Source organism: Ischnura elegans, chromosome 2 (assembly GCF_921293095.1).
Source record: "Ischnura elegans chromosome 2, ioIscEleg1.1, whole genome shotgun sequence".
NCBI lineage: Eukaryota > Metazoa > Arthropoda > Insecta > Odonata > Coenagrionidae > Ischnura > Ischnura elegans.
Window position 1 is genome coordinate 49,791,922 of NC_060247.1, and position 576,716 is coordinate 50,368,637.

The 576,716-nt window shown below is 37.5% G+C and overlaps 10 protein-coding genes and 2 long non-coding RNA genes across 29 annotated transcripts; 4 read left to right on the forward strand and 8 right to left on the reverse strand.

Annotated features, from left to right (window-relative positions):
- Positions 1-46,735: 46,735 nt before the first annotated feature.
- Positions 46,736-64,086, reverse strand: LOC124153712. Its single transcript, XM_046527037.1, has 11 exons — positions 63,717-64,086; positions 60,603-60,934; positions 58,785-58,973; positions 57,787-58,062; positions 55,778-56,281; positions 53,959-54,351; positions 53,071-53,183; positions 52,229-52,459; positions 50,799-51,144; positions 49,115-49,489; positions 46,736-47,189 (listed from the first exon to the last, which is right to left on the reverse strand). The coding sequence occupies exons 1-11, from the start codon at positions 63,913-63,915 to the stop codon at positions 46,857-46,859; spliced, it is 3,291 nt and encodes a 1,096-aa protein (XP_046382993.1). The 5' UTR covers positions 63,916-64,086; the 3' UTR covers positions 46,736-46,856.
- Positions 64,087-68,476: 4,390 nt separating this feature from the next.
- LOC124153714 (phosphatidate phosphatase LPIN3) lies at positions 68,477-187,196 on the reverse strand. Of its 7 annotated transcripts, XR_006863737.1 has the most exons (17): positions 140,769-141,005; positions 101,956-102,385; positions 100,350-101,191; positions 99,246-99,589; positions 88,910-89,113; positions 83,262-83,424; positions 82,719-82,947; positions 81,984-82,097; positions 81,566-81,786; positions 80,290-80,458; positions 79,366-79,514; positions 78,159-78,286; positions 77,908-78,019; positions 77,148-77,262; positions 76,285-76,388; positions 72,288-72,453; positions 70,205-70,365 (listed from the first exon to the last, which is right to left on the reverse strand). XR_006863737.1 is itself a non-coding variant. In XM_046527041.1 (16 exons), the coding sequence occupies exons 2-16, from the start codon at positions 102,142-102,144 to the stop codon at positions 70,161-70,163; spliced, it is 3,288 nt and encodes a 1,095-aa protein (XP_046382997.1). In that variant the 5' UTR covers positions 102,145-102,385; positions 187,099-187,196; the 3' UTR covers positions 68,477-70,160. The 7 variants fall into 7 exon arrangements, 6 of the variants coding, with proteins under 6 accessions (XP_046382997.1, XP_046382996.1, XP_046382999.1 ...); XM_046527041.1 differs by lacking the exons at positions 72,288-72,453; positions 140,769-141,005 and adding an exon at positions 187,099-187,196 and having other exon boundaries at positions 68,477-70,365; XM_046527040.1 differs by lacking the exons at positions 72,288-72,453; positions 140,769-141,005 and adding an exon at positions 159,519-159,990 and having other exon boundaries at positions 68,477-70,365.
- A 2,136-nt stretch (positions 187,197-189,332) lies between these two features.
- On the reverse strand, positions 189,333-203,345 carry LOC124153715 (ras-related GTP-binding protein D). Of its 3 annotated transcripts, none has more exons than XM_046527046.1 (9): positions 203,147-203,345; positions 195,522-195,682; positions 195,212-195,440; positions 194,949-195,126; positions 194,480-194,616; positions 192,725-192,867; positions 192,303-192,451; positions 191,487-191,642; positions 189,333-191,399 (listed from the first exon to the last, which is right to left on the reverse strand). In XM_046527046.1, exons 1-8 carry the CDS (start codon positions 203,147-203,149, stop codon positions 191,494-191,496), a joined length of 1,149 nt encoding a protein of 382 aa, XP_046383002.1. In that variant the 5' UTR covers positions 203,150-203,345; the 3' UTR covers positions 189,333-191,399; positions 191,487-191,493. The 3 variants fall into 3 exon arrangements, with proteins under 3 accessions (XP_046383002.1, XP_046383003.1, XP_046383001.1); XM_046527047.1 differs by having other exon boundaries at positions 189,333-190,967; positions 191,463-191,642; positions 203,147-203,344; XM_046527045.1 differs by having other exon boundaries at positions 189,333-191,642; positions 203,147-203,266.
- Positions 203,346-203,475: 130 nt separating this feature from the next.
- Positions 203,476-209,536, forward strand: LOC124153716. 2 transcript variants are annotated; one of them, XR_006863739.1, is made up of 4 exons: positions 203,476-203,559; positions 204,076-204,231; positions 206,817-206,981; positions 207,476-209,536. It is a non-coding gene; the product is annotated as an uncharacterized LOC124153716 (long non-coding RNA). The 2 variants fall into 2 exon arrangements; XR_006863738.1 differs by having other exon boundaries at positions 203,545-203,559; positions 204,007-204,231.
- Positions 209,537-216,128: 6,592 nt separating this feature from the next.
- On the reverse strand, positions 216,129-228,758 carry LOC124153720 (protein disulfide-isomerase A6 homolog). The gene is made up of 8 exons (XM_046527051.1): positions 228,634-228,758; positions 228,182-228,378; positions 227,780-228,013; positions 223,903-224,067; positions 221,770-221,979; positions 220,120-220,277; positions 217,792-217,950; positions 216,129-216,872 (listed from the first exon to the last, which is right to left on the reverse strand). The coding sequence occupies exons 1-8, from the start codon at positions 228,659-228,661 to the stop codon at positions 216,704-216,706; spliced, it is 1,320 nt and encodes a 439-aa protein (XP_046383007.1). The 5' UTR covers positions 228,662-228,758; the 3' UTR covers positions 216,129-216,703.
- Positions 228,759-231,102: 2,344 nt separating this feature from the next.
- Positions 231,103-259,089, reverse strand: LOC124153717 (WD repeat-containing protein 35). Its single transcript, XM_046527048.1, has 21 exons — positions 258,920-259,089; positions 258,548-258,826; positions 258,366-258,468; positions 258,096-258,256; positions 257,588-257,756; positions 256,620-256,768; positions 253,006-253,269; positions 252,082-252,247; positions 251,817-251,948; positions 249,156-249,250; positions 247,062-247,231; positions 246,443-246,674; positions 245,320-245,516; positions 243,857-244,060; positions 242,379-242,727; positions 240,483-240,698; positions 239,960-240,074; positions 239,477-239,605; positions 237,920-238,080; positions 236,154-236,278; positions 231,103-231,955 (listed from the first exon to the last, which is right to left on the reverse strand). Exons 1-21 carry the CDS (start codon positions 258,941-258,943, stop codon positions 231,775-231,777), a joined length of 3,621 nt encoding a protein of 1,206 aa, XP_046383004.1. The 5' UTR covers positions 258,944-259,089; the 3' UTR covers positions 231,103-231,774.
- Positions 259,090-259,179: 90 nt separating this feature from the next.
- LOC124153718 (cholinesterase) lies at positions 259,180-306,566 on the forward strand. Of its 2 annotated transcripts, XM_046527050.1 has the most exons (14): positions 259,180-259,733; positions 276,027-276,318; positions 290,630-290,776; positions 291,821-291,974; positions 294,671-294,882; positions 295,438-295,608; positions 297,257-297,458; positions 298,227-298,414; positions 298,630-298,816; positions 298,971-299,076; positions 299,897-300,092; positions 301,573-301,688; positions 301,822-301,908; positions 303,318-303,400. In XM_046527050.1, the coding sequence occupies exons 1-13, from the start codon at positions 259,456-259,458 to the stop codon at positions 301,865-301,867; spliced, it is 2,295 nt and encodes a 764-aa protein (XP_046383006.1). In that variant the 5' UTR covers positions 259,180-259,455; the 3' UTR covers positions 301,868-301,908; positions 303,318-303,400. The 2 variants fall into 2 exon arrangements, with proteins under 2 accessions (XP_046383006.1, XP_046383005.1); XM_046527049.1 differs by lacking the exon at positions 301,822-301,908 and having other exon boundaries at positions 259,181-259,733; positions 303,318-306,566.
- A 3,010-nt stretch (positions 306,567-309,576) lies between these two features.
- LOC124153723 lies at positions 309,577-316,404 on the reverse strand. Its single transcript, XM_046527058.1, has 6 exons — positions 316,300-316,404; positions 315,812-316,015; positions 314,655-314,784; positions 314,400-314,494; positions 310,776-311,012; positions 309,577-310,470 (listed from the first exon to the last, which is right to left on the reverse strand). The coding sequence occupies exons 2-6, from the start codon at positions 316,004-316,006 to the stop codon at positions 310,369-310,371; spliced, it is 759 nt and encodes a 252-aa protein (XP_046383014.1). The 5' UTR covers positions 316,007-316,015; positions 316,300-316,404; the 3' UTR covers positions 309,577-310,368.
- A 92-nt stretch (positions 316,405-316,496) lies between these two features.
- On the forward strand, positions 316,497-439,608 carry LOC124153721 (serine/threonine-protein kinase BRSK2). Of its 6 annotated transcripts, XM_046527056.1 has the most exons (14): positions 316,497-316,624; positions 322,939-323,078; positions 398,589-398,683; positions 398,764-398,849; positions 414,681-414,821; positions 417,332-417,482; positions 417,639-417,854; positions 418,010-418,209; positions 418,315-418,605; positions 419,447-419,949; positions 422,578-422,777; positions 425,625-425,889; positions 428,205-428,395; positions 434,422-435,756. In XM_046527056.1, the coding sequence occupies exons 3-14, from the start codon at positions 398,678-398,680 to the stop codon at positions 434,665-434,667; spliced, it is 2,496 nt and encodes an 831-aa protein (XP_046383012.1). In that variant the 5' UTR covers positions 316,497-316,624; positions 322,939-323,078; positions 398,589-398,677; the 3' UTR covers positions 434,668-435,756. The 6 variants fall into 6 exon arrangements, with proteins under 6 accessions (XP_046383012.1, XP_046383011.1, XP_046383008.1 ...); XM_046527055.1 differs by lacking the exons at positions 316,497-316,624; positions 322,939-323,078; positions 434,422-435,756 and adding exons at positions 396,335-397,066; positions 437,082-438,943; XM_046527052.1 differs by lacking the exons at positions 316,497-316,624; positions 322,939-323,078 and adding an exon at positions 396,335-397,066.
- Positions 439,609-440,460: 852 nt separating this feature from the next.
- On the reverse strand, positions 440,461-448,461 carry LOC124153724 (phosphatidylserine decarboxylase proenzyme, mitochondrial). Its single transcript, XM_046527059.1, has 6 exons — positions 448,043-448,461; positions 447,013-447,203; positions 446,185-446,421; positions 445,147-445,450; positions 442,602-442,762; positions 440,461-441,332 (listed from the first exon to the last, which is right to left on the reverse strand). The coding sequence occupies exons 1-6, from the start codon at positions 448,071-448,073 to the stop codon at positions 441,090-441,092; spliced, it is 1,167 nt and encodes a 388-aa protein (XP_046383015.1). The 5' UTR covers positions 448,074-448,461; the 3' UTR covers positions 440,461-441,089.
- Positions 447,116-464,894, forward strand: LOC124153726. The gene is made up of 3 exons (XR_006863743.1): positions 447,116-447,206; positions 448,458-449,165; positions 464,856-464,894. It is a non-coding gene; the product is annotated as an uncharacterized LOC124153726 (long non-coding RNA).
- LOC124153725 lies at positions 458,720-474,567 on the reverse strand. 3 transcript variants are annotated; one of them, XR_006863741.1, is made up of 10 exons: positions 474,258-474,567; positions 472,571-473,077; positions 472,191-472,490; positions 469,868-470,058; positions 467,264-467,440; positions 466,936-467,089; positions 466,351-466,492; positions 465,288-465,367; positions 464,847-464,916; positions 458,720-459,782 (listed from the first exon to the last, which is right to left on the reverse strand). XR_006863741.1 is itself a non-coding variant. In XM_046527060.1 (8 exons), exons 2-8 carry the CDS (start codon positions 472,737-472,739, stop codon positions 459,752-459,754), a joined length of 1,164 nt encoding a protein of 387 aa, XP_046383016.1. In that variant the 5' UTR covers positions 472,740-473,077; positions 474,258-474,567; the 3' UTR covers positions 458,724-459,751. The 3 variants fall into 3 exon arrangements, 1 of the variants encoding a protein (XP_046383016.1); XR_006863742.1 differs by lacking the exon at positions 474,258-474,567 and adding an exon at positions 474,162-474,243; XM_046527060.1 differs by lacking the exons at positions 464,847-464,916; positions 465,288-465,367 and having other exon boundaries at positions 458,724-459,782.
- Positions 474,568-576,716: the final 102,149 nt, after the last annotated feature.

A 576,716-nucleotide genomic window follows, 5' to 3' on the forward strand; every position in this document is an offset into this window, starting at 1 on the left:
TATGGATATCGAAGGGAGAGGAAATGCATACATGAAACTTTTTTACGAATTGAAAGGATAGAGGTAATAAATCTACATTCTATTGCTAATTTCTTTTTAGGTACCAATATATGAGGTCTTAAATGCGAAAATGTTTTTATAAGGCTCATCGACGAATAATCATTTAATTTACATAAAATATATGTAAGTATAGCATAAGACACTACGATCAAAATCCAAGCACTCTATGCACATTAGGGCTACTAAAATTCATGGATTGCACTCTCGTGGGAATAGACAATTTGGTTATAGATTTTTCCTTTACGACAGAAAAGCGGTGAAAAATTAGATAAGCTGCTTATTAATGAAAATAAGAGAAACTTTGGTATCGGTTAAGTAAGAACTAAAAAGTAAATATATCATTTAGTAACGCCAACACGTCAAAGGGACGAAATAATCCATTTTCCTACCTTAAATTATCAACAATATCCTTACTGTGGCGCATTCACCTAGTTTATAGCTTTAATGCTATGAAGAAATAATTTGTTTCCATTTTGGAGTGGCTAGTATTATCCTGCGAGCGATAATTGAATTCAATATCTCAACTTATCCAGATTTGAATTGAGGGTTAAATTGCAAACTTAATCATCTACATTCTTCTGCCATTATGAGAGGAGAAGAGAACAACCAGTAATAAAAGGAACTATTAAAATACCATTCTATTTCTAAATGCCCATATTCTACAGTTAAAGTAGACTTTATCGCTTTCCTGAAGAGGAGCTTCATAAGTTAAGGATAATTCCTCTAAATTATACACACCACAATGACTCTTATGTTGAAAGTTCAAAATATGTACAAAATTATGGACTCTAGATTTAACTTATAAAGAACAGTCTTGAAATGCAGCCATTTTTGACAGGCGACACGCAAAAATATTTTATAAAAACCGTACGGATTTTGTAAAACAAATTCTTTCAGCCTATCAAAGAATCAATTTCAGAATTAGCGAATAAAAATTAAAGAAATAGGGTTTTCAATCCACTGAATTCATGTTTTCGACGAAGAACCGTTCCAAGCATTTTGGTGACAAATTTTTGAGAGTCATTACCCAACTGTGTTTGTCCTTGAACTGAACGAATAGAAACTTTCTCAGATTACGAAATAGGCCTCGCATCATCTCCTCAAAAACTGACCTTCATTCTGGAAAAAATAGCATTCCAATGTGCTAACGAACGCGATTAACTCTTGGAAAATGTCGTCCTAAGCTTTCTAGAATGTTCAGTGAGCAGCAAGCCCATTTAGTATGACGAATCAGACGTACGCTCTAAGACCTTTCATTGAAATCTCATGTAGATCACGCATTTTGACGCCAAGAATTGCTTTGAAAGTCCGCACAATGATGAAGCCTTGATTTCGAAGAAAGTAAAGCTCGAAGCGGTAAAGTTCATGAGAGGTACGCTGATCTTCAACGAAGAGATTGCTAATGATGAGTCAAACTTGCTACAGAAAATTAATTGGAGCCGATGACATAAGCACGACAGAATCCATATCCATCACTCATTGAGCAACTCTTGACACAATAGTTGATGTCGGGCACTTGGGCAGACTTCATTCAGGCAAAGTGGAGACTTAATTCATTGTTCTGTACTAAGATTAAGGGCAGCTGCATACTCATTTGCTGAAAATAATCCATAATACTGAATGGAAACGACGTGCATTAACACAGATTTTTTTAACCAAATGAAACATTCTTTTGAATTTAATCAGGCTTAAAATTGCACTAATGAGTAACTAATTCTCGTGTAAAAACTCATAAGTTCCAGGGATTACACATAAAATGCTCCATATAAATTCCTCCTTTTTAATGATTAATTATTAGCTGTTCAACAATTTCATTTGTCGACCAACTTTTCATTATTTTTGCTGTGTATTACGCATAGTTTAATGAACAAAAAAATCTTCAATCCCTCTGGTATGTATAATATCCTTAACCAATCCATGCGTATGCATCAACAATAATATTCAAAATGCTTTGAGGCCAACATGACGGCTAACATAAACAATTTGATGGGGGTTAATTGGGCATTGGGATTGTGAGAGTGATTTGATTTTCTTTCTCATAAAATTATACCTGAATATAGAGCTCGATCAATTCGACGATTGCAGTCTTTCGATAACCTATAGAAACTGAGCACATTCTAAATCTCAATACCATCACCATTATGGTTTTGCACCTGGGGTGCAAATTTTTTCATCATTTTCTGATCGAAGACATACATGTCATCGACAAGATTTTTCATGCACGAAGCAATCTTTAAATGTAAACAGTACATGAATTCTTATTTTTCCCGCATATGCATAATTGTCTCTGATAATAGATCGCGAATTAAAAGAATTTCGTCGCCAAAATAGGTAATGAAGGCTGTTTTGCAAAAATTTTATATATGTTATTAACGCGAGTGATGATCTCTCGTTTCGTGGATAGAATGATCTCTTACTCGAAGATTTATTAGATGCGCGCCTCAAGGGATGAGATCATTGGTAACTTACTATTCAGCTTTATTTCACAGAATCTTAGGTAAGCCCAAGCTTAATCTGAATAGGAAGGAGCCCAATGGGTACAAACAAGCTCTCCCCATATCCAGTGAATTCTAAGTCCTCCGAGGAGAGTTATGTATTTTTTTCACTTCGCTGACGAATCTCCTTGTGCCTTAGCTAATTTAGAAATCTAGGATATTTCATGAACTGGTGACAAGTGGCGTTACCAGTATTTGTATCGTGTGAGAAACAAAATGATACGAATCGAGACTTCCCTTCTCAAGATATGTCGACAAATAAAATGCCAATGACTAGCAAACCTTTCTACCCGAAGTTTTAGGTTAAGGCCAATCACGCTGCGGAATGAGTCAGAATTCATGCAGCCAGTGCCCATGGTATTTTCCCCGAGCAAATAACCTTTATCTCTTCGCTCATAAGCTTTAAATTTAATATTAAACAATACTAATTAATTAGGAATTTCACAATGGAAACAGTAACGGACACGAATAAAATCTGCATTAATTTTTTTTAACGAATCTTCCATCATGAAAACAGTAGATGCATTGCGAGAGCAAAATATTGGTCAGCTCATGAAAAAGTTTTCATGAAGAGTCATGAGGAGCTTGCTCTAGATCTTTGGCGTCAAAAGTGTCATGAATCGCGCTGCTCATGCGCAACTCAAATAAACTAGCTAAAAACGATATCGTGAATAGTATCCTCAGCTACTAATACACACACAATGTGACCCATTGGTCTGGGTTGATATTAGGACCAGCTGCGTCGATGGAAATAACAAGAGGACTGCATATGGGAGGCCTAATTCCATCCCATAGAAAACTAATTTTCTGTTGCCACTTCGGTCACATTTTAATCGGTTTTCAAAAATGTCCGCGGCGCGGTGATGAGTGCAATGCGATCCACTTTTAATTTTTATCCAATATTTTGCAGTATTATGTTTGTCATTTCGGGGAATAGCGTTGAAGAGTTACGAATTTAATAAATCATATCATCGTGTGTATAAATTTCGGTTAATAACCCTAATTATACCTTATTTCTCCGTGAAACTCGGATCAATTCGTCCGTCAGTGCTATGAGTGGCGACTATTGTAAACTCATTGAAACGCGCGGTGGGTGACAACACTTTTAGAGGCCAACTTGAGGATCCTCGACTGTAATATTCGTGGGAAATAAGTACAAAATGGCATACCTGTTTCCTTTTATGATTGAAAAAACGAATGCCTCGGCCTCTTTGTGGTATACCATTGACGGAAGAGCGAATTTGAAATGGTGACAAATCGGTTTTGATTTGAATTACTGATGACTAAAGCTCCATGAAAACACAATTCTATCACGTAGATCGATGTCAAAGTTCTCGTCGTATGAAGAATAAAATCTTCCTGGCAAATATTTTTGTAAGAGAATGTATCAGAGTAGATATTCTGAATAAAAGCATTCTCTATAGAAAAACTGGGGTCAAAGACAGCGGTAAGTAAATATTAGCTGTATAAATGTTCATAAGTGAACATAAAATGTGAATTGACTGATGGATATTGAAGGGAGAGGAAATGCGTATATGAAACTTTTTTACAAATTGAAAGGATAGAGGTGATAAATCTACATTCTATTGCTAATTTCTTTTTACGTACCATTATATGAGGTCTTAAATGCGAAAATGTTTTTATAAGGCTCATCGCGTAACAATTTCCCACGTAACAATTCCACAAGTCCTAAGTGTGGCTGATGGCCCCTACCTAATCTGTTGATAGATCACCAAGCAAAACAAAGCTGAACGACGAGCTTTTGTGATGACTCCCACCCAATCCATGATGCAAATCAATCATAGCCAATAAATATCCGGTAAAGACCTTGAGCAGAGGAGAATCGAAAGCGGTGTGCAGGAATCTCAATGCGCACGACGAGGAACGTCGACGAATTGGAAGAGACACTTCGTGTTGTCCAAGTGCGCATTGGATGACGAAGAATATGACTTCTTATTACCACGGATAATTGGATTGAAAAGTGATGATAGATCTTAGACCTTTGGTAGGAAAGTGAATTAATTTTTCTACCCCCTGACGGATGCACTGATGAATTATATTTTCTGGAATGACTCAAATTGTAAACAACTTTAAGCGTGACCTTGTAGTAAATACAGGCCTTTAATGCCTAAAAACGCAATCACATTCTAAGATGATGAAATAATTTTCAAAAATTAAGTCAATCCTCAAATAACAAAAGTTTACCATCCAGTGATGTTTCGAGCAGTAGGGGCTAAAGTCATGCAAATAAATAAAGAACTATGAATAACCATGGCGAAAATGTCAATAAGAGAGTCGCTACTGGCTCTGAAATGGCTACAATGCTTTTCCACTATCGTTTTACCCATCTGACAGATGCAGTGATGAATCATCTTCTCTGGAATAACTTAAATTGTAAATAACTTGGCAACCTCGTAATTAAATACAAGCCCTCAATGCCTACAAGAGCAATCACGTTCCAAGATAGTGTAATAATTGTCAAATAAATTAAGTCAATGCTTAAAAAAATTAAGTTGACCATGCATATCGCTCTAACATTCAGTAGAGGGATTAAGTTATGCTAATAGAGCAAGAACCATGAAAAACTATGGCGAAAATGCCGATAGGAGAGTTGATATTGGCTGGTAAATGGCTACAAGGTTTATTCACTTTCGTCCATGATTGGAAAATTTAAGGCCACATCGGCAATGGATCACCTTTTCTACTCGACGTTACGCTTCGTCCCATCCAAAACGGTTTACGATACAGGAATAAATTCGACCTAGTCATTAAAAAGAACCTGGCTTATTATTAACGGAACTAAATGGAATATTACGGTATCCCGTAAAACATTAGAGGCATGAACTAATTTAAAACGAGAGGCTATCTTAGATTTGATGTATAAAGAAGGTTTTTTTGTTTCGCTGGCGTTATATCTAAGCATTGGGTAGAATAAGCAGAGGTACTGCCAATATATCTCTGTCGATTGAGCGATTTAAATGATTTTCTCACGATATTGAGGCGAGAAGCGAGGCACCGAAACTAGAAGATAGTTTCAGACGCACGTCACGTAATCTCAGATTTGACGCAAAAAAACGATCATTTTATTACTCCGCTCGTAAATTCGAGTAGCAATATCACGATGTGACGTGAAATTTTTCCGATCGAGCTCACGTAATTTTTTTCCACCATCTTGAGGTAAGAATTGAGAATTCAGACACACGTGGGGGGGGGTCTAATAAAAATGAGAGGAGCATCGAAATTTTCGAGGAGTCGACGGAAAAAATCCTCGACTTCGGTCTTCTCCAGCAAAAACCGTCGACTTGTCGCTTTCTCGCCTTTCGTTCCTCTCCATCCGTTCCCAAAAGCGTACCCTCGCCACATGCTCGCATTCCCACATCTCATCACCCCACGACAAACACACGCGCCATAAAACCTTGGTAACCTTCCCCATTCTCATTTTCGGGAAGACAGAAAAGCTCGACCAGCATAATTTAAGTATTTGGCATTCTAAAATACAGTGCAACAAAGTATGAAAAGTCTTCCCTCATCTCATCTTGCAAGCTATGGAACTCGTGGCTGGATAGCATCAGATTGCCTTGGAACTAATCACGAGGAGTGCTTTTTAGGCGCACTTTTTGTCTCCCTAATGCAATCTTTTTTTCACACGAGTAAGTCAAATTGCATTCATGATATTGTTATTTGTTCACTTTATAGTAATTTGCTGTTTTTCTGTCTTATGAAATATCGGTCTGTTCCCTGGTTCTATTTTTAATTTTTATTATTATTATTATTATTACAGACCAATTTTTTAGATTGTTTAGATTATTAATGTTGAGACTTTTGTAAACTTACGTTTCTCTATTTTTCTTAATGTTTTTTGAAAGTTTAATTTCCAAACCGTCAGAGATTACAATATTTTTGTTTTGTGTTTTATTCTTCATGAGAAAACGTGAAATAATGTGATACTTTAAGGAACCTTTTTCCGGGAATTTCTATGACATTCTACTCTTACATATTTCACATAGAATTTTCGATGTCCGATTCAAGGTGAAGCCATAACCTCCGCGTATTGTGACGCGAGGTAATGACGAGTTACAGCATGGCTATTGCAACGGCGCCAACTAGCCCATAATGTACTAAAAGTGTAATTTGTTGGCAAGCGACCTTGGAAAACCTTGGTTAACTTTAGGTTTTACAAATCTATGCATTCAAAATACTTTAGTTAGAGGTTTTTTTTCCTCATGCCTTCTAAAAAAATCTTCAATATAAAATGAAAAAAACTGAGACGTTTGATACCGTTGAACTCAATTCCTTCCTCTTTTGTTTAAACAAAGCTTGTTATAACGAATGGCGTAATAGCGCACGTATACTGGGTGGTCGTGGGAAACCTGTATAGCAAGTGAAAGGCTGGGCATCAGACTCTCTTCTGACTACGATCCAGGATTTACATTCACGTACTGACGCCTCCTGACTCCTGAGGTGTCAAATAAAATGAGTAAAGAATGGATTTCAAATTAAAGCCGTTTTCACACGATCCATTTACCCAAGCTGGCTGGTCAAATGCTTGAATGGATGAACGAATTTAGAATAGGGGATATTTCTTGGACATACATTCGTGCATTAGTACAATTTTGGGTGTTTACACTGTGCAACTTTGATGGTGAACGTGTTTGCGTATGTACTCGCGCCGGAAAATGCATTGTGTAAACACGCCTCTAGTGAAATCAACGAATAATATTCCTCACTTTAATCGTCTTCCGCAAAATCGTGGACTTGTGCATCATTTTCGACTGTCGCTCTTTGCCGTCCGTCCCCAAAAACCAAACCCTCGCCACACGCCCGCTTTCCCCCAACTCATCATCCCTCGACAAACACGCCATAAAACCCGAGAAACCATCCCCATTCTCATTCCTCTTCAAGTCCCCTCTTACCCCGCACGAAAAATCTTCCGAAACTCCTCGATCTCCACCCTTCTCGCGAACACGTCCCCAGCGAACGGTTATTAATTTTCGAACGCCCAGCCAACATGGGAAGACGTACGCACTGCCGAGGGGGGTGGGTTTCAAGCTAGGATGGGGATGATTACGAATGCGGTCGCGAACGAGAGGGGGTAGGTAGTCGAGTAGGTAGTAGTATTTTTTCGGCTGTCTCGCGGCGGCCTGCGTTGGCGCAGTACAGTGTATTTTCCGACGAAGTTAACCATATCTTACAAAAGACAACATACCACGGTATTTCGCATCATACAAATAAAATAAAATGGATAGACTGTAGAACCGATAGATTCAGAACGTCGTTTTTCCACGATCAATAAGAGGCTATAACGGCAGCTTCATAACTTACAAATAGGTCAGTTGACTTGCAGTGAAGCCGAATAACTTATGTAAATGGTAGATCAGATCATACAAATAAAATAAGAGACATAGACTGTAGAACCGATAGATTCAGAATGTCGCTTTTTCCACAATCAATAGGAGACTATAACGGCAGCTTTAGAACTTAAAAATAGGTTAGTTGACCTTAATTGTACCCTAATAACTTATGTATTCCTTGATGCATGTTTCTGAATTTGTTAGTATTTCTAACAGCATTTTATGTGTTCTTGCTTTATTGGCAGATTGCATTCATGAGTAGTCGGCGAGTTTTGCCTTTGCATAAATGTTTGCCTTTGCATGTGTAAGTATAATTTGTTAGTTCGCGTAACATTTTTATGTCCGCGTGGTGTGCCTGTGGGAATCCTCTCGCATGCTGTGATTGATCATCCCCCTGCCATACACCCTAGAGTTGGCTCGCTGGGTATTATGTAGATGTACAACACAACGCGATTTTAGATGTGTGCATCCTCATTTTGGGGGGCAGTGTATTAAAAAAAAGATTCGAAGGAGGGTTGTCACGAAGGACGGAAGGGAGCGAAAGAATGGAGAAGGATTGCTTTCGGTCGAGGATGCAAAGGGATGACGTCGCATCGCGAGTGGAAGAGGAGAGCATATAAAAGTGTCGGTTTTGGTGGGATTATGCGAAGCGGCGGGAAAAAGAGAACATGAAGACAGCGTGCAGACTTATCGATTGAAGACGAAAAGCGAAATAGGAAGAAGAGGGGTGGAGTCGAGCGGACTATATGAGCGTTTAATCATCGTTAGACATTGAGTAAGAAATTTTTATTGAAGTAATAAACGAAGATTCAAGTGTGATGGAGTGGCATTTTTCATGTTGAAATGAATACTTGAAATTCTTCACGATGGCAAAATTTGTTGCGACCTAGGTTTCATTGTTACTAGCACAAGTGACGTCGAACGTTCCGGATGCCCGAAAAAGGACGTTATGGAAGAAATCATCGATAAAATCCATGGAATGATACTGGACGATCAAAGAATGAAAGCGCGTTAGGTAATTGATGCTGCAGACATCTCAAATGAGCGGGTACGTCAAATTTTACCTGAATATTTGGATATGAATAAAATATCCGCGCGATGGGTGCCGCGATGGCTCACGTTCGAGCATAAGCACAACCGTAAGTTCACTGAAAAGGAGCGTTTGGCGATGTTCAGTCCCAATCCAAACGAGTGTTTGCGCCGTTTCGTAACCGTGGACAAGGCATGGATCCATCTCAACACACCAGAGCCCAAATAACAATCAAGACCATCGGTTTCTGCGGATGAACGTGCACCAAAGAAAGCTAAGGTGGTTCTGTGGGCCAACAAAGTTATGGGCACAGTTTTTCGGGATGAACGTGGTGTCATTTGCATCGATTACCTTATAAAGGGTAAAACGATCACCAACTGATATTATTCATAGCTTTCGGACATTTTCGATGTAGATTTGTAGGAATAACAGCCGATTTTGAAGAAGAAAAAAAGTTCTGCTCCATCAAGACAATTCACGGGTGCTCACGTGTGTAGTCACTATGGCAAAAATCCATAAATTAGGCTACGAAATGCAAACTAATCCACCATGCTCTCTAAATTTAACCACCTGCGGCTACTTCCTGTCTCCAAAAGTGAAGAAATGGCTGGGTGGTGAGAGATCTGGTTCGAACCAAGAGGTTATCACTGAAACGAACGCCTATTTTGAGGGTCTTGACAAAATTCATTATTTAGAAGGAATAAAAAATTGGAAAAATGTGGGACTAAATATTTCGAGCTAAAAGGAGACTGTGAAGAGAAATAAAACACCTTTTGTGCCGAAAAAATATATTTTCTGCAAAAAGTCACGGATTTATGAAACCACTCTCGTATACTCTGGCTTCAATCGTCATTCCCACAGGCTGAATAAATTACAATTTAAATATGATCATTTAATTGATCATCTTGTCGGTAGAAATGTCCTTTATTTCAGGAATCCCGTTATAAGTTAACTGTGAAAATATTCTCCTTTTATTTCCAATAATATGCACTTTAAAAGTTTTCATTCTCGTTATTTAGGATGTATCCCCTATTTTTGCGTTCATTCGCATCCAGATGAATCATCACATAATCTTATTTTCACTTATATCCAATGCGGTCATCGCTTCCGCCCCAGGAAATACGACATCCCGAGAATGAACCAAATGAGGGAAAAAGAGAAGACGAAGAGAACGTGCAGACTTATCGATTGAGGGAAGAACAGAGGGATAGGGAGAACGGAAGAGGAGACAGACGGACTCCATGAACGCAGACATGGAATGTCGCGTGTACAAATACACATATATATCCCGGAGACCGCGAAGTGCGTCGCTTGAACGTCGCCCAGCGGCGCCAGCGTTTAGCGTGGAGAGAGAGAGAGAAGAGAGAATGATACGAGATCGTGGTGGCGTGGGAAGTGGGAAAGGGGGGGAACTATTACGATAATGGAGGCTGTATGGGAGGGGAGGGGGTAGTACATTCTTACAATAGGGGGTTGAGCGGTTGTGAAAGCGGGGAGGAATAGCGTACAAGCGATCTCCGGGGGGTGTGGGATTGGAGCGTGGTAAAAGAGATGGGGGAATAAGGAAGGGGTGGTGGTGTGTAGACCTTTCGGCGGAGGGATGATTTTTTAGAGTATGATGACTGCCGGAAAGCGGGCGGGGAATAATAAAACCATGGCGCACAGGAAGAGACAGGCGGAGACAAGCTGACTCTGCTTTGAGGGCGAAGATGACAAAGTGAGAGGATCAAAGAACGGGAGGGTAGTCGGCTTGAGTTTATCGGCGTTTGTGTGTTTGGCACATGTCAACATAGAGCGGTCTCCGAGGCAGTTTGCTCATGAGTGCTCGAGTCGATTTTGGGGCTTTTTTTTTAACCGAGGTAGAAAAAAGTGCAATCTGTGGCAATGCGTGCTCGAATTATTTTGCATCAAAAATATCGGAAGACAATAATCCTCAGATTGGTTTGCCTCTTGTTCGGTCGTTCTCTTAACAGGCAAGAACTTATCTCTTTTTAATGATATCTCCTTTGAACATCGATCATAAGGAGCTCAAAGCAATACACTCTTGGTCTTCCATTCTAAAGATTTCCCTCCTTATTCTCTTCCAATTTGAAGATTGTTCAATGGAAATTCTACTGAGCTGTTCAAATATTACGAGGAGACTTTTGTGTACATTAAATGACCCAGCAATCGCTGACCATAATACTAGGGATAGCATTAATAAGGATAAAAAATTTAGAACATTTATTGAATATTTTACCCAATATTTAAGGACATCACTAAACAGATTTAATGTTGTGATAAATTATCCCACATATTATTCTTAGAACCAATATAAATATATATTGTATCCTGTTTCCTGAATCGTGTTTCTACACCTTCAAAATATTTGTGGCAAAATTATTTGTATTATAAGGAAAAAATGAAATAATTCTATTGGCAAAAATAATTTACGTTTTCATCATCACAAAGGAACGAAGTTACATATTCCTTGACTCTGGAGAAGATATATATTCAAATGGGGGAAGGATAGAGTAATCATCATGAAAAATATTTATTTCAACCATAATTGAACGCCCAGTTACAAAAAAAAACAATAGTAACATTCACGTGATTTCATACATTCATTTCGGTTATAACTAGCATGAAACGATCGAACTTTCTCATTTAGAGGGAGGGCTGAGATAGAAAGAATCCACGCGAGAGAAAGCTGTACATAAAAGTAATGTTGTGCATTATTCTCTATTCAAACACCATGGAATTCATTAGTTGAATTATATCAAAACGTATACATTAAATTATCAGCATTTGCTGGAACTTGTAAAACAAAAATTGCTTAAAGCAGTCTTTCTTCGTAGCAATCGTACGGGAATATTTTTTTTAAAAACAATACTTCTTTATTCTTTGCTTTGCCCCGAAGATCGTAAGCTACCAAGCCAAATCTATACATTGTAGTATGCTAAAAATGAACAGCATATTGATGGCTAAGTTCTAACAACACGTATCTCAAATTCTGCCGGTTTGAGACAGGTTTCTTAAACAAAGCCTAATAACATTTAAAAAATAAAATACAAGCAAAAACACTCTTTGTTTGCAAAGAAATTCTTCTTTTTCAATTTTATGAACTTTTGGTTTTTAATTTCAGTGTGCAAGTAACAAATATTAATCGTTTTTTTGCTCTCCTGAAAATCTACTATTTTTGAGATACGTGCTGTTAGAACTAAGCCATCGATATGCTTATTTCCATAATCAAATAAAAATGTAACAAAAATTGACAGCGACGATGGAGCCTGTTTATGCTTGCACCTCCTCCAGCAAATATTATGTGCGTCGGCCGGGAATCGAATCCGGACCAACTACTTAGTAAATAACTGCGCTGACAATTACACCACAGACATCGATAAATATGAGCTTATTGGAGAATAACAAAGTCAAATACAGTGCTAAAGAAACGGGGAATTTTTTCTTTTTCTGTAGTAGCTACACACTACCAGCATGTATAAAAAATACCCCTTGTCGAATGCATTTCTTTTCTCATCACTAGTCGTGAAGCAGCTTACATGGGAAGTGACAGGAGAATGTCTGAGTTTGTAGACCTTCAAATACCTGGATGAGGGAATCCATCAAACTTGAACGCCGGAAGAAAGAATACCTAGTCGACATTGGCATCTATGTGGTCTTTTTCGCAGCATCCAGCACCGCGCAGGCTCAGCGTCCACTCCGCCGAAGTAGTCGCGCCGCCTCGGCGGGAAGAGCGTCTTTTCATATTATTAGCAACAGATCATCGATTGACTGATATAATTTTACATAAAACATAGAACTATACTAAGGTTTTAATCATTTAACGAACAACGGAATAAATAATGAATGCGCTCGATGTACAGGTAAAAAAATATTTTTTTGCAAAAACCATCATTGATGGATTAGTGGTCTTACCATGACTGATGCCGTCGATCAACGTATCGAATCAATAAGACAGGTTCTCATCCAACAGGCGCTTTAATTTTACATTGGAATACTCGATTTCCGACCAAGGTCAGATTCATTGAACCTTTACCATAGTTTTCGAAAAAAAACGAAAATGTTAATTTTTCTTTAAACGAGAAATAATGAGGAAAACTTATTTCCTAAAAAATCCGATTATTCGCCAATTTTATGATGACGGCGGAGCACAGTGGTCCCAAATCGAAAAAAGCCAGCCAAAAGTCATTTTTTTACACTTTTTGCGAGGAAGTTTTGAGCGGTGTATTCCGATTCTACAGGATATGGCCTACAGTATTTCGTACCTGATAGGTCTGTGCGATTGTTGAGTTGACATGTGGAAAACATCAAACATGGACATGTTAACCCGTCAGCGCCCAAAGTTTTTTTTTATCGCATATCTTTCACTTTTATAAAATATGATACATCTGAGCTCAACACAATGAACACAATTCAAACTGACTGAATAATAGAGGAAACCTTCTACTTAGTATGTGCACCGAAATGTACGCTAAAATTCACATATTAAATGATTTTCCAGGAGTATTGGCTCGGTATTGCACTGGGTGCGATATGTCACCCGTGGGCGAGGACGTTAGCGTTTAATGTTTTCCACAAATCAACTCAATGTCAAAATTAGATTCAAGCGATCGACACAAATAAGACAGCCATTTTTGTTGATAATTTGGGTGAAATTACAACTTTATTAATTTTGGTCGGCTTTTTTCGATTTGGGACCACTGTGCGGCGCGGCGACAGTCACGCCGGCGTAAAGACTCGGCGTCGGCGGTGTGAAGCGGCGGCGCACAGGTCTAGACTCTATGGGGAAGTGTTTGGAGCGTGTGGGAGGAGATGTGTTAGTGAGGAGGAAGGAACCTCCGGAGAACGAGCGGCTCCGACAAAAGCTGCAGAAGGAATGAGATGCGAGCGACGGTGACGCCTTTTGGAAGAGAGCCAACCCACCGGGAAGGCGGCGGAAGATGGAAAGATATGGGGACGCCGAACGAGTTTGGATTTCCCGGTCCAGGCGATGATGCGCACGAGTTGGCGCGTTTGCGTGCGGGAGCCATGGGTATCTGAACACACAGATCGAATCTCAAGAGTAAATGAGTCAACTCAAAACAATTGAATGGTGGTAGCTACGCACCGCGCACGAGAGGAGTTGAGGCCAGGATGAACAGCGTCCGGGCCCTCCAAACATGAGCGGCTACAGCAAATGGAATAATGCGTGTAACTCGACAGAAAGGATAGTGCATTTTGAGGGGGGAAAACTGTCCTTTTTGGGATGCAAGTAATTTCTCTCCCGAGTATCAATCTCAACCGAATTATTAAGGCAGGAAAATATATTTTCAAAGTTGCACGAACTTCAACGTACGTATTTGCATAGAGCCCAATTGAGCATCATTCACCCTGTAAAACGGAATATCGGGCGAATTTTCCGTTATTCGCATCATCATTCGAATAAAATTAAGGCCGTTTCACACGATGATGATCATTCGAGTTAATCTAAAAAATCTCAACAATTAATCTCGGAAAATTGAGAACATTTTCCGTAATTTTCTGAAACAAATAACAATCGCACATTTTCGGCCAACCTTAATTACTTTATATCCTTAAAATCCCGAGTGTTAAATTTATTGCCGAAAAGGGTGGATAACTAAGAAAATCAGTTTTCATGGTAACTATAAAGTGCATCCAAAAAATGTTTGCGTTGTCTTAGCTCAGTAATTAAGGAGTTGCGATCCAATGCTTATGGACAAAAAATGCTTATTAAAGTTGTCTCCCCCACTACTTCCTGAAGTATTACAGATTCCTCCTGAAACACAACCTGTAGATTTGGGATTCGAAATTAAAGAGCAGTTAGCAAAATAGGATTAGTTCAGACTGAGAAATCAGTGAAAGGTAGCTGAAAAAATATTGAAATAGGACTTCATGATGCCATATAATAAGTTTTACGGAGAAAAAAACTTGTTAAGAAAAAGCCGTGGATCACGGATGAAGTCCTAGACCTCACCGATGAACGGATAAAGTAAAAGAATGCGAAAACTGAGGAAAGGCAGGCTTTCTACTGGAGAATGAAGAACGACATTTATTGCCAAGCGAGGAAAGCTATTGACAAGAATCATATACAGGAGAGTAGAACAAAGAGCAGAAGAATTCCTGGATGAGGACTATTTAGGAAAAGCAAGGGCACAAGAGAAGAAATTTTCGCTCTTCAGCTGCTCATAGGAAAGAGAATGGAGAATAATAAACCGCCTTTCATTGCATCTGTTGACTTGGAGAATGCATTTGACAACGAGGAATGGAACTGAATGGTTGGAATTCTGAAAAAAAATTGAGTGATCTGCAATGAAAGTAGAATTGTGCACAGTTTATATAACAACCAAGTGGCAGTGATCTGATTTGGACTCAACTAAGGCTACCTGGGGAATGATTTGTGGATGAACTCATGAAACAGATGTGTTGCAGATTTCAAGAATTTATCATACCAGTTGCCTCACGCATTGACGCATGTACAGGGTGAGCAGAAAGTCTTGCCCTGATTATAAAATTTTATTACAGAATAACAGTTTGACACAATAATTTAAATTTGATGCTGTTACATAGGTCAGTGTTACTATTTTTTTATTACCACCTACGTCGGTAACTTCAACGTGTGATCCCTTGATAGCTCGGAGAATGTCGAAGCGGTTTTCCAGTTCTCGCCAAAAACACATGTCACAAAACAAATGGCGGAAACTGGAATAGCGCTTCGAAATTCTCCGAGCTACAAAGGGGGCACACGTAGAAGTTTGCAGACCTAAGTGGTCCTTTAAAAAAACTAGTAACACTGACCAATGTAACAGCATCAAATTAAAATTAATATGTCAAACGGCTGTTCTGTAATTTTTTTTTGTAATCAGGGCAAGACCCTTCACTGTTCACCCGTATATTTCAATTCACATGATCGAACAAAAATTTTCGAACTTAAAAATATCCTAACAAATTGATTCACTTCCGCAACCAACGTGATGATGGGTTCGATTAAGTCACCTTCGGTACAATCCCGGCTTGTTCCTGTGACCTTCCGGCCCACCATCCCTGAATAGTCAGTTGGAACTCCGCTCGCCTTTACAATAGACGTCCTCCTCCCCATCTCCCTCCCTTCGTCTCATCCTTCCCCAGATGCTGAATCATTCCTCATCTCGTATGTATCCTCGTCCCACCCCTTCCTCCCGAAATCTCAAGGCTCCATCGCTCCCACCATCTTCAGAATACTGTTCCTTCTCCCCCAACTAGCCATTCAATTCCAAATATGGGAGGAAAGTGTTCTAATACTAAGACTATAATTTTAATCTCAGCTTAGCCAGACTTGTGGGAATTTAAATATGGTTGAAAGCCAGCGCCTAAAAAACCAAAATGAAAGACTATTGTGGTCGCATATTGAATGAGTCGCACCAGAAACTTAACGAGCATTTTATACCCACAAAAATAATTCTTCTTGGATACTTCTCTCTAAATGGAAATGATGTAAATGAAGTCTTATACATCTTATGTATAACCGAAAAAACGCATTTATCATTATATCCAGGCAATTAAAGATCAGGACATTCTAAGTAATAAAGTGCCAGTCACATCCAGGCATATTCGTAATAAACATATAGAGAAGGACAGTTTTTCATCGTTTAAAGGTGTTAATTACTCTTTTAAAATGCGCATTACGCTGTGAGCCACCCGTTATGGCAATCAAAAAATTTCAGTTACCCCACATTATTTTATTCGGAGTATTTGGATAAGAAATTTCATTATAAACTATTTCAATTCATACCCGGAACCAATTAAATGGCTGGGTAATTGGTGATCGGAAAAGAAAAGCATAGGTAGTTTTTTTTATAACAAAGTTATCCGCTTTAATTTTTAAAGTTTTCCGCTTCTTCGTTACCTTTCATTATTTAAATTTTTAAATACATCATAGTCGACATTGCCAGCCACTTCATGATGTCCGAACACGTGGAATATTTGCTGTGCACCATTAAATATTGTGAATATCTAAACTTTAAAAAAATAATATTTATTAAAATAAATCATTTTCTTTCATATCTCACTGATAGGTACTACTTTTAAACGCTATGATATTAAATAATAAAAAAGCAAACTTCAATAAACTGGAATTTTAATTAAATTATCATAAATGAATTACCATGGTAACATCCAAGTCACCATTTGTCATTGTTTACAAGGAAAATGCACATGGCCGTAAAAATTAATCAATAACCCGGAATATCGACCTTGATCCCCTAGTGCGGTACCTAATTTATGAATATAAAGGGAAAACATAATATAAATTAGCGTCGCCGAAGGAGGTACACCCAGTTCTCAGAGACCCTTAGTCACTATCGAATCATGAAATACCTCGATGCCTACCTGAAATGGCATGAAGGTTAAAAAATGGATTTAAATATAACTGAAAAAAAAGGTGCGCAAAGTGCATTTGTCCATTCTTCGAGCAAAAAAATTGCAAAAAATGGGTATAGGAATTAACTTGGAACAAATCGCACGCTTTCGATGAGACCTTATCACAGCCTATAATTTCTCTTCCTGATGTAATTCTATGTTCTCAAAACTTGAATCTGTCGGCGGCATGAATTATTTCCGTGCATTTTCCCCGACAGTTAAAGTGGATTCGCCTTGCCTTGCAATTTAATGCAACGGGATTTGAAGAAATCGATCTGCTGCCGAGTAATTTCGGTCTCTCTGCAACAACACGACGTGGAAAGAAACTGCACGAGTCGGCGTCTCAGCTCGTTGACTTTGCTGCAACCTTGATTCTTAACTTTTTTTCGAACAACCGTTTTGGGAAGGGTCATATTTGGACAATAACATAACTCATCTCTCGCAGATGGAAGCGTGACGCGAAGATATTAACATGTATGAAGACGTTTAGAGTTAAATTGCACAGAGGTAGATGGCTGTGATGACCTTTACTGTGCCCTTTCTCGTCTGGCTGAATAGTTGGAAGAAAGGGTTAGCGGGGTATTTTTTCAGCTTTTGCCCATGTCTAAATCTGAGAGAGAATCCCTTTGTGTTTGGGAGTTATGCTTCAGAGTCTTGAGTTTACCTAGTGGCTGCAGCTCTCTTTCGCGCTCCGGCAACAGAACGCGAGATGATAGGGAAAGATAAACGGGATTGCAGTTCGCGGCCACGGAAAACTCGGATCGCGAGTGAGCGTAATCGAGAATTGCTTTTTCCGCCGCTAGGGGTCGGTCGAAGTCTTGGACGAGAAATCAAAATAACGGAAAATATCACGGTATTCAAATATATCGAGGTATTGAGTTTCGATCATTGGCAATATACGATTCTCCGATGAAAATCTTGATACATCGCCCGATGAGACAGATTGATATATCGCACCAGAATAAAGATCGTTATTTATAAGGCAGTAAATAACTTATATCACGATCTGTTATTCAATTCATCGTTATATTTCGTCACGAAGCGATTTCAATCGGATGATATTTAACAATATTTTATCGTGATAATTCTACCGGGCACGATCATATGATGGCTATCACCTCGATATTTACTATTGCCATCGCCAATTATCCATTTTCCAAAATACCGTATCCCGATATCACAAGTACATTATCGCTCAGGTCTAGTCGGTCGTTTCCAGTTAGCCGGGATGACGCGCTACAGAACAGAGGGTTGAGGAAAAAGAAAACGAGGGGAAATCCCAAGTTTGATGGACTGTGCACTCCACAGTTACCGTTATATAAAAACACAGTACATTGCTCCATACAATCCTCCCCCTACTCTATTCTTATGCCACAATAACTTAGATATTCTAAGTTATTGCGGCACGCTTACTACAAAGTGATTGCGCGCGTTTCGTCCGCAATGCCAAAAATACCATCTTTAAAATGGCTTAATCTTCACATATTTATTTTAATAATGTTTTTTCCTGATCAGGTTGACCTCCAAGATAAATAAGGCGTCAGTTAAAAACGCTGTACTATTTTGCAAGCGGTTGAGTGACATATTGGCCACCAGCCGTGAACACATAGGCCGAGCCCAGTGAGAAATGGGTGGTGGAATCCACGTGGAACCCACGTGGAGATGTAACGTGGATACCACGTGTTTTTGGTCGTGGAATCAACGTGGAACCCACGTGGAAATTTGGTGGAAAAAATAAAACAGCAGTAGGTGCTGTCCTAAAACCATTAAAACCTCAACCACTCTATATCTAAACCTTCTATATATGTGTCTACGAATTTTCATGTGCTCTCATGGCTGCCTTTCCACGAATTATATAAAAATAGAATGTGCGATACATTTTCACATAACTAGCGTGGTTTCAGGATGATAAATGACGCAATGTCACCAGAGAGTTAAGTTCCACAAATTAGAAATTCTGTTTAACATTTAATGCTAATCACCACAAATCCACTTGAAATCAACGTGGGTCCAACCACTCAATATCCACCACCACCAAATATCCACCACTCAACGTGGATTCCACGTGGGTTCCACGTGGATTCCACCACCCATTTCTCACTGGGAGCCGATCGTCTAGAAGTCGGCAACATTCCCGTGTCTAACCCGGTGGCAATCTCCATAGTTTTTTCACGAAGTCTATTCGCCGGGAAAGTATCCAATCTACAATTTAGCAAATGTGTCATTAAAATATTAACGAAACATTCTCACATTCTCAATAAATCAATGAAAACTTATCCTCGTTGACCCAATCACCTGATGTTAACAAAATCCGTCGTATTACTTTCGTAAGGGGTCCACCTCAAGGTACCTCAACCCACATCATCCAACCAGCATCTTAGGTCTTCACTGATTTGCTGAATTTTTGAAGTCCGAATGATGCATTTCATTAGCTTGACTCTAGTCAAATACCGGTTTATATGGAAGTATTTCATTTCTAGTATTCATGCTCACCTCTCTTTATCAAACCTGCATCTAAGATTTTCACCGATTTGCTGACTCTTTAACGGCCAAATTATCTAACTGCTTGATGCGACCACAGAATAGGGACCAACAGAAATCTGTGCTGCGACTATAGAACAGGATATATCCAGCATGAAAAGATAATATTTTCTTTGCACGAACAATGTGTTAAATAAAAAAATAATATAAAACTCACTAGCTTTTATGCAAGCTGAGCCATCGCAGGTTTCCACACATGCTATTTACAAAATTTTAAAATTATTTTAAAAAGCTTTTCTGAGCTTTTTAAAGCTTAACCATCTCCTAAAATATAAATAATTGGACAATTTCCTTCTTTCTTCTCACATCAGCCGATGTTTAAAGACGTAATACTGGCGCAAATTCCATTCATCCTGTCCGAATCTAATACCATAATCACTAATTACATACATTTCCTCCTTCCACAGAACGTGAATTTCATAAGTGAGTATACGATTCCACATTATGGAATTTTTCAGTGGCGTAACTATGGGGGGATGAGGTGATAGATCCCCCCCCCCCCCCCCCAAAGCATCAGAGGAAAAAAAATATTTAAAAACATTGCCTAGTTTTGAAATATAATAACTGCATCTGCTTACATTTAAATTTTTAGTGCCAAAATGATGTAAAATGTATTTTCAGGCATTTCATTTTTCAAAAATTTTCCCGCCCCGGGCCATCTCATCCCCCCCAAAGCATATTCCTAGTTACGCCACTGGATGACTTTGTGCAAGTTTATCTGACCTAAAATAATGGCGAATAAACCCAGAAAACATGTGTTCACGTTGGGAGGTGATAGTTACCGTGACAGCAATAAATTTCTGAGTACATTTCCAACAAAAAGGTCGTGGTAATTATGACAGTACGATATTTTTAGTGAATTGTGTTTTAATTTAAATATTTCTCTGAAGTCAGAAAATTTTATCGTTTGTAAATCATCTGAGAGTAATTCCAAAGTAGAATACTGAAACATAGATGCATTTTGCTTACTCAAGCCACCAGTAGAATGGCAGCTAATTTTAGCATGCCCACTCTTTCGAAAGGCATACCTCCAACGCATATATGCCATTTGTCATCATCACGAATGCAACTCACCAAAGGAGAAAACTACCGTCTTGAAAACCGTTGCGACACGATAAGTTATTCAGAAGTATCAGGTTTACTATTCGATTCTTAGCCTATCGCTGGTTAGCTAAAGCGCAATGTATGGAATACTAAAGTCTTCATTTCCGGCTAGAATGTTACAACCCACCCCATTCACAGTATTCATGAAGAAAAAATCATGTTGTTGACTTCAATAACTAGTACTCAACACCATTTAAACTCGCCAGAATCCACTATTGTAAATAATTCAACGGCCTCTGTATTTACTTAAATAATGGTAAAGGCTCAATATAGCCAAAACACATACGTCCAATAAAATACTTTTTACAGATCAATCTCCATAGCTGTATTCCCAGTGTATGTATTTCCTTCACATTGACTCATAAACATAATAAAATTAAGGTACAGATTTGGATTTGATATTTTAATGACTTTTTCCCAAAAAATAATAGTAATAATAATAAAAATCTTTGATAAGAATGAAGAAGTTTTATTTTTAAAGACTTTCTGGCGTACAATTAGAATAAAGAAGGGATTTCTTATAATATATGGGCAAGTGGAGACAATGCGTGATCACATGTAATTATCTAAGTCTCTGTCGTCATTTCTGGAGTAAATTTTAACGAAAAGGGCTCTGGAATTTACTTTACCAAATCATTTGATCTTTACCTGCCAACACGACCAATGTAAACCGTGAAAACATCCGCACCTTTCATGTGACAACTTACGACTACGAAGAGCTTGGGTAATAATTAATATAAGTTACACCGTTTTTTGTTGATTAAAAATAAGCAAAAAGTCCCAATTGACCATAATCATTCGAGGGTAAATTAGCTCTGCTAAATACAATAGAGCGCAATAATTTTTTCAGCCACACGTTAAATAATCGTGACTCGCTCATTAGCACCATGAATTGGGTAACTAAATCGCGTATAGCTCATGAAGAAGTTCCATTGTATTTCACTGGCTAATAAAATTAAAATATTACCAATAAATCTTTTCTTAAAGCGTAGTTTTTCTTCCAAAGAAAAAATGCTTCGTAATGAAGCGATATACATTTACTCAACTGGAATATCCGATAGGAAACTATTAGCAAACAAGCGCATTTACTCCCGGCAATTTTCTCTTAAATGGATAGAGTTGGCTATCATCTCCATTCCTTGCTATTCATCGAGCTAATAAAAGCCATCCATATGAGGTCACATAATCACTGTCGTGTTCCTTCAAGGCTGGATGTGTCGTTGATGCGTGCGATTCAAAATGCCACATGATGTTCCTCGTGAATGAATCAGTTGCCGATCGACCTTCGTGGCAGAACTCGCTCGCAGGAATTTTCATTGAAAGAACGGATCTGGCTCGCACTCATAGACTGTTTCCTCAAGAAAGCTTGGTTACTTCCTCAACTGCTATATTCAAGATACTCTCAACCACAAAGGTACCGATAGCACTTTTGAACAACAAGTCGTTATTGCCTTCAGCTAATCTTCATTACGCATGAATTTTGTGCTTTCTATTTACAATTTCTTAGCATAATTGAGACAGGAAGCCACATTAAATATTTTAGCTCCTCTTGTAAGCATAAAATAGTGAAAAAATTGCCGGTTGTATCAAATTTTAAAAAATGTTTAACTAACTGAATATCATCAAGATATCGCATTTCATAGAAATTCTCTTACTTATTGAATAAATTAAGTCAGTTGCAAAGTGAAAAATGCCCGCATATGAAATTGTTAATGATGGGGTCCCGCGAAATTAAAATCTGTAATTCCATTTTTATTAGATTCATGCAAAGCATAGAGTCGTGTTTGAAGTTACACATTCAAAAAGTGCAATTAAGGTTGCTGTCGTGATAATAAATGAAACGAATCGATGAAAAAAAGTTATCTATTGTTTGATTCTCTTATGATCGATAATAGGCGAAAAAATTCATAGCCTTAAAAATAACCCTAAAAATGATGATCTATTTTATTTAGCTCGCATGCGATTCATTATTATCATTAATTTGATATTTGCGACACTAATTTATGTCCGAAAGGGTGAAGCTAATTTTCACACTGACACTAAGAGGAAGAAGGCTTAAATACGCCACAAAAAATATCGAGAGCCTATGAAATTTCAGAAAGACAAAAATCGCATACAAATGTTGATAGATAAGAATGGTTTGGAACCAATGCGAAACTCCAGCAAAACTGAGTAAAGCAAAGTAAAGTAATATAGCAAGGCAGGAAAAATTATGCATCATAGAGGAAAATAACCATACAAGACCGCGTCATGAAAATATCAAACAAAGAAATATGAGTTTGCGAGGTCACCGTATAAAAGTAATAGTATATGGAAAAGATCAAACACAAAGCTCGCAGGGAATGATGATTGTTTTCACCATGGTCATTTCGAACGAGGAAGGACCAGCATTTGATAAGAAGAATACTTACAGGTAACAAAATGAGTGACGCCGCGGCAATTTGAAAATCGAAAAGTGTTAATTTAATTATAAACGAGATACATAAAAATCGTTAATGACTCATCGCAATATAATATCCAAGCATCGCACCAAACGCGTAAGCAAAGGAAATTTAAAAAAAAAGTACAGGGCTTCTACACCACACACCAATATGTACGATTTCTATGAATTGCATTCTAAAAATATAGATGCAGTCAGGAAGATAATGATAGCAATTATCTGTTCCATTTTCAAGGTTGGATTAACAAAGCAACACATCTCCGAGTCACTTTTCATGGCATTGATGGCAAACCAGGATATTGGTTCCCATCGGCAAAGCTAATGTCTTCGACGCCATCCACGACAAAAACACTTTCTTTCACTCAGCGAGAGTTAACGACTGACGATCAACAGCAAACTATGATAATTCTACATCATTTTATGGAATATTATCCACAAAAGGGTGACGATTCAGAATTATCTATGAATATCCAATCATATTTGTGGGCAGGAATTGAGCGCTCTGTTGTCGTATGGTTCATTTTACCTTTTACGACCATTTCTGTGGGGCTCGACTTAGCTGCTTAGGGAGCCAACTTTGCTATGGGGTTCCCACAGAAATGAAGGTTCCTTGAGTGATTTTTCCCAGATTATTTCGCTTTCTTTCAATCAATGCGTAGTGTAAGTGTCATTAGTTACCTATCTCATTAATCAGGTCTCATATGTAAGGTTTAACATTTTTATCAGTTCTAGGAGTGGTTTATAGAAGACTTCCCTTATGTTTCATTTGCTTCTTTTCAGTTTCGCCAACTTGGAGGTCAAATGGCGTGCAATGTTAGAAAAAAATCAACCCGGTATCATTTTTCAGCTGATAACCACGACATCGTTTCGATGATTTTATTTTTTAAATAAAATAGAGCATTTTTAAAAAATAATTCTGAGTTTCTCGCTAAAATTTAACTTGCCTTTTCTGAAACAAAAAAAACTTTACGATGAGTCTTATACTAACGCTGGCAACAATTAGGTATTTTAAAATTACATCCGTACCTACTCAAACCAAACCGTGACTCAGACTGCGTCTTAAACCATTTGAACATCGACGGTCACCTTGAGCTGATTGAAAAGAATGGAAGACTGCGACATGCTTCAAGATGAACCCTACCTATTAAATGGATAGATAAACTTTTCTAAGGTGGGAAACATTCACGAACAGAACGAGGGAAAACTCCGTGGCTGAGCGTATCAGATAAAACCGTCGAACGCGGGTCATAAATCATTTCCTCATGGTCCACACAAGACAATCACGACCAACACGCGCGCAAGAAGGCAAACCAACTTCCTCGGAAACGATCTTTCTCGGGAACTTCACGGATCGCAGAAGAGAGTTTGTGAGTGCGAGAGAAGCGATTGGCCGCGAAAAATTCACGAATCGGGCGAGTCTCGGAACATCGCGAGGATCTGATCAAGACGAGAGCACGAGGCACGACGCGAAAAACAAAAGAGTAACAAGTTTCGCGCAAAAACCCCCGGAGGCGGCCCGCTGACATTGCCCTTGAAAGAGGAAGCCTCACCTCAAGTGCGGTTGGATGGTCAAAGGAGGCCGCGTCCTCTCCACCCCCTCCCCTCCTCATCACTGATCTGCGGCAATTTAAAATCCTCTTGCTCGAACATCCGTGACTCGGTAGGGAGAACGCCTCACCGTTTCATTTCACCCTTCTCACGAGCGCTATGCGTCTAAAGAGTCTCCTGTCATCCACGCAAGAGGTGCGGGGATGGAGGTAACTTTGAAGGAGAGGTTTTCTCGAGGCGAAAGAGATCGTTAGGGAGAAAAAGGTGAGTCACCTGAGGAGAGTTGATTCCTTCCGCTATCCTACCCCATGCGTGAGAGAAAATTCGCAAGATGAACCCCAGTAAAAAAGGCATTAAAAACTTAGAAAAAACGCCCTATTACTCAAATTACAAAAACTTTGGCGGTCATTGTTTGTTAATATTAATGGATTTTGAGAATAACCCCCGTCAAGACTTGGTGGATGGTGAGTGATGGAAGAGAATTTTCTGAACGTTTCTTTCGTTGCGTTTACTTTCTTTAAACAAATGACCGGAAGCCAAGTTTCCATAATCTTCTGTCCGTGTCACAATGAAGATATTTCTGTAGTTTTTAATTACCAGGGCCTCCAGGAAGATTCACGTTTTGGAATGCTTTTCTCTGGCGAGAATGTTCTACCACCTACAAATTGATACTCAATAAAGGCGATATCGTAACGTTGGCCATTTCAAAGTCTTTGCGCCGGTTACCCCTTAAATCCATTAATATTGCCCTAAACTCATTGTTTTGTTCCAACCGCATTGTTTTTCTTCATCCTATGAAAAAAAATCAGCATGGCTCCTTGACCTAGCCAAGCCAAAAATCATCTCCACACTTAGCTTTACACGCAACACCTTCCGGTCACCCTTCGGTGAAAATTATAATTACTGAAAAAATATACCAATATATTTCAGGGAAAGCCATATGATACCCATTTCTTTTTTTTTAGATCATATTTCCGATACGATTATAGAAGCTTATGTATCGAAAGATGGATTTCTTGTTTCTTTTGGCGAGAACACTAAAAAATCGCGATTAACTCAGGTAAACACTTCGTTTCAAGGCTATTAGAAGAAGAGGTAAATTTTTGACAATTTGATGAATTAAAATGGTACTCCTTAAAAAATGTAACACCTATGTTCATAAAATATTATAATATTTTATGTTTATTTTATAAGTCCAACTTCCTCCCATAAACTTTATTTAATTTCCCCATTAAATATTTATTAACGAACTAGCTGACCCGGCGAACTTCGTACCGCCTAACAATCAATGAACTTACAGTTTACTTACACCATTTATAAATCAAGAGCGGCTGCATCGTTTTTAATCATGTTTAATTTATTATAATAAAATAAGGATACAAATTCAATAAAACTACGTAAATGAGAACCAAAATTGCTTGTCAGAAAGACATTTTCTTTATCGAATCTACATAGGGTGAATCGGAGCACGTTTACGCGGATTTTTTTCAACAAATTTTCTTACGTTTTAGCTTAAGAAATTTTGGGCATTGTGGTTTAATAAAGCAGTTCATGAAATAAAAATTATACGCATTCAGTTGTTGGCTATTTGCGTTATTAGCTGTAAAAAAATGTTTTTAGGTCCAAGTCTGTTGCATACACTTGGCCCATTCAGGGGGCAGGTTGACACGACCCCAGACCGACGCTTGACTGATACTCAAAATCGTGCAAGAAAAGCCCCTATGAAGCAGCATTCGCATTAAATGACTTAAGGCGCGCCAGTTTTAGTATCTCTGTTTGGAAAAAATGCACTGCGTAAACGTAATGCATGCGTAAACGTACTGCATGCGTAAACGCACCACGGTGAGCCCTACACATTCGGGTTTAATGTCTTGCGTCAAGCATCTTCTGAGAAACAACAGTTTTTGTTTTGTTATCAGGCGCAAGATGAAGCGGATGAAGCTAAATAAATATAGCGAAGCAAAGCAGTGACGCAGCGAGGGGAGGTTTTGGGGGATAAACCCCCCCCCAAGAGCTTAGAGAATTTTTTTATGAAAGATTATGTTATTAATATTAGGGGGACGGATGACTAACAAACAAAACATATTTAACTATTCACACAGCCACAAAACCCACTATTTTGAACGATTTATCTTAAAAAATGTCTGGGGGAAGTGCCCCCACACTTCCCGCTGACCTTAGCGAGTTTTCTATACGTTACAGACCCGTGGTATTAGCTGCACCAAAAACCCCCTATCCTAGCTACGCACTTGAAGCGAAGGAAGAAATACAGAGGATGGTTTATCGACTCGTGAACATAGCACGCTAAATTGACCATGAGAAAATCATGGGTTTTCATTAGCACATGAGCACAAACAACCCAAAAACTGAAAAAATGACCATGCGATTTTTTAATCGATATCACGAATGCAACACGAATTGTAAATTGAATACGTTTAAGCTCAAAAGGGCATATGAGTTGAGATCATGGAATCTACGGAATGAGGACTTCCTAACCTTTGAATTTTCCTTTGAGTAAAGTTGCGTGAATCACATTCATCACCAATTTTTTAATGACCAAACACGTTCCGTTGGATAGTTATGGTTGGTTTAGGCTTCGAAAGATCATGAGCACAGAAATTACATTTCTCTGTAAATCGTGCCTTGGTAAGCCAGGTACGTCCAAGGACTTAAAATATTCAGATAGATAGTTGGTGATTTCGTCTTCGTTTGTTACACATTTAAAAGATTCGATTCCATGCAGAGTACGAACTATTTGAATTTACCTCGTTTTAGTCATCCACATCTTCGGTCTTGCTCGCTAAATCAACCATCTTTGATTCTTTTGGTGATCAATCATATTCTGGAACTCTTTTGTTGATGAGCTCACTGAAACTAATTTGCAATCATTCCAAGGAAATGAGTTAAAACTACTCGATTCCTCGACAGGAACACGGACATTACCGTTTGTCAACAATTGCTTGGAGATTTGTTTACAAACACGGTAGTGAAGTGTCAACTCGATCTGGGCCACGGCTGGGCTTACAATCAGCTCGAATTAAATTTTTAAAATGTAATTTCAATTTAATTAATATTTTGAATATATTTAGTAATTAAAATGTTATATTACACACCTACATTTCTTAGATAACAGTGAGTGCTTGTAATTTAATATGAACTTTATATAATAGCAATAAAGCTCAAATTGATTCTACGTTTTAGTTAGAAAACGTTTGTATGTGAAAAAGAAAAGGGCTGTTTTTAGGGTTTTCCCGGCAATTATTCGATTTTTTTCTCGCCGTAAGAACCATCCTTGGACTTCAACGAACATTTTAAAAAAAGAATTGGCCAAATTGGTCCAGGCGTTGTTGAGTTATGCGCTTACCAACACATTTTGCGATTCATTTTTATATATAAGAAGATAAATTTCTCGGAAATTTCAAAAACTTTATACTCGTGGTGGCTTGACACTAAATAGCATACCAATGCTCATGGGTCATTTGAACTTGCTTCGTACAATCAAATACCATAGACAAAGCTAACATAAATTTCATTTGACCATCGGTCATAGTATCCATAATGCAGGCTCACTACATTTTGGGGAGATGCTGTTACGAAAGTGCTTAAAGCTTAATGGTGAAGTAGAGAAAGCGATGACTAGCGAATAAAAAACAGAGAACATCCTTAAGGGCTCTCGACAAATTAGGTTAGGGCTTCCAGGCAGCCTAGTAAGAAAATAATGCATAAATATTCTTCGCAGGTTTTCTCATACCGTAGATTAACTCTTTCCCAGAAAAAAGTGCGAGAGAAACTAATAAAATAACCGGTGTTACACAAAATCCAAATAACGAATTACTTTATGAAGTATCGTCAAAATTAGCCAAAAACGTAGGTAGTATAAAATCAAATGAAGATTTCATAACTACCGATTTGGTGTGCATAATGTTTGTACCACAAGATGATAAAATAAACACTGGATACGTTCGCACATCATCGATATCATGAAAAAATTCGTAATATGTGCGTAGAATAACCTTAAAATTCAATCCAATATAATAAGAAATTGGGTCGCTGGTGTCAAAAATCAATAAGAATCATTTTTCACATATGTACTATCCTCAAGAGAGGCTTTGACGGTGTGTTTTTGTAATTCGTAAATTTGGGTTGCTTAAATGTATATTTGGCGTCGTGAGGCACGACAATCAGCAAAGAAATACTCCAAATTGAGCTTTTCATCTGCAGCTGGAAATTTATGAAATCCACCCTCTATCTATATTCCTAGAACATGCCTAGAGTGGTACTCTTCGGCACCCTACCATCTTTTACAGTATCCGTCGCTCAATCCACTCAAAACATTCAAAGAGCATGTGTAATGGTCTGGGTGACGCATCCTTTCACATCCCACGAGTGGCAATACCAAAGTAGAAAGGATAAAACTGCGGTGAAATTTACTGCAAAAGGAGCTAGCTCACGAAGGTAACAAAATATCATGAATACCCAACCCTTCGTATTAAGTGTGGGCTTCCTGCACACAAGAATAAAAAAGAATTTCACACCATAGTAACAAAAAATAACATACAATATAACAAGTCTTAAGAGTAACATTGTAATATTATCAGGCAAGCAAAATTGTTTATTCATCAGTAAATGAAGCTATTTTTAAGAGGTAATAACCGAGAATACGCCCGAGTTTAAACCGGTTCTCCAGTGATATTATAAGGGTCCTTAAGGATTGATGATTCGGATAGTGAAGATTATAGGACTTATGAAGTAAGTAAGCTATCTTTCAGCAACTCAGGATCTATAACCTTCGTCCCTTAATCAATGACGTCAAATATATCTCTTTTTACGCCTCATAGAAATGAAGGAAAACGACAAGTTTAATGATGCTCAGTGCGATCCCCGCTATGAGGTGAACTAGCCGAATCGTCGGTAATTAAACCTCCTGCAAACATGTCCGCAATGAATTATTTGTTAGAAACAAGCTTTCAAACGTAGACGTATCATTATGAATTGATCTCATTACAAGCAAAAATTAATTGGGTTGATTCCTCATGGGCCATTAAATAAAATAATAAAAAAATAACATGTTCTCAAGATCTAACGGAAATTTGGAACGGGATACAAAATTCTTCATTGAGCTGGAAATTGGCTTCGTCTTCAGGGAGATGACGCAGCCCGCAAGCAAAAGAGACCGGTTTGCTTAAATAACCGCTTAAATGAACTGACAGCACTCGTTTATTGACCCCTCTCGATTACGGAAAAGATTAAGCATTTTAACCGCGCGCAAATTGAAACTTCTTAGATCCATCAGAGGAAGCAGCTCGATTATTTTTAATGCACAGCCAAGTAGTGCCGAAGGGCGTAGAATCTTATAATATTGGTGGGTCATTCGCCCCACCACTTGAAAAATTTCCCTCTGTATATTCTCCTCAATATTTTTATTCAGTACTGTAAATGATGTAATTCTTCTACTCCACTAATTCCCTAGAAATGGCACTCGTTACCAATTATGCCAATCGCAGAAATTAAGGTTCAAGGCTCACAGTACAACAATTCCTCTCTAAAATAAAATCATACCTTCCAACCAAAATATTTATCATCAAAAAGGTGTCTAATTTTTTTTCTTTAAATAGAAACACACGAAAATTTACTCAAATAATAGTAATTTAAGTTTTTTTCTTTCTTTCTTTTATTTGTAAGAAGACTCATAATAAAATCATTAAACCTCAAAGAACGACTCACAAAATGTGTATTAAAGTGAAAAATCGATAATTACCCTGTTATCTGGATGTTACCGGGCAATATGTACAATTGATAAGCCTTAGTAGTCTCACATGCTCTCGGTAAATAGAAATTCCAAGTTGAACGGCAACATAAATCGGGATCCCGATCAAGGCGAATGATTTTTTCTCTGTTGATTTTTCTGCATTGCAGATGACTCCCGTAAGGTTATCACCGTGGCTAGTCCCGGTATACTTAAATCAATCATAGGGTTTTTGACCTGTCATGATGATGTATTATAATAGCATAGTTGGATATGCCTGGTATACTTAAAACCAAAACATAACATTAATTTATCAATTCCTAACTTATGACTAAATGACAATTTAGTGTAGTAAGCTGTGAATCTGACCACGAATTGAAATATTTCCCATCGTATTTGAACAGGAGAACATGCGTGGAAAGGGTTATAAAAACTGGATGTAAAACTAAACAGAGAGGTTGTAGTTGTCGCGGCATCATACGCTTCAGTACAGCTTGGGCCTCTGTTCCCAAATATAGTTGCAATTTTTAACCATTCTTCACCAAAGACAACTCAAAATTACATATTATCAGTATTTCTGGAAAAATGTTTGAATATATCCAGTTTCAAAGAGTAAATTTGAGTAGATATGGAAAAGAAAATATTGAGATAGTTTTTCATCCTCTCACAGCTTGAAGTTGAAGTTCTTAGTGGAAGCTAAATCCCTAACGTGCTGTGAAAATAGGAGAAGCAAGCATCAACTGTAGAGAAATGACAACACTACTAGATAAAGAATGTGGCTACACGGAAATCCTCGACTCGATGCTCTTCGGAGACGCACATTCTCTATAGACAAGCAAATTTATATCCATCCATCTTTCAGTCTGATGCACAGGAACAATTCCCCTTATTAGAACCTATAATTCTTCTCCTGCTCGTAGGAAAACAGTAAAGTTTCCCGCGGCATTGTTCTATTTCATCTTCTTGTACGTTTGAGTGCTTAATAATAAATGCCTTCATACCAGCTTCCCTCTCAAAACTTTCATTTTTATGGAGCATCGAACCATCTTGTCTAGTCGGGACAATGCAAATGCCGCCAAAAACTGACACCGTAGATTTTTTATCATACAGTTTAACAATTATTTGTTACCGTAAATATAAATTAGCACTTTATTAAGAATTGATCATTATGAGATGATAGAAGCAGGGAAATCAAGGGTAAAAGCATATGAAATAACATGCCATCCAAGGAGGATGAAAATTAATTGGATCGATGTAGTGAGTAACGAGGAAGTCCAAAGAAGGGTGGATGAGAAGTCTCATGAAAACCTTAAAAAGAAAACGGAGCAACTTAATATTGAGTTATGATGGGCTGATTAAGAAAATTGACGAGGGAAATGTGGATGGCAAGAACGGAAGAGGAAAACCTCAGATATAATACATGAAACAGTTAATGAAAGATGTAAATTAGAAGAAATGTGCAAATTTCAAAAGAATAGCTCATATGATGGGTGAGTTGAGGACTCCGTCAAGCCAATCTTAACACTACTAACCAGTGATGATATTGATGAATCAAAATTACTAGCTTTTTTTATTTAACCTAATTCAAGTAACTGATGTATCAATATTTCCATCGTCCACCAGGTCAATTACCATCCGTGGAAACGCATAAAAATTTCTCTCTTGCCAAATTTGAGAAGAGTGCATTCCATTCACATCCGCATTATTTTTTACGATGTCCATTGTTCCTTAAAATAACTCATATCGTAATATCATCATCATCACTGGTCAAGAATCCTAGGATTGGTTTGACGCAGCTCTCCACTCAGTTCTCCTATCAGCTAATCTTTTCACAACTACGTATTTCTTCTCTTTCACATCCTTCTTTACTAGTTTCATATATTTTGCTCGAGGTCTTCCTTTTCCGTTCTTGCCTTCCACTTGTCCCTCGACGATTGTCTTCATCAGGCCATCATGTCTCAAGATGTGGCCTATAAGGTTCTTGCGTCTTCTTATTAAAGTTTTCATATCGTAATATATTACTGTAAAAAACATGTCGTTTTAAGAGCTTTTTTCTGAGCATTCTTAATCACGAGAATTTCAGTCGAAAGGTGAAGTGAAGGCTAGCAAAGATAATTGTGCAAGGGAATGCGGATCAAGTCCACTGAACTCTAACAAGCAGGAGTCACATTTTTTTTTTTGAAACTTCCTGTTTATTTTACTCTTTGGTCTCATCATTATTATTTTTAGAGCAAACCTGCTTGGGTCAGCTAACTCTCAAACAAGGCGCAAATAGGTTTTTCTTGTCGGATTGACGGACCGATATTTCCGTTGACGCCATATGCGAGTGGTTTGGCAGCTGAAATGACGGACGAAGAGAAAACATTTCACCCATTACCTGTTTAAAAAATATTATGCGAATATAAGGATGAAGGGACTTTAATTAGGGAACGAATTTATTAGCTCCAAGCCTAGCTACAAGATGATTTAACACGTAAATGTCAATGTATAAATATTATTATGACATGTTGCACATACTTTTAAAATCTGAAACTCCTTTCAACATTTTCATAGATAATTTACTGAAAAAACAAGGAATGCCAGAAATAAGAGTACATTAATGGTACCCTGTCACAGAACTACTGTGTATCACAGTTACATTTTCATATATCCACGCTATGAATGGAATTCGATTCCCTAAGAGAAGAATATTAAATGAGTTAAAATAGAAAAATAAGTGTTTTCATTTTCTTTTTATGAAACTTGATAATTGTATTAGCATGAAAAAATTTTTATCTACACATTTACAAGTTTATCAAATTTATCGCGATTGTTGCATGATTTTTTTGTATGATGTTGAAAATTACACTTGCATTTTTTTAAATTTGAAAGTAGTGATTGTTCTATGAGGTTGGACATCAAAAAAAAACTTTTTTATTATTTTGCTTTCGATGAAATTTGTTGTTTGAATTGGCGTAAGAATTATTTACCTTAGTTTTCCTGTTTATCAAATTTATACCTTGTGTTTCATGATTTTTATGCAGTACCTTTACAGTCTGAGTGACTAGGTATTTATACAAGCTCCTTAGGAGTTTCCTGGAGCCTGTAAAATTTTTATATTTATTATTATTTATTAATTAGATAATGATCCGAAAATTTCACCTTTTCACCACCCAACTCATACGAATCCATTAACCAACATAAACTCTTAACATTTTTTTGTTTATTCCTATGCATTCCGTTCTGGTCCACCAAAATTGTCCATGCAATTACAAATCAACTCGTAAGAGCTAAATATTCCGGGTACCATGGCCTTTAAAAAGGTGCGAAACTCTTTTTTCCAGAAGAGGAAAGGCGAAAGCAATGGAAAAAAAGCATGACTAACCAAATGAAGGTCACATTTTTCGGATAAGCGGTTGATTACCCAATACTACTTCTTGTGAGACCCAAATTTCCTCATCGACTGAGACAGTCCAGCAGGGGGTGTTTGGAAACCGTAACGAGTCATAATTCCGGAGGAAGGAAACGTAAAAATTTTCGCTGACCTTAGGCTTCCCTATTAACGAAACACCTCGAATTGAGTGCATGCGTCCATTTACTTGCCTGAAATAGCACCCACGGCGCGACATTGCAGCAAACACATCGTAATTGAGAGGCGACGGCGGATACAGTTCGTGGAACTCTGATCCACCATGCCCATTCGGGGAAATTTCAAAGAGAAAGGAAAAGAGTGACGTCATGTCATCGGAGGTGTATCCCTCCTCCCACTCTGTCTGAAAGGTCACAGGAATGCATTGTGTACGCCGAGGGTGAATATGCAATCAAGGGCGGTCCTCGAATCACCACGACCACGGATATAAATACTGAGATGTTCTTCGGAAGACGACTCTGCCTGTAAGCGGATCCCCTAGAGGAACGGTATACAAGAGCGTTTGGATGTGCAATGACCAAAAGCTGAGGCTAACATTAAAAGTCAAAATTCAGTATAATTACGGGAAATGGAAAACGTCAAATAATTAAATATTTGTATATTGACACTCAAAATCCATACCTTCCTCCTATCTCACTGTTATTTAATGGGCAAAAAAATCAATTCAAATAAATCACATGAAAACATACATTACGGTGCTATTTTCAATATGGTGGAATTATTTTATCACCAGTGACTGAATTAAATATGATTGTTCACTCATATATTGAGTCTCATTAAATAGTTTCATAAAATGGAATATTGCATTTTGGTCATCACTACAACATCAAAACAAACGCTATCGTCGTAATTAGCCAATCAGACCCATAGCTTCATCTCGGATATATCGCTAATTCAATCAGGTTCTCATGCAAAGCTGGAACTACATTGCATATAAATTTATTCTGCGGCTGACCTATCTCTCGCAGAATCCTCCCAGGTTCTCTTACAATGGCGTTCCAAATGATTAAATAAATACACCCCAAGAGAATCCAAGAAAAAAACGTTTCATCCGAAATACATGAGAACTAGTTCAACACTTTGGAACCGAGCGTCATTTATACGTGAGCTTACTGCAAGGTAGTGGCCGAATACTGAGAAACATTAAAAAATGATCTTAAAGAATACAAAATTTGTCTCCCAGAGGACCAAAATATCACCAATCAACGTATAACTGTGATCTGTATGTTGCCTCCGCTCCGGCTAAGTTCCTACCCAACTGAAGAAAAATTTCTCGGGATTCCCACCGGGTGTGGTACTGGGTTAATTCTCCCAACGTTTCAATGGCTAAGTCTGCCATCGTCTTCAGGGGTTCACTTGTAATAGTACTTCTTACGGTACATATTTATTTATTAATTGATATCCCTGGTTGCCTGGTTGAGAAATTTTTCTTCCATCTATACGCCGGGAAAACCTAAAATTTTACTTCCTACCCAATGTTATGCATGCATCCGCTTTTGCTGTCCCTATTACTGCCGACATTTGGGCGCCGCAAGTCCTTTATGAAAAAACAAGATTTGTTTATCCAAATTGGTATCGCTGGTATTGTTGGTACAAAGGGAAATGCAAAAGTCATCAAACAAAAGAAAATAATAAGTAACTTAAGTAGTAATGAAGACAATTACCGCTTTCTTAAGAAGAATAAATTCCATGTTTTTAATACCACATGTGCGGATCAGCGAACACCATGTTGCGATTGGTTCACGTGTGCTCAGAAAATAACGGGAATTACAGTTTCGCGTGAAAATATTTATTTATTCGTTTAAATTAATATTGTCGCCTCCAAAATAGTCCGCATTATATATCATGCACTTGTGCCAGCGCTTCTTCCAATCCTCGAAACACTTCTCAAACTCGATCTTTGGGATACCCTTGAGCTCTGTCAGCGATTCCTTTTATCATCACCTATGCTTGTAAAACGATGGCCCTTTAAGGTTTTATATATTTTTGGAAATAGGAAAAAGTAACACGGAGCTGTCTGGCGAATGTGGAGGTTGTAACGGGGGATCGGGTAGGTTTGGTGGCTAGAGTGTTGGCTTCCCAACCCGTGGGCTGGGGTTCAGATTCCAGCGGTGTCAGAGGATTTTCAGATACTGCCCTTTCCCTGCTCGAATGTTATGTGGAGGGCATTTCAAGCGCGGCACTCCGTCCGTCGGATGGGACGTTAAGCCGTGGTCCCCTTGGCGCCTTTCGTTAAGAGCAGGCTAATGCCGACGCCGGGTTTCTCTCCACCCTTCCTTCCATACCCTTCCCTGATGACGCAAATGACATCCGCCTCCTCATAATACTACATAATCATACCAGCATTTTAAGGTATTGTTTTTGACCAAAAATTCACGAACAAACTAGTAAGTGCGAGCCGAAAATCGCCGAACTTATAAATACACGATTGACCTTGGCCACTGCAACAGACAAAGTAAGCTACGAATGCAGCTGAAAATGTTATCATACTTCATTCCCATACATACAATATATTTTTAAAAGTGACAATCGCACTCCCCAAACTTGCGAAATTTAAAAATTCCCGTCCGGGAATTTTAAGGATCGCCAAAGTTTCCGAGTCGAAAATCCAGCTTCTATATTCGTGATAGCGATCCAGCGTCGCAATAAGATAGGGAGTAAGACGTGGAGGACGGTGGAAACTCATTGATCTGTAATATATTGAATGGCGCCTTCCAATAATCAAGAGTAGGCGGCCAGAAGTCTACATAATGGCTCGCATTATTTAGCAAAAGAAGTAGCGAGGCCCTTGAAAAAAACTTGAATGCTCCGAACTTGCATCATGATGGCTGGCGGAGATCGCTGACCTACCTACAGGGAGCTTGCTCTAGATTAGGAGAAATAGAGGGCAGAATTACACTACCACTGTGATTGCAATACTTTTAGTGAATGAATATATACCCACATTCTTATCCAAGTTCTATTCAAAGCCTGGAATAACTTTGGGTCGTTTGAATGGGAAGTTTCGAGACCAACTACCTGCGCATAGTAAATAGCTGTGAATTCATTCGATACTTGGGAAATATACGGTATTGGGAGTTGAACCACATGAAAGTACAATATTAATACTATAAATGAATAGAAACTCCATCTAGTTATTCAGGGTCTGAAAAACTTGTGCGTAGTCTGAATGGAAATTTTTTTGATCGAGCGTGTATAAATCGGCGTCGAAAATATAAAGTCTAGTATTGCGATCGCGACACAGCGTCGCGACGCGATTGAGAGTTAGAGCAAAACCAAATGAAAATATTTTCAAAGGGTAGATAGTCGTCGGTGGAATTTCCGAAAAAAGTCAGCGGAACCCACATCCAAGGGGACGCCATAGAGGAGACCCAATTTCATCCCGTAATAGAAGGCTGATTTCTGTTGCCTCTTCGGTCGCATTTTAATCGGATTTCAAAAATGTCCGTGGCGCGGTGATGAATATAATCGATCCTTTTCTTCCAATACTTTGTATTATAATGTTTGTCACTGCGCGGAATAGCATTGAAAAGTTATGAATTTCATTAATAACAACATCATAAATGAAAATTTCAGTAGACACCCCAAATGATATCTTATTTCCCCGTGAAACTAGGATCAATTTGTCCATCAGCGACGCGAGTATAGACTTCTGTAAACCCATTTAAATGCGCGGTGGGTGACAACACGTTTAGAGGACGACTTGATGATCCTCTTTTGTAACATTCGTGGAAATATTTTCAAAGGCTAGACTGCCGTCTGTGGAATTTCCGAAAAAATTCGGCGAAACCCACATCCTCCCTTATCGTCGCCATGAGGGCGTCGCGATGCTCCGCTCGCGAATCGACGACGCCGCCTCTTCTCCATAGAGTCGTCCGACCGCTTCTTGCCAAGGCCGGCCCAAGTGCGCGCCCCTCCGACCGCCTCTATAGCGTGGGATATCCCAGCCCACTTCTCCCCCTTCCCTTTGGCCATTAGCACACAACACATCCGCCTCTCCTCCCGGGAAAACGTCACGCGCGAGCTGGTCAATGACTAATCTCGGAGCTTTTAAGACCGTGGGGAATCTTTCCGTCTTTTTTTATTTATTCAATCCAATCCCCAGCGCGCCGAAGCAGAAAGATATGTGTGTGTATATATTCCCTCCAGCTTTGCCGGCGTTCACACGACAGCGGTTCCGACCTTTTACGCGTCATTCATCTGGGAGCTCTTTTCACGAACGCAAAGTGCACTAAAGATCCGAAGCGCTTTTTTCACGTAACGTCTATATCATGGCATGCGTTGGGACGGATAAAAACGATGAGAGTTTTATACTCCATCATCCATGCGTAATATAGCTGTAGAAAATAAAGGCTTAATAAGTGTACCTATCACTCAAGTGAAAAAGACGTGACTAAAAGTCTCTCCCATCTATAATATCAAAGTTATCCTCCATCACTTTATCTTTGAAAAACCAGAATCCGACTTTGAGATTATGCTTTTAAGGTGTACGTGTTAGTTGAGAACAGTGGCGGACCCATATAGGGGGAAGGGGCGCTATAGCCCCCTTTGGAGTATCTAATTTACATTAGATAAAATGTTAATTTTTTTCAGACCCCACTACTGCTGGGAGGCTATCCCCCAGGCATCTGGCCCCCCATGTCCCTATCCTGGATCCGTTACTGGTTTAGAATATTTATTTTCTACAGTATTTATTGTGACAAATCACTCCAAGAATATAATGTATATTTGTGCTTTGTAGACAAAAGTAATGGCATATATTCGTAAACTAAATACATTAGCTATAATAAACTCTGAGGAAACATAAAAATAATAAGACTTTGAAAGAAAGCTGACGGTTATAACCTCCTCCATGGTAAGCATCGATTGCATAAGTATTCAGCTAAGGAAGATAACTGGGTTGCCGATTCCGCGGAAATACAAAAGTATCTAGAGTGGCAGGAAAGGAAAATAAGATTGATTTTCTAACCACAGATATGATTAATAACGTTCTATTACTATTGGAAGAGCAATATATCTAAAAGATCTACGGTATTTGGAGAGATAAATAACATTGTAGTTTTCGCTATGTAAGGATTTCTGTAAGTAAATAGTAACGGAGGGCTCTCTCAAAATACTCATACAATATTCCATAATCATAAATACACATGTTTTTCGATTATAGTAAAGATCGAGAGGAAAATTGAATTTGGCCCAGGAGAAAACTGATCTCCCTAACTATGGGCAAATTTGACTCACTGATTGGCTTGATAATAGGAAATTCCTGCTTCCGTCAACTAAACCAACCAAAATAAGACATTTTTTGTAAGTGATACTACATTCACATAAGTGATCTCAACAAAGAATACGACATGCTGGCCGAAGCATAAATCCTTAAGGCAGGAGATATGATTCATAATCGTCCGACGACGGAACGACCTGTTTTTATTTGTGATTAAAGAAATAGCGGCCACGCAGAATCATCAGAAATACTCTTTAACTCTTAAAAAGTATGTCCTCTCTATCCTGAATATTTCCTCTTTTTTCAACAAGTGATATCGCAGGTGTAGCCTCCACTCGAAGACTGGGCCTATTAAAAGGTAACCCCTCCATATTGGACAAAAACGTCAATTTATATTCGGTAACTGAGCGGCTTCAGGTATTTCCAGAGCGACAATCCTTGAACTGTCTTCATTCCAACCCACCATTTCCGATTCATACATTTATTTAACCAGAATTTAACATGCACACCAACCTCAAATAGTATTCTCTAATGTGAATGGTTAAGAAATCACAGCGGCTAAACAAATTCTGCATTTTTTATTTCTTTTTATAGACAAAATCAATGTTGAAAATCTACAGTAAAAGTAAAAATCAGCCAATGAATCTATTAGTATGGAAATATGACCTTGTTTTAAGAGAAAAATTGCGTCTTTTTACTACTAAAAACGAAATTTTAAGACACATAAAGGAGTTTTCCTTACGCGTGAGTGACATAGGATGATTACACAAGAAGCACTAAGGTATTTCGACCATCCTTCATAAGCAATGCATTCTAAAAGTTAAAACTCACATAGGTAGGATTAAATAAACGGTGATCCTCCGCGAGAAGTCATGTATGATTTGTGGATCGATGTGGTGGAAACATCGTGGAAGCATGACGTATGTATGAGAATTTCTGCGATCTACTTAACGCTCGCAACTTCGTAGAGGAAGAGTTTGGTTTCCTTGCAGGAATGCCCTTGACTATGAATATTAGGAAGAGTCCCTACGCTCACTCGGACTACTTCGGCAAAGAGTAAGAGTATGGTTTAAACATAAGGCCCTTAGTACTGAATCAATAAGACAATGCACAATATTTCCACAAGATTCAGGAAATATTGAGCAATGCCAAATTTTACCGGTCAGTTCAACGAAAAGGATAAGATAACTAATTATTACAGTTTTTGTTTATAATTGGTAATAAATTTTAAACTCTGCACACTTGTAATTGATCTCCAATGTATACTTCTATTTTTATGACAATTTCGTTGCGAAAATTCTTGTAAAATAGGGCCTCATCACATTTTCAAGCACTATTTTACTGTAGATTACGGTATATTAATTGAAAAACAATACTTATTTCCATAAAATATGTCGTACAAATATGAGAGATAACCCAGCGCGCGGTGTATAGAGTATTGGAGTGTGTGACAACTTCTCAAAAAATTATGAAAGATTTCCTTCTCCAGGTTTCAAAACTAGATTTCGGCGCCTAAGGGTGCCAGCACAAATAATGAGCTCGGAAAGAAGTTGAAAAAGAAAAATCCTCTCAAGTTCCGATTCAACTCATGCTCTTTGTCAAGAATGAAAAGATAACGGTTGGCAGGAATGACATTAATTCACCCCCTCATGACGCGAGTAATAAGAATTTTCGACGAATCATACCCGAGAATAATAGAATCCGTATATATTATTTCGCTAGCACCTCATGTACTACTGACGCTTAGGATTGCGAACATCATGGGCGCACTGAATTCGCCGTCTAAGCTTCACAAGTAATTGATATCACTCTCGTCGGCTGAAGGGAACTTCTTTTGATTCCCCCTTCCCGTGCCTCCGACGCCGACGTTCCGTATCATTTGAAAGGAATACATCATTCATCCCGAACAGAGTACAGCCCGAATGAATAGCCTCCATTCATCCGAAAGATGATGATGGAGGGAACGAATTTAAGCCGACTGGCAAAGGAAAGAAAAAGGCCGTTTGCTGAAGAGGGAGAGAATGGGTGGAAGAAAGAGAGACAGACATGGCGAATAAGAACAGCCGACCAAGTTCCAATTCATTCTATCCAGTTAGGAAAGAATCAAAGACCCACGCCAACGATGAATTTTCCAAATTTACGAGAGAAATTCTTCTTATATCTTTCATTTATTCCACTAAAAAGTGGGTTTTTAATTGTACTAGCGGGTCACTCTGCTTTACTAGGGAAGGATAATGCCCAGTGAAGTGGTAAACTTGAAACTTGATATTCGTGATAACATGGCAGGATTTTTAGGTAAAGGAACAAAGCAGGTATGGTGATGGTATAGATTTATGCTACAGCAAACAGCGGGAAAAACGATTTACGCATACCGCGCAAGGGGTAAGCTTATACCCCGCTTCACAGAACTGGTCATAATTTGTGTCCGTGCATGCGCGGGCCGAAAACCTCGTGTCAACGCATATCCCAGCAAAAATCTTTGCACCTAGTTAAGTGTAGAATACTTTTCGATGTGCATTCTCTTTGATCGTGTAAAGAAGTGTGCCTGCCCGCCAGGATGTCCACCCACAGAAGTTGTACTACGGACGCAACAAACGGTAATGAGAAAACGACGCTAATTGTAAGTACGCGTCGGACATAACCGGAAGTAGTATTACGGACTTTGGGAGCATGAGATGATGCACCTACGTACTAACTTTGGTTGCAAGTCGTACAAGCCGTATGGATCTGCATAGTGGACGGGCAAACATACATCCTCTTTTTAATATGTAAGATAATACATATATAAGACGAGCGTCCCGCGCCCGCTCCCATGATGACTCATACTTACGTATCAACAGGAGACTTGAATGTGGAATCAGCAGCATTTTGATAAAAGTTATTAAAAGAATGCGAGATATTGTTGCAAATGAACAAATGTATCAGTTTGTGCGCCGTTAACGTCAGGAATATTTACCGGTTTTTTTTTGTTTTTTTTTAATTATTTAAAAGCCTATTTTAGGAAACAATAGCAATATTCAGGAAGTATGATATGCCGTCGCATGTTCTCTGATAAATTCTGTGCATTTTGGTACCTCATTTGTAGAGTTTGGTTGCGTATATAAGTTGAGAAAAAGGTATCTATACAGTAGAAATAATATAGAAGATAGATAACGTTTATGACGTAAGTGTATGCTAGATGGATCATTGTTGCAGTTCTCACGGCGCGACGTGAGAACTGTACGCCGCGGCGTTGCGCAGTTTAATTTTGATACTGGAAAATTCTATGGTCTATAGTGAGTGGAATAATATCACTGGTGCGGCTGGCTGTTGGTTTATCATTTTTCGTTGCGAATTTCGATATTTGTCGTATTCTTTCAATAACTTTGAATGCTTCTCAGTATTCGCCTCAGAGTTTTGCTCCTTCCGTGATGGATGAAAGCAGCAGGAAACTTTCGGCTACATATTTCATGCTCCTCTTCGAGTTATATTGTCCATTAAGACTGTGGAACCCACCGCTACTTGCTACTTGTGGTCATTCTGCATGCAATTGGCTCTCTTCCCCTCTTTTCTCTTCCTTTATCTCACCCAATTATCAATATGCCCCTATTTGGCGCATCAAAAGGACACAAGCTATCGTGAGGATTGTACTTTCCAATAATATTTTCTTAAAATTATTTCTCTCAGCATGTACTTCTCGCCAAACGCAGAGAGTCATGTGTTCTTATTTTCTACCCATTCTTTCTCTTTCCAACTAATTTGAATTGAAACACACATGAAAACATTCAGTCTAAAAATACACCCACAACTTCTCAATTTTTCGCGACACTTAATTTCTAGAATAAATGTATAGGAAAGTGGTGGATAATTCATTCCCAGACTGCCTCTTATTTCAAATAATCTCACATATACATATTTATCCACATTTGGAGCATGCAACATCTCGAGCCATTATATAATTAAAATCTCTTTACCTCCAGAGCATGACAAAAGCTTGGAATGGAATAGGCACCGTTAGTAATAATGCCCTTTTGAAACAACGAGAGCAACAACACTAAGGACCGACTTTAATTAGTAAGGCTGTGAATATCAAACATTCAAGGAAATGTTTCCCGGAAGGACATATTCCTCAAAGAGTTCTGATTCGTAGGAATCCTCAAATCGATTCAGTCATCATCTGGTTATTATATTCAGACTTAACAACAGAAATTTCGAGGCCACTCTCTTCTTTCCAACCACGCAAAAAATTGGCTTCAAAATGCCTTGCGTGTTTTTTTTGTATTATTATTAAAAAAACAACGCCAATTACACGATTTAATATTACATTTTGGAATATTGCGTTTCTTTACCTATGTAAATTAATTACAGTCAAACCTCGATAAGTGATGACTGGATAAGTGATAAACCTCTATGAGTGAGAGTTATTGCCATATGCCGTCATTTTTACCCTTGAAAGCCTACAGTCGTTTCAAAAAGGTAACAATCTATTTTTGATAAGAGAAATAATATCAAAAGACATACAATACTACCAAAAGAGAATCTCAAAATACAAGGGAGTACCCAGGATCATAACTAGGGAGGGGGGCAAACCAAGTTATGTCATTTTAGAATGGAGAAGGTGAATGAAACCAACTTTTTAAGAAAATTATAACAGCACTTTATTAGTTTATGAGATTATTTCCTGGAAAAAAATAGTTTTATTTTAGTAACATATCTTATACAGATACATATAATTTTTTGTGGGTTTAAAGAAAATTTGTTGAATACTTTTGTTCCAATTCAGTAGTGGTTTTGCTTAAAGACTTCTGCGATTTTTGCTTCTGAAGGGGGGGGGGGGGAGCTGCCCTTGCCCCTCGCTGGGTACGCCCATGCCAAAATACATAATTGATTAGTACAGAATTGATTGATACATAATTGACTGATTTATTTAAATAAAAATTGTAAATAATTTAAGGTTTATAGATAATTACATACATAATAAGTATATAACTGTGGCTCCCCTGCACTCTCCACTCCCTACTTTATTATTTGTACCTCCATAAGTGAGAAAGGTCATTCCGGAACCTTTCTAAATGAGAAATTTGGGAAGAAACCTCTATGAGGGAAAAAATATGGTCCCTTGAACTCTCACTTAGGGTGTACAAAATCATTTTCCAGCCAGTACTGATGTATGGAACGGAGAGCTTAGATAAGCACAGGAGTAGATTCCAAAGCTGCGAAATGCGATACCTCAGACGTGCAGCAGGACGCACTAGAAGCGATCGAGTAATAAACACAACAATCAGAGCCCAATTCCAGCAAGACTCAATCATTGAAGCAATGGAAAGAAAAGCACTAGGATGGTATGGACATGTGCAGTGGCGCCGACTCCATGGGGCCTGAGGGGGGCCGAGCCCCCTCAAAAATTCGTTATGGGTGTGAGGAAAAAATGTGCCAGGCTTGTCGATTTTCCCGGGAGTGTCCAGATATCGAGATTCGAGTTATCAGGGTTCTAATGTTGATCATATGACTAAAATGCTTAAAAAAAACTTATTCTACTAATAATACTAAAAAGTCATTACTTATAAAATTTCCTGGGGCAAGGTCCCCGGTTTGGGCCCCCCAATATTTTTTGTAAGTCGGCATCCCTGGACATGTGGTTAGGATGAAGGAGGACAGGAAACCAAGAGAGGTGATGGGGGCAAGACCGGAGGTAAGGCGAGGAGGAGGACGTCCAAGGCTGGAGTGGGAAGGTTATGTGGAGAGACTGGCAGCCCGGCGCGGGCAGAGTATGAATGATTTAACTCCCTCCTATTCTGAGCGGTTTTCTCAGAATAGGAGGGAGTGTAGAAAGTGGAAAGTGTAGCTGGTGGACCCCGACGCCTAATAGTAAAAAAGGGGATTAGAGAAAGAAGAAGAACAACTCTCACTTATCAAGGTTCGACTGTACTTACAGTCACGTCTTACTCTTCAAACGAGCAAATTGTATAAAATATGACTTAATTTCCCACAGGACCCAATCTACTAAATTTTCCGTTTTTATACTTAAAATACGCTTTTCTGCAAAAGAAGAGAGGTAATGGTTCCCGGTAGCCAATGTAGAAAATATCTGAAAAATAGAGTTGAAAATTAAATGAATGAAGAAACGAGCCCTTATGTGTGCCGCAATATGGAGTGCTTAAATGAGTCAAAAGAGTCTACGAATACCATTGTCATTTTTCCATTAAATTGATATCTCGTTGCCGAATTATATCAGTAAAAAAACCATTGGAAAAGTGGTCCCGTTATTGATGCCATAAATATCATTTTCATTTTAAACTGAGGCATTGGGTAGCGGCTCTATTTTCATGGATCAACGACGCACCGCTATATTTCTAATATTATACATTATTTTTCGCTTAGTTTACTCTTTTTATTCTAGGTAAATTGAAGATTTATTCAAAAGTGATACGCTATAATTGAATCTATGATTGGCTTCTAGTGTATTTTTAATCAACTTTATTCCAATATAAGTTTTTATCGCGCAAGTATAAGTAAATAATTATAACACAATGTAAATATAAAATAAACATAAATGTACGCTGAACTATATTATCAGTCTTTTCTACCTCTCCTAAATATTCACTATTGAATTCAAACACTACTCGCTGAAAAAACTATATTTCTTCATTCCAGTGAAATAATTCAACTTAACATATATAATCATAAAATTATGTAATTCTGATAAGTTTATCCAGCTGAGACTTCATTATTTCCGTTTTTAATGCAAGAGACAGTATTTTCATGTCTTATTACTATCTCCAGGAATATACAACAATTGCCATAAGAAAAAATTCCCCTGGAACGGGAATCGAACCACGGACCTTTGGCTTTCCGGGCCACTGCGCAAACCACTACGCTATCCAGGTTCTTTAACTCATATGGCAATTATACAGAGACTGATGGTACTAGGTGTTAGGCCCTCGCGGTCCATCAAGAATTGCAACGCGAGGGAGAAAGGACTTCCAAGAAGCCACAACCGGTTGAAAGCCTCATGCCTGCGCTAAAGCCGCGCAAAGCGGTATGTGTAATATTTCTAAACCTGCCGCGTGAAGGGCGGTGAAATATACAACAATTGCCATGAGAAAAAATTTCTCCCTCGCGTTGCCATCCTTGATGGACCGCGAGGGCCTAACATCTAGTAACATGAATATTTGTATAATTACAATGCGAATTTCAGAACCTGGATAGCGTAGTGGTCTGTGCGGTACCCCAGAAAGCCAAAGGTCCGTGGTTCGATTCCCGGTCCAGGGGAATTTTTTCTCATGGCAATTGTTGTATATTTCACCGCCGTTCACGCGGCAGGTTTAGAAATATTACACATCTCCAGGAATATTTACAAATAATACTGGAAAAATAATTACAGAATGAGAGAGGAAAAATAAGCTTTTTCTAAATCTCATGACTGAAATTTTATTTCATTATGAGTTATTAGCCGATTATCCACAGGAAACGGCAATGTTTGCTCATTCTTTACAGCTTGAGTTCATTATTGTGGACAAAGGAAGATTAATCCGAGATTATAATACACTCTTTGCGCTCTCAATTACCTGCGACGATCTCACATCCTTCTCGACGGGCGAGATGGTCATGCAAAACTCTAACCTTTCCTCTAAATCCATCCAGTCTGCATTCTTTTCCGAGGAATCAGAAGCCACATTCCGATCCGGTATAAACTCACACAGAGGTTCATAAGTGGAGTATCCGCAGTACACATCGGCATCGTAAGATCCGATCGGAAGGAGGCGTGTTTCGGAGCTCAAAAGATCGACCACATGGTTTGGTTTCACTACCCAAGTTGGAACATGCAGCAATTCCTGCGGTATATTCTCGGCTGGTAGAAGTGGAGAGTCCTGTGGAAATAACTTTCATGTTCAAATAATAAACTTCTCTCGCGACTCAAGGGACAAGCAGGGAGTGATGAAGTCTTCATGGGTTCTACACCGGTTGAGTGAGACGGCGGCTGCCTCCGTTTCGACTACTGAGTCTGGCATCGTCCTCAGTGCGTCGCTATACTATTTACCTAAGGAAGATGCTAGGCGTCGAAACGTCGGAACCCGTGGAGTTCAGCATCATGAGCCGGGAAAAATCATCAAACGACCAGATCCGATAAGATACGTCGGATAACATGTGGAGGAATTTTCGCCCAATTCGTACATATTAATGCTGAAGATAACGCAAAATTCAAATATTTTAGAGATAATGCCCCTATCTCCAGTAGAATATATCCCTCTTTTTACAACACATCCTACGTGAATCTGTTTGATACGGTAATTTGAGGCAACAATTTTAAGCAAAACATTTATTTACGTTAATTTAAATAAAAACATCTGTACTTTAAAACCTTTGGGGTCTTTAAATCATACCTGTTAATATAAGGGTGAATTCATCACGAAACTAGATGAGTAGCCATTATTAATTTTCTGAGATTTTCAACGAGTGACATTGTTATTTTATACTACGTTTCTGGGGCTAAGTATTGGCCCTAATATAAAAAATATTCATGGCGAATCGTTTGGAAGGTCACCCGGACCACTAACGTCACATGCCGAATGAGGCGGGGATGCGCAAGGTCTCAAGCAATTTTTTTACAATAGGATTTGAATTTGACAGATTAAAGTGGATGTAAAATTGATTGCTAAAAAAATCTTATTTCGACATTACTAAATTAGCTTTTAAAGTTAATTTAACTTAGACCTAAGGTCAACTAATGGTGGAAGATATCAAGCGGAAAGTAGTAAAGTTAATATTAGTATCGTATAATCAGATATTTTTGTTCAAAGTTAATATATAACATTTTAAAAGTTAATGCAGTGACGTTGAAATAATATATTTTTTTGTCTTAGAAGAAGTTAGCAAATAAATAATTATTGAAAAACACCTTACTAAATCCGATAAGGATCTTGATCCAATTGAATGAACGTTCGTTTCAGTGTCCGTGCACGATCGAAGAGCCAAATTAGTATTCGCTAGGATATCGGGGGCGAGCGAGTTCCAGCGATGCATGGTTGATGTATGATGATGCGATTTTGTTTATTTTTAGCGAAGGAGTTTTATTTGGCAATTTACAGTGGATATCAGTGGCTTAACTATAGGGGGATAGATTCCCCCCCAAATTCTCAAAGAAATAAAGAAAATATTTGAAACTATTGTCTATTTTTGACGTATAATAAATACAAATACTGCTAAGTGCCAAAATGATGTAAAATATATTTCCAGGCATGTCATTTTTCAAAAATTTTCAGACCCAGACCCCCCATTTACTGAGGAGGCCCCCAAGGTCCCCTATTCGCCCCAAGGCATATTGCTAGCCACGACACAGGTAGATATAAAATTTATAATTTAAAAAAATCTTATTCCAACGATATTAAATTGGTATAGATAAAAAACGTCTGCGGTCAATTAATGGCGGAAGAAACCAAGGGGAAAGTAGTATATTATGTGAGGAGGTGAGAAGCCAACGGGTACAAGAGATTTTTTTCTCTACAGAGTTAGGTAAAGTTAATTGTTAGAAGAAATACAACAAAACTTGGTCGCCAAGCGATACGAGTGAGTCTCAGTTCTCTGCTGATATCGAGTGGAAAATCAAATGCTCTACCAAATATCTAATCAATCTCGTTTGTTTTCTTCACCTAATTTCTGTACCTAACTTTGTTTAGAAAAAAGAAATCACTTGTACCCCTTGGCTTCTCACCCATACATATGAAAACTAAATGGTGGCACAGTGTTTTTGGATCCTCTTTACAATTCACCAAAATGAATATAGCTCAACACCTACCTCCTGCGTCTCCAAATCCTTCTTTTCCTGTGTCGCTTTCTTCCTCTCCCTGCTCGCGGACCCCTTCCCCGACATTGGTTCCCTGGCCCTGGAGCTCCTGCGCGTCTTCCTCCTCTCCGGCTCTTCCTGCTTCTCCTCCGGGGTCGACGCCGTGACTTCCGGTTCCTCGGGCAGCACCACTTCGCACGGCTCCACCTCCTTCTCGGCCACCTCGACGAGCGCCACCTCGATCCAGCAGCGGCCGTACGCGCCCCTCACGAGGGCCACCGGCAGACCCAACCGATCCGCCAGCACCTTGAACAGGATGGCCCTCTCCGTGTACCCGCCCATGCGGACCATTCCAAGGGGAATGACGTCACCGTGGCCAAATTCAACCTGCGCGGTCAAATAAATAGTGGGAGAAATCGAGCGATGAGTGATGGTTCAAAACTGGATGGTAACACGGCGGCGTTTACTGATCCTCTTTTCGAGGTTGTCTGGGACCCGTGGGATTAGCAAGGGAAAAATGTTGGTCAAAATCGATTTTTCGAGAAATCGATCTTTAATCGAAATGAAAAGCTCGATTTTCCCTTGAAATCCCTGAAATATTATCGCTGGACCTATCATTCTGAGGGACGAAGAAAATGATGGTGTGATTCAGGCTGAAATAAGGTAGATAAAAATGCATGCCATGACTTATTTGATCTCACTCCCTCCTTTCATTGACCCCTTTTCAATTCCATTGAAATCCTTCATAACCCTTTCCCTATCCTATCTGTCACCGAAGTAGCTTGTTCCTGAAGATTCGTGTTGTCTTTTTTTAAATAATTTCTTGTTTCCGCTTGTTAAATTGTTTACTTGTCCTATGACGTATGTATTGTAACGTGGCCACTATAAAATGGCTACTGTATAATGTATGTGGTTCTCTTTCTTTGAAATAAAATAAAAAATGCACAAAAAAATAAATTCTTGCATTGAGAGAGATAATTAATATGTTTTTCAACAAAAGTTAAACAAATTACCAAAGTTTATCACAAATTCAAGTTTTTAAATGTTCAAAATTTTCAGGTTTTTTAATATGTATCTACCACTTTCTTTTTACTCCTTTATCATGCTATCTCATTCTCCTTGCATACACGTTCTTACGTTCTGAGAGACATCTTTAGATGCATTGCGCCCAACAGCTACCGAAGCGTCCATATCCGTCTTTTACCTTTCCACAGTGTAATTATAAATCACAGAAATTTAGTGGCCATGTAAGGTGAGGAAGAGTGGGATATATCAGCAAAGTGCTGGGCCTGGGCGCTGCTTAAACCAGATCACTGACACCGCCTTTCTCCACCTCCCCTGGAATTAAATCGGATACCCTGGTATTAAATGGGGGTCGGGTTGTTGTGGTGGCTAGAGTATAGGCTTCCCAGCGCATGGGCTCGGGTTAAAATCACGGCGGTGGCAGAGAATCTCCAAAGACTGTCCTATCCCTGCTTGAATGCTGTGTGGAGAATATTTCAAGCGCAACTCTCCGTCCGTCGGATGGGACGTTAAACCGTAGTCCCCTTGGCGCCTTGTGTTTAGAGCAGGCTAATGCCGACGCCGGGTTTCTCTCCACCCTTCCTTCCATATACTTCCCTCATGGCGCAAATGACCTCAGCTGTCGGTCGCCTCCTCCAAATACCATTGAGTGAAAAATGCTTATGTCTCTTACCTTCAGTTCCTCCAAATGTCGTTCCTTTTTGAACGTCCCATCTTTAACTGGCCCCGCCATCTCTTCCCACACGACTTTTGCGATGGCGTCTATCATGGTCCGCATGCTCACTGCGGGATGCTGCAACTCCGCCCTGAGCGTCGCTTCCATCTCCATCAGATGCTCGTCCGGCTCCAGGAACAGCTGCAGCAAGGACGCCTGCTCCGTCGACTGGCTCACTTGACTGAGGTTCCTGGACTCTCGGCTCATGCGACTCTTCCTCCTAGGTGAGGAGCCTGCCGCACTGGACATCGCTACCCTGAGCCTTGGCGTTGCGAATGTTTGGAACGACGCCGTGAACACGTGTCTGTGAGTGGAATTGATGGGTCAGGCCTAACTCTGAGGAATAGCCTTTAATAGCATTTTAATGGAATTCCTTGACGTACAATTAATACACTTTACAGCATGGGCCCACCCAGGATCAAAACTGGGGGTGAGGAAACCGTGGTCGTTCAAGTTGTAACATTTTAGCAGAGAAAAGGTTTAAGAAAATCATCACAGCGCTTTATTAGTTTATAAATTTTTTTCTTAAAAAAATAATGATTTGTATTTTAGTTCCATTCTCGCAATAATGTAACATTTTTCTTCAAAATAAAATTTGAACAAAATTTTCGTTTTGCACTAAATTTATTTTCGCTTCTGGGGGGGTGGCAGATACCCCCTCCCGCCCCCACTGGGTACGGCCACGCTTCACAGCAAGGCTGTAAGCAAGGGGAGGCGGGATGGTCAATGAGAGGATCGCTATGTAAGAGTTCAAAGAAAAGGCTAGTGAAGAGTCCAATCTGAGGTATGGCGCTTTAGGGTGCGGAAACGCGAACAATTGGGCACCAAGGAAGGAGGGGGAGAAGACACGGGAGGCATTCGAGATGAGGGTGTGAAGAAGAATGGAGAAAGTGTAGCGGACGGAAAGGAGAACGAACGACGAAGTGGGAGACATGCTGATCGAGAGGAGGAAACATCTAGATAAGATGGGGAGGAGACAGAAGGTTTGGTTGGAGAGAGTGCTGAACAGGAATGGAATTTTAAATTCCGTGCAAAAAGGAGGTAAATTTTTGGTAAGCAAAAGAGGGGAAGGAACTGAATAGGATTTATCGACAGAATGAAAGGGAGTAGACCTTACTAATAATTGAAGATGGAGGTCCTTTCTGAACAGGTTTGAGCCAACTATCAAAACTCTCCAAGTAAAATTTCCTTAAACGGTAGAATAATTAAATGACAATTTTCTTACTGACTCAAAAATACCCCAAAAACCCCATTCAACTATACTATAGCGCTTTTACGACTTGTGCGGAAAGAGCTATCGACTACTTGAGTCCATTCACCGCGACAGCTCAACACCCATTATCCATGAAATGTAAGAGCAATAAGTAGCATAATTTGCAAGGACGTGCCTGTGAGGTACGGGAGGCGCCTCCATGAGCTCGGTGATGGTGGGCGTGGCCTCGTATTTGCCCGGCGCGGGGCACACCACGTAGAAGAGGTCGCCGGTGGAGTCCTCGGGGTTGAGTCTGCCAGTCACCTGGAACTTAGCCGAGGGGTTGGAGCGCAGCAGGGAGGCGATGCAGTCATGCCACGGCGCCGTGAACGGGATGTGCCGCGACAGAGCCGCCTCCGTCAGCATCCTATAAGGACGGTGTGGTGTCATATAAGAGGGTGAAGAAGGAACTGAACCGCATAGTTATAGACAAATTGTCTCACATGGATATGAACCCAGAAAATAAGTGAACTTTCTCAAGCGAACGGGATACGTAAAACAATGGAATGGTGGTACCCGCTCCTGGAGTTAGGCCAAGAAATTGCGCACCTTGAGGATTGCGCTTGATTTAAATACAAGAAAAATTACGGACATTTGAAAATTTTATTCCTCAGCTAATAGAATTCGAATGGAACTATTATTAGGGTAATAAAATACTGAGGACTGTTATGACGGTTTAATAAATATAAGAAGTACTACCCTTAAATTTGAATTCAGACTACTTACCAATTTAAAATATTTATAGAGAAGTCGGTCATGTTGACAGGAATCAAACTGGCTTCAAATTCAAATTTAAGGGTAGTACTTCTTATATTTATTAAACCGTCATAACAGTCCTCAGTATTTTATTACCCAAATAATAGTTCCATCCGAATTCTATTAGCGGACCACTTACCAATTTAAAATATTTATAGGTAAGTCGGTCATGTTGACAGGAATCAAACTGGCTTCAGCAGATTATTTATCATGATAGCTTACCATGCAAGTGTTCCATTAGCCACAAAATCATTGGCAACGTTTGAAGGGCACTGAATGATAAACGCCAGCGCTGCCTCCAAGAGGGAATTTCTGCCGAACCTTCTGTCCTCATTCTGTAAAAATATTGAAATGATGAGCCATTATGTTTTGCATGAGCAAAAGGGAGTTTTGCCAAAACGAGAGGTTGATTTCGAGTGGTTGGCAATGCGAACGAAATTAGAACATTTGAAATGTTTCATTTAACGACTCATTTCGAGAGTGAATATTGGTATCGGAATTAAAATTTCAAATGCACCATTTCTGATCGCGTTGCCAACCACTTGGGATCAACCACTCGCAGTGAAAACCATCGGAATGATTCCCGTGTATCTGAAGTATAGGTATGAACTGCCAGGGAAAACTCTGCCCCATAATCCTACCTGAAAACAGCTCAGCCCCCTTTAAAATGATTCCGGGGCAGACCGACCGCCTTCCACCCTCCTCACGCCGCTTCGCTACGACACTTGCGCATTTATGGAATTCAACGACAAAGTCACATGCTACCATGGGCGATGTTTAGAGTTTTATATTTGAGAAGGGGAGCAGCAAGTCTTCCGGCGTCTTAGGGGTATGGAACAACCTCCAGTGAAACGGAGGTATTCCATAGCCCCTAAGTATTCCTGGATAATTTGTTTAAATTAGCCTCGGAAAAAATGAAGTTTATTTAAACTTTCGCTAAGACTAAAATTAATTTAAATTTTCGGTAAACTTCTTGTTTTCATTGTACTTCAACGTGCAGGTTTCGTACTATTTTACAAATTACCATTTAATTTGGGGGAGCCAGGCTCCCCATGGACCCTGCCCCCAAAACTTCGCCCATGCATGCTACTCTTGATATTCGTTACTCACCTCAAGGATTTTCCGTATTTTGGTTGGCCCTTGATTCGCAATAAATATTTCCGCTGCCACATTATCCAGCATCAATATTCCGAGAGTCGAGATGGCGGACTCCTTGACCTCGGGAAGTGGGCTGCACAATGCGGGGGCTGGGTTTTCCGGCAGCCACATCCTATCCTTCCTCAACCTCGAGTCTATCATTTCCCCGAGGGCCGCTGTTGTCGCAGGCCACGTACCCGGGAGCTCGACCTCCGAAGGGTTTGGCGGGACGTACGGAGGGGGTTCGAGGCAATTGATGACAGCCTTTACCAGCCCCTTGTTGCGCGACACAGCGGAGCGCAGGTCCTCGGTGAAAGCTACCGTCGAAATAATGGAAAGCACAGCTGTGATGCAGTCGTCAGGGAGCTGTGAGAACGTGGAAGAATAATATTTATATTAGTATTTACAGCCCCAATAGTAAGAAAAAAGTTTAAATTTTCCTTAGGGTAACTAACAATGATAACACTTCTTGACTGAGCGTTGATATTGCTAATATGGAGCCCTTCCACCATGTTCAAACTTCTAGTTTCGATTTGATTCCCTAGAGTAAGTTGTTTCGTAAAAAGTGCACAAATATTCTTGGAAAAATATTAACACAGTTTTGAGGTTGGATACAGATATGAACTTCTTGCAATTACAAACATAGTTTTAGGTAAAAATGTAATTCATGCACTCTTTTATTGCAATAAATTATCGTCAACGGAATAATAAAGCTCAGCTAATTATTGGGCTAAGTGAAAATGTCTGTAGAGAGGACAAGCAGAGTAACAATTAATGTAGGAAAAATATATTTTTTCTCAAGACCAGACTAAAATACTTTCACTCTTAGTCTAGCCCACGGTAGGTTAACATATATTCTCCTCCACGTATATGATTGCCTAGTCGATTAAAAAATCAGTGTCGGTAATATTTAAACATTCGGAAGAAGGGTATATTGAAGTTAGGAAAATCTGTACGTCATTCCGGATTTGCCTCTCTTCGGACAATCACCGCAAATGGAATAAAATAACCCGTTTCATGCAAAAACTATACCATCAGAGATAGTTACCGTGTGGACATCCCTATGATTTCAGGGGTTTCCGTTCGTAACAAGGAATTCATGAATGTACCGCACCACTTAAGACTGCTGTTTTCCAAAGTTCACATTAAAAATGATTACTCCAATGAAATGTAATAAAGACGATTCATACTGCGAAATGGAAAACATATTACGTATGTCACAAAAATTATACCTTTATCCCAATGGCTCCCAGAACATGTGCGTTTCATCCCCATTCTACGCAAAATGGCAAACAAATAATGGATGATTTTCCGAGGGTTGATCTACGTAGATTCCATCAAAAATATGTACGTACATCTTTCCTGGAATGCTACAACATGTCGTTATATTTCACAGGATTTAAAAAAGCATGGTAATTCCTCCATTGGGCACGGTATACATTACAGAGTGTTTCAGTTGCCACATCTGAATCAGCGAAGGGAAATGTGATTGATATCAATACGGTTTTACAAATCATACAATTCAGCATCCCCTATAAATTAAATCCAAAGCGTTAGCGCTGTTCCACAGGGCTGTTCCTTCTCATCAAATAACGCGGCATAGATCGTTGTTATGGAAAAAAGACTTAGGCAAACACCTTATTAAGGCTTCCGCGGGTTGATGTGAATGAAGACGAAGCTCTTTCGGGCTTTACCCCGCGTCAGTCCGTATTTTTTCGGAAAAAATATGGACAGACGCGGTGTAAATCGCGGAAGAGCTACATCTTTACTCAGGCAAACCATTAGAACTCACCTTTCCGACCCTCTCCAGAATTTCTCTTAAACTTTCGATGGCGGAGGGCTTGGTGGGCGTGTTCACCTTCACGCTTCCGGAAGAGGAATCTTTTCCGGTCGAGCTCTCTTTCCGCGACTGCTGCTCCTGGGGCCCCTCTACGAGGGCCTTGCGGGCATCGAGATTCTCGCGGACGAGACCCTTGAGCAGGGCGGCGACCACGGCGCAACCCTCCAAGGTCTGCTGATGCTCCGGTTGCACCTCTTCGTCGAAGGGCAAGCGAGCGGCCAGGGCAGCCATGTCTCTCGGCGCGGAGGACTGCAAGATGCTCTCGACGACGCAGGTCTTGTCCCGGATGCAGTAGAGGGCGTAAGCGGCAGCGTCCGCGATGTTGCTGTCCACGTCCTGGATGAGGGCGGGGATCCCTAAGTGGTGCTCCATCTTCTCGATGAGGATATCAGCCGCAGATGGAGAAGTGTACAAGGCTAGGATAGCCGCCATGGACCAGAAGCGCACGTCGCCCGGCTATCAGAAAATAAATATCACTCGATATTTTTTTAATTTTTCTTTAGGTCAATTATTTAATTATAACTGATTGTGAAATGGAAACTTTTAACAAATAATCCAAGAGGGCACATAGCACATATTAAAACCCTGAAGAAGACATAAGAATTATAGCGAAACGTTGGCAAACAATCATTCTTGTACACATAATCCGAAATGATAATGATTAATAACTTATATATGTAATAATATGTAATTACTTCAAGTACAAACCGATAGAAATAGAGCATGCAAAGGTATTAATTTTTTATAGTTACTTCCTTGGAATTTAAAGCAAAAATAAAGGTAAAAGAATTTTAAAATCCATTTATATCACCCTCCTATTCATAAGCTCCTGCTTATTTCAAGAAAAATAATATCTTATTTTGAAATTTATGTTTTAAATCGTGATTTTCTCATTTTTTACATAATTTATTTTAACATCATTACAGAATTACTTGAATATCAAATATATCCTCTCTAATAATTAAACCCTTCCATTTTTTTGCCAGCGACCCCTCCTCTTTAAAAGAAATGATGTTCAATAAGATTATGATTACGGAAGAGGTTTAGCGATAGAATAAATACTTATTAAATTTTCCATCAGGCCCGCTTATGTATGAAGTAATGGCAAAAATATGTGTGTATACCAAAATGGAATGTAATCTTCCGACATAAAAAAATTCGTTGGCGGAAGGGTTCAAAACTCCCAGAAAACTTTAAATAATGCAATCTTAAGATAACCCAATTCTAAAATAACTCCCTCTCTCCAAGATGCGCTACTCTTTCCAAATTAACCGCATACCGCAGTGGAAATAATTAGTGGCCAGGGTCTTGCAATGAAACACTTGGCTTCGAAAATGTTTGGTATTTTGAGAGGAGTACTTAGCACGACACCGTCTCCTGAATCTTCTCACTGATGACGACCACCATTGTCGATCAAAATGCCTTCGATTATAGCATTTTTTTACAAACCGAATAAACGCATTATTTTCCAGAGGGTTACCCAAAGTAGATTCCATAAAAAATATGTCCATCTTTCCTGGAATGCTACAACAGACCAATTTCGGAATTCGGTCACGTTAATATATTGCACAGAATTTAAAAAGCATCTCTATTTCTCCATTACGCATGGTATTCATTACATAGTATTCCAACGATTGGAGCGATTCTGTAGCCAGAAAATTTTAACGAGGGGTTCACCTGTGGAAGAGGTACATTTTTCGGGGGTTCAGATCAAGGGGAAACTTAAAACTGTACCTCCAAGCATTTTGAGAGGGGAGTTCGAACCCCTATACCCACTCGCTACGGCCTAGCATCAGAGATTTTAGTTCCTTTGAATTGATATTAAATATTGCTTCCTCCTCAGACATCAAACTTATAAATAATTTTGAATTAATTTACGACACATTTTTTCGCCTTCGATGAAAAGGTCTGATTCATCTCAAATCGTAAAATAATTGAAATCTCCGATAAACCATTTTTACCTCCCGTTGGAAGAGCTTTTGGAGCTCAATCAAGCGTCTAGGGCCATCGATTGTCACAAGAGCGAGGCCATGATCGTCCCCCTTTGTATTTTTTTCCTCTGATTCAGCAGCAGGGGGGAGGACCAATCTTCGAATCAAGGCCAGGACAACATTAGCCAAAAGGCTGTTCGACGGAGTCTCCAGAAGCTCGAGAAGGGCCGGAAAGGACGACGACAGCGTGTTGTGGGCGATGGAGGACCGGAGAGCTGCCTCGTAAGCAACGGCCAACGAGAGAGTCTGCAATAGACAGGGAAGTATGCATAAGTATGGCTTGCAGTTCGTCCAATCTGTCCAGCGGAAATGTCATCATAAAATGGAACTTAAAAACTTCTTTACAAATTTTTCTGAGGAAAAGCATTGGCTCGTGAGAGCAAGACACCAGACATTTGCGCAACTTAGGAGATAATGCAACAAGACATATTAAAATATTACAGTACACAATTACATAGCGCGGTGAAAAGTTACTCTAAATTATGTTGTTTTTTTTAGATCACATACGGAAAGTTCGAGGACATAACCGTAATTCTTTTCAAAACAGAATTTTGCAATGAATCTATTACGAAAACTAGGTCGTCACAGAGCAGGAATAGTAAAATTAGAGATAGTATAAGGAATAATTACTTGCAAAGTACCTTAACACTAAACACGAGATTATCACATGCCTTTGTGGCGTAAAATTTTTTAAGACACTAGAGTGAAAATGATAATAAGAATCGTCTATCATGTCTAATGACGTTCATAGTCTTTGTATGAAAATTGACAACTAGTAAGGCAGGTTGAGCTCAAAATAACAAAAATTGAAATAAAATCAACTCTAAAACGGTGAGGTTTCAATTGATAAATGAATGGTGTTTCTAATGAAAATCATAAAGCCGTAATATTATTTTTTTTATTTCAGTGAGTCACCAAAGTATCTACTGAATACATATTCTCTAAAGATGAAAAATTCATTCATTCACCTGAATGGGAGGGTAATTGCTTCTGAAGAGTGGTGGTAGCAATGCCATGGCCTCGATATCATCTAAGACATCAATGAAATGACGGCTATCAGGCGCGGCCGATGCTGCAATCAGAAGTTGCCAAATGTTGCGCAGGCAGTTGTAGACGACGTCTGGGTCTTTCGATGACGAAAGGCGACTGAAGAGGACCTAAAATTATCAAAGAACACATCACAGTCAAATAGCGAATTAGCATAAAGAAACTATTTCATTCCAGGTGGATCTCAAAATTTGAGATGGCCCTCAGTCGTCATAGCCGGTTTATGTTCATCATTATCAATAACTCAAGGCAACAAAGCCTGAAATTGGCAATCAAAAAGTATTTGATCTCAACTCAGAAATGGAGAAATGCCGAGACAAAATTGTGATCACATTCAATGCTGATGCTTTCCGTAGCTCAATTCTCCATTTCGAGAGTATCAATACATAATGTATGAACGAGGCCTTGAATTACTTATGGAATTGGGAACAAAGCCGCCCATAAAAGTTTGTGCCCGCAAGTATACGAAAAAGATTCAATGCCGCATTCAACAACTAGTGAATACGATCAAAGTGCAAAAGAAAACTGCGCATCGTGTAATCCTGCTAGGATATACAAGTAAGGACTATGAATTTGCTCTTTAAAAAACAAGCGACATTGTAAGACAAATCGCAAGCCATAAATCGCAATTTACACATTCCATTTGCTCATTTCCAAAATGTTGGACTTCATGGCTTCGATAATCTAAAAAAATATTGAGCAAATTTTTGTTAGTAAGCGTTAAGTGTAAGGTTTGAAGTCACATTAGTGATTATAGCGATTTATTTTTACTAATTTTATCCTTTTTAATCACAAACGTGATATTTTCTGAGCTTTCGCGATACGCCTAAATTTTCCAAATATCTCGGATAGATACGAAATTTGAAAGTGTAGGTTAAATCCTTTGAATTAGCCACACGGCGCACTCAATTGGTGGAGTTGCCACCCCAAAATTCTCTATACCTTTTTATCTATTGAAAGATTCCCACGCCCTCCTTGGTTTTACTTTTGGCCATGGGGTAAGAGTTTCCTACCTTCCCGATCCCATCCTTCCCCCCCCCCCCCCCCCCTTGAGAGCTCGACGGATGGAGTCCTTGGCTCTATCCGTCGAGCTAGGTATCGTCGCTCAAAGGTTACCTACGTAAGCAAGCATTAAGCATTACTTTGGCGATACTTTTTTGAGCTCTGACTAGCGAATGGCTTATGAATGGCAAATCTGTGCTCTTGACTTGGGCACAAGACTAATGATTTAGGCTCCGTATTACACAAAACAAAACGAACGTAATGATCACCGCAAAAAAAATCTTGTCCATTTTTGAGCGTCTGAGGGGGCGCGTGCTCCTGTGCCCTTCTCCCAAAATCCGCCTATGGTTTCTTATTTTAATCTTTTGAGAGAATGGAGTTCCCATCAAGCAATCGATCTCTTTCAAAGAATAGCGATTTCAAGGCAGAGGGAACGGACACATTGCAACCCAATTGTATCAGTACATTACGAGGACTTTCGGAACCCCAGTTATCCTAGGGACATTTCAGGCTCAGTTTCTCAGACCTTTTTTTAAGTTTAATCCTCAATGTTAAAAACTTTTGGGATATGTCGCCGCGTCCATTTTTGGGGCCACCCAAAAATCGACGCGGCGATACAGCCCAAAAGTTTTTTTATTTATTTTAACATGACGACTACCCGCGAAAGATTGAACGAAGAACTTAATCCTGGAATTCACTGATTAACCATTATCTCCATGAAATCCGGAAGTTCTAACCTTAAGCGGAAACATATTCCTGGTGACGGGAGAATTGAGCAGTGCTGAAGCGTACGACACGGATGTCCCGATGGTGAGGTCAGCGAGGACGTGCGAGGAGTACTCATTTAACACTTCGGACTCGTTCCTCTCGAGGCACTGCAGACACTTCTCCATCCCGTCCTCGCCCAGCGAGTCCCTCACTTTGGGAATCTTCGCGAAGCGAGTCAGCAGCTTCGCCGCGAAGACGCGGGAAGGAGATTCTGGCGGCAGGACGCCTTCCTCGAAAGCCATCGACAACAGCAGTTCCGGCTTCACACCGTACTCCAGGAGACGTCCAACGTTAGTGAAAGCTGAAATGAGGCAGAATTTAAGTCACTACACAAAATGTGCCGGCTGTCTCCCCCTTCCGACGCCTGAGTCCTGCAAAAATTGTAAATCTAGTGGTATTTATAAATTAAGGTGGTGTAATTTTTTGTTTCATCAGCCCAAAAATCTATCAGAAAAAGGCATAAATTAGACACTATTTGTGAATAGAGGTGGTTGTCTTTAATAAGGATAGGTATTTGGAAGGGATGTTGAACCTATTCGGCATTGGGCAAAACACAAACAAAACACATAAGTTAAACAATTCTATCCTTCATTCCTCTCTGGCCCGATTAAAGCACCATTCTGGTTGGAACGTGATTTACGTATGCTGTCTTTGGATATAACTCGTTTCAACATACTTTGTCATCTATTTATTTATATATGAGAAAACCCCTGTCAACATTGACCTGCGTCTCACTCATTTACACCTAAGTGTATAGGCCACTTGTTCAAGAAGACGCATAATCGCTGATAGGCATTGCATACCACTAAGGCGCCAAAGAAAGTTGTGAATCCTTTAAAAAACGACTTTATTCCGCCCCTGAGTGGAGCTATGGTGTTGTTAATGTACGCTTAAAAAATTGGACAGAATATTAAGTAAAGAAAAAACTGTATAAACTGAAGGAAAATACAACAAGGATGAAGAGAATGGCTTGGTGGTGTAACTGGCTAACACGCCTGACCGTCAATTGAGAGGTACAGGTTCGAATCCTCGCCAAGTCAACTATTTTTTTCAAGGCGAGCTTCATCCTTGGTGTATAAAACTTAGCAACCGTGCGCGCAACTGCGCACAAAGTCACTTGTTTCATGAAGTGCTTTGAGAGTGAAGGAATTTATTTCAATCAGAAGTCGTCATAGAAGAATCCAACTTAGGGGGAATTTAAACAGACATGAAGGATACTATTAATAGTTCTAGGAAGACATGCCAATGGAAAAAGACCTAGAGGAAGACAAATACTCCAGTTGTTTGATTAACAATAAGTGATGAAGGATGTCGGATGCAGGAGCAAAGGTAAAAAGAAAGGAAGGCGGAGAGAGGTAAGGAATGGATACTGAAGAGTCCCGAGCAGTTGGTATGGAATGGTATTTGAAGGTTGCGACCGACAGCATAGGTCATTTGCACCACGAGGAAATGATATGGAAGGAAGGGTGGAGAGAAACCCGGCGTCGGCATTAGCCTGCTCTTAACGAAAGGCGCCAAAAGCTGCTTATCGTCCCATCCGACGGACGTAGTGTTGCGCTTGAAATGCCCTCCACATAGCACTCGAGCAGGGAATGGGCAGTATCTGAAAATTCCTTGCCACTGCCGGGATTTGAACCCGAACCATCGGGGTGGGAAGCTAACGCTCAAGCTGCCACAACAACCCGATCCCCATTTAATACCAGGGGATCCGATTTAATACCAGGGGAGGTGGAGAAAGGAGGTGTTTGCGCTCTGGTTTAAGCAGCGCCCAGGCCAAGCACTTTGCTGATACCCCACTCTTCCTAACCTTCCCTGGCCACTAAATTACTGCGATTTATAACTACTGTGGAAAGGTGAAATAATAAAATCGACTTGGCTCAGTAAATATTGCTGTCACTCTACCAATAATTATTGGGATAAGTACTGAATTTTAAGTTTTTCAAGCATTTTAGAATAGCCACATGATCAACATTAGAGCCCTGATAACTCGAATCTCGATATCTGGACACTCCAGAGAAAATCGACAAGCCTGGCACATTTTTTCCTCACACCCATAACGAATTTTTGAGGGGGCTCGGGACCCCATAGAGTCGGCGCCACTGAGTGTCCACAACATCAAAATACAATCTTATCTCCTGATAGGGAGTGAAAGACCAATTAAACCCTAAGCGCAAGCATTAACTCACAATTAGACCTGACCTAAGACTCCTTGTATTCCTATACCAACTGCGATCTCTTCCACAAGGGTACTGGGTATGTCATAAGTCGTTCGTGAAATCTCTAATGCTTCCGACCCTCATCCTAAATATTTCTAAATACTCCATTTCCTTCATCCATCTCTCCGCACAGGCAAAAATACCACTGGGACTTCACGTGGATATTAACGCGCTGTTGTAGGTCTTGGCTGGGAAAAATCTTGGTAGAATAATACGGAATGGATGGAGAGTGCCATAGGTATCCGAGGCTGAAAAATTAAGTACGAAGAAAAATAAAGTAAGAAGAAAAATCTACTCGAGAAGAAGGCACTTTCACATTTGGTCTCTGTTTAAAAAGTGACTAGGAGGATATCTATTTTAATACCAATTGTTTTCATTAAAATCCTTGATTTTTTCAGTTTATTATACTTGCAATTCCACCTGAGTAAATGTGGGTATAGAAAAACAATCTGCATTGAGATACATCTACATAATACCCCGCAAGCCGACTAAAAGGCGTGTGGCAGGAGGTGTTCGGACACCAGCCGTTTACAACTAAAAATATGAAGTGCTCTAACGAAATTGGGACTAGCGTTTATTAAAGTCCTTTATGGTTCGGGGAAAAAAACGAATTCCCATATCTATCCGTTCAGCAAAACATCTCTCTTAATTTATCGCTTCTATCGGACCTGGAAATATAGTGTGGCTCTAATATTATGTTCTCAGTGTCGCTCTTAAAGATGTCTATTCTCAATTGTTCAAGCAATCTAAGCCTAGCGCGCAGCCTCCTAGCAGAGATACGAGATTGATAGACGTAAAATGAAAACTATAGCAGTACAACTAATTTCCAGGTTGATGAAGATAGCGACAAAAATAGTGAATACGTACCTTTGGCAGCAAATTTATCAAGTGAAGTTAGTGCAGCTAACTGGATGGGTTCTTCTTTGCACGATATCAGATCAATAGCGGTTGTTACTTCTTGTATGCAAGCAGGGAAGTGATCAAATTTCAAATTTTCTTGTTTTGTAGCCTCAGCTCCACCTTTTCGTTCCGAGGCACCTTTGCTTTTTTTAGTGCTAGAAGCCATTGTTAGCCTTTAAAAATCAAATAAGATCCATATTGTCGGAGGTAAATTGTCGTCCAACAGTAAATCACGTTCCCGATGATTTTGACGTACTTAGATTAAACACCAATACACGTGAACATTGGCGAACATAGGTGCCTGTGGAAAGTAAATAAACGTCCTCCGAACAGCGCATCGCCCTTTTACGCTTACGCATTGTTGTGAGGCGACTGTTAACAAATTATCTTCGGGCAATCGCTGAATTTCAATATGGCAAATTTATATATGTGGCAGAAAAGGTAACATAGGAACAATTGCGGTAGAAATTTAGTGAAATAAGGCAATCTTTCGTTCCAACAAAATTCTTTCCTCATAATTAGTCCGCTATACCAACCAGAATATTTAAAATATTCAGTGGTCGAAAGATTATTATTTTCATGAATTCTTACTCATTCTTCCATCATCGGAAAATAATATCACATGTTCTAACTAGGATGCAAATCGTCAAGCATCCTGACACTCCTTGATTGAAAGGGTGGGTCATTTGGAGGTTTTACGTAGCACCTCCAAAGTGTACACCTACGACCGTATCACATAAGAGGGCGTCCATTAATTACGTGAGGTGATTTTGAAGATTTTTGGACTTTTTAGCGGTATTTTATGGTTTACCACGAGACCACGAAAATTCGCGAAATAAATAAGCACATGCATTTAAATTACTCTCTTGACCTATTCCGCTTATCGACTCCTATAATTAATACTCCTATAAAAGGGAAAATTTAAAGCACTACGCTGCTGAATTCTCAATTTTTAATGCAACCGTCCATTCAAACCTCCGTAAACTTGAAAAAAAATAAGCGTATCAGAAATTTAATGAAGCGATAAACAGCTTGAAAAGAGATCTGAAGCTCTGTATTATACATATTATTCCGTTTTTTAGAGTTTCCATCATGCAGCAAAAGAGTAATTATAAGTTTTCATTCCTATTGACAGGGGAAAACGCCATTCTGTATGAATAAACTTCGACCTTTCAAGCAAATAAATTACTGACTGCGAGAAACAATAAATCCTTTCCCTTAGATAGATGCCTTTTTCACATTTTCTGAGTCATTACAGCAACGCAGAACAGAAATTATGCACTGGCGTATTTTGGTCGTCATTCACATGGGCGCAGCCAGGAAATTTGGTCATGGACCACCACAGTCTCCCCCCAACAATTTCTGGAAAATTAAAAAGATAGCTATCGTTATGGTGGCCCTCTAATGAAAGTATTTATGTCACCGCATTTAAAAACGTTTGAAAATAATAGACGAATTTCTAAGGGCCACTTGCCTATGCATATCACTGATATTAATAGGATTCGGACACATTATCGCTGAGAGGTTTTGGATACCACGAAGGCGCCGAGGAAAGTGATGAATCCCCCCCAAAAATAACGAATTTAATCCGCCCTTAATGCTTTCTATAATTATGTAGCCAACTGGCCACGGGCGGTGTGTGATGATTTGGGGCCCTCGGATAGGCTGGCGCTCATGATGCGGCCCACATTAATGGGGGACTCGGGGGTCCTCCACAGGAAAATTTTAGGAAATCGTATGCCCGGGAATGTTTTTTGACGCTATTCTGACTCGTAAAAACTAGATAAAAGTTGATTAAATATTGTAATTTCGCCAGAAAAAAATACGACGAAAGCGAGAATTTTGCAGGTTTTGAAATTAAATAATGTATTGTGTTTCTATTACCTATTTAGTGAAATTTATCTCCTTCCGTCACCTTTATTTATTATTTTCATATCAGTTTTTTACACTGTGTATGTTTGCAAATAAACTAAAGCAAGTATAATGAAAATGTAGAATTTTATAATTGCTTAAAAAATTTGGCTCAAGAAATTAGTTTTTTTATTGCACCTTTCATATATGCCTCACAATAGACATGTGTGTTGTGGGGGCCCTATAACCTCAGGACCCTCAGAGATTGCCGACCTGGCCAGGCCACCCCTGAAACGGGCCCACACCACAAAAGAATATATTAAAAACTAATATACACATCACAACATTTAAGGTTTTAAGATACAGGCCCCCACAAAATATGCCAATGAGGATGCAATAGCGTGGATGCTATTGCTTAGCATAATCAAACATTAGCCATATTTTGGTGCAGGGCATCTAAATTTTATCACTATTACATCTTTTTGCTGATTTTATGCTTTTCTTATCTCTTTCAATGCAGTCGAATTCTAGGATAGTTTTATCATCTTAAGGTACTATTCCACTCCTCCGAGGTAAAAGCATGTCATAGCAAGGGCATGCTCATTCTGCTAGATGAATGATGAAATGGTTACAGTACTGGCATATGGAAGGCAAGGGGAAACAATAACATTTTTATATTGAGGAGTTGCAGCAACTCCATTCTTCCCCATAAATCAGATATGATGAGCACCTTTCAGGTAAAATATTATGAAGGTGCAAAAACTGGCCCCCCATTCACATCTCAGAGTTGACTCAAATAACTACAGAGGAATTCCTCTATAGCTAAGCAGGTACTATATTTCTGTATCTCGTTCAAAGAATCTCTGAGTCAACCAATATGCATAAAACTAATGGGTGAAGAAAAATCCTTTACCTTGCATTCAGTGTCAATCACTGATAACTGCTATGTTAGTTCTGCTTTTGCTTTAGAGGGTCTTCTTCCTTGCTTCAGCAAGATTGCAAAACAAATTATCATTATAGCATGATACTTATTGGTTGCTCTCCTGTTCTTGTACCTTCAGAATCAAAATCTACGAAATACTAACACTACATCCTGACATTTATGCCGTTAATTCAAACTTATAAGTGCAAAAAAATCACACTGAAAAAGCATTTCTGCAAATATTGTTGTCAATTGCTTTTGCCAGCAAATTTTTTAGTGAAATCGATAGTTTTGAATTATTGTCAGTAATGAACTATAAAGTGGACTAACTTCAAAGTTTCATCCTGACAATTGAAATGAGAATATTATGTTTGGTTGACTAAAAAAATCATCAGTTGGCAGCATGGCTACCAAGCTGTTGATTCAAATACATCAGATGAGCAGAGGCATTTCTCAGTAATAGGAGAACCATACCCTTGATGCTTGCCATTAGTACAATTACAAACACACCTCCACATTGCGAAGAACTTTTGATCCTTATTGTTATTAACTGGAATTTGTGATAAGCTCAAGCCCCATAGAACTATGAACATTCGTGATATTTAAAATGGCAATAATCCAGCGGTAGAATTTTAATCATCGTTCATGAACTCGTATTGGTGTGCATTCAATTAAAACTAAATACACACTCTCACTTAAGACAGCTTAAATAATATAAAAGGAGATATGTATACAAATTGCAAACACATCAATGATGACACATATGGTTAAAATTCACTGCAATATTAAAAAAATACATAAAATCTTGTAAGCCTATTAAATGATACAGCATGAAGAGGAAAGATATTCTTCCAGATACATATCTAAATTTTTCAACTTTTACTTTCATTATAATTTTAAAATACTCTTTTCAATTCACTAAAAACCAGCAAGAAAAATAAATTCACTCAGCTACAGCCAACACACTCACTCGAGGATTCTAATATGTGTCCTGTGACAAAGATGGTGTAAATTAATGAGGATATACAGTGGAACTTGGTTATAACGTCATCAAAGGGACCAGAAGATTTTTAACGTTATATCCGAGTGACGTTATAAAAAAAGCAGCCTTGAATCTGAGTGACACCACAACTTGACATTGCACAAACAAAAGACAACTAACGACGTATAAAATAACTGTCAACATACGCGATGCTCACACGGAGGTAGGTAGTAATGTGACTGATGATATACCGTAACTAACGAAACAAACAATACAATACAGTGTGCCTGTGTCAGTGACCTTGTAGGGGTGGGAAGGGATAAGACCCAGGTATGCTGGACAGCCCCCACTCCCTCCAGATACCAATTAAACAAAAGAGTTGCATGCCGTCACCTGCTCAACGTCCAGCTTGTGACCAGTTTTTGCTTTTGATGTTTCTACATATGGTTTCTATGAACTTTGGGACATAATACAATCACACTACCACTTTTGCAACCTAAGAACAGCAAAATTTTTGACGCTATAACCGAGCGTCACAATATTTGTTGACGATATAAACGGGTTTTCATACAACATAAAATGTTCAATTTTGGCTGGTCTGTATAAAATGTGACGATAAACCCGAGTTGACGTTACAGCCGATGCCGTTATAACCAAGTTCCACTGTATATCTACGCTGATGATTAATAATTAATTCATTGAGTATGTACGTAATGCCATAATTCCTTGGAAAATGGTGCCCTTTTAGTTCCCAAAAATATCTTGACAATATTAATGGTGTGAGCATTTCATAAGAAGCTTACCATAAATTTTCCTGTAGGCTACACAATATTCATGAACAAGAACAATGAAGAGCAAATAAATACCACTAAATTAATCACAAACAACCCATAAATTAATACTGCCATTGTCATCTGGAAACTCAATGTAAAACCAGGCAAGGGATTATAATAAAAATTACACAAAGAGAAGTATTTGGCATCATAAATTAGTTTTATTATTCTACACTACAAAAATCACAGTTTTATAGGAAATCATATAATACCCAAAAATAATCAGTTCTTCACTGTAATGACTTAAATTTTGTCACAGGATCTTATGCAGCACATTAACTAGTTTGACTCTTGTTCTTCAGAGAGTATCCAAATTCAGGGTTACAAAATCCATTCAATGTACCTCATGAAGGAATGTTTTAGGTATGAATAGCTTAAAAATTGATGCGAGAATGCAGTCTCCTTCAACAAGTTCTTTTGGCCTCCAATATCAAGTTCATGAGCAACTATGTGATACTAATGCCTTTTTAGAGGACCACAGGAAGGATAGCAAAACCATGTGACGATTGTACAATCTACTTCTTTAAAACAAGAAAGAGATCCTAAAAGCATGGCACAAAACCAATTCAATCTTTGATGCTGTCTTTCTTTGAATGGTAAAATAAATCATTTTTTGAGAAAGATCTATTCTTCGACCTCATCAATATAAATATCTTATCAATAAAATAATAATTACACCACTTATGGAAATAAAATTTTCAGTAAACAATTCCTTCAAGATGAATAACCCAATCAAAATCAACTCTTTCACTAATATCATCAACAGAAACATTTTCTTTGATAGAGAATAATCCATTAGCATTCAAGGGAAATGCTTCAAAATTTACAACTAAGTTCATTAAAACCATGTGGCATAAGGAATACTTTAAGCTTACAATGGAGCACCAGTACATTGTTTCAAGGATATATCCTTATGCTTACCAACAGTAAAAATTATAACAATGACATTGTTCATTTACCCTGAAAGGCAACTATCAGCCTCATAAAGCTTATCAAATTTATAAGTATGGTGACAAGAGAAGAAATAAGGATAATAGAGCATAGAATGACTCATTCCACAAAGGCTTAGCACAAAGGCCTGGATTATATTGCAATATAACAAGCAGTGGCAACATACACAAATGTATATATGAGCAATCATAAATTCATTCACACAGGTATATATCCTAAATATCACAGAACTAAGTTTTGAGGCTCATAAATACTAACACTAACATACAGAACACTGAGTGCATCTAAATGCATTAAGTGGAAAAGTAGTTGTATTCTATGCTGTTAAAGAACATTTGTAAAGTGGCTCATTGGTTTGGCCAGGTAAAAAACTGTACTTATAATGATACAGCTTTCAAAAAGAGGCTGAAGTCATCAACATCAAGCTCACCTTTGTTACTGACTGCCATCAAACTAGCAACTTCAATATGAACATTGCCTGCCCAATGTGATGAATGGTAACATTTTCAAGTGAGATCAACAACTTTTAATCACTTCAACTTCTAGAAATGTGTCATTAACAATATAATATGAAAAGTTGGCCTACAAACAAAAAAAGATCACTTTATGTAAGGTGCACACACATGATAAAAGTCAGCATGCATCTCGCAAATTTAACCCCGCATCCTTCCGCAGAGTAAGGTAGCCCAAGCAATCACACAAACGTTCCAGGGATAAATAGCCTGTGTACAGAAAATTAAAATAACACTAGACTTGCAAATGCAGCTGCTCCCCTCAAACATCTCCTACTCGCAGGAGATCTATCAATTGGCAATATACTGGCATGAGTGGCATGAGGATGCTTCAAGTAATCATGGCAATCCACTCAATGATCACTGGACAGTTATCTTCTCCTCTTTAACTGTAGCAGTCTTAGTTGTCACCTCGGATGCAGTTAACTTGAGGTTAGGCAGCGGGGCAACTATCTCTGGAATAGGATCTCGCCAATACATGAAATTGGTGAAATCTTCAGACGATGAGTTGTCCTCCGGCATTGGGGGAAACATCTGGTCCACTAAGTAGCTCATGTTTGAGTACCTGAAGAAAAAAACGACAAAATAATCACAACACTGCTATCATTGAACAGAGATGCATTGGGCCTTGAGTTCCTTGAAAAAATAATAGCCTCTCAAGGTAAAAACTGAATGCTCAAGCTAAAATTACAGTATGTATATGATGCCATACATATGCAATTATTACAACCAGCCATTAAGAGCAAAAGATAGGACAGCAATAAGGCTGGCTACATGATAAATTCAAAAAAATGTTTTTACATCAAATTACATAATAAAATGATAAAGAGCAAATTTGCATTAAATCATAGTTAGATGCGTTACGGCTCATAAATAAGTAATTTGGAAGGGTATATTCACAGTTTGTGATATTGACATAAATTGAAGCAATATTTCTCATCATGAGGAACAAATAAGAGCCAGAGTAGAGTTCCTTGTCAAAGTTAAAAACTAAAACCAAATTAGATGTGGTAATAATCATTCCAAACACAGTGGTCAACAGAATGGTCAACACCCATTGCCAACAAGCAGAAACATTCAACAATACACTAACACCAATCCACATGCATTCCATAACAAAAAACACAAGGCAAATCAATAAAAAACCTACTTCATGTCCATACTCTCATATATAAAATGGATGCATTTTCAAGATGCATATAATGAAGACCCAAACACAGGCACAAAGGAAAGCAATAATTTTTCATCTTGAAGATTATATGGAGCAATTATCCACAAAATAAAATGTATTTCAACCTGGGATTCAATACCGTTACATCATCATCACTTAGAAACACAGGGGAAGGAAGTTACATTTTGTGGGAAATTGCACTTCATTATGGAAGAAGTACAATGCCACTCAATTTTAGTGGGCTTTTATACTTTTCCATGTCATAAGTTTTCCTTCAATCCTAATAATGTACAGAATGCATTGCTCTTTGAAATTTTTCATTAACTGTCTACTTCTAAGATCCATCACAATAAAGACCAGCAGTGTGTTGATATATATAACTCATTTTGTGCTCAATACCAATAATATTCAGCAAATATAGATAAATGTGGCAAGTTTGTGAGTTATGTCAGAGGTTAACATTTTTTCCCAACAGCAGCATTAATTTACTGCTCTCTGCATACCACAACATGTCTTTAAAATGAATGGATGTTAACTAAATGTAACACATAAATTACCTAAGAGTATATTATTGAAGATTTTTTCATAAGTATGAACATACCAAAATACAGAGCCACAATGAGTTGTTTCAAAAATAATAATATGCAATTATGTTCGAATTTGACAAAAAATATCAGGATGACTAAATTTTTCTCATTTTTCTCACCCCAGCTGAAAATATCAGGGATGAAATTAAAGAAGTATTTTCAGCATTCGACCATGCCATTCAAGACAATGTAACCAAATTTACCTGTAGCCTATTTTTTTTTGAACTTGAAAGTATTTATTGAGCATTATACTCAAGTATACTGTAAAGAAGTATGAACACGAGATTGAGTCATGCATACAACAAACTCTCAAACTCCATTGAAATTATTTTACAAATTCATTTGAAAAAAATGCACACAAGGATGATAAAAGCCCATGACATATAACAGAAGCTAGCACTTTATAAACAAAACAAAGAGTTTAAAAAAAGAAGATGAAAATAAAAAGACAAACAGTAATAGTTACACCCACCTAAAATCATGACAGGTAAGCTTTCAAACCACATAAAACTGGAGAACGATATCCCATAGATAAGCCATAAGGAAATAAACAGTATGCTAAGCTAGCATTAGCAGGAAGCCGAGTTATGGGAGTTGCGGACCGGTTTAATTACAACAGACAATGAAGCTCCAGAGTGTGAGAAACAAGTTTGAAACCACGGCGATGGAATGGGAGAGACAAATCTTTAGACGGAGAAGGCCATGCGTGATTCAGCACCCTATTCTTACCCATATGCTGGCCAATAGCGTGCAGGGCTGAGGCAAAACACTCAATTGCCACTTATTCCATCACTCTAGAGAGTGTATTGGGAGCCCATTGAGCTCCAGGGCATGAGGTGCCATCTTATTGAGGGGTGGAAAAAGGTCATCCACAATATAACTTTGGCCTGAGTAGCTGTGAAAATAAAATGAAGCCCACCCTTCCCATTAGCCCTCGGACAACATTATTTTAAGGGATTGAGGGGCCAAGAGGACGATTGCTTATGTGTGTGTTCGCACGCTCACACAGCTGCGCACATTGTTTTGAGCAGCCAAATGAGCCAAGTCTCAGCCTTCCCATGAGCTCAGCCACATGAGCTTTGTGAAAATAGAATATGCTTCACCTGAAAATTTTCACGGAAACTGAAGAGTGGATAAAAGCACATTGAGTTAAGTCCTTACGAGCATTGCATTTGCTAAAAAAGAGTGGAATTTTGCGAGTGGAATCTTTATTGGAAATTTTCCCAATCTTCAGCAACAACCATAAAAAAAATAATAAGAGAGACTTGTGAAAAACATACATAGGCAAAATAAAGAATCGTCAAGAAAAAAAAAAGAGGATAGAAGCATGAACATATGGATTGATAAATATATAAATCAATCAAACCTTACTTAAACATGCAAAAGTAACAGATAAAAAAAGAATTGTTAATGTAAATTTACAGTGGAAGCCCACAATAACAAGCAGGCCACATAGCTAAAACTCAAAATAATGAGCTATAGCTAGAATAACACGAACTGTCTTAAGATAATAGATTAAGAAGATCACACAGTTTCTGGCACCATAACATTTTTGTGTGAGCATTTGTATTTGTCTGCATTTTAAAGTACACTACATACTTCATAATCATGGCCAATGGAAACAGACAAATCCAGTTTGGCCAAAGTATTTGGAATACTTTAACCATAAAAGCTCTTATACATATAAGCATAAAATCTAAAATCAAAAGCACCTCAGTTTATATCAGTAAGGAAGATACAAGAACCATAAAAGTAATTTTTTTCAATTTCAAATCCCTCCTCTCATCTTCCCCTGTAAGAAAACAATTTATCGGCATCCCATAGCTAAAACTGCTCCCAATCATAAGTGTTTTTTAGACTTTCAGGAACCTGGATGAGCAAATCAAACCACTAAGGACAATATATTGGGACATTTATGAACCAAAATTCATATTTAATTTGATGTGTGTACCACACGGAGTGGAAATTAGTTACAATAACAACTGCGAACATTGGAAAGAATGTGCCATTCATAATGGTCATAACTATAAATGGTAATAAGGAAACTGTAGCATGGTGAGATGGACATGAAGGCAGCTTATGGCATTTCCTACTAGGGAGTACACTTTATTTATAATTTTAAATAAAATGATTGCTCAGAGGATAAAAAATTAACTCAATAATCAGATCTTTATAAAAATGACTAAAAATTGGGTTTTGAGAGATCTATCAAGACTGTTAAATGAAACCTTGCCATTTTCATCGCTGGATGCACTGGTGCCTATTCACATGATCTCTATGGTTCGAACTGGTCACTAATGATTAAAAATTGCATCCCAAAAATTGCGAACTAAAAAACTAATATTAAATATCATGTACGTATTGCAATTAATGAGTAAATTAAAGGAGATATACCATCATATTTTCATTAATATGTATCATTTTTTCGTTCATATAATTATTTCATAGTGACATTGCGATGGCAGAGCTGGGGCAGCAGCCAACGGCAGAGGCCAACTCTAGTCCACTATCTCTGCCACTATGCATGATAATACCAATACAGACCAAAAGCCCAGCTAAAAGTTGAGTATGTCTCTCAACTACACGTATATATAATACTAAGTTTCTTTGAGTTATAAAAATTGTACATCAAGACACATATGTTTTTACTTCTCACAACTAGAGTGTTATCTATGTGGAATAAATCACATGTACATTCCTGGACACCCCTGAGTCCATGTCTTAGTAGGTTTCATTTATACAGGTCTCATCTCAAACTACATAAATATTTGCAGTGAAGGATCTTACTGAAGGGTGATAAATCACCTATAATCACCAAGGGTAAAAGTGCAAAATTTTTCTTCGTCAAAAAGTTTTTTAAAGAAGGTATTGGCAACATTTTGAAAATATGAGCATATTTTTATGCAGAAATTGCCTCAAATCACTTGCTACCGCTTTGACACCTTCTCTAAAGGCTTGTTTACACGGAATATTAACACGTACGGGTTAATGTCTAAAAGTATGAACGCGAGAATGAACGCCAAAATGCACCGTGTAACCACCCAACTTGTGTGAATGCATGCACAGAAAATAGAACCTGTTCTAATTTGGTTCATGCATTCGTACATGTTCCGTTCCGGTCCACAAAAATCATTCACGCAAACATACATAAACTCGTATGTGTTAATGTACCGTGTAAACAGGCCTTAAGGCACACTTTTCAAAATAAGTTCTACCTTCCTCCACACGAAGGTGGTTCATTTTTTTGTTTAGGACTGAGCCTAGCATTGCATGACGGTTTGTTTACTAATTCATACATCCCAATATTTCACTCCACTTAGCCATACCGTATCTTATTTATGCAAATTACCCAAAAATAATAGCAAAATACATGATACCACAATAAATAATAGGAATGAGACAGTAAATGATTTTTTTACATAATGTTTGCTAATAATTTTTTCAATGGTCGTTGATTGTTTTCAAGTTTTTTAGGTACTTGTTAAATTGAGCTTCCACTGCATTATCATATCTTACAATGAAAGATATAAAATCAAATGAAATTTCACCAAGTGCAAATGCTTTTTGCGAAAGCGAAAGTGGCCTAATAATTAATAACCAGATAACCCATAAACGTGTAGTAAAGCACATAACTATGGGTCGTGAAAAACCATTAATTGAGATCAGAATATTTTTCTGGGGGTTTCAATATTTTCAGAAAATAAGAACCCAGTAAATTGAGTTATTAGCATCAAAGCCAACAGGGATTCTAATCTTGCTAAATACTAGATTATAATTCAAACTGGTGAAGTTTCACTGAAAAACAGAATAATGATACCTGATAGACTTATCAAGACACAAAAATTTTTAAATTATAAGGCAGAATATTTTCCCAAACAACATGCCATTAAATTTAACTCTTTTGTTTGGCATGCACTGATACTTTTTGCACTACCTCACCAAGTTAGACACCAAGATACTTGAGTACAAGTAAATAATGACACAAAAAGGAATAGTCGTAAAAAAATAATTACTTGATGCTATAAATACTACAATCTACTGTAAATATGTGATGGCTACTGGAATAGTCGTAAAAAAATAAATTACTTGATGCCATAAATACTACAATCTACTGTAAATAGGTGATGGCTACTTAATATTCATACCATGAGAATTAATTTCTAATTAAACAAGCCATACTGTGACATCAGAAATATTTTTTAATTGAAAAAATAAAGACTAAAAATATGACGACAGAAAAAGGAGCCAGAGAGAAAACTTAGGTCATATCATGCATATAAAGATACCATGTAACTGCACTGCTGCAGAAGTATGAAAAACTGATTGGCAAGGAATAGGAAAATTACTGAGGATGAAGAGAATTTTTATACAGTTATGTTAATTAAACAGGGCAACATGAAAAAATTTCAGCCTCAGGCACGACATTGTTCAATGATTGCCATGGCCCATTTACACCAATATTAAATATCAATTTCACAATGAAAACACATCTTTTTCACAAATTTAACATAGAATACTCAGCGGCAGCAAAGCAGTCAAGGAAGAGCTACATAATTACTTCACAAATTCAGTAAAATGACCAAAACAAAGCTTCATGTTGAATTACAATACCATTTCTACTTACTTTTTTGAGCTTTTGTTCGGAGTCAATTATAAAAAAATTCATAATAAAAAAATTAATGATTAAAACAATAAGACTTAAAGAATAAAAAAAACTTCAACTTACGAGGATTGGAAGGTTTGTGTAAGCTCATGTTTAAGCTCTCCCTTGTGATTTATGGTGAAGATACGAACAATAGGAATTCCAACAGCACGATAAGCCCAAACATCCTGAAAGATCAACAATTTCACAAATTAACACTCATTAAGCATATGAAAACCAAATCACAAGGTATCATGGTCTGTAATCTGATGTTAAACTCAAAGCACCAGAGATGTCAGCCCATTTAATGATTTGAAAAATAGTCTAGGATTAGCAAGCAGCAACCAACTCACACTGGTTGCAATTATGAATCCCTAGAATCACTGCCAAATATTTTGGCAATAAAGTCCCCAATAGGTAAATCAACTAGGGGATTAATTTGCGGGATTCATATGCAAGACTGTAAAGGTAAAAATCTTTCATCAACAGAATTTTCACACTTGCAGATTTGATTTGGGTGAATATTTTATGACTAACCACCGGATAGTCCACAGTTGGGACAAGAATCAATTGGGGAAGATTCAAACACGAATAATACTTTAAAGAAATGCAATATACAGTAGAGCCCACAATTAACAAACCCGCTTCTAACAAACTCCCTCTTTCAATGAAGTGACAGCGATTCCCCATCAAAAAGGCCTTTTCACCACGTAAAAAATGTCACTGAATGAGCTATAAAATAATTGCAGCAATATTACTGTAATTAGCTTGGTTCAAAGTTCAATTCAAAGTTTAAAAGAGTAAGCCCTCATTTAAACAAGTTTGGTTATAATGAAGTAAACTTTCCGCCCCAACAACTTTCTTATATGGCTCCACTGCATTAGCACATTTTACTGAACACATGCAATTAAAGAGGAGATTCTATTAAATACCATATTCATACTTACATTAACTTTGTTGCCATAACCAGCATAAAAGGGTTTATAGGTTGAAGGGAACAATGCCTGAATATCTCTCAAACAAGATATCTTAAATTCTTCTGGCTTCTTCTCAATCACTTCTCTAAAAGAAACCAAAGACAAGGAATGGAGTTATTAAAAAGACATGGAAATGAGAGAAAAAATATCAAATTTAATCTAAAACTTTGATAAGCAATTATGGACTACTTTTTTCATACAAAAGAGTATAGCATACACAAAAACCAGGGAGCCAAATGTCACACAAAAAAATTTTACCCAGATAAATTTACTCTCATTCCTTTCTCATTTCCTAGACGCTTAGATGGTGGTTTGGTTATATGTATTATATTTCACACTAACAGCCCACTGACTCCTTTAAGAGTTAAGTGCTAAACTGGAAACTAATATTCACTCATAAAATTTTAAATTCACCATGGAAATTTACCACAATGGATTAATGAATGACCCCCGTAGTATAGATAAGAGAGCAATCATTAAATGAGGTAAAACAGAAAACAAGAAGTTCACTAAAGTTTTTGGCTGATCTAAAATTGATTTTATTGTAGATCTTTTACCTTCAATAGATTCTAAGGGTTGCCTACCGCAAGTAAAGCAATCCATACACAGGAAATATTTTTATACCGGAACATGCTTGGACCAAATCGACCAAGACTATCGACCCTCTATTTCATATCAAAACTCATCAACTAATAAATAGCAATAATATTACATTAAGATTAATACTAACCTGTGAAGTGCACTAATTAGACTAGTGGGGTTAAGCAAAAGAGGTCCCTCAGGTAGGGACAGATCTCCTTGCTTGATAGATTTGAGGTAGTCCCGAGTAACCCTCGCTTGGCCTTTAAAGAGAGGAAGATGGAATAATCAATCTTTGGCAAACAAAACCTACTAAAACTTGAAACACTGAGTGCAAGCTGCCTAAAATCAATCAAGGCATCTACTACTCACAAAAGAAAAAATGAATGCTGGCTAACTTACCAATTGCCCTGGCAGATAAGTACAGGAGACGGTAGCCATTGTTCTTGATTTTGGTGAATAGCTGTGCCACTCCACTCTGAGCCCAGTCTTTTCCAACAATAGGGAGGATATGTCCAAGGACATCAGACCTTAAAAGCAAGAAGGCATTCCACTGAATTCATTTATATAAGTTGTAAACGTAAAGAAGTCTGTTGTGACTGATGAAAATAGCAATACACTTAGCAAATAGTTTGCTACTGTATACTTGTACTATCACAAATTTTGAGGAGTAAACTCTAGGAGTAATTTTATTAATAAAAATCAAAAAGATACAGAACACACTATTTGACCAGAAAGTAGTTATGGTTTCCCATTAGATTACAAACAGGAGTACTAGCAACTTTTTTTCTTTAGGAGGTGCCAACTTTGTGAAGGGCCCGTCTCCTGAGATGCACTGCTAACTACAAAACAGTCCTTCCAAAAGAGCCTACTTCATCTGAAAGGACACAGGTATATTCTAAGATTTAAGCCCCAATTCCTGAAGTAGCTAATTAACACTGCTATACACATTCAATATAACCTATTAAGAATGGGAATGATTCACTAGTATACTTAGACCTGAATGCCTTTTAATTTAGGTACCCAGCCATACACACTATCATTTACTGATTCCTTATAACGTGTTTTTACATGCAATAATAACACATGTGATGACAACCCAACTTTCCAAGAATTTGAAACTCTTAAATACTAGAACAACAGTCCCCAAATTGTGAGCAGTCCATTTCTGGGTGACTGCCTCATTGTTTACAGACCTTAAAGAAGTGCATGAAAGTTGAAAATAAATGTAGTTAAAGCCCCATCATTCTAACCAAAAGGAGGATGCAGTTTTGCACAGCTTTATTTCTAAGCTTGGACTTGTCAGACCAGCTGGCAGTCAGTCAGACATGTTTGTCAGCCTCTGTATTATAATGGACTCAAAAAATTTCATTTTTAAATTAAAATTAAAATTCGTTGACCCACCTAAATTTTAGCCAGTGTACATAGGAATTAAAATGGTATCAGCCAGCGGAAGTCTTTTAACAGTTTGAAACAGGCCTCGACAAAATGTAATTTGTGATAACTGACCCAGTGCATCTAGGTAAACATTTAAGTAAATTAATTTTGATTATTAATGGTCTCATCTACAGTGACTTGTGTCTGCAATACAAAATGTGCAAATACTTACTTGGTAATTGTTCCATCAATGTCACTGACAACAATCTTGTCATCATAGCGCCATCTGTAAATATGACATTTGCACCGTGTTGTGCCTTGGTAGGCAGTGGTGACACTAAACATGACCTCATTTGCACCTTCTTTAAGCTTCAAGCTTTCCTAAAATAAAATTAATGATTGATCAAAACAAAGCAAGGTAAAGGTATTTATTGCAAATCTTAGGATGTCGGTAACCAAGACCAACTCACGTGGTAGAGATCCCACAAAAATATATACCTATCAAGGTATGCCAAAGAAATAAACAATTCATTTTAATGCAAAATTCTTATACTGCACCTTCAAGTAACAGACAAAAACAGCCTATTGTTCTTGTTTAAATATTCTACAAGTCATGTAGTATTTTGTTTAGATATTCATTGAACATAAATATATTTGATACCTAACAGAGAGACTTTAACTTCATCAATAAGAACCTTTCATCAGCATTTGAAAAGACTGACTAAATAAATTCTCGTGCAAAAGTTGACATATCAGTGTTCATTAAACTGCTTAACAAAAATGACCTTCAAAGGGAATTAATTCCTATTATGCAGATTAACCGACATTTTAATTTTAAGAGAAATACGATGTCAAGTTAGAAATGAAATTAAACAATATTACACATTCAAAAAAAGCATACTACATATAACTAAGAAAAGGTTGTCATTTTTAAGCAATTTTACAAACACAGTTTTACCAGAAAGCATGTAACTAATGCCTAACTTCAGCAAGTAGAATCTGTGTGGCAGTTCAACACTGATTTCACTTGCTATATTCTTTGTTTCAGTTAACTTTTCCCTAAAATGATCTCATTTCAATTGCTTTTTGCATTTCACTGAATAAATTGACATTAAACAATACACTGTAGCCTTCACTCTACATTACCAAAACTTACTATTTGGTCGGAGGATAACCTTAAGGTTTTCCTATATTTTTCTATAGTTTCATGGAAACTCCTTCTACTCTCCAAATTGATCCTGATGCTGTGAGTTTCCTTTATGCCCTGCCTTCCACCATCTGAGTCATCTGATGAATTGGAACCACTGTAGCCTTCACTTTTCATCCTGTAAAGAGTGAAAAACCAATTGATAATATTTTCCATTAATTTTCCCACCTAATATTGATCCCAGAACTCATAAATAAAGAAATTACACAAGTGGAATACACTATCAAAACACATCATTCTTTATTATACCATAGAGATGCACACAAGATTGCCACATCTACTTCCCTCAAAATGAGAACAATTGCATAAAAATTGAGGACTAATGGCAACTCCGATATCTAAAATGACGTATAATTACCAAATATCTATACATACTGTTCTTCCTTCAAAAGAGACTTTGAAATTAATTTGAACTGAAATACCATAATGAGGCAAGCCCTAACTGTTTTCTGTCTACCTTAAATATTTCAAAACAGCTAGTGGACATTCACATTCAAACTCAAAAACATAATTAAGAAAATGCAATAGAAATGTAATAGTTACCTTGCTGAAATTTATGAGGTTTATTTTATTCAAAAACATTGAAAAGGTGTGTATAATTTTTCGTGACCTACCCTCCATATTTTTTAAGTTGCAGTAATGATATCCTGAATACTTACCTCTTAATATTCAAACGCATTGCTAAAATATCTGATGACAATTTGAATATTGCAATTGAATAATGAATGCTGCCAATAGGCAATAATTCACCTCTGAACTAAGTCTAATAATTATTTTTGATGACTCTGATTTATGGTTAAGAAATTAACTTTCAGGTATTCTACAATTTTCCTGATGACACAATGTTCCTTTCACATTCATTACTAATAAAACAATAATTAGCAAAAAATTTCAATTAGATGAACTAATTTCTGAACGAACAGAAACGTATTGCTGGAGAAAAGAAAATTTTATGGCATAACATTTAACACTTAAATTAAAAGAAAAGATTTACACAAAAAAATGTATCAAAAATGGCCATCATTTCCCTCAGAGTTGAGGCTGTTTATGACAAAAATCGAAATAGAAAATTTATTGCCACATTTTGTTGAGTATTTGAGGTAAAAGGTATAGAAAATTGAATTTTGCAATGTTGAAACTATTCAAGTTATTCACGCATTCAGCAATTCAAGAGCCTCGTTCAAAACAACTACACTTTCAATAAAGAAGCAGCTACAAAACTTACTCCTTTGTGATATCCAAAAGGGAGCCAGGAAAACTTGTCTGAGTAGCTATTCCAGTTTCCTGTCCAGAGCATTCCAAGGATTCCGGTTTCTCAGGCTGATCACTCTCCGTTTGTGACTCGTTGACTTCTGCAATGCTGCCATTTGCCAAAGCTTTGAGATCACCACTAGAACCTTCTGCTATCATAGTTGCCGTCTCTTGTATCACAACTTTACCATCACCCTGGTTTTAAAAATATCAGTGAAAATTAATGTCATGCAATGACAGCTAAAATTGTAAGATTTGTTAGTTACACTAACTCAGGTTGTAATATGACAAAATCCTGGAATTTACATTCAAATTTAATGAAACACTAAAAATTATTCATATACATGATTGAAATATGTACATAGTAATAAAATAATGGTAAGTTTAGATACCTTTTTGGTTTCACTACGTCCCCAAGAAAACCATGAAGAATAGCCACGCCCCTCGGGAACTTTAGGCTGTTTCTTATTTGGAATGTATTCATGCAGGAGAGCATCTACCATTGTCTGTGTAGGAGAATTTGAGAGTAATTAACCACAGATTAATAAAATATTACAAAGCATTAGATAATACTCGAAGTTGGACAATGTAAACATAGTGGTTTTCTTCCAGAGAAATCAATCTCAAACAGCACTTTCATCAAGGGCAAATCCAGAGATTTTTCAGCCATAAATAATCAAGTACATACTTGAATTGGTCCACCAACAAAATCTTTTTCAATAATTATTACAACATAATACATTGCCTGCAATTCAAACCCTTATCACTTTGGAATTCATTCACGTGGCAGAAACTTTAAATATCTTTCACATATCTTAGTAGGGGAATATTTACCAGTGCAAGAATCAAAAATAAAACTGGAAACTATGAGTGATAAGGTAAAAATGTGTACCTTCCTAGGTAACAATTGGATAAGAGTTTCAAAATTAAATCACTTTCACCGGTGATTCCCAATTAACAATTAATGGCACACTTCACCCATGGTTCAATGTGTTTGCCATTCATCAATGCTTCATTGCATCAATGCATCATTCATCACTTGATAAGTTCTACACATTTAACATGTTATTATTTATATCATAAGTATTCTTGCATTCAGATCATAAATAATCATACCATCTACTTACAGGAGGAAGGGGTTTCTGGAAAATAAGAAGACTGATGATAATAGGGCAAGCAGCACGCCACGGATAAAACTTCCCTCCCATTCGAACTACTAATGCAGGATCCTCCAGCAATTTTGGATTAGAAACAAGATCATCATAGGTTACTTGACCACGGGAAAATGTTTCTTCATTTGGAAAATCAAATTCAGACAGCCCACCACAAAGCGATAGTGATAAGTCCCCACATGGCCTGCAAGCAATAACAAAAATTATTTTTTTTCAAATGTATATAAAAATTGATTACATCAAGCATGTTAAAATAATCCATAGACTTTGATAAATTAACTTTGGTTACCATTAGAACTTTAACTTGTAATCACTACAGTTCGAGGTATAGTGCTATTAAATGGCAACATAATACATATAACATTTGGAAAGTGATTTGAATATCAATTCTCATTAAAACATTACACTTCTCAAATTATTTTCGCAAAGGACAATAACACTGAAATTCTAACAAAAAAGAGAAGCTATTGCATGTAATCAAGTTCATCTGATACTAACTTGCTTTCAAAGGCAGACTGCTTAAGATCCTCAAAGTCACTATCCAAGGATTTTGGACCTCCAATTGCTCCCTCCACACTGTGGGGCGACTGCGGAAGAGATGGACCATTCCCAGATTCTGCATCCTCCTCTTCATCCTCCTCTCTCCCTAATCTGGAGTCATCTATAGAAAGTAAATTTAAAAAGTAGTTTCCATATTATTGACAACTGATATACGAGTGCATTGATTATTGAGGTTATTTTCATTATAGTACAACAGCATCCCTTGAAACATATTACTTATTATCGAACATGTGCATTAACATGCCAATTCAAAATGGACCGCTACTGTAATAAATCACACAACTAAAACTCTATTAACAGCCATCATCCTCAAAGAACATCTGAGATAAAAGTGCAACCTGGATAAGAGGAAACCAGAAAACTTAAGGTACCTAGTAAAATTAGCTATGCAGTGTTACATGCAATTTTTCATTTGTATCTAATCCTAAACCCATATGAAAAAATAAACCTGTATAAAATTTTTATACATTCTTATACATTGTCATGGCAATTGTATAAGAATGTATACAATTTTTTTAAACATATTTATGAAATTTTTTTCATAGGGGAAATCTCAACCGCAGATACTGCTATCTCTTTGAAATAAGAACTAAAAATCAAACAGGTTGAAAAATAAGACTTCAAGGAGAAGGAAGATTTGAAGCAATGAATGTATGTAGAGGGGCTTGATGCAAAAAAGTATGCACAGAGCTTTTCGGTCAAAAATACAGAATCACCTATTTAGCTGAAAAATTCTTACATAGGGATATACTAAAATGACATCTACAAAAAGATGACAAAATTAAAGAGCAAAACTGATGCATGATTCAATTCAATGACGATTCCTCTGTACACATTGAGAAAAGAGTAACCTTCAGCAGCATTTGTGATTAACTTCTTTAAACTGTGTGATCCATTTAAGTAATCCATAGCATGACCGACAGACTAACATGAAGTTGACTGACATGAAGTTGACTCATAGGAAGGCTGACGTGAAATTAAAAAGATTCTCCCTTAAAAAATTAGTAACTCAAGAACCCAATTTAAATTTACCATCAATGAATGTAACCATCAATTTCTCCACAGGGAAGGATAACCTTAAAGTTAAAAACCTTGATTTGAATCAAATTAAAATTTACCCTTAATTACTTTAACCTATATTATTATGATAGCCCACTCAAACAATGAGAAAAAAGTAAATATCTATATGGGAGGTTGAGAAACCAAGGGGTACAAGTGATTTTTGTTCTCAACAGAGTAAGGTAAAGTTAATTGTTAGAAGAAATACACAAAAACTTGGTTGCCAGGGGATATGAGTGAGTCTCTGTTCTGTGCTGACATTGCGTGGGAAATCAAATGCACTACTAAACATCTAATTGATCTCGCTTGTTTTCTATACCTAATTTCTGTACCTAACTCAGGGTAGAAAAAAGATATCACTTGTACCCCTTGGCTTCTCGCCCACTCATATGATCATAGAATATAGTAACCACCCCAGATATTTGCCAGGGACCTGGAGCGCTCCTCCGCTCCGCTATACTCCGGCTCCATTGTCGGAGCGGAGCAGTTCAATTCCTACTGCTCCGCTCCGGAGCGGAGCGACGACAATGGGACCTAGGTGCTCCACTCCGGAGCGGAGCATTTCTTGCGAGAACTCCACTCCAGCAGGAATGGAACTGCTCCGCTCCGACAATGGAGCCGGAGCACAGCGGAGCAGAACATAAACGTCAATGCTTCTCTTCTTGGCGGGAAATCGACGTATGCACGCTTCTACAGCCGTGGAACGCATCGGATATTCCCTGCGGCTATTTTTATGCTGAGTTATTAATCCACATTCTACGTGATTTGCGGTATTATTTAATACCAATACATTTCAATTTACAAATAGTGTTATGTAAAAAAAGTATATGCTTCAGGCGTGACTTAATGGAACCTTCTTGACACGATGAAAAGTAAAGATTAAAAAAAAATTGTGTGCGGGTGTTTATTCTCTGTCTTCTGTGCATTTGTACCAGACGATGACGTGCCACGTCGAAACCTAGGTCGTAAATTAAATATTTATGCGGAATTACTAGGTTTTCTTTACTTTTCATTATGTAAAAAATACTTTTCAAATTGGGCAGTCCAATATGTGTTCTATTTAAATACCTTGCGTTAGATACTTTTGAATAATAAACAATGATAGTGATAATCTTAAGGATTAATACAATACGATGGTCGATAATCGCTATCTATGTTGTTTTATAATTTGACAGGCTTTGTGTCACCATTTTAATAATTTATTAATTTTATTATCGCATTATAAAATTCTTTGTCAGGCGATATTAAAAAATAAAAATGCTGTTGGCTAATATTTTCAAAATTCTGGGATATCGTTTTTTTACGATGCCATAACGTAGTACGTTTAAAATATTAAGTATGTGGCCCTTCGTTGGGTGGAAAGAGCATTTCTAATGAAATTTTACAATACATATGTACTTGGATTTAAAAGTAATATATATTTTAACCAAAGCCCATAATTTTTTCCGAATAACATGCTTCGTAATTAGAGGTTATTCTGAGCAATGACTGTCTGTTAAACTGAATTCCGCGATAACACAATTTTGAAATGTAGTCTTTCTTTCCCAAACAATGCAAGCATTTATTTACAAATGGTATATCTTTTGTACATTTACAAATTGTACCGATTTTTGTGATACAATTGATTACAGTTGTATTTAAACTTCTTGTATAGAGATGATTCTTAATTCAGTTGTGATAAAAAGGCAAAATACAAGGGAAACACAAATTTTCAATACCTTTGTAATAAATCTTTAATTAATTTTAATTATAATCTTTAGATTGTAAAATGATGGAAAATTGATATTTATAACTATAGAAAAATAATAGCATAATTTCATAATTTCAGACGACTTTTATTCATGAAAATATCGTAAAAATTATGGCATTAAACGGCCTTGGTAACCATCAGTTGTTGATTTTTTACTCAACAGAGAGGATCACAATAAAATAAAGTTTGGATTCACGAGCGCATAACTTCGGAATACGCTCTTTTTCTTGCTCATAAGTGTGAAAAACATCAACAAAATACAAGATAAAATATCTATATATGCCCTACAAGGCCAGTTAGTTAAGGCCAGGTATATGGCAGTATTGTCAAATATTCCATCTATCATCTCTAAATTTTATTGATAGCTAAGAATAGTATGTAAAACATGTAATAATCAACTATAAAAATCATGTTCACAAAATTAAATTATTTTATTAGTTTATTATGTTTCTCCAATGCCATTAAAACCCGCATAAATAATAATCATTGTGAATTATTGTTGCGGCCAGGAAAAAATCTACATTATACACGTGAAAGATAAAAATCGCAGTTGGCGTAATTGCTGTGAAGACATTATATAACATGTTGAAAGGTTTTACCTACGTATTCTTAAACGTATGCTTAAAATTTGAAACAAAGCGGAAAGTAGTGCATCACTCAATTTTGATTTCCAATTAAATTTTCGTTATAATGGTTGATTTGGCTATGGACATATTGATGAATATTAGTCAACTTTTACAAGGGTATAATTATGCTAAGAATCCGATATTTCTTTATAAAATGATGTATTCTAAATAAAAATCTCACGAAGGGAATTGCTATTAAATATCGCTGTGCCATCACGTGCGGGTAACCCTTCATTATATTTAAATTAATTAAGTTTTATTGTGGGTATTTCTATTAATAATTAAGTATGGTTAATTCAATTTGGAAAACACGCACTTCCACGTGGCAATAGAATTCATGGAACAAAGTTAACACAAAATTAATACCGGAGCGGAGCAGCATCATAGCAATTCGCTCCGCTCCGAGGAGCTCCGACATGCCCTCCACCCGAGTGCTCCGCTCCGACATTGCTCCGACCTACTCCACTCCGCTCCGGCCGGAGCGGAGTGGAGCACCCCGGAGCAACAATGAAAATTCGCTCCGCTCCACTGCTGCTCCAGGTCCCTGATATTTGCCCAAACATGTTAGCAAATGGAGAGGTAAAAAATTGACCACAATGAAAAGCAAAAAGGAAAATAAAAATAAACAGGACAACAAAGCCTTCCCACAGATACATCCAAGGATGAGCCTAAACAAGAGGAGTCCTAAGGCAACTAATCATAATAAGGACTGTGACCCAAGTTCAAAATGTAATAAGGTGTATACTTAGGAGGAATCAGTGAAAAGGATTAAAAAAAAAGGCTGTCCAACTAATGACTGCTCTGATTGGACTGAGAAAAAGAGTACCCTTCAGCAGCAATGTGATTAACTTATTTAAACTCTCTTTTGACAATGAAATCAGAGCCACATAAAATGCAAATTGTTTCACACAAGAGGAAGTTTTACAATCAATATCAGAAGCATGGTATGCATATCTCAGCATACAGTAACTTGAATATGCTCAGAACAAGAACACCCACATGACAGATAGGTTTGCAAGTTACGTTAATGCTCATTCACTAACATCACCTAAGGAAAGAAGCACTTCCATTTTACAAGGGTGGCATAATAAATATTCCCTTTCCATGGCATTTCTCACGGATCCTAGAGCTAACCTACAGCCTTTCCATTTTTCACAACTATTGACTTGATTCGATGTTAGTTGTGATGTGGATGTATATGTACACTTAAGTCATTACAGCACTACATGCAGTAATGTTGCTGTGGTTACTGATAGGGCACTGCACACAGTAATGAGTGATGATTTACTTTCATCACAATGACTGTAACTCAGCCTGATGGAATGACTTCAGATTGGTCACCAAGACATTCACTGCTCTGAACATGTATGTAAATGAAAATTTCAATAGCCTTTTGCATATCCATTATGGAATTATAAGTTTTTCTAATTTTAAATTAGAATGACTTCTACGTATTTCTCAAATTCATGCAATATTTCATGAAGGGGAGTAAAAATTATTCAAAAATCACAATTTAACTTTTTTTTAAAGAAAACCGCTTCTGAATGATGTCAGAAAGACAAAAGGGGTTCTGGATTCGACACAGTAAATACAGGGCTGCAAATATGTATCATAAGGATACAATAGCTAGTATGGTTAAATTCCAAAAAATGAGCTGAATAGGTGAAGCATTAAGATAAATTTAATAAGGAGAGAACAGCAAGAGATATTTTAGCTCGTTGTGATGTTAATTGCAGGATGAGAGAATATCTAATTTTAGTCACTAAACAAAATAAATATTATTAATTATAAGCTCAGGAAGCATCAACCATATATCTCAAGCACCTTCAGCTCCCATTAGCATAAGCACATCACCTGTAATCACTACATTGCTAAGGAACAAAATTTTGACACAGAAAGAAAAATTTGTGCATTAATTACACTCTTCATTGCATAAAATTTCACACAATCCTAAAGAGGAAGCAACGAAATACTAATTATATCGCCAACTGTGCTAGTTAGTAAGTTAAAAGTAAAATATAAAACAGAAAAAAAATATTTTTCACAGCAGCATGTGGGTTTTGAAGGTACATAAATCGTGATCCATTAAATATAGCTAACTACACAACTCAAGGAAATACAGGTCCTTGCCAACACACAAATCCTTCTACCTGCGGCACCACCCTCACCAGGAGTACGTTGGAATGACGCTGGGAAGTAGAGAGCTGCAACCTCAGGGTCCAATCGATCCACGTCGAGGTCATCAAGGTAAACACCACCAGTGTCCTCTTCTGTCCCATTGCGCCTATGGCGCCTCATGCGTTTGCTTCTCTTCATGAAGCTAAACATTCCCCCAAGCATTGACCTCTGTGCCTCTGTCAAGGTGAGTAGACATGAGGTAGGTAAAGGGTTCAAGGTATGTATGCATATTTATTAGGATACTGGAACCCTTTTGTTCATTGGCTGCCTCAAATAATCCCATCATTCAAGTCATTACAGCACCTTACCAAAATTATGGGAAGGGGATTCTTTTTGAGAGAGCAAAATGATTTCAAGACGGGTTCAGCTTTGAGAGGGCCGGAAACAAAAATAAGTACAATAAACCTAAAAACACTTGATACTTCATTCATCAGATAGTGAAATGCTGAAGTTCAATGAACCATGATCATTACTACAGGTTAATTTGCCAATGTTAACCTTTCATCTCACTTCATATACTATCTTCTATATACTATACTTCATATCTTTCATTACAAACAACCAACTGAGAGATTCATATAATTTTGTTTATGCTAGTTAAGGGAAAACTATGTATCTGACAAAAGAAGTAACAAGTAGCTTAATGGATCATACTCAATAGTACACGGATGCATAGATAACAAAATATTTTCTTCAGCATAAGGCTACAATTTATTTGATAAATAAATTTTAATTAACAATCAATGATTCATGACAGAGGAAGAGTAAAATTTATTTCCCCCAATATGTCTCTTTATTCTTAAAACTTGAGGAATGACCCACAGCAGTGAAAAGAGACAATTACCTACATAAAAAAAACATAGATTATCCTGGAAATTCATATAAAAAACCTCAGATTATATATTATGAGCCACAGAATAGAGAAATTTGAGAATAAAAACATGGTCATAAAATAATCACATATTTTTGCAAAAACTACGCACATATGACACTATCAATTACACTAGCACTACAGGATTGTAAATATGTATTAGAATTACAAAGTGAACACTGAGTAACCCCATTTACAAACCTATCAATGCGTGAAAAATATGGCAGATACGAGTGATGCAAGTGGTTCTAGTTTTAAATTTAGATTTATTACGTCTAATTACAAATCTGTGAGGCCTCATTTAGGATTTGTAATTTAAGAGCTAATGTTGACAGCTAATGAAGCCTGTTGCTTAAGTTTTAAGATCATCATCATCACTGGTCAACAATCCTAGGAATGGTTTGACGCAGCTCTCCACTCAGTTCTCCTATCAGCTAATCTTTTCACACCTACGTATTTGCCTCTTATGCTGTCATTATATTAAAGTGCTAAGTGGAGATTTCATTCCGCAAGGAGATGTAGATAATTTGACGGTGCCTAACTAAAAATGAGAAGATTCAGAAATGGGCTACAATGGTTGCATAAATGCAATCAACGTATATTTAAATCAAATTCAATGGATTTCCAAACGCACTTTCCTAACCTATTGATTTTGCATAATATGAGCTGATCTGCATATTCATAACTTAAACTAATAAAAAAATACCTAATTTTTTCAGAGGAAAATTTACGTACTATGAACTGTATAAAACCTTTCTCTGCCAGAATAGTAAACCTGCATAAATATTATTAACAATTTTTTTCAGACATGTCATACAAAGTTGCTCACTACTTTCATTTAAAAAACTAGATAATTATGTGATGAAGATTTAGGAAGTGTTTCTGAGAATTATGCCATGACACAAGACTCTAAAATGGTTTACTTCATTTGAACAAAAATAAAAAGAATACTCCTTCATAATCTATTGATAATCAAATAATCTATTAGGTACATATGCATACCAATACCACTTCTGCGACCATCAGGCATAAAGAAAGTAATGACCAAGCAAACTAAAGTAAAAATGCACATACACACACTCAAATGCAATGGATAGGTATTCAAATTATTAGGTGCAAATTTGGGTTGAAACGAGGTGAAAATTAAGTTGAAAACTAGCAGTGTTAAGCCATAAAAATACATACCTATCTCCCCAGTGTTTTCTGTAAGAATATTATTCTAGAATTATTATAAATGGATTCCAAAATAACATTCAATACTGAAAACAGTCATAGTTTTCATTTAAAAGGTAAATATACCTTCCAAAATTCAAAACTCCTTTAGCAGGAGTGAACAGATTTTTTTCTTCATGAAGTCCCATCATACATACACTCTTACTCAACTCAACAAAATATTTTATGCTTAGTGTTAATATCCATTACCTTTCAATCAATTTCCAACGATCATCTCAATTCACAACCATTTAAATTATCACTCAATACCTTTCCATCTCGTGTCATACAATGAACAGGTCCAAAATATGAGAATTTGAAGAGATTTAGCATTCAATACTAAATAGTGCAAAACTAAGATATATGATAGTACTTGAAAATGTGCCCAGAGCACATAAGGTATTTGAGATAAATCACATTACCTACACAACTTGAGAGCAGACACAAATATAAAGCATCTTAATTTCATAACTGAAAATGAATCTCATTTTCACCAGAGAGAGCAGTTGCATGACTATTACAGAGTAAAATTATAACTTCTTAGACCCTTAGCAAAGAATTATGTATGCCCATAGGCATGTCAAAGACCCCATAAATAAGATATCTAATGCCATCTTCTTGAGAAGGTATAGCATTTTCATTACACGATAAAAAATATATGCTGAGGGGGAAAGCTCGAAAGTCAGGGTAGGGTGACCAGGGAAGTTGTAGGTCAAAAGAAATAAGCAAAAGAGTTGACCACAAAGGAAAGAGTTCCAGAGCAGTGGCATAACTACAGAGGGGGATGGACCACTTACCCCCTCCTCCCCCAAAGCCTCAGACAAATAAAAAAATTACTTATAAGTATTGTCTAGTTTTGACATATTATAACTGCATCTGCTTAAAGTTAAATTTCAACAGCCAAAATGATGTTCAATGTATTTCCAGAAATGTCATTTTTTTTAAATTTTCCCAGACCCCGTTGCCAAGGGGGGAGGGGTGGGTTGCCCCCTCCCAGGCTCTCCCATACCCCCCAAAGAATATTCCTAGTCACGCCACTGTTCCCGAGTACTCATTATGAGAAGATCTATCGGTATTCACCAAGAGTTGGTAAATGCATAAGATGGGCTTGAATTACAACAACACAATATTCAGCATTCAGTGATCTCAGAGGTAAAACAAATCTGATATTTAAAATGCAAATAGTGGAATAAATTGATTAAAAATATCCTAATCCACCAAATGATTTGTTGGTCTCTCATTTGTTTGTCATTTTCACCATGACCCAACTCTTGATATATGACAGTTATGCTGATATTCCTGGCAGAAATGTCAATCATGTAACTATTCACATTCAATAAATTTCAAAGAGGGTGGAATAATGGAAATGACGAAAAATAAAAACCTCATCCCAAGCCCAGAGAAACTAATCCAGCGGAGAAAATAAAAAAATCAGCAGTTGTGCCTGATGCATTGATTGGGAAACTATATAGGTTTTAGCTTAGACAGGGTTCCCACTCTACTTGAATAATGAAATTCACGGCTTTTTCCAGGTTTTCACGGTTATTTTTAAGATTTTTCACGGTTTTTTTCAGGTTTTCACGGTCCGTTAATAAGCCAACAATAAGAAAATCACTGGCCGTATATGAACAGAAAATTAACGTACGCGACAAACGCTGTGAACGTTAACGCCGCAATGAAAAGTGATATCTGTTATGACGTGATCTATCGTTTGCAAAATTCAGGGCCGACAAAAGGACCAGCCCAACCGCGCTCTTGCCTGGACGCCGAATACCCTTCGGACCTTCTTCCGTCCGGACACCCGAGGACCTTTTTTAATTCCTCGCCGAGAGATAGTTTTTTGCGCACGTTGTTATTACTGCACAGTGGCCGAATTTCCCCCACCCCAATCTTTCTTATTTAACGGAAAATATTTTATTTAAATTGTTTATAGAATATAATAAATTGATTCTTTCTTATTTAACGGAAAATATTTTATGAAAATTGTTTATAGAACATAATAAATCGAAAAACAATTTCATACACCGTATTAGCTCAATTCTAAGACGAACACGATTCTAAGACTACCCTCCTTTTTTGGAGCTCCACTAGGGGAATTTTTTTTTCCTAATAACGAAACGATAATAAAATGAATGCGGAAAAACGATCAATTCTTTATTTTTTTGCTAGGTTGCCTATGTCCCAGGAAACGCAGGGTTTTGGCGAGTAATTAAGATATTCATCAAAGGTTTCAAACAATATTTTAGATAATAACAGGAATAGTAGTACTTTATCAAGACACAAAGGTCATATTGTTGATTCGACCCATATCTCTTTCAAAATTCTGAAGGAAAACGCCACCTCACTAAAAAAAAGTTTGCTCTCCACTCAGCATTTACACTGCTATTATGGATTTCAGTCTGATATAAAAATTCATATCCATCAAACACCATTTCCAGTACATGTATTCACGAAAGCAATGTGCATGTTGTGCCTAAAACAACCGCATTTGCCGGCGCAGTGACTGGTTGTGAGATAGATGACGAAGGCCAAAAATAGTCTATTACTTGAATTGTTCCTGTCTAATGAATATATTTTAAATATAATTCATGTAGTGTTGTGTTACTTTCCCACGGCACTGAGCTTCTCCCAATGGTAGTTCCATCCCTTGGGAAGATTACAACTATGTGCTTGTCGTTATTAGCCATAAATGACACATTGTATTTATTTCGTCTCATTTTCGTCAAACGATGGATGCGGGAAAATTATGCGTCGGAACCGCAATTATCAAACGATCAATGCGAGAAACGATACTTCGGGGAATGATATATGCGGGAAAAAATTACATTGTCTATAAGGAACTTTATTTGGGACCAGAAACGGCGAACGATCAATGCGGGAACGATAGATCGAGGTTCCACCGTATAACTTTTCTTTTGAAAGCGGCAGTGTAATGACTTCTTTCCTCTGCTATCGTAATACTCTGAAACCAAAACTGAATCGATTTCTCTAATCAGAGGCAATTCATGTTCCCTTCATACTTTTGCTCTGGAAAAAATGGAACGACTTTTGTAGCAGTTTATATCGCGACGGCATTGAGGCTTTAACGTTACAATCCTCGGCGGGCACGGGGGCACATTCCCCCCAGACACTTAAAAAATATGCATTATTCTGAATACGGTCATATTATCATTGCGCTCGTTTTGTATCATGAGGTATCCTTGTGCCCCCCCCCCCAGGAACAAAATCCTGGATACGGCTTTGCTTGTGCTCCCCCACTCCCCAGAAAGAAATCCTGGATCCGCCTCTGGTTAAAATTTAGGTAAATTGTAATCAATCACACAAACATTTTGTAAATTGATCAAGCTCTAACTTGAATGGAGCCGAACCCAGGGTAAAGCAGGCGATCTCGCGGACACGGCAGAAGTGCACCCGGCGATTGATTGGCACGCACGCTTTACCTGCTGCATAAAATGGCAATAGTTTTTCACTTAAACACAAAATTAAATAAGCTAAATTACAGTTCAGGTATTTTTGACGTTGATTTTTCATTGTATAGCTATATATATTAGGTGACAAACTCTAGTATTCATAATTTTTCCTGACGAAAATTATGCAACCCGATTGACGTCGAGAATTTTGCATTCGATTGTAAGACGAACCCTCTTTTCTGCAGGAGTTAGGAGGAAAAAATACCTTGTCTTAGATAGGTGCAATTAGGTAAATTATAATTCACTTGGTTTGAAATATATAAAGACATAAAAAATACCTGCTGAAACATGTTATTTTCACTTTCACTTTACTTTATTACTCGTCAAATATTTCCACACAAACTTTCCGGTTGCGACGTAAAACTGGCAAGTCCCAGGTCGACGCATGCAAAAATCGTGTAATGCTCTGTTGCCATAAGCGGAAATCTTCTCTCGTTTTCAGGCCGCAACGCGCGAGAATTAGTTACGTCGCGCCGAAAGCTCGCTGTCGCCCGGTTCAAACTCAGGGAGCGTTATGTCCACTAGTGATGGGTCGATCATGAACGATTCGATCAAAAAGATTGAATCACTAGGTGAATCAAATGACTCATGATTCATTTCGTTAAACAAGTCGATCATCAATCATCAATCACTCCGAATTCCGGTATCATATCAATCATCCCGGTTTCCGGTTTATTTCAAAATTTGGAACGATCGGTGCTTGATCTCTTTTCGACAGGGCAGAAATAGTTGTGAGAAAATTAAATACTATGTTATAAAGAACTGAATACTTGTGTAATCTTTTTCTTATATGTTTTCCAACAGTTATAAGTATTAATAACACCAATACACGTAAAAGGAAAATATTAAGATGACTCTTAAATTGTAGGAGAACGTTAAGAAGTAGAAGTTAAAGCTGTTAACATTTTACTGTGCCGTTAATAAAATTATCCTGCAGATCAGATTCATGGGTGTGGTGTACTTAGTGTTATATTTTGAGATATATAGTTAGAAATTCTTCTATTAGTGTTAAGAAACTGTGGCAGTTTTGCCTTCCCAAATATTTTCATGACACTACTTCCTTCATTTTTGCAATGTAATTTACTGATCTAGTAAATCACAATCAAAATAGTATATGAAATGATAATATGGATAGCAATCAGCGTTACCAATGATCTTCGCAGATGAGGCAGTATTTATTCGATTATTCAAAGTGATTTATTACATCCATTGATTGAGTCTTGTCGATCTTGATTCCTTTTGAGTCTTTTCGATCATGATTCCTTTGAGTCTTTTCAATCATGACTCTTTTGAGTCTTTTCGATCTTGATTCATTTGAGTCTTTTCGATCATAATGATTGAATCAATTGATTGAATCATTTATGTGACTCGAGTCAAAATGATTGAATCACCAAAATGATCGACTTTGCCCATCACTAATGTCCACAGCGAATAGCAGGTTGTCAAGGTTAGCGGTCTTCCAATCAGAGGATTGAGGGTGTTGAATATACGTTCAAATTTTTCGACACAAATGCCATCTAGATTTAGTTTCGAAAGCGGTCGCTGCAGCCAGTGGGAAGCCTAATTGGATGGAAGGGGGACTTAGGAGTGACCGAGGGAGGGGAAACCAAGCCAGTCGAGGAAAGTAAACAAGCTGATGAGAAGTGGTGTCATATTTCAGGAGGGGGGGAGAGAAAAGGCCTGCCCTGGGGAAATATGTTTTTTTTCTTCAGGCAACATTCGTTCCCACGCTTTTCTGACCCATGCGACGATGCTCGCCACAATGAATAGACGTGCGCTGGCTACGAATGAAGTTGAAAATTTCTGGGAAGGTATTATTATCAAGATTGAGAGATTTTTAAGGTTTAAGGACGAAATTCACGGCTTTTTCCATGTTTTTTCACGGTAGACGAAATTCACGGCTAATTCACGGTTTTAAGGTTTTCACGGTTGAGTGGGAACCCTGTTAGAGTAATAATCTGTGGTAAAAGCTGACCCATTTGACCAATATTCCCTTAATTCCACAAAAAAATATAATATTATAGCACACGAAAAGTATAAATTATCCATAATTCACAGATGGAACAATCAATTTATGACACACCACAAAATTTGTTAACACATTAAAAATACATAACATATTCCACAAGGAAACAAAACATTTCATGAGAACTTTCCATAAAAAAATCATAATTAAAAAAATCAATACTGAAAAATAAATATTTCTCACATATTTTCATTAATATAATGATGCCAGCATACACCTTCAAATCAAATAATACTGTACAAAATTCTGCATAAAGCATAGCATTAAACAGGAACAAATAAAACATTCACAACACAATAAAGAGTGAGACGTTTCCTGAATTTCAAGCTCAAATATTAACAATTAGTTTCTGGTGTGTTTCGGGAAATTTTTACAGACCATACAGATAAAAACTAACATGGTAAAAATGCTATCAGTATTTATGAGGAATGGCATACAAAAAACCTGGATAAAATTTCTGTTTTGATATATTAATCACCTAAACAAACACTTTCCCCACCATGCTGCTGTTTGAATTTAATAATTAAGCCACAGTCTACCACTATCACTGACATGAAAGGACACTATGCAAAATGAAATATGGTATGAAACTTCAAAAATCTAAATGAGAAATTAAAATCGTGTAAAAGGGTGAAATGAGAATGGTGGATCTTTTATGAGATAGAATTTTTTAACGCGAGCCACTAAAAAGCAGTATGTACATTTGAGCAGGAAAAATCATGCTTTGAAACACAGTACTCAACCAAAACAAAATTAATGATAGTGAAGCGTAAGGGTTAACTAGGCCTTTGGAATGGGAACTGACAGTTAAAATTTGGTCAGAACTACCCCTCCAATGAATGCCATTTATGCTCACAGAAGGCATCCCTTGATCAGTAAACATTTTAACGCAATGGTCTTTTAAACTAAGAGAGCCAAATTAAACTTACATGACTCTAACAAAGCTAATAATTTTGATGGCATAGTCTATTATTAAACAGCTTAGCCATGAGTCTCCTAGGATCATAAACTGGTATATTCAAGGTGATACTATTTTGGATCAGAATCAAGACTAAAGACAACCATTGTCGTGAACGCTATTTTTTGAGCAGGTGAAAAAAGTGGTTATAAAAATTAAAATATTATACTGCATAAGACAAAATAAAATATATACAAAAAACAATCTATCTGCAATAAAAAAATATCAACCCACAAGATTACATACCAGTCTTGTTATCACATATGCACTATAAAAATAGGTGGTATTTTAGAAAAGAAGATAATAAACAAAACCTTCAAAGGAGTAAGCAAGACTATTGCCTCACAGATGAAATGGCAAGACTAATATAACGAAAGCACAGTAACAAATATATTCATCTCAATATAAAATAACACAGGCAGAGGTAAAGGGAGGACTTCTGGCCTCCAAAAGCCAAAACAAAATCATGCTACATAACAAAAATATGGATAAAAGTTATGCCAACTCCAACTGAGAATATATTTCATCTTCATACAAGTTATTTTACCACCACCAAAAATTAAGTGCATAATTATCCTATCAATACTTCCCATATTTTCTTAAAGCTCATACGCAAGAAAGAAAAAATATGACTTGAGAAAGAGACATAGGATTTAATCCTTAAATTTGTACTACGTGAATGCAAGTTTTGGGCAATACAATGAGAGAAAGAAAAAAATACCATAAAACCCTTCATGCTTAATAAATACCACTGTCTTATCATAAAAAAATAAACAATAAAAGAGTTAAAAATTCAATACTGGAGCATACTCAAATAAATAATGAGAAATTATTACAAATAAAGTAGTCTGAAATAAATACCTTCACATTTCAGAGGCTGCACTCAACAGGATTTAGTTACTGACATAATTTATCTACCAAATTTCAATAAAAGCCATAATTCTAACAAAAAAAAGAAATAAAGATAGTGAGAGGAAAGAATAAACAAAGATAAATCCGGAAAATAATAGCAATGCCTTACCAGTGAAGCGCATCAAACCATTCATCAATCATAGACAGGAAATTTAAATGCTAGTAAGTAAAAATGTGTATGACATTTAGAGAACTGAATTAGATTATGCATGCAAAATGACATTTTAAAATTACAAGCAACAATAGGAATGGAATAACTTGGTGCATTCAGATGCATGAAAATGTTCTACTTTCAACTTATGCTAAGCATATTACTAATTATTAAAAAATATTGCAAATAAAACCACTATAAAAGCAGAGATCTATGTACACCCATTATATCTGCCAAATCTAGCATAGATTATTCCTTCCCAACTATTTCCTAGGGAATTTTAAAGAAGCAATATTGCTATCAATTCAGCAGTTGGAATAGACTTCAGCAGGAATTAATGAGTTAGAAATCATCAGTATCAATGAAACTGAATATCTCTGAGTAAATCTCAGGGACACAGTCATCAAAATGTTCTGTAACTGACCATAATACATCCTTGAATACATATCTAGTCATATCATGTATTTCATACATTTCCACAAAAGCATGGACGTCACTGCTTAAAAATCCAGATCCTTAAAAAGCAGTACATATATTAAGGTTTCTAACTATAATAACCACGTTTTTGGTGAAGGCAGGACAGCATGTAACAGCCAACAAGCACTTCTAGTTTCAAAGTACTATTAAAATCAATATAAATGCAAAATAAAAGATGAAGATTAAGAGAGAGAGTTGCATATGCAAATGGGGCCATAGCCTGGAACTAACCTTCCTGTTCCTTTTTTGACACAGCGGCCATCTCCAACTCATCCTCGTCACTTGAGATGCCCTTTGGTCCCAACTGACCAGCAGTGGTCACTCCCGTTTCACCTCCATCAGCTGCTACAGCTGAACTAGACCCTGAGATCGAGAGGCGGGCTGGCATTGGAGAGGGCAATTCTCCCCATTTCCATGAGGGGCGCTGCTCTTTGGTTGCTCCCATCGCAGCCCTATCAGCCAACACACCAACAAGATCTCCATCACTCTCTGTCTGGGTGCTTATGCTGTGGCGCTGACGCATTTCAAACTCAGAGTCTGATCGGATTGGTGATCCAGACCGAGAGTTGGGGCGGCTATGAATAAAAGAAAAGAGAAATATATAGCAAAAGAATGCAAAACATTCACATGAAGGTAGTAGGTCAATCACCATTCTATAATGAAATATTTCAAGGCTAGAAATCAAAATTAGGTAATCATAATGCCCATCTCTTTGATTTTTCTTTAAGGACTTCATACTAGTTCCTAAAAACATAAAGAGTACATTATCTACTAAACAGAAGAAAACATTACATAGTACTACAAAGTTCATACACAAATTTATAATATACTAATTACCTCACCATGCCACAAACATATGAGCCTCACAAGAATCCATTCCATTAAAAATGACAGACATGAAAATATCTATTGGAACTGACAGAGACCTTTGTGTTGAGCCTCACTGTGATAGTATATCACTAAGTTTCAATAATAAGGCATTAAAATTTTAGGCTGCACAAATCAGCATGAATTTAGTGTGTCCAAAATATCCACAATGCCTTTGCTTAAAGCTTACCATTCATCCAACTTTCTTCCTTAAAAACAGTGCTTCAAAGAGGAACAACCTCTTCAACTAAAAATGTATGCACATTATGTACACTTAATTACTATTAATATAATCAATGGCCCAAATACTATGTAGCTCAGTTTTCTTCCATTACATCTATCCATGCTTTTACATACTATTCATGCTATTCTTGTTAATGTCAAGTTCTGGTATATTCAATACAATAGTTCACCGTTGAATGTTTGGGATTGTTTGAATGATTGGGATTAAGAATGTTCAACACCAACCTGCATCCTGGAGTGGCTTCAGTATCGCTGAAGAAGTGGAAGTCATTAGGAAGCCTTGACACTTCAGCACTGGGCGCTTTCTCAGGAGGTGCCTGAGGGGTGGTGGGCGGTGGCTCCTGAACCTCATCCACGTCATCCATTGTGAACATGCCATCAGGGGATGCTGTACCCTGCTGCCTTTCCCTCACAGCCTCTTCCTGCTCCTTTGTCCACCCATTTCTGGATTCACTCTGCTGCTGCTGTAGCGCTTGTGCTGCCGCCGCCATGGCTGCCTTCTTCTTCATGGTTGACTTGCGCCTACGCTTGCGTTTTCCACCTGAGTTCCCAACAATTGGCACCGCTGCTGGTGCCGCCGACTCCTCCTCCACAACCTTGGCACTGCTTCCCTCGCTTTCCTCGGTTTTTCTTCCACCACTGCTTTCAGACTCTGGTTTCCCATTGATGGGACAAAATTCAGGAGTGGGAACCACCACCCCTTCGACCACTCCCGCGGAGAAGGTTTGGGCTGTAGGTGGATTGGGAGCACTTTCCTTGCCGTCTCCGCTCACTGCCTCGCCTTCCTTGATTTTTCCCTGAGTCCAGAGCGGAACATCATCAGATGGTGTTGTAGCCTCGATGGCCTCCTGCTTCTCCTCCTCCCCTGCATCAGCATCGTAGGAGGCCCGGCCTCCCCCAAGGTGCTGATGCATATGGTAACCTTCAATAGGTATAGGTGAGCAGGCTAAATGGGGTGGGAAATCTGCTTCCTCTCCTTCAGCAACACCTTCCACAAAGAAGGCTTCACCAGAATCTCCCAACTTCATGTGTATATCAACTGCCTCTCCATTGATTTCTATGTCAACCTGGATGGAAAATGACAAATATTATGGGATCAGCGATCATGTAAAAACTGTGCACAAGTTTTGAAATGTAACTGTGACTGAATTTAAGTTGCAAAATATTTTAAATGAGAGTAAAAATAATTGCTCCCATTAATATAAAAAATTTGTACACAATTTCACCAATTTACAATCAGTCATTATTTTAAATCCATGCATGTCCACTATACCAGATTGTTAGAGCATAGAAAATGCTAAGGAATCAAAGGATTGCTACGGAATGCTCTCCTAAGGATTTAATATCAGCATCTTAAATACATATGTAAGAAGTAAGAACCAATTAAGTGCATTCAAATACCTCATTTAAATGGTGGTGAAAATAAGGAATATTACTCAGAGATTAGGTAATTATATTAAAATATTAGGCAATGGTACTCAATGAGTACATATAAATAGATCCGTAGAATCAGTGTGAAAATTCTAACAGACAATGATTACTTCAGTCTTCCACTGTAATCATAAATAAATAAATGATTTGCCACAAAATCACAGGGTCTACCAAAAAATTTAAATCCATACAACTTTATACTTATTTAATTTGCAAGTAATCATGCAAAAATATTATCGGTTTAAATTGAGTCAAGAGAAAAACAAAAACCAATTGTTAAATCCACACATAGCAAAAAATATAAGTCTACCCTTTATTTCAAGTATCGATCAAATTATTTCTTTTAAGTTTTCCACTGGAATAATTAAATGTTTAATGAAAAATGTAAAAAAATACTTACCACCTTCTCTCGAGACCTCAGCACACCCATTTTTCCAAAGCGCACGTGAAATGGTGAACAGGTGAAAGATCCATCAGGTTGCTCAACTACCACCACATCAATGGCTCCAGTGAGCGTAGCAGCATTAATCTCATTGTAAAAGTGTTTGAAGTTGCTGATGAACTTCCCAATGTAATTCATGCTATTCATGGTGATAGTTAATTGAGTGCCACCAGGGCACTTCACTTTAGCAATAATAAATATATAATGCTCTAGAAAACTAAATTAATAAATCGACTACTCCTCCAATTCACTCCCTAATACACCTCACACCAAAAATGGCAGAGGAACTTAGTTGATGTGTGATGCCTTTCCATCCATGGCCACATTGCTAACTCCAGGGAAACATTTGGCACGGACAGACGACATTTCTCACAGCCTTTTGAAGTTTCTGAAAAGAAAAGAGGAACCCTGTTAATTGAAAGAATATGAAGTTGAATTTATATATATCTGCAATAAGCTCACCAGAAATCAAAATATTTTCTGAAACTTCAGTAAATCCACACTTAAATGAACAATAAACGATACCTAACTGTAGTTAAAAAATAAGGAAGGTGTTGAAAATATTATCATCATACGATAATCTGTAGTGATTGCCCACATAAAATTAAAGAACTACCCAGCTATGGAGTTGGCAAAATCATTTGTAAATAAAAACAGAAATCTTGGGTTTCAAATTATTGCTACTCAATTAAAAAGCTATGTCATCAAACCCTGATTTCTGTAGGCTTTATTGCCAATTCCACATCATTCAATAGAATTATTAGCCTATCAACATGAATCAGTTTTTACATCTAATTTCAATTTCATAGAAAACCAGCTATCATACTATGTAATGACATTATAATTATCAACACTGAGTATTTTGCAGCCGCACTGGCTTCCCATACAGTCCAATGCAACCAGCAGAACACCCCAATTGTAAAGGCACTTAAACTCAAATACACGAGCAAATTTTAAAAGAACCCCACCTATTATGGGCCCTAGAAAGTACAAATTTTGTAACAAACACTTCACCACTAAATTTATACGATAGTGACAAGACTTTGCAGAATCACAAATTTTTTCATAGACATGAAGAACACCATTGATCCAGAGATATTCTCTGTTGTATTTCCCAAAGGAGACAACAAAAACTGGCTTCATCAGGCGAAAAGAATGTGCAAAAATACGATCGAAACACCCAAATGTTTTATATTTGACGAGCAATTTATAACTTACGAAAGTTCAACTGTTGAAATTCGTCAACAAAAGAGAAGAGAAATTATCCAAATTAGTCTGCTGATGCTTCCAAAGTTCTTAAGGCGCACATATGCACATACATATGATTGAGCTAACGTTAATACGAGGGCAAACGATCCAAAATGGGACAAGGAACCAAAAAATTTAATTCATATCCAACCATCGCGAATGGTATTATTTTATTTACGCGCTCATTAAAATAATATTATCCCGGGATGATACAGTTTTAATGTCAAAAAGAGCTCGCTTATTATAGGATTGAGCTCGGATAAACCTTCCTCAACTCGTGAGACAACGTTTCACCCACAATCTTGATGTATGTACGCTGGAGCACAAAGGATAAAGTGGGTTAATTGTTAGCTAAAATACCACAACAAACAAAACGACCAATCGTAACCGCTGCCTTCATCAAGAACGGAAGCTGCGTACCCTGCCAGCCGTGGGAGTGGATGTGGTTTCGACCGCAGACCTTAAACTGGTCTTATGTTCCTCGACCAGACCTTCAACAGCGAATCTAAAACCCTCAGACACCACAATACCCATGCAGCAACCCCATAATACTCAATGATCTATTCTAGATTTGGAAAGGGTGCAGAAAATCACTCCCTCTCGCTAGGTAGTTTTTTTTTACAACGAATTACAATTGGAATCACTTGTTGAAAACTTGCGTTATCGTCTCAAATATTTCAGGGTATATGAAGTAGATTTTTGCCAACATTTGCTCGAATCTCACACACGATAAAATGCATCTATGAACATATTGACGAATTTTTTAAAACTTTGATACATACTTAAATGTTGAAAAGTGTTTTCCTTATATACACCCCCAAAATGTTTACATAAATTAGATCCAAACGAATTATTCGTCGCGAAAAAATATCGGACAGGCGAGAGTGATGCGTTCCCTATACTCTTGAGGATGAGGGGGCATTACTTACGTTCGGGGAGATAACATTCATATCACGAGAGTAAAACTGACAAAAAAGTGCACATAAACAAACCAGATTACGCAAAACAATAGCTCAGCAAAAGTGACAAAATACGCTTAATAGCACTGATTGAATTATTTATATATCAAAAGAAGTATATTTATACATTATGACACTATTTCTTACAACCTGCAATGATAGTAAGCAAGTGCGGGAATTGAAAGAAGGCAGTTAAAAAGCATAAATGTATAGCATATAGCGGGGCCTTGAATCAACACTCGTCGATCAAATTGTAAGGTCTCTCGGAGTTGATTGGAAGTTTACATCGTCTTCCCGGAGTTATAACGTAAAGATTCATTATTATTCTTCGCGAAAGGGCTGAATAAGTATATATACTTGCCAGCAAACTAATGAAAGATCTACCATGCTTATCTTTAACCTTCGAATATTACAATGATATCAGCGACATTGACCGATACAATCGCTCAAAAGAAACCTTGTTCAAAGATTATGTGATTTAAAAAAATACCGAATACACCACGGAGAGGATATCGCAATAGTTTACTTCCGGGCATAGAAGATGCGTGCCGACAACGTTTGCTCAAGAGTTGCGATTACTCCTCTCCACATAAAACCGCGATAAACTCAAATTGCCTTAGCCAGCGTTAAACATCTGTTATCGAAAAACCGCGCTTAAGATTCACTCTTTTTTGCCCGGTTGGAAAGGCCGTTGACAATCTGAACATTCACCTCGAATGACGAGGCCGTCACCTTCCATTCTTTTTTCTTCTATTGAAAAAACATTCCTCGACAACGCATCCACTTAGCGATTCTGGCTTCCTCATGTCTTGGCCAGAGCTGCATTCCTTTTCCATGCTGGTCACTTGCATCTCTTGGATTAACTCATTCCACATTCATTTCCTACTCATGCATTCCCAACCCGTCTCTCTCGATTCATTTCCCAGATCGAGTTCTTCTACTTGTTCGAGTCACAGTCGGATGCTCTTTGAAATCCTTTAGTGACTATTGTCCCTTCAATTTGCTAAACAATTTGCGGAACTTCTAATGCGCAAAAAAGATTTTTATGTAGCAGAAATTCCCATGAATCTCGGAAAATATATTTTCTTCTGACATCTGGTTCGGTATGTTTAAAACATATTTTAACTACATGCATATTGTTCCTCTCCCTATGAGCCCCGCACACGGATTAGTGGGTTAATGGGGACATGCGTTTCGGGCTAGTAAATAGGATTTAGCGCAGCAATTGATATGGAGTAGGTTAAAACCTTTGTAGTACTACGCTGAAGAGGCTATATGATATTTTTTACTTTTGTTAAAGAACGAAGAACAAAATCACATTCGTTGATGTCTTTGACAGAACTATGAAAAAGTACAGATTTAGCACGTAGGAAATCTTGGTTAAAAAAGTATTTGCTATAAAGAATAGATCTTTTTACCGTGGATAAGATTCGATGTTTCCAGCCCGATACATAAATTAAGAGCAATTGAGACAAAAATAAGAGTGAAAAAAATTCACAGGTTTAGCAGGACCTAGAATAGATTTCAAATGTAGACGATTCTTCGTGATGTGATGGGGCTAAATTTTGGTTAACAAACAATTAACTAAATACACATTTCCACGAATTTCTACAACGAACTACCGAAAAAATACTTAATTTGCCCTTTATGAACACTTTTTCCACTTCCAAGTAAATAAAAAACACAGAGATACAGTTACTTTCTTTGATAGTTTACAACACATTTCCACTGATATCACAATGTATCGCATGTGCTCGTATTTGTTACGATTACATGATAGTTAATGTAAGAATTACGGCGGCAGCAAAACTTAAATCGCCTACGGACAATTAAAAAAATTAATTAACGGAATTAAAAAGTTTTAACCCCGGGACGAATTGTTGCGAAGTCTGAGGAAGAAATTTGAATGAATGAGTTTGAGCTGCGCTTTAATCACGAACGAAACGACTGAGGTTCCACATATCCTTTTAACGGACGCCCGAAAAAAAACTTAAACAGAAAAAACTGACGCCAATTTAGACAACGACTATCAAGTGGCACATAATTTTCGCGACGCCAAGAAAGAGATGAGCTCTCAAGGCTGAGGGGCGAGACAGGGCTTCTCCTTGCAAGCTTTCGCGACTTTCGCTTCTGAATATCAGCGCGGATGTCATCACTTTGTTGAGTTAGTCGCAGCAATCAAGATCCGCGAGGCGCTAGGCCGTTTCAGGCCATTGTGTAAAATATCGTATTTCCGCCCATTAACCTCAAGAGTGTAAGAATAGAAATAAGAGCGCTCAATGTGACTGCGCGGTAACCGAAAGCATAGTCCTACTATCCCTCATTGAAACCCCCAACTTCAATATTAGTTTGGAAAACGGGTAAAGTTAGCGGGGAATACTAAATCGATCGAAACAAATATCATGTAAAATGACGTTATCATCGGTATTAGCCAATCACTTCCATCACGTGGTCTCGACTTCTGCCATTTCAATATTAGCCGCAGGCGTAGTTGCCTAAAATTGATTTTATCATTTCCTCTAAGATATCAACTCCTATGCGTGGATCTTCACGTATTCTCACTATATGCCAAATCGTTGCGCGCCAATAGGGTAGTTTCCTTCATCAAAGAAAACAAAAGGCATTGATGGCGATTCGTTACCCACCATTAGTGTATTCATAATACACAAATTATTTGGTTTTTGAAATACCGGTTTAGACGAATGGCAAGGGTCAAATTTTAACCTCATTTGAAAAAGGCCAGATTGGCGCCCATGCGATTCCACTCCACGTGACGTCACAGGGACCTAGTTTCTACACGAGAGGATAGGAGTTATGCATCGTCAGAGGCTACCAATGCATGCATGAGTCACAGAGCTCAGGGAAACATGTCTTAATAATCACCTATTAAAACTGGCTAAGGTCGGAAAGTTTTCTTCGCTTGATAAGGTATTAATAAACCTTTTTTAAGCCATGCGCTACCAGACAGGAAGGTACTCAGCTACCTGTTACCATCCTGCGTCCTATCAGCGCTCAGAGCCTCGATCAAGGTCACCTACCAGGCGGGAGGGGGAACCAGAAATACGTCACACGGAGAGATTTCCTTACCCGTCGCGTTTTCGCGCGCTTGAAATTTTTCACTTTTCATTTGATCGCGAAAAATAGATATCGTCATTTAAAAATCTAAAAGCGTGAAATACGTACTCCAGGAGTAATAATCTTTCGATTTAGGCAATAAAAAAATAATAGGAAACCACCCTATTCCATCGCCAACCGAATTAACTTAATTCCCACCAATGCCTTTTGATACCATGCGATCATTTAGAGGCGATCGTGAGAACTTTCACTCGGCCGAAAAGTGTCGGTTCAGGATGATTGAACAGCTTTCCGAACTTCCAAGGAAAACTTCCACGAATTATATACGCATTACACAGGGGCGCATATCTCGCTCAATCTTGATGTCTCACGCCATTAACCTGATGACCCAACCACTCCATCCACACGTAAATTTTGACGCAAAAAGTGTCCGCGAGTGATACATATGATACTCATTCCCTACTCCAAACTTTTTGTGGGAAGCCTTAACAATCACATGGTTATCCTTAGCTTTGTTGAGTTATCTTTTTTGACACGTCCACATTAAAAATACTTATGCTGGTAATTAAATGATACCGCAACACACAAATTAATTATTTATGAATTATGTTGGAGTCCCCTTATAAGTTTTGATTTTCAAAAACTTATCTCCTTCTGTGCCACGAAACAGCACCCAGTTATATTGTCAGTCCTCTACTCCCCAGTATTACTCCCCAGACTGAAAGTATGGCAAGTGTAATGGCAAGTATACGAGAACATCTGAAGAGCGTAAAAATAATTTATTCGGTAAAGGTTGTCGAACTCGGTAAGTCCACAATGAATGAAAATTTTTCATAAGATTTATTGGATCAATACAAAAATATTTTAGTAACAGTTAGCTCCGCCGAGGGCTAACTACGAACGAAAAAAATCTATAGATCGGGTGATCGCCGAGCCGTCTTAGAAATGAAATTCATGAACATTTATACAAAAGAAGTGGCTGAGATCAAGTTTTTAAAAAAAAGTGAAACAACCCTTCTTCAATTCATTCGCATAGAATAGCATGGAATGCCTTCAAAGAACCACGACAAGACAGGAACAGGGGGGAAACCAGATATATCAACTTGCTGGATGTTTAAAGGGATCACACTTCTAATTTGGTCATTCCAGATGTCATCGGCTTCAAGCGTAGTGTTCCGAGATTATTCCAAGCGAGATATTTCAAAACTTAATGGCATGGCTATATAAATCAGAATTATCGACAGCACGGGTCGTTTGACGCCCAAAATTGAATCTCCTTCGAAATAGACGCATCGTTCCGCCACAGTGCAAGAGCGCCCCTTCGAATTTCCGGCAGACGCGCGCACCAGAATAACTTATATATTTATCTAATAGCTTCCGCCCAAATACCAGATAACACAACGGGAGCACTAAAATACATGATTCCGTTCGCTGGCCGATGCATGACTTCTCGAGGATCTGCTTCCTGCCGCCCGGGACTGCATCGGCAATAAAAACAGAGCCACGCGCTCTTGCACAAACAAAATTCCATAAATAAAAATTAAACACGCATAACAAAAAATCAAATAGCTAATGACCAAGCTAAGAATGAGATCGATGAGGAGCAAAAGTAACTCCTGAGAAAAAGCAGGAGCGTCTGAAAAAATGCAATTTCCACCAGAGGTTTTATAGTTAACGGCCATGATTTCGTTACTGACATGAGTAGTAGGTGTATGGCAATGTTACTCCGCTCCTTGATAATATTACCCTCTACAGAAGCCATGGCCAGAGTAAGGATATTTACTTACTGCGTGGTAATAGTAGGTAATAATAAAACCTCAAGTGGAAATAGACAAGCCTTAATTTATTCAGACAATGATAGATTTCCACTAATTCAGGCCCGCAACTACCACATATCCTGAGAGAAGGATTCTTATGAAACATTCAAGCGTTCTTCGACAATATCATCACAGAGACATCGATCGGAAAGAATAATAATACAAAAAAGTATTTAAAAAACTGTTGCTCACCTTCTAGACCTATGTTCCAGGACTTGGGTACTTTTAATCTCGAGTCTAAACTAATCAAATCTCTATTATTAAGAGCGACAGAAAAAATAGCCAATGCAAAAATCGAATATTTACATTTGCATCTTTAAAAAATATGATAATTTAATCCATTCCGAAAATGTTGACAGCTCGTCATCGACTCCAAAGCAACTTGGCTCCCCGCGAGGAACGACTTCGAGTCTTGAAAGGGCAACAAACAACCCGAGTCTATAATAATAGTAATTTTAACTTATCTAGCCCACTTTCATCCAAGAGCGACCATCATTTTGCGACCACTCGAGCCTGCAAATCTGTATTTTCTCGACGAATGGGATGGAAATATGTGAAACAACCGCATAAAAAATTCCCGACCTGAATCTTGCATAATAGCGGAGAAATGTGAAACTTCTCTTAAGGAAGGCGCCCAATTCAGCAAAAAAAAACTTTTACAAATATGGTGACAGGATATTAGACAACTCACGACCGATAGATGCAATGTACACGGATTCACAATTTGAGCTGAACGATGCCACGGGAAGTAAATTTGAATGCAGGCAATTTACTCGGACGAGTAGCAAGGAATCATCAACGGGAATACACCAAATAAGACGTTCCGTACTTATTCGGTCATTTTAGACTGCAATTGGCTTTGGACTTTTGAATAACAAAAATCAAACATCTGGTCCGTTATTTAATATTAAACTTAGCCGATTTATTTACAATATTAGTTAATCGAAATAAATGGCAAAACTATACTCGTAAAGTAATAATTCGACCAGTAATTCATAACGACGAATTAGTGCCAACAAATTCGCAATAAATACAGATATTTCTCAAAATACAATTCATATGAAAAAGCAAATTCATTTGCTATGCACAATAGAGATGCAATACGAGAGTTTTGTGAGTCACAGTTATTTTCCAGCTATTACAAGAAATGCAGTTTCCACTGAGTCAGGTTTCATACTTTCCGAAGTTTAATCCTGATTCTTAACATCATACACCTAGTATGCAATGCATTTATAAATTTTAACACCAAGTTGAGCAAAGGTTGGGAAAGGATTTCATAAAGTTTAAATAGATAAAGTTATGCCACCTTAGGAATCGAAAATTTAATATTTTCACAAGGCTTTGGCAAGGCAATGACTGCTTAGCTAAAGGAACAAGTTCAACCACGTCAGACGAGACTAGCTTGAGTAGAATATTCAATAATGAGAATTAAACTCTTCATATAAAGCCTTCCTCCGTTAATTTTAATTAAAGTCAAAGCTTGCAACTATTTCAAAGCTAACATCATCGTCATCATCAACACAGATGAAGACTCGTTACGGCTGCAAATGTGTATAATTTGTCTTTATAATTTATGGAAGGCGATACTACGTTTCACATTTCATTGCTGAAAATCTATCATCCAAATAAAGTCTTCCGGACAATACATGACATAAATTACAATATCGTAAGTAATTAAGCGACATTTTTCCCTTAAATCAGCGAAGATGTACTACCTACCCACTCCTTGCACTTACGCCTCTCACCGGAGATGGGTCTGAGTACTGATTTACCTAGACCAATGGCTCTTAAATAATCATCAATTATTTTTTTGAATTGTTTGTTAACTGATGAAATAAAAGCTTTCACTGAAGAGGAAATTTTAAGATTGCTATCTCACAATTTTTTCCAGAAATTAAGGGGTTGGATCTCCTTCCCCCACCCGCCCCTATTCTGTAATGCGCAACTGAAGCACTCGTACTGAGCTTCAACGGCCACTTGCAGTGAGAGTTAAAATAAGTGCCCACGACCATACAGAACCCAGATTTCTCCGAACGACCTCGGGAGCGAGAGTTTCTTGAGGAACATGCATAATTCTTATTTTGAACCGCAAATGTAGCCGGAGTCCAACGTGAAAGTGTTTCGAGGAGTGATGTAAGGCAGGCTCAATTAGTGCCACCTGGGAGGGGCGGAAGCTGCCGCAAATCGAATCGCATAATCATCATAACGATCTCTCTCACACGAAAATCACAACACTACCCACCAGTGAGGAAAATAACTTCGTTAAAATTTACTGAATAAATCCCACATCTTAATCGTGTTACCAATCTAAGAATCGTCAACGAATTCCACTACTATACAGTACAGGCGGTACAATTGAACAGTTATACTTGTTATAGTTTGCTTCCTTAGGCCACCACTTCAGACGCTAACATGATAATAGGAGAAACATCGCAATCACCTTCATGACAGTGCGGACGAACCCCGAAAGCTAAAACTACTGGCTCATTACTAGACAAGGAAAAAATTCATCAAAAACCGCAATTATAGAAACGTAATGCAGGCAGTTACGTGATGTAAGACTCTGCGCCGAAAACGTATGAGAAAGACACAATAAAGAAGAAGGCGGGAGCCCTGATTTCAGACACCGAAGACCTTGCGGCACCGTCTTTTAAAAATCTCTCACTAGCAAACGGTGGGAAGCGGGCGCAACACTCTTTTACGGGAAACCTTACGAGAGTGGCCAGAAAACTTGGGCGCGCGCTGGGAGACATGGGGGAGCGAGCATGTGTTGAAGGCCCGGGCACGAGACGCGATAGCGGGAAGCGCGGATCTCAAAGGACGTCCCGGCCACGTGATGGACGGGAAAAAGGAGGAGGGGAGAGGGAGAGCACGCGGAGGTAAGAAAAAATTATTATTTTGAAAACGTGGGCCCACCTCGGGGTAGCGAAAAAGTGAAAGTGTTACGTGAACAGAGGAGGGGAAGGAAGAAGAGGGGGCGGTACGGTCGAGTGAGTGTGCTAGAGAGACGGAGGGGAGGGGGGAAACGTGCATCTCATGTCTCCTAAATCCTCGTTAACACGCCGCAGTTGACTCCTGCAGCAGTAACTAAAAACGATATTATCCACACATTCAGTTTCCCAAGAAATCAAACCCGTTTCGAGAAGGCAGAGGTAGAAATAAGAAAAACAATGACGACAAATAGCAAGTTTAACCGGCATATGGCGATAATGAAGGCATTACGGGTTTGTGTACGAGTACTACAGTTTGTGGGCACCAAGAAAGAGCCTACGGGATACGCGCTTCATGCCTCCATAATATATAAATTACAATTATATACTTTTTAAACTTATTTATTCACCTTAGAAGTATAGCGCCAACGACCTATTTATGGAGTAGTTTGCCGAAGAAACGCTGGTGCCCTCAAACACCTTGACCCGCATTGAAAACCAATAAAATCATCATTATCAAAGAAATTCTGGTTGTTAAAACAGAAATATTTTCAATTCCTCATCTTTGAGAGAAAATCAAATTAAATTTGAGCTAAAATATAATTGTTCCCTCATTATCCATTAGTAATGAATTGAAAACAGCACTTAGTACCCATATTCCTTGCCTGCGAGGTTAAATCCACAATACTCATACTTTATAATCGTCGATTTATAATTCTCTCGAAGTTGAAATACTTCAACTTCGCAAATGGATCGAATTCAGATCGACAAAGGTCCTAAAATCGATTCATACTCGCTCCGCAGTGCTCCGCATTCTCTGACCACAATAGTTGAGTTTAATGGCCAGGTTAAACGAGACATTGACCCTTACGAGTTTAAGTGTGGATGAATGAACAATATTGGTGGAACGGAACATTTATGAATTCATTAGCCAAATTAGAACTGTCTCTATTTTCTTTTCATGCATTCGCACAAGTTGGGTGTTTATACAGATTCTTAAAATCCTAATTGCAAGTTTTCGCAAAGTTCATGCTTCGATTCCCGGCATAAGGTCATTTTTACTCATGGAAGCTAGCGTGAAAATATTTTATGATTGACACGCGTATATTCGATGTTGATCGGTATTTGATGATTACAAAGAAAGGAATTGGAATCTTCACATTCACTCACGCGCTCATACGTATAGACATTAACTCGTATATATTACACGTAACCAGGCACATATATAGTGATCAACTTCTACTCGTAAACGAGGCTTCAGACCTCACTGCTGCCGCTGAGAGGTCGACAGGGAGGGAAAGTTGCGCGATGAGCATCGGAGAAGAAGCGGTCTGGAGAGAAGGAGATAAACATTACGGCTCCCTTTGTGATGCGGGAGAGATGCTTCTACGCCGGGAGGAGGGAATCCGGTTGTGACAGTGGAAGAGAAAGGGGGAGGGGGTTACTCTCCCTCCGCAGTTTACCCTTACAAGGTCAGGACTATGCCGTAACCAACGTCGAATCCAAACGCTCTGCGTCTCGTGCTAGATGGTAGAATCGACGGGTTCGGACTAGTTCGTAGATCAACACATGCTCTGATGTGATATATTTGAAGCTTGCCGCGTGGACGAAGGTAAAATCCACATTAATTGCCGAGGGAAAAACCCTACCCTAGACCGGAGGTCGAACCATGTGACTTGGCTTCCCGAGCCACAGGGCAGACTATTACGCTATTCAGTTTCCTTAATTCTTAAGGCAATTTTACCTAAAGCCAAAGGTCCGTGGTTCGGTTCCCAATCTAGGGAAATTTTTCATTATGGCAATTGATGTGAACAAGGCTTTATGCTTGATATGCATATGTTCGATGTTGATCGACATTTGATGATTATACTCACAGATCGGAGGTTGGTAGTCTTGGCAAGGGAGCATTGGGAGTAATGGCAGTCTTGCTTGAAAATTACGTGGAACACGACGAAACCGGTGGCAAAATATTAAAATTGTCTGGAATGTACAAAGTGATTTTATTTTATCATGTATAACGATTGTTCAAATTTGAATGAATTTTTGATTTCCGATGTCGACGGCGAGCTTTTAGCTTTCAATTAATTGCTGATAAATAAGATTTTGACAGTATCCGATAATTTCTGACCGCAAACTGGGTTGATGAAGAATCCACCAGTTTAGAATAAATGCAATTTTGATTATGTCCGCCCTACAATGATTCTTTCAACCACAGAAAGGGAAACGAATACCAAGAACCGAAAATCAGCAACAAAACGGTATTCAAATTCCACGACAATCGATGAATCAGCCGTCGAATATCGATATTAAATTAGATTACTAACGGTTTAGTGAAATTAAAACGTTCCTACACATATTAAAGACACCAGCAGTTATCAATTTTACCCGTCGAAAGCTGAGATCTGCGCAAATCACAATAAATGGAGCACCCAAAAGGGCGAGTGTGGCGCGGTATGTTATAATGAAGTAATCAAATATGCAGTAAGGATCAGAAGTGGGATAGCAGAACTGAAGGAAAGACGTGTTTTTGCGTACGTCAAATGAAACTGTTTCTGTTGTCTCATTTAAGAAACCAAGGAAAGGAAAATCATTCTATTTGTGGTTTATTTTTCCGTGCCTAGCGTCTGTTCACAAGATGTAGACCAGATATAATGTTGAATCTTTTCTGAAAGTTTTGGAAAAAAACATTTAAAAATAGTAATTAGGAAATGATCGTTGGCGAAATTTTTATTATACACCACAACGGAGTAATCACAAAGTAATAGCCCTGTGATGATATCAACCATCCAATCTTCTAGAGAAGAAACGCCCTCCCTAATTTCAACGGACGACCAATGAATCGGAATCGGTGATATTCTTCGTTTGAACGAGAAATTCGTGACTGACGGAAACCTCCGACTATCTCACCCCTCCAAACCATCTCAGATAACGCAGAAGATGAAAATCCAAAAGACCTCTGCACTGTCTCGCAGCTATTTTTATACACAGAAAACTAGTCTTTCCTGATTTACTGTTCGAAGACTGGTTTGATTATGATGCCTTGGCTAACGAGTACAGAAGTTTGATAAACCAATGTTTTTACACCTTTTTTGCGGTATGCTGACTAAATTATATTCTATTAACAACTGTTTCTGTAGATGTGCACACCACCGTAAGTCAGCAAACATTATTTAGGTACTCAACCATGATTACAAGAGGATACAGATTCAATAAGATACCAGAAATGTCGATTTCTCTATTGTTAATTCATTTATCACCCTAAAGTTGCAATTTACGTACAAAACTCATCAAAACGGGGTCGTTCACTAAGAATCAAAATCCCTGTTCAGTAAAAGAATACCGTAAAAGGAAGAAAAAAGTAAACTATGACGAAAGAAAAAAATCTTCCTCATTCCGCCATTCTCTCATAAGTTTACAATACGAAAACGCTAACGTTTCCACCCACTTCTCATGGGCTTGTGACGTCATCAGAGTTACGGTCCATGACTCGCTCATGAAGTACGCTCATCGAAAGGTAGGAATCGTTCACAACAGAATAAAGAAACAACGCGAGGCCGATGCGAAGAGGAGAGGAGTGACCGAAAAGCGTTGACCCGCTCGGCAGAAGCGCGTGACGTCAAATTTATCTCGGAAGTGCAGTCCATTTTCCTCCGAGAAAACCCTGAGAAGTAGGCGACGTTGAGAACAGTAAAAATCATCTTCAGCTCCTTTTTCAAACCCTCTCCAGAATCTTCAATAAAAAAATTAATTCAAGGAGCCCCTTCCACTTTAAGTACTTCGTATGTTTAAAATTCACTACTTAATTCTTAATTTACTTTGTGGTATTCCATTATAAGTTTTCCTGGATATCAGACTATTACTAATACCACTTATTTAAAATAAGTGGTATAAGTAATTGTCTGATATCCAGGAAAACTTCTTCGTATGTTTACCACAAATACTTAACGGCGGAATAAGATTTAGCGTAGAGAAAGCGACTCTAGGGCGAATTCTTCGACACCCCAAGAGGACCAGTCGGGATGGATCCCAAGTCACAGATGCACACAGGACCACGAAGCGAGAGCGTGATGGAGTGGAGATGGGGGGAGCGGGATGGACCGCGACTCATGCCACAGCGGTGCGGGGGGGATCGCACCAAGTGACGAGGCGCGAGTCAACGACTCTTGAGGAATAAAGATGGACGCCATCAGTGGAGAGCATCGGCCGACATTGACGACCGCTTCCTCGAGGACTCACCGTCATCGGCAGAGACGAATTTTATTCCCCGAAAACGGTGTCGGGGGAAAGAAGGAAACGTGAGCCAGACTTATTGATTAATTTACGGAGTGCCGCTTTGAGGTAGGTCGGCGTGCAGTTTCTCTATGTTCCGCCAGTCAGTGTAAGGAATTGGCGTGCAATGGGAACTCTACGGGCCGAAGACGGAAGGAATACAACCGCAGGTGAGGGAAACCGGTTCCGAGTCCCGGAAAAATATACACTGGAGAGATCGCACAACAACTCTATATAAGGAATGTTAACCCTTGCTAATCGCTAGCGCAACACACTGCGTCACCAATTTCGCCGAGATTACCATAGCGGACGAAAGATACGGGCGTGAAGGGGCCAGACTAAAGCATCTTATCCGAGTTATTTCAAGGGATACATCGAAATCTGGTTTACTATTAAGACGTGAGCGACACAATATTCTGTCTCACATCCAACAGTCCATTAGGAATATACCCTAAATGGAGAGTGAAGACGCTTATCATACCCTGGATCAAACCGAAAGAAAACTGCGGTTAATAACTACAGAATCATCTTTGTGGCATTACTCTGCAGCGGAAAGCAAAATTAATACTGCCTTAAATTCCGGTTTAATGATTTCTTTGTTTCCCGAGGATTTTCCAGTAAGATGAAAGCTGGGTGGTAAAAATTTCGTACTTTAGGCGACCACTAGGCAGTCTCATATTTAGAATAATAATAAGATATCAAGTATAAAACATGGAAACTAAAATTTCCACACCGAAAAACAAGATTTGGGAACGCCAGATTATGGGCACACTATGTTAAGGGGAGGGGGGAAAGGGTGCACCGTTTCCCATGCAGGACTTCGATGAGGGCTATGGGTTACAGGGGGAGGGATCCTGATTTGAATATCTAAAGGCAACAAAGAGCAAGGGGTGAAAGCAGACGAATAGGGACGAGCCTCGGGTCCCAATGGATTCATCTGTGCCATAGCGTACGTGGGGAACAAGTCGATTCCAACCATACAACAAAGTTCGTGACGACGGGATATCTAGATCTTCCTTGCGTTTTTGCGTTAAGTGAATCCTTCGAGTCCTCAACTTTAGGCCCTGACACTGCGATTAATTTCATATCTTAAGCCACACCAGCGAGTGGTATTTCACATCACAAAATGTGTAAAACATGATGCGGACTATTGTTCTTACAGCATATCTTGTTTTGCTAACGATGCGATAAGAGCAATGAAAAACAATTAATTATGAAGAAAAAATGTCGTTTATTCATGAAAATAGTAGCTATGGGGCTATTCACAATTGATATCATCGCACGATATAATTAATGATTGATATCACTTCGGACATGCAATTTTGAAATTCGCGAATACGTGCATACCTACCGCGGCAATACATTCCCTTCGGAATAGCCTACAGTACACCGCAACTACGTCAATGTAGTATACACCTTTTCTAGAATGAACCAAGACTTCGAACGATACATAAAGAGTAAAACATCAACATCCTCACGAATATATATATAATATATAATATATGTATATATACCCACACTTTCTATTTCCAAAAGCAGGAAACTCACCAAATGTGGTCATTTGTGCCGTTGTTTAAAGGTAGGAGGCCTTTCAATGGATGTGATGCATCTTCAATGACGGGAGGAAAAAAAACTGACGGTGTATAACAAACGGGGACAAGAAGTATACAGTAAAAGGTCCACAGAACCCACAACTCAGTGGAAAGGCAAATAACTTTAAGGTTCTTTGTATGCGCCCTGAATTCAATGGCAAGCTATTGATCCCGGAATTGCACAATGTTAAATGCCTGCCAACGTTTATTCGTAACTATACCCATGAACACTTACGCGGAATAAAAGGAGAGGCTATTTCCTCCACTAGTAATCGTGTATTTACGCATAAAGGTGTTAACACGACCACCATTTTCCTTGATTCAGGAATAAACTCTTACGGACAAGCACACACACACTTCCTGTCAACTTAGAGTTTAAGAGAGGATCCCAAAATAAAATATTCCAATCGATAGTCCACATGATTCTGAGAAGGAACACGCTGTCCGCTTTTTCCTCACGGCTCAATTTATTTTTCGCCAGGAGAGATTGATCCCATTTCCAATTTCCACAGTTTGGAGTAAAAAATGAAAATATCACAGTGGTGGGATTATTTAAACAGACATTATTTTTTGTAACAACTCCTTTCGTTTTTCAATGAGCTAAATCCGGAGAATCGATAACAAGAGTCGTGACTGAGGCAGCTCTTCTTCTGGAACATGGAACAATGGGGGCGCGGGGGAGGTGGGTCGCTGTCGTGCTAGGCAGAGTGGAGGAGACTCTAGGGAGAACGCTTCTTCTTCCGCATTTAAATCGCTGAAACACAGGACTCTTAGACAACGCAAGAACCAAACTAAGGTCTCCCTTTAGAACTCCTTCGTTATTTCTTCAATGCAGTCCAGAATTGATTGAAACTCTTAAAGATAAACATACATGGCAGTTTCACAAAACCCTACCGTCAACTCACGTTCTTTTCTCCCCATACACGTAATCTCCAACCCCAACCGACTTCATTCAGCCCTTTCCAACTTCAACTGTAATTATACTCGAAATACGAGAAAATGGCACCCAGATGATTGCTGTACGGTTGACATCGGTTTAGGAACTAAAACCAAGGGTTTAAAATTAAGTTGTCTTTCATTATAAATGTAACTAACTTCCACAAAGAAAAACCTAAAACAATTACTTATAGTCGAACGAAAGATGATTTCATAATGATGAGTCTGAGAAGTTTGTGAGATTAGCCAGCCTTCTATACTGCATGGTACTACGCTGACATTCAAAGCCCGCTAACTAAAGTCTACAAGGGCAAACGAATAAAAACTGTTAAAAATAGAAATAAATAATTATTCAATCACTCGAATTCAATTTAAAGGGAGGATTATGACTACATACTTCGAGTAAACGGGATAAGATACGGCTTATATATAATCGAATGGTATACATTTTCGCAACACTCATGAATGAAGATCCATCAAAGATATGTTCAGCTAAGTTAATTTGATAAGCTGACCTTCAGTGCGGCAGCTGAAATCCGCAAGAGAAATCGAATTTTAAAAATTATTTATGCAAAATAATAATCAACTTTCATCATACCAGCTAAAATTTACGAGAGCTCGTAATTTATGGATACAATACAGCACTTAATGAGTATTTATCAGCTCGTTTCTCATTGATATAAACGACCCTGATGAGAAATTCTTAGTTAGGGTCGGCCAGGACTTCAGGGATGGAACGAAGGGAGAGAACGTATCATTTTTTTCATTTCATACCCTTATTTTAAAGGGAATACACTCGGAGCAGGTCGACGCGCCCCTGACCCCGCCCTCTTTCGCCAGAACGGACAGTCCAGACTAGGGACACCGAAAAAGGGTGCACTGCGGCCCTTGCACAAGGATTAAGATAGGGAGGAGAGATGGTGGTATAAGGGGGGATGAGGAGAAATTGGCAAGGGAGTGGTACGGCTAGAGGAGTTATCCTCTCCATTCACTCTCGGCCGGCGTCGAAGGGTCGGGCTCCTCTTTCCCCGTGGAGGCGATCGATGGCACGAGCAAGCAGCAGTTCCCCGCAGAACCAAAGCCCTCTACCGAGAGACACCACCACCGAGAAACTGCGCGCGCGTGCGTGTCCGACCCTCGATAAGGGTTTTCCCGATTACGCAGGCAGAATCAACCCACTTCGTTCATCAAGGGTTTACCCATACTTCAATTAATAACAAAAAATGTCCCCGGTAGTACAAACAGGTCGATATTTACGTGGTCTCTTTTTTTGCACGTCGTTTGTTGCGTGTGCGAGCGTTATTAGTGTTTTTACGCACGCCAAACCAACCCACTCCGTTCAACTCTGTAACATCATGCTCAATTACTGTAAATTAGTTCCAAAATTTAAGTAGAACAGAGAAGTCGGCATGGATTTAGTTTTTTTAGCATTTGTTCAGTTGTGGGATTATTATGCTGTGGCCACGCGAGAGTCATTTATCTTGTTAAATTAATATGGCGACAACCCCATTGTAGAGATTTTGGATCAAGGGTATCTCTTGTGGAGCAAATAAATGTTAAGCTTTTTGTGCATGAAAGAGGTAGAAAAATCCATATCATTGACTTTACTTAAATGTGTGAGCACCCAACACGGTAACATACAACGGTTAATAAAGGTTTGGTCAAAATATAACCCCCCTGCCAAACACCACAGAATTGGCTCGCACGGTATGATGTACATTTACCCAGCCGCACAAGATAGGAGCACCAAAAAAATAAAACTCTTCGACACGCAGCACGTGCACTTGGCGTGACAAATGCGTTGACTGTGGAGATATTTCCATAGTGATTGATGTACGGCACAAACAAACAACTAAACCGATAACGTCGTGTATAGTCCTGCATTAGTCGATAAAAGGTTTCCGCAAGGACAGGTTGAGGAAGAATGAAGACATAAGAGAGGTCACCGAAAGGTCTCCACGAGGGATCATCTCAAGAGGGAATGGTCACAGAAGACCATTTAGGAGATGCCTCATCACTGAGTAAATTGACAGTGAAACTCTTTAAACTAACACACGCAAGAGGAGTATTCAGATAAGTGAGCAACTCTGACTATACCACGATGAATTTGCTCTTTTCCGTACAAACAGCGTTGCTGGGAGATAAATGCCCACGGCTTCCTAGAAACGACTTTCCATCTTAAATACTCACACGATGCATAGATCAACTACAGCGTTCAGAACTGAGAGAGAGTATAAACAAACCACCTTGGGAAAGGATCCATCAGCAATACGTCCGATACAAACACAAACATTTGTGATGAGAAACACAGCAGGGTTCTCAGCCAAGAGCCGACCAGATCTCGGTAAAGAATCGACCAGCATGATATAATTTCGTCCGAAAGCAAGACCCCACTTAAAATTCACGATCGTGACTCAAGAACCACACCGATATCTTGGCCATAGACGGATTATCAAGATCTCCAGATCGCCAACACGCATACGCAACAGGGATGACGAACCTTTCAAGCAGGAAGAGCTTATAAGAGACGAGGTGAAGGGGCGCAGCGTGTCGAGAGAGAACTAAGGGATGAGGCGTACCTTTTAACAGCAGGAACCAGCCTAAGAGGACACGACGAGGAAGAAGATGATGATCCTGGTAGGCTGCAGAAGGCGGATCACACCAAGGGAAGGGTCTCGCGAAAATCCCTTCCGAAAAAAAGGAACACAGCCGATGATAAAAATGTCACTCCACCGTCTTCGGAGAAACGAGGATGAAGATGAACAGGGTTCCGCGAAGAGTGAGAGTACACACAGAAAAGATCCTGGAAGTATGAGGGGGGAGGGAAGAACACAGAGCCGGTCGTCAGGGGGACGGGCACCTCCTCGTCTGGGTGCCGATTGAACACTGCGGCGGCGGGCAGGCGGAAGGCGACTGCTGCGGCTGGGAGGGGAGGGGCGGGTCACGTGACCGGCAGGAATGAAATGCCGTATCAGAGCGCGGAGTCGAGCCGGCAGGTGGGAGGGGTCCCGGGTGAGGAGTATGGGGGAAAAAAGGTGTGGGTGGGCGCAGGTGGGGAAGGGGTGGGGTGGAGGAGGCACACCCTCCCTCTCTCGTCTCTGGAGATGAATGTGCACGCTGTGCGGAAGGGTTGAAGTTTACGGGAGGTTTCGCGTCGGGTGACCGAGGTGAAAGGGGAAAACTACCTGGCGGGGGGAGGGAAGGTAATATATTTCACCCACGACACAGAGATGCGTAACCTACGACATTAGCGGTAAGATTGATACAGTGGTCCAATGAGAATTTCAGTTGGCTAAGGGGATGGGTGACCGACGGTATAGGTCTTTTCCGCGACGAAGGATAAGATGGAAGGGTTATACGAGTGTAACGAGCGGTGGAAATCCATCATCCTACTCCGTATGGAACTCCGCAGTCCTAGATTCAGAGCCAAATATGATCGAGAGGGTACCAGTGAAGCAGCAAACTGGTTTACGATATAGCTGTACACGAAGGAATAAAAATCCGGCCCCTAGTGGAAGAACTCAAGGGCCAATACATCCAGAGCAACTCTTACCTGAAAATTTCATATATTATGCCGATGCTGGGAACTTTGTGTACATATAAACATGTTCTTGAAAGAACTGAACCCTAGATGCAGGAGTTTTTACGTACAATGATGAATTTAAATTAAAAACCATTTTTCTCGCCGATTGAAGTGAATTCCATTCATAAAAATAGGCATGCATAGACTGGTAAATACGTTGATGAAAAGCTAATGGCGTTTGAAATTTAAAGCTAGAGATATGCGGTTTCAAATTTATAAGTACGATCTTAAGGGTACTTTCGCACATACCACATATTCTCTGATGACTTCCAAGTTTTTCTCCTACACCAAGCTTTTTCTAACTTGTCGGTCTTAAATAATCCGCATTATTCTAGACAAGGCAAATCAAAATACCAGGTAATTCAAAACTAACCATAGCAGAAATAATAATCTATCGCATCGGGAGTAAAAATAAACTTTTTTGAGTCCGGAGAAAACCTTTAAATAATGTTGCTAATGCACCGAGTTCACTTCTTTTGATACATGTTTCTAGTGACTCCCTTATTAAATTCATTTATTCGCCAAAACACAAAAAAGGTTAAAAAAACAACTATTTACTGAGCAATGACGTGTGACGAGGAATAACTTCCGGTTCGGCAATGCAGAAGACGTAATCAAGATTTCCCAAAACACTCATCCGGTTTCCCACCCAGTGTCGCGTGAGATATTATCTATAAGAACAAGTGAAAAGATAACCTTTAAAAAATAGGCTCGGCGTCTTACGGCGGAGGTGAGCTGAAATTAACTTTTAAAAATGTGAAAAACTACATAATATTTATGTTAAAGATTGCGTCTTACCTTGGTTCGCAAAGCTGAAGATCAATAAGCGATAAATGTAAGTATTTTCTACCAGTTTCAAATCAGTGCATGCTATTTACATCTAAGTTTACATCCAAGGCACTTTAATAATCGATAATGGGCGAAAGTTATGCTAACCTACTTTTACACAGAAACTCTCATATTATGTAGCGATAAAATAGTATAGGCCAGTCACACACGAAATACTAATAAACCGACTGCTCAATAACTTTAAAATAACCAACAATTAGCAAGTTAATCAAATTTGACATGTATATATTAAAAAGAATCATCCCCTCGGATAATTGTTTCCAAACGAACAATAAACTAAGGAGTAAACACCCTCTAAAAATACTATAAGAGATTAGAAATTTATGAATTATCGAGGTGATATTTTAAAGTGACCAACAGCCTTCATTTGAACGTACGTCTTCGCGATTCCCAATAGGGCATGAAATCCAATCTATGGGAGTGCTCCAAGCGCGAAACGATACCGTTTCATTGGAGATTTTTTATACACACACTGCTTAAACGAGTCATACGAATTCTCACTCAAGCAATGACTGTCTCCAGCGAGGACGTGTCAACGCACGAAAAAAAGCACAACATTAGCATAGCATACTGACAGGCATTTGCAACTTTGCTGATGATGCATAAAACTCGTCTGAATATTAAAGTGAGCGGCAATATCCTGGAGCCGTTCGTAAACTATTAGTTATAATGTTTGTAAATTAAAACTGTAAATTATTGATAGAAATTATAGGAGTCAATGTGATAAAAAAATTTCATAAGACTTTATTTCTCACAGCTGCCGCCACAAAAGAAAAAAAAAACAAAACGGCCCGCTCCGGCAGTAGGTATAGCTAAAGAGGTTCATACGAAAAAAAAAACAAAAATGCTCTATATGAGAATGTATAATATTGCATCATGTTCCATCACAATACAGCTCATCTTATCGGTTTGGACTATGAACGTCAGCATTGGAGAATAATTCACAATCACAAGGGAGAAGATTCGATGATCTTTTCTCGCAAAAGCAACTCTCATTTCTAGCGAAATCGATATCTTAACATTGACTTAATTCTGCCTTTTACAGCGTATCTTAAATTAAGGTAGCTTAAGATGTAGGTGACCACCAAATGTTTATGAATCGAATAAAATAAGTGCATTATCATAACACGCAAAAATTTCACATACAAACAATTAACAAAATGATAAACATATAAACAAAAAGGAAAATATGGCTTTAACCTAGATACTTGAGATTCTGCTCCCGCCTAAGTGTCTCAAGCATCACTCGTTGAACATCAAGCTATTACTATCAGGCAAAAAAGGGCAAGTTCCAACACTAAATGAAGCTTACTACATAAAGCGGTTCTGGAAACACAAGGCATCCATCGGTGTGACAACTTAACGATACAATAAGGAAACCTCATCAAAATAACAAAGTTCAGCAAAAACAAGAGTTTATTTATTTATTTTTGCCGGCCTCGGTGGCGACTGAGCCTGCCAAACAAGAGGTCGCGGCTTCGAGTCCCGCCTGGTAGATTTCCCTAGATCCCTGTCCCTGTCCAGGGCATGGTTGTTCGTGTACGTTTGTTAAATTTGTAGAATACCCCGATATAAAATGGCCAAAATGAGCTGTATTCGGTGGTTTGAGAATAAAATAAAAAATAAATAAATAAGGCCAGTAAAAATAGATCTATTGATTCTTTGAAGTTCTATCATCCTTTTTGTATGAATTCACAATCAAAATATTCCCCCTTTAGGCAAGAAAAATATAGCTTTTTCGCAGTAAATATAATCAAAATGCTTAAAACCGAGTCCTGATAACAATATGTATATTTTGATATTTTCTTTTAAAACTCTCAGACACCGCAAAAGTCGACCCCTTTTCTCCATTACGAAAAGTTTGATATCACCACAACCTTCACCATTATTATGGGTGGCAGTTATCACTCCAAAAATGCCTATTCCCAAATAATTACCCACCACTGAAGATACCGTAGAGGTGGCAGCTAACATCATGTAATGTGAAGCTTTGTGCACGCTGGGTAAATATACCCTCCACTAAACACTCTTTGCATGGCTTGCAGAGTAGGATTAGTTACGAAATGAGGCCAGGAACCCTTGAATCTCGATGGAAAGTTGCTTACCCTTGAGTGCAAACAAATTTTTTTCGTAGGAAGTTTGTTTGGAATATTTCATCGCAATAACTGGAGTGGCTGAGCATTGATTTATCGCTTACCCAGCGAAAGGAATGAATAAACTTTTCTCGGGTTTCCGCGCGGGTAAAAAAATCCAAGCCAGCCGACGTTTCGAGATCCGTCTCGTTACGCCTTAAAGAATGGGTAACAGGACGGAACACCAAACGTCGGATGCCTTTGACTTACTAACCCGCGCGCTAACCCGAGAAAAGTTTATCCATAATTTTTTTCATCTTTCATTGCATACTTAACTAGAAATAAGTTCCCTGATAGATAGTTCCAAAATCGCTTTTGCTATAAACACAATAGATCGAAGGGCAAAGACCCTTTAGCCGAGGTATACCAATAATTCCCATAGACAAGAATCACCGAAGAGGTGACAATGAGACGAAAATGACACAGGGAGTGATCTCTCGCATGACCAAGAGGGCACCACTCCCTTTTGTATCGTTCCGGGTGACACGTACGTGACCACGCAGATGGGTCGGGGGGTGTCAGTGACTCTCGCGGGGCGGCTAAACGAACGGAAACGGTGGGCCGCCACCACTTCCACCCCGCCTCGCCGTGTCCAGCCCCTCCGGCGGCGGCCGACGTCCCCATACCACGTTACCCACACGACGAGCGCACGCACCAATAGCCAGAAAACCGTGGCGTGGTGACGCGTGAAGAACAGGAGTGGGGGCAGGGCGGTGCACGGTGGTGCGATGATAACCTGCCCCGGCTTATTGGCGGTCATGCGACAAGAGTAATCGCGCCACTCGTCGCCTCAGACTAAAAACATGGGGCAACTTTAAATAGAACTTATGACGTGCGTCATCGTCTTTGTTTTCCAATTCTCTAGATGCTGATCACGTCGGTTTGAGTGGAAATTTCATGAGAATACATAGACAGGCGGAATCGTCCTATATCTCAGGAAACAAAACAGTAAACGTCCTAAGCTCAGCATCGAGCGAGGATCATGATCGGAGAAACACGGAAAAAATGAAACGCTAAGCAGTAATAAGCTTCGGTATTTTTTGAAAAATTCTCCTGATCAGAATGAGACATAAAAAATGAAAAAATTGAAGATCGAATCTAGAGGATAGGCTCGAATTTAGTGCTATTATCATAAAAAAAATTATTTTAATAAAAAAACACTAAAAAATAAAACAAAAGCATTAATTAGCTCCAATTTTTTTACAACAATGCTTCTAATCAAAATTACACAGAGAATAATGAAAAAATGAAGATCGGAACGAGAGAGGATAGACTCGACTTTAGTGCTATTATAAAAAATAAAATTATTTCCATAAAAAACGCTAAAAAAATAAAACACAAAGCATTAATTAGCTCCATTTTTTACAAAAATGCTTCTAATCAAAATTACACAGAGAATAATGAAAAAATGAAGATCGGAACGAGAGAGGATAGGCTCGACTTTGGTGCTATTATAATAAATAAAATTTGTTTTCACAAAAAAACTAAAAAGGAATTCATAAGTACTCAAGATAAGGATCACGAAATAAAAATATAGGTCAAACGGAAATACACGCGAGGAAGAATAGGAAAGGAAATGAAAATTTAATTAAGGGCACAGCAGTTCGAGAATTGAGACACTAATGACAATTAATGGTTATATACGACTTTCTAATTAGATTACAATAGATTATAGACAATCTAGCGTGTCCTATATTATAACTCCATGCCGGTTATGAGTTAGGATCAGGTGCATGGCACTTCACCACGCTAGATAGAATCCATCCAATGGTGGTAATGTACTCTCATCGACAAGCATTTAAATGTGTATCACGGCTGAAGTTGGGAAATTTGTTGAAGGCAACAAAATATTATATATTTATGAAGGCATTTGAATGCGAAATTTATTGATTAAATATATTGTTGGGAACTGGTACCGAGTAAGAGCTGACAAATTTTCATCGACATTCGTAAAATATAAATTCAATGAGTGGGATAAACGTGCTCATTAACGCACTTTTATGAAACAATTCCTGACATTTTCGGCTCTCTGAAAAACAGATTTGTGATGATAATTCATAGTATTGCGAAGTAATAATATGAGGGATGCATTTTTAAATAACGGGTTCATTTGTATAAATTCTGCTCATTACTGGCAGAAAACCATAGTCAACGACCTAGTCTCCGATTGACTGTGCAATACATACTTCGTCACGAATATTAAGTTAAGAGAGCAAAAGTAAAAGCGCGACAATTCCGGCTTTCATAAATGTTCCATCCATAAAGATGGTGTGACGCACACACTAAAACGTCAAAGACAACTGGCGAAACTAGCATCTCTACAAGAAATTGCTAAGTTCTCCACTTAAAATGTGACAGCTTCCCATTCAGAAAATAATAGGGCTTCGACGCACATGCAAGTGCAGCAGAACGAGTCAAGGACTTGAAATAACAAAACCCCTCCCGTCTTTAAGCATTTCATAGAGATAAATATTTCTTCATCGTCACAATTTGCTTCCCACTCAGCTAAGTTTATCTATATTGACCAACGTTGGAGCTGTTGACCGGTTTGAACATTGAAGGCCGCGAAGTTAAACGACGAAGGAAAGAGAACTGGAAGTACCAGCTGACTAATATCGGATATTTCCATACCAGAGCATGTTTTTGCCACGCTAAGCACTCCTGCTTTTCAATGGTTTGAAGAGAAAAATAAAAGAGGATTCTCCACTTCCGCCGATAAGAGCGGCAGGTGCTTGTAACGACGGCCACACAGAGCAGCTGGCTTCGCGGAAATTGGAACGAAAAAAGCTTGCCAAGCGTTTGGTCCATGAGCTTTGTTTCGGCGATTCGGAAAACTGGATGAACTTTTCGGTTAAATAGTGCGCCATTAGAAAATTAAGGTGTCAGACAGACAATTCTCTAATGGAAATAAAAAAATATTTTGTGAATTAACAGTACGTATCGACATTAAAAGTAATATCTAACTATCACAAAATATACAAAGAGGCATTCTCTTGATGTAATGTTAATGAAAAAATATATAGTACATACTCGATAAAAAATTGCAGTTGAAATTAATGGCTTTCATTCCGCAATTTTCACAATAAACTTTAGGGTGATAAGCAAGATATTCATTCACCTTTGATAAGTCTCAAAGACTTCATAAAATCCATAAAGATAATTAAAATCAGTACATCCATGTCGACAGCCCAACTATAGCATACATTATTCGTAATTCTACTTTGCTAATCGTTGAACGAGGCTAGTGATTCATCCGCTAAGAAAAATTTAATGCGTTGCCATACTAACACCAAATGTTATAATTCCAATTTCTGTAACCAAGAGAGCAAGAGAAAGCTTATTTGTCCAGGAACTAGAGATGGACTCCAAAAATAAAAAAGTGAAACAAATATTATTGCCGCGTACGGATGTGGTGGGTTGAAAATGGCAACCCTGTTTCAGAAGAGTCCTAAGACAAAAAAGAATAAATTTTATACTTATTCCAAATATCCTTAATGTTAATGATATACTTTTCTAAATGATATAATTAATATTAGATAAAAGTCCTTTCAAAATGTCTTCCGTTTCTGTTCAATGCACCGAACCAACAAAAAAATTGTCTCATCTCTACTTGTTTCTGATAAATATCAATGTAGATTAATCAAAATCACTCTGAAACGCAAAATTTCAGCTCTACGCAAAACGTCGTTTGCGACTTCTAGTTAATGTGGCAAGTTTATCTACCACTTCATCAAATTGACTTTAATTACACGAAGTCAGGTTCAGAGAACTTTGCGAAAGCGATAATTAATCTTACGATGAGATATCTAGAAGCATCTGTTACACTATCATACAGATAAGATCGTAGCGATAACAACAGGTTTTTTTCTAAATGGTGCACTTCATGCGTATTCCCTCATGTTTTTCCAGCCCACATCCAAACAAGTGTTTGCGACAGTGAAAGATCAAGCGAAAAAACGTCAAGGCTACGGCCTTAACAGGGTATTCATCACAGAACGTCGAAATTCACAAAAATAGCCACAGCGACCTTCATCGGAAAATTTCGGCACGGATAAGAGAGCGCTCTCCAAGGTTAGCTACTGCTTGGTATGGTCATTCGATAAGGCAAAGGTCGAAGACTGCGCGAAATCCTCTTCCCGCAATAAAGACAGCATAATCATTCAATCAACGTAACGGCAAGGATGGTGGATGACCCAGAGAATCTGCCGTAAGAATAAAATAAAGAAAAGGAAAATAGAGGCCTCGAGAACAACCGTCGACAAGTCGTTTCCTCTGCGCTAGAAACTTTCACGTATTTGCAGTCTTTGATGTTCCATTTAACACATTTGACATTCTACCGAGAGAGAGAAAGAAACACTAAGGAGCAGCTTCAAGGACAAACGAGCGTGAAATTACGCAGTCACAGGGCAAAGACGCACGCAGCCTACCGTTACTGGGAACTGCGAAGCTAGCAAGATTGACAGTGGTTCGTAAGTGCAAATGAGACGATGCCCTGCAAAATGTGACGCAAATGCAGGCTGGATCAATTATACAACGAAAATTATAAAGTTTTAACCTCGCCGTACAGAGGACAGGCTGCAATTCTCTTAAAAGGTATGAATGAAAAATGTTTCTCTTTGAAGTAAATTGACGATAAAAATAAGCCACAGGCGAACTCAACTACCAGACAATTTTTTCGCCGAATATTTAAAACAACAAAGTAATCTGAAGCTGCTTTCACACTGAGTAACATGTTATAAATACAAGTTGCATACAACAAGTTTTTCGAAAAAGTTACAAACCCACATAACATTTTCCATGCAAGATTGTGTAATAAAACAAAAATTCGTGTCATACACCATGAGTAAAAAGTTACACGGATTTGTAACTCTTTCGTAAAACTTGTTATATGTAACTTTTTTATATACCATGTTACTCATTGTAGGTGAAAACGCAGCTTGACAAAGCATATGCATTACATCGAAACCGTACTATTTGTACAGAAAACGAGGAGCAATATGTAGACGCGAGTAACATATTATCGAAAACGACAGAGTAACCCGGAAGATGAATGATATTTACAATGAATCTACATGTATAATAATGGAGTGGCAGACGAAGGGATACGGCTTTTCGAGTCCAATGCTTTTTAGTTAATTTACTTTACTTCACTTTAATTACTTCATTTAGATTAGTTTAAACCAGTTATAAGGATGATTTCGTAATGGCCTCGTGATTAAATATCTAAAAACAAATATATTCCATAAAAAGACTACGACAGACGCGTCATCATCGACACGGTCCTTGATGAGGGTTTGACGTAGATGCTAATTCATTGGAACCCATCATCAACTGTCAAGGAAATCTAAGCGAGTTCTTCGTAGTGACGCCACCCAAACATTAACATCCACCTCCTTATTATAATCATTCAGCTAAGGTTAGCTCTCCTAATAGAATCCACCTCCGAAGCGACTGGAATTCAAAACATTAATGGTGCGTACGCCATGAAAGATGCCGTTACACAGAAACAAATAAAACCTACCAAGTACAAATGTCTAAAAGCACCTTCGTATACCATACGTGTGGCCTAGTTAATACCAAATTAAGTAAAAAATCACAATCAAACAAAGTGCACATAATTTTGCAACTAATTCTTTATTACTACCACATTGTAACACTAATGTCTCTCAATTATGTCGCAGCATTCGAAACCAAGTAATCAAGTGGGTCCATTACGAACAAAGGCATCGCTCGAAGTAAAAAATGGGCCAATCGATAAAAAGACGTCAATCATTCATTCAAAAAAGCTTAATCACGCATAACGCTTGCATTCCGGCAGCCAAATTATGCATGACAATCTCAATAGGCATATAAATAGATTAGTTACATTTTTCACAAGATTATTTACTGTATGAACTAATGCACCAATCCTTCAACTAAGAAAAAATAGCGTGGTACTTTCCATTGTATGGGATGGTAATCTTCATAGGATATAAAAATATCTACAAACGCCTCATCAACAAATCGTCAGTTAATAAGAGCAAAAGTAAGTTATCGCAAAACTTCAGAGAGTAATTATTAGCAGAGAAGATGTACACCGGAAACTTTTGTAAATTTCGAGGACCGAGACTACTAGTACACTCGGCCGTTCCAAATTCAACAGATGAAGCCGTATTTTAAAATTGCCTTAAAGAAACCCCACAAAGTTCAACAAAATTATACATATATACTACACTCTCAGTGGAGGGAGACTTACGGGAGAGCTTTTATTATAATTCCTAAGTTATTGAAATAGTTACCAAACTTTAATCGAAACCGACGTTTTTGATGAGAAAAATCTGGGATAGGAAAAATAAACGAAAATGGAAAGAATTCCTTGAAAATATCACTCGTAAAACCCAGAACATGATTCGTAGCAGATTTTCTCCGCCTATTTCGCAGACACCAAACTTAACTAATGATCGCTTATAGGATTAGTGGTCCACACACGTATGCAAACGTCTGTAACTTTATGAACCAAAGTACGCCAGGTTGCACTACGACACTAGCCGAGGGATTTTACTGAGACATGCGTCCGGCACCACATACCATCGGTAGCCGAGCGACCACTAACGACAATACGAGAAGTACACAAAATTTATTCCCTTTTTTGTGAAAGAATAAGCTCGAGCAATCAGGGCATCAACAATTGTAGGGCTTATAACAATTTGTGATTTCAAAAATTCAATTCGTATAGATGTAAAACTTATTTTCATGACATTAAACACTTAGATTACATTTTCTAAGACTTATGAAACAACAGAATGACAGCTGCAACGAAAAACTGGCAACAAAACACGGTGTCATCCACTACGCTCTTTTTTCTTCCCATCGAACTCTGAAAACGCGGACGATGAGGGCAACGTCCATTTCCGGAGCCAGTGTCCGATTACGAAGTATATTGCACTCGATAGCAGGGAATATGGATGCACTGCACGCATCGGCATGACCTTATGAGCAGTAAAGGGGTAATTGACCTCGATCAAATTTAAACACTCGATCGCACGACATAAAAACAAAGCAGATAGCAACGTAAAAAAACAAGGATGACTTGGATTTCCGTGTTTTTCAAGAGATCGATTTTAGCGCTGACCTCAAAAACGCCCCAAGCTTGGTCACCGACCAGCAGGCCTTCGTTTCCTCGCCGACCTTCGGAGAAGATTTTTGGGACGGCCGCTTGTTTACACTCGTAAAGACACTCGAGAGACGTAGAAGCTCAAGGACTTGCAAATTTTTCGCGCGGAATTTTGGCGCGGAAAAAAGATAAGGTCTCAACGAACCCGGCGACCTCTAGATTCAAAGCAAATAAATGACATTTTGAAACGACAGAAATAATGACTAGATACGCTGAATAGAAAAAAAACTAAACAGAGTTTTTTCATATCGCTTGCAGAGCATGAAAGATTGGAAAAATCTCCAGCATGGAAAAAATACGTTGTGAAATAACTGAAATAACATGTAATGGTTTGTTATCCAAGGATAGGAATCACTTTTATCCATCTTATAATCAGAACTTAGCTCACTTAAAGTATTTTTGTCTCATAATAGGGATTCTCAATCACAGGCTTTAGTTATTTTTACCAGATAAGGCAAAATATGGTAAGACTGTTAATAAACTTGAGTGATAAGTCAACCTGAGAGGCAAACTCTAAGAAATTGGGTGCATATGCCCTTAGGTTGCGGATAACATGTAATTAAATACCAAACGATTATACTTCAAGTGGTGGGTAATTGAAAGATAAGTACGCAGTATCAGTCTCCTTCTAAAAAAAGAAACCCTACAGCCAACTATTTAGTCAATAACAAGAATTCAACCTCCAATAGCCGTGACTTCAGACCGGTAGAAGTATAAAAACAAAACAAACAAGTCATAAAAAACAATATATTTCAAGCTTTTAAAGAAGATTAAAACTTCATTCTCTCAACCTAAGAGACAGTATGAGAGGTATATTAAGTTCTTGGAATATTTCAAGAAATAATTACAAAGCATTTGACTGTAAAAATGTTTTAAAAAATATATTGCTGATTTTAAACCCAATCTAATTGTAAGAGATTTTCACGAAATATAACGATTTATACGTCCAATCATGATGAATTTAATATCGAAATCGACGTAGCAATGCCTACAAGTGGAACACAAACATACATACACACATACATAAAAAACGGAAACGAATCATCGACACGTTAACAATATATATGGCATATACAGGTGATAAAAAAGATGAACGTGTGTAACACGCAAGGGACATGATCCCTTTTTCGCAGTTCAAAGAGAAATAATTGAGTAACGTTTATATCATCAACTATGATGATTACGAGGACAAATGTTTAATATTCCGAAAACTGCAAACTACCCACGAATAAATAAATAAAAACAACTATAACACAGTATTTTGAAAGCGGACCGAATTATTCTGCATGCAACCGCGTATTTCGCAATTAACCAAAGATAAACCACACCCATTTTCCCAACAACGGCACGTAAGAGTCAACGAAAATATGAAAATCCCCATCAAGGACAGCAGACAAAAAGGTGGTTGACTCTGGAGGCAAAATTCTCAGATAAAAAGAGACGGTTTTTCTATTTTTCATTTGGCAGGCGACGGAGGGTCTGTGGCCAATTCGTGGGCGACGTTGGCCACAGACAATTTGGATTTTCCAACCAACGGCCACGGGAAATTTCGACGGAAGGAAGCCGACGTATTCAAAGGAAGAGAATGATAGACACAGGACGTAACGCCGCAACGCAAAGACATGAAACACGTTCCCCAGACAATGCCTCAGACAGCGGGAATTTCATACGGCCTTAAGTGACGATTACCTAAACGCCAAAAATTTCCCATACGATATCAAGTATCACGAGGTAACGTCTGAGGATGAAATAAATTTCTAGGTACAGTTACTGGCGATTTGAAGAAATCTAGAGACCTGAAAGCATAAAAAATGATGGTTGGTTTGTTTCATATTCTATTCTAAATATTAATTATTTAAACGCGAATAAAAATTATTGAAGAGTGAAAAAAATATGGTCACCATTTACCGCACACCCTAAGGACGCGGGCTGGCATCTAATCAATGAGGATAGGTGAAACAAAATATAATGGAAACCTTAGGAAGATAGCTAGTATTGCAGAATTGCAGTGGTGATATAGTAGTTTGCATTAATAGTAGCCGCATAGCACAATTGCATATCTACATAAGGGAACTAATCCTTTTTTCGCAGTTCAAAGAAAAATAATTGATACAATGATGAATACTAGAGTTACACCATCAACTATAATGATAATGAGGGCTAATATTTTATATTCCGAATGTAGTAATCCATGTAACTTTTCATTAGAAACGTTGAAATAACCATAAAAAAACTCAGAAAGTATGAAATCAAGAAAAATTGTTCTTAAGCCCCAGATGCAATATATATAAATTTGAAAACGAACGCGCTACTCATTAAATGGATATTTAATAGTTAAGATGGTTGAACCGATGGTCTATCAATAGTCAAAGAAAATATGTGCTTAAAATAAGATGATAAAGGGAAAGAAAATCTTCAACCCATTTTGGCATCAACTTCGATAAATGTAGCGTCAAGCATTATTCTATATTAAGTTTACGATAGTGGTATTGGAATAATCGCTTTTAGTAAAAATTTTGCGAAAAAACGAATAAAATCGCTTCTATAGTTAGTTTGAATGTAAATCTATCATTAAAAATATGAAAAGCATAGGCGATTGGTTAAACAAAAACGTTAATGGAAAAGAAATTACAAGAAATATGAAGGACTTAATACTAAAAGAAATTTAAGAAAGAGAATTAGAAAGGGCTAATTTAAACGAATAAAGGGACAATGCACAAAAAGGAGGACACGATAAAGTATTATTTCTCAACATCTCCGGTGAATTCCAGAAACTTCAAAATAGTGCTCTCAATGAAAGCTTCATAATAATAACGAGATAATGCTAAATAGTGTTTTATACCTTACAAATAGGAACATTAGAGTAAAAGTTATACATTATACATCCAATAGGAAGAAACTGAAGTATTTCCCCATTGAAACAGCCTACCAGCCGTTCTGAAACGATTTCAATGATTTGGGGGCAATTGTCCCATTTCTCCAACCCATTACTGCTTGACAGGATAGTATAAGCTGAAGGATACCATGTAAAGTAATCCACGATGGCATTGCTCCTTACTACTAGACTAATCAACAACCGTGATTCTAACCTGTCGCATAAAAATGAGTCGCGCGTTAGTCGGAATACGATATAAATTTTTTGAGTTTTCAATAAACGAATTAATTCCGTTCTAAATGGAAACAAAACCTGTTCTCACCCATAAATATCGCTTCTGAACAATAACATATCATATATTGTGGTGCGAATTTGGACATTCGCCATGCTTGGATCATCCAACTCCATGACCTAGATACCACGTATTTTTTTTCAAGAATCCACGATGCTCGATAAACACTTTCTTCGGCATTTTAAATATACCCGGCCCATTTCTCACGAATGGCGCGCTCAAAATTTCAGCGAGTCTCAAAAATAGTTTAGTCATTCGAAGAAAACATCTATGATTACATTCAGGGTCAAAGAATGATTCAATTCAATAACTAATTCTTCACTCTTACTTTAGCCAAAAATGCGTATCCCTTCCCACAGCGTGGGTAATTTAAAAAGGAGGAAGCAATGAAATATTTTCCGGATCTAATACAGCTAAAATCCATGAAAGAACTCGCAACTGAGAGAGCGCGGCAGGCGAGGAAATAAATAACCGCGTCAGATCAAGAATGGGCCGGTTGCCTAGACACGGCCGACAACAAGGCGCCTTCTTAGCCAAAATATCTTTCGCTCCGTCGCTAATCGGAGACTCTAACCTAAGCATACTGCGCAAATAATTCAGAGTGAATCGCCAAGGTGCGAAACACGCTTTCTTTCAATCACTCATCCTTCATATGATTCTATACAATCCTTTCAATCGACAATAACATCATCACTCGTCTTTCATGTGATCAGAATAGATAATTCAGCTCCAAGGCAGTTTCTGTTTAGAGAATTTCGGAATCAATGACTAACCACAGACAGTTCCATATTATTTTAAACCACAGACAGTCTATTATTATTGTAAATTTGGTAACACCGCTAGTTGTTTGTATTATTGTCTTAACAATAAATAAAGGAAAAATCCATTTGTGTGTATAAAACAAGCATGGAGTTTTCATTTACGTAGTCTCAATAGTTTAGTGTAATTAAACAATAATAAGACCGCAAACGCCACAAAATCAAACAGTTTCTACCAATGCATGGGGCACGCTTACACGTCAAAATAATGCAACACCGTGGTTATTTATTCGTGTGAGTATCAGAAATACAGGGAAGGGGCCAGCTCCAACTCTGGGCCACCTCGAGCATTGCGGTTTTTTATACATAGAGAGCCCGAGGGCCTCACCTGAGATTCGAACGCGGGATCCTTAGGTGGGTACTCGAGCGTACTACCCGCTCCCCCATAAAGGTAAGTAGGTATTATTAACGCAAACATTAGCAGTGAAACAGGGTTACAAATGGTGGTTAAATTAAACATCTAGTATGCCCATAAATTAACCAGTACAGAATAACGTTTCCTATCACAAGTGAACAAGATATCTTCAGCCAAGTGAATTATCGATCTACGTGAAGACTGCATGTCGCGAATACATTAAGGTATTCGTAACCATATATCCAATCGGAAAGAAGGTAATTTTAAGTTACAATTCGACCAGTTCAAATGCGCATTACATCAAGTCCAACCACTGTGATGCTGAGGCGCCCCTTCAATAGCAAAAGCTACACTTTTATAAGTAGCAGTTCCCTTGAAGCCGGCTTTTTTACGAGATTTGGCAAAGGAGGCTTCTCCGCGTGGGATTTCTAGGAAGCGCTGGCCCAGGACTTGAGGATCTAACCACGCCGTGGCCAATAAGCGAGCGTGGCTAATGCGATTCACTGATGCCAAAATCGTAAGAATCAGTTTCTCAATCGGAAGAGTGTAGGAGGGTCAAGACGACTCATTTTCGGAACAAAAAACAAGACAGTAATGACTGCGAGATATCTAAAACAATACGATGCTAGAGCTGAGGTTTAATGAGTGTAATAGCGATTAAAATGTATCATTCCCTGGCGTCGCGAAGCCAAAGGCAAACATATCGAGAGAGATACATCTCATAGATTGCTAATTTAGCCATATATTGCTTTAATTTGAAAAGTAAAATATTAAGTATCAAGTAACACAGTCGAGTGGACTAATTGATAACAATAATGATCTCTCTGAGCGTAAAATTTTGAACATATTAAGGCCACACGATAAGGCCTCAATTAGACTCCAGAAGCTACCAAAGTCCTCACATTACATAATACGAAAGATGCATCCGAAAATAAACGATGTTTGGCCAAATACTACTGTCTAAGAAATTCACATCACTCACAGAGAAGGAATAATTCCCTCATAAAAATTATAAGCAGCGAGAACTTTTCTTTCCGTAGTTCCTCCCAATGGATCATAATGTGAGAAAATGCTTAATTAATATTTAAAAAAATGGAATGGTAAATATTCCATCTGTAAAAACACAAATAGTGTTTAGACCTGCGGAAATAATTATTTCGTAAAATTCACTAAAATTACGCCGAGACGAAATGTGGACGAAGTTTTTATTCTACAGGCACATTCCTGTACCCAAATTTGTGAATGATGAATGAATGGGTAACGTTTGATTTTGTCATGTAACACAAGGTAGTGGAGAGAACTATAATTACCTAAATTATGTCAAACATATTTGAAGTGAATATACCATAAAATTTATTAACACATGAAATAAATAATCCGTGAGAAAATAACACATCATATACGACATCTACAAAATGAAAACGGCCACTGCCTAAGTTAATGAAGTAAGTGCCGTGAGCGGAAGCATTAGACCCAATCACCAATCAACTGCAACTGGGTCATGTTTGAAGCATGCGAGTCCGTCTACTGAACAGGAAGCGGGCTGAAAGGATGGACAGTGCATCGAAATCCTTTCGTAGGCCGAGGCGGAAAGGAGGCATGTTTCCAACATCTGAAATCATTTCGCTTGGACGTCGTCCAATCACTTCAACTGAGACATGGCGCAAAAGGAGGTAAAGGTGAGCGATAATTATTTCCGTCGCTACGAAGAGCGCGAATACCCAAGAAAACCCCAATCGTAGAAGGAATGCGCAAAGAATTATGATTTCCAAGATAAAGAAAAAAAAACGTACATTTTCTCACGCCGATGCGATACAAAAAAGTGAAGAGCGACCAAAATATATATCCCTTAATACTATCTTGGAAACTTGGCCAATGAGAAAATCGACAAGCGTGAAAAAAGAAAATGGGAATTATCATGGTAGCATTGACTGAATGAAAAGCAAGACTAAAGTAATTAAAACAAGAATCACAAGTCATAAATGATAATTATCTTTTTATTACTTACTTCATGGAGAATTAGTGTCTTCACTGAGAATCATTCGCAGGGCAAATCTCATACTACACAAACAGTCTTATTATAAAAATACATAGACAAAGTCACACCTACAAACGACAGTATTTCAAGCATTAATAATTGTTCATAACATATCACTTCGATTTCTAGCTTGGTTCGGATAGTTGAGGTTTTAGATTCCTAAGAAAGTTCGGATTTGAATTCAACCCGAACTTAGCCATAAGCGAATGACTTTTACACATTCATGGCAGGGAGCAGCTCCTTCCCTCTACTTCACCCAAAGACGATATTTCTCTGAGGACTACGAAAAACTTCAACCCACAAAGAAATCAACGAATACATCAATTGGTAAGGTGTTTTCACGAGGATCACACTTCACTTGCGAATCAAAAGAAAAAATCACAACCTTAAACAATATATATGTTCATTCATTTTTTTTGACCTCATTCAACAATCTAAAAAAATTCAACGCTCACATGGGAAAATGAAATCGTACATTAACGCAGGTAAATATAGGCTTAACTAGATTTATTAACGGTCATAAGAATATATTCCTAAAAAAAAAACATTTGCCATTGTTTTCGGGGCAACCCAAAACTAGTATCATAAGGTAAGATTTTGTAAAAGCGTCGACGTTTCGGGTTCCGACTCGTTACCAATTCTCACGGCCACTGAATGAATATTTGAAGTGTATATATAGGAAATGAATATCATAAATCTTACATAGTATCGTAACATTAAAATAAAATTATGGCTTTCGATGAAACCGCTATAATAATATGGGAGGAAGGATAAAAAAATCACGCCCACACACGTAGATAACATTCCATTCACAACGGGGAGTACATAAATGCCAACGGGAGAAATTACGACGCCATTAAAACGTAAGTACGCGGGAATGAGCGATCATATTTTTCATCTCGCGTTAATTATGGTCGTACTGTGGAACCAAGGTCCGAGATATGCTCCAGCATAAGCTCAACCGCCGCTGGGAATGAAACGGGGACGAACACTACGAAATCCGATAGATCGATTTTTCCCGGTGGGGAAGCCCATTGAACTAACTTTCGTGCGCGACCGCCAATTCACAAAGCTTTATCCGGCTCACCTCAAGGTCTTTCCTCCGCCTTGTTTACTCTCTCACTCCCACACAACGCGCCAAACATGCAGGAATTTATGATGAAAGGGGGATGGTGGCGGACATGGTGGAAACCCACCACGGGGGGACAAAATGCGCATCACATTGCCGCCCTCCATATGGACGGAATGTCTCGAGAGAAAAATGAGCTGAGGGTTACATAATGCGCACAGGGTAAAAATACACGATCGAGGGAAACTAACAACATATAGTCCGGTCACCGTTAGATGAAGTAAATTCTTAAGAAATATCAGTCACCTTTTCATTAAATAACACGCAAAGAAGGCAATCGGCCCCTAATTATACATATACGATAAAATTAAGGACGGAAATACAAAAGATGAAAAAGAAGAAAAAATAAGTTTAGATTAACAAAAATATTCCATGAACGAAAAACTTTCGAAAGCCGAATTTAATGTTACGAACAAAACAGATACATTAAAAAATAGAACATCGGCAACTTTGAACAGCTATTCAGCAAAAACATGCATAGGTTCCAAATCGGCTAGCATTATTACCCTAAAAATACTGCATACCGATGCATCAAGTCACAAATAAAATAATATCCACACTCATCGTAAACATAAACATTACATGCGATGAAACCGAAAATTAATGGAATATATAAAGCATGACACCAAAACATCAAAATCGCGCAACATAGGACGTAAAAGACCACACGTGGTGTTCGATGAGTTGGACGCGGTTGTAGCATCTCACACCAGTTACATACCGGCCGCGTGAACTCCTTAATCTGCAGAAGGCGGAAGCAAGTCGAGTCGCAGCCAGCACCCACGAAAACAAGGCTCGGGACGGATCCACACAACAGAAGAGCCAGGACGATATTGAGCCCGCGGAGAAATATTTCGCGAAGCGATCCCGAGGACTATGGGACCCGCCAAACAAAAGATTTTTTGGCCGCTCTCTGAACTTCCTCACGTGCTCACCTCGACTGGAAGACGGCCCAAAAGACACTACTGCGAGAGTGAGTGAGTAAGCGAGACAACAAGGGGCGCGATCCCCTTCCCCTACACTCCCCGCCGGCATCGCGAACCTCAACACTCCTCCCCTCCGCTACAAAGCACCAACCGTCACATGGAGACGGGATGCTGCGAAGAAACATAACCGACCGCGATGAATAGAGATTTATAGAGGCTTCCACTTGAATAACACGCTCAATTCCACGAACAGTTTCGTGAGCTCTGCATCATTTTGAGGTCCAATGGCAATAAAATGGTATAAAGAGAAGTTAAAAACCGAACCTGGCAGCGAAATTAAGCACAACGGGTGCTCCTGGAATTACGGACATGATACAAATGCTAGGTTGTAAATCGGAAATGGCATGCACAGGTACAATCATCTTTCACAAGAAGAAATCTAGAGTTAAAACCCTCAAATTTCCATTGGGGAGAATGACGCCTCAGTAGCTTAACTGGCTAAAGCACTCGACCGGAAATCGGGAGATACGGGTTCATATCCCGGTCAAGACGAATGCTTTTTTTCTCTGTGGATTTTTCTCACAATGCGTGCATCGCATGAGACACCGTAAAGTTATCACCGTGGGTAGTCCCGGTATACTTACACTAGTCTTAAAAGTTGCAGTGCCGACTAAGATAGATTCGCTCTGCCATGTAAACGTATTTTTTGTGTATTAGTTATCTTAAATGGTATCCGAGTTGAAAGCAGTGGTGTCATGGTGGGGAAAAGCCGTTCCAGCACTGGTTAGCAAAAGACATAATAGTCTAATAACACTTGTATCACTTTTGTGGTCTCAAAATTTCTAATTTATATATTCAAAAGCAAAACAAAAGGTTTAGTAATAAAAAGTAAATAAAGACTTGTAATAAAAAATAGGAACATTTTTACTACAAGTCATTATTTATTTTTCAGAGCAATAATTCACTTCTAAAGAAAGTTAAGGAAAGTGCGTTCCGGCACCGCTAATTTTGCCATGACGTCACTGGTTGAAATTGCACAATCTTTTTTAATTACCCTGGGTAATTACGAGTGATCACTTCCGAAGCAACACCGGATTGTGGTAAATTTAGATCACTACTGCCCTTGACCTTATATTCGATGACTACGCGGAGAAGAGCCGTGAATGCTGCAATTTCATAGATTCTAAATTAAGACGTAACATATTTATCTATATTTCAAAATCATTGCCGGATTAAACGTAATAGAATAAGAAAAAAACACACATTACATACCAATAAATTAGCCATCATAAGAAATATTATATTTTGGCTAATTACTCATCACCTTCTTAACCACGTTCGATTTTTTATTAGTTAGCAAACATATTTCGTACAAATAACAAATGAAATATTCTTTAGAAAAACGAAGTAAAATGTGATATAAAATACCATTGGGGGACTGCGTCCATCATCATCCTGAAGTTTTGACGCAGAGCGAATCTTCCAGAAAAATTACCATCAAAATTGAATGAGGATGAAAACAATGGAAGAGCCAAGGGGTGAAACTTGAAGCAGCCAAGATATAGCTGGAAGTGTTACATAATCCAATGTTTACCAAGTCGGCGGCTCTTGGAAACGAATCATGAACGCCACCCGTAAGAGACATAACTGTCGTAGTCGACTAGAGAATTTTTTTTCGAACACATGACTGTATTGGCACGATGAACAGTGAGGGAGAATCTCAAAGAGCAGGCCAAATAATGAAATGACTCTTTTTGAATAAATATTCATTAAGAAATTACATTTTATGATGCTCAGATACAGCATGCGCAAGAAACTTGGAAGAAGAGAGAAATTCGGGCAAATTGCAAACAACAACTACTTTCAACAAGCCCAAACTAATGAGTGTGTGAATTTTATTTTGTCAAGAGATTTTGAATCCCAACAGTAAAAAAATGTGCAAATAATTTTCAGTATAATTATATTTTGTATGTATTTCATAATAAATATTGTTTCGTAAATATCTAAATCGAAAATGCTTTAAACAATTTCTTAAAATTTCTAATTAATAAATAATCGCGATACTTGGATCTCCGCACCGGTGCGCTGATTGACTGAATTTGATTCACGACGGAGAAATTACCTCTTCAAGTTGTTTACTTTCGACGCACATCGAATCGAAGCGGGAGAATGCCGCTAACGGACACACATGACGGTGTGTTAACGTATGCGATGCACTCCAGCAAAAGTAACGATAAGGTTTCACACATTGCCTCCGAGATATCACATTACCTCATCATTCCGAAGACAAACACCTGAAGTACTAGCCTACGCATTGATGAAAATCCTCTCTGCGTCGTAGTGTGAGAACACTTGCCATGGGAAAGGATCAGCCATCAACATAGGCGATGCATGACTGGCGCCGCAGATCTGATGCAGCAACGCCAAAACCGGCGTGCTAGGACAGCGACGTCATGATTTGTCGTTACGTTCGTACATGCGCCCCTAATAAGGGGTTGAAGGAACTAAATGTGCCCCGCACAACTATTAGACATTAATAGTTTGAATACATTACATTGTGAAGAGCAAGAAAAAAAAGCGACAATGATGATTACTTCAGTAAAATGAAAAAAATGCAAATAAAATAGTAATGACAGCTCATCAATAGTACATTCATTATTTATTTCAACGAATATCTTGGGTTAATGAAGTACCCCATACTCACGTGGCTATGAATATTGAACTAAAGAGTGACTCGCAGGCATGGAAAGGTTGCTGAGCCTCGTAATTAATCAAACCTGCTTAAATGAATTTTTAAATATTATACGCTGTCCACACTTTTTTCTTCCGATTCTCAGCACTCTTTTTTTCACGATCAGTCCGATACTAAGGATACTCCGTTTTCTTACCAATAAATCGCGTCGTAATCGATTCTATACACGCCACGCCGTCATCATCAGTACATTTTGATGCTCGATTTTGCCTCGATGGAAACGTCATGTCGCTAAAACGAGTAAAATTATAAGAAAATACGTGGAAAATATAATTTTTATTCCTTTAATGCAAAGATGCTGATCTACAAATTTTTTCCGATACAGTCATGAACATTCACGACTAAACTTATCAGTACATACCGCTCTCAACTGAATCAAGTTTTGTGGTAGGGTATCATTTATTTTGAGCACACATTTTTCCCTTACACGATGATTTAATTGGAAAGCCTAAAAATATAACGAGTGCGGTCTTCGAGATTAGAAAGGTTAATAACCTTAACTGGCTATTCTAGCATGAGAAAAGAGGATATTTGGCAGTGGGAACCGCAAGCTTGCATCACAGTTTTTATAATCTGATCCACTTTGAACTAATGAATCTAGTGCACTGCTAATCAAAATCACCATGTCAATAATAAGTAACACTATAATTACGTGTGTTCAATACATACTTGCATTTCATTCCCCACAGAGTAAATGGTAGTTGTATATTAGCAGGACGTATTCGAAAAAGAGAGATCAAATCCCGTGAAACTAAGGCGATATGTTCTAACGGCAGTGTTAGATATTCTTACACCCAAAAAACGCACCTAAAACGGTAATAAATAACCTTAGTAAAAGCACTAAGGGCCTCGATTCATATCCATGAGTGAAGCTAGGATTTCAGTCTAAATCCGACACAGCACTGAGATAATTCCAAACATACTAAGATAAAAAGAGACATAACCTGTAGTACAATAGCGCTCTCTTTTTTTCACGATCATTCCGAATCTAAGCATACTCCGTTTTCTTACCAATAAATCGCATCGCAATCGAACTAATGCTACACACTAAAAATCTTTATTAATGGAGGTTAATTAAGTTTTAGATTTCAACGCTTGACAGTGGTTATAAAATTGATTCCCAAAACATTTACGAGGCCATACAAGGGCCAGTTTAAGCGGTAAGCTAAATATGCGGCCCCGTAGGACTCCAAGCAAAAGGAGGCACCTAAGCGCTCAGTCCAATATATTAATCCATTAATTGCTTTTAAGCTGTAGAAATATCACATTCAACATAGGTATAAGAGCAAGCACATTTTAAGTTCATATTTAAGTCTTGACCCTTATTCCTTAAATATTGCGTTGAATTTAACGAATTAACCAATTGCTAATTTAAATTAAAAGAATTATGCAAAAGGGTTGCCAAGGGCCAAGAGTTGTTGATTAGTTACAGGAGAGGATCAATCAGTCAAAAGAGACAACAACAACGTGTATAATTTGAGATTAATAACATCATTATTTACATTAATACTGTGTCCAATAGTTATTTATGGATCAAAAGAAGAACTAATTCCAATATATTGTATTTACTTTAAAATGTATTGAGAGAGAATCCCTACAACCTCTCAGGTTAGTTTTGAGGCGGATTGTTGTTCGCTTACACTAGAAAAATGCCTAGAACCGGCCCTGGCCACACATCTATACACTTCTCACATCTCACCAAATATGGCCAGCATGAACTATCACACCCATGTCCGCAGGACTAAAGAAAGACCTCAGTCAGCGTCCGCGAACCTGTTTCGTCTGCGAGCATTCCACAGACACAAACACAATTCCCAACCCTTCTCCGCGCCAAAACAGACGCCAACAGCGAAAAAAACACGCCCTCGCCAGACTCGTAATATTACGACGCCACGGCTCTGTAAAGGCGTCATTAGTGGAAGGGGGCGGCGCCAAGAAGGAAGGCATAGACTAGTGATTGTAGTACACCACTTATTTGTACACAGCCAGGTCTACACGTAAAGGCCAAGGCGCGCGCACGACCACGTGCCCCCACCCCCACCACACCCCCCTCCCGTTGAACGTATAAAAAGACGCGCTCGTGTTCCCGCGGGCGCCTTTTTACACACTGAACCCACAGCCCCCCTCTTACTCCCTCCTCTTAGAAATCGCAACGACCTTGGTCGCTAGTGTGGCCTCCAAACGAAGCCGAGCGAATGAGAGAACAGGAGGAACGGTCGGATGTTTAGTGCGTCAGAATACCCGGCAGATTAAAAATTTAGAATAAAAAAAATAAACGGGCGATGAGACGGGGACAACTCGCCACTTGATGTCATGTGAGGGGGGAATAAAGGGTTGGGACGGCGATAAGCAAGACTTCCGCCATTTCCCCCACTCCCTCCTCAACCCATCCCCGTCACTGCCTCTTCAGCGGCCCATTTGTTTATTTACAGATCACGACTTATAAAAGCTCTCGGACGACGGCGGCGTACCGGAAGTTTGCGTGATTCGTTTTCGAGACACGACGAATGGTGAGGCTCCTGATAGGGGGCTCGTCGCTGCGTAGGCATCAATGGAAGACGAGGACTCAGTATGTACGCCACGGCCGTCGGCGATGAGAAGTGAAATGTAAATTATCCGACCGCACGAAAGAGGAGAGAGGAGTACTCCGCAGGCACTCCTAGGTGGAAAGAGGCTGGCCACAAAGAAGGAGGGATTTAGTGAGCAACTCTCGTGGGAGAGTTAATAATAAGATGGAAGAGATACGCCCCATTCTCAGCTGCGCAGTTCAGGACCGTATAGTGCCGTGGTAAAGGAGAAAAACAACTTGTGGTTATCTCACAAGCAACACAATGATACGAGAAAAAAAAAGCTTCAAATGGGTAGTTTTCAATGTCACGCGTTTGTTTTCGTTTGCGTTATCAAAGATAAACCACAGTGCGGCAGATTTTGCGGCGGTTTAAGATTTAAAAAGCGATATGATACGTTCCGGAGGAGATGGATATGACTAGATAAACCTTGACAGTAAAGTGTAATATTAAGACGATTACAAGAATAAAAAAGAGAAACGCCTACCTCATCTTTTATAAAAGTCATTTAAAATTCAACGTCCAAACCAAGCAATTGATAAACTGGTCGAAACTTAAAACGGGCAAATAAAATAGTTCAGGAGTTGGCATTTGTCTCATGTGATCGAAAAACTGATTGATGTAAATACCTATTCCATTCTGCTAATCTACGACAGGATTTGTATTGGCAATTATCCTTTTAAATGACAAGTTAGTTACGCTTAGTGATGTAAAAACACTTTCACGAGCAAAACCAAGAATGTAAAATTCATGTTTACATTTAGAGCAACTAATTTGTGATCAATCCATCATCTCCCAAGGACAGCAAAATCTTTTTTGATAAAAGTTCACTTCAATACGCAGCGATGGGCAAGACCACTCCAGCTCCTTGCCACAAAAAGACGGGCCATGTCGCCACGTGGGACTAATATGAGGGTCACCTCACCAAATTCAAGCCAGGCCCCACAAATTAAGGCTTCGTCGTCCGCGTAAAAATCAGTCTTTCCAATGAGGGACACAATCATCCCTTAACTCTTGTGAGTGACTAGAATAATAAAATTAAAGCAACAACTTGCCAACATTCAGAACAATTGACTTTCTTTCTACCAAAAAAAAAAAACAAGCATCGAAGACCCAACAATTACTCACTGACAGCCGCATTTAGCTAAGAAAAACCATCACTAAGCCAAATATCTGACTGTCGCTGAAAATATTTATAAATGTTAACCATGATAAAATACAGGGAAGAAAAGAAGGTGAAAATGACTTCCTGTATGCCGTTTTATTTAGCATAGACACGGTTGATCCAGCAGCCAACAGAAAATTCAAAGCATGTAAGCTGTTGAGCGATTACCGAACGAATAATGCAATCACTAACGGAGAAATAATAAGGTCATAGAAAGGAAGTTAAAATGCTTTTTTAGAACTGAAACTCTGCCGTTGGAATAGTCTTTGGCACTGTTCCAAAAGGCGTCAACAACGATTGCTTTCACCGTTTTTCTTCAAGTTTTACTTTCGCTGTAGCTAAATTACTATACAAATTGTTAGGCCACCTTAAAAGGTTACGCCTACACGCCGATTTTTCTCCGAAACCAACTTCGTAGTTGGCGCTCGAGTAGCCGTGCCTCTCGCGAAGTCCAATAGAGCGGCACTTGTGAACGGCTCCGAGGCGAAGGCCATTCCACGAGATGATTTATTTTTTTAATTCCCGACGCGAATGACGTCGATAATACAGAAGACGAAGGCTCAGAGTCGCAGAAGTCCATAACTCTCCGGGCAAGGGCACCACGGCAGCCGAGACAGATCATCCATTGGGAGCATATCGATCATAAGTCGCAGAGAGAAGAGAGCACCGCATCGGACAGGAGCCAAAGGGTAACGAAGTGCTAAGCTTCAACCGAATCTTAAAGAGGGAATACCCCAAAAAGCTGCCTGTGATGACATAATGGTTACAAACAAATGCAACCGATAGTAGTTAACCCTATCCAGGGTCATACACTCATATTTTAACTCTGATAAAAGAGAACCACCAAACCAAAGCCCGTCAAATTACCGAATACTAAAAAAATATCTCAACTGCAATTAGTTTAGGTAGCAAACGATCAACTACAAATAAATATTTGTTAACAAAATTCTTCGGAAACCAATGTTTTACCAGGCAGGACTTTTTAAATTGAATTTCACTTTGCATTTATTTAAGTAAATCGAGACAAGAAAAGGAAAGAATAACTCGAAATATAATTTTGGCATTAAATATGTAAAGCGTTAAGAAGTCTAATAAGATATTTTATGGTATATCAAGTATACTTACAAATCAGAGGATACATCTTTTATCGACGATATGGTAGAAAACAGCCGATATTAGCTAGAAAGAAGTCGTTCCTTCGTCAGACTAGTAATTTAGCAGATCACTTATCCAACGACTCCCACTTAATACAAGAACTGATAACAAGATGGCACGCATGACATCACGGAATGTTACCCAATGCTTTTCACTTTCATGGTTCGATATCTTCTGGTTGCGTAGATTGTCAAGAACATTGAAGATGCTCGGTGACAATTATTTTCAATCGTATGCATGCACAAAGTAAAAATATTACTTCGCAATTGTACCTTTTCATATATTACATAATATAGCGTAGTGTCTGATATGGAAAACTCATCCTTTGTCGATAATGTAGATGTAGCTTCAAAAATGCATAATTTAAATACGTAGAGAATGAGGTAAGGTGTGAGGGCCATATCACGGTGGTGCGGGGTATCACTCTAAGTAAGGAGTAGATCAGATTGTGGGGGAGAACTCAAGTATGACATACTCAACTGTAACATACTTCGCCACGTCCTTCAAAAATTAGAGAAAGCCTCACTAACCTCGTATAGCAATCACAAGAGCACCCTCAATTGAGGACTGCTTTTGATATGCAAGGAGTAACCACGAAAAATCCTACGCGCGCGCACACACACACGAATTCAAATATTTTCTCAAAGAAATTTGTGGACTATACCGGACAAGGTGGTATGGACTCCTGAGCATATAATGCGACTAGCGGTCCAAATCGCGCGCGCGGCGCCACAGCCGGAGAGCAAAGCCCGAACTTTGAACACATATAGGCATTCGCTCTAGACGAATTTAACTATACCGGGATTGTGCGAAAAATCAAAAGAGAAAATGTCCGGATTAGTCCAAAAATTTCCACGCCTTGGTAGCTTAACTGGCTAAAACACTCGGCCGGAAATCGAGGGATCCGGTTCATATCCCGGTCATGACGAATGCTTTTTTTTCCTCCGTGGATTTTTTTCACAATGTGTGCATCGCGGGTGACTCCGTAAAGTTATCACCGTGGCTAGTCCCGGTATACTTAAAATAGTCTAAAAAATTGCAGTGCCGACTAAGATAGATTCGCTCTGCCATGTAAACGTATTTTTTTCTGAATTAGTAATATTAAATGGTATTCGAGTGGAAAGTGCACAATCTTGTTTAATTATCATGGATAATTGCGAGTGAACACTTCCGAAACAAAACCGTACTGTGGTAAATTTAGGACACTACTGCCCTTGACCTTATTTTCCATGACTACGGCGGATAAGAGCCGTACATGCTGCAATTTCATTGATTCTAAATCAGACGTAACAAATTTATCTATAATTCAAAATCACGACCGAATTTAACGCAATAGAATAAGAAGAAAACACACATTACAAATATTTCCTCAGAGGTTTCCTCACTTGAGTCGAGAATTAATATCCAAGATTTTTTCCACCTGATACAATAGGAAAAGAGCGCATTCAAACATCGTTAATCTGTAGGCTTCCTACGCACCAATTAAAGCATCGATCGATACGCAGCAGAAAGGGGGGATTGAGAAGTGTGTCGAGGATTGAGAAGCCTCACAAGATATCAGAAACTTATGCTGTCCAACTTTCCCATTTCACGCTCAAATCCTTTTATTAAGCGTTCCCTCGTTACTACCTTTCCCCATATCACACTCAGGGAAGAAGGATAAGGAACATAATTCAGACGTTCCCCACTCACCAGGTCTTTGGCGTCAACACCACAGCTCGCGTCCCGACTAAACAGACCGACCTGACGCAATTACAGGCGCCGACGTCGGCAGAGAAACTGTCCAGATACCAGTGCAGCAATTATTTTCATCCGGACTGCGAGCGAAAATTTACAAATCCTTCATGTCCAGCATGCCACCGCAGGATGAAAATAAGTGAGGATACCCTACGGCCACAGTCCATGATGGTGACGTAGGGCTGGAGTCGGTGGCGTTTAAATTAGATCCTCAAATCTGGGGGAGGAGGGTTCAAGGCCCTCGCCCTTATAGTCACCCGATAAAATTCTATCATTAAATAAATATAAAAATAATACAAACGAATGGCAAGAGAGGCCACAAAATTGCAAACACATATAATTATTTACATCTTCGTTTCTTGGGCCTCTCTGGGCATTTATTTATATTTATCACCTGTGTTGTCCTTTCAAAGATACATAAAAATGATATATACGAAGAAATATGATACTTTATGCCGCGGCCACGCCTTCGCGCATGATCCACTAAATTAATTCCGACTACAGTACTTAATATTTACTATATTTTCCTCTTTGTGAGGGAGGGTGGATGGGAGGGCTAACTATCTGGGCCCCTGGAAAGAGTACTGACTCATTATTTATCTTTTATCGTAAACGTATTCACGGTATCTAAAATAAAATTCGAAGGATATAATAGACAAGTGAAACCACATTGGTCATCATTCAACCTAGAAAAATTGCTGAGCATTGGAAATACCGTACGCTCACATAAATGTACTCGTGAAGTTTCCGGAGAATTTTAACACCGTCCAATGAAGCTCCACAGTAAATAATTTGATTAAATAAAAATAATGTTCGCCAAGAAACTAGCTTGGTATTATAATAGTTTGCAAATGGTCGTACTTTTGGCCGTGACTATCTTAACCTAATCGAAATAATTATTTTATGAATGTAGAAGTTAGGCAACTCGGTGAGGAATCCGCACCGCTGAGGCAGCTATCCCAGCTACACCGACTGAGCTACCCTCATGACTTTCCACACTTGCTCTAAAATTGTCGAGTTTTTTCTCCGTTCATAAAGAATTTTCAAAAGGTCACCAAAGGAATGCGAACTCTGGATAATGCGAAGCAGAATCTTTCCGTTTCTTGTTGCTTTTCCTGAGCTCGATTCTCGGTTAAAAGAATCCCCACTTCTTATAGCGCCACGAGCTCCACTCTTAAAAGGATTAAGCACTAAGTAAACGGATTACTAGAGCGAAGAGATTCAACCGTTCAAATCCAATAAGAGATTATACAGGAATACAAGCAACTCCGAGAGGGCTCCCTTTCCCTTGAGAACGTCCTCAGTTCCACGGCAATTTCTCTCTGCCCACAGCGGCCACTTTGATTTCTTGAGAAAACAAATGAGATAAGCCAGAGAGCGTCATTTTTTTACGACGCCCCCGCAGAAGTTTAACCTTTGGAGCGCACAAACTCCGAATTCAAAAGGCAAAACAATCTTTTCCTACGCGTGACTCATGGAAGCTAACAGTTGCACAATTATTGTATGAGCGCTTGCGCACACTGTCTGGGCGTGAAGTGTGAAATGAATAATAGCCAATCAAACTTAGCACAAACAATTAGTCACGGCCATAATGCGAACGGCTGACAAGGTGAATCTCGCGAAAAGAGTTGGGATGGAAAAGAGTTGGCATAGGGCCGCAGCACCAGAAGAGGAGTCCGTCAGGGATATATTTTTCTAAATTAAACCGACGACAACGAAGAAGGCGACTGAAGACGAGGCAGCATTTTCGAGGGCAGAATTCTGGTTAGGATAATAATAGCACTCATCCCAAACGGAGGCGATTAACCATACTACACCTCAGAGATTTCACATACCTCGAACTGAATGCACAATATTAGCACAATCAATGTTCGATTTTTTTAAAATGTTGAAATCTCACTTTCACCCGACAACCAAATCTGTCCCTTTGTATTTCTTCCTGAAAATGGATTGTGCAAAAATGCGTTCCCAAGTTACCACAGGGAACTGATCCAATAAGTTTTCCGTTTATCAAAGCCTCCCTAGAGAGATATACTGACTGCTATCTTGGGAAACGAAGAGCTCAAAGAAAAGTTTCGATGGAGAAATCTTTTTTTTTTATACAGTTTACGCCGGCCGTCGATAAAATTCGATAAATTTTGAACAAGCTTAGGTCCATAAAAAGGAAACATTAGGTATCTACGTATTCGCCAAACTATGTATACCTAAGCTACAAGATTCAGCACCACAAGTTGGAACCATTATTCTGTTAAGAAATTTTCACTGCAGCTACAAAGGGACGAGAGTGAAAATTGTGAATCCACGAGGACTTAACTACTAAAAATTACTATTTCTGTAGGCAACTATCCATTCTCTTTCTCTGAAATTCGACAAAGCTAAGAGGTAAGAACTCATCCCAACTCCATCTCATCCTAAATTAAGCCAATTCATCAGTGATTCTCCTTAATTATTTAGTCCTTCCGCCTGCAATTACAAGTATAAGCCACATGGCTCATCCGTCGCAGAACCGTTAACTGTAGCTTAGTCTATTGCTGGAAAGGTATACTCTATTTATTTCATCAAGCACTTTACCGATGCTTAATATGTATACAGACAGTCCCCATTTTTCAAGAAACACATCTTCCCTCTGCATATACTGACAAAATGCATGGATAACTAAGCATCTACCTACATTCAAGTAAGAGAAAAAGGGAGGGAGAATAGGAATACGAAACAAGGGCCGATGAAATAAGGTAATGGATATGTAGCTGTAGCCGCCGAAATCCGGTTTCACAAATTAGGGCAAGTGAATCATTGGCGACATAAATTAGAATTATTTCTTAACATTAAAAAAAACTTCCTAAACTTCATCAAAATATTCACTATGCTGTTCGGCATCTAGAATACAGAGGTTGTTAAAAAATATTAACCTATGTTATACCTGAGGTTGTCGCACTACGACGAAATCAGATGCAGAGAAATCATTCATTGAAAAGTAAAATATTTCCTATATTGTACCCCAGAAATGTAGTACATCGACCAAGTTAATGAGAAATAGTCGCAAGTTAATTTAACCACGGAGATGGTAAAACGCACTTTTTCCCAATGACGCCACCTGTACAGAAATGCGCATCCTGTATTAGGAGAAGCCAGCAACGTCCGGCCTAAACACAAAACGCTCACCAGAAATGAAACTTCCTGGCGCATTCCGTAAGAAGTTTCGACATGTAGGTTCACCGCCTTTTGTATTCATTCCGATTTCCGGAATAGGCTCGGACGTTGGCACAGACACCCAATTTACGACCGCGCCTAGGGCGTAAAAAAATTTTACGGTCCGATGTGCTTAGCCACTTTGAGTGATAATGTGCAGGAGTACCGTAGAAATGCACAGTGCATTCACAGAGAGACCACCGAAGTCAAGTTACGGAAGGGCAAGTGGCACTTCATGAGCCAAATCTTCGAAATTAGCCTCGCCCCAAAAGAATACAAAAATAAAAACACCTAAATAATTTATTTTAAACGAGGTATATCGGACAGGTGAAGAATAAATTTCTATTGATTCTGCTATTGCATAACTTAAGCACACATGTAAGTTAAAAAATAACCAATGCATAACAGAGATTACCATGAAATATTTTTTCAGCTCTCCACGCAGTTAAAATTTAAAAAACACCGGCGTTTCATTACCCCCACTCACCTCACTTCCGAAATGACACCAAATCAAAATAAATTCCAAAGTTTCAAAAAAATTTAAATGATTAATTTTCGTATTTCACAACCGGAATGGCGTCCGAGTTGAGAAAACCTAAAAAAAAGGACGTCCTGCAGCTTTTTAAAAGTGAGAAAAGAAAATTGCAACACTTCCTTGCCACAGCATTTCCGAAATTTCATTCAAAATCGTCCAAACCACGAGGAAAATCCAAACCCCTGCACTATGAGTGGTGTATAACATTTCCAGGATAAAAAGTAGGTTACTACATGTGGTCACTTTTCAAAAATTATCCAGAACAATCAAGCTAGAATTATGCACAAGAGCTAAGACAGTGTCAGTATTCATACTTTACGAAAAATGTGGATTTGACAACAAGTCGTGAGACATGGCTCGAAATCAAAAACACACATTAGTAAATGCAGCTACCTGATATGACTTCGTGGTTTCTGGCAACCAGCAATCACAATGAAAAAAATGCAACGGCTTAATATCCGAGACGACATAAAAATAAAAAAAGGTAAAAATTCACATCCTCAATGAAATTGCCGCTATTTAAATGTACAATTGTTTAAGGAGTGGCAACTTGCTACAAATTATACCAAAATAATAAAACTAACTTGGACCACTTCAACGGCGCCTTTAAAACATTAAATAAAATACCACAAATCAGTAATTTCCCTTACTATTAATAAAATCGGGCTCTTCGTAATTTATTGCTAATAAATTAAAAAATTACAGGTAGGTAGATGGGATGGTAATAAAATAAGTCGAACCCATATTCTAAATATCAGTAAATTCAGCTTTCTTGCCGCTTCAATTCTGTAAATTTTTACAATGGTTATAACAAAAAGTCAACGGCCACTGCATCCAATTTGGTACCAATTTTAAAACAGACACAGATGACGGACTTGGCTTATATTTTGTACTGCTATGATTTTGGTTTTTCTTTCGGTGATATAATCCGCTACTAGAACACCCGCTACCAGAGCTTAGTGATCCGCTGAACCCACACTTCCAAAACTAGCTAATTTCGAGTCACATGGCTGCATGACTTCTGTGCGGGTTAAATAATATTCGTGGGCTTATATGCATGGCTGATTAGCTAATGCTTGGCTGAATACGTTCAAAATTAATTATGACCTTCACAGGTTTTTTTCTGGTGTGGGTGAGAATTGGTGCTTTTACCGGTAAACTTGAAAAATATTCACAAATTGGCCAATACGAATCGGCAAATATCAAACGAATGAACGAAATCGGATAAAAACCAACCATTCACATACAATTGTTAATGAAAGAAATACACTAACGCTTCCCGGCGGGGAAAAACACAACGAAACAGGAAGACGTCCAATATTGGCAGAGTGACAGAACAGCTCGAGGTAAGATGACGAGATTTCGAAACACTTTGACCTACGTTACGAAAGACATATGGCCAAGGTGAAGAAGAGACAGCGCAAAGAAGGCCGTTGAACCATGGAATACCACAAGGAAAAGTAAAGATGTCAAGCCGTTGATGTAGCATCCCATCTGTACTTAGAAGAAATACGAGCACATTTAAAAGATACAGGCACACATAATAGTGTATGCATTCTAAACGATCTCGGCATATTAAAATCTCTCACGTTTTCACTGCAGTTACTGGCTAGTTTAGAATGATAAATCATGGCCGCGAAGTTTTTTCGGGTCTTACACCGGATCCAAGCCTGATTCATTGGATTCCTGAAGTTCAGATTCGAGTGATGGGCGAGTTGCACATAGATATGTCGGAGGGAGATATGGAGGGCCTTACCCGGTATGAGACCCGATAAATCTAAACTGCAATAATTCTCCGGGTAAAACAGACATTACGTCAATGATAAATATTGTTTTACAAAGTACGAACCACGCAATACGAAGAGAAAGCCGCAATAAATAACTTCCCTCTCCCAGCAGAATAACTTTTTGCATGTTGATTATACGAAACCACTACAAATTTTGGTGAAAATAACTAATTATCCAAAAAAAATTTATACGACTCTGCATTGCAGCGCTAACGCTTTCCCCAGCCCACTAAACCCTTTAGCGCACCGATGGAAATGGAAGGTCATTCCACTTTCTCAATAACTTTCTCTTGCTACTCCTATTAGATTCATGTCCTAACCAGTACTCCTTCGTTTACTGAATTCAAGCCGTTGCATCTATTACTTTTCATAGTCCGCAATTCAGAGAGATATCTTCTAAAAACTTTCGAGCACAAGAGATACAATCATTACGATTAGGGGCCTAAAACCTCTTTTTAAATTTTAATCTCTTCCTCCAAGTTCAGAGTAACATATTATGTGCTACACGCTTTCAACTCCCAATAAAACTTTTTTACTGATTTTTAACAAGTGCAATAGCAGTATTAACATGATGATGATCTCTGTCTATGGCACAGTTGGTTTACACTTTCTCCTAATTCAGGTCTTTTTGAGTAATAATTTCCTATTACCTCATTGTTAAAGCATTGTTATCAATTGACATTCAACGGCTTCATTGCTTCCCCCTCTTTCATTTTAGCACGGCCTTCTTTTTGACATGCACGTTCTCCTTAATCTCCCCTTCGTGATTCTGGGTTAATATGCTCAAGTGTGTCAATATAACTATGCCTTTTTCATCTGTTACTCAAGCCATAAAACCTTTTGTTCTTCTCAAAGTGTTCTCACTTTCCATCGCCTCCTTTCACGATATCCTTTCACGTGAACACCTTTGTATCCCACAAACCGTTCACCATGAACATGAGTAAGGAGCATTTTCATATCCCACGGGCAGACCCACTATAAGAACTTCAAAAATAAACAAATACTTACTACGATAAAGGCATGAGTCAGAGGATCTTCAGCTTAATGCATCGTGAATGAAAGGTTCAAAAGAAATGAGTGAAATCAACTCCCTCATTCAACAAATGAACCCAGCACTCATCATCATCGAAACACTTCAGCTGCCCATGAGTGAGAATACTCGTTATTTTTATTGTGATTTCAAAACACAATTGACCTTTAATTCAACGGGATAAAATATTTTGGCGCACGTCAATTGGCACAGCAGCAGATAAACACGTTTCGAAACGAAATTCAATACGAATACAGTAAATAATTATGCATACCACCAAATAACGCAAGCATACGATCGAAAAGTAGACGAAGGGTAGATTTTTCCCTTCTCTGATAAATGCCAAATACGCAAACTGAATACTCGGGTTCTACTTACACGGTATAGAAAAAAAACTTTCCCAAACATGAAGAGCAATTCCTCAATCTATTCTTGGACAATCGGATTCGAGTCTATTTTAAAAACTTTCTGGTGCTAGAAGCACCTTCGTAGACTCGCATCTCTCCTACGCGAAACACTCACCCACTGGCATCCACCCCGCATCCCACCACACCTCAAATGCATTTTCGGCTATTAAGTGGTACACACACATCTTCAGCTTCCATTTGCATTTCATGAATCACGCACCCACATTCATTGAATTGAACACAAATTCCCTCGGAATGAGCAATATCCTTGAAAACAGTATGCATTTAAAATGAAATGATACTTATAGTGTACATTATTGTCCATTGTAATTGAATAATTTTCCTTCTGAGAAATTGAGTAAAACGATATTTACATTATATTATTAATTATTATTTTTACTTATTTTATCTACAATCAAAAGTGTAAATTGCATATAATTCGTCAATTCCGATGTGATATTTTTATGTCCAAAATTCTGAGCGTTAAAGATTGTATATCCTTATTTATTCCATTGACTTAGCTACTACTATCATTTTCACAGAAATTTAATATACTGGAATGTTGGGAGTAATACATGTCACTTTTGTGGATAATTTTTTTATCTAATCATGATTCTTTGTCAGTTGAAACTTGTTTATACTTCAATAAATTGTTTTTTTCCATCAATCATACTCCAATATTGTAACATCATAATTCCAATATTGTTGTAATCTTTTATTCACTTCATGAACTACCTTTTTGTATTTCGTTCTAATGACAATAAATTCAGTTGAAACTAAAGTTCTAAAAAGCATGCGTTCCACTCCTCCTCGATAGGAAAATGTAGACTAAATAGGCATCGCCTTTTATTTAACCATAAACACAATAGCATTACCTTACACCAAATAGTGGAAACTTTCACTACCGCCAATCGACGACAATAGAAATCGAGCATTTCAAATTTGAATACTAAATATAGAAAACAGTTTTCTGGGTTAGATCACTAAATTCTAAATTATGGGCAGCGAAAACATCGCAGTTAGCGATGCAGTGGACGAAAAATATTGCACTCCAGTTTCACAAGCGACGCGCGAAAACACACAAAGAAATGAAAACGAGAAACAGTTTCCTTCACACGTGACGGAAATTTGGTCAAGGTGATGGGAGTCGTTCACCTCTTGCAAATCGGCAATTGGTCAAGTGGTCGGGCTCCCCGTTTTACGGCCACGAAATCAGCTGATGGCTAAGAATGAGATACGACTGAAAAGGAGAAACGTAAGAGTCGATCTAAACAGCGAGGTCGAAGTCCTAAAAGCATTTCACAAAGATGCGAAGATGACTTCGCGACCTCCTTGGCAACATCTGGCAGTAAAACCACAATAACCTGAATCTCTAACACTACTTTACACCGAGAATGACGTTTGCAGCACTCTGAACCACAATCAACAAAACCACCCGGTTCATTCGTCGGGGAGCCAGTGCTAATGAGAATGATATCAATGATACTTTATCCCATTCAAATTATTATACCTATATTCGCTCAACTTTTACATGTGATTTGTCTTCAATAAAACAAATGCATTTTTCCTGTGGCGGTCGTTTCAATTACTGCATCTTCATGGCGCGGTGAATCGTGCAACCAATGGACAAACTGAACACATTGAACACTGGACACATGAAGCTTGAGCCATAAATGACAATATTTTTATAGAAGAAAATCACCAAAAAGGCATTAGAGGCCAAGAAACCAATTATTAACTTATTACAGTAATAACATTTAAAAAATAAAATCTTGGTAAATCATCTGTTTAAAGGTTAACAGCATCTGATTGTAACTGTAAAAGTAACCTTATTAATTAATTCCCAATAAATGTACGTACAACAAGACTTACTCATCGTCAATAATTATACAATTCCAAATTCCCATCTGCACTATATCGCGCCTTATGACGCAAGGTACCATCCCAATAAAGATAAAATGTTTAGGATGCGAAAATGATGGCTGTAATTAGCGTATGAACATCAAACCCCTGCGAGTATAAGTAGACCAGCAAACCTAACTCCTGTAACATAACTTAATTTCCAAAAAAAAAACGTCCTGAGTTGGTAGAGATTTGCATTTTACGAAAAAGCAAACGTCAGATAGACACCCTGAATCAGGCATAGAAAATCGAATCCAGATTTTTTCCACAATTTTCCCTCGCCGCGCCGGCGCGATCACTGGCCGTTACGCTCAAATACCTTCACTTGTTTGGTCCCGCGAAGCGTGAATGCGCCTTCTCCTCGGCTTTTATTTCTACCCCTCCTCCGCACACCAAAACAGCTGACTCGGACACCGCAGCTTCTTGTCCCGTCTCCGCGCTGCAAGCCGGGAGCAAAAAGGGAGAGTATAATTCCCTCTCCTTCACCTTATTCCTCTCGTTTCCTCCACAAAAATCACTGCTTAACGTTCTCCTTCTCCTCAGCAACCAAACAAGAGTCTAACTAGAGGACAGGATGAGGGGAAAAGTCTTTTCGTATGAGCTGGTGCACACGATATACGACACTTGAAGCAGGAGATGGACCACCGAACTGCTAATGAAATGAAATGAACGAAAAAACGATCGATTCAATCGAAGATGATGCAACTCACGAAGGGAAAAACAAGTGAATGCTGTTGCGCGGCGACCAGTGGAGGAAGACGCGTCCGACCGGTCGCTAGTCGGGGCACTCAATGACGGCAACGAGGTCCAGGAAGCACTCGCGATGATTCAGAGCTAAGTCGCGCGCACTGAGGAAAAAAAAACCTCTTCCCCCTTATCACCCGGCAGAGTGGAGAGCCAGGCCGTCATCCCGTGACGTTTTGCTGCAAGCCGAAGGGAAGAGGAGGAGGAGAGAGAGAGAGGGAGAGGGGGGAGGAGCGTTCGCGGAGGCTGGCAACGAGGTGAAGTCCGAGAGATCGGAAAGGATCAAAAGTGAACGTTACACCGAGAGAACGTTTTCGCAAAGGACGAAGCGAGTTGCGTAAACCAACTCGGCGGGAGTGAAGAAAGCCCCGAGAGAGAGAGGGAGGCAGGCAGCAACCGAGGAATCAAAACAAGCTCAGGGCAGTCATAGCTATCATCTGGGATAGGTACAATTGACTCAGCTTGGTCGGCGACAAAGCCGGAGACGTCGCAGCTTATGAAGAAAATCGATTGGTTCGCGAAACAATCAGAATTTATGTTCGGAGTGAGAAATTTCACAATTCAGCCAAAGTCGCGCCACGAATATTTTCGAGCGGTTGCCGAAGAAAGCACTGGTAGCGTTAAAAATTCTTAGCCCAAAAATAGACGGTTATAAAAAATAAAAATATACAGTTTTTTTCGGAGGATATTGTCCATTCGTGGAAAACTCAGAAACTCATGACAAACTTAACCCCAATTATTTAGGTTGCCTTCCCGCATAATAATGTACCTTCGTCAATGACAATTATAACGGAAAGCAACTAATGGCATCATTAATTCATTTACATCACTCTCAATATACTGGAAAGGCTTGAATTCAGATCATATTTGTTGCGCACTGCTTAAAAGACTAAACGGCGTTGGGTTCGTAATCCTCTAAGGATGTCCATTATGTTCTGAAAGTCTGTTACCGTTTCGGTGCATTAACAGCTGCGATGAACAAGCGAGTAAAATCAAAGGCTTCTTCACATCCAGCAATAGGAAATTCGAAAAATAGCTCGGCATAACGAGGACTAATTTTACACCAGGCTCAATGATCCAGATTCTTATTTACAATTGAACATTATTTCAGTAATTTTTATGAATGGATCGATGAGTTCACTCTTTTTTACACCCATGTATTACCGTTCGACAAACTCGAAGAAAGATACTAAATTCCAATTTCATACAAAATTGCTTTTCTAGCAACTGCCATCAGCGTTTTGCAAGTAAAACCCTGCCAAAAAAATCTTCAACACTTACTAAAGCTTCTACTACCTTATTGTAATTCATTTGGCGCTCTTTAAAGTAACTTAAATTTCAGAATCATCATGTACGAAGTCCTGCACAACTAAGAAGAGATTTTTAAAAAGTCCCTTTAGCTAGAAAGTTTTTCTACAGTACAAGGCAACGAGTGATTTCCACATAAATTTAATGCTTTCCTTACAAAGTCCGTGCGTCTTACAAAAAAATATTTAATAGTATATTTGCATACATAAAAATAAATTAAAAAGTTACAGTCACCTCCTCAGTCCTCGTTGCGTGGTTTCACTATCTAGCTCTTACTCTAAAGCTACAGCATTCCATTCGTAAGTTTTTTTCGTCAAATTTAAGGAAGGTATCACCACACTTTTCCAAATAAATACCTACATGGAGGATAACAAGCTATAAACCAAAAGATGATGAAATCTGAAAAAAAAACTGCAAGTAAAAAAATCGAGCATGAAAGAGGCTCCAAAAGCAGCAACACAGGAGATATCGTCGCGCCGCGACATTGGCCTCATTTTTCCCCCACAAGGGATATTTTCGCAAGGAAAAAATCTGGCAATTTCATGGCTAAAGGCCGTTTTACACGGTACACGGAATTGCGCAGGTTAGAGCTGCATTAATTTCTAAAATGGCGTGGAATTGCGCGAATGCATGAACGAAATTAGAACAGGGGCTATTTTGCCGTCTCGCATCCACGCATTCTCGCATGTGTTCTAGCAATTCACCGCTTTACACGACGCAATTTTGATTACGCCTTCACACGTACGCCAGACTGCGCAATTCCGTGTACCGTGTAAAACGGCCTTAACACCATGTGGTCGTCTTCAGCAACCAGATACTGACAAGTCCAAAGAAAGCTGACAGGCACATTCTTTCCAAATAATAACACTCACCGAAATGATCGAAACAAACAGCTACGACAGCCCTATTTTTTTAATACAAACTCAGCAATAGCAGAAAGGAAACGCTCGGAATAAAAATATGACTCCAAGGAAAAATGGTCGACCTAAGTAGTGACTATTTTTATTATTGTGGCTGTTTCAATCAGAAGGTGAAAATATTTTATGGATAGATTATCACAAAGAGGGCTCTAAACCTTCGAATTTCTGATTATTTGTCCCCCTGAAACTTTGAAATTTGACAGCGACTACTATATTAACCTTCATTTGAAAGGTTAATTATCAAGCATTCAGAAGGGAAGTACCAAGTTACGAAACAAGAGGGAATTTCTTTGCGTGACACTATTTTGAGACTAACCACAATATTTTTGATGTAGGAAAGAAGTTGAAGGCCACCGAGTAATGGAAATTAAAGAAGGCTCAACTAATTTAATTCGTTCATAGTTAAAAAATCGTTTACCACCATAGAACATGAAAAAAATATTTTTTTAAAGATAAAAAATAAGAAGGGATTCGAGTGTAACAAAATCGCAGGCCGCGCGTTAGAACAGGGTCTCCTAACGAAGGCCTGTTAAATTAAAAACATCAATTGAGACCCATTCCCTACTTCCCCATCCACTCCAGTCCTCTTGGGTCGTATTCTAATACCTCTGCCGAATGCCACTGACGCTGCTCGCTCGTTTTTTTCAAGAGTGCAAAAATACACCAGCAAAAGGTTGGTCCGCCTCTGTGTGTTCACACAATAGGGTGGTTTCCTATTATTTTTTTATTACCTAAATAGAAAGATTATTACTCTTAGAGTACGACTTTCACGCTCTTAGATTTTTAAATGACGATATCTAATTTTTGCGATTAAAAGGAAAGTGAAAACTTTCAAGCGCGCGAAAACGCGACGGCTAAGTAGGAATGCTGGGAAAAGTCTGTGTGACATATTTCTGGTTCCCGCGGCCACCGTGTGAGGTGACCTTGGGGCGAGGCTTTGAGCGCTGATACGATGCAGGCTACTACCAGGTAGCGCTTGGCTTAAATAAGGATTATTATTACCCTATCAAACGATGGAAACTTTCCGACCTTAGGCAATTTTAATGGGTGATTTTTAAGTAATGTTTCCCTGAGCTCTGTGCCTCATGCATGCATTGGTAATCTCAGACGATGTAAAACTCCTATCCACTCGTATAGAAACTAGGTCCCTGTGACGTCACGTGGAGTGGAATCGCATGGGCGCCAATCTGGCCTTTTTCAAATGAGGTTAAAATTGACCAATGCCATTCGTCTAAACTGGGATTTCTAAAACCAAATAATTTGTATATTATGAATACACTAATGGTGGGTAAGGAATCGCAATCAATGCCTTTCGTTTTCTTTGACGAAGGAGACTACCCAATTCACCTCTTACGACCATCTAAGGCCATACGCTTTTTTTAGGAATCCTCACGCGGAACATTCACACCAACTTTCCCAAACGTTGAAACTCTAGCATTTTCATAACACAACCAAAAGCACGAACTTTTAATTAGGGTTGCCTAAAGTTCAGATAGTAATTAACAAAATACTAAGACATCTAAAATAACTTCTCTAACTTCCACCTTAGTCTGAAATCATTAACCATATGTTTCAAATAAATTCTAGTAACAATGATTTTTCAATAGTAATTGCAAAAATCCTTGAGGGTGTTCTGAAGATAAACTGAAATTAATATTTATACACTTGACTTCAATAAAAATTTTAAATTATGCTATTGGATTTTAAACATTTTGATTTTCCAAAATACATAATAATCGTTAGTAAATTTTGCAAATTCATTAGTAGGGGTCCACTTACGACTCTGGCGAGTTGGCGATTAACTGCCAACTGGACAATGTGAATTAAATAGGAACATTTCGTTCACTGCTCTAACCTTAGTATGAAGTGAAGTATTTAATCTAATGATTTACATGTGATAACGGAATACATAATACATATAGCTCAGTACGTGGCGAGCTTTGAGCATTAGAAGAAGTCTGAGATGATGAGTCACTGAATAACGTTAAACCAGATGAAAATAAAGGCTTCGCCATTTTAAATGATTAACCGATCAGAGTTCAAGCGAAATAAAATCTGAGATACGATGCTACAAGCTTTCACTGCAGTAAAAATATCGTTCACACTGATTGATACGAAACATCTGCTCGAAGAGCATTTTATCAGAGGTATCCCAGTCATAAACACGAGGTTATGAGCGAAAAAACGTGTGAGTTACCCCACTAGCTATTTGACAACAGATTACACCACTCGTAAGTGGCATTCGAACTCCCACGGTTCCAAAGTCGTATTAAGTAAGATTCCTTTTCTAAAAAAAGAAAACAATTCGATATTATTTGAAGGTAAAAACAGATTGCCTGAGTATCTTATATTCAGTAAAAACAAATGTATTCGACTGAATCAATAAGTTTGAAAATTATTATTCCCACTTCAGGAAGATAGGAATACGAGAATTAATGCAGAAATAACGTAAAAAATCCATAAATAAAATTTAATTTTTGAAATTTATATGTAATTTTACATACTCGACTCCCTTTAAATAGTTATAATAGTATAATAATTACTCTATGCCAGAGTTAACAGCCAATTTTTTCACACTGAAGACATGCCGCCTTTTTGTACTTACTATTACCCAAAAATCATATAATAAAACACACGGGAACTTTGCACGAGAAAATTTTAAAAAACTATGAATTGCTTTATATCGATGGGGCGTTTCCCAAGATAATAACTCTGAAATCAATGCACGTGGAAATATTTTATACATAAAGTGATAAGATAAGCACTACTAGTTTTTCAGGAGTGGATCGTTTAAAGACTACTTGAACTTTCACTTGAGTTAAGAAAAATAACGTACACCCCTAAATTGTGAAAAAGAGATAAACCGAAGATGGAAGTCATCAAGTAAAAAAGAGACCGAGAGGTATTGATAACAAGCCAAGAGCCACATCATTATGAAGACACACATGCATTAGAGCTCCTTCGACAGCCGCACGAGTCGCAATCATAAGAATACCATCAGCTTAAGGAAACCAGTGCATCTTTAATTTTTATTAATCTCAGAATTGATGGCCGTTAAGGGCCCGAGAATAAACATCCATTTAAAAAGCTTTTAATGTCCGTAATGGACAGAATCGGTAAATAAAACTCGATATACGTGAACTTATAATAAACCACACTCCAAGAACCTTTGAGGTTGTGTCGATGAAACAACTAATGTATCTTTCTATTAAAACTATTAAACTTAATGATCGTAAATAGAAGAATTCTACCTCATTTTCACAATAATAAACGCATGCTGTTTACAAAGTGTTAAAACAATTTACTTGCGGAGTGGTAGCTTAAGTAACACATTGCTAGGCAATATAAGTGGAGCCTCCCCATGTCATCGGTTATTTTATCCCAAGGCCATATATAACTATATTCCAGAGATGTTTTCTGTATGTAGCTTCAAAAATATTTAGTTATTCTACCGGATGAATACATAAACAAAAAAATATGCCATTTTCAAAACCAGTTAAGAAAATGGTTGTTTGGATATCATAATAATGAAATTATATTTTAAAATGTACATGAAATCGTTTTACAACATAAGTGGGTAAAGTAAATCTGTAAAATAAATCTGCTGTATGCTTACTACTGTAAAATATCTGCACCATGTGTGTCACTGTAATATTACATTCTTTTTCTAACAAATATTTGCAAGGTAATCGGTTACCCACACAGAGGTTTCGATATTAGGGGTGACCTAGAGCTTCCCTACTTATGTGTTGTTCTAATAATTGAAAATGTTTGGAAGCATCAAAATTATTATGTTATTAACTACATCCGAAACTATAACATTCTCACAACATCATATCATATATCTTAATCATCCGCAGCTTCCCGAATTACTTAAGTACACATTGCAGAGTGATTCAATTACAATACGAAGTTAACTTCGACAAACATCTCCGTAATTCCATCAAATTTTAGAACTTCTTGTTGCACTTAACGATCATTCAAAGGTATCAGGTTTTACTGACGAATGATGATTGTGGACTGTTCACCGGCTGTAGTTATTTCTACCATGGATGTTGAGAGTCAACTTTCATTAAGATACTTTTTACAAGCATTTGCGTTTGTTATCGAGGAACGACTTTTCGATAAAACAGAATTCGCAATATTTCCCAAAATACGAGCAAAATGATTGCTTCGAAATAATGGTAATACATGCTGATTGGAAATATGGAAAAAATATGAAACATGGAATGAAAAATTAATAATGCATAAATACTTCACGCACCTCTAACAAACATGGTACTTCCAACATCCGCACATCTCAATCTCTTTAAATCAACCCCTTAAAACGCATAAAACTTATCTCAATCTTCTAACATCTCAATCCCTTTCCCTAATCTACATCTATATAATAACCCGCGAACCGCCTAAAGGGCGTGTGGCAGGGGGTTTTAGGATACCAGCCGTTTACAGATTTAAAAAAATGAAGTGCTCTAACGAAGTTGGGACTAGAGTGGATTAAATTCCTTTGTGGGGGTTCGGGGGAAAAACGAATTCTCATATCTATCCGTTCGGCAAAACATTTCTCTGAATTTGTCGCTTCTATCGGACCTGGAAATATAGTGTGGCTCTAACATTATGTTAACTGTGTCGCTCTTAAAGACATCCATTCTCAATTGTTCAAGCAATCTAAGCCTAGCGCGCAGCCTCCGAGTCTCAAGCGGCTCCCAGCCAAATCTACTTTCATATTTTGAAATGGGCTCAACATATACCTCGCATTTTACTTTTAATTTTCGCTATTCACATTCATAATTAAATAAAAGCAATAAAAATATAAAAAGCTACCAATGAAGTAGCCGCGGAATTGAATAGAACGAAGGAGACATTTGTAGAAAACTTCAATCCATTGGTGCAGACATGTTAATATTCAAAATAAATAATCACAGGAAAAATGAATAGGTCTTGTTCATTATTTGTTTTATTTCCGAGTCTGATATAGTTTGAAAAATAAAAATACTGGTATTTTTGTATATCCCCTGCCTAATTTTACGTTACACAGGAGAAAACATCGAAATATTTTACCCTGAAAAACGGAACTAGTAAAGTAGCTCGCTTAAATCTATTCCAGTCCATATTGTCCATCTATGAATCTCTTTTCCACGCTGCCCTCTGATCTAATAGAGTACACACCAAGAAATGTGACGATGTCGCAATATGTTCGATTTAGCGATCAATAACGTGAAATTTTCTCAGTAATTTACGTATGCGTCGTGGAAATAACTATTCTTATTTTCTCCTGAAAACCGGTTTCCCCACCATCTTTCGAGTTAATGAAATAAATTGAATTTCAGACGTGAAATGACGACCTCATAATGCTGAATGAGGGTATCGTCAAGAGGAAGTTTGAATATCGTGCAGGAACAATAAGAATACAACAACAAGTCGCAACGAACAAATATCTTTTTAAAAAAACTAACAGCGGCCAACACCGATATTTACTCATCAATAATAGGTGCAGACCCGGAGGGCCAACGACAGTTATATGAATGCAGACATTGACCTAAAAAAAAGAGATGAATGAATGAAGCCGGTGTGACGGGTGGCTGGATTCCGGTAATTCCGCATAAAATAAAAGCATCTACGGACAAAATAAACGGTTTTATTAGGAATTTTAAGTGAAGCATGCTTCTTTATGGTTGTGAGGCTTGGGGTGATTACAGCAGCGGAGATATCTCGGTTGGAAGCATTCGAAATGTGGTAGGTATTATCGTAGAATGATTAAAATCAAATGGATAAATTGTGTGAGGAATGCGGAACAACTTGGACGAGTAGGAGAAAAGACAAGTCCTAGAAGAACCTTAGATAAAAGACGGGACAATAGGATGGTTTCCTATTTTTTTATTGACTAATCGAAACATTATTACTCCTGGAGTACGTATTTCACGCTTTTAGATTTTTAAATGACGATATCTATTTTTCGCAATTGAATGAAAAGTGAAAATTTTCACCGTGTGAGGCCACCTTGGTGCGAGGCTATGAGCGCCGATACGATGCAGGCTGCTGGCAGGTAGCAGAGTACCCTTCTAGCAGATAGCGCTTGGCTTAAATAAGGATTATTAATACCCTATCAAACGAAGGAAACTTTCCGATCATTGGCAATTTTAATAAGTGATTATTAAGAGATGTTTCCCTGAGCTCTGTGCCACATGCATGCATTGGTAATCTCAGACGATGTCAAACTCGTGTAGCATCTAGGTCCCAGTGACGTCACGTTAAGGATGGCTAGAAGGGAAGAACGGCAGCGGTAGACCACGGATGACATAGTTAGCGCAGGTGATGAAAGATATATAGCAGAAGAACTATGAAGGTGGTAGAATAATAGCCGATAAGAAAATTGAGTGGAGAGCTGCGTCAAACCAATCTTAGAATTGATGACTGTAGATGATGAATTTTCGAATGTAATTTCGGCTTCATTTTTCTATGTATTGAGTTGCATTAAGATAAGGAACACAAGTTATCATGAAAAGCTCTCTCCATTATTTCAGTCCCAACCCTCGTTCTAATAAAGGTAAAATTTTGTAATACGAATTAAAGGACAGAAACACGAGGGAACGTACTTAATGAATTGAAAGGGATGAATTCAACTTCAGCTTATTTCCTCCACAGGTTGGAAAATCCATATTTTCTCGCGCTATAGAATGTGACTAGCGTGAAATATAAATATGTATCATGATTGTCCATACCAGGATGTAGCTGAATAAATTGTATTTAGTTTGGATTAATAGTCCAAGAAAATCGAAGGAAAATCTTTTCTACAAATTGTTGAATACCATTAATTAAATTGGTCATTCCTACGAAAAATCAATCCTCCAAAGGGAGGTTTTTAATACGTTAAAGAGCAGTCATTGGCTTTCTATAGCATATAAAATTATTGTCGATTCATAAAACTTTCCGAATAATTATTAAAGATAGATATATATTATATAGCTTGGTAATTAGAGCTCTTAAGCTAATGTCATACGTTGAATGTCCAGCTTTCAATGTATGAGGGTGAATATTAAACGATGATAAATTTTATATTAAGGCATGCCATAAAATCATTTTATGGGAAGAGTCGTGACAGTTCAGAAGCAAACAACTGTTTATACTCCCATACTACTGGTATCTTCTCGCATGAAAACATCATCATGGCGATTTAGTCATGAGCAAGTTTCTTCCCGAGACAATAGGTTAAAAAAAACTGCACCAACTTTAAACGACACCAACCACGATTTCGTGACCCTTTTATGATATACCTAGCACTTAGCCTGTAAAACACATTCTCCTCTTGACCATAATGCAATACAGCCTGGTACAAAAACACGGTTGTATGACACTGAAAACGACGATGGATTAATGATGGGGCCAAATCGATAATAAGTCCCAAACTCATCGATAATTAACAATGAAGCATTTCAATTTCCCCATAATATACCGGACGTAATGAATTTCTCAGCCAAGAGTAACATCAGAATAACCATGGCACTTATTTTTAGGTAAAGGAAGAAACACACGCGGGACACTATTTTTTCAGTTGCCCTAGAGAAACTCAGTATAATAAAATAACAGTCGGCACAATCAATTTTGAAAAATAAGGCATTCTTTGTTTAGTGTGCCTTTGATGAGTGACTATTTTTGAATCGAAAAAAATACGGCACAGAATTACCCCACGTATGCAGTAGGTATAAACGTGAAAAAAGGTGTGAATTAGGTCATTTCCATAAAAATTTCAACCCATGCAAATATAAGAAACAAAAATTTCACATTAAAAGAGGTGGTGTGCTGGAGAGAGAAGGTAAATTCGAAAACTTCGAGGCCCGAATAGAGAAATGTCTTTTTCCCAAAAACAAACTAATACATTGTTCGTTAAACATCGATAAAAATGATAAAATTAAAATTTAGGCAGTTTACTTCACTAATTTCGGAGCTACTAGCTAATTTAATGCTGTAATGAAAGCTACATCAAAGTAGCTACAGTGCGCCAATGACTCAATAAAATGGAGAAAAAATTTTTACAAATGCAAAGATTGAATTATCTACACTCTTAGCACCATAAATTTGCTTTTTACCGTAGTGAATGTTATCTACAATGGCAAAATATTTTTATAAAAAATAAGCGAGAGGAGTTTGTGCTGAACCTCGCAATCGCGAACGGATCTCCTTAAGATAGCAGATAGACGAAATCATAAGTCGCGGCACAGCTTCTTTCTCGTGTTCCTGCACTGCCCAAAGAACAGGTTCCCCGGCAGAGATACACTTCCGTCTTGAGGTTTTCGTAAGCCCCGGCCGACTTCGAGAAAGTTGACCATGGAAATAAAAAAACCGCGTGGCGTGTTCTGGCCGCCTGCTCGAAGCGAGCCTCATGATAGGCTGACGCAGGATCTCGCCACCCCGAAACACATTTGTCCTCGCACGTAAAATAAAAGAAGAACGCGATGTAGACGCCAATGTCACGGTATCGTCCGATGTTCCTTACCGCTCTCGTCACAACCGAGGGAGTGTCAAGGTGACAAAAAGTGCTCCACATAAGACTAGGAAATAATAGCAGCAATTGACTGAGCATTATCTGATAGGCAACAAGTGATAACACGCATACATTACCAATGGTATAATGACGAGAGTAACGGTATTAATTATCGCCTCAGGATACACGGGAGAGGACCATGAGGATATACCCAGGTGCTTAACATGGGTAAACAATATTAACCATAGTAATAAATACTATCTTGCTTACCGACGCTAAAATAAAAATTATGAATTTGCACAACATACTCGCACGATTTTGGCTTTGTTTACACGCCTTCCTGAATAAAGAAAAAAATTCATAAATCTATTGATTTGAAAAAAAAATTACAGGTTTTATTCAATGAAAATCATCATATTAAAAGGAAGTTCTAAAAAATAGATAGCTTTTACACAGACAACATTTATTAATGCGAGAATATAAAATAATTATTTTCACTCACGATTTCGTAAATGAAAACAACGGTAACATTTTATCACATGAAGTAACACAGTGATAAAATCACGGACACTAACTATTGTACCGTGCAGTAACGTTATTATCAATCGCCTTAGGATATTCAGAAGAGGATGAAGACATTGCCGGCGGGCTCATCTTGCATAAAAATCTTAACCTTAATACTTCCTCCGCCAACCAAAGGAAAAACGAAATTTACCAGTTATGCACAAAAAACAAGTTTGGACGACTGATGATAATAAGAATTTCTGCATCGCCCTGATTAGAAAAATAAGCTTTAAAACTACATTCAATGGAAAACTTCATATTAAAGGAAATAAACATTTCGACACATTTTACACATATTACTGTTATTAATATGGAGATCTGACGTAATTGTAATCCACTCCCGGTTTCATTAAAGCAAAATAGCTTCACCAATTATCTCACTTCCTTTTTTTCTGCACTGTTTTTACTGATGAAGCTTGAGAAATAAATAACACAAAGATACGTGTTTCACAAAATGCCCACCCATAGTCATCATGTCCAAAAGAATTAATTACATTAACCTAGACGCCCCACAGCTTTGGTGCTAGGAAAGGGCAAAATGAGGTACACAAGTCACGCAAACAACAGCACGATTTAGGTAATGACAGGGACGGCAGGGTAGGATACTACAAGAAAGAATTATTTGTAATAAGAACAAAAGATGAAGCATGAGATGAGAGAGTATATCTACATCAACGGAAGGTATACTGTAGTCTACCTTTTATAACATTTAAATTAAGTTTTCAAACCGTCACAGATAAGATTACTGAACTAGAGGCACTCGCAAAATCTTATAATAACATTTTAAGGCTAATTAAAAGTACATAAAATATCTCGCCGCAACCGAAAAATTAATACGTGCTCACGGAATATCTCCTCCCCATACCTATCAGAATATAAGTGATTAAGCATAAATAAGTAACTCCACACCCTCCAGACAATAAAAAATAACGCAGAAGTAGACTGAATCCGTTTCAAATTAGGGAGTATTAACAAGGCATATCACCACCTCAGTAGCATCAATATGATTCACAACACTACGGCTTCCATAGAGGCGTTTCCACCAACCTCCATAACGGTCATACGACCACGGATTCACACCAGAACAAAGCGATGTTTCTTAATCGCCAGTGAAAGCATCACAATTTCATAAATGTGCGCACACAATTGCAAAAGTGAGAGATAAAGTAATACGCCAAGTCTTATTTAACTAATTTTCATAACTTCCATCATATGGTGCCACAAATATGAGGAAAAATAAGTAATTGACCCACTTCACGAGTGCGCATCCGATGCACTTATTTACTGTCATTTTCTGATTTCTTAACTTATAAAACGGATTAAAATATTTTATTTCAATACCGAAATGAACAGCGATGGACGACAACCTTCGCTGAACTGGCGAGACCACTAGCCGAAAATAAAATGGGAAGCTGAGGAATCTAAGACCAACATCATAGGCTGAATAAAGAAAACATTTAGTCTGAATCATGGGCCAAATTATTGACGCAAAAAAGCAATCGACATACCCACTATCGGATAAATCTAAAGCTGGATCAAGATACGAGCAGTGATATTATCAGATATTCACTCTAGTCAATTAATATAAGGTATCGAAAAAACTAGACGTAAATATGTGACAGAGAGAACTCGATATTAGCAACCATTAGTAAGATTTTTACAAATATCGTGAGCGCCAACGTTTTTTTCATCTACATTCTTAGTTGTGAATGGATTGAGACAATGACTACAAAGATTCGAAGAAAGCATTAATCGCCTATACTTAGATTTAAATTACAATTCATCCCAATCCATTATTCATTTAAATATAATTTAGCAAAATATTCATTCTCTCCAACGACTAAAAATATATTTCTGATGACACTACACCATAACGGATACATAAATAATTGGTTAAAAGCGGAGACACTGAGGGTGTCGCGACAAATTTTACGGCGTCGCCTTGGCCCCATTCCACTTACGCCTGAGACGAAAAAGGTCAGCAGATAGCAACCACTAACTTTATCCTGATTGTTATTCCTGAGCGAGTTTAAATGAGGTGCGGTTTCGTAACGTATCCTGACAAGGATAACAGGCATTATCTCCACATTCACGACTTCAGAAATGCAGATAACCAAAACCGCGTAACTAAGCGGGCAAAATATGAAACGGGGTCATTTTACGCTCACTGAAGCAAGGCAGCAGTAAAACAAGAACGGCAAATTAGAAGCTAACACAATATTTTCCTCAAAATATTGTGTTAGCTTCTAATTTGCCGTTAATAAATAAAAACTTCTCCGTTGGCCACAGGTGCCGAAATTTTTCCCAATCCAGCGTTTCCGTTTCAGAGGGTTCATCACTCATACAAGACTGGTCTTATTTCAAGAAAAATTAGTCCTCTAAAAATTCTTTACCATCTTGAAGTTTCCGAATAGGAACCATAAGAAGTAAATCATTGCCGACATAGACCCTGGATATCGAATTTGAAAATTTTACCTCCGTATTTCCTCCGGTGTAAAATTTCCATTTTTGCTATAAAGGCAAATGTTGCCTTGAATCTATTTAATTTACCCTGAAATGTAAAGATAATAATCGTAAGATTTAGACGAGCGATTCCTCGCGAAATGTGAGAAAACACTACGGTTCGAGAGGGAGTAATGGTTCCTCGTAAGAAGTTCAGTAGAATTTCAACCTTCCCTATAGTATAACGAATCTCTATCACCTCTTGGTCGAAAGAAAATTAGGTGATAATGGAAGGTTTGTATCATCAATGGTACTTTTATAGACGTTGTGACATGCTCTTTTTTAATTTCTTCAATTCTGCAAACTGTTTCCCCAGTATTAAATTGACCGCGCCAGTAAGGGATAAATAAAATTATTGGAGTTCAATGTCCGCACGAAAAAAGGGGAAAAAATGGAGGAAGCAAAGCAAAATAAGGTCAGAATCACATCTGAGACAAAACGCCCCAGGTTTTCGAACCCAATAGGTCCTCCGAGAAGTCCTCAGATATGAATTAAAATTGAGACCCAAACGACCTGAGAAATAAGAGCGATGATGAATTTTAAGGAGTAAGTTTCCGAAGCGTTCGTTTCTTTGAGTAAAGGTGTCGGTGGCGTTTATTATGACCGCAAGCCTACTAGTATACTTATACAGGGTTCCCACCCTAACTTAGTTATAAAATTCACGGTTTTTTCCAGGTTTTCACGGTCTAAATATCATCAAATTTACGGTCTGTTGATAAGCCATTTTAGGCAGAAATATTGACGACGTAACAATCACCGCCCGCAAGTTAACTAAAAATTTATCAACCGCGACAGGCGCCGTGAATTCAAACGTAGCAATGGAAGTGCTATTTCTCATGATGTCGCCTATCGATATCAAAATTTCGGCGAAGCTTAAGGTTGTGAGTGGCAAAATTGAGGGATCAGTGAGGTAGGGAAGTAAAGAAGAGTCTGATTTTTCGTCATGGTTAAGGAACACTTTGTTTGCCGGTCTTCCAATCACAGGCTCAAGATCAATGTGTCGTCATGGCACAAGGACCAATAATTGCACTTCGAATATACGTGCGGAGATAAATGTGAGGACAGTGTCTGTATGTGGCTCGGCCTTGAAACATGATTGGAATATCATTTTTTCTTTTGATCTGTCAATTGTATTTCTTTTTCCATAAGTATGAGAGATTTTTAAGGTTTTATGATGAAATTCACGGCTATTTCCAGGTTTTTTCACGGTAGACGAAATTCACGCCTTATTCACGGTTTTAAGGTTATCACGGTTGAATGGGAACCCTGTTATATATGTTAGGTTTTCTCAGTGCGTTTCATTATTCCACGTTCGACAAAAAATATTAATAAAAAGCATGGCGAAACTGCCATGAGTTTAACGTAAGACAGCAGAGCAGCAAGAAAACAAAAAATGAAAAGACCCTAGGGAATAAACGAATGAATCCACGAAGAAAATTTGGAGAAATCACCAAAAATTTTATGCAAGACACAAAAAAAATACCAAAATGAAAGTACACACGACTGGTTTTTTCACAGAGAATTCAATCCTTGTTGCGCATGATTTCGCACCTGGGAGCGATACTGGGCATAGAGTCATGCAATGCTCTGAAAATGAGGCTTTACACGATTCTAAGAGCTTTACCACCTGGCAGTTAGTTTAGGTTTAGGAGATACAAAGTTCATACAGGGGCTTAACTAGATAATGCCGCATCTTCAAAATCATTTTTTTCTAAAATTTTTGAAATAACCAAATTAACACGTGAGTGGCAATACACCACTCTTGAAATGTGTCAGGCCAGCTGCTTAGCTTGAACCCTCGCAGCTAAGGTCTAAAAGTGTGTTTAAACGATGTATTTACCAGCGTTGGTACCAGTTGGTAGATGCGAAAACAAATTTATCATTCAAATCGCGCCGTGTAAGCACCCAATATTGCACACATCCCTGAATGCATGTCCTGGAAAGAGCCGCTTTCCTATTTTCATGAAGCTATACTAGCATTACTGTCGCCACTCAGGGCCGACTTTAGATGAAAATAGGACGTAGGCTATTCCGCTTACAAGGCCCTTTTATATCCCTTTTTAAGATTGTAAATTACACGAGAGATAATAAAATACATCATTAATGTGATATATATCGCTATGTTAAATTAAACATATTGAGATCGTTAATAACCTTTACAAAAAGTGTGCCACGAAAAATAGAGAAAAGTCGAGAGCACTTATTAGACATTTATTCACAGCAACATAACCAATGATTATAACCAATGCATTTTAATATTTATTTATTAGACATGTGCGTAGAATTTAGTTTTCGGTTCAGTGTTTTAGTGTTCACTGTTTTTAGAATCGAGTAATTTTCATTTTACTAACAATTTGAATGTAGGCCCCTCTTGATATTGAGGCCCTAAGCTGAAGCCCAGTTAGCCTATACGAAAATCCGGCCCGGCTGCCAAGTACTTGCCGACGCATTCCCCGAGTTTTAAGGCCTGGTTACACGGTGCATTAACCCGTACGGGTTAATGTATGAATGCGTGTCTGTTTGCATGTCTGAATTCATGGACGTTTGCGTGAACGAGGAGCATGAATGAGCGGTTACACGGTACATGCGTTCGCACAAGTTTTCACACATTTTCTCGTAACGCGAGGCGTTTAGTTTTTGTTTATTCCCTTTACAGTGCGCAAAATTTAAATCTGAAAACAGTATCATTAGGTAGGAAGCAGACGATACCTACCAGAAAATAATTCCCTTTTCGTTGTTTCCTGTAGGCATTTTGTACGAATATTTGCGCTGTCGTGTAAACAGTGGTTTTCATTGTAGTTGCCGAAGTTGTTTCATTTCGTGCCAGTAATATTTATTTAATATTTATTGTTACCGCTCGCTTAATGCTATATCTCAATAGTACTCTATTTATTTCAAACCGTTATCAAAGTTAATACTTAGGCCGAAAATTTGTAGACGCATCTTGTTTTTAAGCCGTGTTTACCAAACATTTTTCTGTCATCTGTTTCACTGAGTGTAGATGATGTATGAGAGTAGATATTTTTAATACTTTGTTCTACTTTTGTCCGGGACGTTTATAAAGTTAAGAAGATATTTGCTGTTGATGGAAAAGATGTTGGTTTAGAGGTCTTGTCGATTTATGAACTTGCGTAATGTGAGTCGTATTTTTGTGTTGGGCCAGCGCATTCCTCACCTCGGACGTATAAAAGGTAGAGTTGTCGTTAATTCGTAAGATATTAATTATGTTTAAATGTGTTCTATAAGTCGTATGATAGCCGTTGTATTTCACAAATGTCGTGTTGAAAACTCTGCGATAACCTCATCGATTGTTTTGTTCCGGCATAATACAACCAATAAGATATAATAGGCATAAACTTGGTATGTCCGGCATACATACAGGGATAATCTATACGAATATTAGTGTAGATGCAAATGCTGAGTTTGTGGTAGGATTCAAGCACTTACGATACAGTACAAATGAACAAATACGCCTAAAGAGTTACTGAATAGCCAAGACGGCCGTGGAATAGCCCTGCAGATGACAACTAAATGTGTCGTTTCCCACCAGGTGGCTCTGTTATCAACTTGTGCGAATGCATGAACGAAATTAGAACATGTTCTATTTTCCGTTCACGCGTTCATGCATTTGGACATTTTGGGGTGGTTACACGGTGAATTTTTCCGTTCATTCTCGCGTTCATACATTTAGACATTAACCCGTACGGGTTAATGCACCGTGTAACCAGGGCTTTAGACGCAAAGGTATTTCACATTACCAAGCGGCACGGAACCTGGTTGCCACGAATGCGAGGTCTGGTTTTGGTGGTGCTGGAGAAACTGATAGGTAAAAACTCTTGAGACGAAGCTTGTAAAAAAATACGGAAAGCTGACTTAAAAACGAAAAGCTAGGCAAGCATGAAATAAGTCTCTTCACTTTCTCGGTGACGATTCAGCGTTACTTACACTCTGACATTCCTAAAAAGGAAGTGGGAGTGAAAGAAACGACTTTCTAATCAGTTTAAATATGCATGCATCTATACTTAAAGAGAGGCAAGAAATGTTCATTTAATTAATTTATCTCAAGCTTAGCAACTAAATACAGAGGAAATTAGTCATTGACTACTTCAACTTACTGACTCCCAAACCCATACACCTTCACTTAAAATAGCAGTTCCGTCAAATAAAATGGTAAAAATTATTACTATTATTTATTAAAAATTATTATTAATAAACCAGTTGACAGTACAACAAGTTTGACCATTTTATTCGGCATGCTGTTCCACCATATCTCGCCAAACACAGTGAAACCAACCGTCGTTTCAGTTCGGTAAAATAAACTCTTCAAACGTTCGCGACGATATCTAGGTTAAAAATAACCAATATTGCCGCGACTGTGTCCTTTCTTGACTTATTTTCATTGTATGAGAGTAAATAAATAAATAAGGTAGCGTGGTAGCCTCGTGAGTATGGCGCTTGGCTGCCGATCGAGGGGTCCCGAGTTCAAATCCCGGGTGAAGACTTCGGACACCCCAAAAATCCTTGAAGCAGGAGGATGCCCAGGGAAAGGAAGTAGCCCCACAAACCTGATTGTGTGAAATTTACTAGCCTATGGCTTAACTTGGGGAAGACCTTCTACCCTCTCCTATCCAAATCAACCTTCGGGTTGAATGAGCATGCAAATAAGAAGCCAAGTGCAAGACTTAAAGAGCGGCGTGGCAGGCCAACGGGTAATTCAACATTAAATATGTTGTGAGCCAAGGGTGGGTGAGAAGCCAAGGGGTACCAGTGATTATCTTTCTAAACGGAGTTAGGTACGGAAATTGACAAAAGAAATATTCAAGCACTTCGTGGCCAAGGGATACGAGTTAATCTCTGTTGTGTGCTGACATCAAGGATAAATATCTGGAGGGGGCACTATTGGTTACGAGCGTGGTGCGAAGTGTGGCCGGAATGGGGGTGCATGGGTAGGACAAGCCGCGCCCGCTTTGACCAAAACATTGACAATCCCGTAAGGGTCAATGCGTACTATTTGGTGAAATTTTTGGTCATAATTCGTTAATACGTTAAAGTAACTTATGGAACGCACAATGTAAACATTTTTTTCTTACTTCGCTGGTAGGCTTCGCGAAATTATGACCCAAAAATCTTTTCCCAAGGAAAAATTATTATCATTCACCACGGTTACGATCTACAACCAGCTCAGCTGAAAATAAAATTTTACGAGAGAAAACTAATCATTTACCTGCACTGATATTTGAGACGAAGCTTGTAAAAAAAATACGGAAAGCTGACGTAAAAACGAAAAGCTAGGCAAGCATGAAATAAGTCTCTTTCACTTTCTCGGTGACGATTCAGCGTCACCGAGATACAGTAATAAGTTATATTTTCAAGTGTATCCCCACCAGTAAAGTGGCTAACAGACACAGAGTTTATATATTAATAGAAGTATCTCGAATGATGGGAAAAATCCTATGATAATCACCGGTGAAATACTTATGATTATGGTAGCATTTTTCACTAAATGTATTTCATTTTCAGAACAAAACTTAGCCACCTCAAAATATAAGACTAATCCAAAAATCGTCAAACCAAGATGGCGGAACTTTGATGACGCTAAAAACTCGGAAACAGCGCCTCCAAATATTTACAACCTTCTTGACTGTTCTTGACTGATATCGAGTGGAAAATCAAATGCACAACTAAATATATAGTAGATCTCGTTTTTTTTCTTTGCCAAATTACTATACCTAACCTTCTGTCTAAAAAAAATCACTTATACCCCTAGGCTTCTCACCCCCTCATGTAAAAGCTAAGGAAGGGTTAACTATCTCAAGCCATTTGTTTCTCCCACGCTTGAGCAACAACTTCCTCTTTTCGCAAATTTCATCGTGCAAGCTTTTTCACAAGGTCCGAGTACTTCTTTACTATATTTGCCTGCTTGACCTTGAAAAAATAGGCTGATTTATAACGCTGATCCTTCATTTTAATATTGATTGAAGAATCAATCGTCGATGTCTTCAAATGTTTCACCGATCAGTAACGAAGATCACATTCTTTAAGGGCCATACTCAATTGGATTAATCACCAGTTCAGCCTCCTGAAAATCGAGTTAAAAATGCGTAACAAAGCGGAAGGCCAAAAGCTAGCATCAGAAGTTCAAAAATTAGCGAGGTTTTCCATATATTTCACGCTGAATCGTGGCTATACGTAACTAATGGCACCAAGCATCGAAGCGCAATACACTTAGGTATTTTTGAAGTAAATAATACACATTCAACAAAATACTCTGAGTGCCGTGCAAATCGCTGCCTCAATGATAACAAGAATATATCGGTTTATTTTCATGCTGGCATATATATTCGTCTTTTTAGACTTTAATAATTCCTGTTTTTTGGGGTAGCTAAATTTACGATGAACTCCATATATATTGACAAAGATTTTAAGCACGCTCGGGTCTGTGCAATAAAAACTTTCATACTATCTTAGTACCTTGAATTTACTCCGTGAAACTAAACTCTTTAAAAAAAATCACTATTTTTAATCAGCAAAAAAATTCATGAAGATCAATTAAGTAATGATATTTTCACGATTTTTAAACATTTTCGTTTCCCTGCAAATGGCAAGACCCAACTGGTAAAAGAAGAGGTAAAACGGAACTTTGCCACATGAATGAGACAATTGATGAAAGGTATTTTTTCATAAAATTTCGGAGAGGTACTTTTTTCTGAGGGCAATGATAGGAAAATTGAGATTCCGCGTGGTGTAACGAACTCAGCTCCATGTAAATAACGTTCAACAATAATTATAAAATTGATAAGTTAATAAATGTTAAATCTCTCAACGAAAACGATCTAAAAAAGTAAGGGGTCAAATAGGATGGAAAAAACTAGCCACCGTGTTGTTAAGAGATTTTGATAATCATGATATTAAGTCCCACTTCAATAACGCGGGGCAAAAGCAGTCAGTTAAAATCAATCCTACTCGAATCCCAATGGCATAAGATGAGCCAGTGAAGGTAACGAGCCCTAAGAATACTATTATAATCTATTCACTTCATGTTTGCGGGTGAGCTCCGTGACACTCACAGAAGGCCTCGCTAACGGGGTAGGGGTAGTACCGAGAGATAAGAGGAGGAGGAATGCACGTGTTGACACCATGAAGGAAAAAAACGGATGGAGACAAAATAAGGAAAATTTTGCGCCAATTGGTTAAAAGAATGAGAAGAAAAAATTTAATACAGTTACGATACATACTTAAGTTTTTAATATTTGGGATGACACTGGAAATGCTAATGAGAGGTAAAAATACTTAATGAGAGGAACCGGCGTCTCTCTTCGCCAAACATCTGATGGATGAGAATCACCTCCGTGACTTAGAGCCAAAGATCCTACACATAGAGAAAAAGGGAAAAAGACTTGACGTATTAGAGCAATTAGAAATTTGAGGAATAGTCATAAGTAAGGAAAATATTGTGAACGGAATGTTGCATCCTTCCCACTCCCCCTTCTAGACTTTCCTTCCTTCTACAACTAAAGCTAGGTTTACACCTGCGAGAAAAGTTGCGACATAAGTTGCGCGAGTGGTGTCGCATAGTGTAAACTCACAGATGCAAATTTTCCCGAGAGTTGGACGCGAGTTGTTTTGCGAGCTCTCGCGCGAGCCAGTGTCACTGTTGGTTGCGACAGTTGGTATGAAATCCGTTTACATGTGACAGCATTTGGTGCAATTTCAACTCGCGGAAGTGGTCCCTCCCGTACCGTGGTCAGTAGCTTTTTACAATGCCACGAAGTAGACGTGCGCAAACTGCCGCTACAATAGTGTTACTTTATTGCTGGCATAGAGTACGTAAACAGAAAAAAAGGAAGAGGAGTATCTGGGTTAAGGAATGGATTGACAGAAGGCAACATTTGAGAGCTTTCACGACTTTGAGTAAATGAGTTACAAATAGACGACTCTCTAGGAATTTCATCAGGATGTCTGCTACAGAGCTGGAGAATCTGCTTTACTTTGTTGGGCCATAAGTCCAAAAACAGGACATAGTTTTGAGGGAATCGATATCAGCGAGTCAGCGGCTGATAGTTATAACCCCAAGTTTTCTTGCCTCTGATAAGTATAATCGTTTTTATTCGTTATATTGGCCTGTTTACGTATGTGCAAATATCCACAGTAACCAAACGGATGGCACAGTGGTTCCAATTGCGAATCTAGCGGGACAAAATTATTTTTCTCAAAAAACTTAGATCTTTTGTCGTGAAAACATTCAGAATGCCAAATTATAGACAAAAACACAAAATATCACTATCACAGGTCTTTTAAAGGTGGTTTTTATGAAAAAAATTAATTTAATTTGCAAAATAATTTCATGTTACTTAACAATTGAGAAATATGAAGAAAATCATTTAACAAATTGTATAGTAATGCGCTTTTCTTAATTTAATGAACTAATTAAGTTAAAAATATGCTCTTAAACACAGGATTTAAACGTAAAAGCGTTTTTCACAGAAAGTGAACTGCGAAACGTTAGTCACCTTCATAATTATTACTCTCCCAACTCTCCTCATCTCCGACATTTACCGACTCCACGTCCTCCAACTCTTTAACATTACTCATTTCATTAGGCGCAGGTAATATTGGTTCCCTGAGAAGCTGCCTGGCATCCATCGAGAGGGAATAACAATGCCTTGGGTGCAACGAACTAATACTGAAAACATAAGGTCGAATGTGACTTATTGTAGGTTAAAAACATCTCTCATTGTGTCCTTTCTGGAGTATTTTAGCGCGTGATTTTCTTTGAATTTCCGAATATGCTTATTCCTTGCTTCTTGGGCCTCTTCGGAAAGCAATGCAATGGGGGCAATCAATCACTTTTGTCCCATGAATTATATTTTAAGTATCGTAAAAGGCATGTAATACCATGAGTATGACGCATGTACATTTCTTCTGTTTTTTTAGCATACTTCTCATATTCACTTGTACTTATGGAGAAACCACAGGAAAGTGCGCTAAGAATTTTTCCAAACCAATGAAATAATTCCACCTCTACTCAACTAATGCCTGTTGAAATGTCAGGATTCTTTTAACGTCAAAATTGTGATACTTTGTACAATTTCTTCCCATTTATTTCGATGACCAAGGGCATCAGTGGAGATATCTGTGCCTTTATCTTTTTCACTTCTTTCCCAGTTACCTCATAACTTTCATCTTCCAGAAATAATTTAATGGGTCTACAATACCTGATCGAAGACGGCCTGGTATTCTTCCATAAGATGTTGTTTTTATCATTTGATTTTAGCGGAAGAGGTAACATAGAAATGGAAAACATATAGGAATCATCCACTGAACCTGATTTCTTCCGAAATACAAATCTCAGCTTATACTGCTTGTGGCCACTACTTCCATGTTAACTCCACTTAATTATCATCGTATATTTGGATTCATTACCAGACCGAAGGAAGTTATGAATGTTTAATTATAATTTTCTTCAAATTTTATAAGAATAGCTAATACAAGTAAAGTAGTAAAATTGTCCATCCCAATCTACTTGAGAGAAAATTTGTGCCACTGAAGTGGTACCATGCATAGCTATATGTTTGGCGCTGTACTATCTATGCACTATCTTCGTCATACAATCTCTATTTTTAGGTGACTCTTATCATTCTCTGATGTATTCATTCTTCTTGCTAATGTCACGCAAAGATTCCTGATTTTTCACTCGGTTTCTGTAATCTTTCAGGGTCACATTCCACCATATTTCGCTTTCTTCATATAACGTAATAAGTTTTTTTGTCTCCAAGTCCGACCATTTGTAACTACTTTGCACAAGGGGATTTTCCATCCTTTTCCCTTCATCCATCAACAAAACAACATGACACAAAAAACAAACAAAAAACAACAAATTACAGGAGACTCGAGAGACAACACAACTGCACTTCAGCCCAACTTCCGCAAAAGTGTCGGGAAATATCTCCCGCGGTTTGATCAGGCGACAGTGCGAGCGCGAGAAATTGCTAGAGCTAAGTTTCATGTTTAGACCTGCGAGTCGAAGTGTCAGACACTCCGCCGCTCAGCTCGCGACACTGCTCGCCGACCCGTTTACACTTGCAATTTTGACTGTCAGACAGTAAACTCGCGCAATTTCTCGCAAGTGTAAACCTAGCTTAAGGAAGGCATACCCTTTTCTAAACTCTATGCCCTTTTCCTTCCTTACCTCCCCTACTGCCTCACATTACAATGTTTTCATGGACGCACTGCAATTCTCCCTCTCCCCTTCCACCTGACCCACGCATCACCGCTGCTACCCCTCCCTTCTTGAAGACTATGTAAGTACAAAAATGCCCTCCTTCCTCCTTGACTCTAAACACATACACCCATTCCATCAAAAAATAGCAGACCGCTGAAAACATTGCCCTTAGAAGAATCGTCGGAGCTCCTTGGTTTTCCAGCAATAAGCAAATACGTAGGGATTTTAACCAATCTCCAATCTTATTAGACCTGAAAGCAAATATTAATAAATTTTCCAAATCATTTGGTAAAACTGAACACAGCCTGTTCTTGAGTCTTTGGGACTGACAATGAACCTTATCTGAAACACAAATCCCCCAAACTGCCCTAAACCCATCCTACATCCCCTCCCCCTAATAGAATCAGTGCCATAACAAATGAATGCCCCTTAGCTGAATCCAACAAATGCAGAAATACCTGGCAGACAGCTACCCAGCTGGGAACTAAGAACATAGAACCAAAAAAGAAATCCGTTGCGTGCGATCGTGCCATTCCCCACCTCCCCCTGCCCCTTAATCCCAACATCATACCGTGGAGTTTTATGAAATTTTTTAAATCAATTTGTGTGTGACCACATACTCTCTGTCTTCTATTCAAATGGACCAGATGATGACGTGCCATTTCGAAACTAACAGGTCAAGCAGTAGCAAATATACGTGAAATTACAATTTTTTTCATTACGCCTTCAAAATGTAATTGACTTCTCATCCACAAAGTAAACTGCGATCCTCTTCAATGATGAGCGGAATTGGATGTCGTATTGGTCCACGAGTCAATTACCCAACGTTTTTCAACGATGGAGAAGATTATCGCTGAAGGCATAATTTACGACATCGCAAAGAAATATGTGTTTTGATTAGGTACATCATATCCAAAGCTTTGATGCAAGGTTTACTACTGTGCTTGGCGCATTCAGCATCAAATTCGTGATTCCATTCAATTTATGATTTGGGTCCGCGGAGTATGGAATACTCCCAGGGAGAGAGGGGCGATCTCCCGTGTATTTTTTGCAGGGAGTGCTACGCTCAAATAACACTCAAATTCTCTCACGTTTGGGACTTGTAGTCATGCATTTGCATATACACTCCCTCCTTCACAAGGATACAAATACTCATCTGCGGATCCAGGATTTCTTTCCGGGGGGGTGTAAAAGAAGGCCGTATCCAGGATTTTGTTCTGGGGGGCACAAGAATAGCTCGTAATACAAAACGAACGCAATGATAATGGGACCGTATTAAAAATCTTGCATATTTTTTAAGGGTCTGGGGGTGGCACCAACCCCTGTGCCCCCTCCCCCCCTCAGATCCACATACAAAAACTATAAAACTAGCAAAAATTTGAAAAAACTTGATAAATATTGGGGAGGAGTGATGACCCCTGAGAACCCTCCTGAATCCACCACTGACTGCAACACAATTTTAATTTGTCGTTTCGCAATATTTAAAGTAAGGATTTTACGCGCGTTATTAGGGACGAAAAACGCGAATACCACTTCTATATTTAAGTGATGCAATAAGGGACAGTTCTCCAATACAAGAAACTTAATCCCTGAAATGGTTCGAGAAAAACGATCGTGCAATACAGACATTAGGAAGCCAACCATGGAACTGAAAAACTGTGGTCAAGATTTACATACGAAAATGTTTTAAGTACTCACAGCACAATTAGAATTAAGGTAATATAATTCTTGAAAAAAATTCTTCTGCAAAAGCGTTCTGAAATGTAACGGCTTCATTTCATTCAATCCTTCGGACCGAGTAAGACACGCAATTTAGGTTTTAAAATGATATTCTCTAAGACAAACGGACTTAAATAAGTTTTATCCAATTCCATCTTGTATTCGGCATTGCTGGCCTGGCTCGCGGCCTGTAAGTTTCTGGTAGCTCCTAGCCTTATGTACGTACTCTCAGCTGTCACACACTTAGCTCTGTTAGGTGTAATCGAATCGGCCTCATTTTCTTAGCTTTTTATTTCATGGCCAAGTTAGGTATTAATTGCTATTCAATGACTCCATTCGGTATCCCAAACTCTTACATCTTTCTCTTTATCACTGGAATTCACCTCCTCATCACAGGAGTACAAAGATTCCGATGACAGAATACAGCTGATTCCTTGCCCACCCTTATTACTTTAGAGATGAATTAAGGTCATATAAATACGGCGAATCGCTGATTCAATACAAGGAGGGCAGGTGTACATAAAAATCTACTGCGGATATAAATGATACCGGAAGACAGCTGGGGCCTTACATATGAATAGTAGGGTGTGAGGAAGCGAAAATCTACTTAATGATGGATTAGATATAGCAGGTATTATACATTCCATTCTGGTTTCAGTGGCAATATAAGCTTTTTCAGTCCAAAGGCTGGCAATAACTGAAAGCCTTTCAGAGGGTAAAATAAGAGGAATAATCACCTAGACCTATAGGTGATTGAACTCACTAAACAGGCACATGTGTCGGCAACATATTCAACATCGACGAGGAAGCAGTAACCGACTTAAAATTACTCCAATTACTAGAATCGTACTGGGTGACTAACGTTGAGGTAGACCACTATGGGAGATGTGCAGAAACACCCAAAATCGTACCAGTTTCATGAAACCCTAAGGAACATCCTAGGATACCTCTCAAAAGTTTCAAAGTCCCTAATTTTAAACCAACGGCCATAACAATATAGAAAAAAACATTACCTTCGAAACCTTCAACATAGCTAAAGAATAAAGCTTTCTGCAATGACTCCTAACAAGCAGAAAACATAGGGTGCGGGACCATCAGGACCCCATGGTAACACTTTATAACCAAATGCCCTAATACATTGGAATGCTCTGATGAACAAAACTTATCAAAACACGATTAGAAATTATAGTGGCAAATACAACAAACTAAATATATGACCCCGCCAAAATGAACGAAATCACATACTGTTCACAGATTACGACTCTCAATTCAAAGTTAACTGTGGCAATTTAAATAAAATTAAATCCACACGCACATAAAAAACAAAATATTTCATACCCCTCATTCTGCCCCACATAATACTGGAAAACTAGGTCTTCGACAACACCATGGGAAAAAACAAACTGACAACAAAATTTTAAGTATATAGCTGCTTTACCTTAAGTGAGAAATCCGCTGTATCTCGTTACATGATGATAGATAATCACAATTTTCAGAACATGACACAATTGCTAACTCTGAAGGAATCTCGAATATTTTCACAACAAAATAGTAATTTATATTTCGCCCGTTGGTGGCAGCATAGCTCGGCTCGGACGGTTGATGGACGAAGCGCGAAATTCATGACCACAGTCAGACAATCAGATCGACTTTATTATATATCTTTCATATTGAGTGAAAGATCTATGGACTTTATAGCGAGACGGTTTATTCCGATCAAGACTCAGTGAATTTCAGCCATATGTTGTCATTATTTGGCAATATTAATTACGATGACCACATTAGAAAAACTGCATGTGATTTAGAAGACAATAGGAGTTCATATATAATTAAAATTATGGATCTTATGATCTCAGAAAGACGAAAATTGAAAATTTATTTAAAATCATTCAGAGATAATGCTGTTCTAGTACAATTATACAGTGAGTGCAAAAAGTATTCGGACAGTTCAGGTTTCTCGATAAAATTTCCATTTTCTATGTGCTGCACGAATATTTCTGGCATAAAATGGTTCTCAGTGCGTACTACCCCTATGAAATAATTGTATAACCCTGTTTCAAACTTTTATACATTGCCATGGCATGTATAAAATTTTGAAACAGGTTTATATAATTTTTTCAAAGGGGTGTACACACTTTATTCATGCATACACTGCAGCAATAGCAATAAATAACTTTCAAAACTTTTGGAGTCTCAACCAAAAAAAGATGTTTTACCGCACCACATCCAAGGGGAAGCATTATGTGTACCCACAGCTAGACAGCAATGGCACCCGTGGGATCCGATAAACGTGGGTAAATCGACATGCACCACGTCTATTGGACTCTATAGCAAAGTAGCATCAAATTCTCGTTTTTTCAATTTTTAAACCCTTACCGAAGCAGTAAATGATAATACTATGTTCATGTTGAATCTCACGAACAAGTGCAAAGGAGTGAAAATAGTAACAGTGGCTGGAAACAAGTACTGTCTGAATACTTTTTCCACTCACTGTACATGAAAAATATTTCAAAGATGCTTTATTTGCAAGTTTTAGCTACTATAATTTGGATAAGATTTGGTCATTTCTGACAAAAATAAAGAAATCTCAAAAAGAGAATTTTACCACTTTGCCACCAGCATGCTACTTTCATTGCATATTTGTCATGAATTACACTATTGCCATGTTGTATCGATGTCGATTGATATTTGTCCTCCAATGCAAGGTTCTATTTCACTAGAGTAATACAACTCTAAATTGCTGTTCATATCTTTTAACTGTCCGAGATAGATCCTTCCAAAGTTATTCTGCTATGATCTAAATAACATTGAACGTAGGCCATTTTGAATGCCAGCCACAGGCAGTTATCACTGGTGCAGGTGCTGACCAAGGGCAGGTTGCTTTTATCCCAAATTTCCATACACATTTGCAGTTTTTTAATCCCTAGTCTCATACATAAGTGCTTTTTAACTGTATGATGTCATACAAAAATTGGCTTGTACCAAAACTAGACAAACTTGATATGTAGCAGTCAAAAGAGTATTAATTAGATACAAAATACTGCAGTGCTATCCTTATGGCTCATCAGAGAATGTACTCAGTCAAATTAATAGAAAACATTTCACAATGAAAAATAAAATTGAAATGAAGGAAAGCATATTGCAGATTTAGCTTTCTTGGCATTAAGTCAACTAGTCTCGTAGTTGGCAAGCCAGCATCCAACGCTCGTCTTGAAGTTGGCTACTGACATATTCCCAATAGTGGCTAGTGTCAGCGATAGTGGCATTTTGGACCAATATAGACATCTATAGTATGGCTGACAAACTTAAATTGGCTGCTAGCTTTGTGCTGATATAGGCCAAAGCAATTTCTCTACTTGGGTAAGTATTCCTAATCCCCAGGAAACTTGTAAATTAGAGATCTACTCACCTCAAAGAAAATAAAACGTAATTCACTCCCAAAATTACATAGGCAACTCTGGGAGATAGACACAGCCTAATACCCTTCTCAACATGATGAATATTTAGAACTGTCCTGATATACTTGATCATCTCATTACAGGATGTACACTGGTTGCAAGGGTCAATCGCAGATGCCTGAGTGAAGTTATCTCAAAATAGTTACAAGAAAGCAGGTGATACCTGAAATAGCTATTTCCCTAAGGATTCAAAGATCAATTGCAAATACCAACACTATGTCAAAACAAACATTTAATGGAGCAAATTAAACAGTAGAAGAGCATTGCTATTTGGCATAATAAAAAAATAAATGTCTCCATGAACAATGCTATCAAAACATTCACCACAACAGTTTATCAATAGTTTCATATGTACATAACATTCAAGAACAAGTCATGGGTACAGAGTCACTTTTGAGTTCCAATTTTTTTCCAAGACAACATCACTGTCATCCATTTTCATTCACCAACAAGTAAATCCAATGCCTAAATTAGGAAATGATTCCATTTTTAACACCACACAGTCACATATGCCTCGTGAATAACTGATATGAAAAAAAGACTTCACTGAGGAAAAACATAAATCTAGATGAAAATTATGATTTTGCATTTAACAGTTCATTTCCTCTTGAAAAATCGAAAAACACATCACCTGGTAACCTCAGATTTGAAATTGTACAAATATAGCTATGAGAAATTAAGATGTCTATTTAGAGTCATCACAAACTATTTTAAGTTTGTAAAACATACTTAGGAAAAAATAAACTGAAATTTATTACAAATTTTATTAACAAGAAATCAATGAAGTTGTTTCTTGCCAGTAAGTTTAATGGTCACCATTTTTTCCATAAGCATATTTTATAAAATCAGTATGAAATGTTCATAATTTGGTAAATATGCTTGACCTCACCAAAACTGAGCATTAGTTTAAATAATAGTAAATACTTGCTATAAAAAATAAGATTTGCTTACACCCCAAATTACACAATATGTACTACAATCTGTCCAAATGGAATATGTAAGTTTTTAACTGGCTACCATGAGAAACATAAAGAAAGCTAATGCACCACAGCTAAAAAAAATAATGAATATATTTAAAACACTATCAGATATAATTGATCACAACTATTAGCGGAGAGAATTTTCAAGGTACATTAGCATGAAGAATCCACAAGTATTTCACCGAATGTAGGAATCAAAGTCATAAAGTACTCACTTTTACGTGAGCTGGCACATCATTTTTGCTGCCAACACACATGCACGTATTACGAATCTCAACAACACACAATAGAGGCAATGATACTAGCTCAGTTTTGATGTTGATACAAGCATAAATAAGAAGCAGATCACTGTGGTTCAAAATAAAAAAATTATGCATCACCATGGTATAAGATTTTTAAGTTTTCACCACATTCAAAGATGATGGTAAAAAATAAAAGCAGAACAAATTCTTTTCCACTGTATAATTCCAGAAAAAAATCACTGCACAACACATCAGTCAATGGCAAGAAATGATCAAAATCACGAGGAGATTTCGATTTGAATCTCCTACTTCAATGGTTCATGCAAGGTTCACAAGATCCAATGGCATGGGCGACCACATATGGTGAAATGACTTCCATAGTATTGTTTCCAGCAACAATTTACCCAACCACTACTGTAATTAGGACTCAGTAAAGACAGTCACTTTCACTGTAACTGGCAAAGGGTAATAATCACTCTACAGAAAATAGAAACTATGTAATAGGATATGTCCTACAAAACATACAAAATCACTATACAGTCAACAACACATCTTGCAATTAGAGAAGAATAACAGGCAGTAATTCATTTCACCTATCAGCAGGATAGAGTGCTTGCAAGATGAAAACTACAATGATTAACAGAAAAAAACAATAGCAGATTCAATAGGGATATGCCGAGAATATTAGATCACAGGAGAATCACATGAAAGAAGAATGAAGAAACAAGTAACAAAAAGGCCAATTTTATAATATACACAATTTTACGAGGTGGGAATAAAATTTAATTAAAGGTAAAACTATTTGAAAAATAAAAAATAAAATTTCAGTTGCACAAATATGTAGATCCAGATGACTAGTAGCAAACACCCCAGCCAGATATATCACGTACCAGGATGCTTCGATCTGGATGTTTTGCTCATGCCACCCAATTGATAGACTAAATGGAGTCTAACAAAATTATTCAAATTTGAGCCCAAATTCATGAAATGGCAATTATTTACAGAATGGGTTTCGATCACAAGTTACCTACACAGGTTATAATTAAGTCCATTGTAACACTGCAATGAGAAACATGAATTCTGAGTAAAATAGGTACATTATAGAAACCTTAACGAACTTACAGCTGTACAATTGATATTATTTACACAGTCTTCATGCGGGTACACCATTTGGGTGTTTGGTGCCATCAGGAACCCCTCGCTGGCTACTAGGAAGAGAGGTCTGTAACTGGATCTTACTTCTCACTTCAAAAACCTCTTGAATAGCTTGTCTAAAGCACAGGAAGTTGTAATCAATCAAGCCTAAAAAAGAAATAAAATCATTTTCAGATGATTAAATACTACCTATTTTCCACCTCACTTAGCACAATACAATTATTGTTAAGGCTTGGAACAAATAAACAGCTCAGTAAAAAAATATATCACAATATGTAATTGAAGTTTCAACAAAGGATTGTATCACCAATGTAATTAGCCAATTGATGCTGAGTAAAATATTCATGGTTAAATAAAAACACAGTACTATCAAGACTAACTCAGTTAGTCTTGATAATGACGTTGTAACGTTGAAACTAGTAGACTGCAAAAATATAAGGTTGTGGAATAGTACTGTGTTTTTATTTAACCATGAATATCTCATCGTTCCACCAAGTAACGCCTAAATTTGTTGATTTTATTCTGAGTAAAATACATAAAAATAAGCCTTTAGTTTATTAACTTGACACTTAAAAAATTGTTGAGGAAAGAGTATTTGAATAAACATGCCTTGTTGGGCAAAATGATAAAAAAAACAATGAATTCAGAAAAATTTCTATAAAATAATGTATATTAATTTTAAATGAGATTTAAAATAATTTCCAAAGAACAATATTTCCTGGAGAAAAGAATAAATAATAAGTGGAATCACACCTAATGAAACAAAGCATGGGAAGCTCCATCTGAATAAATTAAAAATATACATACCTTGTCTCTCAAAATTTTCTTCTCTCAAAATACAAACTAAGGCTAAAAATTTATTGACCTCCCTCAAATACAATATGGTGCCATTGTTTAGTTTTATTATACTGGAACTCTGGTTATCAAAAGCTGATGTCTCAGTATCTTCTCTAAGCCTATGGAAGATGCAATTCACAACAAAAATCACAAATTTTAAAATTTAATCAAGCCAAATTAACAAATAGTGATAGGTTAAATTAAGTTCAGTGGGTTTGGCAGAAAAAATTAGGTCAAATTAAAGCACTTTATCAACAGTGTAGGCTGATCAAGGATGTTAACTGTATATATAATAGTTGGGTGTCCAGCCCACCTTTTAAAACTTCTATTAGGCCATTACTGAAGATAAATATTTTTTTAAATAACTCTTAGATTAATATGAATATTCTTACCCATAAATGCACGACACATCAATGACAACATCTATCATATCACAACAAAGCTCATAGCTTTGCATATCAACAGGGGAAGAATCAGTAGCAATGTAAATCTTTGAAACTACATCAAACAAGAAAGCTTTTTCTATGGCAGAATTCTGAAAAATAAAAGACAAAAAATTAATCACAATTAATTACAACATTGGCCACAATATAAAAAAGAAGCCTAATTTGTATGTATTTAAGTCATAATTATTTCTGCAAATAAATAAGGTCTTTTTGGAAAAAGGGGTTGCTGGATTAGAGTATATAATTAAGATAGTAAGGGATTAATACCACTTAATCACTGATAGTGAAAAAATATCAATAATATCAAGTAAAAATGATGCCCATGGAATTGGGAGAATATCAAATCAAAATTTTTCCCCCCTAAGGTAGTGCTATTTACTGGCTTAAAATATTACTTAGCCATATTCTAAACATATTTAAATAAAAATGAACCACCAAAATAATAATGAGGATGTGAACCGAATATTTTAAGGCCACATGAAAATAAGTAATAAAATACAATAGACCCCATGAAGGGTTTGATGTATAATAGATGCAGCTAACGATTCAAACTGATTTTGTGAGCACTCTTTTAAATGATACAATTGGACAATTTTGTTTACGCTAGCATAATATGCCATCAATTATATAATCTTATGCTGCATTTTCTTAATGAAATATAGCATGACATAGCATTATTTACCATATTTCTCCTAATACAGTCCCCCTCTGAATATAGCCCCCCCCCTAATTTTGAGGCTTCAGTTTTGGGAAAAGTTAAAAAAATGCATTTGAATATAGTCCCCCCCTTTACTTTTACCTAGGGCATTTTTGGAAAAAAGAGGGGACTATATCCAGACATATACAGTAGATGTGCTGAAGCTCTATAAAACGATTCATTTGGAAATCATGCGCATTCAACATAACCTGGAATTTGCTTTGTGATTGCTCTGCCAGACCAGATACATATCGTAAAGCCAAAGCCTTCTGTACCAATGGTGCAGCGAGGGGGGGTTTTGGGGGGTTAAAACCCCCCCCAGAGTTCAGAGAAATTTTTAAATTTAATCCATTTTACATAATGGATTAGTATTACTTATATAAAAGTCTTAGGATTAATCAAATATCCCTCAGAAAGCCGTAAAACTCGCCATTTGGAACCATTAATCTTAAAAATTTTCTGGAGGAGGGCCCCCGCAACTCCCACTTACCCTGGCAGGTATGCAATACCCCAACACCCCAAATTATTAGTTGCACCTAAAACCCCCTCTAGCCTTAATTTTTGGCTGCGCCCATGTTCTGTACAATACAATTTCAATCTTTAAACAAAGCTAAAATCTTAAAACAACAAGGTCAATTTTTCATGGTAGAGACCATCACTACAAGCACTTCTACTCTGGAACAAACACAAATACGTACTAGCTTGCTTTCTGATGCATGGTTGAAAAATCCCACAAGAATGATTAAATCAAAATAAATTATTACATTATGCATCACCATTAACCAAGTAGAAAGATGTGGCATTTAACCACTTTTTTAACTTCTTATTTTCAAATGAAATAAGTTTTCTGCAGCCTTAAAATCCAGTTCTAGTTTCTGATTACCTAATTACTTAATACCCAGGTTTCTTTAAATAATTAAGTAAAAAAGTCACCATGGTTTATAGAACACTAATCTCTCCAAACAAAATACTTGGCTGAAGGACTGCAAAAAATGTTTACTCACAGATATGAAAATGTTGAGCAAGTTTTCTAGAGTTGGAAGCTGAGGTATCAATTTCTGCACAACTTTGCTAAAAGCTTCAAATATGCTATGGTCATAAATGGACGTCAGGTGAAAGCTTAAATGTATTTGATCATAACCTGCAAAAAATATCAAAGCATGATTAGGTAGATGGAAAAACATACATAATATCAACCACAACCATATCCTAAAAGATAAAATATTTTACATTATAAGACTTAAAAAAGTAGATGACGAAAAAAGATTAAAAACAAAAATTATAAGTAGTTCATTGCCCTCTTTAAAGTTCCTAAATAATTAACAAAAATATTATGCATACACATTTCACCAAGTTGATGCACAAAATTTGGATTACCAAGACAGAGAGGACAAGCTGGCAAGCTCAGGCAACTTTCACAAAAAAAAGCACGAAACTACAAAATACAGTTCTAAATAAAATATAAAACCCCACCTGAATCTGCCAAGTCATCATTAGCTCTTTGATGTATATCTCTCTGAGTTTCCATTTTATAGTCATCAGTCAATCCATCCACTTTATGAATAAACACTTGAAATTTTATATTTTGATTGACTTTATAAGCCTTTGTTACCGTCAAGTGTAACTTATTTAAAGCTTCCATGTAATCATCCTGTTAGATAGAAGAAAATTGAAGCCACAGACTAAAAAAAGAACACATAAATGAATAGATAATTAAGTCAATTGAGATATATTACCTGGGCATCGATAACAAAAACAAGAGCACCACATCCACCAAAAATCATGTCCGAATCAAAAGTTGGATCAAAGAAGTCAATCTGTCCAGGAAAATCCCATATTTGAAATTGCACAAAGGAAGAATTCGATATGTCATCCTTGATGATTTTATTGGTACTCTCAAGGAATATCGTTTCATTTGGTGACATTTTATGAAAAACAACTTTTTGTATAGATGATTTTCCACTCCTAGAACAATTTCAATAGGATTACACAACATAAAGGAATTGAAATATGTACCTGCTTATAATGGATGAATATAATCTATACCTCCTCAGTCCCATAAGTAATATCCTTGGTTTTTGTTCTCCAGTTAGAGGACCACCAGGATCGTCTCCATCCTGATCGTACGGGCCATATTCAAAATCTTTAGGAAAGGATCCCACATCATACCTTGGAGCATATTGGTCATCTTCATCTTGCTCATAAGACTAAAACAAAAACACATTTGTCATGCCAAACCTTAACACATCACAAAATTGATCTAATGAAAGTAAGTAGAATTACATTTGAATTAGTTCAATAAAATAGGTGAATCCTATGAAATTTACACAAATGATACCGAAATAGCGATGAATTCCAATAATAAAATTTTAACAGATATACAGTAAAACCTCTATGTAGTGAACCTCTCTACATCGAAAACCTCTATACATCATACCAACCCTCTGGTCCCGTCAGTTTTACATGTAAATTTATAGGCAAACCTCTCTATAGTGAACCTCTTTATATCGTAAAACCTCTATATATCATAGCAACGAGACACCCCGAGACGGCCTAACTACCTCCACATTTCGTACCGAGACAACTAGAGACCATCAATGCAGCTGCGATAACGAACATGGAATGACATTATCAGCGATAAATGTTTCACACTTATTTTTTTCTTATACACCTTTAATAATTTTCATGTTAACCATTAGTTTGGGCCATTTTGTTCCGTATGAGAGCATACCTAACAGTAAATAAGAAAAAGGCATCCAACTCTCCTAATCATATTAAGTGGCAGTTAATGATGATGATGACAGAAGACATCGTTTTCTCTCAAATCATGGTCAAAATCTTGCGATAGCAATCGCTTTCATTTACTTATGGCTTTATTTTCTTGTAAGTGCCTACATACAATGTTCAATTAATAAAAGAGGCGACCAGCGCAGCTTATAATCACTTGCTGGCGGAAATATTTCAACCAACTTCACTCCCATCCATGGAGACAGAATTACTCGACCGCATTGCTACTTCTGCTTCTAAAATGAAAATATTTCATGAATATACTGCGACTTGAAATAAATCAAATACAATTTTGCAATTATTTCATTCCCACATTTCCCGGTGTAGCACTTTCTTACTACCGCCTTGGTAATTTTTTCGATGCTTTCGTGAACGATCGTAGTTTATAATTTATTGCGCTTAGCGACATATGTCTTGCCTGCGTATTTATGCCGCAAAATCTGATTCTTCCATCGGGAGTCCGGGATGTCAATTTCTAGCAATACTGACGAACATCAATCCATGCGCGACAATGCTAGGTGAAGGAGACAGCTAATTAGCTGATATGCGGTAGGGCAAGGAAATTTCTTACAGTCGCCGCCGCATTCTAAAGTAGTTCGCCCAGCATTCTCGCCGGGAAATCACGTCCTTTCGCAGACCTAGCATTTTTGTGTGCCCCTGACAGATTTTTTCTTCGGAACACTACTTGCATTATATTTTGGAGAGAGAGAATTCAATGAAATTTTCAAAACTGTGCTCAATTTCTTGTCTATTTTTTGCAGTAGTCACATGTTTATTTATATTTTTATAATTTTTAACAAGTCACATGTTATTATCAGGAGTATTTTCAATTATTGCCCATAAAATATAAAAATTACTTAATTAATCATAGGCTGATGATGGATTCGAGAAATAAAAGAAGGCGACTACTTGACATTACCACATAATTAGCTATTTCTCTAGCCATCAACGAGGGCTGGCAGAAGGATGATGTAGCAGTGACCTTTGGAAAGCCATCATTCACCCTGACATCTATTTTAAACAACCAAGGAAAAACATAAGAAACTGTCTATCTAGGCTGCACAATTAAAACACTCAGGAAGTGAAAGACGAGGATGAAGAAATTATGTTGAGAAATATAAAACTATTGTACTTTCCTCCGAACACTATTAGTAAATTGAATAATTTCTTAGGTCAAAAGGCATTAACGAAAACCGCTAGTGATTTATTTATAGTGAAAATGACATTAAAAAGTGCTCATGTAATTGAAAACATTATTTCAAAAGAGTTTGAAAAAAATTTTAAGCAAAACCAATAACTAATTTATTTTCTAAAAAGGCCTCTTTAACTAGTTACTTTACCTTTGTGTAATCCTTTTCCTAATGTATAACTGTAAATATATGTTCACTTATGCATGCATATATGTTTAAATATAGTTATTTAATGATTAAAAAGACAGTAGCACCTTTCATTTCCCAAGGATATGAAAAAATGGTGCCTTCCACTAAAACCTCTCTATAGTGAACCTCCATACATCAAATTGCCCAAATTTTGGTCCCCTCCATTACGATGTAAAGAGGTTTTACTGTATTATGTATTTTGAAAACATGCAATAGAACATCAGCCTAAACCCTACGACAAGCACATTAAGGTGAATTGATTGGTAATACTAGGCAAGAGTCACTCTATCTATAGAACAAGAGTAAAGTAAGATGTTTAAATGATTTCATTATTCATCCAGCAAGAATTTTCCACTGGAATTAGTACCTTAAAACATTCCATGTGATATACAATTTCAAACTTTTCCCCAAATCTGGTCAAAAATCTTTCATTCTAAATGAGGACCAGATATTGTATAGTATAGGTATGTTTCTAAGCCTCAGCATCATGAACTGTCACGTGAAATTAATGCTCCGGTATCAAAATCCATTTCAAAGTAACAGCAGACAGAGCAAAATCTGGTTTCATTTCTGCTGACCATACCCCATGAAATGCACTTAAATTCAACTGATTACTATTTATAGTCTGAAACAGGATCAAAATTGAGTCCAATACAGATGACGCATGATGAAAGAAGAGACTTATCACTTTAGACCACAGATGGAACCAAAGAAAGAGTTTCTCATATGCACAGAATAGAGACACTGAAATTTTTTAAGAAAGAACCGACCACAAAAGTGACATTTAGCATACTGAGTGTATTGATAGATCTACAGCATACTATGTTTCAACGACGACCATTTGAACTGATTGTCTCACCAGAAGCCAAGATCTTCTTGAAATCAACACCCAAAAATTGTTTACATGCATTTAAAAAATTTCATGATGAAAACTAATGCTAATTATAAATCAATTGATCAAAATAAAGAAAATAAGTTTTAGAACTTATTGAAAACTACACTATGAATCTCATGCCAAACTTCAGCAACAGAGTGATAGGTCAACTCTACTACAATAGAAGTGGTCTTAATACTTTGGCGGATATTCAACATCAGCCAGAGAGTTTTTGGATGATTATTTGGACTGAGCCAAGGAAATAGTGGGAACACACCTATGAGCTGGGAGCTAAGAATAGAAAAAAACTATCAGTAAAGACATTTACAGATAAAAAAATTTTATATATGTAATGAGAAATGTGTAGGCCTAAGTATTTCATTGGCAAAAAAAGAAATTGCAAGAATTTATAATGAATTAATAGGGTGGTTTCCTATTATTTTTTTATTGCCTAAATCGAAAGATTATTACTCCTGTAGAACGTATTTCACGTTTTTAGATTTTTAAATGACGATATCTAGTTTTCGCGATTAAATAAAAAGTGAAAATTTTCAAGCGCAAGAAAACCAGACGGCTAAGTATGAATGCTGGGAAATCTCCGTGTGACGTCGTTATGATTCCCGCTGCTGCAAGTGAGGTGACCTTGGGGCAAGGCTTTGAGCACTGATACGACGCAGGATGCTAGCAGGTAGCAGAGCACCCTGCTAGCTGGTAGCGCTTGGCTTAAATAAGGATTATTAATACCTTATCAAACGAAGAAAACTTTCCGACCATAGGCAGTTTTAATAGGTGATTATTAAGACATGTTTCCCTGAATTCTGTGCCTTATGCATGCATTGGTTATCTCAGACGATGTAAAACTCCTATCTACAGGTCTCCCCCTGTACTTGTATAGAATCTAGGTCCCTGTAACGTCACGTGGAGTGGCATCGCATCGGCACCAATCTGGCCTTTTTCAAATGAGGATAAAATTGACCATTGCCATTCGTCTAAACCGGTATTTCTAAAATCAAATAATTTGTCTATTATGAATGCACTAATGGTGGGTAATGAATCGCAATCAATGTCTTTCGTTTTCTTTGATGAAGGAAACTACCCTAATGACCGAATATGAGAGCAAAAGATGCAATAATTCCTTTTTCCAAACCTCCTTCAAGTTTGAACATAGTGTGACATGCCCAGAGATGTCTAAGTGGAATGATTTCAGGTCATACATTTTATACATAAAAAAATGGCATTACCAAAACATGAGATTGAGGAAATGCAGAAACAAAAAAATTGTTGGAATACGAAAGGGATTTTTAGGATATGACAACACTTCAAAAATGGAATGTTAATACAAATATGCAAATAAAATAGGTAACACTAAACCAAAACCAATTTTTCAGTTAAATTTGGCAAACATCCTTGAAGAGATGAATATGCATTAATACGTCTAAAATCAATTAAAAACATTTTCTCTTTCCCATTTATAGTTTCTGAGACTAGTACGTTGAATGACTAGGGGGGCGTACATTAGGAGTTCAGCATTTCAGGCATTTCTTGATCCATTGTGCCGATCTCATGTTTAATCTGCCAGCCACTACTTGCAGACAGTGGATTAGAGCCCGATGGCTATATTATGAATGTTTCCACAGCTAATACCAACTCAATATTGCTTCAATCTTATGGAGATTGGTGTGTCAATGTATAGCAGAGTTAACTGAAAAATTAGTTTCAGAGATTTTATTTTCTATTCCAATCGGTATTTTTATACCCATTTCTATGATTAACTTTACCTTAATTCATCTTTTTTAAAAATTGAAGTAATTATTTTTTATGCAAATATCGCATTTTAAAAATTATCTTACAATAAAGTTTATGACCAGAACAGAATTAATGAACTATGTATTTTACCCTGACAGGTGGGCTTAAAGTGGGCTAGGTAAAACTGGGATGGATTGAAACAAGCAGGGAAGTGATAAGAGAGACAACAACGCATCAACTTTCATTTCTGAAGATAAAGATGATGTTCTAACAGATATGAAATTAATCAAAGGAGAGATGAGTTTGTAGGCTGAGAGAGAGTTATTTATTGGTATTTTATACGGAATGGTATGGTTGTGGAAATGATAAAATAGAAAAATATAAACCCCTTGACGACGATGCTTACTTAATTTATCAGATCTGAAGAGACTCTTTCGATTGGGTAAGCAGGCTTATTTCAAAGCTATTTACATAGACGAGTAAGGCTGGTAGACATTATTAAAAATAAAAGCCTTGGTGAGGCTTAGAGCATTAGCAAAAAAATGCATTAACATGTTGCGTACGGATGGCGAGAATTCTCGTCATTTTTTTGCCGAACGTTCCAAACGGATGACGAAGATTCTCGTCATTTAGGCACATCAAACTAAACAATTTTAAAGCGTACAATACGTATTCGTTAATACGTTTTCAGTTGTTGTTCGTTATTCACAATGAATTGATGCATCATAAAGTTTGATTGGGTAAAGTTATATTTTAAACATTAGCTTTTTACCATGTTTAAACCAAAGGCATATTTCCAATCTCAACACCTCCACCCAGAATCAGCGTTCCTAGGAATTTAAATACCCAGGTACGTAATGTGTTAAAAGAAAGAAGAAAATGTGGGATTGTGAGAAAGCAACTATCAAGTTATCCCCAGTAATGATGGGTAAGTGCTAAGAATTCCTTAAAATACTCTATTTAAAAAATCTATATATTTTTCTTATCGGGAGCAAAACAACCTGCACATAAAAAATGTTTTAATTTTTGCACTTATTATGTTCTAGATTCATGTCATGATCATTTGCTTAGACATAGAAAACAGTTAACACGAGCATTTCATCACACTTGAGGGACCAACACAGACTACCGTTGTGCAAAGAGATTTTTTTTTACATAATTTTTTTTTAACGACAAAGCAAGCAAAAAGCCATGAATTTTATTTTTACAGGTGCTGGGTCATACCTTAAAGAATATTAGAAAAAATAATTTAGCTTGATTCGCATATTGCCTCATGTCAAAATTTGATGCTATATAGAACCATGTTTTTGATGTAAAATTTTCTAAAATCTTAACAAACATATGTGTTTAGAGAATGTTCAATATCCCTTAGAATATTTTTCAATTAGGATTTGGAAAACTCAGGACTTCTGTCGTAAATATGCAAATTTTCATAAGAACTCGATGAGAAGTATGGCTGAGAAAAATTATTTCCCTCTAATAATAATCATCTGGAGTGTGCATTCATTAAAAAACTGCAGTTTCACCCAAATTCAAATGGTCATGAAAAAAAACTAGTAGAGATAGCCAAGATATATTTTACACCGTTTCATTCCAACATGGAAGGATGAAAATTGCCAAGTGTCATCAAAATCTGAATTGGTGGGTGTCATGCCAGGATGAACTGACATGGAATGACCCTTTACTTATGTATTTTTGTAAAGTTTTTAATGTTTTTTTTCTAAAATGACTATGCTTGATTAAACTTCCAATATATTAAGATAACAATGTATGATGACGTAAATGATTTACTTTGATGGCAATGGCATACTAAAGTTAAACTCACTATGATGATTATAATATTTTGCATTAAACTTACTATGACCACTATGTGATTATGTTATAGAAATTATATTGCAAAGCTTTTCTCCCTTGGTATATGGAAAAACAAAGTCAATTACAAAAATGTATAAACTAGAATGGGCAATACGAAAACACGAACAACTTCCTCCCACATATCACATAGAATATGACACATCACATGAAACAATCATGATCATGAGATGAGCATTAATTTGCTACAGATTAGGAACTCAAAACATGTAATTCTGGTGGCTCAATTGTCCGATATAATTTCCTAACTTCGGCATCAGCGACCACAATGACAGATGGGGTAGCACAGAATATAAAGCTAATCGGAAAGGGGAAGACTCTCTATTACTTAATTGTGCTATGCTGAACAAACCTGAACAGGTAATTATTTTTTAAAGACAATTTAAGAGGATAATAGAATCTGCTCAAAGATATTATACAATGACCTTCAGATCCCTCAATATGAATTAATTCCACATTTTTCCTCTTAATCGCCTTTCCTCTCCACAAAACATGATATAAAGATAAAATATATCACCACTTCCAACAGATTAATGCAAAGAGAGGGCTCCTTTGAGGAGAAGCAATCACGATGCTGATATTCATGAGTCTACACAATACATTCAAAGAGCATAGCTGTGCAAGGCATTTTTACGATGCTTGAAATAACACCTGTTCTTAGCAGTCAAAAAACCTAACCTAAGATAACCTTTATCCAATTCTCTGGAGTTCGGAAAAAACTGTCTTAAATCTCATCCACAATAGAGACCAGTTAGCTACAATAAAAGTGTTCCTTCTAACATGACTTGGTTACAGTTAAAAGTCATTCGTTAACTCGATTTCACCACCCAACGCATTAAAATAGGGTGACTTAGTTTCTAACCCTCCAAAATTGGCTAGACAAGAACGCACTCAACCAAACGGACTAATACGGGAAAACTAGGTATTTTGCGACTGACGGCTGAAAATGGAAATGGGTCCCTTGAAGGCAAATGAATCTGAATTTTTTAAACATTTAAGGGCAATGTACTCACCATTTCAAGTGTTTTCACGCAAGACGTCTATTGCTCCTGGATACAAGAACAATATCAATATAGCTTGAAGACTAGCGAGTTGACAAGAATTCCACTAAAATGCCATCAGTAGGGAATGTGCCTGAAAATAAATAGTTTTTTAAGGCGTTTAGACTGACAAGCAATCCGTCAGGTCACAATACGTAAACTAAACATGTGATCGTCTGTGTGACTACTGATCACTTCCGGTTAATTTCGTTGCTATCAGCGACTGGGAGCCGCGAACCATCGCAAATGTTGTCCATGCGTAATGGTTTGAAGCGTCTTTGTTTTATTTCAATTGTAAATATTGCTGATAAAATGAAAGGAGCACAGCAATTTCGCTAATCCAACCTTCTTCCCTTGAATTACCTACCTTTCTCTAAATGAATCATGTAAGAACCCTTATTATGTGGTAAACGTGGTAAATCTTGTTTCTTTATCGCATTCATAAATAACTTCAGTATCAAAGGTTTAACCATCGATCTATACGTGCTAATTGAAATCATATAATATGAATCTAGATTATAATCTTTAATAGTGGTACAATGCCATCCCTGTACTTAAGTTAACGTTAACATTGGTTTACAGTTTACTCAGCTTCATTTCACAAGTTGCTGTCTGTTATTAACATCCAAAATGAAGTGAAAATACATGACCCATTACTTTATTGCATTAATTTTAATTTAATGCTCGAATGCTTTGATTAATAACGAAGTTATTCCATCAACGCTTGGTGGTAAAAAATTCCAATTCAATATGAATTAAATGTCCATTTGTTTACTATCAAGTGTGTTCACTTCACACAGTCGTGTGAACAAATATTCTTTCATGTCAAGTAGTAAAGATCCATGACCCCTAAAAAATACGTGATTACGTGACCCCCGATGAGACACCTACATGCAACGCAGGTGACGCGATGATTCGGAGAAGCCCTGTGGACGAGCCTTAAATTCCAATCTGTGCGATTTGTATTCACTACCACTCACTACACTCAACGTTGCGGGCGACTCGGAAGCAACCAGCGATGGACAAATTATGTCCTCAATTAATTGTTCTTTTGCTGAGTGAGTACTTATTTCTGTTTATCTTTTTGGAATTAATTATGTTAATGAATCAACAAGTGTACGGCTTGGTGAAAATGTGTGCATCCATTTTTATTGTAATGCACTTTTATTTCCGTTGGAGTCTCATCATTGGTATTTGTAAGGGAAAGTGATATTAGTGCAGTGTTAATTGAAAAATTTCACCTAATATCGAATTTGAAGCGTCATTTCTTTCATCTTCTCATATCTCGGGCTGTGAATTGGGTTTAAATCCCAACGCCTGAACGACCGTAACTTGTGCTGCCCGTAACGATGAGCTAATGATATAGTTGCCGTTTAGGTAATACCTCGCTCTACTAAATTTAATCGCTTCTTCGATACAATCACGCAAGGCCCAGTAATTTCTCTTTGTGAGCTTTGGTCATCGTTCCGTTCTAAGTTATAATAATAATAATAATAGTTTATTGACGGGAAAACCACCCAATTACAAAAATGCACAATGACCTAATCTTGATATATATTCCTGTTTTGAAGGTTTCAATTTTTTCTAGTGCTGAAGTTATTTTAGTTAACTTACCTTGGTGTTCTTGAGGGCATGAGCAATCTCTTAGTGGGTTGGAAACTGATACAGAGGTGATTGCAGCTCCACATCTATAATATTAGTTTGTTAAAATTCATCTTGCAACATGCAAGCAAATAGGTAATTTGAGTAGGAATTCTGTCATAATTTCATAAATTATTACCTGCAGGCAATTTTTACTGGCTCTTTGTCCCTTGAAAATCTTTGTTTCCCTCAAGTAGTGCCATTTACCTAGTTTCTTTAAGGCAATTCATGTGGGTTATGATATATATATAAACTTAAAATTGGTATAAATGTTCTTGGTAACATCTAAAACTTAAAGGGAGCTAACTACTTCAGCAGAATGAAAAACACCCAAAAATTTATCGCTGTTATTGGTCCTAGTATTTTTGCATGAAAAATTCTCAACACTCCACTTTTATTATATAGATATGCAAAGCTGAAAATGCAAACATTTATTTTTGTTACAGTCTATAAAGCCAATCAAGAGTGAATGAGAAATCTTGAAATATCCTTGAAGATAAAAAATAGTGAAGCTTTTGATTCATTATTCAAAGTAATGTATGCATATGTGCATGTATGCTTACCTTGCTATGTAATGGGTTGAAAATGGTTACAGAGGGATTTCACAAAGATAAAGCTTCAACACATTTTTTTCTTTCACTGATCATGTTGCATTTTCTGCCTCTGAAAATGCCATTTGGAAAATTCAGTACCTGAAGATCTCTAAATACACTTTAGTGTTCTCTCACAGGCAGATGTTCAGTAGAATTTGAACAATAAAGGTTGAAGGGATGACAAATATGATGGACCAAAAAATAGTGAAAATAACTGTGATTCAGAGAATCATTCAGCTCTTGTTTTCATGAACTTAAAGCCTCTATGTAGATGTTACTCTACTTCAGAAAGATAAAAAAAATGATCGTGTGATCTAGGTTTGAGATACCTGATAGTGTCCCAGTATTGAATTTTCACTTGCATTCCCAAGTATGCCCATACATTTGTATTGCTTTTTTCACAAAACAAATTTTCATTCTAAAGCCTTGTATGCAGATCTAGAGTAAATTGTTCAAAGACAGACTTAAATATGATAATTATATGGAATTCCTCATACAAAACTGTTGTGGTATTGGCCCTAAGTTGCCATGTGATGATAGCCATGCAGTAGAACAAACTTAGGATAAGGTCAGGGATGCCGACTTACAAAAGATATTGGGGGGGCCCAAAAACGGGGATCTTGCCCTGGGAAATGTGTTTTAAGTTTTTTAAGTATTTTAGAAGAGTCATATGATCAATATTAGAACCCTGATAACTCAAATCTCGATATTTGGCCACTCCGGGGAAAATCAACAAGCCTGACACATTTTTTTCACACACCCATAACGAATTTTTGAGGGGGCTTGGGCCCCCTCTGGCCCCATGGAGTCAGCGCCACTGGATAAGGTTATAGTGGTAGAGATGGTGGGAAATTCAGATTTAGTCTGGTAGATAAAATATGGCAGGAAATATCTGGTATAAAAATGATAGGTAAATTTTGTTCCATACTGGGAAAAGACCGCAGTTTTAATCTGAATTATAATTCATCTGAGGGCATCAAAAAGTTTTTCTAGGAGAGGTATTGTCATATGGATACTGTCACAAATATCTATGGACGTATAGCTTAAGTTGACGTACTAGTAACATTGTCAAGCCTACAGGCCATAGGCATACCCAGTGGGGGCAGTTGCCCCTCCAGAAGCAAAAATCACGAGTGTCTTTAAGGAAAATAATATTTTTTCAGGCAAATAAATTTAAAAACTAATGAAGAGCTGTTACATTTTCCTTAAAATGTTGATTTCATTCACCTTTTCAATGCTTAGTCTTACCTACAGCTTGAACACCATGGCTTGCCCCCCTCCCCCCTAGTTTTGATCCTGAGTACACACTTGCTACAGGCAATATGGTGAAATTGATTGTGAATCATTAGTTTTTAAATTAGCACAATGTTATTTTTCAACCATGATTGTTATTGGTGTGTTGTTTTTAGTTATAGCATGTACAGCAGAGATAGAGAGTGGAGTTGGAGGAAGATCCAGTCAATCTGCTCCACGGGGATATGGAATGTATCCACGATATTATAAAAATGGATACTTGTATGGAATGTCACATGGAGGACATCATCCTTATTCTACACAAAAATCTACAATAAAAAGTGAGCTTCTGTCCACTAATTAGGTTATTCATCTGCATATGTATTAGAGTTGTTTTTGGGATTCTCCAGTGTTCACATATATTTGAAAACTGTCCATAATAATAAGTAAACCTTTTCACGCACTGCTATACGAGTCTGATTTGGATGTGTGAAAACACCCATAAGCTCATTTATCAACCTAACTTTTAATAATAACCCTTAAATTGTTATTCTTTCCTAAGTAGTAACAACATTCAATCCCCATAATTCTTGGCTTTAAGCCTCAAACTTCAGTATTGGGGGAAAATCTAGATTTTTAAATTGAAATTAAATACTATAAGTAATTTTAAATCTGAAATCTAAATAACCTCCTGAAAACTGAATTGACAGTCTTCCAGCATTGCACTCCAAATTTGCTGGCATGAAAGGGACATTGGTGTACTTAACAGTTGTGCTATTTATATTTTTCATGTTGAAACTAGTCCCTTAATGTTTTTTTTCTTCTGTTATTCCAGCTCCTAATGGGCGAAAAGGTGGCCATGGATTGACAGCATGGGGCATAGTGGGCATTATTCTGGCTGTTATATTTTGTGGAACAGGAGTGTACTACTGTGCAAGATTTTACCCTATATTTTGCAAGAAAGAAAGGAATGACAATTTTGAATGTTAGCATCAGTTAATTTTCAAAGGACTCAATGAGATTATATTTTCTTTACCTCAAGAAACATCTTGAATGTAAAACTACATTCATCTATTTTTGAAAGATGTGGAATGATTTTTTAAAACTTCATTTGCTTGGCTTCTCAGTAGTAGTGTTATTTTCTAATGATTTCTTGAAACCAGCCATTTCTATTAATTTTGAAAGATAGTGTTCTAAAATCAATCCTTTGTTATTGCTACTTATGTGAAAATAAGTAGTGCTTGGGCCAATAGGTAATGCATTAATATTTGTGAATTCTTGGTTGTTAGGCAATGTAGAAGAAGAAGGGTATTTCTTTACAGCCTATTAATTATTAATACAGTTACATATGTGAAGAATTATCTTTTAACATATGCAAAGCCAGATAAAGGCAGTGGATTAAATGCTTTCATGCTTCAATGGGCAGGAGACAGGATGGGGTACATAAACCAATGCCGAAACCATTTTACTAGTGAGCCGTCGTATACTTATTTGATATGAAACATTCCTGAGTGTCGTATTTGAATGATATTACATTTTGTATGCAGAGACTGAATCTCATATGCATTGTTTTTATATGACTTGAACTTGAGGTGTAGAATCATTCATGCTGTCGATTTTTTCAGCATGAAATTAATTACATAGTTGTTAAATGTGGAAGTTATCTTAGATTTAGAAAAAGTTATTTTTACTTTTACATAACTGCATTGAAATTATCTGTGCGAGAACATATATTGTTACTTGTCTTGTCATTATTTGGCTGGGTGTTGCAAAAGTGCAAATTCCAAGTGATATTTAACATTTTCCATGAAAATTCAATACATTGTTAACTGTGATCACAAGATGCAACATTATAAGGTTTGAATTTGATTGAGTGGTTTTGTATGAGGTTGTTGTGAACTATGGCTTTCTCAAAACCACTTTTTGCAAATGAAAATGGGAGCAATTCCATGTCAGGTAATGTAAAATGATATTGCTCAAAAGATATCTTCCATTATCACCAATTAGAGTGGTTACATTTATGGTTATATTGCAACAATATGAGTTTTGCAGTACTAGTCCTCTTTTTATCATAAATAAGGTCTCTTCGATTGAGCATATTCAAGTATTTCTTTGCATTAAGAATGAAACAAAGCGAGTTAATTTTAAATAATCTCAGTATTGGTACCCCGTGTGTTTTTAGAGGTGTTGTGATTTTTACCATGCAATGTAAGATTTGTGATTTTTAGTTACTTAAGCTATTGTATTATTCCTTAATTTTATGTTAAAGATTAGTTTTACTATGAAATTTTTATGGCAGTATTTTTGTAGTAACACAGCATTTAATTACTATTCATTAAGTGAGGGGTATATGATGTTGAGCTGACTCAGTGAAAATAGCCTCTTGAAAGTAACTAAGGCAATATCGATCAGAAAATAAGGTTTTCATTTCATAAAACGCAGGTAATGTCAGACCTGAGTAAGCCATAGTATCTTCAAACATTTCTATTCTGATTTTTGTAATACCTACTTGAGGTTTGGATGTAAGGCTTGGTTTTCTATATTCTTGTTATTCTCTTCCAGAATCTATATGTTTTACTTTGTCCCTTAACTTTTATTCTCATGGAGTACCAGGAAGTGTTCACTATGTAAAAGAAACATTCTAATAACTTAAAAAAATAGTATCTAATACAGCCACATATATTTACGAAAAAGTGTCAATTATCTCACCAAAGTGCTCTCTTAAGTGTCAACATCTTATGGATTTGTACTTAATTTTCTACCATTTTAGTATTGTGGGGAACTCTTTTCTCTTTGCTAATAATATATTTCAAAACGAATTTTTGTAAGCACATTTTGTCATGACAGACTGTTGTTAGTGCCTTGAGTTAACCTCAAAATAAATTCTTTAAAGAAATATCTTATTCTTTTTTACTTGAAAATTTCTATAATCATGCATCCATTATATCATGTTCTCTTATTTTAATGCAATCATTCAATCATTATGCCACTATTGTGGCTGTTACATGCACTGTGACCCATTAAAATATAAACTCCTCGTTGAGCTATAATCTTGATGCAGTGGAAATGCTTGCATGTCCCAGTGACCCTTAGAGCTGCACTGGCAGGGGTAATTTAACCCTTTTGCTGCTTCAATAGATTTTTCATCGGTTCCATTATTTTGCCTATTATCCAGAAAAAAATGAATTGAATCATTCATTTGACGTCGCTGAATGTCGCCGCACGAATGGACGTAGTTCCGCTAGAATTTCGAGCAGATGACAGCACCTACGACCGAAGGGAGGGTTTTTCGAAAACGTAGATATTTACCCGCATGTCGTGTTGAAAGGAAAAGTTTTTTGAAAGTCGTGGAATATCCCCGCATGTCGCAGGCAATAACCATAATGTTTTTTGCGGGTATTCCCGCTTGTAGCAGCGAAAGGGTTAAAATATATCGGCACAGGGTCAACCATGCCTGGTAGATCAAGTGGTGGATCCAAATGAAAGTAGTCTATGAGATGGAGTTGCATGTAAACACTTGAAAAATCTTGATGTTTCTTCTCTCAAAATATGGAGTACAGTCAATTTAGTCTCGGAAACTAATTGAATGAGTACGAAAGATTAGGATGGAGGAGGCAGCAATACATGTAGAGACATGGGATATTAGAACAATGAAAGGGCAGGTAAACTCAAAATATCTAAGGAGGAGAGATATGTTGAGATTGTGTGTGGTGGAAGGTTACAGAGTATAGGATATAATTTAGTGTTGGACAGGGAAGTCACTTGAGGTTGCTTTGGCATTACCTTAATGAGAAGCTGGGTAAGGGAAAAGTAGGCATTCAACAAGTGAGTGTCAAGAATCTGGTGGTGGAAATTGAGGCATTCCTCACCAACCTTATTATGTTGGTTTATAGCATTTATTCTATCTATTATTACCAATTACTAATTGTAATTAGCAAAGAAATAAGTGACTCTCTACAATGGGTGTATTATCCTCTTATATATAGCTCATTCTAGATGTCGCCAGCCTTTACAGGAATAAATTCCAATGTGCATATTGACTATCAAAGGAAGTGAAGAGGAAGTAAGTGGGGTACAATAAGAACATTAGGAAATAATTTGGGAAATCTGAAGTAGAAAAAAGTGACTGTGAAAGAGACTGGAATGCTTCTGTTGAGGAAGTGAGGGATGGAAATGAAATAGGGGAATTCATATTAGGAATGAAGTATGACGGGGGGAGAGAAAAGAATTCTCAAACATAATTATGGCCAAAGGCAGTTGGAAATGTCATGGAGTTTCAGGGAGGTACAAGTAGATTACTTCATGACAAGACAGGGGGATGAGAAAAGAGTGAAAAAATTGAGCAGCTTCCCCGGGGTGGATACAGTTTCAGACCACAACCTAATCCTGGTGAGTTGTAACCCAAGAAAAGAAAAATCAGATGGGGCAAGAAAAGGCAGAAGCTCAGAAGAGGAGTAATATAAGGGAATGTCAGGAACTAGTGAAGAACAACATGTGAGGTATAGGAGATAAGTGGAATGTGAACGAAGCATGGAAAGGGCTGAAGGCTGGAATAATTGAAGAGGAAGAGGAGTGCAAGTACAGAAAGTAGGAGGATAGAGGAACAGTATATCATGGGAGGAAATAAGAAAAATGCAGGACAGAGGAAATTGGGAGAACATACATGGTGCATTCCATAAGTAATGCGACCTAATTTGTCCTAACACGATGGTTTGCCGCAGTGAGTTCTAACCTACTAGGCTAGGTGGTGGGAGATGTTAGATTCAAAACCCACCAGGTCTGATTCGGCAGTGAGCTGCTGAAGAGTCAGGACCTGCATTCCTGTGGACCCATTTTTGGGTACATGTAACACAGCATGATGAGTCGTTCTGTGGAGCAACAGTATGCCATCAAATTTTGCATTAAACTTGGGAAATCCGCCACCGAAACTTTTCCATTATTTAAGCAGGTCTTTGGGAGGGAATGCTTTACCAAATTGCAAGTTTTCTGATGGCACAAGTCGTTCATGGAAGGCCGAGAAGAGATCACCAATAAGCCTTGCAGTAGACAACCATCAACCTCAAATCTATGGATCAAACCAGTATCAGAACCATGCTAATTGTCTTCTTTGACATCAGAGGTACTGTCCACCATTAATTCGTAACTTCCAGGACCACAGTTAACTCAACTTTCTACCTGGAAAGAATGGAAAGGAGGGCCGTAAGCTGCCGAAGAGGCATCAATTTTGCAAGAAGTTCATCACGACAATGTGTTGAGTCACACCATCTTCATTGTCAACGACATCCTGGCCAGGGCCCACACCCTATTGGTTCCCCAGTCTATCAACAGTCTTGATCTGACTGCTGCTGACTTTTTTGTTTCCTTGGTTAAAAGAAGCCATGAAAGCAAAACATTGGGACACGATTGGAACCATCCAAGTGTATATTGCCTTGGCTCAAAAGGACATTCCGTTCAAGGCCTTCCAGGCATGGAAGCAACACCTCCAGAAGTGTATTGATAAAAGAGGGTGCTGTTTTGAAGATTTTTGATTATTTGTACAAATGTATTCAATAAATATATACAAATAAATTCATAGGTAAGGAAAGAAAGGGATAGGAACATATAATGGAAAAAGTACGAGGACAACGGTGCTGTGGTAGATGGAAAAAAGCCAGAAATCAGTGGGTAAAAATGTGGCATGCCTGAGACTTGAACCCAGAGCCTCCTGGTAGATGGCCAGGTGCTCTACCAGGACGCTTAGATTTACCATGATTTCGGCGGGGGTTTATGCACAGAAAACTCCCTTTGCTTTGGCCCACAAGAGTAACCAATGGCACTGGGGCAGCTCACCACTCACCAACAGAAGAAATGGATGAGGACAGAAGGACTTCAAGAAGGCAATAAACAAGAGATTAAGGTTGGAATTAGGCTTGATGGAAAAGTCAAGGTGATTAAATGAAAAAGTTTCAGGAGAAGGAAGACTACGCAAAGGTGAAATCAATATCTGGCGGCAAAAGAGGAGAGGCTACGATCAAAATAAAAAATTAAGGCTAAATCTTGAAATATATCGATGTAATTCATGAATTATTTCTCTTTGATACATCAATGTTTTCATACTCACTGTCAATTATTAAGTTCATTATTAATTTCAAAGTCACAAAGAGTAATGAGCTTCAAGTGGCAAACACATAAAGCATGCTTGAGAAAATGCATCGTACCATACAAGTAATGAAAGGATGTAAGCAGAATAAGAAGCAGTTCAGAATCAGTGGAAGAAATATTTATAGGATCTGTATAACAGCAGAAGCAGGCTAGAGATATTAAACATACAGGAGGAAAGTGAGGTTGATAAGAAAAATCTAAGACTGGGAATTTTAGAAATTGAAATACAGCCCTTTGAAGTATGAAGACAAGAAAAAAGGTGGGCGTCGGCAGTGTCTTTGAGAAATTTAGGAAAGGTTGCAAGGAAAAGGCTTTTGGCACTAGTCTGAAGGATTGAGCTGGAGGGATCTTGGTAGGAGGATTTTGTGAAGGCAGTTGTAATTTCACGACAAAAAAAGAACAAAGGTGAGGTGTGTGGAGACAGCAGGATTATTAGCCTAATACATATCACATCAGAGGTGTCATGGCACCGGAATGCCGTACCGGCACTGGTTAACTAAAGACATAACAGTCAAATAACACTTTTATCAATTTTGTTGCGTCAAAATTTCTAATTTATACATTCATAACTGAAACAAAAAAATTAGTAATAAAGTGTAACTAATGACTTGTATAAAAAAAACAGAGCAATATTTCACTTCTAAAGAAAGTTATGGAAAGTGTGTTCTGGCACTGCTAATTTTGCCAATGACATCACTGTATCCCATCCAGCAAAAGGTGGTACTTCAAATTATTAATAGGCAAAAGGGGATGAGGGCAAATAATTATTTGCACAGTTCAAATGCAGGAAGGGGAAGTCAACCTAGAATAAGATATAAAAGTAATGAGCACCCCAGCAGAGAGGAGCCTAGAATTTGTACATGGCTTCGATTGCACAAGTGGGGTTAGCTGGTGGAGAATCAGAGCGAGCAAGCATTGGCTGAGGTATGAAACAACGCTTCTACCATGGCCAGTTCAAATAAGTGACCACTTTCGGCTCACCAGTAATGATCACTTCCATGGGAATGGTTCATTTCTGTTGTGTAATCATTGTTGCCTCGAGCAGTGAATGACTCATTGAACAATTTATTTGAAGATCCAACAGCTCTCTGAGTGTGATCATTTTCATAATAACCCTCATAGAGAATTTAAGGAGAAGAAGGCGGTGGGATAACACTTATTACTAAACAATTAAGCAAATAAAATATGCCGTGATGCAGTTAAAAAATTACCACAAACAGTTCATTTCCTTGAATTGCCTAGTTTAGGGATGATGTTCTGGAAAAGGTGCCACTCTTTCCCCATGCAAGTTCAGTCCATGAATTCCTTATGTAAGCTTTCGTAGTGTGGCGAAGATTCAGTGGAGAGGTTTACAGGATTTACACCCCTCGTGTCCGTCTGTGTAGACGACAGTTTCGCCAGTATTGCAGCTGGCTTCTTAAGGTCACTGAAGAGCAAAGTGGTGGTATTGATTGTCTTTTTGTACGCATCATTGGGGGCAGGCGTCTTCCCATTTGTCCGTCTTCTTCATTGATTTTATTTTCTAATTGTCAAGGAAAATAAATACACTTATCATCGGGGAAGTGATAGAGATTAGGAAGGCAACAAACAACTGTAACTTGGAAGACATACCAGACATTCAAATCATGGAAGAGAGTCCTCAAATCAACCCAGGATGAAAAGAAAATCACCGCAGAAGATGGATCAATGAGAAGCCTCCTACACAGATGGACACACAAGGTGTAAATCCCATAAACCTCTTCGCTGAATCAGTCCATGAATATTACAGTAGATGACTCTCAAATCAAGTAAATACTAGATTTGCTGTCCACCACCACAACTAAATTGGTTTCGCAAAGCCTACATGTGCAGTACCAATGGTAGAGCAATTTTAATATCAAGGGGAAATGAGCTTTAATTGAGGCTAGTGTAAACCATTTTTAGGAGCACCGCTGTGAGGAATGAGCATTTAAAGATAGTTCCACACAAATTATACCCATAAATGGATTATACTAGTGCATCTAATTGGTGCAAAAATCTAAAAACAAAAAATATAATTATTTATATTAGCCAAAATTCATATAATCAAAATGATTTAATCTAGCAAATCCATACCTTTTCAATATTATTCCTCGCAAGTCCAAATACTCCATTGCAAACATTATGAAGAAAAGGATTGCTCCACACTCATCAACAAGCAGTGGACATTTTATAACACTTATTAAAAGCACAAAGTATCAGCATAAATGACGCTGCAACTGGGCTCTCTGCTGCCTCAATGTAGTTGGTAGCTTGGTTCAACTACAGCTGTTCAATTCCAGAAGTAATACAAAGCGTAAAATAAAAGTACATAGTTGAGGCCCAAATTTAGAGGAATCAAGAAATAAATACTTTAGAGAAATAAAATACAAGTTTTCAGATTTTCTTCAGAACTCAATGGATTATGTCCAGATATGATAGGAATACTGAAAAATAATTCAAGTCTCCATAGGAGTCTTCACGAACAAGTGACTCCATTGCCTGTCACTACTGATCATGTCCTTATTCAAGCTAAGATAGCATTTATGGTGTGAAAGCTGCTACATTGCTTGATAAAAATATGACTGGTGACAAGGAATACTTAAGTGAAAACGTTTGTGCTGACAGTGGTTCTTTATGGATCCGAATCATAGACCATAGGAAAAACTGATCAGAAAAGAAGCCACCAAGATCTGGTACTAGAGGATGATATCATAAGATCAAATGCATATACAGGGTAATAAACAAGGACCTATGTAGAAAATAGGAATTTGAAGACCACTTTAAAGCACCACTAAAGTAGAAACAAGTAGTTAGGCCATATCATCAAACAGCAATTACACAGGAAACATATCGGAAGGAAAAATTGAATAAGTCCTTCAACAAAGACCAAGAGTAACTGACGGAAGTCATGAGGGATAAGAGGAAGAAAAACCATCGTCATCATTGGTCAACATTTCTAAAATTGATTTGATGCAGCTCTCCATTCCTCTCTCCTATCTGCTAGCCTTTTCGTAGCGACATATTTCTTCTCTTTTATATCCTTTATAACATTTCCTATAACTCATTCAGGTCCTCCTTTGCCTCCTGATTGTTTTCATCAGGCCATAGTTTATTAGTGTGGCCAACTAATTTGTCCTTTTTCCTCATTAAGGTTTTAAAAAGAGTTCTCCTTTCTCCCACTCTTCTCACCATTTCCTCATTACTTACTCAGTGAATCCACTCCACTAAAAGAACTGACACAGGTTAGGGAGAAATGGAGGACTGCAGCAAATACTTCTTGGGATTGTGAGACCACACATCTGCATAGTACAAGGTAAATGGAAAATTCATAAATAAATACAACAAAATTGTTAGTCCATCAAATTTCACAGCAATTCATTCCCACCAATACACACAGAAATTACATAAAAAATTGATTTCCTACGAAAATACAGAACATATCCACATAATTTTGCATGTGGGATAAAGTAACTGTGCCATCACAAAAACAGGGAACACTCAACGAAATGCCTCTTTGGAATGGAGTTACAGCTGACAATCACTTCAGCATGGTATAACACAGGAACAGATTAGAAAATATCATCACAAGCTCATAAAAAATTAGTACGTAACATCAACTGTTAAATTATGATCTTGGATAAAACAATTCAATATGATGACACAGAGTGATGTAGCATCATAATCAGTCTCGACTACTCATGGCAGAAACTTTTGTTGACATGGTAAGAATCATGCACTGCAGTCACATTCAGACATAAAAGCACTCACATTCACCCTCTCAGGAACAAGGAGATTTGAATCGTTTCACATCTCATTCAATTAATAATTAATATCTTGGCCATCAGTTTTTCCTGCAAACACACCTGAGCGCTTCACTTTCACTTATTCGAATGCATAGGGAAGATACCCTTGTCTCATACAATCAAAGCTCATCCTTAGATATGTCATCATCAAGGTCTACATCAGAGAGGTCAATATCTTCTTCGGGTGGCAGTTCACCATCCTTACCATCCCATGGCTCAATCAGTCTTACTTTTGGAAGAGATGCACCTTTGACAGGGGCCGTTGAACCACGACCAAAAGATAGATCCCTGAAAAGTGCAAGATAAAAACTCTTAAACTTTAATTCCCAACAACACATGATTAGACCATAGATGGAGGTAGCAACGGGTATATGCACACTTTTTGGAAACAATGGCAAAAGAATATTCGAGTCTACCCTAAAATTTTTACTCCTATATGTTTTGTAGGGAGTGTGGTAACTAAGTGGGTGGAGCGCTTGACTGCTGACCAAAGGGTAATGGGTTCAAATCCTTAATGAAACCTTTGGACACCCCTATCCTGAATGTGTGATGTTAACACGCCTGTGGCCAAGTCCAGGATGAGCTTTACCCTCATCCATCCAAACCAAACCAATTCCTTGAATCTCTGACAGAGTGATATACTTTGTATTCATTAAAAAAATAACAGTTGTAAAGTTGTATTTCAGAACTTATACTGAAAAAAATGGATGCCACATTCCTTATTCAGGGATGTAAGACAACATATCCAGCACCATCTGCTATAGCCACTCCAAGCTTTGTTTACATTCACCTTGTGTGTCAGTTATGGTATTTAGTGTCTTGACTTGTAAAAGAAGTTTAAAGAACCTACAATACCAAATAAAGATGAGTGAGAATTCCTACCATACTGAAAGAATAAAAATGCAGTCGGTATGCCTTTGTTATTGCCAATTTGTAAATAGCAAACAAACGATACTGCAAATAAGGCTGGTGACATCAGAGCATGTTTTGATCCTTAATGATTCTGAAAAATGTAACTTTAATGGGTTACATTATTTGGAATGTGCAAAAAATAAGTTTTACTTCACAACTGACTCTCTCAAGGGATAATAATTTGCTGATATATCAATGAATCTGACCCTTGCAAGCACTCCATTTGGGTTAAGGCGAATTAAGGTAAAATATTATTCACAGTAAATAAAATAAGGACTATTGACTGAATCCATACCTCAAAAACTCGTTGATGCCATCATAACTGAAAGAGCCACGGAGGATCGAATACTTCATCTTTTTAGCATTCATAACAGCCAATGCAGGGTAGCCAAATCCACCCATTTCAAGCATTTCTTCTACCTCAGGCTGAGCTGTAGCTTCAGCCCACACCCATCTGCAAGAAAGTCACAAAAATTTGCAATCCATACTTCAGGCTTCTTCCACATTTTCTTAGTACAATTTTTATGATGATAAGCATCTCAATGGAACTTTAAACGGTGTAGAATAATACGCATGTCCCCATAAACATAAATGTTGCAACAGAGGTAAAACATCCATTCTTTGAAAACCAATGAACATTAAGTAATTCATCAATCAAACTGTTAAAACTATTACCGTATAAGCTTGTGTAAGAGGCGCACACGTGTAAGAGGCGCACCCCTATTTTGAGCATCGGAGCTATGAAGAAAAAAATTTTGCGGCATTTTTTTTTAATATATCGCGCGGTGTTGCAGACATACGCCTGGAATTTCGACAGTTATCGAACTTTCCTCTTTCAATTTTAATTGAAAGAGGAAATTTTGATAACTGCGGCGGTAAGAGCGGCATAAGAGGGAGTAGAAAGAGTTCCCATCCTCTCTTCGCATACGCCGTTGCTCTACGATGCTTGTCCTATTCACGAAGAATTTTGTTTAAATGCTATCGCAGGAGTATTGCAATGGAGTTGCAGCCGTGGAAAATTTTAAGGCAAAACACGACAGGCACCTTGAACCTTCCCAAGAGCTTGGACAACAATCGGGGCAATCTCAGTGCCGTAGGATAATAACCACGTCGTAGATTTAACGGAACCACACCCGGCCCTCCATCAGCCAATGCCTCTGCTGTTTTTTTTCCTTTCCGAGACCCCACAGGAAAACATCAAGTTACAGGGGAACAATCGAAACGTGTTTCATCCCTACCCCGTCTCACCAACTGACCTTGATCGATCTCCCAGTTTATGGAGGCCAAATGCTAGGTGAGTCATCTACTGAGCCCGAAGATATCTCGATAGCTTTCAATAATTGTATGACACGCACGAGGTTCAAAAAAAGAAAGAGATCTAACGCGACGCATATCTGACAGAATTTAAATTTTTTAAGCTATAATTGTTTGACACAAAGATTTATAGTTACAACAAGGCTACTAATATTAAAAATAGTCCAAACAGGACGATTTCAGAAAAAACAAGCGTAGCATAAGCGCATTCAAACAAGATGAGATGGACTGGAAACTTCAGGCAACGCAAACTGCGTATATCACATTGCTGCGCCTTCGCCCCTTCGCTTTGAAGGCAACGACGTCACATGCAACATCGGACGTGTTCTTCCCGTGCTTCTTCGCTCATTGCCTCGTAGCGTGAAATACGGAGGGGAGCAAGCGCGCTCCTTCCCCTCCGTATTTCGTTGCTTGCTTCGAAGACGGAGGGATCGCACTCCTTCCCCTGGACCTCTCCTTCCGCGCTCTTCACTTATAAGCATTTCTGATTTCTTCCATCCACAATTTAGTCCAACAATGAACACACTCGTTCGAATTTTTAAAGCGCAGGTTTTGGCACCAATATAATTTTCAGTAGCAATAATCCTCATATTAGCGTCTGAAGATGATTTTCGAAAAATCAGGTCCTCAGCGTAATGGAAATTACTGGGCAAGGCAGATATTGACTATTAACCAGGTATTTCCTTCAAAACTACGTGTTTCTCTACATTTGATAAGCGATTACTATATGCAGTATAAATGCCGCGGGATGCCCACTCGTGGCAGTAAATTTAGCGCGCCCTCCGGAGCGAAAAACCCGCACGCGATCTTTTCCATGTTCACCTCTGGGGTACAGACGTGACGGCGCGATGCTTACAAGAAAAGCAAACAGGAGCATTTGAAAAATACGTCGCTAAGGGAGAAACTCCCCTGCCTGCCGCTTGTTTTTGACCTAGGATTACAGATGACTGACTAACACTGAAAACCAAGGCCACTCAGTTCCCCTTCGACTTGCGACCGGTGAAGGGGAGGGGGAAGATAAGAAGTTTGTGTAAGAGGCGCACCCTCATTTTCGGCTGCAATTTCTGGGAAAAAAGGTGCGCCTCTTACACGCGCTTATACGGTATTATCATTTTTACATGCATTGTCTAAAACAGTTGTGGTGATTACATCTGACATAGAGAAGGACTATGACTTTTATAAATAAAGCTGAATTAATTAAAAGCTGTGGACAGAAATTTAAAAGGAATGTAGTATGAGGAAAATAAATAAGACTTATGGAAATTGATTACCAAAATTGTGCACAAATTAAGAGCAAAAAAAAACTTACCCCCACACTTTCTGCTTATACTTGTCACCTAGCTTTTGAAGAGTTTCCAAATACTTGTTTCGACACTCAGACTGACAATCCAAGATATGAGGAAGTATTACAACCACGCACAGAGGATGTTGCTCGCATGCCTCCTTCAGCACTGCCTCACTGATAATCTGAACAGAAGAATAAAGTATGCTTTGTTATTACAATGAAAATATTGCTACGACAATATAGTGCTGGGATGAGTGAAAGTCACATTAAATAGCCATGCAGCTATGAAGTCCCAAGTGCAAAATCAAGCTAAATTATTGGGAAAAAAACTGGGCAGATGGAAACCACATAGAAAGAATAGGTATATAGGCACCACAATTTTTGTATAAGTGGAGATACCAGAGTTGTAACTGGAATACAAGCGTTCAGAAATATAAAAGATATGTCTCCATAGAGGGTTCAGTGGGCCCATACGTCAGACACTGAGCGATTCCTTCTTTAAGATTAAAAAATTCATTTAAGGGACTTAAACAAAATGCAGCGTTCACAGGTAAAATTCCTGTCACAGATAATGACAAGTTGATTCAAGAGCATAGCCAGAAATTTGTATCAAAAGGAGAGTGGGTTAAGTCTACTGCAAGTTGAAACATCATCCTCCTCCTTTCAGTGCCTAATGGGAACAAATATATGAGAGTGTATTGGCATAGACTTACACCCATGCTGGACCCCTTATTAGGGCAGTGGACGACAATGGCCAGAGGGCATCAGCACTATGAAGGGGGAGGACTACCGGAATGATCCAGATTGAATTATAATAATTTAAATTATTGCTTTGTTTACTCAAGATGGTGCTAACTATGCTGTTGAATCATACATCATTGAAATAAAGTTAACCGCTCATTGTTGGTATTCTGACTGTAAGATTTGCCAGTTTTGGAACAGGAGGGCACCAAAGATTTCCAGGCCGGAGGGCCCACCGGGATACGTCCCGGTGTCCCAGCAGGGGCCTGCAAAGACTTTGTGGAAACAAATGATGTCCATAATAAAAACACAATCTCAGGAACGATTTCCACATTTTTAATTGCCACACATCCAAAAATGGTTTCAATACAGTATGCCATTCTAATGGTTGTTGTAGGTGTAGCAAGTAAAAGTGTAAAACTGTACCACTGATTGTTTTCTTTTACAATGGGCCCACTCAAGGGTAATGAGCGCTCTCAGAGTGGACTGCTTCATAGCATATTCTCAGTCTTCCTGAATGAGAAAAGACATTTGAGCACTACAGAGAGGGTTCTAAATCATCAAGCCAAACACAATTGGCAACATAGAGATAACATCTGAAACCCTGCCAATCAGCGATGAGTGCTCTGGCAAGTATCGTAGTATCTGCATTAAGGAGGAATTTTTGCAGCTGTTGAGGAAGCACTCTCTCTAAAAGCCACCAATAAATAGGAACATAAGCCTCTTTCATGAGCATGAAATGACAAAGATATGATACCAAAATATGTCCATATGATGATAAATGTTTCATTCACTTGGACAAAGTTTGGTAGGATAGTATTTTTAAAAATTAAAATGGAGCAGTTTAAGGGGGGCTGCTGAAACCCTCATCCTGTCTACAAACTTGGGATGATTGATTTTAGTTCTGACACGACAGCAATATGTGCCTCTTACCTCTTTCAATTCTGGTGGGGGTACACTTGCAGCAAACTTGTCCAGAGCCCAAGAAACAATGTCAGAAGATGTCCTTCCCCCATTATATTCTTCAGCTGAACTTCTATCCTTAGCACCGGCTGGGAAGAATTTGATGGTTGGATATCCTTTAACATCGTACTCCATTGCTTTGCTTTGATGAGCCGTAGCATCCAAAGCTCCCAATTTAACCTGCAAGAATTCATTCAATATTTTATTAAATTATTTTACAATTTTTATTACAAAATTGACAATACTTCAGACCTTTTTTATAAAAAAATTGGTAACTCATGCTTCAATTTTACATACACCAAGAAAGAGAGAGAATTTTAATAGCTCAAAGGGATTATGAAATGCATCAATTCAGGGTTCCCACTCTAACTAGATTATAAAATTCACGTTTTTTTCCAGGTTTTCACGGTCTAAATATCGTCAAATTCACGGTCTGTTGATAAGCCATTTCAGGCAGAAATATTAATGATGTAACAATCACCGCCCGCACGTTAACTAAAAATTTATGAACTGCGACAGGTGCCATGAATTCAAACAGCAATGAAAGTGCTATTTCTCATGACGTCACCTATCGATATCAAAATTTAGGTGAAGCTTAAGGATGTGGGCGGCAAAATGGAGGGAGCAGTGAGGTAGGGAAGTAAAGAACTGTCTGACTTTTCACCGGGGTTAATGAAACTTTGTATGCTGGTCTTCCAATCACAGGCTCAAGATCAATATGTCATCATGGCACAAGGACCAATAATTGCACTCCGAATATGAGACTGGAGATGTGTGGACAGTGTCCGTATGTAGCTCGGCCTTGAAACATGATTGAAATATCTTTTTTTCTTTTGATCTGTCAATTGTAGTTCTTTTTTTATAAATTTGAGAGATTTTTAAGGTTTTATGATGAAATTCACGGCTATTTCCAGGTTTTTTCACGGTAGACGAAATTCACGGCTAATTCACCGTTTTAAGGTTTTCATAGTTGAGTGGGAACCCTGCAATTGTATCAGGTACACATAAGAAAATAACAATTAATGCAGAGGGTAGGGGTTACATTATCTGATGTGCAAAGAAAAAATGTCATGATGAACAATTGCAGTGATATCTTCTTTTCATATAAAATTTGCAGCAAGGTCTACCTCAAATAAATACAGTGCAACCTCGATATAACGACACCCCACGGTGCACTAATAAACACTCGCTATAGCGAATTGTCGCTTTACCGAAGGTGGAGCAAATAATAGCCAATATACCTGTTGCGAACAGATATACAGGAACAGGAGTGGTGCGGCGACAGATAAACATCTATCCGATAAACGTAAGCATAAATCCAGACGAAAGGCGATGTTTTTTTGCATCACTAAATTTCCTTACTCAAATAACGACTAACTATTCAAACAATTTATAAGCGCCGCATTGAATAAAAATCATGCAAAGCATTGTTTCGTCAATCATTATATTTATCGAACGACAGTTTACCACATAAATTTGAGACTGACCACTCCATTAACTTCATTTCTAACAGATCGCTAGCAGTTACAGAGGTTAAGGAGTCTTGATGAAAGTCTTCCGGCGGTGAAACCCTCGCTATGGCGAGAGCCAATACCGAAACGGTCTCGTGAAAACGAATTTTTTAACACTCTTATTATAGGGTCAATTGACGGTGCATCGGCTATCTCTCGTTATAGCGGGGGTGTCGCTATAGCCCGTACTCGCTTTAACGAGGTTCCACTGTATTAAATTCCTGCCTTATGAGACACGTATACATTACGTTATGAGTACAGCCTTAGGGAATTTATTCTATTTCAATTGCCAAATTGTTGTTTACTGCCATTCGTTCTACCTAACATACATTTAATTCCATGGACTGACAATGCTGATTGGTCACATGGAGGGAAAATGAGGCGGAGGAAAATGAGGGGAGGGGAATGGTGAGGCGGTGAGGGCATCGCCTCTGATTGGCTAATAGCTCTCTACTGTCCAGCCACCAACAGTTGGGAAAAAAGGGCATAAAAGGAATGTACACACACTTCTTTATAGCATAGAAAAACACAGGAAAGTAGAATAAGAGGAGCAGATATGAATATAGGTGATTCGGTTGAAAAAAGTGCATACTTTGCCCTTAAGTTCTGAAGCAGCCTTGGCCCAGTGTGGAGCAAGGTTCTTGCAGTGACCACACCATGGAGCATAGAACTCCACCAACCACATATCATCAGAAGCAAGAACAACTTTGTCGAAGTTTGAATCGGTGAGTTCAACGACATCCTTGGAATCACCACTCTGAAAATAATAGATAACCATAAATTTCATTTTAACAGGTTGTGAAAAATATCAATAGCAAGTTAAAATATAAATACACACTAATATCACATGAAAATAATTTGTGGCCAAACTGAAACTGAGGGGGCCAAAAATTTACTTTATTATAAGAAGATTTTGTTTTAAATGGGCTACTACTTAACTTTGAAGTGCACCCCTGTCAAGTGTACAGCTTCATTTCATTACCACAAGAAATAACAAGGGATGTTGACAGTTCTAAGGAAATATACTATAATCTGAATTGACAGAGAAAATTATTTTCATCCCCATCACTGCTTCCCCTGCCTTATCCTAAGTGCTCCTGATACAGCAGCCATTTTCACAGTAGAGTACACCCACGAAAAGCTTGAAGCAGGAGCTCTTTCACCCTTGACTTTTATGCCATTGGGAAATTGTGGTTGAAAATTGCCACATCTACATCCAACTATTCAAATGCCTCTGAGGCAAAATGTTATGGTATGCATGGCCAGGGCCATTTTCCGATTCTTTTCCTGGTCCTTCGAAGAGTTCACAATAATTGCTGTGGAAAACAATTACCCTCGACCAGGCATCCAACCATAGACCTTTGGCTTTCCGGGCCATTGAGCAGACCACCATACTATCCAGATTCCTTAATTTCCGCGCTACTTTCATTTAGAATAGACACTGAATCTCAAAAGAAGCTTTGTGTAGTTTGTTGATGAGATGTCTTGGTTGAGGCTGTGCTTGGTGACTGCTGACTTCTTGGGATCAGTGGCGCAGCGAGGGGGGGTTTTGGGGGATAAAACAGAGAAATTTTTAAGTGTAATCCATTTTACTTATTTGGATCAGTATTACTTATAGAACAGTGTTAGGATTTATCAAATATCCCTCAGAAAGCCGTAAAACTCACCATTTTGAACCATTACTCTTAAATTTTTTCTGGAGGGGGGCCCCCTCAACTCCTGCTTACCCTGTTGGGTATGCAATACCCCCACACCCGTAAGTGTTAGTTACCCTAAAACCCCCCTAGCATTAATCCCTAGCTGCACCCCTGCTTGGGATAGGCCATTCTTATGCACCTTTTATATTCTTTAATTTGGGTCCGGATGGTTTGACCATTCTCCACAACCTCCACATTTACTGGGATCTGGTAAGCGCTAAGGATATACAGTCCAAGTTTGTCTTTTACTCAAATAAGCTAGTCCTTCGGTTTCACTGGAGGCTTGAGGATCATCTCAATCTTATATTTCCTAGTATTCTGGATATCTTTCCAGAAAGAGATTAAATAAATGGGAGTACTGCTCTCATTAATGGCTTCTCTTTTTCTTCAAAGGTATGAGGTAGGTCAATTTCTTCTATGTTCTATGACTCTATGAGCTATCAAGTCTCCACCAGAAGTTTTCTTGAGAGCATGATGAATGTTTTTTTCACTCTTCTTACACCCCTGGAGCATTTTTCACAGGTCTTTCAGTCTTTGAGCCAGCTTAAATCAAATGTCTGAACATGATGAACTAAGGTTGCTAAAACAGCTCTTTGTTGAGTGGGATGGTGATGACTCCACCCATTCAAATATAGCCCATGATGGACTAATATCAGTCACCTAATGTTACTGAAAATATCATCTCATTTTACATTTAAATTATTTTACTCAAGGAAGGCATGTCAGTCCAGAGCCAAATTATCTGCTCTAAAACTGCTTGGCTCATTGTTAGCCAAAGTTATTGTTACGTAGAATATAAATATGCATTGTGTTTCCTTGCCCTTGGGGTCAATTACTGACAACAAAGCAAACTGGATGGAAGAAATGAAATGACTCTTAGTAAAACTCATAGAAAATTTTTTGACACTGAGTTAATTTGCATCAACTAAATCTTCCCTGAAGACTAAGGAAGGAAAGAGCTTTAAGATAAGAGCCATAAGATAAGAAGTGAGTCAGTGGATTCCATTGAGAAGATTACACACACAGTTGAATGCAATATTTTCAATGGAATCCGTTGACTCAATTACACATCATTTCTATTATATCCTTACACATTTCGCATGCAAAATTGTTATTATTAAATTTTATATGATTATCAAGCTGGCAAAGTGGTATGTCTCTGACATGAATCGGATCAACATTTCGGGAAATATGTTAAAGCTAAATATGGCACATCATAAACAGACCAATAGAAATAAAATATGTACTTCAATTGATAAATGTAGCTTCCAAGCACCTTTACTTCATGAAGTAGCACTATCAAAATTTCACTGTCGCTATCAGAAATTTTTCTATGCTGAACATGAATGATTATCCCATACATCTTACTAATAAAATAGTTTCTTCTAATGGATACTTATGAGAGATAGTAGGTAATTTTAAGCAATGACAAGGATTGATTGAATCTCTAATCCTGGGATTCATAGATTGCTAGGATCCCTGACCCCACTGATTCTGATTCAAAGTGACCATTGAAGAGAAACTTTATTTTCTAAGGTTAAAGGAGTTGTTGATTTCAACAGGCTATACATAGGGTGCTTTCCAATCACGTATCTGCGCTGATCTGTTTGAAACTGTTTAGCTCAGAGCGTGTTCCAATCGCACCTGTGACGTCATCTGCGCTAAACAGATGGGAACACATCCCGCACCGTTGTTCGTCTGCGCTAGCAGACAAAACTAATGATGGCGGGAAAATATATTGCTGACGGAAAATGAATTCCACCATCTCAAAGATAAGTATGATGATCATTTGAGAATAATAAACTATAATTTGATCTGTATATGTCTTACATAAGTTTAATTAATCTCGTTATTTGGGAAATATAATATTATCTTCGTCAAACGTAATGATTGATATAACATGAGCAAAGGACGATAGCAAGAGGAGGCTAGTCGATTTTCTAGAGAAATTGTCCTTATCAAAAAAAATAGAAATGGAGAATGTAAGCTATTAAACTAAAATGTTATATTGCTTAGATTCTAAGCAGATTTATTTCATTAGCTTACATGGATAGCGGACGTATTATATACCAAATTTCCTTTAACGTTCATGTGGCGTTAATTCTATTCCATTAATTGTAATTCAGTACCGCAAAATAACTATAGAATCGGCAGATTTATAATGCAGTGTTAACATTTTTTACGGCTTTACCTGCGTGATATGGATTATTAATTATTATTGTATGTGTATCTCAATCCAGAAATGCGAAATGAAGTATAACTGGTATAACTGCCGGCACTGTAGCGGTTCGGGAGAGGTAATTATTAAGTAGCGATAGTTCCAATTAATACTTACTAGTGCTTATATAAATACAAAATGATATAGACGAACATTTATCATCCTTCTTGATTGATCATGTAGCGAAGGTCAGTTCAATAGCTACAGGTCATTTGAACATTCAACTTTTGCCGCCGATCGGTCCACCATTTGTAAACACATCAGCGCAGATGCGTTCCAATCGTCTGTTTCTTTGTGCGCTAATGTGTTTCAATCTGTTGCGATGTGAGCTAATCTGCGCAAGGTGATTGGAAAGCACCCATAGTATGATGGCTACCCAAAACAACTGCTAGTGAATTTCTGTGTGTGCAGTATCAATACAGGCGATTATTGTCAGAATTTTAGCGTTTAGGTATAAAATAAGCAATGGCCATAGATCAACTGTTAAGGCAACGACCAACTCTAGTAACGTTAATTAGCATGTTAACATACACACACTAGGAGATATATACTACCTTTGAGCCACCTCCACTGGATCCACCGGATTTTCCAATTCTTGCTTCAACTTTTGCGCGAGCTGCTTGGAGTGCTGCTTCCACAATTCCATTCACACTCCTGGCACCATTGAAATCTTCAGGTTTTTTCTTGTCAGCACCGAAGATTTTGATGGTAGGAAATCCTTTAATTCCATATTTTCCTGCTAAGGAATTGTGCTCGTCAGCATTCACTGCTCCAACCTTCACTACTCCCTAAAGAAATTATATTATTATTAACACATAAGTCCAACTTAATATCTCGAAGCGGATTGTACTTCAGGATAAGTGCACCGGTAAAAACGTTTCATAATTTCACCCAATTAATATCACTGTGAATTTAATAATAGTGTCATTTAGTAATAAATGCTAAAACCAATTTACCTTCAATGCATTCGCTGCCTTTGTGTAGTCCGGCACTAGCTTTTGACAGTGACCACACCATGGTGCGAAAAATTCTACAACCCAAACTTCATCACTGTCAATTACAAGCCTATCGAAATTCGACGGCGTTAAATCTACAACACTAGATGAAGATGGGTAAAGTGCGGCTGCACCGGTGACTAATCCGATGAACACAGCTGAAAACAATCATATTTAAAATTTACGTAAACAAATTCTTGACACCTAAAGGAGAAAACCTGTTGAATACTTAACGACCTTAAACAGAAAATTATAAATATAAAACCTCACGAAACGAGAGTAATATATACTTTTAGGGGTAACATTATGATGCTTACTGACACAAGAATTCATAAGTTCACAAAAAATCACAGATAAAACACAACTCCTCTGCCACCAAGGCTAACAGAAAGTAACTCAAAGAGATATCTTACCCAACACAATACGGCTTCCTACCCTCATTTCGAACAATATCTAACTTTGGTACTGCGTTTCGATACGACTCAATATTACATTGAAAATATAAGCCACCCTTCCCCATACACCTACGCGCTTCGCGTTGTGAATCTGTTGAAATGCGTGGTGAAATTTGATTGGGCCACCGCACTTCCTACGTCTGGCGCACACATGCGTACACGTCGATGCCGGTAGGCGATAAAATTTGCAAGAGATATTAGTGATTAAATTGATAAATATTCATGTGTGCTCAGAAAAAATTAGATGGATATATGCTGAAATTATTACAGATATAACATCTACTGAAAGAAGTGTAACCTTCCATTACATGAAGACGTTAAATAAAAGTTGGTTAATTTTAAATCTACATCGGATAGAGAAATTTTTATTTTGCTTTAGCATTTCAGTCAACTTATGTGATTACGTATATTCTAGAAAAATATCTGAAGTTTTTATAAATAAAAATTAAGCACGTTACTTAGAGCCTTTAGAACTGATAGAACCAGATAGAGCATTCAATAAGCGACAACGTAAAAGGCGGGAGTTCAAATGTACATTCAATTGCATCGCGTCTTTGGTCGCCCCATAATTGTGTTTAATTAAACTGATTTGTAAATAATAAATTTCTTATACGATCAGATGTTCGAAAATTAGATTTTTAGGAGGAATATGGAATTTTCGACGCTGTAGCATCTCATAAAATATCCAACGAAAAAAATACAATAAAACATTTTACTGGGCAAGATAAAATAATTTTACTCAAACTGAGATCGACTATCATCGCAGATTCTTTGCAATATTGCAAAATATAAATTAATAAAAGAATTTTGATAAGAGATAACCTCACTCAACAATGTTGACTGATTAAACATCAAAAACAAAAATATTGTTCTCAATTTTTTTTTTAATTTCACCTGGCATGAAAGATTGAATTTATGAAAAATTTTAGGGGATTCATTGACTTCACTTGTAACGGCTATGGTGAAAAAATGGTTTTATGAAACCATAGCCCTCTGAAATAAATTTCCACAAATTATTACTATAATTTGATAAAATATATCTTATTTCCTCACAAAGATTGAGACTTCTATTGGTATTAATTTTTTAGAGCATAATTGAATATACTGTTAATGATTACTATATTTTTCTTTAACATTGCAAAGTAATTACTACTGAGTTAATGCATGCAATAATGGCATAACTCGAGCACCCTGCCTAGTAATTAAGCTGTGCTCAAGTCATTGGCAGAATGTATCTTCAAGAAAAATTATGATATTAGAAATATGTTTTATTATACTTGTAATATGACTTTTCCCCCCTCTGAAGGGAGTTATTGTAGGCATTAGGGGGAGTGTCCGTTCACCGTACTACTGTGACAGCTACAGCATAAGCTCAGCTGGAATGTGACCGCCATGTACTAGCTCAGTGTGAGCACTCAGCCATTTGTCTCAGCAGTCTTTTCAGCCACAATACTTACTCATTGCTGATTGGCGGGAGTTCAAATATTAAGTTTTCCTGGATGTACACAATTACTCATACCACTTATTTTTCTATATCATTATTATAATTTGCACCTGAAATGCTGATAATTCATTGAAACCCGGGTCGTGCTCTGATATAAAAAATAAGTCGTATAAGTAATTGAGTATATCCAGGAAAACTTATAATGGAATACAATATAGTAAAGCGAGAGTTAATGAATTTAGTTCAAATATTATTTCTGAGTGACAATTGGTATGTTGGAAGATGATTTAAAGGATCCCCATTGCACTCACTCAACTTTTCCATTCTGAAAGGCTGACGGTATGCTACAAAGCGGTCTGCTCCTGGGCTGATTCAAAGCTTTCAGAGCTCACTCGCCCTGAATGGATACTATGTAATTATCACAACCTTCTCTTTCAGCATCCTCCATTTGGAGCAAATCAGCTCTCTCTCCATGATCTATCCACTCCATAGACTCAAGGCGTTATAATATAAGATTATAAATACCCATATGTATTGCTCAATACCATCTTCTAGTCATTCCTGAAGATGTGCCTCACAATGACCTCCAAAGCTTGAGCCATAATGTGCTTCTATTGACGACGTACCTGCTGTGAAAACCTCAGATACAAAATGCTGTACGTACAGCTACTTTAACTATTAAGTCCCATTTCCTTTCTTCCAATATTATTCCATAATTTTAAAACTTCACCAATTCATGACAGATATGCTCATCTTTTAGTTGTTTCTTAATTATTCATTATTGCATTTTGGATTGGGATTTTACTCCTTACCCAGCACTGCCATCGAATCAAGAAGGATGGAACTGAGTAAGTTCATCATAGAAGGTTTTATTAGTTCTGCATTGTGGAGGTCTTCCGGAAGGTAAGGCAGTCTATTATTACGATTATTCTTCTCTCGTCTTCATCTCTTCATTATGGCAAAACCACACAGTACAAAGGTAATGGTTATAAGAATTTTTATTTGAAGTTTTGTATTGGAAATGGTAAATTCATGGATACACTAAGTCTCTACTCTTTTACATAGGTGGATCAGGGGTGTTGAGGGGTAAAGGGAGGGGGGGAAGGGTCAGCCACTCCCTACCTTCCTAGTTTTCCAGAAAAATCAAAAAGAAGGTAATTTTTTCGGTGAATCTCCAACTTCAGTTTTTATCGCACCATATTAACAATTGATGCTTCCAAATAATTAATGAATATTTAAAAGCCAATTACCTTGTCTATCAGACCTCAGATGAATTATTGCTGCAAGGAATTGCATACCACCATGCTGCCGCAGTAAATTATGAACTATACCCTCCAAAGCAAGGACCTTAATGGGCCCCCGATTTTTAAAGCAAGTGGAAAAGATAAAAATCTTCCTTAAATTGGGAAATTGTGATTAAGGATGATCAAGTTTATCAAATTCCATTATGATGTTTTATCAACAAAAGTATACCTACAACAAAGCCAATACATCCATGTATAACCATTTAGCCACAATCTGGACGGAATAGTCAATATAAAGTATAAAAAAATAAATATATATGTATAAATATTCACAAAAATTTCTAAAAACATAAATAAAACAATTAAAATAAGTGCAAAATGCAATAGGGTAAAACATTTTTGAAAGTATGCTTATGCTTCGGCAAGTACAGATGAATAGCATAATGGGCACGATGCACGAGAAGTCATTTCCTGCTGAAAAGCACGATGATGACAAACAGAGCATGTCCAATGAGATGCTGAAAGGAAAAGCGGTCTTCCAGATGCAATGCATGCTCCAAAACGCTCCTTGCAGCTCGGGCAAAAGCTGAACCTAGAAAGACATTTACTTTTTTATAACTTGAAGCAAGTAATTTCGACTCCCTCCTCCACATGAATATCATAAAAATATACAAATGTTTGATAACCTTAATAGCAGGACAAACATGACATATTCAGCTTTAGAGAAGTGAACCACAAAAATAGAATATTTTCTTTGATCAAGGAAACTGTCCTACTCCATTGTAGTACCCTATTTAGAGGACGTGGAAATTGAGTAAAACACCAGTTTTCCATTGCTAGTTTTTCATTTTCCACCATTCACCATTGACACCACTTTTTCTGGTCCAATCAAACACTCCTATTTCCTCTCCCTGACTTTAAACTTCTCCCAGTTTACACTTTATCGGAGACCCAACAAAAATGTATTAAGGAAGAATTGATGGTAAATTGCAAAAAATTATTGTCACTGGTCAGATATGGTTTTCACATGGTAAATCTTTTCATTGAAATGATAATGTGCATACCTTTGTAGTCTTCAATATCAAGGATAGCTCTTAGATTACAAAAAAAGGATTTGTCTTCAAGCATACACATAAATGCAAGCATTCAACTGTGGAGGAATTTTGGGAGGATATGTCTCAAATCAAACACCTATCACTGACAAGGGCTTCCAAGAAATACTAAAAATTAACAGCACCTATTCCCAAAGATAAAAATCCTTTCTGTTACAGTATAATTTTTTCATGATTTAAAAAAGAAAATACATGCCAAAAACTAGCTAAATGAAAACTCTATACAACATAAAGACAAGTAAATTGCATTCAATATTCAGGTGGTTTAGGGAAGTAGGTTTTTGACACTTTCTGCGACCATATAATACTTGATATGATCCCATCAGAAAAAAGGAAGGGTTGCGATTAGAACCATGGATGGTCTGACCATGAATTGTTAATTTCAAGAGAGAGGAGAGGGTTAGGGATCTCAGAAATTATAAGCAGCGTGTAATGAATGTGTGTCATATTGCGTATTTATTTTTAGTAATGTGTATGATGAAGGGTCAGATATTTCCAATGTGCATTGCATGTCTTTGTCCCGAGGTTGCGACACGATCCTTTGAGCACAGTACTGTCGTCTCGTCACCAAATTTGTCGAAGGCAAGGGTTCCCGCTCATAAATTTGGGTCATTGGTCGTCGAGGCCTTTGGGGCCAGCGTCTCCTCGACCAGTCATAAACGTCTAAATGTTCTCGACATATGGTCATTGTCTCGCTGACAAAGATGAGTTGCTCATTTCCTAGGGTGGGTCGAGTGAAGCCACCCTTCCCCTAGTCTTGGAGGTGTTGACCTGTGCCCTGACGACACGAGCGCGGGAATTCGGGGCAGCCTGTGGGTAGACACGAGAGCGACGGAGTGTGCTGCCCATCGCAGAAATTTTGTAAACTCATCACCAACCTCAGTAATTAAACTTCTCTGTGATCTGATTCACGTGGATTTCAATTCTTTGGTGCCCTTTACCCGATTCCGGGAGACGCAGCCACTCGAGTCTCCCTCCTTGATCGTGTCGATCACGACAAGCGATCCCATGAGGTCACTCATAAGGGCAGAGCAAGCAAAACACAATATTTTGCCATTCATGAATAATCTTAGTTGCAGCCACACTTTGATTGTTGACAGGTAGAAAATAAATGGCAGTTACAATCCTACATAACAGGAAGGCCAGGAAAAGATATAATGGGACTGAACATGCCGTCAAAACAGGGGTGGTCTGGCCTGGTCAGTTGCTTGGTGATCACCCCAAGCTCAGGGGGCCTGCACAGGTCTATCGTGAAGCACATATGAAAGGTGAAATTTATAAAGAATCAGATTACTTGAAGCAAAGATTTTTTGCAAATATAAAATTCCAAGTTTTCATTAATTTGATTTACAGTACACTCCCGATTATCCAAATGGGCTAATGACGGGGAGAGACGGCACGAATAATCGCAAAACACGGATAACCCAAACTTTCACTTAATTGTCTTGTAATGCTCATAATTGACGTAAAACAAACAATATATTATTATTTATGCAGAGTGGACTCATTGAGAGTTTTCTTTGCCAGTTCGCGATCTTTTTAGGAGAGATAACATGGTGGTACTCGTATTATTAACCCTTTCGTGCCGGACCTTCGTTGAGGGAAATTCTTCCTCAATACGAGTATCTTGAAAGTTTTATTTACTCCCTTGTACGAAGCTTTTTCACGCCGACTGAAGGCAGTGGGTCCCTCCCTAACCATTTTCGGACCCAACTCAGTGGGGCGCCGATCCCTTTCCTCGGCCTCTGTCCCAGACCCTAGAGGGATTAAAAGCCCCTTCCTAGGATGGGTTCGCGGTCAACTGGCTAAAATATTAGTGCAAAATATATGCAAATATTTGTTGCTTGCATCGATTTTTTACATTAAAAATGAATATTGTGTTTTTTTTCTCAGCGTGCAGAAATTTTAAACGAAGTTCTAACATTGATATAGACAGATTTAGTATATGTATTTACTAGTTGGTCTTTAACTCCGTTGATATTAACGTTAGAATTTTCTTTGAAATTTCCATGTGGTCAGCAAAAAAAGATGAATTCATTTATAGCAATAAATATCAAAAGTAAGCAACAAATATAGTTTTGGAAAGCACACTGCAAATAACAATAGTTGACCGCATGGAGAGAATAAGAAAGGATCGACCTGAGCGGCTGAAGATGGGACTGGGCTCGCGCTAAGGCGGATCACGAGGGGTGACCGCGTCCGTGGGTCTATTGTGTCCGCCATGGTCACTTTTTTCGACCTGTGCCGCACAGGCGTGGCATTCGTTGCTTAGGTTAGGAAAATTAACGCCGCACAGGTGTGGCATTCGTTGTTTATGGAAGAAAATCCTCGCCGCACAGGTGTGGCATTCGGCACGAAAGGGTTAATGCTCCATGTACGGCCTGGTTTCGGAAACCACACATCCGTGGCTATGTGATCACAAATACAGAAAAGTAGTTCGCATGAATGCTTCAAAACCACTGCTCGACGCCGGAAACAACACTGTCACGCACCATGCCACGTAATCGCGTCTTGTCAAGTTGGCCGGTTTGCAACTGCAGCGGGACGTGTATCCATGATCACAGAGCGCAGTCGCGCACTGCGAGTCTAGGAAAACAGGAACACGGTGCTCCCGTAAACACAGCTACATAGCGTGCGATTGCTTCTATTTTACGAAGGGGATTCTAACAGAAATAATAAGCCTGGTGTATCCTAGTATTAATGCTGTAATTCCGATTATTTTGCGTCTGATTTAATTTTTTTACAAAGATCACTAATGATTTTGAACAGAAGTGAAAATCACGCTTGGATAATCCGCAACACGGATATACCGCAGCCGGATAATCGGGAGTCTGCTGCATTTACAACATACTCAAAGTAAAAGGGTGATTTAAAAATAATTAAAATTAGGGAATCTGATGATTAAAGAGAACCTGATTCTTTTTTGAAAGGGTTATTTGAAAAACTTATTTTAGAGGTTTTTTTTTTAGATTTGTATTATTAAATTTTAGAAGCTGTGAAATTCTCACTTTTTAGAGTATTTTTTTCTGACGAAATTGATGTTTTTATTAACTGTAATCTAGTTTTTCATAGAGAGATTAGTGTCAAAATCCATAACAAATGAATGGAAAACTATGTAATTTATCCACCAATTTATTCGTGCGGTACAACTAGTTTCGAAGCAGCGACGACATCATCAGGTACACAGGTTACAAGCATAAAATATGTACCATTTTTATAATATATAAGGACGTATTATAAGCATAAAATACGTCCTATTTTTATGATGTATAAGGATGTATTTTATGCTTGTTACCCTTGCACCTGATAATGATGCTGCTGCATCCAGACTGGTTGTACCGAAAGAATAAATTGGTGGATAAATTACATAGTTTTCCTGTTATTTGTTGGAATGAACTTCCATAATGTCAAGCCGGAGACTATAGAGATTGTCAAAATCCATTTCCGGGCATACAATTCCATGAAATTTTCCACGAAGGGCCCCCATTCATGAGCCCCAGCCAAGGGCCCCCATTCACCCAAGATCGCCCCTGTGTCAAAACTATGATACATATACCTAAGTGATAAATAGAATAAAATTGTAATATACGTACATTTTAAATTAACAACAAATCAAGTAAAAGGATGATAAATTTGAATAAGAAGGAGGCAAAATCAGATGTAAAACATTGAACTTACCGCTCTGACATCCGGGAGCCACAATTATGACAGTCAACATATTTACTTTTGTTGTCCTTAGGTGAATGTTTCATGAAGATTTCTAAGGCTAACTCTTCATATTTTTCCTGTTGCTCATCTGATATCTGCAGAAAAGAATTAAGTGAAAATACATACTTAATTGAATTAGAAAATGAATATGGATTTTTAAAGATAATCTATTTTAAACTATTGACATTTGGGGGTTATTACGTATACTTTCTGTAAATTTGCAACAAATTAACAAGGACTTATTTTTTTTAAGCGAAGGCAATTTTTTAAAGAAAATTTAAGTAATAATTCAACAACCTCTACAGGATTGTAATACTTGATCTTTTGTCTTAACATGTAGAATCTACCCATCTCCCAGTGGCAGTGGACTAAATCAATGTATCTTCTCAAGCGATGCCTTTTGCAATGACAGTGATTCAGGCAGGCACAGAGATACTGATTGATATACATTATCTTTATCAGACAAATGTAATTACTAATTACTAATAAAATTTACAATGCTAATTATGTATGTACAATCCCAAATACTAATTTTCTGTTTTTGCTAAACAATTGAGGAATGGTAACTGGTAGTCTATCATGAAAGCATGGCCATGTGCCGCAAGTTCAAATGAAGAAGGAATTTTGAAATGGTTCTCCTTTAACCCTTAGAGTGTGGGAACGGTTTTACATGTTTTGCTCGCTGACTGCAGTATTTACCCAAAATGTTTATTGCTATCTAGATATCTTGCACTTGGACACATTCCCTCACCATAAGGATCGCCAAATGGCTTAACTCTACCAGACCAGCCCTCGTGGCAGGGGGTCTCTTCTGCTCTGGCTGGCAGCTAAAATCATGAGCTCCCACAGTCTAAGGGTTAAGTAACAGGCAGTACAGAAAGCTAAAAGAGTTCTCCAGAGTTATTATCTCTACAAATTAACAATAGTGGTTTAAGTTCCAGAGGTGCCTCAATGATTTGATCCCCAAAATATTCCTTGCTACTGACAAAATTTTTCCTGTGACATGGGGTGAGTCCACAGTAATAATAATAATAATATGTACAAGTATGTACAAGTCTCAGAATTCCTTCAAACTTTGTAGACTTGCAGTCCATCAGATGCTGACCAGAAATCATGCCACATCTGGGGATGTATATATTTGCAGTAGTTTAAACAAAAATGGCTTTTAAACAATTCTAACTTTACTGAATAATCTCCCAAAAATTCTCTTCTTGTGGTCATTCCTAGTCAGTAGCTTTAGCGCCCATCCCTTGAGCAGTGGATCCATGCTTGAGTCTAGCTAGCCATAAGAATTTTTTTTCTTCATCTCCATGCCATTTTTCTATCAGAGAAGTCTTTAGTGCATCCCTCTTTTAATGGCTTTTCCCCAAAATTTTATTTTCATGAGGAAAACTTTTTTCTTTGCCTTTACGAAGTTTGATGCTTTCCCAATTTTTCATATGGAGGCACACTTTAAATTTACGATTGGAAGTTTTGACTGGGAGTAAACTTACAAGATAAGAAAGCAGCACGATGAGAAATACATAGCTATTATTAAAACTTCCATGAACTATAACATTTACTGAAGCTGACTTTAACACTTGGTCCTCTGTATATTAACCCTAAACAACAATGGACCAACAGAATACTTATCGTAAATGAAGCATAGGACTCAATGATTAACATAAGTAACTAACACCTTTGAAATCTGAGATAGTCAACCAAATATGGATTGATGTTTCAAATGAAATACTTACATTTGAGAGTGCTTCAAGCTTAATAAATGCCTGGGAGCAGATTTCGTAAGCTTCACAGCCACATGAAGTCAGCGCAATAAGGGAATACACTGTCTCTACATTCAATAAGTCCTCATATTCTTTTAACAGCAATGATGTCTTCAGTGCTGATTCCATGTCACCTAAATTGTAAGGATGAAAGAAAAATAATCATTAAAAATGTAAATAATAATATAACAATAATGAAAAGTGAACATCACTCAAAGATGTAAAAAAGGAAACTTCTTTTGCTTAAAGGCCTTAAGAGTCATTGAATTTGCCACACTGAACGAAATAACAGTAAAGAAGATTTATAAATCTCTCCCATGTGAAATGACATCAATTTATGAATTACGCATGAACAACATAAACTAAATAAGAGACTAAAGTAATAACTACAGAATTAGATTATAAATTGTAACTGAATACATAATGATAAATAATCTACATATATTGATATAGTTGTTGGAAAGACATACGAGAAAATTGGTTTTATTATTTATTGGTTTTTGGAAAATTTATCCTTGAGGAAGAATAGTGAAAGTTCAAAAGATGATCAAATTGGCACTTGTGAACACTTTCCACCTTATGAAAGCATACCCACAGCCCCAAAGGTGGATGGGAATAGTTCCAGCAGAGAACTGATGCCGATGCCAAGGACAAAAGGAAACATTAATTGAAAAGAAGAGCAAGAAGAGTAATTGGAAACAAAGAAATGCTATCAGTATGCATAAAATCTTCAACTATTTGCCAAAAAATATAAAATGTCAATATAAGACACGGTTTCAGGCGTTATTTTGTGGAATTCCTTCATTTTCAAATGAAATAAAATAACCATGTTTTATTCCACACTTTATTTTAAATAGCACGACCCGGGTTTCAACATCTAGTGTTATCATCAGGTACAATTGGATGAGTGGCATGCTCTTAAATAGGTAAACGTGGGTGTAAGGGGGGGGGATCCCCCCCTTTTTTGATGCCCCCCTTCCACCCACGTTTACCTATTTAAGAGCATGCCACCCATCCATAATTGTACCTGATGATATCACTAGATGTTGAAACCTGGGTCGTGCTATTTAAAATTAAGTGTGGAATAAAACATAGTTATTTTATTTCATTTGAAAAAGAAAATGTCAAGATACAATGACATAGTAATGGAGAGTGCCGACTGAGTCCACCATTGGATTCCGCACGAACTAACCAGAAAATACAACATCATGCCACCTTTTGAAAAGGGTGCCGGGGCAGACCATCCCCCATGCCTCTGCCTGCATACATTTCTACCAAGCCAATATTTGGTAAACAGTGGCAAGTCCTTCTCAGGAGTAAACTAAAAATGAAAGCATTTGCTGCAGCTAAATACTTATCCAGTTTCTCAAGCAGTAGCATTAAGTTGTCTACTGAGAACCACAATTGCAATTCACTTAAAAAATTTGGCTTTCCACAAGTCCTTCACACAAGCTCAACTCAAAACAAGCAACTGCTAATTGTATAATAAAAAATCTTTCAAAGATGATTTATATGCTCAAGAATGCATACCTTCATATAGTTGTCTTTGAGCCAGCATCAAATAGTGATATGCTTCTGCACCCTTCCATGGATAGTCCATAATGAGATCTGAGCCAGTCAGCAGCATTTTCTCTGATTGGTTTTCACCATTTTCCTTTTCTGGAAATGATCATATCAAAATGAGATAAAGTCAGAACTAATTTACTTACTGGTGGAGCAGACACAGAAAATGGAGTAAAACAGCTAAAATAAACCTAGAACTCATTTTGCAGCTTCACTATTGTACAATGAGCTGGCATTGCATTAAATGTTTGGATCAGTCAAAATTAGAAAGACATTGGCTTCATGTAGGCATGGCTCAGGATATTAAGTGTAATACTATCATTTGAAAGATGATGACTAGTGACGGTAAGGATTTTGACCTTAACTAAAATGCAATTTAAAGCAACTTCAAGGTTTAAATTGAAATACAGAAGCAGGATGGGTTGATAGCATTTTGAAATATACACAAACCTTTAAGAAGAGATTTTTCATTCAGAGCATTGAGATGACGTTCCACCAGATGAGCAGCCAACACATAAAATTTTTTCTTCTTTTTCACTAAACTTTTGTCCTCATCTTTAGCTATCTGCAAAAAGATGAATTAAAGCCATAATTAAACCTTTCGCTGTGGCTCACTCTCCGGAAAGCTACTCGTCACATGTGGTGGAAAAGAGAAGAGCTTAATAACTGGGACAATGAACTTTATTACTTCGTAGAAAAAGAGACACTTATTTAAAACAGGATGACACACTAATGGTCTGGAGATTAGACAATTCTTCCCGGAAGAAGTGAGGGTATGGAAAAGGGAAAGTTTGTCCATGGCACACTACAGGGAGAACAAAAAGGTACGTTTACAGCAGCGTACCGTGTGATCGTACCAGGTACCTTCACCACAGCGGAAGAGTTAAATCATAATTGGTAACATTTCCAAAATTCCAATAGAGTTTCAGTAGAGATCAAAATAAAATTAATAGCATTTTGACTCACAGCTCACCTGAAACATAATTTTTGCAGCTTCCAGGAAACATTCTGCTTTGCAATACAGTTCTATCGCTTGGAAGGTCTTCTTCTCCTCCAGCAGGTGTTCTATATATTTAGATAAGAGACCAGGAACATCTTCACTGATATTATGCTCCCGAGCTAGATTCACAGCCATTGACCATTCATTCAAAGAGACACACACATTCATAGCTGCTTTCTTCTGCCCACACTGAAAAGGTTAATAAAATATATTACCTTCAAAAATACACATCAAGTACCTACATATATTTCTGGATAGATTGACAAATTCTAAAGCCATTAAATTCCCACCAAATCAAATTCTAAAATCACCACAGTAAGTTCTAGGACTACACCCTATTTCCCTAATGGTAGTAGACTTTATTTGAGTAGCTGTAATTTACTCTTTTTATGCTAGTAACAGAAGAGTGGTGCCAAATTCAATGAGGGGGAACTTGTCTTCCTCTGAAAACAGAATAACAACAATGTGGTGTTCCTAAGCCAACAATGTTGCTAGATTTACTCAGTGACTGACAGCTAAATCATTTGTGAGGAAGGAAGAGTGGAGATGAACCCAGCATTAGTATGCTCTTAAAAAATACACCAAGTCTCATCTGATAAACAAAATGCTGTACTCAAAATGCCCTCGACAAACCCCTCAAGCAGGGATCGGGAACCCTTAAAACACATACACCACCACCAGGGCTAAAACCCAGGTCTGTTGGATGGCACAGTAACCATCCTACTGACTCAATCCTTCATTTTAGCATTATCTTGGCTATTGCTGACTCTCACGACCAAAATTTCATCTATTTCTTGTTTTAAAACTCTGTCCTCCAGACAAGTCTTTCTCAAAAGGGTAAGCAATGTGGATGAAAAAAATGCACCTACCTGGCTTCTACATCTAAAACGTCCAGCAATAATTGTGCCATAATTTGTCACTAAAAGTCTCTCAAAGATTTTGTCACGGTGTAAATGTATTGTCACCTTCTAAGTCCCTTATATTGAGAGTCTTCAAAGTCGACTCCCGTAAAGTTATCACAGTGGCTAGTCCCGGTATATGTACTCAAATTCGTTTAGAGCAAACACCTGTTTGTGTTCAAAGTTCGGGCTTTGCTCTCTGGCTTTGGTGCTGTGTGTACAATTTGGACTGCTAGTCCCATAATATGCTAAGCAGTTCATACCACCTTGTCTGGTATAGTCCACAAATTTCCACAGGGGAGAATGACGCCTTAGTAGATTAACTGGATAAAGCACTCGGCCTGAAATTGAGGGATCCGGGTTTGAATCCCAGTCAAGGCAAATGATTTTTTCTCTGTGGATTTTTTGCACAATTTGTACATTGTAGGTGACTCCCGTAAAGTTATCACTGTGGCTAGTTCCAATATACTTAAATTATAATAATTCTTAGCGCTCAGTGGTGGTAACCGCAATTTATAGTGATTTCAGAATTGGTGGTCCCTGTTCAGCTCCGACTGTTATTCCTCATTGCCACCACTCATCCAATCAGCTGACGCTAAGCAATGGTTTCTTATTTCCCTCCCCTTCTCTCGAGGGATTTCCCTTCAACGACTGCCAACAGAGAGACTTTGCAGGGCTTTCTCACATTCCGTCACCAACTCTGAGAACTTCTGCTTTGCCAGGCCCATCTGATTCTTGTTATGACACAAAGACTAGTGCGTACAGCCAACGCTCCATCCCATTAAATTTAAGCCACCAGGCTTTACTTGAAATTGGATTAATTTCTTGCCTTGAAAATTAATCCAACTTATATTTTGTAATTTAATTTCCAATTTCCTCCTGTCGATTGTATTCACGGCAGTATGTGTCACACAATGAGATGAGAAATAGGATATATCTAGTACTTTCTCTAAAAAATTCACTCCTTTACCTTGAGATAAGCATCAACTGCTTCAGCACACATTCCAACTGATGCAAACATCTGGCCCAGCTCCATTAGCATAGGGTGTCCCGGAGAGAAACTCTTAGCCAGAGCAGAAAGTTCTTCCCATTCTTCGAGGGCATGAAGGCTTCTTGCCAAACGCTCCACATCTCCTCCTTTGATGTACATTTCCTTGGCACGAGACCATTCTCCAGACACTGCCAACAGATCACCGGCCTCATTACAAGCCTGCTCACGCCTCCAGTCTTCAATATGCCCACCAGAGCCACCAGCTTGCATCAGCTGCAATGCTGCCTGCCAGTCACCAAGCTTCTCTCGTAAAGACAATGCCAAGTCTCTGAGATAAAGAAGGAGTGATTAAGATATGCAGTAAAAAAATTTGGATATTAAAAAATGGCAAAAATATTTTACACAAAAATTTTGTGAATTGCGGCTCCTTACCAAAGCAGAGACTGAAATGGACTAAATATAATGAAACTAACATTCTGAACCATTGATTTAGAAGTGTAAGTTGTTATTTTGGTACCCAGATAATACAGGTATAGGAGTACTGTAATGGTTCAAACACCATTACGCTAAGCCACCTTGCTCGGCGCATTCGTTTCCCTAACCGCTTTCATCCATTCATACTTCATTAGTTTATAAGAGAATTATTTTTTAGTATGCAATATTATTGTTCAAATTACACCTTGGTTAGATGAAAGTTTGTTTAAGTGTTTTTCAATTTCTTTGCGGGTCGCCTCAAATATCCCTCGCCGTTCCTTTTGTCCCAGTCATTGCCCTTCTTGAATACGTTGTTTTGGATGGTATTAGTGTCAGAACGTTACCCTAAAGGTCAGATCGGGGACCCCCCCACCTGCAATTATCTCCTACGGAGGAAAGTATTTTCATTTATCTTAAATTTTACAACGTGAGTAACACTGGTTTGTCCTGCAGGTCTCGTGCGGGAGGGATCGACATGGGTTTAGGTATTTTTTTTGTTTTGTGAGACATCTCCCCCGGTTCCATATAAATACCCAGGCGAGCCGGGGTGGGATGCCGCAGTACCTTAAAAGGTACCGAATCACCAACTAAGTAAGTCATTAAAAAAATGGTTTAGACAGTAGAAGGTAAGCCACACTTCAGATTCATAAGTAAAGAAATTGACATTTTCAGGTGACAGGATACTAAATCTTTTCTCTGCCAGCCATTCATGATAAAATTTCTAATATCAGAAAATTACTGATGAAGCATTTTTTGTTGGAGATGATTAAACACTTTGAACGAGGAACACTTCGAATAGAAACCAGTGCCTTACTTACAAGGCCATCATACTAAATTAATGTGAAAACACCAATTATTTGTACAAAATTAAAATTAAAAAGATTGTACAATCATTAACCAAAGCTAAAATAGAAAAAACCATCATCAATATAAATATCTAATAATCCATCAAAACCTACAATAACGATAAACTGTTGAAGTACCTGCGATCCGCCTCAATGTAAAGTTGCTCAGCCATATCAAAGTCCTTAAGATAAGCAGCCACCTCAGCTCGTTTTAAAGTTTCCCCTTGAACAGATGCAAGGCGTTTTGCAAATTTAATGGAACCATAATCTCTACAGCGGACAAATGCTTCTTCAGCCCGCTCCAGATCAAGAGTTTTAAGAGCAGCTTCACCCAGCAAACGCCTGAAATTAAAATGCACCATGGGAGCCTTAAGTAATTTTGGAACCCGAGGAATTCGTCATCAGGAAAAACACTTACTGAATTTTCCTGAACATACAACACAAAACAGACAAGCAAAAATTCAATTCAGGGTGGCTATAACTTTTTTAATTTTGTATCCCTTAGCAAATTTGCAGAACATTTCACAAAAAAATGTCTACTCAAAATATTTCCGGCAAATGATTCCAACAAAAGTTTTCTGGTTTAACAATGTAGCAAAATAATTCACTTCTGCATGGAAAACCAGGCGCCAAGCTTCTCAATAGAAAAAAGATCTAATATAAAGCATATTTATAATATAGGTTCTTCATGTTGACTTTATTTACACTAAGAGTAACACTAAGAGATGACTATATTTACACTTGAAAAAATACATACACAATTTTTTCAACCACACAAATCGTAACTAATAATGCAACAATGACTCCACCTGCTAACCTTTGATTGTCAGCTAACCTAGCATTTGCTTTGTTTAGGTTGTGATAAACACATTAATGTTCATTAGCCTCTTCTTCAATCATTGTATGATTATTCTACCATTTAAGGGTAGTTTCTAAGCGGAAGCAAAGGACAACTTTCACATTTGTTGGCCTCTAATCTCCAACTCTGTTCCTTTCATAAGTCTGACACAGCCTACACCTATCATCTCACCCATCCTCCATTATACCCACCATTGATCGCACTCACTAATGTGCCATACTGTACTCCATAAGGATACGTCACATATATTAAAGGATGAAATTTAACCATGAAAATATTATTTATGAAATACAAACAATACCAGAAGAAATAATTTATCAGCAATAAGAATCAAACTATGCCATAATTAAAAGCCTTTGATTTTTTTTGGGACAATGCACACACCTCTACTGTGTATGCATATGATTCTTGGTTGAATGGCATAAACCAGAGTTACCAGTTTTCCTAGCCAAAAATAAAAATGTAGTTCATACGTAGTACAAGACAAATTCACCTCATGACAATGTGAGATTTAAAAAAAAACTTAAAAAAATACACTATACTTGAGGAAATAAATTTAAACCTTTTAAGTGGTATTGCACTTCATATCTTCTACATGGAAAAAATCTTTAGAAAATAAGAAAGTACATAAAATTTTATAGGTGCTTGACCATATTTCATATAAAAGCATGCCATAGTTAAGAAAAAGTCACTCTAAAGATGTTTTTTGTAAATTTTATGGGAATCATGAAGAGCAATTTACCAGAGCCTTGGGTGTGGATTTTCCTCAATGAATGTAGATGCTTCACCAATTCCCACTTTACTCAAAAGATCACGGGTATCCCTGAGAGATTTCACCTCCAGATCAAGAATGTGCTCAGACACAGATGGGTGCTCATCACTAGACATTAAGGATGATGTAATGATTTCATCCAAGAGAGCCGCACGTATTTCCAAATCCTGCAATTAAAAAGTCTTTTGAAACAGACTCAAGCCCCATGATGAATTATCAAGATGAAGGGCAAAGAAAAATCTATAATGCTTTCTCATTGGAATATAATAGAGTGAAGCAATGAGATGACAAAATTAGACATTAAAAATTAAAGCAAAAATTTTTTATCTTCTTTTATTCATATCTACCTTCTGAAGTATCAAATAATTTCTGTATTAATAATAATAACTTCGGTAATGCTAACATACTCCCCAAATTACTAACATTTTAATAAAGATGAACACATGAAAAACCATACATGCCCTGGATACAAAGGTGGGACTCGAACCCAAGACCTACAGTTTGGCAGGCCCTGACTTATGTAAGTCACCACCAATGCCAGCCAGCGGTACACTTTGAAAGTAGCCTGATGTAAAATTTTCTGAATCAATACACCAGCCACCACTCATGATATTTCTATACAAAGAATTGAGAAGAAATAATGTATTATGTAAAACATATACACACACAGAGAGCCATTTAAAAATCTCATCAAGGAAGCACAAACCAGAGAAAAATTTCCTCCTTAAAACCTTTTCATAATTATTGGGTCTGCAATTAACCATTAAAATTCTCAAACAAAATATGATACGACTTAGATATTTTAACACGTTTAGGACATTAATTATTGCATCAATTGATAACTATGTACAAGGATCAGTAAGTAGGTGGGGGAGGGTCTGGGGTCCAACTCCCTTCACCCAAAAAAAGTTTGAGAGACATTGTAGAGACTAGTATACTATTAATACTCCCTCCCCCAGAGTGAAAATGATAAATAATAAACAACAAGGATTTTTTCCAGCTACAACCTTGTATAACTTATAGGTACATATCTAGTTGACAAAAATGGACATCACAGTAGCCCTAAAGGATTAGTCAGATGATTGAAGCTTACACGAAAGCTGCAGATATAACCAGAACTGAGAATAGGTTCCTCTGGGTCCAAGTCCCTGAATATGTACATTCTTGTCTTTTCCATTGCAGCAAGTTGTAAAGGGTTATCTGAAGCCCAACGTGCATCCCAAACATCACGCCTTTCAAAGGAAGATACAAGTGACTGCTCTTCTCCTGAAGAGGTGAGATCCACCAACGTCAGCATGCCATTCATATCGATCACAGATAACCTCCTAAAAATAAAAAACTTTAAGTCCAAGAAGTTTAACAATGACTCTTTACTTTCAAATCATGACAAGCACACTTCGTTCTACATGTAAAAATTAAATTTGAAACGACTACTTAGAAATAAAATTTTTACATGATTATTAAAGGAAGCCTTTGATGTGCAGGCAAAAGTATTTCCTCTCAACCCATTTTTATACTTTAAATACTGCATGAAAAATGTTGAAGTGGCTACATTGAAGAATTCAGAAAACAATCATGCAGACATTACTCATATCCATTTACGTATGTGAAAGTGGATATAGGTCGCCTAAATTAAGTAGCAGATTCTCTGGGCATATTCTTCCTTTAATTAACCACGTATGTAGCTACAAAGAAAGACAAGAAAAACTTACGTTGAATCTGAATTGATTGCCATCTGGTTAGGTTTGGCTACAGCCATATGCGTACCCAAAAGGGCAAGGCTAGGGTGCAGAGAATAGCGTTGAAGTTGACCTGATTCCCTGCCAATGACAAGTAATTGATCTGAGGAAGCCAAGCAGCAAATTGGGTCACTTGTACCTTGCTGTAACATAAACATGACACACTGAGAATGTAACAGAAAATTATAATAATAATGATAATAATACTAATAATATTTTAATTAGTCCAGAAGATCATATGTTAGAGTGTGACTTAAAAAAATAGATATAGGGCAGGTCATAGATGTTAGGCAAGCAAAAATATATAATTCCAAACAATGTATGTACATAACATAATGAACAATGAACATAATACCAAAAAATGAATATACGAGGGCTATTCACAAAGTAAGGTACGTTTTTGCTTGCCGTTACTAGGCGCTGTCAGTCGCGTATATCTTGGTGTCCGTGAGCTTGGCAGTTATGTCTGCATCCAGCCGTGACAATGGGAACGTCTCTGCACTGCCAATTTTTTCGATATACAAATTGAAAATGTGCACTACAGTTGAAAATCCCACCAGTTGTGACGTGCTGTCAGTGATACGGTTTTTATTGACCAAAAACTTCAAACCAATAGAAAATTATTGTTAAGTGTGTGAAGTATATAGAGAAAATGTAATAAATGAAAGTTTTGTCCGGAAACAGTGTTTCTGTTAAAAAACAGCTGAACTATTGCTCAAAACTAAGATAAGAGCGGACATTGTGCATTGCGAGCATTGTGACCGATGAACTGGTCACTAAAGTTGTTGAAAAGGTTTGTGAAAACAGTCAATTCACAATATTGGAGTTTTTGCTTTGTTTCCAACAAGTATAATGGATTTTGTTGATTGAAATTGTCACGCAAAGGCTTGGCTATCACAAATTTTGTGCAAGATGGGTGCCAAAAATTCTTACGGAACACCATAAAGGTCAGCGAATGGGGCAGCTTTGCACCGCACCCAATAATTCCTTAATGCCTTCAAATGGGAAGTTTTCCCTCCTCCGACCTCAATTGACGATCACTTGTTTCCAAGAATGAGGACCTGGCTAGCAGCACAGCCCTTTGATGATGACGACGAGCTCTGGATGCGTGTCACTGAGTGGCTGATATCGCAGGCGGCAAAATTCTATGATGAAGGAATTTCGAAGCTTGTCCACCAATATAAGTGTCTCAATTTGTTTGGCGATTATGTAGAAAAGCAGTATTTTTGTTGCTCTTTCAGATGCATATAATAATATGTTTTTACTAAACTTAGTTTATATTTATTCCAAAACTTTCCTTACTTTGTGAATAGCCCTCGTAATACCAGATAAGAAAAGTGACGTATACACATATTTATACAAAGGATTGTTGTAGTACTATTGTACACTGTCAAATTCGAATGAATGAGTGAAGTTGTACCTGTGAAATCATCAAACGGCCCTTCCTAATGCCAATACTTTGAAAAGAAATTCATAGTTAAAATACAGACTTTTCACATAGTTTTTCCTAGCTATAACTCTGTTGTCTTACTTGTTCCATTTTGATAATTTCTGCTATAATTTAACCTCAAAGGAAAGTAAGGAAAAGATAAGTTGTGAATGAAACCATAATTACACACACCTCGTCATCAAGTACATGGACTGATTTTAGCCCACCAACATTATATGACTAGGATATTTAACCTCTGAAGAAGAGAATAAAAGGAACAATGCTCTGGTATTAACAGTTCCATTAATTTAGTTTGGCCACTGTTTGAAAAGATGATAAAGAGAGAAGAAAAATCACTAATTCATTAAACTTATCAAATATATCAAACCAGTTTCACAGTGACTCATAGCGGAGGAAAGTTTTTTTAGGTTTCCTAAGCATTGAGCTTATTAACACAGGAAAAAAATGTAATGCATTGTGTAGTGAAGAGGATTACAGTGAGCAGTGGATTTCTCCGCAGAGGCTGATAACATTTATCATCCATTAAATATTAATTTAGGTCAACTATCATAGAGAAGCCCGTTGTATCTTACATGCCCTCGTAAATATACAATGATGTGATTGCAGTCTCCACTGACCTTTACTGATTGGTCGAAATGCCACACTGGATTAGGAACACCAATTGGAGTATCATCAACATGATATATTTTATCCTTCTTCTCATTCAGCATAGCTAAATGCAATAATATAAAAGAAAATAGGACATAGATGATAATATAGTTTAAAATAAATGCATGTACTAAAAGGGAATATAGATATAAGATGAATAACAGCAGTTGAAAATTTACCTCTCATTGAAGGCTACACTAAATACATGACATTTGAAATTGACCGAATTGTTTTGAAACTGATGCTATAATTTTTTGACATTTGGTACTAATGTATGTACACCATTTTCCGCAGCTGGAAAAATGACAATATAACCTGTGGTGGCCAACCCCCTAAAATTAACAGCTCATCTATATCCAAAAACTTAAGAAATTAGGGTGATCCTTGCACCCGGGTTGATCATTTGTTGATCATTCTCACCCATTGTAAAACCATAAAATTATTTAGGTAAAATTTAAACATAATCAATATAACCTTGAATGTTATATTTATCACTATTTATTGCCAAAACAGCAAAATTTCAAATAGTAACAGTGATTTATTTTCCATAGATGCTTTTATCTAAATTCAGCTTGAATGTTCACAAAATCTATAACTTTGAGGGCTGGTGGTGGTGATTAATACCGTATGTATCTGAATATAGTCCCCCTTTTTTCTAGAAATGCCTGTGGTAAATAAAAGGGGGGACTATATTCAAGCATATTTTTTTAACTTTTACCCAAAACTCAAACCTCAAAATTAGGAAGGGGGGACTACATTCGGAGAAATACGGTAATATATGATTTTGAGAAATTTTGGATTCGAGCCCCTGAAATAAGTAGGCAAATTTTCCGCATGGGGCATATCATAATTGCACCAAAATTTCAAAACTTTAAGAGCGATGTGGCATGTTTCCCCAGTATGCGATTGCAAAAATAATTTTCACGATTCATTTTATAACCAAATGGAACAAATCTGGGAGGCATCCCAAAAGAAATTCAAAAACTCTAAAAATAAGGACCACCCGATCAAAACATACATACATCTCCCAATATTTCAATGCATGTAAGTAATACATACATGGTAGACTCATACAATAGTTCTGGCACATCTCTCTTTAAATGTAATTCTATGGATTACTATATACATATTAGCTTTGATAGTGGTAGGCATAACTTTGTGAAATTTTATGCCACTGAAATTAAGTTAATCAACTCTTACATTTCTTCAGCAACATACACCCAAAATTTAATTCTTGCACATTACAGATCGTAAAGACCTTGATAACAATGGGAGGCATCAAAACTACTGCTGTTATCATTAAAAATGTGGGAAGTTTTGCTCAATTATTTTTATTTTATTAAGGTACTACCAACAGAAGGTGATGCTCTATGTCTGATTTCACTGATATTGAGGGTTTTTTTCGGTCTTAATATTGTGGTATTCTAACATAGTACGGAACTACCTAATTTCCAGTAACTTTTTATTGATAATCACCGATATTGTAACGGATAGCCACTACCTGCCTAGTGCACATTTATATTATGTTTTTTTATCAAATTCGCGGGAACTGTCGAATCCCGATGAGTCAGAATTCGCATCGAATTTTGAGTTCAGCATGCCGCCGAACCCTGCAGAGGGTATAAAAGGGAAAGACGTTTGAGTGAAGGGGGAGACGGAATAGAAAAGGAGGTGATAAGTGTACAAAAGGGACAACGCAGTGAAAAAAAAGTGGAAGCAGATGAGAGGGAAGGAGATCAGAGGGGGAGGAATCGGCACCACGGAGCTGTGGTCACCCGGCTGTGTTAAGTACTGTCCCCTACTGATCCCCAAAAGTGAAATACCACTGTCCCCCCTGAAGTGTAATTCCCCATCCCGGTGAATGTGCCATAGGCGCACGTGTACTATAGGGTGTGGTTTTTATACTTGTCTCCGCCCTAGATGGAAGAGGGCAGTTTATTCATTTAATTTTTTTTATTCAAGTCAAGTTGTTTTTTTGTCTTGTCCACCCCAATTGGCTGATCTTATTCATTCAATAAATTATTTTGTTATAATGTAAGGTGGCTATCCGTATATCCCTCGCAGGCAAACCCCAACACCTACTGGAGATTTGTCATTTGATTAATATTTCCCCTTTTTAAAATAATAACCACCTCCTTGTGGCGAAGTTGGTGTGGGAAGAGAGGACTCTTCGGACAGCAGGTTACAATATATTTGTTATATAATGTAGTTAATAAGACTTTTATTCATGCACCCTCCCGAAAAATAGATTTCCTTAAGTACTCCACCACTCCCACCAAATTTTCACCCCCCAAATTTTAAGTTGGCACCGAAACACGTCTGTTTGTCATGATGTAACCATCACATCATTACCCCTAATAATCACTCAGTTGAAAAATGATATAAATGATGAAAAATAAAAAAAAACCTTCACAAGACTTTAAACTGAATATTCAATCTAACCATATTGATTAGATCATTTCCGACAATTGACAACAAAAATAAATGTTACCCATAGAAATGTCCAATAATACTTTTCTGACTACATCTAAATGCAACATCTATACTGCTGGTAGCAAGAATACAGGTATTTTGGATTTTTCACAAATAACTTAGACTATGGCCAAGGGGAAATCATAGCCATTGCTTACCAGCAGATACCTCGACAGTTGATCTTGATTTAGGTGTTCTGTAACGCCACAACAGAAACCGATCTTTTGACGCAGCAAACACATAACTATTATTCATGGAAATCCAGAATGGCTCGACATTGATGTATTTGGCTGAAATGCAAAGATAAAAAAATATTAAAATGAAGAGAAAATGAAAAAAAATATAATCTACATGAGAAAAAAATGAAATAACTCCAAAACTAGCGACCAAAAGCAATTATGTATTTTTAATTTTGTGCCTTACTATCAACAGGAGTTCCTATGGCATTGCATAATATAAGCCCATATTTTCCTTTGCTATCTTCTTCTCGGGCATTAACACCGAGTGAATCCTCTTCCTGAGTAGCCAATACACAGTGTTCTCCAGAAGATGCCATTGCGTACAAAAAATTTACAGTTTTTGTGTACAACTGAAACAGAGGATGTAACATCTTAGAGCAAGACTACATTAAGGTAAAAATCAGTGTTACCAATAATAAAACCAAATAAATAGACTAGTAGTTAAATTTTATTCTGATCAGATTGGGTCAGCCATATTATTCTTTCAACTACAATTCCAGTTTGGTTCTAGGTCCAGGTATTTTGGTTCTGGTTTTGCATTAAGTTTTTCATTTTTATTGCTTCACTTTCAAATGATTCCAATGATTTTATTAGGATATGGTGAGAACTGCCTAAAATAACACATCAACACATCGAGTTATCTCACTAGTGATTGGATCAATAAAATTACTCTATTTAAGGTGTGAAGTGTAAATTATGTTCAAATTGAGTTTTTTGGAAATTATTTTAGAACAAATTCTTTTCGGCTATGAGTCCCTTTATAAACTCAAGAGCCGGTGGAACAGAGAACCAAAGAGCCTACCAAAACAATCCCTATTTTTTCTGTACACAAATACTAAAGCAAAAACTGAAGTTAATCATAGCACCCCTCATCACATTCTCTTTCACTGACCACTGTACTATCCATCTGTAAGAATCAAAATAACTCACCCTGCTCTTCCTACTCTACCTTACTTTTCTCCCCTCCCTTTTAACCCACAAACAACCTGTTCACTCAATCAGACAGTGGCTGTTTAACACTACTCTAAACACCTATGATTAGCACCTCATCTCCGGTAGTGCTTTGATTAAATAATTCTGTGAATCATGCACAGGGAAACATTCTTACCTCGTTACTGGTGGTCTCCCAGAATGTTACAGTGTTACCGGTAACTGGCTCTTGATTGCAATTTGTCCCTTCTGCAGTCGTATTTCTCGGGGGACAGTGATGGGCATAAACCAAAGTTGTGGCTAAGTAACACCACTTGTATCGTGGACGTACATTGGCAAAGTAAATGTGGGAGTCAATAGCAAATGCTAATCTCAGAGAGCCAAAACCATCCCATGCTAGAGCTGATATTTGACGACCAGGCATTTTCAAAGTACGGAGGCACTGCAATATGAGAAAAAAAACAATCCAAAAAATTATTGCTATTGGTAGCAGAACTGAAAGTTTGATGATTAATTAGAAGAGGATAAACATGAAAAAATGAATTAGCTTCCTCATTGATAGTATCCTGATTGGGGAGTGTCTCAAAATTCAGTCAAACTCTGTAGACTAGAAGTCCATTGGATGCTGTCCATGAGTCATCCAATACATGGGGCTGTAAAGCCAATAGTTTAAATAATATTGTGTCCATACAGTAAAACATCCTCTTATGCATTATCCCTGCACTTGATTTCCTTTTTTGTTGCAATATACTGTCATAATGCTATAATATTATTGTTCTGTTTCCCTTTAGTTTCCAATGGCAAGGTTTAATAGGCACTCAAATGTCTTTTCAGAGGGCAGCAAAGCTATGCCATAAATAATAGGAGGCTCTTGAGATGTGCCCTTCCTGTAAATTTTGCATTTCCCTTTTCTGGAGATGGAATTATAGCTTCTAACGGATAAAATTTTAAGAGCTCCAATAATGCCTTTCTTTTCCTCCTCAGTGAGCTTCTGAATTTTGACTGGAAAAGCAAATTAGAACTTGCGACAATTCAGTTTTTTAACTATGAAGGTATAAATTATAAGAATAATCAGTCAATAATATCTTCACTGAAACCTTGGCAACTGTGACAAGTGGGCCTTCGGAAGGAAATTCATTAGAGCATCAATAGTTTAAAAGACTTTTTTGTTTAAATTATTTGCTATCCATACCCATACATGGAATGATTTGTAGACAGCATTCAATTCTAAAACATACTACAATTCTAAAATGCTTGATTGAATACTGGGACCAGATTTCAGACACTCCCATTGTTAGATTAAGTTAGAACATACGATTTTGATTATATCCGAGGATCTAAATTACATTAAAATGTACTTGTGGTCCATATCAGCATATTTTATTTACTATTAATGAATGTGTTTGCCCCCCTTAAATATTCACTGATGACATAAATGAAATTAATGGATATTCTGTTAAAAGAACCACATATATGAGCTAATAAAGCAAGGGAAACTAAAAACATAGACCTGATGTAAAATATAATTACTAATGCTACAACTGTTTTCAAACCCTTAATATTAGCACAGTTTTTCATTTAACCGTTTCGAGACGGTGAAGTTCTCGTCTTAGCGTGACTGTGGCACTGAGCCCCGAGAGATTCTTCCGTCCCCTCCATACGGAGCATTTTTGCAGGACATCCGTGAAGAAGGGTGTTGCGGATAATCACAGACTCTCAGCACCAACCTTCTTCGACCCTTCCTAGCGGGGACTCCGCATTATCTCAGACTCCGAGGGTAATTAGGCTCCCTCCTTAAGGGGTTTGCAACCCTACCTGCGGCATTGGTTCATGGTCAATCATGCTCTGTTTATATGAATTAGCTATATGGATAATTGTTGCTTGCACATAAATTGCACTTTGAATTGAATTCATTGTTATTTAATGCTCAATATTAACGCATTTCATGCAGCAACAATTTCCATGTTGATGCTTATGCTGAAATCAAGATATAAGTTCATATTTATTGTAGAATTTTGTTTAAAAATTGTAAACGCTGCTCAAAAGTCAAATACTTCAATGCTTAGTTTAGATTTTTTGAGAAAGGAACAAATATTTATTTTGCAAAATGACTGGATAAACAATTGTATGACCTTACAGTTAAGAGGGGTAATACAAGATGAGGGGTCCGGGTACCTGCCCCCGGATTTCGAGGGAATGGCCTAAGCCCCGCAGTGCTGGGTTTCGAAACAAAGACATGGCACATCCACGACCGTCATAAAAGGGGGAGAGCTAGGAAACATATATACATATTCCGCATTCGTTCACCAGCGTAGGAAAGTCTCCAACAAAAATATGCGGCTTTCATATCCCGGGTCAAGAAACCTCTGGATGCATATTTACGTCTTTAGTAGGGAAAAGGTTAATTTCAACATTAAGGCATTGGGAAAACCAGATCCAGATTTTTTTTCTGGGGGAGGGTGGTGACAAGGTCCAGACAGGCAAACGGTCTTCTTATATCTGTGATCAAAAACAACATACAACAATTACTATGCAAAATATTCTCTTAATTTTAATAAAAAAGCTATTAATATGGAATTAAATGTTTAAGGCTCCATAATATAAAACCCAAAAGGAACGTAATCATAACCATATTAAAAATCTTGTCCATTTTCTTAAAGTGTCTGAGAGGGGGAGGCCCATGTTCCCATGTCTCTCCCCAAATCTGCCGATGGGCACTGGCTTATACAGTATTCACACTAGAGTAGCAGGAGGGGGAAAGGGACCTAACATTCTGCTATGTCTAGCCATTTGAGGGATAACATATAGCAACAACATAAATTTTAGGGGAGGTGGCTGCCCACCCTAAGTTAAGCGCATGCATTCACATCATAACCATGGATATGCAAAATCATGGAAATGCAAACAAAAATATATTTGTTTTGCATTGCATACAGTCTGAATGCAATGGAGATGCTACATAGGCATGTTTTGCTTGAGAATAGGGTGGTTTCCAATTATTTTTTTATTGCCTAAACCGAAAGATTATTACTCCTGGAGTACGTATTTCATGCTTTTAGATTTTAAAATGATGACATCTATTTTTCGTGATTAAATGAAAAGTGAAAAATTTCAAATGTGCGAAAACGCAACGGGTAAGTATGAATGCTGGGTAACCTCCATGTGACATCGTTCTGGTTCCCGCTGCCGCAAGTGAGGTGACCTTGGGGCGAGGCTCTGAGCGCTGATATGACGCAGGATGCTAGCAGGTAGCTGAGTACCATGCTAGCTGGTAGCGCTTGGCTTGAATAAGGATTATTAATACCTTATCAAACGAAGAAAACTTTCCGACCTTAGCCAGTTTTAATAGGTGATTATTAAGACATGTTTCCTTGGGCTCTGTGCCTCATGCATGCATTGGTAACCTCAGACGACGTTTAACTCCTATCTACTCGTACAGAAACTAGGTCCCTGTGACGTCACGTGGAGTGCAATCGCATGGGTGCCAATCTGGCCTTTTTCAAATGAGGATGAAATTGACCCTTGCCATTCGTCTAATCCGGTATTTCTAAAACCAAATAATTTGTATATTATGGATACACTAATGGTGGGTAATGAATCGCAATCAATGCCTTTCGTTTTCTCTGATGAAGGAAACTACCCTATTGCCTAATGTTTTTATTTCATTAATAAGCTCAGCATTCAAAGATAAAAGGAGGAATGATATTTTTGGATACATACAGAACTTTATTAACTATGAAAGCAATGATAAAATAGATAAAATCCATTTTTAAGACAAAAATCATTACTAACCTCTCCTAATGGAGAATAGAAGAGGACAACATTTGTTTCCTTAGTGTCCGGTTGGTTTGAAGGCATGGAACCTGCAACTGCAATCACACTCCCATCCTGATTCCACTGGCAGCAAACAGCCTTGATTCCACAGTCAATAAACACAGGAGCTAGGTGGTATAAAATATAAGACATGTGAAATGTCACATAATGGTGATGAAATTATCAGTTGATTTCAAATACTTGAATGACCTCTACTTTCTTCCTGTACTGTCTACTTTTTCCTGCCAATAAAAAGTATCACATAGAGTCATGGCAACAGGACAGTAGACCTAAGTGCTGACTGAAGAATTCAATGGCACTAGCGTTTATTGGCAATTTTTGCATTGCACACCAGTGTGAAATGATATGGCAGCTTATACACCAATGGTCTCTATAGACTGAATGGCCACTGACAACAAAAAATTCAGTTGCCATCACAATGAAGCCCAAAATTAAGTTATTATAAAGAGTACCTATCTTTTCACTTGACTGCGGAAATTTTGCAAGATTCACTATCTTATTTCGAGAAAACTCGGCATGGCATGGGCTAGTGGCTGGTGTCACAGGTGATTGGGACATCAGCAAAAAAAATAACTTCACCTATTGGAATTATGAAACAATTCATCTTGAATATATTTAGCACAAAATGTATTGCACAGGATTCAATGAAACATCATTAATACTTAATGGTAAATATGTACTCCCAAATAACTGAAAATGACTTTTCAAAAAATTTGTCCAATCAGTAAGTTGAATTGAACCTGTTGAATGGACTCTGAAACGGGTTTGAAATATGAATTGATATAGTGAAAATCACAAAAACAAGCGACAGCTCTTTAACTGCTCTTTGCAAACATTCATTGATAACTTAATTGGTACATGGCATACAATGAATATGATATAAGGTAAATATTTAAATCCAATGTATAGAAACATATAGAACATACCATCATCATTTTCATTTCTCATGATTTGCAGGTGCCCACTATCGAAAAGAATTGCAAGACATGGAGAGTTGGCTTCTATGTACCCATATCTGCCGTTATACCACTGAAGGCCAACCACAGAGGAGGAAGGTCTGTAGGTTCCTGAATTTGACCCCAGATTTAACTTCATCTGAGAAAAATGGAACATAAAATTAGTTTATAATCACTTCAAGTTTTCCATTGAGGAAAAAGAACACCATACGAAAAATCTCTGAAAACATTTTATCCATGGAAAATATATGAAGGAACGGTTAGTCTAGGTTAGCAAATAGAAATGCCCCCCAGCTCAAGGAGAATTGACAGGGTCCTGCTAAACTGCTTCAGCACTTCATCATTAACAAAAGACCCATAATTCACTTCCGTAGCAGAGGCCTTCAATCGATACCATATCATCATCTAAGGCACCCCTGCCATTAATTAGAGTATATACAAAAATGGGGAAAACTGTTTTAGTAATGCACCATCTTACTAAAAAATTTCCTTGACTGTCATATGCATGAACTTCTCCTCCAACCACACTGAATAGCAGAATTTTCCCATCAGGTGACCACTCAACGCCAGAAAGAGGCTTTCCTTTAACATCTTTTCCCCAAATGCGATTCCCATCGACGGACCCGACAATCACTGCACCTGAGAAAGACATTTTATTTACTTGAGCCCAAAGTCCAAGAAAAAATAATGGATTAATTATGTCTTAAGGACTTTAGTCCAATCCATACATTAATGCAACACCCTTTACCATCTTCGTAGACAATGCATATTTTTTGTCCATCGAAATTCCACGCCATTCCCTTCACTACCGATTTGTTTCTGTTGTTTATCATTTCTTCGTACCACGCTCCCTAAAATATGATTGAAATCGTAATATTAAAATTTATTCACCATGCATTAATATATCAGTCCAGTGTTCGTAGTTCTTACTTTATACAGCATCCAAACTATTATCAGCCCATTTTGATCACTGCTCGTGAGCTTCTGGTGATGCTCATTCCATGCAACAACTTGAATTTGGCCACTGTGTCCTTCTAAAGTTTGATTCATACTTAAATTTGAAGGTGCAGCCAAACCCTTCACTTTGCTATCCTTCCCTGAGTCCAATTTCAACACCTTGAGCATTCCGTCTTCCCCTCCGCATGCGATGAATCCACATTCTTTGTTCCATGCTATACAATTTATCTGTGTACTGTTGGGGATGGCAATCTATGAAGTAAACACACAGAAATGATGATACAGGTGAATCTCCAACACACCTGTTAAATGAATGTTTACATAAAACAATCGAGCATTCCCCACCTTTTTACTTAAATATATGAACATTTTTAAAGGCTGTTAATAGTAATTCAAACTTAATGACTTTCCATCAGCCTTGCTGAGTCCCTTTAATTTAAATTTGATGGAGACATTCTTCACCCTCCGCTGTGTATACTTCAAAAATGTCACTCGGCTTCTTGGTCTTCATTGGTCTTCCATGTCTGGTCGGTGCTGCCATCTCTCGAGCCCAGTAATTACTCGATAGAGCGTGGTAAACAGTGGTCCCTCCGAGAACTGTCAGCGAAGTTACTCACCCCGCCTATCCTCCCACTCACCTCGACTCACCCGGTGAGGACTGCGACGAGGTGTTCGTTGTATCTTATTGGCCAACAGGTGATCTGCTAGTGTTTATAGTGACTACTGCTATAATACGCGTTGTGGTGGTTATTTACAAGATTTGTGGAATAATGGCCCTCCTTGGCAGTGTTCGGTGAATTCCCCTGGTGATTTCGTCGAAGGACCACCTGTGCTTCTCAATGGGTGCTTGGTGCAGGTGAGAAAAGAGATAAAGCAGAAACATGGCGTCACCTGTGTGGCGAAAGAAGCGCTGGCGGGATTTACGCCTGATTTCCCTGTTTTTGGTGTGGAACCTGTGGACTGTAGTTGGTCAGAATAATTACCGTGATGGTACAGGTTCAAGGGATTATTCAAGAGAAGGATTGTACAATCCAGACGGTAGTTATGGAAAGGGCGGTTATCCTGCTTATGGACCTCAGTGGCCTGGACAGCAATGGCAACAAGATTGGCAGTCTTCGCGAAGGCATCAGGGTTCGCACTACGGGGCTGACGATGATAGGTAAGTCACCTTTGTTTCAATTTCCCGGGCATTTATTTGTGCTTGCACTGGTATATTTCCTCGAAATACTTTGGGATAATGCATATGAATAGGTGTTTTGGTGTTATCCACTCATCTTATGAATTTAAAGTATTTTATATTCCGATTTATTTAAATGTTTAATGAAACGGTTATACTTAATTTTCCGCTTTGATATCTCAAGAACACCCTAAGCTATTCTCACAGTTCTTCAGATGATATAGGTCAAATTCATCAGTGACGGTTGTACGATTTGAACCGCGCCCACTTCATTTACCAGTTTCGCTCATCTTTCAGAGCATGCGCATCCGAGCAAGCGAGGCGCGAATGAAGAGAAGCCTAAATTCGAGAATCGCTTCGTTACAGCGTTGTTGCGCGCAGTTGGCAGTTACATTGGCGGATCCAGGGGGGGGGGGGCACGGGGGCACGTGCCCCCCCCAGACACTCAAAAATATGCATGATATTTAATACTGTCCCATTATCATTGCATTCGTTTTGTATTACGAGGTATCCTTGTGCCCCACCCAGAACAAAATCCTGGATACGGCCTTGCTTGTGCCCCTCCCAGAAAAAAATCCTGGATCCGCCCCTGGGCAGTTACATTAATTTTCAGCCATAATTTCGCAAAGCTGTCGGGAGCAGTGAGGCCTCCGGGAAGGGATGGGGTTAGAGGGTTGGACCACCGCCCCCAAAATGTTTAGGAGACATGAGATATGATCTTGGAAGGAGATTGATATATGATCTTGGAAGTGCATCACTTGCGAATGAATCCTCCCTGAAATCTACCCCACGAATGATCCATCTTCTTCCCCCCCCCCCCCCCCCCCCCGATATTTTTTGTGGCTGTGTCCTTGCATTTTTGTGCACATTTTTTCGAGGAGCAGTGTCCCTTATAAGAATGCCGTAGTTAGCCGGAGGGTGGGGGTCATAAGGGGCTTCAACCTCACCCGATATGTTTTCGAGATACAGTTTTCGGGGTTCCCCTTTCCAATGAACAATCTCCGTACTGCACCTTTTCAAATTACCCTCTCCTCCCCGAAATATTTTCCTGGCCACGCCCATGCCTTAAAAATCCGAAAATTGAATGAACGTATTTATTTTTATTTTTTGGTTAATATTGGTGTTTATTTAGTAAGCGATTTACCTAATGACTGAACGCCTACTGTTACCTACCATGTGCCGATTCCGGTACCTAGTAAAATATTTTTGATTCATTCGTTTAGGGCCTCCGAATGATTGGCCGGTGCTAAATTGATAAATCATTTGGTTTTCCGGCCCTGCCTACATAACCACCAACCACCTTCCCCCTCGGGGTATTGAAACTTTGCCGAAATTTTTGGGAGATACAAGCCTACTATCGTACCCTCTTCAAGAAAACCTCACGGAATGTATATCCTCTCATGCAAACATATCTCCTTACCATTTGCGCAGCGTGGGGGATTTTGGGGGATAAATCCCCACAGAACTCAGAGAACTTTAAAAATGTAATAGAATAGTTTAAAGATTAATAAAATATCCCTCAGAAAGCCGTAACACTCACCATTTTGAACCATTTATCTTAAAAATTTTCAGCGGGAGGGCACCTGCACCTCCCGTATTCCACACCCCCCAGGATTATTTGCTCCCAACGCCCCCACCCTAGCCTTAATTCCTAGCTGCGCGCCTGCATCTTACACCCTCTCCTCCTTTTCCTCAACGGCACCCTACTGCCCATAACAGTAGACGGAAATGCGATCCGTTTGTGCTATTCATTGCCCTTGGTAAAAAAAGTATTAGTGCAATGTTGAAAATATGCATCAAACCCACCAATCTAAAGGTAATTTTAATACTAATTAGTAGACCCTAAATTTATTTTGGTTAGTTTTGGTCATTGCTGATTTCGAGCAAGTAACATGTCCTTAATTATTCCATTACATGGAGTACCAGTTTATGTTGTGTAAACATACCCTGCCAGAAACCCATGAGGTAGCTTGCAGGTATCCTGGAGCAGTAGATATTCCGGCTATTACTAGAAATCGCACTGAGGGACTCGGGAGTGGAAAACCTGTCCATGTATCAAGAAATTAAGGTTTTTCCATATTTTCCATGCCGTGTTGTGGTCTTGCCTATTTTGGGTAGCTTAAATTCCGCCCTTTATGTGAGATTTACCATGAATTGGTGCCCATAAAGTTTTGAATTATATAAGAAACCCTTTATTCGTTTTTTCCCGCAATGGAAAAATAAGTGGGGCCAATCCCTGCTGGGGCGACCCTTTCTCCCCCAAACCTTAAGGTAATAATTATGAATGAACCCCCACTACATAAAATAGATATTCACCCCCTCTCTCTGAACTTTTTATGCGTATTTCTCTGGGATGAATTTCCTAGCGAGTACCTCTTTTTGTTGAATTTTACTAATATACTATCTAAATTTTGTGTGACAAGTTGCACGATGTGGTGTTGGTCATAAATATTAATGAAATAAGACATTGTAATATTCCAATGACTTTATTGTATCACGGCGCGGTTCTCTTTCGTTTCACATTATCAAGTTGTTGTAACAACGAAACGCGTCATGCTAAAATAAATTCAGTGGAAATGTTGCGATTTCTTGTTTAACCAAATTCTAAATTTTGTTTTTGTTATCTCCACAATTAAGTTTTGGTTGCCTAACAAAATTTAAATAGCGTGCTCTTCCCCATCAACCTCCCTAAATCTAGACAACTCTGAATTATTTTCTTTAAATTTTTTCACCTACCTGGAATCCCTACAAACCCCGAGATAGCCTACCCCGGCTGACAAGCTATGATTAGGACGTTTCCGGGGCCTTCCGATAGTATATTGCTTTTTGTTAGTCCAATTATTTCCCTGGGTGGTCCTTGAAACCTCTAAGGGCATACGTTTACCTCTATGACCTTGAACCTCCGTATTAACCTTGGAGGTCAATGAGTGAATAATACGGTTATTTGGACAATACCAATGATTTGGGCACCCAATAAAACCCATGGATCGACACCTTTGTTGGTATGCTATTCTTTTTGCCACCCTTATGACCTTGAAGGTGCCTTACTGGGTCAACGGTTGATTTTTCGTAAATAAAAGTGTTATTTTCGGGTTTCTCGTGTCCGAAAACCTAAGAATTGACATCTTGGTCAATGAAATTCAGACTTTTTTCTATCTCGATTTTTTTAAACATTGAAACCCCGTAAGGCAAATTCAAATTTTTGTTTTGGACCCACATTGTTTGGTCAAAAGGTCAAAATTGTAAAATTTTCCTACAAAACGTAGGACCTTTCCCCATAAGTATGCCAATTTTCAAGAATATTGCTCGATGCAATGTTACTAAAATTTCAGGTCAAAAATGACACACGACACTTGGGTATATATACTACGGTGGAATCAAGGGACTATCCTGGAAGATTCATGGGGCGTGTTAACCTTTTTTTATGGCGCCCTTTGCTGAGGATAGTGACTCCTATGCAGTCGCGTCCCTTAAACTTTAGTCAATGAAAGATCGTCTATGTCGCTCTTGGTAACCGTCTATCATTGACCATATGATAAGCCAACAGTGCTTTGGCCCATGCTTGACATCCTTGTGGGATATACTCGTATTACTCTCGTAACTCTACATGTATTCCATTCTCTCAGAGCACTTCAAGAAACAGCCGTGAGCTCATGGAACGTTCATTGGGGCGAAAAGAAATACTTTATTTATCAGAGGAAAGGAGAGGAGCTATCTCACTTTCTCTAATTAGCCGCGATTTCTTTTACGTACAACTTAAATTGTATGTGACAAAAATGTGCGTATCTACGGTCAAAATGTATTAAGTATTTTCATGCATGTAATATGCAATTTTTAATTTGACTATATGATATTGGGTAAAATGTAATGAATGACAAAAATTCTAAAAAAATAGGGGAATAAAGATGATTTCTCGTTTTCTACAGTATGTCACAATATTTAAAGAGTAGAATTAGAGTAAAATTATATGTTATGAAAATGTACGTGTTTTCAACGTGTATAAGTAATGAGGTAAATGTTATGCATGTTCTACCCATGTGTCAATTTAATCCTATTGGGGAATTTGCGTTCATTTCGTCGGCAGTAATGCCATAGGCCCAAGATAGTAAGGGGTATTTGAACTCACTAATTTTAGTTCAGCGAGGCAGGACTTTACTGCGCCGCCTCTGATGTCGGATATGTGTGTTTTTTATTAATCTTATGTCTTCGCGATGCTGTAGCGCTCAAATTCATGTTTACATATTTCATATTATTTGTAGTTAAATGATTCCGGAACAATGGGTGAACTTCATTAGTGGGCAGTATGAGTTTTCTCTGAAATAAATAGTGCTATTTTGGGCACTTCTTCAGGGGTTGCCTGTGAAACCATGATCCAAGACAGTATTGTCTGTGGTAATAGTATGGCGAAAGCTCCTCGAAAAGATTTCCTGAACGAGTAATCGAAATCTATCTTCAAATGCTTTTATAATAAATGAGATTTGTAAATAAGAGCGAATTAACGAGAGAGAATTCGGTATTCAAGGTTGATATCGGAGGTAAAACATTCACATGTGAAAGGAAAATTGATCTTGTAAGGAAGAAGGTAATGGATATTACTTGCTGAACCACGCCAGTTATGCCTTACCTGTTTCAACGACAGTGGAATTTGGATTGGAATGACTTTTAAAAACAGGAATATCAATGCCCATTTTTTCTCCGCCTACAAAGGAGATCTCCTCTACTATTGATCTACTACCGATTGATTGTTGTAGGGCAAGGATTGATGAGAATAAAATCGTCCGCGCTGCAACTTAGAAGGGTTTTAGGTAGAGTTCTGCGCTTTTCGGGATGCAGGGGAGTGGTTCGTTAAATCTTTCGTTCCCAATGACGGATCTCAATGACCATCTTTCCGACTAAACTATTTATCTAGCAGATCAAATTTGTGTCTCTTATTCTCTAGGTGCATAGCTTTCGGGAGTCATGGTCAACTTATGCGTAATTTATGGATATTTTTACTGAGGAAAGCTATGCTAATACATGTGTCAGGTGGGATTGGAGCAAAAATGGGTTTTCGATTGAACATTACGTATTGAGATTCGATTGATCTAGATATCGAGATTCTTGTAATTTCACAATCATTATTTTTGTATTCTAGTTTTTGCGATTCGATTCCCCTCTTTGCCACCCGTCGAGATTCTATGTTGCTTGGGCGGTATGTTCACCTTCAAGTTCTTGCATAATATCAATATATTTGGTTCTTAAAATGCTGCATCTACACCGTTCCAATATTGAATAACTGGTGGTGATATTTAATGTCATCTTGAAATGTTCTCTTTAATTACTGAACAGCGTTGGCAAATGAACAACAATAGACGTGCTAGCATGCAGTTGCACTTAAATACTTAAGTAATGTTCATTGAATGTATACACGTCCCATCTTACTGTGGTCCTGCAAAGGTGCGAGATATAATATTGTAGTCTTGAATTCAAGGAATTGCTATTTGGCCTTCCTGTGAAAAAATTATTCATTAGGAAACACCTCATTTTCGACTGAAAAAAATGTACAAGCGGTTAAGCATGCAATTAATCCGAGCCAATTATTTTAGAGAAGGAGAAAAATTACAGCCTGTGTGGACTCGAACCCCGGATCTCACCGTTAGAGAATCAATACACTGCCCTTGACCAATGACCGTTTTTTACTGTCTTAATATTTTGCGAAAATTTTAAGGGGGATGATTACTAAAATATATGCTTTTTCCCAGGGATGCAACTTACAAAAAATATTGGGGGGCCCAAACCAGGGATCTTGCCCCGGGAAATGTTATAAGTTGTGGGTTTTGAGTTTTCTATGCATTTTAGAAGAGTCATATGATCAACATTAGAACCTAGATAACTCGAATCTCGATATCTGGACACTCCGGGGAAAATCGACAATCCTGACACATTTTTTCCTCACACCCATAACGAATTTTTGAGGGGGTTCGGGCCCCCTCAGGCCCCATGGAGTCGGCGCCACTGCATTTTTCCTCTTTTGGATCGTTGCTCTTAAGAAGGCATGAGATGAATGTGTCAAGGAGGATATTATCACATGCATCGGTTAATTTAGTCATTAATTACACTTACATGAAAACAACAACCAATAGATAACATAATTGTAGTTAGTGGAGTCACAGCTCAAATCGTATGAAATTGACCGAGGTTACGAAGTTGATCGCAAGGTACCCTCGGGTGAAACTAGTCTCTTTCTCGCTTATGTCTTGCGACATCATGTAAGCCATTGTACCAAAATTACTTGTGCCATTGAAAATTCTTTTATTGTTGTTGATGTGCTGATTGTGAGAAAAAAACTCAAACTTATACGTTGAATCTATCTCAAGAGTGCTGAAGAAGACTAAACCGGCGTTGATCCTCGTGCAGGCGAGGTAGAAACCCTCCCACCAAACCTCGGCCAGCTGTTGTACTTCACGTAAGCCGGTAGAGGGACAAAGATGATCGGAGTCCCATCTGTCGTGAAGGCAAGACAAGACGGGGTAAAGAATAGGACTCAGATTACCGTAATAGGAACCTAATGTTTTAGTAACTTTTGCAGAGAAAAATCTCACGGTGTGAAAACTGGCATCAACTGAATTTTATACACTTCATTTTCCCTGAGGTCTTAGCATGGGACTAAAGTAAACTCCATTCTCTTTATTCAATATATCGGAAACAGTTGAGCCACCTTCTCCAGCGAGAAATGCCGTGCTGAACGAACTGACGGCAACGGCATTAGACTTGCTGGGTTTTGATTATCTTGTATGTAGCATTAATTTGGATATTCCGGGATTTTTTTCATTACTAGTATTGACGTAAAGCTAACCGTAATTACAATTTTTGTCTATTGTTTTCAAAATAATTATTATTGTGCGATTGCCAATTCATTTGGTATTCATGCTTCAAATGTCGCCTCTTGTGTGGCAGCGTGTGGTTTAATTAAGCTTAAAAGGGAGATAATTTGTAATTTCCATCATCAAACCTCTGTAATGTACATATGTTGATTTCAAGCCCTCACGTGCAGGTCCTACTTAAAGAAACTTCTTTGAAGTGAAAAGAAATTTGGTGGTTTTTATGGTAGGCATGATAATGATAGCCTAGCCTTAAATAAATAAGTAATTAATTGTGATAATTTGTCTATTGTATATTTTCTTCTTCGCCGACAACTGTCAGTTATATTTTCTACTATTTATTTAGACTTCCTTTTCATGTATTTGTTTTTTTAGCCATTTCTTAAAAATTCCCTTTGAATATGAAAAAAGAAGCGATTTTATAATAATTTACTCCAATAAGCTCTTCAAAGCTCTTACAGAAACTTCTCTTTTCCTTGGACTTTCTCTGTGAAACTCGGTAAAAAAATGAAATATTTCTTCGAAAGGTCGGTGAAAATTTTGAGGGTTCTGTATTTGTATGCATATAGCACCTTGCATTAATATTTTAGCAGGAAAAATAAAGAATAAACGAAAAGGGTTTATGTGGGCATTATGTGGAGCTAAGAAAAATCTATCCACGGGGTGTTTCATTTAGTGTTCGCGTTGTGGATATTTTTTTTTATAATTCACATCCTCATCGTCTAAAGAAAGCGGTGGGCTGTGGTACCCTTTTTTCTCAAAGAAATATCCCCTTTTGGTTTTTTCCTTTCTTATCTCTCTTTGTTGCTTTCGCACGTGCTTAATCGCTCGGTGGCTGACTTGTCCTCGAAAGGAAAGTGCTGTTTTCCTTTTGATATCTTTTGATGCATACTGTTTCGCATCTTTATCGTTTCCCTCGGAGGAGCCGCCGGAACTCGCGATATCATCCTTTGGGTGGTCTTTCAGACAATAGGAGGGAGAAACGATCTCACGGGGAGCTTACTGCTTTTAGGACACCGCATTCATGCGTTTTTTTGCAGTGTCGCGCGCCCCAAGTAAATGACGGTTTGTTTTTTTACGAATTTTATTATATTCTTATTTAATAAAGTAATATCATTATTTTATTATATCGAATATTATTAATTTTTGTACGAGTTTCATCCCAAACAATGGAATTGATCTTCGGGTATAATAAATATTTATAGTAAAGCACTAATAATAAAATAAAAGCACATAGTAAAATAAATAATGTAATATAGCATAGGAAAACACTCAAAAATATAATTAAAGAATATTGAAAACTATTTCGAGTGCACATAAGTAACTGCCGAGGAACTTCCCGGTAGTAAAGTTCTTTCAGGTGTCTTAGTGTCAGGTGTCATAGTTTCTTCGTATTATTTTTAATGAAGTATCTTTTTTTTCAAATAAATGCGGCGTCAATGGTGAAGTGTGCACTATTCCTTGATTTTGGTGCTTCTCCCAATGCTACTAGCTTTGTCATTGATGACTCATGTTTTATCACCTCTATCACTTGAAATGAAATTTATTATTATTCTATCCAGATGGAGTCTTATCTTACATTTGAAAGGAATGCCTTGAGTGTACCTGTGTATTCACTAGCATCGTTGAAACAGAAACCTGTTTTATGTCTTCCGGAAAATAAATAGGAAAACGTTTTGAAGCCTTGCATGTTGTTGATAACTACACTCCATCCGCAAAAATGGAGGTTTATGTGTTGCTGAGCAGTATGTTAATAATTGTGACCATGCATTCTCTAGAACTTGAAAAATTTCGTGGAAATGACTGTTTCTGGAGCTTTTGGTTTTTATTTATAATAACCGTGGTGTTTCGTTCAGTCTAGGGGTGGCTAAGTGCAAAAGCAAATAAAGCCTGTAGTTTTAGTATTTTTTATGTTACTCCGTTTATTAATTTATTTTCATTCTATTTTCTCTAGTATCTGGTGGCTATGTTTTACTAAATATCCTAACCATTCGGAGAAAATAACAGTTGTTGTAATTTTAATCTACCCATAAATTTAAGTAAAATTTTGTTATATTGTGGTTTTGGAATAATGAGACCGACCAAGAGCTTAAAAATGTTTTCCCATGGAAAGCTTTCTCTTCTGTGTTCCGCCTTTATTCTATTATCAAAGAACGAAGGTCCCGCGGCACCATATCTTTTCATAAATCTTTTAGGGTTAACGGGCTGCTCTCATTCATCTATATAGCGGCCTTCGCCACTCTTTCATGGATTCTCAGGGTATAAATTGTCTAAATAAGGCCCCCGTTACACCCTCTTCCTTCAATTATGAGTTGTAGGGTGAAATATGGATTAAGTGTTTTGAGTACATGTCAATCATGCGGGTGTAATTTTATATTTCATTGTTTGTAAGTTTAAGTGAGAAATTGTCTTATAAATTCTTGAATACACGGCGATTATTTTGTGTTGACAATAATCACCATTTGCTGTGTATACAGTCGTATAAACTGCGTCGCTGGCCTAACATTTCGGTTTGGCATTCATTGACGCTTGAGAAACACCATTTTAGTTCGGTTTTCCGTTGTGCTTTCCGAGGTTAGGGGTTTAACGTTTGGTGGCGGTCATTATGGTTGCGTCTTTTTCATTACCGAGTTATGGCAGACGAGTGCAGCGCGTGGGAAATTCGCTCTATTAATATTTTACATTATACTATTTTGTTGTGGTGAAAATATGTGGTAAAAGTAGAGTATTCCATTTCTAGGTATACTACCTTACTCGAGGTACTACACGAAACTCTTAATTACATTTCTTTTTTATTGCTGTCACTTTCTGTTTCGATTTATCAGCATTTACTTTACAAATGCGAATGATCTAAGCAGTGCTGTAGTTGGGAAAAAACTTAGTCGGTACTCACCAAAAATTCCAACAGCTGAACATGTATTATACACCCGGCCGCGAAGGTATTTTAACCGGTGCGCTTATAACGAGTTCGGATTTTAGGTGTACGCCGTACCGGCCCAAATACAGCGCTGGATCTAAGGGAAGAGGATATGAACTAAGCGATTTTAACAGTGTCTTTGTGTAGCAGTTTGTTTGAACCTGGTGATGTAAGAAGTTCAAATTAGCTGACTATGAGCCTCATACTAAGTAGCCATAGTGCGTATCACTGTGAGAAATGGGTACATGGTAAATTTCTATCCGTAATCATATTCGGTCAAAAGTGTTATGGAAATTTTCTAGTTATTCTTTTCATAGCGCAATGCATCTATAGGTCGCGAACACCTTCATGAGAGCGTGTTTTCAAACAGATTTTAAAATTTTATTTCTTCCCATGCTTCTATAGAGATATATATTTTTCGTTTAAAGTTACTACTTTTAAATAATAAAATATATTAATGGTTTTTCTGTACATAGTCTCCGTACCTTAATAGAGTCGTCGCGAATTTCATTAAATCTATATCTCGCGAGATGTTATGCCCTCTTTTTCATTCACAGTATTGCAATCCTAAGATTGGTATATCGGACCCTACGTGCCTCCGTGACGTTCATCTTTCTGGTATACTTCTTTATCTGTCCAACATCCATTCATTACGCATTTTCCTCTCTTCCGTACGCGTTTCCATATCGTTGTAATCTGCCTGCCCATGTCAAAGGAGTCTACAATAGTTCGCATTGTCGAAAATTAATTTCATTAGCTCTCACTACCTGATGCTGCTTAGGTATTTTTTCATCAATTTTTAATTTATTTCATTAAATTTCTTCTCTCAAAGCGCGCGTATTGTGTGGAATGGTGGATGGAATGAAAACTCAGCCTCCGTGGTCTGCCACCAGTGTTGCTTCATTATTGGCCTAAAATTATTCCGCCTTTACGTGTAAAATTTTAAAGCATAGCCAGCATTAGGAAGAAAATTTACGAAGATCTCATTTTTTTCATCAGCCATTCCTGGGAACCGACCTTACATTTTTCATCTTTATTGAGCGGTCAAGCAGCCTCCAATACGTTTGGTTGCCGCTTGCGGCAGGTTTAGTTACTTTATTATTTTACTTATTACTTTATTTATTTACTGAGCGGTAATAGCAGCATTAAGACCTTAACTTGGGTGCACAACAATATTAAAGAAAGCCATAAATAACAAAGAGCAATTATGGAAAAGATTAATGAGTCATAGGGGAGCCATTCGGTTGAGAGGCGCTGGAACTGAGAGTTTGTATGCTGGCATAAGAAACACGCTCCATGAAAACAATATGTTAACACTGAAACAGTTACTGCATGATGCTGTTAGAGGCTTCATGAGTCGCGGTGCGGAATTAATTTGATTCGGAAATATGGTAATGAAGGCCTAGTATAGCGACTGCAGGCCAGCGTGCGAGTAGATTTTCCTTCCTATCTTGCTTGACCAGCGTCATGCCGTGTTATATTTCTGGTTTTCAGTCGGACCCAGGTTTAATTCTTCATATTCCCCGATAATCATCTATATTGTTTGGCTGGAGATTTCAAGGCCTGTTCATCAAGAGGATTGTTGTTTGATTTTGCTTCTAGCAATGCATATTTCACAAAGGGCCAAGGGAAATGTAGCGTGGGACTCTCCTGGTGAGTTTTTTTTTCATTTCTTGAGCGTCGCGTATGCTTTTCCAAGCGGATATTACGTTAAATAACTGGTAAACGGTTGTCAATCGACCTTGGATTTATATATGACCCTATTTTATTTTTATTATAGTTTTATTCGCGATTTTTACTGATACTGGACTAGAGTATCAAAGTTAATGGTCGAAAAGAAAATTTTATGCTTAATTTTTGAAACATAAACTTGACAATTTGTGATTAGTATCTAGCTTAATCATCGCGGAGCAACTATTTTTTCGTATGTATAACTGATTCAAAACATTTTGAACGTCTTTCGATTAGTTTAGGGCGCTGTCTTTTTCTACGTACTAATATTGTTCGTTACACAGGAAGTGCACATTCGTCGTTTAATCTATTCTTGCGGTTGAACGAGGATAAGATGTCTAATAATGGATTTTTGTTTTGGCCCTCCACTATCTACGTGTGCAGCCTCGAGGTTTTTCATTTACTCTATCGGGCAGACAAAGCGTATTCACTGTTTAAACCGAAGCAATTAGCTCTTAATTTTTAGGATTGTAATGGGAAAAATGATGTTTTCTCGTTTCATATTCCACATTAAAGAGCGGCCGGCAGCAATTCAAGCCAAGCGTTGCACCATCTGCGTAGTACATATTTTAGGCATTCTCTGTGGTTCCTCTTAAACATGATTTTGTACCTTAGTTGAGTTCGATGTCGATAGTCTTGGCTTTCAATCGAAAATATTACCTTGGCTTATAAGTAGTTGTAAAACGGATATATGGAGAAGGTAATCGGTCGCTGAAAGTTGGGGAATTTGACATCAAGTTAGGAAAGTAATTATGTTGGAGAATTTAACAGTTTTACATCTGCTCCTGTCGTTTATTTTTTTGTCGCCTTCGTTAATACAGTTGAACTGAAAGTTGTTTTATGTTACCATTTAAGCTTTGAGAATATGGCAAAGATTGTATTTTAAGAATTCTCCCCAAGCATCGCGTGCTTAAGCTTGGATCAATGGTTGACGGAAGTCGGTGAATATCGATCTAGGGAGTTAATGCTCTGAAAGTGAATAATGAGAGTTCTTTTTTTTTGAAGCTATCAACCTATAATCCGTGGCCTGAAAAGTTTTCTTTATTTACATCTCCAATTAAATGATTAATTTTGCTGTCGAAGATTTTTTATGAGAATGTGCTTGAGGCTCGTATTGTTTTTCTTTACTGACATTATAGCGAGCGGGAAGAAAAGGAAATCTCTTAGAAAACTAAGACTTAATCGTGTCGATAAGAAATTTACATGTTTCGGGTGAAGGAATGATTTTTCATGCCTTTCAACGCATGCAATAAAACATTTTTATTTACCGCAGCAGCAGCATGTAGCGAAAATGTTATTCAGTGAAACTTTAAATTTATTCAACGCTGATATTTCGTTCTTAGTGCTGTTCTGTTTTGGAAATGTGTGGTGAAAATTTTGCTCATTTATATAGTTCGCTACTTCAAAGGAGATTCTATGTTCTTATTGATATTATTTCATTTAACAAGAACTCCAGTTATTCTATGAGTGATTCCATTTCGTATTCACTCTGCGTACTACATATGCCTCGTCCTGGACGAGTCTTTCAAGACATTTGTCTGACCTTCAACTCATGTCCCTACAGGATTCCGGCTCTCCCCTTGGGAAAACTCCCTGGCGGAACAATGTGTGGGATTCTTCGACGGTCGGAAACGGTGCAGGCCTATCTCAGCCTTATTGGCCAGATCTAGTTTAATTCCGAAAGCGGCTGGCCCCTGCCATCTCTGACGGAGGAAAAAATAAATACACCTCGTGAGCTCCCTTTGAATTCTCGGCGAGGAGCTGAAAGGACGGGTCTGTGTTCTCTCGCAGTTTTGCGCAACATTGCAGTCTCCCTTCGCCAGATCTCCAGTGTAGATAATAATTGAAACTGTTAGGGGCTAGTCAACCTATGTAATCCGAGTTCCTGTGCACTCTAATCCAATTACGCGCACCCTATTGTCCGCAACGAGAGTTAAAAGAGGCGAAATGCAGATGAGCGTTTAATGGTAGGCTGATTTATTAATGATGCCGTTCCACTTCTGGAAGCTGCGTTGTCCCCGTTCGTACCGGAGAAGAGGACCCTTCGGGTTTCATCCTGCGTCGGAAAGATAAAATAGCACCCAGCAGCGTGCTATCCTTATGTTCTTAGTCCTTATGCACATTAGTTACGCTTGTCGTGTACAGCAGTTGTTTTTCTTCGGCGAGTAAAAAAAGGTTTGCGTTTGTTTTCTGCCTTATTTCTAAGTAATTTGATATTCAATAATATCGACTAAATATTCCTTGTTACTATCCCAAATGCTAGTAATGGAATTGCCTTTAGTTTCATTTTGCTTTGCTGTGAATTCCTACGTGAATGAGGCGACGCTCTTCTTCACTTTAGTATTTAAACCCTAGCATTTAGTACATCATATTAATCCTAATTTCAGATTGAATTTCGATCTGATTCGTAATTATTTCCGCCTATAGTTCGGAGACTTGGGTTTTAGTAATGTATTAAAATACAAGACTCTGCTTTTAGTTGTAGCGCATCATTAACGGCCAAAAATGTACTAGGGCATCTAACTCTGCCCATAAATTAATTATTACCCATCTACGAAAATTTATTTTCGCTCTCTATTACGAGGGAATAGATGTATAACTTCGTTAATCCTTTCGGATTGTAATTCCTAATGTTTGAAGGTACTATTTGTCGGTTATCGTTGAATCTCTTTATTTTTAGCTGCTTCCGTGGTTAGTCAGTTGCATTTGCTCCCCATGTAAATCTTTTTCTTTAGTAATTATATTAAAAATCCTTCATTGTCGTCACTTCCTTGAATTTCCTAATATCCACCCTGACCGTTCCAATTTTTCTTCATTGGTATTCGCTTATTTGGAAGTCCTCGAAGTTCTAGTATATTCATTTAAAAAGTATTTTCATGTCGTATTTTTGTTCCTATTGGAGTGAACCGTACCAAGTCTAAGTTTTTTCGTGGAAAGGATTATTTGAAGCACTGAGTGCGTGATGATGACAAGTGGACGTTTTAGTGTTTGGCTTTCTTTTGCCGAGTGTCTGGTAATGCCAAATCCAGACCCCTTTCTCTCCCTCTACTTTCACAGTCTGCAGACATATCTTGTGGCACACTCCTAGCGGTGGGCCGCAGCGCATGAAGCCGTGGAAGTATGTTTGGTTACGCTTCAGAACCCTGGAAAGGTGAAGGAAACGCAGTCGGAAGTATCATATGATCTTATCTGGTGCTTGAAGACCGTGAATTGGTTTTTAACTTGAACCATGAGTAAAAGAATTTTTTATCTCTAATAAAACTTTGGTTGTTGGTCTTGAGGCAATAGAGTGCATTGAAATATCGACGTAGATTATAGGGGGAACGAAAGAATTATAAATTCCTGTTCAAACGAATGAAATATTTAAATCTAAAGTATTTGCACTTTTCGACAATTATATAATTGTAACTGTAGAAAAGTGCAACTGCCGTTTACTTCAGTACGTATGCCATTACTATGTCACGTCTGAATTGGTCGAATTTACAAAAAATAAAACTTCTCTTTTCAAAATTTTATTCCCCAGGGAAAGGAGGTTTTAACGATAGTAGGTTGATGTTGAGAATATTTATCTTTCATTACTGTCATTTTGCCATAATCTGGAGCGACATTTAGAGGCCTAATATGCAACGAAAATTTAAGGATATATTTCTTGTGTCATTCATTAAAAGGAGAGGATTTTTACGGAATATAATGGGTGGGATAATTTTAACCCCATTAATGTTAACTTTTGAGTTCTTTCACTTTTACTGTTGAGTTCCACTAGAAAACCATCGAATTCTCTGGAGGGATTTTTACTTATGCAAATATAAATCACTTCCGCTGGAAATATTAAGTAAATATTTATATCGTTGGTGGAAACAGGAGTGTTGTCTTTTTTCCATTTTTTTAAAGCAACGTCGTTTAAGATTTGGCCGTAAGCTGTTTTTACATTTTATACTTGTTAATTTATATGAAAATTGGATTTAATCGTGTGGGAGCTCCTTAATTTCTAATCGGTTTGATGATTGTTTCAAAGTGACTGAGTAGTTCCACGCATACAAAATGAGAGTCATTTCCACGTGTGGGAGTGGTCAAGGTTCTGGAATTCATCCTGCTATGATAGTTCACATGTCCTACCAATTATGTAGTTGTCGCATTCTAACTTTAATATAATTGAAACAAGCCCTCGTAATTAAATCTTTTGGGGATTCCTGAGATACTCCAGGTGGGTATGGTTTTCCATGATCACCGATGTTTCGAAAAATGACTCAGTCTAGCCCTGTGTTCTGATCCGATTGGATTAGTGTCGACAAAGTTTGTGTTTTCCGTTGGATGACCATGCTGTCCAATCCTGTCGTTGTTATTACTCAAACCTGCCGAGTTAACGGCGATAAAAATCCCAATAATTTTCTTGTAATTAATTTCTCTAGGCGAGGAATCAAAGCGCGGAACTTCGGCTTCCCGGGTCACAGCATGGACCACTACGCTGTCCTGGTTCATTTATTCCTAATAGTTTCCTGTCCAAAAAGTCAGAGATTCGTGTTTCGATTCCCGGTCTAGGGGATTTTTCCTTGGGCAAATACTGAGCATACCTAATTATAATTGCTTTGATATCGCCGTGGCACTACTTCTAATGTTTACATCCGAGCGTCGCTCTGCGCGTCAAGGCCAGCGAGTCAACGCTCGTGTTCCCGAAATACAATGCCGGAGAAAGGGGGCTGTGGCGATCTCCGGGGTCAACGTACTTGCAAGCCCCGCTCTCTGACTACCTCGCTCTTCCCTTCGCAGGTTCAACTACCAGTCGCTGACCACGGAGTTGCCGCTGCCAGGGGTCCTGGCGGGATGGCGGCCGGAGCTCCAGGGGAAAATGAGGCCGGACGCTATCAATCAGGATATCAAAGTGATCGTGTCCACTAGCTACGGGCAGGTGCAGGGGTTCAAAGTGAATCTCTACGAGCACCCGGACCCGAGCGTGGGTTTCCGCACGGCTCACTCGCCCGTGGACCGGGTGCAGAGCGTGGCTGCAGCCTTCCTGGGAATCCCTTATGCAATGCCCCCTGTCAACGAGGGAAGGTTCAAGGTGGGTTGATGATGAGGGGTGTGGCCTCCAGGGAACGGGCGGTGGAATGCTGTAATTTACTTGCTGATATTTGTCATAATAATTAGTGTATTTATGTCATGTTTAGCTATAATTGTAGGAGTACCTTTATAGACTTACCAGGAAGCTTAATTTTTGTTTGATAATTAATTGAAGGCCCATTTGTGGCTGACTATGGGTGATACGTCAATTGAAAAAGCCAACTTGACATTAAAGCAAATTTTTCTATAGGAACGTAGCCAGCGTCGTTGGAGGGCTAGGGCGCCAATGAATGTGTGACCTACCCCTTATTCGCAATTTATCCCGTTGCAATTACTAACTACCATACGAACTATGTAAAGTCATTTGTAATTTTATGAAACTGGTCTAAGTTTTGGAAAATCAGTGACATTATGAAGGCCGATTTGCTGCAACGCAACCTAGGTCGGCTGCTTAAAATGGCTCTGGAGAGTTACTAAGTTCTTTTCGTGATTATGCCAGTCTCGAATTTCCTCAAACTACCACCGGAAATTTCAAAATATTTTACCAGTAAAACCATCTGGTGAAATTTTGCCTCCTTTTCACTCATCTTGTAATGACGCTCCATGTGTCATTTTATGTTCTAAATGGCATTCATGCAATAGTTGCGATGAGAAATATTAATACAAATCAATAAGGATCATCTCAAGCACCTATGTACATTTCTATGGAAAGATCATTTTTGAAAGGCTGTATGAGAAATATAATCTGATGAACGTATTTTGAAATTTTAATTAGGATGACGCATAATTTCTTAATCGCGGGAACCTCTTTAAGATATATGCCTACGTCATTAATCTCATAGTCATACGTATCAATCCTACCCAATTGCCTTCTTCGTTTGCCATCTTTCTAATCAGCTTTCCATCGCGAAGCTCAGCATCACCTCAACCCATTAGTATATATTATAGTCGCTAGATGATCTTCTTATCTTCAGTATCGTAGTGGTCAGTAATCTGATCTTAATCTATTTTTCACTTTGCCATGTATCATTAAATAGTCTTCTCTAGGCCTAGACCTAGTTTACATACTGTAGGCCTAGACCCAGTTTGGAGCTAATTATCATCCTTCCTCCGCGAAATATTGGTGTCTGAACTATAAAAAGCGACACACTTTACCGAGATTTTCGCGAGGGTTTGCTGATCACTTTTACTCCAGTCCTCTGCCATACACTCTCTCCTGTTTTAGATCACCAGCCTTTGCTAATCACATATCTTGTCATTATGTTCGTGTAACAGAGCTCGTTCTTTTTCATCGTTTTACTTGTCCAGTTACTTAATTTAAACAACCTTTTTCTGTAATTAAGTTATTTTTGGTCATTCTTTATCTCAAAAGAATTTTACGAAATTTCTTTTTTTTCCAATATTTATAATAAATATAACTTGTCGAAAACGATTCTTGTAAACTTCTTCAAATGTTCACTATTATTCATCATAAAAACGTCACTTTAATGTGTTCTCATTTTTGATTTTTCCTGCATTGTTTTTCCTGAGGTTTTCGTCCTCACGAAAGTATTAGAAAAAGTACATATCTCGGGAATCTTAAGTTAATATTGCTGCGTTACCGCATTTCATCATATGGTTCTACTATTTTTATTGTCTTTTGGAGCATTATCCGCCTATGTTAGGAATCAATTGAATGTTGCCTGAAGAGAAAAAAAAACCCTTTGGAGTGGAAGCTATATGGTTACACACGAAGGATTTCTAAACGGCAATGCTGGAATTAGGATAATATAAAGAAAGAGCGCTGGGATGCAGGGGCGGATCCAGTAATTTTTTACTGGGGGGCACAAGGGTCTGACAGGCAAACGATCTTCTCATACATGAGATTGTAAACAAGATACAACAATTACTGTATGAAATGTTCTCTTTATTTTAATATGAATGTTATTAATATGAAATTAAGTGATTGAGGCTCCGTAATACACAAAGTAAAACGAACGCAATGATAACCGCATAAAAAAATGTCTATTTCTGGGAGGGGACACTTGACCCCGATTTAGCCAATCATATCGTTAGATTTATAGGTTATCAGTTATCTCAGTATTGTAAAAACATTTATGTAGCATGGTTAACCCAGTTGGAAAAAAATATTTGCTTACTCATTGGTAAAGTAATAAAAAGGTCTGTTTCTGAAGTTGCGGAACTAGGTTTTATTCAAGTTTATACTGAAAATATTTCTGCTACGTGGAAATGTTCGTCAATGAGTTTTGAGTTTCCCCGAATGACGTCTCATTGGTGCACAAGTGGTTCTCAATGAATGACTCGCGCTCGAGGAAAAAAATGAAAGCGAAAGCTGGACAGCGCCCGAGGTTATTGGTCAGAGTTGCGGGAATGATTGGGTGACTCATGTGAGTGACGTCCGACATCCCCTTCCCTCGAGGTGGCTGTAAAGAGTTAGGTTTTGTTAGGCTCTTTAACAAGGGAAAAGAGAAACAGTGCTGCACCATTTTTTAGGAAATCACCTCGGACTAACCTGCGGCATACCTCTATGGAGTTAGCCGCAGTTGCATACATGGTGCGAAAATTCCGACGAAGAAAAGTAACTTGCCTTGGCCGGAATTTGGGCTCGAATCCCAATAAGTGCATACGAGCGTGATGCGCCCGCTCCCAGCAGGCTTCCCCCGCTCTTTTCAATGCAGGTCCACAGAGGGATAGGCGCGTTTCTAATTTTAAAATGTAGAAAAAAAGGCAGGGTCTAATGTACAAATTTAATTGGAATGTTCATGTACAAAATGAGGCCAGAGGACCTCTTTAAACACAACATTGGAAGTAATTACACTCCTCTGTTAAACGGACATGATGACTCATACTTACGTATCAACAGGAGACTTGAATGTGGAATCAGCCGCATTTTGATAAAAGTTATTTAAAGAACGCGAGATATTGTTGCAAATGAGCAAATGTATCAGTTTGTGCGCCGTTAACGTCAGGAATATTTACCGGCTTTTGTTTTTTTAATTATTATTTAAAAACCAATTTCAGGAGACAATAGCAATATTTAGGAAGTAAGATATGCCGTCACATGTTCTCTGATAAATTCTGTGCATTTTGGTACCTCATTTGTAGAGTTTTGTTGCGTATAAGTTGAGAAAAAGGTATATATACAGTAGAAATAAAAAAAGATAGTAATTTGACCTCAGTTTGAAGATTTTTTTTCTCTGGAATTGCCACATTCAATGGGACTGCTTCTTAGAAAAAAAGCTAAGGCATCGGAGTTTTAAAAAAATTTAACCCGTCTGTTTGATTTTTTTTTCAAGGCTATGCGTGAAGATTTAGCGCTTATTAAATTGTACATATATTCTAGGATAACGTTTTGTACTGTATGATAATAGCGGTGAACTAATACTAAATTCAATGAAACCATTGTTAGGCAAGTAGAGGAATGGTTGTGGAACAATTTGAGGTCGAAGAAAGACGTGGAAGCCGATTTTGACCACTCCTACCCATAAATGGTGTTGGTTTATTGTGTATTATCCTCGAAGTTTTCTTATTTTAATTGGAAGTGATGTTTTGGGCTAGGGGGAGGTGATATTAGTTTTGATTCCTACCCTTTATAGAAGGCCTATCTATGTAAACTAATATATGGTGAGAGTAAAAAGTGAAGTCATTACATTAAATCATAAGTAATTACTGTTTTTAGGTAGAAACCTCCATTTCACCTTGATCCAACCCCAATGTAATAAGTTCTCGCTCGCAAATCCATTTAAGTTTTCGGGAAGAGGAGTTTTGACCCTCAAGATCCCAGTAAAAACTGTAACTACATACCAGCAAAATAAGAGCTTCGATTACATACCGGTGATCTCCCTTTTCGATACGGATTTTTTTAGTCCATTCGAGTTCGAATTTCAATTGTAGGTCCTGAAAAGTGAGGACATGGTACTCTTTCAATGAATATGAGTAATTCTAAAGTGATCTTCAGGCGCTTGCTCTCATTCGTTTTGTGTTTGAGCCGTGAATATATCTTTCTTTATTGAAAAGTGGAGATATTTTTTACATATTTTTACCGTGGGAATACCGATTGATATTTTTAGGTTCTTGGACGACGTTTCGCTTTGAGTAAGTGGATTTTCCTGCGTGTTTGCTTAAATTTGCGCGTGAAGGAAAAGTCCCACTTTCCTCGTTCGTTCTCGTTACGAGGAGGGAAAGTTGTCATTTCGTCGCGGGAAAACGCTCTTGAATTCCGTGGGGATAGTCTCCCGCGACGCCTTTTGAGCGACTGGCCTTGTGAATGAAAGCTTGTGGCCTCGATGACTTACGATTAACTGTAAGTTCTGATGAAATGGTTGGTTTATGATTGAGCTCAAGGGGGAACATCAGGAGGGGCAAAATCCCATGGGTCTCGGACCGTGATGCTGAATCTGAAAATTCTGTGCAAGGGGACTGCGTAGAGGAGGCCCAATTCCATCCCGCAGAATGTTGATTTCTGTTGCCACTTCGGACACATTTTAATCAGTTTTCAAAAATGTCCGCGGCGCACAGTGGTCCCAAATGGAAAAAAGCTGGCCAAAAGTCATTTTTTCGACTTTTTACGAGGAAGTTTTGAATTATGTATTCGGATTCTACAGGGTATGGCCTATAATATTTCGTACCTGATAGGTCTGTGTGATTATTATGTTGACCTGTGTAACCCGTCAAACATGGGCATGTTCAGCCTAAAACGCCCGAGGCGTAGAAATAGTCGATTTAAGGGTAATTCAACTTAATAAATGACTATTTTAATTTCAAGGGATTCATTTGTCAATTTTAATACGGTAAGTTTGCATATTTTTTTTACAATATTATAGTATTTTTTGTTCGTTTTAGAATTTATTATAACAATATTTAATTATTTATAATGTTAGCTACTTTTGAGCCTATTTTTAGTCAAATGTGTCGATATAGTTTTGTGCCCCTCCGTGCCCCTCGAAGATTCCTATGCTGAATCCTTAGGAAGAGTATATACAACAAGACGGAGAAAAAAAATCTTGCCTAAACTTGCCTATCCGACATCTAGAGGGTTTTAAGTTAAGCGGTGCACCGCTCCGCTGAGGGCGGCTGGCCGGCGGCCGGCGGGAAACAGTGGCATTATCGCTCAAATACTCCTGTATCGGTGGTCAAACTTGCATGGTGTATACATAGCATAATTCTACATCCTGTACGATTACATACATCAAGTGCTTCACGCCTATCGTATGCACACTTCTTGTTTGTGCACTCACCTTCAAATATTCATGAAACCAATGAGGGCCGGTTTTCATGCTCTTAATGAGAAACATTATGAGTGATCAAAAGTGACAACTCAAGTCCTCATGCGAGAACCTTACAGTAACCACAAGATGCTTTTCTCTGCAAAACTTTCCTCATATTTTTATAGAGAAGAGATCCCTTGCATGCTGTACAGCGTTGTCAGCACGTTATTCCGAAATAAGGTATTGGCGCTAAGAGAAATAAATGCTCCCTAATGCCAAGAATTATTCACAGAATCATTTCAACAGCCCATAGACGTAGATAGGATTGAATTCGGACGGAAAAATTCGTCTAAACCCACCAATGGAGCGTGAATCTTGCTCGTGCATTTTTTAATAATAATGGAATGAGGATGACGGCCTCCCTCGCCATAGCCATTGCATGGATGTGGTGAACATTTCCCACTCAGTTTTACTTAATGATTTTCTATGTGAACAAGTGCTGTGCTCCGAACTGTGTTAACACGGCTAACTCGAGAAACTTCTCCTGTCCAGATAATTAAAGCACTTGGTTTGCCAATATTTGGCATTCAAATTTCAGGATACGCCGGAAACTCAGAGGCAAGTCTATATAAGCTTTATATCTTTTATTCAATTCCAAATCATAATTTCCGGTTTATTATTGGTTAAATATAGACAACTTTTAGAAATCACATTCATCGTTTCAGCCGTAAATACACCTGTTAAATTTGAATTATGGGTGCCGAAAATTTATTCGTACCTTGCGGTGTACAATAAAAATACAGAGAGAAAAGAATATTCATAAGCGACGAAGAAGGAATATGTCGTGGAATATTTGAAAACTAGATTTCGACTGAATGAAATCAAGCATGCAAAAAATATTCTGACTCGTTTTGCGCGAAGAATGTTTTCTCGAAATACCTAAGAAAGTGGAATCAAAGGTCGAGGACAGATGAGCAATTCGAAGAGACGTTCAAAAGCTGGTTGCAGATGGAAATGAAATTCCCTCCAGAAGTATATCAATCTCCCTCTCGCATCTAGTGAGTGCAAATGATTACCGTGTATGCACAGTCGGCGAATATATGCAGTGTATAAAAATAATCACTCATTAATCTCAATCATCATATTTTTAAAAGTGGAGTTTTAATTCAGGATTTCATTTCAGACAAGATGAAATTACGTGTAAATATAAAATTATAATCAATAAGTAATAAATATTGGACCCGTTTCCATAATTTTGAAAAATCTACGAACAAATGCTTTATGTGCATGAAATGTAATTATTAATGTGATTTGCAATTTTCACGACAGGTATCTATAAAAGACTTGTCCATAGACTTACAGTGATATTAAAATCTCTATCCTGCTGCTATGAGATAAATAATGAAGCCTTCAGCCAGTATTGCATTGAAATAGCTGAGCTGTACATCGATTATGGTTGGTTTTATATGCTGCTCATGGTACATAAAGTGCTGATACATGGAACAGCAATTTCCAAAGAATCCTATCCTACAATTGAATTTTTAACTGAGGAAGCATTGGAGGCCAGGAACATAGACATGAGGAAATTCCGAGTTCAACGTACAAGAAAATCCTCAATAATGTTAAATTATGAAGACATCTTTCGAAGGCTCCTTTAAATAACTGAATCATACATTTTAATTACATCAGGAGTTACAAAAAACGAAGTCAGCCTATCAGGTGAGGTGAAAATTGGCTAGTTTTAAGTGATATGCAAAGCGACAATGAGTCCGATGGGGTGGCATCGGACGACTATTCTTTTAAAATTCGTTTTTTGTGATACATGAAAGCGATTTTATTGCAATTAGAACATTATTTTCCTCAATTTTCTTAATAACAGTCATTTTATTTCATCTAATGTGACTTATCAAATACATGGAAGCCAAAAATGAGTGAGTGTGAGTATTTTTTCCGATTTTGTTATCTCACCGACTATGCTGATGGTCGCGGGTTCGAATCTCACCAATTTTATGTCGTAAATTCTATAATGGGTTTTAACTACAATTTGTACATCTTTTGCCTTAAAATTATACTATTTTAAGCTCTCCATCAACACCAAGTTATCGCCAATCGCAATGACATCTATATCGAGATTTTCTAAAAATTGTTTAAATAATAACAGCTCAAAAAATGCTAAAAATGAAGAGATATCGTAAAAATAATGCCAAAATCAGATTTAGACGATCGAAATCAGTCAAGGACATCCACTTTTGTCGCTATTTTAGGTAAAATTACGACGTTATTAATTTTGGCCAGCTTTTTTCGATTTGGGACCACTGTGCGGCGCGGCCATGAGTGCAATGGGGTCCACTTTTTTCCCAATATTTTGCAATATAATGTTTGTAATTGCGAGGAATGGCATTGAAGTGTTATGAATTTGATAAATTAAATCATTCTGAATGTAGATTTTCGTTGGCACCGCTAATTTTACCTTATTTCCCCGGGAAACTCGAATCAGTTTGTCCGTCAGCGATGCGAGTGGCGACTTCTGAAAACCCATTTAAATGCGCGGTGGGTGACAACACAGTCAGAGGCCGATTTGAAGATCCTCTTTCGAAATATTCGTGATTCTGTGAGTTCGCCCTCGAGGAGTGGCGATACAAAGGGAGGAGTGACCGCCCTCCCTCCCCAATCCACACGTGCTGAGACAGTATAAAAAGTTTATGATTTAGTGTTACTCCCACGCAATGGTTGATTCATCTGTAGAAGTATAAATCCCTCTTGCGCTACGTTAATACGATGTTTAACTTCCGAGGGGAATCCTTCATAAACTTCAAGTCTTCGAGAGACGTTGCTCCGAAAATGAGGGAGTCGCCCGAAATAATGAACTTAATCCTACCCAGCCACTTGGTTGGGTCGACTATCGGTGGCGTTTTGTTTTTTTTTTTCTTTACTTGCGTTGGGTTTGCTTAGTCCTACAATTTAGATTACCAAATGCTGATGGTGTTGCTGAATAAGTTAGGTACTTAGCGCCTAATTATTACTTTCTCAATTAGTTTCGTTACTCCATATAATTGCCATGGGACGAATTCCTCTGTACCGGAAATCGAAACACATACCTTTGGCGTTCCGGGCCACTGCTCAGACCACTACGCAATACCGGTTCTTTAATTCCCATGTCAAATTACTGTAAATTCCTGTGCCAATTTCTCATGGCAAGTTGCGTTATGTAGATTAACGAATCCGCCACCATTCATGTCAATCGACGAGGATACTCAAGTAGAGTAGGTATTTAAATCGCCAAATGCATTTTAGTGTCCTGCCATCACGCATTGTAGCAAGAACTTATCATAGGTGGGAGGGTGGTGTAAGAGTAGGTCAAGGGCGGACATAAGTAGGGTCCAGGAATGGAATCATTCAGATTAAAGTGGTTAACTACTATATTTTTTAAATAATAATAGAAAATGGCCAAAATCGCTAACCAAATGTTGACCCCTTGGTGGACATGAGACCATTTTATCTAGAGTAATACTCCTCTTCCCCGTAATTACCTTTCTGTCTGAGATATTTTGGGCCTCAAATTTTCTGGCTGTCTTTTCGGCAACTTCAGTCCGACTATAGGTTCGTTCCTTTTTTGTTTGCCACTGATTGTGACCTTAGAATCCGAATTCGCTGTGATTGTTTAGTGTTTCCAATGCGTGAAAACTCTTTATTTAGGTATTCGAAAGAAAAATAGCAAGATGATTAGATGTGAGTCTTAATTATGAGCTGCTCTACTTTGCTTGTTGGTTTGCTTCATGCTTTTCGGACAAATTCCTTCGATGAGCACGTTTTATCTTCGAGTTTTCCGACAGTTTTATCTTTTTAATGACTTCCTTGGGTGTCGTTCATCTGCCAACGTCAATCTATACCTTCCAATGAGTCACACATCTACGTCACGAACGATGAAGCGGCCGCGGAAGAAATCACGCTTTGAATCCAGTGATATGGCCTCATTTAATAGGATAAGCTTATCTTCTCCACCTTCTATCTTCCGTAGACTGAAGTGTGATACGAAGATAACGCCTCTTTTTTTTCTTCCTCTCGCTGGTAGATTTTTTCGGATTCGCTTTTTCACACTGTCTTCCTAGGACGGATTTATTTATAGGTCATGGTAACGATACCCTAAAATAATGTTTAGAATACATGATGTTGGTGCAGAAAATTTATCGCTGGGTTGGTCAATATTCAGTTACAGGGAGGTAAATCCCAATGTCTAGTATGTGACCACGATGTCCGTTTGGATCCATCGTCATCAACCTTCAATGGGTATTTTCTGTATTTAAACATCGTTTATTGATAGAATAAACTTTTCTCGGGTTTCCGCGCGGGTAAGAAAAATCTAAGAGCGCCAATTACTTACCCGTGCGGAAACCCCTAGAAAAGTTTATCCATTCTATTCGCCGGGAAAGTTGTATTTATTTATTTCCATACCACCGAAAAAAGCTCCTACGGCCTTTTAAATCGGGGATATTAATATGTTAACAGTTTAAGTTACATGATAAGGGTTACTTACCCAGGCGGAACTCGAACCCGTGATATCCTGTTTGGCAGGCGAGGACTTTACCCCGCCGCCACCGAGGCCGGCAAAATCGTTTACTTTAGTTTAAATCGTTTATTGATAGTTTTCTTGTTTTTACTGCAATTCCTTGATTTTTGTCCAATCGTATTTTTACAGTTGGAGTGGCAATGCCGGAAAGTTATCTTTTCCTCATGATTTTTTTTGGTTTAGGGAAGCCTTCGCCTTTTTTTGGTGCTATAATCCCTGTCTATGTTGAATCCGGTCGTCATAGAATTGTGCAAACATTCTGCTGACCGAGACATATCATTTTTGATCGACTTGGTTAAAGATGAGCCCTTATATTACCCGCTTCCCGTTACTAATGTTTCCGTTTAGGTGTAATCGCCTGGAATTTTTTAGGTAAATCGTCCATAGGTAAAGGTTTCGGTAAATAGTCATCATCCATTCGACCCTATAAAATCTGAATGTCGCATCCCTAAGTTCCATCCTCGTAACCTCGGTATGTTGGACAATGGACAGGTGTTTTGGTTTCATATGCTTTTACCTCATGTGTAGTTTTACTGCTGTACTCTTATTCCTGTACGGCTAAATTATGGGGACACTATAGAAATTGTAGGGTAACTCTTCTTTACTTTCTATCTTACAAAATCGTAATACCGCGTCATATTTTCTGAACTAAATGTAGCCGTAAAAGCTGTGAGTCACGAAGGTCTGGATAGTGTATGTCTAATTTTTCTTATCCGGTTTATTTCAAGCCAGTCTGTTTGGGGTACTTTTTACAGTCATTCAATCGTTCAGGATCATATTTACTTGAGCTTTCAATTCGTTGTTTGCTATCTGAAAGATCGTTCAACAATTTCGCATAGACTATTTTTGGCGGAAACCTTAGAAAGAATTCTATGGCTTGCATCCCTTCTGCGATTGTAGATGGTAGACTTACCTACGATATTCTCTTGAAATAACTTCTCGCAATTGATAGCGACAAAGTCACAGTGGTTATAAGTTACGTAATTTGCTAAGCGAGGATCAGTCAAGTACTCTCGATTTTCTCCACTAGCATTGAAGACCAGGAACTGTTTACTTCATTCTGTTAAGCGCTGTAATAATACTTCTTGGTGCCGAAGAAATGCTATGTGATTATAGTGTCAGTGGCGCAGCAAGGGGGATAAAATCCCCCCCAGAGCTCAGAGAAATTTTTAAATTAAATCTATTTTACTTAATTGGATTAATATTGCTTTTAGAATAGTGTGAGGATTAACAAAATATCCCTCAGAAGGCCGTAAAACTCAACATTTTGAACCATTTATCTTAAATTTTTCTGGCGTAGGGCCCCGGCACCTACCGCTTCCCCTGCAGGGTATACTACCCCAGGCACCCCAGTGATAGTTGCACTTGAAACCCCCCCCCCCCCCCCCTAGCTTTAATTCCTAGCTGCGTCCCTGTTTAGTGTATCTTAATTTTTCTAATATTTTTCAATCAGAAGTACAGTCAGGGAATCATTAATTCGTATTTTGTTGTATATGGTTCCTGTTCGTTGGTACCTTCAAGAGGAGAGGGAGGCCCTCCTCTCAAAACCTTTGTTGGGCAATTCAATTTGTTCACCAGGCAATATTTTCTCCGAAATTATTATTTAAGAAAATTAATGTTCGAATTCCATGCATTTAAAATATTTATAATAACAATGATGATGGTGATGATTACTGTGTAACACATATTATTTAATGAGCAATATTCACTGCGGGAGAGGGGATAATGAGAACAGGACTCGATTGACGGCCCCACCACCAGGCCCCAAACCTATACTTTTTGTATCCGATCCTGCCCGCACACCAAACTATTGTTCAAATGCGCTGGTGAATGAGCTTTTTTCGTGAAATTTATGCTGGATTCTAAACTCGGAAAAAATAATCATTTACCGGCGAATCACTCAAGTTTGGACCTTATCAATTCGGTGCATTAGGCTCTACCTCTTGATGGTATTTGTTGATTTCTGACGGAAAAATTATAATTGAAAAGCTAATGACGCTGAATAATCACCATTTGTGAAGAATTATCGGAGGGTCTGCTGTATTTTACCATTCAATTTTTTCCCGTCTCAGGTGACGCTAAATTATGTTTTGAAGTGATAAAATTTTGGATAATGACGCTGTACATCAAAGGAGGTAGCTAATGAACCCTGTGGCGTAGCCGCGGGGGTTTTATCCGGGTTACAACCCCCTTGAGCCATAAGGCGCCAAAAACGAGTAAGATGGCCTTATTAAGTAACTTTTAATAAATAGTGGTACAAAATTACTGTTTTTGAGCCCTATAAATCACGTTTTCAACATCAAAACTCCCAAAATTTTCCGGGGTAGGACCCCATTTTGCCTAGGGTGTTTTCCATACATCCCGGAAGGGCCCCGAAATCTCCGGTAAACCCTCCCCCCCTCGTTTCAAAATCCTAGCCACGCCACTGAATGAACAATGTGTGTAATGTAGAAATAAAAATTTTCTCTTTAAGTTTTGATTGAGGCCGATAGTTCCTGGTGACATATAATCTTACGGATTGAGTTAATCTCTGCACACCCATCGTTTATTGAGCGTGTATGTGAACGTCACTGGTAATCGTCGATAAGTATGCATATCGCTTCTAATATTAATTAAAAATTGAATCCTTGCGTATGTATTGTTTTCCTTGCGTTGCGAATTATTAGGAGAAAGCGCGAGGAATTCATTTACTGTAAGCCGGACATTAACGCTATTGAGCCTTCCATCAATTTTACATTAACGGAAGCCGCGAAAACCGTGCAACGGTCATGATTTAATTTTTTCTCTAGTGTTTCGAGGTTTAGCGTGAGAATCACTGGGCCGTTGAGTCCGTCGTGTCCATGTCGACGTGTTTCTTAGCGGGCGGAAGTGACTAGGGAGTAAAACGCTAAAAACACGGGTCCGCACTCGTTTCGGGCGGAAGGGGAACTTGAATCGAATTTCTCTGGCAGGTGTTGCGGTATACTCGAACGCTACGGAAGGGTCGATCTTTCAACGATCGTTTCCCGCCTTTTTATAGGACCCTCAATATTTCTCGCCCCAGGGCATAACAAATTTATTATTACCTTCCAAAAATTAGTGTTTGGGAAATTAAATTGATTTATCCGGATCTGCAGATATATTTATTTCAGTGCAAGGGAAAGCTTGCTGTCAATGGATTCGACACTTAAAACAATAATAGTTTTAAGAATGGGTTACACAAAGTTTAGCTTGGGTTTGAACCTTTTGACCCCCTCACTAAAGGCTCTGGATATAGCTGGAAAAATACTGTCCTTTACAGTGGCGCCGACTCCATGGGGCTTGAGGGCAAAAATTCGTTATGGGTGTGAGGAAAAAATGTGTCAGGCTTGCTGATTTTGCCCGGAGTGTCCAGATATCGAGATTCTAGTTATCAGGGCTCTAATTTTGATCACATGACTCTTCTAAAATGCTTAAAAAACTTAAAACTCACTACTTATAATATTTTCCGGGGCAAGAACCCCGGTGTGGGCCCCCCCAATATTTTTTGTAAGTCGGCACCCCTGGTCCTTTAACCCCAAGATTCTGGCCTAGTCGTAGGGTTCCATTCTGATTTTCAGTATTTTTTAAAAAGACAACCATTCCCTATTTTCATAATTTAGCATCAAAAGCTCTTTTTTGTATCTATGTTCTTTGAAGTGTTACAAGACCATTTTTCCCTGTAGCTGTGAGCTCTTACATAGTCAGAAATATAGTCTCTTTGTGGAATCTCCATTCCAAGAGGGACAGAATAATATAAAGTGCACTCCTTCTTACTGATTTAATTGCTTCTCCCTCCTTGATTGATAACCATACATAATGTGCAAGGCTTTTATATGAGTTTGATTAGGCAGATTTGGGTGAGTTTGGAGAACAGATTTATGTTTTCTTGTCACCTGTTGGCCGTTTTTTACAACCCTCACTTTTAACAAAAATTTTACCATTCTACATCAAATTAGGGATGAGCAACCTTGACAAAGAAACATTTTTCACGTTATCTTTTTAAAAAAAATTATGTGATGTTTTCCAACCTGTTGCCAATGCTCATTGGCTCATCTGAACAACGTGCATTACAGCTTGTATTCTTATCTATTCTTTGATGAAATGCTTGGACAGAAATATGGAATTAATTTTTCCTACTGTATACATTCTCCTTTTTAACTGGTATTTTTTCAAAATTTGATTCTTTTTTTATGAACTCATCCTTTCAGTCAAACCACTGCCTTTGTTGTAGTTATTTTTTGTAATCCCTCTAAAGTATGCGAAGAAAAACTCAATGCCGGGAAACATACTTCTTAGCCTCACCGAGGTTTAAGATGGTTTTGTAATCAGTGCTTAAATGAATGTGGCAATTTTGAACTGTATGTTTGAGAGATTGATTTCTTAGTTTTCGCTTTGCCATAAAAGTTGATTCTTGAATTTTTGCATGCAAGGAGCAATATGTGGTTTTTGTGGCGTTTGAAGTATGTATATTCGGTGTCACTCATATTAATGTGTTATTCTGTCAACACTACTAAATTTAAAATCTTTCTTTTTTATAGCCTCCTCGTGCCCATAGAGGTTGGCGGTTTTTACAGGCTGTTGATTTTGGACCAGCTTGCCCTCAACCAGTACGGTATACCGGTGCAACAAAGGGTATTCCCAGAGTTGATGAAGACTGCTTGTATCTTAATATCTTCACTCCACATGTAAGTATTCTTTCATTTATTTCTTTTAGCAATTAGTCTCGTTGCAATCTTTAATTTCTGTGGTTGGTGGGGGAGGTGTAATACCAGCTTTTTAATTGGGATGGGGGCATCATTTTAATGATATCTTAGTCTCTCTCTGAAAAATGTGTTCTCTCAATTTTGCTTTTAATCGAAGCCTATTGTGTATCTTCCGATTCTCAAATAAGTACATATATAGTTTCTCAACCTAATCCATGTACCACTTTCTCTGAGCCAGTATCAGTAATAAACAACTGTCTTAACTGCCTTATTTTCCTCTGTCTTATCATTTATATATTTATTTCAAAAATCAAATCATTTTTCCCAGAATCCCAAATGTTTGCCACGTCTTCAAGGTGTGATCCAATTAATGCAAAGTTGCAAATGTTGGTCTCTTTTTTATTATTTTATTTCCCTCCTGTATGCATGATAAATCTAAGTTTCTTTAGGTCTCCAGTTTAAATGTTTCATGTATGTTTTATATTAGTCATCAATGGGTCCGTCAGAGATATTTTGGGAATGGACTGATAGGCTTCATATGAAGGGGTACATTTGGAGGCGTAGACTCAATTCTTGAAGCCAGTGATAAAAAACTGTTCTTTGTAACTGGCATAAAGGTCAGAGGCCATTCAAAACATTGTATTGGAAGAGGTACGCTCTAAAATGTTCCTATGCATGGGTGATATCTAAAATTGAATATTGCTGTGCGGTAGTTTTAACACATCACCATAGTGATTATTTACCATGTACATGATAACACACAATAATTTCATGATAAGGTAAAAGAAATTGCAGTTTACTGTTACTGCCTAATTATGACTGTACCTCCGAAGAGTTTAGTGAGATTTGAACCACTTTGCTGCTCAACTAGGTACGGATGAACTTAAATACATATTGGATTTTGATTAAGTGCCATAGAGAGCTATTCATGTGTTTCATCCCCCTGATGTAGATTCAAACTTTTTCAAATCTAAATGTTACTGGAGATTTGTGAGACTATTAAATTTCTTATCTTTATAATTTTAGAAGTCTGTTGGTGTTGCTATTCAGTATCCAGTGATGGTGTATATTCATGGAGGAGAATTCCTGTATGGTGCTTCTAACCTTTTTCCTGGACACATGCTTGCAGCTTTTTATGACGTTGTAGTTGTTACTATAAACTACAGGCTGGGTGCTCTTGGTATGTAATTGTTTTTCTTGATATTTCCCATCATATTTGTTGTACTTAATATAAAGTCTCATGGAAGTTCTACATGCTTTATCATATACGTAATAGTCAAAGAAAAATTATAGATCATAGTTAAGAAATTGTACTAAACCTAGATTTTCAAAGGATGAAGGACAAGATTATTGGTCACTTGGTAAGCATGAAGAAGGTGTCTGGCCTTTTTCTGCTATTTTGTTTGTTATCATTTTGAAACTAAATATAACCCAGACGGCACAGAACCCCCGTATCTAATTCGTATGAAGGTAGTATCCATTGACTACGGGGATACTAGGCCGCTCCGTCACTTTTCGGTAATGGATATTATTCATTCCCGGCCTGTCGACGAAGCGCGTACGTAGCATGTGAATGTCCGCTACGAAGCGCGTTCGAAAGGATACGAAGCTCGCAGGAACACAGCACTTAGGCTAATCTCAATCGATTAGGTCGAAAATTACATATATCGTACCTGGCACAATCGAAAAATATGTCGAACGCAGCACAATCGATAACTACCTACCATGGCCCTTTTATGAGGCAGGAAAGGAAAAAACCATGCGTAGCAAGGTTTCCGGGTTGACCTCCGCGTCGATTCATCTTCAAGACGACAGTTTCGCCGGCGTTGCAGCTAGCGTCTTCAGGTACGAAGTATCGGATGCAGGTTTTTGCCCGTCTTATATAGGCCTTGGTTTGGGCTAGGTGCATTCTGATTGGTCCGTGGGTAAGAGTCTCTTCCATGTGTTTGAGAGCGAATAGCTGTCGTCCCTGTTGAAAGTGGATGCTTTCGCGATTTCTATTGCCTCTCGAAAACAAGTATTGGGAAGTACAGTTTACATGCTGCATAAATAGTTAGTTTAGCAGCAGGATCAATAGTGAAACTCCCCCAACTTCTGGTCACATCATCCGTTAATTTGTTGTAACTTGTGTGTCGGTTCAAAATACATTCTGCATTCTGTGATGCAGCTTAAAGCGTTGCTTTAATTGACAGCTTATCCTGATGCTTCACTGTCAAAGTTTTTCTAACATTAACAATAAACTGCTTAACACGCCGGTACAGCGACACCATGGATAAACTGGGCGGCCGTGAGTTAACGCAAACATTGTAATGCAGTGTTGCATTCTGCAGGATAACCAATTTTTGATGTCTTGCATAGGTTTATCAACTTACGAACTAGCTCTCGGAACGCATCTTGCTCGTTTTTCAAAGAATTACTGTATGTGTACGTAATTCAATCGTAAGACCACCAAGATGAAACGATTTTCCGCCGGCCACTGTTCACGGCACAGCACGCGGCTTTGCAGAGCGCCGTCTCGTCTGAAAGCCGCCTAAATTTCACATGAAAAGTGGCAGGGATAAAGTCGTATCGTCTGAAATAGGCCTCAATGTAGCATTGAATATATTTCACGCCTAAGACGTTGCATTGTGGGGCTGGATTGAAATGGGTGCCGTGCCGTCAGCGGTGCAAATCGACTCGTTTGACATAGTAAATTGGTAAGTTGAAAGAGTGCGGTACCGGTGGATGGCGGCAGGCTAAAAGTCAGCTTATTTGAAAGCATCTGCGGCTACCGAAATGTTATGATGTTGGCGAGAATGACAAACTGACAAATCCTTAAATGTGCGTGTTAGCGAGCAACTCTCAAAAGAAAAAAAATGAAATCGGAAAGTAATATATGCGTTTTTTAATCTTTTTTTCACATTTTGGCTTTGAATACAATGCAAACCATTTTGGCTTTGGATGCCAAATTCAAATCCTCGCCACCGCACCAAGCCGGTTCCAAAGAACCGACTTTATTCGATCCGTTCTCGATACCGGCTCCATAGCCAATACAACTGGCAGTACCGAGAACTGGGAACTGGAACCGACCCATCTCTACTATGCAGTGAATAAAATGACATAAGAAGTAGGCCACACCAATGTCATCTATAGTGTCTAAATTTTGTCGCCCAGTGACAGTACTGGCTGCTTGCAGAAAAAACAAGAATACAAAAATTCTGATAATGTTAAACTAAAGTCAGGAAACGTTAAACCCTACACCATAGGTACCCTAAACCCTGAGTACCCTAAACCTTGGGTACTCAAGTGACAGCTAACCCCAAGGCCAATAGAGAGAGAAAAAAATTGTTGTTATTTATAGGGTTTTGGGGTGGTGGAGGGGTTCAAACAGTTTCAGTGTTGTTCAGTTAAAATTCCTCAATACATATATTTTCTGATGCTATGGTACACAATTTAATGCTATGTAATGCTATAGTAACAGCAAGCCCTTTATAGATGCGTGACTCCTTCATTATCATTAGTGGAAGGTGATCCTTGTGGTTACTTGAGTGAAGAAGTTATCCCTAATCATTTGTGGCGTGTCGATCTAATCCCTAAGCTTAACCCAACTCTGCACTTTATGAATTGTAAGATAAGAATAATTCCCCCTACACATACGCTGGGAATTTCTTGGCTAATGCAATTCATTTATGCTAGTTCTATACACTATGAAGTATTAGGGAATGGTAGTGCCCTTTGCTTACTCACCATGAAGGGTACACAAACCTTGTTATGCTCTAAATACTGTGTGACCTACCATCATGGAGTATCTTATTTTTTTCATTGTTATTACATACTTGTATTTAAGAAAATTAGTTCATATTTTACATCATGGGCTTCATATATGCTCTCTTTCAGGTTTCCTAAGCACGGCTGATGAAAACTCTCCTGGCAATTATGGTATATTAGATCAGTCAATGGCTCTTAATTGGGTGTATGATAACATCGAGTTCTTCAATGGGGACAAAAACCTTATCACTCTTTTTGGTCCTGGAGCTGGAGCAGCATCGGCTGGTCTGCTTATGGTTGCTCCAAAATCTCATCATCTAATTGCCAGAGTGATTGCTCAGGTACTGAATGTGTTTTAATTAATTTAAAAATTATTTTAAGTATTTATTTATTCATAATTCTTCGTTAAAACTTTCGCGGGTGCTCGTCATGTTGAATTAAAACTTTTGGGCTATGTCGCCGCGTCAGATTTTGGGTGGCCCCAACGTTTCCCGACCGATGCTGGTCGCTTTCTCAAGGGAATCTGAATCTGAGATTCCCTTGAGAAAGCGACCAGCATCGGTCGGGAAACGTTGGAGCCACCCAAAATCTGATGCGGCGACATAGCCCAAAAGTTTTAATTCAACATTATTTATTCATGTTGGCAACAAATTAAAAATAGTTAATTGTGTTAAAACATGTGCTTAGATTTAAGGAGAGCATATTTGAATATGTATAAGTCTCTGCCCCCAAAACCTTGTCTACCATATCCATTTTTCTGATAGAATTTATCAGGCATGTACCAAGAATTCTTGCAATGATTAAAATTATCTGAATGAATAGCTTTTTATAGATACATATTAGTGTGATTGTATTCAGTGCGTCATGATCCTCAGTTCCTAATGTTCTAATTTCAGAGTGGGTCACCCCTTGCTGATTGGGCATTGATCGTTGATAAGTATCGAGCTCAAAATACGAGTATAGTTTTTGCTCAACTACTTGGATGTCCCACAGAATCATCCTGGAAGCTAGTAAATTGCTTGAGGCAAGGAAGAAATTTTTATGAAATAGGAAATACTGAATTTGCGGTAAGTCTACTATCTTAGTGCTTTTAACTCCCTTCCTCATAGTTAAAATTCATATTTGAATGTAGTTTTGAAAATGTTAGTTTTAGCCTGCTGAGAAAATTATGTATGTAGTTGATATAGTTATTGAAGTAATTAAATTAAAATTTCACTGGAATCAAGTATTAATTAATTAACATTTCATTGGTATTTTCATTATTTATAGGCCATACCTGGGAAGTTTTTTGAATTTAGAAATGCATAGCAAGATTGCTTGGAATAAGCCTCTTGTTTTCTTGCTTTTTTAAGTTTATAACCCCAACCTTATAATTTTGCTGTAATTTGTCAGTTTAGTCTTTGTACAAACAGAATCAATGTGTTAGTATCAGCAAAAACAAGAAATTTTTAGTAAAAATCATTTGACTTGCGAGAAATTTGCACCCAGATGTTTCAATTATGCCACAAATTATATAACTAAACCATCATTAACTGAAGCAAATTTGAATGGGATGGGAATTTTTTCTTGTTCTTGAGTTGAGGAAGTTGTAGGTCTTCTGTTTGTTGCATTGGTGTAGTGAAAAAATGAGTAACTGGGATAGATATACTCTTGTTATTATATGCTATCTTTATCCTTTACGAGGGTTGTACCAAAAGTAAGGTTCCCATATTTTTTACAAATACAAAACTTTTTTTTATTGATATTAATTTTTACATCGTTGAAAAGCTTACACTTTTGCCTATTTTTCAGCGTAATCTCCATTTTTTTCGACACACTTTTAAAAACAGTGCTCCAGCTTTTTTATCCCTAAGTTGAAGAAGTCTCCCGCCAACCCGTTGAGAAAGTGTGTGACATCTGCTCGGACTTCATCGTCGCTCTTGAAGCGTTTGCCATCTAAGAGTTTTGTTTCGTGGATAAAATGAAATACCCACGCTTCATCTCCGGTGACGATAGCGACCAACAACTTCTCCTTGTTGCCCCCCACCTTAAAATTGTGGAAGAAATTTGCGAGCAGTGTCAAGGCGTTGCTCCACGAGTCCGTCAGTCAGCATCCGAGGAACCCAGAAAGCACACATCTTGCGATAACCCAACGTTTGTGTTAAAGTTCTTTCAATTGTGCCGTGATAAGCTTCAGAAATGCGTTCAACAAATTCACGGACAGTGACCCTCCGATCTTTGAGCAGCTCACTGTTGATCTTCTGGACAATCCAAAACCGGCAGTCTTCATCTTCGTTCTTCATCGTGAACTTCCGTGCGGCCCTCAGCAAAAGCTCTGCAACATTTGCGGACGTGCTGAACGGGCATGCACTCGTCACCATAAAGTTCAGTTTGCTGCTGATGAATCTCCAATGGCGGTAACTTCATTGCAAGGAGAAATCGGATTACGGTTCGATCCTCTTACTTGGTGGTAATGGGGATCATCACTTTCATTGTTGACGATTGTTAAGCCAATAATGAGCGACACAGTGAATCGCGGACTGGCGGACTCGATAGTAGGGGAACCACTGTGCACGGCAATGTTAAGGGATTTAGCCTAGCACCTTCGCTCAACATTGTAGCTCATTGGGAACCTTACTTTTGGTACAACCCTCGTATTTTAGTATTATTGGGAGTATTTTGAATGCATTGATGTTGCTAATTAAATGTTGAATATGTCTTATTCAAAATTTTCAGCCACAAGTTGGAACATTTCCATGGGCTCCTGTTCTTGATGTGAACTTCACTTTCCCCCTTGACGGATGGTATGAAGGGTGGTATGAGAATGACTGGAAATTCATTACGGATACCCCAGAAAATCTGATTAGGAGAGGAGCATTTAGGCCCAACTTGGCGTACATGAGTGGAGTTACACATGATGAGGCTTCTTATATGGTTTGTGAGTATCATATGCCAACATAAAATTGAATATATAAATATCTTAGAAATGAAAACATAACAAAATTTATTAATGGAGGCCCGTGTGTATGAAGCTCTGGGATGCAGAGAATCTTTGGAAATTAAAAAAAGTAGAAGTTTCCGTGTTTGTCGGTAATTTGAAGTTCCAGTAAATATTTATCAGGTATTCATGTCCAGAGTGTGTTCCGCAGGGGGATATATGGTAAAGCCTCTCTGTAGCAAATCATATAGCAAAATTTTAGGGAATCTCCATATTTTGAAGTCATGGGCCCAGTCCCAGGTCCTGCAATGGACAATGCATGTACTGGAAAACCTCCCATAATGAACCTCACTAATCATTAAATTTCCATTCAACAAAGATGCGCCACCTCTGTGAGGAAAGCATTCATTTCAATTAGAAGTATGTAGAGTGAATATAATGTGATGATAGCCGAAATATTTGATGATAAACAATAGCAATTTTTTATCATCATCATTGTATGAAAGATTTAATGGTGAATAAAATAGGATTGAGAAATTTACTTGACTGGAATTATAGAGTACGTGAATCCCCTTGCAAAGACTCTACCGGCATATCACCTCCATAAAGTGGAACCCCCTACAGTGAAGTATTGATTTTTCTGATCCCAAACAATTTCATTGCATAGAGGTTTTTCTATACCCTGAAACCCCTCGGAAAATTTTGACTAGGAAATGTGCAATTTTTTTGCCAATTTTTCAACCATGTTCTTAAATTTTATATTTTCAGATAACAATGAGACGTTGGCACCTAGATTTGAAATAAATGAAGCATTTTTCGACAATAAAATTAAAGAATTTGTATTGCGGTATAATTACACTTTGAACCCTGATGGGATATATAATGCAATCAAATATATGTACACTCACTGGCCTGATCCGCAAAACATTACTCTTATCAGAGAGCAGTACATAAATGTAAGTACATATAACCTTGATATTTAGATGAAGTATATATTCAAGTACCTTCTATGAGCATTTTGAATTTAGCAATGTAATGAGTACTCACTTCAATGATTTAAATGCTATATTTTTGTACTCCAATTACTTCCATAAGTCGTCATGTGTCTGTTGTTTTGTATTTGCCCAATTTAGCGGAATTCAGTTTACTGAGGTGATAAATTATTTTGCAGATGCTTTCAGATTTCTTCTTCCGTGCTCCTAGTGACAAAGTTGCAAAGCTCTTGGTGGAAAAGAATGTGCCAGTTTATTTGTATGTGCTAAATACCACCATAGAGGCTCTGAGGCTTCCTCATTGGAGGAGAGTACCTCATAATATTGAACACCATTTACTAACTGGTGCTCCATTCATGGATGTTGGTAAGTGGCTTGCTTGGAATACGGCAATAAACTTGGTTAGATTGGGTGATTCTTGGAATTTATATTCTCAGTAATGGTTTCCTTTATTTTCAATTTTTTTGCAAGTATGTATGTATGGAATTGGTATTAAAATATGTATTTTCTTTTCTTTCAGAGTTCTTTCCTAAGAGATCAAGAATTGATAAGCATTTATGGACTGATAATGATCGCAACATGAGTCATTTTTTCATGAAAGCATTCAGTAATTTTGCTCGTGAAGGGTAAGGATTGTTATTGTAATCCACTAAAATCTCAAGCAATGTTATTTTAAACCTTCACTCCCTTTTTTGTTACAATTCTCTCCTCTTTCCTTCTTTATCTTTTTCTATGAATCATGCACACCTAACTTATCTTCATCTAAGGTACCTATAGGTATACCCATTCATACCGTTTGGAGCACTTCCTCATTCCTTTTCCTCTATCCATTTTACACTCTCAATTCTTCATCAAGGTATATTTTTCTGCTCTACATAACACAAGATAAATATTAGACAACTTTCTTGTCTTTTACTTACTATGTATTTCATAAAATTTCATGAAGAAACTAAAGATGAGTATGCCTAATTTGATACAAAGTTCCTTCTTTTGTACTTTCATTCTGTTGATAAACTCTTTGTCTGATGTGGGTTGCAAAGAGCAAAAAGTATGACTTCCGTCTTCCGAATCTGTGATTGATAATGCATACCAGGGTAACATCCTTATCTCCTGAGCTTCATTTTGAACATTGGGATCAATAAGATGAGGGAGATAATTTTGATTCTATTTTAGGTATCTTGCATGCCAATTTCTAAATGATACCATGATTATTTCTTTGATTCTTGCATTTTGATGAGCTAATCCAAAATATTTCTTATCTGTTTTACTGCTGCGTAGGCATATGTGATATAGAATTTTGTTTTAAAATTCAAATTCCTGTAAAATTGTCTTTATTTGTTTAAAAATTTAAGAGCATGCACCTAGAATTACATACTTGTATTAGCAATTTTGTATTATGTATATTTTTTCCCAATTTAATTGTTGAAATGTTATTTTCCTTTGCAGTAACCCAACATCTACCCAAATATTGGGCATTCATTTTGATGTTGCTCGTCCTGGCTCTCTGAAGTATCTCAACTTGAACACTACTTTTAATTCGAGTATAATGCTGAATTATCGGCAGACTGAATGTGCCTTTTGGACTGAATACCTTCCAACTGTAATAGGAATTTTAGTACCAACTTATCCTCCTGTTACAGAGGTAATTAGAGTAATGTTATATTAATTGAAATGGTATTTATATTTCCATTGTCTATGGCTCGTTATCCAGTTTGGTAGGGCAGATTATTTGTAAAATCACTTTTTAACTGCAAATTTTAATTAATTTTACATATTTAGAAATTGTGAATCTCATCTTATGATGCTATCGTAAGAAATTTAAAGATTGCTTGATTTTCAATTTTAAAGATTTAAATGTTTGGTTCCTCTACTCAGTAAATTTACAGCACACTAAGGAAACAATAAATGATGGCTCATAAAAAATATATCTTATAATGATTTTAAACATTGATTGGGTACACATTGTTTTCAGTCTCAAGCTGAAATAAAAGTTGAGAGGTATGAATAAATAATTACACAAATGTGCAGAATGATGAACGCATCTACAATTTGTGAATGTGGATGATTTCAAGATAAGATTTGTGGTGATCCATAACGGACTTCTGGCGTTAAAATCTTAGTATGTAGCTAGTGTTTACTAACTTCGTTATTATCAATACGTCAAAGGTTTTTTCAGTGAAACATTTTATTGCATACTCCTATTTTATATATTTTCAAATGAATTGTTTGGTTTATTATGTGAATAAGCAATTTTGAAATAAAATGCTATTAACGGACTTGTGTAATAACGGACGGAATAATCCATTTAAAATTCTACAATGCTTAAAAATAATAGTTATTCTTATGTAAGTGTAAAATTTTGTACATCAAAAGCAATATTTGTTTTAAAAACACATGGCTAACGCAATATGGTGCCCTTGGTCTCATGCTAAGAAAGGGTTAGAGGGACGAGTCTAGTGGCCTTGCTAAGAGCTGGGCGCCCCAGTGATTTGGGTCCCAAATATCATGGTAACTCATCTCCAAAAAAAGCTCTATGGAGGGCGGTTTAAAATATTCTCAGTTAATTGTAGCATAGAAAACAAATTCCTTACTTGGGCACTGCCAGGAATGGGTTAAGTCACTAGATTCAAATGCTCTGTGGTCTCACTTAACTTCTGGATTTATTTCCAACCCTATACATAGTATTTGTGTGTCAGGCATGTCAGGCTCTGAGGTGAGCCTTTTCTCATGCCTGTATGGGCACACTATAGTATGTACCTATAGGTATGCAAAGGTTAAGCCAGCTATTTTTCCTTGTGTTCTATTTATGGGTGTGACCATTTTTCTAGCTAGAATTTTAATCTGGTTGCCTATTGGGGGTATTATCTCCTATATGTAACAGGAAAATCTAATCGGATGATTGGATGTACGTGGAAGAATGGAAAATAATGCTCTAGAATGCAACTTAAACATATCTTTTATGGTATGGCTCTGTCATTATTTTCAGTTCCTGTGAATCATGGCATGATGCATCTAAAATGAGAAATTAAACTTTTGTCTATTGTAGGCCATTCATACTCATGTATTCATTTATGATAAATAATTTATATTGATGTGAATTCTTTCTCTTTTCCCTATTTCAGTATTGGTGGGAGCCAAACGAACCTCTTCAAATAGCATTTTGGAGTGTATCAGGTGCCTGCCTCATCCTAATTGTAGTTGTTGTGGCCTGTTGCATTTTGTGGCGGAATGCGAAAAGGTGAATTTTAATTGTAATTTATGATATAGTGAGTAAATGAAACTAAGTATGCAATGGCTCTTCAAATATCCTAATGACAGACCATCTTTTTTTCCCTATTATTTGCCAATGTATTATTTATTCATTCATCCAGGGTCGTGGCACCCAACTGGGGTGATTCAACCGCTCAGTTGTCATAAAGGATTTATAGGGGGGTTGTTGCACTTCCTGGTAAAGACAGGTGGGAACCTCATAATTTGGTGCTGGGTATCATAACTTTAGACTTGTTGAAGTAGCAGTTAACTTGATTGAAATATTGTTTGAGTTTCTTGAATTTTATTGCTAAATACATGCTTACTAGGTTTTATGTGGCTAAAAATTAAAGTGTGCCGAATATATCCTAATATTGAGAATTATTGAAGATCATTATAAAGTTTTATAAATGTAGGATGGCATATGAATGTGTATGTCACGGAAAGCATAAACTGATGGGTTTGGAAGTGATTAGATTCTTAAATTATCCTTAAAAATCCATTTTGTTAGCAAGTGTTTTGCAGGTTTGTTTTCATGTTTTGACAATTTTATAAGCATATTGCAGGGGTTGTCCAACTGAAGAGTGAAAATTTCAGTAGTTGGTATGAAATGGCTTATTTCTGAGTTTTGAGTTGTGAAAGTCAGTATTTCGTCTTGTGGAATGTTACTCAGTATTTCCACCGGGTCAGGTTCTCCATCTCCGCCAACGCTTCGATGAATGAGTCGTCAATCATCATGAGGGCCTGACCTGGTGGAAATCCTGAGTAACCTTCCACGATACAATATGCCGGGAAAGCTTAATTCGATCATTCTTCAGTGTTTTGCTTGAATTGCCTTAAAAGTGTGTATTTTTGTTGCAGCTATGGTATTAATTAATTATAATACCTATTGCCCCTTTCTATGCGGAGCTACTTTGGGGAGAAATCAAAGTTCTAGGTTTTTCTCTTTGATAGCTTGAAAATTTTGCACTCAGTCATGATTAGCGTGGCAGTTAAATATTTCGTCATTAAGCTTTAATCCATAAAATAATGCATAGTTTAGATATTTCTGAAATAGCTCAGAAAATTTATGCATTTTTGGTGTTGCTGATAAGCAACATTGGGTTATAATGGGTTAAATCCTCTTTAAAAATGAAATACATATAGGCAAAACCATGCCGAATCACATAGCTCCTCGACTTCCATGATGGATATCTAATGATTGGAGATTCAATGATTTTTAATTTTGTGACAGCATTGTTAAGGAAAACAGCGAGTTGTTCATGAGTATGTAGTTTGCATGTGTTGACTTTGTTTTGTATGCTGTTGTACTTCATACACTAGATATGCTTCAGAATTATTTTTTTTTCTTTGACCAATATTGACCCAAAATGAAAATTGACGTAATAAAAATATTGATTAATATTCTCTCTAACATTTACTTCAGGAATATAAAATGTATGGTTTCCTGTGAATGTTTTCTGCTAAGTAGCATTCTTTCTGATATGCCTTGAAGCTTAAATCTGCTGTTTTTTTCTGCTGCTTTTTATGGCATGCATGTGGTTGCTGCTTAAAATGTATTTCATTTACAAATGAATTGAAGGTTCTTGTGAAAACTGATAATGAAAATTCTTTTCAGGCAATCCGATCGCTATTACAGTGGTGATTTAGGCATTGACCAAGATGATGGTGATATGGGTACGTTGGACAATCATAATGCCTATGAATATAGGGATGCAACATCCACACCATTGCAACTTAGTAACCCACCGAAGGGGCGATCTGTGACTCCCCCACCTCCGGTGTCTGCCCATCCTGGGGGTGGTAAGGAGCCACTAAGTCGCCGCACTGCCAGTAATCCGTCCTTGAAAACAGGGAGTGCCCTATCCCTGAAAGAATCCACCTACAACGGCAGCCGAGGTGGTGATGTGAAAGTTAGTGGAAGGCCTCAACCCGTCCCTCGATCAACCGTGCCTCAAACAGAAGTTTGAAAGGTTGTTTGCTGTGCTTTCTAAATCATTTTTAACTGAGAGAAACTTTACAATTTGTTTTATTGTTTGTAAGTACAAAATGAAGGCGTAATTGGTTTTTTATAGGACACATTATACCTATTTTATATAATTTTGATGTGAAAAGATGAGAAGAGCATATGAAGATGATCAAATTAAGTGTTTTTAGTAAAGATCAAGTGCCATGACTGGAAAATTGATGTGTTATTGTAAATATTTGTGAATGAATGGATCCTATTTGATAAAAAATGGAAAAAAATGATGAATATGGTCTCTCGTGTGTTACTGATCAAATTTTGTGGTGTTTAGTGAATTAGTGTGTGTATTATCAAGTAGGGAACAGAGGGCTTGTAGACATTTGACTTTTTCAGGTGAGAATTGTACAAGTTTGATTATCTTTATGGTTAGACTAATTTTTGACCCGCGGAAAGTGTTCGTGTTTATTTTGTTTTGTCAACTCCTTTTTACCCATTTTGATGACCATGAATGAATTGTCCACGAGCACATGGTGTTTATATAATTTGATTCATGTATAGGAGCTCAAGGAAAGTGGTTTTTGTTGATTTGCATGAATTGAATTGTGATTCCCATTCAGAAAATTGTCTGCCCAATTTATAGCCTAGAGAAATTTAAGTTGAGTATGTATGTTGAGCATGGCAATGAAACTGCAGCTCGAAGATTTGCATCATTATAGATATGCAGTTCATTGTCACTTCTATAAAAATTCATCCCCCATTCTAGGTTCGTCAGCAGTATGAAAGTGTTTACTTCAGCTCGTTGTCCATATTTAAATTTTATGATATTTCAAACTGTAAAAAGAACAAATTTCTGCACAAGAAGATAGGCAGCAATTGCTCCTTATATGTGCAGAAATTTTCTTTGATACAACCTTTCTATGCACCATACCTAAAAATTATTAATAATTTTCTTTAAGTGCCAATTGTGGAAGGGATAATGGCACATTTTTCTTTGTGATGTCAGGTGACCTTAAATGCAAAATAATTGCATTGCATATATAATACGTCCATTAAACCAAATTGTCATGATTTCTAAGAGCATATCTTAAAGAGTGTGCCTTCTAGCTAAAAGTGTTCTTAAGCTTCTGTGATCGATGTCATGATGCATTTATTGTAATGACTTTTAATATTATTGTGACTTTGAGTGGTTGTAGATTTATTCTCTCAAATTTTATACAAGTAAACACAGTGGTTTTGCAAGAGTTGTTGTCACCTTGCAGATCTCTATTATGCATCCTCCATGAACATTCTTTCAAGGTTATTATCAGAATGCAATTCTTGAATATATTAAAATTACTGTTGTTTTGATACCTAAATTATTTGATAAATTATTCTGTTTATCTCCAATAGTGTCTAGCAAATTGACATAGCATATTTTTTCAGATATAAATGTGTCCTGTGGGATTTGCTCTCCTTGTGATGCCACTGTATCATTATATTTTGTTTAACTGCCTTGTTCAGCTATAATGAACATGTTTTGGCGTGCAATGATTAAAAAAAATCATTTTCCTCTAAGGATTTTGCTCAAGTTCTAATAGAAATTCATGTTGTATATTTTAGTATCAAGCTTCTCAAGTGCCTCTAATTTTTTACTGAAGATGGTATCCATGAATGATATAGAACATACCTCTCACATGAATAATTAAATTAATCTTGAAGTACTATATTGTTTTATACAATTAGGGCTGATAGTGAAATATTCATGCCTATTCTCAAATATAGTTGAGTGAATCAGTTTTCTTAAGGTCCATTTCAGTTCCAGTATATTCTAACCAAATAGTAAAGAATTCAATGTAATGCTGTGAGACGGTACCCAGAAAACATGATGAGATTAATGGAAATATCTGAAAACTTATTGGCCATAGCTAATGAGGGAGGTTGTAAGGGGCTCAACCCCTCTGAAACGCTTGGAAGATATGGTCTAATGTGTTCCCCCAAAAATGTACTGTCCACTTGAAAACCGGTCAAACTTTTTTTCTACTATCTCCTGCTATGCTAGCTTCCCTTGCTAGGTAATTGAATAAGTTACCAATGTAATTTCTTTTCCACTCGAATACATCAAATGCAATTGTGATGCAGGCAGGCAGGAAACTGTAAATTACCGTAGGTTACTAAGTTTCCTGAAAATGAAACTGCATTAGTGATTTGCCACTTTGTTCAGACCTGGTGTGCACATGCATAGTAAGGAATTTGTTTTCAGGAAGGACTTCTTGTACTGCAAGTGGTAACAATCACTGATCCCCAAAGTGAACATACCCCAATCCTATTTTCACATAGACCTTTTTGTGAGTTTTTATCGCAAACAAAATATGAATTTATATAAAAATGTAGGTTAATCGTAAATGATTGACTTCATACATGGGTAATTGGAAAATGAACTTCATGCTACCACTCTTATTTTGGAAACCACAATAAATTTTATGGGGTGATTAAGCCCCATTAACCCATCTGGCTATGTACATGGTTAACAGTGACTTCAAAGTTGTAAAAACAACCCTCATTTCTTGTTAAAATAATATTTGCTAGGCTTAATCCACTTCCTTTCAGAAGTATGTTATGTATATCATTTGTGGATACTTTCTAGGAGAATGTCATTCTTAGTGTTTTACTCCTTTATTATTAGAAAATGATGATTTTCTCTTTGTTTTTGATGGCAGCTATGAATTTGTTCTCAATTATGTTTTGTAATATGTTATTGCACATCCCATCTTTGATTTTTAATGAATTGTCCACTTGTTTCCACAAGAGATATTTCTGGGAAGAATTATCTCAAGGATAGCATTTAAAACATTGTGCTTAAGTGATTTTTGAAAATATCGTTGTTTTTAAAATTTAAATACATTTTAAAAATAAATTTTTATACAAAAGATATCAATTTTATTTAAACCATAGAAATGCTATATGAAGCACACCCATTTTCTAGGTTTTACAATGGGTTCTTAGGCATACATTCAGAAATGGATTACTTATTGAGTGTTTTGCGTGGAATGTTTATTAGCAATTGCCACTCACTTGGTTGGGTGGTCATTCCTACTAAAAAAAATGCAATTAATTTGCTGTAGATCTCGTCCATAGTCTAGTTGTTCCATGGAAATTTTGGTAAGTCTGTAGATAATAGGAAGAAAGTGGTGTAAAATGTCCTTTCTTGGTAAAATATCATGCATGGTGGCTACAAAATAAATGAAAGGCAAGCACTGTATTGTATTCTCAGTTCCTCTCAAACTAGGCAAAAATTTCAACAACTAATTGTATGTATATGATCCCTAATCTAACAATTAGTGGCATGAAATTATTAAAATGTGATGAATGCCTTTGCACAACATATCCATAGGTCTGGACGTTATGTAGCTATGAGTTAGAGAGCTATGGAAGTGCTTTGAATTGGCAAAAAGACCTCTCATTATTTGCTACACACCTTAAAAGTGGGAAATGCAGTGATTCCTCCTTGAAAATTCTATATTTTGAGGAAAAAGAACATACATAATATATGGTTGGATGACCTCTGCACTCATGAAATCATCCAGCACATCTGGAAAAAGGCCTCCCTCATTAATGAGGAGATACTCCCTGTGAAACATAAAATTGTCTCCAATGGCCGAAACGGATAACGTAAGGGATCATGTCATGGGCATAAAACAAATACACAAACAAACATGTGTTGGTTTGCTGGAATTGGAGGATTTGCTGCAGTGACCAACCCCAGCCTCTCAACCAGAAAACCTTGATAGCCCTCACTCAACTCTGAGGAAAAATTTGCAAGGGTTTAAGGGACATAGCTAAGGTTCCTTCAGTTGATATATCACTTATAAACATGGACACTTTTACTTGCTGCACTCACTCCTTGGGCTAAACTCCGGGAGAAAACGCTCAGACATTAGCAATGGCAAGATAACCTGGACGAGAAATGTGGACCGGTTTTGAAATCGAAGATTTCCTTCTCAACAAGGTTGAGGGTCTGAACTTCACGTCAACAAATGTTGACTCTGTTTTAGGAGTTAAAGTGCAACATGAGATACTCCCCATTCACTCATCACTCCCATTGATTCCCTGGGATATACGAATTACAAGTGTTCCACTCATCCCGACTCCCTGTCCTTGTGACACCCTGGGATAACCCACTATGCATTGTGACCGACAGGGAAAGCAGTCCACCCATTCCCTACTGCAGGGTATCCCTGTAGCCCACTGAGATCGTCAGGTAGTGGTGATGGAAACGAGCTTAATTTCAAGCAGATGGAGGCTGAAACTCATCCACACCGATCCCTTCAACCCACTTGAAAGACGCAGGGAAGGCCAAACAGATGACAGTCAGCAACAGTAAAAGCCTGCAATGCAAAATCCAAGCTCTGCCCATTCAGGGTCAATGAGTTTGTGTTCATACCTAACCAAATTAAAGAGGTGCCCATCCATTGGTGGATTTAGGAGGGGGAAGGGGGCACGTGCCCCTCCTCTCCTCTGAAGCGCTTAAAAAATAGATAAGATTTTTAATACAGTTATCATTCCATTCCTTTTATTTAATTTATTATGGAGCTTCAATCATTTAGTTTAATATTGATAACTTTCATATCAAAATAAAGAGAATATTTTCTACAGTAATTGTTATATTTTGTTATTAATCTCAAATATGAGAAAACCTGTCATACCCTTGTGCCCCCTCAGAAAAAAAATCCTGGATCCACCAGTGTTCATCCATAGCCGTTTGCCTTCCTAGCTTAGTGATTGGCTCTCTGCTTCAAATAACCCCTACAGAGAGAAAGGGAAGCATGGGGGTGAAGACTTGATAAGGAGTTTCTCTGTTTTTGCTTAATCCGGTTAGGAATGAACATGAACTCATGGGTCCCGAATGGGCAGAATTTGTGTTTTTTTTGCAAGCATCTAGTTCAAATTATAGATCACAGTGGATTTCCCCACCTAGCAATACGATCCCTACCCATGCCCTTCTATACCCAGCCAACATTTAAAATTTTGGCAAGGCATTGAAAAAGTGATACGTGGAAAGGTTAGGGCCACCCAAACAATGATGCGGAGACATACCCCATGTTTTTACTAAAGTATTTGTACTCCATAAAACCCAGACAAGCCTGTTGGAAAAACATTCTTGTGTTTGCTGAGTTTAAGTCTTCAGATGCATACATGATATCACCTATTATAATGCCAGAAAAGGTACCATACATTGTCACCGCCCCAGTCCTTGCTGTTTTCTAAAATCTTTCTCTCTTTACTTCAAAAATCAATGTCTTTTACCTCTTACACTAATATTACCAGAACTATTTTAATTATTCCCTTTTATTGAAGTAATGAATGTCCGATGCAACTTCTTTTCCCTTTTGATTATCATCAGACATAACAAAATAGATAGCTGATTTGGAATGCTGGTAATTCCAGCAAAATGTGAAGTTGTTTTGGATTGTCTAGACAGATAAAATTCCACCTACCTTGCCCAATTTGTTTGCAACTGAAATATTGGTTGTTCATCTTGCACTGTCATATTCGGATATCTGGTTAAGTTAGCTGGACAGAGGTTTAAGAAAGACACAAGCTGAGGGCAGTTTCATGGGGTCCCAAGAGTAACTCTATGAGCTAGAAGAGGTCAATTCACCTCTGAAATAATGGTCCCAAAATTCTTGTTGAAATGACACATTGCAATATTTCCACTTATAGATTTATTTTACACTACGCGTTTCGTCGTAAAATAAAAAAATAAATCTATAAGTGGAAATATTGCAATGTGTCATTTCAACAATATTAAGAACTTCCACCACATCGTGCCTAACATCATACAAGATAGTCCCAAAATTCATTTCTAGTCTCTGGTTCCTATCCTGTTGAAATCTGATGACAATATAGAATTATTCATCAAATAAAAAATAAATTAAAGATATCAATCAAAAACTTTAATAACTCATTTGATATCAACATTCTTTTACAAAATAATATTCTAAATAAAAAACAGTGGGCACAGCTGTCATCTATTGTAAGCACTAAAATCATAAATCCTCAAAATAGCAATTCAAATTATGAATTTAAGTTTTAATGGCAATCAAGTGCCATATTTAAATGTTTATATAAAAATACATCATGAAATATTCAGTGTGCAATACATAAATTTCTCTGAACAAGATCATTATCAATATGAATAGACAAATATATATGCCTATATGGACGGATAACTACATTAATCATAATATGTGTATGTACAAAAATGCAGAGCAAAAATCACTGAGAATAAAGTGCATTTGAGATTTATAAAATAAATCACATCAAATAAAAAATTCTTAAAAAACAATCCTTCAGTATAAAGGCACAGTTTAAACATTTTTGGACGGATATCATACATCACTCAGCTCTTATACAGTCATCATATAATTGATAAAATGGAATGTATTTCACAAAACCAAATTAAAATGATAAAATTAAAAACATTACTACAAAATTAAAGAATACCATAAGGAGGTTTATAGCACACACTCTTTAGGTTAAAATGTAAATGATTAACATAAAAAATTAAAGTGCACACAACAAAGCTAATAATGATTCCTAAGAAACAATACCACTAATGATATACATAATCATGAAAGATGTGGAACATAGTAATTAAAAATGTGGATTAGTCTTAATACAGAACCATCTTCATTAAATGCTATGTTTCCTTCAAGTAATTTCTTCACATTACAGGGGCTGTTGAAACAGTACTGTGTGGTGTCGTTGGTCGCGAACCCGCAAGGGAATTTGCAACGGAGGCATTTAGAGATGTCATTGTTCCCATCTGAAAAAAATGGGTACGTCAAGGAAAAAAAGTAGAATTTTAATAAAGCAGTTAATCTAATAATATGTAAAAGAAATGTAGGCCTTAAAGTGACTTCATTAAAAAATTAACATCCCATGACGTGTTATTAGGTATGTAAAATTAAAAAATGTATGACATTAACAATATTAAGCATATAATAATCAAAATTCACATGAATGCCAGAAAGAAATCTTTTTCATAGCTATGACTTCTCAGAGAAAAATTGACTTGGAAGCCAGCTTTCTTTTCTTTGAACAAATGTAAAAGGAAAATATTTAACTTACCCTTAAGTGAGCCATATCTTCAAGTCTGGTGAGATCTGAGAGTTCCAAGTACAATGAATAAACAAGAACCCACCCATATGCACTAGCAAGTGTGAAGAGAATCCACAGGAGACACATGAGTACATTGTAGCCAAAGATTAAATCATTGACAATTGCAGCAAAGATGAAAGCTAAGAGTCTCCAAATAGTAAAAACTCCCATGCAATATATCCAAGGCAGCATTTTGTTTTCATACTCCTGAAAAACAGAGGTCATTTTCATGTTTTGATTGCATTTTTAACGAGGCACTAGAGAGCTCTATATATGTAGCAATGAAGTAATCAATTTGGTAATTTCTTTATGAGTACTATTTATACAGCAGAAGTTTTTATCAACATATTACATGGCGATAGAGACCAAGAGTATAACAACAAGTATGGATAAAAGAGTTATAGTAACCATACCCATCAATAGGTGAATTTAATACTGCCCAGTGGTGCCAGAATGCCATTCCGGTACTAGTTAACAAAATACATAATAGTCAAATAAAAATTTTGCCAATTTTGGTGCCTAAAATTTTGAATACATACATTCATAACAAAAACAAAGAAATTGTAATAAAATGTTATAAACAAAGAACTTGTAATAAAAAAAGAGACTAATACTTCACTTCTAAAAAAAGTTACGAAAAGTGCGTTCCGGCACTGCTAATTTTGCCATGACGTCACTGATACTGCCATAATGATTCACCATAGCAGTGAAGCCACCAAACTCATTCACTATTCAAATAAGGATTTTAAAGCTTCAACAAGGAATGTATATGAAATTATACAAGACACATCTATGATTTAGTTACTTTAACAATGTGATAAAAGTATAGTCAGTGGGTTAACAATTACAACCTAGAATTTCCATCTAACTTCATGAAATTTACATTGAACACTGAAGAGAAAAGTAAAATTCCACGACAAGCACCAATGGAGAAAGTTTTCAGGCGTTCTTAGCAAATTTTCATGCAGGTGGTGCATTTTCTTCTAGGCAATTAACATTGCATACTACTAAAGATGCAATGAAAAAATAAGGTAACTAACCATACTTCCAAAAGTATTTTCTGTTAGGAATAAACAATTTATCAGTATACAATATTTCATTTCAAATCACATGAAATCAGATTTTAACTGTTTCTCCACTAAAAAATGATTATACCGATTAGCATTATTTAGCATACTAAAACTGGTGGGAAAGAATGCATACACTGGGCAGAGGCAAGGAACGGGAAATGGGACTTCTGCCTCCAATAACACAATAGGCCTCAATCTATTTTGTGTTTTATTACAGAGCAATATCATGCCTTAGATATTATTGATGATTATTTTTATTTAATCAAAATATGTTTTGGCTCAATGATTTCCGAACCAAATCCACGCCTTGTTGTCTTCTTTCGACCAACATCTTGTTGTGGAAGTCGGTGATATCGCTGATTTGTGAAGTAAGGATGGACTAATACGGAATGAATGTAAAATGTTTTGTGTTCCATTGCACCCAAAATGCTTTTATGTATTTCAAAAATATTCATTGTTTGTTATGATTCAATCTGTAGTAATAAAAATGGCAATTAAAAACTGGAAAATAAGTTATCTTCTGAAAAATTATTCGCTTTGACTTATTTCTTTCAAATCGTAACGCATCTCTATTTTATTTGTATTGGATTTAGGTTAAATAATACAATATCTCATTGGAAACATAATATGCACGAATTTTAACCATCAAATGTGATGATAATTATTATATAAGTGGCATAAATTGGCGTAGGATTATATCTGACAGTAAAAATAGCATATTCCTACGAGACGGCAATATATTGTAATGCGGGTTGCATAACTGTATATAGGTACCTAATTTGGTCAAAGCGCCTAAAACGCAACATTATGTTCCCGATCCGATTTTCGCTTAATGTTTACTTCCTGATAAAATATAAGATGTGCCATATATTTAATGAAATTTTAACATTTTTATGGAAGAATAAAATCTTAATAAAGGGAATAGTTACTCAGTGGAAAACATATTTACCTTGCATAACAGGTAACTTGATAATTAACACATTTTGAGTATTTTTTAAAACATCGAAATAATTATGAAATGTCATTTTTATCTCACTAACAATCAGTTTAAACTTACTTTTAACAAAAAAAAGGTGAATTCTATAGAAATATAATTAAATTGAAACAATTTTTTTGCATTTCTTAATAATGCTGTGTTTTTCGCACCTTTGGCCATGAATGGGTTAATCTCAACTGCACACAGCAAATTTGTTCATAGCTATTAAAAAGGTATTAGACTCATTTACCCATAATATTGTTTAAAAAAATATTTGAGGCTGTAATTTGGAGCACAACCCTGGATTGGATTAAGAGTTATTTGAATTCATGTAGACTGATGTGTCTACGTAAATAATTGTTGTAACGAGTTTAAAATTATATAACTAGGAGTCCCACCAGGGTCTGCTGCGTTTGGTCCCACACTATTTTTAGACTATATTAATGCCTTTTGTAATTATAGCTTTAATGGTTATCTAATGGCATTGACTTGAGCTATAAAGAATTTTCATGGAATAATATGAAAACAATTACTTTTAAAAATCAATTCCATCACTCTTTTCCTCTTTTTCGTGATCAGAAAAGTTTGCCTTTAAGCAATTAATTTGTACATAAAGTATTGAAAAATTGTACTTGTGGAGTGGTAATTTGCTTGGCATAGTGATGATACAATACAAATGAAAATTTTGTAATAATCCAACATTTTGCCCCAAGGCCATTTTCACCAAATTCCACAGAAGTTTTGTTTATTTATCACCAAAAATCTTTAACCTAGTAACTCAGCATGTAAGAACAGAAGATAAGGTTATAATATTCTTAATAAAAGTCTAAATATTGCTCTTACAACTTGAATGATATTGAAATAATTTTTAATATTTATCACAATTTTTTTTCTTTAACCAGAAACAGCTTTGTTAAAAGTGACATTAAGTAGTGTAGTCCTGGTGTAAACCTGCTTCATACATTATTCTGTTAATTTTGTAATTGCAAGGTAACTTTTGATAACCCCCACACTGGTTTATACCTATGGGGTAACCTAAATGTCCCATATATTGTTTAAGATATATTGACAATTACTGTACCAAAGGGAGCCAATAAATTATTATTATTATTACCCAAAATTTACTTCACATACACTCATATCTTATTAACTGCCCTGATCTCTTGTAGCAGTGGATTCGGGGGTCCCAGGGCGGGCCCAGCAAAGGTTACACTCTCGAGGACTGGGAACCAAGTCAGTGACATATACGCCCGTGCCTCTCGAGAGGGGGAGGACAGAGGAAGGAAAAAGGAATGGAGGCATCGCCGCGATGAGAGCCCGACGATACCTCCAGGGAAAGGATAGGAAAGGAAGGGAGGGACGAGGAGTCCCGCACCGTCACAAGGCGGGCGGGCCCTTCTATTAGCGAAACCAAGCATACGCAATTAATATTCTACCAATTCTAGTAGATTTTCCTATGAGGAAGAAAAATCTATCGATCAAATCGGTAGATGATCTCTTGTAGCAACACACCAAGTTAGAATTCATAGATTACCCTGAATTACATACCTGTCTGAGAGCCACAATGAGGATAATACTGGTAACAAGTAGGGCCATTGCACCAATTAGAGAAAAAAGGGCAAAAACAACCAATGCATTCCGAACTGAAAGAGAGAATAACATGATTAAAAACGTAAAATTTTTTAAAACCAATTCAATTAGCAATTGAAGTTACACCAGTTACATGAGAAACAGAAGGAGTTATTGGGTACATTTTTAAACATTCAATCAGGATTACTCATAGCATCATCCAATTCCACTTACCATGAAAACTTCCAACAAAAACAAACTCAAAGCTAATAATGTAATATCCATAATGAGTTGATCCAGGAGCAGCCATAGAAAGGCAATATATATCAAATATGGCAGTAGCAATTGTGAAGAGACTGAGAAACTGAAAAAATAAAATATGCACATGTTTATGAGTGTATTTAGATATAAAAATACCACAACTATACTACTGTGAAACATTCTAGCACAAGACAGTAAAGCAAACAAAAGTAAAAATTGGTCAACGCACAACACTAAAAAATATGCCTCACAGATTGCCATAGTCATCATTCACAGATGGTAACAGAGGAATGCTCTAGAGGCCATCAGCAAAATGACAATTGGGTAAGAATACATTTAATAATATTTTTCACTTCTAATGAAAAAAGCACTGTAGCCATTATGAGGGTACAATATCCAAGTGAATACTGGAAAATGGATGCGATCTAAAGTTGCACTAATTCTTATGGCATTGAAAACGAAAATTTTAATGGCATTGAAACTTCATTTGGAAGGAAGTATTCAATATGTTTTTTCTGAAAACATCAAGGACAATGTCATCTTACTTGACATAAAAAACTATTAAAATTTTTTAAAATCTTCATCACAGATTAAAGTACTTATCCTATGTTTTATAGTTACAATGTGCAATAAACTGTCTAAAATTCTTAAAATTTTTGAGTCTCGATTTTCAAAGCCAAAATCTGTATGCATAAAATATATAGTTGATGTCACTGGAATAGCTAAAGCTAAAGTAACTCAATTAAATCATCTGCACGCATCCCGCTCTTGGTTTTCTATTAAATTTAAGATGTGGCCCGAGTACTCAAATCTGTAGTATGCTATCAACGATTTGAGTAGGAATAGTTTATATTTAATAACTTGTTCATCATTTTTTACTTGTATTTTGACTTGACTTACGTCTAAATGAAATAAAAGGGCCATTAATGAATTTTATTCAAATGCTAGTACAACGCTTATTCCATACGGGCCTTATTCTCCACTTCAGGGCAAGAAGTCAACATTTGGCAGCTCAATGCAATCCATTTCTTACTAATATTGCTAATAAGTAGTGGAATGTCCAGTAAAAATGATCATATAGAATACAAAAGAGATATAATATAATAATTCGACAGTTCCATTAAACTCACCAGTGAATAAATACCAACAACTAGGGACCCTCGTTGTATGTCCAAAATGACAGCATCTTGAAGAATCGGTTTTCTATACCATGGTATTTTTATTGATCTCATAGACCTTGAAGATTTCAGGTTTGCTGATGATCTCGTTACATGTGAATATACTGAGGAGGCCCCGATACTGGGGGACTTCTTTCCATAGTTCATTTTGGAGCACTATAAACAGAAATAAATTCAATATACTTGCACTATAACAACATTGATAACGTTGAAAGCGTATTGAAAGAATGAGAATTTAGTCCGTAATATGAATTAATCATTATTGATATAATCATAGGCTCAATCTGGTGTCAATTTTCAAATTGACTGGGTTAAGTACTCCTTTAGTAAACATAATAGGGTCAAAGAAATTCCAAGGCATCACGCAAGAAATAAGGGGCGACGATATCGTTCACAGCTAAGTATGAGTTTCAATTCGGTGAATAACAATACCAACTCACCAATATATAAAACTGGCACAGAAAAATATAATGATTAACGGGAAAATTTCCTCAAGCTCACAGGGCGATTCCGTTGTTGATGAAAACCAACGGGCGTGGTTATTTATCGTTCTTCAGTTGTTTAAGATTCAATGGATTCAATGCTACCAACCAAATAGTGTTTTGATACGGAGGCACGATAGAAAAACGTGGGTTTACGGCGAGTTTGATCGAGTGGGAAAGGGTGAGGACTGAAGTAACTTTTTAAGCACCAAGAATAATTCCAAGTCCTCCGTTGTCGAGTAAATTTATGCTAGAGCATGTGTTCTCGTCACTGAAAAACATGGTGAGGTGTACTTTTTGAATGTTTGAATAGCTATTCAGAGTAGACTAGTCTTGAATGTAATTCGGATTAACCGATTTTGTGCCTTGTGTGTCTTTCTCTTGATATATTGTAAGTATATATTTGTTGCCATTCGATTTTAATTTGAATATCAAATGAGCGCCTGATCTTCGTATCCACTAATGAATAGCTTCAAATCATCACCATCATGGTACTAATGATCACCACCCATACAAAAAAATCTGTGCTGTGACTGCACTAAATCTGCACTGTAACTGGACTAAACTCTGTGTTTAGCACAGTCACAGTACACTTTTCTGTACTAGACTGTACTATGGCAGCTAGAATTTGAGAACAACTGTACTGTAACAGTGCTGGATCACTGTTACAGGATCACTGGATCATTGGTAGTACAGTCAAGGTTCTTAAGAACCTTGCTGTACTACATACTATTTGCATTATTATAGCGGAATAACACATAGGTACTTCTCTGGAAAAAAATGTAACTCCCCTCTATTCTTTCATCTTCTGGCAAGGGCGAATACAGGATAATTTTTCTGGGAGGCAAAAGGGTCTGACAGGCAAACGGCGATGATTGAGGCTTAACACACGAAACAAAACGGACGTAATGATAGCCATATTCAAAATCTTGTCTATTTTTTAAGCGTATGGGGGCGGAGGGCAAGTGCCCCCTCCTATGAATACTGCACAACACTGCTGCTCGATGTATGTCTGGTATATTATAACACAGTTTATTTAGGTGGAGTTGGTCAACCTCAGAGATGCCGACTTACAAAAAATATTGGGGGGGCCCAAATCGAGGAACCTGCCGCGGGAAATGTTATAAGTAGTGAGTTTTAAGTTTTTAAGCATTTTAGAAGTCATATGATCAACATTAGAACCCCGAAAACTCGAATCTCGATATCTGGACACTCCGGGGCAAATCGACAATCCTGACACATTTTTTCCTCACACCCATAGTGATATTTTGAGGGGGCCCCCTCAGGCCCCATGGAGTCGGCGCCACTGGTCAACCCTCAAATATCCCTTTAAAATGTTATGCTCTCTTTATAGTAATTTTCCGCTTTATTCATATCTGCTCTCTCGTTTCTCATATACCTGTCTCATTAAACCATTCTTAGCTGTGTGCATGGTGTAAGTGATCTACTTAATCTCTCTTTTCGATAATTTCTTCGTTCTAATCTTTCACCCTCAAAGGTTCCTCTTTCTTCATTCCCAACTCATTATCTACAAACTGCATAAGCTCATCTAAGAAGGCTTCTAGAGAGCTTCTGAAGAGCCGCAGAAGCATCTCAGAATAGTCTCTCCTCATTTTCTTTGCGTCTATTTCTACTCGTGTTGCATGGCCGTACGCAGAAAATATTTTCAGCTGTAGATTTACGTGGAGAGGGAGTGAAATTTGGTGGGGATTGGATGAAGGCGGAATTCATTTGGAGGGGGTAGGTGCACCGTAAACTCTCTCAAGCATTACGGCGTGGGTTGCAATCCCCACCCCCGATAGCTACGCTCTTGTTAGGTACCTACCCACCCAACTTATCGTCAGCTCTCGAAGGTCATAACCCAACTTATCGAAAGAAAGCTCACGACTCCTTCTTTGTATAAATAATACAAGCAGTGTAACCTCTAGCTGATTCATACCTATTTTTTTTAATAAATGAATTTTTTTTTAATGACGATATCTATTTTTCGCGATTAAATTAAAAGTGAAAAATTTCAAGCGCGCGAAAACGCGACGGGTAAGTATGTATGCCGGGAAATCTCTCCGTGTGACGTATTTCTCGTTCCTGCTGCCGCCCTGTGAGGTGACCTTGAGGGAGGCTTGAGCGCTGATACGACGCAGGCTGCTAGCGGGTAGCTGAGTACCCTGCTAGCTGGTAGCGCTTGGCTTAAATAAGGATTATTAACACCTTATCAAACGAAGAAAACTTTCCGACCTTAGCCAGTTTTAATAAGTGATTATTAAGACATGTTTCCCTGAGCTCTGCGCCTCATGCGCATGCATTGGTCATCTCAGACGATGTATAACTCCTATCTACTCGTATAGAAACTAGGTCCCTGTGACGTCACGTGGAGTGGCATCGCGTGGGCGCCAATCTGGCCTTTTTCAAATGAGGATAAAAATGGACCATTGCCATTCGTCTAAACCGGTATTTCTAAAACGAAATAATTTGTATATTATGAATACACTAATGGTGGGTAACGAATCGCAATCAATGCCTTTCGTTTTCTTTGATGAAGGAAACTACCCTATTGTCTTCAATTCTTCCGTTTTTCACTCCTGCCGATTTCCTTTATTTTTTCATCTTGAGCCTCTGATGAAGAGTTATCGTAATGTATGGTCTTTATTCCTCAACGTTCAAGTTTTTTATTGATATATTTCAGCAGATATTCTACGTATTCTTTCTCTTTGGTGCCCCATGCTGAATCTCCTACGATGCTTCTACATTCAGAATATTGGAATATTCTTTGCCATTGTTTGGCCATTGGGCTCTCTCCATTTCCTCCTGCTAAGAATGTAGCCAGGGGCGGAATTCTGTACACGGATACCGACGATCGTCGGTGTCGGTAGCTACCGACGATCGTCGGTAGCACCGATAGAAATGTGATTCACAAAACGCCGCTACCGACAGATTGTCGGTGCAACCGACAAATTCGTGACGTAATGCTTTTGTCGGTACGAAAGTGGCACCCGCACGCGAGGCTAGGCGCCTCGACCAATCATATTTCTCCTTTGTTTGCATTAAACAGCATTAAACAAATGAGGCTCCGAAAACGCCATCTGTTATTCGTCAGCCCGCGAAGAAGTTAAAAAGAGTTGATCACTGCTTTGTGAAATATTTACGATGTTTAATCACTCTGCGAACACAATTTCTTACTCCCGTTGGAGCGATGTGGCTTTTATTCCGAGATTTTGCTGAATTTACCATCGGATTTGTTCTAGCCCAAGTAAAAAAGGCTTTATATTCAAGGATTCAACGGTCGTTGATAGAAGAACACCGGCAACATTTGGTGCTCAATGTATTGGAATTTTCAAGTATAATTGTCTTGAGGAGGACTTTGTCTGCTACTTAATTGTTCACCTACGCTTATTATAATTGTATCTTGGGATTAGCAGAGACGAAATTATTTTTATTAGTATTGTAACAATGTACCTTCATCTTGAGCCACGGCTTGTTTACATCGTTTGCCTCATTGTTCGCCGTAAGTCCGATACTTCCACAAGGGTAATTATTTAATTAGAAAACATTTTTGTCGCTTGAATTCACATTTCGGGCTATTTAAATTAAATTCGTTGAGAAAAATACCGAGATTCCGTGAATGTCACGGAAGGTATCATCAGTATCATCGCGTCAAGTGTTGTGATTGTGAACTTGAGTGACATACTTTACGCTATCTATTTGGAAGTGTTAACTTTTGCATTTTGATACCATTTGTGTGTTATTTCAAACTTTGCGTTGATATGACTTTCACTAAATATGCTTGATCAGTGTTAATTTGTGATATACCGTTGAAAGTATGAAGGTTTTCTCGTGTTGAAATGAAATTTTTGTAGTTTTATGATGAATAATTCATTAAATGTTTCCTTGTTTCGTGCAATCATTCTTTTTATTTGCCCCTTTCTACCGATGGAATACACGGTACGTACCTACTCAGTGCTCTTATAGTAATAATGAAAATCTATCTTGAAGTCCCGTACGGTGTTTGGTTAGTATGGTGAAGTAAATTCAGCATTAATTTTACGGGAAGTTTTGTGCACCGGTAACGACGTCAAAGAGTGAGAGGAGTTAAGTGATGCCATTTATATTCTTCTAAAATATAGTAGCAATAGGCTTTTTCTATTTCGTCGTTGCTGTCTGATGCTCTCAAGAGTACTTACGAAGGTAGGAGAGTTATTTTCATTATAAACCCCATTCTCAGATGCTCACTTAGGGTATTGAAGTTAATATGAAAGTGAGCGAAATGTCTACGTATATATTTCATTGAAAGTGCATCAATAGGCATTCGTTTTTATTGAAAATATAAATTAATTTCGGATCCAAACTTTACGAATCAACAATAGATACCTATCGTGTCTTGTTGTGAGTAATTTAAAAGCAAAGCAATACGTTACATACTTAAAATTACGGAATATTTATAATGTAAAATACCTTACGCTATTGGAACGCATAATGTAATATACGTGTAACATTGGTAAAGTTAAATACTGCTCCCACTATGTAAATTTTACGTTTCAAGTGTTTAATCAATCATTTTTATTATAAATAACATACAATTAGAGCGCTTCCACGGATCTAGCGTCGTAGATTATGATTTAAAATCGTCAGCTTAGGCCGAAAAGTGTAAACAAAAGTCCGCCATGTTGCTAAAAATTTGTCGGTAGGTCCTACCGAGCGTTTTGAAATCGTCGGTATGTACCGACGGGTTTACCGACAACTGTCGGTGGGATAACGACAATCGTCGGTAAAACGTGTCTCCTGAATCGCTCGTAACGAGACTTATCGGTAGGACCGGCTTACCGACACCGACAATCGTCGGTACGGTGTACAGAATTCCGCCCCAGCTTGGGTGGGTTAAGGGGTTCAACTCACCCTGAAAATTTCAGGAGAACCCTTCCCCCTAAACTGCCTCTCCGCCAATTAACTCCCGCCATAAGTATTTTTCTTCCTAATGTTCCCCCCAGAATTTCTGGCAACATCCTTGTCTCATACTATGTCTTTCACAAAATTAATTTAACGCTATTAGTGTCTCGGTATCTCCTATTGCTTATCTTTCGCGATGCCTATTCGTACTCTACTGCTTGATTTTCTTCCGTTTCTTTCTTCAAATTTCCCTCTTTTTCCTCAATGAATCATGGATTCTCTATCCTATTTGCTTGACGTCTCCTACCGACTTCCAGTGCCAGAACAATATATCTTACGACATCTTCCATTTCGCTTCTGCAATCTCAGGCTAATTTTACTCCGGTGTACTTGCCTACACTAGCTTTTGGTATTCCCTCGTCTTTGTCCCTTTAAAGTTCCATTTATCTATCCGTTTTTCTCGTCAGAGTTGCATGAGGTTTTTGCATGTCAACGTAAATTTTCTGAGTGTACCCACGTTTGCAGTGACCCATTGTGAGTTGGTGATTATTTGTGTATTCCTCGTACAAAAATCCTCTTACCTTGATCCCCTGATAATTTTCTCTGGCAATTTTTTGTATGGAATCCATGCTTCCCGGTTTCATTCCAACCTCCTCCTTTCTTCTATTCTCACCTCAGCCTATCATCTCTACGAGATATTTTTTTCCTCAATTATTCTAGTATTATCATCTACTTGTTCGTAACATCCACTTGTTCTTTGCTGTAGTTACCGATAAGAAATTACTCATAGTACCCCCATTTATTCGCATCTGTATGTAATTACACGCCCAGAACCCAATTGCTCACGTACTCTGTGACTGCGATCCTCTCCCCGAGTTTCCCATGTCATACTAGAGCCAACGCACGCTGACTTAAGTCTTCTCAGTTCTAATTCAATATCTACCCGTCACTGTAAATATGTAGTCCCTTGTTCCCTTACAGTTGTCAATGCCTACTTGCGATCGTCTCTTTAAATTGAGTCATTTTATTCGACGACGATTTTATCTCTGAGTTTGTCGTCGCCAATTGGATTGCCATTAGGTATTTGGCTCTCTGATTCTAACGTTGTGCGTACTTCTTCAGAGGAAGGAAATGTTGTTGGGGCAATTTATTTTTTAAAGTGGACATTTAAAATAAATAAATTGAAAGGAAATAATTTGGTTGTAAAGGTATACGCCGCGGTGTGCGTGTTTGTGTTTTTACCCCGTAGTTCTTGTAAGTACGACTTACCCCGAAGCTTATATTCCTTTGCGTTTTTAAAATGAATCATTCATTTTTAATTGGATAGGTATTATCTTTATTTGACTCTATTTTCTTGATCGCCGCTGCGCCTAATAGATATTTGCAGAAGCTACGTAGTGCGTATTTACCATAAAACAGTCGCATAAATGTTTAATATGTGCAAAATAGCCAATTTTCTTGAAATATTATATTCCGCTTGATCACGCGTCAATGTGAATCGTGTGCCATTTTCCTTTTGGCTTTGGATGTGAACCCTAGCCGTCTTACTGGTATTTTTTTATTGCTGATGACGTCGAGATTTTATAGGTTGATCTAATCTTTAATAGAATGTATCCAACCGTATTGGATTTTATTGTTTTGTGTCGTTTATGCTGCTCCAATTAATTTCTCCTGTACTGTTTTTTTTAATTTAAACTGATTTCGTGTATTTTACAGGTGGTGTCCGATTTCATTAACTTCAACTGCCGTCATTTCACCAGAGGAGCCTCGACTTTGTGTGTCTTCAGGGTGAAATCTCGCGTATTTTGATACGATTCGAAGATCGAAATGCAATTATCGAGCCCTGGCGTGAAAGAGTAAGTGGGTACAATCTCTGTGAGCGATCTTTCATTTTTTATTTTGTGCTCGAGGTGTTTGGTGGTAAAAAACGGTTAATATTTTTAATAATAAGAAAATTTTAGCTATCATTCTCGGCACTAACTTACTGTGCGCTTTTGTCATCATTAATGTTAAATCTAAGTTGAAGAATTTTAGATGATGTGGTGGAACTTTTCCAGTATCTGCGAGTGAAAGATATGGTAATTTTCCAAATTATCATTTCCTCTATTAGCTGATGGATAGTAACTGTGTTGGTATTTTTAATCAATCTAAATGCGCTCTGTGTCCGTCTGGAAATTTTTGAAATAAAATTTTCTGAAAGAAATGTTTGTGGAACGATATTGAGAAAAAATTTCACTTTTAATTAACACATTTACTCGCTTGACTAAGACATTTCTACTATAACTATGACTATGACATATCTTAGCCAAGAAATAAAAGAAATTTCTCTTGGATGTGTCCTGCCGATAGCTGTCAATTCCATGTCAGTTGGTCACCTTGTTGGGGGGATTGTAGTTTCTCTTTATCATTTTACGCACTTTAGGACGAAGAAGTATATAAACGTACGATGCACTTCTCTTAAATTGTGCATTCGAAATTGTCAGATTTTGATTTCAGGTAGTTCGGAAATTAAGAGAAAAATGGTGCTTAGTCCGTAACTATGGGTTGGGAAGGAAATTCATTGCCCTATAGTGACATCACTCTCGTGTGAAATAAAATGGTTACATGTAATTAAATCTAAATAAATCCGCATCAAAGACTATAAGATTGTACGTAGCAAATTGTAAATTACGCCGCGTCACGACATTCCATACCATCGGGGAACTGCCGCGGACTGCGCGCGCGGCAAAACATCGATTTTTATTTTGCTTGATGCTGACGGTCTAAGTTCATTTTTTTGGATGGACACTCTAAAACGTCGATGTAATTTAACGTAAATACCTCGAGGTAACTCTGTGGTCCTCTTTATAATTTTACCTACATGAACAAAAAATTTCGACGGTAAACAAAGTCCTCCAATTTGTATCGTATCGACGATAAATATCGCAAGACAGCGAATAAACTAGGTTATAAGAAATGTAAAATAAATGTGGCACAAAATAAATTATATCTTATGCATAATTCACTTGCTAAAAGATTCACTTTCCAACGTCCGTCGATCACGGTAATTCCCGTGGCCTGCAGCAAGCTCCGAACTGTACCGCACGTTCGAAAAATCCATCTTAATTTCGGCGTTGCTGGTGGTCGCAATTCTCCTTTTGGTATCATACTCTATAGGTTTTGTTGTATATGAGGTGTAAATATCTCGAGGTAACTCGGTTATCCTTTTTTTATAATCCTACATGAACACAAAATTTCGACAGAAAACAGGGTCCGACATTTTGTATCGTATCGGCCACAAATAATACAACTGAGTCGTGAAAGTTGCCAAGAATTTACAATAATAAACCACATAATAATATTGTAAAATTTGTTCCCATTGAAATACTACAGAAGATGTGGCATTAGTTTTAACATGCTGAATTTCGAAATAAATTCAATGAGGGCAATTTTTGCGAAATTTGTCCAACTTTGAGGCCAAGTAATTTGTTTCAAAAATTACCTTTGTAAAACGGTTTGCGTCAAAAAATGCAAAAATGTATTGGCAACAACTGTGCAAAGTTTCGATTTCTGCACTAAAAAATAAATGGATTTTGAAGTTTTGTCTAGCTTTTTTCGATTTCAGCCCACTGTGCGCCGCCGCGATAGGAGCCCGACGACGCCTCCTAGAATGCCTCCTTCACCCCCTGGACCTCTTCCCCCGATGGCCACGTAATGACGGAGGGTGCCAGGCAATGTAGTGCATTGCGCACCCGGCGGATGGTCCGGAGGGCCGTTGCCAAGGATAGGGATAGGGTTGGAAGGGATGGGACGGGGTAAAACATCTTACCGCTATAGAAGCGGAAAGGGCCCACTAACTAGCGAAACCAGGCATCAGCCATTAATGTTCCAACGACTTTGGAGGATTTTCCTATTAAAGAGAAAAATCCATCGATCAAATCGTTGGATTATTCATGTACAGTTCGACGATTCTTCTCTACCGCGAGCGAGCGCTAAAGCAGTCCGTGATCGTTCCCGTGTTGGAAATCGGGAAAACCTGTTGTGGCCGTTTCGGACGGATAGAATTACGGACTCACCTGTAGTATATTTCACGCTTGATCATTGCTCGATGGCCAAGTATACGAATATTACAAAAGAGGATCCTCAAGTCCACCTCTAAATGTGTTGTCAACCACCGCACATTTAAATGGGTTTACAGAATTCGCCACGCGTGTCGCTGGCGGACAAATTGATCCGAGTTTCAGAGGGAAATAAGGTTTAATTAGGAGTGTCAACCGCAATTTACATTCATGATGATGTGATTTATCAAATTTTATAACTTTTCAATGATATTCCTCGCAATTACAAACATTATAATGAAACATATTGGAAAAATTGGATCGCATTGCACTCATCACTGCGCCGCGGATATTTTTGAAAGCCGATTAAAATGCGACCGAAGTGACAGCAGAAATCAGCCTTCTATGAAATGCCATTGGGCCTCCTCTATGCAGTCCCCTTGGCCAAGTAGATGGCTTTCACATTCTCTTCTCCTGTCTACGTGAGAATATGAAGTGATTGCGCCGTGGATTATTTGTGTTGCTCATCTGTAAAAACCCATTTTGTAAACGCGGAGATGGAACTTATCGAAGAGAAATTGAAATTTTGTACATACTCCGGCAGCGATTCATTTTTTGCTGAAAATTCGTTAAAGTAACATTACTGTCCTTCTCAGACATGCTAGCGCATTTCGCCATACCTGTACCCATGTATAAATTTCGGAATCCGTTTTAGCGTCCGTAATTCATGTTTCCAAGATTAAATGGAATATACTCAGCGAATTATAGGTATTATCATCGTGTATACTACCTTCTACTCAGAAATGCGATTGATCACCTATTTGTTATTCGTCCGCATTTAGGGGCGATATCTGAACCCAAATCGATTGGCTTGTCTTACTTACCTTTTCCCCAACTGGAAAAATATTAATCATTTTGTCAATGACTACTCTACTCCACTCATACTTTATGCGTAAAGAAATCAACTCTCTTCCCGTTGAGGTTTTAGTAGCTCCATCATTGAATTACTCAGAAATTGACCACAAACAATTTATTGATTCCCGTATTCATTGAAGGATTAAATGACTTTAGTGAGCTCGTTTTAATGGAAACTAATCTTGGGGCGCATTTTTCTTGGGAAATAATATGCTGTCAAGTTTAGTTGAGGTTTCATATCATTCTTTTGAGAATGAAGTTCAAAACGCTAAATGTGACCGGTTTTGATAGTTACCTATGTCACCTCGGGTGATGGAACTTGCCGATTAGTGATAATATTCAAGCATTTACCCCAGTATGATCTTTAAGTATATCTTCCACTCGAGAATCGAGAAATCACCCCTCCACATACCAGCCTTTACGATTGTTTTACTCTCTATGGGAATCGGAATACAAGCTTGGCGACATTTGCTTAGCCGTTGGTGATTACTACCTTAACTAGCGTTTTCGCAGAAAAATTTTCTTAGGTTACTTAATCGGTTTATATTTTCGTGTATAAATCATTTTTCTGAAGTAAGTCTAGGGCGCATTCTCGATATTTTTATTAGTTTTGCCGTCATTAATTATTGTCATTCAATTATTAATCGTTAGCCAACCGTTGGTCAATTTGTCTAATGGCTATGCAATGATCATGTTTGATTTTTGGTATTTTGTTTTCGTAGGTATCCACTCGTTACGCTGCCTCTGTGAAAAGTCTCCCTTCGTGTAGAAAATCTCATAGAAATATTTTTTAATTGTTAAAATAACATCTGAAATACAATACCCCCTGCCTGCCTAATTAATTTGGTATTTTATGAAAGTTAACTATTACGTGGTAGAACTCAACGAATCTCATTTTCATTGAGTCCAATATTATATTATTCATAGCCATCATGTGACGATTGTTATCCTTTAATGTTCACTGGTCATTGGTATGATGCATGAATATTAATAATAAGCGTACTAACATCAGGAGGAAATAGGAATACCAAAATAAATGTTTCGGGTGTACCGTACAGCCGTATCGTATAGCGTGAAAGGTTTTTTCTTGTTAAAATTGTGTTTTACTACTTATATATATATGAATTTGGTACCTAATGAATTTTTATGTAGTTTCTATTATATTTTATAGATGTAATAAACTTCTCGTTTCCAGTAATTGCTTGTACATATAGTTAGACCTAAAAATTATTATACTTTCTCCTTGTAGGATTCTCGTTTGATGTGGATTTTTACGGCAGTAATGCATTGATATATTATAGTGGAACTCATATTAATGAATTAGGGGGAAGGTGATAGAAACTGGAAAAATTGTTGTCAAGTGTGGTACCGCTTTAATATGTAGTTTTGACTGTATTTCATCTCAACGCGGTAATACCTCCAGTGGTTCTGAGAATTAAAAATGCATGCATTGCTATTTTCGTGAATTTCGCTCGTGGAGATTAGCGAAAATTTAGTACCGAGCGGAAGCGAGCTCGTGGAAAAATATTGTTCTTTTTGATTCTGATTTATTACCGGTTCAAGGTAGAGCAGCCAGAGATTCTGCCTTGCGGTTTTGCAAAAAAATCCATGGGAGGTTTCCGAACATAAACTATATATAATGACGTTATGAGCCTCTTCTCAGCTCAATTCTTAATCTGAGCTTCGGTAATTAGAAGAGTAAAGATATTCCCATAATCTGTGATTCGGTATTTCGGGAAGCAAAATGTATTCCATTATTTTTATACAAATTCATTTTCGAAAAAAATGTATGTATAAAAAGTAGGGATTATCGATTACCAGTGAAAGATGCCATCGGCATTTAGTTAAATCCTTATGAAAACCGTTCGCCTAATTATTTAAAATATATACATGTTTTTTCAGTGAATCGCGGGTTAACTCAAGCTCGTAACTTTCATAGTTTACGGCTAAGATTTAGAAGTGAAGAAGACATGTTGCGGTTTCATATTTGAGATATGGCGTATGAAAAACTTTATCGCTGTTTTTCCACTTTCATCCGTTTGATGTTTTTGTAACGTAGTTTAACACCGAGGTAGTAATTGTATTTTGACGTGGTCTCGTCCTGTGATATACAAATCAAAAACATATTCGTACTGTCTAAAAATAAGTAAGTTGTGATTTTCGTAATAAATCTGTCTTATAATCATTTTAATCCAGTCTGCAATGCATTTAATGTAGGAAATTGTTAAAATTATGGATTGAATCTGTAGAAAATGGAAGCCATGCTCTCCTGAATGAAATCCACGTTGCGGTGAATATTCCTTTTTCCCTTACACTTATACGCATTATGAGTGATTTAGTCGCGCTGATTGTGAGTAATATTGCAAGAGACGGAAAACCATATTAAATATTACATGAGACGCATAGTTAATTATGTGGTCCTTTCAAGTTATTTCTGTGTGCGTAATTTATCAACGAGGCAGCAGATCTTCACTTTTTCTCTCACTGTCTTCCGAAGTAAATATTGTGAGGAAGTATATGTACTTTTTTAGTTTAGCACAAGAAGGAGAATAATTATCGGTGGAGGGAAATTTCCATTTGTTATTCAATTCCTGGAAGTTAAAAGGCCGCTATTTTCTCGAAATCAATCGAAAATATTGATAAAATTATTTAACGGTGAGCCAGTTGATGAACCGATAACATGGAGAGGATGCTTAATAAGTTATAACGCCAGAGATACTCCTTTACTCCCAAGGTTAGTAACATTTTTTTCCTCCACCAATTTCTCGCGGATTTGAATAAACTTTTTTTTGACCATCATCATCGTAAGAATTCGAGCCAGACGCTCGCATAACGTTTTCAGCTGGAGCGATGGAGGATAACGAGGGGGATAATCCCAATTGCAGACCCTGCGCGTTGGTGCACGGGGAAGGTAGGTTGATGGTGGAGAATATGCTCGCCGGAAGAGGGAACATTTCCATATGCATCGAGGTCGGCCCACCTCGGAATTCCGTCTCTCTTTTATTATTTTCGTCGGCGTTTGGAGATGCGATAGTAGAACCACCCTCTCCACGAGTTCAGCCACCCCTGGTGGAAAGTGCGGCAACCCCTTTTGAGGAATCTTAAAGGGGAATCGTTATATTTTATCCTCTGCCCGGCCGGTGTTTCGCCGTTCGGAAAGGGAAGGAAGCTTATCGCCGCCTCTTTCGGATGAGTATTGAACTCGCCCGAAACCGCCGCCGTGGTTGCGGATTCGAATCCCCTCTTCGGGGCGCTGCTGTCGTCCGCGATGATTAACATAATGGTGAATCGAAGTGATGGATCGCGGGTTTATGGTTTCAACTAAAAATAAATGGTAGCTGTGACATATTAATGGTAAATTACCGGATAGGTTTCTCGGTATCGCCCGCGAGTAGATAACAGTGATAGCGACGTGTTGCCTACATTATTACAGATTTATTTAGATCTGGTGGAAAGGAAAAATAATGTTAATAGTGTAAAAACAGCTGTACACCCTTAATATAAAAACAATTGAACGTATAGTTTTTGCATTATTTTCGTATAAAATTTCTCTGTAATCTCTACTTATCGTTTTCTCGAACTCACCTCAATAGAAAATCACGTTGAATGGAATTCCAATTTGATTAAAAACCCTATAAATAAAGATAATATTGCAACGACTATCTTTAATTATAGATTAAAATAATATCACATATATAAACAAAAAATATGCTCCCAGTGTTATGGGATTAGGGACTCAAAAGCCCCCAGATTCGTTTCGTGGCTACGCTGGTACATTTAGCGTTACTGTTGCGTTAATGTACGTAATTGAAACATTAAAAAACATTGAAACAAAAAAAACATTAAAAAACATATATTTCAAATTCCTCGGCCGCAATGTAGGTTTTAGCTGGCAAAAATTATTAAGCATTTTCCAATCGCTTTCATATGGTGTAAAGTATGCGATAGACCTTTGAGTCCATGACATCAAAGGTGACAATCCGTATTGATGCCATTAATTGTATTTTTCTCGGGAAATACGTTCACCGCCTCATCCTTTTCAGGGATCGTAATACATTGGATTTGGCGAGGACAATTGCTATCACCATAATTTGGCGTTTCATTAATGTTGTTTGTTAAAAACATTTTTCAGAATATCTGGTGTACTCTCCTCAGCTTATACCCAAGATTCGGCCGGCAGGTAATTGTTTTTTTTTTTAGATTTTTCAATTTTTTTAAATTGAAGGGGTAACATGTGATGTGTGTGCTTTTGATCTCATGAAAGCGTAGGATCTCGGAAACACCGTCAGCTTTGATTTAATTAATGTAAAATTTCCCCGGAAATGCAGTCACTTCCTCGTCCCCTCGGGAAAGTGCATATGAGGTTGGACAAGAGAGAATCAATTCATCTGTAATTTTGCTTGTCATACCTACGCCTACGTATGAGTAATTTAATTATTTAATAATTAAATTTACATTCCTCTGCGAAAATCCAAGTATTTTTATTCAGGTAATAAGTTACGTGTTAGCTGTTTTCCAGCTATTTTTCAATTATCATTCGTAATTAATTAGGGAAACATGCGACGTTTACTTTTAGTCTGTGTAATTTGTGGGAGTATATATTGTCTTCGGTGGAGGAGTATTGCTACCTCCTTAAATACGTGTTTTAAGCATGAGCAATTTGAAACATTTTTGAAAAAAAATCGCTTTACCTTTCTATTTAAGCTTTACCCCGCTCAAGATATGTTTACTTATTTTCAGCTTCTTTTAATTATGAGAGAGGTTTTATTCAGAAAAAAAACCATACGAGTGAAAGGCGGGTAATGCGCAGGTAGGGCAATTGCGCGTCCTCCGCACCACAATCTGAAGTCATTTCTGGCCGTAACTTGTTAGTTTAAGGTTAGTCGCAATCTCATTTACTAAACTGCCTCAGTTGATTCTCTCGCCAAGTGTGCACTGTGGAGAGACAGCCGGAAAACTCGCTGACTAGGTTGAGCATAGACATGTCTTGATCTTTGTGCCGAAAAAAGAGAATTTTTCTTCAATGCAGCGTGGATAGTGTGTGAAACATTGCGTCCATTCCCATTCAAAACAAAAGAAGAGACATGCTGACTTCTGGAAGTGTTCTGATCCATGACAACGCCCGTCATCTCAACGCTGATGAAGCCCAACCTATCTTTGACCAATTTCAATGGGCCATTTTCGATCACCCGCTGTGCAATGCCGACCTAGTGCCGTGTGACTTCCATCTTTACGCTGAAATGAAGATGCGGCTAGATGTCAAGCGTTTTCAAACGGGCGATGAGCTTCAGGACAAAGACATAATTCATTGGAAGGCGGCAACATTCCATGAAGGAGGTAAAGTAAAGCTTGTCCACTGGCACGACCAATTCCTCAATCGCCGACGTCATTATGTCGAAAGGACACCACAATAGGGTAGTTTCCTTCATCAAAGAAAATGAAAGGCATTGATTGCGATTCGTTACCCACCATTAGTGTATTCATAATACACAAATTATTTGGTTTTTGAAATACCGGTTTAGACGAATGGCAAGGGTCAAATTTTATCCTCATTTGAAAAAGGCCAGATTGGCGCCCATGCGATTCCACTCCGCATGACGTCACAGGGACCTAGTTTCTACACGAGAGGATAGGAGTTATACATCGTCTGAGGTTACCAATGCATGCATGAGGCACAGAGCTCAGGGAAACGTGTCTTAATAATCACCTATTAAAACTGGCTAAGTTCGGAAAGTTTTCTTCGTTTGATAAGGTATTAATAAACCTTTTTTAAGCCAAGCGCTACCATTCAGCAAGGTACTCAGCTATCCCCTAGCATCCTGCGACGTATCAGCGCTAAGCCTCGCCTCAAGGTCACCTCACCGGGCGGGAGGGGGAACCAGAAATACGACGTACGGAGATATTTCCCGGCATTCATACTTAAGCGTCGCGTTTTCGCGCGCTTGAAAATTTTCACTTTTCATTTAATCGCGAAAAATAGATGTTGTCATTTGAAAATCTAAAAGCGTGAAATACGTACTCCAGGAGTAATAATCTTTCGATTAAAGCAATAAAAAATAATAGGAAACCACCCTATTGTGCTCAACATTTAGTAGTGAAATAATTTTTAATCAATCACTTCGTCTTCTGATCATGACCCATCGGAGGTTGAAAACAAAATGGCCCTCGTACCTGGGTAACATGCGATAGAACTTTGGGCCAAGCAATACGTACAAAATAAAAAAGAATTGATTTGATTTAATTTATGCAATCCTTCCCCTAAAAAGCAGCCAGGATTTACTGCCTCTTTCCTTTGATATGTAATTGGTTTCATTGGAGTTTTATCATTAATTAAGCTAATATATAATGGCAAATCGATATGCCACTGACTGACTCATCAATATTCGCAGCCCAAACTGTGATAGGTGTGGGTATTTGGCTTATTGGACGCAAAAGTAAAAAAAAATTCATCGGGAGAAAAAATCTGAAAACTTGAAAAAGTCGATTAGTTTTCGAGATATATCGACTTGAATTAACATGGGAGCCTTATGGGACTAAAACTTTTTCGCTTTCATTCTATGTTTTTAAACGTCTGAGGAACATGATAATCAATGGACATAAAGTAGATTTTTTGGTCGATTTTTTGGTATAGTTGCCATAGCGACAAATTGATATTCAGTATTTTTTATTATTTTTTGAACGTTTTCTATGCTTTTCTTATGGAAAAAGTTTAGGAATTTTTTTGACCAACTTTCAATAATCGTACGACAAATTCCTTGACTTATTTGGTAGAGAATTTTTTGGTTGATTTTTTGGCTATCTTGGAATTTTCGTACGTCGAAACAATTCCGAGGAATAAACGATTTCGATTTTACATTGTCGTGATGGGCGAATATTCAAATTCGGATTTCGGCCTTGAGACATGTGCCATGTGAAAATTTGGAATCTCCTAGAAAAACCGTAAAGGGTACTTCGTACCCTTACGTTTGAGCTCACTTTCTCCGTATCCCTCTTGGTTAATTAATAATTAAATTCCGAAAAATGTCCTGCACGCGAAAAATCATTGTCGCCATTTTTTTGTGGAGCATACAACCTTGAATATCTTAGCAACCATTTCAGCTAGATGGATGAAATTTTCAGGGTAATAGCATCATTAAAATAGTCAACTTTTGCAATGGTGATGATTCCGCTCGATCGATTCATGTGCGAGTTATATCGATACCAATCTCCTTGGATACGCTTTAATCGCTAATAACTTTTTTGTTAATTAAGTTTTGAACATGGAAGTCATACACAATACAACTGATAATGTGTTTCATCCGACAAAAGTTAAATCAAGCGGATCGATTGATTAGACTCGAAGTTATGATCGATACAAGGTTGTATTCGATTGAGCCTTTTTTTGGGCTTATTTACATAGTTACGGGGATAAAAATTTTAACAATATGTAAGGAAAAGCATGAATTATGCGCACACATAAATTATTTAGATGAATTACGTTTCCTAATGAAGATACATCGATATGAATTTATACCTTTTTGTATTAGGCCCCCGTAAGAAATACACGCATCCCGTCTATCTACGTCACCAATATAAGAACATAGGCTAAATTTTGAAAGCGGGGATAGTAGAGAAGGTAGGGGTAACGCATTGACCAAAGAATGGAAGGGATATCAATAGGATTCCGGATTTTACAGTACAGATGTCACTATTGTCTAAAGTACGATTCGATTAGTATAGCAAATATGCAAATTGGCATAACTTGATTAGCGTATACGTTAGACCAATGAAACTTGGTGAACGGGTACATCTTGGTATTCCTCACAATACTCAATTGTAATATGTTTTGTATATGGTCTCACATGCGATATATATCGAATCTACTTTTTCTTAAAATATATCGAATTGCTATAACATGTAGGATTTAACATCCAAGGACATAGTTGACTAGGGATTAAATAGAAGATACCCATAGACTGGATTTCAAACCAATAGCATTGCGGATTTTACAGTACAGATGTCAGTATGATCGAAAAATCGATTCAATTATTATAGCAAATACACAAATTGGTATAACTTGAAAAGTATAACCGTTGGACCTATGAAATTTGGCGAATGTGCACATCTTGGTATTCCTCACAATGCCCAATAGAAATATGTTTTGTATGTAGTCTAACGTGCGATATATATCGAATCTACTTTTTCTTCAAATATATCGAACTGCTATAACATATAGGGTTTTACATCCAAGGGCATAGTTGACCAGGTATTAAGCCGATGTCCCACGGTCAAATTTGCGTCAAAATATTTTGATCAAAATTTTTGTCCAAAAATTTTGATGCAAATATTTTGATACAACTGGACTGGGGGTGTCCCACGATGCATCTCATTTTGATCAAAAACAAACGAAAGACGATATTTATGTAAACAACTAGGAAACTTGTGGAGGTGGAGGATTCTTTCTTTTTAAGCAGGCGAAATTGTTTGAACAGGCCTCTTGAACATTAAAGATGCGAAAAAAAGAAAACAGAAGGAATGCTGAACTTGGCCTTGGCTGGAAAAGGGGTATGAAAGCGTTGGAATAAGCATGCTAAACATGTTGGAGAAGGAGTTGGTCGCCGATGTTCCCGTTTATTATCGATAATAATTGACGACAAGTCAGGATATTTTCATGTCCCTTATCAGCAAGGTTGAGGGCAGAATAAAACGCCAGGATACAAACGTGAGGCAGTTTATTCCCGCGAGGAAAATGTTATTAATAAATGATGGACATTGTGGTTGAGGAGATGTTATGAATAGTGCTGTAAGCGTGCATTTAAATCACATTTTTCTCTCCTAATCTAGCAGTTTATAAAATAAGGTCCTTATCCTATAACCATAGTAATAGAAACGGGCAGCTGTAGTGTTTCACAGGTACAATCGTCAGTTCATATGAGTCATTTCTCCAGCTGCTCGCTCGCATTTTATGCCTTCCATAAAGCGTAAAATTCGGCCTCGAAACCTTAAGTAAATCTTTCATTATTTCCAAAACATCCCTCCTGGGATTGCGATTCTAAAGATCGCTTCCTTTCTATTTAAGATCAACTGATTATTACGGATTTCCTAGTTGAGAGCTTCCATCGCCTATCACTAAGACAAATTTTTGCTCATATTTACCTTTAGGGCCACACCAGGCGATGAAATAGACGATCACGAACGTATATATAAATTTGAAATAATGTTTTGTGAATTCACTTCGTGGTATGGTGATATTATAAATTTAAAACTAAACCTTTTAGTATTCCATACAATACTAATGAAAAAACTCAACCGGTTTCGATCTTTTCAGGTCCTTATCTAGAGGTTTACGATTAAGATAACGACCTGAAAAGGTGGAAACCGGTTGGGTTTTTAATGCATACTGTGTGGAATACAACAAAGTTTATTTTTGTGTCCATAATATACATAATTATTAATTAAAATACTCATGCAGACGATAAATAAGTTTAACGTATTTGGCCTGTGTGTCAGCGCTTGGCGATGCTTTTTTGTCAAAGGCCCCGTGATTGGTTGGTTTCATCCAATTGGATGAAAATTTAGAACCTGTCCTATCCATTTGTACAAATCGGTGATTTGTACAAACGATAGGACCAAAAGCCAGTTGGACAAAATTTTGACCGTGGGACAGGGTGCGCGTCAGTTGCATCAAATTTTGATCAAAATATTTTGACGCAAATTTGACCGTGGGACATCGGCTTTACATAGTAGATACCCATAGACTGAAAGTTAAACCAATAGCATTGCGGATTTTACAGTACAGATGTCAGTATGATCGAAAAGTCGATTCGATTATTATAGCAAATACGTAAATTGGCATAACTTCAATAGTTTTTCCGTTGGACCAATGAAATTTGGTGAATGGGTACATATTGGTATTCCTCACAATGCCCAATGGAAACATTTTTTGTGTATAGTTTCTCATTCGATATATATCGAATCTGCTTTTTCTTAAAATATATGGAATTGTTATAACACATAGGAATTTACATCAACGGGCAAAGTTGACTAGGAATTATATGGTAAATGGCCATATACCGGAATTAAAATCAAAAGCATTGCGGATTTTATATTACAGATGCAGTATAGTCGAAATATCAATTCAATTATTATAGAAAATACGCAAATTGGCATAACTTGATTCGTATATCCGTTGGACCAATGAAATTTGGTGAATGTGCACATCCTGGTATTCTTCACAAACCCCAATGGAAATATGTTTTGCATGTTTTGTCTCATTAGATATATATCGATTCAGCGTTTTCTTAAAATATGTCGAATTGCTATAATATGCAGGATTTTACATCCGCGGGCGTATTTGACCATGAATTATAGGGTAGATGACCAAACGGGAAGATAAATCAATAGGATTACGAAATTTTAACTTCACGTGTCAGTATACTTATAATTCGATGATTACGGTAGCAAATATGCAATTTTTCGTATCTGTCTAACTATTCATGTTAAACCGAAGAAATTTTATGAATATGTTTATTATAGCATTGTTCATGCTGCACCAATTAAATATATTTGCTTTCCAAGCTCCCATTCGACACATATCGAATCTACGTTTTTGTAAAATATATCGAACTGCTATTACTTACCGAATATAACATCAACGGGGACAGTTGAACATTCTTCGGTTCTTTCTCCAATTCAAGTTTCATAACCGTATTAATATATTTATTGTAATCAATGCGTTTTGTTGTTATAAACCTTCCTTAGATCCAAAAATTGACACCATTGAGAGACATACATCGTCAGAGAAATCCGAACATTACTTCATTATTCGAGACATAATTATTGGGATAATCATTTCATTAGTCTCTGTTCGTTTATTTTCTAAAAATGCTGTTTTTAATTTCATTAAGTTTGCTGTATGCAAACATTATAAATCAAAAATAGGTGAGTAAATCAAGAGGTGATACAATCCTAGGGTAATGGCTGAAATACGATAAATCGCTTAAGTTCATCTACCATACACTATATTTTTTTTATATTGCGTAAATCATTCATAATAAAACGGTTCCCCGAAGCATTGATCACCGTGGTTACTAAGATGGTCTTAAGTATTGTTGACAGTGAATGAGCGTATTGCCCGCATATTTCACTCATTTAAACGATATTTGGGGTGTTTCTTTCGCTTTTTGAACCACTTATGGGCACATGACTCGGAAACATGTGACACAACTATGTTCCCCCCCCCCTATTTACCCGCTTGATGAATTCAAGCGCCCAATCGACTCGTCCTATATATAAATTTACGCTTCATGAGTACAAGTTATTGAAATTAAGTATTAGTTATAAAGTAAATTAAAATGTTTCTTGCACTATCCATGTTTTGGTCCGTGTGTGATCGTAAAGCTTTTTTTCAGCATTGTATTAAACAAACGTTTATCCATGGTGAAGAACACCTACCTACCGAGGAATACCTTGAAAATCACACAATGTGTTGAAACCATGGTCGGTTGTTGAGTGTTGAATTAAAAAGTGTGGAAATGACCATTTGTGTTCTTCATTATGGATATAGCGAACTTCCACAAAATCAACCCTGAAAAGATTTTATACGTAAACAAACCTTTCTTACCATTTAAGCTAGGGACATTAAATAGTGATATTTAATTTATTTGATGTAATATTTGTCCCAAAACGCAATATCAGCCTCATCTCTTTGAGGAAGTATTTGCTTCAGAGGGGAGGATTTTACGTGTCATAAGTATACAAGAAAAGGATGTCAGAAAGTAGAATTGATTTAATGTATTGGAAATTTTTGCTGAAAATACGGTGACTGCTCATGTATTTTGGGATATTACCAACAGTTTTTTGTTTCGGGTTTCATACTGTCTGTACATCCACGTATCATAATTATAAGTAATTTTAACATTCCTCAGCCACTATCTAAGCTTTCACCCGTGGAAAAAGTATTTGTCACTATTATTTAAATAATTTGAATGATAAACCATTGAGTAAATCCCTCCAATTAAAATGTCACTAAAAATATTCAGAAGTAATATGATCGATTAATAATTTTCCCCGAAAATACAACACTGCCTGGTCCCTTTGGGAGAGTACATATTGACTTCGGAAAGGGAGGATTACCCTCTCTATGAAAATGCGTCATAAATAATTCATATTTTGTTGTAGAAACTTAACTATACTTTCTTCTTCGGCCACTGCCTAAATTTTTTTTGACAAGATGTAAAAGTTAGCTATTTTTCAATTTTTTAATCGCTTGCGATTGACATTGAGTTTAATGTAAGCGTAGGACTTTTAATAAAAGTCAGCATTGATTTTATTGTTGCAAAAATGGGACATTGCAGATATTTTCTGCTGAAATACGGATGATATTATTGCAACTAATTTAAAATGCTTTGATATTGCGGTCACTGCCTGGCCCCTCGGGGAAGTACGTATTGGATCCGGAGGGTGAAGATTCCTCGGTATGAAAATAACTCATAAGTAATTCATATTTTGCTGTAGAAAATTTTACGTAAACAAATCTTTCTTACCATTTAATCTATGGACATTAAGTTTTATTTGATGTAATATTGGTCCCAAAACGCAATATCAGCCCATTCTCTTTGAGGGAGTGTTGGCTTCAGAGGGGAGGATTTTACGTGTCGTAAGTATACAAGGAAAGGATATCAGCAAAGTAGAATTGATTTAATACAATTTATTCCTCGGCCACTCCCTACGTTTTTATGAAAAAATATTATTCATTTGCTCTTTTTAAATATTTTTATTGACATGCGGTTGACATTGAGGTTCATTTAAGCGTCGGACTAAAAAAAAATGCAGTCTTTATTTTGTTATAGTTAAAATATGGCATTGCAGATATTTTCCGTCGAACCACGCATGATATTGTTGCAATTAATGTAAAATGCTCCCGAATTGCAGTCACTGCCCGGTCCCTTCGGAGGAGTACGTATTGGGTTCGACGGGGGTGGAGGATCGCCCCCTCTATAAATATACGTTTCGCCCACAAGCCTCCTCCTCTCTTTCCCTCTCTTTATCTCTCTTTCCACGACCCTATCCTCGCGGTCGATGATTTTGGGGAATGCGGGGGAAGAGTTGCGCCTCGGAGCGCGGTTGGGGGTGGGGGGTTGGGGGGGGGGGGGGCGCTCCTCCCCCTTCAAGACTGCTGCAAGTACCCACCTCTCTCTCGGCGTGCATTCCCTCGAGATTACTTCGCGTGGAGAGGCTGAGAGAGAGGAGAAATAAAAAGGATATGAGCCATTCTCATAGATAATGCCTTCAACTCGCGGCTAATTGTGCGGAGCTTTTCGCCAAAGCACCCCGCGGTGCGCCAAGGGAATCATCTTTCGTAGCATCGTTCTTTTAATGTGCATTTAAAAAATGTTGGTGTAATAAGAGCAATTTTCCGCAAAAAAATATATTTATAAAGCCAAGGGAATCATCTTTCGTTGCATCGTTCTTTTAGCGTGCATTTAAAAAATGTTGGTGTAATAAGGTGCAATTTTCCACAGAAAATATATTTATAAAGGGTCACCCTGAAGATCTTAAAGTAAATTTGTAAGCAGGGTCGAAGTACGATCTATATTATTGGAAAATCACATCTAATTATTTTCGTAAAATTCCACTTCATCCCGCATAAATATTCGAGTGTTATAAGTAATAAGAAAATTTACTGGCCAGTCTGAGTTTTGGGCAAATACAATGTTCGCATTCGATTATGTGTTCGGTTAACTTTGGCTTTTTCCCGACTTATTTTTTTGAATCACGGCTAAACGTCGTCCACACATATGTACGGACCCTGGAATTACCGTGTGTACATAGAGGTTAACAAGCTCTGTAACGTTTTTTAGATTATGTTGTTCAACTCTTTCATTTCTGAAGCTCCTACCTGCTGCTTAAAATTCAGAACAAAAAAAAATACATTCAAGTTCTTATTACTTTTTTATTTCAGTTTCTCCTACTTCTATCTGTTGTCTTGTTATCCGCTCATTCTGATGTAGCTTTAAACTATACACTGGAATAATATACCATCCGAGTCTATTATTTTTTTAAAATTTCGGTTGATGTTCGTGACAGGTTCTGACTAAATTCAAATTATGCGATCACTTATTTTGTGTCCGTATTTGTTGTCTCGTTAGTTCCTAACTTCAGGACTCATCATGCGGTGATGGCTATTCTATTTTATGATCAAATAATTCTTGGAGTAAAGGTCATTTATAATGCAAGAAAGTTGTTTGCCAACGTTTCAGTTCATTTAAAACCTTCATCAGGGCTTAGTTTTGCACATATTTAGATTTTAAATAAACTGAAGCGTCGGATAACAACCTTTTTGCATTATACATGACCTATACCACAAGAATTATTTAATCATTAATTGAATGAGGTCAAGATAAGAGGAAAAAGAAAATCTAATTTTTATATTTTAAACATTTTAACATTTCGCCTCCATATGACGCTTATAACTTTTTAGCAGAAAGAAATATTATTTAAAATGATGATGTACAGAAGTACAGATGTCTCTTTTAAGGTGGTCAGTGTGCCATTTAGTGTACCGCCGCAAGAGTGACTGGACTTAGGAGAATGCATCTCAGAGTAATCCTATGGTATATTCTCATGCGCTCATTACATATGCCTACTTATATTTTCAGGTACAGCATTCCTCTTTTCTTTGGTGAGAGGTTTTTCTCCGCTTTTTCAAGTTAACTATTTTTAAAGGCATTGTAACTGCATTACGTATCATAATTAGAAATTTGATATATTTTTCTACTATATCGCTACCATAATCTGATTTTAGCGCTGTGTAAAAAGTTTTAATCAAAAAGCCGTTTGATCTTGGATGAAGCGTATCAAAATAAGGCTGATTTCTCCGATTTCTTAGTAGTCATTCTACATTGCCTAGAGAACCCTAGTTACCTTGTTCAATACACGAAATAAACAAATATATGTGTTTGCGGTGCTGCATTTAATGCTCTGTGTGCTGTGCGCGCGTGTAACGTGAGGGTGTGCATCTATATGTTTCTTTTCGGAAATAATACTGTGGGGTCAAATAAGATTTCACAAATGTACTCATTTTTATGATGTACGCAAATTTGTTCGAGCAATTCAACACGATAACTGAAAAATAAATGGTGATGTTGTGTCTTTTTAAAATAAATATTTTCTTATCCAAATCTTCAATCACATTTTTAATCGTTATACTCGAGTATATCTCGCTCATCTCTTTCGCAGCAATCCCTTGCTCCTTTTCAAAATCAACTTCTTGAAAAAAGTCTTTAAAAAAAGCATTCAGTAATTATTAAAATAAAACATTTCATTTAACCATCAAATATTACAACTAAGAAAAATAGTAAAAAAACAGAAGCATAAAAAAATGAAAAATACCAAAAATTCTCTGGGAAATCGTTTCAAAGCGTCAACTTAGGCCTGGAAATAATGTTCACGCTGATTCATATTAGGCCAAATCCATTTCTGACGGTAGTTTATCTGCAACTCTTTCGTGAGGCACTCTTTACTATAAAAAGTAACATTCGGATATTAGGACGATCAGCAGTCAATGCTATAATGTATTTTTATATTTACATCATTTTTTTTATTTCCTTATGTGTAAAATATGATGGTAATTTATATCCTTTAAAAATACACATCACCCAGGTTGAAAAAAAGACAATCGTAAAGAAAGAAAACACAGCTTGAATTTTTTCTGTGGATCTTCCACCTCCTTCGAAGTAGGAATTAATATATTTTATGGGACGAATGAATAGATATTGCAAATACACGTGGTGATATTATCACCTTCTGTACCTGTTACACCGTAGTAATCTGTTACCAGGTCGAATTTCAGTTTTAATTCATCCATTCGTGATACCAAGGAGTTCTGTCTAGTGAGGCCTTAAACCGTAAGCTTCGTCCTCATTATCACGTATTTCCTTCGCATGTAAATTTTTTTATTTTAGATTAATAGTTAGTTTTTATTAGTATATTGTAAACGGAATAACTATTTTAAGTGAAGGGTGTAATTTTTATGCAATGAATTTTCTCTGGGTAGCGATTTTCAGGTATTGCATAAATTTTATTTTTTCTTTATCATAATATTTTTAAATGTATACATAAGCCATTCGAGGGTTGTACGACGATGGGATGTGTAGGAGAGGGCATCAACAATCTCAACGTTGCCCAAATAAGGGAAGTAATTAGTATAATACCCCGTCGTCAACCAGATCACCGTCATCTCATGCTAATTAGCCTCGGTCGACATTACTCACTAGCTCGTATTCTGTCCAAGCCTCATCTTAAAAAAATTGTCATTGCGCGAATTTTTTATCTGGATGTTTGCTATTATCAATAGGTGTATTTCCCCGCCCAACTGGTTTCACCCGTGATGTTAGGAGGCTACGCCGCGAGTGAATTTACGTCGCGCCGAGCACCTCGCATGTCCTGCTTGAAGTGCTAAGAATGAGGACTTTTATTTTGCTCAGATCGATAAGGCCACTCTGGTTTCTTGCCTCTCCGATCTCTGCGAGATGCCCGCCTCTTCCAAAGGGGAAACCGCATATACATGCATCCACATTCCCTGGCGAGCTCCACCCGATCCGCTCGGCCGGATCCTTCATCATTACGCGCCAAGGCTGTAGAGAGCGAAGGGGGGAGGGTAAGCGAGCTCCAAACCCTCTCTGAATACGTACTTGGGAAATGCAGTCTTAAGGGCTTTTTAAGAATCTATACTTTGACGAAATTCATTAGGATTTCCTATTTCGTTACTGATCCTTGGCAATGGTGCACTTAAAAGTTTTAGTATATTTAAGTTGAAAATGAATATGTGCAGTAATTACAAGTCATTATAGCGTTGTATTTGAGGAAAAATATAGGTCAAACTAACACAAACGAATATTCCCCCGCTTACGATACATATTCGTGTATTTTCGACTAAAAATAAAAATATCACCTGATAGTTGCAAATATTGGTCTTCTGTCATAGAATGTTAACAGCAAGAATTACTCCATATATGTAAAAAAGCTAAAATATTTCATTGGCTATGGATATTTATAGCTTTTTATTGATGTTTGCACTAAGTTTTTAGGAAACATCGTAATGTATTGTTATATTCAATAAACAATAGTACAAATGTATTTAGTCAGTGTTGCCAATATTTTCATCTCAAAATACAGAGGAGCAATGGTTGATACTACTTTTCGAGCGTTAGGCTTTCCGTCGAGAAAGTATGCCATCCTAACTGGGAGAAATACTTCCGCTCAATCGGTTGTTTTTTTATATTTTTTCGTAACCAATTACTTAAAACGTACTACTTTCGTTTAAAAAATTAGGATATCATCTTGAAAATTCAATGCTTATAGAATAAATACTAGTCAAAATTTAATTTTGTCTCAACTGTAAAAATTTTACTTCCGAAAAATATTGAGACAATATATTTCCAAATTTAAGAAGATGCAGGGTCGCGACGCCGAAAAGGCTGAAAATAACGCATCAGCGATCGGCCCTCTATTTTGAGGTAAAAAAACTCTTGTAAAAACTGGCTCAATACATGTTTGTACAAGTGATGAAATTAAATTTTGATGACGCCGGCACTCGTCGCGGCGTGGACTCGTTAATATTGTCGGGGCCGTCCTGGCTTCACCTCCGACCAAAGGCCGTTCCGTTGTCGTCTGCATCATGCAAGTTTCAAGGTGTTTACTAATTTTTCTAGAGACTAATTCTTCGCGAGTCGGAATTGCGGAAGTCGCGACGTCCACCCGCGTCTGGCCGTGAATTTCGGAGCGTGTTCGTCAATGTGCACTGACCAAGTTACGGCGTTCGTCGTCGCGAGGGGAAGCGAGGATTGCGACGCGAAGGGGAGCATTCCGCTGCGATGGGTCTTGGAGAACCATGCAATTAAAAAGGATGTGCAAGCTACCGTCGGTGGGCTCGCTTGGGGTGATGGTCTCCTCTTTCAGCGCGGTACCTGCTATTCAAGGGCATTGGGAACCCTGAGTGACACATTCATTGACATAGTGCTACTTTCAGTTTTGAGGAATTTGGAAATGGAATTCCTTCATCGCCCCTCATCTTCTCATCACGATTTGATGAGTGTATTAGAGTCTAATATCCTCAAAAAAATCTACGCCAAGTCCCATAAAATCTACTTTGTAGGGGTTTCGCATGATCTTAGATTCAGAAGATATTCAGTAAACGTTTCGCGAAACTTAGTTGTTCATTCGTGTAAAAAAATAATTTGTTTGAATCCGCGGAATATGTGCTTAGTGTGCAAAATATTTATTAGTTACGAGTAAGTTGCCATTGGTGTTTACTTAAAGGAGATTATTGTTCCCGCTTGATCGGCGAATTCATTGTTAATAGCTTACCTAACATCTTGTAATTTTCAGGTGTAAACGGTGTCCCTTTTAAACATTCCCTGTACAAGAAATTTTAAAATAATGTCTCGGTATTTTCTCAGATGTAAAATTTTGTATTTTATTTGCTGGTAAATTTTGAAAAATGTCTAATAAACATACAATGGAAATTTCAGCATGGTAGCTTTAGTTTTAAACGTGTGAGTCATTGCGAAAGGCAAAATACAATCGGTAGGGTGGGAGTAATGCGTATATTTTCATTCTTGCAATCGTAATCAATACTTAACAGGCGTGGGAAAGAAGCCAAGTTGAAGCCTCTTTTCTCTACTGCGTACATTTCATTACGTTATTTCATTTTTTATATATTTGAGCAGTTCTTTGGTCTTTTAGCAATAGAACGGCGTGAAAATACCTCGAAATATTTTTGAATTGATGCTTTTGTGGGGAGGTCCTCTATGAAGTCATTTGCAGAATTATATCTACTGCTGACTCTCAACTGTTAAAGCCGCAGTTGGTAATTTATAAAAAAATATCTAGGAGAAATTTCTTTTTATTCGCCGTAACGTAGTTCCATGAAAGAGTACGAAGACTCAGTGAAACAAATACGCCAAGATCCATTTTCCAGTTCATATCAGGGACTCTTGAAAACGAGAAGTTCGTAGAAAATTTCCGGAAAATTGTGTTCATCTGTCTCCAACATTCCAAATACTCCTCTGATTTTCACTCTATCTCACCCATACTCCTCTTTCTGGCATAATAGGTAGTCAGCTCTATTCGTGGCGTTAACTTTATTTTCTCAGCAGGTTTGTGAAATTCCGAACTCCTAAAACTGCCGTGACAGTAATATGTTTCCAGAATCTCGTAATGCTATGTAATGCTATTGATATCGATTTGTTTCTCAAGCTGAAGGAGCAATCGGTTGGGGGAACACGGGATAGTACCCGCCTTTTCTCAAATTTACTAAATTAGTGGGAACTGTTATGAAGTATCCGGATTTGCAGTCAATAGAACCAATAATGCACACTTTTATCCAATTCGGCGATGAAAATTTGAGTTTTTTTTATTTCATGTTCTACATATTTCATAATATCTTGCTCAGTGCTCCTTGCGATCCAATAATCAAAATATTTAATTATGAAATTTAATCGTCTTAGCTTTGTTCGCATCGGTTATTCGGCAGGAAAATAATATAACACACCAATTGCTGAGGGTGAAGGTAGGAGATTTAGAAGCAGCTGAGGTTTAGAAACGAAAATATAGGTGCTTTTTAGAGATGGAATCACCCCTCTCCCGAAACCTAGGAGAAACAAGATTTTTCTGAGGCTAATAATTTCGTAATTAGAATTGGAAAGTCATTTACAGAGATGCGTTTGGTAATATTTCTGATAAACACTCTAAACTGGAAAACTAATAGAAAATCGATGGAAAAAATCAAATTTTTGTCATCCAGAATATCTACAAATTCTAAAAATGTATGGCGTGCTGACTAATTATGTACGAAGTGATAATATAGACGCGGGATTTACCAAGAAAGAAGCTCGTTTGTGATCAATGATCCAGGGAAGCTTCAATCATTTGGAAATTATGTACTGCATATTGCCTATTCTTCCGTAAGTTTATCGCTCCAAAAAATGTATAATTACCCGCCTCTTGGTCTCGAATTTTTCATAGTTTTATCCTGAAGATCTTAAAAAGGAACACGTAATCTGTGAAATCCTATTCACTTCGCAATTATTGGCCGGGAAACATTAATTTTAAATGCAAAACAGCAACGAGAAAGTAGTTTTTAATGTACAAAAATGGCAATGGTTATTGAATATTCATCAATTACAATTCTCTGTGTTTTAATACAAGTCTCAAATTATCAATGCATTGCATGGGTAGTTGCATAATTAGATTAGATAAACACCGATATGAATGATTCAACATTAAATAGCAATTAAATTTAAAAATATTTTTACCTCCGCATACATAATAACCAAAGCTGAATGCAGAAAGCAGTGATAAAACGTTAATCAAATTATTTTTTCATGGTGAATTATGAAACGCTTCGTAAGCATTAGAATGGACACATACTGCAGGAGATACGAAAATTATATAATATTATACGGGCCTGAATTTTTTTACTCCTCTTAATTGACTTTGTCGTAAGTATGCGGTTATTTCCTGTACGTCTTATCTTCTGGCATACTTTGTTCTCTACATCTCATTGATAATAGCAGTTTCCTAGTTGATGGTAACCGTAGGTACTTTTCTACTTATCTATCCCACACCAGTATTTTTCCGTCAAGGTCGACTCTTCAAAGATTTCCTGTTTTCATATTTATTCTGCTCTTGAAACGTTCGTCCTTTGTACGCTGCAGCCCCTTAATTCTACAAGTTGAAATTCCGATGTTGTTTTGTTTACTAGGCAGACCTTAGACCATATAAGCAAGATTGCATGTATAATCTAAGAGGCAGACACAAAGGGTAGCGTCAGGAGTGTGAAGCATTATTCCGAAGTTTCATCTCTTATTGGAGCGGTGCGTCCTGGAAATATAAAAAAAAGAATTGTTAGCTTTTTCAGAGGGATTAGGTGGACGAAGTGGATAGTACTTCCTCTCATTTGGTCGTGAGTTATGGGGTTCCAACGATTGCTCGAAATTGTTGTAGAGCGATGATGGTGTCAAAATTAATCAGGGACATTATTTATATTTTACATTTTATTAGAATGATTATGTGGCATCTAGGATAAAGGGAAAACTATATTGGATTTTCCAGTTTACCCTGGAGATTACAGAAATTAATGCTATTTACCCACCGTTGTCATCATGTTGTAATTTTAAATGCCAAATACGACTGCATTCTATCAATTATCTGCATGCGTAGTCCATAAAATCTCAATGTAAAAATAATCGCTATGGCATACGGAGAAGCAGAGGAATGGACTACACTTGTGAAAATACGACTAACTTGCTAGTGTGAGAAGGGGAAAGGACAACTAAAACTCCAAGCTTTCTAAAGATTACACAGGTCTGCGACACAAAAATTGTTTCAAATTTAATAAGTGATTTTTATAGTGTTTTCAACGCTTATTTCGGGAAAAATAAAGAAAAAATTCCATCACGCACAGTTATTTCACAAATTGCATTTATAGTTTTAGCCGTTTTTGATATTTTTATAAATATTTCAGCACTCTAGTGAATTTGAATTTCGGTTCTTTGGATCTCCATAAACTTTTATGTAGCCGTTTTCATACTAGATATACGTAAAATAAAGAATTATTAGGAGAAACCAGCAGTATTTTCATTTCAGCACTTGTCCTTGCCGTCCCCCTCCCCCATGCACTTGCTGGCTCACTTGCTGAAAAAGAACATTTCGCCTGATTTGAAATAAAGTTAGGCGATCAAAATAACCCTTGGGCCAAACAAAACATTTTGTGCAGGGAGTGTTGAAGAACTGAGGCAATGGTTTCAACGTAAAAAGCGGTCCTTACGTTTTGGAATACCAATGGTTTGGAGGGAGCACAAAATCATAGCAATAACTGCTATTTTTGTTCTTGCAGCATACAAAATTCCAATTTGAGAAACAAAAAGGGTATTTCTTATCCTAACATTCAATCAGCCTTTCGCCCTGTTCCTCATGGACCTGAGGTATCAAAACCCTCTCCTCTAGATTTTTTGGATGATATGCATGATGATCACGAGCTATTGGCTGAGCTAGGTTATAGTGAAGGAGACAGTGTTTGCTACGATCCTAGCAAAACTGATCCCATTTCATTCTCACAATTTGAACTGAACGATTTAGTTAGAGAACCGGACTTATGACGCGTTTCAAAATAGAATATTCTCCTGATGAGTGGAGACTTTATATCGATTCTTCGAAAAAAAAGGCTTTAAGCAGAACAGGTACACAATGGCAATAAATATGCTTCTATACTAGTTGGACACTTGGTTCCCTTAAAAGAATGTTACAAAAACCTTGAACTGGTTTTAAGCAAACTCTGCTATTCAGACCCCAAATGAGCGGCACTATATGGTGATTTAAAAGTGATTTCAATGCTGCTTCGTCAATAAAGTGGCTTTACAAAGTTCCCTTGCTTTCTCTGAGAATGGGACAGTAGAGACAAAAAGCAACGCCATATACAAAAAGCTTGGCCCTTTCTTGAGGAAAAGGTTTCAGGTATGGGTTGAAAATATTGGCAGGAAAATTCTTTTGGATCCCAAAAAGGTGTTACTTGAACCGCTTCACATTAAGTTGGGGCTGATGAAACAATTTGCTAAGGCATTGCCTAAAGAAGGGAAGTGCTTCAGATATATTTGCGGATATTTTCTTGGTTTATCAGAGGCAAAGGTAAAGGAAGGAATATTTGTCGGACCAGACATTAGAAAGCTTATGTCAGATCTCAACTTTGTGAACAAAGTGGAAACAAAAGAAAAGGCAGCATGGACATCTTTTAAATTAGTTGTTACCGGTTTCCTAGGAAACAAAATAAATCCAAGCTACAAGACAATCGTCGCAGACATGATCGACAACTTTATGAAGCTGGGTTGTAACATGAGCATTAAAGTTCATTTTCCCCACTCACATCTTGGCTACTTCCCTGCAAGCCTTGGTAATGTAAGTGAAGAGCATGGCGAAAGATTCCATCAAGAGATGAATAAAAAGAGATGATCCTCAACGAATCCACAAACGGACAAGCAGTAAAAAACTTTCGACAGAGAGGAAAAGAGTCATTATGAGGACTTTTGAGCTTAAAGAGAAATGGAAGTGTACTGGAAGTGTAGTTTATTACATGATTTATAAATAAAATACAATTTTATAACTTTCGAAAAAATTGCCTATATTTTGATATTATTCCCAAACATACTCCCTAATTTGTAAGAAAACCTGACGTGATAGACAAAAATGGATTAGATTTTTGAAATCAGCGCAGAAAAGTACATATAAATCAGTTATCAAATTTCAAACAACTTTCAAAAAATATTTTTTTGCAGGCCTGTGTTATTTCTCTGCGAACAATTGTTTGTAAAATATCCTCAACTACAGCCCATAGAATTCGTTATGCAATAAAATTTCGATGGATTGGATAAAATTCAAATTATAATTAACCATAAGTTACCTGTAATTTCCGGGAATGATGAATAAAATCTGCTGGGACTATTCTTAAGGCAGGATCGGAGAGGCACTGTGAATAGTCAAAAATTAGTTTGAATGTTAGTCATCGAATTCATGTTGCCTTCTAATCGTGCACTTACAAAACATTTAAATTAGATTGCAAACGCTTCTTGCCCGATTTATAAAATTATTCGTGACTGTATGCTTCGTGCCATTCAAATTATTTCAATATGCGGGCAGTTTTAATCACTCCAACTTCAAATCAAAATTAATCATAAGTGTACTTTAATTTCCGGACATAATGAATAAATTTTTCTTGGAGTGTTGTTGAGACAGGACCGAAGTGGCACTGTGAATGGAAATGCATGCAAAATTAGTTTAAATGATAGTCATCGAATTTCTGTCGCCTTCTAATCGTTCATGATGCTAAAACATTTCTTTCACGATGAAAAAAGGGAATGAGTTTTTTAATAATGGTTAATTTTAGATCACATTTTCGAACTTTTTAAATGTGGTCAGTAATGAAACAGGTATTACTTCAAGCAATACCGCATATGAGGTGAATTGGATGTAAATTAATTCTTTTGGGAAATTGATGCTAGGACAGAAGGAATGAGGTCGTACCTGCTAGGTTTTCTTCGTGTGTTTCATATTCTCCTCGGTGGAGGAAACAAAACTCCGAACCCAGCCAAGATGCCAGTCTCCTCGAAGTTGATGTTTTCGTTGCTCTGTTAAATACAACACAAGAAAAATTTCTGATTATTTCCTGATGAAATCTGTTAGCCAATGGTGAATTGATTTAAATCTTTCAAAGTAATGAGCTCGATTGCGTAGACTTGCTTTCAAACAGTTAATTTTTCTAATTTCATTCGCCTCCATAATGAAAGGTTTGTTGAATTTAAATAAATTATTTGTCTTATTCTCAATTAATGTTAAACACAGATTTATTTCGTCGCACTTCTTCTGGTAGTTCCCTCTTCCACCTGGAAAAAGGTAATAATTTATATGAGTTACTGGCATTTTTTCCGGTGGTATGGATAAAAAAAGGCTTCCATGAGTTTTGCCGAGGTTTTGCTTACGCCAAACGTTGACTTGGTATTGAAGTGCACCAATTTCTTCCAAGTCGTTGACGGAAAATGGAAGTGAAGTTAAATAATTACGTTTATAATGGGATTGTATTTCAATTTCTAAAGTACATATAATTCGAAAACCGAGTGAAGTTAATGTTTTTAATTCTTATTTTCATTTAAATTAGATATTTTTAGACCAACGTCCCTTGTGCTCAAACAACATATGACTATGTTCATATTTTTCTTATTTACTAATCTCTAGTGATCACATTAATTGACCAAAAAATCACCAATTTCACACTATTAATGTGTCAAAAAGGTTCTGTACTACATTTGCCCCGTGTGAAATAATGTTTTACTCACGCAAAATCTTTCCCATCGTGGATAGCTGAAGTAGCTGGTATCTGGTACAGCTTTCAGCGATTTTAAGTCACTTTTTCGTGGTTCTTTCTCGAAAACTTAACGAAGTAGATGATGTTCTTCGAGTGTAGCAGCCAGTTGCTTTAATGACCCCAAAAATTCAGTCAAATTCTCTTGAAAATCTCCTGTGCAATTTGCTAGCGTGTCAATTCTCAGAGCTCTTTCTGTACGATTTGTACCATGGCAACCACAACAAGTGGTCTCAGCGAATTTATGAATGCACGGGCGCACAGGGATTATTTCTCTATCGATATAATTTTAATCGCATGTTTTATTGTCTTGAAACTAAGGTAATCAAATAAAGAATTTTTTATATATTTCCGGAAGTATTTTGAAAATTATTTTACCAAAAAACTAACCACATAAATTTTATTCCCTGTATTTCTGTTTTCTAATTTGCTCTGAATTGAACGTGTCTGCGACTGATTGCTTATTTAAAACTGCATTGCTGTTCTCGTTACACTTCCTGAAACACAGAATTTTTATTAATTTTTAAATAAATATTTAATTTTTTAACTACTTACATATTTAATTTCCCATTCATCGCTACAATACATTCCTCTTGGAAGTGATGTTATTTTTTGGCTTTGATGTGAAAGCATTTATCATGTAATTACGCTAATTATGATTTTATTAATTTAATCGCTTGTATTTTTATATCAGTATTGTGCTATCCCAGTTTTTTTCTTTTATTAGACTCTGCATTTTTACTTTATTTAGATTTGGATATTTTAAGATGTGCGTACACATTTTTTTCCACCGAATTGGAATGTAATGTATTTAAATGATGCGCGTTAAGGATTGTGTGTTTGAAATGAATATTTACCAGAATATACTAGAATAGAAATATATATGTATCATGTGATATTTAATGGGCAAGTAATACGTCATATTATCGCAGTAATATTTTTTATTTTAAATTAAATGTAACCTGCGTGCAGAGGGTGGATGAATTTAATGTTTAGGGAAGCATGTTGTTCATTTCGTTTTTGATTAAGTTTATTTTGAACAGGGATAAATTTCCTAGGGGTTTCTGATTGTTGAAATTTTTGTTATTAATGCTTGTCTATAAATTCTCTATGCAAGGAAATCCTATTGTAGAAAGCACTACCTGCAATAAGCCTGTTTTTCTGATTTGATTGATTTTCACAATGAAACGAACCGAGGCATTTTTTAAGTTTGCCATGTAAATCTCCTTTAATACAGCATTCGGCTAGATAGCATATGTATACAGCCCTCCACAAATTAATAAACTTGGATATTTACTTGCTAAAATAGGTGATAATCATGAATTAAGACTATCGTGACAAAATCAGAATCAAGCCAAAGTGTGTAGATGTTGGAATATTTTTTTCCTCCTTGGCATAGTCGCACACAAAAGAGTATTATCGACTAAAAGAATAAAATTGACCAAGAAATTTATAAATATACTGCATCTGTATGCAGACCGTTGAGAGTTCATTTGGACCGTTGAGAGTTCATTGGCAGAACTTGAGAGGAAATATTTTAGAGATTATCTTGAGCCAGGAGTTTAAAATATAAATTTTTCGTTGTCAAAGAATGTTTTTTTCCTAAGCGTGATCCTACTGAATATGCTAAATATCTATGTAGCGTGTCGAAAGCAGTAAAAAGTGAAAAAATAACAGAGGTTTCCTATGCAATATACCCCATTTTTCCCGCTAACTCAGCATCTTGATTAAGTGTTCATGCATGTTAATGTTGGCATATTTTGAGTTTCAGCTTCTCAACTCATCGTACCATGCTTTCGTGTAAGTGGTTTCACAACCTCTCGAAAATATGATGTACATTTGCGATAATTTTTTCTTCGGATTAGATTTTCTAATTCATGCGATGCCGTGTGTAGATATATTTTTTTGTCGCCATGTATGTGATTAACGCAGAAAAGGAATTTATAGACTCCCTGGGAGTGTTGCGTGGTATGAAGTAACTTTCTGTGTCCACGTCGTGTAGTTGAATAGGTTTATAGCTAAGAGATGGAGTGCATTAATAGTCGAGTACTATGAATAATGAATTATTTAGTAGGTATATGAAGAAGAGATATAATTTCCTGTTATTTCATCGCAACAAAATGGCAAGAAGTTTTCTTTTCAACTTGGTAGAATACGTTCACAACAGAATGCGAGGTGATAGTCGAAGGTACTTATTTTTATTGTTAACTTCTAATTTGTATTTTTGCCATAGTAAGGTAGCCTCGTGTAGATAGTAAAATAAGAATTACGGCCAATTCTGCATCGTAGTATCATAAAAAAGTAAATGAAAAAATTTATTTAAATTTAAATATACCAGTAATAGGAAGTGGTATTAAATCATTTTTATTCGTATTTTACGTATTAAGCTAAGGTTTAGCTTTCAAATTCGCCATAAATCATAGCTGTACGAATTAATAGGGAAATATAAGGAATGATGTGATTCTAAGCATTTTTTCTGGCATAAGTACCAACAAATTAAAATTAGAATAAATCGCAAAAAAATTGTCGAAGTATTCTCAGAATATTTAAATTGATATGAATACACCCAGACATTTTTTTCAAAAGCTAAGAATCTTACAGTCAAACATTTTATTATGTTGATGTATGAAAATATTTGTAATTATCGCTACTTAACGTGGCTTTAATGATGTTTGACTAACGTGGTGAGGGAGGCGTTCATACCGAATGTGATGTAACTTTCTTTGATGGATAGATAAACATTTTATTGAACTGGGAGTTTCAAGTCACTGTTCAATAAAATTTGTACCACTTAGCTGTTAAACAATTTGTTTGCATCATGGTTCGGAGGAGCATATAAAACAATTATAAAAATATTGCAATATATATTATAATGTACATGACTGAATAAGTTTTACATAAAGTGAGGAAGTTTCAAGGTAATCGCCGAAAAATTGAAGGAACTACGCAGGGGAAACCCCGGAATACTTTAATTGAAGCGAAATATTAGAATTTGACACACCCTCTGTTGTAGGCTTTTATCTCGAATATTCCGTTTAATATATTGAAAAATCTCTATATGCAACACATATTTTTGCGAGTAAGTTCAAAATGTTGCATGTTTCAAACAAATGAGTTCGCTTCAAGTTCATATATGACCCAAATTCAACTTTGCACCAGAAGAAAGACAGCTACGTCTGGATTAGGCGTCTGGAAAATCGCGAGGCTGTTCAAGGTTATTTTATATCCACCCAGCGAGTTGTAGTAATGGAAGAGACGAGAGCGAAAAGCAATTTGTAAGATGAAGCCACCAAATTGAAATGGTCTGAATTACGTGGCGCTAGGGCGAAGTAATAGGAAAACTGATTTCACTAGCCAGGCGTTGCGGGAATGTTCATGTAACATTTTCTTGCAGAAGGAGAGGTATTTTTTTCTTTGCTATTTTTGGATGATTTTTTTAATGTGTCGGCACCGAATCACTTGAGATAAAATCGTCATGTCATTGAATGTTTTTTCTACATTCATAAATTTTGTCAGTAATAAATTCATGGTCGCACAAGGATGAATAACTTTCATTTCAGTCATGGATCCGCAGCATTTTTCATTAGATGGCGAAGCATTGGCGTCAACGTACAGTACATTTATGTGAACTAGTGTTTAATCATGTTTTTGGCATAAAATCATCTTCCGAGAATTTATGGAATTGAGAGCAATTCACTGTTCAATATAATAATTATGCTCTCAAATAAGTTTTTGTTAAAATTGGTAAAACAAAAACAAGTGAGTATATATACTCTGCAATGTGTATATCCAATTGTTGGTCATCAGATCGCCCTATTAACTGATGTAAGACGTAATTTGCCTTGACTGGAGAATTGATGGTGTGTGGAAAACCACAAATTCGGTACATGGTATATATTAATGAAATAAAATATCAGGAATGCAAACCAATCGAGTATGTATACCATTTTCATTTTTAATTGCGTTCAGATGAAATTTATGGTGTGGATTGATTTTATTGACCAATTTTGCGAAGAAAGAGTTGTATGAAATCTAGTTCAGTTTTTTGGTTAATTTTCAAATCTCTAGTCAATTATGCGTTAAAGCTTATTAAAAATGAAATGGTTTCGGTGAAAATGTTGCGAATTTCCAGTTATTAATAGTCTCATTGATTGCATGAAAGTTATGACATAATTTTTATTCTCGGTAGCCAGTAGTTAATAGTACTTATTTTTACGTTTGCGGTTTATTTCGATCATCGTTAAAGTAATGCGCTGTTGAAGCTTTAAAAATAGCTTTGAAGCTTCATGGATAAAATGGATTTAAAAATTGTAATATTTTCATTATGTTGTTACTTGGTTGATGGATGCCTATTTAAAGATAAGAGTTCATAACTATAAGTTTTATCTTGTATTACTCTCTCTGCTTTACGCTTCATAGCGCCTTGTTGTATCATCTCCCTTACCCGGCCTGAGCAATCGCCTCTCCTTCCTGTTCGAGGGATTTCACTTTCTTTCCATTCGAATCAATCGAGTTTGTATACCAATTTCATTTATTGATTGCGTAGTGAGGAAGTTATGGTGGAAGTGAGTTTATTGACCAATTTTGTGCGCGCAGTTGTGCCTAAATCTACCTCAGTTTTGTGGTTTTCCGATAACGCAATGCCCTAAAAGTGAGGGTTCCAAGTATTGCTGTTCCAGGACCCTGCCGGAAGTGCTCTTTCCTAGAATTACGGTCACGGCCTAACTCCCGTTTATAAAGCGCATTAAGCCAAAATTGGATTCGCAGACTTTGGGAAGGAGAACTCTTCTACGCAATTGAAGTTCTATTTACTGTGTGCTAGAGTTTTTTTTCAGGCCGTGCGGAAATTTGTTTAAAATGAGGTTTATGACGTTTTATTCGGGTTTGCAAATGGGATGTTGAAGATAGAAAGAGTGATACATTTTTGACTGCTGCGGTAATGCTGTAAAACATTTCATCCATTCAGATAAACTTGTGTTCTAAGACTTAATAAGTGTTTTTACCTTTCCGTGCAAATTATTTTTTTTTAGAAATGTGCACTTTTGTTCCAAAGGTAAAGAAGCAATGAGGTGAATGAATGCATAATTCCATGATACACCAACTAAGTCCTCAGGAATTATCAGCTACTATTTCTGAAATAATTTAATGGTAAAACGTCACTAATAATTTTTTGCCTTTCTACATCATTTGTGTTCTTCTATCAACAGATTTTTTTGCCTTAGCTTCTCTGATATTTTTAACTCTTGAGCTGTTACATTTAATTCCTTTGGAGCAAAAACCTTAAACGTACAATTTCCGTGGTTAGTTTACAGCAATGCTAATAGATAATTTATTTTTTTGTAGAAGGATTTCAATATTTTCTTAAGAGCGTATATTTTTGTAGTTATTGAAAAAATTATTATCTACTAATATAATGTACCTAACTGTATAATTAATCTAATATTAGATTTTTTATACACATTTACCAATATTGCATTCTCTCCCAATTTTAATTTACATTATATAAATTTATTATTATAATAATTTTATAAATTTATTTTGTTTTTATTATCAAGAAGTAATGATGCGAACTAACTATGTTCCTCCAAATAGTGATATGGTGGAGCATTAATTTTTAATGTTGATCATGAAGAAATCGTTTAAAATAATAAAAATGGGCAAAGCGTGTTTAAGTAGTGAAATTTTCATATCAGAGGGATAAAAATCTAACAAAAAAAACGTTCAGGATATAGCTTTTCCGCTACTCGTATTCAGATTAATATTTCTAGTATAGAGTTTTTAGCTCGTTTGTTCATTATTTCCTTTTCATGAAATGTTTAATTTTGATCATTTTGAAAGTGCAAAAAAAAGCTAGCGAAGGGTGATATGGAGCATTGTATTGTGAGAAGCGAGTGTTTGAAAAAGAATGAGAGGATGTTGCGGGCGTTGTCGCGGTATGTTTGCGTAGAATGGAGGCGCGCCTAGGCGATGATATGGCAGTATGTAGCCCTCCGACTATTCGCCGGCCCCTCATTAAAATCCCTAAAGTGGTGTGCTTGCGAATGCGCGATTCAAAATTAATACTCTTCGCGTTTATTATTATGGAAAAGTTTGACCATAAAAGATGACATCCATCGACAGCTAAAAAGTAAACTTTGGGTGCTCGAAATGTGGATAGTTCAATCCTTATATTATTTAGCTGATGCTTTTTTGGCTACTTTTGCTGACGGTTGCTCCATTTAATGTAACTCACGTGATTTGTCGTAATCTACCTACAAATCAAGAAAGTGAAACTGTAATGCGCCTACATATTATTTTTTAAAGCATCATTCAGAAGAAATTGGGTGAATTGCATCATTTTATCGTTGAAATAGCATTAATAATCCAGCAGCATTCAACAAATTGCCTATGCATTGACATCTAATGCATTGGGAGCATATAAAAATGAAAATTTTCTAAAGTAATTTTCAGATATTCTAGCACGGAAAGCCTATTTTTCGTGGCCATTAGTCGATGAAACACATTTAAGCGATCTCATTTTGAAAATACCATGAGAAATAGTTATACTTCTTGTCTCTCACCAGCCTTATTATGGTATTTTAGCCTTGAGGTCTGTCATTGGACTACGATTTTTGCAACATCTTTAATTATTTAGCTTCAAGCGGTATCAGCTCGATTCGGGGTTAAGAAAATAGTTTTTGTGAATATTGATTGTATATTTTATTCCATAAAAGGGGTGTATTACAACGCTCGTTACCATGCAAAAGGTTATGATGAAACAATTTTTGCGCTCTTATACTCATTTGGAAAGTACGATTTGTAAAAATACATCCTTATCGCGGGCTAGAAATAAAATGTTTAGTGTGTACCAGTACTAAGAAACCGATGTTCAAATTATCGGGTCCTCTTCTTTTCTCGTGCTGCTGAATCGTTCCATGGTATTGCAGCCTTAGCTTACCAGGATTGGATCCATAAAATGTTGAGGGACCTTGAACGTGATGAACCGAAAATGCTTTTGTAGTAATTTTCTCAGTGGCTGAATAATTGAAAGACAGCTTTACTTAATAAAGCTTCAAACACTTCATCTCTTGAATATATTAATGAGCAACATTTCGTAAAAGGCATGCTACTGAGCAATTCTAATATGGATTGTAATAGTATAAGTACTTTTACCGGATTCTCATGTGTATTATTATCGCTGAAATGGGTTCTACTACTATTTGCAGCATGAAAAATGTTTAACTATTCTTTCGTTTTGGTCAAGAGCATATATGTATATACATATGTTATATATGTCAAGACCATATATAACACTTCCGGTAATCAATGAGGGTCTGGCGGAGCCCTCTTATTGGGATCCTTAGTGAAACCTTATAAGGAAGGGAGTTAATTTGAAAGGCGTCCAAAATCTCATCGCGGGTACGACCTCATTCTCATCGGTTTCTACTTCCTTTTGGCTCTGCCTTTTCCCAGGTTTTTAGGATTCCTTCCTCGACGTCGCATATTTACAAGGAAGCACTGCCTCCATTATTGCCTGAAAGTATGTTCATCCCTACTTAGTGTTGACGGTACCTACTCGGCTTTGTTTCAAATACTTGGATTTTATCTTACCTTAATGACAGTTTCTTACCGAAGCACTCCATGAAACGAGTTACTTTGTGCGCAGTAACGCGTGCGAGTGCATAGTTAGTACATCGGGTGTGAAATTCGAATTGAAAAAATAATTTAGCATTGCTGAAATTCGAGTCTGTATCATCAATATGCACATCATCTATATTAGGTATACCATAAGTTACGCCACCGTCCGTTTTCATTGGCGAATTTATTACTTCATTGAACGCAATGTTTTCTCTAAGCTGTGAGTCTCATCACGTATTTATTGCTGCTTATGTTTATATTTCACTCTAATACGGTTCTATCGATTCAGCCTCTGAAAGTTCTGTCTTTCATTCCTACAAATATTTTTTCATTTTTTTCTCATTTCCACTTTTTCGCGTGGGATATTAGTATTAGCAGATAAAATGGTTACCTTCATCTCTCTGTGTAAAATAATTGTACCCATTCTTTTTGCTCTTAGCCGATTGTTTTTTTCCCGCTTCTCTAGTATTTAATTCTCTTTATATTTTCCCTTATATATCTCCTTCTTTATCTCTTTGGAACCGAATTTATCTGCAGATCCCGTCTATAAAGCACAATAAAGAGTTCCACGCTCAGTATCTCTCACGTCTATGATGTATATTCTTACCTCTGGCAGTCTCATATCGTTCTCACTGTAATTTTTATGGAGATTTCTCTATGTAGGAACTCGTTATCTATTTATCAAGAACGTTAAATGAATTGAATGCCTTTGAGTACTCAGAATTTTTTCCGTTAGAGACATTCTCATAAGCAGAGACAGAATTAGGTTCTTTTGAATTTTTTCCGTTATGTTGTAGTAAAAAGAATGGTTTGATGGTCACCACAGAGCCCAATAAATTTCAGATACATCATCTTTTACGCCAGATATATCATTCTGATTGCGTTTTTCTTGAAGGAAGAATAAAATTATTTCGACCGTATTTGCAAGAGAAATTTTGTTGATGAAACATTTATTTCGCAAAATGTTTGTAATGATATTAATATTTTTGCACTAATAGCGTTTTTCATACCACTATAAAATTGTTGCATTTCGAGAATTCCTAGCCAAAATTAAATCTGCGTGAACTAATTTTCGTGTTACATATATTTTAGTTTCTTTATCTAGAAAATATGTCCTGTATTGTGAATTTCATGTAAAGCTTGGTGTTTTTTGAGTTCTCTCCGTGCCAAAATATTTTTATTTAGTCTGCCTCCAGCGTTGTAGAATCCACAATTCCTTACTCAATGGAGAATGCAGGATTGTAATATGGATGAATGTGACTTCTCCCACGCGTCTTTAATATATATGGCATTAAATACATGATGTTTTAGTGACAATTTTCCTTTAAAATTTGTGGTCAAAAAGTATTACGAATTTCATCAATTGCAGAAAAAGTTTTATTATGTAAATAAAATATAAAAATTATTAAAAAAATAAAATAATTAAGTAAAGATAAAGAAAGCATCCTGAGTATGTTCTTATTATTGTGAGTGCATTTTATTGTGTTATTTATTAGTTTTCGTCAATTTCAGAACAGTTTCTTCTGATGCATTAAGTGCCGTTGCGCTGATCTGTACTGATCCAGAGGTAATTACATCATGCTAATGACCCGCTTTAGCGGTTGAGATTCTACTGGCCTTGGAAAATCTGATTTTTGTGATTTTTAACTAATCCAGGCGAGGGAATCCGAAACCCCGAGATACCTCACTCTCTCCGCAAGCAACCTTCTTAGCTGAAACACTCCCACCGACCACAGGTGACATTGATATTCTTTCCCGCCCCACACTCCAAGTATGCACGTGCGGGCAAGGCTAAGCCAACCTCACCCGAGTGAACCTTCTGCTCTATTTCAAGATAGATGCTGCTCCCGCATGTATCGCTAGAATTTAGGTCTACCTACACTGTCATTGACTTGCTGTATCACATTAATCGTCACTCTGAAAGAGTGAGTATACTATCTTACGAAAAAACAGAGGTTAAGGAGAAAATATTGCATGGGACCGTACCTCTTGGTACTTTTGAATGCGTCTTTATTTCAACGACGTCATGTCCAGAGAACAAGAGAGTAGCGATTTACAAATAAAAAAGAAACAATATGTGCTGCAGATGCTGTACTGCCCAGCACTATCCTTCATGGGTTTGCTTCTGCCTGTCATTTGTGGAAGCGGTTAAGTTCGATGAATGAAATGATTCCTTTTGTATATTCAAATGCAAATTCTTTCGGGTGAGTTGCAGGACAAGGAATTATTATTTTTTTCATTTGAAAATGATACTGTGGCATAACTCCATTATTTTACGCATAAAACTGGATTGAAGGAGAATACATTTGCACGAGTTGGAATATATCGAGTCTCTTCTATCATACAATTCAGTAGTTGCTTTGCTTTCGATTTATAGCCGCATTACGTAGTAAGTAATTGAGCCCTCAATTGTAAATAGGGTAGTTTCCTTCATCAAAGAAAACGAAAGGCATTGATTGCGATTCGTTACCCACCATTAGTGTATTCATAATATACAAATTATTTGGTTTTAGAAATAGCGGTTTAGACGAATGGCAATGGTCAATTTTATCCTCATTTGAAAAAGGCCAGATTGACGCCCATGCGATTCCACTCCACGTGACGTCACAGAGAGCTAGATGCTATACGAGTAGATAGGAGTTTTACATCGTCTGAGATTACCAATGCATGCATGAGGCACAGAGCTCAGGGAAACATCTCTTAATAATCACCTATTAAAACTGGCTAAGGTCGTAAAGTTTTCTTCGCTTGATAAGGTATTAATAATCCTTATTTAAGCCACGCGCTACCAGCTAGCAGAGTACTCTGCTACCTGCTAGCATCCTGCGTCGTATCAGTGCTCAAAGCCTCGCCCCAAGGTCACCTCACTTGCGGCAGCGGAAATCAGAACTGCGTCTCACGGAGATTTCCCGGGATTCATACTTAGCCGTCGCGCTCTCGCGCGCTTGAAAATTTTCACCTTTCGTTTAATCGCGAAAAATAGATATCGTCATTAAAAAATCTAAAAGCGTGAAATACGTATTTCAGGAGTAATAATCTTTCGATTTAGGCAATAAAAAAATAATAGGAAACCACCCTATTGTATTAAGGATATTAACTATGTTGAGGTTTTTGACCTGTATATACTTGGTTCTCAGTTTATAGAGGACTGCTCAATGATAATCGAATCACCTTCAGCCAACCTTTTGCTACTTTAATTGGAGTATCTATAGGGCTTCAGATGAAGACACCATACGTGTGTACCATATGTTAATGCGAATCCCTGAGGATGCTCAAATATCGGAGTTAAACCATTGCTTAAGGCGATTTCATTATTTAGGTGATCTCTAAATCTTCCGAGTTCTGAATTGGATGGATGAGGCAGATACTTTGTGGAGATCCATTATGAGATATGAAGTAAAAAACTGCACTTTCCGCATAAAAATTTATTAAACTACAGTCGACACGTTTCGCTGCACTGCAGCATTGCTGCAGCATGCAGCGAAACATGTCGACTGTAGATTAATAAATTTTTATGCGGAAAGTGCAAAGTGTTTTACTTCATATCTTCCGAGTTCTATCCGCATTGTTTGTGTCAGGGTGCCAGCAGTTTCAAATGTTAACTGTTGTCACTCTATGACAAACATCTTAATTCAGCTACTTACATGAAGTGAAATCATTATTCAACATTTTAAAGTTCAGCCCGTTTTTGCTTTTTGTTGTTATTTATTCTTTTAAAATAATTTTTCCCACGTCTTCGTTCACCATCTTGACCGTCATCTTCTGCTGTTCTCTGCCCGCACTCTCCATCTACTCCTCCCCTTTCGTCCCTTAAACTTCCTTATTTGTCTTCCTCTCTGTCCATGATGCTCTCCTTCCTCCTCTCTCACCCTCTCAAGAGTCTTCAACTCTCTCTCTCTGATCGTTTGCTCTGCTTTCGAGATGGATCGCCACAGCCTCTGCCTCTTCATCCGTCCTTTATTTCTTTACTTAGCATTTATTTATTGATTATTTAACCCTAAGTGAATCTCTCTATAACCAACGCAACCCTCTTTGTGTTTGCGAATTATCGCCGTCTAGTTTCTCCCGGAACGTGTCTATAAGGAGCTTGACCTCTCGCCCGTCGTAATGAGTTTTTTCTCCAGTATTTTTACGGCAAAGAAAGCAAAATGATGACTTGATACGAATGTAATTTCCTTGCTTTGTCGTATTCGTTTAATTGTTTAGATGTAGACATTTTTTAAAGTATATGTGAAAAATTGGTACTGTTATCGATTTATATCGTATTTTTCTAACCCTTGAGTAGTCGTGTTCTGTGTGTACCAGTGAATACGTTTTCCTTTCAAAGCTTGGGTTCGCTTGTGTTTTAGTGGAGATAGCGGCGGCAACGCTGGGTTTTGAGATGAAAGAGCTATTTGTCCTAATGTCTGTAGGATTTTCCTTTACGTGGGGTCGGACATTTAAGTCAGGCGGAAAGTGAGAAGCCTTTTGCCTCTCGCACCAACCTTCTGACGACCAATTTAATACTTCAAAATATGCAGAAATCAGCAAAATTAATTCTTCTCCTTGTAATGTTTGAGGTACGTATTTTCATACATCTTTGGTGACAAATATTAATTGAATAACAATTTTTAATTTTTCAAAAGTTCTAAATCGGCACGTTTTCACTGTAAAAAAACATTAAGTACGGAAGCAAGACTTGAAAAAATTATGATAAACTTGTCTGATTTGCCGTGGTTTTTGAATATTTGGACGTCGAACGCGACCGAAAGATACCACATAATGTGATTAATGTTTATGGTGTTAGTGTAAACTCGCTCAGAACTATTTCAATTACTCATACCACATTTCCTCATGTTATAATGACTTGCATCCACCATAAATTCTCAGACAATTTATTCTTCTATATTTCACAACCATCAGCTTTTGTGATCAATCATTTTACCATCTCATTTGATGCTGAAAGTTGAAAGCGATAATAGGAGATCATAATGTTAGTTTATAAAGATCCATATTTTTCAAATAAACTTTTACTGCTGTTCATTTCGTCCAAAATCGTCTCGTGGTGTTCAGTCTAAAACTTCGGAAGGCTTTTGAATGAAATATCAAGGGGAAAAGTTACTATAGGAATATTTCCTGTCACCTTCGGAATTATGATCTTTGCCGTTTTATAGATTTTTATAAAAAAAATAATCAGAAATATTTATAGGTGATTACGACGTGGATAAAAGTAAATAAAAACCAGTGCATTATACTTAGCTGAATATAGATTAGCTGATACGAATATTGTATTTGCAGTTTCCTTTTGTACTTGCAGATTATATCATTTAATTTACTTTGAAAGGCATAACTTGGATTGTTTCTCATTCGAACAGAAAATTGTATTAGGTCTATTGCCGAGTGATCGTATCAGAGTTTGGGACTTACCCTGTCAATTATATTATTTATTTACTCATTTACTTTAACTTTATACCTTTCAATCTTGTTAAGTTAATTTTCTATCTAATTTACTTTCAGCTTTTATTTTAGTTTTTCTCCGTGGCTTTTTGAGCATTGAGGAATCCTATCTCTATGTCGAGATAGGGAATATAGGGATTGGGAACCTATCCCGACAATGAGAAAATAGGAAAAACATTTACCCTTACCTTTTTCAGAGTTGGAAATTAGGGTGAAATTTAGTGAATGAGAAATGGATTTCATCAGATCATAGAATTGATTATAAATATTCGCCGTTACTATTAGTCTTACTCAAGGGTGCGCATGATTGTCTGCTCGTTAGATCAGAACAAAAATAGGAAAACCCGTTCAAATGCCCTGTAAATCAGGTTGTATTTCAAATTTTTGATTCCGGTGACCTATTTGTAGATAATATTTACTTGGAAAATTTGGGGTTAGAATGCGATACGGGTGACCATTTTATGAATGCGTTTGTGTCCATTACCGTTGAGTTATTATGGAAGCAGGATCTTGAACCGTGAATCTCCAGCCAAACACCAAGCTCGCGTGTTAGCTTCTCCGAGCCATAATTGTGTCTTCTGTCGTTTGGAGTGCAGTTAGCGATATCATCTCCCAGCCTTGGGAGCACTCCAATAGTAATGGCCTTCCTAAGGGTCGTGAATCACTTTGCATTCCAGCGCTCCCACGCTCCTCCGCATCCAATGGGAGTGTCTCATGAAATTTATTTGTCACCTTTTATTTCGTAAAGAGTGATAATAGGTATCCTAGATGGACCCAAGTGTTATCGAGTTTATTCACTGCGTAAGAGCAAATTTAATCGACTCATTGGGGCGCTTGAATTGTATTCCATCCCATTTCGTGTTGGTTTATTTTCCTTATTCTTCATTTTTTAAATTCCTCATCGGAAAATGGCACATTGGGGAATTCAATCATATTTTCCTTAAAACACACTCCCTTACGTGTTATTTACATTGTGATATCACGTCAGATTGCAGGCTTACGGAAAGAGCCTACATTGCAGTGCTATACCAACGTTATTTCCTATAAAGTGGCTAAGACTGAAGACCAAGGTGAATGGGATAAGACATAGATGAGTAGAACACTTGTTTTACCCACCTCGGCTCAAGGTAATGTGAATAGGAGATTTTTTAGTTTCATAAATTAAAATTTATTAAACTAACGCAAATTGAAGTGTTTTCATGAGAAGTTAATTGGAGCTTGCTCTGAACCACTAGTATCTCAGTCCTCTTGAGTCGAGTTGTGCATGAGCTTCCCCAAAACGGCTAGCTCAAAACCATGTCGTGAATGGGCTCCTCGGGTGAAAATGTAAACAGTATGACGTCAGTAGTCCGGGTTGTTATTTTGGGCACCACCTGTCTCAATTGTTAAGCGTTTAAAGGGTCATAGCTGTTTAAGTGCACGATCAAAGAAGTGATGTATGAACTGCCGAAACAGACGTCTCATATCATTGTTTAGAGGTACCCCATCTACCAAACTGTAAAGCCTCGTTTGCGTCGACTTAACTTGGTGTCATTCGGGTTTATGCGGCTCAGACTTGTAGGTGAACAAGATAGTCCACCGCTTACCCCTCACATCGTTAAAAAAATCGATCACTCGAAATATTAGTACATGGAATATCGATTGACATTGCTATCTTCCTTTCATTTTAGTGGAACCGAGAAAAAATTGTCCGTTGCTCAGCTTAGAGCTACGCCCAGCCAAGCTACACCGCTTTAAGATACAATACATTTTTATAAAAATTTCAACTCTAAGTAACGACAAGTTGTCATAGTTAAGTTTTAGTGAGCGAAGCTTCAGCCTCCTGTATCTTGGCCAGGTCACTGCATTGGTTTCACCAGGTTCTAACCAATAGCATGTTATTTTAAAGGAAATTGAGTTTGAGTTATTGCTGTTGTTGTATTTATAATGAAATGAAGTCAATTTTTGGGTGTTATAATGCTATTACTAGTTCCTTTATTTTTCTTTGAATGCGGTGAATGCTTCGGTGCTTGCTTTGTTCTTTAATTGAAGGTTGGTCTAGTTCACATTAGATCATGCTACTTCAATCTCAGCGGTAATGGCGTAACTCGAATGAGAATGGCCATTACTTTAGAAAAACTCAAAATTTTCTTGAAATAAACCACCAGCAATCAAGAGGCATAAGAACTACCGTATGTCCTCAAAAATCCATTTAACTATTGACCTTTTTTGTGCTGTGATTGAAGGTATTTAATTGGTCTGGCTCGTAAAAAGTCAAGTTGTCATCACGTAGATATCATATATTTGCCAGAGAGACAAAATAATTTTTCTAAATTCATTTAAAATAATGATAATAATAATAAACAATTCTCACTCGCAGTGATTCAGGAAGAAGGTTTGTTTGGATAGGTGAGGGTAGAGCTCACCCTGGCTTAGCTAAAGGCGTGTGATTTAAACCTCTTCAGGGTAGGGGGACCAGTTCCCTTCCCTGGGCTTGCTCACGCATTTACTATTTTATTTGAGAGTTTACGAAGTCTTCACCCGTGATTTGAACCCGGGACCCTTGGATCAGAAGCCAAGTGCTCCTCAATAGTAAATAAAAATAAAAATATTGGAAATAAAGAAATAAACATTTGTAAGGTTCACTATTATTTTAATATGGGCACGACCCGGGTTCGTAACGTGGTTACATCTTCAGCACATGTTGAAAACCCCAATATTTAAGACCAATCAATATGTTTTGTTTTTTCTCGTGGTATGGAAATAAAAATAAAAGTTGTGAACAGTGCTTTACACCCATGATCGTCCACCTCTTTCGGCCCGCATACTCCTCTGCGCCTCCTTATATTTCCTATATTCTGGCGACCCCCTTACTCCAGACACCTGGCAGAAACCTCCCCAAACGTCAAACCCTCCCCTAATCCGAGCGAGACACCTGTCCCCCTTCGCCTGTTCTACCCCACGCCCAAGCATTACAACTCACCCATTTCCCCACCGACCCCTATGACTCACTCTTTTCCGTGCTTCCATTGATAGGACGTCACTTTGCCCCTCCTCCCTGCTTAACTTCCCATTTTCTTGTAAGCGTGTGGGTTTCATTTACGGGTTCGGCGTTTCCACATGCAGTTTATAAATAGAGAAGGTATTCTGCAGCTTTGTTTTGCAGACTTACTATTTATATTTCGGATTTGTCGTCTCGGGCCGTTTTACAGTTGTATGAAAGATACCCGAAATTTGTCTTTAATCTGAAATTTGGTTCCTTTAATGGGGTTGTATTAACTGAATCACTATGGCGTGTGGAACTTAACTGTGAGGATATAGGGAGTGAGTGCACTCATTCTCCCTTTACGGATTCCTCTTTTCATATTTCGATTCTGTCGACTCGAGGTGTTTCAAAACTAATATGAAAGATATCCGATAGTTTGTCTTTCTCCTAAAATTTGGTTCGTTTTATGGGATTATATTACCAGAATCACTATAGCGAGTGGAGCTCATCCGTGAGGGTACAGGGGTGAATAAGCTTACTATCCCTTTACGGATTCTTCTTGGGAGGATGAAACCTAAAGAAATTCGATTTTAAGTTTTTTTGCCGTTTCGTGATTTTAATCAAAGGGCTGAAATCAAACTTAATAACCTTAAAGATTTTCGTCAGTTATAAAATTATATTACAATTATGATTTAAGACTCTATCTTGAGGAATATCACCATCGTAATTGGATGAAAATTTTTGGGGGGTTCCTCGGAAATAACAATGACATGAAAATATGCTAAACTGATGTCGTTGAACGGTGGTAATAATCAGGTCGAATTTCGGTGAAACTGGTCGGGTATGATGTTGTGGCAATTTAAATTCTGTGGTTTCTACTAAGGTGTAACCTTATTTTAAAATTTATGTCATATCGCTATAAATAGGTAGAGGTACGATAACATTATCCTTAAGTTATAAGATTTTGAATTGAAATTAGCTGAAATTAATAAACCTGCTCCCAAAAAAGAGGCAGTAGGCAAATATTAATTAGAAGAAACACATTTTCGATCTCAATTCTTATGCTATTATCTACTTTATTCACGGTTCACGTTACAAAACCCTCTGCCATCTTCCCGCAAGCCTACTATAGATGTTGATGTTGTATTTAAAAGAACTTTAGTAATCTTTTTAAAAGAAGTAGAAACTGATAATGCCGATAATAATGAGTGAGGATGCGTTAATCCATTTATATTATATCCCTTTAAGTTGAGTCTATGGAATCTTTAGGCGTCGTTCGTTCATGAAAGGATAGGGAAAAATCAGCCAAATTTTATGCATTATTGAGGAGGGGACTAATGGTGGAGAGAAACCTGGCGTCAGCGTAACCCAATTATGAATGAGAGGTGCTGAGGGGATCGGAGGTATTGTCCCATCCGACGGAAGAAGTATTTTATTCCTCCCTCCTCACAGCATCCAAGTCGGGATCGGGATTGGTATGCGATGGATATATTCGCCATATATCCACTACTATTGGTATTTGAACCAGGTCACCAATGGTTGTGAGCTAACACCGTATTTACCTCACCGACTTAGATGCCAGAACACTTAGACGTACATTTGACTCTTAGACTAGTTACAGTAGCCTCTAATGTATCAGGATTGGATATAATCCGAAAAGACCATTACATAATATGGAATCTATCGATACTAAATTTCACCCATAGCGGTCATTTTCCTCTACTTGAAAATCACTCTTCGTGTGCGTAATGAAGAATGTGAGATCATTATTTATACATAAGTAATATAATTAACGCTATGCGTGAAAGGAGCTACAATTTCCAATTCTCAGGGGTTTATTTTATCGATCGCTTAGAGAGAACCCCTGAAACAGTTAAGTCACGCATTACTTTCTGTAATTGATTTTGCCTATCTATAAGGCGCTTGCGTCTCGTTGAGTGCGTATTTGAAAATCGTCGAATGATTATCGGTTTTGAAATAAAAAGTTAGTTATCTCTTGCAAAATTGATTGAATGTGTTAATCATGGGATACATTCATTAACAGACATATAAAGCATTTAGCTGCTAGGCATAGCTGCAAACAAATAACTGATGTGTGGTTGAAAGACTGTGAGGAAAGAGTGTGAGGGAAACTATCGTATATTCAACGCGGATATTTACTGCTCTGAGATCATAAAAATAGACACAAAAATCCGTGGGTGCAATGAAATATGCCTTATAAACTCCGAGAGTTGATGGCGTTTCTCAGAACCACGCCGCCGCGTGCAGCTTATTTGAAAGCATCTCTACCTTTATTCATTTATGATAGTAATATGTGAGAAAGTAGGTATTGATCTAGCACGTTAAGGAAACCACTGCACTTTTTCGCTGCCATGCATCATAGTATCCATCTGAACGCTTATAGAGACAATTCCATAAAAAAGACCATTCAAGTAGAAATGAATGATGAGTCTAACTTTCAACATAGTATAAACGAAATTCATATATTATTTAATGAAATAAATGGTTTAACTATACATGCAATGTGATAAAAAATTACCAGTATTGGCAACCTCTGTACTGTCTCCTAAGGAATTCATTGCGCAGTCTTTCATCTTTTGTAAATTTGTTGCATTTTTGGTTTCTTTTCTACTTGCCAGAAGTACTTATGATATGGTATGATGAAGTTTTACTATGGTTTTTATTGTTGTTGAGTAGGTACGGAAGGATTTAGACCTTGGGAGCAAACTCATCGTGGAAAAATGTATTGGAATTGTGCAGTATAAAGAATGCACAGCGTATTTTCTCACAGCTTTATTTTCTTCCCTCTAAAGATCGGGGATATAAGGTCAGTAATTAACAAACTGTTTACAACTAAAAGCTATTATAATACTTTCAACAAAATGGGGCTGGAAAAATTTAAGAGAAAATTAGCAAAATCTATTTATATTAGTTTATTTGATCTTTTAAAGCAGCGGTTCCCAAACTGGGGGTCGCGGGCCGTTCGGAAAGGGGTCGCGAGATGTATACGAATAATAAAGTGAACTATGTACTTAAACTTAGACAACCATTTTTAGGGGGTCGCGGCTAAAACGTATGGGCTAAAATGGGTCGCAGAAAGAAAAAGTTTGGGAACCGCTGTTTTAAAGTAATGGAATCACTATTGCCTTTGAATCCTTGGAATTAGCTTTATTATTTGGCGTTTGGGCGGCCTTTTAGAGAAATTGCTATAATCATTTTGTCAGCTTAGTGGCCTTTAATTTATTAAATTGTTAAACTTATTTTATACGCTATTTTATTCACGTTAATATAGCGGTCTTTGTAGATAAGGCGGGATTGTAAAAGTTTTCCTTTCAGCTTTAAAGATTTTTTTTTCGACTCGAATAATTTCTAAGTTCGTATTGATATTAATTGTTTTGATTTTATCGCGATTTTTTTTCATTTCGATTATGTGGCGAGAATTTATCTTACTACCTCTTGTCTCATTTCGTGAAGTAGTCGCTCAAGACAGGATTTTTTTTTCCAAAATTTTCATTTATCGGATTGAAAATGTGAGATTGCATTCGTGATTTTCGTATATTTTTATCTTCCTTCTCAACGGTGTAACTCGCATTGACCAAGAAAGTTGAAGGAAAAGGTATAACTTTTTCTCTCAGGAGATTGTGAAGCTCTCAGGCTACGGGCCTTCTAGAGTGGCAAAAATAGCGTCGAGTTTCTTTTCCCTCCACTGATATAGATAGGTCCCCTCGGATTAAGTCCTTCTTGTCAACTTTGCTTCTCATTTGGGAGGATCTTTTATGTCTCAAGGTATTTTCTGAAACGCTGGCATTTGAAAATGTGCTGGCTAACTTCTTCACTTCTCTTCTTTTTCTCCCTGGGGCTGACGTCGAGAGTTTGAACTCAATGAGAAATCTAAGTCTGGGCTCTCAGGTATTTCGTTGAGGTACGTGGGCCGATGTGATGAAACTGTTCCATAATTTACTGGTGATTAAGATACAATTTTCCTCTGTTTTTACATTTGGAAAAGGTGGAAAATTCCATTTAATTCATCTCGTAGATCTAAGGCCTTTAGGTTTGTGGGTATATGTATTTATGTGTTAGGTGGAAATGGGGACTGTATAGTCACATCCCCTCTTGAATAATGATATTTATTATGTTTATAAAGTATTAGTTGATTTTGCTATTAAGTTAATTGATGCACTTTGAATGAAATCAAATTAACATTACGTTATAAGCGAAGCCCTTTGTATCAAATTAATTTTATTTTTATGTTTAAGAAGGATTTACAGGAGTCCTTTCTTCTTTTCGTAATTTTCGGCATTGTATTTCACAGGTCCAAATTTTTTATGTATATTTTTTTTCTTTTTTGTGAATCTCATTGTTCAATGCAACTATAGTACATTACCATCATAGCCGGTGGCAATTCAAGTGAATTCTCGTAATCTCATACACATTCTAGTTTCGGATAGGTTATAAATATCCTTTCTCAGGTGAATGAGTATTTTTCTCTCCTTTTTTATTCCTAGGATCTTTCTTGCCTTTAGTGCAATACTCCCTCTACCATCTCACTATCATACTAATTTCAGAAATTATTTTTACGTTTTTTCAACGGCAATGCAGTGGAAAGCGATTTGGAGAGGTTTTTTTTTAACATTAAAGGAAGTAGATTAGCAAATTAGTAGGTAGCAATTATAATTCTTTAATTATTATGTATTTTCGATGCCAAATTAGACTCCGGTGGGTTTTCACCATGAAATTCCTCCCTGTTTGTGTCCATATTTCTTCTTACAATGAACGGAAAGGTTATTATCATCAGTAATGATAATTTATAGGTATTTTATCTTCAATATTCATTACACAGAGACTTAAAAATACACACAGTATTTAGATATGTGTTTTATCAAGTTGTGGAAATTGTCCTAAATAGAAAGAATCGGATCTACATGATGTTTTACTAAAGAGGAGAGATTTCATTTTTTGTCTTCACAATCATCCTAAAGTGATTATGGAAGTTTGAACAATGCTGTGATTAAATCCTATCACGAAATTATTGAGCTCCTCCATGGTCGACTGCACCAAAATTGGAGATTGCCAGCGATTATGTGGCACGGCATTCACCGCCCTTATCCATTTCCGCTTGGAGTGGCCAATTACTCTTGATTGAGTCTAATTATGGACTTCCTTTTCAATAATGAATTTTGGATGATATCATCTCCCCAGGTTAGGAAAGAATTGACCATGCGAATTAGTGATTAATGTGCTGTGGTATAAAGACACGTTCATTAAGTCACACTCAAGGCATTTCCTACAAGTGTTTCAATCTTTTTGTCGGCAGTGTAATTCATTAGGGAAACCGTCCATTTTTCCCTAATGGAAATTGGAAAATGGAAAATGGAAAAATTTACTTCTGTGAAATTTATAAGATGGCCTAAGGTATCCTCATACCCGGATGAGGAAAACCGACTAACCTCGTTATAAAATAACAATTTATAAAATATAATCTTTGTAAGCTTTCTCGGACTAGTTGGTAATTTAACTTTCGAGAGTGTGGCTTGGTCGTTTGATATTGTTAAATGTGATTATTATTAAAACGAGCTGATCGTTTAGCTCAAATGATTTGTCTTAGTCAACATGTAATCTTGATATTTCGAGTTCAGTAAATCTCGCATGATAATCTAAAATAATATCCCATTAACCTCGGTTGTATTGCATTGCCTAGGCATTTTTGAAGCTCGGCAAAAAAATAAATACTTAGAACAGGGTCACTGTACATTTGGAAAATCCAGGATATACCCTACTATTTGAAATTTTGTACGCTGTCAAGGAAGAATAATATAGTTAGAAATGTCTTCCTCTTTAGGAAATCGGAACTTGCCATAGAATTCACGCACTAGCATGTAAATTTAAATTTCATGTCCTATGACTAAATTTTGCTTCAAGGATGACATTTTACGAAACATTAATCGTGCATCGAAACATGATCGACTTGGTATATGCTAAATAATGATTTTAGTCATATTCATGGTTACAGTTAATGAATAATGCGTATAAAATTAGGCTTCTTTGTTTGTTTTGGCCTTATTACTTTTCCTCATGTCCAACATTTTTTTTAAATCTGTCCCACATTTCAGAAAGCTGTGTGTCACATTTTTTTAAATTAAAAAGCATCAGGTAGCCTAACTGTGGCTAACATGGGATTTCACCGCCAGGGAAACTGATTTCCCATTATTACTCCCATTCTGCCCCCTTGATTTGCTCGTAATTGGCTTTTATTTTTTAAAGCGAGGGATCAGCAAGTGCTGCACCCGAAAGCAACACATTGGAACCCCATGCTGGGACCACAAACACCCTCTCCCCACTACGCGTTCCTCGCTTCTTTTTTTTCGTAATGGGTCTTTAAGTGGATTTTAATTACGAAGCGTGACCACCGCTCGCCCTCCGCGAAAAGGAGTAGAAGGACCTGGAGCACGTGGCACGACCGCACGCCCGTCATAGAGTCTGGATCGTCGAGGGTGCTCTCGGGGGGGTAATTAGCGCGATGGTCTATCTCCCACCGCATCCTTCTGCGGTCCGTGGAGTGATATATGTATATTCCCACTGAGATGGGGAATCTTATTCCCGCGACCCTTACAACCTTTGCCCATTCTTTTTACTCCCTTAACCTCCCCTAAAATGCTACTGCATTCATTCATTCATAGTATTGCAATCGTAAGATTTGTATACTGCATCTCCCCATTTCTCCCTATCCCATGCCAGTTCTTTTACCTCCCTGAGTATCTCATTCAGCCACTCGCTAGCAAGTGTAGAATAGAAAAACGCGAAAGCTGCCGCCCACTTTGAATGAGTCGATGACCTCATTAGAGATCTGACTCTTTTACTCGTTCAGAAAGAACGTTTCAATGAGAGAAGGAGTCGCACAAAATATAGTGAGCAACAATGAGCCAGGCAAGGTCCACGCTCCAGGACAAGGAGTAGGGGAGAGTCTCTTAAGTTCGTAACGTCATCAACTAATCTGCTCAAGGGTTGAGACCGTCGATTTTCAGCGGTCTGCGGTCCGTGGAGTGATATATGTATATTCCCACAAAGATGGAGTATCTCATTCCCGGAACCTCCGGATTCTTTTCTCCCTTACCCTTAAAATGCCACTGCATCCATTCATTCATTCGTGGTATTTAAATCCTAAGATTGGTATACTGCATCCCCCATTTCTCCCTATCTCATGCCAGTTCTTTTTTCCTCCCTCTGGCTCTTACTACCCGTATCCTTTTAGATGTGCCCTAAGCTTATCCCTTTGTCTCCCTCTCTCTTGGGACTTTTACATCAATTTTCCCCTCCTCTATGTTTTCCACATAACTGCTCTATCACATTACATTGGCAAACCATTGTGTTCTTCTTTAGGGTACCGTGATTGATAGTGTCCTTTCTCTTCCTATTCTATGTGCCTCCTCGTTTTTCACCCTATACGTCGATGTTATCATCAGCATTCACCTCAAGCACTATACATCGAAAGCCTCTATTCTGATCGCTTTTATCCGATGGTCCTAGCGTCTAAACCATAGAGTACCTCTGTCTTCACGAGTGTTTTCACGTGCTATTACCACATAGATCTGAATTAATGTGTACGCGAGCACTCTAAGTAGATGTGCAATAACCGGAAGTTAAGGCCAAAATTGAAATTCCAACTTGAGTCTCATAATTAAAGTGAAAATTGTGAGCTCTCTCACGAATTGTATTTTATTTTTGATTGTTACATTGTGAAAAATAAAGAGACCCATATTTTACTGTTTTTAGATCTATCGTCTACCATTCAAAATATTCACGACAGAAAATCGACGGCCTTAACCCTCGTACAGATAAGCTGATGACGTAGCGAACTTGTGCCGCGCAACTCTCCCTCTCTTCTCGGCCTTTTGCGTGGATCTCACGCAGACCTCGTCGTTGTTATTTACAGTCTTTTCTACGATTTCTTCCCTCCATGAAAATTTCTCCCTGAACGAGTGAAAGAGCTAGCTCTCTAATGACGTCATGAACTCATTAAAAGTGGGTGGCAACTTTCCCTCCATGAAAGATTCTCCCTGAACGAGTGAAAGAGCCAGCTCTCTAATGACGTCATGAACTCATTAAAAGTGGGTGGCAACTTTCGCGTTTTTTATTTCTACACTTACTAGCAAGTGGCGGAATGGGAAGATTTTTGTCGTGACTTTTTTATCCTTCCAAAGATATTCTTTGAATTAATTGCGGTTTTGGGCCTCTGTAAACGAACCCCCGTCAGCGAATGAAATAAATTAGATTCCAGTTATTTTGGTCCTTAGATATTTAGGGGCAGCTACTTATTTGAGACAGGTATCCGAGAATAAAACTCATTAGTAGGATAAATTATAGCTTTATCCGATGAATTGTGACAGAAGGCTGTTTAAATGGGCCACATATCGGTGGTATGTGCCCAATACCTGCGTTAAGGGATGCAATTATTGAAAGATTAGAAACCTATTTGGGATTGGTATTTACTCTTGTTATAATTAGATGTTATTGAAATACTTCTTCTCCTTCATATCAATTATATGGGAAAATTAAATATAAAATAAAATTATCAATCTAAGTAAACAGTATGAAGAAAACGCCTTCATCGACCTGAGCCAATCAGACCATTCACCCTATCTCGGGTTTTGCTACTTAAGTCTAATGAGCGAAGGATAGTGGCACACCCGGTATTTGTCCCATTCGATTGTTGATGACCACAACTGGTTTATTTTTCCCTCCTACCCCTAATATATTGCTTATTTTAACCTCCAATGTGGATATTATTAACTCCTCGATATGGAGTTACTGTTTGATCAAATTGACCTAGAGCGCAGACAAAGTTATGGCCTGTGGACATTTTTTGGGATATTTCATTGCTGGAAGTGGGTGTAGCTGAAATTCATTTTTATCCTCTTGGACTTGCTATGTTCTAAATTCTCTCTGTAATTTTTATGTTTTCTTTATCCATGCAAACATAATCCAATTAAGGGCCACGAAACTTTAACACCTGTAAAATTAACCTCTGACTCAACTTCCAGTCGTAAATAGTGGCCCAACGGTTTAAGTACTTTATTTTGGAGTAAAAAGTGAAAGTGAAGTGATCCCATGGATAATGAATGGAATAAGATGTGAAAATTTGGCTTCGGTAGAGGATACGTGCTATCGAGAGATGCGGTGAACATGTGTGCGGAGTCACCCGAAAGTGGGCTAAAAAGACGAAAACTGCGAGGGGGAAGTATCGATTGCCTTAGCCTGGGCTCTAACTAGGCGCAGCCTATTCTCACCGAGTGCTTTCACAATTTATAACGATGCTCAGTTATTCGTAATTTTTCTGTAGTTGTTTGATCAGAGAACTTGCGGTGTCCCTGTTACATTGACGAATGAATGGATTGGCTGGCATGATTGGGTCAGGGTTGGCTGGCATGCATCCGACTTCGAAAAAATTTGGTCCTTGTACTTTTACACATGATCGGTAACTGAAAAAATATTGACGATCTGAAAGAAATCATGAAGTTTCACGGTTCAATCCGTTCGTTTTATTGATTATAAACTTCAGTAAATTATAGAATTAAATTTACATGATTTCGATCTCCTAATAAGTGTATAATGGAGAGAACGTAAATCTATTTAAAAAAAATACATTTAACGATCACAACAGAACTTCAATGTTCATGTGCGGTACTTCTTACTCATTGATGACCGAATGTATGGAAATTTTTCAAATCTCCATCATGATTAAAATTGTTCTTCGGGTACCTTTGACTTACGGAATATTATATGATCCATTTGTGCCCTTTATAGATAAGTTTTTATGCGATTACTTTTAATTTGATAACTATGCTAAATTGTAAATATTTTTGCTCAAGGTACTTTAATATTTTCGTGGGTGTGCGGCACATAGGTCCAACGCGATCGAATTTTTATCGAGGCAGAAAGTCGTAGAGGATGTGTGTTTTTATGGAATAGAATGTGGGATATAGGCCATGGAAGGATTTTTCCCAAGGAAGTCTTTTTCGCAGAATGATCCTTGTGTCCTCTCTATAGATGCTCGATCTCCAAGATACACCCCAGAAAGCCGTGATGGATGTCTGTAAGAGATTCAGGCGCGTGGAAGAGACGTTATCGCGTAATTTTCGTCTTCCTTTTATGATTCTTGTGCCGGCATTCCGCCAGAGGCGGCGTTTTTACGGCTGGATACGTTTTTTTTTACGGGGTGTCGCTATAACGGCGCCGCGAGGCGAGGGCAGGCACCTCGAAAAGGATTTGCACGCAAGGGAGGAAGGCAAAAGTGGCCTTTATGGGTTCGACAACACACAGACATACATAAGGAGTCCTGGATTCGTGAATATCCCATGTCCACTCTCTAGTATGTACTCTCTATGGTTTCAGTGGTCAGGGATCCACTTGCACTTTCAAGGTCGAGATTCTCGCTTTCAATTATGTAATCGTTCCGTTGCCTTGTCCTTCCCTGGCGTAGAAAAACCAGAGAAGGTAAGGGGAAGTTAGTTCTTGATCAGCTGAGGTGAGGATGAAAAGGATACCCGGGGGATTTCGACCTCGTTCTGCTTTTATAGAATTTGTCTTTCCCTCGCTTTTTTTAGAATATGCGCTAAAACATGACAAAGTTTCCTTATTGTTTATTATGAGGGAAAAAGGTTATTCATGTTATTCTTTTGAACATTGGAGAGATTGAAGTTACAGTCGCCACGGCGGATGTTGTCCGATGAGAGCAACAAAAGGAAAAGGGTGGGGTGTCACCTTGCGAACCCTAGGGTCTATTCACCACCCCATCCCCTTGCCGACCCTCGCGACTTTGTTATATACGCCCGCATAACTTTCTCTATTTAGTCTCTCAACGAGTTACTAATCGTACTTATCTTTGCTCAAATAAGATTACTGGTAGCGATGCCCCCCTTCCTTCACTCTGCTAGCTGTCTTTGGACTTCCTTCGCCGTGGCGATTTTAGTATAGTTCTTTTGTTGCTCACTTACCTCTTTTTCATCATCTAATCTTTAGTTTTCTGATTATTATATTAGCATGTATTTCGATTATCTTTTGAACATCAGCTTTAAATCTGTATTTTATTGAGTCCTTTTTTTCAAGTAGATGATTTTTTACCTAGATCACATCAATGTATTAAACTACCAAATTTTATTTATATAAATATTTATACTTATTTGAGTTTAAATGAGATGATTACCTTTAAAAACATCGATTCACCGAGGAAAATTACTTAAAGAAAACTTGAAAATTGCGTTTCTTAGTAAGTAGATCTGATTACTATGTAACCATGACACCGATTAATTAAGGAAAACTTGAAAATTGCGTTTCTTAAAAAGTAGATCTGATTAATATGTAACAATAACACGGATTAAGAATGATAGCTATGATCAGAATATTTTCATTCCGCGGGAATGAATTTTGTGCTTAAAAGACAAATGAGTTGTCTATTTCGGCCCATTATCAAATCCTAAATTTTCTTGGCGAATAATACAACGATTTTAGAGAGCTTGCTATTAATCCATAATATTTATATGCGACGGATAATTACCTAGTTTTAATCTTCAGAAGAACAATCAATAAACCTTTTTCCTGTTGCAGACAGATTAAGTTCCTAATTGTTTATATTCTGATCTGGCCTTGTAGTGCGATTAAATATCAATCAATACCGTGCATTTTTCAGATCAAAAGAATGTAATATTCTTCATTGGCTTGCACAGCATCGTAATTCACTTTTCCTCAATGAGGGTTAGATGGAAAATGGGACTTTCTAGTCCCAATCTCGCCTAGTATTTTTATTATCACTGTGCCGCGAATGAGTAAATCTATAATTTCTTCTGTCGATTTTTTTGATAATGTGGTAAAATAATATGTGTTGTACATTGGATTCTCCTCTCAAAAAATACATCTCTCGTTTTACCCTCAAGCGATGCAAAAATATTGTAATGACTACATCTTTCGGTGATTCCCATTTTTTGTGAATCTTTCAAGAACCCAACGTATCGAATTTCAGTCGTCGTGGCTCTTGTTGCGAAGTCTCACATCATGAGTCAATGGTCTCATATTTTTTGCCTTTTCTTTCGTCGTCTAGCCATGAATACCATTGGCAACACTTTTCTGCGGAAGAATCCCTCAGTTCAGATTTGTGTAAGATAATGATAAAATTTGCCCGTAGCTCGTGCCAGCTGGAAAGGGTTTGAGTTAATGCTCTCCTCCTTAAAGGGTTCACTTGAGAACCAAGCGTTTCCTGTCAGCGGGAAATGGCTCGAGGACCGACCGCCGCCGTGCGGTCTGACCCTATGAGTACTTCCCCACTCCCTCTGTCTCGAGTGGGATTCTCCGCTCGTTTCTGGGAGCCAGCCAGCGAGCGGCCGACATGACAAATGCCCGTGGAACGGTGATAAGGGACTGCGCACCGTGCATTTTTCTCCTCCAACGGACGCGCGCGGTATGGAAACCGTTTGGCCAAAGAATCTACGTCATTACCACCCTTCACCCCCGCTCGGAATCTAAATAAAAGAGGAAGGTATTTGCGACAGGCGTGTGCCAATATAAACTATGTTATCTATGAGCAACCAAGGATTCATTCAGGAGGTTTACCGTGAAAGTTATCAGTGCCTACTCGAATGCCGTTCATCATCCGCATGCATTCGATTTTCTTGGGTTTAAAATGTGTTCATTTCGATCGGAAACTCTCTATCGTGTTTCATAACAACTTTTTCATCATTTGGTTCTGATGGAAAAACTGTTTTGAAAGCCGGGTAAGGTTTGGAAATAAATAAGTGTGGATTGAAAATAAATTAAGTTTCATTAGGAATTAAATCAACTTCCAAAAGTCAAGGTTCAAATTACCTATGCTCAGTACGGCGATGTCCTTTTTGGCTAAATCCATGTCAAAGTTAAAAATATGTATAATAGATTCGTCTCCGCTGCCCCTCTCGGCCATGAATAGAGTACCCAGCATTCCAAGGCTTGTTTTCGAATTTTAGATGAAAGGTTTCATGAAGCTGGCTGTAATCAAAAGCCGCTCATCATTTCTATCCATTGAATTTGATGAGTTTTTGCTGTGTTTTTACAATAGGAGACTCCCTTGTTCGGAATTAACGCTATCGTTCTAGTGTTTTTGGTGAGGATAAGATAACAGCCATGGATTTGTTGCAATTTTAATGTATTAGCTCTATTCATATTCTAATTGTAGCGTCATGTTCTGTCTAGAGTATGGTTACACATGAACTCATTCAATTACGCTGTCAAACAAATTTTCATGATTTTTGTCAACTAGTTGAACTTGGTCTATCAATTGTTAGTTTTTAATTTTTGTATGACCTTAGGGTAGTAAATTATGCACACTGTATTCCAAACCGTGATTGTGGGTCCTCCGTGCGTGAGCCTTAATAAATGGTATAGTGTATGTCAGGCTACTAAAGATCCATTCAGAAGATTTACTTATTTTCATGAAAGTTATCGGTTCTTGCTCGAACGGCGTACATTTTCCCCTATTTTCGATTATCTTGGATTAAAAATGTGTTTATCGTAATCGGAAACTTTCTACTCTATTTCATAAGGAACCTAACTTTGCCATCCAATGTGTCTTTTAGGACTAATGTTAAACCTATATTTTCGTTTGTTTCGATCAAGGAATAAAAAGTCTGTTTCGTAATAAAAGGTGTGGCTTTATAGCACGGTATAATAATATAAAGTTTCATTATGAATGCAAGCAACTTCCACAAAGTTAAGCCGGATTCAATTACCAGTGTTCTCTGGTGTGAATGGAGGGCCTACGGTTAAAAGGCCTATTTTCGTATTTTACGTGATTTTACCTTGATGAAATTTTTAAATGAGAGTCGATCCATGCCTCAAAATTTTCGCCATTTAAGCAGTATGTTTTTGCAAATATATTCTCATATTGAAAGCATTTTCCTCGACTGGTTTTGGCCTTTTCCGGATTCCTTGCCTGATGTCGCTCAAATGGAGTATCGACACCATTTTGGCTGAGTTTTGTGTGGCAATTTTTTTAAATATGGCGGAAAGCACGGAACCAAAATTGGCTTGATATCATCGTAAATAGTCATGTGGTTCATGCGTTAACTTTGTTTACTGAGAGGGCTCAACCAGGGGTAATGTCCATTCGGAATCAGGTTAGTGATCGCCATTCCATTGAAAAGTATGTGCCTACTGAAGCGATCTATTGCAATATCGGGCTTGAACCGTAGCTGTCCCGAAAGCTAATATGACTTTCAATGGGTTACCGATTATAACTACCGCGACGCTAAAGCGATCATAGTGAACCTATGTTTTTGCCCATTATTAAGTAGCGAAGTCTGTGCCTGCTGATATCCTCGCTTGAAATCAGTATCTGTAGAAGATCGGTGGTACTTATAACTTGAACAATAGGTATTAGATTTGTGATTAGTTTTTTGTTACATTCACTTTATTGTGAGCCAATCCTTCTGGCTTTGCTGGACTACAATCGTAGGGAGATAAGTCATCGCTTGAACTGCTGGATCCATGGTAAAGTCTATATTATTTTGCATATACAATTTGAAATTTGTATGCGTATGCTTAAATTCTAAATTTTAATTAAATATCTCTGTAATTATCGCTTTCGTTTTTAATCTAGTATCATACCAATACTCTCTGCAATAATGAATCTCCAAATCCTTTGTCTTACAAAAATAAGTCCGTTACAATTCGCTCGTGGACAAGACTCCGTAATTAATTCAGATTTGACATCTTTGATCATTCGTATGTTATGAAGATAATTCCTTTTCCTAAAGAGTTTTATCGCTGATACGTTACTCTTATCGAAATCATATTCATTATGACTTGGCGTGACCATCTTCCATAAATTGCAGTGTCAAAAAGATAACGAGAGAGGCAGTTGGTGCATTTAAAGGTATTCTGTCCCTGCAAGTTAGACGACCGTCGCGAGGAAAAACGAGTGAAAGGCTTCAAAGGCATTGAATTGGCTGCTCCCACATTTTATTTTTATCTTTTTCTCCACCTCTTCGTTTCATATTCTTTTTAAGTATTCATGGGAGCATTTTATCTCCTCCCTTTCGGTAGGCCTTAGAGTGGCACGCACGACATACGGTCTATCGTCAGATATTTCTCAGAAATCCTCCTTTTTATGTTCCTTCGGCCGAACAAAAACGAAAAAATTCATGTATTTTGTCTGATATTCAGGTGTACTGTTATCGTAAAAATTCTTTGTAAATGCAGCTTGATTGGGTCAATTTTGCTTGTCTACCATCCATCCAGTTTTATGAGAATTCATGTTAATGATTATTAGGCTACGTAATTTAATATGTTCTTATCACGTACTGGAAAACATGTTGGCAAAGCATCCATATCTCTGTATCGGGTAGGGCATTGAACTTCTGGTTGCATTGATTACTTTGCATTTCCTTAGAACCCAGTATAATACGTAACTTGCACGATATTTCGGTTCTACCATCTCTAACGTGCATCTCTGAAATGGCATATTTAAACGGCGAAACACTGCCCAAGTGTTCAGTGCTTGGGTAGCTGAAAACAGACAAGTTCACTATTGATAGATAACTATCATCTGGTTACTTCGTTGGATTACTGTACTCGATTATGCTTATAAACTCGTGACACGAACTATGCCTCTCACGTATGCTTCTATCGGTCAATCTTTCCGTGATTTAATTCTGTTGCAGCAAAAAAGTTACGAAGTTTTTCATAAAATATTATTTTGATTATGCTATTGATTTAACTGCGAATTTGTAGGGTTAGGCTGCGTACTATTTATATTATGTATATTATTATTGCGATGATCTTTTTGGGTGCCGAAGTTGAAAAATATCTGCTATAATGCATATATGTATAATGGTAAATGAATGTGCTACTTAAGAACAATTTCTGAAAAGACACGAGGAAGTTATTGTTTCCCGAATTATCAATTAATCTAGGGTTACTATTTGTACTCTGTTTACATGTTCAGTATCATTTCAAAGGCGAGCATGTTGACGAGTTCGGAATTTGCCAAAAGAGATACAAATTGAGTAAAAATTCCCTGTTATCCTATAATGGTGTGAATTTAGGTAGAGATTTCTTAAATATGATTATCAAACACTGATATTTCTTCTAATTAAGGCGTACGCAATATTGCTAAAAATATAACTGCTATATATTAGTGGTAAATCATTGCTGAGAAAATTCTGTATAACGTATTCTGTATTCGTGGCAGTATCTTTCAAATAAAATGAAATTTCCGATGAAATGGCCTGAATTTTATTTTTATTCTATTCTATGTCTTTATCATAACTTCGTCTAAGGATTCATTTAAACTGAGAAATACACTCTTGTAGTGGCATTATTTTCTCTCCGCCATTTTAGCAAATTATGAATACCTTATTTAAAGTCAAAATATCAAAACGGGTACCTTGTAACGAATCTACATGCTACGACCCTTATTTTCCTTTTTAATGACGACGAATTTCATAAATGATTGGATTATTAAAAAAGAAATTGGAATAGAGCATTTTTGCGTATTCATGGCGGAACATCCTTAACTTGTGTACTCTTGGCTTACAGAAGAACTTCGACTCTTTCCTGGAGCAATGTGAGCTACCGCTCTCGAATCAACCTTCAATATTCGACACTTAATTGCCTTTGTACGCAAAAATATAGCCAGGTCATCAAGCCTGTTGAAGACTGAATTTGAAATGGACTTGTGTGCTTAATGAGTACGAGAGGAGAGTTTTGTTTAATTTTTATTTTCGAATTCTTCAGAAGACCGTCTCTTTAAAGACGTTGTCAGCAGGCTCTCGCCCGCTTAGCAGAAAACGATCCTGAGGCTATTCGTCGCGTGCTTTTTTTTTTAGAAATCTTTGCTGTTGCATTCTCAATTAAGGTCCCTTCGTCGCATTATTTTCGCGAAATTAATGAATAAAGGACTCGAGAATAAAAAGAGTAATAAAAAAAATTAACGGTTATTTTGCTTGAGGTCATTCAGTTTGAACTTTAATGCTGTTATAACTGCAAGTCACGTTGCGTCATTCGTCTCAATGCAAAGAAATTTGTTGTTACAAGAAATTATATCAGTAGAATACTCGTTTAAAGTAGACAAGAAGGACCAAAATTTCATTGTTACATGATATATTGAACTGGTCAGTCAATCATTCAGCCATCTTTTCTTCATTATTGTGGAATGTCCATGGGTATTAAAATATCGTCAATTCTCCCACAATACGATATTTTTGGTAGTTCAATTCCAATGCTTTCAACTTCTTGCTTTCAGTGTACCTAGAGTGTAGTGTTCATTTATTATAAAAATATGGTTTTGGGACATATTCACCTTTCGATGATTTATGGAACGGTAAGACAGCTGGAGTATGCTATAGTCACGTTCAGTTTCCCTTTGTGCGTTTAATTTTGGCTAGCTCTAATTTAATTCAAGCTAGAGGTCGCCCGGTTGATATACAGTCTAACTCCGAACTTATTACTTTTTCATTTTTTGGGTAACTATAGCACCCGGACTTGGTGGGTTTTAAATGTGGGTGGGTGGACGTAAATTGACCTATCGAATGTTTGCCTCTTAAAACTCAAAACCTGCTAAAACGATGCCATTCTATGATGTTATGGTTGCATCTGTTACTTGAACAGTTTTTTACACGCTTTTATTTAACTCACTCTGTCTGTTTGTTTATATGTTTAGTTCAAATCTTGCAATCGAAAATTCGACCACTTTCCGACATCCAATCGATCTGAAACTTTACAGGAAGTCGTATTCCCGGTGACAATACAATATTTTACCACTTTCGAACATCTAAAGTGTGTATTTTGATCATTGTAAACATATTAATTTTAAATATGGAATTTTCAACATGGCGGATTTTTTCGAAAAAAATGTAGCATTATTGCTAAAATTTGAAGAAATTATAGCAATAATGCTACATTTGGGTCTAAAAAGATGTTGATGCGTCATATAAGCAGCATTGCTGCTCAAAGCCTCTCACATCACGTGCCAAACCTCACCTTCTCGCTGGTGGACCTGTTAACTGATAAATCAGTAACTAACGAGGTGGGCTTTTACAGTTAAACAAAACTTATGAAAGTGGTCAAGTATACGATTGCAAGATGTGAAGACTAAAAAGTAGAAAATAAATACTTCTTTAAAAAAAAAAAACTTAAAAAAAACACGCTTTTATTTCGCTTGGAACAAGTAATAAAAAAATATTTCAAAAAATGGACTAAAAAGTAAAAAATAAATTTTTATATGAATAGTTCAAAGAACCTGGGTAATCCATTATATTTTCACTCATAAATTTTTGAAATGATAATTCAAAGAACCTGGGTAATCTATAATGTTTTCACTAAAAATAAAAGCGTGGGGGTGGAGTAATATGTTATGGTGAGGCCCCCACGCTTTTATTTTTAGTGAAAACATTATAGATTACCCAGGTTCTTTGAATTATCATTTCAAAAATTTATTAGTGAAAATATTATGGATTACCCAGGTTCTTTGAACTATTCATATAAAAATTTATTTTTTACTTTTTAGTCCATTTTTTGAAATATTTTTTTTTATTACTTGTTCCAAGCGAAATAAAAGCGTGTTTTTTTTAAGTTTTTAAAAAGAAGTATTTATTAAACTTCATGCGTGATTTACACGACGCTATGTTTCCGACCTGGCAATGGTGGTCGGTTATTTTCATCTCGTTTTTGCAAGGTCAAGGGTTTTTTTCGTCTCTTGGTGGAGTGGTTGAAATTCATTTCCATGCGAGTGAGGTGCATTGGAATATCGGAGAATGTCCCTGGCTGGTCTGCTGAACTTTCCGTCTCGAGTCCTTCCTGGAATCCTATAACACAGGTGTGTTCAAGTTCTCCTTCGGTCCCAAGGAAGCAAAAAGTTCGACTTCTCTCCGCTCCCACCGAATATTCATGCTTGCTTGCGTCATTGTACGTTCTCCGCGTTTTATTTGTAAAGGCCGTTTTACACATCTGACGTGTGTGCGAAAGCGCTGTCAAAATTGTGTCGTGTAAAGCGGTGAATTGCTAGAACAAATGCGAAAATGCGTGGACATGAGATTTAAGGGCCGTTTTACACGGGGCACGTCATTGCGCAATCGGAGGTATGTACGAAGGCGCAATCAAAATTGCGTCCTGTAAAGAGGTGCATTGCTACACCACATTCGAGAAGGAGTGGATGCGAGACGGTGAAATAAGCCCATGCTCAATTCCAAGCTCGAATTCTCGCAATTTCAAATGTTTTCTGTGCTAACCTGCGCAATGACGTGCCATATGTAAAACGACCTGAAAAATAGGCCCTGTTCTAATTTCGTTCGTGCATTCGCGCGATTCTACGCCATTAAGAGATATTAATTCACTTCTAACCTGCGCAATTCCATGCCTCGTGTAAGACGGGCTAAAAAGAACTATGTAAAGCTAGGCACAAAGCCAGAAATTAGCTTCGGGGAGCTTTGGTGGTGTGCGTGTTGCCTACACTGATCTTTTGCTGACATTTCGCAAGCATCGGAAGCCCATAAATTTCATTGTGTTGACTAGATATTGCACAGTGCTGAAAGTTAAAGTCATCGTTAGGTATTGGTGGATATTATGAAATGTAATTATATCGAAAAATGGAGTGGCAGAATACTAGTGGTCTCCGCAGCAGATGTATCGCGGTTAGTTGCCGCAAGGGGAAACATTTCGGGGAGAGAGGGGGACTGAAGCCCTCAAAGCCTCCCCCGGCTTCGAGCCTGCGTACATCAGGTTTCGATGTTTTTGCCTCCATTCTCAAGCACGCACACAAAGGCTGGGGCGGAAATGGCATCGTATTATAGTGATCTTGAGGTCAAGGGTGGAAAAAGAAGGGAGAGATTATTATTCGTGGGGGTTTCTTCAACTATAATTTGAAAACGACGTCCTCTGACTCTTTGGGGCTCACCTCAGACTCATTAGAACCCTGACTCCCTAACTTAAATGAAGCTACCGTTTCATGGCTGTCCTGTCCGTTGATTAATTTTTGTACGTTATTTGAGATAGGGTTTTGGTAAGGGGGCGGAATGGTTTGTGGAGTTTTCCGGGGGACGTGTAGGAAAAGTGATGCCGTTGAAATCGTTGAGTGGCAGTGAAGGAAGGTGTGCATCAAGTAGTGGCTATGAGTGAGTGGGTGCCATATTATTGAGGAGGATATCGCCATCCATTGCATTATGTTCTTTTTTTTTAATATTTCCACTGAATATCATTGAAAAATATTTCCGTGCAATATTCATTTTCACTCACTCCTTGATTGAAATAGAAGATTAGCATGATTGGTGAGGGTAGAACTCACCCTGAACTAAGGTACAAGCACGGGAATCTCTCGCGTACAAGATAGTTTGCCAGTTCTTTTACGAATTTGTGGAAAATATTGTCCTTATTCAGCCATTCTCTCATTAGGAGAAATAAAATCGAAATATTCCTCTTACTATTCTTGAGTTGGTGACTTCATTAAGAGTTCTGGTTCATTAAGTCGTTCAGGCAGGGGCGGTCTTGGGTGATTGGGGGCCCTCGGCTGGGGCGCATGATGGGACCCGCCTTCCCGGGTAATGCTATCTCCCCCCAGGAAATTTTAGGAAATTGCATACTCAGAAATATGTTTTGACGATATTCTGACTCTTAAAAACTAGATAAAAATTAATAAAAAAATCGCAAATTCGTAATGAAAAGTACTATGAAAAGTGAGAATTTCACTGCTTATAGAATTTAAAAATGTATTATGGTTCTATTATCTGTATAGTGAATTTTATTCCTTCAAAATGCACTGAAATCTGAAAAAAATCTCTAAAATAACCTTTCTCTTTTATCTTCTGACACCTTTATTTCATAACTTTTTGTATAATCTTTTTACTATGACTGTGCCGTAAGTAAAGCAACTAATGACAAATTAGAATTTTACAAAAGCAAAAAAAACTTTGGTGTAAGTAATCTGTCTTTTTCATTGCACCTTTCATATATGCATCACGATAGACGTGAGCGTTGTGGGGGGCCCCTATACAGAGTAAGATTCCCCTCGGCAATCGCCGACCAGGCCAGAACGCCCCTGCGTTTAGGGATAACCTGTAGTTGGAGGAAAGAATCGGATACAAGAGAGTAGACAGGAACGAACCACGTGTGGAAAATGCTCGAGACTGAGGAATAGCTCAGAAGTGGTGAACCTTTCGGTAGGAGCGCGTGACGTCATCTAATAATTTTCGAACGGGTTAAGGCCGACGATTTTTCCCCAAAAATAGCTCGAGATGTGGGAAACGGACTTAGCAACAGCGAAATTTCCCTTCGCATTTCATACTTTATCACAATGTTTCGTCCGGCCACACCTTGAATATGCAGCGAGCATATGTGATCCGGTGCAGAAAGACTTTATCCGTCAACTTATGAAGAAAAACAAAGGAAAGCTGCGCGATTCGTCAAAAACTGCTACGAGCGTACAGACTGCGTTACACTGATGTTAAACAAATTAGGTTAGGAGCCGCTAGAGACTCAGAGGCTGCGCGCTAGGTTTAGATTGCTTGAGAAATTGAGAATGGATATGTTTAAGAGCGAGACGGAAAACATATATTAGAACCCCACTACATTTTCAGGTCCAACGGAAGCGATAAATCAAGAGAGATATTTTGCAGAACGGTTAGGTATTGGAATTTGTGTTTCCCCCTCACGATAAAAGACTTACAATTAGATGAATGCTAGGCGTAATTTCGTTTAAGCATTTCCTTTTTATGTTTAAACGGCTGGTGTCCTAACACCCCCCGCCACAAGCCCATTAAGGCGGCTTGCGGGATAGTACCTACGTATAAGTAGATGAATGTTCCGTTAAAATATGGTGAACGAGCCCATTTCAGCTTTATATTTGAGTTACCACCCTGTGATACTGCGAATCGATCTGTCTAAAAATAAAATTTGGGAAAGTATCAATAATATTTGTCTGAAGATTTTCGCAGCTTCTTTTATATATGTTGCTGGTTCCTTTCCAGGAACCAGCGAGATAATAAAGATATTCACCAGTTTTGTGAAAGGAACCAGCAATATAAATTATCAATAACTTTCAGGTATTCCTCTCGGACTCTACACCAGGTTAATGTAGTCGCCTGAATGTCGAAATTCACACTGAGTTTTCGACCACGAATATTACAAAAGAGGATCCTCAAATCTGCCTCTTTTGTTGTCACCCACCACGCATGTAAATGGGTTTACAAAAGTCGCCACTAGTGTCGCTGACGAACAAAGCGTTCCCAGTGTCGCGGGGAAATGAGGTACAACTAGGGGTGTTAACCGAAATTTATATTCATGATGATGTGGTCTATCAAATTCTTCACTTTCCAATGCTATTCCTTGCAATTACAAACATTTTACTGCAAAATATAGGAAAAAGGTGGTTTGCATTGCATTACAGGGGTGCCGAGTTATCAAAAATATTGGGGGGGCCATACCGAGGGTCTTTCCCCGGAAAATTTTATAAATAGCGAGTTTTTGAGTTTTTTAAAGCATTTTAGAAGAGTCATATGATCAACATTAGAACCCTGAAAACTCGACTCTCGATAACTGGACACTCCGGGGAAAATCGACAAGCCTGACACATTTTTTCCTCACCCCATAATTAATTTTTTGAGGGGGCTCGGGCCCCCTCAGGCCTCATGGAGTCTGCGCCACTGTTTCATTATTCATCACCACGTCGCGGACACTTTTGAAAACCGAATAAAATGCGACCGAAGTGGCAACAAAAATCAGCCTTCTATGAGATGGAATAGGGCCTCCTCTATGAGGTCCCCTTGATTTCGACATTCAGACGACTGAATTTACCTGGTGTAGAGCTCGAGAAGAATACCTGACTATTATTCGCCTGGAAAAAATTAAAATCGTTTATCAATGACTTTGCACGGGCAGCTTCGATGAGGTAAATTCATCCACGTTCACCTTCGTTATTATGCACCCTCGTTCGCCGCCAGGTGAGCGAGCATATGAATGTTGTCCACACTAGTCGAAATTAAGTGCCTGTTCGCAATCGATCGCGGTAGAGAGAGAGTGATCTCTTTCGTTTATCCCTCGTTTTCATTTGTGAACGGCCGCCGGAGTGCCTACGTCAGTTGCGCATGTGGAACGCGGTACGGGGTTTCCGCGCGCGTGGGGTGGCTGACGCTCGCCGGCTTCGCGAACCCATTCGGGGAAACGCTTCGTTGAAAGTGGATGCAAATGCATACCTTCGCCGCTGACGATGAAAATCATCATTCATTGCGCGCAGGAATACGTATTTTTGACGCTGTCGAGACCTGCGCTGATTTTCAGAGCGGAAGTGTGTTTCCACCTCTCACTTTGTCACCTCTGCTTGCAAATTTATTCCTGAGTGGAGGCTTTTGTCATCTCTTGTATATTTTGCTCGGCATGGAAATGAGACTGAAGTCTCGTTGACAGCGACTTAAATGGACGAAACTTTTGGTGATTTGAATTGAGTAGAATGTGTGGTAGTCTCATCGTCAACTGGTTTTAAGCCCACTGGCAGGTCAGAAACACCTAAGCTGTCTCCATCTCATCCCGTCCCATGGTTTCCTCGTACCTTCTTTTTATCTTCACTTCGTCTGTCATTTTCAGCCTTCTTCTTCCTTACCTCTCATTCCTTTGCCCCCTGGACAGCTATTTTAAAAATCCACTTCCTTCTTCAATACGATCGATCCAATTCCGTTTTCTCTTTTGCATAGTTCTCAATAATATTCTTTCCCTCCAAACTTTTTCCAGCATCTCCTCATGCCTCAGTTTATCCACGCAATTCACTCTCTCCAGCCTTCTCCACGCCTCTCACATCTCAAAAGCGTTGATCCTGCCCGTATTTCTTCTTCCCAAGGTTCACGTTTCGCATCCATGAAACACGACACTCCACACATAGAAATTCACTAGTCTCTTCCTCTGCTGTAGGTCCATTCTAACACCTTTGTTTTCTTGTTAAAAGCTTCCTTGCCCATAGAAATTATTATTGATCTGATCTATTTCTCACTTCTACAATCTTCAGTCAGTACGCTTCCTATATACCTTCTAACTTGCTCTATTTTCCCCCCATTGATTATAGCATCAAGAGCGTACCCAGGATCAAAACTAAGGGGGGAAGCCATGGTCGTTCAAGCTGTAACATTTTACATTTTAACATGGAAAAGGTGAATGAAACCAACATTTTAAGACAATTATAACAGCATTTTATCAGCTTTTAAAATTATTTGCTTAAAAAACATTTTAGTTACATGTCTTAAACTAATGTTAAAGAAACTTTTTTGAAAACTTTCGATTCAATCCAGTCAGATTTTCCTTAAAGACTTTAGCGATTTTTGCTTCTAGGGGGGCAGCTGCTCCCTCCTGCCCTTCGCTGGGTACGCCCATGTATAGCATTCACATTTCCGTCATCATTCACTCTCATGACTTTCGTTTTCTCGACATTTATTTCTGGTAGTTCACCACAACTTTAAATGGCGTTAACATTGGTGAAGAAAAGCTCAACTCCCTTTTAATTGTAGCGAATGGCAAGTAAAGTGGAAAAGCCTCTCCATAGTCTAGAAACTATCAAAAATGCTTGAAAATTGATTTCATGAATTATAAACTGGAAGAAAGAAGAAGTGGGTGGTCTTGGTTTTGGAAAAAAACGTTGATCGAAGGGTACCAGCTTCAAATCCCAGGTAAAGCTTTTAAACATCGCGAAAAAAATCTTTCGTAAATGTCTTTAATTTGCATGCCCAGCGCTTTGCTTGGGGTAAGCTTTTCCCTCGCCTGTTCAAACCAACCTTCGGGTTAAGTCACTTAGTGAGATGAGTGAGAATGATTTTGCAGTCTGACCTGTTATCGTTTGGACATTTCTGTAATTAGTCTTGGTCTTAATTAGTCTAGTTAAGTAAAGTAAACGAGGATTTAAGAGTCCTGGATTCATGGACTGCGTCACAAGCAGCTTTCGAAATGACTGCTAGTAGCATATGTCATTAGGGAGAATTTTCTCCTGGTAATCACCAATCTTTCAGAGGCATTTTAGTGCACTCACCAGTGGAATATGTGTGTCATTTTCTTGTTTCCGAATGCCGTGTACTGTGAGTAACATAAACATCGCGTCGCTTTCTCTCCACTGAACTCCATCCGGACGGAACGAGAAACGCGACACGATGGAATAGAATCGGACTTCACTTACGTAATTAGCAATCACGCAAACGGCCCGTAATATTACCCATCATCGAGTATATAGACCCGTGCTTCGACGAGTATTCGTTGTCAAGCTGAAAGATCCATCAAGAGGTCCCCTTTGGCTCGCTGCCAACTTGAGTGTAAATATTGTCCGGCCTCGGGGAAGAGTTTAAAGAGCACCGAGGATATGGGGCTGAGGAATTTCCGCGGTGCAAACGTTGTCGCGATTTTTCCCGCGGGCGGCAAGATACTCCCTTTTTTCCGCACCCTCTTAATGTAAACGTGGAAGAGAACTATATTTTTTTCTCTCTCCCCTTCTAACCTATTCTCGGGGAGGGTGAAGGAGTGTAGTGCATGACTGGGAATACCGTATCAGCGACCCCCGACCCCCCAACTTCCTCCTCCCCCTCGTTTTTCTTTTTGAAGTTTTCGTGTCGCTCGATGGTTTCTTTTTTTTATTCATATCCATAGCATCCTTGCAGAAAACTTCCTGTCTTCGAATCTTTGCATTATTAAATAGGTTTTCAGTGTGGCTCGCTCCGCGGTGCGCTCTTGTTTGTGTGTATGAATGTATGTGTATGTACATACGCCTACGTACAACTTTATGGGGGAAAAGCTCGGCGCGGGTTGAGGCGAGAGGGAAATCTGGAGACTCGCTCGCTAGATATTGAGCAGAAAGACAAAGTATGTGTGTGTGGAGAGAGAGAGGATAGGAGGGGAGGATGGACGCGGAGGAGAATATGTTATGCACGTGCAGGATGGAGGAAAATGGAAGAGATGGCTGAAGAGGTAAGGAGAATAAAGGTTGGGGACAGGTGAGGGGCGCTACCGTAGAAGGGGATACCAGCATGGGGATGCCGGATAGGGTGGAAGCGGTAGTAGCGGATGCAGTGGAATTGTGGGGCGATGCAGAGCGAGGGCGGTACAGAACGCGGCGCGTGGGGTTTTTGTTTGGGGAACGAGGGTATTTTTTGGACTCTGGGTGGTGGTTCGGTCGGTACGCACAACGCCGTAGGAAGGTAGAAGAAAAAAATGGGAAGCTTGCGTCTGGAAATTGTGTGCGGAAGGTGGGAATGAATGTATTTATTTTTCCTTACCTTTCCGAGGGGGAGTGGTGCGCGGGAAGGCAAGTTTTTTTTCTCCCCCTCAGTTCGAAGAGAACCAAGGAGATCGGAGGAATGGGGGTTGGAAGTGGTCCGTTGGGGAGGATAAGGGGAGGAAATATGAAGTGGTGTGAGATTCATGTCGAGAGGGTTTTTTTTTGGGAGGGGCACACAGGGTTAGGTAACGTGAGGGGAGGGCTTTTGTATCTGTGTGTGGGCAAGGGTACGCGTGGATAGGGGAGGATGGCGTTGGCAGAGGGGTCGAATAGGAATCGTCATGAGGGGAGAGGGTGCACTGTGTTTTTTATATGTATGGTTAGTTGGGGGAGGGGAAATGGGGAAGGGGATGAGTGACTCGAGGATGGGCGTGGTGGTGTGAATGAAGTGGCTCGAAGCCTGTGTAAATTCATACGTCCCAATTTATGTCATATCTTACGGCTCATTACCCCCTCCCCCTTCCATCTCCCTCGACTCTGTTGCACAAGGATATGTCCCACTCTGCCTCGCTGCGCCCTCTGATGAGATCTCACTCGCGAGGAGAAAACGCGTAGGTTTTTTTTTAGGGGAAGCGCGACGGTTGATTCTCTTTTTTTCATTATAGCCATCGTCGTCGTCGTCTTCGTTGTTTTTATTATTATAATAATGCGTTCACCTGCCTCCCCTCTTAACCTCATCCTCTCTACCCTCCAGCCTCTCTCTCTCTCTCCTGATCCTCTTCTCCGTGACAACAAACATCTGGTCGATGCGAAGTGATTTCTTGTGGGTCGGGCTCAAGGGTGGAAAAAGAAAATCCCGTTCACTGCTACTTAACTCGGATCAATCTCCTTGACGTCAGGTGGTATTCTATTCTTAGGAAATGAAAGGAAAAACTATTACTGCTACCACTAGATTTTTGTTGTGCACACCACACAGGTGTCAGTGTGGATTCTCATCATTATCTGGTCAAAGTGGCCTGATAATGATGATGGTGTGAACTGGGTAGTGTGTACTCACGTGTCCCATGAGTAAAACCTAGTGCTACCAGTAAAAGGATTTCTACTCTTCCATTTCATAACTTAACGTGGCGTATTGTGTCCATGTGACCAGTGAGTGAAATATTCCACCAATCACATCTCAGAGTACGAACTACTGTTGAAAGAATTTTTAGTGAAAATAAGACAGTTAGTAAGGGTAAGCTGTCTTTAGCTTTATCGATAGGCTTCCTTCCTTGCTATTGGCCAGAATATTGAGAAAGTTGAGCTTTGGTGAAGGAGTAGCTACCCTCAGTTGGATTACGCCACCTTGAGTTTATTTGAGCTTTACCCTTTTTCCTAATTTATGGCGACTCAATTTCGCTTTCAAGGCAGATTAACTTTGTTAATATTTTGACGTGCTCGTTGCAGTCGCTAATTACTGCCAAATAAAGTGCATATGATCTAAATCTCACTGCAATCTTGCGTCAGCATAGAGCTTCTACGGGGTTTAGGCTACTCGCTCCGTGACATATAGTCGTAATGAGTTGGGAAAAAGGCATGTTAGTTTCTTCTGTCAAGTTCGCGCAAAGTTATATAAAGATACTCTGTGAAGGCACGCATAGAAATCGAAGATCTCCCGTATCCTTCTCCCTCCTTGGCTCCACGGATTTTGACGCAGTGGTTGGCACACCCGACACAATTATCCTGTAAGGGTAAGAGGAAGAGAGGAAAACGAGAGGGATGCAGTAAGGGTATGGAAGCAAGGGTATAAGAGGGTATGGCAACATCATCCCCCTACCAAGTTCCCCTCCCTTCCCCCTTCTTAATCGCCCAAACCCCAAATCCTTTCATGGGCTCAAATTCTTGTCCGGTCCCTTCGCCTTTAGCTTTTCCTTCCTCGGTTCACGCCGTCGCTCGTCGCCGGCGCGAGCCACCCGTCTTGTTCTTTCGTGTCGCACCAATTGATCGATGGGGCTTCAAGGGGTCGACCACTGCACTGCCAGGTCACGGTGGAGAATGAAGGAAGTCCTCCCCTTGCAGGAGGGGGTGTCGTGGGTTGGGGGTGAAGGGGAAGGTGTAGAAGGGGAGGGGAATACGTGAAGACCCCCCCTCCTAAACTCCTACTTGAGGGCGCGAAACTTATAACATGAAACCGGAGGAAGGAGAGAAGGGTGCTCTCTCTCTCCGTACAGTAGCCATGCGCCGTCGAAAGGGGGTTTTGTGCGTGAGGGGGGAAGAGGCGAAAACCCTCACCCTCCCACGTGCACCCTACTACAGCGAGTACCCTTCCCACCCTCTTACGTTTCCCCCCCCCCCCCCCCCGCACACACAACCCCTGAAACTTATATCATCCCTTCCAGTGCGACCCCCTACCTCTCCACCCCACCGGCTCACACCGCCTCGTAGATCGATATAGAGGGAAAAAGAGGGGAGGGTATGGAGAACGGATGGAGAGAGGGTGGCTCTGTTGTGTGAGGGGGAGGGGCTCAGAGGGTGGGTTAGGAGGAGGGGGTGGCAATGTTTAAGGGTGTTCGGGGCGGGGTGGGATTGGGGAGGAGGAGAGTGGGGTGGGGAAGTAGGCCTGTTCTCGCGGTGATCGCGTAATGCACGGTGTGCACGGAGGCCAGAGGTCTTGCTACTGCTTTGGGTTTTTTTCAAGTGTGTGTCAGGGGGGTGGGGTGACGGGGTGGGTTTGAGATTCACGAAGGAGGAGGGGGAGAGGGTCGTCTCGCCCACCCCCTATTGCCACTTACGTCTTCCTCCTCCTCCTCCTCCCTCGTCTTCTTAGCCTTCCTCCGCGACGAGAGAGGAGGAATAAGGCCTCCTCCTCTCTATCTCTTCCTTTCGCCTTCCGAGGGGAGGGCGGGTGGCGCTTCTACGCCGAGGGGGTGAGAATACGAGGGCCGCTCTAGCCTTCGCGGGGGGGATAGGTTTTTCGGACGGGGGCGAAGGGCGTGGTGGTGGGCTAGGGGGTGAGGAAGGGAGGGGGAGGGGAGGGAACGCGGGGAGACGGGCTCCGATGGTGGAAACGCGCAGAATCCTCGGAGGCCGAGGGGCGAGCGGAGGGGAAAGACAAGACGTCGGGCCGCTCTCCGTTTTGCGACTAGCCTAGTTCCCCCATCACACGCCCCCCGCCCGTCTCACCATCGGAAAAGCCCACCGTAATCTCCCTCCTCCCCCCACAGCGGGAAGAAGAAGGACCCCTTCCCCTTGCACGATAAGGATACGTGTGTGTGCACGGCTTCGAACCCCGGACACCCGCTTCCGGCGGCGGCGACTCCCACAAGCAGGGCTTCGCTTAGATGGTGGCTAGATCCGTCTTCCTCCTCGGCGGAGTAGGTGCGGAGGCGGACTGGTTTGGCGGCGGAAGTGCTGCTTCCCCTGTCTCCGTGCTCGCGGGGAGGGGGGGGCCGAGCTGCTGTGAGGAAGATGGCGGCCGCCGATCGTCGGCAAGGTGGCGTCGTCGCCGGACGGGGTCCCGCGCTCTCGCCGGCCGAGTGAAGCGGTGGCCTTCGGCGTGAACTTTTCGGGCCCTGTTATCAGGCCCCGGCCGCGTGCCATGGCGAGCCGAGGACGCTTGAGGCCGGCGTGATTACGGGGAGGCGCGGCGCGGTGCTGGGTGGAGGGAGGGCTCGCGACTGAGTCGTCTCGAACCATGCAAAAGGAACACAACGGATCTTCCTCCGCTACGTCCGCTGGCTCGGCGGCGGACTATCAGCAATATGTGGGGCCGTATCGTCTGGAGAAGACCCTGGGCAAGGGTCAGACAGGTGCGCCCCTGGCCCGTGCAACCCCCAATTGTCCCCACCCACCCCCTCTCGTCCGCCCGCCATGGGTGTCACGAGGGTTGTCCTCGTGGTTTGCTCGGCCCTCCTGCAAAAGTGTCACGAATGGAATATATGATCCCGATATGAATGTGTGGGGGTATTTTTTCCTACCTCCTCCGATGTGAGCAAGATTCTTGGTGCGCTTTGTGTGTGAATGCTTTAAAAAAGTGATTGTTTCGCCGAAGCGTGCAATTGGATACTCGTTAAATGGATCTTCTTCCTGCTGCCTGATTTGGATATAGTCGCGGATAATTGAGCAATAACTTCCAATATGGAGGGATTGGATATTTCCCTTCCCTTGAAACCATACTAGTGTATTTGGAGTTAAAGAGACCGCGCACTTATCGATCGATTCCTTTTGATGGTTTCGAACTTTTCTATTCCCATTCAATTATAGCTATTTTAGGAATATACCTTATATTGGACGCTAGGAATATATTTGATGCTTGTAATTACTTAGGAGGGCATAAATTGGTCGCAAAGTGGCACGTGGACGAATCCCTGTGCCTCACGTTTGCAGCCCGAGCAATAATTGCCTACCACGTTGGAGTAAGCTTAGTGAAACAGTAGGGATGAACCTTTATTATAAGATAATTGGGCTTGCAAATGCGCATCATCTCAGACGCGTAGAAAGAAGTTATTATGCAATCGTAGTTAATTATACTTTGATTGCACTTCTATATGAAAATATGTTTGACTGAAATGTGCGCATCTGCAGTTAATTCCATCAAACCATTAACTAATTATCGATTGATGACTCTGTGGAATTACTATTCCGTAATTTCGATGTTCTTCGTGATGTGTAGATGATAAACGTTACCTTCCTCTTTGAGCTTAAATAAATGTATCAGTGAAAAAAATATTATGCAAAAAACGCTTTAATGGGAGCCTTGGAGTTCAACTCCATATTTCGTTGCCTAAATATTGCGTTTTTTTTCACGTGTAACAATTTATTCTTAAGTGATGCAGTTGTCAGTAGAAGAAAGAAAATTTAGAGTTTATTTTTTATTCTTGTCCAAAAGGCCAATTTAATTCGAGAAAGTCGTGATTTTTTCCATGTTTTACGCATAAGTCTTCATTGCTAATTGCATCGACTAGTTTCTTAAGATACGATTAGTTTGCTTTCGTTATTATTGTATTTGATTTAGTAGCCGGTTTATATTCAATCGAATTTTGTTCTCTTTTCCATCGCGAATAATTTTTACAATTCTGTATCATAGGAGTGCCCATTTACCGATCAAATGGGCCCTAAAATAATTTTAAATGAATCCTTAGACACCCACGTTATTACCAAAGTCATGGTGAGATCTTTAATACGCAATTTTGTTTCTGTCTTGTATTATGTCACCCAAATAACTGTTTTCACATTGCTAATTTTTTTGCTATCTGTTCTAACATCCTATTTTGCGTTAGTGTTCTCTTGGAAATTTCTCATCTACAAATGCAAAATTTCTCCCTCTGATAGGTTTGGTGAAACTTGGAGTTCATTGTGTGCTAGGGAAGAAAGTTGCCATTAAAATAATCAATCGTGAAAAACTCAGTGAATCAGTTTTGATGAAGGTGAGTTGCACTTAAAGTATTGAAAAATATAGAGTACATCCTGTATCCCCTCCAATTAATCTACATTTTTAAAAATGCAGGTGGAGAGGGAAATTGCCATTATGAAACTAATTGATCACCCTCATGTGTTGGGACTGTCTGATGTATATGAAAACAAAAAATACTTGTAAGTAATCCTTTAATCATTTTCCAATAATATTTGAATGTGCATTAGGCACATGCATTTATCTTAGGCAGTTTTTATATCTGTAATCAGTTTGTAGCTCATCTACTTTTAGGCATCTTTATTCAATAATTTAAGTTAGTCACTGTTATTCAGTGATTACTTTGCCCAATTCAGTTTTTTAAGCTTTTTATTGTTACTATTTGATTGCATGGCAGTACAGTTAGACAATGCCTGATATCCATTTATTTCTTGTGTTTTCCTATGGTAATTCATTCAGTTATTCCAATCAGTAGGTTTTATCATCAGCCTTGAATTTTTTTTGCTGAGTGAAAGCTTTGGCTCCTTCAGTTATATTGTTTAGTTCTGTTGAAGCCCCCAGAACCATATATTTTCATGCATGTAAAAGCAGATCTCGAGGAATAGTTGTGTTAAGTGTATTTTATTCTACTTGCATGATCTGTGTTATTATGTGAGCATAGTAAATTCTGTTACTGTAAGGCAGATTGCAGTATTGAGTAAAAATGTAGAACTTAATATAAGGATGTGGATGAATGGAGAACGGTATTTCTTGAAATAGCTAATGCTCTACTTCAAGCACTTTTTATTGCTGAAAGGAAAAGTATTCCTAATATCATCTCTATATTAGCGAGTACTGTTGATTTACCATGAAATGTAGGTACAAAATCACCACATAAGTTAAGGAGCACAAATTGATATAAATAGACACTTCAAGATGTTCCTCGATGAGATATTTAATGCGAGTATATCCGAGGTTGGGTACACACAGTATAGAGCACAAAGAAAGATACAAAAAACAATCACACAAATAAATTTTTGGTGGCACTACCACCTTCCTCGGAGTTAGAAATAAGAGTTATTGATAATAGTATTCATTCTTGAGTGAGAATGTTTTTGTATCCATTTAGTGATCAGTTTATGAATCTTATCTTTGCTGGGCTCTATGGCTGAATTTGTAGGTGTGCATTGTAGAGGTAACAAATGAAAGAAATTTCTTTTTAAGAAGTTAGTTTCAGATCACTTAAATTCAACGTGAAGGAGGGGGGATGCATAGCCAAATTGTCTCAATGAGAAAGTAAATGACAGGGAATGTGGGGAAGATTTAAAAATAAACATTAAACAGTATCCACTGAATCATAGTTCCGAAGGAATATGTCATCATCATTTTTGGGATTAAGCACTCCCGATTCCATCTCCTGATTCCATCACTGGATCACCAATCTCAATTCGGCAATACTCTGCCCTGGACGTACAGCCCAGCATTTGGTTCCCTGTTTAGCATTTAGTTCCCTGGAACTCCCTGGAACTATGTGCTAAACACTTCTGAGTACTAGTTGTCGCATTTCCCTAATATTCATAAATGAATTCATTTAATCACTCTGTAAGTTCTTTAAATATTTATTAATTAGCAATTAGAATCATTACACTACATTACTCGTATATGGACTGCTGATTAACAACTTGGTCCATCTGCAAACCATAGTGCATTCTGGATGATTATGTGACCATTACGTAGTTCAAAATTACAACACTAGTGTATTAAATGCATTAGTTGCTTAAGTGGTTATCTGGTTGGAATTAGATCGAACCATGTGTACTTATACAGTATTGATGATCAGTATGGGGATCTTTTGAATTTGGTGCCAAGAGGCTATTCCTTGGCTGCTCTGGGATTCAGTGGCACAGGGGAGGATTCCCTATGGGGTAGGAGGGGTAATAGAGGGATAGAAGCCCCCTAGAACCCGTATGATAAAAAATATTCACATCAAAGCAATCCTACTTTTATGAAATAGAGTGATTTAATGTTATAGTTCAATACGCTACTGCTGGGATTAGTTATGACGTTGTAAGCATGACTCACCTCAGTCTAGCTTCACTGAAGGAAGATTTTTTTCTTAATTGGATATGCATATTTTTTCTTGTGCATACTATCTGGGGTTGTCGAAATCCTTAACGCTGTTATAATTATTAATTAATACCAATTCCTTCAATGTTCTGATTCCTGGATTCCTGATAACTGAAATGAAATTGATATATTACTTAAATCTTCAAATCTTAAGTTCACCTGAAATTTCTCATTTTTTATGTAGCATATCAGAGTAGAGATTGAGCATTTGATCTGCTGATGTAATGTTTAAAGTATTAATCGAATCTGGAATAACCAGAGCATTTTATGCGAGATTACTCAAAGGCTTAAAGAAGCATATGGAGGCTCCTTATATGTCTGTTAGCAGACTTTCTTTATAATGAGGTATTTGGAGCCTATATTACTTTCGCTTAAAAATATTTCTCTTAGCTGATATCTAAGTAAGAAATCTCAAAGGTGTCATTTTTATTACCTTAATTGGATGCCAGTGTAGTTTGAAATAAGTGAAATTTCATTATTTCCATTTGGTATACAAAAATGCTTTTTGATAACAGGGACCCAGGGACTTCCGTAAGTGATGGCTTGTGATCGCATGGCAATTTACAGGTTGTATTTTTGGAGGCCTTAGGCTGTGGAATTTTCCCCTTGCAGTTTTAGGTGATATCTCCTTCAATAACAACTTCATGTTGTGAAAGTTTCCCAAAATTTTGGCATTTGTCAATATTTAGAAATTCCTAAGTGATTTAATAATTTAAATGAAGATAAGAGAACATTCACTTCGTGTCAGAGACCCTCCTTTCATGAATAATCCATGGAGTTAAAATGACTTCTGTAGGATATTGTTTAGGATATTAGCTGAATGAGCATGAAGTATATATTTTTGGCAGTTTTTTGTAAACTTTATTCTCTTGCCAATTGAATATCTATCCATTCCAAATTGGTGTTTTTTTATTTTTCTTTGGCTTTTCCTTCTCAACTATTAATGACTTTTCTATCTGATTCTATTTTTAATATCTGATAAAATTTTAAGCATATGCAGAGGTGGCATTATACTCTGTATTATTCTATCTTTTCTTCTTTTGGTAATTATCCGTGAATTCATTGTTCTAATCCATTCCTATGCTGTGGTCTGATATTCCTTGCAGTTACCCAGTATTAAATATCTATCAATCAAAATGTCACAATTTTTTGTCTGGTAAAACTTATGTTTTGCACTATTTGGTACATAAAAATATTAATATATTTCTTTGGTAGTCGTACTTGGTGTTATATCATAAATGGCCCATTATTTTGTTGCAAATGGAGATCTCTATACTACTATTCTTGGTCTGCTATTTAGTTCATTTGCAATCCCTATGTACCTACTCTTACTGAACTCTTACAAGCATTTCTGAGATATTAATATGCGATTCTGTATGTTGTGTCCCTCTTATATCACAAATGTAGCTTACTTAATCATAATTAAGTGAATTTCCCATGTTATGTATTCCATTTTTAATTGATCATTTTGTGTTTTGATGTTTATTCACATGTCTAGATTACCTGAAGGTTTTGTAATGGATTTATTTTGATCATAGAATATATGGTGTTTGTGTAAAAATATGAACCCATTTGAATTGTGGATTACATAGGTGATAAAACGATAGAAATCGCAATTATATTATTACTGAATGTCTTGTTACATTGTCGATGAAAAACTTTTAATGAAATTTAATGAAATGATATTACCCATACAAAAAAATATGTGCTACAACTGTACTAAAGATGCAATGTTACTGTGCTAAGAGACTATACTATGACTCTACTTATCTGCACTTACATTGAAACATCACAGTACAGTTATTACACAGCCACAGTGCAGATATAGTACAGTCATAGTGCTGATATACCACAGTCACAGTGCAGCCACAGCTCAGTTTTTACTTAAATACTCTTTGCTTGAATCAATAAATGATCGCCTAGATGTGTCTATTGCATTCCCTGTAGATCTTTTTGAAAACAAGAAACAGAATTTAATCACGACAGGCCAATTAGCAAAGATATATAGTTCCCTTTTTAGGTGTTTGTGAAGATTGGTTAACTGATGCAACCTGAAAACAGCATAGATCAAGATATAACAGTGACCAAAAGAACTACATTTATTTGAATGTTGACTAGTCAAAGGAAAGATAGACCATATTCCTAACAGGCACTTACTGAATTTGTTACATTCCATTTCCTTAGTTTAAATAAAGTTGATGGTGCTCAAAAGATTGATATCGAAGCTCTCAGGTTTGTGAGAAAAATTAAGTCATATTCTGCATATCAACTGACACTTTACATAAAAACCACCTAAATTTACTTCAGTGCTATTTGTCAACACAAATGCCCGCCTCGATGGTTTTTGTTGATGAAGCTTAAGTTCTTACTCAGTGGAGCACAATAAATGACAATAGCTAATAAAGTGTACAGTCAAAATCTGAGTGTTTAAATTTGTCTGAATTCATTTTAGTACTTACCCCCAGCAGCCACAACACAAATTGCACCATCCCAGGTGATAACATATGATAACATGTGATAACATATATATGTTCAGCATATGCTCCTCACCCCATTTGAGGTTTGTTTTAATAGAAAACCAAAGATCTTTAGTTACCGCCGCACTCTTAAATGGGTAAAAATCTCTCGCAAGGAGTACATTGCGAGTCGTCAGAATCACTCGTGGAAAGTTGACTCATCGCTTACCAAATGGATTTCAGCAAAATGAACAATATCACTTCCTTCACCCGCAAGAAAAATTCCTGGCTAAGTGACTTATTTCTATGTAAGTGATGTAAAAATCATTTCTTTGTGTTCTTAGCATCGATCTTATATCATCGAGTCCATCATATAGCGTAGAATTCAGAGCTGTGCAGCATTGGCATTGTACCGTTGGCGGAGTATCAGTGGAAGTTGTTTTTTTAACCATAGTTTACCAAAATAATAAGCAAGCTGGAGCAATGCATTGCCACAGTAATGTCAACATATTTTTTTAAATATTTTATGCATTCATTTTCTAATGGAAATGATAATTGATTCTATAATGAAATATAGGGACTAGCCACGGTGATAACTTTATGGGAGTCACCCGCACACACACAGGGGAGAATGATGCCTTGGTAGCTTAACTGCTAAAACATTCAGCTGGAAATCAAGGGATCCGGGTTCGAATCCCGGTCAAGGCGAATGATTTTTTTCTCTGTGGATTTTTCACACAATATGGTAAATATTTTCACCCGTCAATGACTAGTGATAGTAATTATCCAACCCTGTCACAGTCCAGTTTTTGTCATACTACAGTTCCATTCATGTTACCCATCCCTGCCACAGTTCAGTTTTAGCCATAGAATAGAATAGTTTATTAGCCCAAAAAGACACTGTTCAAAATAAAAGTAAAGAGTAAGTGTATAGGACACGTCAAAAGGAAGAGTGAGGAAATCACAAAATCACATAAGATATTCTTTTACACTGTAAAAACACCTCGTGACAAGGAAGTTAAATAACTTTCTCGTAAACACATTGTATCTGTCCTCTTGTTTTATATCGGCTGGTAATTTGTTATAAAGTTTTATGCACATGTTTCTCGGACTCCTTAGATGTTTAGTGGAGTTCCAGTCATGTTACCCATCCCAGTCACTGTCCATTTTTAGCTTCAGTACAGTTCCAGTCATATTATCCAGCTCTGTCACAGTCTAGTTTGAGCCATAGTCAGTTCCAATCATGTTACCCAGTCCAGTCACAGTGCAGTCGGAGCTCTATTACAGTTCCAGCCCAGTGATTCAGCACTGTTACAGTACAGTTCTTCTCAAAGTCCAGCTGCCATAGTATAGTCTAGCACAGAAAAGTGCTCTGTGACTATGCTACCACAGAGTTAAGTCCAGTCATCATCATCATCACTAGTCAACAATCCTAGGATTGGTTTGACGCAGCTCTCCACTCAGTTCTCCTATCAGCTAATCTTTTCACACCTACGTATTTCTTCTCTTTCACATCTCTCTTTACTTGTTCCATATATTTTGTTCGGGGTCTTCCTTTTCCATTCTTGCCTTCCACTTGTCCCTCGACGATTGTCTTCATTAGGCCATCATGTCTCAAGATGTGGCCTATAAGGTTGTTCCGTCTTCTTATTAAGGTTTTCATGAGGCTTCTCTTCTCTCCTACCCTTCTTAGGACTTCCTCGTTACTAACTCGGTCGATCCATTTGATTTTCATCATTCTTCTGTAGCACCACATTTCAAAGGCCTCTATCCTTGCTTTCTCCGCTGCGGTCATTGTCCATGCCTCACTTCCGTAAAGGAGCATACTCCAGATGTAGGTTCTAATAAATTGTTTCTATACTTCCATGTTTAAGTTTCCCGCTGTAAGCAAGTCTCTCTTTTGGTGGAATGCTCTCTTCGCCTGGGCTATTCTGCTGATAATTTCTTTCTTGCTTCTCCCGTCACTAGTTATCTTGCTTCCCAAATAACAGGATTCATCCACCTCTATCAGTTTTTGCCTCCCTATTTTAATATTGGTCTTGACTTCTTCTCTTCTGCTGCATACTAAGATCTTGGTTTTCGTCGTGCTTATTTTCAGTTGATATCTACTCATTACCCTACCCATATTAACCAGAATATTTTTCAAATCATTCTCTGTTTCTGCTATAACGGCTATGTCATCAGCAAATCTTAGCATGCTAATTTTTTCTCCATGGATACTCACTCCCAATTCCTTTTCTTTGATTTCATTAATGGCTTTTTCAATGTAAACGTTGAAAATTACGGGTGACAATGTACAGCCTTGTCGCACTCCTTTCTTAATTCTTGCTTCTTCACAGCTGGGCCCTGATTTTATCACGGCTACTTGGTTTTTGTATAAATTGTGGATGATTCTTCTGTCATTCCAAAGTGAGTGTGTAGTAAGGCTTATGGTCCTAAAATCTTCGCACTTCTCCGCTCTATTCTTCTTAGGAATAGGGATTATAATGTTCCTCTCGAAATCCTTTAGTATCTCACATGTCGTATACATTTCACTAATGATTTTGTATAGCTGGTTCAACGTCTTCTCTCCTGAATTTTTGATTAGTTTTGCAGGAATGTCATCAATGCCAGACACTTTATTTATCCTGAGGTCTCTTACAGCCGCATCAAATTCCGATCTTAAAATTGGGGCTCCCATGTCATCGGCATCCACTTCCCTCTCGTTTTCGATAGCATTCGTTCTGAGGCGACTTCCTTTGTACAAATCTTCCAGATATTCCTTCCATCTCCTCCCTTTTTCTTCGTTTTCAATCAATAGTCATCCGTTTTTGTCCCTAAGGGTATTACATCTTACGCCCCTTTCCTTAAAGTGGTTCCTCACTATCCTATAAGCGGCCTCTACTTTTCCATGTTTAAGATTGTTTTGCACGTCTTTGCAAATGCTTTTCATCCACGTTTCTCTAGCCTTCCGTGCTTTACGACATATTTCATTCCTTATTCTCTTGTAACGATGCTGTCCTTCCTCTCTTTTCACAGCCTTGTATTTTCTTCTTTCTTCAATGAGATCTAATACTTCCTGCGTGATCCATGGTTTTTTCATAACGACTCTTCTTTTACCAAGAACTTCCTCAGCTGCCGCCTGCAGACCACTTCTAATGGTTTTCCAACTCTCTATCATTGGTTTGTTGGTCGTATCCTCCCCTATTTTATTTTCTACAGCCTCTTTAAAAGCCAGTTGATGCTGAAAGTCCAGTAGCAGTGCAAATTTAGTGCAGTCACAGCACAGATTTTTTTGTATGGGAAATCAAAGTATTATTCATGGCTGAGAGATGAGTTTCATATTCATGGCTCTTGCAATTAATGCTAATATTTTGTCACTTCCAGAAGACAGATTGTAATCAGCTAATTTATTCAAAGCCTTTGTTGTATTTCGATAAAAAATATATGTTATAGCAGTTAGAACCCAGGTCATCTGAGTAATTCACGGCAATATGACTTAAAGTAGCTCACTGAATCATTACTCAGAAGCCTATAGAATTCAAAAAAGGTATTTATGTGGTTGTTTGCCAAAGAAAAATGGACATTTTCGACTAACTGGAGTTGCATATCTAAATAAGAAGGATATAGGAGCAAAAACTGTTAGAGAAGGTATAGAAAACAAGAAAATTTAAAAAAATATGGTTCACTAATTAGTTAAAAATGCATTAGTTGCATATTCAAAGAATACTCAAGGATACTAAATGTCCAAGGATAGCTCTGAAAGACCCATCAAGCTAAGATTGGCCAGTTAGATAATTTTATGGGCATAAAACTTGCATTTAACAATCCTCTACTGTAATCTAAAACTTTCACCCAGCTAAGATCATAAAGCAGGAGTGAGCATAAGTCGCTGCTATATTTCATTTGTGTTGTTAATCAAAGTAGGGCTTTAATGAATACTCACAATTCAAACTTAATTACATTCACCATACATAAAGAAGTATGATTTCTCATACTAAACTCAAGCTGCTCAGAGCAGTGATGGACATTGTTGGGGAGCACGTCCCCATATGGAGGATGTTTGAGCTCCATATGCATGTGATCCTGTCTGGAGGCTCTACCATCCCTTATCCTTATTACTAGGGGTTTTGCGTTTAGGGAAGATGGGTAGTAGAGCATTTTTTGGACATTCCCCAAGCATTCTGGTGATTTTCAAGCATTTGCAGAGCATAGCAAACTCCTTGTGGGACTTTTCTCGACTAACTGCCTTCTAAACACTTTCACAGTGCCCTACTAGGTGCACATTGGGTATTCACAGGCACTCACCAAAGGACTATAGGCAAGCGTTTGAGAAATACCAAAGAACAACCATGATATGCTTTCCTTAATGTTCAGTGTTAATGTTGAGGTTCAAATACAGGTTGTGCAGGTACTTTTGGAGCAGAGCTCTTACTGTAATCAAATCGTGTTTTAATTTAGATTTATTTTAATTTTCTAGCACAAAACTTTCAGTTTACATGACGACCAATCATTATACTGTTCCGTTGGTATGGAGGGTTCCACAGTGAAAAAATGGATGATAAGGTAGTTTCCTTCATCAAAGAAAATGAAAGGTATTGATTGCGATTCATTACCCACCATTAGTGTATTCATAATTTACAAATTATTTAGTTTTAGAGATCCCAGTTTAGACGAATGTTTATGGTCAATTTTAGCCTCAATTACCAATGTCAGATGATGTAAAACTCCAGCATGAGGCACAGAGCTCAGGGAAACATCTCCTAATAATCGCTTACAAAAATTGCCTGAGGTCGGAAAGTTTTGTTTGCTTGATAGGGTATTAACCCTTAACCGGTGACGTGCGGTCTGAGAGACCGCTGCATTACTAAAATTATGAATATTTTCAAAATTAAGATTTCAAAATATCTATAATTCTCGTTAGCTTCATATTTTTGCATAGCAAGGACATCCCACTCTTAAAATTTAACGTTCCTTTTATTAATTTCTGTAAATTTGCAATTGAACTCGATTAGCAGTCTGTGAGACCACACGTCACTTACTAAGAATGCGTATTTATTGTATATATATTTTTATCTTGACGTGTCCTATATCCAGTGTACCCCTTGTACTTCTAGATCTCTGGACAAATAAACATTATTATTATTATTATTATTATCAAGAAAAGGAATAAGCGGGATAAATTTCATGGCTACTTACTACTTAGCCTTCCAACTTTAACATTTAAGGCCTTTTTTGAATCTGGCGAAATATTGATACATAAAGATAATAATTATAACTCAAGTGTTTTTGGCATCAGTTTTTTGATCCTGCTTCAAATCACAATTTTTTATGACAAATTGGTTCGTATTGGGAGTGTAAAAATTTTAGTATAAGTTTTAAAATAGTTAAGCATTCAAAGAAAAATTAAACAGACAATAAAAATGGCGTAGCAATATTTTATGAATTTTTGATTTATTGTGGTCTCCCAGACCGTACGTCACTGGTAGTGTAACAAGAATTGCACGTCACTGGTTAAGGGTTAATAATCCTTATTTAAGCCAAGCGCTACCTGCTAGCAGGGTACTCTACGCTACCGCTATGCTCGGCAGCAAGCAGCCTGCATGGTAGCGGCGTTCATAGCCTTGCACCCAGGTGGCCTCACACAGCAGCAGCCAGATATCACACAGGCTTTTCCCAGCATTCATACTTAACCATCGCATTCTCGTGCGCTTGAAAATTTTCACTTTTCATTTAATTGCAAAAACATATATTGCCATTTTAAAATCTAAAAGGGTGAACTACGTTCTCCAAGAGTAACAATATTTCGATTCAGGCAATAAAAAAAATAGGAAACCACCCTATTGTCTTTCAGTTTGATGTCACATTTCATTTATCAACATTCAAATCATAATAGAAATGGAAGAAAACAACAGACTTATCTTCTAGGACGTTCTTGTCACAAAGAAAGCTAATGGCTCATTAGGACATTCAGTTTGTCAGAAGAAAACTCATTCTGATCACTATTTTAATGCCAAATCCCACCATCACCCTAGCCAAGAAGCATCAGTCATTAAAACCCTTCATCATAGGGCATATGCCATCTTGGATGCTGATTCACTCACTAGAGAAAAATAACACCTCCTTGCCACAACAAGGGAATGGCTACGACCGGGAATGGACTCGGAAAATCACGCATAAGGAAGAAGAGAAACGTTGTTGCCCCGGAGGCACAGAGCTCAGGGAAACATCTCTTAATAATCACCTATTAAAATTGCTAAAGGTTGGAAAGTTTCCTTCGTTTGATAGGTTATTCATAATCCTTATTTTAGCCAAGCACTACCTGCTAGCAGGGTACTCTATGCTACCACCATGCTTGCCAGCAAGCAGCCTGCATCGTAGCGGTGTTCATAGCCTCGCACCCAGGTGGCCTCACACAGCAGCAGCCAGACATCACACGGGCTTTTCCCAGCATTCATACTTAGCCATCGTATTTTCGTGTGCTTGAAAATTTTCACTTTTCATTTAATCGCGAAAATATATATATCGTCATTTAAAAATCTAAAAATTGTGAAATATGTACTCTCAGAGTAATAGTCTTTTGATTTAGGCAATAAAAAAATAAAAGGAAACCACCTTATTGTTTGTAGATTAATATTAAATTGATTTTATAGTTCATTTGGTTATGCTGCAGTATTCATTGTGAAGTAAACTCAGTGGAAAAGTTTTTAAGCTTTGCAATCATGTGTGTGGATGTTGATGATAGGAACTCCTTTATTGACTCTGGACTTCATCCTTTCCTGCTCTGAAATATTTGCTATCAGCGTTCCTGCAGTAAAGACAGCAATGTAATACAGTTTCTGTAATTTAACTCATCAAATCAAACTAAAATATTGTATTAAAATGCTGGGGAAGAGAGATATGGAAAAACTTCACCATTCTCAGCCGGCATAGCCCACTCTGCCTCCAGATGCTAAGTAGAGGCTGAGTGGAGGCACTGTGGGATAGAATACAATGTGATGCAATATTCCCTTTCACTTCCAATGCTTATGCAGCTTTGAAATGTGATTACTTCTGTTGCAGCTTCACTTCATTTTCCAGCCTGCACATTGTTTATGGTTACATAATATACAATTAAACATCAGGTATATGTATAACATCATGCATAGCTGATGTTCAGGAATTATATCATGTCCACGTAAACAATTTGAAGTGGTTGTTATGAGAAGATTTGTCTGATAACTATTTACGGCAATAATATCACAGTTACAAGCACTACATCTTTGCACACATGTAAGTCAAATGCTTCTTTTCAAATGTCCCCTTGAAGTTTTATGTTGTAATTTAAAGTATTCATTAGGTTAAATTCATGAGATGTGGAGAATAAAGATTGAAGTGTACTACCAATGTGCGAGAGTAACATGTAAGATATGTATATCATTATTCTCCCATGAGCTCACTTACGGAAAATGAAAATCATTGAATATTCATATTCATTCATGATAATATGTGGGTATTGTCTGTAGTAAAATAGCCTAGAGTGAACAGAAAATGATGGCTAATCATCAAGCTTTTTCCGTCAAACAGGCTATTTCTTTGCACAATCAGTGACACCTTCATTTGCTCCACAGCCCATTGGAAAAGAATGAGATCATAAAACACCAGTGCAATTCATTTATAGGCTTAACTCTCATACATGGAATGGAATATTTAAGTTTACATAAATCTTACTATGAATTCTCTTGCTCAATCAGTGTTCATGCTAGTTCTAAGTTCAAATGCCAGAGATGAGCAAACACACGATAATTACCCTACTTTTATCAAATTAGTTAGTCCAGTTGACAGCGTAGTGGCAAATGAAGTGGAGGGTCTGGGGTCGATTCTTGGTGAACACATTAATTTTATTTATTTTTGTTATTTTTCCTAGATTTTTTTTAGAAAAACTTTTAAATTAGGTGAATTGAATGCAGTTAGGAATTTTTATGGCATGGTATAGAGATTCGACCGATGGAACTTCAGTTCAGCCTGCTTCGTACTCGTTTTCATCAACAGATGGTAGCACTTATGATCTTTACATGACTCTCTTTTTATGTGCATTAGTGGAATGGATGGGGGGATGAGGGGATAGATCCCTTACCAGAGCTTCAGAGAAATTAAAAAAAATATTTAAAGCTATTGTCTAGTTTTGAGCTGTAATAACTGCATCTGCTTAAAGTTAAATTTTTTGTGCCAAAATGATGTACAATGTATTTCCATGGCTCGGTTACCTCTGTTCAAAATTTTTTATAACTCTTAAGTATCATTTCATGTTTTCTGCGAAAACTATCTTTTATGACGTATGTGATTTCATAAAATTTATTTATATCCATAAGCTTTTGCCTCCCTTTTGAAATGGCTATCCTTATATTTAAAGTATATGCACATGTATGTTATTGTTTATGTAATCATGGACATTTTGTCTGTACTTCATCAGTGAAACTATCATATCCAAGATCCCATTATTTGCATGAATTTTCTCTTTGAGCAAGATTTTGCGTTTTCATGAAATTTGTATTTCATGGTAGTTTTTGTATACTGTCCTTGCAAAAAGTAAAGGAACTTTCGGATTTTATCTCAAATTTTTATCCTGAAATGGTGCTTTAAGCTGAATTTCTATGTTTGCTGAACAGCTTTTATTACTATTTCATTTATTTCCTACACCAACATGGTTTGTGCTGTGCACATGTGTGTCATAATTTCTATTTTAGCCTATTTTGTGAGGAAATGTTTTTTTCTTAAATAAGTTCCTTCTTACTAACATGAGGAGGATAAGCAGTAAAGAGTGAGCATGTTCACAAGAGTAAAAAGTATTTTTGTGATGCCTGATCATACATATGACTGACCCTTAACCAGTGACGAGCAATTCTTGTTACACTACCAGTGATGTGCGGTCTGGTAGACCGCAATTAATCAAAAATTCATAAAATGTTGCAACGTCATTTTAATTGCATTGTTTAATGTTTCTTTAACTGCTTGACTATTCTGTTATGCATTCTCAATACGAATCAATTTTTCAGAAAAAATTGTTATTTGAAACAGGATAAAAAAACTGACTGCTTTGCTGATGAAGTACGGACAGATTTTTTTGTATTCCAATCATTGAATTAGTTTCCAAAATTGTACATATAAAACTCTCAATTTTTTTCAAGGACAGCTGCAGGGCTATTCCGTATCTTGGGGGCACAATATTGCGCCACTGCTATTTCCCTCTTTCAAATGGCATTGATTTTGATTCTGCAAATTGCATCGCGTTATATTACGCTGATTTTGAGGGCGTAATATATATCCCCGTAAAATCTGTAGTCAGTATGAAAATTAGTGTAGAGTAAATAAGACAAGTCGAGTAATTCATGAAGTTATTTACAAATATGTAATTATTAGACATAATAATGATTAAAATATCTTTTTTAAATTATTCCATCGTTATCAAGCAGTCGGCAAAAGCCAATTTTAGATTTTATGATTTTACCTGCTAATCCGAGAACTGAGATCAAGATACAAAATGACGATCGAAAACAGTTCAGTGCATTGCAGACGACAAAAATCAATTTCGTACAGTATTTATGATTAAATTCAGCAGAGAATGGGATTTAACATGAAAATAACTCTCCTACCTTCGTAAATACCCTTGTGAGCATTCTATCATGGGCACAGACAGGACCGCTGTGATTGAAAATGCATCTTGCTACCACATAGATCCTCACACTCATTGACAGTGATATCAGTGCTCATGAATTTCGTTCCAAGCAATCCTGAATTTACTTCATTCCACCATACTAACCAAACAACTTACAGGACTTAAAAAAAGGGTTCTTCATTTTAAGACTAATAAGTACGTACTGTGATTTCCAACGGAAGAAAGGGGCAAATAAACAGTATGATTGCCCGAAATAGGGAAGCATTTAATGAATGATTCATCATAAAACTGCATACATACATTTCATTTCAACATCATTCCTCCAGCGGCATATCACAAATTTACACTGTACCAGTATATTTAGTCCGAGTCACATCAACACTAAGTCGTTTGAAGTTACATGGAAATGGTATCAAAATGCAAACATTAACACTTCCATAATCATTGCTCAAGAAATTGGCATTAGAAACCGCGAAGTATGTCATACAAGTTCACAATCACAACACTCACGATGATTCCTTCCATGACATCTGCGTAATCTGTTTTCCTCAACGAATGTATTTTAAATGGCCCAAAATGTGATTTCAAGCGACAAAATGGTTTTATAATTAAATAATTACCCTAGTGGAAATCGTAGACTTATGGTGAACAATGAGGCAAATGATGTAAACAAGCCATGGCTGAAGATGAACGTACATTGTTACAATAGTAATAAAAATAATTTTGTCACTACTAATCACAACAGTATAGTCATTATAGTGGTAGGTGAACAAGTGCATAGCGGAAAAAGTCGTCTTCAAGACAATTATACTTGTAAATTCCGATATATTAAGCACAAAAATTGGCGATATTCTTCCATTGACAACTGTTGAACCCTTGAAAATAAACACTTATTTTCTAAGGCTAGAAAATATCCGATAGAAAAACAGCAAAATCTCCAAACACAAGCCACATCACAGCAACTGGAGTAAGACATTGAGTCCGCAGTGTAATTAAGCATCCTAAATTTATCATGAAACAGTGATTAGCTCTTTTTAACTTTTCCCCAGGCTACCGAGTATCCTATGGTGTTTTCGGTGTCTCATTTGTTTATTGCAAAGAAACGAGAAATATGATGGACGTGTACAGAATTCCGCCCCTGGTAGGGGTCACAATCGGATTAACGCCAGCCAAATGCTGGCGTTATTGTCGATGCTATATAGCTACCCCAAATTCCACTTGGGGGCCGCTATTTTGAGATAGTGTATCAGGGGGGCATAACATTTCACCACAGATAGCATCTTTGTCATGATAGCACAGCCGCTATCTTTTACAGAATAGCCCTGTTGTTACCTACCATATTCAGAGAAGTCTCTTTCACTCGGGTATATAGTTACTGTATATTATATTCACATTTTTGTTTTATGAAATAGTATTGCTGTATGCTAGTTATGAGATTTAAGATTATGAGATTGTGTGCACTAGTTCTTAGGTGGTTTTCCCTGATTGGAAATTTGTACAATAGGTTGCTAATGAATGGATATTATTACTCCATCAGAAAAAAATACATTTGAGGAAACTTCCCTAATCCCATGTGTGGTAAATTTGTGGTAGTGAAGTTTATTTAAAATTCTTTTCTCATTGTATTTTTTGTGTGCAAATTTTAGAACATCTGGTTATTTAACGAGAATCGTTGCTTAGAATAGATTAGTGTTAACAGTGCACGATGAAGTAAGTTATTTACTCTACTTAACTTTGTGATAATTTTCCTAGAAATTATGTACTTATTTCATATATTATTATTGATTGAAATATCTTTGTATTGCTAATACTTTCAGGTACTTAGTGTTAGAGCATGTTTCTGGTGGAGAGCTCTTTGATTACTTAGTGAAAAAAGGAAGGCTGACGCCAAAAGAAGCCCGAAGATTTTTCAGGCAAATTATTTCAGCCCTTGACTTTTGTCATAGTCATTCAATATGGTAAGACTTCTGTTGCCTATTACATTATTTTCCTTATTAATGATTGTGTGTAATTGATAGAATGCATTGCAAATTATGTAAAGGTATGAAGTGGTAGCATGTTTTCAATGCATTGTTAAGGACCTTTAAAAAATTTTGCATGCTATTCCGACTGATTTCCAATGGTTGAGCTTTTGAAAACTTCAGTTTCTGTATTGATAGATCCTTCATTTTTTTAAACAATCATTCATCTTAAATACACTTGCTCTTTCATGACTATATCTCTTCTATAATATTCCTGTAAAAATAGAAAATGGGAAAAATCAGAGACACAATATAGGTTCTGAAACTAATTCTGACTATCATTCAGCCCTTTGCCTTCTGAAATTGTTCATATATTCCTAGTGTTACTTAAGCTCTCATCCTATTAACCATTTCTATTTATGCAGTAGCAAAGTAAGGAACTCTCTAAGTTACTAGTGAGGTGAAATATAAGAGAAGAGTTCCAAGAATCTTTCATAACTAATTAAGAGCAATAGTTTTTGATTTCTGTATCAATTTCCATTTCACATTATGTATTTGATTCCTGAAGAATATACTGTAAAAGTGACCTGTGGTGTTTTCATAGCATATCATAGTGTGAGGAGAACTGTGACTATGACTATGAGTATCAGTGACTATGAGTATCAGTGACTATGTTATAGGAAAATGGCCTAGTATAGGATTATGTCAACAGAGAAATATTCTGGACTTGAATCTTTGAGAATTCTCATTTGATAATAAGTATTGAAAATTGTCTAGAATTAAGTAGGTTTGGATGTGCACTTAAGCTTTAAAATAATTCCTTAAGTGAATAGTTTAAGAATTAGGAGAAATGACTTTTTTGGGCCCCATTAGAGGAAAGTCTCTGTATGGTACTGTTGAAGAGGGAAATGGCTCAGTAGAGAACAGGCGGGATTTGATCATCCATCCTAAAGAAGGGGAAAGCCAAATTGGATATGCAAAAAAAGCAATTCCATTCATGAATTTTCTTAGCAATTATTACTTTGGTATATGCTTCATGATCACTGTGAATATTTGTTCCAAGTAGTTCTATTGTGTTGGACAAAAACTTTTTCCCCTCAGGGGTTATTACAAAAATGATTGAGAATTTAATATCTAATCATTGTAAAAACCTAAAAGTACTAATCAGTGTTATCCATTTTTGTGTAAGTGGAAAGACAAATAAATAGGTCTTCAGGCTCTAAATAAATAGATCTGTCATCAATTTGTATCAATTTTAAATTAAATCATGTGTTAGATGATGAGGAGGAGGATAATGTTTTTTGGATTATTTTCTTCATCGCATGATTACTCAGTATCAACCTAGAATGGTGAAAAAATAGTAATCTTTTCTGAATTCATTCTGTAAAGTTACTGTGTAAAAATTATTGAAAATTTTCACCAAAAATTCAACCTCAAAATAATTTTTTTTTCAAAATTTAAAATATTGAAGACTGCAGTTCATTAACACATTCAGTGCAGACCACATCAATGGAAATAGCTTCTATTGACTTATTTTATTGTCCAGTTTTTATTTAGCCAGGGGTGGATGAGTACAAGCTGCCCGTCTACCCTACCACATGTGACCATTAATTCGTGCAATTTATTTCTTTCACCATTCCAAAAGCCCCTGAAACACTCTAAGCTAGTATCTTTCCACAGTTATGAAGTTCAGTCTACTCCCCTACTGAGATTATGTACTTCGTGTTTGGGCCCATAAAAAGAATTTGAACCCAACTTTGGACTTTACAGAAACCTCATTCTACATTGGATGTGGTGTTTCCTCCATCATAGATGTAATAAGGGACTCTTGCAGAGCAAAGCCATCATTCATGCCTATATTCATATTTTAGTGGTGCCTGTGTGTGATGTGGGCGTCGCTGGGTGACAGGCAGTTTGTTTATATTGATTATTTGTATGGAAATCAATCAGCTCTGATAAGATATCGTCCGTTGAAGTGTTTTCTATAAAGTGCTACTGAATTCTAAAGTTTCGACAGCTATTGTCGATCAGAACCCATCACAATATTTTGCGGGGTATATTTTAATAATTTTGGTGTGTTACATAGGATATACTTTTACAGTTGAGGACCTCAAATCCGAAATCCAGAAACCGGGAAAACTAAAAATCCAGAGCGTTTGAAAATTCCTCTGCATAGTGTTTCCACTTGCCACCTGGTGGCACCACTCTCCAAGCCTTGTTCTGGGACGAGTTGGAAGTTAGCTTACCCTATGAACATACGCTAACAACTTAGGCAGGGACACGTACGGATCTCAAATATCGAGCGCAAGGGCTTGAACGCATTTATAAATTAATTAAGTAACAAAATATAGAAGCTGAAGACCAGAAATCCAGAAAATCTAGAAACCCTTTGGTCCTAAGCTTTCCGGATTTGAGGTCCTCAACTGTATTTAGAGTTTAATATTAACTAGTTTATGATTATTCTCTTATTTATTATTGTAATTGAGTTGAGTTTCTTTTGTTAACAGCCACAGAGATTTAAAACCAGAGAATCTTCTCCTTGATGAGAAAAATAACATCAAAATTGCAGATTTTGGAATGGCATCTTTGCAACCAGAAGGGAGTATGTTAGAAACAAGCTGTGGGTCTCCACATTATGCTTGCCCAGAAGTCATCAGGGTAAGATGTTTTTCTTTCATTAATTATGCGTGTGTAAATTCATTGAAACATTAACCTACCTTTTTGCTGTGATTATTTAAGTGATATTACTTTTTCTTATCTTTAGATTTATATTTGCACAGTCTTGCCATTTATAAATGTTCTTATTATCCATAGGGAGAAAAGTATGATGGAAGAAAGGCTGATGTGTGGTCTTGTGGGGTCATTCTCTATGCACTATTAGTGGGAGCCTTGCCATTTGATGATGATAATCTCCGCCAACTTTTGGAAAAGGTCAAACGTGGTGTTTTCCACATACCCCATTTTGTTCCTCCAGACTGTCAAAATCTTCTAAGAGGAATGATTGAAGTTAACCCTGAGAAAAGACTCACAGTACGTATATTTGTGGAAATGAGCTTGGATGTAACCTTTACTTCTTATACAATTCATAATGAACATTGTAAATATTGATCACGAATTTATTATCACTGTTTCATTACCATTAATATCCATAAAATTTACTTATATCTTTTGTTGTAATTCATCAGCTCACAGATATTAATCGCCATCCATGGGTAACTGCTGGAGGGAAAGGGGAATTGGAACTAGAGCTGCCAATGATGGAAGTTGTACAAACCCATGTCATACCGTCATTAGAAGCAATGGACACAGATGTCTTGCAGGCAATTTCATCTCTAGGGTGCTTCAAGGATAGAGAGGGACTCATTCGTGAACTTTTGAGCCCAAGGTAAGAGGTTAACCTATTCATTTTGCTTTAGAAATTTTATTAAACATTTATCTCCCCATTGCTTTCTTTCTGATCTCCTAATGACAACTTTCATTCTAAAACCAGCCACAACACAGAAAAAGTGATTTACTACTTGCTGTTGGAAAGGAAAAGAAGGAGACCTGCTTTTGAAGATGAATCGGATACGATGGCTTGGAGAGCAAGATCTGGTAGCACGAGTAGTGGTGCTGGTAGTAGTGATTGTCCTCTTGACCTACCAAGGAAGCGGATTGACACCTGCCGGGTAAATGGCTCCGCTGGTCATCATTTTGGCCAGATAAGTGAAGGTTCGCCTTTGACACCAAGAAGACGTCATCACCAGCAGCAACCTCAACCTTCTCAGCAGCACTCATTCAAGTGAGACTGTTTTTCTTATGGTTAAATGTGTTTTCTCAGTCTTTCGCATGAAAGTTTGTTGTCTTGACTTTTTGATCCAGCAACTAAATTTTGGCTTTGTTATTTCTTAAATGATGGTTTTGTTTTAATATCAGTGTTGCTTTGCAAAATTTTTCTTTAATGAACTGAAGCAGAAATAAATGCTGACTTGGAGTTTTTATCTTCTATAATAAAGGAGGTTAATTCCATTCACATGCATAATTGAAAATGATTGATAGGAAATTCCTTTTTGGAATCAACAAATAATGATATTCCTCCATTTCTGATTTCAGTAAAATTTGGTATGTACAGTGATACAATTTATCTAGTATCAAGTTCGAGAGAAAATGTTGTCCCATGGACGCATGCACATAGAAATGTGATAATGGATTACAATAGAGTGGCTAAGATAGATGAATGTATGGGTAAATGAAGGAGTATATACCTAGAGGTTTTCTATAAGTTGGACCTTGTGGAAAGGTTTTGATAAAAGTTGTAACCCAGGATAGTAGCAATTTAATCTTGAAGTCTGATAAGGATATAATTCTTTACGTTTGTACATTCTCTAAAAACTAAGGTTGAATAACAATCATTACCTAAGGCTCATTGAAGAAAATCATTTCTTCTGACCTGAGATTTCTCTGTGATGACGTGCCCTTATTTTTAAAAATCCATAGTCAAGCTCCATGTTTGCTGATACATGTTTATGTTGTCTTTTGCTGGTCTCTGTGTTGTCTCACTGTTTTCGTTTGAATGTCTAGTTTTCTGTGCATAGCTTCCTTATTGATGGACCATTCAGCATGCTTAAAATCCTGTCTTTCAGGGGCGTATCGATCCTTGACAGCAGCCGTCAACACAGACGAGTGCCTGGAGTGCATCCATCACCTCCTCCTGCTGCAGCCACCGGAACGGTGATCAGCAGCACTCCTTCCAACCACAACCAGCATCACGTGAACCACGGAAGCTCAAACAGTGCTGTCGTGTCCAATGCTGTCACGCCTCTCATGCTTCACACTGGTGCCCCGCCCTCCCCCAGCCCTCAGCCAAAGACCCTCCACCCAGTTCACCACGGGGGCAACGTTCACCACCATCATCATCACCACCACCACCATCATAGAGCCGGCTCGGGTGGTGGGATTGTTGGGCTGGGCCCAGCGTCACCACAGCACCAAATCGTTCAGCACACTAGTTCCCATGATGAGGGCAGTCATGGAGTGCCTACGCCTCCTGGTTCGCCAGCTGCAGTGCATCACTGGAAGACCAGGCTCACAACAATCAAGAATAGCTTCCTTGGATCACCTCGCTTTCACAGGAGGAAGTTGCAAGGTATTAGCATCAACTGTGTGGAATAAAATTTCTGTGTGCCCTACTTGCCCAATGCCCCATTTCCATTATTAACATTGCTGATAGTAACTTCTGGTTTTCTACATACCTCCAGTTGGATTCAGTTTACTTAGGAAAATTACAAGGTTTGAGATGGTTTGAGTGTACAGCTCTCGGCTTTACCGGTTCTAGATCCAAGAACAGGAATCTAAATTGATGACAAATGGGATTGGTATGGGAATAATTTTTGCATAAATCGGTTTGAAAACTTTTCATAACTTGAGCATTTACATTGCATGCATTATGTAAAGTGATGCTGGATTCAAGAACCCCAACGAAGAACTAGAGCCTGAAACTAAACCATCCTTGAAAGTTACAATGGGGAACGTATTTCATGGTTAAATAACATATATTAAGATTAGTTACTGTAGCAGCAGTTTTTGAGTGTCTTTGCTATCAGAATTACACCGATATTGAGTTACTAGAGTCATATGTAAGTATTGGAAATGGAGAATCATGAATGCCTTTATTGTTTCAAAACAGAATTAGTGAAGTGATATCCTTAATATTGGATCCATAGTGAGACTCTTATGTGTGTGATAATTTCAAAGATAATTTGGATAGTCCCCAGGCTAGTGCTTTAGGCTAGGGCTTTGCCAGAGATAAAAAATATTGGTAGTCTACTTTTAAAATTTGTTATCAAAATCTTGCTGAGAAAAGAAAAGTGACATCCCTCTGTTTTAGTATTGAGTCAATAAATTACAAATTAATACTTTTGGCATGCAATCTTTGGAGATGTATTAGTGTTGGCAATAAATAACCATAGGAAGGACAGTTATGACTGGGAATGGATATATTAATGGTATATTGAAGTGATGAAAATTAGTGGAAAAGGGAATAGTGGGATAAATCATCAACTGCCAGAGTTATCAAATATATTCTTTTACATCAAGAATTTTTATGATATTTTTTGAAAAGGCTGTTAGCAGAAAATCTGTTTCTTCCCTGTTGTGTTACATTCATGAAAAAGGACATTTTATATCAATTCTTTCTTTGAGTAACCTGGCCTTCAGAGATTTTCAAGGCTTAAAAGTCTTCAGAATAAAGTGCTTGTCATGACCCAACAAATATGACAATCATATTATTAGACCCTGCGAATTATGCAACCCAAAATAGTTTGTGTGTTGCGGGTAGTTCATATTTTAGGATGCACCTAATATTTCAATGGCATTGGTGTATGAACTACAGTAATTGATGGAGTTTAAATGGAGCCATTATTTTAAATGATTTGGTTTAGGTAGATTTATTGAGATAGGGCGAATCGGAAATAGTCAATGCCAACAATCCAAAATTACAAGGTAATATAAAAATCAGTTCAGTCTCGACAATCAGAATAAGGATCAAATGCATTAATTTTATTATATTTTCTCTCAACCATTTCTGAACATTATATGTTGTATTTTGAGGGGTGAAGACCTATGGGTAGGAGAATTTCTCTCCCTATTTAGGAATAGGTTTCATCTGTCATGTTTGCAATAATCTTTCTTATTTATAGGCACATTTAAAGTCATTATTCCCACTCCCCTAATATTCCCAAACTTTTTATTACATGAAAACCAACTTGCGGAGGCACAAATTTCTGTTATAGTATTATCAGTAATTTAAAGATCTTAGTCCTAATTATTTCTATTGCAAGTTAATTAACACGCATTAAAATCTGCTAATGTCTCAGTAATCCCAGTAGTCTGTTGTCCTGAAGCCTTTGCCTAATCATTTTATGGAGTTCCAACATACATGTTGTTTTAAAAAATAGGTTGATATGTGACACCAAAGGAATAGCCTTATTTTTTTATGAAGAAAACAAAGATTTTTACAATACCTGTGTAATATCATGAGGTAAAAAATAATTGTATTTCGAAATGTTGGCTTGGTATTAATTTGATGTTAACTTGGCTCTTAGCATTGCTGCTATGCCAGCATTTTTGATAGTCTACCTTTCTGGAAGGTTTTTGTTTGCAAGCTAAAATATCCTGTGCTGATGTATTTATTATTTTTGCAACCATTGAAATAGCTTCACTGTCTTACCCCGGTGTATGTGTCTATGCTCCAAAATAAGTGTTAGGCTGCCTATTGATGTGTTTTAAGAACGTTAACTTTTTCTTTGAAAGAGGAGGCTCTAATGTGTTATTAAAGGGAACTTTATTCACATAGTCTCTTGATAATATTAAAATGCTTTTTATTTAATGTACAGTTATTGCTAGCTTGAAAGATGATGTGCATTGTAACCCATTTTGAAAATGTCAAAATTGATGTTTCAGTGGTAAAAGCTGCTTAGTATGTGTCATAGGTGTTCTAAGACATACATGTCTGCCTTAAAATTAATGATGCATATTTGTTGAGTTTTTCATGCAAAAAAAATCATTATTTTTGGTAAGCTATCTGGCTTATTTTAAAATAATACCTGCATTCAATGTTGTATGCTGGTTCACATTTTGGCTTGTGTAAATTATTTACATGCATTGCTTATTATGCTTATTTAAGTATTTGAGAGCCTCTTTATAATTTAAGCTAACTGAATGCTGAAATTGGCTTTGTACCAGCTTGCTAATTCTTAGTCTGTTTTCTCTCAAGATTATTCAAAAAAAATTCTTACGGGGTTTCTAGTTTCATCAGAAGAGGTTCACCTAACTCCAGAGTCGTCTCCTGAGCTCACTAAAAAGTCCTGGTTTGGGAGTCTCATGACCACTGAACGAGATGAAACATTTACGGTACTTGTTAGAGGGAAGCCTTTAGCTACTGTGAAAGCAGATCTCATCCATGCCTTCCTTTCTGTAAGTATAATATTTAATACTTTTTTATCCTACTAATCACATTGTCATATTTTTATTCCCTAAACTAATTGAATTTCATCATGAAAGTATAGTGGAAGCCTTATGTTCAGAAGTACATACTTTGAAACTTGGTCTTAGGAGAACCCTAGTAAATGGCAACCTGTCTTATCTAGAAACATAAAGCTAATTGATTGTCCTCCACCTACAGATTAGTATGTGCAAGATAACCCCCACAAGCACGTGTAAGAGCCGCACACGTGTAAGAGACGTACCCCTATTTTGAGCATCGAAGCAAAAGAAAAAAAATTGCTGTTTTTTTTATATCCGATCCTGTGGTGTTGCAGACGTATGTCTGAACTTTCGACAGTTATCAAAATTTTCTCTTTCAATGCTAAAAATTTACGTGGCATTTTTTCAGCAAAATTTACTCGATATGTATGGCGCTCGGAGATATGTAGGTATTCTCTTGTAGTCTTAACTTTATGATGCTTACTAGGGATGGTTGGATCGGATATCTAGGATCCAAATATCCACGGATAATGCCTTTCGCGTTATACTCTGGATCCAAATTCATCGAAGAAATTGAATCTGAATCCGAAATTTTAAATCAATACTTTCGTGAATGCAACATCCCATAAGAGGGAGTAGAAAGAGTCCCGATCCTCTCTTCGCCTACTCCGTTGCTCTATGATGCTTGTCCTACTCATGAATAATTTTGTTTAAAAGCTCTCGTTGGAGTATTGCAATAGAATTGCAGCTGTGGCAAAAAAAATTTTAAGGCAAATCTCAACAGGCACATATCATGAACCTTCCCAAGAGATTGAACAACAATTGGGGGAATCTCAGCGCCTTAGGCTAATAACCACATCATAGATTTCACGGAACAACACTCGGCCCTCCTTTAGCTAATGCCTCTGCCATTTTTTTTTCCTTTCCGAGACCCCACAGACCATAAATCACTTGCCTCAAAGGGAAATATCAAGTTACACGAAACGTGTTTCATCCCTACCCCATCTCACCAACTGACCTTTTTCGGTCTACCAGGTTCAATTCTCCCACTTTCTGGAGGCCAAATGCTAGGTGAGACACCTACTGAGCTCGAAGATATCTCAATAGCTTTCTGCAATTGTATGATTGTATGACACGCACGAGGTTCAAAAAGGAATGAGATCTAACACGATGCCTATCTGACAGCATTTAAATTTTTTAAGTTCTAATTTATAAACCCAAAGATTTATAGTCACAGCAAGGCTACTAATATTCAACATAGTCCAAACAGGACCATTTTGCAAGAAACAAGCATAACATTAGCGCATTCAAACAAGACGAGACAGACTGGAAACTTTAGGCAATGCAAACTGCGTATATCACATTGCTGTGCCTTCGCCCCTTTGCTTTGAAGGCAACGACGTCATATTCAAGATCGGACGTGTTCTTCCCTTGCTCCTTTGCTTATAGCCTCGTTCCTTGAAAGACTGAGGAAGCGCACTCCTTCCCCTCGGCCTCCAGCGCTCTTCACTTATAAGCATTTCCGATTTCTTCTATCCACCATTTAGTCCAACGATGTACACACTCATTCAAATTTTTTAAACGGCAGGTTTTGACACCAATATAATTTTCAGTTGCAATAATCCTCATAATAGCGTCTGAAGATGATTTTTGAAAAATCAGGTCCATAGCATAATGGAAATTACTCGTCAAGACAGATGTTGACTATTAAACAGGTATTGTCTGTCAAAATTATGCACTTCTCTATGCTTGATATGTGATTACTATTTGCAATATAAATGCCGTGGGATGCCCACTCGTGGCATTAAATTTAGCTCGCCCTCCGGAGCGAAAAACCCCACGCGATCTTTTCTTTGTTCACCTCTGAGATCTGATGTGACGGCGCAGTGCTTACAAGCAATGCTTACAAGGGAGAAATTCCCCCACCTGCCTTGTTTTTGACCTTGGGTTTCAGATGACTGACTCACGATGAAAACCAAGGTCACTCAGTTCCCCTTGGACTTGCGACTGGTGAAGGGAAAGGGGAAGATAAGAAATTTTAATGTAAGAGATGCACCCCCATTTTCGGCTGCAATTTCTGGTAAAAAAGGTGTGCCTCTTACACATGCTTATATGGTAACTTATGCCAAAATATAGACTTCTGCACTGGGTTAGAGGTCAATGAAACGGTACTATCAATGCCAAGTCCCTTTGTTCTCTAAACCCAATCCATCGTGTGCAGCCCACCCTCATAGGAAGAAGAAAAAATTGTTTTTTCCATTAATGGAATGTTACATCATCTAAGCACGGATTTCAATAAAGGCTTACTTTTACTCACGATAGGGATTAAAAATGGTCAAAAATGACTAGAAGTGTGCTTAAATGGCTTTTATAATTATCAGTAATCCTTTTTAATCTTGCACTGGATAAAAATCTTCAATTGCCTTTGCCATTTACTTCACTTTGGTTTATTTTAAATTCTGAAATGTTACGATATAATTTCAAACATCTTTAAGCAGCCATTTTTTTCCTCAAAAAGCATCACTTAGCCATTTTTTTACCATGTAATTCATTGGGAACCCTCCATCTGTGATGTGCTACTTTGAAATGTGAAAAATAAAACAATGACATAAGGATCTAATGGGTATTTTAATGGGTGGCTCCAGGTCTTATGTATCATATGATTTTCTATTAGGAAGGGAGTTGTCTGTATGCAGTATCCAATTCTAGCCCTTGAAGCTCCAATCTGTTACCAAGTTTCTAACCTACTAGGCAATCATTCCTTCTCATCAGTTGTATCACTCTCACTTTGAACAAGGTGATGGTAAAAAAATTTATTTTGTTCCAAATCCTTTTCAGATATCAGAATTGAGTCACAGTGTAGCCAGCCCAATGTCTTTTAGAGTTGAGTACAAGCGAGGAACTACAGCCCCAGCCATGTTTCAGCGGCAAGTAAGGTTCCAAGTTGATATTTCACCTGTCAACAGGCCTGATGGAAGCTCTTCACAGCATTCTCATGGAATGGGAGGGGCTGGGACTGAAGGAGACACGGTTGGCAACCACGGTTCCAATGGCTCAACTACTAGGGAATACTTGTATGCCATCACGTTCACCCTCTTATCAGGTATGGTCAAAATGATTACTCATTTCTGTTTGTGACTTACAGTAGAACTTCACTTACGAATCTTTCAGCGGAGAACCGAAAAAAGTTTCATAAGTGAGGAGTTTCATATGTGAGGTTTTTCGGTATTTAGCATGAAATCCTTTTCAATAGGGGCCAGTTGGTTTCCAGGATGCAGTTACTCATTTGGAGGCAAGAAATTGAAGCCTAATAATCTTATTTACTTGCAAGCCACACTGCAGATGATGCGTTACTTCAAGAGAAACATAACTTTGCATTCCTGAACAGCATTACCCATGGTTGAACATCGTGGTCGAATTGCTAGCATTGCAGGCTCTAATCCGCAGGGCTGTCATACAAGGGGGCACAGTATTAAAAGCATTACATGCCCAATACAGGCATGTTGAATCAAAACCTGGAGAAAGAACCAGTGGCTGCCTGATGTAATGTGACATAATATTGGTCGATCATGAATTCTTTCACAACGTTTTATTTAAACTTTTTTGCTGGGAAAATAAAATTATGGAGATGATCTTAAGTTTTTTTTACAGGGCTTTCCTGCTAATTTACATCTTTAGTGAAATTATTTTCATTTACTTCTTGAGGTTGCTCAATTAAATTTGACATTAATTCAGATAATGAGAGTTCATCCTTGGAACTGAGTACAGTAGAACTTGCTTAGTACGTTTCTGAAGGGACCACAAAAAATGAACGTACTAACCAGGAAAACGTGCTAACGAGGAAAGTAAATAATAGCAGTTGGGATAATTGCAATCTGTGGAAAAGTTGCCATAATTACAATTACTATCGGTAGTTCTGGTAGGATCGCCTTCCTGAACTCTTTTCACATTTAAAATCAAGAAAATGAGCGCTACATTTAAAAACAAACAATGTGAATAAAAATCACTATGTTTCATAGATTTCCCTAAGACAATTACATGAAAACGGCGTCAATCTCCCGTGATTTATCCATGTACATATTTATAGAAAGAGGACAAGTGAAGCTAAGTAATTTCTTTCTCCCAGCGTACTCGAAGAATATAACAACAACCCTGAGTATGTCAGTTGGTTGTATTTAAACATCATAAAAATTGGGCAAAATTTTATTGATCTTAAATTACGGCAACAGCCGTACACATTCACTTCTGGAATGAAACCAAATCGATTGTTACATCGATTAATAGCACACAAGATTATTAGTTTACAACATCAGTACAAGAAGATTTTTATACTACATAGTTGAAATTAACTTCAAAAACATGTCTACTGTCGTCTGCTTTCTATTTCTCGTGCCGATATCAAGTATTTTTACGCTCAGCTTCACGTGGAGATCCAGAGCATCCTGCTCCTGCAACAGTAGTCAAGTAATGACACATGTTCTCTATAGCCTCGACTGCTTTAGATGAAGTGGGAATTGGATAAGACTCATTTCCTTCCTCAGCATCATCTTCATCACTTCCATCTTCATTTCTTTCAACTCCTGTTCGTGAATTTCATCGATCGACATGGCTTGGCAAACAGTGAGGTCATCATCACACTCGCAATACTCGTCGAAATTCAGCTCTCCAGCAATCCGACACCACTCTTCTAGGGGAAAAGGAGTAATTTCTGCTTCTTCTATTATGTGATCCGCTATTTCAATTAACTGCCCTCGCTATGATAATTCGCAAAATTTGTGCAGAGTGTGGTACTCCAAAGGCAACAGAAGGTGAGGAGCTCGGGGTGGGGAAAATTGGGGCTTCTCATTGGCTGCAGTTTTGCATAGTCAGAAATTCCCTAAAAATGGCCGCATTTTATTATTCATCACGTCACAAGATTTGAGAAATGCATTTGGATAAATCACGGTCGTAGAAAGAGAGATGTGGAATGAATGTAAGAATGTTAATGGCTGATAATAATAAATTAAATCATGAATTCGGAGGTTTACAACCCGTAAAAAGATACTGGAGAACAAATTGCAGGTTACTTGTCACCGCAAGCAATTGAGCATACTAACCAGGAAAGTGCAAATTTTTCAAATGTACTAACCAAATATTTTTACCTGTATTTTATTCGGATGGTACCGGGGCTGAGATAAATCGCCATACTAAGGAGGAAAATTTACTAAGCAGGAACGTACTAACCAAGTTCCACTGTATTGAGAACCGAGAAGCAAAAAAATTTAAGAACCGACTCACCCTTAATTAATTTACATTTGATGTATAGCTCTGCTTCTTTCATCCCTATCATTTATGTATATTAATATGGAATTTGTATGGATGAAGAAAAATTTTCAGATCCTCACCAATTTTAAATGCATAATTCTTAATTTTTTTTAGGTAACATCCGCCGCTTCCGAAGAGTCTGTGAGCACATTCAGAGTCAAGTGTGTAATCTGAACACAGGGCGACGAGGAGGTCCACCTGCATCTCCCAGAGCAAGTAGAAAGTTTCCTGCTGAGCTGAGTGAGAGTTCTAGTTGTGGTTCTGATACGTCCGACAGGCTTTCTCCCTACCCAGGAACTAGGCAGGTAAGTAAATCAAGTACCAATGGAATATTGGTGATAAAAATTATGCTATGAAATTCTGTAATTCATAAATTCTAGATTATCTTGGTTAATGGTGGGAAAGGTGATACCTATAATGGGAAAATTCAGGCTATCCAAAATTTCAGCTTTTCCTCAGAGTTCCTAATTTACATCATACTCACAGAATGCAATTAATGTTGTTCTTAGTTTGTTATTTTAGACTGCTATAGGGGCTCTTAGAGAGCTATTGTCTCCTGACCTAGGATCCTTGTAGTAAAGAGACATTCATCGCAGTCTTATTTTCACTTTGGCTACTTCATCTTTGTTTTTACCATCCTAGCATCACTCGCAGTTTCCATTATGAAGTGGTTAAATGATATTTCATTTCCATGAATGTGATCATATTTCAGAAAGCCCCTTATGCTTGCGGTGGTCTTGTATGAATAACCTGAGAAAAACTTGATACGTATCGGGTATCTAATTCTGTTATTTTTTCGGGTTACATTGCGTTCAGTCAGTTGACAGCAGTTGTGGTAGGAGGATCAATGGAAAAAGTGTTGTCTAACGTAAAGATGGACAAGGTTTTACCCAAAAAAATACGGAATCACCAGTCACTTGCAGAAACCTGAAAAGTACCAGGGATCTACACAAAGATTATTGAATATTGGGCCAATGGCTATTTGCGATACATCAAGAATCTCTGGCTGTATATTAGGCCGGCCCTTATTTTTCAGAATTGCGAAAAGTTAGGTTTTCCTAGGCTCAAAATGATCCAAATGAAGTTTATATTCACATGTTAAAATTTGGTTACTTTAAAATAACGGCAACCCGTGCCCCAAGGGCCCTAAGTACTGAGGACCCTCAATTGAGTTTTTTGGAGCAGAAAAAGTGCTATCCCTATGTAAAACGTAAAAGTAAAGCCCTTTAGGGCCGATTTTCTGTTTGTTTTGACCTATCTCTAAGCGTTTACGAGATATTGTCCGTCGTAATGCAATCCACCCCCAGGGCGCTACCCCGCACCGCGGCGCCGCTGAGGTACGGGCCGCACCACTTACTAGAGACTTCACCTCCCTTGACAAAGACTTTCCTCCTGAAGACAATGTTTACATGCTTGTGGTACAGAATTGAACAGGTTGTTCCTCTTGTGTCATGATTAATGTTGTTTAAGCCTACAATGTCAATTTTAACCCTTCAGTGCCATCCTATACACTGGGTACCGACCCATTAAACCTTAATTTGTTGCCACCATACGGCCGTGAACCATTCCAGCATGTTCCAAAATGCTCTTTATGTACGAAATATTATAAGCATTGTGTCTGTGAATTATAAAGGAATAAAGGAGATGATCAGGGCTTCCAAGGCTCCAACAGTAGATAGAAATATTCAAGGAAGAAGAAACGAGGGAGTCAGTTCACGGACTGTGGAGAGATAGTTCTAGTGTACAGTGTGCAAAGGATAGGAAGTGATCCTATGATTAGCATGTAAAAAAAATTCATTTTTACGAGGCCCTTTTGGTGTTGACACTCCCCATAGCAAGAGGTTCCATCGCTGGAAAACTTTCACCAAGAGTCCCTAATCTCTGTAGTTGCTGGCGATCTGTTAGAAATGAAGCTAACAGGGAGTGCTTAGTCTCAAATATAAACTATCATTTGATTAGTAAGTACATTGCAACCTCGATGAAATGAGACCCCACGGTACTCAAATAAACACTCGCTATAGCAAATTGTTGCTTTACCAGAGGTGGAGCAAATAATAGCCAATATACCTATTGCGAAAGTTATACAGGAACAGGAGTGGTGTGGCGACAGAGAAATTTCTTTCCGATAAACGTAAGCATAAATCCAGACGAAAGGCAATGTTTTTTTGCATCACTAAATTTCCTTACTTAAACAACAACTAACTATTAAAACAATTTATAAGCGCCGTACTGAATAAAAATCATGCAAAACATTCCTTTATCAATCATTATGCCAATGCACAATCGACGAAGCCATTTTTCTATGTACTTAATTAGTGCATTTACGTGATCATTCTATTATTTTGGTATTTTCCACTGAAAATTCTAAAAATAACCGATAAAACTGTATTCTGGTTATGTAATGCCTCAAATGCTTCCATTGGGTTATGTTTATTGTTCCTGTACGTTAAGTGGCAGTTAAGTGAAATAACATATTGCATTTGTTTCTGCAGATGAAAACGATAGAGTGTTATATAGCGATCCTGCCTCGGAAGACTTTTTTCTATCATATAATGTAATATCTTCACTATCTACAGTTAAAAGTTTGCTAAGCATGCAAAATGATGTGATAAAATTGCTGTTGCTAAAAAAGTTCCTTTTTGAGTGTTATGCTCGCGACATATTTGAAAGAATGCACTGAGTTTTCCACGGTACTGCAATAAAAACGATTTTAATTAAAATTGGTAATATAAGAAAAGATATTAACGTGATATTATTTCACCAAAAAATATAACTCAGATATTATGCTGATGTCACTTAAGTAAAATGAAAGCAAGATGCAAGAAACTGCAATGAATATAACTCACATGGGTAATATTTGCGACAAAGAAACGGAAAGGCATACACATCTGATGGACCCTAAGGCCAAAAAAAACTTACGAGTATGAATTTATTGATTTAACATTCTCAATAATGACTGAGAAATGTGAAAAAGGAATGTGGAATTTTTTTAATTAAATAAATTAAAAGCGCAGCATCAGCTCTTCACAAATGCCATCTGTGGTCAAATGCATACAACATAGCACCAACCGAGAGTCAGTTGTTCTGTGAGTTCTTCCAGTGGCCACCAGGTGATGCTCGGCCGCCCGGGTGACGGAAGAGAGCTCCAGTATGACTCCAACCACTGACGCGAATAGTTCACCCTTGTGAATAGTACATTGTGATCATGGCTATTACTTGTAACGGCAACAGAGAATAAATACATCCATCCGGACAATTCATGCTGAGTATCATTGTATCGTACATCCTGCACCATCGCTAAGGCACACTACCTACATCTAGAAGCATTGCAAGAAATACCTCGTACTACAAGGGATTTGTCGAGGAGTAGGTTGTTAAAGAGTTCCGTTTCGTCTAAGTTATATCACGCGGGTAATTCTTCTTAAGATACTTAGGATCAGAGTCCTATCTTCCGCGACTTCGGGTTTACATCGCAGGCATCACCAGCAATTGTGATGGGAGATAACGCTTTGGTGCTTTGAATTAGTATAACCAACCTTCCGAACTCTTGAAGTTTCATGTTAATTTCATTTCTAAAAGATCGCAAGAAATTACAGAGATTCGGGACTCTTGGTGAAGGTTTTCCGTGGATGGAAGCTCTCACTATGGCGAGTGCCAATACCAAAAGGGCCTCGTAAAAACGAATTTTTTTCTATGCTTATTGTAGGGTCAATTGACGGTGCCTCGGCCATCTCTCATAATGGCGGGGGTCTCGCAACAGCCCGTACTCGCTTTAACGAGGTTCCACTGTACTTCATTTTGGTGAAAATAATGCAGCATTAACATTTGTGAATGCTCAATCTTCTTTTGTTCCTCGGGTGGCAGAAAGTAGTTGACAGCATACCCACAAGTCTGTGAGTTGTGAGCATTTGAAGGTAGACACCATGGCCAAAAACGCAAACATGTCAAAGTGAGAAAATGAAATAATAGAGCAATGTGAGTGTGGCATAATTAATTTATCTACCTATTCACTCTTCAAAATTAAAAAAAAATAGCAAATAGAAGATTAGGTCTGCCGTGATGTGGAAGGGCAAACCATCACAGCAAAAGTGCCCAAGGAATGCAGAATATGAAGAGTTAGAAGCTTACAATTAACGTAAGCTTTGTCTGGGTGTTTTGCCAACTTCAGTCTGCAGGAGCTATGCTGAGAAAGGGGCTATGGCAGAATATTTCAGTGATAGATTGAGAATCAAGAACTTCAAGTGTTCGGTAGGCTGGTTCAATGGTTTCTATGGCAGTCCCGTGGATACACTTTTGTGTATTATTTCAATGACGTCCCAGGCATTGATCACGTAAATGTACTAAGTAGATAGAGAAGTGGCTTCATCAGTTGTTCATTGGGATAATGATTGACTAATGCTTTGGATGATTTTCATTCAGTTTGGTGCTTATAAATTGAATGGCTAGTTTGTTACTAAGGTGAGGAAATTTATTGATGCAAAAAAAAATCGCCTTTCGTCTTGATTTATGCTAAAGTTTATTGGATAGAAATGTCTGTCGCTGCACCAGTCTTTTCCTACATAAGTGTTGACAATATATTTATTGGCTATTATTTGCTCCACCACTGGTAAAGCAACAATTTGCTATAGTGAGTGTTTATTTGAGCACCAAAGGGTCTCGCTTTATCAAGGTAGCATTGTATTACTGTTCTTTTCATTTTGTGTCGTTGTGGATATATAACTCACACTAAACTTCAACTGCAGAATGGTTGGAATTGATGGCATGAAAAAAATTTTATTTGAAACTTGAAAATTCTTTTATGCATGATCCACAACATAGACGATGTGCACACTCTTAATCACGATTTTCAGTTCTTGGTTTTCATCATGGAGACACTTTGTAAAGACAGAAATAATTAATATTAAAAAATAGGGGATATTAATATTAAAATTTCCACAGGGGAAAATGATGCCTCGGTAGCTTAACTGGCTAAAGCACTCGGCCGGAAATTCAGGGATCCAGGTTCAAATCCCGGTCAAGTCAAATGATTTTTCCTCTGTGGAATTTTGGCACAAGTTGTGCATTGCGGGTGACTCCGTAAAAGTTATCACCGTGGCTAGTCCTGGAATACTTAAATATTTAAAAAAATAGTTTTTGTATTTTCATAGATTTTAATTTAACTTAGCTAAGAGATATAAGGAGAACAACAAATTATTTTATAAATTATTATATATTTGAATTTACCATGTACAAATGATATCATTTCCTGTTAGCTGGTTACTGGAGTAACATGTTCCCTTTAGTAGCAGTTCAAGCGTAATGTTCATGGAGATTTCCACCTCTTCATATAAAAACATTCCATCAGATGCATGCAAAGATAGCTTTTCCCTTTCTTGTATTTATCACCATCACATCACAAACATGGCTCACCCTTCATTGTGCGAGGTCTTTGGTTTGTTAATGTGTAATGTGATGTACCAAAGTTTTCCTCATTTTCAGCAATGTTTCATTCTTAGATTCTGTTGCTTTTTTGCACATTAATGTATTTTTACCATAGAATAGAAAATGGAGTTGACAGTTATTAGCTTTACTATGAGGCTATTTCACATTGTACATTCTTGAACAGAAAAAAGTTATCGACCAAGCGTTGAAATTTTTATGTCCTGATTTGATGTTGCATTGGTTGCTCCCCTTCCCCAGTGGAGAATAACGAGCACTGCGAGCTTAGAGGGAGAGGTTCCCTACTCTTTGAAAAAGGGTTTGAAGTATGAATGGTAATTAATAGAATGTAATCATCAGTCGATGAAAAAAAATACCAACTATATCTCTTACTCCATATTATGAAATATCAATGGTTTCACTTCTGGTCACACATATATATGTTAATTTCTCCATAATCCAAAACATAGCTCCTCTGGCACTGATGAGCATCATAAAGTTTAATGTGCTGTCCTGGAGCCAATGACTGTCCGAAGTTATCATTATTGATAAAAGTCACTTACCATGTGCAGAATTCTACCTTACCAGAAAAAAATTCATCCAGGAAATACCTACTTCAGAGGTTTCATGAATATGAAGAAATCTTGAATTTACTACCCTGAAGTTATGTTACTTGGTGGACCATGACTTAATTTTCTGTTAGGGAAAGGGAAGTGCATCTTTGAGGAAATACAGTTTCTGAGGAAAAAGCTGATTATGAAAACCTTAATTAACTGCATTTATAAGTTGTAATCCATGGGTGAAGTGATGAATGGCAACAGTATAAATATCTTTTAACCAAGTTGAGCACTTGATGTAGAATCATGTTTGCTTGTGCACCTCTGCAAATTGTTTTGCAAATCCTTCTCCATAGGTGGAGTCAGATATAGAAAGTGAAACTTCGGGATTTGATGTAAAGTCCCCATTGCGAGACAGTATTGTGGGGAGTGGGGGCACTAGTGATGCTGCGACTACTGGGGGCGGTGTGGGGCCCTCCCCTCCGTCCACTGCAGCAGTCGTCCTCTTGCCTCCAACACCACCTGCCACGACTCAAGAGGATCCCGAAGGCGTTGTCAGTGAAGAGGGTGCTAATGTGGCATCTGTCACTCCACTCCCTTGAGGGTGCTTCATTGTGCTTTGCCATAAAGTGTACCCTAATGAGCGTTTTCATTGCGATGGAGATCAGGAAGTCCCATTATGTTCAGAGATGATTGTTTGTTTTCCAATGCTAAAAAAAAATGGGTGTTCCTTGTTCACAATAGGGAGGGGTAAATGGGATTTTTCAACATGTGTGCATTATGGTGCTGCTATGGTCGCATGACTGTTTGCACACTTAGGACAAAACGGCTGTTAATTGTTGAGTTTATTTAGGACATGCTTTGTGTGCAAGGTGATTTTTCCATAGCTATGGTTTCATCATATCAATGGAACATTGAATGGCTCTAAGACGAAATGGTGGCCAAAAATAAATACTCCGGCGTCCCATGGGAAGTGGAAGTGAAAGTGTTTTCATGGGGCCAGGTTTATAAATGGCCTCACTGAGGCTGTGGTGTGATTATTATTATTATCAAGGCATGATTAATAGGATACTAGGAGTGGGCGAGTAGACTCCTTCCACGATTCATGTTTGCAGGGCACTTGGTCAGTGGCAGTCATTGTAGTGGTGACGAAATGGTCTAAGCAGTGCTCTATTTTTTTAGTAGCCTGTTTTTCCATTGACCAGCATGTGTGTATAACCTAGTCTCATATTAAAAAAATGACCCTGTGGACTGTGTTGACCCTATTGGTTCCCTTGCTCACCCACTGCCTTTTTAATCCAAGGTACTATCCCATATTAGCAAGAAGGCCTTGAAGGTATGTTATAATGCATTTCATTGCTATGAGAATGTGATGCTGAATCAAGGAATTGTACATTGCGAGTTATTGATTTGTTTTTTTTTATCAATTATATGATGCTAATTTATGCTGTTCTTGTACTTATATGCCTTGGCTACATATAATAATTCAGCGACAAACCAAAGATGTGATCTGTGTATGTGTGGAGTTAAGCTTCAATTACTGTGAAATCCAGGGGCAAAAGATTTGTTAATGGACAATTATACATTGCCATTTCATTGTACGAATGAAAGAATATCTGCTTGAGTATTAAAAAAGAAATGTCTGATATCTTTGTTTTTAATACATTACAATAAACACCTAATAAATTGTGTGATGTGAGTTATAAACTATGTAGTAATTTCCTGGGTTGCAACAAAGTATACTACAGCAAAAGAACTATTTTTCGAAAGTTTTCCGTCTCCTTCTTTTATTAATAGGCATTTTGTCCTCCATTCTTTCCTAATCATTTTTGACACCAATTATATTTTTGCTAAAAGATACTGTAGTTAGCAAAAAAAAATCTGCCTAGAAAACTGTTTCTTAAACATATAAATCACTGCTTTATGGAAGAGTCGAGAATAAAGCTGAGCAGAATTACTGTAGAATCGATTAATAATGACAGGATGGAATGGCATTATTGTGATGCTTTTTACCCAAAGTTATCTTTTTGAGCGTGATAATAGTACACATTTATCTGAAAACCACTTGGCTTTGTGGTATGCTGTATTAAACACCTTATTAAATGCAGTAAATACCATAATTTTTGTTAGCACCTTTTACTCTAGACTAAGTTTAAAGCCACTGAGTGCGTCCATCATGTAGTGAATGGTGGGTCAAGCACTTATATGTATCACCCAATGGTGTGGCAAGCAGAGCATTACTTATGTTATTTAGACTGTAATAGCCAAATTCATAGTCCCCTTGTATTGCACAGGGTTGAGTGATCTAGGTATTTATGTCCAGACAAAATGGGGCGAGTGAAAATGATAATTCATGTAAAGCATGGACAGCATTAATGCCATTGGTGAACCTTACCCCATCAAAGGGCTTCCAGAAAGTCGATGGAATTTTGCAATGTTGTAAAAAGCATGACTCATTGACACTGACAGGAGTAATGTTTCTTCGAATTTTGCAGCAAGTTTTGCATTCGAGAGTAGACCTCATGGGAATATGGCAAATAACCCATGAAAAACCTTAAGCAGGAGTCCCCTCAGAGTTAGGAAGGGTCTTCCCCTATCTCCTGCTTTTCTATCGTGGCCAGCGAGTGTGGGTGCCTAACTGGCCCTATGGGTTGCAAATTTGTGGAATCAATTGGCTATGTATCACTGACCGTCTAAATGATTTTGAATTCAATGGTAATCTTATTTGCAAATGGATCTTATGCAAGGGGCACTCCAAAACTAATGCCCACAAATTTCCTGACATGACAATGGTTACTCTAGGAACTTCTAATAAATAGAGGGCATAGAAGCATCCTAGTCTGTTGTTGAAGTCTGTGGACAGTCCCCGAAACTGTCAATTCAAGTTTTCTTGTTGAAATATGCACTAGTTTAAAATTTAGAACATGAAATTCTACCCTAACCTCCTTAGAAGTCCTGGATCACTACATAAAATGTCATTTTTGTGAAAAAAATATTATTTCCTTTTACCTTTCAGCAAAAGGACTTAAGGGACAACCCAGTAGTGGGTGAAAGTACTAGGATATGCCAAAAAATGAAGTATTGTATCCACCCATAATCTGTGAAAATGAAATTTCTATCCAGTAATCATTTAACTAGGCTTCACTGTATTTAGTGTTTCTCAATCTCTCAATTACCACAAAGACATTTGCTTTGTAATTAACAAAAAAATGTAGTTTAGTACATTGGTCTCAATAGCTGAATGCTGGAAAGAACTAGTGGTAAGTTAAGGGAAGTCTATGAATCTTACTCTTATCTATTCTTTCATTTTATTTGATGGTTTGCATTGATTTTTTTCTTTAAAAAGAGGATCTACTTCCTGAACTGCATGAAAACATATTAGATTTGTCATTTTAGCCCTGCTTACCCTTTCTTGCAAATTCTGTACTCTGAGAAAAGCTTTTTTTTTGCCATGTATTCTTCTAGAATTTCTTTCCACTCCCTACATGGAGATGAAGGGAAATAGGGTTATTTTTATTAAAAAGATTAGTTGCTACATTTATTCTAACTTTTGATACAAATATTAATCACCATTTCTTTTTATGTGCACTGCTTTCAAGCATAATTCTGCCATCGACCATAAGCATTCTAATGAAATATAAATTTCAAAATTGGCTATAAAGGTAAATCTTTTGAGCTAATTTGCTCAAGGAAAATGATTAATCATGAAACAAATCATTTACCAAGGAGTAAAGCATAAATTTAGTTTCACATAAAATGGCTAGCTATGAGAAATAGTTGTATATTCTGATGTATCAGTGATTTGCCGGATAACATGTCCATGTCCATGTTAATTTATGTCGTCAGTGGAGAAACCTTTGAAATTAATCAGTATTTTGAAGGAGAATACCATTTTGCTAATGAATCTCTCATTTAATTACTTAATATCAGAATCTGAAAAGCTCGTAATTTTAGTTATAGCCAGTAAAGTAAGGAAACTTAAGGATAATTGTTTAAAAACCCAGTTTTGCCTTTTAAAATGAAAACTTTAATAGTGCATTCAGCATAATTGTTATTTTTGCTTACTAATACTTGAAGCCTATAGATGACCATGGGTACTTTTTGTGGATGAGATATGTCCTGTGATGAAGGTTTTTGATTATATCCACCAATTACCATAAGAATTAGTTCAAAGATCCTCAGGATGGAGGCCAGATTGACACCTGGCACATTTATTGCTCATCAGTGAGTCAATTATGTAAATATCTAAGGCCCCTTGCACACACTCCGATTTTGGACGGCAGGTAAAATACCAGCTGATATTTTGCCAGAGCTTGCATGCACGCCGAATTTTTACCAGTCAAACAATCAGTTTCTTGATTTTTGTGCCAGCACCGGTGATCCACAGTGGCAATGGCCGGCGGCTAACCGGCATTTTGCCGGTGTGGTGGGTAATCGGTCAGTTCCCTCCGATTGTTCACTCTCGGAATGTGGACGGCCGATATTTTACTGGCTGTCCAAAATTGGTGTGAGTGCAAGGGGCCTAAGGCATCAACGAGCCCATAAAATGAATTGATGATTCACTCATTGGAATCATATGGCCCCCAATTGATGTATTGACACCGATGAAATCAAATTTACCCACTGGTCTCCATGCAATTTTAAAGCACCTTTGGTTCCATACTCAGAAAAATTAGCACCACATAGAGATGTTGGTTATTGACTAAGGTGAAAAATTTGCTATTCTTTTTATAGTCAATTCTATATGCTGTGGCATGAAAAATTTTTCTGGGGAAGGAATTTCATTTGGAGACGGTTTGTACCTGTTGATATTAAGTTTTGGCAATGTAAATTAATGCATGCTATGTGAATAAAAGCTTTCAATGCCTTTTTCTAATCTTTCAATCCTAATTATTGCTCATGTATGTATATTTATATTCTGGTATTTTTCATTCAAATTTCATTGGAATAGTTTCTGTAGCACTAAAAATAAGTACATTTTAATATCACTTAAGCTTGACTTCATCTTCATAAAGTGATCTCATTCAATTTTTAAAGTTCATCTGTTTTTTCAATTGACACTTCTTAAATTCTAGTGAATCTATTGTACTGAAGACCATAAAGAAACATAGAATGAACAGCATTGAGAGCCATGTGAACAACAACAACTACAGTCCTGCTAAGAAGATAGCTGTCTCCAATGACTTTATAAAGTATGTACTGCTGGATACATTGATGATAGCATATCACAAATTATGCTCCGTGGCTGAGGCAGGAATTTGAAGATTTTATTGTATTCTATGAAATCCCTGGAGATTCAAACCATCTATACTAATAGCATTCTTCGACAAATGTTTTTGACAAAATGTATATAATAAAAATGTCAGTTGATTATACATTTGATCTGTTACTGGAAGGTTCTGCCTCCCGAGTGGAACAATATCTGAGACGTGATTATCTCCTCAAGAATCTTTGGCAATATATAATAATTTTGAATAAACAAGTTGATTTTCATTGTTAGAGGCTGAATTTGAGTAAATAAACCACACCCTATTGTGCTGCATGCACAGATTACTATTGAATCACTAATCCCTCCAGTCCGCACTTATTATCCCAAGAATACATGTTGGCTTTATCCATATGGCTTAATCACATCCATTAAAATGTGCATTATGTAATTGTGTCATTCCATACCAAACTGTGACACCCGCTATCTCGGATGTTGATGCAACTTTGCAAATTTCATCCTTTCCCTAAAGTATGAAATAAGCTCAAGTATATTTTTTACCTAGCTTCTATGGTTTTTCAGTTGCAGCCTCTCATACTTCAGGAGGATTCTAAATGTTTTTAAATATCAGTTTGTACTTTCCAAAGTGTGCAGTTTGACTCCAAAAATTCTTTCTCACTTTCGTTTTGTTTCCTTTGAAAATTTTCTGCTATTATTACAAAGGTGTGAGATGAACGTAAAAATAATATTTGCCCATTTATTTTATTTTTAACCCTATAAAAATTATTTAACTTCATATTAGCAACATTTTTTTAACAAAAACATAATGAATTATGATTCCCAATATCAACAAAAGGGTGTCCATCGACAAATGGAGTTTATTGCAAGTAAATGGTTAAAATATAGAAAATTCAATTAAAAAATATAAAAGATCGTAGAATTGTACAGAATGCTGATTATGATTGATAATAAGTACAATAAAATTTGTTCAATCTTATACAAAAAGGTCAGTTAGTATGACATTAAAGTGTGACGTGAGGTGGCAAATACAGACACAACTGCATAAATAGGCTGCCATTCATTACAGTTAAATATCTGCAAATCTGACATATGGACATTTTCACATATTATTATTGTCATAAAATGGACAATTCTAAAATACGTCAGGAGGAATTGAATGCAAAAAGAATCCGGAAGATGAAATAATTTATTTTCCAAAGATAATATGGACAATAGTGCTACCATTAGCATAGATGGGAACAATTAATGTACATAAATCCTTCATTCATGCCATTTCTATAAAATCAGTTCCTTTGGAAGTGCATGCATTCATCAATAAAGCCATTCCAAAATGGCAAATATGATTGTAAAATAAAAAGGTACACTTTCTGCAGTATTTCATTAAAATTTATGCAATAGCATTCCAGCACAAAAGTGTAGTATAAAATACTTCTTTACAATCATAAACATTTCCATAAACATCATATGTACTCTTTCTTGTATTTAGTTTTGATGAACAAAACATGAAATATAAATGCACTACCACATGGCACAAAACAGCTCGTTCTAAGAGAAATATGATGCAGTATCTCATCGTGATACTTCAAGGCACTTGACGTACACATTAACTTCATAGCGAATACTTAGTCATTTATCACAATACACTTGCTCTCATAAAAATAAACTTGTAAATGTAGCTAACATAATGGTGCTATAAAGGAAGTAGTAATCATTTTCTCATACATATAAGATCTAATCTGAATATTTAACGTCCTAATAGAATAAAAATCAACAGATGTCATGATAAAATTGGCAGACTTATTTACTCTTTTCTGAAGAGGAACATTCACAATGCAAAGGCTGACCAACCTTGACGACCTGCCCAGCACTTACATTGAATTTGAAGTCTTTAGGTGCTTCAAAAAGGAGAACAATAGTGGACCCAAGGTTGAACTCTCCAAATGGATCACCTTTTTTCAATGATACACCTCCTCCTGACGCCTGGAAAAATTTGTCTTCACTTCGGTTCAACTTCCACTTACGCTCATTGGTGTGAAGGGTCTGGAAGAGGATAAGAACATCACATATGTACAAATTTTCATTTAAAAAATTAGAATATGAATGTGTAGGGAAAAACAGATGAAAATGGACTCAAAGAGGGTATCCAAACAATGGAATAGTACACTTAGCACACCTCCCCATTGTCCTAAACTGCTCCTCACCTTCAGAAATTCATAATATGCATCATCTTTCTCTTGAAGAGAGGTAATGATGCAGCAATTTTGAAAAGGACCTAAAATTATACTTGCCAGTGGTTTAGAAAATAATCTTCTAACTTATGGAAGTTAAATTCACACTCTGATTTGTGTCATGACATTTTACACACAAACTACTTACTCAGAAAAATTTCAACTTCCTACCTATATCCTCAAAAATCATTACATTTTCATCCCTTTCCAGTAAACCATGCGAAATTGCAGAGGACTCCATACAATATGCTCCAGCAATAACTTGCACAGCATACAGCTATTTTCATTATCAGTCTTTACATATTTTTATACAGGAAAGTAAATTAATATGCCCATACCTTCCATGCCAATTCCTCAATAACATAATTCTTGATGGCATAATTCTGATCATACCATCAATTATTCCTGGACTAGTGAAGGTTCAAGTGTTGCACAATTCACAGCTAGCATGCTGGAAATCTTGCATCATTGCAGACATCAAACCAGCTATACTTGTTCTTATCACAGGTTTGGAATTTTGATGAGGTAATTAGGAAAATTTGGATTCATATAGGGCCCTCATTATCACATAATAATTATAAAAAATCATAAATATTCCCCATTTTATTTCACTTAAATTACAGCTATGGTCAAAACCTTCTTCTCACCCAACATTTTATTCAATCTACCTTTCACACATATAATCATGGCTGCTTTCAGACAATCCAACTTTCCACAATCCACAATGGTTGACAGGGCACCAAGATTTGCTATAACTACTAGCTTTTACGGATGCCATCAGATGCATCAAAATGTGCCATGGCCATGTGGTGCAACTCCCTGTATAAATGAATTCATAGGGGCTTTAAGGATTGCTGGCAATTGTAGATGGTACACCGTGGGTAAAGACGATGAATGCCATACTGTTCTCTGTGCTATACTGTGGACAGCGAAAAGCTGGATTGTCTGAAAAAAGGCCTATAGGTTTTTTTTTAAATCTGTTAGGTTTTAAGGATCCATGATACTTGCACTATTTGAAAGAAGTTTGCAAAGTTAGGCACATTCCTGCCATTCAACAAACTCCGAGGCATTATATACTTACTTTATCACAATATATCTTGATGGAACCAACATTTGTGGCTCCAACTGCTGTTGTGGAAAAAAAACCATACTTCCAACTGCCTACGTACATAGCACGCTCATTCAGACTGAAAAGATCAGGAATCCATCTGGCTACTCGAGGGTTGACACTAAGAAGCTCACCTATGACATCAAGTTAGGATGAAAAATAATTAATAATTAGAAGTAACACATACACACATTGTATTTCATGACACTTGATAAAACATTGGGAAAAAGTGAAATTCAATTGTCATCATGATGTTAAAAAAACTAGGAAAAATCACTAGCTCCATTCTGTTTCCAGCACTTTAATTCTACAGTATTATAAGTTGAAGGGGAATTATTTCCTTCCTCAGTTTTCCAAAAATTTTAACACTGGCACGATGGAGTGAGCCATTTTTGCTATAGCATGCCATCGTTCTAGACAAAATATCATTTATTTCCTTAAAACATACACACAGAAGATACCTGAATAGACATTTAAAGTAGATGAAAAGTCATGAAAGGCCAAATTCATAAAAATAAATTGGTGAATAGAGTGAAGGAATGAATTTCACTCAAACACTCCGATCTCAAACAGCAATTTTTCAGGAGAGCAAAAAAAGATTTATTTTTTTAATTATATATAATTTTAATTTAATTAATTTTAATGATATTAAAAACCAAAAATACAGAAAACTGAAAAAGAAGCATGCATTTGCAAAAAAAGTTGTTTTTTTTTGCTTGAATTTTATTTTTTATTAACAGTATTAACTCAGACCAGCCAAATTTTGAGCCATCGATATGTATTTCATTAAAACAAAAAATATGTATAGAAAATGAAATATCATCCTAACAACAGGAAACATCACCTAATAAAAGACATGAAGAATATTTTACCCCAATCAAATACCTAACCCAGGTTAAAGTAAAGTGGGAAGTAACAACTCTAGACCTACTCCACTTGTGGCACATTCTGCCAGGGAAATAAATCTTGGGGTGACTGGGGAAATGAATGACTAAGTATAGGCTAGCTCCAAATTTGAGGGCAAAATATTTATCCTTCCTTTCTGCTTCAATTACCTTAGTTTTGTATAGATTTCAATGTGGGTGAAATCACTGAAATTAATCATTGAACTTAAATAAAAAGAACATTACGTAATTGCCCTTCAACAAGAATATTGATAAAAGCTATGGTTAGCTGCTAAGTTGCATATTCTAAAAACTTTAAATCAAAGAGGAGGAGGTTAATTTCTCTGGTCCCAACTCTGGCTTGGAGTCTACGATCATGAAAGTTTCAAGTGAAGGGATTACCTATTAGGGCCAAGTGGGTAGTGGCCGGCCGACCACAGGGTGGGCCTATCAGCCAAGAAGTTCCTGCATTTTTGTAGCTTCTGATATAAGAGAAATCTCTAAAATTAATAATAGAACGTAGATCAAAACACCAAAGTAATCACCATTTGATGAGGATACAGACAACATTTATGATTAGCAGCTATATTGCATATTCTACAAAGATAAAATTATGGTGGAGGTGACTAGATTTCTCAGATCCCAACTCCACCTCAGAACCTATTTTCATGGAAGTTTCAAGTGCAGGGATTACAAGGGTAGGGTAGAAGGTGACTGGCTGACTGTGGGATGGCCTTCAAGTAAACGTCACCAACCAGAAAACTAATCGAAGGAATTGAAAGGCAAGAGAATATTCAAACCAGAAGTTTAAAACCATTTCTAGTAACAGTACAAATTAGAGACTACCTTTACATCATTCTTGTTATTCAGAAAGTTAAGTTTCAGTTGGATGAAATTTTTCGCTCAACACAATACCATTCTCAGTACAATAAAATCTGAATGTCACAATATTCGGGGATAGTCATTGGACAGATCGAAATTCAATTACAATCTTCCCACCTTGTTATCATCCTAAAAATATCCTAATCAACAGGAAATGTTTAATGACATGATGCTCTTACATATAATTAACTCCAAAACACAATCCAAAATTATTGATATGTAACCTTTGTTTGATGATTCTAAAACACAAGTGTGTGTAATGCACAAACGGTAGTGAGTTATTTGAGAGGATTGGTGCATAAAGTTGTTCTTGAGTTTCTAAAATGTTGATGAGCCCTTCTTCAAAAAGCCCTTTTAATTAAGAAAATTTTGGAGCAGTTACCCACAGAATGGGTGTTTATTGACCCTTCAGCAAGCTCTTTCCTTGTAAAAACGTTGTGTTGGGTGAGGCTTGCATGAATGAGCCCTCCCCTAACACAGGAGTGGAGGTGTGGCATTGAAAGATTGAGCCCTTTAGTAGAGCATTCAAGAATGGTACCCCTAGTCCAGGCCTGAGTGGTTCAGTTTTTTTTCCCAGGACTTAAACCTGGGGACAACTTAGAGACTTAAAATTAGCATGCATTATAATGCATCAGATATAGCATTAGAAGCAACACAAAGATTCAAATATTAGGGGAGGTATTTTTCAATCTAATTGAAGAGTTCTTACTTTCTTTTATGGGTTATTTTGAGGAAAAATAATACTTTTTTACCTTGAAAATGACGACGAAACTTGATATTCCAGTCAACTGGCGAATGAAATCTGTGGTAATCGCCTGGAGCAAGATATATCACACATTGGTAGAGGCAATTATTCTTGTCATGCAATAAACACTTTGGCATAGTCTCCTTTGTCATTGTTTCAATTTTTCCAGTTGACTGATCACTAACACTGAGCTCTTCCCACACTGGTGGTCCAAGGAATGTCTCCAGAGAGTATGTTACACCTTTGACCTGTTCCACTCTGCATGATTCAACTGGCCCAAAATTTAGAACTTTACCATCAGCAGGAGAAACCTATTTTAGACAAGATAAAATTTCAGTAAATATTTTTTAACAACCAGATTGGTAGTTTGAATGATTGGGGAGCTTATTAAAGGTCCTCTGGCACTTATAGATTCCTTGATCCATAAGCCATTTTCATGTAAAAATCTGACTGCCACTGGCAGACAGAGGACAAGAGCACTATGATTAAGGTAAATGAATTGTCACACAACCAAACTTTGTCAGGGCTTTACAATGCTTTACCCAGATAATCTTATGGGAATCAATGTTTTCATGTGGAGGGCCTCTCACGTTTTATAACTACCTCATCAAATCATTACAATTTTTACATAACATAGTTTATATGGACATAAAGTTGTTCAAAAAATATACTCTAAAAATTAATAATGGATTTCATACGAAAATTAACCTGATGCTTGTGTATTTGAAAATACCTAATACTTTACCAAAGGACTTACTATTGGACAGTAAAGGTGAAACAAGGATTATTTATGATCCCTAAGCACAAAATAAAATACCAGATTTTCCAGAGGCAAACTTCAACACCTTTAAAAAACAATAAGCAAAGAAATAACATTAAAGTGATCTCAGATAAGAGGTTCTCACTTCTAATCCTACCCCATTTGTGATAATAGGGATATTTTTCTAAGACTATCTTTTATCCTCCATATACCATATTTTACTCATAGGATGAAAATGATGGCAGCAACAAACATCTTTCTAAATAAGAAGGATACTTTTCTTACCAGAGGCTGAGCTGCATCAATGGGCCTACATCCATCCTTCAAGCTTCGACAAAAGAACTCGCCTAATGATGAATATGATGAAAGATCTGGGTAAGCAGCCTCAGATAGGTTACATCCAAAAGTTGATGCATACGCTGATAAGATAGGGGAACGAGCCCAGGTAGGAAGTTGGAACCCAAGAGCCCAACCCCAGGCTCTCGAGAAAGCCCTTAAAGGCATCATTCGATAACATGTTATCTGAAAGTAAAAAATGATTGAATTGGACAAAATGCCCATCCTCAAACCACATCCTTTACCACAGAAATCACAGCAATTGATTTAAAATAAAATTTATGGATATTATCAGAAACGTCAACACCAATGACATAAGAAATGCTCGTAGATTCAAGTAGTTTTACGATGCTAGAAACTGATAAATGTTGGAGCCATACCCTTTACTAGTCTCCCATTCCATGACAGATATTCTACAAGAAGGAGATGAATATTTTCCAGTCTCAAAAGATTTAAGCCAAGTATCCTTGAGTCTACAGTCGCCACTGAATGATAATCATTACTCCTACAATTATAAGATTAACCCAATACATTTAAAGTAAAATCCTGTTCTAGCATTAACAAACGTTATGTTTTCCATTTCTACAGTTTTTTGTCTCTCCTCATGGCCATTTCTCAGTATTTTTTAAACACTTACTGGAAAAAATTATTACTCTTAATGATTTTTTTCATGAAAAATTTATGTATAGTTTAAGAAGAGGGGCTGTATACAATTTTTATACTTGGAAATAAAAAAGCATATGGATGATAACTAAAAAGATGTCATAATATTTTTACCTCCCATTCCTTAACATCACTGACAGCTTCTGTGCCTTCTGGAGTCTTGCGTGCTCGATTTCTGATATGCCGCCACTGAAGAACTGCCAGCAGAGCAAAGCCAACGCCTAGTGGCAAAGGAGTCCATTCCAAGCCACGGACATACCGTACTACAGATGAGTTTCTTAGTCGCTGCCATGTTCCTCCAAATTCTGGTTAAAAATATTAATATTTGTTTCCACCTTAATCTCAAAAATAATATGCAACAAATCCTAAAGAATTACATTCTTTTGCTTCTTATTTAAATAATCAATGAAGAAATCATATCAGTCTGTATAGCCACCATTAACAAATTAAAGCTTATAGGTATGCACCACAGTCACTCCTAATCAAGCCCTACCCTAAAATTATAATTACATTCAACCATGAAATCCTGGATTTGGCGACAGACAGAACCATCTGGGTGATCTACAACTGCAGAAATTCAGCATATGAATACTGCTTGAGCTCATTTCACTCTGTATGTGTCTGCTCCAGTGAAATTTTCAATCAGTATTACACAAGTATCCAGTATTTGGAGGGAATTTCAGGCTTTATCAATGTATTACTATTGCATACATATCTCCTTAGCACTAATGATGGTTTATTAGGCAGGAGTGGATGGATTTGAGGAAAAATAATTGCAGTAGATAACTAAGGTACCAGCAGTGAAAACTGGATGGTACATAAGAGATACTCGCTAATGTGTTGCATTTGAGTAACTAAGTCAAATTTATTTACGCAGCTATGTTCAAAAGGGATCGAATACAATACGACGCCAATCATACTCCTGATATAAAATTCAAGAAACCAATTTTTTTTTAAATTAGCCACTATAACACAGATGCGAGCGAATATGTCTACTGAGCCACCAAGTGCAAGAGCAGTTTACAAATATTGACTCTCAGTGAGAGTACTGCCTAATGATACATTTTCACAGGCAATGAACCTTAAAGGTGATCACATCAAAAATAAATAAATTACGCACATAAGATAATAAAAAATAGATAACCTAAAAAAATAGAACTGCAACCAGCCGCCATAATTGTAAAGGGTCCGATAGGAAGTAATTAAACATCAGAACATTTAGATTAAGCATTTACTGCATCCAAGGAACACGAATGATTTATTTCTCATTAACAGAAAGCATTGTTATCGTCCTGGTGACATTGTTGAATACGCTTCACACATCTCTGAATACAGGGATCAAGAAGAAACTTTTCCGCCATCAACATGAAGATTCCGACTGCATATTTCAATATTAGACTGAGATTTAAGGTACATTGTGTTATTTTTCACAGCACCTGACATCAAGCTGTACGCAAATTCAATATTTGAGTCCAAGTTTCGATTATTATAATGCAATATTATAGCAGTCACATGCAAGTTCAGGAAAAAAAACTGATTACAAATAAGAAACTTGCCAGAAGAACTTGAAGTGGAATGGCAACGGTTCTGTGAGCATCTCGATCGTTGTACTATTTTCCATCGTGAAATACCCGCAACCCCCTCAAGGGGACGGAAACTTTTCACCAACAGATGAGAAACCGAGGAAATTGAAGACATCTAAGCCACAGATCAATTTTATCGGATAATTGATTATAAGTGCATTTCTAAGTCGTCGAGCTACCAACGTCTACCACAATACGAGCATCACTCTAGGCGCATATGATGCCATTGCCTTTTACAGTAATGCTGTAGAAAAAGTTAAATGAGGTATATTTTACAAAACTGAAAAGCGATATTAGTAAACACTCAAACTCGAGCATTTGCTGATGTAATTGAGGGCATTGAGCCGAATTAAGGAATTTGAACGATTTAAAGAACGCAAAGTAGCCTTCAACATTCTATCGATTTTTTGCGAGAGGGCGAGAGATCGAAATAATTGAACATCGATATATAAATGAAACGGGCGTCAAGTGGCAAGTGCATTTATGATCGTCTGAGTGAATTTCATGCAAATTTAAATCGTTGATTCATCGAGTCAAATTTTTGATCGCCATTAATTAAACTGAGATGTAAATATCCATTCGTTTGATATGGTGGAGGTACTGTGGAGATCCTGTACAGTCAAGAAATGGACGGATAATACTGATAAGACGATAGTGTCTTTTAGCCGATGAAATTTGGTCGCGGTGAGTCATTTTTGTGAATAGTTGAGGAATTGTTATAAATTTATTGAAAGTATCCTGTTGTTGGAACCTTGTTTTAGGACACGAAAATGGCAGCTGGATTGACTAGGTTTTTATATCTTAAAACATTCCTTTATATCTTTCTTGTGTGTATGCTTGCATAGAATATGTGGATGGTATATCGTGTTCCAAATCTGTATTACTCACCACCCATGAGCCATAAAAACAACCATGTAATGCTGGATTGTGGCATAGCAAAGCAATCTGGAATCTAACGGCACCTGTCGAACGAGCTAGATTATATTCAGCTGAAATCCCACTATATGAACCACGACTCTGATTTTATTGTAGCTGCATTTTAAGCTTATAGCATTACGTAATACTCCTGATGGTATTGTGCAAATATAATATAAATTCAAAAAAGCCTGAACATTGAAGTTGCAACTTTCGAGGCACTCATAAGCACTAAGCACTTGATCGCTAAAGAAATACATAATTATTTTTTAGAATAGTGGAGATAGTGTGAATGCTATTTTGTGGGTATACGATACCACATCTTTCAGTAAGCTAATAAAATAACTGCTGGCCTCACTCTTGTAAAAACATTTTTCCTGGTATATTTCGGAGAAATTTATAAAGCGTTTTTTTATGAGCAAATTCTAATACGGGAACAGTGACGTGGCCAGGAATTTTGTTCCAAACACATAGGGGAAAATTTTTGAAAAAATGGGTACGGGGTTTTAAACTAATTTTAACACTATTCATAATCGAAAAAACTTCATTTTTCAAAGAAATCTTTTGTAAAATCATGATTTTTCAATATTTGGTTTTCCTTTGTGATGCAAAGTAAGTGTCCTTTTACATTTCGGGAGGGGGGTCGGGCAGGGGCGCAGCTAGGAATTAAGGATAGGGGGGTTTTAGGCGCAACTATAGTCTATAGAGGTGTGTGGTATACCCGCCAGGATAATCGGCAGGTGCGGGGGTCCTCCCCCAGAAAATTTTTAAGATAAATAGTTCAAAATGGTGAGTTTTATGGCTTTCTGTGGGGTATTTAATTAATCCTCACACTCTTGTAAAAGTAAATTAATCAAATTAAGTCAAATGGATTAAACTTAAAAGTTTCTCTCAGCTCTTGGGGGGGGGGGGTTTATCCCCCAAAACCCTCCCTCGCGGCGCCACTGGGGTCCGGACCCCTCCTCTCGCTATGCCACTGAATGGGATACTATTCTTACAAAAATTTTGTAAAATCCTCCTCCACCTTTTGTGATTACTTTAGGGAAATTGCGATGCATTTCAATGACGAAACTGAGGAATTGGTAAGAATATCACGAAACATTTCTGGTTGAACTGAAAAATTGGTAAGAATTTCATGAGGCATTCCGGGTCGTGCTGGGAATCAATGACTACAGCCATGAAATGCTAGCATAGCTGTAATATCTCAAGGTTGCAGCTCTGAGCATTGAAGGGGATTTACCCACAAGAGAGTGGTGGCAAGGATGACTGTTTGTCAATGGTCCCCAAAAAATTTTTCTTAAGGGAAAAAGAAAAATGCCCCAGATCTCTAATGTTTTTGGGTGACCCTGAATCTAACAATTTAGTTATGTATACTTGGGCTATACTATATGGTCTTCGATACATATACCCCTCCTTCTTCCATGCCTACACTGCCTATGGTTAATGAACTATTAGTGAGCTTACTGATAGTGTATACTCAGGGCCGGTTATAGACATTTTTCTAGTGTAAGGGAACAACATTCCACACCCAACCCCTCAAAAATAACATGAGTTGTAGTAGGGATTCTCTCTCGATACATTTTAAAATAAATATAAATAATTTAGGAATCAGGGTCGAGACTTAAATATCTGCGTGAACTTATAACGTGCTTGCTCTTATGTATTGAATGAAATAATTTGGACTGAGCGCTTAGGCGCCCTCTATTGCTTGGCGCCCTACTCGGCCGCGTACTTTGCTTACCGCTTATACCTGCCCTGTTAATGTTCGAACTTCACCTGTACTGCCCGACGCCATAATGCTCCTTGTTGAAACTTGAGGCGGCCATGGCATACCCGCCTTCCTCTCCATTGGGAGTGATCTTCCTCAACGTAACACCCTTGAAAGTGCGGATTGGCGAACAAAAGAAGCACAGAGGGGGTCAGGGACCAGCCTCTTCGCATCGATCTGAAAATTGAGACTGGCTGGGAAAGCGGGGTTATCCGGCTCGCCTCCCAGTCGGATCTGTCTCGCCCGCTCCGTTTATCATTTCGAGTTGAGCCGGTCAGATCGATCGGTAAACCTATCCTTCCGCTGTAGCATCGATTTTGCTCTATCCTTGTCGTCATCACCCGTTCGTCACTTGAATGCCGAGCAACGGCCGGCGGGAAGAAGCTCATTTCAGTTTACAGATTTTGCTGGCGATAGTCATAATTATAAGACGCAAAAATTAGTATAAGCTCGTTACATCTACAGCCTTATTTTTTGCACTTCCTATTGACATTCGAATTCAATTTCTTGAAGCCGTTCTCAAATGATTTTTATAGGACTGGTTTTTGTAACTACTTTCCTTCGTCATTCGTTTTACAATATAAAAACTTTTTGTAACTATCCATTGGGCCATTTCATGTCCATTTTCTTTTTCATGACGTAAATTATTTAAAAAGTCACTCGATTTCTGTTTTTTTGCTGTAATACTGTTTTGTGTGGTACTGTATCGCGTCTCAGCTCCATCCTGTGTAGAAAAGCACAACTTAGTTAATAAAAAATGCTTTTATATCTTTTTATTTTAAATCATTAGCTTTTCTGAAGAATCTCCCGGTACATCGCTGCAGTAGTGAGAGAAAGCTTTTTCAATTAAACATTGAGACTCCTTAAAGCTATTTTCTTACTATGATTCTATCCATTGTGCCGTATATAAGTATAAAGCACTGTCTTAGGATCAGTGCTTGTGCGAAAATTGTTTTAGTGAGGGTTGTACGAGGGTTCCTACCCCCTTCAGGATCTATCCTAACCCTAGAGAATTCGTCGTGCTTCTCACGTCGAGACCCTCGTACACCCCTTCGCCGCGTCTGAACCAGTGCTTAATTTCGGCCGGAACGGCGTTATGGCATCTCTAAGGGAAAGTTAGGTTATGTAAAAATAGCCATGGTTTTTTTATATTTGATAAAACGTGATTCCTAATTGTAACTTGTATTAAAACTTTTAAAATCTGAAGTTTAAGGGGGGACGGCGGATTATATGCGAACATCATGTGTGGGTATGCGTTCAGGTACCTAAATTTTTAGAAATTACGCACTGGTCGAAACCCCTTCAAAAGTAGAGAGAGGCATGTAGACTGCCGATAACCCGGGCGTCTCCGTTTATTGCCTTTACCCGTATTCACGCCCCTCCGTGACGCAATGGTCGTCCGTCTTCTACTAGTCGGGCGATCGTTTTGACGCCGACATTGTTAGGCAAGGCGGGCAAGGCAAATGAATCCTGTAGGCAGGCCGAAACTAGGGCGGGGCACAGGGCCGGCGTCTAATAGGACTCTCTCTCATGTACATTGAATGTGAAATGTTGCAAAAATTTAACATGAACATTTTCATCGAAGACTTAGTGGAAAAAAACAGTGAAAGTTTCATTTTAAGTTTCTTAGCCATAATCTATGCGTAAATTAAACACATATCACTATCACTTGTTCATTTTAAGTTGGTTGTTGTAAAATATAAATTTATGTAAAACACATGGATTTTAATCTTAATTCAATCCGGAAAAATACACTCTGATAACTCCTTTTAACGAAAAAAGTACACTGTAATGTAGGTGATGGTATTTTTTTAAATTTCTCGTGGGAGGTTCTCCGGACTCCCCGTTTGATTGGGGGGTGTTCCATACCAAACCTCACGATAGGGGGCGACACAATAGCAATTTTCCCGGTTCAGTATTTTCCCTTGAGCCAGCACTGGCGGGCAGGTTTCAGGGGCAGCAAAATTTGAAGTTTACTAAAAAAATATTTTATTTTTCTAATTAAATTATATTACAATTATTATTAATTTATGCATAATTGAACAATAATGTTAATAAAACTTCTTAACCCATCATAACCCGATGTTGCTTCTTAAGTAACATGAAAAATGTATACGTTTTCCGTTCTATTGAGGAAAGATTCATGCTACGTGTTCATATGTGCTGTAAAGTTTAATGCCGAAGTATGTAGCTGCCACAATAATTATGATTGAGTAGAAAATGTTAAAATTTTAAAAAATTTGGAGTCTAGAAATTTTATTTTTCCTTAACCAGCTCTGGGTTAAAAATGATTAATGGCACACATACGGTATGTATTTCAACTACCACATCTAAAAAAAATAGCTTACGGATGCATCATGTAATATTGGTGGGGGTGGGGGGAAGGGGTGGACGAGGGAATAGGAGAATGGGGACGGCAAACTGATCTTTGCCCCCCGGACAAAACTCCTAGTTCCGGCCCTGAGTAGGATTAGGATTCCGATTTGTTCATGGCACAGATACAGACAAAATTAACGGAGCGCTTCTATGTTTTGCTTTGCAAAAAGGAAAAATACCTACGTTTTCCCTGAAAGAAAGGAGACAGCCATCAGTCCTCACACGAACGACCGTTTCTGAAGCGGTACGCGCTCCAACTCCTTTCGGCTCCGGCTTCCATTAAAAGGGGGAAAGAGTTCCTCTCCTCTCGCACGGACCCGTGCAGGGAGCGACCGGCTTTCGCTTCCGGATGCAGGTGTCCATTCAGGAGTGAAAGTTAGAGAAGACCTTGAATTTGCATACCCAGATTCTGGAGCGTAGTCCCGCGGGGTTGAAAGACTTCCGATTCCTATTCCTCAGCGGCGATAAACATATTTTTTTCAACTATTTCGTTCAGTATATTCTTCGTTATCCTATCCAATATTCTTATTATCCTACCTTCCCGCTTTTTGTGAACAATTTTTACTGGAGAATGCAAAATCTCACTCACAGTTCCAGTGGCATACTGTGGTGTACTGTTATAGATAAATACATTATATGTCAACGATTACAACATCTTCCCAGTGTCTACTCTTAGAGGTGGGCTCTGAACACTACCCCCCTTAACCTCCGTCCTTTTCCATTTGGTTGCTTTAATTGATTAAAAATGCATCTAAGATCCTAATGTCAGTCCACAACTATTCTGCATTGGACATATACCATCTGAGGAAAAAAAAATCGACCAGTCCCAATACACTATTACAATCCCTCCTATTTTCTGTGTTATACTTATTATAATTATCCCTTTGGAATCTGTGAGACAATTGTAGAAGCAAAACCTCAAGCTTTTTGTATGTTTCAGTATCTTAGTCCATTAGCGTTCTCAATAATCATCGTGACCTTGCTGAAATACAGCATTTGGTGAATATCTACTGTTCTACACGTTGATTTATAACTGAAAGCCCAAATTAACTGGAAGTGAAGCCAATGTACTAATATATTTCCCATTTATTCGTATAATTCATTCGGAGTGGAAAACGGTTTTCACTTATTTACTGGTATTCTTTCCTTCCATGAATTCGAAAGCCATTAGGTTAATGTTATTCAAATGCTTTGGTCTGTTCGTGGGTATAGTGTCCTCTCTCATGGATTTCTTTACCTTCATATCTCGATGGAGGTTCTCTACTTCAATACTCAGTATCTCTGGTCTGAGGTTATCTGTGTGTACAGAACTCTCCCTGTCAATTTAGAAGGTCACTGACCTAACCATACTGTCATCGTTCTTTCACTGCTCGGAATGTTTTCGTGTTCCCCGTTGCTACCCCACTATTACTACCTTAGCATATGTTTTCCTTCCTTCCTCGATAAAAAATTTTCACCATGTTTTATTAACATTCTCCTTTTTTGATATAATTTCTATTTCGTTGTGTCTTTTACCACCTTTATTTTGCCGTTTACATAGTCCATTGTATTACATAGTTTTTCCTTTTCTGTAAGCGTTTCCTTGATTTAAGTACTCTTAACATCCACGTTTTCCACTACCTCTCCACCTTTCCTCAGTTTCTCTTTTACAGGGTTTCTCCCTGATCAGGTCGGCCCCCCCCTTAGTTAGGCGCCGAGGGCCCCAAACTAAGGGGGGGGGGGGGGGTCCACAACACTCGCGTCTATCGTAAAGCGTGTATGAAAGGCGTAATAGAAAAAGAGATTACATGAACCAAAGTTTTCTTTTGCAATTATAGAATTCTACGTTTTCATTAGTTGATTTACATTGCATGCATACTCAATGTAAGACGATTATATAAAATAAAAGTGTCAGAAGATAAAAGAGAACCTGATGCCTTATTGAAAGGGTAATTCGATAAGGTTATTTTAGAATTTTTTTACATTCCAGCGCAGTGTCGAGGAAAATTTTCACTAAATAATAGAACCATAATACATTTTTAAAATCTTCACTTTTCATTGTATTTTTCTCACAAAATTGCAATTTTTCATTAAATTTTATCTGGTTTATAAGAGCCAAAATAGCGTAAAAATCCACTTCCGAGCATGCAATTTCCTCAATTTTTCCGGGAGAGGATCTCCGAATTCCCCGGTAAGGGTGTGGGGGGGGGGGAGGTGAGGGGACGAGCTCCACCCGAGGGCCCCAAATCACCCCTGACCGCCCCTGCTCTCTTATCACCTTCTTGCCGTATAATTCCATACTCTTAATGTTTCTTTGTATTTGGAAAATTTAAAGTGTTCTCATTTCATTACATTTCGTCCTTTCCTATCCTTTTGAATTGAGCCTCACATTTCACGAGCGCAAGGTAGTGATAAAGAGACTAGTCTACTTCAGAATAACCGCGTAATTTTATTCGTACTGTTCCTAGTGTTCCCTTTCGCTGTTGATATTTCCTCATCTCCCTGTGCGTGATGAGCTCGATCATATGAAATGAAAACCGTGTTTGTCTTTGAAACAGTATTTTAATTAATAAGGGCTTGTTTCTTTGCTAGTGCTCCTCTACTAACTTTCCGCTGATAGTTTCTTTTTATCGTGCAATGTTATCCCCGACTTACATCCAGCCTCTATTTCCACGTTCAGAAGCTTCATGGAATGTAGCTTTTTCACTATCGGCAATTTATAGTTTTTTCTTTTAGAAAAACATTTAATACATCCAATATTAATGGGTGGAGGACTAAGCGTAATTTAGATAATTATTTAGAGAACGCATAAGAGTGAATAAATCTGGAATAACTTATTGACTTTTCTTTCATCCTTAATATGAAAGCCATTCAAACAAGAAAAACTTAACGCGATTGCAACTCTGACAGGTAACAGAGGTGTTGGTAGAACTATCTGAAAACCAGTGGATCTTAAGTTTCTGATATAAGTTTCCGCGGCGTTCAGGCTCGCAGTAGGGTAGATTTCTGGATTTCGTCCGCGTTGTCATTTTGATAGCAATGACATAGCCCTAAATCTACCCTACTGAAGGGGATCTTAACATGCAAAGGATAGATAATACTTTGATAATTAACTGAAAGCTAAGGTCATTTTACTATGAGATATAAAGGAAAGGAACTGAAATAGCGAAAAAATCAGGGTACTGCTGCGTAGAGGAGACCGGCGATGTGATGGTATTTGGTCCACTCAGTGTAATTTGTTGGCGGAAATGATCATATGAAATTGATACTGGGAAGAGAAAATTTTATTTTACTCCATCCCCGATCACAGTTCAATGAGGCCTTTTAAATCGGGGGAATTTCCGACAAAAAGCAATGGTTGAGGAAAAAAAGCTGGCATAGCCATTGTTAAGGGCGACCTACCCAGGCGGGGCTCGAACCACGACCTTCGGTTTTATTGGATGCCGCCGCGACCGAGGGTATCCAAACCGTTATTTTTGCGAGACCGGGTTTTCTTCTCATAGGAATTCAATGCATTATTTATTCGTCGTTCACTGCATGCAAATCAAATGCTAACGAAAATCGATAAACTGTTAGCTCTAATTTTAAGGATGAAATGGGACGCAATAATCGATGAATATGCTCAGCTCTTGCGGAAATTCATTGCATCAAAATGCAAGGTTGGAAGGCGAACGTCCTTCTAAGCAACTCGCCGGGACGATCTCCGTCCTGTCTTGCATTTTGAATAGGAGGACGATTGAACGGTCCACAGTGAAACGTCTCATCATTCAGACCTCGCAATGCTCTTTAAATGCTCTATAAGAAGCGTACAAGTGATGAGTGAGACCGAAGTGAAACATTTGCCTTACGGCGGCGATTCAAATACGGGCTGTAGAGCCAGGAGACGTATCAAAGGTCAGTGACTCGAGCGATTGAAGGCAATTGGATAATGTCTAACCGTATCACCCCTTGTAATCCCGCCGCTAACTCTCTCTCGGCGAGCCCTCTTGTTCGCTAATCTCCTGTACAAGAATAGTTGCCAAAGATTGAGATTATAAGAAGACCGTCTCTCCAAAGATCGGCTTAGGATTAAATAGACTTTTTCAAAAATATTTGTTTCGATAGTACTGGAAATTAATATCACCTGCCCACAAGAATTTATTGATTCTTAACTGTCTTCCAATGAGGGATAATCGTGAAATTAGTTTTCACTAGTCTAGATGTTTTTTATTTCCCCATTGTATTATTAAAATATCCCTTGTAAATGTTCAGCAACTTATTTTTCCTCTCATTTTAAGTGTTGTAATAATTCGTTTGTATTCGAGTTTCTTCCTCAATCATGCCAGAATTCAAATATGTACAGGGGGTGAACTAGTCCCTTCTTCTTATGCTACCTGCACAACGTAAGTGATGATCATATGCATACCGTCAAGGGTGCAACAGCCGGTACGAAATGGCTAATCGGCCATCACCTTCTTTTCGCAACCGCCGCTCAGAAGCGAGGAATAAATTTCTGTGGAGGGATTGCTGCAATACTCTGTTTATTGTGTAATTATGGATGACACTTTTACTTATCAAAGGTCTGGCGTTTATAGCTATTATTACTGTCCTCAGTATGAATACCTGACAAATATAAAAACATTGGAAATCATTGTACTTAAGTTCATACACACCACTCTACTTTAGGGGATTAATGATGTCCTTAAAATATCCCAATGTTTTTATATTGGAACTGAAAGACCGGCCGAAGTTTCTTAACCAGGGATGAAGTACACAATCACTGTCTTCCGCAGCAGAGGTGTCAATTTGAACTTCAGGAAACACATTCTGGATGAAGGTCACAGCAGTACATTTCAACCTGAGGTACTACACCTGGTTCCAAAGGATGCAAAATAAATGCATTGGAACTGAAAGAAATTGGACTTAGTGCAAAAGACTCATCATTACTCAATGACAAGGGCTTTATACATATTTCTCTAAGTATATCTATCCCACATCCATTCCACAAGGACCCCAATCACTCCAGCTCAAATCCCCAAACTCCACCATCTAAGGTCAATCACACCATCGACCCTACCTCCTACTCCCTCACGAATAAGTATCACAGCTTAAATGGCTTTCTTTTGAGGTAAGAAGCGATGATGGTGTAGCAACCTAAATCAATTGTAGAATAAATTTGTAATAAAGCAGTGAAAATCACGAAGTTGTCGTCATATTTTAATACCCTAACTTTGGGGCCATCCTTACAAATGATTAGTATCATGGCTAATAACATTTTATCCTGTTTTTTATTGTTTTTTCTCATCCCACTACTGTTTGAAGGTTATAAATGAATTCTTAAAAGTTTCATGCATCTTAAAAAAGCAAGCTTGAGCACAAGAATTGGTTTTAGCCCGTAAGGTCACATTCACATTTGTTTTCAAATTACAGAACTTTCAATGTATTATTGCAGTTCTTTCTTACTGTCCAATGTAATTCTAATCTTCCTTAATAATTGGAACAACAATGTGTTGGTTTTCACCGCAGCCACTGCCTCCCTTTCACCCTGCTCTTCTGAAGCGGTTGGGTAATTGAAAAGGGAAGGGTATCAAAAAGATGAGCACGACAAATCCCCTAGGGTTGAGAAAGGTTAAGAAGGGAGAGGAAACCTCATCCCACCATTTGGAATTAGTGCAATCAGAAGGACTTGCAAGTACTGGAGTCCTTGCTGGAGTTGCAAGGAGAGATAGACAAGAGTTGTAAGATCACAAGACTTTGTCAAGGTATCATGCTTTTATAACAAGGTAAAATTTATGTACAAAATCACAAGTATGGTACAGTATAAATTAACTCAATAACACTACCGAAATAAACACAATCGGTTTGTACATTTAATCGAAAAAGTATGAACACATTTGCTGCGGCATGACCCACCATGGGTCATAACCAACTTCCTCTGTGTGCGATTTCAAGTTTATTCTTCAATTTTTATTCATTTTGCAATGCCGCCATTAAGCAAAACGAGACGTTTGCGTTATAAAATTTGTAAATAATACGGTGCAACTGTAAATTAAGTGTGGCCTATTGGTGTGTCACCCAGTCCAGGATGAAACTTGTTTCACTCAAAAGAAGAGAGTGAAGCACTGGTGTGCCACACTGCACAGAATGAAGTTTGTCCATGACCCACTATAGTCTGAGTATGGGAATGGTGATTAAGCTCCATAATAAACATATTAATTACTTCGAAAATAAGTTGAAGAATAAATAGGAGCTTTCAGGACTTGTTATCCAGGAACTTGCCAGCCCTGCAAAGAAAGGAGAAGATACTTTTAGAGACTACAATATGATGTGCAGAATTACCTCATTTTTTGCCTTCACTTGATGCCAACGCCATCCAGAATAAATTGTAATAAAATTCCACTACATGCAATTGAGGATCAGAAGTCATTTCAACCTTGCAGGGTAACCCATCATTCATTACAGCGATGACAGAGGTATTTGTGCGCATCAACTTGCATACTATTTGTGATGCTCCACCTAAAGTCTTATTTTACTTTCCTCAGTTTTCTTCACTTTCAAACCCAGTTCAAATCATGAGTCATTGATACCTGTTACACATTTATACGCAGTTGTATAAGTAATCCCAGAACTGGCTTTATAATAATGATGACACACAATGAATGACAACACATACATATGTATAAACAACATTTTAACAGTAGAACCCAGAAACCTGTCATTTTGACTGATATAGGCAATCATTTCACTTCAATTTCATCCGATAGTGAGCTAAAATTTTGTTAATTTTATTGTTCTGATGACATTTATTATTGCTCGTAGTTTCAGCCATTAATATTTTTTGTGAATCTTAAGTATAACTACCTTAATTTTAACTGCTTGAAATTCGTTCTTAATTATTCAAAATGTGAGTTTTGAATTTTGGTACATATATGTACTTCCAAGGGTTTGTTTATTCAGAATCTGTGTGTGTCCACTTCGCTCTTCAACTGATATGAATTTGCCTTGAAGCCATGGAAGGATCTCATCATGGTAATAATTACTTCTGGGCTATGCCATTGCTTGGATAATTCTGTTTCCTGGGCAGTGTTGGTCCCATTGTCAAGGAAAGGCTTATTCATAAATTTATTCATCTACTACAGGAAATCGTGAATATCTACTATCAGGTGAATCCCTTCCCTCTCTACTTCCTCCACCTTATGTCGTAGAAGAACAAAATTATGAGTGCACCTGTTCCAGGAATTTCTGTTGACAAAGTGACTAGCATTGATTGGAAAATGTTGGGATCATCCTAACATTGATGCAGTGACATAGCCTAAAATATTAAGTATTATTATTATGGTATGATTTATGGAAGTAAAAATTAAATGCAAAGAATTCCAATATGTATAGAGATTAATGAGAAACCAGAAAAAAGTCTCCAATCGTTTCTGTGTGTGAAGTATAATATTTCATTGCCAAGAAAGAGTTCTGTTGAGGATCTTTGTTTGGTAATATTACGTAGGAATGTGGTAAGGGTCTCATGCTCTCTGTATTTGGATGCAAGATTTCAGACATATTCATTCTTCATCCAGTGTTGAATCAAGTGATGTCAACCTTTGTGTAGGGACAAAAAGTAGAATATTATCTTCCAATATATAGTGCATAATTTTGCAAATAACTAAGAACTTTTACTTGAATATTGTTATAGTTCTCTCGATAGCTTCAGGAGACAATGGAGGTTGTTTATTTGATGCTACACAGGTACAGAGCCTCAAATGTAGCTTTGGTAGTTACAACTAGTGTGTTTCCATTGGTAAGTTCTAGTGAAGTATTAGTTGCTACCCAGTACATACAAGGAGCCCATAGTGAAAAGGCCCCAGAACTTGTGAAGATAAGGTCCAAGAAGTACGGTCAACTCTTATATTGAGAAACAATGAGAAGGGACTAATTTACTGAAGTTATGCGTTTTATTCACGAGGACAAAAAGTCCTACCACAGTGCCTTCAAAAATTTCCACTTCCATGGCACACATGGAATAAATTCATTGAAAATTGTTGTTTGTGTTATGTGCTGGGACCTTTCCTCATGACCAATGAACAGCTATTCTAAAAAAATGGTTATTGGTCATCCCCACAATGCATCAGCTAATAGGGAAGGTAATTTACTTGATAAATTAAATTTTGGTCACTGGTAGGAATGGAATTCGAATATCTCTGCCATGAGTTTTCTTATTATTATAAAAACTTCTAATTAAGTCACTGAAAAATATCCTGTTGTGTGGCAGAAATTTACTGAAAAGAAATGAATTGGAAAAACTTGGTTCTGCAGCTAGCAGATAATTTGAGGACAGCCAACACAACACCTAGGGTAATTGAGGTTTTACGTGAGAGCCAGAAAATTACAAAAAAAAGAGTGAGAGAAGCCGGATTGTATATTGCAAAGAAAATAAAGCAACAATTTTTCTAGTACTTGCTTAAAGTGGGTGTGCAGATTATGCTCAGGATTGAAAAAAAAAGATCTTTATCAGTAAGATGTGTATTTAACACTTTCAATGCTGTCCATGTAGAATACAAAATTATCCCATATGGTGGCTTCAGTTTTTTAATGCAAAACACATGCATACATGCCAAAAGAGCTGGGAAAAATAATTGAAATATTTATGACATGGTATCACCTAACCTAACAGAGGGAGTTGCAGTAGTTTAGATCATCAACTTGCTCACATCCCGAGCATTAACATAGACTCGTGGTGCGGGTTGCATACCCTCAATTATTTTCCCTGCTCCGCCTTTTTCTTTCAATTTTTTCCTACGTAATGTAACCAAAAGAGTACAGGGAAAATGAATTAGTAATGTTGCTTTTATTATAAAATTAGGTAATTTGCCATTTCCATAGGTATTTTATGGTTTAGATGGATGTAATAAAATTTTTAGTGCAAGGAGTCACTGTGAACAGCTGTTTGAGTGGGATGGTAATTCAGCTTCAGGTATTTCTCACTATTCCTATAATAGTATGCCTCGGTGTAAAACTATGGTTCTAGAATATTGAATAATTTTTAAAATATTTTCTTCTTAAGCTACTATTCCAATTACTATTGTCTTCCTTTACTTTGTTTTTTTTTTGCTTGAGATGGGCGGCACTCCGCTTTCAAGATTTTTTTTACGACAGTGGATTAGGGTGTCTTCGGGCATGCACCACTCCGGTCAACTGTTCTAAGATTGAGGGAGATACTAAGGAGAAGGAAGGGGTGGTAGCATGGGGTACTAAGATATAGTCGGTCCGCCTATACGAACTGGGAGGATTGCTTTCTTGGGAGCGCCATTGGATCGTCAAAAAGATGGGGGTGTTATAAGGAGAGATTTATCTGACGTGTCCTTTTTGGGTCATTGGGTTGGAGACCCCAGTGGGGAAGTAAAAATGGATGCGGAAACATAAAAGAATCAACACACAACTTCCTCATCAGTATCTTCTGAAACTCAAGCCAATAACATATTTTTGCAATATGTTGCACCAGAGTTAAAAATGAATTCAAAAAAAGGGTATAATAGCATTTGCAAGGAAACATCTAATGACAAATCTTCATTCAGGCTTTATATCACTGATCTTGCAATGAATATTCAGCAAAAATCTGAAGATGGAGCAAATTTTTACTGCAATAATAATATTTTTTCATTTGATGCTAAATTATATATATCATTTTGAGAAAAATATTTGGCTATATTTATTGCTGTTTGCAGCATCTATACTCATTATGTACCCGTTGACCAAAATTAATGATGATGTTTGTAGCCAACTTGCACAAGGGAAAGACTAATTTTGAAGTGATTGGAAATCTCTAGTTATTTCTTATATGTAAAGGTAAAAGTCATAGTTTAATGAAAAACGGAATCACTTGCCATGAAAATTCACTATATTTACCCAAAAATGAATACAATTCAACAGTACTGAAGACCAATTTCAATTTTTATGTATATCTTATATATATATTCAATTGAAAAATGCGATGGTGGTTGGCGTGACATGGTAAAACTCCTTCATTAAGCACAAAGGTTAAGAAAAGACTTCGCTGTTTCACAAAATAGAATATATTTACGACCGGTTTCGATACAGCGTATCATCATCTGGCAATTACAAGTATCAGTACATCGAATTTATACCCTTGAAGGCGTTAGAAGGGAGGTGGTGGAGGTGGAGAAAGGGGGGGGGGGGAAATGGGGGAGGGGGTAAGGGAAGGGAAGGTAGGTTTGGGAAGTACGTCGCTGATGGGTCACTGCACGGGGTAGCCGAGGGTTGGTGTATGATGACGAAATACGGGGAGGGGTGTTATGGAGTGGTGAGTGGCATCCGTAATGGTTTCTCAGAAAAAAAATTGAAAGGTGGTGAATGGTAAGAATACAATTGCTTGTTAACTAATGTTATGTTGGGTGAGGTTTGGCCCACTAAAATTTCCAACTGCTCGAGTGCGTCAAGCATTGGGCCGTTGTTTTCTTTATGTAGGATTATCGGTTCGAAATCGCTTGTGTGGTCGGAATCCAAGAGGTGTTTGGCAAAGTGTGAGGTTTCTTTGTTGTTAATAAAACATGAACGATGTTCCTTGGCCCGGATGTTGAAATTCCGTCCAGTTTTTCCTATGTAACAGGAATTGCAGTCATTGTAACGGAGTTTATATACTCTGCTGTGTTCTCCGGCACTAATTTTGTCCTTGGCACTGCCCAACAGTTTGCCCAGTGTATTTCTACTGTAGAAGACAGCCTTCACTTGATCTTTTGGTAGTAATTTTCCGGTTCTGTTGGATATACGACCGAGATAGGGGATTCTACGCCATTTCGTGTCATCATCTTTCCCCCTATCTGTGTAAATAAGGTTGAGTGCGAGTCGTTTTTGTTTTTGGTGGTACAATTTGTCAATGAGAACTTCGGAGTACCCATTGTTGGATGCAATTAGTTTGATTGTGTTTAGCTCCTTCATCCTGTTGTAATTCGACAATGGAATCATACATAGTCTGTGAAGCATACAATGTATTGCTGATAGTTTGTGAGAGAAGTGGTGTCGTGTATTATTTGGTCAGTGTAATAATTTTTTCTGAAAATCGAGAATTCACATTTTTGGTTTACATTTTGAATGGTTAAATCTAAGTAGGTAATTCAACCTTCCTTCACATTCAACTTCACTAGTGATTTTGATGTTTTTGTCCAAAGAATTTAAAAATGACACGAAGTTGTCTGCCTTAGTGAGCCGGTCCACACACAGAAAATGTCGTCGACGTATCGATACCACCGAAAAACATTTTTCACAAGGGTGCTATTAGAATTGAAAACACATTCTTCGTAGTTGTCATTCTTGTTTTGTTGATGAATAAACAATTTCACCTCTTCCAGATGGAGTCGACTCCCAGTCAGCATGCAAAATGTGCCGCTTTACTCCTCACTTATGCACCATCTGCAATACATAAATACATTTTATTCTTGTGCATAAAATCCACTAAAAAAAAGGATCAAAATAATCACGTAAAACAGGTAAAAGAAAAATGCTCCAAATAGCTTTACTGATATACAACTATCTGTATTATGTGTATCTTATCTATACCTCACAAATGTTTACAAAGGTGTGACAAAGTAATGAGAGTGCATTTATGTAAACCAATAATTTCACAGTTATGTATCGAGTGTAAAAAAGCAGTAGCAGAAAGGAACTCTTTAGAATCACTTCTTTTCTGAGCACTAAGATAATATACAAACAGTTATTTTCAATATTAATATGCATATTTATACATACACTTATATCAACAATTAAAGCAATTAATTACTTACACTTTTTTATGTGGATGACTTTCTTCACTCTCATAACACTGCTGTATCACTTTATAGATCCGCTCTGCTGAGAAGTTGCACTGACGAGCAAACAAACAAAGAGCACAAAAAATTTTTGAAGTTTTTTGGGGAAGTAAAATTCATTTCAAGAGAAATGTCAGCTTTAATCTGCAATAACCATGAGAGGTCAATTGACCGTTTTTGTATTTAATAATACTGAAATTTAGCTCTCTTTGTCGATTCTTGCAGTCAATTTCATCAAATATCATAGCGTGCACTTTACCACACATGAACACAACTCAAATTTGACTCTTATGTCTTTAAAACAGTTTTTAAGTATGATGTTACAGTTTATATGAAGGAGAGAGTCATAAGCAAAACCAAGGTATGTTCTGTCGTAACGAGTCACTACTAAGCCAACTAAGTATTCTACGGGCAATGACGAACATTCATTTAGCTGAAATACATTGTTGTGTTTACGCGTAGCTGCTGCCAACCAAGCCAGCCGCTGCCGCACCCCAGCTTCTCCTGTGCTCCCTATAGCCTACCCGTGAGTTCCTGGGGAATACCCTTTTCACAACGTGTTATAACTTGCATGCCAGCCACTGCCTCTTCATCAATGCTGCAGTCACCCATTCCCTTAACTTAGTTCACACTGTGGTCATATGCTTTACAAAAACTGGTGATATTCTCCTAGATATCCTATATAAACTACATATATCTTTTGAACAAATTTGGTGAAAACTTTTTTGTGCTCAAGCCATCGCAAGAATGAAATTAATTTCAAATTTGAGGAAGCATAAACTAAAAGCATATCATTTTTCGTGGGTTTAAAGAAAATTTGTGGAATACTTTCGTTTCAATTCAGTACTGATTTTGCTTAAGGACTATTGAGATTTTTTCTTCTAGGGGGGGCAGCTTCTCCCCCCCCCCCCCCGCCCTTCGCTGGGTACGCCCATGTCTATAAAAATGAGCAGTGTTGTAGGTAAGGGGTTCTTGGGGTTCTAGTGGTAAAGCTATTATAGAATATTTTAGCAAAAAATTCATATGGATGGAAACTCACAACATTACTGCGTTTTGTATAGCTGAAGCCATTGATTCCATTGCTGATGCCATTCTATCCATTGAAACAGCAATATTTTGAAGAGCTTCAGTCTGTGGATCTCTCAATGTGGGAAGCCGATCGCTGTGATCTTCATAATCATCTAGAATCATAATACATAGTAAATAAACTGCAGAGATCTCAAGAGTGACACAGCAATGATCTGCCATGCTATAATTCCTATGACTGCAATCAACAAACGTTATGTCTACATTTTTGTTAAATTATTTGTGCCTAAAATTTAAAGAATTTGTCATAGAAATTCAAAGAAATATTTCAATACAAAATTTGGATAAATACACTTTGGTAAATACACTTCAATGAAGGCACTGCTTTATGGTTTTGAAAGTTACTACTCAACATATGCAATTGGCAGCAGTAATGTTATTGAATGCATCAAATATAGAATACTATACCAGCTGATTCATAATTAAATTGAAATGGCCATTTCATTGATAATTATTGCAATAATGGAGCCTCCTCCAAAAAAAATAAGTTAATTACTCTTTTAAATAACATACAAGATAATCATCATATAGCATTTACCAATAGCAGATTCCTGTATTGTATCTACTGGCTCACTTGGCGACTGGTTTTCAAGACTCAGTTCAAATGGAGAAGGTGGTGCCATAGGTGGTGGATCCTCTAGTGGCTCCTCTTTGACAGTGATATCTGGATCACAACTTTGGGAATTGCTCGTCTAAATCATTGTGAGAGAAGATGCAATCACCTAAGTGAAAGGTATGCTGTCATTTTGCCAAACAAAAAAGTTAGAGACTATACTATTCATGGTAACCTATGCTGTGCAACCAGAATATGACCTACAGGTAGGTTACACCCTCTAGCACAAACCTCATTTTAAAACTTTACTCACATTCAGCTGTTCCAGTACACCATTAACACCAATAGATGAAATCGTCTTTATGAACCGCAGCAGCTTGTCCTCCAGGACTGTCATGTTAATGTTCATGCCTCCAGGTCCAACACTCTGATTCTGGCGGCGCACTTTGATTGCCTTTACCTTGGTGTCTGTTTTCCAATCCTGCCATGACTGGGGGAGACCATAAAGTATTTTTAATATTAATCCTCTTAAAATGCTATGATTCAGGCAGAAAATTTGAATTGGATAGTCACGTTTCGCAATGTCAAGAAGGAATATATTCACAACCCTGATTTACCTATGTATCTCAGATATAGGTACTGCCTCTGGCAGGAGGCTTTGGTTTGTGGATCATCGTACATCTCTCTCCCTTCCCTTGAATAGGACTTTCTTTCTGCTGCACCACTGTGCTCTCTAAATATTCAAAGCTGGACTCTAGGATGATGAGTCTTTAAAGTCCTTCGTTCAGTTTAATTGAAAAGTCAACATAAGAGTAATTTAATTCTCACAAGCCTCCCATGATATTATGTATGTATAGGAAAAGGTACTGCATTAATACATGGTTATCTAATTTTTTCTCTTCCTTATCGCTCATAATGGGCCCACAATTTAAGTCAGAGTCTCGACACCTTCAAACCCAAACCTCTCAATCCCCTTCTCGATCCCCCTGCTTCAAATAAAAAAAAATTGAGTTTCGAATTGAAATTATAAATTATCAAAAAGATTATACATGCATGCAAACAATTCATTTGTATTTAATTTAATGATGTGGTGAAAATATTTACACGATAAATAACTGGGTTGCCCTAGGATTTAGGGGGCATAGGGGCACCTTGTCTGAAGTAACCACATTAACATTTTCACAAGTAGTGTGAAATGCATGAGTGAAAAATTTTTCACCATAATCGAAGCCGCAGAATTTAGTTTTAAAATAAAAAAAAACATAAATCCCATTGCATTATGTGCAAAGAATGGAGTCATCAAGGAATGCTCTGTATTTGGTAAGCTTGATTGCAAGGCATATTGCTCCAAACACCATTGCTAAAAACTAAGCTGTAAAGTATGCGAGAATACTTAGGCTTCAGTATCTTGGTTGCCAATGTTGTTTAAGTCTAATCTGGTTAGTATTTGCCTTTTGAAGTTTGGTTAAAATGGTTCTTTGAAGGAATAGCTACCTACCACCTTATATTGGGCCAAAAATCTTTGAAATATCTCTTAGGGGCTGATTCTACAAACTAATCTTGCCAATGCCTTTCCTTCAGTAGCTTTGGAGATAGCATCAAATAGGTACATGCAAAATCGTGTTATCAAGCAAAAAAATAGATGTATTTGATAGGGGGCTATATCAGTGATAAGTATGTAAACTAGAGGAGAAAGTAAAACTTAATTAAAATGCTAGATCAGTATATGTTATGAGTTTCATGCTCCTTGCCCGAGGATTTAGGGGCTTTTCTGAAGTGACCACATTAAATTTTTCACAAGTAGGATACATGTGAAAACCATTTTAATTAGGAACATATTTTTCCTGCAAAGATGTATACAAATCAATACTGATACTTTCCATTGCCATCTTGATAACTATTTCAGTATTTTGCATATTATGCTCTTATGAGGCAGAAAGATAGAATACATATGTAGTAATAGGGAAAGGACACATACATTTATCTAAAACAAATGGAGAAAAATATCTGGAAAATTCTGGACATTAGGTCACTCTACTTCTTTCCTCTTGTTTGGAAGGAAATCCTTGGAAAGTGCCTGCAACAGTATTTTACAGCATGTACATCCGTCCAACCACAAGTAGTCAACTGAATACTTGCGATCAATTTGTGAAACAAGTGCTTTCAGTGGCGGATACAGAAAATACTCAAGGGGGGGGCGCAAAAGATATCTTGAGCTACCTTTACTTTTATCGTAATAAGAAATTAATCAAGCCACGTGCGAAGTAGAAGAAAGTTTTATTTAAACTCATTATACGCGTATATAAGTCAATATATTACGATAAAAAAAGTTACAACTGTGTTTCTACAATGTTCGGCTATGTGAGCGGCCCCGCAAAGGGGGGGGCGCGCGCCCCCTGCGCCCCCCATCTGTATCCGCCTCTGAGTGCTTTCTTGAAGTCTCTACTATTTAAGAATTAATTAACTTAAGCTTTTTTCACTCAGAAACATTTAAATAAAATCTCCATCTATAATATGTACATAAATAACACTAAAGTAGAATACAAATAAAAATTCTAACTGTCAATTGGATGTCATTGACCATTCTACCTTAAACCCTTGGAAAACCCAAATAATTAAATTCAAGAAAAGGCTGATTTGATGTGAAAAGTGTAAAATATATGTTAAAAGCTTCATGGTTGATCTGCCTCAGTTTATCTATTCACTCTCACTCTATAATGTGTTCCAATTCTAAAGATGGCTGTATGAATAATACAGGGTATAGCCAAAAAATCTTGCTTAAGTCACGAATAAAAACAAGTTCATGAATAAAAACATGATCATGCGTCAAATTCAAGTTCTAAAAAAATATTGAAAAATCTTTCGCATACAGGACTAGATAGAGTTAACATAATAGATAGAGATAAAATGATCTTACCTTACACCACTTGTCTGTGCTCTTAGTAGATCCATTACGGCATCCATTCAGTAGTCTTGTCAATTGCTCCCATAGCTCTTGCTTCATTTCTGCACCAGGAACTCTCCCAGCAGCAATTTGTGGGTGCTCCATCATGAAAGCCAACATCAATTCCCTTTGTTCTAAGGTCACTCTCCTGTTCGCTCTTGAATCTGAATGCAATTCAGTGCAAAAAATCATGCATCTTAAAAAGCAAATCTATGATTTATACAATAGTAAATATATCAAATTGAATTTTCTTGAAATTGAAAGTTCTTATATGTACTTGGTGGTTCATGAATAATTCAAGTCAGACCAAAATGAACCACCTCAAATAGTTTTGGAACGGCAAAAAATTTTTCAAGAAAATTATTTCAATTTGATTGATGGTGTTCGATGTGACTTCATGGAATTGAGTCTTCAAGTAAATGACAATACTGAACTTGTTGTTACACATAAAAACCTGTCCTTAAGCGACCAGCATTATGAAGTGAGACTTAGAAACCTGACACTCATATACATACTGAGTTTTTCTCGTGGAACAACATGTGCAGTACTGTCATCAACAAGAAATTATTTCAAAGCAAAAAGATTCTTTTCACAAAAAAAATGTTTCCATGGCAGTGTAATAAAGAAAACATAACTACAGCCAAGAGAAGAGATAATATGAAAAAAAACTGTGTGCTACTCGAAAATTTATATCAGGAATCTGCAAATGATCTCTTATTCATGATGTAAGAGTAATAAGCATACCAATGCAATTATACACTTACTTTTTTACACACCACTTCATCAAGTACTTAGACGTTTTTAAGGGTCCAATGGGCTAGAATACCCACTTAGACTCCTTTAGCTGTGGCCCTGGTAATTTGACGAGAGCTTTTATAAAATAATTATAATGACCAAAAGAGAATATGAGAGCAATGAAAGACTAATGAATGGGAATGCTAGGATGTCTTTTAAAAATTGAGTAATACATGGATCTGAAAAAAGCTGAAAATGAAAGAAGTCTCACAAAGCTAATCGAGTAATAATTTAAATGCAGTTTGGGTAACTGACATAAGGCCTGGTGCAGAATCCCCCATGACAAAACCCCTGCCGACATAAGGCCCAACGACAAAACCCCCTTAGGACATAAGGCCCGGCGACAAAACCCCCTGAGAACATAAGGCCAGGCGACAAAATCCTCGGTGACAAAATGCCTGATGACAAAATCCCCAGGTGACAAAATTCAATACAACTAGGAAAAAAATTCACAAATAATTGAAGTAGATATTTCACTACAACATAAAAAAATTTATTAACAAAAATCAAAAATACATAACTCAAATTCAAGGTAATGGAATGTTTTTCATTTAAAACTTTACATTTGCAGCAACACCTTGCAAAAATAATAATTTTTCATCACCTTCATATTCTTGGCACAATTTTAGAAACCGATTTTCCATGCACTCATGCTCCCTTTTTCTAATCCTCGCATCACCTGCATGTATTGACATCATCACATTCTCTTGCTTACTCTGCTCTAATTTTGTACTATCAATGAATTTCCAATTGTGACGTGTGAAGCCTGCAATTTACAGGAAAATCCATGATGCCAGGCTTCTACACTATTATTTGTTTGTGGAATACTATTAAGTGTGAATTCATAACAATTCCACAATTTCTTATCAAATAATGGTTTCCTCTGCTTGTTTCCTTTTTTTTCCCCAATCCATATTCGCTAAAAATTATTCATCAATAGTGCTAACGTTTTAAGGTTTTGTCTGAAGTATGGGGACTTAGTAAGCAATTCTTAACATTTGATTACATCATTTACCAGCACAAGCAGAAGACCAACCAATTTCTTGATTTCCAATGCGAATTCGGCATTTTCCTTATATAAGATTGATAACCTGTTAAGTCTACACATTTCTCCAAATGCACTGACTAAAATGAAAAAAAAACATCATCCATGTATGGTTGTTTTGGCAAATTCTTTTTGGACAGCATTTATAAAACTTTTTTCAAAATCTGAAATTATGTGAACGGGACTGAGATGGTGATTGAGTTCTTTTATATCTTGAAAATGTAAACATATGTGGATTGCTTTCGATTAGTTGTTAGAACATAAATCACGGGTATTAACTTCTCTTTTTTTGCCATGAATTGTATGGAGCTGATTGAAAATTAAAGGCACTGTCTCGAAGGTTCCGTCGCATAACCATTCATCACACTTTATTAGTATTTTCAGATTTTTTTTTCGTGGTAAAGAGCAATACTCTGTCATCTTCTTCTATGAACTCCCTCATCAAAAAATTCTCACCTCGAATGGTTTTTTTGTATTCATCTGGTATATCCAATTCAGCAACCAAATTCAGATTCACGGGGATGATTTTGTGTCTGTTGCGCTCTCGTTGAACAATTCTATTCAAAGATTTGGTTTTTGGTAACGTCACGATACATCCTTCTGTTACATTCGTGGTCACTCGATCAACGATGTTAGCTGGATGATCCTCACATAGTACTGCTTGCTTCTTCAAGGAATTTTTCACCTGTCTTGCAGTAATATTGGATGCCTCCGCCGCGTGACTATGCTTCTTGTCAGATATTTGGAGTACATTTCCTACAACAAGAGTAGAATTTATACATACAATAATAGAAAACATCAAATATTATTTGTAATTATATTTGGCTAATGCATACCGTCTTGATCTTCAGATGTTGTGTGAACCCTGACACAGCATTTTATATCCCTGTATCGTGTGCACCTCCATATCACTTTTTCACCAATTTTTTCTTGTAAACTGTACGTATAATTCTCTAAAACGAGTAACTTTTTGCCCTTTTGACTATTGATAAACGTTAGCGGCATTGTATCACAAAGTATTCTCTTAATCAATGTTTATATCTTGTTTATTATGATTACTTTGATTGTTGATTTTGTCGTGGGACTTCGACTTGGGTGTTTTGTCGCCACGGGGATTCTGTCTCAGGCCTTTTGTCGCTGCAGGGATTTTGTCTTGGGCGTTTTGTAGTCGGGGATTTTTAGGAGCGGGCCTTTTGAATGTGACCCATGCAGTTCACCATATTTGGCAAGGATCGATGCATCATAGTGGTGATTGACAGCTTATATGCTCACACAGCCTAAATTAACTTCTATGCCATCACTCTGAAGCCACCAGGATCTCTTCAGCAATATGGAAATTCTGGCTGAATATAAAACAAATTCAGGGTTATTGGAAAGATGACCGACATATTTGTTTTGGTATAAAATTAAAATGCAGAGATAAAAGAGAAAATCTGGACCAATTTGCAATTCTTGCTAACAGAGGAAGGAATATTAGCATCTTGCATGCACGTGGGTAGTAACACTGATGGTCTGGTATCACTTATTGGCGAGAAATAATAAAATAACCAAGAGAATTTTTCTTTGTAAGAATGAATCTTTATAATTATGCAAAGGTATAAGATTTATCATAAGAAATAAGTGACATTTTTGCGAGTGCGAGTCATAGACAATCAGGAAAGTTGAAAGCTCGAGACATTCCTAGGTGTAAACAAGGGTGGCAGTGCCTTCCTTATGTATAAATTGTTGACCAATACATATCAACCAACTGAACTGGATCAGGCATGAGGGAGCCTTGGTCCTCTCCTGAAGGGGCTTGAAGTGAGCTCTGCCTATGAATATGGGTTAAGCTTGAAGAAATTAAGATAAGGATTGGACACTAAATTACAAGAAGAAGCTGAGAAGGTAAAAGAGGAAATTTTCAAGTACAAGAGGAAGTAATTAAAAACAGATCACGTTTAAGAATAGCCAGAGGAAAACAAAAACGACTGATTAGACACAACATGAGGAAAAACCATTTCCCAATGAAAATATTTTAGATCAAAGTGATAGGATAGACATCCAGAGGCTGAGCCTGGGCCAAGGCAGGCCAAATTTAAGAGCTTGTAATGGGTAGATCGTAAGCACACCATGTGCCAAGCTGAAAGAAATGTTAATCGACAGAGAAATGTGCCTATCGTAAACTGACTGGCTTTAGAGCTTGATGATGAAGTCATCCCCTTCCTGTCCATCCAAAATGAATCAACTGGAATTTCCGGCCGTTAAGGTCACAAATTTTGAACAGATGCCAGTCTGCAGATTAAAGGCGGACAACAGAAAATTATCATGTCACTCAACCGCAAATAAAACGCTGAACAAGGGTAAAATCATAAAAAATGAAAAACACAGAAACGAAAAAAGAATCTATAATTGCAAGGAATGCAATGTATATATGACCAATTTACTTACACTGATGTATTTTCATCATAACGAGACACATGAAACTGATAGAAAAAGAATTACCCCCGCTGTAAGCACTAAGTATAGAAAAATCAAAATACTAACACATTTTCGGAAAGTAAACTCGGATGACACAACCATGAACACAATCCAAGAAGGCAGCTTCAATTCGGTAACCTCACCGATCGATTCGAAAAATTAAAATCGGTATGACGTCATAATCGAACGGATAATTCCAAACTGCCATATTTATTAGCTACAGTCGGCGACAAATCAAATATTTGTTGTCTTTCCATCAAATTTTCGTCCTTAATACTTCAGCAATAATTTATCAACCTGCGCCTTTAACTACAATAAACGATGCATAAGAATAATTGTGATGAGTGTATTTTTCACTATTTACACTGAAGATGGCGCTACTACTAGTTAAAATAATCGATCATTTTCTTTCGATTACTCAATCGATTATGGACATCCGATTCTTTTGCATAATCGATTATTTAAATATAATCGGCGGGAAAAGAGTAAGACGCAATCCCTGACGGCAGTAGTTCATTATAAAGAACCATCCCTGTAGCCGATTCACCCCTGTATTTTTCCAGAGCAAGCTCAGAAATGAAAGTGATTTGACTACTGCAAAGGGTCATTTGTGGGAGTATTTCCGCATAAAGTCGAGTGATGGAACGACGCCCTGTCGTATCTATATTTTTAACGATAAAAACACGTGAAAATACCACGAATTCAAAAAACCACATCTCTCGCATGCATCACGAGTTCCTGGTAGCTGAGGTATGTACTGAAAATATGAGCTTTCAAATTATGCAAGTGAAACAAAACTGACTTTTTGATGCAAATACTGGTTGGAAATTCGTTGAAAAATCTTAATGAAGAAGCTAACAAGGGGAGTGTCACAAAAGTGGTTCTCTGCAGATTTCAATGTAACTTTGTGGTGTTATAGTCCATCGGGAGCTGTCCACGAATCACCCACCCCATGTGTCCTCGCTATTCCGTCCCTATACGGTGCTTTAATCGTAGGCATTTAAACCACCCATGGTGCTTTGGTATAGGCACTTCAGATTTTGTGCAGACATGAAGTAAAATATTTTTTGCATTATCACTAATATATCGTTATGACTATCCAAAAAGAAATCAAAAAAATATATTATATAAACAATTGTTGAAATTTTATAATTATGAATATGTAATTATACAATTTTCAGAGCCATAAACTTTTTCCTGCTCCCCTTATCCGGTGGTTAATAGTTGACCTGTGTGTGATACTGCTCAAAACAGGGTTCTAAGCAGAGTTCCTGGGCATCTTGTCTCTTTTCTCTTTTGGTTTTTTTGTGCACACAACACTTTCTTCTTCCAACCTGAAGTGTCTCAGTTTGCGGGTTTTGTTGAACAAAATGCTGCCCGTGGTCTATCGTGTACATTCCGTATCGATATCGGAGGGCCGTCCTTTGCACTGTTCTAAATTCTGACCGTGATACTTAGCTATTATTTTGTTCACTAAGCTCATTCTGAATGCTAAGTGATCTTTGTTATTACCAGCCTTACTGTATAAAATGTACGCATTTAACACAGCCATATTAACTAAGTGGTTGAATAATTTCTTGTACCACACCTTTGTCCTTTTTCTTTCCAGCAAGAACGATTCTAAAAGTTGATCTTTTAAATCTACACCGCCCATATATTTATTATATTCTGTTACACACATAAGTTTATTTACACATTCTAGACTGCCCTTTCAACTTACGGGTTGCATTTGGTCTGAATGTTTTGTAGTCAGCAATGCAACATCGCGTTTATCCTTCCACTTAAAAGCAACCAATTTCCCACACGTTGCACTAACAACTTCTCCTTTCTTTAGTTTATTTTTTTAGGTTTACTGGCATACCTTTACATGTGATTTTCACGGTTCCAACAGCATCTGTTGTCCTCTGAACTAACCTCTGGAAAAGATCGGGACTACTGTAAAAATTGTCCATACAGACACATCTATCAGAGTCTCACACAAACTTAGTACAACTTTTGTTGAAAAGAGATCTGTGTCCTTTGTGATTTCACAGCCCAATTTTGTCCCTGAGGTGCAGTAAATAATAAAATTCCATAAATACCAGGTGCGGAGTCACAAAGTACAAACAATTTTATCACAAATGGGGAAGCTTTCATGGGAATATACTGTTTCCACGACAGTCTACCTTTCCACAATAATGAAGACTCATCTACACTGATTTCCTTACCTGGTGTATACACTTTTTGGAACTTATTTTTCAAATATTCACTAATTGGTAAAATTTTGTATAGTTTTGGATCCTTTTTCACATTAACTTTCTTATCAGTATTATCTACAAAATGGAGAAGTTTGGTGAGCAACGAAAATCTTTGCTCACTCATTACATTGGGAAAAAAATGGAGTCTCTAATAAATACTTTCTGCTAAAATACATTCTGAGGCTTGGTTTCAGAATTATTCCCATCCACATCAGTAAACCTAATTACACCCTTATTTCCCCATGAGTTGTGGGGACCCACCATTAGAAGAGCGATTTTTTTGCTTCGTAATTTTCTCTTTCTCATGAGCAAGAAACTGTGCTACGTAGATGTTTGACTCAGTCACAATAATTGAAATTATTTCATTATCAAGAAATAACTCAAAATATTCCAAGGGATCATCTATACACAGAACAGCCAATATTTTTTTCCCACTAATTCACACGCAAAAGGTTGAGGAGGGTCAGCACTGTCGATCTCTTGCCAATTATATTCTTGAAAATTCACTGAAAAATGAGAAGGTCCTTCGGTCTCTTCGGAACTGGAATCCAAAGAGTATCCAATTGAAATTTCCAAAGTACTATTTGAGCATTCTGCGCTCTCTTCTTCCAAAGTGTCAAGCACTTGCTCATCGCACAACTCACGCGAGCTATAAGCCATGGTCAACTTTAGAGGGCTACAGATATGAAGTGGACTCAAGGCAGAAAAAAAATAAAAAAATCACCAAAGCAAAGGTAGGGCTGAAAACACCCCAACCATAAGCCTCAAACGTCGTAAATAAGATACCAAGATGCTGGGGATGCTGGCTGGTCTTTGAGGCTCCGAGAGGTATTGAGTGACAATGCCTGGACGGTCCATGCCTTCACTATCACTGCATCACTGCCTCGATAAAAGAGAAAGGAAACGATGAGGCAGAGAAGCAGATGATAATGAACCGGAGACGAAAGCATTCAGCATCCCCAACGTCACACACAGTCACTAAGAAAGCACATAAACCAGAGCTTGAGTGGAAGGATATCTTTCATTAGCGTCCACCAGACACTGACCCTAGAGGAAGCATTTCTTTCCTGACATCAGCTAGAAAAAAATATTAAAAAAAATATGAGAATGCAAACACAGACCACACAGGGGCACAGAACGATAGCAGGCAGATGTGTCTCACATATATACTCACTAAAAGTACATATATGGAAGCTTAAGAGATAGGAATACCTAATGAAACATTCAGATGCCTATGGTGTTTCATGCACGCTTGGGGCATGACAATCGGACGACGCAAACGCTGTGTCGCACACGCTGAGAGAAGGACCACGGGTATTTGAAGTCATGTTTGAGGGGTTAAAAAAAATGCAGTTTCACATATATAGGTTAATTGCATCCCCTTAGAAATGCTATGGAAATAAGTAGGAGCGGTAGGTAGTGGTTACTGTATTTGACTCCTGCGAGGATTGTACCAAAAGTAAGGTCCCCATATTTTTTACAAATACAAAGCTTTGTTTATTTATATTAATTATCACATTGTTGAAAAGCGTACACTTTTGATTATTTTTCAACATAGTCTCCATTTTTTTCGACACACTTTTAAAGACAGTGGTCCAGCTTTTCTATCCCTAAGTTGAGGAAGTCTCCCGCCAACCCGTTGAGGAAGTGTGCGACCTCTGCTCGGTCTTCATCGTCGCTCTTGAAGGGTTTGCCACCTAAGAGTTTTGTTTCGGGGATAGAATGAAATAGCCACGCTTCATCTTCGGTGACGATAGAGACCAACAACTCCTCCCCCCCCTAAAATTGTTGAAGAAATTTGCGAGCACAGTCAAGGCGTTGCTGCATATGTCCATCAGTCAGCATGCGGGGGACCCAGCAAGCACACATCTTGCAATAACCTAACGCTTCTGTTAAAGTTCTTTCAATTGTGCCGTGGGAAGCTTCAGGAATGCGTTCAACAAGTTCACGGACAGTGACCCTCCGATCTTTGAGCAGCTCACTGTTGATCTTCTGGACAATCCAAAACCGGCAATCTTCCACTCCGTACTTTATCGTGAACTTCCGTGCGACCCTCGGCAAAAGCCCTGCAACATTTGCGGACGAGCTGAAAGGACGTGCACTCTTCACCATAAAGTTCAGTCAGGTGCTGATGAATCTCCAATGGCGGTAACTTCCTTGCGAGGAAAAATCAGATTACTGCTCGATCCTCACACTTGGCGGGAACGGGGATCATCACTTTCATTATTGACGGTTGCTAAGCCAATAATGAGCGACAAAGTGAATTGCGGACTGGCGGACTCGAGAGTAGAGGAACCACTGCACACGGCAATGTTGTGGGATTTAGCCTATCACCTTTGCTCAACATTGTAGCTCATTGGGAACCTTACTTTTGGTACAACCCTCGTACCTGGTGGTCCTAGGTACGATCCTAGGCATTTTTTATAAATTGTTTCTTCCTTTCATTTTACAAAAAGCCTGCTGTTCATCATTACATCCATGATTTTCAACGAAAATTTAATTTTTCTGCATGTAAATATTTTTCTGCAATATGGCAGCAATGCCTATTATCTATGTAAGATGTATGCTCCTGATAATAATTAGACTGATTAAGTGCAAACAGTTTGATTGGGTGGATTAAGTGTTAATGTGTTTTACACTGTGTATATATCACAATTACAATTCACTAGTTGCAAGAGTATCAATCTCGTCGGTGGTTCCAGTCAGACTGGCACCCCTGATCTTCATCACCTGGGTTACGGAGCATCCTCTAGTGGCCACTAGTAGAACTGGAAGCAATTGCCTTTGGTAAGGTTCCATGTCGTCTGCATTCTGGTCTACCACTCCACTGGCAGTAGTTTGTCCTGCATATTAAAGAGAGAAGGCTGAAAGAAAAAAAAAGAAAAACGGGGAAACGAGCTGGGTGGCTGCGTCTCGATTAAAGTGCAAACAGTGCGAAGTCATCCAGATACTGTGGGAAGTGGACTCAATGCCCGGATCTCGTGGTCTTCTGTCCGGGTTGTTGGTTGATTCCTAGGTTCTAGGGGCAGAGCCAGGAGTTGATTAGGTGACGGTGCCAGGTGTTGGCCAGGTGGCGGTCCTGTGAGTAGGACTATGTCATCCTCTGCTTAGTGATGTTGCTCCCCAAGTTTTTCGCCTTCGTTGATGAGGAATGCTGGCTTCAACCGGTCCACAGTCACCCATACTTCTCGGTACCTGATCTGTTGCAGCAACTTCTTCTTCTTGAACTAACATACCTCTGAAGAGTCCATTGTAAGAAGGTTTGAGTGAATTTTCTGGCCAATATTTCATGTAAAACATGCGAGGAGTTGGCAAGATCCTGAAGTATGAACATTTTCCGTTCTCAGTGCCGTGAGGTCGGTGCTGGTGTTAGTTTCATGACGTGTTTCCGAAGCTGTTGACTGTAATCGGTGGGGTCGGTTGCAGTGCAAGTGGGGTTAGGTTGGAGGAACTCAGCAGAGAGTTTCAGGGGTTTGCCGAACACCATTTCTGAGGTACAGCATGGGTCAACTTTCCAGCTGGCAGGCAGGAGGTCAATCCAATCGCTCGTCTCATGTAAACCTCATGGTGGCTTTTAACTGAAAGCGAAACCATGCCGTTTGCCGAGGGGTGATACGCTGCTGTCCGAAGGCGAGTGAATCCACTCATATGTATTAGCATTCTGCTTGAATAATTGGCTTTCAAACTGCCATCCCTGGTCGCTTGTTATCTGGTCTGGGGCTCCGCAGTGAGCAATCCACTCACAAAAAAATTCTCTAGTGACTGTCTTAGCTAAGGGCATTGCCTATGGCCATCGTGTGAAGCGGTCGATGCAAGGATGTAGTTACAGGAGGCTGGAAGGGGGCCAACGATGTTGATATGGGTGTGTTCGAAGCGAGATTCCGGGGCTTTGAACTCTTTGATAGGAGACAAAACGTGCTGCGAACTTTTCGATTTCAGGCACGGGATACATTCACGTGCCAATCTTCTACAAACTTTTTGAATGGATTGCCACACGAAACGGTCTGTAGCTGATTTCGCTGATATTTTGACACCCAGGTGAGTTAGGTAGTGGATGGAACTGAAAACTTTCTACCAAAGAGCGGCGGGTACGAAAGGGTGGACAGTAGCACTGGTAAAATAACAGAATAACTTCGTGTTAGCTTCGGAGAATAGGATTTTAGGAAGGGTGAGGGAAGTGGGGTTTGATATCAGGAGCGCATTCAGTTCCTCATTAGATTCCTGGGCGGGTGCGAGAGCTTCGTAGGTCATGGTGGCACTAATCACTTCCATGCACGGGAATTGTATTTTCCTCCCCCGGCACATAGCATATATTGTTGGTGAATTGGGATATGTAGTCCAAGTCAAAGGGGGAGGGTCCGGGGGTCCCTCCCTCTTTGAAAAATAAAATCATAATTACTTTGATTCAGAATATATGTATAATAAAATATTGAAGAATCATTAATTTACAAAATATTTCTTAAAAAAATGATGTTTTTTCGATTATGCAAAGCGTTAAAATTAGTTTAAAACCTTCTAATTGGTACCCTGATATTAAAAAATTTTCCCCCCTGATTATAACCCCCGAAAAAAATTCCTGGCTACCCCACTGGTATTGGTAATATCGGATGCTGAAGTGATGTTTAATCGCTCTATTTTCCCATTGCAATCGGGAAAACTATAAAATATCACTTTATTACCCATAATGTAGAACTCTTGGTCCTGGAGCCGGAAAACACAGCAGTAAATGGTGTGAAAGCATACTGATAATATAAAATCAGTATTAGATAGAGTTTCCTTCTTTATATAAACTTCATAGGTATCACCGTCTTCTTGTCATTCTGCATGCAGATGGACATTATCCAGGTGATAATATTACATGTGTTTCCATGGGAGTGTAGTGGCAGTCCTACCACTGCACAGTGGTCCCAATCGCTAATCTAGCGGGACAAAAGTCAATTTTGCAACTTTTAAAAATAAAGTCGCCGTAGGTGTCGCGATATCCGCAATTAAATGCTTCATCATGATTGGTAACTTTTACAACGTTTATATAAGTTATAACAATGTTATGCAGCTGCAAAGTCACGCATTGAGATTGCCTACCATCCGCCTACACCCAGACGGTGGCTGACTCGCTAGCATTAACACGTACCTGCTAGATAGCAATAACGCTAGGAACGACAATTTCTAACGGGATCTTATAGCCATCGGTATATAGCATTATTTAGAGTGATTTTTCTTCAAATATAATTGCTTTAAAATACTAGATTTCAAATGGCAATCCCTTAGTCTTTAAAACCTCGTTTTTTATCGACTTCAATTGTTTAAATTGACTTATAAAAAATATATGTCGAGGTAGGATTGCGAAACCTTCAAAGGCATGTGGAAACGTCCTTATAGTTATAGATACTTTAATCACATTTTGCGCCTACTTGCGCTTTTTGACAATAATGCCCTTTTTGTTCCATGAAGTTAACAAACGAGAACCGTCGAGACGCGGGACTGGGGGCATTTCCTCGGACGAAGCCTGGAATATCGGGATAAATTACGCTATTATAGAGAAGACATATTTGTAATTTTAACTATTGCAGTTTTGTACTGTATAAATTTTTATTAATATTTATGGTATTGTTATTACATGGCTTACAATTGTTTACATTTTTATATAGATAGGGAAAATTATGTCGCATTCAGAGCGATTCAAGGTACCGGCGGTAAATCGCATGGAATTGTTATAATTGCTGAGGGAAAAAAGACTAAATGATTTATTAAATGCGTAGAACATAAATTAGGATTTGAAAGTCGTAATGAAGATACCTCAAAGGACATCAGGAAAATTGTGATGCTATTTTAAAGTAATTTTAATAAAAAGTAAAAACAGTGCTCCAGAAAATACGACAGATTTTGGTAGATGTGAACAGTCTCTTTTGAAGGATATATCGAAAATAGAACCTTGTTTTGCAAGCCAGATTTCATTGCCAAGCTCTGGGAAAAAATATGCGGCTGCAATTATAAAAGACATAACTGTAAACATACCAAAGAGAGCTTCCAACTATAGGAAGGCTTAATTGTCTTCACCTTTGATTCAAATACCATATTCATCATCAGAAGCTTTGTCCTTTTCCAGGGAAAAAACCTGCTAAGCAACAGTGCGTAAACATCAGAAGAGAGGCCAACCAGAGACGGTGCGATATTTATCCCTCATACAAGATAAATTTGAACTCAAAGTTGTCTTGCTATCCCCCATCACAAGAACTGACCATTACTGATACTTCGGCCGAGGTCAAATCACTGGCTCTCGTGAATAACACTATTTTGGCTCAGAGAGATGTTGTCGCCGCTTTCCTTCGGTCTGGTAATGAATTCAAACTAACGATGATATTTAAATGGGGTTAAAATGGGAGTGACGGGCACAAGCAATATAAGCAAAGATTTGTATTTCGGAAGGAATTAGGTCCAGTGGACGATTCCTTTATGTTTTCCATTTCTATGTGAGCTAAAATCAAATGATAAAAACAACATCTTATTGCAGAATACCAGGCCATCTTTGATCTGGTATTGTAGACCCATTAAATTATTTCTGGAAGATCAAAGTTAGGAGATAACTGTGAAAGGAGTGCAAAAGATAGAGGCGCAGATCTCTCTACTGATGCCCTTGGTCATCGAAATAAACGGGAAGAAATTGTACATAGTATCAGAATTTTGACATTAAAAGAATCCTGACATTTCATCAGGCATTAATGGAGTAGGGGTGGAATTATTTCAGTGGTTTGGAGCAATTCATAGCGCACTTTCCTGTGGTTTCTCCATAATTACAAGTGTATTTGAGAAGTATGCTAAAAAAACAGAAAAAATATACATGCGTCATACTCATGGTATTATATGCCTTTCACGGTACATGAAATCTAATTCATGAGACAAAAGTGATTGATTACCCCCATTGCATTGCATTAGTTCACATTGGAATGCTTTCCGAAGAGGCCCAAGAAGCAAGCATATTCGTAAATTCAAAGAAAATCACGCGCAAAAATAATCAAGAAAGGACACAATTAGAGATGTTTTTAACCTACTATTAGTCACATCTGATCCTTATGTTTCCAATATTAGTTCGCTGCACCCAAGGCATTGTTATTCCCTCTCGATGGATGTCAGACAGCTTCTCAGGGAACCAATGTTACCTGTTCCTAATGAAATGAGTAATGTTGAAGACATGGAGGACGTGGAGTCGGTAAATTTCGGAGATGAAGGGAGTTGGGAGAGTAATAATGATGCAGGTGACTAATATTCCGCAGTTTACATCCGGTGAAAAACGATTTTATGTGTATCTCCAGTGTTTAGGAGTATATTTTTAAAGTAATCAGTTCATTAAATTAAGAAAAGCGCATTACTATAGATTTTTAAAATGATTTTCTGCATATTTTTCTAAGTGTTGAGTAAAACGAAATTTTTTTATAAATAAAATTTTAATTTTTTTCATAAAAACCACCTTGAAAAGACCTATGATAGTGTTATTTTGTGTTTTTGTCTATAATTTGGCAATTCTGAATGTTTTCACGACAAAAGCTCTAAGTTTTTTGGGAAAAATAATTTTGTCCCGGTAGATTCGCAATTGGGACCACTGTGCACTGAGGGGATATTATGTGAATTCTATCCTTGAAGCGCATCTGTTGGAATGAAATAAAGGTCATTATTTCAACTGGTATGACGCAATTGATCCAAGAAGACATTGCAATTACCGTGTTTCTCCGAATATAGTCCCTTCCCCCCTCCCGAATTTCGAGGCTTCAGTTTCGGAAAAAGTTAAAAAAAAATGCGTTTGAATATACATAGTCCCCCCCTTTACTTTTACCACAGGCATTTTTGGAAAAAAGGGGGGACTATATTCAAACATATACTTTTCACAATGAGTGGAAGTGCACAGGAGATAATTTGAAATGCAGCAGCCTACTAGTTGAAAAGTGAAATGAACTTGGATCAGAAGATTCGTGCTGTGTATTTTCTTGTCGTTCTACATAGAGATGGACATTACCCATGTGAGCTCTTGGAACATGCGTAAACTGGCTACTTTTGCTTCCATATCGATGAATGATTAACAGGCCAATTTGGGGGATCTATTTAAATTATGCGTGACGTGATATCAAATGCTTACATAGTTACATCTCAACGTTAATTGCTATTTAAAAATAATTTTGTTTACCCAGATGAAGATGGATGAGACCTAAGTTGAAACGTTGGTGATATGCAACGAAATAAAATTTGAGAAATTGATTGGTATTGCGATGGATTGGCATTGGACAAATACCTCGCTGCCATAAATAAATGGTTCAGTATTTGGAAGCTATGATTGAATCTTGAAAAGTGTATGTTGATGATTTTTTGGAAAATGGACATCTATTCCAGAAGAAGTTTCACTGTGGAGGGTTCCTAATATTGACTGCCAAGGTCATAAAATTCATAGGTGTCACCACTACTAGCGATCTTTCATGGAGTGAAAATATACGCGAAGTATGCGGGAAAGCCAACTGCAAACTGATATTTGTAAAAAGAATTCTTGGTAAATGTCATAGAAAGTTGAAAGAGATAAGCCAACTGAATATTAGCAGGGCCTCACTATGCTGTTACTGTTTGGGAGCCTTATGAAGTAGGACTGATGGATGAAATCAACAGAGTACAGCGCAGAGCAGCCAGATTCGTGATGAGTTGTTACGATAAAAAATTCTGCGTGTCCAATATGTTTGGCGAGTTAGAATGGGAATCTTTATAAGAGCAATGAGCAAAGTATAGGCTACATTTCATTTGGTAGTGAATTCCGCCAACAGTTTAATCACTCTTCCTCAGATTCTTAGTGTTCTCATGTTTCATAATAGTACTAAAAAAATTATCTGACATTAACTGATGCAAATACACACTCTCAGGTAGTCCTGAGATTTTAATTGAGGACTATTTTAACTCAGATATATTTTACTTGAGACAGTCACTTGAAATAAATATTGGTGTGGTTTAGCTGGTACTTTTCAGGGTTATTGCATATTGATTTCCTGTTGAATTGTTTAAACCTCTACATGCTGGTGATATTTTCATAAATCACATCACTATAGGGGAGGGTTAAAAAAAATGGGGTGGTCTGACAAAACAGGGCACCAAAGTTTTCCTGTTTGGTATGTGCTGACTTCTTCTGTGCAACACTATAACTTCATCATGAGCTTCTCACAACCATTCTGTGAATGAAAGCTATCCGCTTTGAGCACCTATGAAATGTGTGCGTTAAAAATACTTTTTATGGTGATGTGATGTAATATTTAGCTCTGAAGTGCATTATTATACCTGGAAAATCTTCTTTTTGAAATTTCAAAGCAAATTTGGTGAAAATTAAGCATTGTTTTCTCTATTTAATGATATATATTTCAATGTGAATATTCCGCTTCTTTTCCGTTGAAGTAATCTGCTTTGTAAAATGGCAAGGTTGGATAAAACAGGGTACATAAAGGTTTGACAGAATGGGGTAGTACCCCATTTTATAAAACCAACTTTGAATAGCAGTTTGAATGATACCACCTCTGTAACTCAAATGATTTGCATGTTCCATTGAATTTTTATAACCAACCAAAGAAAACCCAATGCTTCTGCTTTTGGTTGACCACGAAACATCATGAAACGGTCATGAAAGCTGCTTCCTTAGGGACTGCAGGGAATGACTTCCACAAGACTAGAATATTCCCTTTGGATCCAGATGTCTATTCTGATTGGATTTTTCAGCCTACTGAGACAACAGATATACTGCGTGAAACCACTGACACACCCCATTAAAACCCAGAGACTCCACAAGGGAGGAATGCTGTCTATTCCCTGAATTATGCTTCAGAGTCACCAACAAGAATGTCTTTTTATCTGTCTAAATCACAATCTACCCAGTCCAAGTAACCTGAACCTTGTATGTTAGCATTTCAGATCTTTCCACAAGAATTTTCCGACTTCAAAAAAAGGCTGTTAGAATCATAGCCCAGAAACCATCCAGATACTCATGCAGACCCTTATTCAAGGAGCTAGGCCTTCTGCCACTGCCTTGCATTTATATAATGACTACTGTGTTGTACATCAAATCTAATATCATAAGCTTTCCCCTTAATAGTGACCATCACTCCCATCACACGAGATGCAAACATGACATACATTACACTACTACAAGGACAAACTTAAACAAACTTGGCCCGAGGGAAATGGGGGTACGACTATAAACTCCCTGCTGATGTAAAAAATATTAAAAAATTTAATGCATTTAAAATGCAATTAAAAAGGTTCCTTCTTTCAGGTTCATATTACTCTTTGGAGGAATACTTACGTGAGTAAAGGGCTTGATGGAATGTTATTCAATGTGATTTTTTTTCCTTCTTTGTTATGAGTGATTATTATATGTGATATATATGTACTGATTTCACAAATGAAAAAACGACTTCGTTTTCTTCCACTAATTTATTTTGACGGTACGACATGTTTCGACCTTGAGCGGTCATTTACGAGTCTCTCGTAAACGAAGACGTTTTTTCATTTGTGAACTTCAACTTCCACAAAGTTGAGCCTGACACCATTGAATGTACTGATTTTATGCTTTGTGAAGTAACTTATGTTTTTGATGGACGTACCTTATACCTTGACAAATGTACCTTGGTCTTTTGGGCAAATAAAACATATTATTATTATTATTATTATAAAAGCAATTCCGATAGCAGAAAAAAGAGAAGGAATCACTGGAAGGAGGAAAGAAAAGAGAGCTATTCTGACAAGTTCTCCTTATAAGAAAAAAATTATTTTATCTACGAAAAAAGTAAGAACCAAGCCTTGCAGAAGGAAACTTCAGATGGAGTCCATGCCCGAGACCGCCTCTGCCAGTAAGTGTGCAACGAATCGTAGAAATGGTGGGAAGAAGAAGACAAAGAAAACCACTGTAGAAAATGAGTCATTATCAGGTGAGCAAGAGGAAGAAGACTGAAACACCTCTTGCATTTACTGCAATGAACTTTTTCCAAATTCCAAATGGAACAAGGGTGGATAAAGTGCTTACAAGCAGGGCCGGATTTACTGTAAGGCAAAATAGGCACGTGCCTAGGGGCGTCGCTGTCCAAGAGGTGCCTTCTGTTAGGCAAGCAGCAATGATCTGTACTGGAGGCACCTCAAAGTGCATCCCCGTCAGCATGCTTATATTATGTGGGTTCCGTCTGCCGGCAGATGCCCTCTTTGCAGGGCTTTAGATGTGATAAGTTAGTATTATAGCCGAGTAGATGCCAAAATAAATATTGAGAAATGAGCAGAGACCTTTCTGTATGTACTAAGTGGTGAACTTAAGAGTTGAAGTGAGGCTTACAAAGTCCTCCATAAGAGATTTAATTTTCTAGAAAACCTGTTAGACCTAGATGGACTTATGATAAAAAAATTCACTGACGATCTCTCAGAAATGTATGTGGATGACTTTGAAAGTGCACTTGCTGATGAGAGCTTGCATTTAAAAAAATTGCAGATTTTAAAGGTAAGTCAGCCTCTGAGCTCGGCCTTTTCCTTCATGAAAAAGATTTACACGATATGTACACAAACGTAAACATTGCTTTACGGATACTTCTCACCATTCCAGTGACCAATTGTTTTGGAGAAAGATAATTTTCGGTATACTGCATTGCATTAAGAACTATTTGCGGTCAGTCACTAAAGAAGAAAAGTTAAGCTCTATTGCACTCCTTGGATTGAAAAAGATTTGACGAAAAACTTGTACTGCGATGCCATAATGTTAATGAATTTGCCAAAAGGAAGACTAGAAGAAAATTTTTGAAGTAGTTTTTGTTGTGCTTGAGGCACGCCCTGTTATGTCTTCATTCATGTTTTTAATATGCACTTTAATTTCTCTAGAAGATGTTGCAGGCTCGAGTTGGCTGTATTTGTATTTTAGAGGCTTTGTCCAATTTAAAATGTCGTTTGTACCACTGCCCTTCATGCATTTTCCAATTAGTGTGTGTTCTACTATTTTTTATGCAATATTTCGTGCTAGCCGAGTTCATTCAGTTACAGCAGTACGTAATATTTTTATTTTTGAAGTTACCCATCTTTTTTGTTGTATGAATTAAGGCTAGACATTATTTTTGGAAAGGATATTCATAAAGTGTTTTAGTTGCATAAAAGTTAAACTATTTCATGTAGTTTTACTCTAAGTTGTTTTTTTAATTGCCTTTTGAAGTAGTTTTTGTTGCTTGGAAAATGAGTACTCGCGCTGAGCCTTTCAGGCACTATTGTCTTGTTGAGGTCTCAACCTTTGAAAGTCCATTATTTTTCTTCTTTTGTTTGTTTAAATAAAATTTATAATACAGAAACGGTCCGTTTCATTAAAACCAATCCAATTTGCATCTGATAAAATATTTAATTATTACTTCATTTCGGTAGGGATACAAAATACATCAATCCTCCCAATCGTTCTATCTCTCATTCATCTTCCCCCAACTCCAGCAGCTTCTACAAAAGATATATTACCGAGCAGAATATAGCAACTTTCCAAGAAACATTATATTCACATGATTGGTCTGAAATGTATAGTTTGATGTCCTTTGATGATAGTTTTCAGTATTTCTATTCTACTTTTCAACATTACTTCGACATTTGTTTTCCTTTAGTCCTGAAGAAGGTGAAAAATCCTTTACTTTCCAAGCGTAAAAAGTCATGGATTACTGATGAAATTAGACGTCTGTCAAGTGAGATGAAGGAGGCTGCCATTCACTACAAACATAAAACTGAAGTGTCAGATCGATTAGAGTACTTGGCGCTTAAGAAAAGATACCGTAAAATTCTTCAAACAGCAAAAAAATCCTTCAACAATCAAAGAATAGTAAATGCTGACAATAAATCAAAAGAAATTTGGAAAATCATCAAAGAATCCAAAGCTCACCACAATCAACATTGCATCCTTCAATTACAAGACTCTAAAGGGGAACTGATCTCTGATTATACTACCATGTCATCCAATCTCAATGATTTTTTCCTGTCTCAGTCGGATCCCACAATCCCATGCAATTCCCCTAACTACTCTGTAACCCAATCGCCAAGCAACTCATTGTACCTGCTTCCTTGTACTGAATCTGAACTGACCAATATTGTTAACAAATTGCCAAATAAAAATAGTCATGGATTAGATGGTATCCCCGGGAGAGTTGTAAAAAGATCTATCCTTGTCATTAAGGATCAAGTCCTATTCCTCATTAATGAATCTTTAAGGCTGGGAGTTTTCCCTGACTCTCTGAAGACTGCCAAAGTTGTTCCTCTCTACAAAGGCAAAGGAAGCAAACAGGACATGAATTCATACCGTCCGATTTCCTTGTTAAACCAGCTCAGTAAAATTTTTGAGAAGGTCTTTTACAACCGTCTGGTATCATACCTTGAGTCATTTAGTCTCTTGTCCCCTTCTCAGAATGGGTTCAGAAAATCTAAATCCACATCCACAGCCACCTATGAAGTGGTGACCCACATACTTTCAAATCTGGACAAAAGAATGGAGACTCTGGGTCTTTTCTTTGACTTTTCTAAAGCCTTTGATCTTGTCAATCACCAACTACTCCTACTAAAACTGGGTTTTTATGGTATACGAGGTACTCCTTATAAGTGGATTGAATCGTATATGAGTGGACGTCACCAACATGTTGTATTATACAAAAATGGCACTCAGTTTATCTCTCCTGGTAAAGAAGTCCTACTAGGTGTGCCACAGGGCTCTGTCTTGGGTCCTGTTCTGTTTTTGCTGTATATAAATGATCTACCAGGTACTCTTAAATCTGTCACAGGTGTCAAACCTATACTCTATGCTGACGATACTAATGTTATTGTATCTGCCCCATCATTGAATAGCTTGTCCCTTACAGCAGTCACTGCCACTAAACTCCTATATGAATGGTGTCAAAATAATTTTCTTAAACTGAACCTTGAAAAGTCTGGCCTTATTCATTTTTGTAACAAAAATAAAGCATCCGAAGCAATACCAATTGTTGTAGAGGGGAAACAACTCCCACAAATTTCCAGTTCACAGTTCCTCGGAGTTATCCTGAACAAAAATATGACATGGGTAGAGCACATCAGCAAATTGCGCAGCAAGCTCAGTTCAACATGCTTTCTCATAAGAAGCATCAGGAACACGGTAAATAATGATGTCTTATTGTCCATTTACTATAGTGAATTTTACTCGCACATTATTTTCAGTATCCTGTTTTGGGGTTCCTCTCCCCATTCTTCTGAAATCTTTAAAATTCAGAAGCGAATTATAAGGCTGATGTGCAATGCCCCCTATGATTCACCTTGTCGTCCCTTGTTCAAGAAACTGGACATATTACCACTACCATGTGTGTATATTTTTCATTTACTTGCTTACACAAAAAGAAATCTATTTCATTACATTAAGAACCGTGATGTCCACCATCATTCCACGAGGCAAATTGACCAGCTGCATGTTTCGTATGTGCGCACCAAGAATACCAGCGCTGGTCCAAATTGTATGGGCCTTCAATTCTACAATAAATTGCCACCTGAACTTAAGGCACCATCAAGTGTCACTACTTTTAAGACCAACCTACTTAAATATTTGAAATTAAGAATGTATTATTCTGTAGATGAATTCTTAAACAAAGTTTGATGTATCCTGCATCATTGTATATTTGTACTTATTGTATATATATTTTTTTATCCTGACGTGTCCTATATCCAGTGTACCCCTTGTACTTCTAGATCTCTGGACAAATAAACATTATTATTATTATTATTATTATTATTATTACATTGCCATTATTCGTTATTGATTTATTGACTTGAAAACCACTACGCAGTGTTAATATTAGGGTAGAAAGAACATTATAAGCATAAATTAGCACTGAACATTGTTATGCAAGCACGAACTATGTAAGAAATGTGCATGCTTGAGACAGATACACTTTCAACAGTTTTCGCAGACATATCTGGTACATAAATCTATTTTTCCTATATCCACAGTCAGCACACCCTTTTTCTAATCGCAGAGCAGTTTGGATTCTCCATATTTTAAAATGCCTTTGGTTCATCTATTCTGTTAGTCTTGATAGGCTCGTTGAATATTTTCCCCTAACTCTTTAGGGAATTTTTTTATAGTTCCTCTTCTTTTCACATGTGTATCTACTAGATCAAGTGACAATTGCCTCACATACACTCTCCAAGATTTTACTTCGTATTTTACCGTGTATTTCTTGATACATTGTATCCAGCAAACATCGTGACAGCCACGCATAACTGATCTAATGTATCTAGTCCTGATTTTGCCATGGTATAAAAAGTTGTCATTTCTGGGTTTCTTTCGCCACCAGTACAGTCATCAATTTTTATTTCATGGTGCATGGTTGAAATTATAACCTATTCTTTTTCTTTCTTCGAATGTATGATGCCAAAGTACAGTCCTTATGGAAAGCAAATAAACTGGGTTTCTTTTTTGTTTCAACGAAACAAGGAGGCAATTCCCACTTATTTTTGCAAATTGTTCCATCCACGGCAAATTGGCATTTCAAGAGATCATTTGATAAACCAAAACTGGTGAACCAGTTGTTAATCATTATTGAATTATATTATCATCATTACTAATTTGAACCACTACTGCTGATAGGGGAGCATAACCTCTTCACGACATTAGAAGGGTTGTTGCTAACTGAATACAGTCCATTGGGTTGTTTAGCTGCATAAATTTCTAAGTTAAAAGCATAAATCTTAGGACTACTCTACCGGTTCACGGATATCTCCAGTACAAAGGCACTCCAATCCTACTTCTCAACCGTAGTTCTTCTGGTGATCAACTATTGCTCCCCAATTTGGTCAATGTCTGCTCCCATTAATCTTGCCACCCTTAACAGTGTTACAACTTTTTTTGCAAAAATTGTAAAATTTACAAACCCAAATCTCCGCGAATCACCTTTTGTGCAGTTTTATCATCTTTATCCGTCCCTAGTCTCTCCCTTCTCCGACTTCAATCAGACATCAAATTCATTTATAATACCCTTAATTCATTTATAATACCCTTAACTCCCACTTCGACAGTCCTGACATTGTTTCCTTCCTCAACATTAGAGTACCTTCCTGCCGCACCCGATCTACCTCTTTACTCCACTTTCCTACACCCAGGCTATCTGTAATTAAGCGCTCACTTTTCCATAGACTTTCTTTTCTAATAAATTCTCTCCCCGGTGATTTTGATCCACTTAAAAATTTTACTCTGACACTTAAAAATTTTACTCACCTGGCATCAACATATTTATCGCATAAATGACTAGATAGCTGGATAAATGTTTGTTGTTTTCTTTTTTATTCTTTTTAAATTTGTTATAAATAATTATTATTTAATTATTTAATATTTGTTGTTATAGGTGCACTTTAAATTGGCAGTCTTGCTGTGTGTGTACCTCTTTATTAAAATAAATAAAAGAAATTAATAAATAAAGCATCTGGAATTGATGATATCTCCGCAAAGCTAATCAAAATTTCAGGAGAAAAGACATTGAACCAGCTGTTCAAAATCATTAGGTGTGATACCAAAGGACTTCGAGAGGAACATAATAATCCCAATTCCTAAGAGAAAAAGAGCAGAGAACTGCGAAGATTTTATGACCAAAGCCTGACTACCCATGGGTTGAAGATACTGAAAAGGATCATCCATAGAAGAATAGAATGAAGAGCAGAAGAGTATTTGGATGAGGACCAATTTGGATTCAGAAAAAAACAAAGGCACAAGGGGAGTTATATTGGCTCTCTGGCTACTCATAGAGAAAAGAACAAACCAACATTTGTTGCGTCCGTGGACTTAGAGAAGGCATTTGGCAATGTGGATTGGAACACAATGCTTAGAATCCTAAAAGAAGTTGGAGTTCTCTACAGTGACGGAAGAATCATCCACAGTTTACACAAAAACAAAGAAGTGGTGATAAAATCAGGGCCCAGCTGTGAAGAAGCAAGAATGAGGAAACGAGTGAGACAAGGCTGTGCTTTGTCACCCGTGATTTTCAGTGTTTACATCGGGAAAGCAGTTAACTGAACCAAAGAAAAGGCTATGGGAGTGAATATCCATAGAGAAAAAATTAGCATACTGAGATTTGCTGATAACATAGCAGAAACAGAGAAGGATTTGAAAAATATTCTGGTTAATACGAGGGTTGTACCAAAAGTAAGGTTCCCATATTTTTTACAAATACAAAACTATGTTTATTTATATTAATTTTCACATCGTTGAAAAGCTTATACTTTTTCCTATTTTTCAACGTAGTCTCCATTTTTTTTTACACACTTTTAAAGGCAGTGGTCCAGCTTTTTTATCCCTAAGTTGAAGAAGTCTCCCACCAACCTGTTTAGGAAGTTTGCGACCTCTGCTCGGACTTCATCGTCGCTCTTGAAGCGTTTGCCACCTAAGAGTTTTGTTTCGGGGATATAATGAAACACCCACGCTTCATCTTCGGTGATGATGGAGACCAACAACTCCTCCCCCCCCCCTAAAATTGTTGAAGAAATTTGCGGGCACAGTCAAGGCGTTGCTGCATGTGACCGTCAGTCAGCATACGGGGGACCCAGCAAGGTAATGGATAAATATCAACTGAAAATAAATACAAAGAAAACCAAGATATTAGAATACAGCACAAGGGAAGAAGTAAAGACTAACATTAAAATAGGGAAGCAAACACAGGTGGAGGAGGATGAATTCTGTTATTTGGGAAGCAGGATCACTATAGTGACGGGAGAAGCAAGAAAGAAATTATCTGCAGAATAGCATAAGTGAAGAGAGCATTCCACCAAAAGAGAGACCTGCTTACAGTGGGATATTCAAATATGGAAGTAAGGAAACAATTTATAAGAACCTACATTTGGAGTATGTTCCTATATGGAAGTGAGGTATGTACAATGACTGCAGCGGAGAAAGCAAGGATGGAGGCCTTCGAAATGTGGTGGTGTATTTATACAAGACATCACTGCTAATATAGTGTCAAACCATAACATGTAGCTTACATTGGGTCAACTCAAGCACACTTGAAATTATAGCAGGAAGAGTAACAATGACATCTCTAACATACTCCTTTGTGAATAATTTTGAATTTCAAAATATCAATTTGATTAGAAAGGAGAAGACCCTTTATGAGAAATAGAGTGTTTGAAGTTAGCGATAAAAGATAGCGATAAATTGTGTCTATGCATGCAATTGGTGAAAAAGAAAAGACTAAGAGTGGGAATCAAAAATTTAACACGAGCGCTCGTGTAAAGTGTGATGGGCTCAGACCATGTGCATATGAAGCTAAACTATCCCTGTTTCAACCTGATGATAAATTGATCAGGGTATACTGTGCATCTAAAACGTTACTAAAAGAGTAAGGAAAAGGTACAGAAAATCTCAGGGCATCATTGAGAATCGGTCGGAAGATATAACGAAAATACTTACTATTAACAATATTAGCCTAGCAGGCTCAGCCCGAGTTGTGCAGGGATAAATAATGTTATGCCATTGGATGAGGTCGAGTATCTAGAGGTGTTTTCATAACTTCAATCCTATTGTAAGGAACATCTAAGACAAACAGCTTTAGCCAGGCATACAAAAGCCAGGATTTATATTGCATCTTGTGGAAAGGTATCTACTTCCTTGAAAAACCAAAATAGGGGTGCTGCTATGTATATTTTTTTCATTATTTTATTGTGATGCTGCCATTTTATTTTCAGGCTTATGACCCTATTTATTACAATTTTATATATTCTGAATAAGTAAAACCATGTACAGCGAAGGTGCCATTTTACAGTGGCTAAGGAATAATACATTTTGATATTCTCAATTTAATAGAAAAGGTAATACATAAATCATTTAAATAAGAGTAAACAGTAATGTAATTTAGGAGAATACTTGCTATGTATGTATAAGATTCAAAGGGGCCAGGATTAAAAACATATTGATTGGAAGGACAAAGGGATCAATGTGTGGGGGGGAGTGAGTTCAGGAGAGAAGAGGTGGAGCATGAGTGTATCTAAGTTTTTTAATCAAATGTCTGGGATTAGGCATATGGAGTATAGGATGAGGGCAGGTGGAGTGGGATGGAACTTTGAAGCTCATACAGGAGATTAAGTGATGCAGTCAATGGTGGAGTTTATTCTAAGTCTGCTGTGAGTCTAAGGGTGGTGACACCAGGGATGGATAGAGAGGAGAGAATGCTATTGGTGGACACGTTGCGAAAGAGTTGCTCTATATATTTTTCTATTTTTGTGAAGAAATTACAGACACGGTCCAAGGGTGAAAGATAAGTGTAAGAGAAGATTGACCAGATGGGTGAGGAATAGGTGGGAATTGGAAGAATGATGGAAGAAAAAAGTCATAAGGGTCCATTTATTTCCATGAAATGAAGGAAGATGCTCAAGAGGGGCACTGCCCTGAACTTGGTTTTTGCGCATGTGGGGAAAAATTGAATTTGTTGTCTATGAGAAGACCCAGGTCTTTTGTTGTTGAGACACATTTCAGACGGTGATTATTGGTATTGTAGTTGAATTCATAGGCAAAATTCTTTAAGGAAGTAGTCATCATATTACATTTATCCACATTTAAATTAAGCCGCCAAACATTACACCAGTTAGATTTATTATTTAAAGCACCTTGTAGATCATGGCAATAAAAGGATTTTTCATTGTGTCTAAAAAGTTTGCTGCCATTCGCATGAAGTTGGGTTTGTGCTTTGGAAGGAGGAGATTGGGAGGCAAAGGTATCAATTTATAAATTTTAAAGGTAACAACTGAAGACACTGCCTTGAAGAACCATTGATGTCAGGTCGGACCAAGGAGAACAAAAGCCACATATTAGGCAAGATTGTTATTATTTTTGTGATGTGATTGTTATAATATTAATTTTGTTTTGTGTATCATGGAGCCTCAATCATTTAATTTCATATTAATGACTTTCATATTAAAATAAAGAGAACATTTCCTACAATAATTGCTGTATGTTGTTTTTATCTAAAATATGAGAAGACCGTTCGTGTGTCAGGACCTTTGGCCCCCCCTAAAAAAATCCTAGATCTGGCCTTATCGGTGTTGATTTGAGAGTGATGAGGGGATGTGAAGCAATAAAGATGATTTATGATTATCTATTGTGAACAGAAGAGAGAACTGGGAATTTGGAGATTGGTTGATTCTTTGGCCCTACACTCATTGGGCCGAATTCATGTACAGGGATAACATTAGTGGTTTCCCGTAGAGATGGGAAAATATGTTTTTGTTTTGACCTGACCAGTGGCGGGGACTTAATTGGAGTTGAAGATGAGAGGGTGGATACCTCGTTGTTGTTTATACTTTTGCTAGCGATTCATTCTCTCAGTGAAATGTTCTTTCTGCTCGAGTAATCGCACCAAAAATTTAATGACGTCACTGAATCATGAAAAGTAGGCGACAGAGATATTTCACATTATTTATTGTAAAATTGAATGACTGAATGAGGAAGAGTTTATTTCTCGTTGTAACATATCTTTTCCTTGAACCTACCAATTACTATGCTAACTACTGATTACCAGTACTGATTCCTTTCAACATATTACGAATTTGGGTCTGATGAGTGAACCCGATTCCACTGAAGTTTGCTTCATAAACTCACATTAGGTCGACCCTTGCAAAATAAATATCTACTTTTGATTTTTCCCTCCCTTCACCTCTAACTCTAAATCCTGGCTGCTGAATATGACCTTGGCACTAGAGTGTAGCCCCTAAATATTTTGGAGATATGCACCCCCTCAAACCAGATTTTCCCCTCACCAAGTGATATTCTCCCACACCTTCCCTCCTCCAATGGAAAACATTTGTTTGCATCTGTCGTATGAATGCATACCCCAGCAATAAGGTTCACACCGAGAGGATTAATTGTTAAGTGTAGAGTCCTTTGAGTTATGTTTTTCCTTCGAACGTGTCAAGAGGTGTGTCTACCCGGCAGGATGTCCAACCAAAGAAGTTGTATGACGTGACATAAAAAAACGGTCATGAGAAAACATCGCAAAGGACGCGTCGGACACCACCAGAAGTAGCACTACGGGAGTTTTGAGCATGAGACGCCACATACGCACTAGCTTTGGTTGCAATCCATGCAGCCGTATGGAAATACGTGGTGGACAGGCAAGGAGAAATCCCCTTTTATACCTATATGTACAGATAGAATAGACGAGCGTTTGACATTATTTCATACTGAAATCGATCTCGAAATATTCAAGCAAAACAATGGGGCTCAAATGTGCAGCTTGGTTGTCAGCGATTTTTCGTGTTTTTGATTCTTTCGGAATTTACCCATTTTTAAATAGTTCAGGTCGAGGAAGGTGGATTGATTTGTATTATCCCTCTTTGTTTTGGAAGAGTAGAAGAAGAAGAAGAAGAGATAAGCATCGTCCCGAACTGTACATGCTTTATGGCCGGGAAAAGTGAACGAATTCGGCGAAAGTCTGACGTCTTCGAGAGGGAAGGAGTAGTCCAGGAAATGAAGCTGTAAAAAGTGCAAAGCCTTGCAATTTTTTCATACTGAATCGATCTGTATAAAACTTTGGAATTAGGCTAATATTACCCTCTACTTCAAAATCTATATTATGCCAATAGGCGCTTTTTATTTTTTAGGGGTGAAAACTACCCCTAAATGCCAAAAGTAAAAAAACTGCATTTTAAACCTTTATTTGGGTAAAATTTAGTTTTCTTTAGTTGAATAACGATTGTTTTACGCTTTTGAACAATATTTCAGAATATTTCAACCCTTAAAAATCAACCCTTTACCCTTATACGTAAAAAAACTATTATCCATAAAAATGTAATATTCATCAGTGTTCTAATTTAAGAATGATGTTGCTTAAAATATGTGCTACTTTCATTTTGCAACTTTTCAACCCCTTTAAAAACCACCCCATAAAGATTGCAATGCTTATAAATTACTTTAATAGGGTCGAAAAGGAAAAAATTAAATTTACACACATACGTTTATTTACACAAAAATACACGAAATATTTACGTACATAGACAAAAATAAAACTAATACAAACAGATAAAAATAAATATTTTAATTATTTTCATTTACGTAATCATCGTGGTTGTCGACATCTGCCTTGTCTTCTTCTTATACTGGACAAACCCTACCAGAGCACCCAGAAGAAATCGAATTGCGATATAATTCCACTTTTCTTCAGCCACATGAAACGGCGCACCCTTGTGATTATAAATAATCATTTTGAGAAGTTCTTCATGTACAGGCTGTTTGTTCATTTAAAAGGGGTGCAATGGTAAATCTTTAAATGTATACTCATGTACACATTACATGTAACATAATCTAACGGATACTGCATCGCTTTCAGTCTTCCCGCTACACGCATGCACACGCGTGTGAGCGCACACATACACAAACATATATATGTGTATATACACACACCTTATAGGTATGCGTGTTTATTTTGGAGTAAATTTGAGTGCATACGTCAGTGCCGAACGAGTAGCATAGAAATTATATACCGGCATTGTGGACAATGATGCTCTGAATTGCGCTTTTCGAAAGGGCATAGCCGGATAAGAGGGTGAAAAGTCCCCCCTCCGGGATTTTTCCCGTTCTTGGGGCATGCGATTTGGGATCAAATTGGACAAACCTCCCCACATTTCCAGCCCGCTAGAGGCCCACCAGGGCCGGCTAGATCGAAAATACGATTTTCACTCTTTTTTTAATTTCTCGATCAAGAAGGCATATTTTTAATGCGGTTTGAGGAATTTGAAACCTTATTTAATGGAGCAGATTTCCCATTGTTTTCAAGAACTTTGAGCGGGACAAGAAGATATGGCGATGATTTGAAAAATTCTAACGCATGTTTTTATAAAATATGTTTGAGAGGGCCAAAAAGAAAACACGTTTTCTGGAGGCGTTTTTAAATACCTTTCGGCTGGTGTATTGAAAAAATAATTTTTAGGTGGTGGGACATCGCGAAAAAATGCGATTTTGGTCATTTGGCTCTATACTCTGGCCATCCATAACACCCATTTTTCCAGCCTTTATATCAACTCACCAACCTGTCTGTTTGTCTGGTATAAATCTTGTAACTCAAATTTGACTCACTTCCTGTGAAGCAAAAACGCTGACATTTTGCACACTTCTTCATTTCCGATGACAATACATGAAAATATAACTTTTTCTCTCCAACCCCCCTTTAACCACCCCCCAGTCAACCTATAGCCCCCCAAAACATGTTTTTGATCTAAGAAGTTCCAAATGGTCGATTTTCGTGTTTTGCGACCACAGTAAAAGTTATCCACTTTAGGCATATCCACATAGTAGGCATTTAAAAGCATAGGGGTGGCATTTTGAAACATAGGGGGCTTACCATTCACTGAAAATTTAATAAATATAATGACTTTTTTAATACGTCACTTTTGGTTTTTCGGGGTCACTGAGTTTTTTTGCTTTGTGTCATATATAAACGTTGCTCATCCCCTGTAATCTAAATATAAAGGCTGGTTTAAAAAAAAAATTTTATAAGAGCTTATTATTTATAATATTATTCTACCGATTAAGGCGCCCACCACAGGAACAGAATTGTATGGATACTGGTGCCGAAAATGGCTTCAGGGCCTCCGAAAACTGCCGGAATGTAAGAATATAGATTAAGAAAATGAGCTCGATTTGAGTTTCCCCGCGTTGTTGTTTCATTTGTGGATATACCGCTACAAATTATCTCCATCCTGTTCCCGTAGAAGCTAGATTGCAGGTGAGAGGAGGTTGATCATTCCTTTAAAAAATGTGGTCTGTAAAGGTTATGTACATGATAAGCGGTTTTTACCTATGAAATTCCCACTTTCCGTATCTACTGCATAAGTATTTCCTTGCATGCTTCAAAAATTCGTCTATTTGTGGACAAAGTCGCATATTTATCTAACCGCAGTTTGACGGCGGAACTTAGTGACTTCCATTTTCTAGAGAACTGATTGTCTGCGAACTTTTACTGGTTTGTCATGGGACCAAGTAACAGAGTTACGTAGTGTGTTAACCTCGACGAGAAATTCGGATATTAGGTCAGTCACTCAAGGGCTGATAGTTTTTCTTTTCAAGCTCCAAACCGGAGACATGAACAGTAGGTACTAGTTCCTCTTTGTAAACCATTCCCTATATTTACCCTTGATGGGTTGTGGTTGATATGCCCGGACCTTTTTTGGCCAATCAAAATGATGCCGATTCTCTAAAATCAATCTTGCAATTGGCATATCCAATGAAAAATTTCATGAAAAAGGGAGACATTTTGATTCTGGATAGAGGATTAATTCGGGATGTTGTGTCATATTTAGAAGATGCTTTAGAGTTCAACGTGCTGATGTCGACGTTGAAAGTCAAGCGAGCTCAATTAACCCTTTATAACCCAATGTTTCTTCTAAGCAACATCAAAAATGCTTAAAATTTCAGCTCTATTCAGGAAATATCTGAACTACCCATTATTTTGTAGTGTAAATTTTATTGATAAAATAGTTAGCTACCACGATAATTATCATTGAATGTAAAATTTTCAAGTTTTCAAAATGAAAAGTCTTGAAATTTGATTTCTCCCAGAATCAGTTCTGGGTTATAAAGGGTTAACGACTAAAGAAATGAATAAAGTATGATTCGTGGCTAAATTAAAACGGGTGGGTAATGGTAATATTAAGGAAAAATATCATTAATATATGACGAACTATAATTTTTATTTAGAATATACATACAGCGAATGGCGTCGTATGAGGCAGCATATTGAGATATTGCTGTGACTGTGATAATGGAAATAGAAGAATAGGGTGTTGCGCTCATATAGCAGAAACAGTTTATTATGTATCCAATGGGCAGTACTAAGATAAAATCGCAAGACCGGCCGTGATTTTAACAAGAATTGTTTTGACGGACAACATAATAACGTGCATCAATGAAAATTCAGAGGATGACGAATAACCTTTCAAGACCGATTTTCATTGACATCCTGGAGTCAATATAAAATTGTATGGTGAAAATTCACCGAAAATTCATCTGTTCGGCTAGTTACTGTCCACCAAATTTTTTTTATTTGTATGCCAACTGGGAAAGAGTTGAAACCCATAATTTTTTTCATTTCAGCAAACAGCTATCATTAACTTATCATGAAATCCCAATGGTGAGGTAATTTCAATGAATTTATATCTGATAAGGACATTGAGGATGTTCAATAAATTCTCATGGTGCGTTTATTACGGTAAAATCAAACCTATTCTAGCGTTTGAAAGGAATGACGGAGGGGGGTTGGAGGCCGGGAAATTCTTTTTAGCTTACTCGGGCGTTTTTAAGGGCCGAGAAGCCATTTTCGGCACCAGTATCAATACAATTCTGTCCCTATGGTGGGCACCTTAATCGGTAGAATACTATAATAAATATAAAAGAAGAAAATTATGTGAAATTACAGATGTGCTACTATTCGTTGCACTATTATTTTTTCATATTTTCAGTATTTTTGGAGTTATTTTGAAAATAGAAGCATATTTTACGAAATTATAGAAAATCTTAAAGGATCTTAAATTAATAAAACCTTTATTATTTATTGATAGTACCTTAATAAAGAGAACTCTTAAAGGAAAACGATCAATTTTAGTTATGGTAGTAATTAGATTGTTTTTACTCACTTCTTCGTAGAAAAAAGTAAGGAGTGACCTTATTTTTATCATCACTCGCTCAGTTCTAATGCTATAGATCGGTTCCCAAGAAAGGCTTATAAACCAAATTTAAAATGATACCCAAGTGCTCCTAAATATGCATAGATTTTCCGCTAATTGACATTGAATATTTAAAATTTAGCGTTTCAAAAACAAAAGCTATATATTAAGAAGCCGTACCTCGGTTCGTATTGGTTGTCAAGGGAACATTAAAAAATATTTTTATTTTATTTATAAGCTACAGTTTTATAATCTACAATTTTATAATTTACAGTTTTTTTATTAATGTACATTTTTCAAGTTATTTGCGAAAAATCGGTTAAAAACGATTTTTTTCGTCAAAAAACTTTGTAACTTTCCCATCGATTCCTACGGTCAAAATGTTATAAAAAATTTCCACCCCTGAGATGGGGTGGAAACCACCTTCTAGGTGAAAGCGCCCGTCAGAATGATATAGATTTTGATCATTGGTCTATTCCCTACCTACTGTCAAAATTTCAAGTAAATCGATGCGGTTTGAATAAAATTGCCAGGCAAAGTGCTTCATTCCTAGGCTAGAGGTGGGAGGAGATGGAAACGTCTGATGACTCTGGGAGACCCTGTCGCCGTCGGAGCGACGGAAGGTCGGGTTGGTCGTGATTGATTGAATAGTCTAGTTAGTAGTCATTAAAATATTATTACATATAAGATACTTTCGTAAAATGGGGTAACTTGGACGATCTGATGTAATTTTTGTATTCTATAATTGAATTTTTTTTTCGTTTAAAAATGGAAAAATCTCAGGACTACATTGTAAAAATGAGAGGTTCTCCGAAGTACGACGTTTCTGGATTAGGTAGGGTCATGGTCCTTATATACGGACCGTATATAAGAACCATGACCATTCAGTTAACCTTGGGAAGGGTAATGTGTATTTGTGATTCAGAATCACGCCATGCTCGTGTTGATCGCACTTTCAATGGATCTCATTTTTCACTGGCGTACATAGGCGGATTTAGAGGTGAGGGGGCGCGGGGGCACGTAAAAATAGACAAAATTTTCAAAAGGGTTCATTACGTTCGTTTTGTTTTGTATATGATGGAGCCTCAATCATTTAAGTTCGTATTAATTACTTTCATATTAAAATAAAGAGGATTTTTCGTATAGTTAGTGTTGTATCTTTCTTGTTTAATCTCAAATATGAGAAGATCGTTTGTTTGTTTGTCTAGTGCCCTGCCCCCCCCCCCCAGAAAAAATCCTTGATCAGCCCCTGCTGGCGTATCGACTCAAGTGCATGCTTCAAGCATTGAATACTTTCGGACCCTAAATAAAACTCAACGCTTAAGTGTTATGAGTATCATAAAACTTAAAATATATAGTTAGCTTCGCAGCTAGTTTTATGAAGTAAGTCACAAAATTTTGGTGGATGGTTACCAGTTGTGGAAAGGTTCATACATAATTAGCTATTTTCAAGGTGCAGTGAAGATTTCTTGGGTTTCAAAAAGCAGGGTAAGGTCTTCCATATCTCCTTCCAACGAATCGATGTGCAACTCGCACATTGTCTTCAGGGATTCAGGAATCCTGGCTAATTGCATTCCTGAATCTCGGAGGATGATTGGCGAGTTGCACATCGAAGCGTTGAAAGCAGATATAGAGGACCTTACTGGGTATGAAAACCGAGAAATCTTCACTGCAATTGCTCCTGGAAAAAAATCTGATATAACATATTTCCAAGTTTGCTTTAAAGGTATATAAGTTGAATGCTTAAATCTCTCTTTTCAAGCGGTCTCCTGGAAATATATAATTTCTTCTAAAGATAGCTATCAGAAGTAAGTGCAACTGTAGAATCAGTTAGGGCAAGCTACATGAATTCACTTATTATATATCCTTCGGCCTTATATCACGATTCCTTTTTCGGGCATCAAAGTATGTAGTTGAAATTAGCGTATTCCGACGAAGTAAAATAAAACACCCTGGTAGAAATTAGAGCAATGAAGTTATACAGTCTTGCTAAAGCTTACATAAAATTAGTATAAAGAGTGGCGGAAAGTTGTTCACGATAGAAAAAGAAAAATCATTAATAGAACACCGCTCTTAAATACTGGAAAATATTACTGTGCTATAGATTTGCGCTAAAGAAGAGCTAATTCGCTGTTTCCATCCCTTTGATATCTTTAGAAACCTTGAAGAATATTGTTTTATGATCGATATGTAGGCTTTTCGATAGTTCATCTGTTTACAGATTACCAGAATTAGTTGTTTGTCTTGCGAAACTCAGCCATTTCTCTTTTTTCCACGAATCTTCGTTTCGAAGGTCGAGTAAGTTCATTGTTTTATTTGAATTCTGAAGAAGCTTTCATCTGTGTTCTTTGCCTGAAGTTATTTGTAAAGTTTCAGGCTTGCTGAGTGAAATGTGATGGAATAACGAATGTAAAAGTTCATTAGCGCCCACGCCCAGGTGTTTTTTTTATAGTGCTAGCGCATATATGTACTTTACAGGCCACTTAAGGATTTCAAGAGGATATTTGTATTCCTTCTGTATAAGATGATTGTGTCGTAGTTATGGGCGAATTCCAACCTTTTTCTGACCGTTCAGTATTTCTATGGATGCTCTACATAATGAGAATGTGTTAAATTTAAATGAACGTGAATGACTATCAAACAATGGTTCTGAAATTAGATGATATGTAAATTTTCATTACCGTTCACCATGATATGAAATTCTGGAATTCAAATAGTCGATCCCTAAAAAATTCGTGAATGAAATTCGATTGCTATGAGTGGACCACGCGACGCAAAAGAGTTTATCCTTTGGTGAGCAAAACACGTCAGAAAAATCTATAAACTTGAGGAATTAAAATCATTCTTACTTCAGAGAATACTTGGAAAATGAGACAAAAATAAGAATAACGACATTACGTAACTACTAGGCTTCTCTTCAAGCATGCCGATCATACGTGAGACACTTAAATTCCGAGTACCTTTGCTGAAAATATATCTAACAAAACGGAGAAAGCCGAATTTGCAAGATCTGATGGTCAAGAATTAGAGATTTTAAGCGGTGTGAATTTGAGATAAAACTATCCGTACTGTCTCCTCCTCAAGTTGTACCAATCGTTAATGCCGAGGTTTAAACTTAGGCTTCGAGGTGGGTAATCCAATACTTCATCACTGTTAAAATTCTCCGAATAGAATCCATTTTTGCAAAGCCCAGATTCATTTTCAGAAACGATAAGTTAGAAACTCATCAGGTAGATCACGGTAAATGAGAATTCCTTGATGCGAGCGAATTTCCCCCAGTTCATCATCTCACTGGAAATATTATTTTACTCCTTTTTTTCATACATACAATTATAATTTGTAGCTTTTTCACATTTATTTGTTTCACGCGTGTCCCAAAAGCTACCGTCATTAACGTCGTGATGGAGTTGCCCTATATTTTGCTCCGTATCACGATATTTCGGCGTTCAGTGAGCAACAGCAGATAATGGAAGACGGACTTGCAAATAAAACTGCCATTATGGACATTTGTGATTGGCCGTGGCTGCTACTAAGTGCGATCATTTTTTTGTTTTTCCGCTGGCATTACTTGGATGCTGAATTAAAACGCATCGTTTACATTTTTGAAAAGTATTTACAGTTTTAGTTTTAAATTTGTTGTACGTATCATCGATTCACTACTTTAAATAGGGTGGTTTCCTATTTTGTTATTGCCTAAATCGAAGATTATTACGACTGGAGTACGTATTTCACGCTTTTAGATTTTTAAATGACGATATCTATTTTTCGGGATTAAATGAAAAGTGAAAAATTTCAAGCGCGCGAAAACGCAACGACAAAGTATGGTTGCATGCCTCATGCATGCATTGGTAATCTCTGACGATGTAAAACTCCTATCTACTCGTATAGAATCTAGGTCCCTGTGGCGTCAAGTGGAGTGGCATCGCACGGGCGCCAATATGGCCTTTTTCAAATGAGGTTAAAATTGACCATTAACATTCGTCTAAACTGGGATTTCTAAAACAAAATAATTTGTATGTTATGAATACACTAATGGTGGGTAACGAATCGAAATCAATGCCTTTCGTTTTCTTTGATGAAGGAAACTACCTAATAACGGTAAACCTAAAGGAAAAACCCTACTTTAAAATCGCCTTCGTACCACTTTCGCTCGCAGAATTATTTTGGTGCATGAAGACTCTTTGTCCTACCACTTTCCCCTCATGTTCATGTTATTTAATGTTGCCAAATTTTACTTGGCTCTAGCAAATTGTTTATATTATAACGTCATTTTGTTCTCATTTACTTAAGTCTGAATTACACGATCATTTTTTCCGTCCCTCAAAATGACAGCTCAAGTGCTAAGTTTTCAGGGGCCAAAAGTGTGATCACTCGACGCGTCATTTCCGTGATCACTCGGTATTTTCCACCGTTCCTTTTTCCATCGCTAATTCCGTCATTTTCCGTATTTAAATCTGTCATTCAATTAAAAGCCGAGCGTGGAGTTACAATCGCTTTTATTGGCCGTACCTACTTATTGGCGAAATGACGGTGCTAGCAATGGTTTAAATAAGAAAAAGGGACGTTCCGAGTGATGGAATAAGGGATGGAATTCCCATCCCTCGAGCCATCGCGGAAAACGATCGCGTGAAACCAAGGAGGTTGTAAATATCTAGAGGCGCTGTTTCCGAGTTTTAAGCGTGGTCAAAGTTCCGCCATCTTGGTTTGACAATTGTTGGACTTAGTCTCCGGCTGATGGTTTGAGGTAGCTAATTTTTGTTCTGAAAATGAATTGCGTTCAGTGAAAAATGCTACCATAGTCATTAGTATCTCGCCGGTGATTGTCTTTGGATTTTTTTCCATCATTCGCGGTAATTCCATTAATGTATAAACTCAGTGTCTGTTAGCCACTTTACTGGTGGGGATGTCAGATTCAGGGATTGCCAGATTTCCGTTCGCTATAATAAAATTAAATTCCTGTATTAGTGTAGGTAAATGACTAGTTTACCCTAATAAAATCTTATTTTCAGCTGAGCTGGTTTTGAACGTAACCGTAACGTGATTGATAATAATTTTTCCCTGGGGAAAGATGTTTGAGTCATAACTTCGCGAAGCCTACCAATGAAGTAAGAAAAAAAGGTTTACATTGTGCGTTCCATAGGTTATTTTAATGTATTACCGAGTTATGACCAACATTTTAACTAAATAGTAAGCATTGACCCTTGTGGGATTGTTAATGTTTTGGTCAAAGTTGTCGTGACTTGTCCTACCCAAGTAACCCTATTCCGGCCACACTTCGCTCCACGCTCGAAACCAGTTGGCCCCTCGAGTTATTTACAACCTCCTTGCCTCCTTGTGTGAAACGGACTTTTTTTCCGCCATCATTGGAGCGATCGCTGAAGCTGTCCTTCGGAAGGGATGGAAAAATGATAGTTTGATTCAGACTTAATCATTAACAAAGTTTGTTAGTTGATACCAGTACACAGAATTTTATCTTCTATATTATTTCTACTGTATAGATACCTTTTCCTCAACTTATACGCAACCAAACTCTACAAATGAGGTACCAAAATGCACAGAATTTATCAGAGAACATGCGACGGCATATCTTTCTTCCTAAATATTGCTATTGTCTCATAAAATTGGTTATTAAATAATAAAAAAACCGGTAAATATCCCTGACGTTAACGGCGCACAAACTGATACATTTGTTCAGTTGCAACAATATCTCGCATTCTTTAAATAACTTTTATCAAAATGCGGCTGATTCCACATTCAAGTCTCCTGTAGATACGTAAGTATGAGTCATCATGTGCGTTTAACAGAGGATAGTGTAATTACTTCCAATGTTGTGTTTAAAGAGGTCCTCTGACCTCAATTTGTACATGAACATTCCAATTAAATTTGTACATAAGACCCTGCCTTTTTTTTCTACATTTTATAATTAGAAACGCGCCTATCCCTCTGTGGACCTGCATTGAATAGAGCGGGGGAAGCCCTCTGGGAGCGGGCGCAGCACGCTCGTATCTTTGAATTGCAAACATTTTTAGGTGCTGCACTTATTTCAACCGATCTATAGTGGTAATTCTCGAACAAGACTGAAGAGGTTATTAATAATACCCATCCAAAAATTTAACACTCGCTGTAACACAAAAAAGAAAAAGATTTCACTGATATATCTGCGTATCAATTAGACGGCCTGTCAAAATTTATCACGCGGGAAACTTCGATGGTGGCCAGGGGTGGCTTTTATCCCCGTGCTCTCTAGAGCGCACTTGGAGAGCCTCTATTTATTTACGGACTTCGCCAGTTGGCGAGGTTCCGGGATTAGAAGCTTCTTCGTCATTGCCGTCCACTTTCAAGCCGGCCATTCAGTTTGTTTTCTCAGTTTCAAACTTTCTCTTTTCGGGGTTACGTTTTGTGTTTATATCCCATTCCGTCCTCACACAACTTCCCCATTCGCTCTCTTCATGGCTATCCTCCTCTCCTTTCGCCATCAAAACTTTCATTGCTGTCCTCTCTTTCTCCCTTCCCTTCGCCTTGTTTTACACCCCCGTTTTTAGTGCACGGTCGCCTCAACGAAAATTCCAACCAATCTTTTTGTCTTTCCACGAATCGCTCGCAGCGCTTCTTTTTTTTCTCTCTCTCCCGACTATTCCCAATTTGACGCGAGGCTTCATTTTTCCATATTTTTCCCTCTGAGTAAGTACGTAAAACAACCCATCCCTCTCCATGCTTCCATACCTCTCCACGACCAATTATTCGGATAAGCCGATTTCCATGGTGGTGTCATTCTTTCCTGAAATGGACTTTATTAGATTTTGTCCCCCCCTAAAAATTCCGGCAAAGAAAAATGCTCGAAATTTCTGGCGAATCAAGCTGTGAGGAGAGATAAATTTATTCGCTCGCCATATATAGGCGCATCCAAATAAATAATGATGTACCAAAAATGCTTCCTCGCGTAGCCACGGTATAGTAATGGAAATATTGAGTGATGATAAATAAAAGAGGGCAAAAATAGAGCGATATAGGTGATTGAAAGATCTACGGTCGTTGATCAGTTGAAAGAAAATAAATTCCCCAAGGTCGTACTCTTTGCTGGGCAAAGGTGGGGGGTGGGAAGTTACAAGGCTGATAGTGGGCTAATACACGAAAATTAAGCTGAAACACTATAAAACAAAATAATCGCACGACTCACTCACTCACCTAGCAGATTTGTTCCAAGGAACAAATTGCACACACAAGAAATAGAAAAAAATAATAAAATTAGGAAAATCACGCTCAGACTCGCGCACCTCGTGGATTTGCTCTAAGGAACAAATTTCCGCGAAGGTCTCAATCACACACACAAACAGGTTTGCGAAGCTTATTTGTTTACAAGTTATTTGCTTACAGTGTATTAATGGACCCAGTTGCCATTATATTTGACATTTTTGACTCGAATGACCAGGATTATGTATTTCCAGCTGTTTATTTTAGTCTTGCATCGAAATTAAGCCCTCAGGGATGTTTGACTCATGGAATGCCGAATGAACTAAAAATAAATGCGGAAACAATCGAAATTTACTGGTATTAGAAGTACTGATTTGATATTTAACCTTGAATTTTATACGGGTGATATGTATGTAATATTTTTAATAAAACAATCGCAACCATGCAGCAAAAATGTTTCATCCTCATTCGGCGACACAATAGGAATTAAAATACCTTTAGATCGATTTGAGTGGATACATTTGTCTGTACCCATAATATTTTGTCCGTTCTCCATTAACTCTTCTCATTCATTTGTAATTTTAACTCTCCATCATTGCTATATAATGTTGGTTCAAAACATCTATTATACTAGAAATTACAATGTGGCAATGCGGATCTCACGCATGTTGCTTGTAGCATTAAATGATGAGCCATTTATTCCCTTGCCTTTTATGTGGCACCGCCCATATCTCATTTAATTGTAGGTACATTTTCCTCCAATATAAGTTATGTTCACTTTCAGTGTTACGTTTTTAAATCCTCGAGATGCTTTTTAATTTACAAATTACAATGTCTTGAAAGAAGCACACATATGTACACAGTTTGTAGCATATGCCGAGCTACATATTCGCTCGCCTCCTCGTGGCACCGCTAGTAAATCATTTCCTTGCAAGTTTTTTTTAAACATTCTTACTTACGCGCACTTTTCATCTTAAACTTCAATCCTTGATAAATATTAATTTTAAACATCTAAAAAGTACGTGAAAGAAGTACAAATATGTAGTTAATAACCTACGCTGAGCCACATATTCGTCCTCCTTCATATGTGGCACCTCATGTGCTCATTTAATGGTAATACATTTTTCTTCAACATTCTTGACCATGCGCACTTAAAATCTTACTTTAATCCGTCCCTGCTATATTTTTTATATTGTTAATCAGAATGCTCTAATGGATCACACGAGCGCAGCATCTAGAATACGCTCAGCCACTCATTCCTCCTCATTTTATTTGGCACCGTCCATAACACATTTCCTTACTTGGCCGTTTTTCTCCAATATTCTTCATTATGCGCGCTGTTTACTTACCGACGACGCCGCCGACGTGCGAGGGTTTCCAGGAGAGACGATGAAGTTCCGATCTTGGGTATTAACCAGCGGTATTCGTCGCCGTACATCCGATGCTTGAAATGCGAACATCAAAAGATATTTTTCTGTTTTTTGCTCCTCCTCTTCTCTCCCATCAGACGTTTGCCTGCCTTCAAATTGCTCGACTCAAAATCTCCACCGTGGCAGCAGCAGCAGCGGCAAAGAGGAAAAGGCCCGCCCGGCTTTGGAGCGGCGCGGAGAGATGTCGGTGGATAGTTGAGGCGTAAAGGAGAGAGGAGAAATATAAGGAGGAAAAAAGGAGAGACCTCTCCCTCGTTAAGCGGTGCAGCCGAGGATGATTCCGACGACTGGCGCAATAAATAAAGCGCCTTTGATCTGCCATTCGCGGGGTGGGACGCGGGGGGAAGATTGGCGGGGGGGAGATATTTCGTAAGTACGGGAGATGGGACGTGAGGAGCCGGAGGAAGGTTGGAGCAAGGGCTTCGGTGTGTATCGCTGGATAAAGGCCTTTTGAGAGGTAGGTGCCTATCCTAGTAGTTTGGTACCTACCCACCTCGTGACGGAATCTAGACGTTCTTCCGTGGCCATTCGGGAAATGCTTTAAAGGAGCGACGGATATTAAAGAAGCTAGGATTTTAAGACGTCAGGGCTAAGTGGTGCTGGGATCGAAATAAAAGGGCTTGCCGCCGACTTTAGCACTGGAAATGAGGTGCGATTGACGCCCAACGAGTTTTTACTGAATCCATTACAAAATAAGGACCACGAAGATAAGTAATCCGTGCTAATTTAATGGCACTTGCCGAGGGATTCAAATAGCTTATGCAATAATATGTGTGGCGCTACTTTTAATTGTACTTATTAATTTTTTAATGTTCTTTGACTGACTGTCCTATGTAACAATATTAAATATGACATGACTTATTATTTGTGCTGTAACAAATAATAGGAGATAGAGCAATGTTCTGAAAACTGTAGGCTTGAGAGTAGGCTCTTTTAAAGAACTATAGTAAATGGAAAAAATAATTTTTCTTTGTGGATAATTCAGCATTTCTTTTGTAAGTAAACTGACAAGATCCTTTAAACCATTGAACACTTTCAGATGTAGATATGGCCACCAATTTTAGGATCTTACGAGACGTATTGATACGTATGAGAAAACGTCAATTGGCGAACTGATAGATTTTAAATTGGAAAATGGTATTAGTTAATTAATCCTGAGAAACTTATATATAATCTAGAAAAATTAAACTTTTATACTCTATTATAAATTATAAGTTCTTCTAATGTCTAAAAAATTTTCCAGTGAAAGTGTAATCCAAGTGGTTATATGTCGAGTAGTAAATCGCACAAATTATTAATCTTTGTGGTTGATTCAACATTTATTCTGTGAGTGAACTGGTACAAGCATTTGAAACCAGTAAATGCTTTATCATTAACAGTTTGGCCATTCTAAATTCTAATTTCTCTATTTAGTACGATTGTAGGAAAGACTGCTCCATTTAATGACGATGAGTTTTGAAGCGTGTTTGGGCCCTACCAACAAAGTTTTTATTGGATAATTCACTTTTTATTACCAGCGGGAGTCTGAAAACATGATGAATCTACAAGTATTTTATCAAGCAATTTTGCCACTGAAAATGGTATTAAATTTTTTTATGAATTTCTTCGAAAGTGACTTAAAATGGTATTTACATCTCCAATCATCAGAATAATTAGGAGAATGAGTAATTGTATTGACGATGTGTTACATACTTCCTTGAATTGTGCATCACATGCTAGAAGTGAGGTCGCTTTATTAAAATCGTATTTTTAATTGAACTAATGAGTTAGTCGATTGAAGGATGCATGCATTCATACAATCAACTATGGATCACTTATTAGGGTGGGCAGCAGTGGAGTAGTTCCTGCCGAGCGTAATAATTTTGGCCGGCTTCGAATGAGAGAATTGATGGTTACTCTTCATTTGATTTACTTGCTCTCAAATTTTTAGGCGAGTAAAATCACGATAGTAGGGGAAAAAATATGTTTCTTTAGAGCTAATTGGTGCTGTCATCAAAAAAAGAAAGATTAGTTCCTAATATTGTTCCTAACTTACATAAAAATGTAACTTTCAAAGAGTGCTGGCTATTTTCGCTTTTTATGGAGAGATATGAGCCATAAGATAGAAAGAGGGGAAGAGATGCTTGACTATATGGTTTTCAACGTTGTCTCTATCTTAAATCGTATGCGACTTGCATTCATCGTGTAAATCTCAAATATTCATACAGTCACGTGTAAGTGCAAATTTTCAGCTATTCTCACTCTACTCGATTGCCCAGTTTTTATTTCTCACATCACCATCAATTCAGCCTTGTAGAGTGAGGCAAATTTGTTTGCAGGGTATCTCATTATTGCATAGCTTTGAAACTAAGTCGAGAATCACTTCCAGTTCTGCATACCCAGTTTCTAAGAAATTTCTATTTAATTAGACCCTTCAACCTCGTAAATGGAGAGGTATGGAAAAATTATACTCTTAATGAATACCCAATAAAAGCAAGAGATGGAATGTAATCTTTCCCGAACATTCAATTTTATGCCATGCATTTAGTTTCTTTTATTCAGTGAGTATTGACTTTTTCCTCGAAATACCATCATATAGGCCTTCATTTACTTCACCAAGGAAAATGTCTGATTTTTCTGCACTATGTCACATCATCACAGATTGCGCTATTTTTACGTTTCACCGGTCAGGTGTAGCTTCAAGAGTCAGGCTAATTTTCCACGTAAACTGACGTTGGTTACTGTAATCACACGTATGACGTTAATCAATATGAGTGAAGGCGATATAACATGTCTGCCCTCTACATGAGCGTAGCTTCCAAGGAGGCAGTCTGTGTACTTGCTCAATTACACGGAATATTGGGTTTGAATCCACGTTTTCCAGACTGAAGAGGAAAAAGGTGAAAAACTGGGGGTAGGGAAACTTGGAGAAGAGGGAAGTTAATGCTTGGGTGCTTATGTCTGCTTGGAGGGGTTGGGGAGAAGAGTGGAGTTCGGAGTTTGGTGGCCGGTTGAATGAGCAGAGGGGTTGGGGAGAGGATTGGAAGAGGATAACAGAGTACATTGATGGTGTGAGCAATAAAGCGTGCCAAGGCAGCAAAGCGGCTGTTTCTTTTGGCCCAAAAGAAAATAACGAGAAGCAAATGTTAGAAATCTAAAATGGTGAAAGCCTAGAATTCCGAGATTGAAAACTTGCTCATTATACGAGACCAATTCTATCCAATTAACATGTTTTGTGGGATAAATCTGAGGGTTCATTTTTGTTCTACCTGAAATCGATATTCCCCGGGATCCAGTAAGGATTTATCGAACTCGCGCTACTTTTCATTGAGTACGGAATATGACTAAAAAAGCGGATCACAATGCGTTTTGAAGTCACCTTCAACAAACTTTTCTCGTCTTTTAAGACATAAAAGTATGCCTAGTTACGTGAGGTACGTGGAAAGGTCCTTTTTACACTTTATTTTCTGGTAAAAATGCGTTCTGATTAACTTTAAAGTCGATTAAAAAGCAGCTAAGTACATCGCAGAGGTATCTTACGATATCTTTCAAACTACAATAAGAATATAATTCCAAGAATATCTACATCAAAAGTCAGGGCCGGGTTTACTCAAAGTTACGCTATAGGCACCTCTCAATTGAGTTCCCCTCCTCACTTGAGCCCCCCCTCCCCGATTTTTATGATAAGGCACAGCCCCTCGCATGAGGTAAGGTTCAGAAAAAAGGAATAAACAGATATAAGGCTGACATCATAAGTTTATGCTTGAATTTTTACGCAGGGAAAACATAGACAATTCAATTAAAAAAACAGCTTGTAGTAAAACTATATGAAATAGTTTAACTTTTATGCAACTGAAACACTTTATGAACACCCTTTCCAAAAATAATGTCTAGCCTTAATCGCCGTAATTCATAGAACAAAAAGGAAGAGTAACTTCAAAACTAAAAACATTACGTACTGCTGTAACTGAATGAACTGCGGCAGCACGAAATATAGTATAAATTAAATAATTTTAAAACGCACGAAGTGCAGTGATAAGAACGACATTTACAATTGAACAAAGCCTCTAAACTACAAATTAAGCCAACTGCATATCTCCCTGCAATATGTTCGAGAGAAATTAAAGTGCAGATTAAAAACAAGAATGAAGACATAACTGGGCTTGCCTCAAGCAAAACGAAAACTACTTCAAAATGTTGATGGAGACTTTCGCGGGGTGGTGCAGCAGAATCGTAGCAAGGTTTTCGGGTTGACCTCCGCGTCGTTTCATCTTCATGACGACAGTTTCGCCGGCGTAGAAGCTGGCGCCTTCAGGTTCGAAACTGCCGTCATGAAGATGAAACGACGCGGAGGTCAACCCGAAAACCTTGATACACAAACTACTTCAAAAGTTTCTTCTTGTCTTCTTTTCGGCAAAGTCATTAATTATGGCATCGCAGTTCAAGTTCTGTCATAATCCTAACTTAGCACATTCAAAGCCCTAACAAAGAGGGCACCTGCAGGCAGACCGAACCCACATAATAAGCCTGCTGACGGCGGTGCCCTTCGAGGCGCCTCCAGTATAGATCAGTGCCGGTTGCCTAACTTAAGGCATCCCTTGGACTGCGACGCCCCTAGGCACGTGCCTATTTTGCCTCACGGTAAATCACGGCCCCGTTAAAAAGGTTATAATTAAAATGAAAGTTTGGCTCTGAATACATAAATACATTTGTTTCCCCAACAGCTTTCATAACACTCTCATGCGAAATATTGTGAGCTTATTTGGTAAAAACCGAATGGATTCGTTAGTGTTCTCCATTCTTATATGAAGTGGGACAGTTTTTGTAGCCTCTCAGACGACACATGCTCTCATGAAAAGGAATTTAAGTAGGCAGCCTTTTGCTTACTTTATGCATAACGAGTTTGTTTCAATTGTTGACGGGACGGTTTTCATCAACTTTTTATACATGAACTATTACCAATAATGGGAATTTAATTCCAATGTTATTAAATATCTGGAATCATAGTGATAAGCAAAGGTAATTTATGACGCTGGTTCAATTACGAAGAAGTGCGAGGTTTTGTAACTAAAATTTAAAGTTATGAAGATGTGCATTCATGGGTTTGTCGCACCTAAGTATCGTAATTAAATTATTAATGTGTATATTTTAATTTGCATCATTAGAATGACAAATGATATAAGTTCAGTGCGTCACCATGATGCATTTCTCACTGTCAGCTCTGTTAAAATTAAAATGCTTGGCTCACCATAAGTGAGTAAATTTGGTAAGCGAAATTTGTACTCTATTGTGAATAATTACTCGCCCAAAAGAATTCCAAGGTGGCTTTCGAGTGAGGGAGTTTGGGATTGATTGCGCTTTTGAACCAAGATTTTGAAAGTAGGTCGCTGAACAATTATCGGTTGGATTTAAATTGGTTTTGTTTGCTCACAAAACTTTTTCCAAGAAAAATTCAAATGTTTCTCTCCCAGGCCCTGTCCTCCCATTTTTTTCGAAATTGGTATTATTTCAATGGAGGATTTTTATCTAGTTTTGAACAAGAAACAATTACCGTTGTTAAAAAGTCCTTCCATTTCATACTATCCGTGTTTGATTAATAATGGCATTAAAATTGAAATCGAATCAGCAATCAGTGTAACAAATAAAACTTTTATCGGGTGTTCCACCAATCAATTACCATACAATACAATGGATAGATTCATCATTCATTTGAGAGCAGCTTGGAAATCAGGTTTTCGCGAGGAAAATATGAATGATTTGAAAGCGTGTAATTAAATTAACTATATAGTTTTTTCGGATACTCATTCTTTTAGTGCAAAATAATTATTTATTTTAGATTAAAAAATGACATCTTTTATTTTCCTTTCAGCGTTTTAAATGTAGCTTTCGCGTGGGTCGGAATTAGCTGAAGCTTGTCCCGAAAAAATAATAATTCACCTGAAAATTTCTTGCCAGTGGGTCAATTATTTTGCATTCTTCGGGATATTTTTTTGCCTGTGTGTAGCGTGACATTGGATAAGAATATAATTTTTATCTCCTGCCATAAACAAAGTGTATTATTATTCTTTTCCTAAAGCTATGCTCTTTCACTCTTTCTATGTCTTTTTATCTATTACTCGATATTTTTCAGCATTAGGTACTTATTCCGAAAATTTATTTGTACAGGTAAATATAATTGAATTAGTATTCTTCCTTATAAATATTAGGCACTATGAAAATTGTAATAATAATTTTAGAAAATATTAGACAAAATGCTTTGTGAATTTTCAGTGGAGGATACACCTTTTTACCAAAAGCACATATATTAAGGCTCACACACACCAAAAAATAAGATGAAAATGATGTTAATTGATGTTTATCTACAAGGAGAATGGGGAGGAGAAGACAAACGTCGTGTCCGAACAATTTAACATTATGGTAAAAAGCACTGACTTAGACCTGTTCTGGTCAACCCAGAATGGTTAAAAATGAAGGTAGCCAACCTTCTAGGAGGAAAGACGGCTTATAAAGAAGAAGAATTTTCACGTCACCCATATTATTTCTGATGTTGGTTGTGCCACCAAGGTTTTAAAAGATGCTGCATTGAGTTGGATCGGTCCAGGCCTACTTTAGCGCAAAATATGAGCCAATGATTAGCTTAATGAGCCAAATTTTGATTTGGAAAAAATGCAAAAAACTTGTGGTAGATTAATCACTCATGCAAAAAAATTTAAAATTTCCGGTTAAATATAATGTAAGTAAATAGGAATTAAATGATAGCATGAGCTGTACCATGTAACTGTGCCAGTTACCCACCATTAAATAATGCAGAAAATCGTGTGTAGTAATGGGCGCTGGCATTATATTATTTTGCATCGAAATTCAATTACTATCGTATGCTGCTTTGGTTAGTTAAAGAAGCAGGTTCCACCCACCGTTTCTGTCCGTATTAAATTATATCCGCTTTCTAATCCTTGGAATACCACATTTGTACATGTCTTGTAACGATATCGACGTGATTCGCCAATAACTGCTATGAGCAAACAGAGAGCGCTAATCAGCTTTTAAACGAATCAGATTGGGAGGCACCAAAGAGTCGAAGTTAAGTGCTAGGATTAGATTGAAAGAAGAATTAATAACATGTAATTTCAAAAGGGCGTGGAGATGATCTAGCAACTGCACTATATTTCCCATTCCGATAGAAACAATAATATTAGAGAGATATTTTAACGAACGGATTGGTGTAGGACTTAGTTATTCCCTTAAATAATAGAGGACCCTTATTAATCCTAGGTCAAGCCCAGGTATTTGTTACGGGAACTCAGGGCGGGGCTACACCTCTCCGGTCTGGAAACTAATTCAGAAACTTACAGGCCCATGTACCCAGAGAGGGGGGGGGGAGGACAGAGGAAGTAAAAGGAGGCGCCGCGCCACCGCGATGAGAGCCAGACGTTTCCAGCGGGGTGGGCCGAAAAAAGTCAAATTCGTCCATCAAAAACATGTATGTCCTAAATGTCGCGTACAAGCTGTAGTGTAAACTACGTAAAATATTAGGTCTATCGGATAATATATTTAGACTGCGCTAACGCCATATAATTTGATATTTTTGTGAAAATATGGAACGTTTCAGAATGTTTTGAATATGCTCAATTATGTCATACAAAAAAATGTGTAGCTCAAAAGTTTCTTTTTAGGTCTATTATCAATAATAAATAATATTAGATCTGTGGTACAACAATTTCAAAAACTGGCAACTAGACTAAAAATTGCGATATTCGTACTTCATTTCCAAATGTTTTCAACCGTCCGATGAGTCGTTAATATTGTATAGAAAGCTTTGACAACCAAAGATAACATTCTGCGGATGTAATATAATTGATAAGAGGGTGCATAATCCTTGAATATACTGTAGTAAATTAGCAAACAAGATGAAATTTCAGTACTTTTACTAGAACACGTGACAGGCACGATGAATCAGTATCATGTGAAAATATTTATGCATGGATGCATGGAATGATATTTTCCTATAGATTTGTTCACCACTCCTTCGCGAGTCTTGGATTTCCACGTTACCCACAAAACACGTCGAATGTGGTGACTGAAAGAGATTGACGAGGTAAAGAAAGGAGGCTATGTAGACATCTGCAACTGCACCGTAAGCCGCCTCAATTGGCGTTTGGCGGGAGGTGTTATGTTCACCTGAGCGAGAATAATAATAAAAATTAGCTGCAATTTATGAAAGGTTTAACTGCCTGGGCTCCATATATAGAGACAAATGACTGGGTTATTCTTCTTATATTTCTCTAGGTACAGCAAATTCGGTTTCGCTCGTGTTTGCTCACGCCGCCTTCACGACAGTGCACCCTTGTCGGGGATGGAGAATATCGGATGGGTAGACAGAAAATGGAATAAGGAGGATCTGACTACAGTTTTAGAGGATAAATCTGGACGACAGTAGCGAGTAGAAATAGAACTGGATAGAGCATATAACTGGAGGAAATGGAATAATGACCTCATGTCTGGAAGGATTGGTGAAGGGAGCAGACAAGAGACAGGTCATTTCTTGGCACAAACTGCAGTCACTTACGACCCAAGCGAGATTTGGACATAGAACTTTAATGTTTTCACTCGAAAGGGAAGACAAAAGATGTCTCATTTCAGAAATTTTATAAAATAAAGAGGAACTCTACATTAATACTATTTGGATGAATGTCTATATCCAATCTAATACATTTGTTTTCCAAGTGTGGATAAATTTTGGATAAAATTTATTAAAATGTTATTGTTATTTTTGAGCTGCAGTTTGTGCCAAGAAATGACCTGTCTCTTGTCTGCTCCCTTTCACCAATCCTTCCAGACCTGCGGTCATTATTCCATTTCCTCAAGTTATATGCTCTATTCAGTTCTAGTTCTCCTCGCTACTGTCGTCCAGATTTATCCTCTAAAACTGTTTTCGGATTCTCCTTATTCAATTTTCTGTCTTCCCATCGAATATTCTCCATCCCCGACAAGGCCATATTAAAAGTGCTTTAATTAAATACGTATCTCTTTATACTAAGGCATATGTTTCTCCTCCATATATCATGACGCTCATTGCGCATTATGTCTTTCCCTTAGTTTTGATGCTAAGGGCAAATACATGAAATATGTTTTTTCATCTGAGTAGCTTCTCAAACATGGTACTAGGGTATTCTTGTTTTTGTTTTGTCTTTTTTCCATGTCTTAGTTTATGGACTCCCATTGCATCTGTTCAGTACTTCGATTATTTGTTCTTCGAAAATCCTTCACGGTTATCTGAGAATTATTTTTATAATATCTTCGGTAGTGACGTTGAACATCTTTAAAAAGCAGTACGTGGAGAATCCATACCTTCTCCTATTCAAATATTTATCTTTTTCGTGAAACAATTTTCTCTTATCAGCTATTTTTTGAGTCCTGTTGAATGATCTTAGTGAAAAATAAATGCATTGTCCAAGTCCATCCTTTCTATTTTATCTTATTACTCGCAACAATATTTTAGCTGCTTAAGTATCATTGGCGCCGGTAGAAGCATTTTTAGGGGAGTGCATTCATTGCCACTTTGCTGAGCTGGCGATTGATTGCCAGTTCGATTATTCTCTCGACGTTGTTTAAGTGCTAATGATTTAATTTTTCCACTTGTTAATTTTGTGGTTTGAGGTCTCAATTTCCTAAAATTTTTCATTATCCAGGGGAGTGCAAGTGCACCTACCAACCTTACCTATTGCACCCCCCATACCGGTGTCCATGTTAAGTCCCCTTCCTCTTTTACATCTTAGCTGACACTTTTTTGTTTTTTTTAAGTCAATTTTAATATATCGTATTTAAAGGAAATTCTCATAAGAATTATTTAATATTATAATTTACCATGAAAAATTCGAGGAGGCATATTGCTTTGTTTTGCATATTGATTTAGCTTGTAATGAAATACGGAGCTTATTTTGTAGGTTTAGCCTGATAAATTAAAAAAAATGTTTAATTTAACCGAACACTTAGAAGAAAACTTACTCTCGATTAAAACGAAGTGTATAACGTGAAGAAGAAATATGAAGTAAAGTAGGAGGCCATATTAAACACTCGACAGCCTAGGGACATTCCCGATTTGGTGCAAAAATTTTTATTTTTGTGCTTCTCACTGAGCCAAGATTGTAACCCAGCGCAACAAAAAACTATTTTTCTCTGAGGTATCGGTGAAAATTGATAGCTCAGCCATTTTCCTCATTAATTTGGCTATTGAGGAAAAGAAAGACCTCCAGCTAGCATGTGAAGCACAGTGAGTTAAAAAGATCAGTTTACTATCTTCACTATATATTCTTTGAAGTAGTGATCGAGGAGGCAGATGGTCTGGAACAAGCTGTGTAATTTACAAGCGCAAACTAACTTGGTGATTACCTCCGGTAGATGGGAGTTTATACAACTTTGCCCGCATTAAGCAACGATTTCTTTGATTTTCTCTGCTAGGCTACACTCTAACGAGCGAAATATTGATTCTCGAAAGATTTTGCTGATCCCTATCAAGGATTTATTTCCGAGTACACATGTGACCTGAAAGTAAATTCCTCGTTTGAACTCCCATCCATTGAATGATTGGAAAAATTTCCTTTGTTATACCTTTTTGAGATTTGTTCACCTATTCAGCATTAGAGTTATAAGCCCCATAAAAATAACCACATGAATGGAAAAATATGTCCAATCTAAATAGGATATATTTTGTGCGAAAAATCCACAGAAAAAAATAATTCGCCTTGACCAGGATGACTTTTTTCATCGCGAATAATTTTTTTCTGTGGATTTTTCGCTCAATTTGTGAGTTACGGGTGACTCCCGTAAAAGTTATCACCGTGGCTAGTCCTGGTATACTTAAAATTAGGATTTATTTTAATGGTCATGAATTGCTGATTTATATGCGATCAAAGGAACTGTTAATAGGCGAAATAATAGAAATTGAGTCCATAAAACCTAAGAAGACATGCATTAAATTGTAAGGCAGCGAATAACATTTTGGAAAACCGCGTAGTGCCGAAAAACTTGTTTCACGGAGAAAATTATATATTTAATAAGAATTTAGAAGATGAATGTAGGTAATATATTTAGTTACACTTAGTGCAACTTCAATTTATTTGCCATTTATTGTATAACATGGATGAGGTCAAGATGTAAAAAGATATTTTGAAATACGAAATATTTCTGAGTCAATCACCCTTCGCATAAACTGGTGGCGGAAACCTTGAGTATTTTTGATCACATAGCTCGCGTAATGAGAAGCTATGGTCATTTGAATACGTCTAATGGTATAAAAATGTCTAATGCTGTTATGTTAGCGAAGCTCTTCTTGGTGGCCCCAACTATAAAGAACGTACACAGCGATATTCAAACTTAACTTATAACAACAAACTTATAACATTTAAAAAAGACGTAAAATTTCGGGGCCTGTCACTTATTTTTTCCTTGATTGGGAAGAGTATATTGGGAAGAGAGGATATCTGCGATTTACCTCATAAAGAACAGAAAAGTGCCTTATGCTCATGTGTGAAGGGAATCCTTCTTAACGGAAAGAAGATACTGCAAAAACAATCAGACAGAAAACTACAGGTGCAAGTATTGAGCTCCCCTGGCACAAAAAATTCATTATTAATTTCAGCGGTAAAGTATTTTATTGTTTATAATTATTCCTATTGAAAAAATTCCATCGTGTTCTAAACATTGATGGAGGGCGCAGTTTGGATTCTACCAGGAATAACCTATCCAGCTAGTTTTATTGGAATTGACCCAAATTACAGAGTATTTTTAGGACTGTATTCTAGAGAGTTAAGAGTAAAGCGTAAAGTGAGATAATAAATTTAATAATTGTTGGTAAATATATAACAGATCCGTCTCCTAGCGAAGGCGAATGTACCTAATCCTACATGCGCACCATGTTTTTCGTTTTGGATAACTTAAATGTTCTTCAGAAACATATTTCACTTTCTCATCAATCATATTTGAAAATTTCAATAATTTTCAGGGCCGTAGGTTGTTATTTTCTCCATTTTTACAAAACGTGGGTTTTATATAAATCATGTATTTATAATTTTATATTATTTTTCATTATTCCGCAGGACTTATCAAGCCCTGGATTTTGCTCTGAATCATTTCAATAAGAAATAAATGTAAAGTTCGTCATTAATGCCTGCAGACCTTTTTTCTTTTGCTTATTTACATTAGTGATAATTGTCACATTTAGTTGACACATATACCGTTGGAAAGAAAAATAATTACAAATTGTTATTCTTGCATTCGGATTTCGTTTTCCGAATGATATACGGTGAAATAAAAATATATATATATACAAATGCTGAAATTTTAGCGTTTTTGGCTCACTGCCCCCTTGGCGATCGTGAGTATTGTTTGTGTAGTTTGATATCTCTTCTATCGATACAGTTTGCGATACCAACGAAGCTGTAAATTATCCAGCAGAGTTTTTGAACTCATGGACTTTGCCAGGAATGCCATCGCACCGTTTACAACTCAAAGTTGAATTTCCAGTTATTTGCTCCGTAATTTGAACCCACCACCGTTGTGCAATGGCACGTGATTAGTCATTAAAAATTGATCAAAAACGTTGTCGAAGAAAGTTGTTGGTCCATTTTAGGAGAAGATGTACTACTACCACGAATCCCTATTATTCCAACGGATGAGCCAATTGAATTCAAACGGGTTCAATTTTCAATTAGATTGGCATTCACAATGACAGTCAATAAGTCTCGAGGCCAAACTATGTCTGTTTGTGGCTTAGATTTGGGTACACCGTGTTCTTCACACGGACAATTGTACGTGGCATGTTCTCGCGTGGGTAAACCATCCAGTTTGTTTGTGTTGGCTAAAGATGGACTCATTAAAAATATCGTACACACCATTGCACAAAGAGACTGATAATGTTTCTTTTTTTTAATTGCCATAATTTGTTCAAGAGATGTGATTTCAAATTTATTGATTAAAATATAAAAGTACAATGAATTCAAAAAAATGAATTTTCGGTGTTTTTTTATTTTTATAGGTCGTCATTGTTCGCAGCGCGCCATTCCTCTTTGAGTCATATACCACATCCCCACACACTTACAATAAGTTAGTTTTTTTTTGACTACCAAATTATTCACTAGAAATAATTTATATGGCAAAACAACGTTTGCCGAGTCAGCTGGTTATTTCATAGGAATTTCCGAAAGAGAGAAAGTTAGTAAGAATATTTCTACTGTATTAATTATGTTAGTATATACATCCTAGGTATTTCTTGTCTTTGAGAGCGCTGTCATATAGCTATGTTAATTCATATTCTGAAACTTTGCCACTCTCCTAACTTCACCAAATAAGCCTTAGATCACACAAAAATATTCCAGCGCAAAAATGTTCTACCATTTTATTTCAGTTGAATCAAGCAAATGAAAAAGTCGATATTGGCCCAGAAATAATATTTAACCGACTGATTTTATTGGCCCGTTTAAAACTCTAAAATAATAGTAAATTACCCAAAGAATTTCAGGTGGGTTCAAACCGTTGCAGTAATGCTTTCTGAATATCAGTATTTTTGACGTTGAGTCGCACTTCGGGCTGAATCCCGGATTCTGGCTGAAATGGTTGATATTGAAATAAATATAAGTTGGAAATGTAGTTTATTTTGTCAAATCATGTGTGAGGAAACGGTTTAGAAAGATTCTATCCGTAAAACCAATTTTTTTCTCTAGGATACGGGTCTGTGAGTGGGCCGTGGGGAAAAGGCTTTCTGGAATTTTTTTTTCCTACTAAGTCGTTCAGTACTTGAAATATCAGCTTCAATCGGTCAAGGAGTTCTCTTTCGGAGAGCAAGAAATACACTTGAAACGTTTTGAGCTCACTAGGATTCCTCTCCCTTAGGTCGAAAAGTCCAAGTACCCCCGAGTGCTGCGAGACTAGTCGATAATTGACTTGACCTCAGATTAAACCAGCAAAGACTCCGTTATGCCCAATATCCAATAGCAGGATATCGGTAACGGGCTAGGAGGTGAACACACACGTATGAAAAACCTACCAGCGCCTCTGAACGTGATTTATGTAGTTTGCGTCATTCTAATGCAATAGCTAGGATGAAAAGCCTACTATATTTTCACGTTGATGTTTCGTAAATATTAAGAAAAGAGTTGGGATGTATATTTTTTTACGAATTGCTGTGTCACTCAAATGAATATCAATTTTGGAAATAATTTTCACGTTTTTAAGGCCTATAGCATTTAAATATACTTGTACACCAATTTAGAGGTTCAGTGAAGTCTCGCTAATTTTAAATTGATACGTATGATCGAATCACTGACTCATAGGCGCGTATATCATGCACCTAATTTATTTTAAAAATTTTCCACAAGGAAATTATTGAACTATGTTTATGGCATAAATATTAAATAAAAGAAATCTACTGTATATAAGGAAAGGTTAGTTTTCTTGGAAAAAAATTCTTTTCGGAGCTGTTCAGATAAGGTGGACTTTAAAGTATTAATTTAATAACTGCATTAGCATAAAGGCGCATTTAACGTATTTGGATTGGCGAGACTCCACTGCACGGCTTCTTTTGCTCTAATTTATTCTATTTTTATTTAAATTGCCAATAAATATGTTAACAAAAGCGTTCTAATATCAGTATTTAAGACCTAAGCGTGGAGACTTTAGCCTGCTGATTTCATTGCTCATTCATTGAAGAGCGGCATTTAAAAAAAGAGAGAATTATAAGGGACATAAATGAATAGCATACCAAATTACTGAATAGCAGAAGTTTTCTTTCGGACGCAAAAATTCTGAGAGATCATCAATTTTGAGTATGAAGGACCGTTATATTTTCCTATAGGACGCGTATAGCCTCCACAATATTTTCAGCTGTCGAAATTTGATTTGAAACTCTGCTGCCGTGAAATTTACAGGAGCATCAGTAAAATTGTTTAAAGCGTCGGTTCCTTTCCCTTTGCCTCCGATATTTTTTTTGAGAGAAACGTGAAAATCTCTAGCTGATTGAGTTTAGTTATGAGTGTGTCAAAGGCATGCACACACACACACACACACACACACAAGCATACGCAAAAACTAATAAAAACGAAAACTCAAAACCAGAAAGGTGCGCGAGTTACTTGCCGTGTTATAAGTGGTGCGTCTTCCATATTCACCCGAGTTTTGAGTCAAGAGCCAATTAGCGTTCGCTGCTCCTGATTTTCGTCGACGAGCGCTCCGCCATACACGCGAAGTTTCCTTAGCCTTCTGAGCGTTGACCAATCGTTTCTCGTGATCTACACCCGTGCAAGGAAATAAAAATTGGAGGAATGTTCTCGAACTCGCCGTAGACTCACGCGAAGTGTGCTCATTAACGAAGTTTCAAAAGATATTTTCGCTTGGAACATGGCAATAGGCGCCGTTGCTTCTTTCAATTTACTTATCGCCTCGTATGCAGTTTTTGAATTTCCATTGTCAACCTTATTTTTTTCGGAGTTTTCGTTCTTTAATAGTAATAGTATTTGATATTAATGAACATATTTCACAGACCATAATGATTTCTTCAGATACGAATTGTTATCGGTGCCCTTCTGTTCAATGCACTCCTTATTTATTATTACTAAAATACCGGGTGTTTATAAATGAATATTGGAGTTTTAACGCTTTATAATATTTATTACATTTTACTTACAGTTATAAATTATATGTCAAATGAAAGAGCTACTCAACGGATTTGTTTTTTCTAAAAATTAAAACTGTTTGCGTTGCTCTCTCATTGGACATATGATTTATAACTGTAAGTATAATGTAATAAATATTATAAAGCGCTAAAACCCCAATATTCATTTATAAACACCCGGTATTTTACCAATTAAGGTAGGTTTTAATGGATTATTTAAGAATACTGGCAGTCTCTTCTCCCCTCATGGACTTCCCTCTTCAATTCACAATGTGGCCTACTCCCTTTCATTCTATCTAAAATCCAATTCTATCCCTTCTTCTCCCTCGTTTACCCAAAATTCTACCCTCCAACACTGTTTTCAGCATCCTCTCCCCGCAAAAAACCAGCTCCATCTACCACTTCTCTCTCCTCCACATCTCATATAGGAGCTTCCTATCCTCATCCCACCATATCCAGCACTTCTTCGTTTCTCCTCCCTTCTGTTCACCTTATTTCCTCATTTTCTCCACACCCACATCTCTTTTTTAATCAGTGTTCGATATTATTGAACATATTTCCTAGACCCTTAGTATTAGTTAGACACTTAGTATAACGACGGGTTGTATCATATCTGATACACCAGTCATTAGAGAGGAATAATTGAGTCCTTCAGAAATAACCGGAAATGAGTGTAGTGTATGATATGTGACACAAAATGCAGTAAAGGGTTAATATGAGATTTCTGTCATCAGAATGAGTTTTTGGATAACGGAGCTATTCGGGATCAAATCCATCATCTGATAATTTCAGTGTTTACTCATAAGAGACTGATATAACAGAAAGCACAGTCCTTGCTAATTAAAACATAAACTCCTAAAAGGCACACCTTGTTTCCTTTGAATCATTTTGAAGTGATCCCATTCCAATCTGGCATTTTCCAACGAATCCCTCATCTAATCTCCTTTGCTCTATCCTGGTATCCATTGATTTGTCCAGTTAAACATACGGTCACTTCATGGGAATGTATTTTTACAAGCTTTTTCTTAACTTTCTTCGTCTGTTTCATCGATGGAATCTTTTAACTGATTTTAACCCATTGTCATTTTCCATTGTCAGAACGGATTGAAATTTTGCAAACTTGCTGGCTTCTTATGACAATACAATATTCAATTATCAGAAAATTGACATTATTTTCCATTGTGCTGTAATTAATTAACTAAATTTCCATATGGAAAAATATTTTTATCTTCTCAAGAGATGGCGTTACTTTCTTCGAGAACTTTTGGCACAGAAATTTGCCGGATAGGTATTTCGAAATTCATGCTGTTAACGGTTAAATGGCATCCATTCCGTTTCGTGAGTACTAAAAATTTCCATAGCATACCTTTCGGTGGGAGAAAGTAGAGTTGTGACCTACACTCTTGCATCCGCTTCCCCAAGTTGGTTTTTCGGGGGGTTCATATCCTTACTGATCGCGTATTTCATGCATTAGCGGAGGTTCTTTATGACACTCTTGCAAGGCGTAGCTAGTGCGCAACCTTAAAAGCAGCAATCAAGTGGGTATCTTAGTGATCTTTCCGGAAACATAATTTATATCTACTGAACCATTTTCTTCTTTACGCTTCACTGAAGACTCGGTTGACTTTTTTAAACGAAGAGTATGACTATCAGTGCCCCGTGAGCAGGAATAATAGATATCCTTGCATAAATGCTGCAGCTACCATAAGATCTGGTTCTATTTATCTAAATATTGACTAAGTTTTCGAGCTAAAATATCTTTTATAACAGGAGTAATCAAAGCCAAAATGTTCTGTGCAGGAATAAATTTACTCTCTGGCATGAGATTAACAATGAAACTGAGTTGGTAATAAAAGAATGCGCAGTTTTTATATATATGTGTCGAGATAAAGGAACACAAATTAACATCTATTTCTTGGTAGAAGTTCTGGCAATGCTAGCAGGAATGATCAATTTCCTAGCATAATTCCTGCAGCGTGGATCTTGTCCTATCATTCATAATGTTTACAGTTGACTTACAAGGTGTAATATGAGTTGTATGAGGAATAATCAAATTTAACAACTAAAATGCCTTCTCCAGGTTTAAATATTCTCTCAGACATACGGTTAACAATTAAACTGACTATATAATAAAAGGATATGCAGTGTTCACATCAATGTAGTGAGATCAAGGAAAACAAAATAAAAATCTTTTTAAATAGATATTATTGCGACTCGATACGGAATGATTGATTTCCTAGCATAATGCCTGCAGCGACCATCTTTACTATTCGTAATATTTGTAGATTCGATTGAAATTTAGCCGCACCAACAATTTCATTCCATCTCTTTCTACCCGTTGCTTCCTGTTCTGGAGCTCAAACATTCTCCCAATCAGATATTAGTTTGTCCCCACCTTCTCTTTCTTGGTCTTCCTCCCGGTCTTCGTCCGTATGCTTTTAGAACCTTCTCCATCTAACTCCGTCTTATTTTCTCAGCACATGGCCAAATCATGTTCATGACCAAACCATGCATCAAGTGAGTCTCTTACTAATCGGCTCTACATCTGTCCTGAAACATCATTGATTTCTACTTAACCATTTTCTTCTTTACTCATTCTTTTAAAAAAACCAAAAATTATATCACAGGAGAGTTGGTTGTTTTTTTAGGAAGAATATTGCATTCAGTATCCCGGAAACGTGAGTAGGAATAATCGATTTCCAAGCATTAATGCTGAAAATGAGATCTGGTTCGAATTATCTAATCGTGGACAACTAATTTTCGAGCTAAAATATATTTTATGGTGGTAATAATAAAAATCAGAATCTTAAAATGTGTCAGGCATAAAAGAATAAACTCTGTTCACACCTATGTTGTGAGATCTAGGAACACAGAATAAACATCTATTACTAGGTAGAAATTCAGGAAATGATAGTTGGAATTATCGATTTCCTTACACAATTCCTGCGGCGAGGTTCTTTCATTCATAATATTTACAGTTGACTTACGAGGTGCGTCATGAGAGGAATAATAAAATTTAACACCTAAAATGTCCTCACTAGATAAAAATATCCATCAGGCATGTGATTAACTGTAAAACTGAGTAGGCATTAAAGAATATCCAGTCTTTAGCTCCTCCATGTAGTGAGATCTATGAACACCAGCTGGCAGTAAGAGGAATCGACGAGGTAAAAAGCCAAGAACTGCCGAATTGGAATAGAGGCACACGAGCATGGGAACACGATAAATGTGATGGTTGGGTGGGAGGAAAGAGACTTTCTTGCTTCTAACCGAGCCCCGCAGAGGGATTTACTCGAACGAATCCTTCTTAAGTCGCTGAAACCTCCCCCTGCCTCACTTCTTACCAGAAGTCCTCGTCAAATTCCTTTCCCACTTGATCAATACTTTTCTTCTACATATTTTCCCTCTCTCTCTTTCCCGAGGGTTCGCCTTAAGTCTCATCAGCTACACCTACTCACCTCCTTCCCAACTCTCGCTAAACTTAATCTCTTCACCCTTCTCCATCCCTTCCAGCATTCCTTCCACTTCGAGGCATTAAGCTGCCGATCAGAAAGCGTTCCTTTCATAATAAAAAAAGAAACTTCGAGTCTTCTTCTTTCTTTTTACCCGCACGGAAGGCCATCCCTCGTCCAACCAGCCCTTCCTCCACACCCCCCGCAAGGATTCTCACGGGACTTCGTGGCTCAACTGCTGCAATTCCTTCAATGGAATATCGGGAGAAATATAAAGATTCCTGGAGGCGAAAAAAATGCTGGTCGTGAGAATGGAGCTTTTAACCGAATCGTGCTGCGAATGTGTCCTCGAGATCATGATGAATGGTTTCCTAATGGAGTTGATGTTTTGAGGATTTGAGTTTGACGCGAGACATATGCAACATGATCCGTTGAGTATGCTACTTATAAGACAGATGATAGAGTTTTTTCAAAATCAAAATTTTTTCTAAGTGGCGGTTAAAGTACAAAGCGAGATATGGCAAGGAGAGCTACGGTTATTAATAGAAACTACTTGGTGAAACTAACTTCAAATTGAAATTTTGATGACTTCTATGAGTAATGATGGTTTGTTCTTTGTAGAATATTTACCAAGTTTTTCATGAAAATTAATATTTTGAACAGCATTTATACGATGTTACTAACGTTTTGGGAAGTTTCACTCTTTTCGTGCCCTATAAACTTGCAGAAGTTGAGAGTTTTTGTTGCCGGGTGAGTGAGTTTGTTGAAATTATATTTTTGACATTGAGTAGAGGAATAATAAACGTCTCCAATAGAAATTTTATCTTTAAATCACTATTCTGGAAGAATGGCATTAAAAAATGTCAGAATCGAAATTCATTGAGGTAGGGTATTTTTCTCATGCACGATACTTATTGAAAAAATTGAAATATTCCGCTATATTTAGCTATAAATAAAAATGTTCCCGTAGAAATTTTGGGAGATAAATTATTTCCTTATCATTTCCTTTATTTTTCATTATTTCCTTATATTGCATTATTTCCTTACTAGTTTGTGGGCCATATTGTTGTTTCAATTTAATGCAAAATCATCAAGAAATTATTGGCCGCAAATATTTATCCTGTCCATTTACCCATCTATCCCAGATCTCATTCTGGGAGAAATTAAATTTCAAGATAAAAAAATTTCTTACTCAACGATAATTACTGTGGCAGCTACACATTTCGCCAAAAAGCTTTACAGCACGAATGAACTCGTAGTTTAAATCTTTCCTCAATAGAACTGAAAATATATACATATTTGATGTTACTCAGAAGCATCAATGGGGTTAAATGAGTTAATTTGCTGATGTATCACCAAAGCCAGAATGCATTTTACGCATACATTTAAATTTCACCAAATAATTCTATTTTAACGTTCTTCTTAAAAATGTTTATGTCCGAAATCATCTTTGTTTGTTTTGCTGCTCACTCATACTGCTGAAATAACTATTCTCGAGCACGCTTTCTAAGGGATTGATGGCTTAACAATCGGTGAAAGGACATGTAACGCTCCACAAGGATCTTCTCCAAAGATGGCCATCTAAGTATCTGGGTGGATTTTGGTTGATGACCTAAGATTTAGCACTCTGTTAGAGATTTTTGTATCAGGTCTTGCAAGTAGTAAAATGCCCAGGAGAATGGGATAAAAAGTTTACGCTCCGATGGTCAGAATCACTTTCTACACACCCAATTAGGATTTGACATGCCGGCTGCTTCATTTCTCTCTGATAAATGCACAAAGGCGGAGGAGTATCGCTGGGGCTTTGTGGGGTGGATGTGAGTTGCGTCTCACTCGCTCTCAGCCATTGCCCCAGATTCGTTTTTAGAGCGCCTCGAATCCTTTTTTATTGATGACGCATTTCATGCGTCAGCGGGGATACTCTTAAGGATCCCTCTCGCCAGGAGATACGAGCCCGTAACAGCAGTAATCAAGTGCGCTGCATGGCAATTTGGCTGGAAATCTGTCCTTCAGAACCGTAATTGGTTACAGCTTCATCCTGGTGCTTTGTCTCTTAAATTTTTGCATTTCGCTGGAGTTTTTGTAAACAGTTTTTCTGAGGATATAGCTTATGATCCACTTTTCCCGACATAATGGTGGAGAAGCATTGGATCCTACTCTCCTTAACGTTAACGGTAGCCATGTTCTTGAAGCTAGCTTATGACCGATGTATTTAAGTTGTAAGTATATGACCGCACTTCCTAATTCTACGCTGGAATTCAAAGATTCGTGAACGTACGTATCCTAAAAATATTGACTAAGGTATGCCCATAAACTTCACTCATTTTAAGCTAGGACCCCGGCAATTGTAGTTTTTCACTAAGATACCGAACTCTCTATGCATTCTGTGGGTTTTTAGATATTATTTGAGATATTTTCGAGTTCAAGTTTTTCCCCAGCCATGACCTATGAACAGCTTCCGGTATTACTCCTCGTATTTTAAGTTATGAGGTAACTTTCCTCCTTCATTTGCACCAGAAAATGTTTAATTTTTTTTTATATTTCAGTTTTTCGTGAGCCTTTTTATGGTTCATAAGAAAATAACTGCGCATGGTCATTTATAATTGAACATCAAGCAATGCATTGATATAAAATAAACGAAAAAGAATATCCATTTAAACAAAGGACCTCTGTGCGGACAAAAAAAAATTCACTTTTGCCCAAAGAAAAAGTTGTGCGGTGACATAAAATTTTGTGATATTTTATAATTATTTCAACCTGGGTGTATAAATTTTAACACAGATTTTCACCCGTGCACGTGGTTGTATACAAGTTTACTTGTTTCTTGCAGCGCTTTCGAGAATATGAGGGTTTGTATAGGAGCTAATGTAATAAGAAAATAACACCGATTGGTGCAAAGATACCGCGGGAACTTTATGGATCTTTATTCATCTCATGTTACTAAAGTTTTCTGAAGTGGAGCTGTGTTGAGTTATTAAAGAAGAGGGTATCATCGTGCTGAGCTCGGGAAGAAATAATTCATTCCTTATGGAAAGAGAAATGACCGGATAAAAGAGAATCGGGGCTGCGTATATATCAAGTGAGAAGGAAGAAATTGAGTGTAGAAGTTAGAGGAGGTTTTATTCTACGAGGTCATCAAAAAGAAGAATAGAACACATTCATTTGAGTAGGACTGCACTGATTAATTTCAGACAAAAATTAATTATCTCAATCAGTCAAACTAAGCGTAGCAGTTTCGATATATACATTGATCCAAATATTTTCCAATAAATTAAGGTAAGAAAATTGAAAGAGTCCTTAATAATCTTCTCGGTACAAATATTAGGTGTCATTTATGATACTTAAAAACTAATATGCTTTAATCATTGGCGCCATTTGGAGAAAGTAAGCATCCCCGATATAATAAACTTTTGACCTCTCACGATTGAGTTCGAAATGAGAAGTAGAAACGTCATGATGAGAATGCCATCGGTCAAAAGATGCAACATTAAAATTAATGATAAAGGAAGATTGTTATAATATTTGCGCGGAGAAGTATTTATTTTCGAAGAATTTTTTTCAGTTATAAGTTTCTAAGAAATGTTTTCATGAAATTAGAAACTAAAAATATCGCTATTAATTAGCGACTACTTTACCATAGGGCGTGAAAATAATATGGAGGTACCACCAGAATATCCCGTGTAGGATATAACGGTATACTTAAATAATTTATCTTTTATCTGGGCTCTCTTTTAAAGTATATTGAGCAAAAAGGAATATTTGAGAAGGTAAATGCCGTAGTATGTTCCCTGAAATAAAAGACTCGAAAAGCAAAAAAGAATGTAAAATAATACAGCAATGAAAGTCAAATTCTCCACGCATTAATGTGCCGCTTCAACTATAAGTGTTAAAAGCCTATACAAATGGGCGAATTTATGATAACATTCAAATTTTATTAAAAAACGTTTAATTATGAATGATAGTGAGTACAATTATTACAATAAGAAGGGTATGTTAGGCAGTTTTTGCGAAAGTAAAATATAAGTTCTTCTTGTATTGGTATTAAGTAATTCGACGACATAAAGAAGTTCTTGTGTTCGTGCAAATTACCAGATTGATTGCAATTTCTTCATACAGGTCCCCTGTATGCTACATTTTACGTCGATTATTACACTAGATGCCATTGTAAACGTGGGAATCAGATCTTACACCGCATGGAAAACGATATGCGCAATTTAAATTCCCGTGGGTATATTTAGTTCTGTCTTCTCGCGCCTGAATATGAGACGCTACCAATCAGCAAAAAGTTCTCTCACAATGTATTTATACCCTCGCGATCGACTAACCATTGGTGAAGGATACGTTCCCATGGCAACACGATATTCGTCATTGACGACTCGCGTATCAGCCCGACGACGCCAAATGATTTTATTGGAGCTCTTGCACAAACAAGTTGGCAGAGCTTTCCGGGTTAGCGGATATTACAAATTTTCCCTTCGGGCCTCCTCGTTTTGTAGTCCAACAAATGTCGCAGCCAGTTCACCTCACTACTCTTTCGATTAACGCATTAGAGTTGAATTTCTTTCCTCTTCGCTCCGCGCCATATTTTTTGACAATTTCCTTCTTCTTCTGCATCTCCGTTCCCTCTCAATATCAATTCCGTCGCTAGTCGTTATCCGCGCTCGACTTTTTCACAGCCGCTGCTCTTTCCTCGAAGTGAGAAAGAAATGCGTATGCAGAAAAGGGGTTTTTATTTAGGTTTTTAATCTTAATTTCAGTAAAATGTAAAGGAAGCTTTCTTTCAAGGCAGAAAGGAACGAGTAGGTGTCGCTGAAAATACAGTTATGTGTTTATCGATGCGATTGCGTGTCCTAATCATATTTAGCTATCATTAGCATGACCTTCTTTTTAACGAGTTACCTCTCCTAGTATAAGCTGGACGTATCCCTTCGCTCAGTGTTTTTATCAGAAAACTTGTGCATATTTTTGCAACCTTTTCGGCTATACCTTTAATCACTTGACCTGTACATTTCATTTGAGTCCTTACTGTGCCGCTTCTCTCCCCATCCATTCGACTTAATATGATTTATTTCGTCATACAGTGCTACACAATTAAAATAGGCACAATTCATTGAAAACCGTCTGCTTCAGAACCGTACGTCCGTGAATTCATATAGGTTTTTATTTGTGAATAAGTGTGTGGAATTAATAGAAAAATTGAGCATATAACTTTCGTAAAATTACGCCAGAAGTAATTAATAATGTTCAGAACCATAACCTAGCTTCAGAAGTGAGAAAACGTATGTAAGTATAACTCTAGGCCGCGTTAATGTTATCATATTAATTAGCGGTTATCGACCAACAAAATTTATTTAGTTAAAGATTGGACGATATTATTAAGGCGCATTTGAATGAAATCTTATCAAGTATATTCATATGAAAAACTTTGAAATGCAATGGAAGGGGCGTAACTTTTGGTTAAGGTATTAAGTAACTGCCCTCACTAATAGGATATTCTTCATCAAAGAAAACGAAAGGCATTGATTGCGATTCGTTACCCATCATTAGTGTATTCATGATATACAAATTATTTGGTTTTAGAAATCCCAGTTTAGACGAATGTCAATGGTCAATTTTAACCTCATTTGAAAAAGACCAGATTGGCGCCCGTGCGATGCCACTCCACTTGACGCCACAGGGACCTAGATTCTATACGAGTAGATAGGAGTTTTACATCGTCTAAGATTACCAATGCATGCATGAGGCACAGAGCTCAGGGAAACATCTCTTAATAATCACCTATTAAAATTGTCTATAGTCGGAAAGTTTCCTTCCTTTGATAGGTTTATAATAATCCTTATTTAAGCCAGGTGCTATCTGCTTGCAGAGTACTCTGCCACCTGCTGCATCGTAGCGGCGCTCATAGCCTCGCACCAAGGTGGCATCACACAGCGGCAGCCGGAACCAGAATGACGTCACACGGGATTTCCCAGCATTCATACTTAGCCGTCGCGTTTTCGCGCGCTTGAAAATTTTCACTTTTCATTTAATCGCGAAAAATAGATATCGTCATTTAAAAATCGAAAAGCGTGAAATACGTACTCTAGGAGTAATAATCTTTCGATTTAGGCAATAAAAAAATAATAGGAAACCACCCTATTAGCAGATATTGCAGTGTATTATATTAGTCTACCCATGCAAAACAGGTATTCACTCAGATTGTGCGTGGTAAATTTGGAAAAAAATGATCAAAATCGTTGAGGAGAGTGCATCTTCATGTATTTTCTATTGCTATTTGTATTATCTTCTCCTGTCTGATGAAAAAACCTTAAATTTGGAGCATTTTTAGAAATTATCGTTACGAACAGTGATTGATAGCGGAGTAGCGATTTTGTTCATATTCACGGGAAAATTCCTGAGAAGAAAAATAGCGTTCTCTGTCTTCAAGGTGACCAGGACAACCCGGATAAATGAATACCCCACCGAGGGATCATTCTCTCCTGTGGATTTGTGCTGGTTTTAGAGGATTATATTGTTATTATTATTCTACCTCACCTATTCGGATATTTTAGAATAGAGTAGTTGCCCAGTTAGTAGAGCCCTTAGGCAGCGGATCGAAGAGCCCCCGGTTCAAAACTCGGGTGAAGCCTTCGGAATCTCCACTCAAAAAGTGCCTCACCCATCTCCACTCCGGATTTAATAAATGAGATATTGGTGTGTGCACTTAGGGTTTAATAAGTTACTGCAGGCTCTCCATTGTTGGTTGTCTTAATATGGCTGGGGTATGTTTTTTTACAGGTGACCAGATTATATTTTATAGCTTTTCGTTAGTGTTACTGCTAGCGATGCCCTAATTCACCCACCCTCTACATGTCCCTGCTAAAGGAACTACAAATGTGTGAAATTCACCTGCCTGTGGCTTAGTCTCCAGTGAGCTTTACCCTCACCACGCAAACCACCCTTAGGATGAAATAATGGAGTGACATAAGGTATTATTGAAAATTCAAATATCTAAAGCAACCTATTAGAATTAGGGGGTGTGCATTTGAGATCGTTCGGCATTGATTCTGGCGTGGAATAATTGCAGACGCTGATTACATTATTATTGCGTGAGCCCTTCATGAAGTATCGTAATTAATCGCGAACTGGCATACCACGAGAGATATTAAAACCATATATGTGGCAATAGGGGAACCTCACGAAAACGGCATATGTTGCTCAGCGTTATTGTGGCCTTATTTTATGCAATACTCTAGAACGGAAGACCGACATGGTAATTACAGAGCCTCTTCATTAAATCTTAAACGGAAGGTCACATAGTAACTTTCATTCCTTCTTAAAACCTTCTTTTGCCTGGGATATACATTTATTAATATGCGTTTTTGGTACGGTGGTGAATTTCTTTCTTTTATTTTAATGTTTCAACTTAATGGGATATAGGTATTGTTCAAATTAACCGTGTTTTTAATTATGACTAGGGAATATTTTCTGATCGTTTTGCTAAATGTCACGCGAGAAAAAGAAAATGTTATTGGTATCTTAGCCTGGGTATTTCTGTCTTACAACGGGAATGCTTAAAGGATAAACCATTTATCCACTTATCTCGATACATCACCATTCTCTTAATGTTAGTACATTGATTTCCTTTGATGTTATCAAGTATTTCTACCCCTTTTGCTTTATACCATTCCTTCCATACCTCCATCCATCATCCACCATCCATCTGTATGAAATCCCCCCTCAAAAAGTGTCGATTCCGATTCATCACATTTCTTCTATTGATTTTTAAGGACGTTTTACAAGGGGCACGTACTTGAACAATCTGACGTGTGTACGAAGGCGCAGTCAAAATTGCGTCGTGTAAATAGGTGAATTGCTAGAACACATGCGGGAATGCGTGGAGGTGAGATGGCAAAATAGCCCCAGTTCTAATTTCGTTCATGCATTCGCTCAATTCCACGCCATTTTAGAAATTATTGCAGCTCTAACCGGCGCAATTCCGTGCCCCGTGTAAAACGGCCTTTAGCCTTGCCCACTCTTCCCCAACTCTATGTATAACCTCCTCAATCCTTATCTTGTCTTCCCTGTTAACTCTTTCCATTCGTTTCTATATCTACGTCTTTAGACTTCTAACCTTTCTTCATTCTCATTTCGTAACGTCCAATTCTCTTCACTATAGAGTGCGATGCTCCCGACATGATTCTTTGAAAGCCTAATCATCGAATCTTTAACCAAAGGTTCACATAACAATTTACATTTCTTCTTAAAGCATACTTTTACCGGGATGATATTTTCTTTACATCATTTTAGTAAGCTGGTGACTTTGTTTTCTTCTTTTATCTCAATATTTTTATCTCAATTGGATATATTGATCAAAATAAAATGTGCCTCTCACCCAATCTCTGACTCCAATGCTATATTTCTATGCTATGAGGTTGCTGGGCAGACAGAAGGTGGAAAGGTGACAGACCTTTCTGGGTCTAGTAGTGGGATGGCGTGAAAGGGATATTGACCATTCGGGAATCCATTTCGTCCTGAAACGGATCCCTCCTTTCCTCACAGAGTCGCTCGATGTTGACGTCGAAACTCACAACTCTTTTCGGATACATTTCTCAAAGTCATTACGATTTCGTGAGGATAACCTGCACATCTAGACGCCTCACGAGAGACTATGATAGTCGTCCCTTCCTATACATATTTTTTTATTCTAACAGTTAACCCTTAACAAATGCTGGATTGGCTGTCGGTGGGAGAAGAGCATCTTAATTTATTCATCCCCATCACGTCCCCGTTCGTGATGGGGAGTTGGGAAAGAAGGGTTTTAAGTTTCTCAAAGATAAATATTGCATCGGGATAGAAGCATAAAGCATTACATATCATATTTCCTGGGAATCTCCTCTAATGATTTACATTATAGTTTGATGCATGCTTTTCATTATATTTTTCTTTCAAATCCCCCAATGTTGGTAATTACGTAGCGCCAGTGAAGTGATAATAGTGGTCGATATAACACAATGAACGCTGTCTGAAAAATATTTTCCTTCGATACTTCTCAATTACGATTTCAAATTCGTGGTGCTTAAAGACCGAGGTTCACATCATAAATCATTTAGCAACTTAGAACAACAACTCTTTTTGTCGCAAAAAAACTGTAAATTACTTCCCTGTGTACCTCTTGATCCTACATCATCCTACCGGCAATTATTCTGCAATGAAAATAAGTATTTGAAAATGGTATTGAAACACTCACTGAAATTTACCTAAATTAATTAGCGGGTACATGATCAACATGAACGTAGGGAAAATCCTTAGTGGTTATTTCTGTATCTCTTTTTCTTAGGATTGGTAAAATCGATTTTACCAAAGCAAATTAAAATACAATTACCGAATTTCTATTTTTCTTTTCCAATTGAAATATGTATATTTTTAATGCATTATCCGAGCCTGGATGTAACTATCTATTTCGAGCTTGAATCGACATGATTTAATAATTGTTTATATATCAAATCATTAAGGGAGAAATGTGCAGGCGAATGCAACAAACGTAAATGTTGTAAGTTAAGGAGCGATGATGTAAGTTTTCAATATTTGAGTTTTAAGTGGTGAACCGATTTTCTACCTTGAAGCGTGCCTGCTAACATCGGAAATAGTGTCTATAGATTAGAAGTGTAAAATTTACCTTTTAAACTATTTTTTTGTGTTCTTTGAGTTTTGAACAAATATCATCTGCGAAACCATGTTGATTTTTTTCATATTTCATGTTGTTATTTCCTCTCCTTCCGTTTAAAGTGAGAAAATATACTAGTTGCTGGGAGACAGTTTTGTTGTCTATTTATGAGTGAAGGTGAATAAAAAATAAAAATTCGTTTTTATATAGGCAATTATAGTAGTATTTATTTCTATTTATGCTTGGAATCACAACCATTAAAAAATATCTAATTAGAATGTATCCAACTCTATGATTGAGCGAGGCACGTTATTTTTGACCAACAGAATGACTTGCGAATCAAGGGAAATCAAGTGAGGAACGTTATCCCATCCTATTATCATTTTTGCTAACATTAAAACTACTATTCCACCGATGTACTTCAAATTGATTATTAACGTTTATTCGCGTAATCAAACTATGATATAGTCCCTGTGAAAATTCATTTTTCTCAAATATTAACGCGTACATATAGGTTTTTACCATTAAGTCGCAATTTTTTCTTTCTGCATGCATTAGTCGTTGCGAGGGCAGTTAAGAGGTTTTATTTCATCGTTAGGCCCCTTTATTCTTCAAATCAACCTTCATTTTTTCAGTGGAATTGAAACTTTTAGCTAAGAGATTGCTAGTGACAAATTACTGAATTAAAAGCCATGAATGGCTGCTTAATACTAATGTGACCATTGTATTATAATGTATTATAAGGAATTTTCTGATATATCGAAGATAAAAACGTGTGGGGAAATTTTAGATGAAATATAATCCTTATAAATACGGATCTGAAATATAGCTATTAATCTCGAGATTTAACCGTAGGATATTAATTTTATTTAGGAGAGTTAAATATGCTTTTAAAAAAGGATAACATTAGCTGAATATGAGAAAAATTACATTTTAAATTTCAACAAGTTGATTATAATCAGCTTATCGAGTGAGTTTTAACTAAAAAAAATAATCCATATGATTTTTTAGGAGGTATTAGCGTAGGAAATAAAAAATTGACATTATCCTGGTGCAGTTAATGCTTATTATTATGCTCCAATAACTCTTATATTTTACTCCTCAGTATTATGATAAAATACAGATGATTTTGTATAGGTTTTGTGTAACATTTAATCTCTTGTCAAAAAAATTTTTGCTGTTTATATAATCCTGCAGATAGGCACTCATCGTTCCTAGAATGTGAAATTTATTTGTGGTGATTAAAGTTACCGTCACATGTATACACTCTGGTTTTGCAAAAATGTGTTCTATATTATGTTATAAATTATGTAACTCGTTAAATTTTGTAAATCACTCGCAAGTACCAATTATTGTAATTATGTATAAGTATTTATCCGTCCATTTAAGTCCTGGAGCTGGCGGATAAAAGTTGGAGTTTTCTAAATTTAATACATATTTTTTTCCTCTCTAAATTCTATTGTTCGTTTATTCATTATCAATAAAATATGTATTTAAAAAAATCGAATTATTATAGCATGTGGGAAAAGGGATCACCTTTCTCAGTAGTAATTTATTATTTTCCGGTGAAAAAGGTTCAAGCTAAAATATCAGGGAGGCATATATGCATGACGCAAAAACTTAATTTGATCAGACGACAATATATTTACGTATTATTTATGTTATGTATGATTGTGTATGTTTTTGATTAGTCTCCATACCGTGTGCATAATGCATAATAGTGTTCATGTAACCGCAAAATGTGATGTTTGTATTACCAATTTCAGTCCCTGAGCTACCTTCATACAAAAAATAATTGATTGGTTGCAATGCTCGTATCACTAACCGTTCAGTCAGGAAAAAAGTTTAGAAATCAAACTTTCCCACAATCATTTAGGCCGTAATAAATTGGAGGCATGTTAAACTCACTGCTAACCGCCTTAATGCACTCTAAAACTCGCGTTAGACAGCCCGTGAAACAAGTAGGAGAAGCGGGAAACGTAAACATTTTCAATTAATGTCAGTATCACTACAACAATTTCGAAAGATTCCTCTCATCGTACGATAAGCATTTTTTTCATTAACCTCGAGTGCTCCGGAATCGGCGACAGCCTCGGTGAACGCTAGAAAATTAAATTAAAGTTTGAGGAGTGCGCCACGCTAGCATCGCTAATGAGAATAATTAAACCGTTTTCGGAAAATTGCAGTTTCCTCCATGATGAGCCAGATTCCACTCAATTCCGTCATTATCAAACTTGATGCCTTAGCCACGGCGGCGGGGAGGCGCCGAGAACATAAGGTTATATTGTTCGATGAATTAAAGCCTTTTCAAACTTGGTTCGAGCACTCAACGTTTCCATCCCAAAACTTAGTACCAAACTGCATGCATATAACCCTTTTCGAGAGCCCTTAGCTTCGCGCGAAGTCGGACGAAACTGTGAGCAATGTTTGCATCCCAATTTAATTACGACCATTCCTTTCCGAAAGAAAATCTAATATTCTACTGACAATTTCCAGCGTAAATAATAAAATTTCGTTTAGAAAGATGAAATATACGTCCTTTTCGTGCCTTGCCGCTTCGCATGAGCGGCGATGAGATAATCACATCTGCAGCCTTCCCTGCTTCCATACGGAGCTGTGCCCGTTCCTCGTTCTTCCCACCTCCCACCCTAAATAAGTCTCCCGGCAACCCTTTCGCGTCTTCCCCCTCCCGTTATTCCCTTTCTGCAGCTTTTCTCTTCGCCGGGCTCCTCGAGGGAGACCAATCGAAGAGTTTAATAAGCTTGGCAGCCACAGGGTGCTCGAATTCTCGCCGAAAATTTTAAGTTGTAGCGCTTCAGATTGTGGACCGAGTCTATAGCCTTCTGCACGCCTTTCAGCGCAAAGCGAATAAAGAGAGGAGTTCTCTTGCCAGATAAATCATGCCCTGAATGGCTTACCAGGTCAAGCAATGATAATGATGGTGATGGAAATTGAGGTGCTGAATTCTTGCCTTGATTAAAAAGTTTTTAAACCGCCTTGGTTTAGTTCGCGTGTGAACGACAATAAATTGGTATTAGTCAGCATCTTTTCGGCGTTGAATTCTCTGTATCGCTAATGCTTGTTCAACATGAGGAGATTGCACCGCAGCTTTCTTATGCAAAGTGTAAATAGCTGGTGTTAATTACAATTTTTTACTCAATTTTTATATAATAATACTCATCACGTGCTTCGCTGTGAAAAACCTTCCCAAGCCAATAAAATAAACAACAAGGAAATTGCATGCAATTATATAATTACATTTCATATTGCTCAACAATAATAATAATAATGATTTTGTCTAATTTATTGAGTTAATACATTTTTAATTTCTACCTATTTCCACAAATTTTGAGCTAAGCCGTCTGATATCCCATTTGCCTGATATTGCAAGATGAAACCGAAAATAATTGCTTTTGCGTTTATTATCTAAAATTTTGTTCAGACAGAGCCAAGCATCACCGCCAGAGCCTACGCGGGTATTCAAAATGTCTCAGGATTCATCAAAATTTCTTATTTTAAAGAAATAGATTTTATGGAAGACTCCTCCACTCCTTTACTTGCCACTCTCACTTTAATCATGGTTTTCTTCCATTATAATTAACAAAAAGGGGAATATTTACACCCATTTAACCCCACTGAGTAAGGAAAATCGTAAAGGTGTAAAATATGCTTTGAAAAATGTGTAAATTTGAAAGTGCGCATAACACTGGGGAATGAAAACGTCGATAGAATATTAAACTAAGAGATTAGAATTTGGTCCATTAAATTCACAGTTTTTTGAGAATTCATGGTGGAAAGGATTATTAGGTGTGAAATGATGTTTATACGAGGGTTGTTTATTTTCAAGCTCCGATGGGCCATAAACAGAAGACGAAATGATTGATTAAAAATATTTTTAAGTAAATATTGAGCACACTTGTGGTGTCCTTTCGACATAATGGCCTCGGCAATTGAGGAATTGGTCGTGCCTGTGGATAAGCTTAACTATACCTCCTTCATAGGATGTTGTCGCCAATGACTTCCGATGAATGTTGCCTTAGTCCTGAACAGCCCTGAAGCTCATAGCTCGTTTGAAAACGATTCCCTCCAAGCCACAAATCTATTTCAGCGTAAAGATGGAAATCACACGGCATTTGGTCAGCATTGTACGGCGGATGATCGAAAATATCCCATTGAAATTGCTCAAGGAAGGGTTGGGCTGCATCAGCGCTGAGATGACGGGCGTGTCATAGATCAGAACACTTCCATAATTCAGCATCTCTTCTATTGTTTTGAATGGGAATGGACGTAGTGTTTAACTTTGAGCAGCTGCATTAACGTTAAAATTCTCTTTCAATGGCATAAAGGCCAAGATAAGTCAATGCTGAAGCCATTCGGCGAGTTTTCTAGCTGTCGCTCCGCATCGCACACTTGGCGGGAGAATTAATTGAGGTAGAGTAGTTAATGAGATTGCCAACAACGTTCAACTAACAACTTACAGTCAGAAATGACTTGAGCGTCTATTGTGGAGGACGCGCAGTTGCCCTATCCGCGCAGTACCCGCCTGTCACTTGTATAGTGTTTTTGCTGAACTATATGTGGTTGAAATAAAACGGCCATCGTAGACACAGCCATCTCTAGAAAAAACAATCCAGATTGACTTAGCTGATTCACCTTGTCCATATCGATGATTGGCGCCATCACACCACTTAGTCTCATAATATGGCCAGTCAAGTTGTTCTGCCTTATTTATGTATACGGGGACTAGCCACGGTGATAAATTTTGCGGAGTCACCCGCAATGCGCAAATTGTGCGAAAAATCCACAGAGGAAAAGTCATTCGCCTTGACCGGGATTCGAACCCGGATCCCTCGATTGCGCACGACCTGGACTGCTAGTCGCATAATATGCTCAGCAGTCCATACCACCTTGTCTGGTATAGTCCACAAATTTCCAATTCCAAATGCCTCGGTAGCTAAACTGGCTAAAGCACTCGGCCGGAAATCGAGGGATCCGGGTTCGAATCCCGGTCAAGGCGAATGATTTTCCCTCTGTGGATTTTTCGCACAATTTGCTCTGCCTTCTTCACAGGGGTTAAAAAATGGATATTTATTTTCAATCCTACTCTTCTTACCTTGTTTTCTCTACTTCTCTCATCACCCATGCTTCGCTATCACAAAGAAAAGTCCAGATGCTCGTAAGATCTAGAGAATCAGTATTCTGCCCACTTCAATGACTATGGATTTAATTTGATTACTCAGAACGAGTTTTTTGCTTGAATTTTACACATCCTTTTTTCGAAAAGATGGCTATTTACGTCGTCCGATAATCAAATCGGAAATATACTGGTGCTTGAAGAGTCTTCAAAAGGTCACAAAAAGACTTCTCAACGCTAAAAGGCTGGATATACTTTTATCTCACAATTTGACGTTTTCTTTAAATAATTTGAATGAAAATAAACTACGAAAAGCCAATACCGGCATTAGATCAATATTTATTTATTTTTTATGATTTTAACAAATAATTACTGTTTTCCAATGAGGCGGACCATCCAGACCGGAAACCTTTGTAGAATCAAATGAATGTTGAGCATGTGCCGCCATTTCTGTGAAATTTCACTCTATCAGCTCCATTGAAAGATTTTTGAGAAAATATTGATAAGATTCATGGAACTTGATTTTCAGTTGACTTATTATTTGCCCGAGCAAATATCAATGCCCCCTTTTGCTCACTTTGATGTTTGCCCCTCAGAATCGGGCTTTCAAGAGATTCAACATTTTCTGGCTTTCATGTTTGTCTTAACTTTCTTGATCTTTCCATCCGCGCAGGGGCTTTGCTTTCCCTTTTTCCAGTGAAAAAGAACCTCCGAAAGAGCAATGGAAGATAACAAATCCCCGGACCCTAGTATTATGGTGGAATTGAGAAATATATATTGGAAGTAGAAGAGATCCAATTCAAAAGGGAAACGAGGTAATTTGTTTCACCCAAAGCATAGAATATTTGGAAAGGCAATGCAGCTAAAAAAATAAGTTCAAATTGAATCACCACATAAACAGTCAGCAATGTGAAGAGTAGTGATATATGATTTGATGCTTTCCCGGCGAGTAATGCGGGTAAAATCTTCTCGGGATTCCCACCACGTTAAATTATCCACTTTAGCCAACGTTTCGAGCGCTCGTGTTAAATAAAACGACAATCAGCGGATGAGCCCCGAGCTGCAGCTCGAAATGTTGGCTAATATGGATAATGCATAAGAAGTATGTAACCCGGTGGGATTCCCGAGAAGAGTCTACCCACTATCTGAAGATTAATATCAACTGATATGGGCGTTACTTGGTTGAACGATGAATATGAAGATTAGTTTGATGTACATGGCCACTAACAGTGGCGCAGCGAGGGGAGTAAAAATTTTGGGGCATAAAACCCCCCCCAGAACTCAGAGAAATTTTTAAGTTTAATCCATTTTTTACTTATTTGGATCAGTATTACTTATAGAATAGTGTTAGGATTAATCAAATATCCCTCAGGAAGCCGTAAAACTCGCAATTTTGAACCATTATTCTTAAAAATTTTCTGGAGGAGGGCCCCCGCAACTCCTGCTTACCCTGCTGGGTATGCAATACCCCCCCACACCCGTAAGTATTAGTTGCGCCTAAAACCCCCCCTAGCCTTAATTCCTGGCTGCGCCCCTGTCCACTAAAGCCTATTTTTGGTACTGAAGTAATTCTTCTGGCTAACATCCTTCATCATTTGTTCCATATATTTCATCTGAGGTCGTCCTTCTATTCACCTTGTCCATATTAACGATCGCTGCCATCACACAACCTAGTCTCATAATATAGTCAATCAAGTTATGCCTTCTTCACAGGGTTTAAAAAAATGGGTTCTTATTTTCCATCATACTCTTCTTGCCACAGATATATACTTCTGTATATATCTGTGCTTCTTGCCTTGTTTTCTGTACTTCGCACATGCTTCGCTAACACAAAGAAAGGTCCAGGTGTAAGATCTAGAGAATCAAAATTCACTCACTTATGTTTAGCTATGTGGTGTCTCATTTTAAGAATTTTTGGGTATCTATCACTTATACCACTTCTTTTTTTTAAATAAAGCGGCTCGGGTTTCGATGAATAATCATCATCACCATCAAGCGAAAATAAAAAGCTATTTACCTAGTTAATGGAACCCAATTTATAGCTATAACAAGAATTCTTTTTAATAACTAGGACTATTTTATTCTTCCGTTACGTAGCTAAGGTTCCAAGATTCATCCAAGAAACCTAGTGAGTCGCTTTATTACTTATGCGCTTATATTACCAGTGTTACCAATTCCCAATTCTGAATGAATATGGAGAAATCCGAATGCGTCGGGAATGGTTAAAGTAAAAAAAAAAAAAACAAACAAACAAGGCCTTACTTGCGAATGGCTGGAAAGTGGCCTTTGTCGGCCGCGTACTCACCTTCGAAAAGAAACTCAGGCCCTCATGGGAGAGAAATATGGGTATTCACAGTCTTCTAAACCCTTTTATTCTATTCCCATTACTATTACTGGATTATTTTTTTGAATTAACAGACTTTTTCATGTAACTCCGATGTGCACTTTCTCCGTTGCTCTCGAAGGAGAATGGTCGAACATAATTAGCTGTTGCTGGAAGTTCATATTAAGGGTTTGGATGCTTGATCTTTTAACCATGTTCGGTATTTGGTTTTAACGTCAGGGTTAGGAGTTCAAGGATATTAGAAAGGTTTCAGAGTGAATTAAATTAATGAATCCAACTGTAATTTTAGACGTAGAAGCAGGAATCAATGGGCTTCCCGTGGAGTCTTCAAGGATTCCGAGAATTTTTAACAGCTATAGGGGTCGGATTGGAGAATCAATGCGGAGGACCTCAAGCATGAGAAAGAAGTAATTAAAGGCACGCTAATAGGTTGCAAGAACTACTGGAATGCGGTGATTTTTCCCCTGCTTCATCCTCATTCATGTTGAGAATGCCGAGTAAAAAAGAAATAATTCTTCTTATCAATCATTTTCCGGTTCGGAAAGCGCAGCCCTTTTCACATTTCTTAAGTAAATGTATTTGTATTCGCCCCTTAAGGATTTTCGAAAAAAAGAAGGGAAAATTAGATTTGAAATCCAGAGAGTAAATATGCGGCCCAATTACTTACTCTCCTAATTACGCGAACACATTCTTGGCTCACACAGAAGAGGAAAATTGTGAGGGAAAAATTCCTTTCCTTTGATCTCACTGATGGGGTGTGTGCAACTCCTTAAAAATTTTAATTCTTACTTTATTTACTTCGGCCCTTAATAATGCTTGAACTTAGAAAATGCCCAAAAATAAACGACCAAATTGACAGTTAACCTAATTAACAGCCCGGAGCACATTTGAAAATGCAAAATATTTTCATTTAAGGCAAAGGATAACGCTGCGTATTTTCCTTATTATTTCCTAAAATATCATGTGGGGATCATAAAAAGTAAGAGCCAAGTTGATACGTTGATAATACGATAATATTTTCGGAGGTATGATTTATCCATTCATTTTTTATGCTTATCGAAAATGTTCCTCGAGTCCATGGAAAATTATCCTCAGCTTTGAAGAGAGAAGAACGCAGCTAATTTTTCTCGAAAGGAGATAAACTATGAAAAATAGAAATTCCTTTGTTACGGAAAGCCTTTTATATTTTCAGAAATGATATATTCCTGAGCCCTTGGCATGAGGTATTAGGCATTGAATTGCCCTTCATTTTTTCTATAAAGTGCATATTGTACACATTGTGTATGTGAATATCTTTGTACCAAGCTCACCACATTTCCCTACTTCTTGCATTGAATTTTTGAATATTTTCATGGATTAAATATTTGGTAATAATTTTATTTGTGATTTTTTTGTGCTGCAGCAATCGTAATGTGTATAATCATTTCATATACTTATTATGCCCGGAAGATAATATTTATTATCAAATAAAGATTTATTTTAAAATCCTCCGCAATCATTTACCTCTTATTAAATAAGATTACTAATGCTTATTTTTACCATAAAAAAGGACTGGTGATGGTGAGATCAATATGGAGCTTTTCTGCGGTCAGTTGGAATCTTGTTATCTGAAATATAAGACTTTCTGCCAATATTCATTCAACTTCCAACACTTCGAATACTGAGGAAATGAGATGAAAGCTTTCATTTAATTAAATGTGATGAGAGAGCTTATTATTACTTTTGAACCCAAGAATTTTATTTACTAAATACCCAACAGATGATAATGCCACTATTAGAAAGTGAAAATAAAAATGGCCTAAATAAAATGATATTCAATTTCCGAAGCTTTAATAAAACTTAATTTAAGTTTTTATGTAACAAATTAAAGAAATGAGTTCCATTGTCATGGATTTTGAGTGCTTTTAAGAATATTTTATAATATATACTGAAATAAACTAACCTTCATCTTGATCATCATCATCATCTTGTGGTGTTCTGCCCTTCGGCAGGCCCCCCGCGCCAATGCTGTCTCCATTCCCTCCTGTCTCCGGTCATCTCCTTGTAGTCTCCGTATCTTCCAATTTTTACATTGTCGATAAACTTCAGCCTTCTCCTTCCCCTTGTTCTGATCCCTTCCACCGTTCCCTCCACAGCTACTTTCAAATTTCTCATCAAATGTCCCAGCCAGTTAACCTTCCTTTGATTTATTTTTGCCATCAACGCTCTTTTTTCATCTATCCTATTTAACACTTGCTCATTCCTAACTCGATCCGTCCACCGTATTCTTCCTTCAAACCCACATCTCAAACGCCCCAATCCTGTCCCTGTCTCTCTTCCCCATCGTCCAAGTATCACATCCATACATAAACACACTCCACACATAGCATTTCACCAATCTCTCTCTCAATTTTAATTCCAGTGCCTTGTTATACAAGGCTCTTTTCTTCTTTTTGAAAACCTCTTTCGCCATTTCTATCCTTCTTTTTTTTTCTCCTATACTTTTCCAGTCTTCAGTTATCAAAGCCCCCAAGTAGCTGTAGGTTCTCACATTCTGTATTTCACCTTCTTTTGTCTTCACTCTCATACCATCTACATTCCTCACTTTTATCACTTTAGTCTTCTTAACGTTTATTTTCATTCCTTATGTTTCCATTCCTTCCTCCAACCCTGTTACCAATATCTGCAATGACTCTGTGTCCTCGGCTAAAACCACCATATCTTCAGCAAATCTAATGCATATTATTTTTACTCCATCAATACTTATTCCCTATTCTCTTTCATCCAATGTCACACTTATCATGTCTTCAACATTCATATTGAACAGAGTAGGTGATAAACAACATCCTAGTCTAACCCCTCTACCTAGCTCCACCCATTTATTCATGTTTTCATTCACTTTCACTGCTGCCTTTTGTCCCAAATACAATTCGCTTATTAGTCTTATTTCCTTCCAGTCTACTTTCTTCATCTTCATAATTTACATCAGTTTCTTTTAATTAACCCTGTTGAAAGCCTTTTCCAAGTTTATAAAACAAAGACTGATTTCTTTTCCTCTCTCCATATATCCCTCACCAACAATCCTCAGTAGTCCTATGGCATCTCTCGTTCCTCTTCCTTGCCTGAAACCAAACTGCTCCTCACCAGGATTTTCTTCCATTATACTTTTTAACCTTCGATTTAGCACAGTTGACAAGATTTTAGCAGCATGTGAAATTAATCTGATCGTTCTATACTCAGTACATTATTTTGTTCCAGCCTTTTTTGGAATTGGTATCATCACAATCTAGAACAAGTCTTCCGGCCATTTCCCAGTATTACCTATATCTTTTGTTGCACAAATCCACTATCTCATTCAATCCCTCTTCTGTTAAACATTTGAAAAGTTATACTTGAAGCTCATCCACTCCAGTAGCCTTCCTATATTTCATTTCCTTTATTGCCTTCTGCACTTCACACTTCAGTATTGATGACCCTTATACCCATCCTCTGCCTCCCATTCACTTTCTATATCCAATGCTTCAGGTTTTTCTGTTGCACATATCTCCTCTGCATATTCTCTCCACCTTTCTCTTACTTCCACTTGTTCGCATATCATTTTACCTTCCTTCATAGTGACTGAATTATTAATTCCCTGATATTTATCTAATACTTTAAAAAAATCTAAACATAAAAGCATGGAATCAGCGAATTAAGGAGGTAAATCGATTAAGGAGAAGTAAACGACACCGCGATACAAAGGTGATACTTTTCACGTATGCAAATGAAAAATGCTTTGGCATCCAACGAAGCATAATTTCGTTGATTCATATTTTAAGTTACATTTAAAGTAATTTGAATCTATTATTATGTCTGTAACATTTTATAATTTTTTAATTTAAGATAGTTATTTTTAAAACATAAGAACGTCTCTCTTATTGCGTGATGGTGATTTTTGTATTTTTTAGTTAAATATGAATGATTTAATACCTTTCAGTTACTAATTCCAAAATTTAACTTACCTACATTTTTAGTAGGATCATAAATAGAGAACGTAGTATGCATATAGTTCAATTATTTTGTTTTTATCTTATAGTATTTCTCTTATTTCTGCCAACCGAAGCGCCATCTTCGTGTAATTAACATGATGTGGCTCTAATTTCATCATTGATTTGCGAACAAATTTAAAAAGTAGCCCGATGACGAGCCTTAGCTATGGATTAACAGTGATGTATTATATGACGCACCTCACACCAGTTTTTGTCAAATTAACGCCTGTATTCCTACAATAATCAAAATTTTTGCCATGATTTGAGAAGTGCTAGTATAAAAGCTTGTAAATAAATATGAAATTTAAAATGCAAATTCCCGAAACTGTGGATTAATTTGAATGCCATTCGATCAAGAATAGTTCTAACTGAGCATATATTGGAATTTTCATGAAAATGACGTGGAGCGTTTTCTTCCTTCCTTATGAAAATGCAGAATATGGAAAAAAGAGAAACCTCAAATATGCATTGCATAATTTAGGCAATGTTTACAAACACAATTTTTTTCAAGGTAATTATTCAGCTTATCAGCGAAAGACGAAATATATAATTTTGAACTCCAAAATCCGATTGTATGTAATTCGTTGAGGTGTCATTCATATATATATATAAAAGTTAATTTTAGTTTTTTTGTAATGAATTAGAGAAATGAGTTCCGTTGTCATGGATTTTGTGAGTTTTTTGAATGCTTTAAAAACGTTTTCATATGGTATTCAGTAATAAACAAACCTTCGTTGTGATAGTTATTAAATCCCTGATTTTTGGCAACGGATTTTTGTGTTAAGGATGAATTTCAGCAAAGGAATAAAAGAGGGAAAAAGAAAACGTGGCAAGAGCAGTTTGATGGAATGGGAGGAGAGTGGTGCGAGTAAAAAGAGTGGCCTGGTAGAAGCAATAATGTGTCGGAAAAAGGTTTTTGGCTGGGATTCCGAAGCTAATGTGTGAAGCGCTTAGGGAAAAGTTCCAATCGAAAATGGAACAACGACAGGGAGAAGATGGGGCCACTTGGTGAATGATCGTGCTGTAAGAAAGCGTAAATATCAATCCATTTCTTGGAACAAATTGAAAAGGCCACTATGACAGGATTTTTTTTATCAGAAATGAAGAAAAATCAATCCTTACTCTTTCCAAGACTCTGGTTTAGCTGCTCGTTGGTGACACCATGTTACTCTTTTTCTATGGATCAACGCAAACCATGAGAAAGCAATAATAAGTTACTTAAAGTGCTAAATATAAATCTTTATCATATAAATATTTTCTTTTGGACTTAGAGAAATATATGATATTTCTGTGGAGGATAAGAGAGAAGTTAGTTCCCCGTAACGATAGAAACAGCCTGAATGATCACGGAAATTATTTATGGATGGAATGAAATTATTTATATCTGTAATTTTGGCGAGGCAATTATCTGGGAAAGAGTCGCAGATCTCGTGGTATTGGTCAGAGATTGGTCAGGGAATCGGCTTGTTAAGGGGCCCTGGCCCCCTTACCTCATAGCAATTTCGAAATTAATCTTTATTGACAATTAAAGTCACATAGCATCAGTGTTTTTGTTTTTAGTTGTGAAATGTTGTTTAGAAATGTTGTTTAAATCATTATATTTTGAGTGTTATGCCGGGCCACATCAGTTCTAATTTGTATACATCCTATAAGTAGCCATAACATATTAAAGACAAAAAATATTACTACCATTTGAATACGACTTGTCAACCTTAGATCAATTTCTATTTTTCGTAGAGAAGTAAGGGGTGGCAGAGCAGGATCTCTTTCGGTGCCTGAGTGTGCCACTACTTCCCATAGTCGACAAATTCCACATCCCTCATGCAAGATAATATGAATTCAATCCTAAAATTCACCTGGAGGTGCCGTGTCGCGGTGTTAAACAAAATTCCTAAAAATTAATGTGAAGCAAAAAAAAAATTGAATCGTAATTTTTCATGTTGTGATTCTATGAAATAAGGTAATAAACGATTTGTTGGCCACGTATGAAGTTACAGCTGCTTATAAAAGGCACTGGGTTGGTGTTGAGACACGGAGAGAAAGTGATAACCGAATAATGCGAACTAAACGCAAAAGATTGACCACATGACTTTGGCCGTGCCTTGCAAGAGTGTAGATTGCTAGACATGCAAGAAAAAGTAGGGTTATTTTCTTAGGAAAACGAATAATCCAGAAGTAACAATGAATACTAAGGCGATTTTAATTCAAGTATGTAACTTCATTAATTATAAAAGGGGTATATAAGGCTATTTTTGTGAAGGGAAAATTATTGTTGTTACCAGAGTACTATGCATAAAATGAATGGAATACGGAAAAATAAAAATATCTCCACCCATCATGCGTAAGATACAATCGATTAAGAAGTTAACTTATTCTTAATTAATCAATGTGTCTACCCAGAGGTTTGCTTTAGATGTATGAGAAAAATATACGAGTTAAACGACCGAATGTTTTGCCGTTGGTGGCCATTGATGGTGGTTAGGAAAGAACCCACGCTCTCAAGCAAGTGGGTTTTCCGCGTAAATGATTGTCACACGGGAGAGGTTTATCTTTCGGTCGCACGCAGTTCCCTCCATTGTACCGAACCAAACCCATCTGCTCCGTTCCAAATGCCCGGGGGTCGCCCTGCGATACACAGAACAGCGTCCTTCGCACTAAAGCAGCTCTCTCATCACCCTCCTAGCAGCCTCTTTACCTTATCACCTCCAGATCACAGTACCACATATTTCCTTCCCGTGAGGAGAGGCTGTCCCTCGGACAAGACTCCCTTTCAATCACTTAACCCGAACAGCAATCTTTTTTTTTTGCCTTACTCCTCTACTTCGCCTGTCCCATCGAACCTTACGCCATACTTCTCCCTCCCTTAAGCGGCAAATGGCTCGAGAAAAAGTTTCCCCGAAAAAAAACCCTTCATCCTCCTGCTTCCTCTACAACCCGAAAAAAAAACCATTCCGGTGCATTTCCATCCTCGCCTCTTTCGGTCTCGTTTAATGGGTGCCTTGACGCCCTCGCTTTTCACCTTTTACGGCCCGACTGTAGTGCCTACACGCCGTGCGTGCTTTCCAATTTCCGCGTCTTCGACCCTACTAACTCCTTGCGCCTCGATCTCTATACTGAGCCTTCATCCATCCCTCATTCCTGCGTCTCAGGAATCTCGGGAAGCTCTCTCTCTCTTCCTCCGCAACAGTAGCTCGTAAGTAGTTATGTCCATTTATAGTACTTCTGGAGTGATGGCTTGTATTAGCATTTTTTACTTTTTTTTAAGGAGGCGCTTATCTCCCGCTTAAGCCGTTGCATTTCCCCCCCAATGTTTAACTTGTTTAAAACTTGGAGCGGATACAGAAAACATGATAGAAATTTTTCCATAAGTATTACTTTGTTTCTACGCGTTTCAACCGCTAAAACATCATCAGGTAAATACATCTATTGGCTACATTATGTACAGAGGTCTGTTAACCGCGTATTAATCACTCAGAGGGAGAAGTGGGGGAGAATGAATAATTTGGATGTGGAAGGGGTGAAATAGTTTTTCTTTCCCCCATACTTCTCCCTCTGAATGGTTTTTATAGGGCACACATATCTTTCATAGATGTATGTACCTGATGATGACCTAGCAGTTGGAACCCGTAGTACTTAAACTTCTGGAAAAATTGCTTTCTTTTTTTTCTTCAAATAATAGGTATACTTTCCATTACATTCCGCCTGCCTCAGGCAATTTTTAAATTTGGAGCATGTATCGTGAAATTTTTAGGTTATTCAGAGTAGCTATTTTTCAAATATATACTTGATATTATATAAAAAAAATTGAAATCTTTTTGGAGAAAAATAATGGGGTGAAAATTTGATATCTGAGATTCAAGAAAGTATTGAAAAGAGTTCGTTACATATGCAATTAAAAATAATTGGCTTGGAAAGAATCACACCATCATTTTCACGTTAAAGTTCAGTGATTATTTCAGCTCAGTTTTAAATGACAGGGAAAATAATTGATTACGACATTATTCCCTGTCTTAAAGGGTAATTTGTGGCTGTTTTTCTTTAATATCATAAAACTCAAAGCCATCACAAAAATATATCGCGTTTGCTCTCGTTCGTTAATTGGCCGCTATTGTATGTGTTTCGTGTGCGTATTCAGTGATGGAAAATGTTTTGGAAAAAAATAATGGAAATAAAGGTGGTGATCCCTGTCATTGCTGATTTCATCTCTGAAAATGAGAGCCATCATTTGCGAAACATAGCGCTACGTATACAATCAGAATACTTCAAATCCTCGGTAGTATATTCATACACATAATTCTTCTGTTCTACCCGCTTTTTAATTTGTAAGCAAACATTTCGACAATTTTTTCACTCAAAACGTAAATGGCATTACCTTTTTGGTGGTGGCATTGGAAAAAGGATGTGGCAATGGAAGTATTTTATTCATCAAGGTATCGGTCTCAAATGTTTCCTAAAAATCGATTCGTAACCCCAGAAGTGATCACTGCGAACGTTAAAAGACGTTAAGTACACCCTTAGCCCCAAAATTATGGAGACTCTTAACTGGTACATCAATACGCCTTATACCGGACATTCCAGGAAACCCGCATTTCTGCCCACCGAAAATGGAGTTGTATCCTATGGCCTATACATCTTTTAAGCATGCTATTTCCTTCCCGATTTCCTGCTTCTTTAGGACCCTGTGGTAACTTACTTCTCGCCACTTCACATTTAAGCGTTAAGGCACCGTATAAGGCAACCGTATATTTTTTGGTGGGTACACTGGAGAAAAAGTGTCTCGAATGTAGGGATTTCATTCACCGATACATTGCTCTCGAATGTCGACCGAAATGCTATTCCCATCCCCTGAACGGTCGCTGAGGACGCTACGAAACGTTACGTACATACGCCGCTAGCCGCAAAATTATGGAGACCCTTAACCGAGAACAGTACATCACTACTTCTTTTTTCCGGATATTTTGGGAAACCCGCATTTCTGTCCACCGTAAATGGAGCTTAAACATATATCCCATTTCCTTCTTTTCCCAATCTCCAATGTCTTTGGAGCCCCTCAGCTAACTCCTCGCCACTTCTCGTATTCCTTCCGACCGTGTAAGCTACTTTGCTCTATTCAACCCCGGTGGTGTTACTCTCCCACTGATGTGACAGACCTTTCTCTTTTCCCCCTCATTCCCATATTTCTTCCATTCCTCCTTATTCTCCCGCTAGGGTCACACCCAAGGAGACCGCATATTCTCAGTCTCTTTTTTTTCCTTCCGGCAAGACTTTCAAACGTGTCTCTCGGACAATGAGTAAAAGTAAAGGGGGTGTAAGGAGTGGCAAACAGACCCCTGTTACCTCGCCGTCGTGGAAAAAAGGGATTACGGGCCTCGGGTGCGGTCGTCAATCCTGCTTTAACTGCCGTTCATGGGCGGCGAAAGAGGTGAGAAGAGGGGACACGTATAAAATCATAGGGTGACGGTACATACCCACCTGGAGGGAAATGGTCGTATCTTTTAAAAGTAAGCCTCCATTTCTGCGTTGGCTGGAATTTTTTTTTTCTGTTGCGGTGGTGTACTACCTCGTAAAAATATCATTAATTTTCTCGCGTAAGCTGTCAAGGTAAAAAAAATATTTGCGCTAAAATTGATTTTTCTAGCCTATTTTGAAGCTATGCGCAGAAAAAATGCAAAATATAGTAGCGAGAAAAAAATTGCTATAATTAATAAGACTTTTGAACGCTCCCCGGAGTGCTAAAAAATGGGAATGAAAAAAAGGACATGTCCCGTGAAAATAGGATTTTCCCGGATAAAAATTTGTGACAAGGAATGTAGTACATCCGTCGTCAATCCAACACAGCGATTTTCCGCATAAAAATGTGCAGTAAAGCCTCCAACTACTACGGACACAGTAGTTCAACTAGGCATATGAATTTTGGACACTCATCCTACAGTTTCATTCGCCCTTCACTGAATGGAAAAAATATATCAATTAAAAATTTTTCCTCGTCTTGATTTTTAAACCATTTGAAAACTTCTGTTACTGCAACGTTTACTCAATTTGTTTGAGAAAGTAAAAAAAATCCGAAAAAGGGCATTCAATGTCAACAAAAAGCGTTAAAAACACAATGGATCCTGTTTGATTCGGTATTAAGTCCGTGTATGCGGCTAAAGCATCCAAGTCAAACACAAGTCTATATTTTTGACATAATACTGAAAGTGGATTGAAGGTTTTTTTTTTCACATGGCATTCACTGAATTTTATGTCTGGGCTTGATAAGTATATTTTGCAATTGAAGCATGCATTCTTTAGACGGTTTTGGCACGAAAAAAAAATACCAGCATAAAGGCACTTTAAAGTGCCATAATTATACTACCTGAAGTAATAGTTTATGTTTCGGGGAATAATGAATGATGAAAAAATGCGAAGAGCATTGTATCTTAACTTATTAAAATATGATGCATTTATCACAGGTAATTCATTACACACATCTTTCAAGGTTATTATGTAAAAAAAAACAAAATTTCACAAAAAAATTATCTATAAAAAATTTCTCATGGTGAAATCAACAAGGAAAATTGACGTGACGCTTTTTAATTATGCTCGAGTTAAACGAGAATTTTATTCTGTTTTTTTTTTTACAGGCCGTTAGAATTCGTAAGTAATTTTTCCAAGGAATTAATGGCGATGGAAGAAAAATTAAGCCTAATATTTAAAATCACTCTATTTGAAAAGGTGTGATGACAGGATGTTAACGGTAATTGCCGAGTTGAAAACAAGTTTTTGAAAGACGCCGATATTGAGTCTTTTTAAACGTAAAAATGAAGTCACTCATGCATAAAAATTACAATCAACTGTATGAAAGTGGAACGGAGAAAACATTTATCTCTTATGAAGCTAGTAATGCACATCCAGAAAAAAACAGATTTAATTGCAAATCTGGATTCCCAAATTAAATATCAGAGATAAAACCACTACATTTGTTTTTGGTCAAAAAAATTACATCTATGGATGGAATTTGAACCGAATTACTATTAAGTTATCGACCATAAAATAATATATAATTTTTTATTATGCTTTAACTACACATCAAAGTTAAAGCTATATAATCCATATCAACTAAAGAAATAGGGAGTCAAAATTAGTCAGAGACAGGGACAAAATATCCAGGTCATACGAGACATCTTAATATTTTAGTTTAGACTTTATAATAATTTTACTCAAGAATTCGAAATGGTCACAATACCTTCAATAAAATCTATCAAAATATTCGAATATTGTTGCCCAAGCTCTATCCTAAGACTTAAAATAGATAAATGGGTGTTATTGATATATCCTGACGTATTCTTTCCTTATTTTGTGCCATTTTATGTGCATGCATTTCAAAGCTTATGCATTTTTTCATCATCGCACTCCATTAATGGAACATATCCATCGAAAATAACAGGAAAACATGCATCTCTTTTCGATGCTTCCTATGTCGAAGCAAGAACAATGTATCTCCTTTTTATTCCAGATATGAGCTTTTAACATCTAACCTACTATGAGGAATTACTAGACAAGGTCTAGTGTAAACTGACGAAGCACATGCTGTATAACTTCCATTAGCATAGCGGTTGCTATAAAATCATGGACTACAACATAGAAATGATAAAATATTTCCCGTAACGATGACTACTCAAATTACGGAAAAATTATCACAAGAGAATAAAAAGGATTTTTGGCCACAGTAAACTCAATCAATTTAAACTTTTTATTTAAGGCTATTGAGACTTATAACTATAACTTATTCTATTCTGAATTAAAAACAAAATAATCTCTTTTGATGGAGATTCACTCAAATAATTTAGGCATTCTATTTCTGGTAATGATGGCTTGAGGCTGAAAATGCTTTAAAATAGCAAAATTATTATTATGGTTTTATTTGGAATTTATTCTTTACAGATTGTAATGAACCTTCAGTGTCATATTACAGCTACACGAATTTTGAAACACCTCAATGGTTCATCATTACTAACTCCCAGCTTTTGATTCTACCGTGCTGTATACTTTTCTGATAAAATGTTTTCGTTCTCCTAATGGAAAGTTTCCGCTGACATGAATCTATTTCGCTTTGGTTCCATGCGTGAGAGTAAAAACGACGGATAAAATTATTAATCTGGCACTTAAGACATGTCTCACCCACCGAGAGAAATGACTAAAAAGGGGCACTGTAATACTTGAAGAAGAATAGTCGTTGACCTTTCAATATTTTCTCCTCTCGAAAAAAAATCACCTATAATACCTTGTTTTTCTACTTTCATCATTTCTTTATCAGATTGTACCTCCTAATGTTTAAACAGTTCTGAAATCATTAACCCATCCTCTTTCCTACTGTTGTTATCCTACGGTTTCATGCTGCCATAATCTTATACGAAGGACGCGTAGTATGCAACCGAAAATAGCACTACGGGGTTCGGAATTGAGATGCACCTTTGTGCTAACTTTGGTCTTACTTCAGTTAAAGATCTCTTACCTTATGAAATAAAATGTCTCAGTTTATTTTTAGTATCATTCTTCTCCCTTTAGTTTCGTTTCCATTGCATAAATTTCAAGTTTTTTCGCTACTTTTTTAAAAATCCGATCACTAAACATTTTCCTCGGCGTATTTGGTACACCTTATTACTCTATTAACACCTCATCTGATGAATTGCTATCGCAGATGACCTAAAACCTGCAACTCCTCGCGTTGTAATGCCCCAATTAAAATACTTACTACTTTATTTCTATGCATTGAATACACACATTTTGGTGCAGAATTTTCATTCATAAAAGGTAAAGCATACAAAATATATGCAAATGCAATGGATTTACATGCAAATTATCTATCTTTTATTTTTAAACTCATAATGTAGTAGAGAACATAAGAGCATACGATTGATGTACTTATTCATGAGAGTGAATTATGATCTCACATAACAAGCTTAACAATGCAAAAAGTAAACTTGAATACATTTAGACTCCATTTAAATTTCACCGAAATTAGTGAGATAAACACCAATATTTTCAGATTTGTATTTAAGAGTTCATTCGAATTTTCGAGTGATAATCATTGAACAAGACGGAACATAATGATCTCTATCATATGAATCCACATTTTGATACTTTTAATTGTCTAAGTATGGTACCTCCTCTGCAATTAGTGAATCTGATCATTACTACCTGATTTTCGTGTACCAAAGTTTCTCGCATAGCGCACGGTATAAGCTATTGGGCTTTTTATTATACTCCGAATATATGTGCTGCGTGAGTCACATCTATTTTCAACGGTACCTTTCAGCTCACATCCAAATGAAACCGATGGAAACCACTCATGACTAATTAGTTTGATGATACTTTATTCCTTCTCGCAGGCATGAATTTGTATAATGGTAATCTTTCTCTGCGAAACATGACTATAAAATGATATTCAATTTTCAGCTCATTGGAAGCAATGCGTTTATAAACATTTCATATTACAATTTAACCACGCGTGAATTAAAAATTAATGTTCCGCATAATATTAGTCTGAATTTTTGCATTTGGCTCCAAACCGTAAACTATTATCAATTACCGATAACACGGCTACCAAGTTAGAGTTAATGTAAAGAGGAAATCGTGGTACTCTTTTGGGGATTCCCTCTCTTACTGTCAGCATTTTTATGTTTTCCATTTTTCATGATTTTTTAGCGGCGTACTTCCACGAATAACGTGGGCAGTGAGAGAGAGAGAGAGAAAGAGGAACTATTACCTTGTGGCCTAAAATAAAAAAAATAAACTTATATTTCGAGCATTAAACAAATGGAACTCGTACGTGCGACGTCGATTAGGTGCCATGTCGTTCCTAGGATACGAAAATAATGCCGGAAAAAATGAAAAAAAAGGACCGGAAGCCCTGCGCTCAAAGTCCGCACATAGAAATTCCCGAGCAGAATAAATTTAGACAAGGCAGGAGCGATCTCGGTGGAATGACACCCCGCTGGCTGAAGAGGCCTCTCGTCGCTGACCATCTGACCCACATCCCCACGGACGCACTTATGAAACGCACGGAAATGTAAAAGTCTATTGATTTTAGCTGACATTTGAAAATACCCGGCGATCCAGCGAGTAAAGTGATTGGCCTTGGCTAAAAAAAATAATTTACCGACGAGAAAGTTCAAAAGAAATAAAAAACTTAAATAATGGTCGAACATATGAATCGTTCGAATTCCTCCCAAATTCGGAAATTGAGGCAGTAGAGAATTTGAATCTTGAGCAAAACTTCGAAATCTTTTTATGTAAACAATGGACAAATTTTGCATTTAATAAGCTCTGGCAAATCAGTTGGGTATGGAAACTGGAATGTATGCAATTTATTAGTCCAAAATGTTTTAAATATATTTGGAAATCACTTGGACAGTGATTGGAGATGCTCCATCTCAGGACGTAAGGATAATGTGAGATCGATAATGCTGAAAAAATATGTAGGCAGTTCCTTTTAGGACATGGAAATTTCTATGACTCGACCCTCATAAGAATCAGGGTAACCCTTAATGCTTGAGGCATGTAAAAACCTTAAAAAATGAAATTTCAACTGGATTGTGTGATGATATTTTTTGACGTGATGGTAATAGCTAAATACCGAAGTTAGTTTTATTTTTTTGTTTCTTTAAAGTTCAGAAACCATCCGTATCAATACCAACGTGTCATCTTTAGCTACAGAGAATGAATAAGCGAGTTTGGCTGGCTAAAAAAATGCAACAAATTTGAAAACCATGAGTTTCCACCAGCACATTACTATTGCAAGTGATAGAAAATGAACATAAAAGTTCCAGGCTATGAAAAGTTTGGTAAATTTTAGCTTTAAAGCAACCATAAGTAACTATTTTTACTTTCATTAGGAACTGAAATTTAATTGAAGGTAAATCTTTTCCCGCCAAACAGTCTTGCGGCTGAAGTGTTTTTTCAATCTCCTCATTTAGTGATTTCTCAGTGCAGGATAATATAAGACGTTCCCATCTCTGCTTGAACGTTTTTCGTTGTCTAGAATATTACAAAAATTACTAAGACCATATTCCTATCTCTAATTCTTGTTGGATATTTTAATGGTTAAACCTTTCTGCTCTAATAGCAGGCCTTTATATCATTTGGATGCGATCATTTTGACTGCAAAACGTGTGAATATTTCCTATGTGTTGCTATAAATTCACATAGTAAAGAAACTTAAGTTGTCCTCTTCAATTATTTTCCTTAAATAATTCTCCTTCGCCTGTGGGGCAAAATATCCCATGAAACATCTTTTAAAATTTAATTTAAATAATTTATTATATTTCAATACCAGAAATGTCTTATGTCAAGATTCCTCGCATTACTAAGCAGTTAATTAATTTCTTAGTCACGTAAGATTTTATACTTCTATTGAAACGTTTTCGCATTCGTTTTTTCTATTTAATTCTTAAATTGGAGACCGTAACAAAATAAAAAAAAAACACTTTTCGAAAATCAAATTTATTTCTCTCTTCGATGACTCACTTATGAATTTTGAATATTTATTTACATCCTCGTTTACAGTGTTTCTTTAGGAAATGAGTCACAAATACTTCTGCAATATGAATGTCCACTTCGATTTTAGGTAGTTTCCATATCCTTAATTACACTGATACAGCGTGATTCAAACTTTGAAAATGCAATTGCCCCGCTGCGTCCTTCCATACTTTCTTAATCATTTGTGGTCTTTCTTCACCATAAGTGGCTTTCATTATCATCTTTCCTGATATTACTCTCACTTTTGATTTTTCTAAAATATATATCACTGCCTTTTTTGTCTATGAATTGCATTCCATTATGTATTTTTTATGCATCAGTCTGTAACATTTTTGTTATTTGGATAGTTTTTGCTGTTATCAGCCGTAGTACGGTACCTTTGGTGTATTTAATTCGGACTTCCTCTTTTCTTCGATAATTACTATTCACAGGGTTTCCTCTGAAGACCCGGACTTCCTCCTCATCAAATTTAACCTTCGTATTACTGCTTCTACCTTTCAGCTGATGATATATTTCGTCTTAATAAGTATTTTGAATTATATTTTTCTCTTAAAACTTAAAGACTTTTGAGAATTATTTCCCTGAAGCGTTTCCCATTGTAAATAATCCTTTGTAATAATCTCAGTTTTTTTAGAATGGCATTTCATCTTCGCCATATGGTGATGGTGTTTGATATGTTTCTTCTGGTCGTGAATGTAAGCGTCATATTATTTCTCTTCTCTATCTATATTTTGCCGGAATTTCCTTGAATATCTATTGAAAATACCACTTATTTATAACATCCCAAAACGAAACAACATTGAACCATTCTCATCTTTCATTTGAACCTCCTTATTCTTACTTTTTATCAATAGCCTTAGTAATAAAATTTCTTTAGACGTCGCGCTTCTAGGAAACTTATATCTTTACCTTTTTCATCCTTCAAAATCTATTTTTTATATCTTCTGAGCTGATAGTGTGATGTATTCAATTTCACCGTTTCACCAAATTAAGCCTATATCTGCTCCAATCTTAAGTCTACTCCAATTTCCCAGTTAAAAAAAACCGGTTTAACGATTCAACTACCTACCTTACTTTTAGAAATCGGCTTGACAAAAGGTCATAGAGACCACTTTTTGGTTTATTACAGTTTTAATGAGAATTTTCATTGGTCCTGAGGTTATGCGAAAAAAAATATTTATTTGTACTTCATTAATTCATTTAATAGTCTATACTTTATTTTGATATAAAACTGGTAATTGTGCACTGCAAAAAATCGATTATGTTCTGAAAATAACATCAATTAGAGGTGAGGTTATTTTTCTAAACACAAACGCGTTTGCATTCAGAACTGTTTCAAAACAATAGGTGTTAGGGTGAAGAGCGTCAAGGGTGAATTCAAATTGTTAGCAAAATTAAAATCACATTATTCTGAAAACGGTGAACACTAAAAACACTGAACCGAAAGGAAGGAGAAATTATACACGCAGTGTCTAATAAACAAACATAAAAATGGTGTATTTTATTATCTCTCATGTAATTTTCGAACTTAAAAATGAGAGGTGAAAATGGAATGGGAAATAGGGAAATAATGAAATAGTCTTGGGCCTCTTTTCATCTATTTCAATCTGGACCTGCATGGGGAGTCATGTAAATGTTAGGAAAGTTAGTTCGTGGTTGGGAGAAAACTTCGGAGGTGCAACAAAGAGATAAAAGAGTGTTGTTTTGTCCGAGCGACGAGATGGACGTTTATTCGCCCTCCTGTTTGAGCAGCGAGGAGTACCTGACTTTATTCCTGTTACTGCTACCTCGATTATAAAAATATTTTGCTGTATTTTTCCATAAAATCCAGATAAACGTCAGCTTTATATTGATATAACGACAAGGAAAAATATCGACTGTAAATCAGAGAGAATTCAGAGAAGTTGAAACAGTGGCGACCACAAACTTTACGGAACAATTGCAGGAATTGCAAGCTTGAAGGTGGCTATCCAATGAAAATTTTTATTCCTCCTGCTTAAAAAATAATGTTCAAAATTTAAAAATGATTACCTTAAAGCCGTCTTTCGACGCTTATCAGATCTCATATACATTATTTTTGAGAGGTATTGGGAACTACCAAAGCGCCACGGAAAGTGGTGTATCGCCCTCCCCAAAACAACGACTTTAAATTTCAGTGTAAAATAAAGACTTTAAATTGAAAAATTTAAAGGCGTTGTTTTAAAATGACGCCCTTACAAGTCACCCATGTACAAGCCCTCCAACGTAAGAAGATTGTCCAAAACGTGCGAAAGTTCCATTGCGGAAAAATCGTTTATCTTCACCGGCCTTCAAACACTGATCTCCCGAATTCGTGATAGGTGTCCTGCCTCTGAAATTAATCTTGAACCTCGAATCTTGAATCCTCGAATCACTTAAATCCTCGAATCTTGAATCTTCGAATCACGGTAAAGGCAAATGATTTTTTTTCTGCGAATTTTCGTATTTTCATTTCACTTACAAGTGAATCTTCGTGAATAAGGTCATCCAAATGGCTAAGATAATTTGGAGTTGAACTTCGTTGCTATGACATTATTATTGCGGTACCCACTCGTCAACTTCGGGCTATTCTCTGGGTGATATTTGTACGAGAAGGAGATGATCTTTCTTTTATAATCACCTTCATTTAAAGAGAATCTATTTATAAAAAAACTGTAATATGCAATATAATATTTGAATAATTTTTAAAAATAACTTTGAATAAGAAATTTATTTTTTCCCAAATCCTAAGTGACAAGTAAGAATCCGTAAGCCTCCCCCCACAGTCACTAGGAAACCTTTTTGTTTAGATTATTAATTGATAATTTGAAACCGAAGGTCAATCTTGATGATGCACAAACTTTACTTCCAGGATATTGTACTGACCACCATATCACCTCGATCCACGCCACTGTCATACCCCTATGAAAAAATTGTAGGTATAAACCTGTATAAAATTTGTATACAATTGTATAAGATTGTATAAAATTTTCTACTGGTTTATACAATGTTTTCATAGGGGACCGTATGGGATTTTTAGAAATGCCACAAGTCAATTGTTAATGATAATTAGCACATCTATTGAGCAAAAACGTTGAGGTAGACCACGTTTCGACCATTCAATGGTTAGCCATGTTGATCATCTCTCAATTTTTAAATTGACAGCAGTATTTGTAAACTAAACAGGATGCTGGGAACCGTTTATTATGCACGGTGGCGGGTAATAGCGCGCTGTGGTTGTCAACGTACAGGTATCATGGGATCGTACCCCGTTCAAATAGTTTCGCTCTCAAGGCAAAGGGTGAAACAAATTGTAATATCTCCCATGTCACCATTGCATCCCATGCCTCTTACCTCTTTTTAACATTTTTTAAGCGAATGTACATTTATATAAACAGTTATTCTGTAGAAGTCACTTTTATAAAATTTACAAAGCACCATTTATGGTAGTTTTTTTTTATAAATGCTGTTATCAATGGAGGAAATTTAAATGAAACATTCGGATCGTTGCCGGCATGAGTTTAATTTCCTAACGGGAGTTCAAACATTTATTCGTAGAATTAATGTAGCTTAAATAATGATAATACAACATTTACGCTGTCTATAAAGCTATTTCAACAAGGTAAAAATGGTAAAACTTATACACTAATGAGTAAGCTCTAAAATTAAGGCTGATAGAAATGGGATAACCAATTAAAAATACACGTAGAAGGTATTTTTTGCCATCAAAATTCTCTATTGCGGCCGGTTTTAGATCATTGATCACTGAAAAAAACCTTACTTATGTAATATATGCCATATGAAGGGAAATATGTGTGTGTGTGTGCCAAATATGTGCCCGTTTGGGCGCATATTTGGCACACTCACACAACTCCAAATTCACTTGGTTTAAAATTGCTTACTATGCTTATGTTTACATTATAACTTATACTGACCCAGCACTATGACATGCCCATTCGTAATTAAGAACGTCCTGAACTGAAACTGAACGAACTGAAAACATTCTACCAAATACTTATTGTGTGCTTTAAAATTGTATAAGTGACGCGCCCAAATGACGACAACCTTCATAACCCGTTCACAACGTGTTAATTTAATAATCCGTTCGCAAGTGTTAAAATGTATAAAACAGCTGAGCTGAAAACATATATTAGGGGATATAATTTGTATTAGGGATTAGCCATTTCTACCCATTGCATGTTTGAACAAGTTATTTTCTTGATTATACTCACTTGAAGATGTAAACTTACCGGGGGTCACGATAGGATACTAAGGAAATTGTGAGGAATGAATTTATAGATTTTTCGGTAAAATGGTTATCCAGACATTTTTCTGGTGCGACACTTTGGTGCTAAAATGCCTACGACTTTAATGTCTAAAATTTGCTGTCGTAGAGTGGAGAAGAAACGGTTAAAAATGTATGCTTGGAATTACTATAGTGAAATTAATGCTAAAATAGGAGCACTAAATAAAGTGAAAAATTCCACAAACTAGCTAAACTGACGTTTTAGTTCGAAAATTTATATTCCTTATTTTCGTTGAACGGCTCTACCAATATAATTTCACAGAGTTCATAAGAGTAAGAATTCTTTCAAACGAATTTTAATACTTAAGTCGAGTGAATTTTAAAAATGTGAACATAGTATCGAGCTAATTCTAGGAACTTGGCGATTATAGCGGTAATTTCAAAAAAATGAAATATGTGGTGAATTTTTGATCTGTGCCTTCAATTGAAACTCTTTAGTCAGCCAATCCAGCCGTTAAATAGGAAACCAATTAATATAATATCCTAACATTCGAAGTATTTTTGTTCTGCTTAAAAATGTCACCCTTAATGTCAAATTCTCGTTTTCTAAAAATAATTAGTCATCATAATATTGCAGTGAATATCTTTTCTCAATAAAAATAACTTTCATACAAATTGTGTAGTTAACATAGAAATTTTTTGGTGAGTTCGTTTCTTCATTATAACCTCGTAAATATCGATACTTCTGTGCGACAGGTTTTTCCTGAGATTTTATGGATAGGGACTACATATGGAACTATTTTCTTTCATAGAATAACCGTAATATTGATTTTTATGCGCTGTAAATCTCGAGAAACCATCTGAAGTAAAATTATATTCAGATTAAAATTTTTATGCGGAAAAAATCAAATTCGAGATGCATTTGTAAACGTGATTAATTATTATGTTTCTTCTTGAGAAAAAGATAAATTGGTTTATCACATAGGAACTTGAGTTAACTTAAATGGATGGGTTTATGAATAGATGAAATGATGGCCTTGACCCTCATATTATTTGCTTAATTACATGCTGCATAACTCTATTTGAGTCAGTTGGAGAGAAATGAAATTTTGCTGGAAATGTAAATGACGCAAGAGAGCGAATTAAACCGCCTTGATCAAACAAACAGACTTAAAATGGAATGCGGGGTCTACAAATATTTTTGATAATTTCTGTTACACAAACCAAGGGTTGTAAAAATTTTATGAAAACCCTAATGGAGAAAAGTTTCTTCACAGGTGGTCTAATTGGAGATATTTTTTTTGAATTTTCAACTAAAATTCCTCATTAACTATTAATTCAACTGATTAATTTACAATGTTTTCGTAAACTATTTAGGAATGATTGCGTTTCGGGCAAACCAAAATGCCTAAATACGTATTTCAATTTCAAACGGAGCGGAAAAATAAAATGAATCGCCATCATAATTTACGAGCATTCATAAAACGCTGCGGAAAATATACAAGTATCATTTATCCTCAGGATGTGACTTAATTTGGCATGAAATCTCTTGCGCTACATTTCATCTAGTCACCTGCTCCTAGGAAATGCGACTAGATTAATGGAGTACCATCATTAGGACTCACAACATTCATGTTTTTTTGTATCATTTAATCGCATTTTAGGCTTAGAGTACACTGGAAGGAAGCTTGTAATTAAATAACTTCTCCGTTTTTAGTAGGGAATCTTAGAAGACTACTCAAAGCGGAAGGTTGGTGTAGAAAAAAAACTTGGTGTGCTTTGCTACACATGCGTTCACTGTAAGAAGATGATTTTATGAAGCTTTAAACATTGCGAAACATAATGTTCTGTTTGAAAATGTGAGTTCTTCGGTAGAGAGGATAAATGGCATCTGGATAGTATGAACGCGTGTTTGGGATAATATTATCAGGGAAAAATGTCTAGAAAATTTTTATAGACGAATAATAATCATCAGTGATTAGTTAGCTGCAACTCTCATCCATCTTTTGATAATCTCGCGCGTAACGGACTCAAGTGTACATTACGTACCTCCATTCCCGCGGGAATATTAATTAATTGCTTTAGCAGCAATTTAGCTCGGTATTATATTGAATACTGAATAGAAAACAATTAAAGAGAGCAGGATGTTTAGAAAGCGTAGATTCGGTTCTTCGCTTCAAATTAGAATCTTCAACGTAGTTGTAATATGAAATTCGAAAAAAAACTACTAAAGAGTTCCACAATATTCCGTATTAATTTGAATAATTGATGATCGAATTTAAGAAAAATACTAATGTTGCTCCTCAATTATTCTGGATATCAGCTAGATGGATATGGTGAAAGGAAATTTGGTTCGATTTAGATGGTGGTTGAGTGCAATTGATGTATTCGCTTTCTAAATTTACTAATATTATATAAAGCAATGGGATACTTGTTATGAATAGATTTCACGGCAACGGATGAGGCCAGTAGACCCCCAGATTTCGTGCAGGCATAATTTTTTGTTGACACAACTGAACATTTCTATGTTTTGCTTGCCTAGCTAATGCTTTCTTGGGAACATTAAGCGAAGCGATTTTGATGAGGTAAATGTTAAAAGATCTCGCAACTCTCCTATTTGGTGCTTGGAAAGAGTTATAAATGATCTTCACAAACATGATGGAGCACCAGTTCAGGACGTAGAAGTGGCATTGATTACGGCGCCAAAAATTACTGGCGTTTACAGCAATTGCGAAAAATTATGTCAGGAACCCTTTAGCTGAAGATGCCTGCTGGTAAGTTGGCAAGCTGTTAAGGCCGAAGACAATGGATGCGCGTGATACCCGAATAAATGGTTGTTTCATACTCGGCTCGCGATGATCTAGGTGAAAAAATATAGCCTCTTCCACTCTGTTTAAGTAGACCGTCATCGGAATTTTAATGGTTGTATGTGGCTGATCGTCCAATTCTTAAAGTATAATAACCTGACTTCCCGTTAGACGTCTTTCACATTTGATCTGTTGCCTCAGTGCACTACTGTACTTAAAAATTTATTACAAAAGCCTACCAGTCTTACAGAATGACAGATTTGCTTCAATCATGAAGCAAGAATGGATTTTCTTCCTGAGCGTTAGAAGGTGCCGTTGAAATGAGCTATCATAGTTTCATGTGAAATTGCCAAAGTAACCGTTTTAGATACCAAAGTAACAGTTTTTCTGAAGCAAGAAAGTAGTAAGTCTGAATAATTATTATCTCGATCGTTTCCATGGCGGCCATGTGTTGATTTTAGTGGTTCACCGATTGAATCGATTAACTCAGAATACTCCGGGCCCTGTTACCCTCGACCTCTTTCACCGATATTATCCCATTAAGGTGACATTGTTGCGGAAGAAGAGCGGAGCAGGTTTCTGTGGTTACCTTGTAAGAGGTAGGAGAATTTTCGCTATGCCTTTTTTACTTATTCATCGGTCTGGGAATGATGTTAGCCCTAATCTTCTTCTTCTTCCTTCCAGGATAAGGCTACTAATCCTGTTCCGGCTCCACATTACCATCATTTTCTTGGTCTTCCTATACTTCTCTTGCCAAATGGATGACATTCCATTGCTTTTTTGGAATTCTTTCATTTGGCATTAGAAGATATGTTCCTTCCATCTATGTTTGTAGTCTTTTAGTTTTCCAGTGACTGCCTGGGCTCCCAGTTCATCTCTTATTTGAGTGTTTCTTAATTTATCCGTTAGCCCTAATATCGTTTCTACTTCACATCCGGGGTAACGGAATGTATTACGAGAAATATGAATGTATAGAATGACCGGAGATATTTTAACCAGCTCTTGGTCTAATCTGAGAATATGCCCATCACTCCCAGACGACTGACATTTTTTTCGTGACGTATTATTAGCTTATTAAACGCTATTCTTGCAATAGAAGGTATAGAATTTATAGGTATAGTAGGTATTTATACATTTCTGGTACATAGAATTTGAAAATTTTATCAAATTTAAACACTTTTGTGTTTGAGATACACGCAGCTAATGGAAAGATTATAACCTGAAAATTTCGTTTGGATGGTACTAAACGAGTATGACGTCACAGAAAAAGACAAAATTTTACCGGTATAGCTGTGGTGATTTATGTCCTTCAAAGGTTATTTCTATGCGTGATTTAACTTTATACTCCAAGGAGGATATCCAGAGTGCATTTTGATGTGCTTTACCTTGTTCATCCACTTCGAGGCCCGCAACAATATGGCAGCCGTATCCGCCTGCCAACTCCTTTGGGCTCCGATCCACCTCCAGTCACCGCTACGTGGCACGCCTCTGCAGTTGGCGTTCTCGTCTGTATCCTCCGCGCCGATGATTGAACTTATATGTCGCCTTTCCATCATCTTCATTTTGTCTCGCCAGAGTGAAACTCATCAAAGTATGTGCCCTTAGTATAGTAAAAACCTGGCGTTTGCAAACCGTGGCCCTTTTCAAATTTGGTGCTCTCTAAACGTGTTTTCCTGCTTTCACCTTTGTCTGGTTACTGAAATCTCTTGAAAAGACCGGCTACTATTGCCAGGAAACCGTCATTAAACTTCACCTCTCAATTAATCACCAGAATACCTTGCCAGTGCTAATCTTTCACACCTGAACTCATTGTCCAAAGAGCCACCGTAATAATCCCCACGGGTTTTACTGTGAAAGCGTCCATCAGTGATATGCCGAGTATTTGCCACATAGGAGTCAATTGTGATATTTGCATTTGGCAATATTCTACTATGTAATGAGCAAGAACTTTTATGTAAAAATAAGACCATTCAATATAAATATAAACGATAGGCATTAATTACTTTATATTTGGAAAGGCTTCTTTAGGATTAATCAGTTAGATCCTTTACTACAAAATTTATTTATGAAGTGGTTTACCGTTGTTAAAAATATGGCGAAGCCAGCTGTAGAGCGGGGCAAAATAATTGCAAAAGCTCTAATCAAATAATTGCAGTACTAAAGCAATTGCAGAACAGAGATAGTTTGAAATCGGTTTTTACAGATCTTTCTGCAATAACAAAAAATAGGCAAATGCAATTTTAATGAGTACAACATTATACTTATTTACTAAATTGAAAGAATGCTAAAGGTGTGTTGGATAAATTGACTTCCTTTTATATCTCTATAAGATTTGGTACGAATAAAGTTATGGTCTTCTAAACAAACATTTTTGATGTGACACGAAAAAGAATTTTGATGGTATGAACGGTTCTAGGAATTTTTTTAGTGAATTTGCTTTATATTCTATATTGTATTGGCTTATAGATGAAACCTTCCTTGGTCCATCTAATAAATACTTTAATTTATGCCTCAATCAGTCTTTGAATTAAAGATACATAATTGTTTACCCTCAAGATCGAAGATATCTGCTTTTTCAGCCCACCGATACATTATTATTATTGCTACTATGCAAGAAACCTCATTCCGATTGGAAGCTTGGATGTGAAATACTATATTCTCGGAAATCTTCTTTCTGCTTAGGCTCCGAGATAAAATGATTGCCATGAATATATTTCAATAAAACGTACATTATGAAAATATTTGCTTAAGTTTGGCTTACAGTAATGCGAGTGGCTTAAAATAGTGCAAAGCATAATTCATCGAAATAATGTCCTTTTTCCATTCATAGTTTACAATATTCTCTACATTTTCCTCCCCTTGTAATGATCTCATATCAAATATCCGAAGATGGTAAAGCAGTCACTTAGTAGTCAAGAAATAAAATATCCACACTCATGAAACTTGCATGGGATCGGAAAAGGAAAAGCGTAAAAATGATGTTACAAAAAAAAGTTAAAAGAACAGGAATATTTCGCCCCCCATTCCTTGCTCAGCTCGAAGAAGTCATCTCTCCTGTGGCCGAGAGAGGGAGAAACGGTGTACTCGACGAGAGAGAGGAAGGGATTAAGCGGACAAGCAGGGAGATGGAGTCAACTCGGGGGAAAGAGAAAGAGGACAGGAAAAGAGGGAGATATTTCGCGCGACGAAGGAATGAATTTCCGAAAAGAAAGGAAGCTGGCGATGTGAGAGGAGGAGGAGGAAGAGGAGGAAGGCAGATTACGACGGTTGGGGGAAGGATGAAGTAGTGGATAAAACGAGTGGGTCTGAGGGATGGGAAGGGCCGACTCTGAGCGAGGTTTCAGAGTGTGTGTGAGAGGAGGGAGGAAAGGATTATGCTATTGCGGGAATTGTTGAGTTGGCGAAGAGGGTGTTGGCCGAATCTCTCCACCTCTTCGCATTGTTTATGGCCCGGAGAGATTCAATTTGCTAAAAAGCAAGGGCGTACTTGGCGGAGGAGTGGTGGGGGGAGGGTTTTTAAGAGTGGGGGAGGGGATAGAAGGGAGGGGGTGGAAGATTTAAGGGAGGTGGGAAGGGGTGGTGGCTGGTCGGTGACCGTGTGGCCGATGAGTGTGCGGCTTGCGAGAAAAGGGACAGTGTTTTTTGGGTTTGGCAGCGGAGGCTCGCCGTTGGACGGGGTACGACAATGCGCTGGGCATTGTTGGCATGGCGTTGAGGGCCTAGGGGGTGGGTTTGAGGCTGGGCGTGAAAGCAAAGGGGTTGGACGGGAGAGTGTGGCCGGCTGATATTGTGGAGGCCTGCGACTGAAGATCAGATGGAGAGAGAGGGCGTTTAAGGCTTTGGCGGCGTGTGTTTTTGTCGCCTGTGGCGTGGTTGTGTGCTCGCCTTGTATGTGTGTGTGTGTTTGCCCCCTTCCCCCCTGTTTGTGTTCGGCTCGACCGGCAACAAGAAAAGCGCGCGTCCTGGAATATCATCAAGAACCCCACGGGGAAATATAATTGTTCCATCCCGGCCAAGTTCCCTAACGGCGCAATTATTTTTTTTTATCGCATCTTTTTTTTCCTCCTCCGTAATAACGAGAATCTGGAACGATTTCTCTCCCTTGTTTTTTTTTCCTGCAGACTGTCCAAAATGTTCCAGTGCAAGAACAAGCGCGGTATCAGTGAGGTTTTATTTCGAGCGAGTTCTACTAATAATAAATCGGATACAAAGGATCCGCGGATGGTGTACTTTACAAGCTCGGCGTTTTTTATTCTTCTCCCCAGCAAATTAGTTTTAGGAATGATTTTACTTTCTTAAATCGTGAAACAACGTTATAATTCGTGGGTAGTTGTAACGATAAAAACTTTGCGTAATAAATCCAGTTTTGGATGTAAAACGTTTGTCAAGGAAGGGAACGAAATCTTTTGATTTTGAGTGCGAAACCAAACATTTTCATAAGATATTGGACTTACTGCTTCGTTGAAATTATATTAAATCATTGAATTATTTCAATCATGAAAACTTTGCCATAAGTCTTACTTGCGGGAATTTTTGTGATATTAGCTATTTAATTACATTGAGGAAGCCAAATCCTCATTTCATAAGTATTAGGTTTTATTTAATTACATTGAGAATGTCACAAAGATATGAAGAATGTCACAAAAGGTATGGTATTCACATTATCAATACATAAAGAGACTTCAGCTGATGTGAGTTTGATTTAATTAGCGATATTAAAAAGGAAAATTGGTGTAAAAATGTATTAATAAACTGCTCATAACGTCAGAACGCACAAGGAAAAACAATTCGAAATCTTGAATATGTGGGTGTCCTGAAGGTTCTTATTCGCCGACCCAAATTCCTCTCTCTACTGATTCCTTTAAAATGTCCCGAGCAGTTTAATTTCTGTGCAATTTATCTATTCCTTTAGAAACAGAACTTATGTTTAAAAAAGTACGTCTTTAATCGAAATAGTTTTATATCTTTTCTACCGATTAGCTTTTGCTGCTATTATTGTTCACACTGCTGAAACACTTGTGTTATGAATTATTCGAATAGTACCTGAAATCAAAATTTTAATTGGAAGTAAGGAAATAAAACTTTTTAAGGTTCACCGTTATTTAATGGGCACGACCCGGGATTCGTAACTTGGTTACATCGTCAGGTGACTGTAACCAAGTTACGAAACCCGGGTCGCCATAATTAAATAACAGTGAACCTTACAAAGTTTTATTTTCTTACTTCCAACATGGAGAGGTTTCACAAAGTAAAGCCTGAAGTTATTAGTATATTTTAATTATTTGTATTTTAAATTTACTTGGAGGCTATTTTTATATTTTAGATTATTTCGCGATCACTTAGTACTCTTACACTTTATAAAGAAGATCTAGCCTCTCAATGTTAATATTGACGCAATTCAAGTAATTGTCAGTCATTATTATATTCTGCGAAGTGTGACCCTTTGAAACCATTGTGAGTTTTTATTTGATACATTTTGATTCCCTCTATTATTCACTTTATGTAATACGATAAATAAAACGTACCGTCCACATAAAAGGATATGTAAATTTCATAAAATATGTGTGAGATGGTTAATCAGGAATGAGTTCAAGTAATTTCACTAAAATATTCCGGAAGGTGGCATTTTATTCGATTTTTAATCAAAAAATTTATTTAAAAAATAAAGTTCAAATTGCTTATCGCAATTCATAGAAAGAATTATTTTCTTAAAACCAGCCTCGAATGGTAAATTTAGAAAGAATAATGGATGAGATGAGCTAAAATGATCGACGAACACGAAATATTTCTCAGCCACTATTGATTATACTGTGACAAACAGGAATGAGGCAAAACTGCTCATTGAAAATTTCATGAACGTGGAATGTGTACATTTATAAAGTTTGTGCTTTTTTCGGTAGAGTTAAATTAATTTTAAGCAACGGAGTTCGATCAATATTCTTTTAAAGACTGTATTCAACCGCATTATGATAGGACATAACAAGCTTTCTCCTCTTACAGGCAAAATGCTACCTCACGCATTTACATGTTTACCGAAAATTATTTCCACTTCGATGAATTCCTCTGTTCAGTGGGAAAAATCTTCCGCATAGACCTCGTTTAACTAGTCTTAAATATTTTCAGAGGTATTTTATTCCCCCGGGACATTATTTGTTGCTAAATTGATGATGAAGAAAACAATTTGAGCTACGTTTAGCTATTATTTATCGAATGTATTATTTATCAATTTAAAGTAAAATAATGTGGTTGAATAACGGAATAAATCATGCGATTAAGTATGCTGTGCCGCCTTATAGCGCTGGTAAATTTAAAGAATTTTCCCTCAAAGCAATTACGCTGGGTGGGCGTATGATTAATTAGATTTTCAGATGATAAACTTTGAATTATCCAACCAAGAAGAGGTGGGATGAAGATAAATCATGAGAGAAATTAATGAGATTCCCAATGCACATGAATGCTAGGTTAAACACTGTAAAGGGATAACAGGAGCAGATTGAACAGCTGAATTATTCGCCGAGGGAAATGGAGGAAAATGGATAAAGTGATGCGGGCATATGGAGAAAAATTGCTTTTGCCGACAAATTTTCCAGCAACGGGAGGGAATGATGAGTGTGAGTTCAAATATAGACGTTTAGAGCAAAATTAGAGAAGACTTTGATAATGGTCCGCTGCCCTATTATATTCCGGGAAACTTCCTTTGATGCAAGAGGATGGTTGGATATTAAGGGCTTTTGAGATGTTTATACGGATCTGGCAGAAGAAAGTGGGCCTGGCTATGGTGGAAAGAAAATACCCGAGGGTTCAATAAAAGGGAGCAGGCGGACGTTTTTCTGGAGCACTCAAAAGAAACCGACGAAGTGACTGGTTGACATGGTAATGAGTAAAGACATGCAAGAAGGTAGTGACTGATGAAAAAATGATTGACCGACAGTGTAAAGGGGTAAGAAAAGGGCATCGAGTCGGATAAACTTGTCTCTGAAAATATTGCTATTCTCTTCAGTGGTGATGTATCGGAAAGGAGATAAACAGGTAACCTTAGCTATTTTATGAACAATCCTTATATTATCTCCCTTTAAATTCAATCCATATTGTACTTGAAAATAAAAAAAAGAAGATGGGGAAAGTTTCTCCAGAATGTAACAGTATTATAGGAGTAATTTTTAATTCAATGAAAAACAAATGTTTACATAAATCGTA

Coding starts and splice junctions, on each gene's coding strand:
- LOC124153712 (XM_046527037.1), bottom strand. CDS start 63,915: ATGGCTTCTAGCACTAAAAAAAGCAAAGGTGCCTCGGAACGAAAAGGT. Junction 60,935..63,716: donor TGATAAATTTGCTGCCAAAG/GTACGTATTCAC, acceptor GCCTCATTTCAG/CTTTCACTAACGTTGGACGT. Junction 49,490..50,798: donor GACATTTGGAGGAACTGAAG/GTAAGAGACATA, acceptor TTGACCGCGCAG/GTTGAATTTGGCCACGGTGA.
- LOC124153714 (XM_046527041.1), bottom strand. CDS start 102,144: ATGAATAGCATGAATTACATTGGGAAGTTCATCAGCAACTTCAAACAC. Junction 80,459..81,565: donor CTTTTGGATATCACAAAGGA/GTAAGTTTTGTA, acceptor CACTCTTTACAG/GATGAAAAGTGAAGGCTACA. Junction 79,515..80,289: donor GGTTATCCTCCGACCAAATA/GTAAGTTTTGGT, acceptor ATTTTATTTTAG/GAAAGCTTGAAGCTTAAAGA.
- LOC124153715 (XM_046527046.1), bottom strand. Junction 195,127..195,211: donor TTTTTGTTATCGATGCCCAG/GTAATATATCTC, acceptor TCTATCTAACAG/GATGATTACATGGAAGCTTT. Junction 192,868..194,479: donor TGCTCAACATTTTCATATCT/GTGAGTAAACAT, acceptor TTTATTTTTCAG/AATTCTGCCATAGAAAAAGC.
- LOC124153720 (XM_046527051.1), bottom strand. CDS start 228,661: ATGAGGGTAGGAAGCCGTATTGTGTTGG. Junction 228,014..228,181: donor AGGCAGCGAATGCATTGAAG/GTAAATTGGTTT, acceptor TAATTTCTTTAG/GGAGTAGTGAAGGTTGGAGC. Junction 220,278..221,769: donor CCCCACCAGAATTGAAAGAG/GTAAGAGGCACA, acceptor TCTTCTGTTCAG/ATTATCAGTGAGGCAGTGCT.
- LOC124153717 (XM_046527048.1), bottom strand. CDS start 258,943: ATGTTCATATATTTAAGTAAAAAG. Junction 247,232..249,155: donor ATTTCGACCAATCAGTAAAG/GTCAGTGGAGAC, acceptor TTTATGTTACAG/CAAGGTACAAGTGACCCAAT. Junction 236,279..237,919: donor AGCTTGAAGCACTCTCAAAT/GTAAGTATTTCA, acceptor TCTTTTCTGCAG/ATATCAGATGAGCAACAGGA.
- LOC124153718 (XM_046527049.1), top strand. CDS start 259,456: ATGGCGTCACCTGTGTGGCGAAAGAAGCGCTGGCGGGATTTACGCCTG. Junction 290,777..291,820: donor TTAATATCTTCACTCCACAT/GTAAGTATTCTT, acceptor TTATAATTTTAG/AAGTCTGTTGGTGTTGCTAT. Junction 298,817..298,970: donor TGCTCCATTCATGGATGTTG/GTAAGTGGCTTG, acceptor CTTTTCTTTCAG/AGTTCTTTCCTAAGAGATCA.
- LOC124153723 (XM_046527058.1), bottom strand. CDS start 316,006: ATGAACTATGGAAAGAAGTCCCCCAGTATCGGGGCCTCCTCAGTATAT. Junction 314,785..315,811: donor TTGTTGGTATTTATTCACTG/GTGAGTTTAATG, acceptor TTATTTTTTCAG/TTTCTCAGTCTCTTCACAAT. Junction 314,495..314,654: donor TTTTGTTGGAAGTTTTCATG/GTAAGTGGAATT, acceptor TCTCTCTTTCAG/TTCGGAATGCATTGGTTGTT.
- LOC124153721 (XM_046527052.1), top strand. CDS start 396,952: ATGCAAAAGGAACACAACGGATCTTCCTCCGCTACGTCCGCTGGCTCG. Junction 398,684..398,763: donor GTGAATCAGTTTTGATGAAG/GTGAGTTGCACT, acceptor TTAAAAATGCAG/GTGGAGAGGGAAATTGCCAT. Junction 418,210..418,314: donor CGTGAACTTTTGAGCCCAAG/GTAAGAGGTTAA, acceptor TTCTAAAACCAG/CCACAACACAGAAAAAGTGA.
- LOC124153724 (XM_046527059.1), bottom strand. CDS start 448,073: ATGGCGGCTGGTTGCAGTTCTATTTTTTTAG. Junction 447,204..448,042: donor TTGCAGTTCTATTTTTTTAG/GTTATCTATTTT, acceptor ATTTTTAACCAG/AATTTGGAGGAACATGGCAG. Junction 446,422..447,012: donor GTGATGTTAAGGAATGGGAG/GTAAAAATATTA, acceptor TTTTACTTTCAG/ATAACATGTTATCGAATGAT.
- LOC124153725 (XM_046527060.1), bottom strand. CDS start 472,739: ATGCCGCTAACGTTTATCAATAGTCAAAAGGGCAAAAAGTTACTCGTT. Junction 472,491..472,570: donor AACATCTGAAGATCAAGACG/GTATGCATTAGC, acceptor CTCTTGTTGTAG/GAAATGTACTCCAAATATCT. Junction 467,090..467,263: donor GTGTACTGGAACAGCTGAAT/GTGAGTAAAGTT, acceptor ACAATGATTTAG/ACGAGCAATTCCCAAAGTTG.